The sequence below is a fragment of the Colias philodice genome, chromosome 25, assembly GCF_061535455.1.
Source record: "Colias philodice isolate Cphi_HAF_F1 chromosome 25, ilColPhil1 Martin Lab GWU primary, whole genome shotgun sequence".
Lineage (NCBI taxonomy): Eukaryota > Metazoa > Arthropoda > Insecta > Lepidoptera > Pieridae > Colias > Colias philodice.
Window position 1 is genome coordinate 1,205,043 of NC_143110.1, and position 539,738 is coordinate 1,744,780.

The 539,738-nt window shown below is 34.1% G+C and overlaps 19 protein-coding genes, 3 long non-coding RNA genes and 1 pseudogene across 42 annotated transcripts; 12 read left to right on the top strand and 11 right to left on the bottom strand.

The window, feature by feature from the left end:
• Positions 1-224: 224 nt before the first annotated feature.
• Positions 225-12,070, bottom strand: LOC149477175 (uncharacterized). 3 transcript variants are annotated; one of them, XM_089710564.1, is made up of 14 exons: positions 12,008-12,070; positions 11,605-11,821; positions 11,123-11,333; positions 10,586-10,752; positions 9,971-10,208; positions 7,528-7,663; positions 6,649-6,779; positions 6,159-6,254; positions 5,765-6,058; positions 4,622-4,781; positions 3,936-4,124; positions 1,974-2,124; positions 1,451-1,638; positions 225-938 (listed from the first exon to the last, which is right to left on the bottom strand). In XM_089710564.1, the coding sequence occupies exons 2-14, from the start codon at positions 11,632-11,634 to the stop codon at positions 791-793; spliced, it is 2,139 nt and encodes a 712-aa protein (XP_089566690.1). In that variant the 5' UTR covers positions 11,635-11,821; positions 12,008-12,070; the 3' UTR covers positions 225-790. The 3 variants fall into 3 exon arrangements, with proteins under 3 accessions (XP_089566690.1, XP_089566689.1, XP_089566691.1); XM_089710563.1 differs by having other exon boundaries at positions 11,605-12,064; XM_089710565.1 differs by having other exon boundaries at positions 784-938; positions 1,456-1,638; positions 11,605-12,064.
• On the bottom strand, positions 7,698-9,057 carry LOC149477176 (uncharacterized). Its single transcript, XM_089710682.1, has one exon. The coding sequence runs from the start codon at positions 8,994-8,996 to the stop codon at positions 7,851-7,853; it is 1,146 nt and encodes a 381-aa protein (XP_089566808.1). The 5' UTR covers positions 8,997-9,057; the 3' UTR covers positions 7,698-7,850.
• Positions 12,071-16,547: 4,477 nt separating the features above from the next.
• On the top strand, positions 16,548-316,807 carry shot (dystonin-like protein short stop). 13 transcript variants are annotated; one of them, XM_089710550.1, is made up of 108 exons: positions 99,209-99,363; positions 116,890-117,106; positions 127,087-127,148; positions 136,836-136,925; positions 140,762-140,932; positions 181,549-181,742; positions 182,328-182,413; positions 185,479-185,666; positions 186,012-186,143; positions 186,522-186,691; positions 187,220-187,441; positions 188,227-188,431; positions 188,912-189,016; positions 189,297-189,415; positions 189,779-189,923; positions 190,893-191,009; positions 191,325-191,449; positions 194,262-194,490; positions 195,227-195,406; positions 197,466-197,558; positions 197,912-198,086; positions 206,834-207,049; positions 207,483-207,700; positions 208,290-208,522; positions 208,971-209,121; positions 210,490-210,573; positions 212,513-212,782; positions 233,059-233,171; positions 233,264-243,977; positions 245,883-246,029; positions 246,185-246,289; positions 246,696-246,814; positions 246,983-247,181; positions 248,354-248,581; positions 248,956-249,093; positions 249,506-249,729; positions 250,228-250,431; positions 251,384-251,584; positions 252,087-252,189; positions 252,769-252,876; positions 253,493-253,636; positions 254,108-254,210; positions 255,042-255,167; positions 255,487-255,644; positions 256,005-256,136; positions 256,602-256,714; positions 257,278-257,419; positions 257,859-258,025; positions 258,461-258,620; positions 259,228-259,424; positions 259,906-260,096; positions 265,399-265,523; positions 265,897-266,057; positions 266,463-266,587; positions 266,936-267,135; positions 267,574-267,768; positions 268,154-268,378; positions 268,863-268,997; positions 269,447-269,581; positions 270,007-270,111; positions 270,612-270,782; positions 271,202-271,396; positions 271,874-272,005; positions 272,439-272,572; positions 273,246-273,438; positions 274,007-274,233; positions 274,885-275,029; positions 275,609-275,728; positions 276,435-276,632; positions 277,075-277,238; positions 277,680-277,779; positions 278,262-278,447; positions 279,107-279,225; positions 279,668-279,826; positions 280,520-280,751; positions 281,265-281,453; positions 281,953-282,107; positions 283,722-283,947; positions 284,323-284,449; positions 284,689-284,812; positions 285,477-285,597; positions 286,126-286,283; positions 286,819-286,970; positions 294,079-294,319; positions 295,012-295,107; positions 295,493-295,675; positions 296,040-296,199; positions 296,710-296,787; positions 297,130-297,249; positions 297,699-297,971; positions 299,321-299,444; positions 299,854-299,981; positions 300,439-300,515; positions 301,220-301,291; positions 301,704-301,736; positions 302,847-302,921; positions 303,883-304,054; positions 304,398-304,515; positions 304,905-305,014; positions 305,454-305,576; positions 305,940-306,057; positions 311,926-312,137; positions 312,468-312,625; positions 312,743-312,849; positions 312,954-313,116; positions 313,419-313,487; positions 315,089-315,181; positions 315,335-316,807. In XM_089710550.1, exons 2-108 carry the CDS (start codon positions 116,959-116,961, stop codon positions 315,510-315,512), a joined length of 26,778 nt encoding a protein of 8,925 aa, XP_089566676.1. In that variant the 5' UTR covers positions 99,209-99,363; positions 116,890-116,958; the 3' UTR covers positions 315,513-316,807. The 13 variants fall into 13 exon arrangements, with proteins under 13 accessions (XP_089566679.1, XP_089566676.1, XP_089566681.1 ...); XM_089710553.1 differs by lacking the exons at positions 99,209-99,363; positions 116,890-117,106 and adding an exon at positions 16,548-17,033; XM_089710555.1 differs by lacking the exons at positions 99,209-99,363; positions 116,890-117,106; positions 127,087-127,148; positions 136,836-136,925; positions 140,762-140,932 and adding exons at positions 156,838-156,939; positions 160,986-161,660; positions 314,062-314,412.
• LOC149477178 (uncharacterized) lies at positions 45,117-49,784 on the top strand. Its single transcript, XM_089710578.1, has one exon. The coding sequence runs from the start codon at positions 46,974-46,976 to the stop codon at positions 48,915-48,917; it is 1,944 nt and encodes a 647-aa protein (XP_089566704.1). The 5' UTR covers positions 45,117-46,973; the 3' UTR covers positions 48,918-49,784.
• On the top strand, positions 65,190-66,646 carry LOC149477179 (uncharacterized). Its single transcript, XM_089710940.1, has 3 exons — positions 65,190-65,762; positions 65,853-65,962; positions 66,260-66,646. The coding sequence occupies exons 1-3, from the start codon at positions 65,685-65,687 to the stop codon at positions 66,513-66,515; spliced, it is 444 nt and encodes a 147-aa protein (XP_089567066.1). The 5' UTR covers positions 65,190-65,684; the 3' UTR covers positions 66,516-66,646.
• Positions 72,622-81,329, bottom strand: LOC149477180 (proteasome subunit alpha type-7-1-like). Its single transcript, XM_089710664.1, has 4 exons — positions 81,070-81,329; positions 80,445-80,655; positions 79,324-79,470; positions 72,622-72,729 (listed from the first exon to the last, which is right to left on the bottom strand). Exons 1-4 carry the CDS (start codon positions 81,327-81,329, stop codon positions 72,622-72,624), a joined length of 726 nt encoding a protein of 241 aa, XP_089566790.1.
• LOC149477181 (uncharacterized) lies at positions 75,715-77,720 on the top strand. Its single transcript, XR_016317617.1, has 4 exons — positions 75,715-76,295; positions 76,422-76,483; positions 76,558-76,703; positions 76,820-77,720. It is a non-coding gene; the product is annotated as an uncharacterized LOC149477181 (long non-coding RNA).
• LOC149477182 (uncharacterized) lies at positions 223,239-229,936 on the top strand. Its single transcript, XR_016317611.1, has 2 exons — positions 223,239-223,517; positions 228,936-229,936. It is a non-coding gene; the product is annotated as an uncharacterized LOC149477182 (long non-coding RNA).
• wls (Wnt ligand secretion mediator) lies at positions 307,703-309,871 on the bottom strand. The gene has a single exon (XM_089710587.1). The coding sequence runs from the start codon at positions 309,733-309,735 to the stop codon at positions 308,104-308,106; it is 1,632 nt and encodes a 543-aa protein (XP_089566713.1). The 5' UTR covers positions 309,736-309,871; the 3' UTR covers positions 307,703-308,103.
• Positions 316,808-318,128: 1,321 nt separating the features above from the next.
• On the top strand, positions 318,129-319,831 carry LOC149477184 (26S proteasome non-ATPase regulatory subunit 9). Its single transcript, XM_089710525.1, has 3 exons — positions 318,129-318,391; positions 318,757-318,998; positions 319,311-319,831. Exons 1-3 carry the CDS (start codon positions 318,181-318,183, stop codon positions 319,521-319,523), a joined length of 666 nt encoding a protein of 221 aa, XP_089566651.1. The 5' UTR covers positions 318,129-318,180; the 3' UTR covers positions 319,524-319,831.
• A 1,359-nt stretch (positions 319,832-321,190) lies between these two features.
• Positions 321,191-322,083, top strand: LOC149477185 (uncharacterized; annotated as a pseudogene).
• Positions 322,084-325,431: 3,348 nt separating this feature from the next.
• On the bottom strand, positions 325,432-328,054 carry LOC149477186 (dual specificity protein phosphatase 23-like). 3 transcript variants are annotated; one of them, XM_089710679.1, is made up of 4 exons: positions 327,853-328,054; positions 326,531-327,044; positions 326,162-326,285; positions 325,432-325,710 (listed from the first exon to the last, which is right to left on the bottom strand). In XM_089710679.1, exons 2-4 carry the CDS (start codon positions 326,942-326,944, stop codon positions 325,436-325,438), a joined length of 813 nt encoding a protein of 270 aa, XP_089566805.1. In that variant the 5' UTR covers positions 326,945-327,044; positions 327,853-328,054; the 3' UTR covers positions 325,432-325,435. The 3 variants fall into 3 exon arrangements, with proteins under 3 accessions (XP_089566805.1, XP_089566803.1, XP_089566804.1); XM_089710677.1 differs by having other exon boundaries at positions 327,849-328,054; XM_089710678.1 differs by having other exon boundaries at positions 327,845-328,054.
• Positions 328,055-328,208: 154 nt separating this feature from the next.
• Positions 328,209-331,562, bottom strand: LOC149477187 (dual specificity protein phosphatase 23-like). Its single transcript, XM_089710760.1, has 3 exons — positions 331,028-331,562; positions 329,968-330,091; positions 328,209-329,131 (listed from the first exon to the last, which is right to left on the bottom strand). Exons 1-3 carry the CDS (start codon positions 331,445-331,447, stop codon positions 328,980-328,982), a joined length of 696 nt encoding a protein of 231 aa, XP_089566886.1. The 5' UTR covers positions 331,448-331,562; the 3' UTR covers positions 328,209-328,979.
• A 3,022-nt stretch (positions 331,563-334,584) lies between these two features.
• par-6 (partitioning defective protein 6) lies at positions 334,585-347,838 on the bottom strand. Its single transcript, XM_089710623.1, has 7 exons — positions 347,629-347,838; positions 347,039-347,264; positions 339,020-339,147; positions 337,579-337,676; positions 336,677-336,845; positions 336,203-336,327; positions 334,585-335,793 (listed from the first exon to the last, which is right to left on the bottom strand). Exons 1-7 carry the CDS (start codon positions 347,686-347,688, stop codon positions 335,676-335,678), a joined length of 924 nt encoding a protein of 307 aa, XP_089566749.1. The 5' UTR covers positions 347,689-347,838; the 3' UTR covers positions 334,585-335,675.
• Positions 347,839-348,857: 1,019 nt separating this feature from the next.
• On the top strand, positions 348,858-351,003 carry LOC149477189 (coiled-coil-helix-coiled-coil-helix domain-containing protein 7). The gene is made up of 3 exons (XM_089711005.1): positions 348,858-349,032; positions 349,104-349,202; positions 350,021-351,003. The coding sequence occupies exons 1-3, from the start codon at positions 348,982-348,984 to the stop codon at positions 350,129-350,131; spliced, it is 261 nt and encodes an 86-aa protein (XP_089567131.1). The 5' UTR covers positions 348,858-348,981; the 3' UTR covers positions 350,132-351,003.
• Positions 351,004-353,306: 2,303 nt separating this feature from the next.
• Positions 353,307-367,591, bottom strand: LOC149477190 (ethanolaminephosphotransferase 1-like). The gene is made up of 9 exons (XM_089711006.1): positions 367,370-367,591; positions 366,392-366,460; positions 359,472-359,691; positions 358,738-358,891; positions 358,110-358,218; positions 357,344-357,501; positions 356,746-356,920; positions 355,704-355,880; positions 353,307-355,071 (listed from the first exon to the last, which is right to left on the bottom strand). The coding sequence occupies exons 1-9, from the start codon at positions 367,424-367,426 to the stop codon at positions 355,009-355,011; spliced, it is 1,182 nt and encodes a 393-aa protein (XP_089567132.1). The 5' UTR covers positions 367,427-367,591; the 3' UTR covers positions 353,307-355,008.
• Positions 367,592-369,455: 1,864 nt separating this feature from the next.
• Positions 369,456-371,290, bottom strand: LOC149477191 (uncharacterized). Its single transcript, XR_016317622.1, has 2 exons — positions 370,314-371,290; positions 369,456-369,679 (listed from the first exon to the last, which is right to left on the bottom strand). It is a non-coding gene; the product is annotated as an uncharacterized LOC149477191 (long non-coding RNA).
• Positions 371,291-377,354: 6,064 nt separating this feature from the next.
• On the top strand, positions 377,355-384,269 carry LOC149477192 (caspase-3-like). The gene is made up of 5 exons (XM_089710681.1): positions 377,355-377,852; positions 378,843-379,021; positions 379,462-379,616; positions 380,288-380,659; positions 383,795-384,269. Exons 1-5 carry the CDS (start codon positions 377,450-377,452, stop codon positions 383,994-383,996), a joined length of 1,311 nt encoding a protein of 436 aa, XP_089566807.1. The 5' UTR covers positions 377,355-377,449; the 3' UTR covers positions 383,997-384,269.
• Positions 384,270-402,063: 17,794 nt separating this feature from the next.
• Positions 402,064-454,667, top strand: Swim (Secreted Wg-interacting molecule). Its single transcript, XM_089710617.1, has 9 exons — positions 402,064-402,336; positions 417,830-417,975; positions 418,577-418,757; positions 441,189-441,367; positions 446,777-446,957; positions 449,197-449,331; positions 450,063-450,256; positions 452,565-452,704; positions 453,086-454,667. The coding sequence occupies exons 1-9, from the start codon at positions 402,326-402,328 to the stop codon at positions 453,221-453,223; spliced, it is 1,305 nt and encodes a 434-aa protein (XP_089566743.1). The 5' UTR covers positions 402,064-402,325; the 3' UTR covers positions 453,224-454,667.
• On the bottom strand, positions 404,358-516,439 carry LOC149477194 (facilitated trehalose transporter Tret1-like). Of its 2 annotated transcripts, XR_016317607.1 has the most exons (9): positions 516,140-516,439; positions 508,036-508,265; positions 507,127-507,297; positions 503,070-503,222; positions 498,606-498,732; positions 495,261-495,496; positions 493,922-494,110; positions 492,616-493,384; positions 404,358-404,525 (listed from the first exon to the last, which is right to left on the bottom strand). XR_016317607.1 is itself a non-coding variant. In XM_089710594.1 (8 exons), the coding sequence occupies exons 1-8, from the start codon at positions 516,222-516,224 to the stop codon at positions 493,118-493,120; spliced, it is 1,458 nt and encodes a 485-aa protein (XP_089566720.1). In that variant the 5' UTR covers positions 516,225-516,439; the 3' UTR covers positions 492,091-493,117. The 2 variants fall into 2 exon arrangements, 1 of the variants encoding a protein (XP_089566720.1); XM_089710594.1 differs by lacking the exon at positions 404,358-404,525 and having other exon boundaries at positions 492,091-493,384.
• Positions 436,627-438,787, top strand: LOC149477195 (uncharacterized). Its single transcript, XM_089710630.1, has one exon. It carries the CDS (start codon positions 437,155-437,157, stop codon positions 437,893-437,895), a length of 741 nt encoding a protein of 246 aa, XP_089566756.1. The 5' UTR covers positions 436,627-437,154; the 3' UTR covers positions 437,896-438,787.
• Pldn (biogenesis of lysosomal organelles complex 1 subunit pallidin) lies at positions 457,374-462,566 on the bottom strand. 2 transcript variants are annotated; one of them, XM_089710633.1, is made up of 6 exons: positions 462,493-462,566; positions 461,144-461,193; positions 460,937-461,065; positions 460,082-460,169; positions 459,186-459,272; positions 457,374-457,492 (listed from the first exon to the last, which is right to left on the bottom strand). In XM_089710633.1, exons 2-6 carry the CDS (start codon positions 461,158-461,160, stop codon positions 457,418-457,420), a joined length of 396 nt encoding a protein of 131 aa, XP_089566759.1. In that variant the 5' UTR covers positions 461,161-461,193; positions 462,493-462,566; the 3' UTR covers positions 457,374-457,417. The 2 variants fall into 2 exon arrangements, with proteins under 2 accessions (XP_089566759.1, XP_089566757.1); XM_089710631.1 differs by having other exon boundaries at positions 461,144-461,484; positions 462,493-462,563.
• LOC149477197 (uncharacterized) lies at positions 461,570-488,552 on the top strand. Of its 3 annotated transcripts, none has more exons than XM_089710575.1 (17): positions 461,570-462,418; positions 462,686-462,763; positions 465,086-465,186; positions 469,234-469,378; positions 469,688-469,782; positions 471,505-471,636; positions 472,233-472,442; positions 473,583-473,676; positions 474,298-474,382; positions 474,694-474,927; positions 475,741-475,826; positions 476,700-476,787; positions 477,295-477,368; positions 477,816-477,899; positions 484,362-484,486; positions 485,300-485,388; positions 487,586-488,552. In XM_089710575.1, exons 1-17 carry the CDS (start codon positions 462,329-462,331, stop codon positions 487,768-487,770), a joined length of 1,995 nt encoding a protein of 664 aa, XP_089566701.1. In that variant the 5' UTR covers positions 461,570-462,328; the 3' UTR covers positions 487,771-488,552. The 3 variants fall into 3 exon arrangements, with proteins under 3 accessions (XP_089566701.1, XP_089566700.1, XP_089566702.1); XM_089710574.1 differs by having other exon boundaries at positions 461,578-462,418; positions 472,230-472,442; XM_089710576.1 differs by having other exon boundaries at positions 461,583-462,418; positions 472,230-472,442; positions 477,301-477,368.
• Positions 516,440-539,738: the final 23,299 nt, after the last annotated feature.

Genomic DNA, 539,738 nt, shown 5'->3' on the forward strand with positions numbered 1-539,738 from the left:
AATTATATATTACTAGCTTTCCGCCCGCGGCTTCGCCCGCATTTTCAAAGAAAAACCCGTTCCCGTAGGATTTCCGGGATAAAACATATCCTATGTCCTTTCTCGGGTATCAAAATATCTCTATACCAAATTTCATGCAAATTGGTTCAGTAGTTAAGGCGTGATTGAGTAACAGACAGACAGACAGAGTTACTTTCGCATTTATAATATTAGTATGGATATACAAATTGCAAACATTTCGTAATAATGAATAAAAATCAATTTATATGCTAATTTGACTAGACATGTGTACTTTTTTTAAACATATATTTTTCGACCTTTCATTTTTTTTATGTAACAGTTTTATATGAAGAGCATATCTTAATATATATCTTATATATAAAATTCTCGTGTCACAATGTTAGTCTGCATACTCCTCCGAAACGGGTGGACCGATTCTCATGAAATTTTCTGTGCATATCGGGTAAGTCTGAGAATCGGCCAAGAATGAGAATCGGCAACATCTATTTTTCATATGTACCACGGGCGAAGCCGGGGCGGACCGCTAGTAATTTTATTATATTTTCTAGATAAGGCAAGAAATGGACTATTATAAAATTAATAATTTAAGATCAATCAATTCGTTCCTATATATTGTTTCAACAAAGTTTCTAGCTTGTTGAAAATAAATGTTTTCTCTTAAAAGAAAAACTATATATGCGCTGACTAGTCCAATCTATTTCTATTTTTTAAGCATATAATATTATTATTAGATTATATTTTACTACATTTGAAATATCTAAGATTTATTTTATGATTTCTTCCTTCTATCTTCCTGAAAATATCCTCCAGGACCGGGAACCAATTTCGTGGCTTTTCCCGCCTTTTCTGGAGTCTTCGAAGATTCTGATGATGAAGACACTATTCCTTGAAGACGGTGGGCATTAGCTTGGCTCAAACTGTAAAAAAATATTTTGGATTAAATTAAATGTAAGGCATTGTCAGTAAAAAAATTATAGATCTATTTATTAACCTCTAGTGTTAGTGTTGGTGTCAAAGTTAGTGTTATTGTTAGTTTCAGTGTCAGTGTTAATGTTAGTGTTAGTGTTAGTGTCAATGTTAATGTTGTGTTATCCTATAATTGTTGTTTGTCACAATTGTCAATTTTTTTTTAATTGTAATATGTACCCTAGCTGTAAGTATTGTTGTGACAGATGTTGGATGACCTAAATAAATAAAATAAATGTTAATGTTAGTGTCAGTATCAATGTTAACGTTACTGTTAGTGTCATTGTCAATGTTAATGTTACTGTTAGTGTCAGTTTCTGTAAGTGTTAGTTTTAATGATGTTGTTAGTCTTAGTATAAGTGTATTTTTTATGTTTCTTTTTGTTTATATTAATGGTCGAGCTGTCCGTGTCCGGCCGTCTTTAGTGTTAGTGCTAGTGTTTGTGTATATCTGTCCAACCCACCGGACCTCCTCCACATCGGCGACCTTGTCAATGAGCGACCGTATAATGTCCTCCTTGTGTCGTATCGCGAGTGAAGCTCTTTCAAGTGAACGTCGGTATTCAGCATGCGCTTGCGCAGCTCTACGTTCCTGTTCTACTATACGACGTTCGAGTTCTTCTAGGGACGTGTAAGCGCGCGATTTTACCACCTTGGGGAGACAAAACGGTTTAAAATTATTATTTTTAACAAAAGACTAAATCGCCTACAAATTTTCAGAATATGACAAAAATTAACATGGTACAAAATTTACTCGGAAGACACCATCTTTCAAATAAAATAAAGAGCGTGTGTAACGAGCACACGTGTCAGAAGTGAAACTTCTTGGCAAGATTCAAAGATTATTGCCATACTCCATGATGTGGCAATACCATCATGTCATGACTATGACTACTCCATGGAGTAAGCCAAAAATTTTAATCCTTGAATCTTCACAAAGAAGTTTCACTTCTGACACGTGTTTTCAGCACACACGCTCTTATTTACCTTAATCTCCGATTTAATCTTCTCCAAAGCGGCGAGCGCCAGTTTCAGCGGTTCGTTGTTACTGTTTGTTCGCGTTCGCTTCGCTCGCGTTGCCCGCGCGATAGCGGAGCGTGTTCGGTTTCGGAACACTAGCGCCGCGCGACGGTATAACCTGGGACGGTGTAAAAATGGGATATTTATCAAGCTGAATACATTTCTTGTGCCTGTTGCTTATGTCATTTATTACTGGTTCGAATTTAAAATAATATTTTTAGATGCTACTAGCAAACCGGGCGAACTCCGTTTCGCCACCAGAGACACCTTTTCTGTGCTATAAACCTCACGGAGCCCGAGACCTTTCCAACGAATGCAAAACCGTGGAAATCGGTTCGTGAAAACCCGACTTATTTTTATATAGTAGATAAGGTTAGATATTTATCGGCAATGGCTTTTCATCGTCACGCTCCGAGCGAAAGAACAATGAAAAATACATCTTATAGTGAAGCCAATTTTATTGGAAACATTTGACGTCTTTCAATTTTATCTTCGTAGAGAGGTAACCTGCTTAAAAACATCGATTAAAGTGAATTACTATTAATTATATCCATACTAAAATTATTAAAATGAAATAGGATAGGTTTTATTCCGGAAATCCCACGGGAACTATGCGGGTTTTTCTTTGACTGCGCGGGCGAAGCTGCGGCCGGAAAGCTAGTATATAATATATATACGGACTTGAAACATACGTCAACCGGACTTGAAAGCCATGTCCTTGAAGTCGTGCGTAGTTGCTTCTATCGATTAAAAGTGATATACAAATTTCGGCCTTACATAAACACTAACCTCCGTATCCTTTTGGCTGAATCTCTGGTATTATCTAAGTTAAATTATTGTATCAATGTGTATGCCTTGCTTACTTCAACGCTCGCAACGTCTTATTCAGAGAGTGCAAAATGCCTGTGTTAGATACTGCTTCAATGTCCCTCCGAGATCACATATAACACCTTTCTTAAACTCCGCCAAAATGCTTAACATGAAAGGTAGACAAGATCTATTTTTGGCTTGTCTACTTTTTGATCTGTTCAAATCCAAGTGTCCTTCTTATCTGTACCAAAAATTAAGATGGAGGAAAGATCATGGTCGGAATCCAGTAAGGAGCGCAACTAATGCACTGTCCGTCCCTCGGCATCGATCGCGAGCTTTCCGTGGTAGCTTTAAGTACTGTGCGACGAAGTGCTGGAACAATATCCCACCGCCGATTAAACAAGTGTGCTCAAAGTACTCTTTCAAAAAATTGTACAAAGCCCATTTACTTGATACACAAAGTAAAAAATAGATTTATATTTAAGTATTTCGCTCCACACCGCACAGACTTAGGGCTGCCACGAGAAATCTTTTCTTTTTATTACTATGATATTCTCACGTTTTATTTCTACACACTATCGTTATTTTATGTATTATCTTATTTATATTTTTATTTTATTCATATCACTTTTATGTATTTGTTTTTTCTTTAATCATATTTTCTATATTTTATTTCTATTATATACACAAATATTATTATTTCATACTATCTACATATTATATTAATTTATGTTTGGTACGCTGAACTTCCTCGAACGGGTCTTGGCAGAATACCAGCGTCATGGTTCAAAGAACTATGGCATTGTGCTGAGCCAAGACCTTTTCAGGGAATATTGCTTTTTATTTTTTATTTTTTTTTATATGCCAATGTAATTTTAGTTTTTAAGTAAGTAAGTATTTTTAAATTGTTTAGTCTTAAGAATTAATAATTTCCTGAATAAATGATAAATAAATAAAAGTCTTCTTCTTGTTGAAATTATTTAGTATGTTTATTACTTATAAGTAAAATAAAATCTTAATATTACTCGTATCTGTCATTATTATGATAAATATGTAATTGTAAACCCATCAAGTTTTGTTTCGTTACAAAAAAAAACTCTTTTTTACTGAAGCACTCACTTAACATTCTTCAAAGCAGTTTTCAATTCTTCTTGCACTGTTTCATTTTGCCGACACACACATTCATACTTTTCTTGTAATTGCTGCAACTCTTCTTTACTCTTCTTTAACTCTTCTTGACTCTTCTTTATCTGCTCGCTCTTGCGCTCTGTGTCCATGCTGTACTGGTGTTTCAGCTCGTCTAACAGCCTGTAATGTAGCGTGTTTACTTATTTTTAAAAGGTTTTAAGAATCAAACATTTGCAAGTAAAGTATTCATTCTTTGTGTTTGTAATAAAAAAAAGAACAATAAATATCCTGAAATACGCTATTCCTAATTACTAATTAGCGACTTGAAAACCATTGCCGTTATAAACAAACTCGACTCACAATCACGCTCAAAAATTGTCTGAACCAAAACTCTGCCTACGCGTCTTTTAAGTAGAGTTTTTTTACAACGAAACTTTTTTACGGAAAACATTCTTGAATAATGCTGGCAAGAAATAAGGTGATAATTTCAATGAATGTTTAAAACATTAGAGTAGATAATTTTTGAAAAAAAAAATCAATAGTAACTACATATATGGTGAAAAAATGGAATTGTCCTATTATTATTTTTTTCCTTTTTTATAATTTATGGAGGCTTCTAGTAATCTTTTTATGTGTAAGTACTTCTTATAATATTTTTATTTATATGATAATATCACCTTTTACAATCCTGCAGCCTCCTTTCATGCAAGTCAGCCGGCACAGTGCTAGTTCGCAGAACGTCGTACTGCGCCATTTTGTTCGTAGAAGCTTCTAGAGCCGTTTTCACTGTGAAGTACTCGCGATGTACTGTTTCGTAGTCACGCATCATGGCCGCCACTGGAAAATATTATAAAAACATAAAAATTAGGAAATAATCTATACCAATAGTCCGTTTGTAATATAAAAATATCCGCTTTTTACTAATTATTGCATAGCATGTACACAGTAAATAGTAAACAGAAAATTATTCTGTCTGCTTGTTCCGATTATCTCTGGAACGGCTGGACCGATTTTGACGGGACTTTCACTGACAGATAGCCGATTAACTCATTTGCGCGCTCCAACAAGTCATAAATAAAGTTGGAAATAAGTAAATTGGAATGTTTTCTGACAAGGAAAAGTTCCTTTAGTTTCCCGTGTTCAAATTCCCTCGAGACAATACATAGCCTTTCCACTTTAAAAAATTACTATAGATACTTCATTTACTAGTGTAAAACAAACATTATTTGTGTACATAACAATTTTTTAATATAATGATGAAAAATTTTATTTATTATTAGCTTTCCACCCGCAGCTTCGCCCGCGCAGTCAAAGGAAAACCCGCATAGTTCCCGTTCCCGTGGGATTTCCGGGATAAGACCTATCCTATGTCCTTTCTCGGGTATCAAAATATCTCTATACCAAATTTCATGCAAATTGGTTCAGTAGTTAAGGGCGTGATTGAGTAACAGACAGACAGACAGAGTTACTTTCGCATTTATAATATTAACTAGATTTCCGCCCGCGGCTTCGCCCGCGTTTTCAAAGGAAAACCCGCATAGTTCCCGTTCCCGTGGGATTTCCGGGATAAAACCTATCCTATGTGTTAATCCAAGTTACCCTCTATATGTGTGCTAAATTTCATTGTAATCGGTTCAGTAGTTTTTACGTGAAAGAGTAACAAACATCCATACTTCCATACATCCATACATCCTTACAAACTTTCGCCCTTATAATAGTATTAAGATTAAGATAGTATGGACTATGGATAATTGAAGCAGATAATTAGATCTATAAATTCACGATACAACATAACCTAACATTTATAAATATTAACTTACTCTTATCCTCATACAATTCATAAACCTCCTTCAGCTTATTTTCCGATCTCTCAACTCTTTCCAAAAGCGAAGCTCTCTCAACATCTCCCGTCTCTTTCTCTACTTTGATTCTCTTATAACTCTGTCTCACTCCCACCAACTCTTGTTCTAGACTATTCACTCTCTCTTGTAACGATTTATTCTCTGTTACTATTTGTTTCGACTTTTTATTCATGTTTTCAAATTGTTTTTCGTAGTCTAGAATGAGGTTGTCCTTTTCTTGCAGGTTTTCTTGGTATGCGTCGAAGAGAGGGGCTGAAAATTATAATTGAATTATGTAATTATATCTACAATTTCTATCTACATTCTTTGGAGTACTTTCAGGTAATGAATAGTAATCTGGATAATATAATACCTAAAGCCTGTGCACTCAACAAGCCAGACAAATCGACCAATCGCTTTGAAGTATCATCACCCGTGCCTATTTTTGATTGGACGTCGGTTTCTTCATCTGAAATAATTAAAATAAATAAATAAATACTTGATTGACTTTTTTTTAATGTAACATAATTCATTAATCTTTTTATTTGCCATTCTATGAGATATATTATACTATAAAAATATTTTTCTATAAACAACATTAAATCTATGACTCTATCTAGTTTTATTGCTATTTTTTGTCTGTAAATAATATTGCTTATGCATAGCATTTTAATAAATTAGTTCTCAGGAACTACTGGTCCAATTTGAAAAATTCTTTCGGTGTTAGATAGCCCATTTATCGAGGAAGGCTATAGGCTATATATCATCACGCTAAGACGAACAGGAGCGAAGCCACGCGGGTGAAACCGCGGAGCGCAGCTAGTACTTAATAACAAGCAGATTAAATAGAAAACTATTCTTACCATGTTTTTGGCCTAAACTAGTCAGTATGGAATCAAAGTTGTCATATTTTTCCACTTTTAGCTCTTTGGCGTCCAACGTTTGCGCGTTACTGCGTAATTTCTCTTGATACCTCGATAGTTGCACATTTAGGCTGAAAAATAAATAATATTTATAGAGGGTAGTTAGTAAATTGAAGTAGTCTGAATGATTTAGGGTAGTCTGAATACATAATTTAATATTTATGTTAATGATAAACTACCCAACCCAGTAAATGTAAAAATTTACTTATTTTGACAATAATTGCTGTTTTTATCGCACTTTTTTGTCTTTTTACCCATACTCTTTCTATATAATTTTCCTCATTTGTATCAATCAATATTTTTTACAATTTTTTTTAACAAATTATTTATATGTGTTCCTGAAAAAACGTCCAAAGCGAAACTCTGCCTACGCGTGTATTAGGCAAAGTTTATTTTTACTACTATAAAACACATTTTTAACATAACTGCCATGAAATAAGATGTTAATTTAATAGGCGATTGTGAGTCCAGTTATTCATCACTACATAGTATAAAACAAAGTCGCATTCTCTGTCCCAATGTCCCAATGGCTTGACTGACTGGTTGGCTTAGTTGGTAGTGGCCCTGCCTTCCAAGCCAGAGGTCGTGGGTTCGATTCCCACCCGGGGCAAATATTTGTGTGAAGAACATAGATGTTTGCTCTGTGTCTGGGTGTTGATTATCTAAATTATATATATGTATGTTTATCAGCCATCTGGTTACCATAACACAAGCAAAAGCTTAGTATGGGATCAGATCGTGCCGTGTGTGAAAATTGTCCTGAAATATTTATTTAATGAATGCTTAAATCTTTTAAAAAAAAATAAGTGCATTCCATACCGATACAAAACATCCTTCATAGCCTGCAAGTCCCTTTGCAGTCTCGCGTTATGTTCCCTACACTGATTGAGAACTATCTGCCGACTGCTGCAACTCATGCATACTTCTACTAGGGGAATCGCTGTTTCTGGAGGTTCTAAAATATATAAAATACATAATTTTTTATTATTTTTATTATTTATTTATTTATTTCAGGTAACAGACAATAAATTGTACAGACCCATATTATAAATACCTTACAGACTAACATACATATAATAATTTAAAACTAAACTAAATTAATACAAAACTAAGAATATATTAAGCACTACACTATACACAATTCACGGCACTGGCGGTGTCATATTGCGCTGAACGGGCTTTGGCTGGGTGTTGCGAAGCCGCCCGCGAAACCGCCGGAACACAACACCACGGGGCCAGAACTCCTCGCTCATGAAGGTCGACAGCTGCTCGCTCGGTACACGCACAACAAATGAATTAAAATTCAAATTGTTGCGCGGCTCCAGGCGCTGGACCCTCACGATAAACTTGGTCTTCACCCGCACATACTCCACTACATCAGAAGCTTGGGTAGAGTGGTGCAGGCGGGACACGTACAGCTGCGTCGTCGGTATGGCGGGCCGCAGCAGGTGGTTGTTACCGGTCGGGGCGGTACCGCACTTGTTGGAGGAGGGCTTCTTTTTCTTCTTCCTTTTCTCTACCTTTGTAAAGCCTTCCTCATCGAGTGGATGACTATTCGCGCTCGACAAGGGTGCCGCACGGCGCGGGGAGTCCCTGTGCTTAACGGGATCTCCATCTCGGGTGATATCTTGCCGCTTTACGGGAGGCTTGGCGGCAGCGGCCGCGTAACCAGCCGGTGTCGGGTTGGCTACACGTGGCGGGCTCTCCGGGGGAGGCGCGGGTCGGGCGGGGCGCGGCGTGACGCGGTCGACGGCCGGCGGCGTCGTCAAATTCGCTGACTCAAAAGTCTCACGTTGCGCTCCACGACGTGTGTTCACATTTGAAACCTCCGTTGACCTACATAATGAAATTGAATCGCGCAGGGCGACGACCTCATTACGCAGCTCGTTGATGGTGGATTGGGAAGCTCCAAATTTGAACTCCATCTCCTTTAGGGCCGTCCTTAAAGAAGTGATATCCTTAAGAAGGCGGGTGACGTCGACGTGGTCGAATGTGACGGGAGGCAGCTTACGCAAATCCTTCGCCACGAAAGTCGGCACGTCGTCCGGATCGGTCTCCTTGAACACCTTGATGATGTCCCGTAGACTTCTCTCTCCCTTCTCGTCCCTCCTGCGAGACGGCATCCTATCGGCCATATTCAATGCCGAAAAGAGAAGTGATTTGGCGTCACGAATCTCTTCCTCCGTAAAATTGCTCGTGCAAAGTTGTTCTATGCTAACTTCATCCATGACATCCAGCTGATACTGCAGGAATGCCAGGACTTCATTAGGCACAAGCGTAGCGCTCATTGTTACGAGCGAAAACTTCGATAATAAAAAATATTAATTATTTATTATGAATATTCTGCACAGCGCAATACGTCCGCTTTGGAGCGCGCATTGCACTAGACTGATAATATACAGATGAATTTAAAAAGTATGAAATCACTACAAAATCACTACTAGTATAAAACAAAGTCGCTTTCTCTGTCCCTTTGTATGCTTAAATCTTAAAAACTACGCACCGTATTTTGATGCGGTTTTTTTTAATAGATAGAGTGATTCAAGAGGAAGGTTTTAGTATATAATTTATTAGGTTTTAGACAAAGCGGGCGAAGCCGCGGGCGGTAAGCTAGTAAATACTAAAATATACAGAATACATAATATATTTACTGGTGAATTCAAAATGTAATGAATAAACATACAGAATAAAAAGGCTTGAGTATAGTTGTAATGAATAAACCCAAAAATTACAAGCATTTATGCAAAGTACATAATTCTGAAACTCCAACTAAGAATTGGAACGTCAAATATTATCAAATCAAATTCAATCAAATCATTATGTGCCAATAATGTGTTGAATGTAAATTGAAAATTACGATTTACTTAGTTTTTACATTTCAATAACTATTTTTGTTCTAATTTAAACATCAGAATGAACACCTATGACGCCACAAAATTGCGCTGAATCATTCCTATTCCTAGTCGATCGCACATTAGACACATAGTACAATATTGGCTGATTCTTGATAGATTATATTTTTATTGAAGTGAAAACCTCTTTAGCGGCGTTGAGCACTTTTCCTGTAATGGGTATAAAATCTTAAACTCGCGTCAGGACACGTGGCCTGATCGAAAAAGCGTGATCTACGGATACCATTCCAAAATATCAAACATGCTCAACGTTAATAATCAAGTTTTCACTTCTGCCGGCACTCCCCCAGTGCAACCCGTCTTTTTTTTTTAAACTCGACCACGTTCAAGTTTTATTCAGAATTTCTTACCTTTATCGGGAACTTCATACTGCTTTACCTTCTCTTCCAATCTCTTATACTTCCTTTCCAAATCTCCACTCTTCTCTTTCTCTTCTTTAATCACTCTCTTACACTCTTCCACATATTTCACTATGGCTTCGTATTCAGACTTTATTCTGTCGTTTTCGTCTGAAAATAGTCTGTTGTATTCTAGAACTGCTTTTAATTTCTCCTTTAATTTCGATATTTGGAGGTCTTTTTCTGATATCTGTAAAATAAATGCGTTATTTATTTAACAAGAGTATTCATTTTCAGTAAAAATATGTTATAATAGTTATACAGCCTTTTTTACATTTATATTGATAAAGAATTATATAATTCATCATTATTTTGCTAAGATTAAAAATAAAATAGATCTCTTATTAAATTTTATCAATTTTAGCTCATCAAATAGTAGTAACATCAAAATCAGCAAAAGTTTAAAAGGGAATACAATACTAAATGAATTTGCTTTACGCCTGTTTTAATTTTAAAACCTTTTCCTCTGTTTAAGTTTTTGTACCTATGTATTTAATTTTAAAATGTTTCCTTTCCTTTGTTACAAAAATTTACAAAATAAGTACATATATGCTTTATTTCACTCACCACAGTTAAATTCTCTTCACACTTATCCATGAGAGCTGTGACAAGTGATTCATACTTCTTCGTCAGTTTTCTTTTCTGTTCCTTGATAGATTTCTCTTTGACCCGCGGTGATGTTACAGCTACCGCGTGTATGTGACGCTTTCTTGGCGGTTTTGATGGCTTTTTCTCTGAATAAATTACTTCAAAATATAAAAATAAGATCTATAATAAATGTAGATACATACATACAAATACATTTAATTTGAGAACTATAGATTCAAGATAATTAAAATGCATATAATTTTTTCTTAAAAAGGAAAAATAGTATTATAGTTACGTAGTATATTATTATTAGTCTGTGGTATTATAGTTATATGATGATATATTATATTGTACATATTATGTCACATCTATCTAGCTTAATCAGTCATTTTATTAGGAGTCCTGCTTTTTTCATAAAAGTGCCATTCAGCAGCTTGGGAACAAATATAGTTATTTATGATGATGATATTACATGTTTAAACTCAAAAACAACTGTACCAATATAAAAATTCATACCCATGACATCCTTAGGATCCTCATACATAGGATTCTGGTCACCCTTCGCCATTTGCTGCGTTCTCATCAGCACCGCATTCAATATTTCCTGCCGCATGCTTTCCTTATCTGTGGTGATGTCGAAGTGTCGCTGATTGTCAGTGAAGTTGCCGCTGAATGTAAGCTTTGTTCTGTCATACTTGCTGCCCTTTGAGGATCTTCTTTGTGATGTCTGTAATGTTGAATAAAAAAACATTGTTAATATAATGAGATGGAGAGTTATAGAGGCCCAGTTCAGTATTGTTTTCAGGTTGTTGAGTAGCAAATAACTATAAATTGATTTGTAAAATAATACGTAGTTTTAGGTAGATAAATAATAAAATTGAAGTATAAATTGTTAGGTATTCCATAATAAAGGAGGGTGAAACAGTTTAAAAATATAAATATCAAAATATTATATTATGATATTATGCACAGAATAATAACGATATGAAATGTATTACCAAAGGTGTTGAATGCCCAAAATCAGACATTATCTTCCACGCGTATATTGCACAGTATTTAGTAGTATTTTATCCATAGCTGCGAAAAATATTCACTTGATTTTGCACCGATTCGCGTTCAAAGACAAAAGACACGTATTTAGGTCACAGATATTTAGGTCAGAATTGTGATTTAGCAAATGTATCGACAAAACTTGCTTAAATTAGGCCACTGCAACTAAAACAAAAGTTCCAACTTTTTGTTGATTTCGTAAGTAGAGAAAATTGTTAAGTATCATCCTGCTTCTTAAAATTACACAGTTCTAGATTGATACAAGATTTATTTTTGAATTTCATTATTATTTCAAAACTAAAAGTAATTTTAGTTTTAGGTTTATTAATATTTATTTTCAATAAAACTCACGGCAATTTGTTATTTCAAATTTCAAACTTGAAATATTTTGACAGTGTTGTAACTATGGTAACCGACTAATAAGGGATACCAGTTACCGATGTTATTTTCACTTATAAATTGGGTAGCATTATACTTGATTACACTACTCAGTTGGGAAGTATTTATTTTGAATATTTTTTTATCATAATTAATGAATAAAATAATTATTAATAGACTATTATGTATGTACTCAAAAACACCTTCCAATAAAAATTAAATAATATAGCGCTTAATATTAGAAAAAAATTTAAGTTAAAATAATTCTTGCTATAGAATCTATCTATCTATAGTATAGATAGATCAATCGTATAAGCTTTATATTTCTATTATTTTAAAGGATTTAACACAATATTTACTTCTATTCAATAGTAACTTACTGCCACACTCAGAAAGATTCATTAAATTAGTCCTAATGAGTAATTAACTAATTATCATTAAATCTGCTAATTGACGCTACATCCCAGAGACAAAATTTAAGGGTTCATTATTTAATGACAACTTTAAGTATCCATTGACAACGGACCAGTGGGCGGGGCTTAAAAAACATGGCTACGTATTGTGTGCAACAAAAGAATTAACCATAAGTTTACATTGAATTAGTGTCATCAATTTTAATTATTTATGTTTTCTATAAATGAATTTTTTCAATTTGTTGGATCATGAATGGATTAATGAATCCTCATTAATATCATTATGTTTTTTCACAGCATCCTTCTTTAAACTCCGATTTACTAGACGTTGATGTCGTGCCTATATATTTTTTTTAGCTTTATTTGATAAAAAAGAGCAAAGTAGCGTAATGTCAGCAGCAACATTATTTCCGGAGCAAATGGTAATCCTCTTTTCGTTGGTTTCCTTAGGTCGGGTGCCAGCAAAGGCAATATAACATTTTTTACAGAATCTGGTGTGAATCTATATCGTGCATGGAATTCCTGAACAGAGTATTTTGTGAAGGGATCAGAATTATCTCGTAAATACCGCCTCGGCCCGACTTCTCTATTCCTTCTGGCATAGTCCACAAAGTCAATAAAGTCTATGAGATCAGACATCTTTACCAATCTTTAATATTGAAAAAAACTTTTAATTAATGCTAATGTGATTTTTTTACCTATTAAAAATAAAAATATAACCTCCGCAAATATATATAGTCCGCAAACGCAAATGTCAAAATCAACCATTAAAAAGTTAAGTAAAGGTTTTGCTGTACTTAACTTTAATTGTCATTAAGGGACGGTAATGAACCGTTAACTGTCTCTGAGAGCGAACTTTTTTAAATCTGTACTAAGGAACGACTTAAGTAACCATTAAACGTCTCTGAGTGTGGCAGTTAGAAGAGCAAGCGAAACAAACCCTCTTGCTACCCACAATCAATGCACATTAATTATTTTGGTAGGTACTGAGAATCTATCTTACTTTCAGTTCTGGTTATTTGTAAAATATTTTTTATTCATATCAAGGCATGACATGGCTATTTTTTATTTTTATTTGATAACTGATCTATTTGCATAAAACAAAATGAATAAAATTGATCTATCGTATCATGCATGAACTATTTACAAAGTCCAAATTAAATTTTCATTGGAATGAGATGTTACAAACAACTCATAAGAATAACGTTGCTATTTAAAGGCAAACATGAAAAACGTAAAATAAAGGCAAACCACAGGCAAATACCATACGTCATAATACTATAATTAGCATTTTCAAGTGCAATATTGTTTATGATTTTAGCAATTAATGTTTGAAATACTATTAATTATTATCTCTTTCATGGAATAATTAAGTATTAATCTCATTGTAAAATTGTAATTTTGCGTTAGATAGCTTGGAATAGTGTTTCACGAAAAGAATTGTAGTCTGCGTTTAATTCAGGACAGAATGAAAATTATGTTTTGATTGTAAGGTTCCATCACCAAAATTATCAACAACAAAGCATTAAATTTTTATGAGTAAGGAATAAATTGAAAAGAAACATTTTTTTCATTCACACCTATAAATAACATGGTAGATATTTACTGGGCCTGGCGGAAATTTTTCTTATAGTATAATATTATCAGCTGTGTATTGAGTGTTTTGAAATTGATTTCCAATATATACTATCACATTTTCTAGGTAATATATTTTTGAAACAAAAGCAGTGCTTTTCTGATGTTTGATTTTACGCGAGTATTATACATTTAGAAATTAAAGACTTTTTAACGGATTTTAAACGCGATTTATTCATTCTATTATTTTCCCGACGTTTCGAACACTTTACAGCGAGCGTGGTCACGGGGAGACTGAGATGTTATACGTCTTGACGGTCATTCAAAAATTGCTGTTTGTAAACTACCTCCACCTATTCCTCCGTAGTTGGTATGTGGAGTATTTTTCCGGATGTTGGCAGTATTGGCTGATCGTGTCTTCTAGTCTTTTGGTATGTTTGACATGGGGTTTTAAATTCTTAATAACAGGATCCCAGGTGTTAGAAAGTTTCAAACCATCTTCTCTATTGAAATTTGGGTGTTTTTTAATTTCAATAGCCTCGCGCACCAGTCTTGGAAAAAATTTATTTTCTCTGGCAAGGATTTGTGGTTGGTCGAATCTTATGAAGTGGTTGTTGTCCAGTGTGTGTTCACATGTCTGTGTTCAGAAGTCTGCGGTATGTGAACACACACTGGACAACAACCACTTCATAAGATTCGACCAACCACAAATCCTTGCCAGAGAAAATAAATTTTTTCCAAGACTGGTGCGCGAGGCTATTGAAATTAAAAAACACCCAAATTTCAATAGAGAAGATGGTTTGAAACTTTCTAACACCTGGGATCCTGTTATTAAGAATTTAAAACCCCATGTCAAACATACCAAAAGACTAGAAGACACGATCAGCCAATACTGCCAACATCCGGAAAAATACTCCACATACCAACTACGGAGGAATAGGTGGAGGTAGTTTACAAACAGCAATTTTTGAATGACCGTCAAGACGTATAACATCTCAGTCTCCCCGTGACCACGCTCGCTGTAAAGTGTTCGAAACGTCGGGAAAATAATAGAATGAATAAATCGCGTTTAAAATCCGTTAAAAAGTCTTTAATTTCTAAAAGCAGTGCTACCTTGTACTGTTACTAATATAATGAAGAATGTTACTAGGTATGCCAAATCCCTTGAAATTGTGTCTCAGTAAAGCCTGTATGTATACAAATACACTAGTTTTTGTCGTAGTCAAAAATACCAAGTAGTTTTGATTTTATACGCATTCAAAGTTTCGAAAAATATCGAGTCCCGCTAATAGTCACGTGACCGCTTGTGACGTCACGTCACAACGCGCCTCGCGGCCGCGCCCCCGCGCTTAGTATCAAGTCGGCAGCGCTGTAGTAGGTGTTATAGCTTGCGCAGTATTTTGATGGGTTTTCATCCGCGAAATTCGTTAATAGTCCAATAATAGTAATTACTAATTATTATTCGTTTAATAAAATAACAGTCATGCCAAAGTTTCATCTTTATTTAATAGTTTCTCAAAATATTCTATACGATTGCGTTTTTGCACTGCTGATCTCTGAGGTTTATCTTCATTTTCCTGTTGACATTTGAATTTGTGTGGAACTATACCCTGTTTTTGTTTAATTCTTCTCCCGACCAACTTATATTTTAGTATAGTTCTCCATATCATTCTCAACTTAAAACAAGAAAAAATCTTACTAGCCATCTACCTTTAGGTACTTAGCCCATACGAGCAGAGCAGAAGCACAATCTAGTATAGATTAAAACTTGTATAGAAAACAAAGGATAACGCAAAACAGCTGCAATGTTCTCAAAATATTATAATATGTAGTACTATGTAAGAAAACGGAAAATTCTGACACCAAAGGCACCTCTGACCATTTTTTGTTTACGTCCTTTGCAACTATAAAAAAACAACTTATCCGGCGAATTGGTAGTTGTATTTTTACATTTAGGAACAACACATGATTTTCTGGTATTTAGATTGGACATTTTTAAAAGTATTTAATTATAATTTCGACGGCACGGGCGCGCGATCGCTAGCGGACTGAGTGAGCCAGATTGAGCGTGTTGTGGTGTGACGTCACACCATCACCGAGCTTTTACAACTTATTTTACTTCTAAATCGGAAACTAATTGACGTATCGAAGTAATTTTTTCACTAGTATTATTTATTTTTGACAGAGAATATGGATTGCTAATAATCAAAATTAGTGAACATTCTCCATTATATAATTTATATCTTTAATGCAAAAGTCTTATATGCAAACAGGGAGACTGGAAAGTAAAGTCTGGTAACACTTAGTTGAAGAAACGTCATCTAGTCTGTAAAAAAATCAAAGATGGCAGTGACTACAAAAAGAAAGGATATAATCCAGTCAAAGAAAATGTAACAAGCGTCTATTCTAACGGTATCAACTTAGAATACACTTATATTCGGCCGCATAATAAAAAGTGTGAGCGTGCGCGTTAACAGCTGAGTAACAACGGCGACATGCGGCATTTTACCGAACTACACAGTCACATCATGTCTGCCCGCCGGTTCGGTGTATGACGCTCGGTACTTGCTGATAACCTAATTTGTTTTGTGTTCGCCCAGTCCCGTGGGATATGGATTAAGTTCAATTAATTACACGTATAAGTTAATTAATAGTGCTCAGTTACAGTGTATATAGTGAACTATCAGAGTTTACAAATTCAAGATACGCAGTGCCGTATCTTTCGTGAGTTTTGTATTCGGTATTGATTTTCATATTTTACAATGAGTGTAATGTTTTGTTTACCTCCTATTTGTGTGTGACATTATTGAAAAGGTGTTTTTTATGTGTCTAACGACGTTAGTGCATTGGGTTGATTCAAGTATGCACGAGAGTTCGCGCAAGGTTGCGTGTTTTGGATGACAAAAACATGGAATTTGAAAACGATTTTAGCTTGAAGGAATGGGCAAAGGACAAACCTTTGTCTATCCTTCAGCTGGATCCGGCAGACAGGGCGGTTTTGAGAATAGCAGGTCAGTACCGTACGCAAATATATTTTGTAATCATATGTCCTGGTATAGGTATAATCTAAGTCTTATCACTGATAGTGGCTTTTGTTTTCTAACTGTGTTATATTAAACAGTCAATTATTATAAAGTCATGACTAACATTTAGGTACCTACTTGTAGGTTTTTAGTGATTAATTACCAACGACCTCGTTTATATTACTTTCAGTCGCGATAATGAGTTGTCTATTAAAAAACAAAAAATTACCTACGCATTTTCACTACCTGTTAGAAGAACTGTTAAAGGAACGAAAAGGTTCGAAATTCGAATTTTAAATGTCCAAAACAGGAAGAAGATGGTATAGATAGGTTCGTATATTATTTTACTTTCATACCTACGATAGGTACAAATTTGATACAATCTCTTAAAATATTTAAGATTTAGGTAGGTACATAAATTTTAATCGAATAGGTATGGTTATTTTATAGAATCTGGAACGAAATCTCAAAGAAAGCGGTATAAAAAATACATTCTTTATGAATGTAGGTAAAATGACAATGTATTTTGTATGATCGTGCGAATACCGGCTTTCTAGGTAAGGTACCTTACAAAATTCGTACCTTCAAATTGGTAATAGATCGTGTGATTATATCATGTGATTCATTAATCATTGAGGAAATTCGTTATCAAGTTTCCGATTAAAGTCATCGAAATTTTGGTTTTCCTAATTTTTTTATCAAATTGTAGTACCTACATACCTATAATAAATAATTTGAGGAAGTCAATAAATATGTATTTTAAGCCATGGATAACACTTTTCCGCTATATTATCACGTTAGCATAACTATAAAATTTAATTGTTTTTTTACATTAAAATTATTAAATTACCTACCGACCAATAAAATTTTAAGTAAGTAGGTTTAAATAAGTATATTTCGTAATTAACCTTCATTATTAATAAATTATTGTTCTTTGTTTGAATGTTCTAATTATGAATGGTTAGCTATTAACTTCAAAAAATTTAATAATCGTATTGAGTTTGACAGACATCTTGATTGCAAACTAGACAGGCGAAAATTTACGTTAAAGACCTATCTAGTTAGGTGTATGTAATTAAAATTTAGTAATTTAGTAATATTATATATCTTCTTATATATAAAAATGAATCGCAAAATGTGTTGGTAAGCGCATAAGTCGAGAACGGCTAAACCGATTTCGATAATTCTTTTTTTATTATATTCCTTGAAGTACGAGGATGGTTCTTATGTAGAGAAAACGTAAATATTATGTAGGTACCACGGGCGAAGCCGGGGCGGACCGCTAGTAATTACATAGATTTCTATCCATTTACGTCACTACCCAAAACCTACTCCTTATAGTATCACGTTAATACTACTAATATTATAATTATTACTAGCTGTAGGTTACGTAACAGAATAGGAGAATAGAAACAGATAAAGCTGAAGAAACACTTGCATTTGCTGATTCTGCCGCGGATAAAACCGCGCGATTCACTTACTTTTTTCTTGACTAGCCTGGTTCGATCATTCCTTATTCTATAACATCATAGGTACATATTATAGTAAACTATAAGAAAAAAAAGTAAAAATAAAATTACATCCAAATGCATTCAACCCTAATTCGCCGTTTTTACACGATACAACCAAATATACGTAAACTATCGTCTCTGTAGCAGAAGGTAATATTTTTTTTTGTAATTTTAGTAACTCAGGCCCCGGAATCACAGACACAATAGAAAATCTATTGTGTCGTGGACCGATCGGGCCGTTTGGGGCTCAATGGGTTAAGTCTAAATGACATCTTGTCTTTATAAAATTCGTCACAGATTATACATAAATAGAAAATTAATTATCGGGTTAAATAAACAAAGTATTAATTTAATTAGGCAAGATATCATAACTAGGGTAGGTCGCAAGGACGTTCTTATTATCAGTCGGTCCATAATGATAAGAGAAGCTGGGTTTTTTAGTAGTTTAAATACTAAGTTAACTGCACACTTTTTAGTATTTTTTCTTGTGTTTTGTAGTGTACCTACATTTGAAAAAGCCTTTTACGCAATTTTTTATGTATCCTAGACGTAAGTTATAATATTATGTTTCGAATGTGTTTTCTCGTGTAGTAAATGAGTGATTTCTTTTTATCTAGTGTGTATAGATTTTTTTGAATAGTTATAAGGGGAAGCAGTAACCCTTGGGAAATAGGGTGTTGGGTGCACCGCAAATGTCAAAGTGTAGTCATTCGTCGTTAGAAGTATATTTCGTCAAACATTTACAGTTAGGTACCTAACTACGGTATTTAAAAAAAATTACAAAATGTTGTTTATATATTTTATTCGTGATAACATCTCACATAATATAAAGTATACTTTATTAATTATTTAATAAAAGTATTTTTCGTTTAACTGAAATTCTTAAAAAAAATGACACGAATATAGGTTATAATATTGTAAATCGCGTTAATTGACGATTGCACAGCCCTTAATTGACATCGAAACTCCATTTTAAAAATATATTTTCCTACTTAATAAAATAAAGGATAGACAATAGGCGCTTATTAATACCTATTTGTCTATATTGCACATGTCTGCGACTCGTAAGTGTAAGAGCAGGTGCTATGAACAGCTGTGTATGCCTACCAGGTGAAATAGGAATAGGGTTGCCAACTTTATCTTATCGTTAAAATTATTTTGTTATTGTATTTAAATAGATTCAGCTCTCATTGATATCGGTTTAATAAAAGTGTAAAATATTTTTGGGTGTTATAGGTGTACAAATATTAGTTAATAAGTTCAGTAGTTTAAGTGTTAAAAAGCAATAAACATCTTCAGTTCTATTGCATCCTCAACAAGATAATCCTCGGTATTCTATTTGTTTTGATTAAGAAAAGTAACCGTAAATAGTTATTATTAATTTTATTGAATACTCTAATAGTTAACAAAAATTATTTGGCCATACATGCATTCCCCTTTTTCATCAATTTTATGATTGCATGGCTATCATTTACGAAATAAGGGTGGACACTATCCATAAATTTAATACTGTATATTATTATCATGCGGTCGATGACCCTCAATAAATATCTCGTATAGTTATCTAGATAGTAAAAGGATGCTATTCAGATAATTAAAGTCATATGAGCAGCTGACTGCAACCGGATAGTAATTATAATGTCAATTTAATGTAGCAAGTTGCAACATATTTTGTAATCGTTCAATTAAATTCCGATTATCATGGTATAATCCAATTTTATTATATTACTAGCTTTCCACTCGCGGCTTCGCCCGCGTTTTCAAAGAAAAACCCGCATAGTTCCCGTTCCCGTGGGATTTCCGGGATAAAACCTATCCTATGTGTTAATCCGAGTTACCGTAACGAGTAAAGAGTAACAAACACACACACACATCCTCACAAACTTTCGCATTTATAATATTAGTAGGATTTTTTGTGTGCAGTTGTTTGTATTGTTTATCAATGGAATAGATTCAATTTCATACAAGCTGCTCGCCCCGAATTCGCTCGCAGAGTTTTTGATAATGTTTCACATCATTCATTCGTTTATTAGAGACTAAGACAAAAATACAGAATGAAAAAATCAAACACGTGTTATGTACTGTGTATACACGCCTTAACTATTAGAGGATGCATGGGGCCACCCAAGAAGGACTTGCACCTGTTAGCAATTGCGACATCGCGCACACCTGCGATTCCAGAGAGTGTTGCGGCAATCATCGCCACCGCGACGCTGTAGCTGCTCCGCCGTGTACGACGAGCACTCTTTGTTCCAACATCGAACGGGAGGGACGTAGTTTAAGTTAGGAATAATTTATAATGTAATTTTTTTACAATAAATTATTAATAAGTAAATTTCGGTTTTTTTTGCGCCTTCGCGGGTCGGTCAATATAATTGGCGCAGTCGGTAGGATAATCCTTGAGAGCCGTCTCTCGGAACGCGAAACTACAAGCATCGAGTATCGCTATTCCATCGGAGGGACGACGACGGGGATCCAGAACCTACACCGTTGGCCGCCGCAACGCGAAGGGTATCCAAACATTGATACTGCAGGAAAGGCCGAAATGAAAATCCTGTAAGTACACTAATTCTCTTAGTGTCTTGCCACTCCTAGATTGTAAGTTTTCCTAGATTACCCATTCACGGGAACCGAGGAACTGTAGTGCGTAGGCTTATAATATATTAATTCATCGAGAATTAATTGTAGAATTTTACAAAATCAATTTGTAAAATTCAAATATATAGATATTAGGTTGATAAAAGATTAATAAATTTAAATATCAATTAATTACGAATTGATTAATTTTCGAATTTTACTAATTAATTCATTTTATAATTCAAATATATTAGGTAAAGATTATTAATTTTTTATATTAGTTTAACGAAGTAAATAAATTTAATTAAATTTAATATATTTTATATAGGTAATACAGATATTTAAAATGTCAGATTTGGATAAAATTTTTAATGCGCTTAGACTTTTGCCAGAATTCGATGGTAATGTTAACGTTTTAACAAGATTTATACATTTAAGTGACCAATTAGCTGAGGAATTTATAGATAAAGATCCCGGAAATACTTTAAAAACTGCCGCGTTATGTAATGGTATTTTAAATAAAGTTACTGGGCCCGCAGCCCGAGTAATTAATGCAAATGGTATACCTACTACTTGGCACGGTATTAGAAGCGTATTAGTTAATAACTTTTCTGACCATAGAGATGAGACCGCCCTTTATAACGATTTAGCCTTATTAACGCAAGGTCGTAGCTCTCCTCAAGAGTTCTATGAAAGATGTCAGCATCTTTTTAGTACCATAATGACGTATATAGCATTACATGAAACAGTCGTTACTACTCGTGAGGCAAAAAGGGACCTGTATCAAAAATTAACACTACAGGCTTTCCTACGTGGTTTAAGAGATCCGTTAGGCTCACGCATACGTTGCATGCGCCCCGCAACCATTGAAAAGGCATTAGAATACGTTAATGAAGAACAAAGCACTTTATACCTTCAACAACGTAATGAAACTTTTGATAGGAAACCCCACGTACCTTTTAGAATGCCGTACTCGCATGAACCGTTTTATAGACATAATGATTTTAGTGAACCTATATCTTCTAAACTACAGCCTATACATTCGTTTAGACCGCAATTTAAGCCACCAAATTTTAATCGAAATTTTAAACAACTTAATTAAAAATCAGGAAAAAATTGAAATAGCTATAAATGATTTAAAGGAAAATAATTTAAACATTACTATATACATCGATTTAATTCAACGCGTAGCAATTTTATCAGATAACATTGATGATATATCTGAGGAATTACATAGATTAGAAAATTTATTAGGTTTTATTCGTGCGAAAAGTACGCATCATCTTATGTTCAATTCAAATTCACTAAAAGAAATGTTAAATAAGTTAAACAAATTTTATGGCAAAGATCAAATCCCTCAAGTTAATTATAGAGAATATTTTGATTTAGTTAAACTAGGCTATTATTATAGTAATAGAAATATAGTTATAGTTTTTATGTTCCCGGTTGTCCTTCCTGCTACCTTTGAATTATTTAAATTATCCATAGTTCCTAATAAAGATAGTAAAGTCCTAATTCCACCCTATCCTTTTGTGGCAATTCACGACGAGGATTTTATGTACATGGAGGCAGAATGCCCGAAGTCTGGCCTAGGGTATCTATGTGAGGACAAGCTGAACCATCATCGATCCAAAAATGACTGCGTGTATCACCTTATTACCACGCAACGAGTCGTCGCATCTTGTCTCTTCACGCCTGTGGAGCTCGGAGCACCCGCACTAGAAAAATTAGACGACGCCCACTACGTCATTAGTTTCCCCAAGCCATCAAAAATTCACCTATCATGCTCGCAAGATCAATATGACGTCATTAAAGGAAGCTACTTAGCCACAATACCCAAAAACTGCATTCTTCAAACGGAGGGTTTCAAGATAGTCAATCGAGAAGACCATATCAAAGGACAGATAATGAAAACTGCAAACCTGCCAGATTCCAGCCAATATAATACAGATGAAGAAGTTCCGAAGTTGAATTCGATAAATTTGGATAAATTACACGCTAGTAACAGAGCTATATCAATGGAAATGCCTATCAGTACCAACAACGGATACGAGATTCTCTATATGCAGCCTTCCATCATACCGATATATGTTATATTAATAACGAGTGCAGTTGCCCTACATGGTACATACATGGTACGTCGTACGGAGAGTGCGTACATCAAAGCCTATTACTACGAGTGTTCATGGTAATCAAAAAGAAGAAATAGAACATCAATCGGCGGAGTGTGAAATTTCAGCGATATTAACGAGCCTTGCCCGCCAATAATCGCTGAACTTCAGGAGGGAGGTGTTATGTACTGTGTATACACGCCTTAACTATTAGAGGATGCATGGGGCCACCCAAGAAGGACTTGCACCTGTTAGCAATTGCGACATCGCGCACACCTGCGATTCCAGAGAGTGTTGCGGCAATCATCGCCACCGCGACGCTGTAGCTGCTCCGCCGTGTACGACGAGCACTCTTTGTTCCAACATCGAACGGGAGGGACGTAGTTTAAGTTAGGAATAATTTATAATGTAATTTTTTTACAATAAATTATTAATAAGTAAATTTCGGTTTTTTTTGCGCCTTCGCGGGTCGGTCAATATAATTCACGTAGGTAAAATACAAATATTTTATAAGGCCAATTTTTTACAGTTACATGTTACCTATTTCTAAACAAATAAAGATTAAAACACAAAACATTAAAATCCGTTCAGCAGTTCTTGAGTGGTGTAACACGAGTTTCTCTTAAATATATTTAGAAAATAACATTTTAAAGTGAGAGTATTTTTGGTACATGTTTAAAATTTTAAACAATGTTTGTGTGACACATGAAAGGATCTGAAGATGAATGCACTTTCCTTTACAGTTTAATGTATTTTCGTTGCGGGACAATAAATCTATTTTTATTTTATTAGTCCCGTCGGTTTGGACATTTTACTTTTATAACATAATTTGACGATGTGTTTTGGCTTTTTTTGGATAAATAAAATGCAAACCAAATTGTTTTTTAAATTACTTGTATTCTACTTACAACTTAAGTTAATCTATACTAATATTATAAAGCTGAAGAGTTTGTTTGTTTGTTTGTTTGTTTGAACGCGCTAATCTCGGGAACTACTGGTCCGATTTAAAAAATTCTTTCGGTGTTAGATAGCTCATTTATCGAGGAAGGCTATAGGCTATATACGATCACGCTACGACCAACAGGAGAGGAGCCACGGGGGTGAAACCGCGCGGAGCGGCTAGTGTACTAATATAAATTATGTTCAAAATCGCAATAGAAGATATCTGTACTTATGTTGGTGCTTTAATTCCGTGTTAAGTTTCTCCCTAAAGTATTGATTCACGGGTTTTTCCTAGCTTGTAACATAACATAGGTTTACGTACGTTTAGACACTAGGTGCATTTCATTATCACGGAAGTATTTTTTCTATTCATGTTTATATTAGTGCTGCGTTTTTGTCTTTTTCAGTAATTTCACTGTAGAACATTTAGGGAAGACTCGATTTTTTACGTCTCGAATATCTACAGAGCTCGTTACTTATTTAGATTATTTTTTCCTTCATTCGTTTCCGAGACAAAATCTTATCAAGGAAATCCATTTTACTGACCGTTCTGATCACATTGTTATGCAATTAGACGAGAGCGAGATGATTTATCATTACAGTAAGAAATTAAAAATATATATTCACAAGCAATCAATTTATTATTAAAAAAAATTTTTTTTGAAGCTACAAAATACGTGTTACCATCACGACAGTACGACGTCAACTAACTTCTCCCCTCAAGAACATCGAACTACCCGCATTTATAAAAAGTAAAAACAAAATGAGATTGCCGTTCAATATCCGATACAGTCGAGTACATTATGAGATGGTTATGAGAACTTTCAAATGCGATACCTCCCACGTTATACGGGTTAGATATTCGATTCTAGATACAGATGTAGACTAGTCGACCTATAGCGAAATGGGTGCGTTCTTGAATGTGGGTGGATTAAAAACTTATTCAGACTTTTGTCTATTTCTGTACCAAATTTTATATACAGATCCCATTGCTATTTTTCTGTGCAAGAATAATAAACTTTCGCGTTTAAAAAGATTGGTGGGATAGTAGAATTATTGATGAATCCTCAAGTCATTTATGTTAAACAAAAAAATATTTTAAACTTACCTACATACATTGAGCTACTAGCGGTCCGCCCCGGCTTCGCCCGTGGTACATATTTACGTTTTCTCTACATAAGAACCATCCTCGTACTTCAAGGAATATAATAAAAAAAGAATTATCGAAATCGGTTCAGCCGTTCACACGTGATGCCGTGACAACGCGAAACGGGTTTCATTTATATATAATATATTGATTATTACTACCTACATAAGCAGGTATTTAAATGTATTTTAAATTTTAATCGTACAATCAACTACAACAAAGGGCTCGATATCCGCTATTCATTGTTTTCAGCTACTTCACAAAAAGTAAACGAGAGATATAAATGCCATCATTGATGTTGAACGTCTGCGCATTTTAAACACGCGGAAGCCACATAACTTATCTTTTAATGAAGTTAAACTCAAGGTTTCGAGTGAAAGTGCAGTTTACATATTATTGTGTTAATTTTATTCTGAAGTTAATGCATCAGTCGAAAAGATTACATTTTTGAAGAAGATCACGTTAAATTAGAGCGGAGCGCGTTAAAATATGGTGATTTTTGAAAATAGACTGGACATAGAAATATAGTTACATCTTAGACATAAACTGCACTAATACTAATCATTATTGACGTGACAACGTCTTATAATTCGATAGAGCCGGCTGCACGCACGAAAAAACATGACTCATGCGGCGTTACCTCGCTCTGAGGCGTTCCATGTAAGGCTTGAAGTGCAAGTTGTCACGTTCAACTATCGTCAGTAAACCGACTTTACAGACAACCAATTTTTTTGGCTGCTGTTGTGGCCTACAATAATAGAGTTTTAAATTCTCATATGTTTGTAATGAAACGTCTCCGAATGCTCGACATATTTGTATGTGTTGCACGCCTCATAAGCGAAGCGTTGAGGTGGGTACTACTGTCACTTCGCGCAAAACATCTGATTTTTCAAACTTAAAATGTCTTTATGTATCATACATTGCACTTGTAAGATAATACATACACACACATATTAAGAAAAAACACTATTTTTAACGTTCATGATATTTTTGATGTCATTTTTGTTATTTAAACTAGTTAAAAAACAGTTTAAAAAAGTTCGGTCTTGGACGTCCGTGTGTCTGTATGTGCGGATCCTTTTTCTTGTTAACACGATAGCGACCGAAATACTTTACTAATCGAGTCTTTTTTTTTCTCTTACGCTTGAGTATGCTCAGGAATAGAACCCTTTCATTTTTCAGGGTCTGATTCGATGTGGTTTAATTGTTATTAAATAAACAAAAATAATAATTAATAAATATTTATTAAAAAAAAATTATGAGGCGTGCACTTTTGGATTTTCCAAATTATTTTGCATATATTGGTGGTATAGTATATTTTATAATGCTAGGTGATTAAGATGCAATAATAATAATGATATCATGTTGCAATGACTTCACTTTAATAACTATTAACAATAGATTTAATAGTGCTAGATGTAAAATAGGTTTTCCTTGTGATTCTTCATTTCCTTATTGAAATTATTGCAATAGATTTATGTTGGAATTAAATTGTTATATTGCTTCATATACTTAATAAACTTATTAGTAGTGGTTTCTCCTGGGATTAATGCGTACGTACCGAAATGCGTAAATAATCCTAATACCTATGTATCATAATAAGAGAATGTGTTTGTTTGTCTCTTTATCTTATGTGTAACAAAACAAATTTAACCACACGGCTTAACTATCGTGTTTACTTAAAAATAAAATGTTCCCAGTATTCAGTAAGTACTAAGATATCGATCGAACCCGTATCACCTGGGGTGACAGGGTCATTAACCACCGCACCGATCGTGTTAAATTCACGGTATGGTTTGTTTGGGTATTAGCATTGACGTACAATGAGCAACAAGACTCATAATTTTCGTTAAAACATTGTCCGAAGCAAAACTCTGCCTACGCGTGTATTAGGCAGAGTTTTCTAAATTAGCAAAACAGACTTAGGGCCGATTTTTTCAATGCTTGGTTAAAACTTATTCGTCGAATAATGTATAAAACTACCATTTTAAAAACGTATTCTAATTGCCCGTATTTGACAGTTTACGTGACATTTTAATATTATCGTGTAATACTTTATTGGACGGATAAGTTTTATCCAAGCATTGAAAAATCGGCCCTTAGAATACCTATTATGACCACGAAATAAGATGTTATTTTTAAATGTGATCAAGTTTTGACAATTTGATGGCGGTTTAGTTTTTGTAAAGAATAATAATTATTGGACGAAAGATGTTAATTTCAATGAATATTTTATACAAACGCTTGGACATTTTTTATGATCTTTCAATAGCCGTTTGTGAGTGTAGTTGTTTATAGTACGTCGGTGGGAATTAGTAAGATGGAGGTCATGTCAGTGACCTGGATAGGTCTAGATGTCGCGATCGATACGGGTACACCTAGTTCTTACTGTTTTTAGTAGTATTAATATTTTATTCATGTTATAATTGGTTTAGCTAGGGGTAGTGTTCCCGTTTTTGGCATACTATGATATGTTAGTAGCTGGTTCGTCTGACTTATTGGGATTAAAAGATATATATGTTTGTTAATATATGTGCGTAATTCTGTTGTTTGGTAGAATATATGTACCTACTTATCACATGAGATAGTATTTTTTTAATTCGGTGTGGTAGTTACAGATATTACTTTAAAACTTTAATTTGACCTAGAAGAAGAGAATTTGAAAGACAATACCTTATATTTCACGTTCTATAGCATTTTTATAGACAAAGAAAGCTTCGTATTCACGTCCTCCTAAGATTTCATAATTATCTTATTGTGTTATCATCGACATCTACCTGCTTCACCTAATCCATCTATCCCCATCCTTTTTTTTTCACAGAAAGAATGTTAATTATATTACCAAGCGACGGCTGACCAACATACCGATTATGTATTAAGTTGTAATTTTTTAAATTTTTTTTTGCAATTTGTCCTTCCTTTTTGCAAATTGTTCGAACGATTAAACAATATCAATTTGAAATTGCAGTATAAACGTATTTATATATACGTACAGTTTAATAGAAGAAAATTACCACATGGTGCGAATTCACACCTGCGAATAATTATAGTAAACTAGCTTCCGCCCGCGGCTTCGCCCGCGTGGTGTTTTGATAGTTAAAAGGTAGCCTATGTTCTTTCTCAGGGTCTAAAGATTGTCTGTGCCAAATTTCATCAAAATCGGTTGAGAGGTTTAAGCGGGAAAGCTTATAAGACAGACAGACAGAGTAACTTTCGCATTTATAATATTATAGTAGGGATGGTTGCATACATACTCTGTAACGGGGCTTCGCTCGCAGTTGCATGGAGCTTATTGTCAAAACTGGGATTTTTTGTTTGGTAGTTGAATGAAAATAGTTGATTGCATTTCTAGGAATGGCGCTTTTTATCTAGGTTCTTAGAAATTGTTGGTAGGTAGTTCTATAGTGAAGAAAGTTGTGTTACTGAACAAACTGGGTGTGTTAGGTTTTTTCGTTACGGAATTTTTACATTCGGTCGCCGCGCTCAGCTTGAGATAAAAGCTATGCAATATAAAAAATATAAGCTGTTGTTTATTTATGTTTATATGTATATGCTTTATAGGTATGTACGAAATCTAAGGGCGTGGGTAGTTTTGTAATTTACATTGCTAACACGTGGGATCAAATTAAATAAATTTTATTAAATTAATGTTTTTAAAACCCGGTAAATTCCCTCTATTACGTTACGTAAAATCAGTAACAAGTAAATGCCAAATAGGTTCATTACACTTTTAAACCGGTCTTTAATGGATATAGAATTTTGCACATTTTATATAAAATATGCTATAAAATTAAATATTATATATGTATTATAGGAGATATCATCCATATTTGTAGGTAATTAGATTCGAATTTCCTAATGAAATGATATTAATTAAATATCTTATAGATAAAATTGAAAACCTGTTGGTACACTATTTACAAGGTACGATTTTATTGATTTGTCTTGGTAGAATAGTACGTCGTATTTTCTGTACCTACACACTACTTAAATATAATTTTCAAACATTTTTCTCATTTCTCTTTAATCAAATAAAAATAATCGCAAATCGTACTGTTCTCTTTCTATTTCAACTTTCAAGAAAATTCCAAATTAAACTACAAATTTGTCGTGTCGTATGGTGTGAAGGTAGTTTTTTTAAATATCGTGGGAAGTGTTTTGCAAACAATAAATATTCGTAATTTAAGATTTAAAATGGCGTCGAACCGTTACTGTGTGAATCTCTTGCTGTGAAACATTATTTATAAGTAGCTATAGGTATCTATTGAAAGTTTTCACATCCATAGATATAAGTGTAAGCATGTTGGTATTTGAACATGTTTGTTTTGGGTTTGTATAACATACCTACCAAGTGTGCTAGTAATATAATTTCTTAAAATCTTATATATAAAAATGAATCGCAAAATGTGTTGGTAAGCGCATAACTCGAGAACGGCTGAACCGATTTCGATAATTCTTTTTTTATTATATTCCTTGAAGTACGAGGATGGTTTTTATGTAGAGAAAAGATGTGTTTTTTGTACCACGGGCGAAGCCGGGGCGGACCGCTAGTCAGAACATATAATAACAGATATTTTATAAATATATTTAAATAGAGAGATGTAAGGATTAAAATAAAATCTACATCTTAGGAAATGAAAAATATTATATTTGTTTTGTGGTACACGATAGGCATGGTATGGCAGTCCGCCCTGGTTTCGCCCGTGATACATATGTTGGGCCTATAATCTATGTATAGTCTATTATTCAGGGAAAACGTAGCTAACTACATATCTAACGGTGAAAGAATTTTTTAAATAAATAGTACATTTACTTTTTTAAGCTATTGCATAGCTTCTATCGCGGGCCTTGAGCGCGGGGACCGAATCTAGAAATTCCGTAACGAAAAATCCTCACGCTCCCCACTCCGACGGGCACGGAGGTGTGGCTTGAAGGCATGCTATGCAATAGCTTTACCGCGGCAGTCCCCGAGTGCCACACGTCTTTTTTATTTATATTGTTAGTATAGATTCCTTAGCCAATTCGCTATGTGCTTACTATTAAATCCGCACACGGCGTATGGAAGATACACATTACACAATAACACAAAAGCAGAAGTTATGGTCGAGGTATCACCGGATGTAGGCCGTTACTCGTCAGTCAACTAGTGTTGAGGACCTGTTTCGTCCGGAAATTACTTGCTTGGGAAACTTCCTTGGACTTGTCGTTAAGTTTTTATCCAATTTGATGACGGTTGTTTGAATTATGTGGATTGTTTTAATTTTAGATTCTTGTTGATGAGATTGTATTGGTTTAACTTGAAGTTTTTTAATAAGTTTATAGACTGAATAGATCATTAGTCATTACTATGTTTCGTAGTGAATGAATGCTATACTCTATCATTTTGTATGGCGAGTAATTTATAAAATATACAGTAGTAATTAAGTTACATACATATTGGTACCTATATAAACTATGTAAGGATAAAAATCGATTTATTAAACAGATGTAAAATGCATCTGCCTCATAAACTGCATGGACATTTAATTTGTTTAAATGATTATCTACCTTATGCTACCATTTATTTTGAATCTTTTAATCAACTTTTACATTACTTGGTCTCTATTTTTTTACTTGATCAAAGCATGTTTTTGTCCAATAGCCACAGTGTTATTGATTTTCGTTTTAAATTCTAAATACGAGCATATGTTTCAAATAAATAGTCCTCCAAAATAGTCCTACAAAAATAAATTTATTAAGATTCTGCTTGGATCTGGTTCTTAAAATGCTTTTAAAAATGTATTGATAATTTATTTATCCCGACCAACCAATAAATTCATAAAAGTAAATGTTTTTCCCATGTTCTTTGCATTTAAATAATATTAGCATTAATAATTACAATAACACTATTTTCAATATAGAAGAGATGGGTAGAACCTTACATAATGTATTATTTATATGTTTAATGGTTCGAAGTAAGCGTAAAAAGAAAATTATATGCAATGCAATTTATAAGTACCGGAAAATTTATGTATCAATGTGTCTATTTAATGGTGGATGTATTTTACACGTGTTAGTTTTATTACTGTTTTAAAATAATTGGCTATAGGTATGCATTAAATGCGCGTTCCGGCTAGAAAAATATTGGAGATAGAAAATAACCTATTTTACTTGGTAAAGAATAAAAATGTAGATTTGGCACGGCAAAAAATTAAATCATAACAAGTAAAGAAATAATAAAAAAATGTGTGCGTGTACTAGTGTACACACGTAAGAAGTGAAACTTCTTTAAGACCTTATTTTTCAAAAAATAATTTACTAACTATATGCAACTTTTGCATTTACAGAAATACGTCGAATCACGCGTGGTAGGGATAAGACAAAGATGGCGCGTAACGGAAAAATGTTACACTAAATTTTTTTCCAACCCCGATAAAGAAGTTTCACTTCAATAACCAGTCTTTTTATACTTATTAATTTTATACTTTATTAATAATCTAATCGAATGGAATTATACCTAAATGAATAAAAGTAGTTACTCTACTAACATCAAATGGAAGAAAACTAAGAATTAATTCTCCGAACAAAAAACTCGAACATTCATTCAACTGTAGTTCTTTTGAAATCAGTGTCTTCCTTTTATAAATAACAATTAAGTGTCGGAAGATTGTACACAGGGATAAGTATAAAAATAAATATAAAAAGGTGAAGACTAAACAAAAGAGAAACATTTAAATTGCAACAATGCATTTGTTCGCACCGACCTTCGAACACAAAGGATGCATTTCTCTTTGAGACGATACGTCGTGACGATTTGTCGTACATTTAAAAAGATTATCGTGTTTGAAAATGTTTGGGCTGTTTTTGCTGACAGTTTATTTAATTTCTACTTATTTGTCATGGAATTATATTAATCTTATTATCTTCAAACAGTTAAAAAAATACATTTAATCATTTGAGTTAGTAATCAAGCTTCTTTGTAACAGCTCGATTTTTTTTTTGTTATTATAAGTACTTAGTGTGAGTTTGTGGTCGTTATTTTTTTGACAACTGTGTCCTGTTACAACCAATGATCAGCTTTTAAAATAAATCATCGTAGCAAAATCTATATATATATATAAAACTCAAAGGTGACTGATATAGTGATCTATCAACGCACAGCCCAAACCACTGTACGTATCGGGCTGAAATTTGGCATGCAGGTAGATGTCATAACGTAGGCGTCCCCTAAGAAAGGATTTTAGAAAATTCATCCCCCAAGGGGATCAAATAGGGGATGAAAGTTTGTACCATGAAAATTTATCTTTTCCACGCAGGCGAAGCTGCGGGCAACAGCTAACTAGTTACGAATAAAATCAGAAAGAAATAAATGTAATGCTATTTTTCCTTTTTTCCAATACATTAATACACGAGTAGGTATTGCTAAACTCAATTATACGGGTTCCTGATTACGATGTATTGTGTTACTGTTAAATCGGGTTCTTTTAAGGTTTAATGTTATACAAATGTAAAAAAACGTGTGGTGTAAAAGCATTTTGGAATAGTGATCGTTTTTGGATATTTAACTTTTAATTTTTTGGCAAATATAATTATAAAATAATTCCCTACAACCTTTTTTTCATAGATATTGATTGTTTTATTTAATATGCTAAGCCTAAAAAATTACTCTAAACCGATGAAATAAACGGGTAGAGTAACTGCAGTTGCTTAGCATTTAGATAATAATTTATTCATTCATTTAGTTAATTAATTATCAGTTGTTCTCTGTTCTTCTAAAAATAACTATATTTAGGGCTGATTTTTCAATCCTTGGTTATAAGTTAAAACTTATTCGCCGAATCTAATAATGTATAAAACTACCATTTTAAAAACGTATTCTAATTGCCCGTATTTGACAGTTTACGTGACATTTTAATATTATAGTGTAATACTTTATTGGACGGATAAGTTTTAACTTTTAACCAAGCATTGAAAAATCGGCCCTTAAAAGAAAATAAATAAAAATATCCAAGTCAAATCGTCTTGCTATAAATTTAAGTTATAAACAACAATGAAATCGAGTCGAGTTGTCGATTTTAAATTGTTTACCTAATGTATAGTAGGTATATAGTGCAGTTAGTGCATACGTTTGTCTAGACAGCAAGTCTAGTCAATATTTAATCGACGTTTATGGATTTTTACGGTTGCCATGGTTACGTGTTTACTCATTACTGAACTTGCAAGGTCGATGTTTGGAAATGTGAGAGTAAATAGTGGCCGCTCCTTGGTTTATTTGTTCTTAGTAGTAGTAGAGTATAGACAATGGACTATAGATGTATGTTCGGCTGTTCCCATGCTGCTCCTTGGTTTTTTTGTTCGGAAAAGTCTTGCACTTTTGTTTCTAATGTTTCGTGTTAATTATGTAAAGAGATATGAAAAAGATTTTTGATGAAATACAGCCCTTGGGCAAAGGAGATTTTCTGAGGTCTTGACATTTTTTGAAGTGAAACTTCTTTATCGGGGTTGGACAAAAATTTAGTGTAACATTTTTGCGTTACGCCGTACGCGTGACATTTTTGCGTTACGCCGTACGCGTGACATTTTTGCGTTACGTCATACTCGTGGCATTTTTAAGGTCATAAAGAAGTTTCACTTCTTACGTGTGTACTCTAGTACACGCATACCCTTTTTTTATTAAGTAGGTACTACCTAACTTAATTATTCAAGGTAATGTTGTGGTATTATTTTTTATGAAAATAAAGGCATATGTAATAAAAGCAACACTTTGCTACTTATAACGTATCTTTTTATGGTAAAAACGTGATTGTCTGTATCGAATATAACCCAAAACAGTCATAAACTCATTTTTGATGAATTTGCTAAAGTCGCAAACAGACACGCCAATTTTATTTTATTATTTTGTAGGTATTATAGATTACTAATGCGTAACACAAGATTACTTATGTCAACCTTGTAGTGATAAAGAGCTGATGATGCAAGGCCTTGTAACTTTTAAGTGCATTTGCATGTATTTAAATTATTCGATAAGTTATCTAGGTTAGGGGATAGGCCTAATCGCTCGTCCCGGAGCTTTGGTAAGAGATGATTACGCTCCTGTGACGAAAGATAATTGTTGCCTTGCGTGCCTTTAATGTTTCAAGGTACTAAAAAGCTTAGAAAATAATACTTTTTAAATTTTGCTTTCAATATTATAGAGTAGGTAAAGATTATGAATTTATGATATTATATTCGATTTTATATGGGAACGTTTTTATGTATTTCGACAACGGAAATGATTCACTAAATTAGGCTCGCGGCTGTTTCCTTTTGATGATTTATTAATCAAGTGCTATAGACATATCCGTGACTTTTTAACGAGTACAGCATACCATTTAGGATCTGACAGCGCTTAAAATTCCTTTACGTATCTGCAGGTTCCTTCAGAAAAACTGCCTTCTCAATCCAATCTTTTCATTCATAGTCATATCTAACCATTCCCAAGTAATTAGTTTCTTTAGGGCCGATTTTTCAATGCTTGGATAAAACTTATCCGTCCAATAAAGTATTACACGATAATAATAAAATGTCACGTAAACTGTCAAATACGGGCAATTAGAATACGTTTTTAAAATGGTAGTTTTATACATTATTCGACGAATAAGTTTTATCCAAGCATTGAAAAATCGGCCCTAACTTTGATAATAACTACAATTATGCTTATTTTCAAGTACAGCTACGCATACTCTATTTTTATTAAACTGCCTTTCTCTGGCACAAGATAGATTTAGTTATACATGCCATTGTAATAAACCAGTATACATGTAGCCGAGATCTATCAAGATTGTCGCAAAACGAGGGTATTTATAGAACTCGTTGGTCAAGTTTTTGTTAACATGTTTATGGAGCGTATTTCAAGCATTTCTTTGGAAGATATGTATTATGGAATAGCTTGGTATTCCTGGAAGTTTCTAGAACTAGTTTCTCAGATGCTTGTGTGTGTAGCCTATTGTAGTTTGGACTTTGGACCATTAACTGTATGTTTGATTGTTTTATTACATATTTCACTGGTAGAAGAATGTTGAAGTGGTTGTTTGAACATTTTGAATGAAAGAAGTCGCGGGCAGAAAGCTGGTCTATATTAAGTAGTGTGGTTCCAAATACGTTAAAATATTTTCTCAAAGGAAATTAGAATGCATAGTAAGTAGCTTCCTTTAGGCTATCTCACAATCGAGTGTCAAAGACACATCCTGACCTTTGTACGTGGGGTCACTGCGGTGTTGTGACGTCATCGGTGACGTCATGCCTCGTTCGTTGGTAAGGAATTGTGATATTGGAAGTTTTGGTGATATAGATTATTGCTAAATTGTATAAGGTGATGTGAATTACTTGATTGTATTCAATGTCTTGCGTGTTTATATTGGCCTATATATTAATTCAAGGTTGTTATATTATCTTCTAGTTTACATACGTAAAACCAAATCCGTTTAGTAATGTGTGTGAATCCATACTAATATTATAAATGCGAAAGTAACTCTGTCTGTCTGTCTGTTACTCAATCACGCCTTAACTACTGAACCAATTTGCATGAAATTTGGTATAGAGATATTTTGATACCCGAGAAAGGACATAGGCTACTTTTTATTGCGAAATATGTACCACGGGCGAAGCCGGGGCGGACCGCTAGTAAAGAATATATTCACTTATGTAGTAAGTAAGTAGGTATAGAACATAGGTACGAAATAAAGTGGTTCATATGAACCTCATCTTTGACTTATTGATTAGGTTGACCTCATAGGCTATTAGGTATCGTTAGAAATGTCTTGATATTCACACGTAGGTAATTCAATATGGCGTCTTTGAATATCTTAATTTCTTTAAAATTTATTGCATAGTTAACAACAGCAAACAAAAATAATTATTAATTAATCGTTATTTATTAATTATTTTGATCAAAATACTTGCTGCTATTATATTTGGTGGGAATAACAGTCGTTATCAAAATACATGTACATTTTACTAGCTTTCCGCCCGCGGCTTCGCCCGCGTTTTCAAAGAAAAACCCGTTCCCGTAGGATTTTCGGGATAAAACCTATCCTATGTCCTTTCTCGGGTATCAAAATATCTCTATACCAAAATTCATGCAAATTGTTTCAGTAGTTAAGGCGTGATTGAGTAACAGACAGACAGACAGAGTTACTTTCGCATTTATAATATTAGTATGGATGTCACGGAATAACCATTAAGCTGGGAAGGAATTTTTGAAATAGATTATGTAGAATTTATATTTTTGGTTTTATGGCATTCAAATGCTTTATAAATATAAATTTATAAAGAATAGAAAAAATTCGATCACGAGGCGGGACTCGAACCCGCATCCTTCGCGCCATTCCGGGGCGGATGCCTCACCAACTCAGCCACTCGTGACCCGCCCGAGTGATCGAATTTATTCTATTCTTTCAGTTTTATGTGTCTGAAGGGACACACCGCGCGCCATCTATTGAGATGATTAACAACCATTTCAACCAATATGAAGCACTTTTCAGTGAATACAATATTGTAACGATGGAACACGACCTTTTTTGTTGAATTTATATTTTTGGTTTTATGGCATTCAAATGCTTTATAAATATAAATTTATAAAGAATAGAAAAAATTCGATCACGAGGCGGGACTCGAACCCGCATCCTTCGCGCCATTCCGGGGCGGATGCCTCACCAACTCAGCCACTCGTGACCCGCCCGAGTGATCGAATTTATTCTATTCTTTCAGTTTTATGTGTCTGAAGGGACACACCGCGCGCCATCTATTGAGATGATTAACAACCATTTCAACCAATATGAAGCACTTTTCAGTGAATACAATATTGTAACGATGGAACACGACCTTTTTTGTTGAATTTATAGATTATGTAGCTTTTGGGTATATTCCTTTAAAGTTAGTACATATATTATATTCATAACTGCAGAGTGTAGATGATAATATTATAAAATAAGAATTCCAATTTCTAATCCAAGATTTCCATCGTGGGAAAGTCATGCCACTAGACGGATTATATAACGCTTTCCTTTTTTGCACACTGGAAAATACTTTAAAGTTTGTTACAGGATCTGATATTAGGTAGTTCTACGTTTTTTAATACACACTTTTAAGAATTAAAAATCCTAGTAGGTATGTTGTTCATTTTAATTCCTACGTATATAGTACTCGGAAATACAATTAAACAATTCCGGCTAACACTGGGTAATGGGCTACGTAAACACTAAACATGCCTATGTGTTGATTCGTGATTCACACCTGCATACAAAAGTTCAGGGTCAAGGCTATTACAGTACAGTGTATGAGTGATAGTGTAAGTTCTTGTTACAGGATCTTGTGGGATTCTTATGTAGTTATATCTTACTAGTTAATGTTATGAATGCGAATGTTTATAAAAATTAATTGATATTTATTTCGTTTTGTAGCGGGTTCGGGTTTTAGTAGATATTTATAAATGTAATTAATTATGAACGTTTGTGTAGATGATACCGATTCAGGTAGAATTTGATAGGTATTCAGATAAATTTGGAACTAAAATAACATGGGTTTGATTTTTAATTAGGTAAGTATCTATTGCACAAACGGGATGTCATAATATGTGAAAACAAGTAACTACCTACAGAATATACGTCATACATACAGGGTTTCTGTTTTTAATACATATTGTAACAGGCAATAGGATAAGATAAGATAGAAGACTAGACCAATAAATGTTCGCATGATATAAGATCATAAATTGACCATATCCACGCTTCATAGCCATTAGCAATTCTTACGGTCAAGCACAAGGTTGCATAAAAATAATTTGAAGATTGTTTATTTTCTTGTCCAACTTGTTTCTGTTGCTTTTTATTGGATTCGAAAATTGCTAATTGATTAAAAAAAAACAGTCTATTTATGTGCGATGAATTTATAGGCTCTTTCTGATCTTGAAATTATTATGGTTCTTCTAAATTATATGAATATGTATATATGTTTCTTTACATGGCCTATCATTACTGACACCTGTATAATTTCAAACTATACCTAGGTATCTACTGTTTATTACCAGATTCTAAATAAATTTAACCACAAAAATATGATAACAGCGGCGCCGTTTTCGGCCTTGGTTTATTTTTAATGCATAACTTGTGAAACTCATTTAAAATAAGACTTGGAAGGCGCTTAGTTATGTAATATGTAAGTATCTACTATAAGTATTTGGTAAATAAAAAAAAACTCACATTAGAGCTCATAAAACGTCAAAAGATTTGCTAAGGATACACGAAATGTATGAGATATTATCATAATTAATTCAAAACCGGATTTATTTCCGACGTAGCGCCAGTATTCATATGCTGAGCTTGATACAATCTTTAAACAAAAAGTAACCGACTTCCAAATGGTAAAAAATAACAAAAAACATGTTCATTTAAAGTCAATATTTAAATATAAGGAGGCTGGAGGAGACCAAGATCTATAAAAGTTTTTTTCGATTATTTCGATTAAATCTAGGTTTTATCTAATCAACAAACCCACAAACCATTTTACCAAAATCGGTTCAGTAGAATTTGAGTACAAAAGCGATAAACTGCTTCATATTAAATTAGTTAATTATTATTAGACACAAATACAAATATTCGCTATCGATAAATAATGTCAACGATCAATTTTCTCCAGCCACATTTCTCCACAAACCTATTTCTTTTTTAACCGTAATAACTGTCAGCATTTTTTGCGCGCGAAAATGCTAGGAATGTCAATTGACATGTGCTGCGCTGTCAGATTGACAGATAATGCGTTCATGTGCGCTGTCTACACGATTATCGATGATACGTATGTGTAGAAGTGACTTTTGTTACTTATAAATGAGATAGTAATAAATTATTATTTGTTAATACAATTTGCTTAGACTTCCTCGAAAATAATAGCACACAAGTCAATAACTGCGTTAAAAACAACCGACTTCAAACTTGCACTTGCAACATTTACAAATACAGACAAAAATGCTCATAAAATAAAAACTACTGGGCCTATCCGAATAAAATTTTTATGGGACCAATTCGACACCATCCCGCATCGAACAAAAAAAGAATCACGTAAATCGGTTCAGAAACCACGGAGTAATCGGTGTACATACATAAAAAAAAAAAAAAAAAAAAACATACCGGCCGAATTGATAACCTCCTCCTTTTTTTTTGAAGTCGGTTAAAAATTTGAAATAATATAATTAAGGTTTCGCAGACGAAAAGTGGAAGAACAAAATTTAATTGTTATAATTCTTACTCACTCACCTTGAGTGCTTGATTGGCGGTTTTTTTAATATAATATAAAAATTTAACAATTGCACTTAAAATCCAGTTTACTTGGTAATAAAATAACATTCTATCTGATAACATTATACTTAAAGTTAGCGATAAAATAAGCGCTATGGTCTGACGTATCTGACCCATATTATTGGTCGGCGTCTGCTAGACTGGCGCCAAGCACGCGAACACAGGATACTGCAGTTGTATTACGTAATAACATATATATGTACATAGTGGCAGGGTCAAGGGGATGACATTTGGTAGAAAGCTTTGGCTTATGCGGGAGTAAGGGGGTATGAATTTTTGTTTTAAGGTTAGAATTTTTGCAATTGGTCTATATGAATAATCATGCAATGTGTATAGAAATAATTGTCTAATTTTTATGAGATCTGCAGCCATATATAAAGGACAGGGGTTTTTTCAAGTGGTTATGAATACATATTTGAAGGTACATATTGAAATAAATTTGCGAAATTTTTATTAAGCAGTTTTCCGCCAACGTGTTCCAGTTTTCAGTTGCAATTTCCTCATTGGCAGCATTCCAGGTTGTAGTGTCGGGACAAAAAAGGGAATAGTAGTCCCCGTTGCTAGAAGTGTACATATATTTTTCAATTGTTAAAATTTATCTACATGCTTTCAGCAATCATAATACATATAAGTAGGTACCTATATACCTTACTAGATTTCCGCCCGCGGCTTCGCCCGCGTTTTCAAAGGAAAACCCGCATAGTTCCCGTTCCCGTGGGATTTCCGGGATAAAACCTACCCTATGTGTTAATCCAAGTTACCTTCTATATTTGTGCTAAATTTCATTGTAATAGGTTCAGTAGTTTTTACGTGAAAGAGTAACAAACATCCATACAAACTTTCGCCTTTATAATATTAATAGGATAAGTAGGTACCATATTCCCATGTATAAATATAAAGATACATAACAATCTTGAAATATTACCTAACAAAGCAGAAAATAGAATTTTCTAAAAATAGATGCCACGCCCAAAAAAATTCTATCTACCTTTTATAATTAAAATCTCTCTTCAAATCGTGAATCTGCAATCTTAAAATTTAAAATAGACCAAGTTTTTGCGTGATTGAGCAACAAACAAACAAACTTTCACATTTATAATATTGAATTAACGTTTGTTTCTCAATAGTGGAACGGTCGAGTGATCCTAAAAGTAATAATTTTATCAGCACGCGATATTATACTAGCACGATATTTTCTCGTGTATTCTGTGCTATAGCTTTCTATACATTGAACTTTGTCATAAGTAAACTGATTCTGAAATAGATTTAAGAAATATAGTAGTGAAGTCCCATGTCCCCTAGTGGGGTAAGGGGCAGATGCATTATACATCTGTTTCACTGATCGATTTTCTTTAAGGACAAGTAGGTGATCAGCCTTCTGTGTCCGCGCTATCAGAACGAGACATTTTTTTTTCTTCGTCTCCACCGGGAATCGAACCCAGGACCCCTCGGTGCTCCGCTCATGCGTTAACCACTGTACCAAGGAGGCGGTCAAGTTTAAGAAATATACCATTACCTAAATAATAAATATTCACGCACCGCACCGACCGTGTTAATATTACATTGAGAAAAGAATGTTAGTTATGCAGCAATTACTTTTATTACAGTTAAATATTGAACTCATACTTACTGCGAATCAAAAGCCATCATATGGCCATATAATCATCGTCTAATATGGTGGACTAGCTTTCCGCCTGCGGCTTCGCCCGCGTTTTCAAAAAAAAAACCCGCATAGTTCCCGTTCCCGTGGGATTTCCGGGATAAAACCTAGCCTATGTCACTCAGAAATGATGTAGCTTTCCAACAGTGAAAGAATTTTTCAAATCTGCCAAGTAGTTTCGGAGCCTATTCAATTCATACAAACAAACAAACAAACAAAAAATCAAACCTTTCCTCTTTATAATAATAATAATATTGTATGGATAAGAGCTTTCATATGAGATATGTGTTCTTGCAGTGGGAACATATTGGTTGATGATTCAATCGAATCGATGTAATTCAATTCAATCTTACTTATCAGTTATCATCTGCCAATATTTCTTGCGAATTAAGTATGTTTAAAGATCATATGAAGAAGTTCTGTTTAAATATTAAATAAAATTTATAGAGAAAAGTTAGTATGAAAAAGTATCTCCGTATATCATAAATGTGTGAATTTATAAACACGTTTATTTCATGCTTAGCCGGCTCACTGGATTTAGTTGTTATTTGGTAGACAAATAGAAAAACTATGCGTCACGATATTGCACGAAACAGTAATAAATAATTTGATCATCATCATTAAAGATAAAATGAAATATTTGTGCAACAGTTGATGAACTTGAAATAAGATTAAGATCGTAACTTTTATTACCTATTTTATATCAGTTCAAAACATTCATAAAATATACTCGATTTGATATGTATTACGTAAAGTGTCAAAGTTCATTGCTATCACAAAAAAAGTTATAAAATATTCTGGATTCGAAATCTTAAATCAAGCATAGACGCATAGACCCTGACCAGCCATTGGTCACAGCGGCGGCCATTGAACCACGGACAAAGTCTGATGGGCTACGCGCATGCGTGTACGAATGTGGCGCGAATTTTGTTTTTTTTTCTTAATTCTTTTTCGAAATTTGAATTTAAGGAACGTGACGCGCAATTTTATGAGCTTTGCTTTTTTCACAGATTATTGAGGAATGTAAAACGATTTTTTTATTCTATCATGATAAAACAAATCATAGGCTTATTTGTCGTATTTACATATCTGATAAGTTTCCAAAAATAATCTTATCTAAGGAATTCAGAGTTTAGTAAGAAATACGTGATAATAATTTGAGTTGTATTATTTTAATGTATTATGTCATTTTACATGTAAATAATTTACGGTTATAGTTATAGGTAAGATTAAATCATCGAGAATTGAATAAACTCAAACTCAAACATTTATTTATTCAGTTAGACTTCTTCTAGAAGCACTTTTGAAACGTCATTACATAATATTTGTACCATCGATTCGGAAAGCAGTATCTACGGAGAAGAACGGGCAAGAAACTCCATAGTGTAATAAAGTGGTGATTTTGTTTATACAATATATGAAAATGCAAATACATTTTTATTTAAAGTTAGGTAATAAATTAAGATAATAAACATGTCACATATTAATGATTGCTCCGATTTTTTCAAATGATACCATAAATTACGTTGATATATGCGATTATTTTTGTAAATTAAGATGAGATGAAGATAATCCTTTAAAAGGTTTTTAATTATTATTAATAAAAAATTAAAGGTCATCATACTTGTGATGGAGGCTAATATTATTCAATGAAATACGTTCAAACTTTAAATGATACTGAAATGAACAGGTATCCGTAAAATTATCATATTTGAAGAAAATTAGTTTTTCAAGCAATAGGTAATAATGTGTTATGATGCAGAATATTCTAGTGAACCATCACAAAAAGCAACCTCCACTTTTTATGCCTATTTGACGTATTACTGGCGGGTAAATGCAAATTAGGTATGTCATAGTTTATTTTACACGAATGTACAGCTTTTATTTAAATTGGTTAGGTAGTAAAATACTATTTGACGATTGTGACTTCGTCCGCATTTCAAGAAAATTAGCTAAATTTTTATACTGTTTGACGACTGTGACTTCGCTTGCGCTTCAAGATGATGAATTTTGTCATCATCTTTATTATGTGTTTTTGGTATGTAGCATTTAAGTTATTGTTTCAGTAAAAGTTGCCTCGGAATGTATATAGCCGTTTACCGCATACTTGTTTCGCATATTTGGCTTAAAAAAAATTGTTTGCTTAATAATATAGCATAGGTACATAGACATTGTGCCTAAACACTTAAACGATTTTAAAGTGTTATTATTTTAACATTACAAACTGACATTTCTAAGTATTATTTATTTATACAGATTGGTAACGCCAATATAATTAAAATAGTAAATGTAGAAATTAAACGTTTATTGTTTGTGGTGTGTTCCTTCATCCTTCCCTACATACGAGCACAACCAATCATCGCGTGGTCACTAACCACGTGACACGTCCAATAAGACGTGAACGCGACGTGCGCGTCGCTGCAGTCAGTCGAGTTCGCTCCGTTCCTTCGCGAGGTTCGGGACTCGGCCACCGCCGGAGAGCTTCCACGAGGCTCTCTAGATCATCAGGCATTGTGCCCTTGTAACACCACCGGGGTATCCCGTGCCCCGGCCCTTGGTCGCGCTCACCGCCGCGTGTGTGTTTGTGTGGAGTGTGGGACTGGACGCCGTTCTTGCCCGCCGCGAGCTGGAGGACCCTGACCGCGTGGCGGCGCGTGTGTTCTGGACGCTACTCCCTCCGACGAGGTACGTGCCGTATGATCCTGTCTATCCCTCTTTGCGAACACCACGTAGATCAAAATACAGTCCACTTTCATATCGAGAATATATTTACGTATATTTTAATATTGGCGCGACCATTGAGTGGTACCTTCGACCCGGATAGTAACCATGAGTGGTACCTTCGACCCGGATAGTAACCATTGAGTGGTCACTTCGAGCAGGATAATACCTGATGATTCCACCGCCCTTATTAGGATACTCATTGTGTAGGACCTAATAAGCGATTAGTAGTATCTTCAATGCGAAATACTATTTAATATACCGCATATAATAGAACGACAATGCGTCTTCTACTATTCATATAAAATATATTTTAAACCCGCCCTTATTAGGATACTCATTGTAGGCCCTAATAAGCGATTTAATAGTACATTCATTGTGAAATAACTATAATATACCGCATAGATCGACATTGCGTCATCTATTATTTTTGCTTAAAATATATTTTATTCCGCCCGTAACATTAAGTTACGCGTATATTATTATTAAAATAGTTAATTAAAACTATATTCATATCGTTTATCCGCAGTTATAACGCTAAAATCATTATAAATCGAACATATTTCATCATATTTATTTACCCGCTACCCGCGCTCGAAATTTATAACGTTATCTAGGTCATTCCGCGATCCGCTGTTATAATCCGACCATATTGAAAATTCATACTCGGTTCATATTACGCTTGCGTCGCTGACCTACTTTATTTAGTCGTATTACTTGTTATTGTAACTTGTATTGTAACATTCTCTGTTCGAATATATACTTTTGTTATTAAAAATGCCGCCTAAGAAAATGACTAAGTTACCTGATAGTGACGCTTCGGATGTTAATGATTCGGAAGATATAAATGATTCGCAGTTATCCATGTTATTAGCTAAACGCGAAATTATATTCGAAATGGTGCAACAAATGTATGATTTGTCTTTAAACGTTCATAACAACGCCTCGCTTATGGAAAGTTTCCTTGACGAGTCCGCGCAGATAGAATCATTACGTGAAAGATTTGAAAAGTGCTTAGACGAATACAATACTCGCTTATTATTATTAACACCTACCGCGAAACCTGATTATAAAAGCCTCGTGGCATTCGAGTCTTTATATAGCAGAGTTATAAGAATTAAATCGCAATATTCGCAACCAAGTCCGTCACACGGAGATATTAATAATTTGCATAAAAATAGGCCTAAATTACCGCCTATCGAATTAGTACCATTTTCGGGTGATATTCGCTCATTTCCGCTGTTTCTTTCGAATTTTGAATCAGTTGTTCATAACAATCCCGGCCTTACAGATGCCGAGCGTTTATATTATTTACTAGGTAAATTAACGGGGAAGGCCACAACTGTTATAGCTGGTATAACCCCCTCCGCTGAAAATTATAATTTAATTTTACAAACTTTAAAAGATAAATATGATGATAAACGTATGTTAGTTTCCGCGTATTTAAATCAAATGTTTGATTTTAAACCTTTGCATTCTCCGTCCGCAACAAACTTTGATTTATTTACAGATAACTTTATTAGCGCAGTGCGCGCCTTACAGAATATAAAGTTAGATAATATTACAGATTTAATGATTGTTCATATCGCGTTGAAGAAGTTAGATTCAGATACTGTTCGCGCTTTCGAGACTAAGTTTGGTAGTGAAATGCCTACTTTTGATAACTTAGTTCAATTTATTCAAACTCGTGCGAAGGTATTAGAACGCATTCATCCTTCCACAAATTCGGGAATAAATAAACCGCCTCGAAAGTATAATAATTATAACCGCAGTTCAAATAATATCTCGTCTGCTCCGCCTAAGTATCAGTCTTACGTAACAACCGCTGATTCCGCATATAGCTGTTGTCTTTGTACAAATATTACGCATCAAAATTTATATAAATGTTCGAGTTTTCATAAAATGAGTCCGCAGGAACGTTTGAAATACGTAAAGGATAGAAACGCGTGTATAAATTGTCTCAGTATAAAACATCGAGTTTCTAGTTGTTCGTCTAATTTTAATTGCCGCATTTGTAAATTAAAACATCATACGATGTTACATTTGAAACGCGAATCGTCCATTCCCGCGCCTGCGTCTCACCCCCCGCCGCGCAGCACACCGCCGTTGCCTGCGCCGTCCGCGTCGGGCGAGTGCGTCCGCTCCGACATTGCGCTATGTACCGCTAGCTATACAGCTAATACTGATAACGCATTTCAATGCAACGCGCCCGCGAATAAACAACGTACTATTTTATTATCAACCGCTGAAGTCGTAGCTTATAATTGTAAAGGCGAACGGCTTGTTATTCGCGCGCTTTTAGATTCCGCTTCGCAAAGTCACTTCATTACGAATGAATGTTGTGAACGTTTAGGTATTAAACCGCAGAAAACCGAACGTACTATTATTAAGGGGTTCGGTGGTTCAGAAAAAATTATAAATAGTAATTCTATAAATATAAAATTTTATTCACGTCTTGACAACAACATATCTTTTAATATTTCACCGCTAGTTGTTGATCATGTTACGGATTTACTACCTACCGCTGTTATAGACACTTCTGTCTTATCGCATATTTCGCATTTACCGCTCGCAGATGAGAGTTTTGGTACGCCAAATAAAATCGATTTATTAATCGGTGCTTCTCTGTTCCCTCATCTGCTTCTCCCCGACGTAGTTCATGCATCTCGTGACTCGTCGGCGCCCGCTGCATTGCGCACGGTGTTAGGCTATGTAATAATGGGTTCAGTACCCACCATACCTAACATACATAAACCGCCCTTGACGTGTTGTCACGTTCAAGAGACCGCCGCTATTGACTCATTAGTCAGGCGTTTCTGGGAGCTCGAGGAGCTTCCTACCGCACCGCCCGTTCAACATCCCGATGATGTTGAATGTGAAGAATATTATAAATTAACTACAACCCGCGACCCCGTGAGTGGTAGATATATTGTTTCGCTTCCATTTAAGGATGATTTCTACACTCTCGGTGACTCATTTAATATTGCCCGCAAAACGTTTCATGTGCCTCGAAAGAAAGCTTCAAGCTTCACCTAAATTAAGGTTGGCATATGATGACGTCATAAAAGATTATCTAACTAAAAATTATATTTCACCCGCGCCTCCGTATGATCCGCGTGACCCTACACCTATTTACATTATACCGCATCACGCTGTTCTGCGCGAGGATAAATCGTCGACTAAGCTGCGCATGGTTTTAGATGCTAGCATGCCAACTTCTGGAAGCCAGCGTTCATTGAATGACCTTCTGCATGTTGGGCCGAATTTACAAGGCAATTTGTTTACAATAATTTTAGGTTTTCGTCTCCACGCGATTGCCATGACCGCCGATTGCCGCCAACAATTTCTGCAGATTTTCGTGCGTGAGTTTGATCGTCGTTTTCAATGTTTTTTATATCGTTTCAGCCCGCAGGATCCGCTGTTTCTTTATCAATTTAATCGAGTTTGCTTCGGCATCAAGTCTAGTCCTTATCATGCACTGCGCACGGTAAGACAGCTCGTAGAAGATGACGGCGCGAAATATCCGCTCGCGAGTAGCATTGCATCTTCGTCGTTGTATATGGATGATATCGCCTTCTCTATTCCCACGGAATGTGAAGCAGTTTCCGCGTCGCAGCAGCTCATCGATTTGTTTAAGGGAGCTCAGTGGGATCTAGTTAAATGGAATAGTAATAGCAAAAATGTGTTAGATAATCTTCCCGCTTCGCACAAACTTTTACCCTCCGCGGTGGAGTTTGATAAGACCGTGCAACATAAATTACTTGGTCTGCATTGGTCTACCGTTGATGATTGTTTTCATTTTAAAATTACCGCTCCCGCCGATGTGATGTGCACTAAGCACTCCATCTTGTCAATTACCGCCCGTCTGTGGGACATGATGGGCTTCGTTGCTCCCACAGTCGTGTATAAAATCCCATCAGATAACTTCTACCATATTTCTGGTATTGAAATTCCCGCTGACATTCTTTCGCGTGGCATTTCGCCACAAAATCTCGTACCGCACCCTCTGTGGTTCCACGGACCCCAGTGGGCTCGTTCGGACCCATCTGATTGGCCTCTTAGGAGTCTCGATGGTGAGTCTATTGCAGACATTCCCGAACGAAAATTATTAGCGCACACTGTGTGCTCGCCTATAAAGCATTGCGCTTTATACGATACCGCCCTTCGCGTCTCGTCGCGTCGTGTATTTTATATTTATAGGTTCCTTATATTATTAACCCGCCGCGGTGTTATGATGACCGTAGAGGAACCTAATTTCGCTGAGAATAAAATTATTCCCGCCCTGCAAAATAAATATTTTGCAGAGGAGTATTATAATATACTCTTTTATAAATTTTATTCGCAGGCTCTCAACCGCTCGAAGCCTTTTATTCGCAACAGACTTATCCTCATCGGACGTCTAAGCGATTCCGCCCTGGAATATGCACATAAGCATCCAGTGATATCACCGCGCAATGATCACATAATTATCATGATCATTGATTATTATCATATTAAATATATGTATATTAAAACGCATTTGTTTCGTGTTATTTTAATTACCGCGCTTTTATTATCATTACCCGCGCCGCAAGTCAAATCTGATCACGTCAGTTTGCTTGATAGGCATTCGCTACTGGACAAGTTAGTTCAGTCGTTTTGGAAACATTGGAGAATGGAATACTTACACGGTTTGCAGGTTAGGCAGAAATGGAATACGCCTTCCACACCTATTACTCTTGGAACGGTAGTGGTTGTAATAAATGATAATGCACCGCCCCTAACCTGGCCTTTAGCCGTCGTAGAGAAAGTACATCCTTCAAAGGACGACGTCGCGCGCGTTTGTACAGTTAGAACCGCCAAGGGAACTTACCTTCGCCCGGTCGTTCGTTTATGTCCGCTTCCAAGACAATAGTTATATCGCATTAGTATATTACCGCAGTTAGTTAAGTTTAATTTTAAGTTTTGCACCGCTTTCGTTTATAATTTCTTAGTTATAATACCGCCGTGACTTTAGGAATTTTTTATACCCCGCTCGCTTTACGCGATCCTAGAGTCATAGAATTTGTTAGTTGTAATACCGCCGTGACTTTAGGAATTTATATACCCCGCTCGCATTACGCGATCCTAGAGTCATAGAATTTGTTAGTTACATTTCCGCCGTGACTTTTAGGATTTTTTATTATCCCGCTCGCATTTTGCGCTCCTAGAGCCATAGAACTTGTTATTTATATTACCGCCGTGGCTCTTAGGACTTTTATTAACCCGCGCGCATTATGCGATCCTAGAGTCATAGTTTCTCGCTGTATCTTATGATTGGTTTTAAATGGTGACCCATTTAGGGCGGGTGGATATGGTAACGCCAATATAATTAAAATAGTAAATGTAGAAATTAAACGTTTATTGTTTGTGGTGTGTTCCTTCATCCTTCCCTACATACGAGCACAACCAATCATCGCGTGGTCACTAACCACGTGACACGTCCAATAAGACGTGAACGCGACGTGCGCGTCGCTGCAGTCAGTCGAGTTCGCTCCGTTCCTTCGCGAGGTTCGGGACTCGGCCACCGCCGGAGAGCTTCCACGAGGCTCTCTAGATCATCAGGCATTGTGCCCTTGTAACACCACCGGGGTATCCCGTGCCCCGGCCCTTGGTCGCGCTCACCGCCGCGTGTGTGTTTGTGTGGAGTGTGGGACTGGACGCCGTTCTTGCCCGCCGCGAGCTGGAGGACCCTGACCGCGTGGCGGCGCGTGTGTTCTGGACGCTACTCCCTCCGACGAGGTACGTGCCGTATGATCCTGTCTATCCCTCTTTGCGAACACCACGTAGATCAAAATACAGTCCACTTTCATATCGAGAATATATTTACGTATATTTTAATATTGGCGCGACCACAGATATTAAAGTTAAAGGTTGTTATTTCGTAATTCTATTACATCACCTGACCTTGTGTTTGTGTTCACAATTAATTAGCGTTTGAATTTGTTTACTATTACGAAAAATTTCGTATTAGCATTATATTAGGCAGCTAATTATGGTGTTATAAAAGGGAATAAAAAATATTTGAGTTAATTAAATTGCTATGTTTGTTGGTATAGGTATGACGTAACTAAATTGTATATTTTGTTAGAAATATAATTTGTCAATGTATGAGAGAGTTTAGATAAATTATGTGTCTTCAATCTTCATATGCCTACAATGTATTCGCGTATACAGTATATTCCTTCAATTTATAAATTCAAATATCAATAGGGATGTAGGTATGCTAATTTCCTCGTATCGATTTTCTTCATGGACCTGTATCTTATTAATCAGTGTCACTTGCTTTTACCAAAAAACAGGGCCACGATATAGGATACAGGAAGACATATCACAAAATAATAATAGTTTAAAAAAACTAAAAAACACGCTTTTAGTTCGGTTTTCTATAAAACGTGTGTTTTTTATTCTTTTTTAACTATTATTTATTTTATCAAATTAGTGTATTGTCATCGGTCCTAAATAAATCTACAAAGTTTGAACGAAATCTGGCCGTTTAAAGTGGGTCAAAATCGCGCCCAAAGAAGTCGGTTACAAACTTACAAACATACAGGTGAAGCTAATATAAAGCGTGTAAAAAAGTCTATCGCCACGTCTGTCTACGTGTGTGTTCGTGATACACTGAAAAACACTATTCCATTTTCCAATGAAAAGTGTGGTTTTCCAGGGAGCTTTTATTATTATGTAGTTAAGTTTGGGACAACGTGGGGGAAAAGTTATCTTACCTAGGACAACGCGGGCGAATCTGCGGGCGGAAAGCTATCTTACCTATGTTAGCTTAGTTACCTATGTATATATACTAATTATTTACATATTCATCTATTACAATCTGTGAGAGGTATTGTGCAGTCCGTTAGGCTCGAATGGTCTGATTATATTCGTTGTTTCCTGACCTTGGTCAACTTGTTTTGTGTTGAATTCGATCTGTATGCATTCATAGTTGTGCTATTTGACCTCCTTCGTGGTGCAGTGGTTAATAAGTAGGAGAGATAGTGAGAGATCCGGGTTTGATGTGTGTTGAAGAAATAAAATTAATCGGATTATGATTGTACTGCTATTACCTAAACCCAACCCCCTTTTGTGGTCAAGCTCTTCCCTAAATTATACTTGCTGGTATTTAAATGGGTCAATTAAACAGGTGTGTAATGCATCTGCCCCATATCCCAGAAGGGGACATGGGACCTTTTATATGTTCAGTAAATTGACATAAATACCAGCTTAAAAAGTTAAATAATAAGTATTTAGGATTTGCCTTATTTTTTTAACAATTATTTCCAATATACGAAGTCCCATAGTATAGGTACGAATCGGTTAAAAGAATAAATCAATTTTAGTACGAATTAAATTTAAAACGTTCTTATCACCGTGACGTGAGCATGTTACATGCTCCGGCGTTACTTTCGTTTTCAAGTTCAAGTTTCAGCGAAATGATTGCATTGCGTGTGTGTATGTTGTGTTGATGTAAGTTAGTGCGATTATTGTATTAGTTATTTAAGAAAACTAGCTTTTCCGCGCGGTTTCACCCGCGAATAATCAATTTATAATATAGCTCATGTGTTATTCTGATGTATAGTTAACATATAAGTACCACTATTAAGTTTCATCTAAGTTAGGATGAAGGGATGGGTATGTGTGTTTGTTACTCTTTCACAAAAAGTACCTAACGGATTAAGATGCAAATTGGTATGTAAATAGCGTATCATATACTTATCTAGATTAAAGTTTGAAATATATCATCATCATCATCATCATCATCAGCCCATATATGTTCCCACTGCTGGGACACGGGCCTCCTATGAGGGTACAGGCCATAATCCACCACGCTGGCCAAGTGCGGGTTGGCGGATAGTGCGATGAAATACATACAAATATTTATTTGGGTACCTACATAGCGAATAATAATTCGAAGCCTAAAACCTTTACAATTAATTTCTAATTAAACCGTTTGTGAACGTATCTAAAATTTACATTATAGATACGTTCACAAACCAACAACCTTACCTAACGATTACGTCAAGTACACCGAACGACATGTGACATTGCCCAGTCGAGTGTGTCGAATGCATGCATGGCTGGGTATAGAGACAGGTGACGGCGCTCCATTCGCGACGCGTAATGAATATAGACATTATAATGTATGCTAATATATATAGAGAGACAGAGTTAGAGGGTAATTTATGCCTTTGTGACGTCATAGGGGGTAATATAAAGAATCACTTCAAAAATTATGTCATCATTCCTCCATCCATGGGATCACGGGTGGCTGAATTGGTCAGGCGTTCGTCCCGGATTAGCGTGAAGGACGCGGGTTCGAATCCCGGCTCTTCTGTCAGCGTTGGATTTTTACGTTATAGAATAAACTAGCTTACCGCCCGCGGCTTCGCCCGCTTTGCCTCAAACCTAATAAATAATACACTAAAACCTTCCTATTGAATCACTCTATGTTTAAAAAAAACCGCATCAAAATCCGTTCCGTAGTTTAAAGATTTAAGCATACAAAGGGAAATAGGGACAGAAAAAGCGACTTTGTTTTATACTACGTAGTGATGAGAATTACGGGTAAAGCTGGGTCTAACAGCTAGTACGTGAAGATGAAGAATTAATAGTAATGTAAAAAACAAAAACAACAAAATCGCGAAAAACAACCTCACTTAAACGATCGCGATTGAACTTATATAACAACTTCATTTCAACTGTCTATGTGTAAAATTATATTTTTTTACGTTACTAGTTACTAATTAAATGCGTTACTAACCCAAAAATCCAAACTACAAATCAAATTATTATCAATACTCGAATCAAATTAATGATTAACAGTAAATTATATCTATATCTCGATCATATCTCGTTATTAGTGACGCATGATTGGCTAGAAACGTAATAAAGTTAGATAACATGTGACGATCAATGAAGCATGCACGTTGAATGAATGTTAGTGAACTTAGCAGATCATTTTTAGTAGATCAAAAAAAAATGTGAGTTCTTATCGCGTGCAGTTGAGTTCTACAGTTCCTGATACTTTTTAGAAATAGTTCTGGCGTTTTTACCTTAAAAAACGACATTTGAAAAAATGATCTGCCAACTTCCCGTAGTAGATCATTTTTAGCAGATCAAAAAAAAAAATTGAGTTCTTATCGCATGCAGTTGAGTTCTACAGTTCCTGATACTTTTTAGAAATAGTTCTGGCGTTTTTACCTTAACAAACGACATTTGAAAAAACCCGACCTGGACCCGGCTTAACGTGATGCTAAGACGTAATGCTACGACGTGATGCTACGACGTGATGCTACGACATGATGCTACGACGTGATGCTACGGCGTGATGCTACGCTGTGATGCTACGGCGTGATGCTACGGCGTGATGCTACGGCGTAATGCTACGGCATGTGTTACGGCGTGATGCTACGCTGTGATGCTACGGCGTGATGCTACGGCGTGATGCTACGGCATGATGCTACGGCGTGATGCTACGGCGTGATGCTACGGCATGAAGCTACGGCATGATGCTACGGCATGAAGCTACGGCATGATGCTACGGCATGAAGCTACGGCATGATGCTACGGCATTATACTACGGCGTGATGCTACGGCGTGATGCTACGGCATGATGCTACGGCATGCTGCTACGGCATGGTGCTACGGCGTGATGAAATATGACATAAATAAATTTTCTAGTGTTTCATTTTACGCGAGTATTTCTAAAAAGTATCAGGAACTGTAGAACTCAACTGCACGCGATAAGAACTCACATTTTTTTTTGATCTGCTAAAAATGATCTGCTACGGGAAGTTGGCAGATCATTTTTTCAAATGCCGTTTTTTAAGGTAAAAACGCCAGAACTATTTCTAAAAAGTATCAGGAACTGTAGAACTCAACTGCACGCGATAAGAACTCACATTTTTTTTTGATCTGCTAAAAATGATCTGCTAAGTTCACTAACATGTTGAATGAACTGCTTTTTCAATTGTACGTATCTATGCTAATATTATAAAGCTGAAGAGTTTGTTTGTTTGTTTGAACGCGCTAATCTCAGGAACTACTGGTCCGATTTGAAAATTTCTTTCGGTGTCCCATTTATCGAGGAAGGCTATAAATCATCATGCTAAGACCAAGAGGAGCGTAGCATTGCGGGTAAAACCGCAGGGCACAGCTAGTTAAATATAATATACGTTTGTCTCTTATTTATAACCTAGATCTAAAAGTCACGTACCTGCCGCATGGGCAATATTGGAACAATCTCGGTTGGTCGGCGGTCGGAGCAATTTCAGTTGATCTCTAAACTGCCTCTGCTTGTCTATACACATCATAATTAAGGAAACAATTAAGGGTCCAATTTCAAAATTGCCCCAGCTGCAGGTACGTGAGTAGCCGGTTTTATTTAACATTACTATTTACTTAATATGTTTTTTATAATATATGTACCAACTTGCCGCCCGCGGCTTCTAAAAAATCTATACTAATATTATAAAGCTGAAGAGTTTGTTTGTTTGAACGCGCTAATCTCGGGAACTACTGGTCCGATTTGAAAAATTCTTTCGGTGTTAGATAGCCCATTTATCGAGGAAGGTTATAGGCTATATATCATCACGCTACGGCCAACAGGAGTGGAGCCACGGGGGTGAAACCGCGCGGAGCAGCTAGTCTAAAATAAATTTGTCCTTTCTCATAATATGTCAAAAACATTCCTCTTCAAGTCACAACTCAAACTCAAACACATAACAGTAATGAACAGTTGCAATTAGTATTCCGAGCGGCTCCGGGGCTTAGCTAACTGTCCCTTGTCGCGGACATATCACTCTGTTGGGGTTCCGTAGGACAATGGCCAGTGACATAATATGAACGTTATCCATAATATGTTACTAATATTATAAATGCGAAAGCGGGTACCTACTAACTTCATGTCATTATTATTTTATGATAGGACTTTTATATCTGCAAGTAATACACAGAATGCGGTGAATGCTTTGGCCAAAACTTTTTATCAATATATGATATGTATATAAACTTAAAGTTTGAAACACAGCGTACATAATACGAATTTAGGAATGGGAGCTTTTTAAACTGTTGTGAAGCGAAGGCGTATATAGACGATAGATTCAAAACATAAATGTTCAAAAATTATTATAACGCAATTATTTATAGGATGAAATTGACTGAATGTAATATCTACGTAAAACATTATTGTAGAATGTATTATTTTTCATTATCTGTGCAGATGCAGAATTTTACCGCATTTAAATTACAATTTTTTTTCTGTATTTTTGATCTGTCCAGATTCTTGCTTGACCGCATTTTTACTCTATTTTTTTGTTCACAGGTAAGATGGTGGTTCCGTGGACAGAATAACAAAAACATAACTGGCTCAGGTGTCGCTAAATGGAGGCGTGAGAAGAATTACGGTTTAGTAATGAATGAATTTAGTTAGCTAGTTAATATGCTAATATAGTTGGGTTTGTTGGTCTTTTGGTGGGTAAAACTGATATCTATACAAATATTATATAGCTGAAGAGTTTGTTTGTTTGGACGCGCTAATCTCAGGAACTATTGGTGCGATTTGCATAATTCTTTCGGCTACATATATCATCACGCAAAGACCAACAGAAGCGGAGCAACGCGGGTGAAACCGCGCAGCGTAGCTAGTTTAAAATAAAGTTGAATGCCATTGATCACCTTACGCAAACCTATACCTAACACCTGTCGGCTAAAAAAAAGGTTAAAAATGATAAAGCCTGAAATTAAATCAGTTGAAACATTTTTGAAAACAAATGACTGCAGTTTGACTTCGCTGCACTTATGCTATTTTTAATATTGAAAGAAAAAGACATGAAATATAGCGTACATCTCCAGGAATGATGAAATCGATTAATAAGTAGCTATGTAGCCTATTAAACAAAAAAAAAATATCTCATATATAAAAATGAATCGCAAAATGTGTTGGTAAGCGCGTAACTCGAGAACGGCTGAACCGATTTCGATAATTCTTTTTTTATTATATTCCTTGAAGTACGAGGATGGTTTTTATGTATAGAAAACGTAAATATGTACCACGGGCGAAGCCGGGGCGGACCGCTAGTATATATAAAAATGAATCGCAAAATGTGTTGGTAAGCGCATAACTCGAGAACGGCTGAACCGATTTCGATAATTCTTTTTTTATTATATTCCTTGAAGTACGAGGATGGTTTTTATGTATAGAAAACGTAAATATGTACCACGGGCGAAGCCGGGGCGGACCGCTAGTTTCTAATAAAAGTATTGATAAGTATGCATGTATTTGAAAATCAGTCTTTAAAAGTGTCATTCATAATTTAAATCATATGCACTCGATTAAATAACGTACCTAATTTAAAGACCATACTTCTTAATTCAAAGTAAATTCACGTAAAACGTAAAATGAATGAATTCCCAAAGGTTCGCAATCTATTTTAGCACAGGCATCTCGTTACAAGCCACCTTTGACCTTAGCGAGGTTCTCCAGTGAATACCTTTGTAAGTGAACTCAGTTGGAACGAAGATGACATGATGCACTTTTGGAAAAGGTGTCTTGTTTAGATAAACATATAGATATTTCTACAAGAATCTCACTTTTAACAACACATTTCATCAGGTTATTTATATTGTAAGATCTGCAAATTAAATTACTTATTTCGATTTATTTAAATAAATTTATTTATAAAACAACGTAAATATAAATACATGTATTGTTAACTTTATGTGAACCTTTTTTAAGCGTAATTTTATACAAAAAAAATATACTCTATTATCTCACCAAGACTTTGTATGTAGTTTCTACTTACATGGTCTGAGCAAAACAGCTCCTTTGAGAGGTTTCAAGCAAGTCAACGTAAGATCACGTGAATAATTTTACGTAATTTACATTTTGTATCGCCTTTCTCAAATGTTATGCTAGTTTTAGCATATCAATAGCCTTATTTATCGTGATACTAGCTGTGCCCCGTGGTTTTACCCGCAGTGCTTCACTCCTGTTGGTCTTAGCGCGATGATATATAGCCTATAGCCTTCCTCGATAAATGGGCTATCTAACACCGAAATAATTCTTCAAATAGCACCAGTAGTTCCTGAGATTAGCGCGTTCAAACAAACTCTTTCAGCTTTATAATATTAAGTATAGATTTACTGCAATGAAGACACTACATAAATCTAGGAAACCGGCCACTGCTTAATCAAATCACGAACAAAAACATATCTTTACTAATTAGGAACATACCTTTACCAATTAGGAATCAGCAATTTGTCACAACACCAAGAAATAGTGAAGAAAAAGTTATCCAGGTATAATTGATATTGATTCTGAGAAATGCAAGCAAGTGCATTCTTTGGTCCGTACTTGAAGTCTTTATAACTGCTAAGCATTTATTGGATGCTAGATTTCAGCCCGCGGCTTTGCTCGTGTTTTCAAAGAAAAACCCGCATAGTTGCCGTTCCCGTGGTATTTCCGGGATAAAATCTATCCTATATGTTAATCCAAGTTACCCTCTATATGTTTGCTAAATTTCAGTGTAATCGGTCCAGTAGTATTTGCGTGAAAATGTAACAAACATACATGCACATCCATCCTCACAAACTTTCGCATTTATAATATTAGTAAGAAGGATATTAAATTTTAATATAGGTAACTGTGGTGTATATTTTCATATGAATTTTATAAAAATACTAAGACCATAGCGTATGGTCTTAATTTTATAAAAATACTAAGACTACGCTATGGTCTTAGTATTTTTATAAAATTAATATGAAAATATACACCACAGTTACCTATATTAAAATTTAATACATACCCGTCCATAATAAAACCAAAATAAAATAATTGTAAGAACAAGAATGTAATGAAATCTCGTAAAAATATGTGTTTAATTATAATAATCGTAAAGGGCATATTTAAATGAATTGATTGCATAATTTTATTCATAAATAAAATTAAGTAAGTAATTATGTAGTTTGAAAATGTTGACCGTAAAATTTACAAATTAACATTTTATGTCTTTATTTTGAATTCGTTTTGATCATGCAAGTTGGGATGCTGAAGGTATCAATTCATGATTAAATTTAAAAAAAAATATTTATTTGTAATCGTAGGTAAGTACATACATACAGTAATTCAAACTCAAACTCAAACTCAAACTCAAACATTCATTTATTCAATTAGACTACTATTTAGTAGCACTTTCGAATCGTCATTACATAGTATTTTTAACATTTACCATTCGAATTAATTTTAGGTATATCTAACAATTTCGGGTCAACTACATTCTAAATATGTAATTCCTACACGATTATAACACTTGAATATTTGCATAGTAATCATATTTATTGAGATTAAAATTTTCTATTAATATTTTATCAGCTTGTATGTTTGAGTAATAAACCTCATACAAATCTTTTCAGCAGTTTTAATCTTTAGCGTTATACCTACCTATATATATATACACTCTCCTTTTAAAATATGAGTCCTATCGTAAACGGCTAACAATATCATAATTCATAAACCATAACCAGCTCTGACCCACCTCCATAAAACCGGTCGTAAATCAACGAATTATCCACACCATAACATTATCGATCGATCTTATCGGTCGTTGAACCCTGCGCACGCGCACAAAAACGCCCACAAGTGTCACTGACCTTTCCCAATGCGGGATGAGTTATGCCAGATGTTGATCTCAGATGTTCTCTCTTATGTCGTAGCGATAAATATATCGTTGGACGACTGTCGTTTCTAGCTGTTCCCATTCGATGATTTGTCGTTAAAAAAATATTGTCTAGCGAATAGCTAATATCGTATCTAGGTGTTCCCATTGGATCACGACGACATTTTATTGTTCCACGGCAGTCTTATTGTCGTTTGATGATTGAAACACGTGGATGCGATGAGACGATATTTTTATCGTGGCTACGATAGATTTGCCGACACGAAAGTCGTAATGATTGTTTATCGTTTAACGACTATCGTGCTAGCCGTTCTCACTGTCATGACAATCTGTCGTCAGTACAAAATGTCGTAGACGACAGTAAATCGTGTTGTACATGTGAACACATCCATTAAATATATGAGCCACAACACTTAAAATACACAACTATCGTCACGACAAAGTGGCAACACAAGCTTATGATTGTTAGAAGCTGCATTATGTCAGGTTATAAACACGTTTTGTAATCTGTTTGATTGTAAGAAGGCTGGTAATGAGTAGACCGATTTTGATTAAATGGTTAAAATTGATGTATAAGGTGTAAGATGTTTAATGTGTTTCGACGGATTTGAATGAACTTTTTTTCTTAAAAGCTTATCCAGAGCTTTAAATAGAGCTTTTTATCGATTCTTTCGAGCGCCGAAAGCTTCACTTATTCTTTCACCAGCAGAAAGCTACATTATTCGTGGTATATTTTATTTTTATCCCAAGCCGGGATGAGCATCTAGATTTTATACCTATCTATGTAGGTAAACTAGCGGTACGCCCCGCCATCGCCCGTGGGCCGTGGTACATGTTTACGGTTTCCTCACCATAAGAACCTTCTTCCTTCCTCGTACTTTAAGACATATTATAAAAAAAATAATTAACTAAATCGGTTCAGACGTTCTCGAGTTTGTGCTAAGCACATATGGCGATTAATTTTTATTGTATAGATTATCTTTGATTTAGATTTATCAACCCCAAAAGCAGCAAGTTAATTATCAAACGATTGTATCAACACAATTATATAACACGCCACGCCACGGTTTCGCCGGGAAAGTGTACGTCACGCTTCGCTAGCGTTCCGTTGAACTCGATCTCGCTGGCAAGTGGATGCAAATAAGAATCTTCATTGATATAAGTAACTAGCTTGTCACTGGACATTGGCAGAATCCGTCTCTATTGGGATCGGGAAAGCCATAGACAAAAGAAGAAAAAGTATTTCCGCCCGTGTCTTCGCAAAATAGGTCACTCTTAAAGTAGGCTGTGCTATTATAAAAAAAAAATAGGTATGTGATTGCGTTGAATTTCACAGTACCGCATTAATACGACAAATAGCATCACTTACTTCCTTACCATTCTATCCTTCTACACCATTGTTTATAAAATAGGTCGTAACATAACCAACTCATCAAAGAATATCATCATTAGGAAACATACAAATATTCCATCCTTCCTGTAGGGTCTTGAATTTTAAATAATAACATAATAAATTCTGTCTATCCAACTACTTACACGTGCAGTTACAAATAAACATATAAGTACATATAATTTAAAATATCAAAAGGTAGGATAGCTACAGCTTATAAATTAAACCAATATTAAGTTCTGCTAGTAATTTATTTTACGCTGTTTACTCTTGTATCGCTAACAAGCGTTGCATATTTTTTTATTACTAAACGATAAAACTATTAGTGAAAGTTAATTTTTAAGTTTATGGGTCTTGAGTAATAGTTTGTTTTTTATTATTACTACTATTTTATCCTACAAGTGAGCTTGGAGTGAACGGGATTAAAAATTAATATGCAACACTGCCAAGTTCATCAAAAGCAGCATAGTAGTTTTAGCGTGATTGAAAACAAATGTTTTGGAATTTTCTGTATTTTTTTTTTAATTACGTATCCCGGTATAAACAAAAACAAAAAATCTCTCTTTACTTGGCTTTCAAGAAAGAGTTTTCAGAATATAAACTGTTATTAAAATAATAATTTAATTTTCCTTTGTTGAAGTCGGTTAACAACGTAATATAAGACAATAGTGTCATCTCGGCTTTAGATAAGATTGTAGGGCACCTGATCAAACAGTTTGTTAGCAAATGGATTAGAACAAGTCGAGGCTTCAAGTATGATAATTTATGTATTTTATATTAAATATCTAACTAGCAGATATTATAGATATTTACTAAGAAACGAATATATGTGATGAGAATCCATAATTAAAAGAGAAATTATAAAGAAATGCTTGTGATATTATTTGAAATTTGATGTTTATGCTATATATATCAATATAAATTATATTAACAAATATTACGAGTATCTGATTGCTTCTTTCTATATAAATAACTAGCTTTCCGTCCGCGGCTTCGCCCGCTTTGTCCAAAACATAATAAATTACATATATACTAAAACCTTCCTCTTGAATCACTCTATCTATTAAAAAAACCGAATCAAAATAAGTTGCGTAGTTTTAAAGATTTAAGCATACATAGGGACATAGGGAGTAGGGACAGAGAAAGCGACTTTGTTTTATACTATGTAGTGATTATAAATAGGTATATACGGGGTGTAATCGTTAAGTGTGCACAGGCGATTATTCCGTAACTATTGCAGATATTAAAAAACTTTAAATTGACATCGAAAGCTCTTAACCTGATGAGTAAAATGGCAATAATAACCGATTACACTCTGTATGTCTGCCGTCCTTTAACTAGAAAGCCGTTAAGCCCACGAAGTGAGTTTCGAGTAAATGGCAAAAAACACGGAAATCGTTATTTCTTAAAAATTATGACACTTAGAATAATTATTGTGAGATACATCGATCGAAATTTAATTATATTATATATAAATAATAGTTTTTACCCAGAAACTGTTATAATTTATTTTTAAATTCAATTTTTCTCGTTTAGTTCAGCATATAATCTGAAAATTTTAACTATTTACTGGACAAGACGGCCGTTAACATACCATAGCGACTTTTTAGCTAAGTAATTTAGTATTTTTATTTTCATTTTGGGATTTTTTTTTTATTTAGTAATAAAATGCTTACCTAAAACGTCGTTAAGCTACTATAACTACTTTTAAGCTATGACTTTCGCTTTAATTTAAATTTCAAAAACTTTATAATCAACGGTTAAGGGCTTTTAGATGCTTTTGTACTATGATTCTATATAGTTGTACTAAATTTTAATCTTACTAATGTTAAAAATTTGCTGCTGTCTTAGGCTTTGCTCTCGGGAATTACATCCTCTAGGTCAACCAATGGAAAGGAAAAGGATCAAAAGCTTTTAGGTTTAAGTATTAAGGATTTAAACACTATCTAAATTAATGGTTCTTGCGTCTGTTTGTGAGTAACAAGTATTGTAACTCTTTTACTAAATGACTCTTTTAAGTTGTTGATAAAATTAACCTTTATTTCTCGTCATGTTCACGTTTATTTCATTACAGAGGCTCATTAAGGGTTAAGATTATAGATAAATCTTCTCGCTTTTCTTTTTGGAACCGTATTTTCATTTAGAATTGCAATTATAACGTTATTTTATAAATACTCTTCTGCGAAGCCATCATACGAGTCACGGATATGTGAGTACATATAGAACCACAAACAATGTAAACATAAATCGTTTCCTGAAAAAAAAATTAAGACTTGTGCACGAGGTTTTTGAAAAAAACACCCTGGTTTCAATAGGGCTTCAAGCTCGACTTACATGTGGGATGCTCTTAATAAATAATGTAGAACCGCTTATCAAATGATTAGAAGACTCTTTCATCCACATTTAGAAAATATAATATACCAGAATATGTGGAAAATAGCAGGAGGTAGAAAACTTTTTATTTGCTACCATGTAAAAAAATACAAATCTTAATAATCTAATATAAAGAAAAGAAAAAATAGCAATAGTGGCAAAATGGTCTCCCCGTCAGCGGGTCAAAGGTAGTGTACTCATAACAATTTTTGTATCACCATCTCTAGTACATTGCTTGACAGTCGATTACTAATTCCACCCAAGGGGTAAATTTATTACATTATTAATAAATAGTTTTAAAAATTAAATAGTATAGACTGCCTACTTATGTCCTCTTTCTCGGTTACAGAGACAAATCAGAGTCTAAACAGAGAAATACGATTGAAAGTTCGCAATGACGTAACCATTATCTACCAAATTTTCGTAACTTTGACTTGTTATATTTTCCGTAATTCAGCTGCTAGATTGTTTAAAACTTAGTAAATTTGATCAGAAATAATACGTCTTGTAAAAGAAAATCAAAAGCAATCGGTACTCTGCTTGGGGGCGACATTATTTCATCATCACTCTCATCCCCAAAACTGATGCATCACCAGAATCGGATAACTGCCTTTTAGCTAAAAAATGAGGGTTAGCTGCTTTGTAGCTAAGCAAAAAAGTGTTATTAGAATTTGTCCTAAATAAAATTACTTAACTAAAAAAGCGTTAAGGGCGAGTAACTGCAAATAAGGTAAGGATTTCCATTGGAATAGTTATATGAAAGCTTATCATAAAGCAGTTATAGTCCTTTTGCGTCTCTATAGTCAAGTATAATCTGATAACGTACTTTTAGTCAAGTAAAAAGCTAAAAAATAATTATTAAATCTGGCGGTTAAGGTACTTTGAAGGAAATTTAGCGAAGTAGTGTTGGTTAGACGCTTTCAAGTTATGGAATCGCTGAAAATTGTGTTATTTAACGGCTTACAATATTTTTATATCTCTATAACTATTAATGCTAGAGAAATGATTCTTAGACAGAAAGATAGAGAATTTTGAACTCTGTCACCCTACATTTAAAACTGAAAATTGACCATTTGTTGGTTAACGGCTTTTTAGTTAAAGGACGGCAGATGTGTATGCAGTATAGTACCATAAACGTTTTAAAACTTGATTTTGATATTGCAGTACCTATTTACAGTTTCTTTGCTATTTATTTCATATAAGCTTTTAGACGTTTCAAATATATTCATATCCATTTTTAGTTTTATGGAGCGGGACTTTTATTTAAATGTATTCTAAATAAATGGTAATATGAGATAATATAAAATTTATTCGAAAATGGTATCGTAAAAGTAGTCTAGACAATTACACAGGTCAATGTTAGGTTTATGAATGTCTTTTGATATATGTATTACATATTATGTTTTGTTTATGCAAATGTTCTATATATAATATAGTCTCAATCTTTGATAAAAATTTAATCTAAATCATATCAACCGTTTTTTTAAGAAGCTTTTTCATGTCTAAGAATTTTTAAATTATCAGTGTCTTAAATGGTTTAATGGTAAAGTGAATTTGAACAGGATATACAAAATTAAGTGCTGAATAATTTAAATCAATTAAAATTTAATTAATCAAACTGCTGACCTAATTGTCGGTAAAATAACGTGTCGATCAGTGAAACAGATAGATAATGCGGGAATTCACTTTAATATTAATTACCTACAAACTTTACTCCCCTTTTTCTAAATCGGTAAAACCACAACCATCTCGCATGTCAAGTTCAAGAGCCGGCGATTGTTTTAGACAACAATAACAAAACGAGTTTTGAATCGATACCACCCACTTTGTTACCGTTGCAAAAAGTGAAGTGCGAATTATGAGATGAAGCGATTTTATTGTTTCAGTTTATAGCTTGTCGCTTCGCTTATGAGTTATAGTTAGGATTATGTATTTATCAAATCATTTAATTTTTGCTATTGACGTATTTAATGAGAGGTATTTGTTTTATGAATTCGCTGGTTTTTAGATAAATTAATTATTTGCATATAGAGGCTACAGCGTTATTAATACGGGATTCGATAGATTTGATTAATGAAACTTGTTTTTTTTTATTAATTTCCGCTTCTCTTATAACTTGTACCACAATCAAATATGTCAATTGTACGGACTTCGGGTCAATTCAGCGTATTAGCATTTACAGAAGTCACTAACCGCCTTGTGAAATGGCAATACGGTGATTTGGCACACCTCTTATTGTAGCGCAGTCGGTTAGGTGTGGCTTTGATATAGGCGAGTGGCGACCTTTACCCTGTTGTAGGATAAATTTGTTTTATTGATCGATTTTTACTGGATAGTAGACGATTTGTCTTGTAATTATAACTTTGTGTTATGCTTTAAAGTATAATATGCAAGAATACTATATTATTCCATACTAGCTTCCGCCCGCGACTCCGTCCGCGCGGAAAAATTAAGATTTATTTATTTCTACGTATTTTTCCGGGATAAAAAGTATCCTATTTTATGCCCAGGATAATAAGGTATAATTATACCAAGTTTCATCCAAATCGAACCGTTAGTTTTTACGTGATGCCTTCACATACAGACAGACAAAAATTTTTTTAATCACATATTTGGGTTTGGTATCGATCCAGTAACGACCCCTGCTATTTATTTTTTCAATATTTTCAATGTACAGAATTGACCCTTCTACAGATTTATTATAATTTATCAGTCTTACTAATAAAAACATATTATACAGTTGTTAAACATCATAATACTTATGCAATGATTAAGGGTTGAATACGTGTTTATTCATAACTTGACTAATAACCAATGAGTAAACCTTGTATAATTATATAATTGTTATTACACTTACTACTGGCAACATGTTGTGAACGTTCTGAAACCTAAAAATATTTATCGAAACTTGAAAATAATTTCATATTTTTTCGCAGCAATTAATTATTATAAATATTAAAATAGATGATAATTAAATTAAAAAATAGTCTACGATGCAAAAAAGTAAAATTTGGCTTAAGAACAGTAAATAATAACAAAATATTTCATAATTCTTTGTTAACTTATGAACACATCTTGGAATGTCAAAGTCATGTGGTATTTTCAATTTTGACGCATAACCTCTGTCTGTCGCGTCGCGCTCAATTATTTTCAATTTTGTGTTACTATATTACCTACGATTAATTTTGTGTGTTATCCTTGTATCATCAAAATGGAAAAAGTAAATAATATCCACATTTCTGAACAAAAGAAGAGGAAACGTTCTGCAAATTGGGATTCGTTGGAAAAGGTACGCTTATTTTATTGTTCGTAATTCGTAAATAAAAATAGGTACTGGATCCCTACTACAATTTAATATTTTCTTGTGATTTTTTCCCAGAATTTACTACGGAGTTGTGTCGCCGAGTTTGTGGACGTTATAGAAAATAAAAATACCGACACAAATACGAATAAAGCCAAAAACGCTGCTTGGAAGAAAATAACAGAACGGTATGTATTACAACAACTATTTATATTCTGTTATCTAGGCAATGAATAGTGATTGCTATGTGTTATAAGCAGAAACGAGTCATCGATACAGCAGTCTGAGCGCTGAACTGGGTGTGCAAAATGAACAGAACATAATTGCAAACTGCAATGAATGAAAAGTTTATAACTGTGTTTATTCTTTATTGGCTGATATTCCAGCTTCCTTCATATGCATTGTGTAGATGCACCACAATAGGGAATGTATAAATAAGCCTATGTGTGTACAATGAAATATTTTAATCACCTGTTTTATTTCAGATTTAATGAACTTAACAACAAGCCTCGTACTATTATAGAAATAAAACAGCAGTGGCGGATAGCGAAATCAGATGCAAAGCAAAAGTTTTCAATTTATAAAAATGCACGTAGCGAAACTGGAGGTGGACCGAAACCGCCTAGCCCAGACCCTGTAACTATTGAAATGATTGACATGATACCTAAAGAGTTTGAAGTAGACTTTAATCACTTTGATAGTGATGCAATCATAGTGGAGTTACAAGTATGTAACAATTAACATTACAGTTGCTAATGTGATACTAACCATAATTTTATTTTAGTTGCACTTATTACTTGTGGATAACTTTTTTATATGTAATGATTTGTTTGTAAATTGAAACTTGACATATTTTTAATAAAAGGTTGCACAATCACATAGTACTGTGCGCTCTCCCCACCAATTTTTTTAATTTTTATATGTGTGCAATCTATTGCACCTACCACATTTCTGAAGCCACATATTCTTCGGAATCCTGCTATAACTTCTTCCTCTTCTTCCAAAGTTCGTGGCATGTAAATAAATAGCGCTGCTTTCCTAGCTAGAGCGGTGGCAACTCTACGGCATATATTCGTGATAGACTGCTGACTCATGCCGTGAATGTCTGCAGCATCATCTTGTACTTCTTGTCGCGCCCATGTCCTCAATGCTGTACAGACTTGAAGCTCTGCACAGAAGCCACCCTTGGTGGCATGTTCGATATCGTCTCGAATTAAATCAATGACTTCTTTCGCGTAAGCTTTACAAAAGCGATATTTATATTTAAATTCATCTTCATCCAAGGAAAAGGGATCATACCTAGGTTTATATGTTTTTTTTTTTCTTGGGGGCTCTTCTTCATCCAGTTGATCAAAAATATTGAAATAATTTAGATAATCCATAACTAAAACGCCACACTTTCATAGGTTACACAATGGTTAAACAAGGTCTCGCGATTGAATAAGAGCGGGGGCACACGATGCAATGCGGCGCCGCACCGCAAAGATTTCACCGTGTCAGTGGGCACACGAGCGGTGCGGCGCCGTAACGTTGTTATGTCGCAGCGGCGTCGTAGCAGGGTTGCACAGCGTGTCCTTCCTTGTGATGCAAAACAACTGAGCGGTGCCGCTCCGACGTCGCACCGCATTCACCCCTCCCCGCCTCGTCTTGGTGGTTACAAGTCCGGTGCGGCGCCGGAGCGCATCGTGTGACATGCCACAGATATTTCTATGTAAGACGACGCAGCGACACCGCTCCGGCGCCGCACCGCCGCCGCAACGCATCGTGTGCCCCCGCCCTAAGGGTTGCACAAGCTGGCATACGAATTACACAGCCTGTATAACAACTGTATAGCAGGGAAGTGTCAAAAAGCGTTTATTAGTAACGTTTCTGTTATAACCTTGTTATACACAGTGCATAAATGTTTATTAGTAAGGCAGTATATGTATAGATTCCTCATAATCATATCATCATATCGTATCATAGAACAGTAACAAATGATAGTAAAGAATATAATGTTTTAGATACCTTTCCCTACCGTGGGAATACCATGTTTTCCTAATTACAGAACTAAAGACTTAAGAATAAGGACGATAAGACACCATTGTTAATACAGTTATCTTCAAGTAGGTGGTACTGGGTATACAAGTGGCGTCGTAATTAGCTTTTAACACTTCATTTAGATTAACGATATCTTTAATGTTTTTACGACTTAAAAATAGAGAACTAAGTAAATCAATGCTACACAAATTAATTTAAACTTAGTATTTGAATGTTTTTAACGACATAGTTCACTCGATAAATGTTATTTCCAATACATCTATACTATCTATACTAATATTATAAAGAGGAAAAGTTTGTAATCATGTATGTATGTATGGTTTTTACGCATAAACAACTGGACCGATTACAATGAAATTTAGCACACATATAGAGGGTAACTTGGATTAACACATAGGATAGGTTTTATCCCGGAAATCCCACGGGAACGGGAACTATTCGGGTTTTTCTTTGTAAACGCGAGCGAAGCCCCGAGCGGAAAGCTAGTACTAGATATTGCACATTGTGTTATTTTTAGATATTTTGACTCAAATAGAAACAGTTATGATTAAGATATTCAGCTGTTAATTAAAACGGATCTTAGGGCTGATTTTTCAATCCTTGGTTAAAATTTATTCGTCGAATAATGTATAAAACTACCATTTTAAAAACGTAGGTAATTTCTAATTGCCCGTATGTAACAGTTAACGTGGCATTTTAATATTATCGTGTAATACTTTATTGGACGGATAAGTTTTAACCACAGGTTTTAACCAAGCATTGAAAAATCGACCCTTAGTCAATTTGGTTATACATTAATGTCAGTAGAACTTCTTATACAACTCAAATGTCGAGAGTTATTTTAATGAAACCATCTCCCACTACACATTACATAGCTCGATCACTTAACATCTCAACTTAAAAGCACCGACAATTTGTCTTAATTTCCTCAGAAGGAAACAAAGGAACAACTTCCATATATAACACAATTATCCAATAGACGATACCATTTTTAGGGTTCCGCACCGAAAGAGGAACACGTAACCATATTATGTAGGTAGATAGATTTCTCTGTCTGTCCGTCCGTCCATCACCAGGCAGTCACCACACATGAACAGTGATAGTTAGAAAGTTGAAATTTTCAGAGATACATTATTTTTGTTGTCGCTATACAAATACATATAAAAATCGAGTGTAAGCAACGTTTGGTACGGTCATAATCTCTCTCTCTATAAATAATAATAGTTTAAAAAAACTAAAAAACACGCTTTTTATAGAAAACCGACCTAAACTATTATTATTTATTTTATCAAATTAGTGTATTGTCATTGGTCCTCAATAAATATACAAAGTTTGAACGAAATCTGGCCGTTTAAAGTGGGTCAAAATCGCGCCCAAAGAAGTCGGTTACAAACATACAGGTGAAGCTAATATAAAGCGTGTAAAAAAAATGCAATTGCTGTATAGCCTATTGTACAGAACCAGTGTCGCGAATTCGACTCGCACGTGACCGATTTTTATCAAACACCAGGGGCCCGTGGGTCTATTTGAGCTCATTTGACGGGTCATAAATTATTTGTAAATGTCAAGACTGATTGTCGCTTAATTATGTCGGTTTTTTGTTTTTAAGTGGTTTGATAATATGATGTAATTGGCTTGGAATGATGATTTCGAAGGCTAGTTGATATTCTATAGGTTTTAATTATTACAGGTTAGGTGATAACAGCGTATTATCTAAGTACTTGTACATTTTTCATTCATTCATTCATTTGTACATAGGTACAGTTATATACCTTTGTATGGCGGTTTCATGTTACATATTTATTATTAGGTAATTTGTTACCCTAACAAGTTCAATCTAAGTATATTAATAGTTTGTCGTTTTCACGGATTTGAATCATTATCTTTATTTTTTGTACGGGCTTATGGTTCAACAAGAAATTTACCGGTACAATTAGAATACAATTATAATATAATTTTGGTAATTAATTTACAAATAACTTTCCTCTATACGTCTCTCATCAAATACACAGGTATTTAACTAGGAAGCGACCAATCGCCAATCCCGTCCTGCTATTGTGTCGGTTTTATTGCTCAGAGTTCATTAGTCGAAGTGTATTAAGGGTATGTCGAACGGGATGCGATCAGGATTTTTGTTCGTACGATTTTTTTAGTGAAATGGTGTGAAAAAGTGAGGTTGAATATGTGATTCATCACTGTTAAAGAGTAATAATAACTCAGGCCCCGGAATCACAGACACAATAGAAAATCTATTGTGTCGTGGACCGATCGGGCCGTTCGGGGCTCAATGGCTTAATAAAAGTTCTTATATTCTAGGAAAAAAAAACGTTAACTGTATTTATTATTATACATATTTAAACGTACCAAACTCGTGTTTAGACTCCAGTTATTCAAAAAAGGGAATCATAATGTTATACATAATACAACACTTATTATTTTTATTTAAATGCGTGAATATAATCATGACTCTCTCATAGAGTATATTCTGATTTGAAAGTCCTAAAATATAATAACATAAATACACTAATGTTACAAACAAAACACAAGCATCGTCAACTAAAAGCGGTGTGAAGCGACTCTAACGCATGACTCACTTCCGTAAACATTTTAGTGCAAGTGCGATATTTTTAAGTTCACACAGTAGGTGTGGAAATGTTCTGTATACATTCGTGTTATAAATAAATATTTAAATAGAGCTTTCTTAGATATAATATTGAGTTTATATCCTATCCTACTAATATTATAAATGCGAAAGTTTGTGAGGATGTGTATGTGTGTGTTTGTTACTCTTTCACGCTAAACCGATTACAATGAAATTTAGCACACATGTAGAAGGTAACGTGGATTAACACATAGGATAGTTTTTATCCCGGAAATCCCACAGGAACGGGAACTATGCGGGTTTTTCTTTGAAATGCAGCGGGCGAAGCCGCGGGTAGAAAGCTAGTTATTTATATGGGGTGTCGTTCGCACTTCATGTTCCTATTTGTGGCTTTCAAATTTTGTTGTTGGTCCAAAGGTAGCTAAGTTCTATTAGGAGGAATCTATAATAATTGATAATGTAGAATGTCGTAGAAATTACATAAATTTTTGAAGCAGTTTCGAAGTAATAATGAATTTGATTACTACAATAAATCTGTCTATTGCATATGACTGTTAAATTGTTTTAACATACTGAATAAATGCGATTTGATCGATAAATTTCACTTTTGCATATATTATGATATTAGTAGAAATAAATATCTATTGCCTCATTCTTTGAAATCGAATAATAAAAATATCAAATGTAACTTACAATACACGAACATGCAATACGAATTATAAAGATGTCATCATACAATTGAAGAGATGATAATAACTGTAATAACTGGCAGTGATTATGTTTAATGCCTCGATCTGTTTCCAATTATACTAATGATATGAATTCATTAATGAACAATTATTCATTCATAGTTTCGATGAATGGAAAATTCTGGGAGATTAAATTACCATTAGTTGTTTGAAATAAATTTAATTGGTTAACGAATTGATGAAATATTTTCATCAAACGTTTGAATTTTGAAACATTATGGCATAATTGATTTAAAATAATAGTTTTAAATAATAATTTTAGTTTTTTACAGAATTGACATAAATTGTAAATACATAATATCTTACCAATCTAATTATATATTTTTTGTTTCAGGTAACACCATGATCCAGCTGGTTTGACATTTGTGTCTTCTATTTCATTTTTAAAATTTCAATCGAATTTTCACATAATATAAGGCTTCTTCTTCTGTATCTTTTATTATACATAAGGAAGAATTAAACAATATAGTGATTAGATTATAAATTAATTAGTTTTTAAGTAAATACATAACATAAAACATGTACCTACCTATTTCTTTTCTTAAATTTTTAAAATACCATAGACACAGCTTTGCAGTGCGCGGGAAAAGAGATCCACAGACCATACAACCTGCGATACTTGGGTTTTTATCGTCTATTCATTTTCTGCCTTTGTGGGTCATAGCACTTGGCTTCAAACCAACGTTATTTGGAGCGTGGGAAATATTAAATCTTGGAGCATTATGATACATGAATATGAAAGAAAGAAAATTGTACTTACTTACATATGAATTATTTGGTTTAAGACAGGCTTAGTGTAGGTTATTTGTATTATTTACATACTTTCGAGTTATATGTATTTTAAATGGATTATTGTCTTTTCCCCGTTTGTTACAATTTCATACTAAGTTTGCAATGAATGAATAATCAATAAAGGTAAGAAAAAAGTTTACCTGGTCATTTACATAATATTTACTTGAACGAAGTCGGAATATCCTCCGAACAAAACTGCATTGCAAGTATTATTTTAACAATGGAATAAAAACGTCTCAGTGTATAAATGAATGACGAGCGGAAATTCAAGTTTCGAAATAGATTACAAAAGGAAATAGGTACAAATTTATTATTATGATAACTTGATAGTAATCCAAATAAAATAATCAAATAATAATAGTCTCATGAATTAATATATTTTGTATAGTATAATATTAGTACAAAAACTAAATTAAAATTTGTAAATAATAATAGCAGACAAATCTCAAAAGTATCTAAAAAACAAAACTGTCATCTAAATACAACTGACGCCATCTCTTGTAATAAGTTCTCACGACGTCCGCCGTCCAATAAACAGAGCAGATGTAGGACGTAGTTCTTAGCAACCAACATAGATGGCGCTGAAATCAATTTGTCACGAAGTACAAAATTAAATGCACGTATTTAAATTTGTATTTACAGAATCGTAAATATATTGATTTTTTCATGATTTCTTTGCATCTTCCTTTTCTTTTATCGCTTCTGAGATATAAGATTGTATAGCCTCTTTTGTTAGCATGACGAGTGGTGATGACTTTTTAAGTACTGCGACCTGTGAAAGACAAAAATATTATAATATATATAAATAATTAATAATAAAAAATAAAGTATGTATGATAAAGTATGATAAAATGATATGATAAATTTATTTACAATTTCGGTGTATTTTGTTTCAATAATTATAATTTTATTAGGGGATGTGAGAAATAACATGAAAGTCTAAAGCAGTCTTTCCCAACGTGGGCGATAACGCCCCCTTGTGGGCGCTGCAGGCCTAAAGGGGGGCGGTAAGAGACCCAGAAAAAAAAGGGGGCGTTGTGTAGGGCTTTGGGGTCGATTTATAATTTCATCTACCTAGCTAGGAAGACTCTTAGAAACCGACTGAGCTCTCGACTTCGAGAGTCGACATCTTGTGAACATCAACTAATATTAATTAAGATATATAGCTCAAAATCGGTTCGATATAATAGACCGCGGGCAATCATGTTTTAACAAGTTTTTGTTAAATAATCCGATTTGTACATTCCTGTATCAATCGGCTGGTTCTATAATACTTGTTCTTGCTTGTCGAGTACGATTGGGCGTCGAATGAGATAAACGAGTTTATGCACGTTTGATGTCTTATTCCTGTTGGTGCGTGCTGCTTATGCAATCCTATATAAACGACGTAAATTTATTTTATTTTCATTTGCGGTTTCGCGCATAATAGATAAGCAGTACTTGATTTCAACACTTACGTATTTCTCAAAACAAAACAATGTCGGAAGTAAAAAAGAAGAGACGGCAATACTCTGCGGAATATATTAAATTCGGATTTATTGAAAATCCCACAAACCCGTCGTCGCCTTTGTGTCTTCTATGTCTAAAAACATTTTCGAACGAAGCAATGAAGCCTTCAAGACTGCAAGATCATTTGAATAAAATGCATCCAGATAAGAAAGACAAGAATGTAGCATTTTTTCAAGACCTAGAGAAGAAGCATAATACTCAGCCAAGTGTATCAAAACTATTTTCGGCGGCTGCTAAGCAAGATGACGACGGACTTCGAGCTTCGTACAATATCTCTTTGTTAATTGCTCAAAAAGGCAAACCACACAACATCGGAGAAGAGTTAATTTTGCCAGCAATAAAGGAAGTAATAACTACTGTGCTTCATAAACCGGCCGCAGATATTATCCGAAAAATTCCTTTGAGTAATAATTCTGTGCAAAGACGAATTGATGAAATGGCTGAAAACATTGAAGAATCATTGTGCAATCATCTGAGGACTAGTCAATTCTCAATTCAGCTCGATGAGTCCACTTTACCAACTAATGAAGCGTTGTTGCTATCTTACGGGAGGTTTATTAAAGATGAGAAAATACGTGAAGAACTATTGTTTGCCAGAAATTTGGAGACAGATACAAAAGGCGAAACCATATTCAATACATTGGAAAAGTTTTGTGAAGAGAAAGAGATTCCTTAGAAAAATATTATATCAGTTGCTACGGATGGCGCTCCGGCTATGACAGGGCGCCATAAAGGCTTCATAGCGTACTTAAAGAATAAAATTCCAGATGTCCTTGCTATACATTGCGTTATTCATAGACAACATTTGGTTGCTAGAAACTTAAGTGAACGACTATTTCAATCACTGCAATATGTCATCAAAGCAGTCAATAAAATCCGTAGCAGCTCTTTGAATGATAGATTATTTCATCAGCTTTGTGCTACTAATGACGAAGATTTCAACCGTTTGTTGCTTCATACTGAAGTTCGTTGGCTGTCAAGAGGCAATTGTCTGATTCGATTTTACAACCTGTTTGACTCTGTGATCGCAACAATCTCATAACATCAAAGAATGATATAGCTTACATGACAGACCTGTATAAACTGTTCAACGACATGAACCTCCAACTGCAAGGCGATGAACTAAATTTAATTAAAACAAAAAATGTCGTTGCTGCTTTCGCAGCCAAACTGCTTCTGCACAAAAAGAATATGGGCAGACGTGAGTTTCACAATTTTCCGAATTTATCAGTATTTTGCAGTAACGACGACTTGTTTGCCTACTGCCAACATTTGGAAAACCTCCACATTGACTTCACCGAACGATACCAGGACATTTTAAACTTGGAAATACCAGACTGGGTGTTGGATCCGTTTTCAAATGTCAACACAGCAATGTCACCTCAGCTGGAAGAAGAACTTATAGAATTGACAACAAACGAAGAAACAAAAATCAAGTTTAAAAATGGATATCAATAATTTTGGCTACAAAAACCGATCCCACAATTGTACCCTGGATTGTGGTCAATTGTTCAACGATTCTTGATAGCATTCCCATCGTCATATTTGTGTGAACGTGGATTTAGTGCTGTGGCAACGCTGCTTACTAAAAAGAGAAATCGTTTGCGTGTTACCGAACGTGGCGACTTGCGGCTGTTTTTGAGTAAATTGGAACCTGATATCAACAAACTTATTGAACAGCATCAGATTCAACCTTCACATTAGTTTTTATATAATAATTGATTATGTTTGTTTTATTTTCAATAAAAGATACTCTACTATAAAGTTGCGTTTCAATAATCAGTTATAAGTACTTAGCGTTTTTTAAGTATGTTTAAAAAGGGGGGCGTTAAAAAATAATTTATTCTTAAAGTGGGCAGTAGACAAAAAAAGGTTGGGAACCCCTGGTCTAAAGCAGTAGGCAATAATTATATGATTCTTATAACACAAATTTTCTTGTTTCTATAAAAAAATATGGTAGTAGTTATAACGGCATAAGTTTTTAAAGATTTGATAAGGTCCTTGTGATAACAAATAAAACTGCACTATAAATTTATTATCCCCATCCTTGAACCGTTCAGTTCATGGCTAATAACATTAAAAGAAACCGTAAATAGCGTGACGACACGTGTTTATGGATATAGATTAAATGTAAAATAAATCACTTCCTGTATAGTAAGCGTGAAATGGAACACCCTGAATGGGGATTATCCGTTGCAGGTTTTAGTCGTTTCATTAGTAGCCTAGGCGTTTGAATAAACGGCGCCGTTTATTAAGGTGATGAATTAATTTTTCTAACATTTACGGCCCTTTTCAAACCTTCGTAATTTTTATATTATTAAAGTTGTCGTGATGAAAATTCTTGACAAGAAAGTTCAATAGTAACACAATACGTCTACCGTTTTAGAAACATGATTCCATGATATTTTCTCGATAGAAAAAAAATACAAAGTTATCATTGTTATTTTTTTTTAATCTCTGGCATCTTCAAAATAACAAACGTAAAGTTACGACTTTTTGGATATTAACTATAAAATATACAACCTATACGTCTACCGTGTTAGAATTTTGAAATATGCGATGGTTTTGAAATAAACAAGAAATACTTGAAATTAGCGCGCGACCAGCCAATATAGCGAGAGCCGCCCTGTACCTTCCTACCCCGATCGCTGCACGAGTCATTCCCGCTACGGCCGTCACACGGGGAACTTGTGTCGCTCGCGCAATCGTAAAAAAGGGTGACAACACGATAAGACAAAATGAGACAAATGGGGACAATAAAGAAAATAAGAAGAAGAAACATAAAGGTTGGAGGAAAAAGAATGCTTACAATTGGAACAAATTAATGAAGTAAGTTGGTTTTATTTTAAATTTGACGATAATTGTATTATAGACGATGTTTGATATGTACCCCTGTTTTAAGTACATAACGAATGTGTAAGATTTTTTCATTTATAGCATAAATAATCTGTTCAGAAATCCGGAATCCAGAAGGAAAATAAACCCACTGATTGTTCACAATGTGAATCCACTCCTTCGTAAGTACCTTTATTCAGTCAAAAATGTATGTTATCAAAGCTCTACTGGTTTTATCGCATGATTTCATTTTTAGCAAAAAGCAACAAAGTGCAAAGAAATAAAAAATCATGGTGAACTTAGTGGAAGTATGGTGGTCATAATATGGAACAGGAGCTCATTGGAGTAGTATTATATTTAAAAAAAATACGAAATAATTTCAAGAATTACATTTCTTAGAAGGTGGTAGATAAGTATGTTGTATAAAGAATTTGATGTTGATATTTATTTCATTTATACTTACTACACCTTATTTAAAAAAAATACGAAATAATTTCAAGAATTACATTTCTTAGAAGGTGGTAGATAAGTATGTTGTATAAAGAATTTGATGTTGATATTTATTTCATTTATACTTACTACACCTGTGCGGGAAATTGCTTAGTAATAAAACTGGTTTATATTCATATTTACATAGTAATGTGAGTTTTCATTTCGAAAAATTTTGTGTAAGTATATTAAATTGAGTTCCTGGGTGATCTGGAAACACAATTGGGCCCGGAAGATGGCGCTGCAGTCACTCCTCCTAATGACATGAACCGATTTGGATGAATATTTGTGTGCACATTTCATTTTTGTGGGATGATTGGTTGATTCGCTTTCACATTAGCTAATATTATGTATTTTTGTTGTTAGAAAGTAAACTTAATTTAATGTTTATAATACATTATTATTGATATAAATAAGCCAGTGTTCGTCTCACATTGCTGTACCTGCCTACCTACCCTACCAGGGCCTAACTTTGTTCTGGCTATTTTATTTTGATTATTTGTAATGAATAATTACAATTATAATAGAGTGCAAAAAATAAATACATGCGTCAATATATTTTGTGTTTTTTTTTAAACAATTTTTTTATTTAAAAAAATATCATTCCGACCGCGGCTTTGCCCGCGTGGAATTAGATTATATCGTGAATCCTGTCTTATCCCACAGAAGTGTTCACTTCGGATAAAAAGTATCCTATGTGTAAATCCAGGCAATTAGCTATATTTTATCAAAATTGGTAATGTAGTCTTGACGTGATTAAGTAACAACTAACAAAAAAATATACAAATTAACATCCAAAGTTTCGCATCAGTTTTACTGTATTAGTGATATCTTCCACTCTTGACTTTGACTGAGAAGAATTAGGGTTTATAACTTCTTTCAGAAATATTACCTTTCATTTCTGGGCATGACGTAATATCTACGTCAGCATCAAATTCTATCTAAATCCATGTTATTTTAAAGATTATTTATAACCTGTATTATTTTTTAATAAAGTAAACATTACGAAATAATAATAATTATTAATAATGTCTAAGTAGTTGTTAAAAAGAAGATTATTTGTTTATAAGCAAGAAAATAAAACCAATAAATCAACAATTAAATATATGTATAAGAATATTATAACTGTATGACGACTCCATACATGTTTGTCCCGAGTCGGCCAGCGGCAGCGCGGCGAGTTTGCAAGAATCACTTCGCGCACACCCGCGTTCGCGATAGCGAGCTATTAGACTCCGCCCGCCAAGCAGTAGATTTTTTTTTGTGTATCGTCTTAACACTTTGTAGACTATACGTCATTGTATTCTCTTGGACTTGAATTTACGCTCCTATTAGTCTAGCGTGATGATAGCCTTGCTTTGCCTTCCTAGCTTTGCCTTCTTCGATAAATAAAACATACAATAACACGACTCAACAAAAAAATTTTCGTTCTTTGTCCTAAAGTTTATACTATTATTTTCCAGTTAGTTATGCACAAAAACGAAAAGAAAATACCTTTTTTCGGTATAAAGTTTGCTTTTGTGATAGTTATAATAATAATACTAATTTTTCAATTTTTTCATAAATTTTAATTGATTTTAATATTTTTAAAAAGACCGCGCGGTGAGAGTGGGATATTAACGTTTACACTGTGCCGCTAGATGGCACCCGAGTGATAAACAACCATCAGGTATTATTTACAAGCCCAGAATAACTTAAAATGTCGTCACGAAAGTGCAAATACGATGCTGATGCATTTTGTTTTATATGTGGTCAATTTATTAAAGTTCGAGACGTGAAATATGAACTAAAGACATCTCACGTTCTCTGTGAAGCCTATGAAGCATATTTTGACTGTCCTGTACGGAATCAAGATAAGCCATGGGCTCCACATGTTGCTTGTAGATATTGTAAAAGGTGTTTGGAAGGAAAGGCAAATTCCAATTACAAATTTTAAGGCCATGGGCTGCAGGATGTCATTAAAAGTACATATGCTGCATGCTCATTTGGATAAATTTAAAAACAATATGGGAGCCTATTCCGAAGAGCAAAGAGAACGTTTCCATCAGGACATCATGAATTTTGTACAACGCTATCAAGGCCAATACAATGAAAACATGATGGGCGACTATATTTGGGGTTTATAGAGAGAAAGTAGCTATGAACATAAAAGAAAAAGTAAAAGTGTGCACTTTTAAGTTATTTTCCACTTCTCTGTAAGCTAATTTGATAGTAAAACTTAATAAAAATAATAAACATTTTTATTTCAATAGTTTTATTTTCAATAAAAAATTAAAATCCGAGATTTTTAAAAATTTCCTTCAATCAGTCTTCTAAGCACAAAAGCAAAGTTTTTCATGCCATATATTTTTTTTCCGTCTAATTACGACCTAAACTACGAAATTTAATGCTTTGCAATCAAAGTCAAATTTCATGGTGACCCGTTGTAATCGCAGTTTGATGCTAATTTTAGATACCTACATTTCTACTTTCATGTGTTAAAATAATAATGTACATATTTGGTTGGATAACATAATAATTCCTATGATCCTACCTCTAATTCCCTGCCTCCATACTGCACTTCCATCAGAGATCTGACTGCAAGTTGAATAGCACCATGTTCTGTGACCACTGCATTAGAAGAATAGTTCTTCTCTAAGTACTCACGTATCGCCTTTTCTCCTCTGCCTGTTGAACAGGCCTGAAAAGAAGGATTAACAATTCTTCACTACGTAATATAAAAAAGCCGCCTGCTTTGATTTTTATTTGATTGTTTGCTCGAAACAGATTTTCATGGGTTTTTTTAATGAATGATTCAAGAGGAAGGCTTTAGTACCTTTATAAACCTAAAGCGGGCGAAGCTGCGAACGGAAAGCTAAAATTATTTATTGTACCTACAAATCTAAAAAAAATAAAACCGGCCAAGTGCGAGTCGGACTCGCGCACCGAGGGTTCCGTACAAACCTCCGGTTTTCGGTTTACAAAGTACAATTTATGGTTTTCGTAATTTTTTCTTTATCTATGCTATAAGACGTTGCTTCGTACCAAATTTCAAGATTCTGAGTTCACGGGAAGCACCCTGTAGGTTTTGATTCCCTTGCAAGTGTCGAAAATTTGCGGCATAAACGGCTGTATCTTTTGATTGCGTTGGCTTAGAAGTTTGATTTTTTCACAGCTTTAAGGGACAGTAGACCCGAGTAATTGATATAAATTTCAGCTTCATACCTCCACGCGTTCCTGAGAAAAAGGGTCTTGACAGACGGACGGACGGACAGACGGACAACAAAGTGATCCTATAAGGGTTCCGTTTTTTCCTTTTGAGGTACGGAACCCTAAAAATGAACAATGAAACAGTGCTATAAAATTGACATAATTCGTATTAGGGTCTGAATAGTAATCTCTACCATTAAGAAAAGGAAATGTATGAAGATTACAAAAAAATCTTGTTTAAATCGCAAAGTGGGATTCCCCCGTGGGCGGTGTTTGGTGTTAACATGTAGAAATTATGTAGCCTTTTAGAGAAGCATGGCATTAATACCTAATAATAAATCGATATTGTATTATAACTAAACTATTCTTATTTCGACAAAAATGCTGCTTAATTTTATACATATAAACTGTCTGTCGGGTTCTTAGACAACTTTAATCGTATTTCCTTGTACTTAAATGGCTTACCTTCCACTCATAGAAAGTGCCAGAAGGTTCCGTCTGGAACAGATGAGGTCCGTCCCCATCGAAGCCGCCGACCAAACAGGATACTCCGAACGGACGCCTGCCATTGTTCTGTGTGTACTGCTGCATCAGACCAGCTAGGTAGCGTGATATGTACTCGATTGTGACGGCGTCTTCCACTGTTAGGCGGTAGGCTTGGCACTCTATTTGAGCTCTATAAAGAGTATAATTGACTTATATTTGTAAAAAGTAAAAAAATAAAATGATGGAACTTTAAAACGTTGTAGGAATATGTGATTATGTTTAATGAATGCTTTTTAAGCATAGATGATACAGCCTGCAGAATACCTATATAAAGTTCAAGTGTGTGTTATTATGTGGGCTTTTTACTACATATTTGGATTGCGATATCGCTGATGTTGTCAGTTATTTTTAGAATATTTGACACTACAATTAATAGACTGCTGGTTGGTAAAGATATTTTATAATCTTTCTACTAGCAAACAAATAGATTTTTATACACTACTAGTTAGTAGACTTATTTCTAAGACGTACTGCGCTTTTAATAGATGCCCGTCGAAGTGATTGCCCTGTCATAACTACTGCAACGTTCCTGTCAATTATTTACCTGGAAACCAACACTCTAGCGTCCGCCCTCACCCCCGCGAATCCCAGCACCACATGGTCATCTAGCATCACGATCTTTTTCTCCGTTCTATCACACTGCAGCTCCGGGACCACCTTCTTCTCAACAGCTATGACGATGGAGTTGGATCCTCTCACGCCGACCACGGCAGACCCTCGCCTGACTGCTTCTTGCGCGTATTGCACTTGTAATAGCTGACCGTCGGGAGAAAATACGGTGATTGCTCTATCGTGGCTGCCCATGTTTATAAATAGTTAGTGCATTCTTAATGTTATAAAAATAGTACTTTTCTTCTATATCTAGAGTTTCGTGTAGAGGTTTCTCTGTAGATGTATATTTTCATTCGTTGTATAACTTGACGATTCAAAAGTGCTTTTAAATGAATAAACGAAGTGAGGTGTTACTAATAACTTACTTAACTGTTAAATAAATATTTCATGTGTACTGTAAAATAAAAATTGTGTATAAAATAAACATAAAATATACTATGAAATCTTCTGTTATAAAATGACAGATTTTCTTCTATATTTTTTATGAACTTATCTATGATTTAGGAATAAGGTTCAAGTTTTTTGATTAAACATGAATTATGCATGAAGACTGTACAGTGTACAACGGACTGAAAAGAAAGTTATTCATCACGTAAGTAATGAATGTGTGAAGTTTCATTACTTCTAAATAAATTACGTGTTTTAGATAAATTCCAATAAACACGATGATCGCACATCTAAAACAATTTATTAAATATTGACCGAACAAATACAGATTATAAATACGTTTACCACATTTAATATTACCTCACCGAAACTATTCGTAATTCAAGTCATGTATAAAAATAACTTATGGATATATAGTGGTGTCATAGCAAATATTGGTCAAGTGGTTACTGTTTACTTGTAAATCCTACGTCCTAAGATCACTTCCTTGGTATATCTTTAATAGTATCTTAATCTTATGTGACCAACAATAAAAATGTAAAGAGGAAAGAATAAACGTAAATTAACTATGCTGTGTCGATTCAAAAAACTGACTATTTTTAAGCCTCATCTTTTCTCAGTAACAGATCATTTTTTCGGCTGAAAAATCAAATCATTGTTATTATTTTCATATTCCTCAATAGATATAACTATTAACTATTATTTTAACTTATTAACTATTTTGTTTATTCTTGTGAGTGTTATCTGAGATCGAGATTCCTGTTCTATTTGAAATTTTAGGTGATCTTAAAAAAACTAGCGTTGACCTAGAGGTAGGTACCTGCAGCTTAAAAACCTCACAATATGCCGTTTTTGCTACTCTTAACATACAATAAAAACAAATACATATAAGCAGAATAACAAGAGTGTGCAAATAGATAATTTTACACCCAATACATCAGTTGGCGAGACATATAATTTAATATGTTTGCATTTCGTCCACTGTAAGTTGTAACGATCGCTTGAAATGGGGCTATTAAACTCGCGTTAATAAGAGGTAGCGAGTTTAATTTATTTTTGAGATTATTCTTTAGAATAAAAATAAAAAAAAATAAGTATGTATGAAACAAAACTCATTATGCGAAGCATTATTCAATTGTTTTTCAAATTTTTATTAAACCTACAACAGGTCTGCCAATGAGAAACATACGAATGATTTCGACGAATAATCTCTTGTGCGTTAGTGCAGGACATTATTTTATTGTGCACTCAAAATAATTTTGTGATATGTATAAATGAAGTACATAGATTAAAATGTGTAATTTTTCATACTTTGTAGATTTCAAGTTTGAAGTCTGCATCTTTAAATCTATGCTCTATTGTATTTAAGTAAAGCAATAGCGGAAACTGACCGCTCATAAAAACCCGCTTATTTCCCAGCCACACCGTAAATCTGTCCACGACTCCAGTAAAGACATATTAGTATTAGCAAATGTTTTATACACACATTATTGAAATGTATGTTTGTTCAGCGTGCTACGGAAATAGCGTTAAGTTATGGGATCTGTGAAATGCTTGAAGATCCTGCAGAGTATGCGGATAAATTGAGATAATTAATGTGGAGCGATTAGTAACTGATTTTGTTTTGTGTTAGTGATTTGTCCAAAGATAGGAAAAGGCTAAATGCTTCCTTAATATAGTGGAGGATATTTTGTAGCCAATTATTTTGACGTAAGTGGTTGTGTTAATTTAATAGATAAAAATTCAAACATTTATATTTGTCTTATATGAAATACTAGAGGTCCGCTATATTCTTTGCCTTACACAGCTAGCTTTATCTATCAGACTAGATTTCCGCCCGCGACTTCGCCCGCGTTTGCAAAGGAAAACCCGCATAGTTCCCGTTCCCGTGGGATTTCCGGGATAAAAACTATCCTATGTGTTAATCCAAGTTACCCTCTATATGTGTGCTAAATTTCATTGTAATGGGTTCAGTAGTTTTTACGTGAAAGAGTAACAAACATCCATACATCCATACAAACTTTCGCCTTTATAAAATATATTAGATAGATATTAGTTAGATTATTTATTTTGACTGAGTTTCTTTCATTTAATACGACTTGATATTCTTCATATTTTTGAAACCTAGTTTTAACATAAAATCTATATCCTTACACAACTATTATCTATCGCCTTAATTATTCGCTGTCGCCACATTGACGTGTTCGATGACATCAGCCGGGAATCAAACCTACGTGTGTATTTGGTAATGGGCCGCCGCGCCGACGCGGTACCTACGCACTATGCTAATGCGATACTTAAGGGCGTTGGATACTAATTTATGTGGTTGTTTTTTTGGTGACATACTATGATATAGATGTTAGTGAACTTAGCAGATCATTTTTAGCAGATCAAAAAAAAATGTGAGTTCTTATCGCGTGCAGTTGAGTTCTACAGTTCCTGATACTTTTTAGAAATAGTTCTGGCGTTTTTACCTTAACAAACGACATTTGAAAAAATGATCTGCCAATTTCCCGTAGCAGATAATTTTTAGCAGATCAAAAAAAATGTGAGTTCTTATCGCATGCAGTTGAGTTCTACAGTTCCTGATACTTTTTAGAAATAGTTCTGGCGTTTTTACCTTAAAAAACGACATTTGAAAAAATAATCTGCCAACTTCCCGTAGCAGATCATTTTTAGCATTTTAGCAGATCAAAAAAAAATGTGAGTTTTTATCGCGTGCAGTTGTGTTCTACAGTTCCTGATACTTTTTAGAAATACTCGCGTAAAATGAAACACTAGAAAATTTATTTATGTCATATTTCATCACGCCGTAGCACCATGCCGTAGCATCACGCCGTAGCATCACGCCGTAGTATCATGCCGTAGCATCATGCCATAGTTTCATGCCGTAGCATCATGTCGTAGCATCATGCCGTAGCTTCATGCCGTAGCATCATGCCGTAGCATCATGCCGTAGCAACATACCGTAGCATCATGCCGTAGCATCATGCCGTAGCATCGCGCCGTAGCATCGCGCCGTAGCATTACGCCGTAGCATCATGCCGTAGCATCACGTCGTAGCATCATGCCGTAGCATCATGCCGTTGCATCACACCGTAGCATCACACCGTAGCATCACGCCGTAGCATCACGCCGTAACACATGCCGTAGCATTACGCCGTAGCATCACGCCGTAGCATCACAGCGTAGCATCACGCCGTAGCATCACGTCGTAGCATCACGCCGTAGCATCACGTCGTAGCATCACGTCGTAGCATCACGTCGTAGCATCACGTCGTAGCATCACGTCGTAGCATTACGTCTTAGCATCACGTTAAGCCGGGTCCAGGTCGGGTTTTTTCAAATGTCGTTTGTTAAGGTAAAAACGCCAGAACTATTTCAAAAAGTATCAGGAACTGTAGAACTCAACTGCACGCGATAAGAACTCACATTTTTTTTTGATCTGCTAAAAATGATCTGCTACGGGAAGTTGGCAGATCATTTTTTCAAATGTCGTTTTTTAAGGTAAAAACGCCAGAACTATTTCTAAAAAGTATCAGGAACTGTAGAACACAACTGCACGCGATAAGAACTCACATTTTTTTTTGATCTGCTAAAAATGATCTGCTAAGTTCACTAACATATGATATAGGCTATATCTAAATCTTAATTACACTATGTAATGATGTGATTAATATTACGGTTTTAATTGTCTTAATAATTACCTACAATTTAACTTTTGTAGATACACTTGAAAATTAGAACTTTAAATATGAGAACTGTGCCAATGATAGATGGGCGGGACAAAAAGCTACTGAACCGAATTTGAACTTATACCAGAAGTGAACTAATTTCATACATTTGACAACATTATTCTAGTAACATAAACTATTTTTTTTAGCTTTTATGCCTTGTCTTCATGAGCGGATCAGGAGATAGAATTTTTAACGTGACAACGTCTTATAATTCGATAGAGTCTGCACGCACGAAAAAACATGACTCATGCGGCGTTACCTCGCTCTGAGGCGTTCCATGTTAGGCTTGAAGTGCAAGCGAGAGCGCGGAACGAGCGACAAAGAAGCACAATTGGACGTTGTCACGTTCAATTATCGTCAGTAAACCGACTTTACAGACAAACATTTTTTTTTGGAAATTGAACTAAAAATAGACATTTTTACCGAATAAAACGTTGCTAGCATGCTTTAACTTTATACAACATAAAACCAAAATTAAAGTTACTCAAAGTCAAAGCCACTACTCCTCATATACATGTTATCTACCAAATACAAAACAATTCCTTTTGTCCGTCCGCTTGCAGCTACCGAACGCGCGTAACGTTTCGTTAGTTCAGTCACGTGGCTTGCAGCGGGTTCAAGACCGGTCAAGGTCCGAGTTAGTTGCATGCGAAGTTTGGCGTAATGTACAGGTTGCGTGTGCGCATGTACGTACTAGAATAGTTACGGAACTCGACGCTTGAACCTGTGCTAAAAATAAAGTAAATTTAGTTAAAAAAAGAGCATGTGTGCTGAGCACGCGTGTCAGATGTGAAACTTCTTTGGCAAGATTCAAAGATAGCAAAATCGTGAGAGTAAACAATGACGCGTACTTGTAATTTTACTCTCAACGCGCCTAAAAAGTTTCAATTAAAAAAAAATAACAGAGACGATATGTACCTAATCCTTTTTGTTTTTTGTTGAATCCGAATAATAAGATAAACTCATGAAATTATTGTATTACTAGCTTACCGCCCCGCGGCTTCGCCCGCTTTGTCTAAAACCTAATAAATTATATATGTACTAAAACCTTCCTCATCTATTAAAAAAAACCGCATCAAAATCCGTTGCGTAGTTTTAAAGATTTAAGCATACAAAGGGACATAGGGAAATAGGGACAGAGAAAGCGACTTTGTTTTATACTATGTAGTGATAGTGATGATGATCGATCCTTGATTAATGTACAACGTTCCAATTAAATCTGTCCGTTTAAAGAGGTTCAAAATCGAGTCTTATGGAGTCGGTTACACACAAACATACAAACCTACAGATGATAATGTAAGCGTGTTATAAATAAATAATACTAATTGACATGTTATTTCTACAGTTACATTGTATCTCCTTATAAATATAAAACATATATCACGAGTAGTATAAGTACTATAATTATAATACTGAATGGCTCTAACCTACGCATAATGTTCAAAGCGAACTTATATGGTAATCAGGAATGACATACAGAAGTACTTCCGATATATTTATTTATAAATGTAAGTACTGTATATACAAACGGGTTAATTATACCATTTTTGTGATAAAAATTACGTTATATTAAGTTTGTCTTTCATCTATATATATCATAAATCATAATATATATTATACTAGCTTTCCGCCTGCGGCTTCGCCCGCGTTTTCAAAGAAAAACCCGCATAGTTCCCGTTCCCGTGGGATTTCCGGGATAAAACCTAGCCTATGTTACTCGTGGATAATGTAGCTTTCGAATGGTGAAAGAATTTTTAAAATCGGTCCAGTAATTTATGAGCCTATTCATTACAATCAAACAAACAAACAAAGTTTTCCTCTTTATAATATTAGTGTAGATAAAAATGAAACCCGTATCGCGTTGTCACGGCATCGCGTGTGAACGGCTGAACCGATTTCGATAATTCTTTTTTTATTATATTCCTTGAAGTACGAGGATGGTTCTTATGTGGAGAAAACGTAAATACCACGGGCGAAGCCGGGGCAGACCGCTAGTAGGTTTATAAACCTCTAAATTTAAAGTTATGATTCAAGCTTTTATCTCTGTAAGCTCATCTATTACATATAGATATTATTCAAAACAATCAGTTTGATAAATTGAAGCTTCTTGATCGTCCGCTGATAAAAGGCTTTGTGACGTCACACTAAATCAAAATGGCGCAAAATTTAATACATTTAAATTAGATTTTTAGAATATTTAGATAAATGTTCTATTGAAAATTGTAATAAATTTTAATATAATGGCTCAGAGATAACCACAAAAATATTTTATCGTGAAATTAAATTTATTTTCGACTATATAACATTTATAACAGTCCAAATAAGAATGTCAACGCTATATGCTCTTCGCGTGGGTTCGTCCGTAGGTGTCGTGATGTAAGCCTCTGAGAAATGCGAATTGGCTAACGAACTATCGAATGCGTAAACCTTATTTGTGCTGTTCAGCCGTTTATGGGTATATAGTTTTGTATTATGTCATCGATGTTCTTGTTGCTAGCGAAAAATGTTCTCGAAAATCTGTTTAAAATAAAATAAACTGAACTGTGTGGTTTTAAAGGAATTTTATTATAACAATGTAATAAAATATGTCGGTTCAATATACCTATCGAATAAAACCAACAAAATATTTTGTATTTGAATTTTCAATTTTGTGTTTAAATTCTTTTTCAGACTACTTAACTACCTACCTTTGGTTAACCAACCTATACAATGCAGATCCTGGGTTCGTACTGTGTGGAAAACTAAAAATATAACGAACTTACAAAAAAACTTACTTTTTTGTCTCAAAAATAGGTTATTTATATACAGGGTTACAGGTTAAGTCGACCTATTCCTGTTAAGAGCGTTTAGTAGGGGTCAAAACAAACTGATTTGATCTTATAATACCATATCCAAAAGTTAGCCGTTGAAGAGTTATTGCAATTTTGTATGTATTTATATTTAACTATTTATGTACCACATATATGTTAATGTGTACCACAACATTAAAATTAAAATGAAAAAATACATAAAATCATTGTGCCTTAAACTACAAGGGTCAAATAATCTAGATTTTCATATTCTCATAATATTAGACCAAAATAAAAACCTTGATCTAGATTTTTTCCATTATCTAATTAATAGTAAATGCAGCTATAACCTTTAAAAGCGACTGCAGAAACCACACCTTTTACGACTACATCCTGCTACGGAAAAATAAACCTTAAGCTTAGTGATTAGAATTGATTTTACAAAAGCTGTTATGTTTATGTAAAAGGTGGGAAAGGTAATGGAAATTGATATTTATTGCGTTGAAAATAAGGTTTGGTTTGATTTATCAACGTGTTAAGATATGCAAAAATAGCTGATTTCCTGTTATTCTTCAACCGCATTTATAGCTTAAGCTACAAAGTTCTGAAATACATTTATAGCTTGCTAGCTTTCCGGCCTGGCTTTGTACGAGTACAAGTGGTCTAAAGTTAAATTTAGGTCGGCATTCTACTACTTATGGTAAAGTATTTTCCAATACAAGGAAGGAGGTTCTCAAGTAGAGTGTATTTTTTTTTGTTACTCGATAGATATGTTCTTTTTGTATTTTATAATCTTTTATTGCCATTTGATCCTTTTTTTAAAATGTGGAGTGCTAACTCCTTCTACTCCAGGATCGTCGGTGAACTTTTTTTGTAGAAAATATTCATTTTTTGCATACTTGCCGCCGATAATGGTAATCATTATCCAAAATAACAACCGGATGGAATTTTTTATAAACTGTCTGGAAAGAAAATTTACGTGATGATTAAAACTGTTTCAAAATACGTCTCATCTGTAAATAATGGCTCTGGTATTTGAAATATTATGTGATACTATTATCGTAACTGTTTTGAACAATTAAGCTCATATATTTTTCTAGTTCAGTTACAAATTAAAACGATTAGCCATCGTTATATTAACCATACAAGTAACAATCCATACTAATATTATAAATGCGAAAGTAACTCTGTCTGTCTGTCTGTTACTCAATCACGCCTTAACTACTGAACCAATTTGCATGAAATTTGGTATAGAGATATTTTGATACCCGAGAAAGGACATAGGACATTCATTACTTTTTAGTGTATTTTTCAACACGAATCAAACGAGCCCAAACTCGATAAAGTTGAGTCAATATATTACTGAGCTCCTATGGCCACCTTCCGATTCCATCATCAAATCAGCTACATGTCATGATAATGTTTCATCGCTATCAAATTTACATACGTATACAAAATTTCAGCTCAATCGGTTACCGGGAAGTGAATCAAAGTTACTTGCTACATATCAACTTAGTCATCGAGTACAGACAAAAATGCTCATAAAATAAAAACTACTGGGCCTATCCGAAAAAAAAAATTATGGGACCAATTCGACACCATCCCGCATCGAACAAAAAAAGAATCACGTAAATCGGTTCAGAAACCTCGGAGTAATCGGTGTACATACATAAAAAAAAAATATACCGGCCGAATTGATAACCGCATAAAATCGCATGGAGAGCTTAATTTTCATTAAAGGCTCTAATCACACGGAAAGCTAAATTTTCACAAAAAAGCTCTAATCGCACGGAGAGCTTAATTTTCACAAAAAACTCTCATCGCACCGAGAGCTTAATTTTCACAAAAAGCTTTCATCGCACGGAAAGCTTAATTTTCACAAAAAGCTCTAATCGCACGGAGAGCTTAATTTTCGCAAAAAGCTCTAATCGCACAGAAAGCTTAATTTTCATAAAAAAGCTCTAATCGCACGGAAAGCTTAATATTCACTAAAAACTAATCGCATGGAGAGCTTTTTAATTAAATGCTCTATTCGCACGGAAAGCTAAATTTTCACAAAAAAGCTCTAATCGCACGGAGAGCTTAATTTTCACAAAAAGCTCTAATCGCAAGGAGAGCTTAATTTTCACAAAAAGCTCTAATCGCATGGAGAGCTTAATTTTCACAAAAAGCTCTATTCGCACGGAAAGCTTAATTTTCACAAAAAAGCTCTAATCGCACGGAGAGCTTAATTTTCACAAAAAGCTCTAATCGCATGGAGAGCTTAATTTTCAAAAAAGCTATAATCGCACGGAGAGCTTAATTTTCATTAAAAGCTCTAATCGAACGGAAAGCTTAATTTTCACAAAAAGCTCTAATCGCACGGAGAGCTTAATTTTCACAAAAAGCTCTATTCGCACGGAAAGCTTAATTTTCACAAAAAAGCTCTAATCGCACGGAGAGCTTAATTTTCACAAAGCTCTTATCGCACGGAAAGCTTAATTTTCACAAAAAGCTCTAATCGCACGGAGAGCTTAATTTTCACTAAAAGCTCTAATCGCATGGAGAGCATAATTTTCACAAAAAACTAATCACACGGAAAGCTTAATTTTCACAAAAAGCTCTAATCGCAAGGAGAGCTTAATTTTCACAAAAAGCTCTAATCGCATGGAGAGCATAATTTTCACAAAAAACTAATCACACGGAAAGCTTAATTTTCACAAAAAGCTCTAATCGCAAGGAGAGCTTAATTTTCACAAAAAGCTCTAATCGCATGGAGAGCTTAATTTTTACAAAAAGCTCTATTCGCACGGAAAGCTAAATTTTCACAAAAAAGCTCTAATCGCACGGAGAGCTTAATTTTCACAAAAAGCTCTAATCGCAAGGAGAGCTTAATTTTCACAAAAAGCTCTAATCGCATGGAGAGCTTAATTTTCACAAAAAGCTCTATTCGCACGGAAAGCTTAATTTTCACAAAAAAGCTCTAATCGCACGGAGAGCTTAATTTTCACAAAAAGCTCTAATCGCATGGAGAGCTTAATTTTCAAAAAAGCTATAATCGCACGGAGAGCTTAATTTTCATTAAAAGCTCTAATCGAACGGAAAGCTTAATTTTCACAAAAAGCTCTAATCGCACGGAGAGCTTAATTTTCACAAGAAGCTCTAATCACACGGAGAGCTTAATTTTCATAAAAAGCTCTAATCGCACGGAAAGCTTAATATTCACTAATAAAAAATAACTATGTACATTAAAAACAACCGACTTCAAAAACGGAAAAGTAAGAAATAAAAAATATTTGACATTATTATTTACTACATATTATTTATATGTGCTATTTATTAAAAAGGTTTGATGTCGGTGCACGGGCTTAATACTAAGTGCTTAATGTTCGGCACCAACTTCAAACCTATTTAATAAATAGCACATCCATACTAATATTATAAATAAAAGTAACTCTGTCTGTCTGTTACTCAATCACGTCTTAACTACTGAACCAATTTGCATGAAATTTGGTATAGAGATATTTTGATACCCGAGAAAGGACATAGGCCACTTTTTATTGCGAAATATGTACCACGGGCGAAGCCGGGGCGGACCGCTAGTTCTTAATAAGTTACTTTTTGCCCTTTAAATTCTAGATCATTCGCAACGATTTAGATAATAAATAAATTGCGAAAGCTTGCGAAACGAAAGTGTAGCAGGTTCGATGCCCGGTATGCTAATTCTCAATTTATATTCGTACAGCGTCTGATTTGTTAACAAATGTGTAGGCTTTATTAGCGACTGGTTAGGGATTTCATAAGTACATACATGATAAATTTAGTTGGAATCATAGATATATGGAAATAAAGATAGGTATAATAATAATTGTGTGTGAGCTTTTAGGTGATTTTTAGGGACATATTTCAGGATAAATAATTTATGAACAAATAATAATATGTTATGTGGTATCTTGATCCAAAGATAAGATTTTTTTTAATTTGACATCATTGAAAAAATCGCTCAAAATGTGCGATGTAACCAGTGTTTTTCTTTTGATTGATTAATTATCAATAGATCAGTGTATTCTAATATTAATAAAATGTATACATTACTAATAATTCTACATAAAATTATATATATATATACTATGGATCAAAATAACATAAAAATTGTTATGTACACTACCTAATTTTAAACATACTAAAACCATACAACATATTTCATTTTTTTTTTCCTTTAAATGTAATAAGTCACCTATTCACAAATATAGTAAAGAGAACCTAGCCGCTTAATTATCTATCTAGGTTATAAAACTGAATCATAATTAGCTCAGCCTACACGGTTAGTCATTATGGTGATTGATTTGAAACGAGTTGTTTTGAAACAAATTAAATTGAATTGATAGTGTTTTATGACCTAATGTTTTTAGATGTATGTATGTTTTTTTTTCAAATAATCCTATTTCTGTTTTTTTACAATTTTTACGCAAGTAGTAGGTATAGGTAATAAACAAATTTGAGATTTTTTTAAAGAAAAGAAAAAATGCCTGACTTCTTAGCGAAAGACGCAGGTTCGAATGCCGCCTAGTGGTCACATTTTTTACCCGACTACGGCAAAGCAAAAGGAGAGTTATGATTTTGTTATGTTGTTGTATTATTTGTTATATTCTTTAACAATTAATGAATAGCTATAAATAATGCTCTACGTCTATAAAGCATTTGAATGCTAAAGCCTAAAACTAAATATTAAATTTAACGAATTTTTTCGAAAATATGGGTAAAGTAACGATTTTTAAAATATCCATTCTGTATGTTTATTTGCTTGCTTTTTGAAGTGAAACTTCTTTATAGGGGTTGGAAAAAAATTTAGTGTAACATTTTTTCGTTACGTGTGTCATTTTTCCGTTACACGCCACCTTTTTCTTATCCCTACCACGCGTGATTCGACATATTTAGTAAAGTTGCATAGGTACCTATAGTAAATTATTTTTTGAAAAAATAAGGTCATAAAGAAGTTTCACTTCTTACGTGTGTACACTAGTACACGCACACATTTTTTTGTATATTTTTTTTTGTGTGGTGTCTCTCAATGTTAGCCAGAAGGGCTTCTACATTTTAACGCGGACGCGGGGGTGAACTGAAGGTTCACCCTGGTAGTTTTTGTATATTGTAATTTTGCGTTCTTTTTTAAATGTTTCATCGTATCTATCGATTAATTATTAAACCACTAAATACAATCTAGTGATGAAGGTTCGACCCAGTTCGCCTTTCAATAATTATATAATTATTTACCTCCATATGGTAGATCCCTTGAATGAATATGGGTAAATTCTCGACCTAGCTTCCAATGCTGTGGCGTAAAAGGAAATAAAACTTTTTATTAATATGTTTTAATGTGGTTCTTGCTTGAGTAGTAGGTACGTGGTTTGACCAAGCTTTTTTATAGGTTTTTATACATTACTAGCTTTCCGCCCGCGGCTAAGCCCGCGTTTTCAGAGAAAAACCCGTTCCCGTAGGATTTCTGGGATAAAACCTATCCTATGTCCTTTCTCGGGTATCAAAATATCTCTATACCAAATTTCATGCAAATTGGTTCAGTAGTTCAGGCGTGATTGAGTAACAGACAGACAGACAGAGTTACTTTCGCATTTATTATATTAGTATGGATTGTATGCATGTTATAGTAAAAATGTTGAATGATAATTATTAACTGTCATAACTAGATGTTACAGATTAGACGTTTTTATTAGAAACTAGCGGTCCGCCCCGGCTTCGCCCGTGTTACATATTTACGTTTTCTCTACATAAGAACCATCCTCGTACTTCAAGGAATATAATAAAAAAAGAATTATCGAAATCGGTTCAGCCGATCTCGAGTTATGCGCTTACCAACACATTTTGCGATTCATTTTTATATTATAGAATAATCTTCCCATTATAACTTTTTAACCATGGTTTCTCAATGTATAGAGTAATGTCCTCATCCTTTCCGTAGGGTGCTCCATGGCAGATGAAACTAACTAATACTAACACTAACTGCGCTTCGCGGATTCACCCGCGTGGCTCCGCTCCTGTTGGTCTTAGCGTAATGATATACAGCCTTCCTCGATAAATGGGCTATCTAACACCGACAGAATTTTTCAAATTGGACCAGTTATTCCTGAGATTAGCGCGTTCAAAGTTTCAAACAAACAAACTCTTCAGCTTTATAATGTTAGTATAGATGTGTTTCCTCATCCCTTCCGTAGGGTATGGGGCAAATGAAACTACATACCTACATATTGCATTAGTTTAAAAGTATCTGCACATATATCTAGATCTAGATAATATTGTATCTAACAATAAACCTTTATTGTAGCTCATAATTATCTAAGACTAGATTTCCGCCCGCGGCTTCGCCCGCGTTTTCTAAGGAAAACCCGCATAGTTCCCGTTCCCGTGGGATTTCCGGGATAAAACCTATCCTATGTGTTAATCCAAATTACCCTCTATATGTGTGCTAAATTTCATTGTAATCGGTTCAGTAGTTTTTACGTGAAAGAGTAACAAACATCCATACAAACTTTCGCCTTTATAATAGTATTAGGATTTTTTTCAAAGACACCATGGAAGTTTTAGAGCTTAAAGGCTTCACTTATTTGTAAATTATTTTATGATACATTTAGATGTAAGTAAGTAATAAATGAAGATATAAGTTGAGACATATTTTCACGCTTATTCCAAATTTGCATGGAAAATTATTGAATGACATAACAATATTACCAAAACAATATAGACTCCGTATGACCTCAAAATAACATTTAAGTGTAAAATTAAACAATTATTAACAATTATACTGTGACTGAGTCAACTTGAGAAACATCTGGTTTCGACGAAATCGATGACGTCACACAAAATAGGACTATTATTAATCCTAGCCTAACCCGGACTAATTTTATAAATGAAAAAGTAATTCTATCTGTCTGTCTATTACGTCGAAACTGCTGAAGAGAATAAATAAATTCAAAAGAAAATGCGAATGAAAACTTGTAGGCACCTTTATCATAGTTTTCATAAACTTATATTGTATGTTAAACATTATATATGATGTGCTTATTTTATAATAGTTTTAATAAGTATTTAAAGAAACTGTTTCTTTAAATTTAAACACCGAAAAATTTTCTATCGTTTTTCGAAATTGTACCGATGTGTTATTTTATTTTTAATAATGTAAGCTAATCTAAGAATTGTTTGGAAGCTTTCAATAAAATATTATTTATTTTCAATAATATTTCATACACATCTGTCGCATTATTGCAGAATTAATCGAAATACTAATACTAAGTAATACTAAGTATTATACTATAGTATAATACGAAATACTAAGTATTAAATTCTTCGTATTTATCTGCTCTTTATATGTATTTAAATACTTTCTAAGTAACTAGCTTTCCGCCCGCGGCTTCGCCCGCGTTTTCAAACCCGTTCCCGTAGGATTTCCGGGATAAAACCTACCCTATGTTCTTTCACGGGTATCAAAATATCTCTATACCAAATTTCATGCAAATTGGTTCAGTAGTTTAGGCGTGATTGAGTAACAGACAGACAGACAGAGTTACTTTCGCATTTATAATATTAGTATGGATATAGCACAGGAAAATTATAAAATAACCTAATTTCTATAATTCTGAGTACATCACTTGAGGATAATAAACACGCTGACCTCATAACCCTGAAATGGAATATGATCGTAAATAAGTGTAATTACTGGACTAAAGGTTTCCTTTTTTTAATAATAATTACAAATGAATCGGGGCAAAGATTATGCAAAAAGAAGCAATTAGCTCTACTTCTCCGAGCTGTGCAATTTTTTGCTATAAAAGTATCATAATTTATATACAACCATTTGATTTCTATTTTTATTTATATTTTAATTAAAAAGTAAGATAACTCAAATAAGCACTTAATATGCAATTCAAATCAAAGACAAAAAGAACTGAAACAATTTTAATTGTTTCCTTTTTTTGTATATAAGTAATGTTTCAGGAATATTAATTGATACCGTAAACAAATAATAAAACTCAAATATAAGTAATGTTTTAGTAATATTTGAAAACGTAAACATGTTCTCGTTACAATCAATCGATTTATTGTTTAATTTTATCGCGAGTGACGGTTAAAATAAATCTTGTTCCGTCGAGCGCGTTTAATTCTTACATTGCACGACCATTTCAAGTTGATCCCACTCTGTTCTGAAACGTCAACTAAATAAGGTCAACTCAAACTGTTTTTTCACTTTGAAATACAGATTACAGATAACTAGAAATTGAAGCGGCAACCTTGACATTTTGGTACGGGAGCTATTAACGTTAAAAAAAAAGTCATTTTAGTATAGTTGGTTTTTTGATATACTGTTCCTCTTGCTATTTCGGTTAGAGTCCGGGCTGTCTGGCTGGTCGCAGTGGTTGCGTTTTTTAGTGCGCATCTTATCTGCACAGGATAATTTCCTTAATTTTAAGTCATTTTTTAACGCGTAATTTTTAATATTTTGCCTTTAGATAGATCCATCAGACATAATTTTTTTATTGCAAGACGTTTTTTTCGTTGTTAAATAGGTGCCAGACGCAATGTTTTATTTCGTTTTTATAAAAAATTCAAATTATTTTAGAATGTCTGTAAATTTCATATTATGTTCTTCAAACATAATATAATCTAAAATTAATTAGCCAGACGCTAATTCGATTGTTAAGTATTAAATATGTACAAATAAACACGTAGTGAAAGTAGGTAAGTATAACAATTTGATGATTGTGTATATGGAGAGATAGTTTAAAGTGCAAGAGAGATAGAAAGGGTCGGCCGCGAAAATTAAAAAACAATAAAAAATAACTTTTTTTTTTCGAAAATATACGATGCATAGAAATTCGTTCCTACTCTAGGATTCGATGTGTTGTGGGAACAAGTACCTTCCATTGGTACATTTTATTCCTTAGGCTAAAAAATAAACTATACATCAACAATCTTCTATACAAAACAATTTTTTTTATAACTAACTAGCGCCCCGCCTGGCCCTGGCTTCGCACGGGTGCAATGCTGATACTAAATACACTACAGAAAAACTGTGAACGTTGAATATAAATACATAGCGGCCCGCTCCGGCTTCGCACGGGTATAAAATATATAGCCAGGCGGCCGGCCGGTACCGCCGCAAACGCTACGTCCCGCAATTTTTAAATCTGTAATATCTTCGAAAATATTCACTTAAATCATACGGTGTAAAGGGCCATATAGATCTATATTAAATGAACAATGTATTCAAGGTCTTTAATTGGTTAAGGATTAATGCTGTACCTATTGGTTAAAATCGCTTCGAAAATTAGCCATTATTATTTGTCGTAAAAAGTAAATGACAAAAAAAAGTTATTGTGGGTTATCCATAAGAGATAGACATATAACCATCACGGACTTTTCTGTAGACCTTTTCGATGTGTACTATTATAGTAAGTATGTACATTATTTTGATAAAACTCGTAGGGTTCAGCCTGCGTTTGCACTGTATGTGGAAAAAATGTAATTATTTACGACATCACATTAGAAACCTCAAAAATAACAGTACTTTTCCACTATTTAATGGGTGTTATCTTATCTTAATCTTCTTAATACTATTATAAAGGCGAAAGTTTGTATGGATGTATGGATGTTTGGATGTATGGATGTATGGATGTATGGATGTTTGTTACTCTTTCACGTAAAAACTACTGAACAGATTACAATGAAATTTAGCACACATATAGAGGGTAACTTGGATTAACACATAGGATAGGTTTTATCCCGGAAATCCCACGGGAACGGGAACTATGCGGGTTTTCCTTTGAAAACGCGGGCGAAGCCGCGGGCGGAAATCTAGTTATACATATAAACCTTCCTCTTGAATCACTCTATCTATTAAAAAAACCGCATCAAAATCCGTTGCGTAGTTTCAAAGATTTAAAGGGACATAGGGACAGAGAAAGCGACTTTGTTTTATACCATGTAGTGATGATGATAACAATATTAATTCATTAATCTTAATATATATACATAAATCTCGTGTCATAATGTTTGTCCTCAATCCATTGAGGACACTCCTAAACCACTTAACCGATTATAATAAAATTCGCACACCATGTGCAGTTCGATCCAACTTGAGAGATAGGATAGTTTAAACATGTAGGTACCACGGGCGAAGCCGGGGCGGACCGCTAGTATACTAGCTATATAAATTCATGCTACTTAACTACTTTAGTTAAATTCAATACAAACTTAAACATGCGAGTGTATGTGTGTTCACGTGTGTGTGTCGTGTGTGGTGTGGTGTGTGATGATGATGATGATTATGAAGATGGCTTTTTAAATTTAACAATGTAATTGTTTAACCTTCATTGATATAGATTTTATTCTATTTTCAATGTATGGTAACTTTAATATTTTATTTTTCACTTTTATGGTTTTTTTTTTCAAATTAGCTTTTATTTATAAGAACAAGTGTAAATAATATTGTATTCTTGCAATTATTTCCTGTCGCATAATTAAAATACACTAGCTGATGAGCTGCATGCTTCATTACTTTTTTTTATTTATACACATTATTTAATACTTAACAATCGAATTAGCGTCTGGCTAATTAATTTTAGATTATATTATGTTTGAAGAACATAATATGAAATTTACAGACATTCTAAAATAATTTGAATTTTTTATAAAAACGAAATAAAACATTGCGTCTGGCACCTATTTAACAACGAAAAAAACGTCTTGCAATAAAAAAACTATGTCTGATGGATCTATCTAAAGGCAAAATATTAAAAATTACGCGTTAAAAAATGACTTAAAATTAAGGAAATTATCCTGTGCAGATAAGATGCGCACTACTAAACGCAACCACTGCGACCAGCCAGACAGCCCGGACTCTAACCGAAATAGCAAGAGGAACAGTATATCAAAGAACCAACTATACTAAAATTCTCACTTGTCAACGTCGGTAGCTCCTATACGATTTGATCGTTTAAATTTCGAACCATCGCTAGTATGACCAAATAAAAAAAAAATATTTTTTCCCACCTACTGACTTGAGTCATTCGCATACAGCCAGAACCTTATTCATTCACTACTACAAGTATAGTTTATCAACGAGTTCACGCACGCACACATGCACGCGGAGCCAGTTTGACGTTCGTTTTCGAATCAGTTGGCCGCAGAACGGCGTCGCGGGCGCTTGTCACGGTGCGTTATCGAAATAACTCCCGGATTAAAATATACAGTTAGTGTCAAGTGCTGTTTGTGTGTGCAAACGTTTTTGGAGGTGTAACGTACTGAGGTTTCGGGCCTTTTCAGGTTATGTATCGATGGTGTTTTAAACGCAAAATGATTATCCGTTTTTGCACGAATGTTGACTTTATGTAACAATATCTACGAATGTTCCGGTAGTGTATAGTTTCGGTCAATGTTCGTGGTAAGCGACGGAAGATGTTTTGAGATTCCGATCTTTTGATCGCGTTGTTTACACGTTGGGTACTAAAGTACTAACTTCACGAGGTTGTCATGTTTTGCGCTTACGTATATGGCGTCTAAATTCGAAAAGACTGGCAGGTAGAAATAACAATCTAATGAGTTATGCTAGATAAAGGGCTATGTTAGCGTCTCATGGAGTAGATAAAGTCCCATGTTGATATCTGAGCTTGAGAGTTGAGACATTCCAAGTTATAGGTACTATATGCTAACAGTTGATACATTGGTAGTTTTTGTTTATAAAATAATGTTCAAATTAGGGCCAGTAATTTCAAAGATTACAAACAAATGAATTTTATCATTGTGTAATATTATGCTGCAGTCTGCACATGTTTGGCAACGTTTTGTAAACAATGATTTTTTGTAAGACATTTTTTGTTCAATGATAGGGGGTTTCCCTTTAATTATACTACGTGTATCTTGTAGTTTTTGTTAAATATAATACTAATGTAACGCGCGGTTTTGTTCAAGCTTTAAAATGTTTTATGCTGTTGTCCCTTCTATGTTAATTTCCGTTTATCAAAGGCGCAGATTTAAAAGTTTTCGCGGTAGGTAGGTACTAAACACAAACTTGTTTCCTAAAAATATGTCAATTAAATCCTTGATTTATTTGTTTATCAGCGTGATTTTTTCGTATTGTGATGATGTTTTTTAGATTTTGATTCAAGATAAATTTAAATTAGCATATTCTTATCAATAATTATTTAATAATTGAACATTATCTTTTCTTTTAAAGTTACGTTGATGCAAAAGACAATGACTCATTGGAATTAACCTTCATTAACTAATAATTTTACCTTGAAATTAAACTGTATCAAATTACGTTTTTATTTCATTGAAATGAAGCACCCAAAAACTAAGGTTATTTATAAGGCTTTCATGGCTTATCTTTTGGTTAAATCTCATGAAAAACTGTTAAACCGTTTAGGCGTGATTGACCCACATATACTTGGCTCCTCATCTACAGCCTATAAAGATAATATCGATTAATGAATGAAAAGTATACTTACTGCATTCATTCTACATCATATCTCAGAATTTTAACGATCGAGGTTAATTTCTCGACTCAGATTAATTTTTATACATTCCCTGTACAAAAGAAAGTATGCCCTTACAAAAACTGGTTTTTGCAACACATTCTTTACCCCATGCCCTAGTTTTCATTATCAATGAATTGTTGCACAAACTATACCTAGTCAATTCAATGTGTCATTAATAATGATGTCATTATAATAATACTAGCTTTCCGCCCGCGGCTTCGCCCGCGTTTTCAGAGAAAACCCCGCATAGTTCCCTTTCCCGTGGGATTTCCGGGATAAAACCTATCCTATCTCTCAAGTTGGATCGAACTGCACATGGTGTGCGAATTTTATTATAATCGGTTAAGTGGTTTAGGAGTCCATTGAGGACAAACATTGTGAAACGAGATTTATATATATTAAGATATTAAATATATATTAATTATATTATATAGAATATTATATTTATATATAATATATTATTAACTATAATAATGAATACTACAAAGTAGATCCAAATATATCTGTATTTTTTCTATCTATCTTTAACCTCCACCAGATTTTCATGGCAATATGAAACAGAAATAGGTACCTAGTAATTACCAAATTGAAACTGAAATACCTAGCTTACCAAATCTATACTAATATTATAAAGCCGAATGAGGTCTTAGCGTGATGATCTCTCTAGCTAGTCTTAGCTTATAAGCCTTCCTCGATAAATGGGCTATCTAACAACGAAATAATTTTTCAAATCAGACCAGTAGTTTGCGAGATTAGCACGTTCAAACAAACAAACTCTTCAGCTTTATAATATTAGTATTGATTTGTATTGTACAATGTTTATTATACGTTTATTATATTGAATAAATTACATAAGACCAAATATTTCACACGTTTATTTTAAAATGTCACGTAGTTACGTTAAGAAATAGCGATTGGGTGAAAATACGATTTTATGGGCTATTTTTAGAAATGATTGAACGCCGGTAACAGCTGTATCGTTTATTATAACGTTTTAACATTGAAATCAATCGTATGACTTTTAACTATTTCGTTTAGAAATACAGAACAAGTAGGTATCGAATTTTATTCATTTTATTGTGTGTCCAAAATAATTTCTGAAACCAAAGCAATATACTACGTATTTTGTAACATATTATTTTAATTTTAAACGTCTCAATTTATCTTGTGTCTTTTATCACAAATCCGTATGTCTTCTTTTCCCTCCTCAGCCATAAAAACAAATGAACCGATTTGGTCGAAATTTAGTAGATAGTGATAAGCGGATTAACTTTGAACTGTTTATATCCGGCTAGCACGCGATCGAAATTCGAATCCACGGGCTGAAATAAGTTAAGACTAGATTTCCGCCCGCGGCTTCGTCTGCGTTTTCAATGAAAAACCCGCATAGTTCCCGTACCTGTGGTATTTCAGGGATAAAAAGTAGCCTATGTCTTATTCTGAGTCTTTAGCTACCTACATACCAAATTTCATTGTAATCGGTTCAGTAGTATTTGCGTGAAAGAGTAACAAACATACATCCTCACAAACTTTCGCATTTATAATAGTTATTAGTAGGATAGTAGAGTAGGATGTGTACCTAATAGGAATGTATGGAAATACTTCACTATATAAATAATATGTTGAAATTTTTAAATATTGACATAAGTAATCGTTATGTATGACAACATTGTATGACATCACCCATAATAATAATACAATTCGGTTTATCGTTGCAATTTGCAAGTGTCATTGTGGAAAATATGCATATTTAACGGGTTTAAAATGTGGTTTAATTCACTCTGTAGATTTGTCTGATAGCCTTCATGTAGTTTAAAATGTCACAATTCATACCAGAATTTTATACACAAAATCTTATCACCATACTAAGAATTATGGTGTCCCTAAACTGTCCAATTATCACGATTATAAGAAGTACAGTCAGCAAACAAACTTCAGTACTTCCATGCCCTAAATACCTAACCACTGGGTATTAGGTATTTATCCCTATCACTATCAGTATATGCACACAAAACAAGTGCATACGTGCACCTGTACCTCTTTTATCTGTTACGCAAATTGAGATAAAATGCCCTCCCAGACAAGACGGATCCAGGATATCTAGATAGCACAGCTTATCTGGATAACGTTCGATGATAATAACAAAATATACAACGAGTCATTATTTGAACAAGCTTCGAGGAAAAAGAATATGGCATTTGACTATGATATATAATAAAGCTAGATAGGTACGTTACCCGCTCTCTATTTTGGCAAGAAAAAACTCAGCTAAGTGCCCGAGTTTCACTTAGTCACGCACCATTCAGCGTCGTGGCTGGACGTTCTTTTTATATTTTAATCGGCAGTTGTTATTACGAAGTACATGAGTGAGACATGTATTATGTCACGTGCGTGAGAGTGAAAGAGAGAACAACTGTATTTGTGATAATGCGTTAGTAAGTAGGTATGTATTAATTACGCTGTTTTTTAGTGCAATGATGTTGGCGTACGCCGCGTCTACTAGTATAATAGGTCATTGGCATTTGAAGATAATTTTCTCCCTTAGAAAAATGAAATAAATGTGACAAAGTATACCCCAAGGCCTAAACCTCAGGAATATTTAACTCAAGTAAAGAAAGGAAATTTTCAAAGTGCATTGTTCAAACATGTTTATGTACAAAACAAACTTATCACCAATCGAGTGGCCGATTGCTTGACGTCATAGCTGATGACACTAATCCAAAATATCGCGATTATCGCGGATATATATAGCCATTACCTAATAATAAAGAAAATGCATAAAAGATAGCTCGCTATAGCAACTGGGTTTGTTTGTGTACATACAAGATAGTTAGCTAATGCAAATTATGGTCTAAGTAGGTATATCTGTGCAAAATATCATTCAAAGTGGACTATAGCTTTTCTCCGTGGGTTCGCTTGTGTTGTATGAATAGATGCAAATAAGCTAAGGGGTTAATATAGATTGTGTTCTATCAATGAAAAAAAAAATATTCCGACCCGATATGGTCCTTTAAGACCGAAATATATCCTCAAACTTTAGAGTTTTACATAATATTGTTGTTAGGACAGCAAACATGTATTACAGAATACAAAACAGAAATAAAAGAACTAATTATAAGTAGTAATAGTGAAATAACAGTATGTAGTAGGATTTCATTATTTTTTATAGTAATGCTGAACTAAGTAGCATTTGAATGCAAGGATTTAGAAGTATATTTGAAGACCGTTTCAGTTTTATAAGTCTCTCATAACAATAGATATAATTGAGCAATAAATGATAGAGTTGTGTGGTATGTTACGTTCAAGAGTTCGTCGGTACCGGCAGCATGACATTGGAATGTAAGATAATTCGATTCGGCCAATATTTACCATCATAACGAATGTACTAACATCCAACCTAGATACTTTCATTGCTCGAGGCCCGAGGTAGGGATAGCAAAAAAGTAATCTTTAAAAATAAATTTTTTGACTTGTCACGAATTTTAAGTGTATTTAAAAAGTAGATTAAAAAGCGTGCATATATCTAACCGCGAATGATTATAGGAGTGAAAATGTTTTGCTTTCTTTAAAGTTATTAAATCTTTATATTAATTTCAAAATAATCCGATAAGTGACTTAAACGTGAAAGTGTAAGTGACAAATAGATGGTGGTAGATATAAACACGGTAAAATAATGAAACACACAAATATTAGAATTATTTATTCCTTTTTGGTCTTTATTAATAATTAGAAAGAAAGCACATCTCTTGTACTCTGAAGAGTTTTGTGTTATTTTCAAACAATGCAATTATTATTAATTTTTTAACTAACTTGCTGACGCTACCATTGTGGAAGGTGAAAGGCGACGCACTCCAGTTCAGCATATTGTATCGTGTGATTTGTTGATCCCTAACTATCGTGATAAGATACATCTTTGTGCTGGTTTCTTATGTTGAGTAGAAATAATTTTAATACCTCGACATGAAAAACAAAGGCTAACGTAGGCAAATACATATATTCAAATTATCTTGTGTTGGGTAAAAATATTATAGTTTTAATTGGGAGATTGTAAATGACAAGATCTTGAATGGCAAAGATGAAACAATGTGGTGGATTGTTAAACTTATTTTATATTTTAAGTTTTTGGGGCTATGCTAGTGTGGATTGTTTCGTTACGATTCGTTATTTCTTGTGGGACAATCGTTATTGCACTTTTATTAAGTAGATTTTTGCAATAAGGAAATAATATCTAACTATACTAATATTATAAAGCTGAAGAGTTCGTTTGTTTGTTTGTTTGAACGCGCTAATCTCGGGAACTATTGGTCCGATTTGAAAAATTATTTCGGTGTTAAATAGTTCATTTATCGAGGAAGGCTATAGGCTATATATCTTCACGCTAAGACCAACAGGAGCGGAGCAATGCGGGTGAAACCGCGGGGAACAGCTAGTAGTTAAATAAAAATAAAGTTCACAAAAAAACATGTCACAAAGTTCGAAGCCAAACTCCTAATATAAGAATTGGCTTGTCAGATTATTATGATATTTTTTGCTATTATTTGTCAGTTTAGGAAGGTCTTAGAGTATTCTTTAATTCTTTATACTACTAGGTAATTAGGTTCTACCGGCAGAAATATTTTTGTGAAATGAGTTCCTTATAAAATATTTGCACCTCGTGGTTTTATCCGCGGTTACGGAAAAAAAATATCAAATAAAATTATACCCTATTACTGAAATACAGCTTTCTAAAGGAGAAAGAGTTATAAAAGCCGGTCCAGTAGTTTTTGAGTTTATTACTTACAAACATTTTCTCTTTAAAAGCAAAATAAGATAAATACAAACAAAAATAACTATCCTTTAAGAGCTTGATCTCAACAGCGTTAATAAATATTATATGAATTACTTATAATAAACTCAACTTACGAATTTTCTCAAGAATAATGAAATAATTTTATTCAATAAAAATTTACAATTCAAAACATTTTTACAGCAAATGAACTTTGTAAGAAAACTTATTTAAAACATGAACAGAAATTGTTATAACAATAGTCAAAGGTTCGCTGTAGGCGCGAGAGCGGTCACTGACCTCTTATCTACGTCAACATTGACTAAAGATGAGTCGAGACGTTTTTTGGATCCTTTTATGTATGTACTAGTTTGAGTACATGAGAATAATCGAATACAAATGTTTCAAGTTATTGTATTGATTATTTAACTAGTTAAAGCGCGTGTCAGTGTCTGCATAAACGATGATACATTTAATAGATAACTAGCAACCACCCCGGCTTCGCCCGTGGTAGATATATAGACTATAACACTCTAGGGATAACGTACATATCCAATGGTGAAAGAATTTTTGAAATCGGTGTAACTACTAGTTCCTGAGATGAGCGCGTTCAAACAAACATTATAGTATAGAAGTATAGATAACAACAAATCATTTTCTACAATGATAGTGATATAAATACTTAGAGGATTATTTTAGATACGTGAGCAATTATACATTTTTTGGTGCGTTAAATCGATTTTATTCAATGTGCAGTACACACGCAAAGAAACAGTTTTAGGGAGCGTTTGATATGCTTTGTTGAAATGTGATGGATTATACACAGGTTATACAAAACATGTTATAAAAATAGTACCTGAATACTTATTACTGAAATTACAAAGATAAATTTTAGTAAAAGCTAACATCCTAGTAATCGGTTTTTTATTGGAAAAATAACTAAAAAATGCTCTTCACAAATCTATAAATGGATAATATTCAGTTCACCCTATTGCATTGCATTACCATTTTTAAAAGTTTAAAAGATACCCACCAAAATCTTAAAATGAAGTCTTTCTTTCCTACACGTAATCGAGTTAATTTTAAATTGCTTTATCCGTAGTTCATTACCGTCAAAAGTTTAAAGATACTCAACAAATTTTTAGACCAGGTCTTTATCATAGGACTACGAATTTTTAACATTTTTCCTCGATGAAATCGGATTAACTTAAAAGTACTTTGTCTACTTACTCCTTTTTCGGCACTGTATAAGAGATACATAGGAAAAGCACTCCACAAGGACGTTATAAGCGAAGGAATGCATCTTGACAGAAACCGGTTGCTAACGGCAACGGGACTCGGTTATCTACAAGGAATGGCATTTAGATTTTGTACTACCGCCTGTGGGATTGATTTTTTTGAACAATTAGTAAGAACATTTGTGGGTAGTTTGGAAAAGTATGTAGTTTAGAAAATGAAACGCTGAAAATGTGATTTTATTGTATTTTTTGTATGTTAGGTACCTTTAAATTGAATAGGGGCTGCTTTTAAAAGCAGGACCTTATAATGACTAATTTATTTAATGAATATTTGATTAAAGTCATATAGGTATGTGTCGCTACTTGAAACTATGCCGTTGCTATGTTAGGGTTAAAAATAATACTAAAATTGGTTTTCGGCATATTTACTTGAAGATTGAATAGGCTTATTTCATTAAAAAATCATCCTTTGACGTAATTATAAAGATTTGTTTTATTAATTATAATATTTGAACCCAACGAGCAAAGCTACGTTGAAAGCTAGTATAAATAAATGAATAACAACGCTTGAGAACGATTGTCCAAAACAATTGGTGTGATCCAATTTATATGACCGCTGGCCAACCGTTATAGTAGAAATGAAATGGTTTAACCGACTTCGGTAAATGGGGTTATTGTTTGGAATTATTTGACGGATTTGAAGCAGATTTTTCAGTATTTAATTGGAGATTTTGACGGTAGAAATATTCTGTGTAGTAAAATTATTAGTATGTAAAAAGAAAGTCGTGTTAGTTAATGCCACTTAGTACGGCTCAACGTATTTTAATGATTCGTCAATTTGTCTTCGCTTCGCTTAGGGTTTCAAACTATCACCAACCCAGGCAGAGCCGGGGCGATATTCTAGTATCTTATAATTTATAAATCTCTGTTTCAAAGAAAGCTCCATATGTTTAAGAAGGAAGTTGAAAAAAAGACACTCGTACTCACTTCGCTTAATGTGATTGATTATTTGAAATTGCACATGTGTAGCCAAACAAAGACGGGTTGTTATTCTATATAACGACGGTAAAAGCTAATTCGCAGTACATTGCGCGTTATGTTCCGTAAATAGTATTGAACTCGTGATTACTCGAGATATAACAAGCAATGTATAATGAATTTTATTTCGAACGACAGTTGAATTAACTTTGCTATACATTGCGTTGTGTGTACTGTAAGTGGATGTTTGACTTTCTTTCACACGTGTATAAGAAGCAATGTATAAGCTTGTTAAGAAATATGAGTAATAATATACTAAGTTCAACGACTTGATTGAAGTTTCAAATTACATTGTTTTTTGGTCATTTTTTAGCACGTGGGAAGTGCGTGGTCCAAAAAATTAACTATTGCAGTAATTGTATCGCGTTGGGAAGTTAATTTAGATGTGTCGATGATGGTCTTTTGTAGTTAGTTTTTTTATCTGTCTGTGTGTATATTTGTAACGGATAGACTTATTTGTAACCGCACAACTCGTATGAATATTTTTTGATAATGTTCATTGTACCTACTCGTATCTATTAATTATCTGCTAATAGTTTGTAGGTGCTAATATTTTAAATGCGAAAGTCTCTCTGTTATGCTTTCACAGCTAAATCAAAACACCGATTTATATGAAAATTGTAAAAAAAAACCATGATTAAAGTTATTCTTTATAATTTTTTTAAAATCGCTGTTAAATTTTGGCCTGATTTTGTCTGCGAGTGCAACTGGTATAAATATAATAATCACATAAAAATATCATTTTCGTGAAGTCGGTTAAAGTAATATTCCTGCAGTAACAATTGTTTATCTATGATCAATACCGTCACACCTCTGTTTGTCTCGTTAGTATGCAAGACACAGTGATGTTACATATTCGTGGCTTCTATTTTCTTGTTTAACCGACTTCAATAAAATTTGAGTACTGGAGTCTGACAGAAAAGAGTTTGTATTAAAAATATAATAATAAATGTATAAAACGTGCCATAAAATATCTTAAAATGGACGGTATTTTCTGGTGGTTATTATATTAAAATTTAAAATATATTATAAGAAATCTTATTGGCATACAATATTTAAGATAGTATTTTATAGGTATTATTCGCTACTTTTAGGCAATAACCGATAGGATAGTCTGTGTTGATAGAGTTTTAAAATTTAGTATCGTTCATAAATTACAGAGCTAAAACTTGGCGGATATATAAATAAATCATTTATTTTCCTCAAAAAACTTATAACTACATTAACAAAAAGTACCTATGTACAAGTAAACATAATATCTCGAAGTTCAAACTTAAAACACCATAGAATATTTCGGTTTGAGTATTTTTTAATGTTTATGAGGAATATCATTCTAAACGTCAAGCTGTACATCTTCAAAATAAGTAATACGACACTACGTGTTTCGCATACACAATCCGTCTGTTTGTCGGCCAAAAGCGTCGGCTAATTGGAAAATTGTGTTCGATTCGGTAAACGCTTTTTAAATTTCGCCGACACACACACACACGCAGCTAATCAGCTAACGATGTGTGTACAGCTAATTGTATTGGAGTTGTTTTCTGTAGCCTGTAATGGTTGCCTAGCAACAGGCCTTCAACCGACTTCGATAAAATGGGTTCTCAATTTCTGTGTTTTGTTACTTTAGAACTTTTGACTGGGTGAACCGATTTTGATGTTTGTTTTTTCATTTGAAAACTAGCATTCCGAGTGGTCTTAGATTAGGAACGTACTGAAATTGGAGTCATTTGTAATGAAGTGACTCAATAAACCAAGAAAGTATTTGAATTTTCTACAATAACAAGAAAGATTGATCAGATAATGGTGAAATTTTGATAAACTGATACCACGCAGAGATAAACCAAAAAATTAAGTTACATACCGATAGAGAAACTATAACTTGAAATAAATATGAAGGTACTTTTTACCACGAATGCTAAAGTTAGTAAAAGTATAAATTTAGTAAGAACATAGCTTCTACCAAGTTTAGAGGTCTGAATGTTGATTGTCTTAATTTAGTAAAAGTAAATTTAGCAACAGAAAACTTGTAAGGTCTAAATGTTCTAGAATCTAGATTGTCTTAACCGATGACGTCACTGACTAAAATGCGACATAAGTGCAGTTGTTAAAGCCGAATTGGGGTCTGACCCATTGTTTTGTGGGTGACCTTTGTGTGGTGGGAGTTAGAGCGGGTGAAGCAGTAAAGCGATAGCGATTTTACTATACACGTAAAATTATAGTATAGTTAACTAGTGTATTGTTATGTTTTGTTTTTAACGTCGGTATAGACGACCCCACGTTTGCAACGAAGTAATTTTTCTATAAAATTATGATTTCGTACCTACTGCGATACGTGTACTGAGCAAAAATTAACTTCAATTAATCCAGGAAAAGATTTAGGTAATGTACAATTAATGAAATTTTCAATACAGATTATATAATTCTTGAGTTTATATTGCAAACAAACGAAAATCTTCCCTCTGTATTATGTAAGCGTACAAAAATAAACGGGAAGCTTGTTGCAAATTCTCAATAATGATGAATCTTACCCCTCCGGGTATAGCATTTATTGTATCTACCATTGCATTGCATTTATTGTAAAACGCTTTTATTAATATTTAATTGTCGCTCTCACTGTCACCACGGTGTTTCCCACGGAATGATTTCTCGTTTGACCAAACAACCTTGGACCATTGTTACTTTGGGGGTTAGAACTCGATTCTGTTGTTCATGTACCTTGGTAGTTAGTACCTACTACCTACTGTTTGGGATTTGTATGGGTTGGAGATGGTACTTCGCGGAATTATCTTTAGTATTTAAAAATATTAGTATTTAAGATGGTTTGTTCAGTTCTGTAATAATTATAAACAAACCACTTGAGTAAGTAATCAAATGCCGTAACTGAAAAGTTTTTGTCTATCGCACATGCCACATATTATAAAGTAAAATATTAGTTAAAAATTATAAACAAAAAAATGTGTGCGTGTACTAGTGTACACACGTAAGAAGTGAAACTTCTTTATGACCTTATTTTTCAATAAATAATTTATAGACTGGGGTAGAAGCCTTTAAAAATAATGAAAAGATAAAAAAAATCGCAGTCGGATGAAACCCATTAGAAAAGGAGGGGAATATGATGAAAATGTAAGGAAAAATAAATTACGGTCAATCCGAGTTCGGGAAGTGGGAGGGGGGAGCTTTTAAAAGAAAAAAATGGTCTCTCTCGATTTCCGACAAAACAACAAGTCCTACGGAAAAAAGTTCAATGGCAAAGTTGTAGGTAATAAAAGGATCTACAACTTTTGTATTCACAATTTTTTCACATAACCTCAAAATTAAGGTGAAAAATTCAATAAACCAAGTTTTTGGTTTTTTATTTTTATCTACTTCAAAATTTATTGTTTTTCTACGAAATTTGGTGAAAACTTACTTTATTATGTCCCAAATACACTGTAATTTATTTGATTGAAAATATTTATTTTTTCGCCTTATTTTGAATTAATACCAAAAAAACAACCTAATTTTCAATCGAAAAGTCACCCGTCAAAATATCAACTTTTTTCAAAAACTGGGGGTGCCTTTTATTCATTGAAATCTCTACTTTCATATGGTGTAAAAAAAATAAACACCACTATAGTAAATGTTTTCAGGAAATGCATACAAACAGTGTGATAATGAGCTTTTACTAAATCAGGCACACATTTCGAACTCTATATCTTCTCTTGTATCGGCTTTTCGGTAATATTTCAAAAGAAAAATAATTATCTTTTCTATGTTTAATATTTTACAGCATATTCAAAAGCAAAATGATGTCGATAAAAACATTTCAGGTAGTTCGAGAAGTGTGCCTGATTTAGTAAAAGCTAATTTTCACACTGTTTGTATGCATTTCCTGAGAACATTTACTATAGTGGTGTTTATTTTTTTTTACACAATATGAAAGTAGAGATTTCAATGAATAAAAGGCACCCCAAGTTTTTGAAAAAAGCTGATATTTTGACGGGTGACTTTTCGATTGAAAATTAGGTTGTTTTTTTGGTATTAATTCAAAATAAGGCGAAAAAATAAATATTTTCAATCAAATAAATTACAGTGTATTTGGGACATAATAAAGTAAGTTTTCACCAAATTTCGTAGAAAAACAATAAATTTTGAAGTAGATAAAAATAAAAAACCAAAAACTTGGTTTATTGAATTTTTCACCTAAATTTTGAGGTTATGTGAAAAAATTGTGAATACAAAAGTTGTAGATCCTTTTATTACCTACAACTTTGCCATTGAACTTTTTTCCGTAGGACTTGTAGTTTTGTCGGAAATCGAGAGAGACCATTTTTTTCTCTTAAAAGCTCCCCCCTCCCACTTCCCGAACTCGGATTGACCGTAATTTATTTTTCCTTACATTTTCATCATATTCCCCTCCTTTTCTAATGGGTTTCATCCGACTGCGATTTTTTTTTGTTTCAAAAATTATCTACTCTAGTCTATTAATTATATGCAACTTTACAGAAATACGTCGAATCACGTGTGGTAGGGATAAGAAAAAGATGGCGCGTAACGGAAAAATGTTACACAAAATTTTTTTCCAACCCCGATAAAGAAGTTTCACTTCAAAAACAGCAAAACAGCTAATAATAATCTGGAAAAACTAATAACAATTTCAATGTTAGATTGAAGATAAAATATCACAAATATTGTTCCGCATATATTAGGCTATCTATTGGCTTGATAATGTTTTATCGTAACTGATACACATTCCTATTTTATTTTCATTATAAATTACGTATGTTAGCACTACTTTACCTGATGTTTAAAATAATTAATAGGTAATTCAGTTCATTGTTATATTTTTATTTGAATCCATACTAATATTATAAATGCGAAAGTAACTCTGTCTGTCTGTCTGTCTGTTACTCAATCACGCCTGAACTACTGAACCAATTTGCATGAAATTTAGTATAGAGATATTTTGATACCCGAGAAAGGACATAGGATAGGTTTTATCCCGGAAATCCTACGGGAACGGGTTTTTCTCTGAAAACGCGGGCGAAGCCGCGGGCGGAAAGCTAGTAGACTATATATTACTAGCTTACCGCCCGCGGCTTCGCCAGCTTTGTCTAAAACCTAATAAATTATACACTAAAACCTTCCTCTTCACTCTTCCTCATCACTCTATCTATTAAAAAAAACCGCATCAAAATCCGTTGCGTAGTTTTAGAGATTTAAGCATACAAAGGGACATAGGGACAGAGAAATCGACTTTGTTTTATACTATGTAGTGATTTACTAATATATTTACGTGTTATATATAAGAAGGTACATGTATTAGCTGTTTGTACCGTCTTCACTACCTTACCTTAATATCCTAAGGCCCCTAGCCGGGGCATAAGGCGTCGACAGTGCTTCACCATGTGTCCCGATTTTGGCAGCATGTTTTATTTCGCTACCAGCTTCACTAGGATATAATAAAATAGCTTTTGTTACTAGTTCAAGAAGTAGTCATTGAAATAATTTTAATCTGTGATGGACATAGAAATAGGCGTGTCCAAAATATATATGGTATTAACACAAAACAATTTAAACACAGTCGAACTTTAAACCCTGGGCCCTAGTCTGTACAAATTAGTCGGTAATTACCGATAACTAATTTATAGTCCCGTCTTCAGCAATGAAAATGATGTCGCTTAATACCTCTCCCCAATTTGATGGAAGTATACAATGGATACATATTTGTTTATAATTTTTATTCTTCACAAAACTTTCCGTTATGCGTAAAAATATTTATATGATAATAGCCTTGTAGTAATGCATTTTTATCTAAATTAATAACATCATTATTTCAATTCCGTAGATATATGAAAAATAAATAAAATATAGATTTCATGGATTTGGAAAATCATTTCTTTGCAACACATTCGAATATTGTCAAAACAAATTATTCTTTGACATTGTCAATCGTTATGATACCGACGTTTGATCTCGACAAGATCTCGAAGGCCCTTCTCCCATTACGCTACCGGTATCCTCCACGTCCGCGACTAGTTTAATTGGTCGCTTTTGCGTCGCGTTTCGCGCGTATCTCTTCGGTAGAAAGATAAAAAATTCTTATCATCATGTTGTAGTTCTCGTGCGGCTATAAAACTACAATTTATGTTTCTTTCAATATATGGATGAATCCTGCAGTACCTACTTCCTACTTTTACGTCGTCACTGGAATTGCTCGACATAGCGTCCGTCTACAAAAACGAGGCACAATAATGATGAATTTAGTCATTTTTCAGTCGCATAATATGTGAGCATCGGGTAGCGAGCAAATATCTAACTAGTATTCTACTCGAGTATCGTATTCTAGAAGTATCGTAATGGGAGAAGGGCCTTACGGTTTGTGTGGATTTGTAGATACGGTTGATAATGTCGGAAAAATTATAGATTATTATAATTTTATAATAAAAAAGATATTTCAAACTTCCGATGTTACATGATTTAACGCAATATTGTTTTCTCTTATTTAATGTTATTGCAATTAAAATAAAATAAACAAATAATGTTTTATTTTTAAGATGGTTTCAAAATTTTATTGATAATGTTAAGAAGCCTCTTATATTATATTAAATAAATATTAAAATACATATGTAGTGTACTGCTGTCTGCATTTATTCAGCCTAAATTATTGCATTCATATTCGATTAATTTCTTTCTGAACTTCTAGGATAATACAATTATACAGATGAATACAAATAAAACGATCGAATTAAGAAAAAAATTTATTAGAAAAATTTAATTTAACAGTTTATAATAGCGTAGTTGAAAATTTGGCTCAAAACCATCATCTCTCATCAACATAATTCTAGTAACTTGTTCATCTGTAAATTATAAAATTTATAGATAAATATTTATATTTAACACTTAAATAATTACCCGTGAACCGCTAAATCAATTGCATATATTCATCCTTTGCTTATTGCACATAATATAATATATGTAATAATACAAGCTAAAAATACAAGTGATACAAATTATCCGTTCCGTCCTTAGTTTTAGTTCCGTCCGTTTCTATAATGTCTTAAAGATTTCTCGAAAGGCTTCGAATTGAGCAGAATTATCTTGTAGAGCTTTTAGAGTCTTTTGATTAGAATTTTATTGCACTTCACAAATAACAAAATATTAGTAATCTAAAACTAATAGCTTTAACTATATAAAAACATAACGCAGATTGATGTTTTCTTAGGATATTTGTTATCCCATAGATTTATAGGATTTTTAAGAACATAATTAAAAATTATCCTCTTGAAAACACAAAATTTATAGATATTAATTATTTTGATAGAAATATTATTTTGATTGATTGATGTCAAATGTCAAAAAAGTAAATAAGGAGATTGCCATACATGGAATTTTGGATTCCATGAATATGTGATAAAAAGAACATTAATCAAACGATTGATATAAAAAAATATCGAATTTGATTAAAATTAAATTAACTGCCATGTTTTTTTATGCATAACATGTGCTTTTTTCATATGCAATTATATTTGTAATAGCTAATGCAAAAAATTTATGTAACTAATTTTAATTTACTATATATTCCATAATATCAGGGTAAATTTCTTGAAAAAACAACACTAAATTTTTTAGGTCCATACTATAGTTACTGAACATCGTTAGTTACCGACCGTTTTCGGTCGAGATCGATGTCGATTAATGTGTCGAGACTACACCTAGGATCTGTCACTTTAACAGTTGTCTATGTGAAATACGACAAAACCAGATTAACCCATTGAGCCCCGAACGGCCCGATCGGTCCACGACACAATAGATTTTCTATTGTGTCTGTGATTCCGGAGCCTGAGTTATTAAAGAGAACCCGCGCTTAAAGTTAAACCCTGTCTAAAGTTTTTTTGTGGTAAGACTGACAATTTTGCAACTACGGACTTGAAGAGTATAGGTAATAATACATATTTAGTTACAGTAACATTTTCTATAACACAGGCTTTATTTATTTTCGGTTGTTCTTAATATTCAGATTCGTAATGTTTATTTCAGTTTCACTCATTTCATATGACCTTGTCGCGGGTAACTTAGCCAGGATGATGACCTCCCTCAGGTAGTTAGGAATTTTGTGTACGACTGGTTTTAGAAGAATTCGCGGTGTGTGAACGTTTTGGTTCTTGTGAAACGGATTTTTATTCGAATTTTACGTTTGTTAGTAAAATTGTTAGTGAAATATTATTTGGTGGGTGTAAAGATCTTGTCTCGATAAGGAGAGATTCCGTGACTTCTCTGTTATAGCTAACTATTCTACTAATGAGTTCCTAATTCCTATAAAATAAATGTTATCGATGTTTCTAAACGTTATTCGATAATCTATGTTTATTTTTAACATTCCCAAATCCAGTTTTTATATCATTTGCGTATAAAAACGTATATTAGAGATATACGTTAAACTGGTTTTCCAAAACTTGTTATTATAGAGGTAATACATTATACATTTTTGTGAACTAAAACTATTTCGTAATCAGCCTTAATTTATTTTTTATGTAACGTAGTAACCTTGATGTTAACCTACTTATGTATATCTTTTTCAATGCTAAATTTGAAGTAATTACTTTACCCTATGTATGTCTTATATGTTGCCTTCTACAGTAATATTACTTTTTAAATACTAATCATAATTTTACATAATTTGATTATCTTTAGAAGCGTATTGATCATCCACTGCTTATGCGTTACGTCACTTTTTAATTAAACTTAGCTTCGGATAAAGAACATAATTCCATACTTGTATGGTTGCATATTTTTTACATACATATTATCCTACTAATATTATAAAGGCGAAAGTTTGTATGGATGTTTGTTACTCTTTCACGTAAAAACTACTGAATGGATTTGAATGAAACTTTACCACAACATAGCTTATACATCAGAATAACACATAGGAAAAGGTTTTATCCCGGAAATCCCACGGGAACGGGAACTATGCGGGTTTTCCTTTGAAAACGCGGGCGAAGCCGCGGGCGGAAATCTAGTAGATTATAACTCTTTCTCTTCGTTGATAAACATTTATTTATTCGATTTGACTTCTTCTAGAAGCACTTGAATCGTCATGTCATAGATGTACCGTTTACAAACGGAAAATATACACCGAATAAATATCGTATACTCGATAAATCGTATACCTACTTACACCAAAGAACATTCGTAGATATTGTTATTTACAATAACACCCATTTTTTTTGCGTCCGGGGTCAAAATGGCCGGAAACCTCAGTACGTTTACAATTTAATAAATTCCACAGGCCGTCAAGTTTGCCATATTAATATAAGTGCCAAGGATTCAATACAAAAGTGTGTGTGCGTGTGATGCGATGTCAACGCAGGCGTATTACAAGGAGCGTCTCGGCTTCGACCCCCAGGAGGTTGAAATAAATGGGGGTTATGAAGGACCCCACAAGCGGCGCCGGGGCGAGGATAGCCACGACCAGGTGTACGAGGAAAACCTGACCAAGTTCAAAGGTACAACTTGCTGGGGTTTTTTTATACAGCAGGCAGGTTCGTGGTGGAGGTATAGAGAATGCGAGTGGGCTTGTGTTTTATGTGATTCAGTTTGGTACAGCCCTGTTCATGGTAAATATTTGTGAAGGAATATTGTTCATGTTGCGGAGTTGATGGTAACATGTTGCTGGCGATAATGTCAGTTGCAGGGTTGAACGCTTGTTAAAAAGTTCTTGCTCAAGCGACAATGTTTAAACAGTATCCAGCAACATGTTGATCAACTGTTGCTCAACAAATGTTTACCATGAATATTAAGGCGTTTCGTTTGTTGTAGCCCATTTGCTTTCGTACTAACACGTGTCGGTTTGTATTTGCGACAGATTGCAACAGTTCACAACTAATGTTAAAATATTTCATTAATTACTTACAATTTTACAGGTGTGAATGTAAAATGTTTGACACGGATTTACACGCAGTTAATGATGGTATTTAAATATTAATTTATAAAGGGTTAAAAATATAAGAACGACCCAAAAATAAAGACAACATAAAGCTCTGCACTTTACCTAATGAGTAAAATGAGAATACATAATAACTTTTTTTAAATATAATGAGATTTACTTATACAACAATTTAACATTAAACATTCCCACATACGATTAAGTTCACCAATGTTCGTTTATAATGAATAAATACTTTAGAATTGACAAGTTCCAAATAATCTGTAATTTATGAATAAATATAAAGGATTACATTATTTCGTTACGAATTCATTAGCGTATAATTCATAGCTATAAGCTAACATTTTTAACATTCATTAATCAATCGGTAAATGTTTCTAATAATATTAAATACGAAACGAGTTTTGGGCTTAATAGCATGGTTTGATATACAGCGTGTTATTTTATTGTTATTATAATTTTATTAGTGTTGTTTAATAATATGCATTATAATCGATATGATGACGTGCTATCAACTGCTTTATCAAATGATATAATATGATAAGATGTAAAATGTAAATTTGATTGAAGTTATCAACTCTGAATGTTTTTGTAGTTTATTATTTATGAATAAATATTGACCATGTGATGTTTTTAATCAATTAACAAATAAAATCAAATATAGTTAAGTATATACATAGACAATAGTTAAGTAAATAAATTTAACTTCAAGAGCATTTGATGACGAAAGCAGTTATGATTTTAATACCAATAGTTGTACAAAGGTTAGTGAAGTGGTAAGTGACCCATTTATGACCCCTGTACCTGGGTATAAACCGGTAAATGAAAAAAATATTGTATGAAAACTGTGGATTAAAGTGCCTTTGTGTTTATGTAACCGGTGTGTAATATGTACCTATAAACTACATAATATGCATGTATTAAAATAACGTTTATAAAATGGTAAAATTCCATAGACAGCTAGCTAGGTTACTGCGAGTGTATAGAAAAATTCATTTGGTTATCTCTATTGGATAATTTGTTATATCTTATCATAATCTAATTATGTATTTGCAATTTAACGGTAAAATGAACACCCTATATAAGCCGAAAATATTATTGCGTATTCGCGTGTTTGCGGTTTGAACTTTGAATACAAATGACAACATACTATCAGTTCACGTGGCTCTGTTTATAACTGAGATAACGTTTAGATAGTGATGATAAGGTTTTGGACTGAAAGAGACGCGACGTGAGAGACCGCATGTCGCAATGTTTTGGGAGAAATGCATGGGGAATACGTTTTTTTATGATTCATTATATTTTGAAGTGAAATTGAGAGTAAAATATCAAAGTCGCAACATGACAATACCGTAGGCGTAGATTATGGATTAAGGCGACGATTTTGGTATCTGTGAATCTTGCCTAAGCAGTTTCACTTCTGACACGTGTGCTCGACACACACGCTCTTTTTTTGGACGAAGTACCTTATCGCGCGTTGCGAAAGGGGCTAAGCCACAGAAACTAGTAGCTAGATTAACGGAAAAATTAAGACCAAAAGTTGTAACGACACGTTGTTAGTTATATTATACATAATATAATACTAGGTTTCAGCCCGCGGCTTCGCCCGCGCAGTCAAAGAAAAACCCGCATAGTTCCCGTTCCCGTGGGATTTCCGGGATTACGTCATTTTCCCGGGATAAAAAGTAGCCTATGTCCTTTCTCGGCTATCAAAATATCTCCATACCAAATTTCATGAAAATTGGTTCAGTAGTTTAGGCGTGATTGAGTAACAGACAGACAGACAGAGTTACTTTCGCATTTATAATATTAGTATGGATAGGTAGGTAATATAAATTTTTTTCTGATTATGCCGAGCTGCAAAACTATGTTTGCATGCCAGTGTAATTGGCGAATGTACTGCACTTTCCTTATAATGTAATAATAACTTGTAAACCACATTTAAGCAAATAAAGATATTTATTTATTTATATTTATTTAGCCTGTTTCTATGCCTGTCTCTCTCTCTCTCTATATAAAAACAATAAAATATAGCCTTTGTCTCTCCACAAAGTTTTTGATGTACAAATAAGAATGTTTTTTTTAAGCGTTTCCAGTTTCATTCGTACGAATTCACGCTTTGTTGTGTAGAAGACTTACAAATTCGCTCCTAATTGACTTCCATGTTTTGTTTTCGCAACAAAATGTAATTAATGTTGTTCTTCAATGTCGAGTTTATATTATGAGGGTTATTATTACATAATATACATTTATTTCAAACATTAAATCTTATATTGTCTTTAATCAGCATGGATTTTTAACCGACTTCAAAAAAAAGGAGGAGGTTATCAATTCGGCCGGTATGTTTTTTTTTTTTCTTTTTTTATGTATGTACGCCGATTACTCCGAGGTTTCTGAACCGATATACGTGATTCTTTTTTTGGTCGATGCGGGATGGTGTCGAATTGGTCCCATAAAAATTTTATTCGGATAGGCCCAGTAGTTTTTATTTTATGAGCATTTTTGTCTGTATTTGTAAATGTTGCAAGTGCAAGTTTGAAGTCGGTTGTTTTTAACGCAGTTATCACTTGTCAAGTTATTATCACTACATACTAAGTACAAATCAAAGTCGCTTTCTCTGTCACTATATTTTGCGGTTTTTTTTAAATAGAGTGATTCAAGAGAAAGGTTTTAGTATATAATTTATTAGGCTTTAGAGTAACAAAGCGGGCGAAGCCACGGGCGGAAAGCTAGTAGGTTCATCAATTACAATAATAACATTATTAGTATATTAACTATTTAGTAGAAATTTCGAAACGGTTTCCTAGGTTATATCTATATTTTTATCGATGCATCTGATGGATCTGTCCAGCCAGAATAAATAATAAATCTTCATACACATATCAAATGAGACAGGCGTAATAAATGAGTTCAAAGCGGTTATATTTTAATCAATGCAATTGCTACTGATTGGTCTAATGGATGCCTTCAATGTCGCGGTATTTAGTTACTTATGTGATAATGTTTGATATGTCGCAGTCAGAATGTGAAAATCGGCGTATTACATAATGGCTAGGCATTTAAAAACGTAGATATATATAAGTGGCAGTCAGAGCGTATATCGACGTATTACACGATAGATAGTTTAAAAACGACCGTTTTGTATTGACTGTGAACATGGAATTAGATATTTTTAATTTGGTTAGGGGATGGGAAAAGTTAGGTTTATTTTAAAAATTTAACACGTATAGAAGTCCTGCTTTGTTTGTCATTTTCTAGAGTTATTTTATCGTTATTTTTATTGTACATCTCTGACTAGGCTAGGGGAGTTTTTATAGAAAAGATGGCAAGAAAATTTGCTTTTTTCTAAATTGGTAAAATGCCTTATTAATTGACTATTCCTCCCATTCCCTAAGCTTGCCTACACATCATTATCATCACTGAACTAAAGATAAATAAATATTCTAACTCCTATAGTTAAATTTAGTATCAAGGTCTTTGGAATCCTTGAAACTGCAGAAATCATTAGTTTCCAAGTACTATAAGTTTCAAGGACTTGCAAAACTTTACCTAATACGGATTCCTTTCCCATTCCAAAGTTCCAAGTATCTATTTGCTGTGAGCGATCTTATCGAAAACGGACTATGCATGTTGCATGTGTGGTAACGTGTGACGTCAGTGCTATGGAATGCATTAAACCGAATTAAATCAAGATTAAATTGTTCATGTTCGATTTGATTTGGGGATTAATTTTACATAGTTGTATTATAAATGTAAAAGTTAACTTTGACGTTAAAAAAGGACGAGATTGATAACGAGACATCTAAAGTATTTTTTTTAATTGTATAAATATACAAATTTTCAACAAGCTTTAAAGAAATAAGAGTAACAATCTTCATCGCACTATACGTTTTCAATAAAACTTAAACCTTCAGCTTATGATTGCTCACCACTGCGCCAACGGGGTTATGTACCTACATAAAATTATAATACCTATTAATAAAACAGGATATCTAGACTCATATCTACGTCACAACGCTATCTAAAGGATATTATTTATATTTAAACTAGTTCTAATATAGTATTTAACTTACACAATCAACTTCAATACAATGCAGATAATAAAATTTAATGCAATAGACTGCAAACGATGTTATCGTGCGACCACAGATTCAATCTGTTATGGAATAGGGTTGTCGATTTGGGAAATTCTGCCGGTTTTTAGGGTAGGATATTTTTAATGCCTATGTATTTTATAAATGACAACTTATGGACCTGATTGAATGACCGTTTTTTAAGATGTAGATTTTTTATTTATGATTATGATTGCATTGATATATTTTTTTTAAATAAAGAAAAACGATCTACCTGTTGTGTTGTTTGTAAATCTGCTTTTAATTTTTAAAGATAATATTTAAGATAGAGCCGATATTTCCAACCATCGATGTATAATTACTTCGAACCACATGTCATTTAAAACCCCGGTGTTCAGCACCTAATAATTAAAATAAAAATATCAATTGGCAACCCTATCCAAGACAGACTTGTGTTTATGTGCTCGAGTGCTGGCCGGACCAGTTAAGTGCAGATTGCCTGAGAACGTACTTAGGGCTGCCAGATAAATAGATTGCGCTGAAAAAGTATTGTCCACTGAATCGTGTTGAGTTTGAAGGGCTATTGTGTGTGTGTGTGTGTGTGTGTGTGTGTATGTGTATGTGCACATACATGTCGTATGTAATATCTTTATGTGATTTGAATGAAACACATAATGATTCAAGTTACGTCACTTGGGTTTCCCGTGTCACTAGTACCCGTGTCCCTTAGTATATTTGAATTATATTTTGATATAGGTAATGATTTATTAAGCTTGCATGAGGGCTAAGGCTATATTTTGTCTTGGATATAATTAATTCAAAAGAATATAAAAATAAATATGGGATAAAAATTATTGTAATATGTACAGTGCAGTTCGTTCGAGTGAAGTGGGTGATTAAAAAGAGCCTGTGTGCCAAGCACACGTGTCAAAAGTGCAGTGCTTTGGCGAGATTCGAAGATACAAAAATCTTCGCCTTAATCAATGACGTGACGGCATTGCCATGAGACAAAATATATGAAGATTTGTGAATAGGTTTTGGTTTCTGGAATCATTAATGCGCTAGAAAAGACAAAATTTACAGCATAAGTCAAAAGTACGATCATATTATGGCAGGATTCGAACCCGCGTTTATCTTGAAATTTTTCTCTTTTTTTTTTAATTTCTCATTTATAAAGTTGAGACTCTCATCGGGGGTCGAACCTAGGATTATATATGTAATATTAACTATTAAGTAATGCAAAAAAGTCTCTGCCTCACTGTCAATGTTGTATTTTTTAGCGCATAAATTATTGATTTCAAGGTACGCTAAGGGCCGGCGCCCACTGCCGGCACGGCGTGGCATGGCAGGGCAGAGGATTTTATTACTAATGAAGTTATTTTGAATCTTATTTCAATCAGTTTAGAATTCAAGTTACTTTATTTCGATGCCACGATGCCGCGACGTATCGCAGGATGCTGCAGCATGACGCGGCACGCCGCAGGATGCGGCGGCATGACGTGTCTTGCTTTGGGGTCGAGGAATTATGATTGCTAGCTAGTTGAAATAAGGTTGAAACTTATGCAGCATTAGTGGGGCTTTTAGCAGGATGCCACGGCATGCCGCGGGATGCCATTGCACGCCGCGGGATGCTCTGCCGTGCCATGCCGTGCCGTGCCGGCACTGGGCGCCGGCCCTTATGCATGTAATGACAGCCACTCGATAATCTTTATATATAAAAATGAATCGCAAAATGTGTTGGTAAGCGCATAACTCGAGAACGGCTGAACCGATTTCGATAATTCTTTTTTTATTATATTCCTTGAAGTACTAGGATGGTTTTTATGTAGAGAAAACGTAAATATGTACCACGGGCGAAGCCGGGGCGGACCGCTAGTTCTTAATACTATTATAAAGACGGAAGTTTGTAAGTATGGATGTATGGATGTTTGTTACTCTTTCACGTAAAAACTACTGAATGGATTTGAATGAAACTTTGGCACAATATACATCAGAATAACACATAGGATAGGTTTTATCCCGGAAATCCCACGGGAACGGGAACTATGCGGGTTTTCCTTTGTTCATTTCATTTCATTTCATTTCATTTCAAAACGCGGGCGAAGCCGCGGGTGGAAATCTAGTTTTTTATATATGATTACGATAGTTATGTATTATTTTTTGTCTCCGTCTCGCGCGTTTGACCTAGGTTAGTTATAAATGATGATTGATTAGTGCATCTGTATGTTCATGTCTATTTTAGTATTTCCTAAGCGTTGGTGGTTACGGATTCATATTTCTTGGCAAGTATGCTTATTTCTGGAAAGATTTTTTTAATCGTGTACTCGTAGAGATAAGAAAAATCATAGGAAACTATTTTTACCATATTTATTTCTGATTTTATTTTTGAAGTAAAACTTCTTTAGGCGCGACTAGGGAGTAACTCAGATTTTTTTTCTGACGGAAGTAACGCTTACTATAGTCTGTGTAGTTTCCGCCATTTAAAAATAATAATTCTGATTGGTTGTAAGTATATGTCATATACAACACGCTTCTTGACTTATACGCCAGCTAGTGGCAAAGGGCGTATTCAGAAAGAAAGCTTGAAACTTATAAGCGCTTATCGGCGCTTGTCATGTTCATATATTTTCCTGTCAGTGCTGTCAACCCGCGCAGGAAAATATATGAACATGACAAGCGCCGATAAGCGCTTATAAGTTTCAAGCTTTCTCTCTGAATACTCCCAAATATCATAATCAATTAGGAAAGAATTAGGATTATTTATTTTCAAATTTTCAAACGGATCAATTGTGAATAGCAATGTGAATGAAAAATTCAACAGTTTTAAAAACATTATTTTAAATTGCAAAATTTTTTGAAAATCTCTAAATATACTTGTTTATTTATTACTTTTAAAATAAGTAAATTAAAAATAAAAATAAACATGTTGCGGATTATAATCAATCTATTTTAAATATTGCTGAAGACAAAGTAGTATCCATAGCAACAGATAAGGTTGTCATTCAGTTGAACAAGAAGCATATATACGCCAACAATTTCATAAAATGTCAGTTATTGATACAGGAGGATCGCCTTATGAAATCTTAACAAATTTTACATTATTGCAACCAATATTGATGTATCTGATGGCTTAGCCAACGGTTGTGTTGGAAAGTTAGTGTATATTGAACGTGATGACAGTGATAAATAACATCATACGCTTATGGCTTGAGTTTCCTGGTAAGATAGGAGAGAAAATTAGGAAAAAAGCTGCCCATCATATTCAAACTCTAAACATTAGTAGAACAGCAGTCCCAATTTTATGAAGATCGTCATCTGTACCAATGAATAGAAATAAGACAATATTTGCAAAGAGAAATCAGTTTCCATTAGTATCTGCTTGTGCGCTTACAATACATAAGTCTCAAGGTGGTACTTTTGATCAAATCGTTTATGAATACAATAAAAGTCACAGTCAGCAGCTGTTATATGTAGCATTATCACGAGTAACTGATATAAATGGATTGTTCATTGTCTCAAACACCGATGACAACAAATTTTATCATGGAAGAAAGCGTCCAGGGGGAATAGTTGATTTACAGTGTGAATTTGAAAGACTTTCAAATTCTCGCCTAATAACACAACAGGAAGAATTATATAACCTTGTAAATGAGAGTAACATTACACTATTTTCCTTCAACTGCCAAAGTTTACGTGCTCATGTTTCTGATCTGAATGATAAGGTATTAAAAATGTCCACATTGCTGTTATTTTCCGAAACTTGGATGAAAAATGACGAACAAATTCTTATTGAAAATTTTTATTGCGTTGGCCAATACAAACGACCCAACTCAACTGCTGGTGGAGTAGCTGTATATCATTCATCTACAGATACACTGAACAATGTAACACCAATTCAAAATATTTCACAAACGATATTATCACAAATTTCCGATGAGGTTTCACAAATTGGTGACATCGCCTTGGTTCGATGTGTTAATACGAATGACCAACCTGTGATTATCGTTGTTATTTATATTTCTACAAATACTAGCCTGACAAATATCATAAAATTTATTCATCAGCAATTACTTCACTTCACAATTGAAGGTTCTCGACTTTTAAATAGTAATTATCATGAATTACCGATGATTCTAACTGGAGATTTTAATGTTAATTTTCGCTCTCAGGAATCTCAGCCGTTAATTGATTTTTTAGAAGAAAAATTTGATTTATCTATGAATACTTCTCGACTTCATTCAACAACGCGTTTCGGTACAACGATAGATGCTGTATTTTCAAGAAAAGTAGCAAATTTAGAGAGTAAAATTTATGTTTCACATTATAGTTACCACAAACCTATAATTTCGTACGTAAGAAATTATTATGACATTCAATTACCTGTTTCGAATGAATAATATTAATATAACATTTAAATAATCTTTGTAAAGCACATGAATAATAAATATAATTAAATTATAATATAATATTTATTTATTTAAGTTAATATTTAATCATTTCAGTGATATATGTCGTCAACGCCAAAGAAGTTTTACTTCAATCGCGCGTAAAGGTTACACGCACACACTTTTTTTATGAATGACTGATTAATGTAGAATGACTTAATAATCGTTTTATCTTGAAATTTATTTTTCAAATATGCGGTCAAAAATTCTCGATTTTTCTGGATTATATTGATCTCTAGAATAAAACAATAGCTTAAAAAATTAATTAAACTTGTTTTTTTCTATCAATGCTGAGCTTTACAACAACTGTTTGACCTACATTACTTAATCGAACCTTCGAAATTCGAATATCTACCAAAACGAAACAGTACATCAATAATTATATAATATACCTACGTCCCATGCCCCATAAATAATGTCCTATTTAGCGACCAATTTTTCGTCCCGTGCTCTAAAATTTTTCCGCATTTTTCCATACTTTACATTTCTCACGCGAAATTACTTCCGTGCCGAAAATAGTTGGCACGGACAGACATACCTATTCTCTATATCTATTTGAGTCTAGATAAGCGGATCGATCTAGGTTCGTTCACCCGTAAACATTTGTATTAGTCATTGAAAAAGTTGCGCGTGCGCTGTTGTCAAGATTTTTTGAGACGGTTGTTTTAGTGTGTGTTGATTTTGATTATGATATGTATTATATATGTGTACGTGTACACACACAACACACATATATAAACATACAAAAGCGCAGATATTCAGTTACAATTTTAAGGCTGTAGTTTATAAATGAGATTTTTTTCTCATTTAAATGCTATAAAACATACAAAGGTCGTGGTTTAGTTACGAATGTAAGATTGTCTGGATTTTATGATTTCAATGTATGCGTTCAATAAAATATGTTTCATATAAAAAGGGCTTTTATATTGAAACGATGCCATTGTAAAATTCGATTGAAATTTTGATCATTGTGTCGAAAATAATTATTATAACTATATTTAATGTGTAATTATTTATTTCAGATGAACGGGATGCGATACAAAAGAAAACGTTCACGAAATGGGTCAACAAACACTTGAAAAAGGTGAGAATTTTGTATATTAATGAATTGTGTTGTTATTTATTTCATTGTTACAATAATTGAACCAATTAATGGAAACGAGAATTGTTATATATGGCTGCTGAAATTTAATTTTAACTATGTTACAAGGAATTGTAATGTTTTGATATAAAAAAATAATATAGGTATGGTATTCTGTACGTACATTAAAAAACTATTAATTAGTTGTAAAAGTTGATACCTACTTGTGTATTCGTGCTTTTGAAAGGTAGCTTAAAACATAAAGCTTATAATCCACTAGTTGCGCTCCGCGGTTTCACCCGCATTGCTCCGCATCTGTTGGTCTTAGCGTGATGATATTATAGCCTATAACCTTCCTCGATAAATGCAATCGGCTATCTAACACCGAAATAATTTTTCAAATCGGACCAGTAGTTCCTGAGATTAGCGCGTTCAAACAAACTCTACAGCTTTATAATATTAGTATAGATTATAAAACATAGATTAGATCCTAATAGATTCGTAGTTGAAAGTAATATAAAAATCGGTGCAGCAGTTTCAATTCAAACAGAGGATAAGTAAGGTCAGTCAGTCAGTGCAAAAAAGAAATACATTCACCTTATCAAGACGTGACCTGAATATATCGCCATATTTCAATGCACAGACATAAACAATTTATATTTAATTTTATATTGCATTGTTTACGGTGTTAATAAATAACAATCAAAGTAACACCGAACGGTGAATCAGCGGTTTTGTGTGTATATATGGACAGACATATAAATTCGTGTTTCCATAATTATTGGAGTACTGCGAGGTTTTTACTCGTATAATATGTTTAAAACCCTTGGGCAAGTTACAGCTTTTGAGATTTCAATGGAATTATTTTAAAAGCTTATCAATATGATCTCGATAATAATTTAAAAAGTATTGAGCATTCGTGGTAAATTTTAAAATGAAATGTTATACCGGAATTAATAAAAAATAAACCGATACATATTTAATCGGTTTAGTAGTTTAACGTAACAAATCTTCTTAGCGTTATAAATCCCATCATCTATCAGCCCCTAAAATTTCACCAAATTCGCTTCAGTAGTTTTTGCACAACAAACCTGCCAATTAAGATGCATTTCATCGATTGCATACGAGACATGACTATATTATAACAATGCAATGTTCAATGACCTGTCAACAGTGATTTGTGATTGATCGAGCTGCGCGTGAGTTGTGAAGGAGTGCATGATTATTAGGGTTTAGGTGCTGTCGTGGTCACGATGTTATAATATGCAATAGAACACATACACATTACAATGAAAAAGGTACAAGAAGTACCTGTACATATCTTGACTCTGGAAGGGCTGGATTTGTTAGGTGGCTTAGACTTTAGGGGGTGTGAAATTATAATTTTAAGCTATTGCATAACTTCTATCGCGGGCCTTGAGCGCGGCGACCGAATCGAGAAATTCCGTAGCGAAAAAACCTCACGCTCCAAACTCCGACGGGCTCGGAGGTGTGGCTTGAAGGCATGCTATGCAATAGCTTTACCGCGGCAGTCCCCGAGTGACACACGTCTTTTATTTATTTACACTTTATTGTGCTGGCATACAAATAAATCCTCAAAATTAAAACGTATAATTTTATACGATGGTGATGAAACGAGATAATTTAAGAAATTGGTTTATTTGGAATGTCGAATTAGCAGCTTTGTATAGGTAATTCGATACTTTTGGCAAAAGAGAATAAAAATAAATGTAGTTTATTTCTTGTCTGTCTCTATTATTAACCAATTTTGATGGTGTTTTTTCTATCAGTAGCTGCTGATATGAGGATAATTTAGCTAACTTCTTGTTTTACTATTAGAAGTAATGCATTAATATCACTAACTGCAGTCATAAGCTTATTATAAACAGTCGTCTCTATAACGAAACAAAATACGTTTATCTGTATATTTTGCATTCCAAGACGGTTAATTAATCGACGATGTCATTAAACAACGACTTCTTTATCGATGATTCAGAGAGCTCTTTAAGAAAGTGTAGGTACTTGGTGACCCGGTTACATGACTGTTTATTGTGTGTTTGAAGTTATCTGTGGTGCTTTGAGAATACAAAATATTGTGACCTAAATAATATAGGGCACTATGTAATGAACACATCAAAGTGCAAATAAGACTATAATAAAAATAAAACTCAAACATATTATATTTATTCAATTAGAATCATAATAGAATACATCCGCGGAGTGTTTGAACTTCGTCGTGAATCCTGATCCTTATAAAATTTCTTTCTTGCAATAAACCAAATAGTTACTGGCTGAAGAAATGGTACGATATGGGTACGATATAAATAAGAAATTTTTAGTTATTTATTAAACCTACTCTATACCAAATACTGCTTTACATTTGTGATCATTTTATCAAAAATGGAACATCAATTTAAATATTAAAAAGTAATTTTTACGCACGTTTTGTTTCCAAGTTCATTTTTTTATATTATATTTATGCTACCTTTATTCTTACACCCTGTATCATTATTCCCTTTAACAAATTCCCATGTCATTGAACCCTATCCAAACAGCGATATCAGATTGCAATATGTTTGAACCTCAACAAAGGATGTTATTGCATATTGCAGACCCTGAGTCACGCAGGCATGTTTAGGTTACGGTTTAGTCATCTCGCGATGTGGTAACTGAGTTTACCTTAACTCAATCATCTATTTATTCTATAGGACATCTTCTAGAAGCAGTTTTCAATCATCATAACATTGTTTTACAACTACCGATTCGGAAAGCAGTACCTATCCATGGAGATGAACCGGCAAGAATCTCCATAGGTGCTCTTTTAAAATCATGACAATATTACTTTTTATTTTTCATAATATGTAACTACATCTATACATATGGAAATGAAACCCGTTTCGCGTTGTCACGGCATCACGTGTGAACGGGTGGACCGATTTCGATAATTCCTAATTTTTTAATGAATTATAATTAATTAATTATATTCCTTGAAGTGCGAGGATGGTTCTTACGTAGAGAAAACGTAAATATGTACTACGGGCGAAGCCGGGGCAGACCGCTAGTATATCATAATAATGATACCAAAGAACTGTCCTTCTAGATGGAAGTCTGTGTTTCAATGATGTTTGTATGATTGGTTGGATTTTGGTTCAGGATGTGGAAGTTTAAAGATGTGTATGTGAACCTCAACAAATATGTTATTGCAGATTTCAGAACCTCTGAGTCACTGGACAGGCATGTTTAGGTTACCCGGCTTAGTCATCTTGCGATGTGGTAACCTTCCTTCTAGATGGTTCTCTGAATTCCAATGATGTTCGGATGATTAAGTGGATTTTGGTTCAGGATGTGAAAAGGTCCGTAGGTGATTCAAAGGAAAACGTATGACATATTAGGTGTTTGTGTAAAATTTCGTATTTGAATATATTATTTTGTTTTCAGTGGTCTATAAATATACTTCTATGATTACGAATTATTGGCCAAATATGAATATTTTTATCATTAACAGTAAATTAATCAAACCACACCTTTTCTTACAAACTTTAATTTCTATGTAGAAAGTTATCGAATCCATAAAACGCAAAGGTGTGAAAAAAGTAAATAATGAAGTATTTATACCTATAGTATATAGGTTATATATATATATATATAAGTAGGCTATATACACATACACACTATTCCTCTTTGATTGAAACCTAAAGTGAATAAAAAGACTCGATACTTGTTAAACAAGGGATTTAAAAAATTATAAAATCATCGCTTCATAAAATGCCCATAAAATAAACAGTATCTACTCAATACCATCATTTTCATATACCATGATACACATATGGCAGTGACCTTACTCCAAGGTCCCAATAAAATTAGACAAGTCATAAATCAATGGACCGCCAACGTCCAGCTCAAGTAAACTGCGCAAATGGCATGACATGCAAATAGTGATGTCAGGCAGTAGGTGTCATCATTGACTATGGTGGTGTGTGCCCACGTTAAAATCATATGGTAGATAGTCTACTAGTAAATACTAATATTATAAACTAGCGATCTGCCCCGGCTTCGCCAGTGGTACATATTTACATTTTCTACATAAGAACCATCCTCGTACTTCAAGGAATATAGTAAAAAAAGAATTATCGAAATTGGTCCACCCGTTCACACGTGATGCCGTGACAACGCGAAACGGGTTTAATTTTTATATATATAGACGAGAAAGTTTATAAGAATGTATGCATGTATGTTTGATTATATTTAATGCAAATACACGTGTGATCGGATCTATATGAAATTTGGTGCAGAAATTATAGTCTGGATGTGCACATAGGCTTTGCGCCCATAACATCTCGGTAGTAGCCTCGTTCATATTAAAAAAGGTTTATAGTTGGACGTTTTCACGAAAAAACTTGGATGGGTTTGGATGAAACTTTACAGTTATATGGGTTACTAGCTATCCGCCCGCGGCTTCGCCCGATTTGTCTAAAACATAATAAATTATATACTAAAACCTTCCTCTTGAATCACTCTATCTATTAAAAAAAACCGCATCAAAATCCGTTGCGTAGCTGTTTTAATCCGTCAGTCCTCGGATCACAGACACAATAGAAAATCTATTGTGTCTCGGTCCGATCGGGCCGCTCAGTGGTCAATGGGTTAAAGATTTAAGCATACATAGGGACAGAGAAAGCGACTTTGTTTTATACTATGTAGTGAATAGTGATACATCAGAATAATAAATGATCTAGTCTATCTAGTATAGAAATAATTGAAATTGCACATCTAGTTTTACAATAAATATATTCACATTTATCTGCTTTAATATTAATCACATTTCGATGGACCAATACTGTTTATTGTGCATTAATCAAGCAATGATTCACGCATAACTCAGATAATCCTATACCGTTATGTATAAGATTTTACCTCTAAAAGGACCGTGGTGTCCTGGGCTCGATTCCTGTTAAGAAAATAATAAAATAGATGACGTCCGCGGTTTTGTTCTCTTTGTTTTTAAATACTGAAATATTTCATTTTATGTACCAATTCATAATTATATTTAGATAACTAAGTTACAAGATAAATTCGAAAATCTGGCATAATTGAATAAATTTGAAACCTAAAACAGCGAAGCGTAACTTACCTAATCTTTCTTTTTTATGTTATTTTCTTTAAAAAGCGCAGCGCAGAATACCATACCTATTTTCTCATTACCATAAATAAATTTCAGTCATCTTTATAATTATACTAGCGGTCCGCCCCGGCTTCGCCCGTGGTACATGTTTACGTTTTCTCTACATAAGAACCATCCTCGTACTTCAAGGAATATAATAATAAAAGAATTATCGAAATCGGTTCAGCCGTTCTCGAGTTATGCGCTTACCAACACATTTTGCGATTCATTTTTATATATAAGATTTTTATATATAAGAAGAAGATTAATTTACCAATGAATACAAGATCTTGTGTACATGTATATGTGTTTAACTTTATATATAAATGTATGCTTAGAATGTAATGACTTTGAAAGTTTGAAGGTATTTAAAACGCGGTTTATAAAATTATAAATCACATCAAATGTAATACAGTAGTTTTATAATACTAAACAGAAGTGTAAAATAAATCGCGCTTTAAATCCTCTGAAAATGATTAATTCATACACATACTTACAAATTGTTATTTTGTTACTTTCATCGCATTCTGGAACAGCACTGGAGGTATTTAAAGGTTTGTATTTAAAAATATTAATTATTTTGTAAAATGACCTAAAATATTAAAATATTACAGACCAAGTTACGTACGTACAAATACTTTAGTTCTTAATTATTTATTTTAATGGATAATTTTAATTACCTGATAGTGATGTAACTATCTTTTACGTAAATTTTTCTACCTAAAATTCCTAAAGATATTAACTATCTAAGTCTTAAGTCTATGACTAAAGATATATTTTTGAAGAAAGATATTTTAGGTCATTGTGTTGTTATCACGCCTTCTTTTTGTCATTTATTTTTTGCCATTTCTAGTTAGCTGCATGCTGTGTTATTTTCAATATGTAATGTTTATTCATAAAATATTTTAAACTGATGAATGAAAATGTATTTACCAATTTATTGGATAATTATCAAGTTGATGAATGAATAATTATGTAAATTTATGTTAAGAATGCATTAATAATGTCAAAAATTTTAATTTACGTTGATTATAGATGTGATTAAGTTTGTTAGATGTTCAAAAATTACTGAGTTATGGATTCATCCTGGATTCAATATAGGATCTTTCTAACCACTATTGAAAAGGATTATCACCATAGAAATCTAAATAACAAGACACTAGAAGTCGTAAGCGTGCGTGACCTTGTCGCCACTCAGGTGATTTGCACATCACCAGTGCATTCGTCACTGTTCAGTTGCTCTGGAGACCTATGAGTGTATACATGGTGTGTTTCAGCAATTCCCATTGCGGAAATTCTTCCACAAGTTGTAATTATAATTATAAAGGAATAATATTTCATCGGAAAATATTTTTTTTTAGAAATAATGCCGTTTTTCCTTAAAATTATAGAATATTTACAAGTATTACGAGTGTCACCATAGTAATCGAAATAACAATGAATGACACAGTCGACCATTCTTATTATCACGTTTGTTCGTATTGGAGCAAAAAGTCTCATATACTTAGGGATGTTATTCTAAAATAAACCGTAAATTCGTGCGTTAGGATACATATTCAAAAGCTTAATTTAATAGATAAGTTAGTTTTCACTAAAATCAAGCTGTCCAATAAAAGGCATAGTTTACTTGTGTGTACTGTTTAGCTTTCGGTTTGAATGTGTTGATTTTGGCGACAGCGGTTTTCATACGGATTATGACATTAAAGCACTTCTATGTGTCTTGTTATTTAGATTTCTATGATTATCACTAATCCTATTTTTGATATAACGGCTCGATTATTAAAAAAAACGCAACGCTACAAAACAACGCACTAAGCTGTATCAGACAATTAGCACACCGCACCGCACAACGCAGCGTAGCGCGTGAATGCTTGATCTGCAGGTTTAGAATGTCACTTAAAACAAAAGACACGAGCGAAAGTTTGGCTTAAAAATCGCCAGCTAAAGGCTTTCAATTGCTAATGGATGGTTGGATGGCCAATCAAAAATAAGCGATCGGTCGTTCGTGCCTTTTGTCTTGGTGACATTCTATCCCTGCTGAAGTTGCTTGTAAATATCTCCGTTTGTATAGAAAGAGCACAGTCCCACTGAAAACGCATTCACGCGCGTTTATGCGGTTGATAATTGCACACATTATAATATTATGCATTCGCGGTACGCTGCGTGTTGCGGGATAGCGTCTATCACCTAGGTGTAGTATTGTGTATAAGTAGCGACGTAAACAAATTGTAAGCGTTACATTGCGCGGTCTGACCCAGGTGTTTGAATATTTCACGCTGCTCGGACAGACGTACACACGGCTGCACGTGTGCGAGGTCGTCAACAACCAGCCCTGCTGTCCGCCGCAACAGGTGAGTCGCATGTGTGTTCAGCTGGTCTTGAGAACTAACTCAAACTTAAGTAAGACCTCATATTACTGTAAGTAGGGTTTACAAAAGCGTTATTTTTAAACAAAAAATATTATTATCGATAAGAAAAAAGCCCACTGCCACTTCAGCTTGCTAATTCGTTGAGCTATGTCGGTGACTTTCGTTCTCTGGCGAATAACTTCGTCCCGGACTTGGTCCCTTAGAGAAATACCGAGCATAGCTCTCAGTAAAGAGCACTTCTAATTTCTAAACAGTCGAGTAAAATAATCGAGTATTTATTGCAAACGGAATACGTGCATTGCAAATATTCCACTTTTAGTATTCAAAGATCAGCTGAAATTTAGATGTAATTGCACCTAATTTTTATTGTAATTTGTAAATAGTATAGAAATTTGTAGTAGGTATGTATTTAGCTACCATTATTGTAATTACTTATGATTTACTACTATTTTATAGACGTCAGAATTATGAGTATTGCTTTTAAGTTTTATTGTAGTTTCACTAGCATTTATTTTTGGTTTTTAATGTATTTAGAAAATAATTTAGTAGTTATGTATAATGATTTGTGTTGCATTATTTGTTTGATTGTTTATTGTTGAAAATATAAGCGATATGAAGAGGAATCATGAATGTTTGTAGTTTTCATTTTGATTTTATATTGCAGTATAATCCTGAATACCACTTGTAAAGTTTATTCGATAAATTTTCAATAATGAAGTGAGTAGAAATAAAAAAAAAATATTGGAGAAATACAAACTATTTTTGTACCTATTGGAAATATACCGCCTTTTTTGTTTTTTATCAGAACATTATAATAAGATCAAAGATTCCTTATTATATCGCGTTTATATAATAAATAATGATTGAAATTAATCTACATTTTAAATTAACTGTAGAAGTTATAGTAATAAAATTATTGTACGTTATATTGAATTTGCAATTATACTTTTAGACTACAGGCCCATGTTGAATAAATTATGGGTCATTTGAACCACCAGGTGACCTATCTAGAACGATATAGGAGCCTAAAATAATAAGATTCACCACTATGCCGTCACTTGTAAGCTGTCCACCTGAGTGCAGATGAGAATTCGAAAGTACAGGTAAGAGTGAGTACATTTTGGTCACATATTTTTGTACGGCATTCTTTACCAATCTTTAATCCATTATTCCGCAACGCCGTACAAAAATCATGGAGACAAGGGGGAAAATCTCTACCTGCACTTTCGAATTCTCATCTGCACTCAGTTGGACAGCTTACAAGTGACGGCATAGTGCAGAATCTTTTTATTTTATGCTCTTATATCGTTCTAGATAGGTGGTGATCTAAAAATAGTGTTATAAGCGATATAAAAAGGAATCATTTGGCGGTTCAAATCACCCATAACTTTTTCAACATTGGCCTGTAGTCTATTCTAAATAGAGCATGCAGCTAGTTTTTAGTATAATTTTTTGTTGTTTTTTGATATTGTTGTTGTTGTAATGTGTGTATTAATTAGTGTGTATAATAGTTAATAGAATTCCTTTTCCTCTTATCCAACAACCATCTAGAATCCTTAATGCTGTAACTTTTATGTATGTGCAAACGTACATACATAATTTTTTAAACGTGTGTGTGTTTTTACTTTTTATTTGTATAATAATTAGTATCTGAGTGTTTAGTTTTTAGTTATTTTATCTAAGAAAAATACAAACATTTATTGTAATTGTTTTTGAATTCATTAGAGTCGTTGTTGATACATATTATATGTAATAAATTATTCATAAGTTACTGTAATCCATCTTCATTACGCATATTATGTTACAAACAACATAATATTTTTTGTATTTAAGTGATCTTTAAAATTCATAATTTTTGACCAATTTTAACACCCATCACAGGTCGTTTATAAAGATTAAAAAGAAACAATTTTTTTATAAAATGTTGATAAGAATTTTGTTTCGATAATTATGTAGTCTTTTAATTTAATATACAGTTTTACAACATTGGATGTTGTTGTTTGTAATTATAATCATATATTTTTTTTAATTTTCAGTCTATAACACTAAAATGCCTTTCAGTCTATAACATAAAAATTTTTGATTTTTGAAGTTTTTATTGTTATTGTATTGTCGATGGAGCTAGTTATATTGTTATTGATGATGATGATGATGTTGCAGGTGAACCGACATGTGAACGACCTGTTCGAAGACCTGCGGGATGGACTCAACCTCATATCCCTGCTGGAGGTGCTTTCTGGCGAACACCTTGTAAGTTTCTTTATTTATTTATATCGATGATGTTATAGATTATTATCTATACTAATATTATAAAGAGGAAAGGTTTGTAATTATGTATATGTATGTATGGTTTTCACGCATAAACTGCTGGACCGATTTTGATGAAATTTGGCACAGATAATCTTTAGACCCTGAGAAAGAACATTGGCTACCTTTGATTGCGATTTGCGAATATGTACCACGGGCGAAGCCGGGGCGGACCGCCTAGTACTTAATAATATGTATAAAGACTTATTATGGGTATTTGATTTGGGCAAAGAGGTCCTAAACCTCTTTTACCAGACTTGTTACATTGGTTTTTATTGTGGACTAGATTTCCGCCCGCGGCTTCGCCCGCGTTTTCAAAGGAAAACCCGCATAGTTCCCGTTCCCGTGGGATTTCCGGGATAAAACCTACCCTATGTGTTAATCCAAGTTACCCTCTATATGTGTGCTAAATTTCATTGTAATCGGTTCAGTAGTTTTTACGTGAAAGAGTAACAAACATCCATACATCCATACATCCATACATCCTTACAAACTTTCGCCTTTATAATATAATATATTAGATAGATATTGCCGTTTTTACTATGATGACCAGGTTGTTATAAAATAAAAAGTCAAAATTATAATATTACAAAAGAGACCTTCTTTTCTACAGAATATAATAAATTGATTATGGAACTAAATGGATTTTACAATGAAAGTTTGGTAATACAAAAACTACGACGATAAAAAGACAAAAAAATAAGAAATAAATAATTTCGCGTATAAATACAATGACACAATTGGTGTCGCGGTTCACCTCGACCGCAAGGGTAGCGGGTTCGAGCACCTGTCGGTACCCTACTTGATTTATATGGCAGCTGAATGTAGATAGATATTGGGGTTCCGTATGTATGTAGTATAGTAAGTATATATAAATAAAAATAAGTGCCTTTAACTAAGCCTATCATAAAACACAGAAAACAGAAAAAAACGTACCTAAATAAAATAAAAAAAGTCAAGTAAATTCGCGACGACTTTCTATCTAGGTATTTATATTTAGGTCTAGGTAATCATTTATTAAACTAGCCTTTTTGCGCGACTCTGTCCGAGATAAATAGGAGTAAAATATACCCTACTAGCTTACCGCCCGCGGCTTCGCCCACTTTGCGTAAAACCTAATAAATTATATACTGAAACCTTCCTCTTGAATCACTCTATCTATTAAAAAAAAACCGCATCAAAACCGTTGCATAGTTTTAAAGATTTAAGCATACAAAGGGACATGGGACAGAGAAAGCGACTTTGATTTATACTATGTAGTGATATAGTGATTCTATATTACCAACTGTGTAAAGTTGAATCTTTCAAATAGTAATTTAAATTATTGTCCTTAACGAGTCAATTCGTTTCCGACTAACCACCAATAAATCAAATCTATCCTCTTTATAATATTAGCCTACCGTGATAATATACTTAAAACATAATTTATTATGAAAGTAATTGAAACAAATGGCTTTTAACAAAATGCAATGTCATGACTTAGAGTCATCTACTACGAGGGTGTGGTTTGACATGATATGTTATAAATGGCCAAAAATATAGCCATGTTAAACATGAATTAATTAACAAATTAAAAACGTACATTTGTGTTTTGCTACGAAATCACTATAGACTGGGGTAGAAGCCTTTAAAAATAATGAAAAGATAAAAAAAATCGCAGTCGGATGAAACCCATTAGAAAAGGAGGGGAATATGATGAAAATAAAAGGAAAAATAAATTACGGTCAATCCGAGTTCGGGAAGTGGGAGGGGGGAGCTTTTAAGAGAAAAAAATGGTTTCTCTCGATTTCGGACAAAACTACAAGTCCTACAGAAAAAAGTTCAATGGCAAAGTTGTAGGTAATTAAAAGTTCTACAACTTTTGTATTCACAATTTTTTCACATAACCTCAAAATTTAGGTGAAAAATTCAAAAAACCAAGTTTTTGGTCTTTTATTTTTATCTACGTCAAAATTTATTGTTTTTCTACGAAAATTGGTGGAAACTTACTCTATTATATCCCAAATACAATGTAATTTATTTGATTGAAAATATTTATTTTTTCGCCTTATTTTGAATTAATACCAAAAAAACAACCTAATTTTCAATCGAAAGTCACCCGTCAAAATATCAGCTTTTTTCAAAAACTGGGGGTGCCTTTTATTCATTGAAATCTCTACTTTCATATGGTGTAAAAAAAATAAACACCACTATAGTAAATGTTCTCAGGAAATGCATACAAACAGTGTGATAATGAGCTTTTACTAAATCAGGCACACTTCTCGAACTCTATATCTTCTCTTGTATCGGCTTTTCGGTAATATTTCAAAAGAAAAATAATTACCTGTTCTAAGTTTAATATTTTACAGCATATTCAAAAGCAAAATGATGTCGATAAAAACATTTCAGGTAGTTCGAGAAGTGTGCCTGATTTAGTAAAAGCTAATTTTCACACTGTTTGTATGCATTTCCTGAGAACATTTACTATGGTGGTGTTTATTTTTTTTACGCCATATGAAAGTAGAGATTTCAATGAATAAAAGTCACCCCAAGTTTTTGAAAAAAGCTGATATTTTGACGGGTGACTTTTCGATTGAAAATTAGGTTGTTTTTTTGGTATTAATTCAAAATAAGGCGAAAAAATAAATATTTTCAATCAAATAAATTACAGTGTATTTGGGACATAATAAACTAAGTTTTCACCAAATTTCGTAGAAAAAAAAATAAATTTTGAAGTAGATAAAAATAAAAAACCAAAAACTTGGTTTTTTGAATTTTTCACCTAAATTTTGAGGTTATGTGAAAAAATTGTGAATACAAAAGTTGTAGATCCTTGTATTACCTACAACTTTGCCATTGAACTTTTTTCCGTAGGACTTGTAGTTTTGTCGGAAATCGAGAGAGACCATTTTTTTCTCTTAAACGCTCCCCCCTCCCGCTTCCCGAACTCGGATTGACCGTAATTTATTTTTCCTTATATTTTCATCATATTCCCCTCCTTTTCTAATGGGTTTCATCCGACTGCGATTTTTTTTTGTTTCAAAAATTATCTACTCTAGTCTACTAATACTACTATGTATTTTAATTGAAAATTGTACGGTTGATTACCTATGATTTTAGATATTATTTATTTTCTTCGAATACAATTATAATCTGCGATACAAAGTATCACAATTAAAACGAATATAATGACATCATATCATTCATATAATATACAATCTCTTTATATGTTATTTCTTACTATAGCTTCGCAATTTTACCCGCTTTTCCCCCGCTCCTATTGGTCTTAGCTTGATAAATGATAATCCATACTAATATTATAAATGCGAAAGTAACTCTGTCTGTCTGTCTGTTACTCAATCTCGCCTGAACTACTAAACCAATTTGCATGAAATTTGGTATAGAGATATTTTGATACCCGAGAAAGGACATAGGATAGGTTTTATCCCGGAAATCCTACGGGGACGGGTTTTTCTCTGAAAACGCGGGCGAAGCCGCAGGCGGAAAGCTAGTAATCTATAACATACTGGATTTCCTAGGACCTAGACTAGTATTTTCAAAGAAAAAACAACATAGTTCCCGTTACTGTGGGATTTCCAGGATATAAAGCAACATATTATGCCTTATTCTGTATCTTCAACTACCTATTATGTATACCAAATTTCATTGCAATCGGTTCAATCAAGAGTAACAAGCACAAAAAAACTAATATTTACTTTATTTATTACCATATACATATGAGGTATATATTTGTATAGATTAAAATAAATATTCTAACATTAACATAAATAATTTTGCAGCCGCGGGAGCGAGGTCGGATGCGATTCCACATGCTGCAAAACGTCCAGATGGCGCTGGACTTCCTCCGCTACAAGAAGATCAAGCTGGTCAACATCAGAGCTGAAGACATCGTGGATGGGAACCCGAAGCTCACCTTGGGATTGATATGGACGATCATCCTGCACTTCCAAGTAAGTTTTAGGTGATAGAATATTAAATATGCTTTAAAGGACAAATAATTCAAACATCTTCCACAAACATGGAGTCCAGTCATATCCTACCTGTTAAGGCATATGAAATTAGAGATAATTTTAAAAGATCTGCCAGCAATGATTGTGTGTGAATTAAGATGTATAGGATGGTTTATAGTTTGACGATGACAATATAAAATGTGGGGTAGTTACGAAAAATGTGATTGCTACATTCGACCACAGAATAGTTAATAGTACAGATTTGACATAACAAGAATAACTTTGTGAATAAAACACAAAATAAAATATGGCTACTTACATATTATTACCTATGTTATAAATTGACGATTTAATACGAAACCAACTTTTCATATATCATCGCGATACGTGGAATCAAAACAGAAATACGTCCGTAAGAACTTTTTTTTTTATTTTACAATAATCTATTACGATATATTACGCGATAGTTTTTTTTTATTACTCCATCAAAGTGAATACAACATGTTCAAATTGACAAACATTTTTCAATTCGATTTAAACCTTCAATGAACATCAGTGGCTAATTAGGTGAGCAAGTGACATTTGCTCCGCTAATCCATATGACCTCTAGATCTGGCCAATTATTTGACTATATATGAATTTGATAAGCATTACCTAGTGTAATATTGATTTTGTTACGTAATGTTTTATTTATTTCACTTTTAAAAAGTTTTCTAATGATTGATGACTAGATTGCATATTATATTTGTTTGTATGCAATATTAGATGTTCAGATTGCGTTTTTGTTTTTGTTTATGACATTTTACGTAGCAATAACATTACAGTATGATAACACTGATATATGGTCATCGCGATTCATGGAGAGAACTTTGCCGTATGTGCGTGTGCACTTTTTGAAGATCGATCGATGTTGTTTGGTAAACTATCTACGCCTTACTTATAATTTCATTGTATAAAACACGACCCACTGCATATTTAAATATATACCTATATCGATAGGTATTAGACGTCACTTTTTAATCAATAGTAAAAAAATAGCTTGATTGTGTTTTGTCACCGATCGAAAAGTGTACAAAGTATGAATTACGTCCACAGATTACGTCTATCCGTTTAAAGTGGGCCAAAATCGAGTATGTACCTATATAGGTGTCGGTTCCATACAAAAATACAGGTGAAGCTATAAGCGTGTAAAAACGACACTGCGTATAGATATGACGTCACTGTTTATAAAATGGCGCCCATTGGTGGAATAGTTAGGAAGAACCTTAACATCCAAGGGCACTATATTCACGTTATTTTGTGAATCTTATGTATTTGAATACGACCTACAATTACGTAATTTGCCGTTGTTTGAATGGAAATTAGTTTATAATTGCTTTGAAACCAAATATGTGAAAAATAGAAGGATAAAAGATAAAGATAAAAAAAAGATAAAGATAAAAGATAAAGATATACATTATAATTTGAAATTTAAAATAATTGATGTTATTAAGTTGAGAAGCAATTTGTTTCCAGTCTTTCATAAACAAAGTTTAATTTAAAACAAAATATATATATACCACGGGGAGTATTATAGCATGGTAATCAATAATTATAGAAATCTAATTTATCGCATTTTCAAAGAAAAACCCCCGTAGTTCCCGTTCCCTTGGTATTTCCGGGGTAAAACCTATCCTATGTGTTAATCCAAGTTACCCTCTATATGTGTGCTAAATTTCATTGTAATCGGTTTAGTAGTATTTGCGTGAAAGAGTAACAAACATACGTCAACATCTGCACATACGTCCATCCTCACAAACTTTCGCATTTGTAATATTAAAAGTAGGATTTTCAATAACTATATTTAACAGAAAATATATGAAAACATCTTGAAATTTGTCGGTTCACAGAAGAAAGTAGAAACCGAAAACGAATTGGTAATTCGCAAATGTAAAATTTTATGATTCATAATTTGAGTTTGAGTAAGAGTTCTAGTATAGTATTATATTATTTGCTGAGATTGAGTTTAGAATTTACCTTCGTTACAAAATTATTCAGATATAGGTTAGCTTTCCGCCCGCGACTTCGCCCGCTTTGTCTAAAACCTAATAAATTATATACTAAAACCTTCCTCTTGAATTACTCTATCTAATAAAAAAACTACATCAAAATCGGTTCTGTAGTTTTAAAGATTTAAGCATACATAGGGACAGAATAAGCGACTTTGTTTTATACTATGTAGTGATACCAGGCTCTATCCGCATGCTAATAAAAAATAAAAAATATTGTGTAACTGTCACATACGTTTAAGGTATTAAGGATAATTGAAATTCATAGATGGTGTTTATCCACATAGATAATAGTGTACGTGTGTGACCCTGACATACCTACATACAAACAGTATGTGTGCGTGCGAAACGTTTGCGAATTGTGGTAATTCCCTAGTAGGTACATAATATGAATGTGAAAGGGTGTTTGTTCTGTTGTTATGTGGAAATGGGTGAATCGATTTTGACGAGTTGCAGCAGTAGAAATGGTAAGAGCAATGATCAGAAATATAGTTTTATGTGAAGGATAACAATGACTACAGTATGCTTTTTATTAACCTGGAGGTTGCGGGTTCGATTCCCACTACTGAAAACGTTTTCAGTACCTAGTGTAAATGTTATATGTCTGTATTAATTTAAAGAAATATTGATGTATAATTATACAAATCGTCCACATACGACAAACTTTGCTCAACATCTGACTGAGATGCCTCTAAGTATATCTATACTAATATTATAAAGAGGAAGGGTTTGTTATTATGTATGTATGGTTTTCACGCATAAACTGGACCGATTTGAGATTTCAAAAATTCTTTCACCATTAGAAAGCTGCATCTTCACTGGGAAACACAGGCAGTATATTGCATTTTCAAAAAAAATAGAGAATAGAGACCCTTACCAAAAATGCAATAATGTAACACTAGGTGTAAAAAATTCCTTAATAAAAATTGTCATCGCGTGCGCTGCGGAATCTATTCCTTGAAGTACGAGGATGGTTCTTATGAAAAAAAAACGTAAACATATAGGTACCACGGGGCACGGGCGAAGCCGGGGCGGACCGCTAGTTAAACATAAAATAAAAATTCACTTCAAAATATACCCTAACATATATATTTAATGCAAAAACTGCAAAATATACAAAACGATACATTAAACCCATATTTTAAAATACTTAACCAGTCGTGCTGTGTCGAAAGCAGCACCCAATAAGGCATCTTCGTCGACGCCGAGAGTTTTTGCAAGCCAAAAATGTCACATTACATAATTGATCCGTATGTATGTATGTACTTTCGTTTTCGTTGCGCAAATCTTGATCACTGAGTTAGGATCTGCATCTTAATGTAACTAGTAGGTATTTTATAATAGTATTTTATAAAATAATTGTGTCTTGTGCTTTTTAATGGAGCTAATTTTTACACATAATTATTGTAATGGTGTTTGGTTACTTTCGATAAATTGACTATTCAACACTCAAATAATATTGCAATTCGATCCAGTAGTTTCTGGGATTAGTGCGTTCAATCAATCAAATCCCTTCAGCGTTATAAAAATAGAATAATATTAATATTAGCTGCATGCTGCTCTATAATAATAGTAGGTATGTAGGTTTATATTGAAGAATACAAAACCATCGACTTTGAAGAATTTCATTAAGTCTTAAAATTCTGTATTTTGATACCAAATTTGAGCACTTTGTAAGAAAAATAAATTGAATTTGGTGCCAGAAAACTAACGCTACTCGAGTTTAAATCAATCAAGTTTGACTGTAGGCTACAGAGCGTGCCAAAAGATTTCCGAACTAGTAGAAAATACTAAAATAAGAATTGCGGAAGTTAGATATTCTTATTGCAAAACTCAAACTCAAACTCAAACATTCATTTATTCGATTAGACTTCTATTAGAAGCACTTTCGAATCGTCATTACATATTTTTAACAATTACCACCGATTCGGAAAGCAGTATCTATGGAGAAGAACCGGCAAGAAACTCCATAGTTGCTCTTTTAAAACCATGTCAATATTACAATTTAATTTTACATAATGTGTAACTTATATCTAACTACATAATATAACATAACAAATATCAGTTGATTAGTTTTTGCAAAATTTAGCAACAAACATATTAATTATTAACACACGCGTTTATTTCATAGGTTTATATGATATGCATTGTTTATATTTTATTTGTATTATTTTATAAACCATTATGTTTATAGAAAACTAAAAAATTGGGGACCATAGCGCGAAATATGTTTATTAGTTTAGGCATTATTTAGCGACAAAGTGAAGAACACTCATTCTTCATTATTTTAGTTTAAAATTATTCATAAGTGTTGTTTTAAAACTGATGTTTACAAATAGATGATTGTGATTGATAAAGTGCACTGTGCAGTCATAGATGAAGATACATGGCTCGAACAATCTCGCGTGAATTAGATTCTTCCAGTGAATCCAATACTTCCTTCTTTGTGATGCAATCCTTATTCCTGGATATTACCTTTTTTAATGCAAAATGAATTTATATACACAGAGCGCTCGGGGGCCCTAGATAACAATAGAACCCTTTAATACTTAGTGTCATTGTGTAATTTTTAAGTGTCGTCGTTTGCGTTTCATTTTTAAACCGAAATTATTAACTCAGGCCCCGGAATCACAGACACAATAGAAAATCTATTGTGTCGTGGCCCGATCGGGCCGTTCGGGGCTCAATGGGTTATGAATGAAATAATTTATCATTTATTTAATAGTAGATAAATAAATAATGAAGCGATATGATATCCTCGCACATTTTTGGTGCAAACGCATTCTTTTACCCATGCTCATAGCACTGCACTAACAGAGAATCAATCTAATAATCTATACTATTATTATAAAACTGAAGAGTTTGTTTATTCTTTTGAACGCGCTTATCTCAGGAACAACTGGTCCGATTTGAAAAATTATTTCGGTGTTAGATAGCTCATTTATCTAGGAAGGCTTATTGGCTATATATCATCTCGCTGGGACCAACAGGAGCAGAGCACTGCGGGTAAAACCGCGGAGCACAGCTAGTGGTAATGCATGATCCCATACCCCACTTTTATATCCTTGTTTAATCATTCGAGAAAGCGCGAAATATTCAAGGTTTAAAACGGCCAGATGTATGTCGATTGCGTAGTCCCTAAAGGTAAACAACTACGATATTTTACGATAATAATACAAAAAATATACGAGTATTGTCTGATGAGTGGGCGGCGATCGCGTCGCCTTATATGGGCATACAGTGTGAACTTGAGTTATGTAATGGCGTGACGTCATTGTATGTGTGATGTAGGTAATAAGTAATACTTAGTTTGTCATCTGTGGTAATATGCCGATAGTGGGCAAGTTTTCATAATTTTTAGAAAAAAAATGTAAAAAAAAATGTTGTAGGATTTTCTTCGAGTACCTATGAGGCGGTTTTGATTTCATTTGCAATGAAAAAAATTACACCTAAAAACAGCGAAGTTTCATTTATGCTGATGTATTAAAGTTAATAGAGTTTTCATGTAGAGAACATGAATCATTTTGGCGGGAAAATTCCCTTGCATGTGCATCTAAATTCTAAAGCGAAAAAGTTAATTCATAATGATTAATGACTAACTTAACCGTTGCTTAACCGTAAAAAAAGTTATTTATAAATATTACATTTTATCTTATATGTGTTACAATAGATCGTGAGGTAATAATAAGTGCAATAGTTATCGCATTATTATTATAGATTAAATAATCAAATAGCCTTATCAAATAGGCTTTAGGTCAAGGGATCGTATTCTAGGCCGTCTAGACGCCAGGCCTTAACAGAGACAAAACATTTGCTTTTACAATTACTATTGTGCCAGTGTTTGTGGAATAATATTTAACTAGCCGTGCCCCGCGGTTTTACGCGCATTGCACCGCTCCTGTTAGTCTTAGCATGATGATATATGCGCTATAACCTTACTCGATAAATGGACTATCTAACAGTGAAATAATTTTTGAAATCGGATCCGTAGTTCCTGAGATAAGCGTGTTTAAACAAACAAACTGTTGAGCTTTATAATATTAGTAGAGATAGTGTTATGGTTAGTTTTACAGCTTCTGGATAATATGATCTGTTTAGCTGTCAGTTAAAAAGACAGTTTAATTGGCTATCAGGGACTTTAAATACATTGCGACTGGCGCTTAATATTATGATAATTGTAATATTTGTATCAATAATTATAATTGTACTGAATGTAGCTATATTAGTTCGTACTGGTTTTACTTGTATGCAGTGTTAAACTGGGATAAAAAGGACTATGATTTAACACAGAAGTCGGGATATATCTATATACTAATATTATAAAGAGGAAAGGTTTGTATGTATGGTTTTCACGCAAAAACTACTGGACCGATTTTGATGAAATTTGGCACAGACAATCTTTAGACCCTGAGAAAGAACATAGGCTACCCTTTATTGCGAAATATGTACCACGGGCGAAGCCGGGGTGGAACGCTAGTATATAAGTTATAAACTAATTACCCTAATCGTAAGAGTTTAATCGTTAAAATAAAACTTTTTGCAGGAGTAAGAGAAGATTTATTAATATTTTTAAATGTTTAAAATTTAACAAGGTACGTTCAAATATTAAAATTTATATTCGGTAGGTACATAGTAAAATAGTAACTGTCTAGAAATAATTGGTAATGGATGTGAGTCTGTCTGTCAAACAACGACACAACACTTGACCGATTTCGATGAAATTTAAACATAAATTATCTCAATTTGTTAAAGCAATCTTACGTACCTAAATTAAGTTTTTACAAAAATGTGAAATTCTATTCTAGTAATTCTAGACTAGTATTTATTGTAGTTTCTATAACAATAAGATATTCCTTTACCCCGCTCAACATATTCAAACTCGCCAAAGGGTTCATTTAAAAGTAAAATGGACTCCACTATCGTGATTACGCGGCATGTTTACAAAACAGATGAATTAATGTAATTGTCTTATTATTATTATGCATTTAAATATGGCCGTGTTAAGTTTAGAATTAATGAATATATTTTTAACGCTAACCGACAAAGCCAGGGGAATTTTTTGGATTTTTTTAACTAGCTGTGTGCTAGGTTTCGATCGAGTAATAACTAATAATAAAAGTAAGGAACTATTTTCCAGATTTATCTTTGCAAAGTTTCCTCTGAATTTGGTTGAATGGTTTTGAATGAATGAGAAACAAACACGCGTAATAAATTATTAAAGTATTTAGAACATTAATATTTAATACGGTTATAGTTTGAAAATAGTTCAAACGTTGAAAAATAGAAGCTTTTTGTAAGTTTGTTAAATATTTTAAAATTTAAACTTAATATATGAAAATATTTTATTATAATACTTATGTAGTTAATATTCTTTTTAATTTTCCTACTATGCAAAGATAAAGAGCACCTGTGTAAGTACATTTTTATATTTTGCGCAGTTGGCTTGTCTGTGAAATATGTGATAATAAATAAACTTTATAAAGAAAGAAATATTATTATTTATATATATTATATATTTATCCATCTTACAATGCGTACAAGTGCTGTTGTACATGTAGATATAGGTACAACAACTGTAAACAAAAATTGAAACCCCTCTTGTTGAGGCTATTGCCCGAAACGGATAAATCTAATATATTTTTATAAGGATCAAATAAGATTTATTTTATTCGTTAATTCATAGTATTAAATTGTGCCTTATTATTGCAAAAATTTCAGCGCGCATAAAGTCGCGGGCATCAACTAGTTTAATATAATATAATATAGGAATGTCATATTATTTAATTTAAATATTATGTTAAAAGGATATTTTTATGCAAGAGAGCAAAAACAATAATAATTATACTAAACATAAATATCCGTGTTTCGATTAAAGCACTCGTGGTTATATGATAAACATACATACATATTTATGAAAGCATATATTAACTTAGTGATACATAATTAAGTTGAAGTGATAATTGTACTTAAATATAGGCTATGTTAAGATTGACAGCCTCTGGTAAAGTTGTTAAGGACTTACTTACAGTTAGATTTGTAGCGACGACAAGCCAATTTACGAGTTACCGAAATATTTCAAGTGTAGTACCTACTAAGAAAGTTCCCACCATAGGTTCACACGGTAACCCGTATATAAACAGTTTGTGCGTTATGCACAGTTAGTTAAGGGCTTGTCGGGACGCGGGTGGGACGCATAGGTCGAATATTAATTACATACGAATATATATATGTAGTTAACGAAATATAACCTTTGCGTAGTTATTCATCTTTTATTACACCCGCACATAATAAGCCCCTACATTGGTGACCCCGACGTGATTGTTCGATGTTTTCGGGCCTAGGAAATTCATTAATAGCTTTTACTTTATCATCAAGCGGGCGAATACCATCTGACGTAACATGATAACCAACAAAGTCGATTTCCGTTTTCCCAAACGTACATTTCGCTAAATTAATGGTTATATTATATTTGCTAAATTGCTTAAACAATGATTCTAAATGTCTACGGTGTTCGCTTTCATTTGATGAAGCTATTATGACGTCATCAATATAACAAAAAATATTATCTTTACTGTCCGCGTCTAGGTCCTGAAAAACAGTGTGATGCATGAATCGCTGAAACGTTTGCGCAGCGTTACGCAAACCGAACGTCATGCGCGGAAATTCGAATAACCCAAACGGCGTTATTATTGCAGTTTTCTCTACATCTTCCGGGGCAACAGGAATACAATGATAAGCTCTATTTATATCGATTTTAGAAAATATTTTTTTACCAGCTAATAAATACGTAAAATCTGATAAGCGCGGTATAGGATATCGGTCCGGCTTGGTTATAGAATTAAGCTTTCTATAGTCCCCGCACGGACGTAACTCGCCATTCTTCTTAGGTACCACATGAAGTGGACTAGCCCAAGGACTCTTAGAGGGTCGGCATATACCTACTTCCTGCATGTAACGAAATTCTTCCCTAACTTTTTTATATCTAGCTGGAGGTAAAGGTCTAGCCCGGGCAAACACTGGAGGTCCAGTCGTTTCAATATGGTGAAAAACACCGTGGCTAGGTATTTCCCTGTACGATGAAGGCTTTGTTATATCTAGGTTATGATTGATTTATATTGTGAACATTTTTTATACTTTTTATTGTAAACATTTTGTAACCTTATATAGCGACACTTTATATATACCCCTTTGTTTATTGTTTAATTTCATTGTAAGATTTTTTTACTTGTATACCTTTTTTATTTTAAGGGGGGAATGATGTAGCGACGACAAGCCAATTTACGAGTTACCGAAATATTTCAAGTGTAGTACCTACTAAGAAAGTTCCCACCATAGGTTCACACGGTAACCCGTATATAAACAGTTTGTGCGTTATGCACAGTTAGTTAAGGGCTTGTCGGGACGCGGGTGGGACGCATAGGTCGAATATTAATTACATACGAATATATATATGTAGTTAACGAAATATAACCTTTGCGTAGTTATTCATCTTTTATTACACCCGCACATAATAAGCCCCTACAGATTCAAAAGTCCCGAGTTTGATTTTAATAGATTAAAATGCCGATATATTTTTATACGTTTTGTGATATTTATTTTATATTGCGTAAATCGTAAAACAGATCTGAAATATCCCTCACAGGACTATAGCTAAAGCTCAACCAATTCCCCGACGAGTACAATTTGAGGGTCTTCAAGCGTAGAGTGCACGGGTACCTTCTAGGGAAGGCGAGATTGTTGTCAAGTGCTTCCCTATCTATAGTAAAAATATATATTAAGTTTTTAACATTCAAATCCATACTAATATTATAAATGCGAAAGTAACTCTGTCTGTCTGTCTGTTACTCAATCACGCCTTAACTACTGAACCAATTTGCATGAAATTTGGTATAGAGAATTAGAGATATTTTGATACCCGAGAAAGGACATAGGATAGGTTTTATCCCGGAAATCCTACGGGAACGTGTTTTTCTTTGAAAACACGGGCGAAGCCGCGGGCGGAAAGCTAGTGCTTTATAAATGAGAAATTTCACGCTGGTGACCGAGAGGCTAGGCGTAGCCCCGGAAAGGCAGGATGACGCGGGTTCGAGTCCCGCCTCGAAATCGTTTTTTTTTCTACTTATTCATTAAAAAAATCTCTTTATACCTATAAACTTATTAAACGACATTTTTATCACAAGATGGTAGCAGTATTTTTTATCTCCAACACAAAAAACCTAGGGCATACCAAGACGAACTAATTAGTCTAGCTTTCGAGTGGTCTCGTCATCTATTCTAAGAATCGTTGATTGAGCGGATGCTGCGTTAGATGCTATGAGATGTACTTAGGTATCAAGTTGTTTTCTATAGTGATGACTCTTGAATTATGGAGAATAGGGTAAGTGCACCAATAAATGAACACACCCCAGTGAATGAACGGAACGTGGTTTTTTCTCCAGAATAAGAAAATAAACAACTTCTACCAACCTACTTTGTATTTTTTTCATTGGTAACATTATTTCGGAGATAGTAACACCAATTCTTGTTAAATAGATAGCTTAGTTGCAAAATGGCATCAATGGAAAGTTAACGCGTGTGAGGCAAATATATTTTGTATGGACAGGAATTTAGGATCCAGGTAAGACACTGTTATTCATATCGTAGCTTTGTAGTCATATTTCAAGGTTTTAGACTGGTTTTTGTTTACATAGAGGTTGTAGATAAATTATTGCTTATATTTTCAGTCAATTTTATTCATATTTGCTAGTAGAATTTGAATAAAACACGTGTTCATGCACTAGCTCTAAAAATTGCCAAAATCCTAGTGAATGAACGGCCGTTCATTCACTGGGAAATCAAAAATTTTAAAGATTTATTAATAAGTTAACTTCGGCTGATGGTAATAAGTTTATTTTTACAAATCACGTTCCGAAAATGATTTCAAATCTTTTGGCTAGTATTGGAACACAGGTGTTCATTCATTGGTTTTTAAAATCCATCGAATGGACTATGAAAAACTGACGTGTTCAATTACCGGTAATTTAACTTTTATTGATCCAATGAATGAACGAAAATCAAATTTTACTTTGTGATTGCTAATTATTATGTAGGTAGGTCGTATTCGGCTGATAGCTGGCCATGGCAAGACACTATAAATGTTACTATATATTTCAAAATTATTGTTTTATTGTTTAAGGCAAATACAATGGATCCCATCAAAAAGTCATAATACTAGATTTCGGTACAGCCAAGAGACATTGGAGAAAGCACTGAATGCTATAATCAGAGGTGAAACTAGTATAAATAAGGCGAGCAAAACATATAACATACCAAAGTCAACTCTACACAACAAAATCAACAATAAAGTTCCGTGGCAACGAAAAATGGGTCCAGTGTCGCAGCTAACGTTGGAAGAAGAGCGAAAACTTGCTCGCTGGATTTTAAATAAAGCCAAGATTGGTTTTCCTATGCATCCAGAAGAGGTTTATGATACAGTTAAAAATTTCTTGGACACAAATCAAAGAAATACCAAATTCACTAATAATAGACCTGGTAAAAGTGTAGGCTTATGACAAATCAATCAAAGTCGAAATTGTACAAAAGGCCTTCAAGACTTGTGGGCTATTTCCTATTGACCCAAATGCAGTTGACTATTCTAAGTGCATCAATACAAGAAGATAACAAATAGCTAAAGATATGGACGCGAGCATTACTGATGATCAAAAGGACGATTTAAGAAGTACAATGAAGGTGATCGAATACGAAGTTGGACACACTATCAAAAACGAATTTATGCAGTCTTATATTACTAATCGAGCTCATGTGGTGTACAATGTACATGCTTTATGGAGTAAATGTAAGGCAAAACTTGAGAACCAACGTCAACCTATGAAACCCCCACCAGCCACACATACTCCAATTGATTTATCTAATGCGTCTGCTGAAAATCAAGAGACTAATTCTTTCGTTGACCAAGAGCCTCATCTTTCCTCACCTAATCCAAGCAGTCCTGTCGTGTTAACTATTACTGAATCAGCCCAAATTCATGTATGGACTGAGGAAAATGAAGTCAATCCATCCGTTCGGAATGAGACTTGCAGCATTCTTCTTGACGACAACATTCTATTCGACACTAGTAATAAGTCACGGCTTGAGACCACAGACGACATAGTAAACTTTATTATCCAAAATGAAACAAACAATTACAATTATGAAAAACTTAGAAGTCCTATACCATTGCCGTGGTATGATACTTTACCACACCACCAATTACAATTACCAATTACAACCAATGACACCAATAGTTCAATTACTGTCCAAAGTCACCATGACCGCGAATATTTTTTTTCCAAAAATTCACATATAATCGTTAATTTTGAGACTGAATTGTCAGATTAAGCATATCTTTATTGAATTTAATAATTACGTTGAAGAACACTTTTTAAGTTTAATTTTTAAAGACTGAGAGGTAGATTTTAGTTGGTTTTATAGTCTTAAGACAGTGGTTGAAATAAGACTTTAAAAATTGTTATAAATAATACCTAGGTACTTATTGTTGATTGCCTGTTGTTGTTTTTTCATACTTTAATAAATACAATATTTGTGTTCATTTACTGGTTTTTATTGGGTTCATTTACTAGAAAATGGCGTTCATTCACTGGTGTTTTAGGGCATTTTCGGTTAAATTATCAAATATTTTGATAACGGTTCTAATTGTAGCTCGAAACATGCGTTTTAATAAATCTTGAATAGTTTGCAGTCACGATGGTAGAGGTCATGATGCTATATTACTGAAATTGTTTTTAATTACCCGCATCAAAGTTGAGAATTGCCTTAAGGTTTCATTCACTGGTGCACTTACCCTATATCTACCTATATTTAGTTACACAGAATACTGGTTGAATGTCGATATATTTTGTAAAAAGTTGATTATTGTATCTATGTTATGTCGTGACTCGTGAGTTTTGCTGACTTAATTTGAAAAATTTAAAATTATATGTCGTGCGTTAGTTTAGTTTACTTTAATAAATATAATTATTTTAGATTGCTAGCTATTATTGCACCTATAATTATGAAACCTTCATTAAATATAATTAACTTGTTAATTTCATTCAATAATTTCGCACTTTGTTTAGTAGATAAAATAACCATTACAGTTATGTGATATTTTATAGCCAAAAGTCTTCCTTGATAAATTTACAAACGAATATTTAAAAAATATATATATAAAAAATGAAAATCGATCATGATACAGGAATCTGCGTCCTTTACCATTAAAAAATATCTCCACTTTATGATATAAAAAAGATAAATAAACAGATAATACATATGTCACTTGCACCTTCACTTGTAAAAAGTTGTCCCACTGGCCCAGTGGTGGGCGACAAGGTCGCTCAACAGATGTTACGCCCACGAACGCCTACAACCCTCTTGATCATTGATTGCAACATATTATTTATACGAAATATGATCTATTTTTAAAAAAAAGTGTGAAATAATGTGTAACTGAAAAAAGAACTTAAGTACTTATTTGTCTAAATTCTTAGCAAAAATACATAATATAAAGGTTTATATGATTGATTTTTCGAAAAGCTTCTGAAAGCACAGAATATAGTATGTACGAGTAATTAGTATAGGACATAGGTACACATGCAGAAAATTGATTTAATATATCAAAATATAATATTCAAGTTTTGTAGTATTTTATATCTGTGTATTTATTGATTTAGTGTATTATTTAAATATCTATAATGTGTAATGTTATATTTGATCGAAGTTTAAAATTTATATTAATAACAACGCCATCTATGGGTGTATACAACAACCCCAAACATAAATTTAACAAGGTGTAATGTTGTTTTTTATCAACGATACAATGAAAATTTTATTTATGTATTTATTTGTACACGCAAACTGGCAGACAATGATGGTAAGTTGTCAGAAATGAAGATATTGCTTGCTTGCTTACCGTTGTATATGAGAGACGGTAGATGGCGCTATAACTAAAAAGTAATGGTTCATATCTGAGCTTCGCAAGCTTAAAGCGATGCTCGATAGATGGCGCTAGCAGTATGCTAAAAACGTTACAGAATATTCGAAGTACATATTTGATAATTATTATGATGAAAATAAATTCAACTAGCATAATAGCTAGTTGAAGTAATTATGGTATTTATTTTATTAATTGTTATAATATATGCTTGTTTAATATATATAAGTATGAATTATAAGCATTTCTTTTGTATTCGATAAATGAAATTATGCCGGGTATCATAAGGTCATCATTTTATAGACGTGTCTCTTTTCGTAGGGAAAATTAATTATTTTATAACAATATTTTAACGTTCGAAGCACATCGCTAATAAATCTGCTTATATAAAAATCATAGTCGTTGTCTTTTACATAATTAAGTCTTAAGGTATGTACTTATAAATTATAATGAGATTATTTAGGTGATATGTATTTTACAGACTTTTAATAAAAACCTTATGGGTAGGTAAATATTATATTGTCAGATAGGTAAAGAGTTGTAACTTGTACGTAGAAGGATAGTCCTCGCTTGGTAGAGGCTAGAGCGGAGAGATAGAGAATAGGGCCTTGGAAAGTTTAAAAATTATTCGTAGTTCCTTCCGTGGCGATGACCAATAATATATTTTCACAGGACATGTAAAATTGATTGTCTTCGTCAAGTCAACCAAGTGTTCGCTAAAATTTATTTAAGCGAACACTTGGTTCTACTACTACTATTTACTTTATATTTCTACTAGCTGCGCTCCGCGGTTTCACCCGCGTGGCTCCGATCCTGTTGGTCTAAGCGTGATGATATATAGCCTATAGCGGTCCTCGATGATTGGGCTATCTAACACCGAAATAATTTTTTAAATCGGACCAGTATTTCCTGAGATTAGCGCGTTCAAACGAACAAACAAACTCTTCAGCTTTATAATATTACGATTTATAAGATTTACCTTATTTTTAAAGTGGACATTACAGCCGTTTAAGAACGATTTCATCCAGACAACCATTAAAGGGATAATAATATATCTGTATAAAATTGTACGTGTTCCTCAGTGAATAAAATATGTATATATATTATTATTTTCATACTAAGGATATAAGATCAAAGAGGCGGTTTGATAAATAGACATTGAAAAAATAAGAATGCGGTCGTGCTATAAACTCAGCCCACGTGACATTAATAATTAATTATAAATTATACATAATTCATAGTTTGTTTTGTTTATTGGTTCATTGTGAAACTTGTTGTTTAGAGCAATCTTAATTGTGATATAAAGGTTTTTATATTCGATGAATTTGAAGATATTTTCCTGTAGGTATATGGTACCTACATGCCAGGAAATTACCAATTGCATAGGATTTTTTTATTTGAATTTAGTATGATTTTAATTGAAATATATTTTACTGTAGGAGCAGCCAGACACTCGTAAAATATTTGTATGTTGCATAATATTTTCCTATAGGATGTTAGCTGCTATGCGCAAAACGACTGCACCGAATTGAATGCGGTTTTCACAGCTGTGTTGTTTGAGATTAGACATTATCAAGTTAAGCAGAATTGAACGGATTCAGTATGTAGTGTTAAATTTTATTTGTATTCTGTTAAAAGTAATTTTCAATAGTTCAACTTCTAATCTAAATCACTTCAGCTGTTCTTTATATGACTCCATGTAGGTTTTCTTTTCAGCCTGTTACCTCTTAAAAGGTGACAAGTCCGAGTTGCAATCAATTACATATTTCAACAATTCCTATAGAATCCCACGTCGCGAATCACCGTACTTATTTTGTACCGTTTTTACAAAAATACAGTCCACCATGCCCCGATAGTTCACGGTCCACAGACTCACAACGCACAGAGCCAACCGGCGACCAGTCACCTGCCAGAAGCCGAACGAAGCGCGCGCGCAACGAATACGAAAAATAAATTAAAAATAAAACTACGACTCCCGTTGGTTATCTGTGGTGTGTAGTGATGTGATTCGATGCGCGTTCTAGACTTCTAGAACGGTTTAAATTTTCCCGCGGTTTTCGTAAATTTTTCTTTCGTTAAAAAGTTTTGTTTTAAACAAAGGAGGTTGTGTAGGTTGTAGGTTGTGTGAATTAAATTATGGTGCTTGATAGCATGTGTGGATATGTGATGTAAAATTTAAACTGAAAATGAAAAATACATAAAGGTTCTATTTTAGAAAATTGAAATGTTATTGATGAAATTATAATTTATTTAAAAGCATTGAGTGTTTATGCTGTTAATTTTATTCATCTGAGAATTAATTGACGCACAGATAGTAAAAACTGTGAGACAATCCGAGATTTTCATGTTTTATGGTCATAAAAACTGTTGTTTACATACTAACCGGTTCTTAAATAGAATGAAAATCTTAATGTCGAAGTTAAGTGATTACTAAAATTAAATAAAGCAATTTGTACGGTGTTGGTTCAAATTATGTACTATCAAAATTGGTTCAGTATTTTGGGAGCACATCTCCCTCATCGAAGTCATCGAACATAATATGAATTATGAAGTATAAACACCTAGCGTCCGCAAATAAACAATGCATAATAAAAACAATTAATTTGGGTGTGATGTAAACGTTATTGTTTTAATGAATATAGTTGAATTACTAAATTTTATGACTAATTCATAATTACCAAATTAAATTGAAAAATTATTTCTTATACAAATCTTATGTACAACTAAAGGAAAATACACCATCTAAATTACTGATCAAATTTGGATACAATGCTTATCGATAGAATAAACCGATTTGTAGAAATGATACATGAAAAGACAAATTGCGTCTAACTATATTCTCTAGATTTGTAATTGTATAAAAATTTAAAAATATTCTTATAATTAGTCCGATTTAATTAAGAATACTTATCACGTTTTTATTTCAACAAAACTTGTCATTTCATTTCAATAACAAGTTTGTCTCTCCTTTCTTCTTAAACCTAATAAAATTCTTGTGAAGTCAAGTTATTTAATAATCTTCCTTCCTTCCTATAAGAAATTTGATACGAAAATATCATTCGACACTTTCAAGTTATCATGTCTTAGGTTTTTGCGTAACTTAAAACGTAACTTGTAATGTAATACCATTTAAAATGCTAAGTATTGATGAACTCAACTTCAAGGTCAAGTTGAAGTTAATTACTTTGAATAATAACTTGTTAAAACATAAAATGTAGACGTTTATTACATTTTAAGAAACGTGATGTATGAATTGGTCTATTTATATGATGACAATTTGTTAGTACCTATGCGTTTTAATAAATAAAAACACGATTGAACAAATTGTTTAAAAATAACCACTAAACAGAAAAAGTATACGTTTAAAAACAATATATTACCTACTAGACTATTGCTACAACATTTAAAAAAGTAGCGTTGCATACGTTGGCGGCAAAACCAACACAGTTTTTTAAATATCATATGTGCACAGACTCAAAAATTCGTAGTGACAAGGTCGAGAGAAATTAAAACGAATTCCACCATGGAGTATTTAATATACCAACCTATATGGTCATCCAAGGTTCGTCAGTAGGCGTCATTGCTATGTCCCCCGCAAAAAATATTACATTATGCAGCCCACGAGTTAATATTCAATTTAATTGTAGATATGATGTATTGGTTTAATTTTATTGATCATAAATATTTTATCGCCCACATATTTTGAGTGTGAAAAAACTCTTATTTGTTTCAAGTTCAGTATTTTGATACACTTATTTATTGAGCATTCAATGACTTGAGTAGAAACAATTGTGTTACATCCTAAACCTAATTTGGAAGTAACCACTGGAACTAAAAATATTCAATTGGAAAATATTTTGAAAACTGTCTTCTAGTTATATTATATTCTTTATCCATTTTTCTATCAGTTCCAACCCGAATCATCTAAATTCTAAGGGTATCGGCTAGTCAAAGTTATTTCTATCAAGAAACACACACTACTACTGAACAATGTATACTAAAATAAGGTCAAGCAAAGCTTACACCATCAATTAGCATGACAGTCGCAAAGCCAGGCCACAGATAGTATAATATAGCCAGGCTATGTATGTTGTATGGTTACATATCCATATATGGTATGAATTTGACTTCACAGCGGCTTATAGGTAGCTGATATTTGCAATAAGTTGCAAGATGTGCACCATAATGCGCGAATGCCTTTAATTCTGTGTAGGAGATGTTTTAGAATAGTTTTTTTTTTTGTCATTAATCTGCCATTAATAAAAAAATAATTGGCAGGTTTTACTTTATATGTATAGATTAAACACACATTATGTAATCAATTTATGGTTAGTGATTTTCGTAGACGTTAATTTTTATGCAGTTTTCAGTTTTCACATGTCCTGATTAGACTTCACTACCTTCTTTAACTAAAACATTATTTTATTTATTTCTTGTAGTGTCAAGATTTAAACACACCTATTTAGTTATCAACTGCCAAAGCTGCTTAAGATTAGCTCAACCTTTGTCAAGCGTCTTCGATCGATACAGCAGTTCATGGGCTTCGCACTGCCAAACATAATTAATTTATAGTTTATCCTTCCTCACCGATTACCATCATCCAATCCTTCGGTAATATGGCTTCCAGGATTGGAGCCGTACAGCCAGGTTTCATTGGATTTAATCAATTTACTATACGTATATAGTAGTTATGTAGTTATGTGAAATCACCTATTTGTATTTGTAGAAAGAAGTCCTAATGATATGAGTCTTGTAGCACAAAAAATCTTTAAAATTTGGTAGTCTTTCTTCGTCAGCAATTGTTTTTTCGATTAGGGTGGTAAAGTCAGATGTTTTAATAAAATTCGTAAAAATAGGACCGTTAGAATACGATTCGTAGATGTAAAATACTGAGAATGTTAAAATTAATTTCATACTAAATATCAATATCACAAGTCAATTTAATTCAGCACTTAACTATAATTATACTGATAAAAGAAAACAGTTCGTAAATAACTCAGAAATCGATCCAATAATGCCAAATCAAATCAAACATCTTGTTAACTTAACACTTGTGACGTCACCCACGATTTTATTCAACGCCCATACTTAATTTTACATAACACCTCTACGCAAGACTGTGGGTCAAGGTCTACAGAACCGTCAATGGAACAGACGGTTAATTATCATCGCATGGGTTAAAGTATTTTTATGGGGAATTATTTATCGGATGCTGAAATAAATTTTAAGTGGTATATAACTTAAGTACAGGTGTTATAGAGATATCTGTAATAAGAAATAAATTTCGACTTTAAAAGTTTTTGGACTATAGAACTTGGAACCTTACAAGGCGTAAATTTTGAATAATTTAAATACTCCCACATACACGTTGTTATTACCTTCAATTTGTTAAAAGCTGTTGTTAATTAGATACACAAAGAGCAGTCACATATCTATCAATATATATTTCATTACTAGATTGTCCTGTAATATCGTATGTAATATTTGATCTCAATGGTAAAACCATTTAAATCTAGTCAACAAAGCAAGCGCCAATTACGTATCACAGTGCCTCGTTAACGTCTATACGTTTCCTTGACGCAGTCGCTCCGGAAGGGCCTGGCCATATTCGTCGATCAGACCTAATATGGTCTCTTGCCTAATCCGATCGTGGCTTGAATACTTTAACTGTAGCTTACGTTCACTTTCTTTCGCTCAACCTGTTGTGTTCTAGGTGTAGCTTTTCCTCCCTGTGTGCATTTTTTGCTAGGTTGTGATAATTATTAAGAGGTATGTCGACTTTCTAAAGCTATAGGCCTTATCTTTAACTGTAAAATTATCTGAATGGTATTGATATATAACGCTTTTACATAAATAACACCTCCATTTGTTTAAAACAATAGCTATCAATAGACCGCGTTAAATGAAATCAATTTCTTGACAATTTCCCACTTATCATTGTAATGGTCTTTTAAGTCTATTACTAGTTCCGTCACATAACGATGGGTAGTCGCGGAACGCGTGTCGAATCCTTAATAAGGTGATAATGCCATTGCAGTGCGTCAAAGCAACAGTATTATGCTGTGGCCTGTGAAGGCTTGACAGGAACGAATCAAGAATGTCGATGTACAGATTCGTCAAAGAGGGCAGCAGTAAGCGCCTCTTTGTGCAAGGAACGCTCGAAGGCGATGAGAAACCATTGAAATCGAGCTTGAAGAAACCGCCGCAGTCGCCGGTCGGTTCACCGATAACGACTAGTTTGAACCTACCTTCTGTACCGAGAAGCTTACGTGAGAGTTTGACTAGAAACGAAACAGTGTATGATGGAAATTACCCTGGAATGGAACGAACAAGCTACCGTTCTGGATACAAGGAGAGTTACAACGGTAGAATCGTCCACGATGGTAACCAGACTCATTTCGAGTATGACGGGGAGAGCGCGCTAGCCTTGCCCACCTCTGCTGGTGGCGCAGGCATTTCGGAGTTGCAGGCGATTCACACGAACAAACGCATGTCGACCGAGGTCCTAGGCTCCTCGCTTGAGTCTACAAAGATCTCGAAGAAAGATGAGACTGGTCAGAGAAGGATAACGACGCGAATCGTGAGGAAAGTGACGACGCTGTCGAGAGGGGAAGAGAAGTCGTCCATGGAAGATATCAGGGGTCGTGAGGTGCGCAGATCGTCGGAGCAGTACAGATACATGGCTTTGGAGTCACCTAGTAGAAAAGTAAAGGTATTTTGTTATTTTACTAACAACCTAACAACGTTTCTACATGATTGAATATTCATAGATAGTATTGCGAACAAAACACGCAAACTTTGTTTTACCTGCAATTATTGAGTACTATTTGCGACAATATGACATAAGTCTTTAGTTGTAACCTCAATAATTTATCGGTTTTTATTATCTGACTTAACTTGATGATCTAAACTAATTTTACGTTTTAAACAAAAACCGTAAAATGCATGCAAAGGAAATTAAAATCGTATGAACATATCCTGTGTAAAGAATACGTTTGGCAGTAAGGAAACTGACGCTCTTCCTTGTTTTTTCTTAATTAAAACATGTTTTGATTTATGATGATGGCCTTTAATTTAGCTGATGGTCATAGAGCGAATTATTTTTTGGATGATTTATACATACGCATTCATAATTATATATCACGTGCTATTGACAATTCTGTTAACCTAATATGGTTGGAATACGAATTGCAATTAAAACGTATAAATGGATAGGATAATTAATGTTATTATGCGAATGACAGCACGCAGTACATTGGTCACATAATGTATCAATTATAATCGAAATATATCAACAAATGTAGAAGATATATTTAGTAAAGAAACAAGAGGTTAAGTAGGACTTAAACCAGACGTTAATTGCCAAATTAATCATACGAATGTTACTTAAAATAATCCAAACAAGCTGAATCTTACAAACATCTTATGATCCTTTGAAATAACAGATGGTACTTGATGCAATTTATTACACCGCGGTGGTATGAAAGCGATTGAGCCTGGTATGGTCGGATATTTCGAGAAAGTTGAAGTGGCTGGAGGCATGATGCATTATTTGCTTTATTGTTAAATCATGTAGATATAAATGGTAATGGTACTTTTTAGAGTGAGCAGGTTGGGTTGATATGAACTTTATTCATTATTCACGCACTTTTTTACCGATTAAGGTACAGATAAGCATTTCAGATAGTTACTGATGATGACTGAGTTACCATATTATGGAATATTAAATTTCCCCTTTTTGTTCATGCTCAGTTGAATATGTGGCTTGCAAATTAATCTTCAAACCTTTTACTTCTTTATAAATTGATTATGCCCGTAAGTGAAAAACATCGATATAAGTTAGATACACAAAAAAAATATAAACCAAACACGATAATCAGTAAATCCTTAGCAAATTCGTGCCAAAGACGTAGCAACATAAGGCAAAAAACACTTGAAACAATCGCACACATACAAACTAACAAGTAAATACACATTCAGGTTAATACGATGAACACATAGTCAAGACATACTCCAAGACAAGGCACCTGTCACCTGACATAAAGATCGTACAGATAGCCACGCTTCAAGAATTAATGAACCCATTTGATCTTTGCATCTATTGTGGTTCCAATTGATTGAACGGTAATGGTGATTTATTGATGCTATTAAAGTGTCGGTAATGCGATAGGTGAAGTTTGAGACGTGTTTATGGATGGAATGGTTTGACAAATTTTGATGGTGTTTTTTGATTGAGGTGATGAGTAAAAATGTAATAGGGTGAATGTTTCCCAGAATTAATAAGAGATGAGTAAACATATAAGAACAAAAAAAGTAGCACCACAAATGTGAGTGAGCGTTTTTGCGTTACCTTTCAGTGAGTTATTTTTGTCTCTAAATGAATTAATGAATAAAGACGCTTCATTCTACATACTATAAATTACAAACTAACTTAAAACTATGCGATTTTCATTAAAATTATTGGTACGGGAGCTATTAACGTTAAAAAAAAAGTCATTTTAGTATAGTTGGTTTTTTGATATACTGTTCCTCTTGCTATTTCGGTTAGAGTCCGGGCTGTCTGGCTGGTCGCAGTGGTTGCGTTTTTTAGTGCGCATCTCATCTGCACAGGATAATTTCCTTAATTTAAAGTCATTTTTTAACGCGTAATTTTTAATATTTTGCCTTTAGATAGATCCATCAGACATAATTTTTTTATTGCAAGACGTTTTTTTCGTTGTTAAATAGGTGCCAGACGCAATTTTTTATTTCGTTTTTATAAAAAATTCAAATTATTTTAGAATGTCTGTAAATTTCATATTATGTTCTTCAAACATAATATAATCTAAAATTAATTAGCCAGACGCTAATTCGATTGTTAAGTATTAAATACGTACAAATAAAAACGTAGTGAAAGTAGGTAAGTATAACAATTTGATGATTGTGTATATGGAGAGATAGTTTAAAGTGCAAGAGAGATAGAAAGGGTCGGTCGCGAAAATCAAATAACAATAAAAAATAACTTTTTTTTTTCGAAAATATAAAGATACATAGAAATTGAATTGTTCCTACTCTAGGATTCCCTGTGTTGTGGGAACAAGTACCTTCCATTGGTACATTTTATTCCTTAGGCTAAAAAATAAACTATTAGGGTACATGAACAATCTTCTATACAAAACAATTTTTTTATTACTTAACTATTAAGTTATGGGTTTAAATGAAAACAGCGATTACATAAACTTATTTATATTGTTTCCAATAGCACATTGCCTAATACCACACATTACACACCGCGTACAAGAAGAAAAAGAACCACAGACAAAATACAGTGTTGCCAATACAAGTTAAATTTTCTAATATATATCTAATATTAACTAGCGACCCGTCCGGCCCTGGCTTCGCACAGGTGCAATGCTGATACTAAATACACTACAGAAAAACTGTGAACGTTGAATATAAAAACATAGCGGCCCGCTCCGGCTTCGCACGGGTATAAAATATATAGCCGGGCGGCCGGCTGGTACCGCCGCAAACGCTACGTCCCGCAATTTTTAAATCTGTAATATCTTCGAAAATATTCACTTAAATCATACGGTGTAAAGGGCCATATAGATCTATATTAAATGAACAATGTATTCAAGGTCTTTAATTGGTTAAGGATTAATGCTGTATTCGCTTCGAAAATTAGCCATTATTTGTCGTAAAAAGTAAATGACAAAAAAAGTTATTGTGGGTTATCCATAAGAGATAGACATATACCATCACGGACTTTTCTGTAGACCTTTTCAATGTGTACTATAGTTATTACATTATTTTGATAAAACTCGTAGGGTGCCTGCGTTTGCACTGTAAGTGGAAAAAATGTAATTATTTACGAAATCACATTAGAAACCTCAAAAATAACAGTACTTCTCCACTATTTAATGGATGTTATTATACATATAAACCCCCCACTTGAATCACTCTATCTATTTAAAAAAACCACATCAAAATCCGTTGCGTAGTTTCAAAGATTTAAAGAGACATAGGGACAGAGAAAGCGACTTTGTTTTATACTATGTAGTGATGATGATAACAATATTAATTCATTAATCTTAATTCTTAATATATATACATAAATCTCGTGTCATAATGTTTGTCCTCAATGGACTCCTAAACCACTTAACCGATTATAATAAAATTCGCACACCATGTGCAGTTCGATCCAACTTGAGAGATAGGATAGTTTATACATGTAGGTACCATACGGGCGAAGCCGGGGCGGACCGCTAATATACCTATATAAATTCATGCTAACTACTTTAGTTAAATTCAATACAAACTTAAACATGCGAGTGTGTGTGTGTTCACGTGTGTGTGTCGTGTGTGTTGTGTGTGTGTATGTGTGTACATCAATATTGAAACAAACTTTCTAGTTGTTTACAGATGATGGAATATTGGAAAGTTGTTTACAGATGATGGAATATTGGAAAATAATAACAATTCCTTAGACGATAACATAAATAATTCTGACAGTGTGAGGAAAGATGATGATGATGATGATTATGAAGATGGCTTTTTAAATTTAACAATGTAATTGTTTAACCTTCATTGATAAAGTTTTTATTCCATTCTTTTCAATGTATGGTAACTTTAATTTATTTTTCACTTTTATGTTTATTTTTTTTCATTTTAGCTTATATTTATAAGAACAAGTGTAAATAATATTGTATTCTTGCAATTATTTCCTGTCGCATAGTTAAAATACACTAGCTGATGAGCTGCATGCTTCATTACTTTCTTTTATTTATACACATTATTTAATACTTAACAATCGAATTAGCGTCTGGCTAATTAATTTTAGATTATATTATGTTTGAAGAACATAATATGAAATTTACAGACATTCTAAAATAATTTGAATTTTTTATAAAAACGAAATAAAAAATTGCGTCTGGCACCTATTTAACAACGAAAAAAACGTCTTGCAATAAAAAAATTATGTCTAATGGATCTATCTAAAGGTAAAATATTAAAAATTACGCGTTAAAAAATGACTTTAAATTATGGAAATTATCCTGTGCAGATGAGATGCGCATTAAAAAACGCAACCACTGCGACCAGCCAGACAGCCCGGACTCTAACCGAAATAGCAAGAGGAACAGTATATCAAAGAACCAACTATACTAAAATGCTCACTTGTCAACGTTGGTAGCTCCTATACGATATTGTAAAATTCCTGTAACGGATCATCAACAAGTTGTCAATTTAGTTTTCTACAAAAAAAAATATATCTCTAGAATTCAAACTCAGACTATAAATTATTTAAAGAAGTAGGCATAGAAGTGCTCTGAAATTCCCAAATTATACAACAATTACTTTCAACTGTTTTAACAGTTTCTAAATACGAATGCAAAAATAAAGAACCAATCAATTAATACTGCGTTGCTAATCTTACATCTTGGCCGTTAACTTTCTCATTTACAATCTAGTTGTTAATTTTTAGTGTAAACATTGATGAGTAAGAATTGAATTAGTATAGTCCAAGTAATAATTCATTGCAAATTGTGCAGCCACGTCTCAGATCTTCAGGATGACGTAAGCTTTATATTATGCCTCATGACATTACTTTTAATTGTATTTAATGTTACATGTGTACAATTAATTGAGGCAATAGTGTTATCTTTAAATACAGGGTTGCTATTAGAGGATTTAGATTCAATTTATCATGATTATCCATCATGCTTAGGACGTTTTTAGTACATGAAAAATTGCTAACATCGGGCATTGCGTCTGCTCGTTTGCCCTTCAATAATATAAAAAAAAGACGGGTTGCACTCCGGGAGTGCCGGCAGAAGTGAAAACTTGATTATTAACGTTCAGCATGTTTGATATTTTGGAATGGTATATTGGTATCCGTCTTACGCATGGAATATAAGGGCTAAAAAAAAAACATCCGTCTTACGCTTTTTCGATCAGGCCACGTGTCCTGACGCGAGTTTAAGATTTTATACCCAACGCCGCTAAAGAAGTTTTCACTTCAAAAAGATTAATGTGAAATATCTTATTGCGTAGCGGTATTTTAAAGACCATAAAATGCGTAAAATTTTGTTCCGGTAACTTGTGACCATCATGATTTGATTAAAGCTACAAATAGATTTGCTAGAGTTCCATAGGAAACTATGAGGTATATGAACAAATTTTTGTTGCGCTAAAATAGCAATGACTGTGGCAGTCAGACATCCACGACAGTTATAGATGATACCGCATTCTAGAGGAGTTAAAAGTTCACGTTGGAATTGCATATGAATAAAGTTGTAAATGGAAAGGTTCTTGGTTTGACCCCTGTTTGATCTGTCTGTCGATAGCTATGGATTCGTAAGGCTTTTCCAATATAATTCGATACATTTGATAAATAGTTAAAAATATTTTAAATGCCACTAATATTTTGAACAAAGAAGAAAGATTTGTTTTTTTGGTCTTTTAACTCAGAAATAACTTCACCAATTTTGGAAATTCATTCACTAGTACAAGCTAAATTATTCCTTAATTACAATTTTTTGGTAGTTTTGACGATTCAACTCGGGCAGATCCAAGGAAGGTTATAAAAATGTATAAAATAGTTTCCCCTTATTAAGATCAAACACATGTCGATAGTTCGATACACATGCATATCAAGCGTTCATAATGACGTTCAAGCCATTAGAATCGTGCATAAATAACACATGATCACACCAGCCGCATAGCTCATGGCCAATTGCACTTAATAAATGCTATCGAGTAGCGAGAGAAAATATGATTAACGATTATGGTCAAGTTTGCATTTTTCTTAAAGAACTTTCTGGAATTTTGACTGAAGTTACTGATTTGGTAGTTAGAGATGGTAACAAGTAATTTGTAACTTCGCATAGTGAACCTGGGATACCTCATACATACTTTTTCGCATTTTGATTCATCTTATGTACATATATCCAAGTAAGTAACTCTATACAGGTAAATTAGCTTGGAGAAATTTTTGCATATGTAGTGGTGTGTATATTACTCAGATCTTAGAGCGCGTTTCCACTATATCGTTCTGGCCTATACAAAAATGTTTCGATATCCTAACATTACTATTTAATTTTATACTTATTCCTAGCAACACTTTTGTTTTCAATAAAAACAAGTTTTTATTTGAAAGAAAATGGTTTTGACTTTATAAAAAAAAAATATATCATTCAATTTTACGTCCTTGAGCAAACGACAAGGCGACTACCGTGAAACAATAAAATATCGTGTCCATAATAATTTGTTTCATAATTAATATTTGACCATAATAATTACGAAACAAAACAAATAAATAAATCGTCACTTGATAGTGGAAAGTGGAAACACGCACAAAACCAGAATAAACCAGTTTACGCTGTCCGCAGGTGCCACGTGCAGTCGTTTGGTACCGTTAGAAGTTAGAACATAAAGCACACATTTCATTCAAAAATTATATAATTATTATGTACGTAGTTTAATTGATAAATTTTGTATTTGTTGATTGTTGTTATTATTGCACGCCTCATAAGCGAAGCGTTGAGGTGGGTACTACTGTCACTTCGCGCAAAACATCTGATTTTTCAAACTTAAAATGTCTTTATGTATCATACATTGCACTTGTAAGATAATACATACACACACATATTAAGAAAAAACACTATTTTTAACGTTCATGATATTTTTGATGTCATTTTTGTTATTTAAACTAGTTAAAAAACAGTTTAAAAAAGTTCTGTCTTGGACGTCCGTGTGTCTGTATGTGCGGATCCTTTTTCTTGTTAACACGATAGCGACCGAAATACTTTACTAATCGAGTCTTTTTTTTTCTCTTACGCTTGAGTATGCTCAGGAATAGAACCCTTTCATTTTTCAGGGTCTGATTCGATGTGGTTTAATTGTTATTAAATAAACAAAAATAATAATTAATAAATATTTATTTAAAAAAAATTATGAGGCGTGCACTTTTGGATTTTCCAAATTATTTGTTATTATTGTTATAATATTTGTTGAAGTGAATTACATGTCCCGCAGCCGGAGGCCCCAAATGAAAACTCAGATGTACTTAAAAACTACATTTAATAGCTAAAATGAGACTTTTACACCCATGTCTGCACGATGCAGACCGGAGTTAAAGAATGAATTTATACAGTTTAATAATTATAAAGACGTAAGCTTGGATGCTAACTAAGGGAAATCGCATCCACATTCTATTCCCGTGCGAACGGCGTATTCAGCAGTTTTGTATGAAGGCAGGGCCATAACTAGTGTTTAATTTGTGTGTAAGTGTTGTAACTTTATATTGTTAATTCAAAATGGCTCCAGTGTTAAAACATGGTCGAGGCAAGCCTTTGACTTCTCAAACTAAGAATTAAACTTTAAATGTCGTTTCTTTTTCAGGTTAGTAAATTTTTCATTTTAGTAACATTGTTAATGTAAAAGTTATATGTATGTTAAATGTGCAAATATTAAAATAAAGTCTCATCTTTTTCAGAGGAGAAACACATATAGTTTAATTTAAAATCCCTTATATATATAAAATAAAAACTAAAAATAAAATGTTGTTTTATTTTATTTGCTGACCATACACTACTACAAACGCAAAAATTTCTCCAAGCTAATTTACCTGTAGTTATTTCTAACAAGCTGAGCTCCAAGGTGCTATCCGCAGTGCTCCGCTCCTGTTGGTCTTAGCGTGATGATATATAGCCCTCCTCGATGAATGGGCTATCTAAGGCCGAAAGAATTTTTGAAATCGGACCAGTATTTCCAGAGATTAGCGCGTTCAAACAAACAAACAAACTCTTCAGCTTTATAATATTAGTATATATAAACACATTGAATTCATACTGAGCATAGACAAATAAATATGTCATTAGACAGAAATATAGGCTAGTAATGTAGTCGAGGTATTGTTTATACTTGTCCAAGTAAAACCATCACTTCATTTATCTGCATTATTAATGATAATTTGTTCAAAGCACAATAAAACGCTTCACATACGAGATGATTTATGTCTTATTCACAATTGAATTCATATTCAATAGATATTCAAATTGCAACACTTTCCGCGTTCCTTATTTACGGTCTGATGCATTCGGTGATAATTGCTCGTGGAAAAATGCATGACTGCTGGGAATGAATCTATATTTAGCTTTCGCACATGATGCATAAGTTACATGAAGTTGTTGTAGTTATTTTTATAGTTTTTATTTTTGTTAAGCTTTTATTGGTGATAGCTACTTATCTTATACCCTTACAGGATTGTTAGGAAGGAAAGAAGAGTAGATTAACTGTGAAGATCTGAATGGCTTTTAAAATTGATGTAGCTTGCTATTATTGATTTCACAAAAATGGCTACTATGTCCTCTAGCTACGATATCCGCAAGGAGATGCTAAAATATATGCTCCATAAGACGATATAAACATTATAACTATCGCGATATGTAGAAGAAAATATCTAAAATACCTATGTGAAGACCCACTGCGCATTAATATAGATAATTATGCACCTAATTAGTCCTTATCTAACGTGTATTAAACTAAATGCTCACCGGATTTCGCACAAAAGTTCTCAGACGCGGCTGGAACAAATGGCTTGCGGTTAAACAATAATATACCATTAATTTTTTACGTTCTGTGTGAACAAGTCGGTCCGGTACACAAAGTAATCGGTTTTTAGATGTTTTAACACAATATTTATACGGAATGAGATAATGTTTAAATAAATAGGTTTAAAGTTTTTGGAGGGCATGTTTAAACGTTGCAAATTTAAGACTGGCTTGACGACTAATTTCTAAATATAAAAATACGTGGGCAAAATGAACTCTGAAGTAAAGGTGTTTTATTTATATGCTAAAACCTCTTTGGTAATAAATATTTATTCACCACTCAAGAGATAAAATATGTAGTCTCACAGGGAATGCTATTAGGGCCCACACTCTTTTGTATCTATGGAAGTAATACATATTGCGAGCGCACGCAATACCAGTTTTTGAATAAGTCAAAGTAAGGAGATACTATATCGAAGTTCGAATAAAACAACAGCACATACATTTTTTAATATTCTGTAAAATATTCATAATAATATAGGGGAATTAAGTATTTGTTTTCTTTATCTGCATATTCATTTAAATAAATGTCCACAAGTTTTATTACAGTAACAAATCCTGTTCATAATTCTTAATGCATTGTGACGTCATAGGTATCATTTGCTTCTAAAATCTAGAATGAGGTCTTCAATTGTTCAAAAAATTATTTACCTTTTCACTATCAGTTAATAAATCACAAAGAACGGATCTCCGCGCTGTTAGCGATCAATTTGTATTTCTTCCATTCTGTATTGTTTGTACCGTTGTTTTTTGAATTCGCCATATTTTATCGGTTTCACTGTGGGTTTCACCGTTAACTTGCGTTAAATTAAGGTATTGCTTCGATGGTGTTAACTGTGTTCTTTTGATTTTGCATAACCAGTTTTAAGGATTCGATAAAATATCGTAGGCTGATTGCTAAAATGTAGGTTATAAATCTTGTTTGTGTTTGTTACCTTTTTTGTCTTGATTTGATTTTGCCTTGTTATGGTTCTAGTTCTGTATGTGTTTTGTAGGATTAAGATGATTAACGTGACAATAATATCCTAAGTTATCCATCGCGACTGAGTGACTCAAAAAAATATTGTAAAGGATCTACACTTAGTTCCTTCTTTTCTTGTGATATGAATTTTAATGTTCAGAAGTTTGTTGTTGTCGTTTCGTACAAATTTTTGTAGGTGTAAAGATAAATAATGTGTAATGAATAATACCTATCCTATTCAAGTTTTCCATCCAGATTGTTATTTAGGTAAAATAAAAATATATCGACTAACAGACGCCATCTATACTTCAATACATTATAAAGTTTTATAATAATATAATATTATTAAAATAGACCTGTCTCCAAACACTCATAATTGTCATACAAATCAAACTTCGGAAGTGCTACATATGGGCACTGGGCAGTGTCTATGCACGGCGCAGGAAGCGCAGGTGCGCCGGCGCATCCAGTCATGCGTACGGCACAATATGGGTAGCAAGATGATTTTCATGCACCGTTATTTTGATATCGTTTTAGAGAAATGTTTACTTATAAAAACTGGACAAAATATGACCATTGGAAATGAAAATAATTAAAAATTAAACTTGGCTTATTATATAACCTTCCTCGATAAATATCCGGCTATCTAACACCGAAATAATTTTTCAAATCGGACCAGTAGTTCCTGAGATTAGCCCGTTCAAACAAACGAACTCTTCAGCTTTATAATATTAGTATGTATAGCTAATAATATGGTGTGTGTTATTCCTAGGTTCTTGTTAATTATTATTTATCTTAAGGTCGAAATTAACACTTATTTCGAGTAATATTTAGAAGTTTTTCAGGGTAACTGTTATGAATAAAATTAGTTTTGTTTTTACGATCCTATTTCTATCACATATAAGGTATGTTTTTTTTATAAATTTAAAACTGTAAACGACTATAAAAAGTTTGTTATTTATTTTTGCATGTTAAATTGATTTTCTAAGAACACACTGCGAGTCATTTGACACTCGCTACCTGATAAGCAAAGTTATTTGTAATGTGGCCCGTCTGCAAATATCTTTACATTTAAATGTGGATATAGTAAATATAGTATTGGGATTAGCGAATACTTGCGTTTATATTTCGTGGTTTTGCGTATTTCTTTACTATAATATTATAAAGAGTATGTATGTATGTATGGTTTTCACGCATAAACTACTAAACCGATTACAATGAAATTTAGCACACATATAGAGGGTAACTTGGATTAACACATAGGATAGGTTTTATCCCGGAAATCCCACGGGAATGGGAACTATGCGTGTTTTCCTTTGAAAACGCGGGCGAAGCCGCAGGCGGAAATCTAGTAATAAATATGTTAATAAGATTACTTCATCAGCGGTGTTTGTTTTGAACGTTTGATGTATTGGTTTTTTACCTTCGAGGCAAAAAGACGAAAGGTTAAGTTATATTTATGTACGGAATGGATTTGATATAATTACACAATTGCGCCAGAAAAATTGACGAATATTTTACATGCTCTGTAACTGTTTAAGTTTGAAGTTTTTGTGTATTTGTTTTGTTAGCTTAATGTTTAAGGAGTGTATGAGATTGGTCTCATTTTGAGTAAGATACTGAATACAGAATATATCCATAATTATCTGCTTCGTCATATCTTATTCATTTTAAGACCTCGACCTAAGACCTCGACATAATAAAAAGGGTTATTAAATCGCGTTTAAAATCCGTTGAAATCTTTAATTAAAAGTACTTTAACCGTCCACTGATTGAGATGTAAGATGACGTAAAGTATCTGAGATCACCTGTCAGGTGTTAGGTGTTGCTTTCTATGACTATAGCTATCCCCCGGCTTTCCTCGTTACTCGCGCGTGACGTGCGGAAGTGCGGCTGTCGATTATGGCTCCTGTTACATGTGTTATGTATGTCTGTTTGACTGTCCCTTTCGCGGGACATGTTGAGTATTAGATCGAAAGTCGAAAGCAAAAGTTACGTACGCTTTTTTTAATACAAACTTACCTATATCTATCTATCTTATATGAAAGCCGAAAATAAATAATCAAAAGATTGAAAACAGAGCAATTGTAATACACACTCATTAGGGTTAGGTACACTAAGAATTAAAAACAGACAATATTTTTATTAACATAATAATTGATGTATGGATTTTCTTTAATTTCAGTTCCTTCACTTAAATATTGTTAATATTATGTTCTAAATCGAGCGCTTTTCGGTATAAACTATAAAGCTACCACATTCGTGTTAGTCACCGTTACATGAAACTCCATTTATGGCATGACGGCATGTTTCTCAGAAGTCAACTGCACTTGCAATCTGTCCTTTTTATAGCAAATCTTAACTTGTGAGAATTTAGAAGTGTAGCTTTTGGTAAGGTGATAATGTTCCCAGTTCCTACATAATAATATATAAATATTATGTAGGTACAATTGATACAAATACATAATATCTATGTAGGTAACATTTGAAGAATTAGGAAGTACCTATATGTGAGGAAAAAAAATATTTGGTCGTAATGTTGATACAAACAACAAAAAAAAAAACATTCCACTAATTTTGTTTGGAATGTTTTTGCAGATATATTTGTTGCTGACACTCAAAATTATTCAAAATGTTCGTAGTATAATAAATTTTGGATTATGTAATGTTTGAATAAGAACTTTATCTTCAAAGTTCCTTTACTGAAACATTTTTTATGCACATAAAAAGTAAAAATAAAATACTGAGACAGTTCACAAAAAGCATGACCGTCTACGAAACAACTACAACAATTTAATACGAAACTTTTTATATCATTAATCGTTTAAAAGTGGTCAAATATTTAAGATGATCGAATTGTGATATAATTTATGATCTCATCCGATTCGGATGTTGGGTGTTGACTGTTGACCCTCGGATTTGAGGGCTATACTTGTTGATTGATTTTGTGGATTTTTAATGTGTTTGGAATCGTTAATTTTTTATGTAGGTTATATTTTTGACGAGGTTTCGTTTTAAAGCTTTTTAAATATTTTTAAAGCTTGCATAAGTAGCGGGGTTGTTTTTAAAACTTACGTTCACTTGAATGAGAATATTCTGATGATTTTTGTGTGCAATTTTGTTATGTCGTGATGCAATATTTATAGATATAGAAATTATGAGAAAGAAAGAGAGAGAGAGTAGAAATTATTGAAGTATAGCGCCGAATATTCTACATAACTAGTTGTGCCCCGGGGTTTTATCCTTATTGCTCCGCTCTTGTTGGAAATCGGGCCAGTAGTTCCTGAGATTAGCACGTTCGAACAAACAAACTCTTGAGCTTTATAATATTAAGTAAAGATATACTTATTTTAGAATCGTATCTAAATCTTATTACAAAACTTTGGATGCAGTTCTCTCTATTCGTGATGAAAGTATTGTACAGTTTTGACGTTAGCAATATTCTCAGACTGCACCAAGTCCACGAAATGTTGAGTCGTGAGATGGAAACACGATCTAATGAACCGCTCCCTTCTGAGTTTATTGTTCTGTGATTCAGCTTGATTTAAATAGAAACGAGATGAAATAAATAGACCACTGTGTGAAGGAACTTTTGAAGTACATGTAGATACTGGATGAAATGAGGATGGAAGTATGTATCATATAGTTTAGTACCGTTCCTCCCGCGGCTTCGCCAGCTTTGTCTAAAACTTTAGTTAGGAAAAACATAACAGGTTGTATAAAATCTCAGCGAATTCGTACATAGTTTTCAGAACTAAGCATACAGTTACTAGAAAAGGGATGAGCGTATAATACATAATTAGTAGCATTAGATTTTAAGTTTTATAATGGAAATTTAAAAAAAAATAGAAAAATTCGATGTCGAATCGCCTCGTGTTCGATTTTTTTCTAGTTTATAAAAAATTATTTATTATAAGCATATTAATTATACCTTAATGCGGTGGATAATCCTTTAATTACTTCCCTCGATGACATGTAAGCTATATGGTTAGGGAGCCAGGTGCAAATTTGGTTAACTATTTCCTCTCAAGAGATAATTCGTCAGACGCATGAGAGTATAGTATTATAAAGCCTCGTGAACGTCAGCTGGCGCTCGGTTGGGGGGGTGAGCGGTTGTAGCCTCCCACGCACATAGGAAAAAAAATACATTCATTCATTCATTTACTCTCAGCTAAAAATTTGTCAAATTGTAGCTAACCCAATATCTCAACGAAAAAAAATAGTCAGCTGGTTACAACATGGTGTATTATACGTCAGCTGGTGTCTCGAACATGAAAGTTAAATTTAAAGAAAAATTTATTTTCCGTTATATCCTCTCAAACAAAAATTTACCTGATGATAGCTTATATGTAACTGTGGATAAATATATATGTCAGCTGGCTGTATCTTGGTGGAAAAACCGTCAGCTGATACGGGAGGCTACAACCGCTCTTCCCCCCAACCGAGCTCCAGCTGATGTTCACGAGGCTTCATAATACTATACTTTGATGCATTTTACTAATTACCGCTTGAGAGGAACTTGGTCATAAAATCTGCTGCTGGCTCCCGGACCAATACAAAACAACTTTACTGAACTAACGAGAGCGGCAGGTACAGCCTCTAATTAGAGTGACGTGAGACGATGGCTAGTATTATCTAGCTAGTAAGAGATGAAGGGTTATTTATACAGGGTGGCTTTTTATTGGTTGGTTAAAATTATTATATTCATTGTATTGGACAGTTTTCAAATCAAATCTTGTATCCTGAATAACCAAATAATCAAGTTTGAAAACATTGCAAGCCATAGCCAAGCAAGCCACATTCTTTAAATATTATTGTTGTTTATATGCTAGGTACCTAATTTGTAAATTTTGTATGAAATTGCAATATTTACTACCATTTGAAATTTTTGCTCGTAATACATAGATACTTATGTAAAGTATTTAAATATTTACTATGTCGTTTTTTATATATCATGTATGCGTATATTCGACGTAAAAATTAATGTAATTGTATAGAAAAGTTAAGTTATCTACTGACACAGGGCCTTATACAAGTTAGCAATTTTTAATTTCTTTAAAATCCGCCTTTTTAGCGTACTAATTCTAAGGGCCGATTTTTCAATGCTTGGATAAAACTTATCCGTCCAATAAAGTATTAGAGCGTATACGCACTATGCGGGTAGCCGCATTGCGGGTAGCCGTCCGGCTGACAGCAAGCACAATTGTGTACGTAATATTCATTTCTATGCGCACTGCGATGCGGCTACCGCAGACCGCACAGTGCGCATAGAAATGAATATTACGTACATAATTGTGCTTGCGGTCAGCCGGACGGCTACCCGCATAGTGCGTATACGCTCTTACACACAGGTATTACACGATAATATTAAAATGTCACGTAAACTGTCAAATACGGACAATTAGAATACGTTTTTAAAATGGTAGATTTATACATTATTCGACGAATAAGTTTTATCCAAGCATTGAAAAATCGGCCCTTAACGATATTTTTAAGTAAACACAAACAAGTTTCGAAATATTCAAAACAATAAGATATTGAACGGCCGTGGGTGGTGTGACTCAGCAGTCAGCAGTGATGTCATCACGTTCAGCCTAACTTAAGGCTGGTTCACACTTTGATTAGTGTGAGTGCAGGTGACTAGTGCGAGTGCAGGTGTGTAGTGCGAGTAGTGTCCAATTGACTGCGAGTGCAGGTGATTAGTGCGAGTGCAGGTGTGTAGTGCGAGTAGTGTCCAATTGACTGCGAGTGCAGGTGATTAGTGCGAGTGCAGGTGTGTAGTGCGAGTAGTGTCCAATTGACTGCGAGTGCAGGTGATTAGTGCGACTGCAGGCACGCTGCGAGTGAGGGGGAAGGGAGGGCGCGCGGGACGTGGCTACTCGCAGTCCACTCGCAAAAAAATAGAACACGCTTCTATTCACTTTACTACACAGCCTACTAAACACTCGCACTAAACAGTCGCTGTCCACACGTAGTACTACTCATCACCTGCACTCGCACTAATCAAAGTGTGAACCAGCCATTAGATACGACATAGCATTGTATTGATGTAACTTAGTATCTTAAGTGGAAACTAAGTTAGGTTATAGTTGTGTGAAATTATTACCATTATCTATACTGATATTATAAAGCTGAAGAGTTTGTTTGTTTAGTTGAAGGCGACAAACCTAGGAACTACGGGTCCGATTTGAAAAAATATTTGAGTGTTTAATAGTCCATTTATCGAGGAAGGCTACAGGCTGTATATCATTACGCTAAGATAAATAGGAGCGGAGCAATACGGGTAAAACCGTGGGGAATGGCTAGTATACCTATACTAGGCGAATAAGTTATTAATAAGTTCATGTTTGTCTGTTTGTCATAAGGGATATACCTGTTTTAAAATAAATGGGTAGTTATATTTAGTAAACTTCATTATAGAATTAAAATACCAAGTAAGGATCGGAACTTAAATATGTACTGTTACAGAGTTCTAATAGCTTAAATGTCAAAGCAAGTATGTAGCAATAGGTTGTGTGGTAAAAGAAACAAGTTCTAAATACAGTTCTTACTTCTAAATATCTATACGTTAGGCGCCGGGTCTATTTATAATATGTAAGATTTATCGATGGTTAATTAATTTAGAACATAGCTTCCTATGCAAGCGTAGTAACATGTTAGGGCCGATTTTTCAATGCTTGGATAAAACTTATTCGTCGAATAATGTATAAAACTACCATTTTAAAAACGTATTCTAATTGTCCGTATTTGACACTTTACGTGACATTTTAATATTATCGTGTAATACTTTATTGGACGGATAAGTTTTATCCAAGCATTGAAAAATCGGCCCTTAGTCTATTTATAAGTTAATGATAATAATCGATAGAAAGTATAGTAAAATGTTGGTATAATGTAAAAAAAATTTTGAAGTGAAACTTCTTTATCGGGGTTGGACAAAAATTTAGTGTAACATTTTTGCGTTACGCCGTACGCGTGACATTTTTGCGTTATGTGCCAACTTTTTCTTATCCCTACCACGCGTGATTCGACGTATTTCTGTAAAGGTGCATATAGTAAATTATTTTTTGAAAAATAAGGTCATAAAGAAGTTTCACTTCTTACGTGTGTACAACTAGTACACGCACACATTTTTTTTTCATTAAGGGCCGATTTTTCAATCCTTGGTTAAAATTTTTCCATCCAATAAAGTATTACACGAACATTTTAAAATGTCACCTGTTAACTGTCATATACGGACAATAAGAATACAAATTTGAAATGGTAGTTTAATACGTTATTCGATGAATAAGTTTAAACCAAGGATTGAAAAATCAGCCCTAAATCAATCAAAAGCCCTGTTCTTTTTTATTTCAAACAGGGGCCGAATATTTCCAGACAGATTACGCCGTGTATTGAAATATGAATTTGCCAGTCAGTTCAATTTACGGCGTAAACTGGCTGGGAATAAGTGGTCATAATATGGCCACACATAATAGATACATAGCTCTATGATAAGCTTCCTGAATTATATTTCTTTAATAACTTGACAAACAAAATTACTAACTTTTTACACATTAAGTACAAAAAAAGTGGGAATAATTTGTAACTGAATATGCTTAATAACGTCTATCAATAATTTTGACTATTCATATATATAACTAGCGGTCCGCCCCGGCTTCGCCCGTGGTACATGTTTACGTTTTCTCTACATAAGAACCATCCTCGTACTTCAAGGAATATAATAAAAAAATAATTATCGATATCGGTTCAGCCGTTCTCGAGTTATGCGCTTACCAACACATTTTGCGATTCATTTTTATATATAAGAGAAGAAGAAGATAGGTATCTATTACGTTCTTATATTTGAGGCCTCCTTTAAATTGCAATGAAATTACAAGTCTTGTCATAGATTGAAAGATATGGTCATGCTTTGTGCTTCTAACTTATATCCAACTGTAGTAAAATACCATCTTATTCTATATATAAATAAGGGTTATATTAGCTTGGCGATAACATTTTGTGATGTAAAAAGTGGACAATGAATCGATCGTGGAATATGGAACGGACATGAGAAATACTTTTCATGAATGCTTTTTTGTGTATTCTTCGAAATGTATGGATTTATGTTTAGGTATTGTTATGGAATAAAATTTCAGAGGTAAATTATTATGACAGAAATTGCGAGATAATGGCACAATACTTTTGTCTAAAAAGTAACACAATTTTAATAAATTTGACATAAAAGTTTTTACTATAGACCTACTGCATAGGTCGTTTACCATCAGACGAATATGCAGTTATTTTGCTAGCTCTGACATAAAAAAATGTTACAATAAAACAATCATAACAAATTCTAACTGTGTTCAATAAATTTTAATTTGAAATCAGTACATCCATATCCATACATTAAGTTTATAAATTTATTAGTGGAGAGTATAAACAAAGGATTCCAACTGATTCCGATGACTTATCTACTTTATACATTGTTAAAAGATTGTTAATAATAATTGTAAATGAAATACGAGTTCAGATGTTAAAGATTATACTAACGGTGGAGTTGTGATTGATGTCTCTATAATAGTCTAAATTACTGTCATTATGTTTATTAATTGTTCCTTTATTATTGTAGTCTATTCCGCGTAGCTGAGACTTAGGAAACGTTTATTTTTAATAACACGTCGAACTATATTAAAACGAGAACTTATACAGTTTAAAAGAAACAAACATGACATAGAAATTGGTAATTTTACGAAATATCCCTTTCAAAAACATAGTTCTAATATTGGAAAGTATCAGTAATTTAATGGACTTCTGGATATAAATGTAACAACAGTGATCATTAGATATTAAAAAAAAATGAAAGACAATATATTAACTACTAGCTTTCCGCCCGCGGCTTCGCCCGCGTTTTCAAAGAAAAACCCGTTCCCGCAGGATTTCCTGGATAAAACCTATCCTATGTCCTTTCTCGGGTATCAAAATATCTCTATACCAAATTTCATGCAAATTGGTTCAGTAGTTAAGGCGTGATTGAGTAACAGACAGACAGACAGAGTTACTTTCGCATTTATAATATTAGTATGGATACATAAAAAGACTTAATAAGCGATTACAACTCGAATCTATTGGCCTACGATTTCATACACATCGCGTTGTCGTTATTCATTAACAGATAACCAGACTAGCAAACAAGTCTGGAACATGACGATAATCAGGTTGCATAGTATTCGAGCTAATGAAAGAGACTTCCTCATACTTGAAGCTATTCCTGCGTCTGGCTGCTCGCCAGGCGCACAGGACGTACTAGCTGGTTAATTTATATTTCATAGAATGTCTGGATGTAGATTAAGCTTGGTTTATAAAAAAATAAGTTCCTTTTTTCAGTTTTGCTTTATTTAATTGTCAAGTTTTGATGCATTAGATAGGTAGGTATATTTAATGAAATATGTGTTCAGTTTAAATCAATAATATACGCAACGTATTGAGAACCTCTGATGTTTTACTTTAGTCGGATTGGTCATTAGTCATTACCTTAGTCATTACTGATTCTATGATCGCAAGCGACTGCTTATATCCTGCAGCAGGATTCCTTATAGTTTTAATTTACTTTGAAATATGAGTGATTTCTTATTGTTACCTTACTTTTCTTTAAATGTGAACAGCTGAGTTTAAAGACCTATTTATTTGCTTTCATGATAAGTAGAATAGAAATTCCCTACAAGACACTACGAAATAATAATAGTTTAAAAAAAACTAAAAAACACGCTTTTAGTTCGGTTTTCTATAAAAAGCGTGTTTTTTATTTTTTTTAAACTATTATTTATTTTATCAAATTAGTGTATTGTCATCGGTCCTCAATAAATCTACAAAGTTTGAACGAAATCTGGCCGTTTAAAGTGGGTCAAAATCGCGCCCAAAGAAGTCGGTTACAAACATACAGGTGAAGCTAATATAAAGCGTGTAAAATTGGGTATATCTTCTACCAAAGACCTTAATTCAACAGCACATTCTGATCGCTCTCATCGAATACTTTGCCTTTAATTAAATATCTGTCTTCTTTCCAGATATCCGACATAGTGGTTGGGCAAGAGCCAAACGTGACGGCCCGCGAGGCGCTGCTGAGCTGGGCTCGGCGCTCCACAGCCAAGTACCCGGGCGTGCGGGTGTCCGACTTCACCTCGTCATGGCGAGATGGACTGGCCTTCAACGCTTTAATACACAGGAACCGCCCTGATCTGATAGACTGGCGTAATATCAGGTGAGGATTAAGTACCAGGTAGACTTTGACCCTAGTACGATGGAACGATGATAGGATGAATAGCTAGATTGCAGTATACGTAGACCATGCAATGTTTACTGTTTAGGAAAATTTTAACAAATTAACTAATTGCAGTTTTAGGTAGGATAATGTTTACCAGACCTAAAAATATTCTGCCCATTTTTTAATAGATGATTGGTTACATGCTCTCTTTTTTGGTCAATTACATTTTAAGACAGTTTCAAAAGACTCTTCATTTAGAAATTAAAGATTTTTAACGGATTTTAAACGCGATCTATTCATAATATTATTTAGTAGCAGACACAGTCTGCCCGTGACCACGCTCGCTGTAAAGTGTTCGAAACGTCGGGAAATTTATAAATTTATAGTGTTACATAAATATGTAACACTATAAATAGATAAAGTAAAATAGATAAAGTACCACCGATTCAGAATGTCTTTTCTATTAAGACAAATCCGTATTTTATAATAATTGCATGTGGTTGATAATTCTAATCATTTTATCTATGACTACAATTCTTACAAACCTTTATATTGTGATTAAAATATCTTTTTATTTTACAGATCAAGGCAGGTTCGAGAGCGCTTGGAGACAGCCTTCCACGTCGTCGAGAAGGAGTATGGAGTCACCAGGCTTTTGGACCCCGAAGGTATGTATTTAACATTAAAACTGTATCATATAAATGGTCTATATTTTGTATAGATTATGCATTTCAACGATTTGTTATTTTGCTTTTTCTTCGATATTTAGGTATATCTTCAAGAACCTTTAAATGATCTTCATTATTGTCCATCTAAATAACCAGTATTGAATCCTACGTCCTATTATACTATCCAGAACTTTTCCATCATTTCAAATCACATACCAAATGTTGTTAGATTGACTTAGTTTTAATTTTACAATGTTCACCTATAACAGTCTGTTTTTCTCTATTAATTTATCTAGAAATGAACCCATCCAAAATAAATTTGATTTGTCCGTCCGTACTATATGATCAATGAATGTACAGGTCAATGTTTTGTCGGTTCGATCGTTTGTAAACACGCATTTTCACAGTCCACTGCGAATGGACGCAATTAAGGCGTAACTAGATCAAATATTTCAAATAGCATTTCAGTATAAAATTTCATTGTACTAATAATAATAAAAAATAAGTAGAAAAATCGACAGTTTTAGTAAAAATTTCCATTTCCCATTTCAATAATTCTTCTAAATTTGGATATGACCATAGAATATATGACAAACGTAATGCACCAAACGTAAACAAAATCAGCATTTGAGACAAAAGTACAAGAGTTGACTTTCAGGTGTCATTTGATATGAAATTTTTATGAGGATAAGTTTTTTTTAGATATTCTACCGTTCTATTATTGCTAATTACTTTAAAGATAGTTACGATAGTCATAACAATAAATTAACATAAGTGTTATATTGATTTAGTTGGTACTATTTAAGTAAGTTTAAGATATATAAAAATTAATTTGTCCTTACCTATAATTGGTGGATACATCTTTAACATTTATATATTTCTAGATTTAAGCTCGCAAGATTTGTATGTATCTACTGTTGGTTTGGCTTAATAAATAAATAAACAAATAAATAAATAATATAAAACTTCTTCAATAGATCGTGGCCAGGTAAAAAACTTGACAACCCAAAATTACGTTCTACGTCCTCATAATCTCTTCCTTATCATGTACCTGTCCAAAGAAAATTGAGCATTGCATTAACTTAGCCTTATCATCTACTACTACTATATAATATACTAGAGGTCCGCCCCGGCTTCGCCCGTGGTACATATTTCGCAATAAAAGGTAGCCTATGTCCTTTCTCGGGTATCAAAATATCTCCATACCAAATTTCATGCAAATTGGTTCAGTAGTTAAGGCGTGATTGAGTATCAGACAGACAGACAGAGTTACTTTCGCATTTATAATATTAGTATGGATACAGACGTATTATAGTAGAGCCATTTTAATAGGCAACATTTGACAGTTCAACAAAATTCAAGAACGTTGTTGTTAGAACTGCACATTTGCTGAACTTTTTTCAATTACGACTACATATTTATAATAATAATGACCGATACAAGTAATTTTAAGATTTCATTTTACTGATAAACCATTCTAAACATAATAAACAATTTCTGAATTGAAGAACTGACGTCACTACAATTTTGTGTCAATAAACCTTTTTTCTTTTTAAATACCAGAGACGTTACTCTAAAAATCGAAATCTGACATCTTGAATCGAATGCATTGATTACTTGTGAATAAAAATCATCATAAATTAATAAATTCGATTGACAAATGTTTCAAATCCATATCGATTAATTCACTTTAATCGATGTTTTTAAGCAGGTTACCTCTCTTCGAAGATAAAATTGATAGACGTCAAATGTTGCCTATTAAATTGGCTCGACAATAGGAACATAGGTCGATAATTGAAACATAATATTCTCAACAAACATATCCAAAGTAATGGATTGAGTCACAAAGGAGAACCATCAGATTCCAGACAGGTCTTTACGAGCCATTGTTTACGCTCCGGTGACGTGTAACTAAATACCGTGACGTTGTCTGCACGTTGGTACTATATGAGTGTGTTTTATAGAATTCTTTATTTATTACGTCGTAGTGGTGAAATTGTAAAGGTACCCTTGTTACCTTAATTTTTATGCCATCTTTGCTAGCATACCTTTGAGAACCCAATAAAATATACAAAAAGTTTTACGCAATTAAAAGCAATCTGCAATGTTTTATAAATAATAGCATTAACTTCTAAATGTTTATCAATAATAAGTAGAGTAGGTCGAATTTTTCTGCAACCATAAATTTTTAAATATTATTATTTTTGGCTTTATTACACACACATCATTTTGTAGATTGTTAATAACAGTTCAATCTTCGTATACGGCCTTTTATGCTCGTTGATATAGAATCAATTCACATACGTTTTCCGTACTTTTATTCCACGTTTCAAGGGCGTCATTTCCTCCAAAGCAAGCAAGCGTAAATAATAGTTCTCTACTCAAGACAGTACTGTAATTTTACTCTTCACCTGTGTCGTTTGAACTCGTGTATCCTTTGGCATTTAACGTTGTCTATTGTTAGAATGTCTAGTGATGAAATAGGGCTGGATCACTATTGTCTATGTCTTTTTGTATTGTATGTTTAGTTGTTTGTGTATAGAATTGACAATGTTACTGATTGATATAGAATTTGCTGTAGTATAGGTACCTTAATAGAGTTTTCAACGGACTTAAAAAAGGAAGAGGTTCTAAAAGCTGGTGTCTGCAAGTCGTGGTCTAATTTAAATTGGGTTTACTTCTATTTGAAAGTGATGTAACTTTTTTGTTAAATATTATATTTCAAAGAACGATTATGTTTAGAAGTTATCAGGATGGTCCAATTTATTTCTGCTACATTCGTAACAATAGTTTCTTTTTTATCCCAATACACCTCTGTAATTTTTATTTTATACTGTAGTCTTTATTCTTTAATTCTGATTACTTTTTGATATAAATTCGTGTTTATATTGTTCATAGAAATATATCTTTCGCATTTACCAACCAACTTACCCAAATATTATACGTTGCCTCAAAGCCTATTTTTTCGATTCTATCCAATTTAAATTAATTAATCGCAAATTTTGATAACTATTATTACTACTGTATTTTGATTGGTGCTAAACAAAGTGCTCCATTCATTCCAGACGTCGACACACACGAACCGGACGAAAAGTCCCTCATCACATACATCTCATCCCTATACGAGACATTCCCCGAGCCGCCCGCTGTCCACCCGCTGTTCGACGCTGAGTCTCAGCGCCGCGCCGCTTCGTACACTGAGAACGCGGCGCAGCATCGCGCGTGGTTACACGAGAAATGCTCTCTTATGCAGGTAAGCTGGATATAAAAGTAAAATAAAAGGATATAATAGAGTGATTTGCTTTGGCCATTTCCATGATAATTTATAACGATAGGTGATGAAAATAGCTGTTCTTAAGATGTCCTAAAATATCAGGAATATGCTTGCACTTGACTTTTTCTGCAAGTATTTTTTACAAGATCAAGAAAATTGATAAAAGAGTTTATTTCATAAACAATATTGTGACCAGAATCTCAATGACAGACCATATTTTAAAGCATTTCTTGCTCAATTAATCCAATACAATCTTGTATTGGATTAATTGGATTAATTATTGGATTAATTAATATACTAAAATTTATACATTACATTTTCCAGGACCGTGCTTTCCCGTCAACTTTGATCGAAATGAAAAAGCTACTCAGCGAAAGCACGCGTTTCCGCAACGAGGAGGTGCCGCTCAGGCAGAGGGACAAACAGAAACTCTTCCATCAATACCGGGAGTTAGAGGTGAGCTTATTCAATCTGTAACATTTCAATCTCAAGTAATAAATCAGTTATTCAACTAGACTTCGTTTAGAAGCACTTTTGAATCGTTAAAATACAGAAAAATAATAATTTACCACTATAATTTTTTTTATGTATTATCTGTGGTGTTCATTATCTTTGGATTTCAATTAAAATAATGTTTAGAAGATACAGCTCTAAGGGTCTTTTTTATGGTATCGAGAAGGCATTTGATGTCAATTTTTCTTTTCCGTCTATTTGTACTTGTATTGTAACTTGCATTGTACAGTCTTGTTATTGCCAACTTTTTGTTCAATAATCATTAAAATGTCAATACCTAAAAACGTTTTATATTTTATTTTCGTACTCATTCGTTTACAGAAATACTTCGAAACGGTGGGCGAGATAGAGATAGAACCGACTTTAAGACCAGAAGCGCTAGAACAAGCGTGGTCGCGTCTGCTGATGGCGCAGCAGGAGCGCGAGAGAGACCTCTCTGATGAGATCCGCCGCCTCGAGCGGCTGCAGCGCTTGGCGGAGAAGCTGCACAGGTAAGAATAAAGTAGCAAGCGGCTGGAACCGCTGGAAGGGAAGAAATATTGACAGACGTAGTAGGGAGTGGGGAAGACAGCGGCTGTAACCGCTTAAAGGGGAGGAATATAGACACAGGGGTGGTTGCAGCGCTTGGCGGAGAAGCTGCACAGGTAAGCGGGGTATAGCAAGCGGCTGGAACCGCTGGAAGGGAAGAAATAGAGGTGGAAGTGGTAGCTGTATAGTTAATTAGGTTGGAAAAGCAGCTGAAACCGCTGGAAGGGAAAAATACTGCCAGACGTATCAGTGCAGATACAAAAACAGCGCTTGACGAAGAAGCTTCACAGTGGGTATAATACAAAGAAACAGAAAGTCAAGCAACAAATGTTATGTTTTTTTTAATTCTGGGGGCTAAAAGAACATCAGATCTATCCAACAATCTGCAGAGTTATTGTGTATTTAATCTGTACCATAATATTTCATGTCAATTTATCAAACATAATAAATCGACTGTAAAAACTGTATTTTGAACGTCTATTCATTTCCAGGGACATAAAACAAACAGAATCTACGCTAGACAGCGTCGAACGGCACATCGAAAGCGAGATCCGTCGCATGGAGCGCGGAGTGCATCCCGCTGAAGCGAAACTCGCGGCGGAACAGATCGAACATGAACTGCGTGCTACGGAACACACTATTAGGGAAATGTTCGCGGATGCGCAAGCGTTGAGAGACGGGAGATACCCGCAAGCTACGGAACTGCAGAGGAGGTTAGTAAATAAATAAATAAATAAATAAATAAATAAATATTATAGGACATTAATACACAAATCGACCTAGTCCCACAGTAAGCTCAATTAAGGCTTGTGTTGTGGGTACTAGGCGACGATAAATATAATATTTAATAAATACATATATAGATAACACCCAGACTCAAGAACAAATAATTGAGTTCATCACATAAATATTTGCCCTGACCGGGGATCGAACCCGGGACCGTCGGCTCAGTAGGCAGTTACTTTACCACTGCGCCAACCGCGTCGTCAGTAGTAGTAGTAGGAATAGTAAAATCTGTAGTATAGTTTGGTGTAAGGTTAGATTCGATATGATGATTATTATTAACATTGTGAATCTATCAGCAAGGTAGCTGTTAAGAGCTATGGCATTTTTTCAAACGAAATTATATAATAAAAATTTCATAGAAATTGAGAAACAAAATATTTCACACCAATCTTTTAATTTATTCAAGTTCAATGTGAAAATTATTTAAATCACAACATGCAGTTTTATTGAAATTTGTTACAAAAATCAATGATAAAGATTATAAACAAGGGACCCAGATTTGAACCTTGTGAAACACTTTATGTAATAGATATAGTATGGTAATAATTTCCATTTTTTTTACTATGTGAGATCTATTTAAAAAAATAAAGAATGCCAGTACAATAGATTACTGCGGATTTCTTCAAAGATTAATTTTCAAGTATACACGTGTGATTAACCTTATAGAAGGCTTTTTTAAAGTATAATTTGTTTAAATATTCTACCATTCCAGAGTACAACAAGTCCACGACCGGTGGCTGAACGCTCGTCAAGCGTTCACCGGGCGTCTGGTACCGAGACTGTCTTCTGTCCGTCTCCCCGTGCAGCAGACCACGGTCCGGCGGGAGACGCGCACGGTGCTAGAGACGAGGGTCCACGAGACAGACCCCAGCTTCCAGCAGCTGCATGACGCGACGCGCTGGTGCAAGGAGCGGCTGGTGAGTAGACCAGTAGACCGATAGACCAGTAGACCGATAAACCAGTAGACCAATAGACCAGTAGACTAATAAATCAATAGACCGGCAGGTAATGATAGTTGCAGTAGACCACAGTAGATAGATGTGGAAACAGCAAGTTTTTGAAAGAAAGTTGTAGCAAGCGCTTTGGCATTAGCAATTTTTAGTTAAAACAAATAAAAAATTAAAATTAGAAGGAATAGACAAGTTTTAAAGAGTACAGTATGGATATGGGACAGATTTTACTTCTGTTTCAGGGTTAAATTTTTCTTTACGAACAAAAATGAATACAATATTTCAGCAAAAAAAAATTCCTATAAATAATATTTTATCGAAATAACTTATGTTTCAGGGTTAAATTTTTCTTTACGAACAAAAATGAATACAATATTTCAGCAAAAAAAAATTCCTATAAATAATATTTTATCGAAATAACTTATTAATATATGAACTTTATTACAGAAAAAACTACACGAATCGGAGTACGGATCGGACTTACCGTCCGTACAGCACGAGTTGGACAAACATCAACGCGAACACAAACAGATCGATCAGTTCCATTCTAAGGTAAGATATTTGTTTAACTAGCTTCACGCACATGGTTTTACGTGTGCGCCTTTCATTGTAAAAAAATCCTATTTGTACTATTATTAATTACTCTGTAATATCATTTGTTTTTATTATAATTTATGCACGGGAAAACGTCAATTTTAAAGTATGTACAGTGCTGTATGTATAAAAAATACATCATTTTAATGCATTTTTTATGCATACAGCACTGTAATCATCACTTACTCTATAATAATACTTTCTCCATACATTTAACTAATAAATATTTTGTTTTCAGGTGGAACAATGCGTACACAACAGGTCGAATTTCAACGGCGAAGAATTGAATCTATACAACCAGCATTTGAGTCAGCTGCAGAAATCATACGCTGATTTACTTTCTACAAGCACTAAGCGGTAAGTAATTATATGTTAACTACTTTCAGGCGATATATTTGTTTTAGATTCTTCGAAACGCCCTTAAAAAAATTGCGTAGGTAATCTGTAATTTAATGCCGAACGCTTCAATTTTTTTTTCATTTATCATTTTATGATGATCACTGCATATTTTTTTTTTGTAATAGTCGATTTTTAGAAAAAAAATGTTGTAAAATACTTAAAAACAGGTCCTATCTATCTAGTCTAAAAGCAAGTCGTGTTTATATCGCTAATATTTAAAGTTAAAAACTTAATTAACCATCGAATCCACAGTATTCACTCTCAATATCGAGCCAATGTTTTAAAACCTTAATAATAAAAAAAAATAACTTTTTTTTTCAGTATCTCAGATCTAGACGCGCTCCAAGATTTCCTCCAATCAGCGACGGCGGAATTAAACTGGCTCAATGAAAAGGAACAAGTCGAATTGTCCCGCGATTGGGCAGACCCGCATATTAACTTACCTGCTGTACAACATTATTATGAGGTTTGTTGCTTTTTATATAATAAAAAAAAAAAAGATTTTTTTTTCTATTTTTTATGGTTTTGTAAATAAGCTATTGGAATAAATTTGTTACAACTGTTAAGCACCAATAAAAAAATTAAAATATTTAAACTTCTTTATGTACTTACATATAAAGATAATAATAATATGCTAATGTAGAAGACAAAATATGATTTACAAATGTTATGTTATACTTTGGTTGGTTATAATTTTATTTTCTTACCAACTAATTTAATTTTAAATATTCGTATAAATAACATTTTTTCTAGTCGAGAGTGATGAAAATGTAACATAAATTAGCGTGTTCGTGTAGTTGCAAAAAAAATTACATCAAAATAACAAAAAATATACCTAGATAAATTACGATTTTTTTTCATATTGTAAATAAAATAAGTAAGGATATAATAATTATAGTTTTCATACCTCATGTAAATGATCATTCACCACATTATCAAATAGCTATTGTTAAAAAATAAGTTGTTTTGTTAATATTTTATTTTCTTTCCGCGCAAGCATTCATTTGGAGACGATAGCGAGGTTTGTTTCACACGATTTATTTTTTATTTGTTTTAAGTATTTGTGTTTGTTATCTTTTTTGATCTATTTTAACGTGGTATCGAATTAGTATTACAAAAATGAAAAGTAATGTTAAATATTGTAAAAAAAAATCTACACATACTTTTTTATTAATTACTTATATTATTCTGAAATCGTCAAAATTTTTGACTTCTACAACAGAAGCGAAATAATTCTACACAAACATTTTAATGTCCCTGTTTCTATTATTATTTTTGTCTATGATAACTTTTAAGACACAAAACAATTTTATATTAACTGTCTGTTCCTAGATAAAATCTCATTTGAAATTACAAAAATAGCTGTCCCGCCATCCCACCACAGATAACATAAAATACACAAAAAAAACCTCTACTTTATTTTTTTTCCTACCAGCAATTGATGTCATCCCTCGAGAAGCGGGAACTACAGTTCAGCAATGTGATAGATAGAGGAGAAGCATTGATCGCACAACATCATCCGGCTATGAAAACCATAGAGTCGCATTTACAGGTATTTTTTTAGATTTGGATGTTTTTTCAGTAGTTTGGGAGTCGAATTTGCAGGTATTTTTTTTAGGATGATTTTCAAGTACTGAAAATAAGTGATTTTGAAAAATCATAGATTCGCGAATATATACAGATATACATATAAGAAAATCACTGTTTTGAAATAGTGTAGTACGTACCTACTTCAAATAGATCACCCCGTACTTAAAAATTATGAAAAATGTAATAAATGTTTTAAGACATGTTTTTCACAATTATGTATCTTCAAATTATGCAATTAAATAAATATTTTTCTATCTTAAATATATTTTATTCCAAGGTGATGCAATCTCAATGGGCGTGGGTGTTACAACTGACCCTCTGCCTTGAGACACATCTCAAGCACACGACACAATACCACAACTTCTTCGAGCAAGTCACCGATGCCGAGAAATGGATACAGAAGTAAGTTTTTTGTATTTTAAATTATCTATACTAATATTATAAAGCTGAAGAGTTTGTTTGTTTGAACGCGCTATTCTCGGGAACTACTGGTCCGATTTGAAAAATTCTTTCGGTGTTAGATAGCCCATTTATCGAGGAAGGTTATAAGCTATATATCATCACGCTAAGACCAACAGGAGTGGAGCCACGGGGGTGAAACCGCGCGGAGCAGCTAGTAGACAATAAATTTTAAATGTACATTCTAATAGGTTCAGTATAGATGTTTGTAAATCTTGCAAATTGTTTAGGTTCTTCTCCTAAACAGAAAGCAAAAAAATAAATAATGGTGGTGGTTTTTTTAGACACTTGAATAAGAACATATATTTTGTTGCAATGGTCGTTACTTACGCTTGCATTTGTATAGATCGTACTGTATCAATGTTAATCTTTATTCGATTCTTAGTTTAAAGTTTTAGGCCAGTAGAAATCGACACTAAAAACCCAAAATTCGCAAAACATGATGTAGTGCTGCATTTTTGGTATGTTGTTTGGACCATTTAGTGATGTAAATCCCAATTTGCAACTTAAAAAAAGTTGTGCTCGCTGCGCACCAGGTGATAAACTGCGAAAATTTTGGACTGTTTTCACTTTTTGCTCTAAAAGTCACAAACTATGCGTTTCCGACAAGTAAAATTCTAAGCTGTTGCGTTTTTCCCAAAAGTTTGAAATTTTTAGTTTTGTTCCCGATTGAAGCAAAATATTGGCAAAACTGCTCGTTCTATGAATTATTAATTTATTATAAACTAGCTTTCCACCCGCGGCATCGCCCGCGCAGTCAAAGAAAAACCCGCATAGTTCCCCTTCCCGTGGGATTTCCGGGATAAAACCTATCCTATGTCCTTTCTCGGGTATCAAAATATCTCCATACCAAATTTCATGCAAATTAGTTCAGTAGTTAAGGCGTGATTGAGTAACAGACAGACAGACAGAGTTACTTCCGCATTTATAATATTAGTATGGATTATAAATTTATTATTTACTAGCGGTCCGCCCCAGCTTCGCCCGTGGTACATATTTCGCAATAATATAGGTAGCCTATGTTCTTTCTCAGGGTCTGTATCTCCCATCCTCACCACTTCCATCTTCCCCAATCCTCCCAACCGTCATCCTCCCCACTCCCATCCTCCCCACTCCCCACTCCTATCCTCCCCACTCCCATATCCCATCCTCCCACATTCCATCCTCCCCACTCCCCACTCCCACATTTCATCCTCCCCCCTCCCATCCTCCCACATCCCACCCTCCCACATCCCGACCTCCCACATCCCATGCTCCCATATCCCATCCTCCCACATTCCACCCTCCCACATCCCACCCTCCCAATTCCCATCCTCCCACATTCCACCCTTCCACATCCCACCCTCCCAATTCCCATCCTCCCACATTCCATCCTCCATCCTCCCCACTTCCATCCTCCCCACGTCCATCCTCCCCACTTCCATCCTCCCCACTTCCATCCTCCCCACGTCCATCCTCCCCACTCCCATCCTCCCACACCCATCCTTCCGACTCCCATCCTCCCATACTCCCACATCCCATCCTCCCCACTCCCATCCTCCCATACTCCCACATCCCATCCTCTCCACTCCCATCCTCCCACATTCCACCCTCCCACATCCCACCCTCCCAATTCCCATCCTCACACATCCCATCCTCCCTACTCCCATCCTCCCCACTTCCATCCTCCCCACTCCCATCCTCCCACATTCCACCCTCCCACATTCCACCCTCCCACATTCCACCCTCCCACATTCCACCCTCCCAATTCCCATCCTCCCCACTTCCATCCTTTCCGCTCCCATCCTCCCACATACCATCCTCCCCATTTCCATCCTCCCCACTTCCATCCTCCCCACTTCCATCCTCCCCACTCCCATCCTCCCTACTCCCATCCTCCCTACTCCCATCCTCCCTACTCCCATCCTCCACCATCCTCCCCAATCCCATCCTCCCACAGTCCATCTTACCCACTACCATCCTCCCACATTCCACCCTCCCACATCCCACCCTCCCAATTCCCATCCTCCCACATTCCATCCTCCCTACTCCCATCCTCCCCACTTCCATCCTCCCCACTCCCATCCTCCCACAGTCCATCTTACCCACTACCATTCTCCCCACTCCCATCCTCCCACATCTCATCCTCCCACATCCCATGCTCCCATATCCCATCCTCCCACATCCCATGCTCCCATATTCCATCCTCCCACATCCCATCCTACCCACTCCCATCCTCCCACATTCCATCCTCCCACTTTCCATCCTCTCACATTCCATCCTCCCCACTCCCATCCTCCTCACACCCATCCTCCCTACTCCCCCCTCCCACATCCCGTCCTCCCCGCTCCCATCCTCCCAACTCCCATCCTAACCGAATGATTTATTAGTGAAGGTAGAATTGTATGAAATGTTATGACCATTAAGGGCCGATTTTTCAATGCTTGGATAAAACTTATCCGTCCAATAAAGTATTACACGATAATATTAAAATATCACGTAAACTGTCAAATACGGGCAATTAGAATACGTTTTTAAAATGGTAGTTTTATACATTATTCGGTCTTATTTATTTTGCTTTCATTTTCTATCTCATATTCGTACACTTAGACATAGACATAGACACACATTTATTTACAATCAATAACACACACAACAACTGACAAATAATAACAAAACACAGAACATTACAAAATAAAGAAATAAAAGCAATAAATAGTTGTTATTATGTGCTATGGCTGTAAAATGGCACTTAAATATTCTGTATCATCCACAGGCGAGAAGAAGCCCTCAACACGACATTCTCCCAATCTGAATTCACTCTAGATGGAGGGGAGAGGTTACTAAAGGGAATGCAAGAACTACGCGAAGAACTTAACGAGCAAGGGGCGTTAGTAGCTCGCCTGGTGGAAGACGCCCAGACGGTTAGGCCTGTCAAGTTGCGGCGGGCTCCACTCACAAGGCCGATTAGGGCGGAAACCGTGTGCGCTTATAAGCATGCTAATGTAAGTAGATATGAGGTTTTTTTTTTGCAGTGAAAACTTCTTTAGCGGCGTTGAGCACTTTTTCTGTAATGGGTATAAAATCTTAAACTCGCGTCAGGACACGTGACCTGATCGAAAAAGCGTAAGACGTAATATCATACATGCTCAACGTTAATAATCACTTCTGCCGGCACTCCCGGAGTGCAACCCGTCTTTTTTTTTATAAAATTAATTGTTGGGCACATTTTTTTAATTCACGTTCACACACGTTCACGTTCATAAAGTCGGTGTTAACATTTTTGAAGATTTTTGGAATGTCAGCGTTAAGCATTTTGAACGTGTTTTGATACTAGATAATATAGTCAGCATTAAAATTTTGAACATTTTTTGATAATGGATAATATTGTCAGTGTTAACATTTTGACTTTTTATTAAAGTCACCGTCATTAGCTCGTTCATCAATATACTTATTGTCACTCTCTTTTTTTGGTTTTGATGCTGATTTATGTTTTTTTTTGAAGTGAAAACTTCTTTAGCGGCGTTGGGTATAAAATCTTAAACTCGCGTCAGGACACGTGACCTGATCGAAAAAGCGTAAGACGGATACCATTCCAAAATATCAAACATGCTCAACGTTAATAATCAAGTTTTCACTTCTGCCGGCACTCCCCCAGTGCAACCCGTCTTTTTTTTTGGTTTTGATGCTGATTTAAATATGTTTTTTTCTTATGTCAAGGACAATAAATTCCTCCCACAGATCGCGATCGAGAAAGGCACAGCAGTAACAGTAACAGACAATTCCGGGCGTGTACGCTGGCGTGTACGGCTCGGTGGAGCGGGCACGGAGGCGCAGCTGCCGGGAGCAGTGCTCGCGCTGCCGCCGCCCTGCCAGCGGGCGCAGGATGCGGCTGAGCGCCTGCGGGCACAGTATGACCGGGTGAGTGGCTTAGTGACATTGCCTGGCAGAGATGGCTTTGAGCCATAAGGCCGCCATTTGTACATTTTAAATGGTTTTGTTTTATGTATTTTTATTTTAGTATATGTACAATAAAGAGTAAATAAATAACATTGGAATACCCCTTATAGTAAAAAAAACATTATATTTGTTAACAAATTTTACATATTCGGTTCACAATTTCGCTATGTCTTCTGAACCTGTGTCTCAGAAGTACACAGTATGACTTGTATAATACGCCAAAATGTGTATTATATCAGCCAAGCTGCGTACTATTTAGGTTTGATTGCGTATATTAATCAGCATAGCTGTTCGATGCAGCAAAGTCAGTACAATACGCAATACAACCGGTAAAGTATACAGTATAGTCGGTAGAGTACGCAGCACGACAAAATATGGTACTCAACAAAATATAGTACACAGCACGGCTGTAATAGTACGCAGCTCGGCTGTTATTTTACGCAGCACAGCTGTTATGCTACGCAGCACGGCTGTTATAGTACGCAGCACGGCTGTTATAGTACGCAGCACGGCTGTTATAGTACGCAGCACGGCTGTTATAGTACGCAGCACGGCTGTTATAGTACGCAGCACGGCTGTTATAGTACGCAGCACGGCTGATATAGTACGCAGCATGGCTGTTATAGTACGCATCACGGCTGTTATGCTACGCAGCACGGCTGTTATAGTACGCAGCACGGCTGTTATAGTACGCAGCACGGCTGTTATAGTACGCAGCACGGCTGTTATAGTACGCAGCACGGCTGTTATAGTACGCAGCACGGCTGTTATAGTACGCAGCACGGCTGTTATAGTACGCAGCACGGCTGTTATAGTACGCAGCACGGCTGTTATAGTACGCAGCACGGCTGTTATAGTACGCAGCACGGCTGTTATAGTACGCAGCACGGCTGTTATAGTACGCAGCACGGCTGTTATAGTACGCAGCACGGCTGTTATGCTACGCAGCACGGCTGTTATAGTACGCAGCACGGCTGTTATAGTACGCAGCACGGCTGTTATAGTACGCAGCACGGCTGTTATAGTACGCAGCACGGCTGTTATAGTACGCAGCACGGCTGTTATAGTACGCAGCACGGCTGTTATAGTACGCAGCACGGCTGTTATAGTACGCAGCACGGCTGTTATAGTACGCAGCACGGCTGTTATAGTACGCAGCACGGCTGTTATAGTACGCAGCACGGCTGATATAGTACGCAGCATGGCTGTTATAGTACGCATCACGGCTGTTATACTACGCAGCACGGCTGTTATAGTACACAGCACGGCTGTTACAATACGCATTTTTTTATGAATTATCACACACCTGTTATCCAAAAATCGCTAGAAATGAAAACAAATCAAATGTTTTAAATTCACAGCTATTGAAGCATAGTAGTTCACACAACGTTATTCGACTCAGTAAAATTGTGTACAACCCGGTTACAATATCTGTGGACCTGGCTTCGATGACGTCACGTCGCGAACGCAACGAAATTGAACCGTAATGACGCGCCCGCGGGCGAGCGCGGGGAGGTAAAGGGGAACGGGAAGGGGCTCCGCATTCCAGCGAGGTCCACAGATATTGTAACCGAGTTGTACTATAATTCTATAATCGATAATGTTTTACGTGCATAATAAACTTTGATCTTAATGACTCACATAAATATAAATAAAGCACTTAATTAAGCAAAACAAAATATTGATAACTAATTCCATCCATATTTTGTCAGTTAATTGTTTGTGTGTGCATCAAGCTGTGTGTTCCGTGCTGATATTCGATTTATACATATACTAAAACCTTTCCCTTGAACCATTTCTACCTTTTAAAAAGCATCAAAATTTGTTGCGTAATTTTAAAGATCTAAGCATACAGACACACAGACGGCGAAAAGTGACTTTGTTTTATACTATGTAGTAATAAAAAAGTGCTAAATTAGATAAAATATAGATAATATACTTCAAAATATTGACAGAAATGTGTCTGTGTGTGTGTCGAGTTATGTGTTTTGTGTTAATAGTGTTGTTCTTCTGTGTAAAGGTGATACAGCTATGGCAGAGGAAGCAACTGCGCATGCGTCAGAATATGATCTTCGCTACAATTAAGGTGGTGAAGGGATGGGATTTCCCGCAGGTGGGATTTTTTTTTTACGTACAGTAGGAAATAAAAGTAAAATATTCGGTTGTTGATTTCTGTAAGTTGTAATTTATGAAGTTAGTTAAATATTATAATTTTTTTTTCTCATTTGGATGTATCCTTAACTACTTTATCAAAGCTTTAATTTCGTAATCGATTTATTTTTATTCTTTAAAAATTTATATAGATGAAATAAAAAATGTCACATCATCGCATTTTTTTTGTATGTTGAACAGGCCTAATTTCTTTACAACATTTTTGAAATAGATTTTTTTATTATTTATGAATAGGCAACATATTTGGGATATTATTAATTTCCGTAATTATATGTTTTATGTTTGTTTAACCAGTTCGTAGCGATGGGCGCGGAACAGAGACAAGCGATACGCCGTGCGCTCAACGAAGACGCTGAGAAGTTACTAGCTGAGGGTGATCCGGCTGATCCACAATTGAGGCGGTTGAGACGAGAGATAGATGAGGTCAACCGGCTGTTCGATGAGTTCGAGAGGAGAGCGCGGGCTGAAGGTAAGTGGAAATAGAAAATTACAAAAAATTACGAAAAATGTGAAAAAATAGGGTAGTTGTAAAAGTTGTAAAATAAAGACGCGAGCGTCTAGTTTTAAGTGAAATTTAGCTGAAAAAAGTAACAAAAAATGTTAGGATAGATAAGTAGTAAGCTGAGGGCTGAAGGTAAAAGAAGGCAATTAGAAATAGAAACAATAGATTAAAAATAACACAAAAATTAGAAATAATAGTGCTCTTGTTTGTAAAAAACGTTCACGAACCGAGTTCTTGGACTGAATGATAAATACTTCAACAAAAATAAACTTACCGCATACAAAATTTCATTTTTTTTTATTCGTAAATTAAGTAGATAGTTATTAAGTTTAATAAAAAAAAATTACTTGTAACATATTTTAAATTATCATCAAATCTATAACATTTCAACTGAAACGGAGTCAGGGCGAACAACTAGTTTTAATCAAGCTCTTCATATAAAAATACGATTGTCAAAATTCTAGGAATTCGATAATTGGCCTTGGTACTGATGTTAAAACAATTGAATAATTGTCGTCTTTTTTCTGAGTGGGTTACGAGAATTCTTTGGCCAAATTAAAAGTGTAATTAAAGTAATTGCCGCTTAAAGGTTACAACATTTATCTTTTGGGTTATGTGAAAGAAATGTCCTTTTTCAGTTCAAAGTGTTTTTAAACTGAAAGGAAATTGAAAAGCTACAAAAATACAATACAGTGACTTTTTTTATGAAAAAAGAGCGTGTGCTTGAAGTGAAACCGCTTTGACAAGATTCAAATTCGTCGCCTTACTCCATGACGTGACGGTTTGCCATGACGCGACCTTGAATTTTTGCTCTCAACGCGCCTTAAAAAAAATTGTTTGCACCTCAAAAATATCACACACAATATTATAACAGAGATCTTTTTCAAAAAGTTTCCAAAGTAACATTGAGAATTTAATATCTTTAAATGAACTTGCATAATATCGAGGACTAAAATAGCACAATTACCATAAATATGAATTTATCTGTTATATTGGTTCAATGATAATAAAGCGCATTCGATTAATTAACAGCAATCATTTGCCTTGTTTACAAGTGCAAGTGACAGTTTGATAAATCATTTGTTTATTTATTTAACTAGATAGAAATAAATAAAGTTGTTATTTTAAGCATTCAGGGTTTAAATTTGAACATTTTCAAATTTGGCTAGATTAAATAACAAGTCTATAAAAATATATTTCAGTAAAACAACTTGCTAGAACATGAAATCTATCATAACCCAAAAGATATGCATATTTTGGGCTCTCTCTCTCTCTTCAGCCTTTTTCCGTCCACTGTTGGACATAGGCCTCTCCTAAGGCACGCCATAGAGCTCGGTCTTCAGCTTTTAGCCGCCATTGAGTACCAGCAACCCTGCGTATATCGTCGCTCCATCTTGCTACAGGGCGCCCTACACATTTTGGGCTACGACAGATCTTCTTATATATAAAAATGAATCGCAAAATGTGTTGGTAAGCGCATAACTCGAGAACGGCTGAACCGATTTTGATAATTCTTTTTTTATTATATTCCTTGAAGTACGAGGATGGTTCTTATGTAGAGAAAACGTAAACATGTACCACGGGCGAAGCCGGGGCGGACCGCTAGTTAATAATAAAATAATCCATCCAACATTATATATTTTTCTATTTCGCCACAGTACAAAATACCAACCAAAGTAAGGCGATGATTATGGCATGTCACTTGGGAATAACGTAGCTTTCTCTTTAAACTATTTCCATATTAATAAAATCTTTCCCCTGTAAAAATTTATTCCAATACATACTTTAAAAATGTCAAGACCAATCCATTGCCTGCCATATCCGTACAATATTTATATACTTCCGCGCACGTGAAGTTGAATTAAAAATAAAGTTATTAGTGTCGTCTCACAAGCGATCGGGTCGACAGCGCGCGCGCATCCTACGGGATAGCACAGTATTACCATTATTTCCTACAGTAAGGAATCGCCTTTGATGTCGCGCGATGCCGCCGCCAGCGTAGGTACTTACGCTGCCACACGAAAATACGCTAGGGTTGCAACAAATGGGAAATAAAACAATTGTGATTTTTAATATTATGATGAAATCTTTATTCATATGTACATTCAAAATAATTGCGATTATTAAATCTGATGTAATTATTTGTTCATAAATATATAATTACAGATATTGCACTGCTAAATATTATTTACGTGGACACTTTATTTTTGGATGTTCTTAATTGTATATTATAACATTTAACTAAGTAATGCATTCGCATTGGGATGTACAATCTGATTAGAAAATAATGAGTACAACATATATACATAGCTTTGATTTTAATTCAACAGATACGATTAATACAATCTTTCTGAAATATTGTTTCCTTCTGGGATTTCAATGTAGATTTACATCCGTAAACCGAACAGTTTGTGCGCGCCATAATAGAATATGTAAGTACCTATGTATAATAAAATTATTACACAAAAAATACGACTGCGTCATCCTTTCGCGCTAGGTAAAGCAAACTAAGCGTGTTTGCTTTACGCGGCCCGCGTCGCCCGACCCCCGCCAGTTCCCCTCCGTTTCTCTGCACAAGTACATTCGTCGCACTACTGTAGGAAATAATGGTAATACTGTGGGGATAGTTTGCAATTAGTGTCGTGCGTAGTGCGTAGTTGGTAGTATAGTTTGGACTGGGTGCATTGTTTTCTTACTATTGTTGTGGTAGGAAATGAAAAATTGAAATTAAAAAAATATACCGGCCGAATTGATCCTCCTTTTTTGAAGTCGGTTAAAAAAATGTTTTTGTGAAATTTTTGTAGATTTTAAACAAAATAACTTTTTATTATGAATTAAATTTTATTAGAATTTCTGTGACCTGTTTTTTAAATCGGTATATTTTTTTGTGGTGAAAAGTAAAAAAAAATACACTTTTGAGTCGATTTTTTTTAAATGACCCACAATATAAATAATTCTTACTTCAATTATGTTGAAAAATATGAATCTGATTTCCTAAATAAATTGTTTAAAAATGACTAATTTTTATATACGCACAATTATTAAGGTTTAAATGTTTTTGCTAGAACTAAAATAAACTATTAGGGCACGTGCAAATTTTTCTATTTCCTCGGAGAATCGTAATCAATAGTAATGCATTGATAATCTAATAATAAATCGAAGCAATCGCCAAAGAAAATATCGAAAGTGCGAATAAATTAGAACTGAAAGTAAACAATAGTGAATATTGTAATTTGAGCCTTATTTCAATGGAATAGAGTTGAAATGAAGAGGATAAAGCGAATATTTTCTTTTGGAAAGGGAGGTGAGTTTTCATTTAATAAACAATTTTACTTTGTATGTCTTGTTTATTATATTTAATACTAGCTGCTCGCCCGGCTACGTTCAGGTAGATATTTAAAAAAAAATTGCAGTTATTATCCTTTGCCTAATTGAGACAAATCCAACAAAAGCAAAAAGCATTAAATTCCGTTTAGCCGTTCTTGAGTTGAATAATATGTTTGACTGCTGCTAAATAACCAATAACAAGTGATTCTTAAACACAGAAATTGATGGAATCAGTAATATGCACAAACATTTTTTTGTAACTAGACATCGTAAACAACTCTTCTAAAATAAGACACTCAAACTATATTTCACGACAGTTTTCTATTATCATGAACTATTTTCTCTCTTTACAAAAAATAATTCCTACATTATTAGCAACTAGAGGTCCGCCCCGGCCTCGCCCGTGGTACATATTTCACAATAAAAGGTAGCCTATGTCCTTTCTCGGGTATCAAAATATCTCCATACCAAATTTCATGCAAATTGGTTCAGTAGTTAAGGCGTGATTGAGTAACAGACAGACAGACAGAGTTACTTTCGCATTTATAATATTAGTAAGGATTTGTCATATAAAAACGGATTTAAAATAATGCCCTGATGTCAAGGCGACTCTACGTTTTGGAAATAATATCTAACGAGATATACTTACCTGTTAGATAATATCTTGGCTCGTATGGGCAAGGAAAGCCACAGGCATTTAGCTTGTAAATAAATATGTATTAACAAATAAAACTAGCGGTCTGCCCCGGCCTCGATCGTAGTACATAAATAGACCACTCAGGGATCCGGTACATATTAAACAGTCAATGAATTTTTGAATTCGTTCTTGTAGTTTAACAAACAATTCTTCTTGTATTATTTTTTTACTTATATTATAAACGTAAAAATTTGTGAGAAAGGATGTATGTATGTTCATCTTTCATTCGAAAACCGCTGAAAAGATTTTTTTTATACTTGGCAGTGATGTAGCATACAGAACAACACATAGCTATAGAAATGCTTGCTTTTGCCCTTCAGCACAGATTAGATTTGGGTTCGTTTTCGGCTGAAACCGCGCGGCAAAGCTAGTAGATACATAAATCATCTTTTTACAAATCTCGTAAGACGTTCCATCTCTATAATAGAGCTGACGTCATACGGTCATAGCTCTATTTAGATAGTAATCTGAAGTAATCAAGCTAATGGCTATGTAGTATAGATGTTCGCTAAATGGCCACATTCATAGTATGAATTTCATATCAATGTCAAAGGGAATAGCGATAAAATTGCGTCTTTTGAACTGTAAATCCGTTAATCTATAAACTTTAATATTATAAAGCTGAATAGTTTGTTTAAACGCGCTCATCTCAGGAACTACTGGTCCGATTTGAAAAATTATTTCGGTGTTAGATAGCCCATTTATCGAGGAAGGTTATAGGTTAGAAGGTTATAGTTATATGACTAAAAGGTGTGGAGCAACGGGGGTGAAACCGCGGGGAGCAGCTAGTATACATATATATCTAATTACTATAATAACTTCTTAGGCAGACGGTAGAGATGATTAAGAGTTGAGCACTACCCTAAACTAATATAAGAAATATGATTTACACAGTTCCTCGATTACATGTTTCCATAAAGACTTAAAGGGTCCAAAGTACTCCAATTATTGGTCAAAAGGTCACATGACATCACCGAAACACAAGGAGTGGGCGAAACGCTCTAGGTGTCAAAGTTAATACAATGTAGTATTAGAATTTATGTCATGTCTCCTTCGTAATTGATAGGTATTTTACTCGTGAGATAATAATTAATTAAATGTATATTGTTCCTTTCGCAATTTCATGTAAAAAGAGCGTGTGTACCGAGGACACTATTACCACACCCCGGACACTCCATATAAAATGATCGTTTTGACAGTCACACTATAGAGACTGCAAATGTGTGCGTTAACGCTTTATGGTTGGCACATTTGTGACTAGCGTAAAAAAAAATTCGCGTTTTTCTGATGAAATACATCCATAAACAGCACAATATCTAACCATTTTCTACGAAAAACGATAATCACAAATCCAAAATAATAAAATTACTTTAAGTCAATTTGATTAATGTTGTCAATCTTCGTTGCGTATCGTCCTTGCAGAAAAATATGGCCCATTTTATGTCTGATCGCGCGGGGGTGAGGTAAGTTTAATTTTGGCGGGGGGCGGAGAGTGTCCGTTCTGTAGCGTTTAGCTACTATTAAGTATTCTGTGCTATTACCATAATAATTTTCAAATCCGAAAGTTTAAATATGTTTGAATTGCGAAGATGTTCGTTACTTTGTCATAACTACTGAAACGATTTGGATAAAACTTCCTCTTGGGTACCTTAGATACCATAGTGCTGATTTTAAAGCAATGCGATATTTGAAAAATTTTATACATAAGTAAGTAAGTAATTAAAATTTTAAGCCCCATAGTCCAATTAATGGTTATAGTATGCATTTTTTATTATATGCCTATTTTTAACGAATTTTCATCCCACGTCCAGGTAACCAATAATTCAATTTTATCCCGTGATGTCATCAGCAGTTATTGGCCTTGTAGTTGATACCGCAATTTCTATACCGTAGGCGCGTGTGGGCCTGTGACCACAGTGCAATGGAATACAGTAGCCAAGTGATAGGATATATTTTATACTAGCTGTGCCTCGCGGTTTCACCCGCATTGCAACTGTATGCAATGGCAATGAAATGATTCAACGCGGTAAAGTAACCTATATCATTTATATCGTACATGCACAAACATAGCATAAAACCGCTCTGTTGCGATGTGAAAGAAATACACACAAACAAACGCTCGTTACAATGTATAATATTGATAAGAGATCTGTCTTTTTTTAATGAATCGAAAAAAATAGACTAAAAGAAAAGCTTAGAAATAATATAGCTTTCTACCAATGAAGATACGAGATGCTAGATTTTACAATACGAGATTACGTCGTTTTTGAGTTAATCCAGAAACAGACTTACAAAAATAAAATTAGTAGTTGATAGCAGGAGTGGATAAACAATTACACGCAATTTAACTATTGAAAACCAGATTGCGAAATTCAATTTCAGTTCGGACGTTTTTTGTCTAAAAAATAACGTTAACGAAAAAACTAAGCAATCTTGTATCAATATATCAAACATTCGATTCTAAAAACAATGCCATATTATATTTATTTAATCGGTTACACATGAAAAAAAAACCTTCAATAAAGTAACAGATAATATATTTTCAGACGCAGTCTCACGCCTTTCTTCGAACTGTTGAGTCAATGTTCTTTTTTACTCTGTGCACATCTCGCCCGCTCAGTTTTAGTTGTTTTGTCATACCGTCCACGATACCGATCTGATATTGTTTTACATAAAATGTTTTAAAATGATACGTAAAATATGTTTAGTGTATAGAAAGAGATCTGTGGAGAGGCGTTGGTGGGAATATCGATTGTCAGGTGCCTATCCGTGTCTAGACTCCGTGACCTTGTGTTTTTTTTATCTGTGCTCTGAATGGACAGTGTTATTCATAGATTTTAAGATTGTTTATGTTGAAATATTGAATGACTTGAACTTGGGAAGGGAATGCTTTAACGCCTGCGTTGTCATTTGATTTTGTATTATTGATGATAATTGATTCGGTTTGTGTACGAATATGAATTATGATTTATTTATTTTGATGTGTAGATTAGAGGGATTTGTGGAATGTGACAGACAGATATACTGTACTTGGATTAAGTTTGTTAGGTTACGATTAAATTTCTAAAATAGGGCTTAAATTATAAAGGGAGAAATTGTATTAAATTAATTATGGTCTTATTAAAAAACACACGCAATTAACAAAATAAGACTTCAATCTTGAATGAAGTAAATATCAATTCGGGAATTTAAGATTTTAAATCAAGCATACTCGATGTGAATTAGGTCATATATTTTGAAGTCTGGATTCAGTGGATTGTGTGTGATTCATGCTTGTTTCTTCAATTCAGATCAATATTTAAACTTACGTAAGTCCTAAAGAGGTCACAAGTTTGGTAAATTGCCATAATAAGAGTAATATAGCGAACGATTAAAAATTTATCTGTATGTTCACTATATATAGCAATAACCTCCCCTGTATTTTACTTAAAAAGTACCAAAATTAAATATTCTAATTATTTCTTAAAATCCCTAAATCCTTTTAGTATACTAGTGGTCCGCCCCGGCTTCGCCCGTGGTACCTACATGTTTAAAGTTTAAACTATCCTATCTCTCAAGTTGGATCGAACTGCACATGGTGTGCGAATTTTATTATAATCGGTTAAGTGGTTTAGGAGTCCATTGAGGACAAACATTGTGACACGAGATTTATATATATTAAGAATTATTAAAAACTACTTAATATATCGTAATAAAGCGTTATCCTGTCTTTAAATAAAAAATAGTGGTTACTTTTTGCATTCGTATATATAAAGGTTTTCTAGATACAACATAAACAATGTGATATAAAATAATTATTATTATATTAGTGAGAAATACGGACATTTTTCAGTATTTTAACCTTACTCCAATAAATCACTGAATTGAACTTGTCGTAAGGTTAATTGTGCCAATGCACGAGGAATATTACCTTGTTATACTTTTATGTGATCTTATTTTTAAAACTTGATTAAGTTAAATCTCCTTAATTGATAAAATCATGAAATATTGTGTACTACCTTAAGAAATTGGTCGCTAATAGAAAGCTAAAAGAAATTGAGCCTTATGGTTATACGGATAGGATCCATTTTACTATCTCCAATACTATGAAAACAAAAGTATCTAGGTAACATCGCAATACGTGGAGGAAAACTTTCAGATACGATAGAGATGACGATAAACAGTACAGTAATATATAGATTTAGAAAACGGTACATTTTTAATTGACATGCATTTAAATCATATCAAAATTGGCACAGGCAATCCATTTTGATTTTAAGAACTATATTTTAAATGTACTCTTAAATATAGGTTTTATATAAATTTTAATTAAACGATTGAAAATATATGAAGCTGTAGAAATGATGCAGCATATTCGATTAAACGTTTTAAGATATGGTCGATAAAAATCCCTGGCCTAAAATGATAAATCAATGTTCTACTCGTGGATTTTGCTTTGAAAAAGTTAGTTTTCATATATTAATTAGCTCGCAAAAGCTAGTAATTCAATATGTGTTATTCTGATACATAAGCTACATCACTGCTAAGTAGGTATTATCAAAATCCGTTCAGTGGTTTTCGCGTGCAAGCGTAACAAACTCTCACAAACTTTCGCATTAATAATAATAGTAGGATTATTAATTTTACATTTTACTGGTTCATAACTGGTTCATAAAGTACATATTGCTAATATTTGTTATTCCCCTTGCAGAGGACTCGAAGAATGCAGCGCGAATCTTCACGGAACAATCGTCGAACCTTCTCGAAAGGCTCGAGATGTACGAACGGCAGTTGCACGAGCGGATCGCATCTCATATACCGCGAGATCTCGACTCGTTGGAACACCTGGTACTGCAGCATAAGGATTGGGAGACCAGCCTGCTGGCGTTGGCCAATGATGTACAAGAGGTGCAAGATACTTTTAGAGGTTAGTTTGGCCGTTTTTTCGGAAGGATTGGAGAATAAGTTTAGGATTAGAAGAACCAGTGTCGATTTAAGGGCTATAAAAGTAAATAAAAAATAGTAATAAGTTAAGCATACTGTCTTGTTTCTAAAGAAATAGCAAGAAAAAACTATAGGTGATGTAACTTCATACATTTAGCCCAATTTGGAGTAGACTGTGCTTATGACTTTTCTTAATTCACGTAAGACGATGCCTTTTCTTATTTTTAGATGGTCGAAATATCAAGTTAAGCAATACCACATTTGGATTAATTTTTCCATGTAGCTTTTACATATACACATATAAAACACACACACTTGTAAAATTGAGTTCCTGTAAAAACCATTTCTGGTCATTAAAAATGTTTTAAATCTTACCTGTGTAAACAAAAAATCTAATATTAATCATACTTTTCCAGGTATCGCCCTCAAAACACCAGCGATGAAGAAAAGCCTGGACAAAGTGATGGGCAAATGGAACGACATGCAATCCAAGAGTCAGCTCTTTGTGGAAAGGCTTAAGTTTGTGGAAATCGTCGTGAACAGCATGGAGGAGAACAACCAGACGATATCCGAGTTTGAGATTAAGCTGGCACAGTTTAACGAACTGCCCAATGATGTGGAACTGCTTAAGGATGTAAGTGATGCTTTTTATTGGTAGAATAATGTGGCATTAGTTATAGTCTATACATATTAATAATAAAAATAATATATACTTACTAGTGGTCCGCCCCGGCTTCGCCCGTGGTACCTAGATACATGTTTAAACTACATATCCTATCTCTCAAGTTGGATAGAACTGCACATGGTGTGCGAATTTTATTATAATCGGTTAAGTGGTTTAGGAGTCCATTGAGGACAAACATTGTGACACGAGATTTATATATATTAAGATTATATGGAAAAGCTTGGTAGATGAATATTCTATAATATTACACTGTTTTAGAACATAGTAAAGTAAAGTAATTTTTCTGTACCTATTTAGTGAATTATCCAGATTTTCAATATTGTGCGCAAAAAACTGGCGATATTTAATTATTTTAATATGGCTTATCGGGTTCAATTAACCATATTTATTAGTGCAATATGTTTCAAAATTGTTTATCAAAACTTGGACATAAATAATAGTATATCTTCAAGTATATTTAAGTTCCTAGTTCCTTTTTATATCCATAAATTTCAAATTTTCACTCATAACCAAAAATTAATCACAAATTATTCATCAGATGCACGAAGACCTCCTCCGCATGCAAGTGGCTGTCAGCAAGCAGCAGATCCAAGTGGACCAGATGAACGATGACGCTGAGAACTGCCGTCGTCTGGTCGAAGGTTCTAGAGCTGGTCTTCCACATTCCACCTTACCGAGGAGTGGAAAGCATGTAGACCTGGAGCGACTGGATAAAGAGGTGGAACTGCTGAATGGCAGATGGAGCCATGTTTGCACGCAATTGGCTGAAAGGTAAGGATGGTAATTTTGGGTAGATTTATGTTCAAATAGAATAGATGATTGATGAAGTCTAATTGAATAAATTTTATTGTCATTGAATGGTAGGAATTATAGTATGTTATTTGAGTTTTTCGATAAGGATAACTTAAGGAAAGAATTTCGCTATGTTAACAAAAATAGCAGGATTTTGATTTCGAAAAAAAAATCACCTGCAGTAAGCTTATTTATTATCTGCCCTCATACCATGCTGTCTTCAAGCAGTATTAAGTCAAGTGTGGAAAAATGACAGGGTTATAAGATTCCCATACTGAAAATAATACTGCTGCCGTAAGACATCAATGTTTTTGACAAGTTACATTTTTGAAATCTCCAATTAACCCATGTGCAACCAAGGCAGACTAAACTTCCAAATAAAGTTATTGTTTTATAATTGTTTTTTTCATATATCTTTTTTTTACAGATTACGTAGCTGTGAAGCCGCATACCAATTGCTACGTAACTTTAACGCCGGTTTTGAAAAAGAAGCAGAATGGATAGACGATTCGTTCAGCAAGCTCCAAGCGCAGCCGCCTATCGAAGTGAGGCCCAAAGAGCAGTTGGAGCCCACTAGGGTATGATATTCATTCATTTGTTCATTAATTTATTCATTCATTCGATGAATAATTGTAAAATTACGACATTATTAGCGACATCTATAATTATGATTAGATATTGAATTGAAATATTTAGTCTTCTTTCATTATTTTATTAACTTTAAGTAGTAAACCTATAGGATGAGTAAAGTAGTTGTTCATATTTTTTCTAAAATAATATGTATGTTACGGCTAAAGGTAGGTGAGAACATAAACTTAAGATTAGCCGGCTAAACTTAGGTTTATTTTCGACGAGGTGTTAATGTTAGTTTGTTCTATCTTTAGCCGGCTAAACTTAAGTGTAACCGCAGGCCCGTGGCTAAAAATGTCGGGGTGGGTAGATTTGGTTACTATAATACATGTAAGGAACAGGGCGAGTGTTTTCTGGCACTTCGCCGGCTGCTGCCGCAGCACGCTCGCTGCGCTCGCTCGGCTCGTGCGGGTCTTAAGAGTTCTAACCTAACCTAACCTAGCCACCAGCTTTCTGCCCTGAGTCGGGGTGGGTAGATTTGGTTACTATAATACATGTAAGGAACAGGGCGAGTGTTTTCTGGCACTGTGCGGGCCCCTCAAGCCCTCCACCGGCCCGGCGCTAACCAAATCTACCCACCCCGACATTTTTAGCCACGGGCCTGCGGTTACACTTAAGTTTAGCCGGCTAAAGATAGAACAAACTAACATTAACACCTCGTCGAAAATAAACCTAAGTTTAGCCGGCTAATCTTAAGTTTATGTTCTCACCTACCTTTAGCCGTGACATGTACATTGTACAATAATGGCGTTGGCTATAGTGACATCTATTGGTGGACATTGTAACCAGCTTACAAGTTTAGAACAATTCGCTATAATATTTTACTAATTGATAATAGTATATATCTTAAATATTTTGAGATACTGAATATATGTTTTTTTTTTGAGTATATTTTAAAAAAAGCTACTACCGTCTTGAAGTTTGTTTGGTATTCGTCACATTTATCTTTAGTTAAAGTTTTCAGTTATAAGATCTAAAATATGTTTATACAATAATTGTAAAAATTTTAGTATTTATTCTCTATAGTGTTATTAACATGAACTATTAATTATTGTCAGTCACTGTTGTATTTTAAATTTTGTTTAATGTGATTTTAAAACATTAGAATAATATTATTCTAATCCATTCAAATAACTTGCAACGTATTTAACTTATTTTAGAAATAACTACTGATAATTTTTTATAACGTTTAATCGTTCAAATATTTGTATTTAACCTATTCTAGTATAGATATACTAATAGTTTTTAACGCACTTTGCACGTACGGTACGCACAATAACTAAACTACAATGTGGGTTGTTGTGGTTGTTTTACAGAGTTTACTCACGAGCGTTGTGGAAAGGACGCCAAAGATTGAAAAAGTTAACGTAGACGGAGGAAGGTTCATACGTGAGGCGAAGGTAAATATCAGATGGGTAATAAAAGTGTAGGGAAGTATTTTATACTGTGGCGTCATGGATTCTTAAAGAAGAAGGAATTGATGAATTCTAGAAGGGGTTCGAATTTGAAATTGTGTATGGAGAAGTATTGACTGTTTTAGTCTGTGGCTTCGAGATTGATTCAAATGGAATTCTAGAAGGAATTGTTCCATTTTTGAATCGATGAATTCTAGAAGGAAAATTTCGAATTTTAAATTGTGCTATCTATGGTGTAATGTTCGAATTTTGAAATTTTCTACAGTTGAAGAGCGTTGTATATTCTTTTGGCAAATAGGGTGTTTTTTCTGAGAGATTGTGAAAGGTTGTAGACTTTCAAGTCCAGCATTTCCTCTTGGTCGCTGTCGCATTTCGTTCTTGTAGTATGTCGTGCACTTTCTGCTTTGGTTTATGGCACAGACTATATTTAACTAAATAGAGCTGAATTCATATAGAGATAGTTTTTTTATTAGCATTTTGATGACGTAAGAGCTATTAGTAGAAATAACAAAATTAAGTGCTTTGCGCTTATTATGCGTGCAAAAAGCGACACGCTAATTTAATTCGCTCTATCTATGTTAATATGTGGGCTTTAACAGCAAGCTTTACAAATAAAATAACGCTACGCCTTGCTTCTTACTAAAATTAACAATTCTTTGAATGCGGGATGTTGTGATTGTGTTTCTTTTTCCAAACTTCCCTTTCCAATGTTGTCAGGTTTTTGTATGCACGAGCTTTGGGGCTACCCTGTATATAGACAGTGTTGCCAGTACAAAAAAAAAGATGAAAGTATTGTTAAAAATACCTATCTATAAGATTGTAAATAAATACCACCGTTAACACCCACTATAAGTCAAAAGAGGCATTATATTACTGCCTACACTAACTAAATTGAGTCAAACTGTCGCACTACTTCAAAACGTTCGAATGCAAATTATAAATTCAAATCAGGTTCTAGAATCAATCGAATACGAGATTGTTCTGTTTATGAATTAAATTTAAATAAAAGGTCAATGAACGCAGAAATGGGAGTATTGCCATAATTCAAATGCTTTTTTGTTTTAGAAAATTTAAATTTACAGAAATGGCCATTAGTAGCTTTTGTTTAAATACCCGAAGATTTGCAATTAAAATTTTATCGCAAAGATGGTTTTGATAACTTTGTTTTATAAAAGTTAAATGGACCTTATATTTACTCTAAAAGACGTATAGTTATAATTTATTCTAATAATATAATAACGCTGAAGAGTTTGTATATTAGTTTGATGATTATGTACATGGTTCAGTCAAAAAAACCGCGCAAATCTCGGGAACTTTGATTTGAAAAATTATTTCAGTGTTAGATAGCAAATTTATCTACGAAGGCCATAGTCTATATATCATCACGCTATGACCAATAGGAGCGGAGCAATACGGGGCACAGCTAGTGCAATATAAAGGGGTATTTTAGACGTTTGCTTACCAAATGCACGTTTATGGGTGTACAAGTGTCCGCACGGTGTTGCACGCATAGAATATATCTTTCGCATGACTTCTATCCTGGGATACTTAGCTGGACTCGTATCAAATTGGCCATTGTTATCCTAAAACGGAATGTATGTGCTATGAATCCAAAGAAGACGCCTGTCTCATGTTTTGAAAGAAGGAATCCAAATTTTAATGTATAAAAGGTAGTATGAAAGGTAGACTGGCTGGAAATGATTTAACATTAAAAACGAACGCAGATTGCTTTTTACAAACGTAAATTCAAATTTCGAATTTATTGAATTCCATATTCAAATTTCGCTTTTAATTCAAACAATGGCAGTCTTAGCCAGAGAACGTAACGTTCCATTTTCAAAATTAATTTTTCGCGAATTGTTAACTGGCAGTTTAGAAAAAAAGCAGTCTGCGCCAACTAACAAGCTAACCAACCTAACTCTAGATACACACATCGCGTTGCCAACGTTACGTCGAGTGGCTCTGTGAAGAGATACATCCATCGCTTGACGTGAAGCAGTTAAAGAGACAAGCAGATATAGACATGGCGGAGAGGCTCCGAGTCCGGGGGCTCGAGGGGGAATTGGTGTCCGGATCTGATGCTGTAGCACGGGAGCTGGATGAGCTAAATGCGAAACATCAGAGATTGCTCGATTTGTTGTATGAGAGACTGAGGAGGATTGCCGCGGCCAACCCGGGAGATATTGTTACGTTGGTGAGTAGATTTTGTTTTTTATAGTAACGTTTTATTGTTTTATTTTGTTTTAAACGTGCGTTATATATGGAAGATTGAAATCTAAAATTTATATTTTAATGATTTTAGAGTCAAATCAGAAAAAGTTTTACGTTCAAATACTTTATAAAACCTTCACCTAGACTTCGACACAAAAATAACTTTAACAATAAGTAACCCTGTCTACTTGATATCTATCGTGTTTTCGTCTAAACTGAAGATATTATTTTGTTAAAGGGAATGCAATTTTCGTATATAAAATGAAGTTTATTGTAATAAGTAGTTACGTAGTAAAAACTAAAAAGTTAAGTGACGTTCACACTAGCGATAAAGCTATACATAAGCAAAACCTTCATTATATATTTAGAAATAATGTAACCAATTTGGTGATGTCATAGGACCTCGAGGCAAGAGGTCTTAAACTATTCTATTACAAGTGATTTGAATATACATTAACGGGTGACATTCTACACTGTAACCAAGGTTTTATGTCTTTCTTTCGACTGTTTAATATTGAAGAACTAGCTTACCGCCCGCGGCTTCGCCCGCTTTGTCTAAAACCTAATAAATTATATACTAAAACCTTCCTCTTGAATCACTCTATCTATTTAAAAAAACCGCATCAAAATCCGTTGCGTAATTTTAAAGATTTAAGCATACAAAGGGACATAGGGACAGAGAATGCGACTTTGTTTTATACCATGTTGTGATGATGATAAATGAAACAATTATTAGTATACTAGCTTATCGCCCGCGTAGTCGAAGAAAAACCCGCATAGTTCCCGTTCCCGTGGGATTTCCGGGATTAAACCTATCCTTAGTCCTTCCTCAAGTCTCAAGCTATCTCTGTACTAAATTTGAAGTAAATCCATGCAGTACGATTTACTTAGAAACGATAGGAATTTCTAATGTTTCTTATTCTAACCCATTATCTCAAATTAATTCAATGTAGCCATCTTGCTATTCATAGCTTAGAAAACTCAAACGAATGATTGTTCATGAAAATCGGTCTAGCCGTTCTTGACTTGGAAACTATGCCAACGTACTTTGTACTTATATGTACTTCTTGTTATTAAAATTAAATACATCGATGATGTAGACGCGAAGTATTTAACACAATTGTAGTTATTACTTACGTGTTTACGATTCAAGTTAATAATCTGAGAAATTATAGTCATTACAATGATTGCGTTCTGTTAACGGCTTTGAATATAGTCATAAATGATAAATGGTGTAAGACATAGTTTTGAAATAAGCTTAGTAATACGTAATCCATACTAATATTATAAATGCGAAAGTAACTCTGTCTGTCTGTCTGTTACTCAATCACGCCTAAACTGCTGAACCAATTTGCATGAAATTTGGTATGAAGATATTTTGATACCCGAGAAAGGACATAGGCTACCTTTTATTGCGAAATATGTACCACGGGCGAAGCCGGGGCGGACCTCTAGTAGGTAATAATTTGTTACATGAAGGAATATTACATTTGTTTTACATAGGACTAGTTTAATTCTATATAAGGGAGATTTTTTAACAATACAATATGCAGTTTTTAATTCCTATTTGAAATCACTAAATAAAATTTCTCCAACTCTATCTTTTAATATTACTATTCCTTCAATTAATTAATATACTCTTATATTACTATAGATTGCATATAAACATTTTTTATGTGAGACAATAAACAGTAAATTATGGGTAAACATCGTAATCTTAGTACAAATAACTACGGAACCAATTCTTCTACACAAAATGATGAAAATAATAAAACAGTCGTTATGTACTAAAAATAATACATTAAAACCACAATTACGTAAGAAATCTCATGGGAAACAAGACTTCAAAGCAAAGAGTATGATCGAACAGGCTCCTTGTAAGGTGATCGCCCACGGGTGTGTAGGCGCATGCCTAGTAATTGCCTGTCTAGATGATAAACATTTATACATATACATATATATCTTCTTAATACTATTATAAAGGCGAAAGTTTGTATGGATGTATGGATGGTTGTTACTCTTTCACGTAAAAACTACTGAACCGATTACAATGAAATTTAGCACACATATAAGAGGGTAACTTGGATTATCATATAGGATAGGTTTTATCCCGGAAATCCCACGGGAACGGGAACTATGCGGTTTTCCTTTGAAAACGCGGGCGAAGCCGTGGGCGGAAATCTAGTTTGTACATATAAGTGTACAAATATAGAGTTGGATACAGTTAAACTTTATTTTAAAGGCTTGTTAGTGCAATGCAAATAAAATATGTGCCTACACAAAATTATATAGGTACCTACTTGAATTTATGGGAAAAGAGAAATTGTTGTTAGTTTTCCCAACTTTTATAGTGTTATTAATAATATTATGAATGATTTACGACCGATTTTTTTGTGCCCATTTCACATTATTTTGGTAAATGTAGATCATTCTAATATTATTTAATCTAAGGGTGCGGTTCAGAAATACGTGAGAAATACCCTGTTGCAGTCTATACAAATATTAAAAGATAGAAATTGGGTAAAATTGAGTAATTTCAAGCAGGAGAAAACTGCATAAATTATATTGTTAAAGAATCTCGCTTCTATAGAATTAAAGTAATCCTATGTAAAACATGTAATATACAGCTTCGTGTAGATAAATACTAAAATATATTTCTTTTGCGTAACTAACCTAACTTCAATAAAATTGCCTATCGTGGTCACGGTACATGCTTTGATTCATTATAATCGTTTTATAACAAAGAACGCGTGAAATATTTTTATACTTTCTGAAGAAATTTCAATTCGTTTAATTACTGATAGCCTTGGTCTGTGCGTTAATTTAAGTATACAATGTAATAATCTAAACTGAATCAAAATAATAGTAGGGGAGGCCAAGAGGGGGATTTTGGGATTTACTCGAGCGCGTCAGATTACTATAAGGGACGGTACCTTAGCTATTCATTAGTACCTCTAGTCAATATGAGCAGTTATGGTTGGTGGGTGCGCTCAGGGGCCCCGCTGGAAAATTTGAATAATCCATAATTCCCTAAGGTTGAGCTCGAATCGTCAGATTAGCGAAATGGGGACTTCTTATATTGTAATTAACCCCCCCATATATTAATCTGACGCGCTCGAATAATATTACTTTAATTTTTTACCCTTTCTTCATAGCGATTAAATCGCCACTTAAATCGTCAGATTAACGTATACTTTTTTTCAGTGACGTCCTGGAGCATGCAAAATATCAATATCTAACGCGCTTGAGTATTTCCAAGCCAATTTTTTTCTTTTTTAAATTAAAAAAAATCAAAAAACCCTTCCCCACCGCTAAAAGTGAAAACATTATAGGACCTTTTTTTCTCGCTATGGTCTAATCTACCAATTCTAATAGGTTCCCGTGACGCTCGAGTAAATCCACATTTAGCATCCTGGGCTCCCCTACTATAAGGAAAGCCATTTTTACGTGATAGAGTCACAGAATTTACAAAAAAAGTATCACAGGTGATAGACGCGCACCAAATAAACCAAAAACTTTAAGAAAAATATTACCGCAGTGAAATATTTTAAATTTATTTTTATATACCTACAGGGTTTCCCACTATTGGTATACTAAGCGCGAAGGGACTTGTAGTTTTGCATACACTGATCACGTAAAAAATACATAAACAACAATATTACGTCAAAATTTTTTTGCTAATTTTTACGAACTCAGCGTATGCAAAACTATAACCTCCTTTGAGCTTAGTATACCAACAGTGGGACACCCTGTATACCTACATCATGTTTATTGTACCTACTCGGAGGACTATTAAGTCGTCGGAGGTAGGTACTAAGTTCATTTGTTTTTAACGCCAAATAATCTTGAATAGTTGCTTATTACGATAGGTGGATAAGCCATAGAAATATTAAGTAGCTACCCATACTACTGTATTTTTATATTCAGCTCTTTCATTTCATCAGGAGAAGTCATAACTTGGTTGACCTGGATCATGATAGTTCATCGTACTACTTATATATTGTAAGCGATAGCTAGTGCACATGTTTTTATGTATGTCCAACGAGTTTCCTATTTAACTCTAACCCACTTGTTCAGAACTGGTCGAGTTTTCTGTGCCCTGCGTTTCACCATTTTCATTGCGTTTATAGTAATTTCTAAATGTCACTGAGGTTTATGTTTATTTCATAGTGATTTTCTCTGTGGGTTTTATTTTGTTGTACTTGGAGAATAGTATTTTATCATTTAGGGTTATGGTTTTTCTGCAGGCCTAGTTTATGTCTAATATATTTACTATCTTCAATCTTCAATTGGTAGTCCTAGATTTAATTTGATGTAAAAATACACGGCTTTGTGCGCTCCAACAAACTAGATACTGCCTAAAATATCATCCAAATTATAATAGTATTTATACGCAGACACGGGACATGTGACAACTGCGATGTATGTAAATAAATACTTAACGATTAGTATTAGTACCTATATAATATCAATAGTGTATAAACGCTATTGTTTACCCTGTAATCCAATGCAGCGAAGACTTTGAAACTTGAAGGGTATTAGCAATCGATGAATCCTATAAAACGATTTGCCGCGGCGCCAATTGCCACTGGACGTAGGCCAATATTATTGTATTACGTCACTATACGTGGTATATCAACAAATGGGCGCGAATCGAGTTCGCGGTTTTTTAGTACCGCGACAGCGACTACAGTTACATGACGTTTGTCGCGCCAATCCGCAATTCGAATTTCGAATCGAACGAAACGAGCAAATAAATGTTTGAGTGCCAGTGTTAAAAAGGTTTTGTGAAAGAGTTTTTAGTGTTTTTTTTTTGTGATTTGTTCATGGCAGCTTTTTGGATTATTTTCTTTTTTATTGTGTGTGCGGTTGTAAATATGTAGAAATAAAATGCGAGATTAGGTATCGATGCATTTCAGTGGGTGATAAGAATGTTATTTCGAACGAATAAGAAAACGCGTAAAATGTTGTAATTCTGAGCTGGTTTAGTCACGAAAGATTAAATCATAGCCGTAAATAAGAATGATTTGAATTGCGGTTAAATATTTATTTTCCTTTTCTCGATTAAAACGTGTTTTACCTAATCGCTAATGGAAATAACTCATCTTTTTGTACGTATGTTTTTTCAGTATAAATTTAGAATCGTTACACCGTAGGTACATTATGAATTAAAATATATTTACATAGTAATGCTTACGCCGCGAATATAAGTTTTGTAGAGACCATATACCTAAATATTTAATGTCTTCCTTTTATTTTACTCGTGTTGATAACAAATCCCTAGTTGTTAAAAATACGTTTATAGGGAAGAACAAGAGCCATTTTCTCATCATCTAACCAAAATTCACTTCAGAACAGTTTTTTATCCGCTTTTTTTAAATAATGTCTCCTCTTTTATATTTTCACAATAGAATGTGACACATATCATGTACCTACAAACAGTTTATCATTACAGTATAAACTTATCAATAATATCAAAATAGGTAGCCATAAAATAACAATTGATTACTATCGTTGCAATTCGATGCATGTAATATCTTATCTGATAAAATATAATTCGTTATTTGTACTGCTAATCCTGATATACTTTGATAAACTGTTGAACTTTTATTTGTATAAATGTTTTTGAAGAAAATAATAGAGGGATATTAAAGAAGCGTCGAAGATGACTCTCAACCGTGTCTCTCTTGATTTAATACTTAAAAAAAAAATTATTGGAATAATAGAATAAACTTATACAAAAAAAACAATATGAATAAAATCGCATTTGCAAAATATAATCATAAACATGCATTAATGCATGTAAAAAATTTGGTGAATACAGTTTTTGAGTTTGAGTTTATACTCATAAAAAGCTGGAGAGTTTGTTACTGTGTATGTTTGAACGCGGTAATCTCAGGAACTAAGTACTAGTTCGATTTGAAAAATTATTTCAGTGTTATAGATAGCCTATATAGCATTACGCTAAGACCAACAGGAGCGGAGCCATGAGGCGCAGCTAGTATATTATAAACCTTTTAAATTAATAAAAAGACGTACGTAGGTATGTATTGTGTAATATTTACAGGAAGTATTACTCACACAGTGCATGTGTAGGACGTGAGTGATCTCTAGGTTTTTAGTTCTCAACCATCCGGATTATGACATTTTAAATCTAAACTCAAACATTTATTTATTCAATTAGACTTCTTCTAGAAGCACTTTTGAACCGTCTTATCATAGTTTTACCATCCGGACTTATAGTAAAACTATGCTGTTAAAAACATTTTACACGAGTCCCAAAGTGAATATTTTTTCTATTAGAATGGAACCCATGACCTCTGACGCAATACCCGGCTATTATCTAGAAGCGCCACCATCTGAATCATATATTTTTTATTGGAAACAATATTTTTAACCGACTTAAAAATAACCTCAACTTTTTACAACTCCTTGGCGGTTTCTGTTACTAAACTAGAAATTATGACGAATCCTTCCTAGTCCTTGATATTATAAATGCGAAGGTTTGTGAGGATGGATGCATGAGTATGTGTATGTATGTTTGTTACTCTTTCTCGCAAATACTACTGAACCGATTACAATGAAGTTTAGCACACATGTAGAGCCCAACTTGGATTAACACAGATGATAGGTTTTTTTCCCGAAAATCCCACGGGAACGGGAACTATGCGGGTTTTTCTTTGAAAACACGGGCGAAGCCGCGCGCGTTGTAAATTGTCTTCGTCTGCTCTACATAAGTTGTTTTGTTTTTTTTGTCATACATTATTTTTAATCTTTATAAAAAAGCACATACATCGTGACACATTTGTTTCAATCCGCATCAATGGATTTGTCGTCCGTAACTGTAGCTAACTGTATGAACAGGTTTCTGTTACCGCTTTTTAAAAATAATTAAAACCGGAAACGAGGATCGACTTTTTGCTAACCAAATTGATTTAGTGCAAGCTGTAAGTTTTTTTATACTGGTAAATCTTTGATAACTCGTAAAATAGCAGCGTAAAACAATATTCTAACTAATATGTAACGTATAGGTACTTATTTCAGAAAATGACTCTACTCTTTTATATTAGGTAAAATGGAAATAACTCTGATTTATAATGGAATTTGACCTCGGCTCTAACATATGAATTTACTAAAATATAGTTGATTTGAAATAATACAATAACAGTAACCGAATGTGGTTTTTAAGTGAGATTGAGTTTCAGTATTATTCGATACTGTATTTAACAATGACTGGCTTTTAAACACTATGCTTATGAAATAATTATACTTTGTGTATTACCAAACTAAACTAGAGAATATCCCCTATCCTATATAGTATTATTGAATAACTATTATTTATAACCAATGCTTCGTCGTTCGTCACTATATTAAAAGATATCTTAAATTGTCAATGTAGAAATTATTTCTTATCATCTATTCTTTTCTTTCTAAAATACTTTCTCTTAAAAAGAACGGATTCCCCTCTCAATTAAACTGAAACAATGCTTTCAAAATTGTTACTACCGATCGTTAAACGTATTTTATTTATATACGGAACCACTCAAACCCAGCGCTCACTCCAACTTATTTATATCCGCATAAGCCAATAAATTACCCGACCTCGCGTTTGTTACCAAAACAGTTCAAATGACATCACTTTAAGTTTTACGATTTGTAAAAACATTGCCTCTACAACCTTGGGCTTAGCTGACATCACTATTATCTAGAACTTAATGACGATAAACAACATTATTTTATATTTTATCTTTCAATCTAGTACAGTAGCAGGTAAATGGCCAAGCGTTTGTAAAATTGCTCTCTACAAATGTTGATGAATTTTAAACGCACGATTTATTTTTGTCCTCAAAAATATCAACAACTACTTTTTTGAGTGTCTTCGTTATTTTATCCTTAAATCTTTCTTTGACATTATCATCAGTAAACATGAGGTTATCCTTAAAATGGGTACTATACAATTTTTAGAACATACTAGTACCATTAAGCTCTTTTTCTGTTCCAATTTGCGTCGATGCGTTGTGTTAAAGTGTGTCAATATTGCACCCGATCGATGTTACATCCTCAAATATTATTATTTCTATTTATATATATTAACAGCATACAGATTTTGTCCCCTATCCTGTATTGTGGTCAGATCTATCAGCTGACCTTGGCCAATTCAACGAGTTGACTCTGACCGCGCGTGCTATAATTTACTTACTCACTTAAATTACAAGAGAATATTGGATTGCCACCAATTTGATACAGTAAACTTATATTTTATATTGTGAGGGGATTCTTTATTGAATTTTGATAGATTTTTTTGTTCTATTAGCGGTTATTTTAGTTATAATTAGCAGGAAACTGCGAATTACGTACGCGATTTAAGTAAACATAACCTGTTATTCGTGAACTGATTAAAATTCAATAAACAGTTAATTTAATTGAAGATTGTCACAATATCGCAACGAAAATCGCAACCAAATTCGATAAGTCACAATAACTCAACAAAAATTGAATCCTAATTCGTAAAGTTGTCGAGATTAGCGCGAAGAAACTGGCAGTTAAGAAGATTTTTTTTTCAATAGGAATAATTTTTCATTTTATACGAAAATTGTCCTGTTGCGTTTTTATAAGGGTTTAACCTAATGTAACTTTGATTAATGCCCAATGAAAATGGGTCGTTATTTCACAAGCATCATCACTACATAGTATAAAACAAAGTCGCTTTCTCTGTCCCTATGTCCCTTTGTATGCTTAAATCTTTAAAACTACGCAACGGATTTTGATGCGGTTTTTTTTAATAGATAGAGTGATTCAAGAGGAAGGTTTTAGCATATAATTTATTAGGTTTTAGACAAAGCGGGTGAAGCCGCGGGCGGTAAGCTAGTTGCTTATAAAGATCGTGTTATATTGAAAGTGGCAGTTGTATGGGCAAATTGGCAGCTGATCTGTGTACCATGCCAGACTATTTATAATTGCACGCGACATTTAGTCTGTCTGTATGTATTGTTATCAAACATGTGTGTTTTGTTGATAATAACTTGGATAGGATTGAAGATGGTGATAGTTGTTTTAATTTGTGAGGCTGGTGTCTGAAATAGGTGAATGTCACGTGAATGTAGAGCTTGTACTTTAAAGACAGCAGACTCCTTAAGAAATTTGACCATAGTTTCGAAAATTATATGAAATTTAAGCAGAGAAGAAAAAAGTTTCAATGATTATTTCCAAAAACGTACAATGACTTTTCTACGATTTTATTATATGTATAGATTTTTCAATATACCACCAACAGTTCTTATATAAATAGATTTTCGTTAACTAACGTATATTACCAAGGCCACACTCCTATGACTTCATGTGGTCATCGGGTTTCGTGAGTCAAGGCCAATGATATAAGCGGAATAGTAATTAGTTGGAACGTTTCGAACGAAAATTACGGGTGGTGCATTGTAATAACTTTTTAATATATTTTTGACTAGATTTCCGCCCGCGGCTTCGCCCGCGTTTTCAAAGGAAAACCCGCATAGTTCCCGTTCCCGTGGGATTTCCGGGATAAAACCTATCCTATGTGTTAATCCAAGTTACCCTCTATATGTGTGCTAAATTTCATTGTAATCGGTTCAGTAGTTTTTACGTGAAAGAGTAACAAACATCCATACATCCATACATCCATACAAACTTTCGCCTTTATAATAGTATTAAGATATAAGAGAGGAGACAGGAAGTATGGATGTGTTTACAAAAGTAAATAGAGCGTAAAATATTGATTATATACGTATTCTTTTAGAATTAGGCTTTTTCTGTTTATTTGAAGTTCAAAATTTCTACCAAATCGGTTCAGTAATTTTCATGGAGAAAAGCAACAAACGTACGCATTTATACAAACTTCTGAAACTTTGTAATATAAATATCATTGGCAGGATAGGCAAATAACATTAATCCATACTATAATATTATAAATGCGAAAGTAACTCTGTCTGTCTGTCTGTTACTCAATCACGCCTTAACTACTGATCCAATTTGCATGAAATTTGGTATAGAGATATTTTGATACCCGAGAAAGGACATAGGATAGGTTTTATCCCGGAAATCCTACGGTTACGGGTTTTTCTTTGAAAACGCGGGCGAAGCCGTGGGCAGAAAGCTAGTATTCGAATAAAATACTTTATGTACTATACTGTTATTATTACTATAATTATAAATATATGTAATAGGCTTTATAAACACTCAAGTACTGGTAAAAATAAACTATTTCTATAACAATTAGGTAAAACATGAATTTACCTATGACTTTACGTAGATGTCAAGGATTTATCGATCCGAAACTTTGGTGTGTTACTCCATACCCATTACCCGCACAGTGAATTACACTTTACATTGTTTAGTTTCATGATAAGAAGGTTTAACTTTAAAACATGAGAAAGAAATATTAAAATTTAGTTACCTATATGTAGTTAATATTTATATGAATTTATATCTTCTATAGAATTGATAGTAAAATAAAAATGGAAATTCTCAAGTTGACTATAGATATAAATTCCACGATTTTTTTTACGTTATTTTATAATCTGTAACACCATTTATTTATTTGAATAAATCGATAGATCGCGCATACATCATTGCTTAGTAATAAATACAAAAGTAGAAATGTTCTAATGCTTGACCCTATTATAGACGTACACTGCAAGAAAAACACTTTGAATAAATCAATTTATATCTATACATATAATAAAATCGTAGGAAAGTCAAAACTGTACATTGAATATTTTTTTAAAAGAATACATATTCCATGATCTATAATCGATATAGAAGCCAAAAATATAGTTTTTAGAATTTTTGTCTGTTTGTCTGTTTGTCTGTTTGTCTGTTTGTCTGTATGTTTGTCCGAGCTAATCTCGAAAAGTACTGCATAGATTGACTTCAAATTTTGCATGAATATTACTAACAGGTCGAGTGAGGTTTTTTTAAACATATTATCATGCTATCACCTCCGGGGGAGGAGCTGTGAACCTTTACTTTTCTTACGTATTCCGTGTACTACGACAGCGTACAATCTAAAGACTCATGTTTAAATGTTGTTTTTGAGTAAGCCATGCTATTATCTAGCTTTACACTATAAAAACTACGTCATTTACGTAATTTGGGCAGAGAAACTGTTTAATGAATCTTAGACAAATTTGATTCAGCGCCATCTATGAGATTTCGTAAAAATCAAATCAATTTACATGTTAACACTACTGAACACAATGTTAAAAATTAATAATTTAAATATAATTATGTTATTTATTTATTTAACTCTTTAACCCATAATAAATCTTCCCTTCCCTATAAGGTGCGCTTATATAATTCGTGTGAATATACTACATTTTTAAAAGTGAGGGTAGATGTATATTATTTTAAGTCAAACTAGACACCATTACAGTTAATCTAATATTGATTGTGTTCATTGGTTACATTTTTAAAAATCTTCGTGTTTTAATAATTCGATCACGAGGCGGGACTCTAATACAAAAAGGTTAGTTCGTTGATAATTATTATTCCTTCATCATTTACATGTTGTTAGTAAAAATATACTTTGACTGTTAATACTTTTGTTCAGTATTTATCTGTATGATTATTGCTTGGTAATTAATATATTTTCATGTCGTATACCTAATTATAAACATAAGTGTGATGTGAAACTAGCTGGATTTATTTTTACACACTCACAGTCTTTTATTTTGTGTTAATGTTAAAATAGTATTAATAATAGTGTAAATCATAATATTTTTTCAAAGTTAAAAATATTTCCTTTTTTCTGATGGTGTTGCCATCGAATTAAACCGCGCTGTCGTTTCGTTCACAAAAAGTCATGTTATTAGGACCGAATATGTAGCCGCCTCAACTTACGGAAACGAGAGTAACCTGCGTTGTCTGTTAGTTATTGTATAGTCGAATTTAACGTTACATGGAAATTGGAATCTAAATATATGTATACCTACTTATATTAAATCTGTAGAGGTCAATTCTGCACATGAAATATATTTCCTAAATAACTATTATTTTTCATATTCGTGAGCAGAGCAGCAACTCCATTTTTAAGCTTTCGTCGCGTGTGCGTTCTTAATGCGTGTATCTTAATGGTTAAAGCTACACAGAAATCAAGTATGAAAGAAATGTTCTCCATATTATATAAAAAATATCTCCCGACATCATAAATGTCTATCTTTTATGGTTGAGCTTAGGAGTTCAAAGCTTTCTGATTATATTTGTCTACTAGCTGTCCCCGCGACTTCTTTCGCGTGGAATAGTGACTATGGGACCTATGACCATGGGCTCAGGGTGGGGCAACAATAAAAAATCATTTTTATTTTCATGCTCCCACTCCCGCGCCCACTCGCACTCCCACGCCATATGCCACGTTCAGTCCCAATCCCACGCCCACGCCCACTCCCCTTCACAATTAGTACCTACCAGATCAAAGCCAGGGTAAGCGCCCCACCCAGCCCCACCGTGGCTACGCCCATGCTGAATTACTACTTAAGATACAATTATTGAGTAAATACGTACTAAAGTCCGGTCGCGAAGCAGAAAGAATTTCGTACAATGACCTCTTTACCTACTGACAGTGGTCACAAACATTTTTGAATGAAGTGCAGTTTACATGAAATATTTGGAGGAGAAAATGTTTTTTACTAATTTATTAAATAAATGTCCTCTATTCATTTACAATACTTATTAGTTAGTTACATTTTAACTTTTTCAATAACAACGATATATTATATAAAAAAAGTGTGCGTGTACACACATAAGAAGTGAAACTTCTTTATGACCTTATTTTTCAAAAAATAATTTACTATGTAGGTACAATATTACAGAAATACGTTATTCTAACACGCGATTTCGACTTAGGCGGATTTTGATTGGACATAAAGAGTTTGAGGTTTATTCTTATAAATTTTGAATTCACAAAATCATAATTGAACACCTGACACCAATCAAGCAAACACAAACCTTACGCTCTCAGGTTAAAGGTTTACAATCCCTAAGGACGGCGGTCATTGCACCTGTGCGAGCAAGACACATTATTTTTACAAGGGAGTGACAGTGACAGGTAATAACAGGTTAATGTACGAAATTCTTCCTGCTCCGCGACCGGACTTTACCATAAATAATTAAAAGAATTGTTATTAAAATTTCTTACTAAACTGAGCTAAAAAACTTACGTACCAAATTATTAAAGAAAATCAAGAAATGAAATGCCTAACCTATACCAAATAGTTACTACATAATGTAATTAAAAATTATGATTAGTATATAATATCGAAAATCAAAAAAGAAATGCCTAACTAATTCTACGTAAAATTTCTTTTAAATTATGTCATATTATTTTTTAGGAACCAGGGGGGGGAGAGGAGCAAATTCTATTTCCTTCCTTTCTTAAACGGATGTTTTTAATAATCTATGGTGTAGCCACTGATCAGCTTAATCGATACTCAGTTTTTATCAAATCCAGCAACAAATCCAAATTAGATCTTTCCTGTCTCACGCACGTAACTAAAGGCTGAAGAGAGAGAGAGCACGTAACTAAACCGTTTAGACGAAGAAAAGTGTATAGAAAAAGGAATAAATAATTTCATAAACTTCCCGACGATCTTTAAAAATAAATTATGACTTTCATTTTTTTCATTCCCACTTTTACCCATAAGTAGGTATAATAAGTGGATGAACCAATTTTGATACACTTTATCTAAGAACCAGCGTCGGAAAATATTCTGCCTAACAAAAAAAACCGCATCTAATTCGGTTTACCTGTTAGCCAGCTACGGTGCCATAGACAGACACACACACACACACAGAAATACATAGCGGTCAAACACATAACACCAGTCTTTTTGCGTCGGGGGTTAAAAATATAATACGACATAATTTAAAGGACATTTTATGTGGAAAATTTACCTATACACCAGGGTAGATAATTTTTGAAACAAAAAAAAATCGCAGTAGGATGAAACCCATTAGAAAAGGATATGATAAAAATGTAAGGAAAAATAAATTACGGTCAATCGGAGTTCGGGAAGTGGGAGGGGGGGGAGCTTTTAAGAGAAAGAAATGGTTTCTCTCGATTTCTCGATAATAATAACACCTGCTAATTTTTTTCTACATATTTTAATTGTACAGACATCACTTTTCCACAATTTTATTATATATATTGCTTCACAAGCATTGGCAGACGACAAGCGCTTGTCGCCATCCGTCGCGATTTGAACTGAGCGTTCCCACGGCATGTGTGCGTATGGCAAGCACTGGCGAGCGACAAGCGCGCCGATTCCGGCGTGTGGTGTGGCGCGGTCGGATTTGTGAAGCAAACATGTCGTGGAAATCAGGCTTTAACTTAATTTTTATTCACCCGCATCAGTGCCACCTAAAAAATCTTTATATCGAAATTCGAGCAAAGTTAAGAAAATGAGAAATAAGAGTTCTCAAGGATCGTTAGAGATAAGAGGCTTACTATTGACCGAAAACAACATGTGTTATGCCGAACCTGAAACCGCTTCACAACGAGAATTGCGGCTCACAGCTGACCGCGAACGGCATGTACTATCCTGTGAGACCGAAACCTTCACTGAGAGGGTATAACGTCTCACAGCTGATCGCAAATGGCATATTGTACTATCCCGTGAGACCGAAACCCTCACTGAGAGGGAATTACGTCTCACAGCTGATCACGATCGTCATATTTTATCTCGAGAATCTGAAACTTTTACTCAATATGAAGACCGTTTGACAAATAATAGGGTGCACCATAATATTATTCGATCTCTCGAAGATGAACATGAGCATAAGCAATGACTAGAGTAGGGACGCGAATATTACCATTATTTGAGACAAGAACGATTAATAAGTTTGTTTAATGAAAGATTAAGAATTGAAACTATTGGTCTCTTGAAACAGACGAATAGCGAGAGGCCCGTCTTACTGCAGACAGATTTCGACATAGTCTTAATGACTTAGAGGTAAACATAGAAGATCAATCTACAAATTCGGTGGTGTGGTCCGACAAATATAAAAGTGGGTTTGCTTATAACCTCACAATTGATTACCTACAGATCATCTTCTGTATAGGCGATATTAACGTAGTATGTTCTTTTTGTAATGCTTTAAAGTGGAGTAAGGAGTCGGCTTTCATTTGAAGATACGCCGGAACCTTTGAAATCACTACTTTTAAGTTTTAGAGGAACATGTGCAATCTAAACAGTTCTTAGACAATATTAGCTCTTATAGTATAGCGTTTTAAATGATCCTTTGGTGCTCAACAATTATCAGATGCTCCTTTCATTCTTACTTTTAAGATACAAGGTCAAGTTTATCATTTGATAGGATCCCTTTTGCCTGAAGGCCAACCTAAGTTTCTTTAAATATATTTTGTATTCGACTACGACGAATAATCGAATACAACAAAATAAATATTTCTCGAATTTAAAACTGAACTCATTTCACAATTTTAGAACATGTTAATTCATCAGGTTAATCCGTATATATGCGTTTTAAATCGACATTAGAAGCTTTTCCTCAAGATGGTGATATTAATATAAAATTGGTATAAATGCCGATAGACGGAAGTCTATCAGCACTCAGGAATTCCCTGAGCGTGTTATAACGCCCAGGCCACAGTATTACAATTTTTCCTACAGTAGGGCGACGAATGTATTTTCGCATAGCAACGGAGGGGAACTCGAGGCTAAAGTGACGCGGGCCACGTACCACAAACATGCTTAGTTTGTGGTACCGAGCGCGAAAGAAAGTCATCGTGTTTTTAGTAAAGTTACTATGTAAACTAACGTAATTTATTACTTAGGTACATATTCTATAATGGTGCGCTCAAACTGTTAATCTACATTTAATTTAGATTATTATTTTAATTACTAAGAAATGTAGAATTTAAATCACATTCATTCATGTTTTCCTCAGATATTCGATGTCTATGATTTTCGATGATTTTAAGATTTTCTTATCAGAGTATTCAATTTTAATGTAGTTAAATTTTATAAGAGACAATTAAGAACATTCAAAAATAAAGTGTCACGTATTTTTTTTAAACGACGAATGACGAAAAACGACCGAATCGCGGACGAAGTCGCGGGCAACAGCTAGTCTATACTAATATAATAAAGCCAGTTTGTTTGTTTGTTTGAACGCGCCAATCTCAGGAACTACGAAAAATTATTTCGGTGTTAGATAGTCCGTTTATCGAGGAAGGCTATATATTATTACGCTAAGACCAACAGGAGCGGAGCAATGCGGGTCCAACCGCGGAGCACAGCTAGTGTCAATATAAAAATACAATATTTATTATTGAAACTTCATACAAGTAAGCTAAGTAGATTGTACGACCACTAAGCGTTTTACATTTCCCAAATCCGATTACTATGCGAGTACCCGACTTTTCCTTTTTAATAGAGCGTTGCAAATAATTCTGTATATATTTAACAATAAGTGCTACTTGTCGGTAATTGGCGTTAATTATTAACATATTGTCTTACTTCCCGATTCAGAGGAGATTCTTGATTAGAATCTTCTTTGAAAATCTGTGGGATCCACAGTTTTTCGTATGTATTAATAATATCATGATCATTTGTAAACAATTGTGCGATTTTTATTTAGCCTATTACATAAATTTTAACTACGTCACATAGAGGTTAAAAGTTAACCCCAGTAATTCTAAAGATTCTCAAGTTTGTTGACTTTGAGCCGATTTTTCAATGCTTGGATAAAACTTATTCGTCGAATAATGTATAAAACTACCATTTTAAATACGTATTCTAATTGCCCGTATTTGACAGTTTACGTGACATTTTAATATTATCGTGTAATACTTTATTGTACGGATAAGTTTTATCCAAGCATTTCGGCCCTTTGTTTACAATATTTTATGTCCTGTCTTTTATCCTCAAACAATATCGATATTCTATCTTTGGAAATACTTGTAGTAAATCAATCTTACGATAACTGTTATAATTATGTGAAACACGTGCTCTTAATTATTGCTTTTAACTTAATACTTTTCACGTGGCTATGGTTTAATAATAATCTTTTTATCTAGTTCCATCGCATCGTCTTTTGTTTATAGTGTTTTTCTATACATACTGTTTATGTTTATCTGTGTTAATTCCGATTTTTTTTTGTGTGGTGTCTCTCAATGTTAGCCAGAAGGGCTTCTACATTTTAACGCGGACGCGGGGGTGAACTGAAGGTTCACCCTGGTAGCGACATGCACAAGGGCGTCCCCCCGCCACGGGGACCACGAACCTCGGCTTGAGCTGTCGCTTGAGTGGAGGAGGTCAGAAGGGCCCTAATCGGACAGGGTTAATTCCGAAAAACAGTGCTTTAATATCTAAATGATAAAATCCAAAATAAAAGAAGATTAATATTTCTATTTACCTGGCGTCATTTCTTTGTTTCTCTTGCAAAGAAAACGTATTTGACCCTTCTATAAATAGTTTTATGTCTACGTTGATAGCTTGAATAATATTGTACTTACATCACACCTCATAAAATCGTACGACGTTATAAAATGTTATTTTTATTTAAAAACACCTGAAGTATACGATCGATGCAAGAGACCGGTCATTGAACTCCGAAAATTCAGTACATTGGTTGTTTTTGCGACGAATTCACCAGTGCATGCTTCGCTGAATAGAAAAGTAAAAAATACATTATGATATAATCGATTGCAAAACCTAGATCGTTTTGCTGATTGAAGTATCAAATAGCGTGAATATTAATTATAAAATGGTTATTGTATCTAAATTACTTGGCTAATTGGTCCAAACAAATTGAATGCCGGCTTTCTATCCAAAAAATAACAAGTGTCACACTTGATTTTTTAGATACAAGAATAAATTGTACTCATATCGTTAAGAATATAACAATGAACAAAATAATTCAAAATGACTTTGTATTATCTAAAAATATAAACAGTGAAGAGCACGCGATAACATTTGATAAAGTGGCCGATCGTGTTTTATCCGTAACGTTACATACATCATGTGTAATTTTCATGTTTATATTTACTTGCTAGTGTGAAAATTATATATACATGTATAATGTATTGACATTTAATTACAACAGCTATGTATTGTACAATGTTGTGATATATACGCTTTTGGTGTACCTCAAGGTCATGTTCTGAGGCCATATTATAATTGCCTATTTAGAGCTTATAAAATAGTTTTAATTGAAAAAGGACAGGACGGATACGGATAGTGTACACTATTTTTATATCATTGCAATCGAACGAAGTGGTAAAATCTATGAATATAGGAGTAATAAATTACCTATTACTAATCTTCGTCATATGTATAATCAGAGTATCAATGGTTGTAATGGAGTGAATGTAATGCATTTTTCGTTTGTTTAAACTCAGACTAAAATAGTTCATGAAGATGAAAGATAAAATAGATGAACATCAATTTATAAACAGCTCATAATTATAATGAGGAAAGGAAATAGATCGGATTAGCTTGTAGCGTTCTAAAATTGTTTATTTTCGGCGAGTTACTTATGGGTTTAGATAGTTGGATGCGTCTTGTTTTTGTTGAATTATGAACATTAAAAAAATATCCAGTTTTGTGTTGTATTCTTTTCTTTATCGATATAAGCTACTAGCTTTCCGCCCTCGGCTTCGCCCGCGTTTTCAGAGAAAAACCCGTTCCCGTAGGATTTCCGGGATAAAACCTATCCTATGTCCTTTTTCGGGTATCAAAATATATCTATACCAAATTTCATGCAAATTGGTTCAGTAGTTCAGGCGTGATTGAGTAACAGACAGACAGACAGAGTTACTTTCGCATTTATAATATTAAGTATGGATCATCACATAAGTACATCACATTACGATTACCAATCCTAGCATCGATTCGTATTATTAAAAATAGATTTTCAAATAACTAATACGTCTGCTATAAATGGTAATAAAATTAATTATCGTGATAAATATTATCTTTGTTTATACTATAAGCACGTACAATATTATTATTTTCTAACGTATCCTCACTTCAGCCTAATAATCATTGAAAATTGTTGATCTAGGTTAATTTATTAGGAGATTAGAGCATTTGAGTTGCAAACAAGTAGGGCTTACAAACGCTACTATACTATTCAGCCTGCCGTACTCACATCAAAGCTATTGAAATGCAAGTGTCAAGAGCAGGGTCCCCCTTAGCTAATGGTTTAAATAAATGTGTCACATTCTCCCATTCAATATTCACACTTATCACCTCGTCCCATGACCCATTTTCACGTGGACAAAAACAATTGCTCCATTTCAGCACCGCATTAGATTGCGCGCGCATCCTTCGGATATCGAATGGCCAAGTCATTTTCCTAACCTCAAATAACCTTAAACAGCTGTTGTATTTTATAAATATGCGTAATAATACGTTTCGGAGCTAACGTTGACCGCGTGAGGACGCGTCGGGAACGATTACGAAATGATTTAATTTTGGAACCGGCGTTATTACAACTTACGTTTTTTTCGTCTAGTTTCATTCAGTTTTCAGACAGACTTTTCGGCGTTCAGTTGCGTTCGGAAAATAATAATAATTTCTAATTAAGTGTAGTAATTTATTGTCATTGATTTTTTCTTTTCTATTGTATATAGGTTACATTTTGAATCGTTTTATAAAAGTATTTTGTGTGTTGTGATTTGTGTGAAACATGAGTGTTTGTTTAAGACGGTAGTGTGAACATTAATTAAAATGGAAGACTTCGATTATGACTTCGCGTATGAGTGTCGGGTTGGTATTATTTGAAATTAATTATTAGTTTTTAATTCCTGCTGAATTAAAAATATAGTTTGAGTTCGTACTAATTTCCAAATTTGTTATACGTCGTCAGAGAAAAAGGGATTATACCGGCTTGTTATATTATACATACTTATTATACAAGCGACATGTATTTTTACCTGTACGAAAAAAAAACAAATGTTTAATTAACGGAACAAAATTCATTCTTGTTGCCTTAAAAATTAGTTCCTTTTATTAGAATTAGAATTAAATTTAAACCGGGCTAAAACCATAAAATTAGAATTATTTATTAATAATTATTTCTAGGTAAAAATATACTATCTGATTGTTATACTTATTGAATTTTCACATTTCAATCTTCCATATTAAACTAAATTAAATTGTTTAGTCTTAGTTTTGTTCTTTGTGAAATTTATTTTTTACTAAACAAAGTAATGATTTGTACTTAATAAAAAAATATATGATTAAAAATATAATCTAATATTTTCAGCGCCTCGTGGAGGCAATGGCGCCGCGCTCAGCACGCTCGTTCCGTCAGGAATTCAATATGCAAGACGTTGCAACCACGGAACACACGTATACAACGCATTACACAACAGAGAAGTAAGTCCACGTCCAATATAAACTCCTAAAAACAACAATCTGTAGTAATCGTATCATTTACCATGAAATGCAACATTTTTTTCCTCTCACAGATTTGTCAGGACATCGCACACGACAGAGCTAGACGGTCACACGTCCGTTAAAACAATGACCAATGGCAAATTAAATTCCCCCAATTACACAACAAAAACAGTTATAGGTGATGACGATAGACCCGATGTTAGAAATCTTAAACGAGTACACAAAATGTACGAAGGGCCAAACATTATAGAATCGAGGGGTATCGTCCATCCTGAAACTAGGGAAATCTTGACCGTTGGTCAGGCTATTAGTATGAGAATATTAGATGTGCGAACAGGAAGGTTGCTATCTTCCCCTGACACAAGACAGACAATAACAATAGAACAAGCGGCCAAAGAAGGCCTCATCGATCCTAAATTAGCTGCAAGACTAACAGGACCTTGCGGCATGACGGAAGATGGAAATGAAGTCACGCTGCTAGAAGCAATTCAAAGAGAGCTGTACGATGCAGAACAAGGTCTATCAGACCCAGCGGAGAAACGAATTAAGGTGACTGTTGAATCTGAACCCGGACAAGGAATGAGTATATCGGATGCGGTGAACCGCGGTCAGGTCGATTTACAAAGGGGTCTATACAGATTGCCCAACGGAACTTACATTACTATTGCTGAAGCCTATCAGCGGGGCTACCTCATATACAATGAGATTATCAAAATAAAATCGAGCGCTTTATCTCTATCTGACGCGATTAGCCACGATCTTGTAGACAATAATGGTTGGATTTTGGATAGGAACTCGGGTGATAGATTCCAATTAGATGTAGCTATTAAAAATGAACTGATCAATCCAAATATTAGGGAAGTAGTCGACCCTAAAAATGACACAAAAATAACGCTTGCTGAAGCGATAGAAAAAAATATAATAAATACAAAACATTCGAAGTACATTCATAACATGACTAAGGAAAAAATGTCTTTCAAAGAGGCTGCTAATAAACGATTTATTTGCAAGCCGATGACTTTGAAAGATGTTTGTGATAAAAATTTAATGACAAATGATGGTAGGATAATATCTTCTTCAAATAGGTCACACCTCACAATTTTGGAAGCTATTTCTACCGGCGTCCTTGATAGTGATACTATTAAATGTGTTACTGACACGCAATCAGCCCAACTTCTTACACTGTCAGAAGCACTAGCGGCTAAAATAATTTTACCTGATAATAAATTCCGTGATAATTTAACCGGTGAAATTTGTACCATACCTGAAGCAGTAGATCGCGGTCTTATAACATCAGTATCGCAAAAATCTATATTCGATATAGATGGTTTTAGAGATCCTAAAACTGGAGAGTTTGTTTCGTTTAATGTAGCGCATAGTAAAGGTAATCTTAAATACGCTAATGGAGAAACGTTTTTAAAATCGGAAAGCGGTGATTTTGTATTCTTAGAAGATTGTACAAAAGTATCCACTATAAGACCAGAAGTATTAGAAATGTTTAGTAGAAAGATAGGTGTATTCGAAAATGAAAAGGAGCTATCTGTACTTGATGCCGTTTTTAAAGGCATTCTCGATCCGAAATCGGGTTACTTACTCGATGTGAACACTAAAAAACCTATTCCGTTTAATAAAGCAGTAGAAATTAATATGATTACACCAGAGGGTGCAGCTTTGTTAAATTCACTTTTAAACATAACTCTTACAATTCAAACTGTCACAAAGACTGTTAAAAGGTATGTCACTGTAACGAATACTAGTGAAAAACATAGTTCCGAAACAGTTATTACATTCTCTGAAGCAATAAGACGGGGTCTTATAGATGAAAACACGCAAACGTTTACTGATCCCACTACTGGCACTGTTTTCCCAATTCAACAAGCTTTAGATGAAGGTTTGTTAGGTGTTGATCAAAATGATCCCCGTGTCGCTCGAATTTCTGATCGCGTAACGAGAAAAGATTTAATTCCTGGCCAAGTAGTTGAATTAAAAATAACTAAAAAATCATTCATAAAAGAATTACCACCTAGTCCTGAAAGTAAACTACAGGAAGACCATCGACCAGAAACCATTAAAAGTCCCGATTATGTTAGGGAAACTAAGCAGCCGCGTGAAGCTGTCTCACGAGAAATAAGAACTGTTACTTCAACGTCAGTCGTTAGTGAACCTTCCGTTACGTCATTGACTATAAAGAAAAATACAATAGAACTACCGCGCGGAGGTTGGTCTCTTAAAGACGCCATTCAACAAAATTTGTTCGATCCAGTTAATGGCATATTTATTATTCCCGGTACTGACAGAGTTCTTGATTTACAAGAAGCTTTAAAATTAAATTTAATAAACTCTGATTCGGCTTATGTTATTGATCCTAAAACTAAGAAAGAGCTTCCTCTGCATGCAGCTTTAGAACTTCACATTTTAGATAGTAGGGGTCAATATAAACATCCTAGCGGCCCGTTGACGATGAAAGATGCTATTGATAGACAATACATAATTTTCGTTCAACTTACCACAATATCTAAATCTACACAAAAAGTTATAACAATAACGTCTATGGCAGGTATGCCTGATAAAATGGAAATATCGGAAGTTCATGATAACACCGGAGGTGTTTTAATTTCTGAAGACCAAACAGCTTTAGAACCAGTTCAAGTAGAACCTGGTGTAATATATGATCCTTCCACAGCATTAGTTATATCTACGACTTCAGGTACTTCTGGAAATATAATTGAAGCTGTAAATCAGGGTATTGTACCGAGCAAGTCAGTTAAAGTAACAGATCCACAAACAAAGAAGCTCATTTCATTAAACGAAGCAGTAAATAAAGGCATTATTGATAAAAATACTGGTGAATACAGAAATAAATCAGGACAAAAAATTAGTTTAGCAGATGCCACAAAGATAGGTTTGATAGCTGTCTTGGGCGCACCCCTTGTTGCAGCGTCTAAGGTTATTCAAGTTGTGAAGAATACTATGGTAGTAGACCCGAATACGGGTGAGGAATTACCGTTGGAAGTTGCTTATGAGCGTGGTTTAGTTGATCCGGCAACTTACAAAAAATATGAAGAATCTTTACGAGCGAGAACTCCGAACGATGATGATAACATGACAATGGACCACTCTACAACTGAATCCAATATCACGATCAGAAGAGTAATAACATCAACTGTAATTGATCCTAACACGGGAGAATCTATTTCAATTGATGAAGCTCATGAAAAAGGTATTATTGACTCAACCACATATAAAAAATATAAGGCTGCACTTAAGGATACATCGCCATCAGACGTAACCAATGTTGATATAACAACTAAAGGAATATCAAAGCCCTTGTCAGTGGGAGCAGCAGTATCTGAAGGATTTATAACTGTAGAGTCTATACAAAATAGTTTAACGATGGATAGAAATAACGTTGCAAAAACATTAGGTCAAGATAGACTTATTAAACAAGAAGTTGTAGAGATATCTAAAGTACAGCAAAATGATAAAGCAAAATACATTAATAATGTTTCATCATCTTCAACTGGAAAAATGACCGGTGAATTAAAACCTAAAGTATTACAAAAACTAAGAAGACACGTAATTTTGCCCTCGGAGGCAAAAGATAAAAAAATAATTGATGAAAAAACTGAAAAATTGTTGGACGGAATTAAAATGCTCAAAGAGCAAAATGGAGATCCTATTACACTTGGAAAAGCAATCGAAGTAGGTTTGATTGATGCGAAACAGGGAAAAATAAGAGATCCTGTACGTGGAGATGTGATTAATATCAAGGAAGCTATTAAAAGAGGTCTGCTGGATGAAGAGGGTCAAAATGAAATATTACTACCCTTGGCTAGAAGCTTAACAATCCCAGGAGTATTAGAACAAGGTTTGCTTGACCCAAGCACCGGCAAAATTATTCATCCTGAAACTGGAGCGCATTTGAGCTTAAGAGAAGCTATTATTTGTGATATTATTGATCCCTTGTCGTGTATCTCAATTGGTCCAAATAATTCGATAACAATCGCTGAAGCTATTGACAGAAATATTATTGATCATGAAAGAAACGTTGTCAAAACAAGCGACGGCCCTATAGATTTATTATCTGCAGTAAATATGCAAATTTTCCCCGAATCAAAGATTATTTCGGACATTCCTCCAGCTGCTATGACCCTTCCAGTTGCAATAAAACAAAATGTTTTAGATCCAAAAACAGGAATATTCAAGCATCCACTTAAAAATGAAAATATACCGGTAAGCAAAGCGGTCGATAGAAATTTAATTATGGCTATTCCATATCCTCATGATTCATCGGCAACTAAAATTGACGATGCAATAAAAGATGGCTTAATTGATTTTAATACAAGCACATTTACTGATCCAAAAACAAACGAGCGAATGCCGATTGATAAAGCTTTGGAACAAGGATTACTGGTCGTGAAACCAAACACAGACGTTAGTGATGTAATAACGACAATCACAGAAACTTTTTCATCGGAACACACCGTAACAACAAAAATGGTAGAACTTTTAGCAGATTATGTTTTAGTTAGTGCAAATGAAGTGCAAAATATCAAAACGGGTGAAATTATCACTATGGTTGAAGCTCGTCGTAGAGGAATTGTTCGCGATGAACAAACTAATAAAGAACATTTTATTACCAGTGACACGACTTTTAACTTTGGTGAAGCTGTTGATCTAGGCTACATCAATATTGAAAAAGGTACCTTTACACATCCTAATACTGGTGAAATTTATTCCATAACAGAAGCAGTGAATAGTGGTTTATTAAATACTGATGTTCCACAAGAAGCAGATAAGAAAACACCAAAAAAAGAGATGGAAATGTTAGATTTGAATGAAGCATTTGATCTACTTTTTGACGAAAAGTCACAGAAATTCAGAGATCCAACATCGCCAAATAACGTGTTAACATTAAAAGAGGCATTAGAAAAGAAAATCGTTAATCCTGATTCTGTAATTTACGATATTAACGCTGGTAGACCAGTTACCGTACAAGAAGCTGTATATACAGGATTAATTGATTGTAAAACTGGTAAATTTAGGGAACCTGAAACAGGTAAATCCGTTGATATTAAAAAGGCAGCTAAAATGGGCTTAATTGCTATTGTAGGTGCACCAGTATTAGCAGGCATGGCAGTCGTAGAAGGTGCAAAAGCTATATCTAATAAGATAATGAAACCTAAGCAAAATGAAATCACTGTTCCAGATGTCTCAACAACCAAGAAAGAACACGACATTAAATCTAAACCTTCTATTTCTAATCTTAAGGAGATAGAAACTATTAAGAAATCAAATGACGATGAAACCACCACAGTTAAGAAAAGAGGTGATAAAGAATTAACACCGCAAATTGAAGCTAAATCTGACTCGAAAAATAAGCGTTTACCCGCACATGAACCGTTGGATGAAACAGATAGGATGACTCCTTCATCCGAAAATAAAAATATATTGCATAAAGATAATAAACCAGAACCTAAACAAATTAAGCAATTAGAAAACGAAACTTCGAAATTCATTATGAAAGAACAAGAAAGTGCTTTAGGTCAGTCATCCAGTCCCGTTCCGAAAACAGACGAAAAACATCATTTAAATGACGACAAAAAGCAAAATAAAATTGCCACAGTACCAACAAATCAATCAGAAAAAACTCCGGTATTGGAAACGGAGGAAACTTCGAATCAAAAAGTAACAACACCAATAAATAAGCGTGTAACATCAGAAGACGTCATTGAACATACTATTACCACAACTGCATCCGGTGGGATCATAGGGACTGAAACAGAAACAATACCATCCGATAAAGATAAACAGCTTGGTGCTCAGCCTAGTGAAAAGCAAAACATTAAAAATAAATTAGTTGAATCTGATTCATTCCAAAAAGCGACATCAGGAGAGACGGCTAAATCTTCTCCAGGAGAGAAACCCATCGATTCACAAAGCGATGGCACTAAAAAGGAAACCATTGCAAAAGAAACAGGACCTCATGGGGAGACTATTATTGAGAAAACAGTAAATAGCAAAGAATTAATAAATCAAAATAAACTTCCAATTACAACGCAAGATAGTGTTAAAGAAGTGGAAGTAGCGCCTGGTGTTATTTTTGATGCAACGGAAAATAAAATTGTTACCGTTGAGTCCGGTAAAGTGATCGATGTACTATCAGCAATTAATGAGGGCATAATTTCATCGGAGAAAATTACAATTATAGATCCTACAAGTCAAAAACAAATAAGTTTAGACGACGCAGTAAGAATAGGTGTACTGAATAAAGATACTGGAGAAATAAAAGACAAAAGTGGAAACAGCATGACATTTGCTGATGCTGCTAAACTTGGTTTGGTTGCTATAGTTGGTGCTCCTATTCTAGCAGCATCGAAAGCGATAAGTATTGTTAAAGATGCAATCAACGATGACAAGAAACAAACACAAAGCTCGTCGGTCGTTAAACAGCCTCAAAATAAATTAGATTCTGTACCAACTATTGACATTTCAAAATCACCAATATCTGAAACTAATGAAAGTGATTTACTTAAAGTTCAAAAACCAAAGATGGAGTTAAATGGCCAGCAAGCAAGCGATGCCAAAGCTGTATCAGCTATGCTTATAGAGGCGGAAAAACAACCATTACGAGTAATAGAAGAAATAACAGAAAACAATGTTACGAAAGAAAAGCAGGAACCGGTTCAAATTCTTTTCGAGAATATACCATTAATTGACGCTATTGCACAAGGTAAAATAGAACCGAAAATTTGTAGAATTATATTAAATGGTACTGAGTTACCGCTGACTGTTCAAGATTCTTTAGACCAAGAGCAAATTAGTAGATTCACTCCCGTTGATGTTGTTTCTAAAAATTGCGTTATCGTTCGTATGTCTAAACCAAAAACACGACTATCTATTTCAACAAAGCTTACTCCCGAAGAACTTTCAGAAATGGGTATATATGATATCGAAAAGCAAATATTTTTGAATCCCGAGACAGGAGCCAAAATTACATTTGAAGAACTAGTATATGGCTTGAAAGTGTTTGATCCCAAAGCAATTTTAGTAAAGGACCTGAGTTCTAAATCAGACGCATTCATTCCGTTTGATGAAGCTATTTCGAGGCCCATTATTGATAAATCAACTGGCCATATGGTTAATCCAAAAACAGGAAAACGTGTCTCATTTTTGGAATGTGTACAAATAGGTTGGATAGTGGAAAAACCCGAAGATGTTACTATTACAGAACAATTCACAATTGAATCTGCTTTAGAACAAGGCCTCTATAATGCCAAAACTGGGGAAATTCAAGATGCAAATAGTGGTGAATTGATTCCTATTTCAGAAGCTATTCAGAAAAGTATTATTGATCAAGACACATTGCATATACTAGTTCCAGGTTCTAATGAAACTCTAACTTTATCAGATGCTTTAGAACGTGGAATAATAGAAATAAACAATGGAGTCATTATCATAATTGAAACGCAAGAAATTATTGAAATCACAGTTGCCATTCAACGAGGTATACTTACCTTTACGCGAAGACCTATTTCTATAAAAGCAGCCATTGAAAAAGATATGTATGAACCATCAACAGGAAAAATTAAAGATACAACTACCCAACAATTAGTGACAGTTGGTGATGCAGTCAATAAGAATATTATTCATCCTACTATTTCTGAAATCAAGGATACGTCGCTAGAAAAATATATTCCACTATCAGAAGCGCTTGAAACTAAATTATTGAACCCAGAAACAGGTAAAATTACAGACAAAAAGACTGGTAAAGACATTCCATTAGACGAAGCACTGAAAAAGGGTCTCGTAGCAACAAAGTCTATAACATATTCTTTGTTTGATATAATTGAATTAGGTTACTATTCTCCGGACACGTGTAAAGTTCTTGACCCTAGAACCGGTGAAATTATAACATTAAATAAAGCAATCGAAAATAAGCTTGTAGATCCGTCTAACGTTAGAATAAAAGACGACAATATTGATGCAGTTATTAGTTTTGATGAAGCAGTCAAGTCAGGTCTCGTAGATTTAGAACAAGGCGTTATCACGTCGCCTCACTTAAATTTCAAAGATGCTTCTGAAAAAGGGTACTTGTTTAAAGACCAAAAGCCCTGGACATTACAGGAAGGGTTAGTACAAGGTTTTTATGACCCAGAAACAGGTCTCCTAACAATTAATAATGCAACAATGACTCTTGAAGATGCAATTAAAATTGGTAATATAAATCCTGAGGCGCTTACTGTTAGGAACTCTGTAACTGGGGAAATAATAACTCTCAGTGATGCAATCAAGGTAGGAATAATAGATTCTAAAGAAGGTAAAGTAATGGATCCGGTTCAAGGGGATAAGATATCTTTAACAGACGCATCGGAGCGTGGTCTGATCGTTCCAGCAAAACGCAAACTTAGTTTACCTGAAGCCGTATTTAAAGGTTTCTATGATCCTAAAACTGGCAAGTTTTCTCACCCTCAAAGCAAAGATAAGATTCAAACTGATAGAGCTATAAGAAAGAGAATGATAGATCCTCAATCAACTTTAGTACATGTGGGTGGGAAAGTTATACCGTTTGAATTTGCCGTTGATAAAGGAATTGTAGATGGTAGAACAGGGACTATTCTGTTAGGTGAAGAAAGAGTAGATTTTAGAGAAGCATTTGAGAGAGGTATTTTAGTAGAGGTGCGACGACCATTATCACTTATTGAGGCGCTTGAGAAAGGTGTTTACAATGAAATCACAGGTCTCTTTATGGACCCACAAACTGGTAAGAAATACACCCTTTCGGAAGCTATTAAAATGAATCTCATTGACCCGCAATCTGTTCATATACAAGATAATAGACTTGGTAAGTGGGATAAAATCAGTATTGCTGAATCTATTGAAACTGGGGTTATAGATGATAATACAGGTAAAATTAAAAATATTAATAACGATAACGAGGAAATTAGCTTGCGTAAAGCTTTCGAAATAGGTTTATTAGTCGATGGAAAAGCTCCTATAAGTTTACAAAGAGCACTACACCAGGGTATTTATGATGATAACACGGGTAAAATTATTGATCCCATTACAAATCGCAAAATTACACTGCACGAATCTATCAGGCGATCTATAATAAGTCCTAAATATCTTTGCTACTTCGATAAAAAGTCTGAGAAACCTTTAACTTTAGCAGAGTGCTGCCGTAGTGACATAATTGATCGTAGAAGCGGTAAGTTTAAAGAACCAAGTTCTGACATTCAAATACCTTTGTCTGAAGCAATGAGCTTAGGTCTTATTGTTGACATAGAAAGCGGAGGATTCTCTCTTTATAATGCGTTAGCTATGAATATGTATGATATAACGGAAATGGTATTTATACATCCCGTATCTGAGAGAAAAATACCGCTTGTAGGTGCAATTAATGAAGAGTTAATTAACCCTGAAACATCACTTATTAAACATATTCCCACTAGCAAATATATTAAATTACCCGAAGCAATACAAACGGGTATCATCGATGAAAATCACAGTGTTTATATTTTGCCTAATGGTAGCCAAATAAATCTGTTAGATGCTAAACATCGTGGCTTAATCGTCACTTCAAAGAGAGATCTTAGTTTAGAGGAAATAATTAAGAACGGTCTCTTTAGGGCTGACAATGGAAAAATAGTAGATCCTAGCAATAATGAATTTATTGATATCAAAAAAGCCATTGAAATCAGGCTTCTAAATCCTGAATTAACTGTTGTAAAAGACAGTTCTACCGGCAAATTCAAACCATTACCAGTAGCTATTCAGCATGGCGACGTTGATATTAATAAAGCAAGAGTACTTGATACTAAAGCAAAGAAAACTTACAGTCTCGATATTGCATTTGATAAAGGTCTCCTTGTTACTGTTGTACAACCGCTCACGGGTCAAACTGTTTCAAAACGATACGTTCCAGACTCTTCTTCTTCTAAGGAGCCATTACTACGTGAATTTACTTTAGACGAAGCAATAAAATATGAATTTATAGACCCAGAAACTGCATTAATCAAAGACCCACACAAAAATAAATACATTCCGCTTAAATTAGGTATCGCTGAAGGTATTATCGATAAAAATGTTAAAGGTATGTTTGATACCCAAAGGTCAAAAACACTTTGTTTCACTTTTGAAAATAGTTTGATAGTTTACGTCAGACAACCACTAACGTTTGAGCAAGCGATAGAAGAGGGTCATCTTAATATCAGTAACGCCCGGTTCACTGACCCAGAATCCAACGAAGTACTAACGATTAAAGATGCCGCGATTATGGGATATATTGATCCAGATACTGCGCTCATAAAAGATAATCTCAAAAAGAGGTTAGTTAAGCTTCCCGAAGCGTTCCGTAAAGGGCTTATGGATGCTGAGAAAGGCAATATCCTAGACACAGAAACATCAAAACTAAACACGTTAGGCGCGGCTATCGAATCAGGTCTCCTTATGACGCCTAAGAAGAGCTTCAGTCTCATTGAAACAATCAATTTTGGAATTTATAATCCAACAACTGGAGCTCTTAATGATCCGTTTATCACAACAAGCGTTATTGATCGAAAGAGATTGACACTAGGCGAAGCAATTCAACAGGGAATTGTTGATCCATCTAGTACAGTTGTGAAAGAACCAGACACAGGGAAAATATTGCCATTGGTACAAGCGATCGAACAACAGCTTATCAATCCAGTCGAAGGAAAACTAACCATAGATCCGAAGAAAGGAATCAGTCTCGATTTAGTCAAAGCGTTTAAGAAGGGTTACTTACTGCCAGCAGAAACGAGGGTAAGTTTATTTCTTTATTTAAAATTGTTGTGCTTTTATAAAGCAATGGTGTTGCTTTGATTTTCCTTTTCCACTTTTAAATGGTGAACTATCTTGTTTAAGCGTGTGGCTTAAGTATAGCATGGCACGACACCCACAAAACATTTTATATTGATGGACACATTATATGTTTATGACAAAATATCAACCATTACCATTAAAACATAAGTCATCCAAACGTCTTTTAGAGTTTTTATAATTCGTAATTAAGCACGTACACATTGTTATTATAGTATAGAGAATGTTTATTTTCACTGATCAATTTGACTTGTGATGTGTAATTATTTTTTTGCAATATTTGATTATTATTTCACAATGTTTGCTTTCTCTTAGTGATTGTGAAACTTTTTTATTATCTTTAACCTGACTTGTGTTCGTCTTTAGATGCTTAAGTTTAGGTTAGTATGCTTTACAATTGACAGTTTTCCACATAGTTTATTTTTTGTCTGGGACCTTGATATACCCAAATATAGTATTAAAATATTATTATTGAAATTCATGTGTTAAACTTTTGATGGTATATGAAGGTTTTCATAATGCAGGGCCATAGTTGTATTGAAAACGTTCAATTGCAAAGGAAAATGTGCTTTCACATTTTGTAATAAGGCTCGATGTATGTTGTTTTTTATTTCCAGCCGTTGCCTGCGATGCTAAAGAGCCCTTTTGAGCTAAATCGTGAATGCTTGCCTTTGAGGGATCATATTAACGACGATTTAAAGAACCATCACCGTTTCGCAAAATACCTAACATCCATAATCACTTTGTGCTAAGAATGTTTAAGAGAGATCGAAAAGGACCCAATGTCCTGACCTGTGTCATCGATCTTTCGCTTTCCTATGTTCGCTTTCTCATTTGGAAACCAGCGATGTATGACAGCTGGGTTGTTATTATATAAATCGATTAGCGTTATGACTTTACGTTCCGATGTACTCATTCCGTGAAACGTATGTTTGTTCACAATAAATTTCGGAATGCATGAACGCTAAATTATATTGATGTCGGTTATAAGGCGGAATCTCGCGGTGCAAACATTCACAATATCAAATGGTAAAACATTTTCTCCGAACACAAATACAAAGGTAGTATTTATAAATTCATTATCGTCTTTTGAATAAGCGTCTCGATGAGAACTTATTTCATTTGTTGTCGCATTTTCTGTTGTGTTTATTTTTTATGTTCGATATTATGATAAAACAAATGAAATAAGACCTCTATTTGAATTAAGTACAATGTAATCGTTAAAAATCTCATCTAAATGTACATTTACTATCTTACGTTACTTTACATAGAACTTGAGTTTCAGATATATCCTGAGGTATTTCTTTTCTTTTTTATGCTCTTAACATTTAACTCTAATACAAAGTTATTAATAAAACTGAAGATGTTGATACCATTACTATGCTCTTACTGATTGCAAATGTCGAAATGTTTTTGCTAACCTTAAATTTTGGCATTTGCAATTGTGTTCACAGCTTGCATGCCACGCTTTCTTGCACATTTGTTTTTTACTGATGCACAAATACATTTTGTGATTTTCTACCATCACGCTCTTTGTATATTGGCTGTCGTGTCGCATTTGTTCTAGGCATCGTTTCTACTATGTAGTGTGCTTGTAGTTAAGGCTTCTTGGGTAACTAGACTATTACGTCTTCGACTCGAACATTCAAAAGCGCTCATCGTATATACCACTGTTTGTATTTCGCACCTTTTAGATTTACAGTGACTGACTGCACTGCAAACTAGTTAGATGCATTATGTACAAAACGCATCGTAGATAGTGTAATTATGACGCTATGGGCATGTTAATAAAGCCCATTTTACAATGACTTGTTTAGATTGTTATTAACATGTTTGTATCAAATTTAGCAAGCAGTCGAAGAGAAGTACAGACTTTGCGATGAGACTCTATCAAAATTGTTGGAATGGATCGCGGTTGTGGAAGAGAGGCTGGCTAACCAAGAAGCTGTTAAAGAAGATATGGATGAACTACGAAACCAGATCAATATACTGAAGGTATGGTGCTTTATATCTTATTTAATTTTCTTTTGCTCCATTCACGGTACTTAACCGCCATTCCCGTAAAGTAAAGATCTATTGCCAATAAAATTGAATCCTGCTACCTTTTTTCTCTTCTATATGTTGTTTCTTATCTTATATCTTTATTGCAGTTAATAAAGGATGACCTAGAGAGCCACCAGCGCCAAGTGTCCGCGTGCGCCGACCAGGCCAAGCAGCTGCTCGTCTCCGGCAGTGATGTGTTGGCGCCTCATGAGGTAAGTGTCCATTTTAGTGACATAGCTATTGACTAGATTTACTAGATGTATATAATATATTGTGATTTGTAATAGATTAGGCTCGGTGTAAGTTAGTTTTAGAGACAGTGTCGTATTTAAATTGATGAAGTATTGCCGTTGAAACTACGTTGAATCAATTATTTTATAACGCTGTTACTTCTTAATTTAAAAAATGGATATCTACAGGATTACAAAGTTTTTGTGTGTTTATTTTTCACTATATAAAAAAATATTGTGAGTTCGTGTAATCATAAGATTTCTTCTTCTTTATTATTTGTATTAAGACATAATTAAACTTATTTATTAAATTATTGTCTAAGTTTGTTTTTCCTGGTATGTATGTACAATAAAGTATAAATAAATAAACTATTTTTTTGCCTCATAGGTGGCAGCACTGGAACGCGGCGTGAGACAACTCAAGCAGCGGTGTGACAGGTGCACCGAAAAGTGCGATAAGATGCTCAGACGACTTGTCGTCGCTAGAGACGAACTTGGCAAATTCACGTAAGTTAATTTGTAACTTTTCTTGACTTTGGTATAAATCATACAGGAAGTATTCCATTAGCAGAATTCCTTCTTTAACTCTACTTCTATCATTACCGATACAACCAAAAATTTCCACTAAATGATTTGCACTCTTCACTTTAATGTTAATAAATAAATAACTTCCAGGAACGAATTAAACGCCTTCAACACCTGGATGGACGGTGCGTTCCGTACCCTTGAAGACAAAGAAGTAGCTTTATCTAAAGTGGACAATCTTTCTGGAGAAAGTGACGATGTTCGGGAATTCGTGTCTGATGTTATCGCGCACCAAGCTGACCTAAGGTTCATAACTATGGCTGCGCAGAAGTTCGTCGATGAGAGCAAGGTATGTAGGATAAAACAAGATTATTTTAAGGCTAGGTTTACAAGAAGTAGATATGCCAGAGTATATGAAAGGCCAGATTAACCAAATTCTGAGGATCTTCGATAGGATTATTTGTCATTTATATCTGGCAGATAACTTATTCTGATGTTGTGAAATTGATGTTATATAAATTGTTTTTACATATCGAAGAAGGAAGTTCACTTTATTAATGGAATAGAAACTTTCCAGATATACAGATTGAGCTATAACCACTCAAGTGCTGAACGACCGGGAGCCGGTCGATCCACATTCAGGGGCTTGTGCGTTGCGACCGGCTCCCGGTCGATCAACAGTCGTGGGTTTTGCGTTCGCTTTATAAAACGGTCTAATAACCTTCCTCTTTCTAACTTATATGACATGTTGAGGAAAGAACAGGCTAGCTATAAATCAAGATAACAACATAACCACATGATTTAAGTGGCCCACTTTTCATGACACATTGAGCAGGTAGTTTTTTGTACAAAAAAATAAACAAGGAATGTGTAAAAAAAATGTATGGGAGGGTATGATGTTTTTATTTTCTCGTAAGAAGAGTGTAACAAAGGATCAATAAATATTAAAATCTCACTGAACAGCTGTTTAATTTTTTATTAGCAGACAAAATGTAACAAAAATTACAAGGGTACATTTGCTTTGACTTACAAGTTGTTTTTATTTATTTAAATGTTACCATGTTTTGACAAGGCATAGACTATTTTATTATCTATGAATATACATACTTGCAAATGTGCTATTGATAAAGGAATCTGAGATAATCGACTTTAAAAAAATATTGGACCGCCAAAAACCCCAACTGCGGCGGCACCGGGAGCCGGTTTCGCACAAGACCCGATTTTTGCAAAATGGCTCCCGCACTTGAGTGGATAAATTATAAAATTTTATTAAATAAATAGCACTACCCATTATTAGGTTGGGTGATGTTTTAACTTACATTTTAGGGATGTTTTACAAATTACGAAAAAATATAATCTTGACGTTGATTTGTAAACATGTCCATTATCCATATTATTGATTATGTGAATTATATGATATTTTATAGGAATGAATTATTATATGTTAAGCTTTTTTTTCTGTTTTGTTACCATGATACTATTTATTTATTAAAATGACTGGATTGTCCGTGTTCTACACAGGAGTTCCTATCGATCCTGAACGAATACCGAACATCCCTCCCCACTCGTCTTGCGCACGTAAGCGCGGGCGGTGAAGGCGCAGTTCGGGAACGGGCTGGACTTGCTAGACGACGGCACGCGGAGTTGGCTGCACGTGCACAACGATTGTTGGATAGACTGAGGGCTGCAAGTGAGGGGGCTGCTAGGTACTCGGATGCGTTGCAGAGGGCGCAAAGATGGATGCACTCGGTGAGTGTCGGTAAAGGGTAGGAAAAATTATGAATGAACGCGTTTTTGAGTGTATAAAAGAGTGGGACTAGCTCGATTAAACGCTAAGTTGGTATAGCGTGCGACCGTGACGTAAAAGTGAACAGGGAGGGAAATAGAAACTATGTTATGATGTACAAAACAGATTTTTGAGCTGATATTTAAAAAAAAGAATGTAAGAGATAACTATTTTTATAATTTATTTATTTATTTCTATTTCTGATTCAGCTTTGACACTTAATCCAAACGAAGTAACAATTCACATATTATACCTCCAATTAAGTACATTTAACAATCTATAACTGTGTTTAAATATCTGTAAATGTTTAACTAATAATGTGTTCACATCTTAACAGTTGGAGCCGCAAATCCGCACAGTACTATCTGAAGCGGTGGCTGGAGATCCGCGCTCTGTTGAAACACAACTGTCCAGAGCGAAGACTTTGCACAGCGAGATACTGTCGCAGGGCAGACTTGTTGATAACGCTAAAGATGTAAGTTGGAATTGTAATAACATTACACACACATAATTCTGTTGAAATTATAATAATGGAAAAATTATTGGTACACACACATACAAATATACACATATAAAAAAACACTTATTTTTGATGTAATGATCATCCACTTTTTATACTGAGAACTGTATAAAATGCTCATTTATATATTTAAGAAAAATGTTTTTTTGGGCTCAAATAACTCACTGCGTTTATAAAGATTCGGAAGTACTTTTCAGATTTCTACTATGATAAATATTTAAAATGATTCCTATAGCATTATGCCCTATAATAACATGTGATATGAATAAAAAAATTAATAAAAATTCCTGCCTATACTAAATTAACTCTGTCCACTTACAAAACGTTCTAAAACACCCTTTTCAAAATGCCCTAATCTTATTTCCAGGCGTGCGACCAGCTAGTAAAATCACTAGAAGGCAATCTAACACCATCGGAAATACGTCAATTAGAAGTACCAATCATCGAGTTACAAGAACGCTACGGGGAGATCAGTGAAGCGGTAGCGGGCAAGTGTGGGGAGTTGGAAGCTGCGTTGTTGCATTGCCAGGGGCTACAAGATGCGGCTGAAACTCAGGCCAATTGGTTGGCGCAAGCGGAGAATAATTATAAGTGAGTAGACATAGTAGTAGAATCAGTGGTAAATGTTAAAAAAGACGGGTTGCTCCGGGAGTGCCGGCAGAAGTGAAAACTTGATTATTAACGTTCAGCATGTTTGATATTTTGGAATGGTATCCGTCTTACGCTTTTTCGATCAGGTCACGTGTCCAGACGCGAGTTTAAGATTTTATACCCATTACAGAAAAAGTGCTCAACGCCGCTAAAGAAGTTTTCACTTCAAAAATGTTATGACGATTCAAAAAGGCTTTAATAAGAAGCTAATTAAATAAATAAATGTTTGAGTTTGAATATGGTAGAAATTACCCCCGAATTTATAACATTTTAATCGTTTACCCGAAGAATTTGTCAAATTTTCAAAAAAAATTTAAAATGTCTAATATTTCTGAAACTTATGTTTCGGTAGGTAATGTTTTTTTTACACCAAATGAGCTATACTTTCACCCCTTTTAAAACTATTACATGTTCTACAATAAATGTACCATTTTCCAGGAGTCAACAGTCAAAACCCGCGTCCTTAATCCGCGAGCGTTTAGACGAGCAAATCCGGGAACATCGCATGGTGCAAGGGGAAGTAGAAGCTAGACGAGCTGCTTTAGCGCAATTACCGGCTGCAGCTAGAGAGGCAGCTAGAACTCCTTCTAACGCGAGGATAGCTAATAAGCTTGAACAACGCGCTCAAGACTTGTACACTAGGTAAGAACACCAGGTTTAAAACATAGCAGAAAATTAAAATTTAAAAACAGGTTAAAAGATAGTAGAAAATTGAAAAGGTATACTAGGTGAGAACACCAGGTTTAAATGATAGTAGAAAAAAAAGTGTGTCATACGTGTCAGAAGTCAAACTTCTTTGGCAAGATTCAAAGATAGCAAAATCGTCGACGTCACGTGACGGTATTGTCATGGGACCTTGATATTTTACTCTCAACGCGTATAAAGACGTTTCACTTCAAAAAATATGCAAATGCAATAGGTTGAATAAAAATACTAAGTGGAGCACATTACATATTAATAACGTGCAGATTTAGTGGAATAAATTTCGTGTCGCTAATTATTTTGCACGCCTCATAAGCGAAGCGTTGAGGTGGGTACTACTGTCACTTCGCGCAAAACATCTGATTGTTCAAACTTAAAATGTCTTTATGTATCATACATTGCACTTGTAAGATAATACATACACACACATATTAAGAAAAAACACTATTTTTAACATTCATGATATTTTTGATGTCATTTTTGTTATTTAAACTAGTTAAAAAACAGTTTAAAAAAGTTCTGTCTTGGACGTCCGTGTGTCTGTATGTGCGGAGGATTTTCTTGTTAACACGATAGCGACCGAAATACTTTACTAATCGAGTCTTTTTTTTTCTCTTACGCTTGAGTATGCTCAGGAATAGAACCCTTTCATTTTTCAGGGTCTGATTCGATGTGGTTTAATTGTTATTAAATAAACAAAAATAATAATTAATAAATAATTATTAAAAAAATTATGAGGCGTGCACTTTTGGATTTTCCAAACTATTTTTATTCTATAACCGTTTTTTAATATTAATTTTTATTTATATTGGCTAGAAAATGACACAGATAGTAAATATGCTCGGGTTTAATTAAATTGCGGTAAATTATTATTATTTTTGTTATCTCACAGATACGAGAAGCTCGTCGAACGCGTGACCCACCGCGGTCAGTTCTTAGACGAGGTGATGTCAGAATTGACTCAATGGACCAACCAAGCGGCTAAACTTGATACTGCCCATGCGCAGTTGGTTGAAATGTCAGATGGAAGGGAATTAGCACGTCTGTCGCAAGCAGAGCTCGCTGCACGACTGAGCGATTTGGCGCACGCTAGGTGATTATATTGTTTTTAAATTTGATGCTACCCGCATTTTTGTGTGTTTTAAAAAATATATGTAAACAGGTTTAATTAGTTTAGCAATGGATAGTAAATGGAAGCTTAGCTGATTTAACTTACTGTTTTTTTTCGGTATCCGTAAATGTATAATTTTTACGTAGAAATAGACTCAAACAACGTATTTTTGTTAAAATATAACGTCAATTCATGTCACTATGATTTCCAACCCAAACATGTTTTCTTTATTTTTCATCTTCATCAAGCTTCATAAGGAATATAGCATATTATACATATATCTACTATATAAAAATAAGTCGGGTTTTCCTTCTTGACGCTATAACTCCAGAACGCACCAACCGATTTTCACGGTTTTGCATTCGTTGGAAAGGTCTCGGGCTCCGTGAGGTTTATAGCAAAGAAAAGGTGTCTCTGGTGGCGAAATGGAGTTCGCCCGGTTTGCTAGAATATATTTTCTAATAAATAATATATTATTTAACAGAGACAAGAACATGCCACTAGTAGAGGAATGCCTTCGCGCGGGTCGACAGTTGGTCGCCAAGAAGGATGTCACAGACACGCACGTTGTTAGGGACAAGTTGAAGGTAAGTTTGGAAAATGTATAGGAAATTAGGTGTTTTTGTATAGGTTTGTTGTTTATTTATTCCTAGAATCATGAGTGCTTAGAATGAATAATTTGAATATAATTAATTAAAAAGAAATATTTGTGAGATGGATATAACGTGTTAAAAATTTACGTGCATATAAATATGGACACAACCCTTCATCCATACTAATATTATAAATGCGAAAGTAACTGTCTGTCTGTTACTCAATCACGCCTTAACTACTGAACCAATTTGCATGAAATTTGGTATAGAGATATTTTGATACCCGAGAAAGGACATAGGATAGGTTTTATCCCGGAAATCCCACGGGAACGGGAACTATATGCGGGTTTTTCTTTGACTGCGCGGGCGATGCCGCGGGTGGGAGGCTAGTAGTATATATGATTATTTCGCCTTTTTTTGGTGTTAAAGTGTTATTTTAACGACCATCAAAACTTTTTACATCTCTATAGTTTTTTTTAATAAAATCTCAAGTTAAAAATATACCTTTTTGTGTCTTAATTCATTTAATAGTAAATTATAATTTAGTATCATTAATATAATGTATTTCTACAGGCCATAGAGAACCAATGGCGCGACTTCAACACAAGTCTGGAAGAGAAACAAAAACTGTCCAAGCAAAAGAGCGATCAATTGAACCAATACGAAACTCTGCGCTCACAGGTATGTTATTTGTTATTTTTAAAATCTTAAATTTATGAATAAGTATTTGTATACAGAACTGCTGAACTGAGATGGCGACACGGGTTCAATCCCGCTCAAAATTTCTGTTCTAACAAAACCTTATAATTTTATGTAAATTTACTGATCATTTCACCCCTAGGTATTGGTATTTTAAACTTTTCTTGTTAACATAAGCTTGTTACACTTTCACACTAAAATATAAACTATCTATAAAGTTTAAATTATGGATGATTGTCTGATTATATATTTTGGACAAAGTTTCATTTTATATCACTTTTACTGACAGTTTTAAAGTCCATCGGCCTTACTAAAAAAAAGTTAAACAATGGATAAATTTCTACCATTTTCTACCTATAGCTGTGTCCTGCTCTTGCTCACATGAAACGTCAATCATAAAAACGAGACAGGCTATTGCAATAACTAATCCATTGCATAGCGAATGGGTAACATTTTATTAGTAAGACCGTATAAGATCAGTTCTATAATATTCAGTATATTGATATACCATACCTATATTTTATGTTTGTTTTATTTATAATTAAATCTTAATTTTTTGTTCCAAAACATATTCTAAATTACAATAAACCGTTTTCAGGTCCTAGAATGGCTCCAAAGCATGGAGACCCGTGTGGCCCACCTACGACCGGTCGCGGTCGACTTGGACGTGATCAAACAGCAAATGGACGAAATACGACCAATAGCTAAGGAGTATAGGGACTTCTCCATTACTGTTGATAAGGTAATTAATAAGATATGGGATATTTGTATGGAAAGGTGGATATTTTAAATGAGGGTAGTTGATGATTTGGTTATATTATTTGCAATGTAAGTGTTGTGAAAATGAGTACAAGACTGTATTTTTTATAATTAATTTTTGATTTTTTAATTGTGTTGGGGTCAATGGATTTTTTTACAATTTCAACCAATTACAATGGTATACCTTACTAATGTTAATTTTCAGCTTGTTGCAAATAATGCCTCTATTATTCAATTTAATTTTACCAGACTATAAAATAAATAAGATTTTCCTTTTTCTTTTCTTAAACATGGCAATCTATTACTCAAACCATTGACCAGTATGTAATTGACAAATTTTTACAACTGAATGTCCATTTTAAACTCGATCTTACCAGGATTTGGTTGAAAAATTCTCCTTTATATGAAACTTAGAGTAAGTAAATGTCTGATAATAATACATTTTATTTCTCAGTTGAACGAAGCAGGGGCAGTATATGAAGCATTGTCTCGCGGTGAAAGAGCAGAATCTCCGCGTCGCAGACACGTCTACAGCCCTACTAAGCGGCATACACCTAGTGAGTATTAGAATTAATGTATTTTTATTATTATTCTTATTTTATTTAGTAGTAAAACGTACGTTGTGGAAGAGATAACAAACAATAAATTAAAAGTATTCGTTTATCTTCTTCATCATGTGATATTTAAAAAGTGATATAGACTACTAGTATCTTGGTACATAACAATGTACCTAGAGGTTAAAATAAATAATAAATAAATAAATAATAAATATTGTCACTTATGATGTTAGCTATCTTGTCCTGCGAGGTTGCTGGTGTTTTACAAGTAACCCTGTATACGTATACTCGCACGCATATACGCACATGTGTGCGTATACCTGTACGTAAACACTCGTATACACATTAAACGCATTTTATTTGCAATTTGAATAAATTTAATATGAACTAAATACGTATTATATTGACTATACACTAGAAAAAAAAAAACAGAAATACCTCGACTCCATAGAACACCATAAAAATGTCTCTATTCAATGTGACGTTTAAAATGTTAAAAATGTAGTATGTACATTATCAGTATTCATGTCCATAATGAAGTAATTTTTTTGCTATAATTTAAACTGTGTGTGCTTATGGTGAAATAAATTCTTTTTCTTTCTTTTCTTTTCTTTCTAATTAAACTTTAAACTTATAATCACTACATAGTATAAAACAAAGTCGCTTTCTCTGTCCCTATGTCCCTATGTATGCTTAAATCATTATACTACACAACTGATTTTGATGCGGTTTTTTTAATAGATAGAGTGATTCAAGAGGAAGGTTTTAGTAAGTAAGCTAGTATAATAATATAACATAATATAATTAAAACTAATTTTTTTCCCTCCCCAGGCCGCACCCTGGACACCCGCTCCCCGTCCCCGGGCAAGGGTGGAGTGGTGAGTCCCGCGTCAGCACATTCCGCGTCTAGTGGGTTCTCATCCAGAAGGTCTAGCCAGGATGGGTTCCATCTTGAAGGTATGTTTTGTCTATTTTTAGTGGTAATGATCGATATTGTGTGGAGATTTCTTAATAATTTTGTTATATTGCTTCTTTAAAACTTCGCATTCGAATGTTTAGTACTTATATAAACAATGATTATGTGATTACTTTACCTACTTCGCTCGCAACTAGCGGGAAAATTAATTATACAATATTAAATTTATATGTCTACCAAATTTCTTCACAATCCGTTCTTATAACTTTATGGTTAACTATTAACATCTTCACGTCCATTCTTCTTTCACATTTTTAATATTAACAAGTTTTTATACTACAATAATTCATTTTCTCATAGATTTGTCGCCTGTACAGCAACAAATATCAGAAATAAACAACCGCTACGAGCTGATCGGAGCCAAACTGTCAGACAGACAGAATGAACTCGACGCTATGAGAGAGGAAGTTAAGAAGCATCTAGATAGCTTCAGGACGTTAAATAACTTCTTAGATAAGGTATTGTATATTTATTTAGGATAAAAAAGCAATTATGCATTAAAAACAGACATACATTAAGTTATAATAAGCGAATTGTAAAAATTCTATATTAATTTCTGTTTTAAACTATGTGGGGTGACACAAGGTACCGCTTTTGGTCCGTTGCTTTTTGTTAGCTATGTTACTGACTATGTTGTAAAATTTGTTGGACGAGTAGATTGTAGTTGTAACAAATGTTGTCTTAATTAATAATGTGATCTAATATGTAATAATAAATATTATTATTTCATTAACTGTATATAATATTCAATTATCTTACAGAATAAATAAAATGTTTATTAAAAATATCAATATTAAATTGTATTTTTTAATTATCAGGTGCAAAGGCAATTGCCTAAAGAATCTGTGCCCAGTACAAAGGAGGAAGCTGATAAAATTATCAAACAATCACGCGCCGTTCTCGAAGAGATGTATGAGAAACAGAGCATTCTTGACTCTACTAAGACCCAGGTAATAAATTATTAACTACTTCTAAGAATCGATTTACTTTATTGTGATAATATGACGGTTTTTATATAATTATAAAATGTATTGTAAGAAAATTACAGCTTTAAACTTTAAACGAAAAATAAAACATTAAGAATTGTTTCATTAGACCAAATATAAGTATTTATTCAATTTGTAAGTGAGGAAGATTAGGTTTTCATAAAAAAATAACATTTTCCATGTGTTTCTTTATAAAACACAATATTGTAGATAACTATAAATGAAAAAATAATTTGCATAACGACAAGCCTGCATGAAGCCTGGTAGAGATCGCTACCTAGCGATGAGGCCGCCCTTTGCTGTTTCTGTAAAGTCCTGTCTATGTTTTATGAATTATTTTTTAAGCATTTTCATTCATTCATTCATTCACTATATTGTAACCAACTTATATATTTACTCATATACCATCTTTTTTTTTAATTAAATCAGGTGCGTGAACTGTTAAAACGCAAGCAAAGTGTGCAAGGTGCTGACCGGCTTCAGGACGAAGTTACTGATGTCGCTTCTCGATGGAAGGCGCTGCATGATGCTTTTAAGGAGAAGTAAGTGTATAACTAACATGGAAATACGTATTTTTGTAGTTAAAGTGCTTTTATGTTGTTTTTAAGCTATTGCATTGAAATTCTGTAACGAAAAAACCTCACGCTCCCCACGGGGACGGGCGCGGAGGTGTGGCTTGAAGGCATAGCATGCAATAGCTTTACCGCGGCAGTCCCCGAGTGACACACGTCTTTTTATTTATACTATAGCAAAATAAATAAGACGGTAATGACTGGGAGAGAAAAAATGAGTATCATACCAAAAACTGATCACGAAATATGACATTATTGTAACTGAAATGTATGTTCAAGATTCTTTTTTCATATTATACGTATAGACTACCTATATACCTATTGAGCTGACTTGATCAAACTAAATTGACCTAATCCTTTACAGCAATTGACCACGATTTTTAAAATCAGTAGATGAAATATACTTACTGTGCTTCTTATTTTTGATGTTATTGTATATTTTCGTTAATATACCATCATAATAAGTTACGTATCACCTTCCCGAATAAAAAATAAACGTCAAGAACAAACAATTAACACATCATAAATTCCAGGATCCAACTAATGGAAGAAATGAAGGAACTACTGGACACACACAGCAGTTTATCCCTATGGCTCAGTGCTAAAGAGCGCATGATGGGTGCACTCGGACCGATTTCGTCAGATTCGAGGATGGTGCAAACACAAGTGCAACAGGTGAGATTTAATAATTTGGTTGAATATTCTATTAAAATTGTTGTATTGGTAATTGGAAACAAATGTTGTTCGTGGTGAAATTATGTTAATCTAGTTTGACAATGTTAGAAATTTTACAAATGTTTGACAATGTTAGATTCATATAATATACATTATTATGTTGCTTTTGTCATATTATAATATATCTACATTTACGAACAATAATTCAAATGCCTTAATAATTGCTTAAAAAATAATCATAAAAAGGCCAGCATTAGCTGATCCTGCTGCATATTGTCACTGATTTTCGTGTGACAAATTTTTCTTTATTCTTCTATTAATAAGTTTTTTATACAAATTCGACATTTTGTTATCTTGCCAAAAGCACAGATGCAAGCACTACTTTTTTAATTAGTTTTTCATGGCAAAAAATTGACAAGTTATCTTTTCCCCTGTCCAGGTGCAAGTACTCCGCGAAGAGTTCCGCGGTCAACAACCACAGCTCTCTCATTTACAAGATGTCGCCAGTTCTGCGTTACAGAAGTTGCCCCACGATGACCCTGATGTCAGGAAACTGGCCCAGAAGGTCCAGGACCTGCAGGATAGGTGGAATGACCTATTGAATAAGTGAGTTGACTGTTTACAAGTATAGGGGATTAAAAATTGGTTTGATTGGGTGTAGAGTTATAGAGCTATGAAGCCTTTTAGATAGAGGCATATGTATTTAGTACCATAGAAGTTTATTAAAATAATTTATTTAGTACCAAATAAGTAAACTAAAAAGTTCTAATAGTGTAAGAGGAAAAAATAAAATGATGCAAATTAAGTATTCCATCTGCTTCTCATTATATCATCTGGTAGTTTTACCAGGAAAGATTCCCGGTAATTTGGAAATGTTTAAGGCTCCCTTTTCGAATTTTCACTTTCATTTCCTATCCTTTGAATCCTTGTAAGGAAGAAATAACATTAGCATGTTCATAAGATTTTCCCCTACCAAAAAATGTATAAGCAGTTATTAAAACCCAAAAATTAACCATTACTAAAATCTGAATATTTTCCTAGATTGGAACAACGTGCAGAAAGTCTAGGAGCAGCCGCAGACACATCTCGCGAATTCGACGCTGGTCTAGAACGATTGCGTAACGCGTTACACACAATCGCTGACAAGTTGGACGATGTGTCAGCGAGACAGGAGCCCGCTGACCAGCTGAGGGAGGTTGAGGTTTGTATGAGGAAATTTTTATTAAAATGAGTTGTTTTTGTTTAGATAGGCCTTAATTGAGGATGGTATATCTGGTATTTAAGTCAGAATATTGCTTGCTATGTTTCTAAATGTATTTTATTCATGTGACACTAATTTAGCGACATTTGCTATAGAATCATTATTTAATCGTTGTTATGCTTAAAAACTGCTTAACTGTAAATTAAGAATGATATGAATGATCATGCTCTTGAATGCAGCCATTTAATTAAGTATATTACTTAATTAAGAAGTATTATACTTAATTAAATGGCTGCATTCAAGAGCATGATCATTCATATCATTCTTAATTTACAGTAGCAGTTTTTTATAATTGGATTTAGATCCAGAACATTTTGCCAAAACAAAAAGACCATTTAGCTAAATCCTGTCCAAATAAATTAGTTATCTACTTAAAATAGTATTAAAACATATCCTGAAATTTGATATTATCTAGTTGCGTAATATGTAAATGTTTTAAGAATAAGAATAAATACGATTACTCGCCCTGACAATGCAAAAGTTACGGGTTCAAATCCCGCCTAATTATCTTTTTTTTTAATGTCCATATATTTTGAAATACGTCCAGAACCTAGAACGCCAGCTGGAAGGCCAGCGTCCTCTGCTAGCTGATCTGGAAGCAGCTGGGGCTACTCTAGCGGAAGTTCTGGGCGAGGCCAGCTCGAGGCAGGACATACAGAGCAAGCTGGCCGCGGCCGCGAGGCAATATGATCAGCTGCAGAGGAAGCTTGATAATAAGAAGGCGGAGATTGAAGCGGCGCTCAAGTTAGTATTTTTCTGTTTAATTTTTTTATGTAAAATGTTTGTATTTCAGCTGAAAACGTAATTTTTGTGGTGTCAAATATTTTTTCTTTTTACGTTTTATAATCCTTATTAGACTTTTTTAATGTGATCTTTAACAATCTGTATTTTTATGCTTATTTGGCTTTATTTTGGCGTTGTCATACGATGTTATATGAGTGGCTTCAATTTAAAAAAATGTTTGCATTTCCCATGTTATTATTATTATTTGTTGTGTTAAATTTTTGTTTTTATAGTTTTTCTTATTATAAATTACTAGCGGTCCGCCTCGGCTTCGCCCGTGGTACCTAGACCTACATGTTTAAACTATCCTATCTCTCAAGTTGGATCGAACTGCACATGGTGTGCGAATTTTATTATAATCGGTTAAGTGGTTTAGGAGTCCATTGAGGTCAAACATTGTGACACGAGATTTATATATATTAAGATAATGGTTCGTGTGTAGGGACGGTCGCAGCATCGAGGAGGGCGTGGCCCGCACGCTGGGCTGGCTGGGCGCGGAGCTGGGCGCGCTGCCGGCCCGCCTGCTCGTGTCGGCGGACCGCGCGCGACTGCACGCGGCGCGCGACGCGCACGAGCCGCTCTACCGCGGCCTCACGCAGCGCGAGCACGAGCTCGTCATGCTGCTGGACAAGGGTGAGCGCGCACATACAGACACTACGCACGAGCCGCTCTACCGCGGCCTCACGCAGCGCGAGCACGAGCTCGTCATGCTGCTGGACAAGGGTGAGCGCGCACATACAGACACTACGCACGAGCCGCTCTACCGCGGCCTCACGCAGCGCGAGCACGAGCTCGTCATGCTGCTGGACAAGGGTGAGCGCGCACATACAGACACTACGCACGAGCCGCTCTACCGCGGCCTCACGCAGCGCGAGCACGAGCTCGTCATGCTGCTGGACAAGGGTGAGCGCGCACATACAGACACTACGCACGAGCCGCTCTACCGCGGCCTCACGCAGCGCGAGCACGAGCTCGTCATGCTGCTGGACAAGGGTGAGCGCGCACATACAGACACTACGCACGAGCCGCTCTACCGCGGCCTCACGCAGCGCGAGCACGAGCTCGTCATGCTGCTGGACAAGGGTGAGCGCGCACATACAGACACTACGCACGAGCCGCTCTACCGCGGCCTCACGCAGCGCGAGCACGAGCTCGTCATGCTGCTGGACAAGGGTGAGCGCGCACATACAGACACTACGCACGAGCCGCTCTACCGCGGCCTCACGCAGCGCGAGCACGAGCTCGTCATGCTGCTGGACAAGGGTGAGCGCGCACATACAGACACTACGCACGAGCCGCTCTACCGCGGCCTCACGCAGCGCGAGCACGAGCTCGTCATGCTGCTGGACAAGGGTGAGCGCGCACATACAGACACTACGCACGAGCCGCTCTACCGCGGCCTCACGCAGCGCGAGCACGAGCTCGTCATGCTGCTGGACAAGGGTGAGCGCGCACATACAGACACTACGCACGAGCCGCTCTACCGCGGCCTCACGCAGCGCGAGCACGAGCTCGTCATGCTGCTGGACAAGGGTGAGCGCGCACATACAGACACTACGCACGAGCCGCTCTACCGCGGCCTCACGCAGCGCGAGCACGAGCTCGTCATGCTGCTGGACAAGGGTGAGCGCGCACATACAGACACTACGCACGAGCCGCTCTACCGCGGCCTCACGCAGCGCGAGCACGAGCTCGTCATGCTGCTGGACAAGGGTGAGCGCGCACATACAGACACTACGCACGAGCCGCTCTACCGCGGCCTCACGCAGCGCGAGCACGAGCTCGTCATGCTGCTGGACAAGGGTGAGCGCGCACATACAGACACTACGCACGAGCCGCTCTACCGCGGCCTCACGCAGCGCGAGCACGAGCTCGTCATGCTGCTGGACAAGGGTGAGCGCGCACATACAGACACTACGCACGAGCCGCTCTACCGCGGCCTCACGCAGCGCGAGCACGAGCTCGTCATGCTGCTGGACAAGGGTGAGCGCGCACATACAGACACTACGCACGAGCCGCTCTACCGCGGCCTCACGCAGCGCGAGCACGAGCTCGTCATGCTGCTGGACAAGGGTGAGCGCGCACATACAGACACTACGCACGAGCCGCTCTACCGCGGCCTCACGCAGCGCGAGCACGAGCTCGTCATGCTGCTGGACAAGGGTGAGCGCGCACATACAGACACTACGCACGAGCCGCTCTACCGCGGCCTCACGCAGCGCGAGCACGAGCTCGTCATGCTGCTGGACAAGGGTGAGCGCGCACATACAGACACTACGCACGAGCCGCTCTACCGCGGCCTCACGCAGCGCGAGCACGAGCTCGTCATGCTGCTGGACAAGGGTGAGCGCGCACATACAGACACTACGCACGAGCCGCTCTACCGCGGCCTCACGCAGCGCGAGCACGAGCTCGTCATGCTGCTGGACAAGGGTGAGCGCGCACATACAGACACTACGCACGAGCCGCTCTACCGCGGCCTCACGCAGCGCGAGCACGAGCTCGTCATGCTGCTGGACAAGGGTGAGCGCGCACATACAGACACTACGCACGAGCCGCTCTACCGCGGCCTCACGCAGCGCGAGCACGAGCTCGTCATGCTGCTGGACAAGGGTGAGCGCGCACATACAGACACTACGCACGAGCCGCTCTACCGCGGCCTCACGCAGCGCGAGCACGAGCTCGTCATGCTGCTGGACAAGGGTGAGCGCGCACATACAGACACTACGCACGAGCCGCTCTACCGCGGCCTCACGCAGCGCGAGCACGAGCTCGTCATGCTGCTGGACAAGGGTGAGCGCGCACATACAGACACTACGCACGAGCCGCTCTACCGCGGCCTCACGCAGCGCGAGCACGAGCTCGTCATGCTGCTGGACAAGGGTGAGCGCGCACATACAGACACTACGCACGAGCCGCTCTACCGCGGCCTCACGCAGCGCGAGCACGAGCTCGTCATGCTGCTGGACAAGGGTGAGCGCGCACATACAGACACTACGCACGAGCCGCTCTACCGCGGCCTCACGCAGCGCGAGCACGAGCTCGTCATGCTGCTGGACAAGGGTGAGCGCGCACATACAGACACTACGCACGAGCCGCTCTACCGCGGCCTCACGCAGCGCGAGCACGAGCTCGTCATGCTGCTGGACAAGGGTGAGCGCGCACATACAGACACTACGCACGAGCCGCTCTACCGCGGCCTCACGCAGCGCGAGCACGAGCTCGTCATGCTGCTGGACAAGGGTGAGCGCGCACATACAGACACTACGCACGAGCCGCTCTACCGCGGCCTCACGCAGCGCGAGCACGAGCTCGTCATGCTGCTGGACAAGGGTGAGCGCGCACATACAGACACTACGCACGAGCCGCTCTACCGCGGCCTCACGCAGCGCGAGCACGAGCTCGTCATGCTGCTGGACAAGGGTGAGCGCGCACATACAGACACTACGCACGAGCCGCTCTACCGCGGCCTCACGCAGCGCGAGCACGAGCTCGTCATGCTGCTGGACAAGGGTGAGCGCGCACATACAGACACTACGCACGAGCCGCTCTACCGCGGCCTCACGCAGCGCGAGCACGAGCTCGTCATGCTGCTGGACAAGGGTGAGCGCGCACATACAGACACTACGCACGAGCCGCTCTACCGCGGCCTCACGCAGCGCGAGCACGAGCTCGTCATGCTGCTGGACAAGGGTGAGCGCGCACATACAGACACTACGCACGAGCCGCTCTACCGCGGCCTCACGCAGCGCGAGCACGAGCTCGTCATGCTGCTGGACAAGGGTGAGCGCGCACATACAGACACTACGCACGAGCCGCTCTACCGCGGCCTCACGCAGCGCGAGCACGAGCTCGTCATGCTGCTGGACAAGGGTGAGCGCGCACATACAGACACTACGCACGAGCCGCTCTACCGCGGCCTCACGCAGCGCGAGCACGAGCTCGTCATGCTGCTGGACAAGGGTGAGCGCGCACATACAGACACTACGCACGAGCCGCTCTACCGCGGCCTCACGCAGCGCGAGCACGAGCTCGTCATGCTGCTGGACAAGGGTGAGCGCGCACATACAGACACTACGCACGAGCCGCTCTACCGCGGCCTCACGCAGCGCGAGCACGAGCTCGTCATGCTGCTGGACAAGGGTGAGCGCGCACATACAGACACTACGCACGAGCCGCTCTACCGCGGCCTCACGCAGCGCGAGCACGAGCTCGTCATGCTGCTGGACAAGGGTGAGCGCGCACATACAGACACTACGCACGAGCCGCTCTACCGCGGCCTCACGCAGCGCGAGCACGAGCTCGTCATGCTGCTGGACAAGGGTGAGCGCGCACATACAGACACTACGCACGAGCCGCTCTACCGCGGCCTCACGCAGCGCGAGCACGAGCTCGTCATGCTGCTGGACAAGGGTGAGCGCGCACATACAGACACTACGCACGAGCCGCTCTACCGCGGCCTCACGCAGCGCGAGCACGAGCTCGTCATGCTGCTGGACAAGGGTGAGCGCGCACATACAGACACTACGCACGAGCCGCTCTACCGCGGCCTCACGCAGCGCGAGCACGAGCTCGTCATGCTGCTGGACAAGGGTGAGCGCGCACATACAGACACTACGCACGAGCCGCTCTACCGCGGCCTCACGCAGCGCGAGCACGAGCTCGTCATGCTGCTGGACAAGGGTGAGCGCGCACATACAGACACTACGCACGAGCCGCTCTACCGCGGCCTCACGCAGCGCGAGCACGAGCTCGTCATGCTGCTGGACAAGGGTGAGCGCGCACATACAGACACTACGCACGAGCCGCTCTACCGCGGCCTCACGCAGCGCGAGCACGAGCTCGTCATGCTGCTGGACAAGGGTGAGCGCGCACATACAGACACTACGCACGAGCCGCTCTACCGCGGCCTCACGCAGCGCGAGCACGAGCTCGTCATGCTGCTGGACAAGGGTGAGCGCGCACATACAGACACTACGCACGAGCCGCTCTACCGCGGCCTCACGCAGCGCGAGCACGAGCTCGTCATGCTGCTGGACAAGGGTGAGCGCGCACATACAGACACTACGCACGAGCCGCTCTACCGCGGCCTCACGCAGCGCGAGCACGAGCTCGTCATGCTGCTGGACAAGGGTGAGCGCGCACATACAGACACTACACACACACGCATACGTATACGCCAGGTGGAGCTCACGCACGTATACACGCAAGCACGCACACATTGACATAGATAGAAGAGGTGAAAGTGCATATGCACCCAAGCACACGACACACACACTTAGACGTAAATAGAAGGGATCAAAGTGCGTATGCACGCAAGTACACACACACAGGCATACGGACACGACAGAAATACGTAAGTTTGCACGCAAGAACGCACACACATGTACGCAGGCACGCGTATACACCAGAAAGATAACACGTACGTTTGCACGCACGCAAGCACACCCACACACTTGTACGTCAGAGGGAGCACACGTACGTATGCACATACGTAAGGGTATACGTAAGTATGGACGCAAACACATACACACACACATACGTACTCCACACGTACGTATTCTCATGCTATGCTCTGTTATAAGGAGATCATCATGCTGATCAACACCGTACAACTTGACAAAAGTGCTCACGCACACTCAAACGCAGAACAATAACCTTTCTTTGTTTTTAGATGTTATTTACAAATTAAAAGCTCAAGCTTTAAAATCGGTCAGTCTTTATTTCCAAAATATTCAAAACAAACAATAAATGACTATTGATATATTTCTCATATACTGTTCAATTATTTAACTAACCTTTAATTAATGACTTATAATAATTATAATTAAGCTAACCCTTTATTAATGAATTATAAGAAATTAATTAAGAAACTAATTTTACTTGTCCTGTCTTTATCTAAAAAGTTTATCATTAATTAACATCTATTCTATAGGTCGTGAAATGGAGAAGAAACCAGCTTTTGCCGGACTTCGCAAAGACCTGGACAGGATTCAGAGCCAGTGGGACAAACTGAAGAGAGAGACAGTCGATAGATACAACAGACTGCAGACAGCTACGGTAAGACTATATTAATTACAATTTTTAATCATTTAGGTTAACTTTAAGTAGAATTTATTGGAAGATTAGTAGTAGAAGTTTCACTTCTGACACGTGTGCTCGGATTAGTTTAGATTAACATATAATATGCTTAAAGTTACTTTTGGTTAGATGTTCAATTAATTTTTACTAAAGTATAGATTGGTCGCTAAACAAAAGACTGTTAGATGTTTCACATCCATCTTATTGGATATATAAAAAATATTGTACGACTCTTTTAAATTCATTCTTTTATCTTCTTTTTATAATCCGCAACCAATTTATTTATTTATTTATTTCGACAAGGAATAACCTATTTTCCAACAGACTTAACTAAACAAATTTAAATTTCCAGGAACATTGCCGTAAATACAGCAAAGCGCAAGAATCTTTCTTACCCTGGCTCAGTGAGGTGGAAACTCGTCTTCGGGAACTGCCACCGGTCGCTTTCATTCGCAAAGAGTTGGAGCGGCAGTTGAGAGACTTGCAGCATATCAGGAACGATGTTTGGAAGAGGTTGGTTTAATAATATTCAAAATAATGGAAGTTTCAGAATTATTTCTGGTCAAATTATGAAAGCTTTAAGATGAAAATTTTAAATGGTCTCAAAAGATAAAGATATATTGAGATTACCTTTCGAAATATAGTTGGGAGTAATATGTAGTTAAATTTATCTTTGTCGAGAACAAAGATAAATTTAATCGCTTAATCTTAAGAAATTAACATATATCTGGATGAACTAAATGTTATTATATTAATTGTTACTGAAACTTTTAATTTTTAAATCTCATATTGTTCTGAAAATATTTCTTCGTTTTTACAACAATAACTACCTAGAGAAAATTAATAGCGATATTTGGTAAAATCAATGACTTCAATTTTTAGTTATTCATCAGTTTTAATGAATATATTTGGATACAGGTCCGGTGAATACGAAAACAACAGGACGCTTGGAGAAACCTTTATATCAGCTTGTGATGTTGACCAAGAGATTGTTAGAAAACAACTCGATACCATGAAGGAGAAATGGGATAGGATTAATAATGGTAAGTTGTATTCTGGAAAAAAAATATCTGCAACTATCTAACTTAAGTTAAGAAAGAGCAGAAGTTCTTAAAAAAAAATATTATGTTTTATATTTGTTCCAAATCTTTAAATGAAATATATTACTATTGTTTCTTGTTAGATATAGTGTTATCTATCCTAAATTCACTTGGTCGATTTATATTGCCAATTTATACATACATACATATCTAAATACTTATTTATTAAACTTCACACTTACTCCATCTATAAATATCTTGAATATGTTATTTTTGGTTTTATGGCTTTCCTTATCCATATTAGGTACCGCCATTTTTTTCTATAAATTGATGTACCCATTTTTTTCACAGAGGTGCTCCAACAAATCGAATACCTAGAGTCCACGAGTCGCAAATTAGGAGAATTCCTCGAAAAAGTTAGAGCTGTGGAAGCCCCTCTCGCGAGATGCGAAGAGCGTCTAGAAGCTGCGTTACAATCTCCGCCCAGTGTTGCTAAGGATGCTGTGGCTAGGTTGACTGAACATGTGCATGCTTTACGAGCACCTTTACAGGTAATTTATCATTTTTTAAGCTATTGCATAGCTTCTATCGCGGGCCTTGAGCGCGGGGACCGAATCCAGAAATTCCGTAACGAAAAACCTCACGCTCCCTACTCCGACGGGCGCGGAGGTGTGGCTTGAAGGCATAGCATGCAATGGCTTTACCGCGGCAGTCCTCGAGTGACACACGTCCTTTTTTTTATATTTTTATATGCAAGCCAACTATCAGTACTGTAAAACGCATTTTGTTCTGTAATAGTTTAGAACTTCATTATTTTAATTGTATAATCATTTTCTAATATTCATCTACTTATATTCGATTTTCAGATATTTTTAGGAAAGTGTTGCTATTTTAAAATTTCGACACGCATAAATATATGTAATATTTTTTTTAATTGTTTTATTTACACTTCTAAAACCATGATTAATTTATTTTTTATTAATTCATAGAGCGTGAACATAGCAGCAGATGACATTGTTTCGCTAGCTCAAGAATTCAGCGGTCCCGAAGCGGCTGCAAGAGCGCGAGCTACTTTAGATGAAACCGCATTAGGTTTGGCTGAGCGGTTGGAGAGATTGGACAGTGGAACACAACGGGCAGCTGATGAGTTGGCTGGAGTTGCGAAGGCTGTGGCTTTCTTCCAGGTTAGTAGTTAGATATTAATAACTCAGGCCCCGGAATCACAGACACAATAGAAAATCTATTGTGTCGTGGACCGATCGGGTCGTTCGGGGCTCAATGGGTTAATAGTTGAGGTTAGTTAGAAATGTCGGCCCGAAAGAACACAGAAAAGATCGCAAATATTGATAGCAAAAGCGTTGTCGTAGTTGTTATTATCAACGCAAAAAATTGGTCTTAAAAATGCCCAGAAAAACATATGTAGAATCTATAAATTAGATAATCTAACAAAGTTAAACAGGAAATAAATAATTTTCTTATTAAATAAAACTACACATAAATACTTAAGTATATATATTTTATTATTTCGTGTATTCTTTGTATATGTAATAATTGTATTATTATCAACAGGACAAAGTAAAAGGCGTGTCCGGAAACATGTCCGAATTGGAAAAAGAACTAGACGCCATGAAACCACCGGGCCGCGATATAAAGGCAGTTAGAGCGCAAATAGACGAAGTGAACAAGTTCTTCAGTAAATTGGAGCGAGCGGAAGATTGGATCGCTGACGTGGAACGTACTGGGGAGAATCTGATTGATGGTGGATATGGGGATACCTCGAAGGCCAGGGAGCATGTGAGTTTGGAACATTTTGACATTTATTTGTATAGTAATGTGTTAATATTTAGAAAAATTACAGCATGCCGATCGTTATAATGTTCAAAACATTATTACAAACTACATAAATTAACAGTATTAAAAACTACATAAATTATAAATTAAAACATAGACATTAGAGATCTTTGATACCATTCTTTACTCGAAATGATGTGTTTGTAAAAATATCCTGAAAATGTTTGATTCATTACAGAACATGTAAAAAATAATACTGCCTACATTCCGTATGATGGCTATCATTTTCAGCATATTTTTTACTAGATATAGAAATCATTTTACGTATTAAATTTTTGAAAAAAATAGCCAAGAAACAACTTATTAAAAATGGTGTTTCTTCTCCATTTTCGCTTCCATTGTTTAAATTATTTTTATTTTAATAGTCGAATTTTCTCAGTTCTCAGTATTTTAAAAGTATTAATAAGTGAATTTTCCATTAAAACAGGTGGAAAGTCTCCGCAAACACCTAAGAAAGATGGAGGAACGAACCCGCGCGAGGGAACAGGACTTGGACGATACTCTCAGTAAATTGGAGGCGTTCTACAAGGCTTATGATTCCGTTATGGATGATATTGACGAGGTATTTAAGTGTTATTTTGTTTATATGTATGTTTGTGTGGTTTTAATTTATTAGATTATGAGGTGCATAACTTGAATAAAGCTAAAAGACTGAAGAAGTACTTCTGATGAATAATTTTGGTGGTAAAATTTAATTATGAAATTATTTTCAAAGTATATGATAACATATTAGCTCTTGAAGAAATATTGACCAGATAAAATATAAGAATAATTCTTATCTGGCAATGTTGTATCGAATTTGATTCTTTTTATGTGTTTATGACGCTAAATATTACTATGGAAATGAATCTTGCCTAATTTAACTTAATGTTTATAAATTAACGAACCTGTAAAATTAATTTGAATTTAAACCACACTGTCAAAATTACAAAACCGTAACGATAGAAATTATCCTTTATCATGAATGAATTAATTATTATTTTTAACAATTATTTATTTATCCTTCACCAGGCTGCAGAACAAGTGCAAAGCCTCAAGCCGGTGTCCTCCGACGTGGACCAAATTAGGTCCCAACAGAAGGACTTCTCGGACCTCAAGCAGCGGACCCTAGAGCCGTTGGGCCAGAATGTGTCTCACTGTAACAAGGTTTGTTAATTTGTCACTTTTTTCTCGTAATTTTAAGCGCGTTTAGGGTAAAATTTCAAGGTTGCCATGCGAAAACATCATGGAATGGCGACGATTTTGGTATCTTTAAATCTTGCCAAAGAAGTTTCACTTCTGACACGTGTGTTCGGCACACACGCTTCTGTTTTTTGCCAATTAAATATTGCAATTTCGATTAATTTAGGGAGGTAGTCAATTGTAAAATGTAAGTCGATGTTTTTGCGTATTTACACACTTGGGTATATTTAGTAAGAAAGAACATTTATTTGACAAGACAGCGTGACACATAACAAAGTAGATAATCAAGAAAAAATACATGTATGTATACAAATAACCCAAAAAAAAGGTACAAAAATAATAAAAAAATATTTCTAAGTGTTGTTATAACTCCATTATATTTTTCACAGATTGGCCAAGGCCTGGTGAGGTCTGCTCTGCAGGGAGTACCTACACAACAACTAGAGAGGGACTTGGAGAAAATGAATGATAAATGGAATGGATTGAAGGAAAAGGTATGTATTCCTCTATGGACAGAAGGTTGTGTGGAAGATATCGCTGTGAAGCAATAAGACCGACAGTTTTAAGTAAATTATATGCTCTGTTTGCTTTCCTAATCTCTTTTGAGTGCATAAAAGCGAACTCTTCTGGACAACCTTAAATAGATTTCATATTTTATGTCCTATATTTGTGCCTTTCATGAAAGTTTGATTCATGCAAACAAAATAATTTAGTCCAATGCAGTAGTAATACATTTTGCAATATGCTTCTGAATTATTTTTCGCATTGTTTGCATGTGTATTGCAATGTCCTTTTTATATTTAATACTTCTTTCTTTTATGTTGTTTTCAATGATGACATGTAATAACTCAGGCCCCGGAATCGCAGACACAATAGAAAATCTATTGTGTCGTGGACCGATCGGACCGTTCGGGGCTCAATGGGTTAAAAAAACATACCCAAAAAAAAACTTTGACTAAATAAACAATTAACTAAATAAACATATTTTCCACAGATGAACGAGCGTGGTCGTCGTCTAGACGTAGGGTTATTACAGTCTGGCAAGTTGGCAGAAGCCCTCGGTGGTCTGGCTCGGTGGTTGGCAGACACGGAAGAATTAGTGAGAAACCAGAAGCCACCGTCTGCTGATTATAAGGTCGTGAAAGCGCAGTTACAGGAGCAGAAGGTATGTTTTTGGCATATTTTTGAGCAAATTTTGGAAAGTTATGAGCAATGTTGCAAATACTTGTAGTAGTAGTTACATGGTGATGTTTAGAATTTATGATTATTTTTCTAATTAGGTGATGTTTGGTACGTTGGAGAGAATACTTTTCTGTGTTAAATTAAGATACAGAAACGAAACAAAATTAACGATTTTTGCAATTTAACTGTGGCTGAATATAACATCAGTTAAGTTAACTGATGTTATATCCATCCTATAATTTTAAATAACATAAAAGATAACCAAAATAAATTAATTAGATAATATTATATTACACATTTAGTAATACAAAATCTTAACCGTCAAAATTAAAACAAGCCTTACCTTATATTTTTTTTACTTATAAAATAACATATAGAAACTTTTTTACCTTTTCTACACAGTTCCTCAAGAAAATGCTGACAGACAGACAAAACTCAATGTCCTCTCTATTCGCGATGGGCAACGAAGTGGCCGCGGGCTGCGATCCAAACGAGAAGAAAGCTATCGAGAAACAACTGAAGGGATTGTTGCAGAGGTTCGATGCGCTTACCGCTAGTGCACAGCAGAGGATGCTTGATTTGGAACAGGCTATGAAGGTAGGAATAAATAAGTTGAAATTAAAAGAAGTTCATATTTTGATGAGGTTTTCGTTTATGTGGAAGAAATAGGTTTGAAATTTAAGGAATTTCAAATTTTGGTATGTTTTCTTATGACGTGTATGGATGGATCTTATTCTGGTCGCGATTTCTTAGACTGATCTCAAGTGTTAAACATTAAAAAAAAAACAATATTATAATCATAACATCGCATTTTGAGGTTAGTCAAGTCTATCTATAAATATATATGCTATATCGAGATATCGATTATCGAACTTTTCTTTTTTATTAAATACGTTTCAAATATACTATGTACTAATAAAAATTGTTGTTCTTCTTCTTGTTAAATGTGTTGTTATGGAAATAGAAGGCTTTTTCTTTTAAATCTTAATATCATAAATTATAGAAACATAACAACTTTAATTATATGATAATCAATAACCCCAAATACTCAAAAATTACTTCAATACAATCCAGGTGGCGAAAACATTCGAAGAACAATTACAGCCACTCGTCGAATGGCTCGGAGTGACTGAAAGGAAAGTGAAGGCATTGGAATTGGTGCCCACTGATGAAGAAAAGATACAGCAGAAGATTAGAGAGCATAAGGTAAGTTTCAAAAATATTCGGAAAGAAAAAAATAATAATTTGTAGAAAAATTTTAGAAATTTGGGTATGTTCCATCTATAATAGACAATTTTCATAGACAAATTAAATAAGTATAAAAAGATGATAGAAAGCTTATTCTACCGATGGAATTTGAATATTTATGGTCTTGTTTATTTATTCATTAAAAGGAGTAAGAAGCAAATATTAATAAATGCAATTGTTGCTATTTTAAAATTTTATTATCATAAATATTTGATTCTAAATATTATTAAATTTGTGATTTTGTACTAGTTACAAATTCTCTTAACTTGTATTCAGTTGTTTGTGCCATTTTCTTTAAATGCATAATAAATTTATGATTTTTAACTTCCTATCCAGGTTATGAAATTTAACTTAATTACAAATATACCATTATTTAATATTTTTTCACCAGAACATCCACGATGACATACTCTCGAAGCAGCCGCCTTTCAAGCAGTTAACAGAAACAGCATCCGAGCTGATGACCCTCGTGGGAGATGATGAAGCAGCAGCATTGGCTGATAGACTGCATGCGGCTACTGATAGGTAAGTTCTAGAAATTTCTGCCTTAAGTATGTACTTGGTTATTTAGGCAATAGATCTAGAAATTTCTGCCTTAAGTTCTTGGTTATTTAGGCAATAGATGTAGAAATTTATGCCTTAAGTACTTGGTTATTTAGGCAATAGATCTAGAAATTTATGCCTTAAGAACTAAGTACTAGAGTTGGAAATGGTTTGGCATCGGAGATTTGAAGGAGACGTTGAATTCGTCTCTGTCATTTATTTCTGGCAGATTTCCATAAGCACAAACATAATATCAAGTTGTGAATTTTTCATTAATGTAGTAGGTTATGTTTAGTTATTGGTGAAATAGCTAAACGGTCTAATAGACTTACGACCAATTATCGACTCGAAGGACCAACGTAATTTTTCAAATATATCACTCACTGGCAGCAATCTTTAATGAAATAGTCTTTTTTTAAACAACAACACAGTCGTTTTCAGTTTTATTACATTTGCAATCTTTTAATGTATCATCAAATATTTTTATGCGTATTATTGTCTTCTTATTCTCTTAATTAATTGCTCCTATTGGGAAATAATAAAATAATAGTAATGTTGTCGTTTTTCATAATATAGTTGTTTTTAATTCTGTATTCGTTATAATTTTGACATGTTTTATGTCATACATTACCAAAATTAATATATATTTTTCCAGATACCAAGCGCTAGTAGACCACAGTCTAAACATAGGCGATCTCCTGGACAACTCACGTAAAGGCCTTCGCCATCTTGTCCTAACATACCAAGATCTATCCGCTTGGATGGACTCCATGGAACAGTATCTAGCCAAAAGGAAGGTACTGCCAGTGCATATGGAAAAACTTTTGAGGCAGATGGACGAATTGGCGGTGAGTTTTGATAAAAAAGTTAGGTTTTATAGCTTTAAGGGCTGATTTTTCAATCGTTGGTTATAACTTATTCATCGAATAACGTATTAAACTACCATTTCAAAAATGTATTCTAATTGTCCGTATTTGACAGATGACATTGACAGGTGACATTTTAAAATGTTCGTGTAATACTTTATTGGACGGATAAATTTTACCAAGGATTGAAAAATCGGCCCTAAAATACATAAATTTTAAAAAAATAGGTACAAATCGATCATGATGTGGAATAACGGTGGAAGAATGGTTTCTTTCTTGTTTAAAATGACGGGGCACTAAATATTGTTGCTTATTTCTTGTCAGTTCACCAGCATTTATTTCCAGAAATCCTTTTTTGAATTCATTTGCTGAGTATTTATATTTTTTTATTAAGTAACTTGGAAATAATATAATTTTACATTCTCAAATCAATAGAACACATGATGGCTCAATACTTAAAATATTTTTTCTACAAACTTGAATCAAATGCTCAAAATATACGATCGTTCAATATATATAATTTACTAATATTCCTAAACCTAATCAACAGGAGAAAACCGAAGAAATATCAGCGAAGCAAGAAGCAGTAGACAGTACAGTGGAATCTGGTCTAGAACTAATGAAACATATCTCCGGAGACGAAGCCCTGCAGCTCAAGGATAAACTGGACGCTCTACAGCGGAGATATAACGATCTTACTAGCAAAGGAGCTGACCTGCTTAAGCTGGCCTCTGATACGCTGCCGTTGGTGCAACAGCTATATAATTCGCATGCTAAGTGAGTGTTTATTACTTAAATATAACATAGAGAAATACTTTTTCATAATGACACAGAGACACAAACAGATAAACAAATGACATTGTAGTGATTGATAATTTTTGTATAAATGGATGGTTCTATCGCTAAGAATATAGTACAAGCAAAAACAAATGATATGAACCTTAACATACGTTTTAAGTAATAAGAAAATCCGCCTTTAGTAGAATATGTATATAGTTGCGTTTGTACGCATGTCATTTCCATATAAAACAGGAAAATTTACATATTTTTTGTAATAAATAGTTAGTGTGATCAGATCAGATTTTAACTCTGAAATACATAAAAAGGCGACCTATATCAATATTCGCTACAATGTTTATAACTGGACCAAAACTAATTTTTACTTTTCTGGAACGTTTCGTCACATTTTCCTTTACATAATCTTTCTCTTCTATCGAATTTCTTGATTTATTTTTAACTCAATAATATACAAAATAATAACTCGTATACATATCTTAATATATATAAATCTCGTGTCACAATGTTTGTCCTCAATGGACTCATAAACCACTTAACCGATTATAATAAAATTCGCACACCATGTGCAGTTCGATCCAACTTGAGAGATAGGATAGTTTTAAGTAAATGAACACAAACATAAACTTTCAGACTATCAGAATGGATGTCAAGCGCGGAAACTTGCCTGCAATCGGTCGAACCGCGCGAAGAAGACATCTTACGTTTGGAGGCTGAATTACAAGAGTTTAGACCTCTATTGGACAATATCAACTTGGTCGGACCTCAGTTGTGCCAAGTATGTATTGTATTTATTATACAGGATTATTTGTAGTCATGTGTACTCGCAGTTTAACAAAATAATATGTTTATAGAGTCAAAGAGTTAGTTAAATTAGTTGTCTATGTAATGTGTGAAATCTTATATATAAAAATGAATCGCAAAATGTGTTGGTAAGCGCATAACTCGAGAACGGCTGAACCGATTTCGATAATTCTTTTTTTATTATATTCCTTGAAGTACGAGGATGGTTTTTATGTAGAGAAAACGTAAATATGTACCACGGGCGAAGCCGGGGCGGACCGCTAGTTTTCTATAAAAATTGCGTGTGTATACGCATGCAACGTGCAGTACGCACTTATATAATTACGATAATTTAAAATGTATATCATTTTCTTGAATTGCGTGCTGTTCACTTTAATTCTTGTTACAATTAAAATGGTCCTGTTTAGAACAAAAGTGTTGGTATCTACTTTTATTTGGTAAATCTGCAGGGGTGAATAAATAATTTTGTTTTCTATCAACTCTACGGCATTTGGCTGTTTTCTATCAATATGCAGATGTGAATAATTATTTTTTTTTTTTTCGTTTTTGCCAGATATCTCCCGGCGAAGGTGCTACCCACGTGGAGGGTATGGTGACACGGGATAACCGTCGTTTCGATGTGATCGCAGAACAGGTGCAGCGCAAGGCTGAGAGATTGTTGTTGAGCAAGAAGGTATGTAATTATGGGTGTTTTTATATATAAAACTGAATAGAATGGGTAAAATTTTAAAAGTGCATGTTTTTTAAGGAATTTGTATGTTTTATTCCGTGCCCCTGAATATTTTAAACATTAATTTTAATTTTATTTGAAAAATATGTTAGTGCACCTATTTATCTGATGTCTACACTCTTTCGATAATAATAAATCAAAATTCTCATATTCACAACTATTACCCCGTAGCGTTTCCCTAGAAGTAGTGAATAATATATCAAAATTCTTCTATTCACACAATATATATGTATTATTTAAGGTAGATATATATTATTATTTTTTGTTTTCTTGCTATTAATTATTCTTTTTCTGTTCTCGTCCCGCCAATTAGTGATTATTTTGCTCGTTTACCTTTTACCGTGGTTGCCTGGAAGAGATCACTATTAAGTGATAAGGCCGCCAAAATAGTTGTACTCTGTTCTATGTGTATTGTGTAAGTAGTTCTAAGGCTTCTGTACAACTATTAAAGAGTTAAATAAATAAATAAAAAAAATGTTGTGTGGTTTTATGATACCACGGTAAAAGTGAAACTGTTCGAACGGTTCCGAACACTGCTTTGTGTAGCGCATGTCGCGTGACGGTCGATACACGCGACATGCGCTACACAGACTAAAAAGTTTGAGACGATGTAATAAAAGTTTCACTTTAATAAATATATTCCCCACAGCGCTCGCTAGAAGTAGTGGGCGACATGGAGGAGCTAGTAGAGTGGCTGCGCGCAGCGGACGCGCAGCTGCGGGCCAGCGCCCCGCCCGGCGCACGCGCAGACGTGCTGCGCGCGCAGCTGGCCGACCTGCGCCCGCTGTGCGACGATGTGGCTGCACAGCGCGTGAGGACCAGGGATCTGCTCGCGCAGGCTAAGAAGGTGAGTGAATCAATGATTAGGTTCCAGTTCACGGATGCACGCAGGCGTGCTGTGAACTGTTTATTACTTTGATTTTTTGTATATTATGCTTATGTATCCAAACAGCTGCAAAAAAACGTGATAAAGATTGCTTGCTCTCTTAGAGAAAAAGCCCCGTTTTTATTCCATATTTAGACGCGAAAAGATTGCTAACTATGACAAAAAACTCCTTTTTTATTCTTTATTTATTGTGTCAAGTGTTTTTGCCCAATCGTATTGTTTCCTTTTATTTTTTTATTCTGAAAACTGTCAATCTTAATTTCTCATGATTTTATGTATCACTAGCTGTTACCAGCTTCCTGTTATATTTTGTCACAAATAAAGTACTTTCACTAATTCATACCACCCCTAGTTGTCTTTTAGTGAAAAAAAACCACAAATTCACGATAATATCATCTTTCAGGTGCTCCGCGAATGCCAATCTACAGAAGAAGCGGGAGTGATAAGGGAGAGGAGCGAGGAGCTAAAGGAAATGATGGAGGAGGTCGGGCAGTTGAGCGCCGCAAGGTTGGCAGCACTGGAGCAGGCGCTACCACTCGCAGAGCACTTCGCTGATACCCACCATGGGTGAGTGGGGGTAGTTTTGGTTTTGGGAATAAGTGCAATAGATTCAAAATTCATGTTTAAATAGTTGATTATTAATGCTGGATACGAGACATAATATTATTTGATTTATCAATACCTTTGATTAACATTTTTTATACTGTACTTATAGGAATGGATAATGAACACTAATCGTCGTAATTCGGCCTTCTTTTTTCACGAACTTTTTGTTGTTGTAATAATAATACATTTTGGTGTTATAATATAACTATTATGTTCTGTGATATTCAAATATCACAGGAGGACAAAGGATCAAATTTGAATTTTAACCTAAAAAAAATTATGGATTATAATATCTTCCTACTCTTCTCCTTAATATATTCTTTATAATAATAAAAAAATAGAGCAATAATGTCTCTTTTTGGAAAACATTCGAATGTTTTCTAAATCAATGTATTATTTTAGATTATCCTCATGGTTGGACGACATGGAGAAGCAAGTACAAATGCTGGCGATGCCGGCGCTCAGACCCGAACAAATCGTTCAGCAACAAGATAAGAACGAGGTATGTATATTATATTTTTTTAAATATTAAAGTAACTCCAATAATTTAATTTCCTAAAAAGGGTTTGAAAGCATTGTTGTGTCTTTTTAACGCTAAGTGATAGTTATATTCGATTCGTTATTCAATTCAAATTTTTATAATGCCCAATAAAAATTGTAAAACATTTGCATGGTTCTTACTCGATATTTAAGCTTCTTTGTCGATTATTTCTCTTCTTTTATTTATAAGAAATCCATATTTAATTTAAACGTGGTTATTACATGATGACACAACAATTTTGTGTACAGTGTAATAATATGTCCAATATCCAATGTCCAGCCAATAATAATGCTCAATACACAGTACACAGTACACTGTACACACTAGACTAGAATTAAATTATGGTAAATAATGGCAATAGTTATTAAAAAGCACTCTTTTCTTCTAATTCTTTCTTCTTCTTTAAACCTGCTAAATATTAATTTATTATTTTTGCCCCACAGATGCTACAACAATCGATCGGCGGGCACAAGCCTCTAGTGGACAAACTGGTCAAGACAGGTGAAGCGCTGTGCAATCTAATCAGCGAAAGCGATGCAGCCGCTGTAAGGGATACCGTGGACGCTGACTGTGAGCGCTACAACGCTTTACGGGCTGAATTGAGGCAGAGACAGCAGGAATTGGAACAGGTATAAACAATTTATTTTTTTATTAAGCTATTGCATAGCTTTTATCTCAGACTTAAGTAAAAATTCCGTAACGAAAAAAACCTAACACCCCCCACTCCAACCGGCACAGCGATGCGATGCTATGCAATAGCTTTATCAATCCTCGAGTGCCACACGTATTTTTTTTTTTCATTCATCAGCATGGCGGTTCGGTTAAGATTTGGAACTTCCCTGCTAAGTTAAATATTAAGTTAGGTTATAAGTGGGGGGAGATGTTTGACATTTTAGAGAAGTTTAGGTCGATGGGCTTGAAACTGTCTGACCGTCAATTTAAACCAAATTGAAGTGAGCATAAAAGATGTATGTTATTCAATAATCATTCTCAAAAATTCATTATTGTAAAATACATCTCAAATATTTGTTATATGTACCTTGTTATGTTACCTCCTATGGAAACTGTATGCAAGAATTTTAGATTGTCAAAATAAAACTTACTCTATTTCTAGTTTCACTTAAAGTTATTGAATTTTTAAATAAATCAGAAAACTAAATTTAAGTCTCATTAAATTTTGTGTCATGTTAGTAGCGGGTCGTAATACCTTCTATATTTTGATTTCCAAATTGATAACCGTCCTATATAACAATAAATTCTATAAAATATCCTTTATAATATTTTTCAGGCGCTACAAGAATCTTCAGTATTCGCGGAACGTCTAGAAGGAATGGTCCGTGCACTCTCAGGTGCGGCCGATCAGCTACAACACGCTGAGCCCGTGTCTGCACACCCGCATAAAATACAGTATGTTTTTTGTGTTTAAATATCACATCAAGTGATTCTTTTTTCTCAAAAGAAATTCATATAAACAAAAAAATGTTGCGTATTTTATTAGAATTGTTGTGGTTTGCCCTGTTTATAGGAATGAAAGTATATTTTGAATAAATCCGGCTTGAAGGACCAAAATAGTTTCATTACACGATTCCTTATAAACTACTATTAAAATATTATTTATTTCGGTCAATTCGTCATACAAGATTTTATTATTTGGAGAACTTTTTTACACTCATCTTCAATTCAAACAAATAAGAAAATCATATTAGTTTAAATTCTCTTTTTAATGTTCAATAATTATCACTTATACAAACTATTTTACGGATTTTCTACTTTAAAGAGGTTCTTCGATTTAGGGCATTTTTTCAACTACCAATTTTTTTCCATGTACTAAAATATAAATCTTCTACAGAGACCAAATAGAAGAGAACAACGCGCTAATAGAAGATCTAGAGAAGAGAGAAGAAGCGTACCGTGCGGTGCAGCGCGCGGCCGCCGATGTGATGGGCAAGGCTAGAGCCGCTGACCCGGCTGTTAGGGATATTAGAGCGAAACTGGATAAGCTTAATAAGTGAGTTTTTTTCTTTAGGGCTGATTTTTCAATCCTTGGTTAAAACTTATTCGTTGAATAATGTATAAAACTACAATTTTAAAAACGTATTCTAATTGCCCGTATTTGACAGTTTACGTGACATTTTAATATTATCGTGTAATACTTTACTAGACGGATAAGTTTTATCCAAGCATTGAAAAATCGGCCCTTAATGTTCTTAAATCTTCTTAAATTATATGTTACATTGTAGGTTCTGTTTTCGTATATAGCACTAACAAGTATGTACCAGTCTCCTCGTGACCACGTTTAATGTAGTGTGCGAAACGTTGGGGTAAAAGTATTAATAAATAAATCGCGTTTAAAATCCGTTAAAATCTTAAATTTCTAGGGTATGGGTAGTTTTAGTAATCTAAAAATATTTTTTGGTAAATTTTGACTTAAAATTGTTTGTAGAATAAAACAAATACAACAATTAATGTGTTGTGCGATATAAATTTTTTCATTTGTTCCGATTTACTAACGTTAAAAAACTTCTTTTTACAATAGCAATAAAAGATCGAGCGATGTTCATGCGCCTTTGCTTTTCACTTTACTTTTTCCACGTGTCAAGGCTATGGGACTGAATCTGACCTTTTAAAACTGTTTCTATAAATTTGTAGGTTCTTTTTTCAGCTTAATTTTATTTTTTTAAATACGTATTCTCATTTCCAGGCTATGGGACGAAGTGCAACGCTCGAGCACGAACCGTGGCCAATCCCTGGACAGTGCTCTAGAGCTGGCCAAGCGCTTCTGGGAGCAGCTTGAAGCAGTGATGCAGCAGCTCGGCGAGCTGGAGGACACGCTGGCTGCTGTCCCACCTCCGGCTGCTCAGCCGCACCGCATACAGCATCAGCAGCTGCAGCTGCAGGAGATACGGCATGAGATCGATCATACCAAGCCGCAGGTAAAGATGGCTAGAGGAAGCGGAAATCGCCAAAAAAAGACGGGTTGCACTGGGGGAGTGCCGGCAGAAGTGAAAACTTGATTGTTAGCGTTGAGCATGTTTGATATCCATCCGTCTTTTATACCCATTACAGAAAAAGTGCTCAACGCCGCTAAAGAAGTTTTCACTTCAAATATACTTTTTTATGCAGCAGAAATTGACCACACTGGGCCGTAAATACAACCGAGGCGGGTTAAATGGGAGATTAATGCAAATCTCCCGAAAAAATATAGAAAAATTGACTTCTTTTTTAGCTCTGCAATATATGAGTATTTAAAATGTAAGGAGCAAAAAGAAACAGTATACACTATACAGGTCTGTTTGATCCATACAACAAATGAATTGTTGTATTAAAGAGGTGTCTAGATTGCATTACTTTACTAATACCTATTCAAATTTACTCCAAATTAAAAATACACAAAAAGACATTATTTTTCCACAAATTCTTTCAATAACACCATTACTATAATCTAGGTGGAAAAAGTGCGCAAAACAGGATCCACACTCATGTCAATTTGCGGTGAACCAGACAAGCCAGAAGTCAAGAAACACATCGAAGATCTGGACACCGCTTGGGATAATATTACAGCGTTGTATGCTAGAAGAGAAGAGAACCTTATTGATGCTATGGAAAAGGCTATGGAGTTCCATGACACTTTGCAAGTAAGTTTTGGTTTGGGCAGGATTTATAGGTATTTTGGGGAAATTTTAGGTATTAGGATTTCTTTGATTGAAGAAGTATTTGGGCAGCCTGGAAGAGATCGTTGATAAGCGATAAGGTTGCCTTATGTGCTGTGAATATTTCCTTTTCTTTAAATATTATGTGATTGTAAAATTTGTAATGGTACATAAAACTGTTAAATAAATTAATAAATATTATTTATTGATTCGGATGTAAAAATGTTAAATTTTTAGACATTACTAGTAGAACTGAACGTTGAATACTATTTAATTAAAAACAATTACTTTATAATAAATTTGATAAAAACAGTAAATTGCATTATAATCATTCAATATAATCCATGACAAAAACATGAATGCAACACTTATATATTATGTAGATGCAAATCAAGATTAATTTCCGTAATTTGGACATTAATCTACCATATACAATATTTAAAATAAACTACATACAAAAACATTATATTTGCTATCGCTATAGAATCTACAAGAGTTCCTCGACTCAGCTGAAGAAAAATTCGCCAAAATGGGACCGCTAGGATCCGACATTGATGCAGTTAAGCGACAAATCGCTCAACTTGCATCCTTCAAGACGGAAGTCGATCCACATATGGTGAAAGTTGAAGCTTTGAATAGGTAAGATGTTTTAAAGTATAGATTTTCGCGTAGTTTCTGAAAATGACCAAAAATTTTTTGTTAATAATGCTCCTAAAATAGATTCGAAAACTTAGTTAAAACTTGTCATCTAACTGTCAGAAACTTAAAAAATGATTTAAAAAACAACCTTATTGGTCAATAATATGGTATCAATTCCAAGAACAATGAGTAAAGCAAATTATTCAGTAAATAATGCATTGTCTTAAAGTTAACGTAACGAGTTTAAAACACGAATTAACTTCACGTTTATTATCCATGGTAACCTATTATGAATTATAATGATATTATTTTATACAAATTTTACAATGAATTAAATCGTGATTTAAACCCGTTATTTTATACCTCCTTGTATCCTTAAGGTTATGGGTTAACCCAAACTAATAGCACCTACGAATCCCAAAATTACAGTTTATTAAATGTTTTAATAAGCGACTAATATAAAGTTTTTTTCCCGTTCCACGAATCTGGCAATCACCAACAGGAGTTTGATGAGGCAAGATAATATCAAAATTATATTAAAACTGTGTGTTTCGCTTGTGTATCGTATGAGCCAGTTTGTAGTTTTGTTACCTTGCGTATACGTTTGTGTTCCCTGTTTTTGTGGTGGTGATTCTGAAAAAAAAATTACTCCGTTTAGTCAGCTGATAGAATATTTCTTTGTCTATTATGTGGATATTTCTATGACCACTCTCTATATATATTACTTGTCTTTATCGCTGAGATTTTTTCAGTCATCAACACCTTACTTTGTACAAGTTGTAGTATTTTAAATTAAGTGTTTAATTATATTCTGTTTCTTCTTTTTAATGAAATGCAATAGTATTGCAACAAAAAAGAAACACTATTTATATTCGAATTATATCAGAATCACCGCTGTTAGGACGCGTTTCCATCTACAAGAAAACTTCCGCGTAAAATGTCCGACAGTCTGTCTGACAGCAACTTGCAAGTCTACTTGCAAATGTACTAGTGGTAACGCGGAATTAGACTTGCAAGCTACTGTCAGACAGACTGTCGGACATTACTTGCGGAAGTTTTCTTGCAGATGGACAGGCGGCCTTACCTACGTGCATGTAATTAACTAAACTTATTTATGTTCATGTATTCGTATCGTTGTTCTTTCGTAGTGTTCGCGTTATGAATCAAACTTAGAAAATAATGTTTATGAATGTTTTTATATTTTAATTCTGCTTCAAAAAGTGTGGAACTATAACCGTTTGTTAAGCTCAAATATAAACCAGCTTTTGTCTTGTGTAGTGTCCTGTCTAAACATATTCATAAGTTTTTAAGCTACAACAACATGTAACACTTTCTATATAAGTTTTGATATATTTATTAAAATATAAAAGGTAAATTTTGACTCTTAACACTGACTAAAAGTAGAACAATGCTGTAGAATTAAAATTCCTTTAAAACGACACTAATAACATATTCCAGAATTTAAACACCTCTTTTTTTCAGTTATATCTAACTTCTCTTTTCAAAAAAATCTTTTAAAATCACTAATTCAATACAATACATTCAACTAATCACCACAACGAACACGAAAACTCTCTTAAAACACACAAAATCTAATCAAAAACAAACCAACAGGCAAGCAGCGGAATTAACAGAGAGGACATCGTCAGAACAAGCGGCGGCGATCAAACAACCGCTTACAGAAGTGAACGCAAGATGGTCAGCGTTACTCCGAGGAATGGTTGAAAGGCAGCAACAGCTTGAAAGAGCTTTGTTACGGCTTGGACAGCTTCAGCATGCGTTGAGGGACACGCTGGCGTGGATACAGCACACAAGTGACACGCTGGACACTTTGACACCGGTGAGCGTGACACTATACACTAAGTGTTGTGAAAAACTTGACTGTATGGTCAGGAATAACATATAGCTTACTTTGAAGAGGTTTTTATTATTGAATGTAGTGTCATATGATGATGATTCTTATTTGATTAATTTGTACTTGCTATTTATTGTTCAAATAATTAAATTTAAAAAAAAATGTTGACTCGAAGCACCATTTGAAATGTTCAATTAGAATTATCATACCAAAACACCAATAATCTAATATAGCCTAAGTAATATTCTACAATTCATATGTGAAATGACACTAACAATTTGTAAGGTGACAGTAAAGTTTATTTTCCCTTATCACTTAACACTTTGTGAAATGGCATTAAAGTTTATTTTCCCTCACCAGGTGGCTGGAGACCCTCAAATCCTTGAAGTAGAACTGGCCAAATTAAAGGTAGTTGTGAACGACATCGCAGCGCACCAGGCTAGTGTTGATACTTTGAATGAAGCTGGCGCACATATTGTACATCATGGTAAGTTATAAATAATACAAATAACTAAATTAAAATTGAATATAATAATTGAATTAAGAAATATTTTGATGGTTATGCTATTTCAGCATATATTTCAGACTAATCATTTGATATTGCCATACACAATATGGTCGATCAATTTAACCGATTTTATATTATTGTTTTTAAGTTAAAAGTATATTTAAACTGTGTTGAGTGCCTTTTTGGTTAATGTCTAATGTCATTATTTTTTGACACAGGCACAGACGAAGCCGGTGAAACAGCTGAAAAACTGGCAACACTGAACAGAAAATGGCGCGAATTACAACAGAAGGCGAGAGACCGTCAATCGGAACTCGAAGACGCGCTTAGAGAAGCACAGAGGTTAATATTTTGATTTATTAATACCATAAAATATTTTAAAACTGCATTTAGTGATTTATGAATTAAAAAAAAAATCTTCACTGACAAGTGTTTTCATATTTATGTGAAGTATGCGTTTGCAGATTATTATATGCCGTTTGAAACTGTACAAATACACTTGTATTTTCTATTGTCTAAAATAGTCAACGTTGCCCAGCTACGTTTAAAAGTAATTCATTTGCAACAGAAAATACCTCTGTAATTTTAAACTTTAGGCGCGTTGACATTAGCCCGGTTTACACGCACACTCTTTACCGCGTGATTGAGTGCGCGGGATTGAACGCGGGAAAGCACGCGCGCTGAGGAAAGAGGAAAGATTGTGCGTGTAAACGATAATCGCGCGCGATTGAACGAAGGAAAGCGTGGCGCGTTGGAGTGTGTGCGGAGTGGACGCGCAATCTCGTTCTCTCTGTCATCGTTTAAATGCTCGCTCTTTCCCGCGTGAAAGCCGAATCGCGTGCGAAAGAGCGTGCGTGTAAACCGGGCTATTATCATTGCACGCGTCGCGTCATGGAGTAAGGCGACGGTTTTGGTATCTTTGAATCTTGTCAAAGAAGTTTCACTTCTGACACGTATGCTCGGCACACACGCTCTTTTTCTAATGAATATATTTCTTTTTTAACAGCTTCAACGCAGAAATCGGTGATCTTCTATCATGGCTGTCGGAAGTGGACAGCGTGGTGGTCGCGTCCAAACCGGTCGGCGGTCTGCCGGAGACTGCCACTGAACAACTTGAACGGTTTATGGTATGTTGCTTTTGAGGGTAGATGAACAAAATATATTTTTTTTAGTGGAGTTGCCTTTTTTTTGAATGGTTAACTTTTAAAGAATGTAAACAGTTTTTTAGATGGTTTTAAAAGTATCACTGAGTTTTAAAAATATTGTCTTATACCAATCTACCATCTTATCTTACAAATATGGCTTAAAATAAATATTACATAAATATTAAATTAACATTATTTTGTCATGGGCGGCGGCTATCATCTACCATCAAGTGGGTCGCCTGCTCCATTGCCGGGGTTGCAGTAAAAAAAATTACAAAATATAGTTGTTTTACTCTTTTGTCTATACATGTATAACTCCACAAGTCATTTTAATGCATAATATTTTTTTTTAACTTGAACATTAATCACAAAATTAGTGTTTTCGAGGAAGTACAGTTGATCATTGATATTTTAAAGAAAATGTTTTTCAACCTTATTTATTTATTTATAATCTTTGTTGCATACAAAACATATAATACAAATTTTACCTTAACATTATTTATTTAACAGGAGGTATACAACGAAATAGAAGCGAACAGACCAAAGGTGGAAGCTGTCCTGCAGCAGGGTCAGGAGTACATCAAGAGACAGGAGAAACCGAACCCAACCTCGCAGTTACATCTCAACTTGAAGAACTTGAAGAGCAGATGGGATAATGTCACGTCTAGGTATGTTATTGGACAAAAAAATATACCGGCCGAATTGATAACCTCCTCCTTTTTTTGAAGTCGGTTAAAAAGAGTCGTAAAACATTTTGTTAAGATTGACTTGGTTATGCTCAGTAATTATAAAAACTTACAAAAATATATAACTTTAATTTTATTTCATTATCTATTGGTGTTAACTTTTTACGGTCTTGATCATTTATTATTCGTTCGTCGTCATTTATTATTTGAGATTCTTACAAAAAATATTTAATTGTTTATAATTTTAATATTAAATATTTAAATAGTAAAATAATATTAAATTATTGAAATAATGTACAGCAAAGACGATTCGTCTCATTAGATCACAATATGAGCCAATATTAGAACTTAGCTTATCTATGAACAGGACATATTCTTCCCTTATAGGTCAAGAAAAAAAATATTTTCAATACATTATTTAATATTATATCATTTATGAACATTAGACAGGAAGATATTTTCAGATCCATAAAAAAATGTATTTACAATACGTAATCTATTTTTATATCTTCAACAGAGCGTCAGACAAGAAGATAAAACTAGAAATCGCGCTCAAAGAAGCTACAGAATTCCACGAAGCGCTTCAAGCGTTTGTCGATTGGCTGACTTCCGCTGAAAAAACGTTGACTTCCGCCAAACCGGTGTCGAGGGTTATGGAGACTTTGTTGAGTAAGTTAATTTAATTAATAGCTTTCCGCCCGCGGCTTCGCCCGCGTTTTCAAAGAAAAACCCGTATAGTTCCCGTTCCCATGGGATTTCCGGGATAAAACCCATTCTATGTGTTAATCCAAGTTACCTTCTATATGTGTGCCAAATTTCATTGTTATCGGTTCAGTAGTATTTGCGTGAAAGAGTAACAAACACACACACACACACATCCTCACAAACTTTCGCATTTATAATATTAGTAGGATTATAGGTTTATAGGGCAATAAATGTTTTTTGCTAGCAATAATAAAAATTGAGTAGTTTTCTTTTCAATCATTTTGTTCGAGAAGGCACCCCTGTGGGACACCTTCACTACACTCCCGATTCGCGGTATTAAAATGGTACTATAGGGGTTCGTCTAAATGAAACCAGCCTTGTACTCAGATTGATCTTTATTACCACTAAAAAATGTTGAACTGAAATTAATATTATGTTCTTACAAAAAAATAACTATAGCGAGATTTAAAAACGCTTAAAATAAATTACCGCCACCTATGATTAACTTAACGAACTAATGTAACTTTATACAATCTAATGATCTGTCATGAACATACCGCCCACCAAGGACATTTATTGAGGAAATGTCCTTACAAACAAAATCCGCCCACCTTGAGGGAACATCTTTAAATATAATTATACAAACTGAAACTTACATTGTATATGAACTTAAATTTATCTTCTTACATTTTACTCGCAAACATTTTATCTACGCAACAATATCACTTTCTATAACATAACTTAACTTATACAAATACACTTTAAACATCTTCAAAAAATACAATATAATATAACAATTATTCTTTCCTTAATAAAATACACAATTTGTTAACAGGTCTTTTAATAATACTTTTTTTAACTAAGATACTGACAACTCTAGTAACTTTATCGTGACCTGGATGTTTGTCTATGATTTTACCCATGATCCACCGCATCGGCGGAAGATCATCTTCCTTTATGAGGACAATATCTCCTATATTAGGCTCGCTGGTTTTGGACTTCCATTTATACCTTATCATTACATTCGACAGATATTCCTTTGACCAGCGATCCCAAAACGACTGAAACATTCTTTGAATAAGTTGCCATCTACTCAACGAACTCACGTTAGAATCTAAGTAATTATATACATCGGGTATACCTAACAAAGGTCCACCGATTAAAAAATGACCCGGCGTTAGAGGTGCAGGCTCATTAGGGTCTGATGTATCGACTGTGATTGGCCTAGAATTTAAGCAAGCTTCTACCTGAGCAAGAAGAGTACTCATCTCCTCGTAAGTGAGGGTGGTTTCTCCTATGACTCGCTTGAGGTGAAACTTCGTGGATTTCACTCCCGCTTCCCAAAGTCCGCCAAAGTTAGGGCTGTGCGGAGGAATGAAATGCCACTCGGTACCATTCGCTTCCAACTGTTCACCCACCGATGAAAGTGCTAACTGGAGCTCACGGGATGCTCCCACAAAGGTAGTACCGTTGTCGCTCCAAATCTTGGCACAGTGACCTCGTCTGGAAACGAAACGTCGAAAAGCAGCCAGAAATGCTGGTGTGCTCATGTCACTTACGACCTCTAAGTGAATGGCACGAGTTGCCATACACACGAATAAACATATGTAGCCCTTGTATGAGTGGTGTCCTCGGCCTTTGGTTGTCCTTATGTTTATTGGACCAGCATAATCCACACCGCTATGCAAAAATGGTCTAGCAGGTGTACAACGAACTGTTGGAAGTGAACCCATTAATGGAGACTGAGTGCTAGCTCTTAATCGAATACACTTAACGCAACTCCTAACGTGTTGTTTAACTAAAGTTCTAACCCCTATAATCCAATAAGCTGTTCTCAAATAATTAATCATCAATTGAGGCCCTCCGTGCAACGTCTTTATGTGAGCGTTTGCTATAATTAGGTGAGTTAAATGACTACTTTTAGGCAAAATAATTGGATGTTTGGTTTCATTACTTAGTTGTGACATTTCAATTCTGCCACGTATTCTGATTATACCCTTATCGTCAAGGTAAGGACATAGTGCTTTTAATGTATTCTTATTTAGTATATCACCCTTGTTCCTTAACTGTAAATATTCTTCTTTAAATATATCCCTTTGAGTAATCTTTATGCAACATTCTAATGCCTCCTCCAATTCAAAACTTTGTAAATATTTCTCTTTATTTGTTCTTCTGCGATATCCCCTTAAAAATCTTCGACAATAGGCAATAACCCGTATTAATCTTTGTAAAGATGAAAATCGTTCTAACATTGTAATCTCTCTTTCTTCTTTTACAGCAACAGTAAATGTCTTGACACTTTGTTCTAAATCTGTGCTCATTTCCTTTGGCCTATTGTACTCAATACATTTCTGCTTGAGAAACGACGGTCCTGAAAACCATATCTGATTATCTATAAGCAAATTTGGTAATACGCCTCTTGAGGCACAATCTGCTGGATTGTCCTTAGATAAAACATGATACCATTGAGTGGGTTTCATGATGGTTAAAATCTCTGATGTCCTATTTGCTATGAACGGTTTCCATCTGCTTGGATGGCTATTCAACCATGCCAATACAACTGTGGAATCAGTCCAAGCCGTTATATTGTTCTTAGAAATGTTAAGTACATCTGCTGCTTCTGCAAGCAACCTAGATACCAGAAGCGCACCGCACAATTCCAAACGAGGAATGCTTATCTGTTTGACGGGTGCTACTCGCGTTCTGGCAACCAGCAACGAAACCGTTACTCCACCTTCGGCATCGATTATGCGAAGGTAGATTACCGCCGCATAAGCACTTTTAGATGCATCGCTGAAACCATGAAGCTCCAGTTGATCGTTCAACCTTGTTCCCAGCCATCGAGGAATCCGAATTCTGGTAAGTTGGGACAACTGACTACGGTAAGCATTCCATTCCTCCATCATTTCTGCATTCACCTTATCGTCCCATCCTACTCCTGCTACCCACAACTTTTGTATAAAAACCTTGGCAATGACCACACTAGGAGCTAACCAGCCTAGTGGATCGAACAAACGAGCTATTTCCGAAATAATTGACCTTTTAGTTTCAGGTGCAGTCGTCGACATCGAGATATTCACCGAGTACTGGAAGTTATCTTCGCTGCGGTTCCAGGTAAGTCCTAAGATTTTTATTGTACTATCAAGCTTAATATTAAAATTTTCCTTTTCTTCATTATTTATGATTCCCGTATGTAGTGTTTGTCCTATATTTTCATTCCCTTCAATTGACCTGATCCTTTTCAATATTTCCTTATTATTACTATTCCATTTTTGTAACACGAATCCACCCTTTCCTAATAATTCTTTCATTTCCTTGTAAATTCTAATTCCTTCTTCAACACTTTCTGACCCTGTCATTAAATCATCCATATAAAAACAATTTAGAATTTTATCTGAGGCGACGGGGTAGTTTGCTCCCTCGTCATAAGCAACTTGATGTAGCGTTCTAACTGCTTGATATGGTGCAGATGCTGTTCCAAAGGTAACCGTTATAAGTTCATAATCTTCAATATTCTTATCAGGACTCTCGCGCCAAAGGATCCGCTGAAACATCGCATCATCTTCTGATATAAGGACTTGACGGTACATCTTAATAATGTCCGCGACTAATCCAATAGGATGTAATCTCCATCTTAAAATTGTGTGTCTGAGGTCTGCTTGTAACGTGGGTCCGATCATTAACGTATCATTCAAAGATATTCCATTGCTATTTTTTTCAGATGCGTTGAAAACCACACGTACCTTGGTTGTACTTTTGTCGTTTCTTACGACCGCGTGGTGAGGTAAGTATACTGCTTCATTCTTTTTATTATCGTCGTCCTTAACCTGCCTCATGTGTCCTAACCGTAAGTATTCATTAATAACTTCTGTGTATTTTTCTTTCAAATCCTTGTCCTTTTCTAATCTTCTTTCTAATGCTTTAAATCTTTTTTCAGCTATTGCACGTGAGTTACCAGCTGTACAAGGAGGATCCTCGTCACGAAACGGTAACTTAACTATATATCTACCACTAGCATCTCTTGTAGTGGTTTTTGTATAGAACTCTTCACACTTTGTTTCTTCCGGTGAGTATAACTTTTTTGTACTATATTTTTCTTCTATTTCCCAAAACTTTTTCAAAATTTCATCATCTTCATTTTGAATATGTAAATGCATTGCTCTAATATTATTTGATCTATTATTTTCAGATTCGATAGCTCCCGATAGTACCCAGCCGAAGGTAGTGTTCTGGGCCACTAGAGCCCCCGAAGAATTTTTCAGTATACCTTCCAGGATGATACTACCGTATACGTCAGCACCCAATAGAACATCTATTTTATTGGGAGTGTTGAACTCAGGATCTGCCAGTTTACTATCGCTTAAACTTAACCAGTCGAAGGAACTTGTACTAAGATCCTTCTCTGGTAAGTAGGCAGTAATATTTTTTAATACATATGCATTCAACCTTAGGCTAAATTCAGAATTTAACCGGGATTGAATCGTTAAATGTACCATGTATTTTATCATGGTTGAACTATGACCTAGACCTGAAACAGAGCCCTTAATTGGGATCTTCTTCAGTCTCAAAAGTTGAACTGTGGCCTCTGTAATGAAACAAGCCTGTGACCCTTGGTCAAGTAACGCACGTACCGTTAGGTAGTGACCCATTTTGGACTCGGCTTTTATTAGCGCTGTGGCTAATAAAACCTGTCTTGGTTTAGAAACCTCGCCTGAAGAAAAACATGAAACTATTGGATCAGTACTAATAGGCGCATTAGTACTTCCATGATCATGCTTCTTCAAGGTGGGTTGACCTTTATGCTCAGCCTCTCCTGAAGGATGAAGCAAAGAATGATGCCGCTTTTGACAGAGTCTACATGAAGTAGGCTTCTTACATTCATAGACTATGTGATTACTACCCAGACAATTAAAACAGATTTTATTTTTAGCTACAAAATCGCGTCTGTTTTCCAAAGTTTGTTTAGCAAACTTTTTACAAAAACAGAGCTTATGCGATTCTGTGCAAAACTCACAACTTAAATTTGGAGTCGACGCGATCAACGCTCGTGGTTTATGCGCCGCTGTACTATTCGACTGATACCCAGGTGACCTTTTTGGTTCTACACACTCTAACGCACGAAAACGGTTCTCAATAAACGACTTAAATTGTTCAAAAGATGGCAATTCATTTTTAGAATTATTACTAGATATATTTAATTCCCATTGCTTTCGCGTTTCTGTATCTAATTTAAATGTAACAATATGTATAATAATAACATCCCAGGTGCTTACATCTATGTCTAAATTTTTGAGAGCATTTAAACAATCACAAGTAGTGTCTAGTAATTCTTTTAATAATGCAGCCGATTCCACATTCATACGTTTTTGACTAAACAGTCTCTGCAGGATGCAATTGCACAGATACTTCCTGTTACTATATCTTTGCAGCAACAGCTGCCAACATGGCTCATAATTTGCATCGGTGATGGGCGTTTGCCTAATCAATTGCTCCGCTTCACCAGTCAAGTGACCCTTTAAGTAGTGGAGTTTTTGGACATTGTCCAATGATTTATTTTTGTGAACTAACGATTGGAATAAGTCTGAAAAGGTTGTCCACTCCGAATACTTACCCGAGAAGACTGGTATACTAATTTTGGGCAACTTGACTGGTGGATCGGAGGAGTTCGGTCTATGATTATCCTGATAGTTTTCCCTAAAGCCACCCAATGCTGCCCTCAATAAAGTTTTATATGTAATATAAACGTCTTCGGTGTTATCGTAAATATCTCTTATTTTTTGTTCGATGGTGTCAAAATCAAAATTTTCGAATAATTTCGTGTTAATGTCGGAAAACTTCCCCCAATCCTTTTCCAAGAGCTCCAATCTCGCTTCGACGTATTCTCGAGTTACTCTCTCCTTGGGACTTTTTTTAAAATTGACTAAGCTTTTCCCTATTACATTTTGCAAACTTTTTAAGGTATTTATGGAACCTTCCATGGCTGCTTTACGCCACCTTATGCTTACCACTGATGCTTCAATTTGTCCTTGCTGCTCCACGCCGCCTGGCTGCTTCAAGTTGTCCTTGCTGCTCCACGCCGCCCTGGCTGCTCCAAGTTATTCTTGCTGCTTCACGCCGCCTGGCTGCTCCACGCCGCCCTGGCTGCTCCAAGTTGTTCTTGCTGCTTCACGCCGCCTGGCTGCTCCACGCCGCCCTGGCTGCTCCAAGTTGTTCTTGCTGCTTCACGCCGCCTGGCTGCTCCACGCCGCCCTGGCTGCTCCACGCTGCCCCGGCTGCCCTTGACTGGTCTTCTCCGCCTGGTGTTCTTGCTGTCTTCTTTTGCACTCGCGCGTACTTTCGACAGCGATCCACTGCCCCTTTCTAGTACGATTGACCGTATGATCCGGCTCGAAGGACCAATGTTCGAGAAGGCACCCCTGTGGGACACCTTCACTACACTCCCGATTCGCGGTATTAAAATGGTACTATAGGGGTTCGTCTAAATGAAACCAGCCTTGTACTCAGATTGATCTTTATTACCACTAAAAAATGTTGAACTGAAATTAATATTATGTTCTTACAAAAAAATAACTATAGCGAGATTTAAAAACGCTTAAAATAAATTACCGCCACCTATGATTAACTTAACGAACTAATGTAACTTTATACAATCTAATGATCTGTCATGAACACATTTATTTATGGGCTTTTGAACGAATGTTCATGGCAGTCCTATTGCAACAATTAACTTACTAACTAAACACAATTAATTAATTAACATATGCAAAAGAAATCGATGCGAAGCCCTAGGAGCCAGCGCTATAAGTTGCAGGAAAAGATTGAGTATTTATGGACTTCAATTATGTGTTTAGAAATGGTGGATTAGGTGTTAAAGTTATATTTTATTCAGATAATCTATTAAGCATTGGTTAGACTTGCATTTTTCAATAATTAAGCAATAAGTAAGTGTGCATACAATAGTTTTCTTTTAACCTTTGCAAACATTCGTTATTTACGCTTAAATCTAACTAATTTTTGGTAATTTTAATTATTTCTAACACTAAAACCATCTAATCTAACCTTAATCTTCCAGCCCAAGTCGAAGAGCACAAAGCCTTCCAAAAGGAAGTATCTACCCATCGCGAAACAATGCTCCAATTGGACAAAAAGGGAACACACCTCAAGTACTTCAGCCAGAAGCAAGATGTCATCTTAATTAAGAACTTGCTGGTATCTGTACAGCATAGATGGGAAAGGGTGGTCGCCAGGGCTGCTGAGAGGACCAGGGCTCTGGACCATGGACTGAAGGAGGCTAAGGAGTTTGCTGATATGTGGTAAGTTTGGGAGGATATATGTATTTACTAGGTTTCCGCCCGCGGCTTCGCCCGCGCAGTCAAAGAAAAACCCGCATAGTTCCCGTTCCCGTGGGATTTCCGGGATTGCGTCATTTTCCCGGGATAAAAAGTAGCCAATGTCCTTTCTCGGGTATCAAAATATCTCCATACCAAATTTCATAAAAATTGGTTCAGTAGTTTAGGCGTGATTGAGTAACAGACAGACAGACAGAGTTACTTTCGCATTTATAATATTAAGTATGGATAAATACCCTTTATTTAGCACACATATAAGTACAAAAAGATGGACATAAGTGTACAGAAAAGAAGGAATAGAGGAACATTTGTCATGCTTAAAACAATATAATGTTCCGGGAGAGAAAAGAGTCGAATAAATTTGAATTTTTGTATTGGGCAACAATGGAACTTGAACATTTATCAATAGTTGAGAATCTGGCTGTACGTACAGATGCCATGTATTGAATGCATAAAATATTATGCAGAATATAAAAAATGTCACACTTTCACAGTTACTTAATAAATTTTATGTAGGGACAAAATAAGCACAATTCAAAAAACAGTCTAATCTCAAAAAAAGAAGAATGCGTTTTAAGTAATAGCAATCATTCATTTATTTAGAAAATTTTAGACACATTTTAGACAACATTAATTTATTAATTCATTTATTCCAGGAACAACTTAATGAACTGGCTGAACGATACGGAACAACAACTCGACCAATTGAACTCTGAAGCGAACGTCAACGACCCAGAGAAGATCAAACAGAGGTTTGTGTATAAATTATTGTTTTTGATTAACTTATAAATTAGTTAAATTGACTTCTGGGTAATTTTTGACATCAAACAGAATTGTAGATAAACAGTAATTCAAGAAGAGATAGAGAGAAGATTGTCTTATTTATACCAATTCTAAATATACTTGCTGGAACAAAATATAGAGTTAAAAACCAGCAAAAGATTTTATTCCAGTCTCTATTTGATTACTTTTTCAACAGTGAAATGTGATTTTTATTTCAAATTTAATAATGCATACAGAAGCGTTTTATTTTGATTTAGAATAACTTCGACCGCCTTCAAAAAGAGTTCTATAATATATACCATATCCATATATTTTTCCCCACTTCAGTGCTAAATATTATATATTTTTCCACAGACTAACAAAACACCGCGAGTACCAAAAGGCCCTCGCGTCCAAGCAGCCCGCGTACGACCAGACCAGCAAGACTGGCAAAGCGCTCAAGGACCGCGCGCCCAAGAGCGACGAGCCGGTGTTACGGGAAATGTTGGCGGACCTCAAGTCCAAATGGACCACCGTTTGCTCGAAGGCTGTTGACAGGTGAGTTACTGGTTGTTGTGTTATACTGTGGCTATTTGTTTTGCTGTATTTAAGAATACAAGTTCTATAAAAATGTGACTTTACTTGCTAAATTCGAAAGTATGGTATAGAAAAGCATAATAGAGCAGTAAATATCAGAAACTGGTATAATTATTGTAAAATACAGCACTTTGAATGAGGCTCTGCATAAGCCTTGCACGATTTATATCAAATTAAATTCTTGTTTCATAAAAAATGGCAGCGTCCTCTACAAATAATCTTGATATCAATACTCATTTTTTCTATTAATTGCTATATTTTGCATCTACATCTAGTATTTGTGTTTTAAATGTATTTCCATATTAATTTTTCCACTTTTTACCAGACAACGTCGTCTCGAAGAAGCGCTCCTATACTCCGGGCAGTTCAAAGATGCAATGTCAGCATTATTGGAATGGCTCAGCAAACAGCAAGCAAGATTGGCTGCTGATTCGCCTGTACATGGCGATTTGGATACTGTGATGGCACTGATCGAACAGCATAAGGTATGGGGCAAGGGGCAATTCTATTTCATAAGGAATAGGGGCATTTTTAATACTATACCAGTATGCAGCATGCAAGATTGGCCGCTGATTCTCCGGTACATGGCGATTTGGATACTGTGATGGCGCTGATCGAACAGCATAAGGTATGGGGCAGGGGGCAGTTCTATTTAATAAGGAATGGGGGCATTTTTAGTGAGTTGACTGGTTTTGGCTACTATGAATGGTCCTAATAAGAGAGCATAAGGTATAAGGCAGGGCATATTTAGGAGCTGTTAGGCATATGGGCATTTTGTTGTGTATTCGGATAAGATACTGAACTGGTACCGATTGAACAGCATAAGGTACGGCGCAGTATGGGGCATTTTAGTTCTTGTATTACAATATTACTAACATCAAAATACATGCCCTCAAACTTATAACGTATAATATAAACAAAAATAAGACAGCATAAAAGTATAAGAATTAATAATAATCATCAGAATTTGTTTAAATTGTGTAAATCATTTGCAGCAATTCGAGGAAGATCTCCACTCGCGCGAACAACAAATGCAATCTGTTATGAAGACTGGAAAAGATCTAGAAGCTACGGTAAGGTTTCCATATATCTATATTTATTTATATTTGAATGAAGAAAGTTGAATTGAATCTCAAGAATCTCTCTCTCTCTTTAGTAAAATGAATATTTGGTTAGAATAACTTTATAATAAATTAATTTTACCATAAAAAAGAGAGTTAATCAACAGCCTATTTTATTAGTTAATTTAGCTTACAAGTGGTATATTCTTTACTATGTTATTATTTCATCATTATTACAGTGCTAAATGACTCTTATTTATATTTTAATTATAGAATATAATTCAATTTATAAATACTTTAAAGAAGACTTTAGACATGAAAATTAATTGAAAACTAATTTATTAAACAAAACAGGTACCAGCAGAAGACTCACTAAGCATAAAACAGCAGTGCAGCGAATTAAAACAAGCTTGGGACACAGTACTCACTCTCAGTGAGAGGAAAGCGCAGAAGTTGGAAACTGCTTTGAAGGAGGTAACTACTACTGTCTCTTGTTATCTCTTCTTAACTCTATTTTGGTAGTTTTTTAAACATAAGTTTTGAAATGTTCTATTGTTTGATAATAAAATAAACAGCTCTTCTATTAATAACTCAGGCCCCGGAACCACAGACACAATAGAAAATCTATTGTGTCTGAGACCGATCGGGCCGCTTGGGGCTCTATGGGTTAAAACATCTTTTTTAAGATGGCTATTAAAAAAAATTATGCTGCAGACGTTAAAATTGTTAAATAATATTCTAATCAATACAAAACCCTTTTTTTATTTAGTTTACGAATATTACAATAGCTTAAACCTTTGTCAAGTACAATCTATTTGCTTCCACAAATTTAGAATATTTAGTTTACCTTTTCGCATTATAATCTAATAATCTTCAAACAGTTAGTTTTATGTGCGAAAAACTAAAAATTTCCTTTCTCCCAGGCGGAACGTCTCCACAAATCAGTCAACATGCTACTCGAATGGCTCTCAGACGCGGAAACCAAACTCCGATTCTCCGGGCAATTGCCCGAGGGCGAACAAGAGACACAACAGCAGTTGAGAGACCACGAGAAGTTCGTGAAAGAGTTAGATGAGAAGAAGAGGGACAAGGACGACACTATATCGCTAGCTCACTCTATCCTGGGCAAAGCGCATCCGGACGCTGTGACTGTTATAAAGCACTGGATCACTATCATTCAGAGTCGGTGGGATGAGGTAAGGCATTCTTAAATCCTATCCTACTAATTTCAGGACAATTTTCACACACGGCACGATCTGATCCCATACTTAGCTTTCGCTTGTGTTATGGTAACCAGATGGCTGATAAACATACATATATAATTTTAAATAAATACTTATGTAGATAATTAACACCTAGACACAGAGCAAACATCTATGTTCATCACACGAATATTTGCCCTGGGTGGGAATCAAACCCATGAACTCTGGCTTGGAAGGCAGGGCCACTACCAACTAAGCCAACCAGTCAGACTAATAAATGCGAAAGTTTGTTAGATGTATGTGTATGTATGTATGTTTGTTACTCTTTCACACAAATACTGCTAAGCCGATTACAATTAAATTTAGCACACATATAGAGGGTAACTTGGATTGACACATATGATAGATTTTATCCCGGAAATCCCACGGAAAAGGGAACTATGCGGGTTTTTCTTTGAAAATGCGGTCGAAGGTGCGGACGGAAAACAGCCACACACTAACTATTAATGACCTTATTTTTTATCAATGGATGATGCATATTTAAAATTTATGTTGTCACGAATGTTATTATTTTATTTCATTTATCGATGTAAATTTAATAAACGAGAAGATATTATTGCCAGTCATCTAACCTTGGATAGATAGAACATAAAGCAGATTAAATGATTTCCAATCGTTTACAGATTATATTTATCAAAACATATCTAATCTGTTGTAATTTCTTTTCCTACTTACGTCAAGTCAGTTGATATGTGACAGTTGCAAAAATATTATACATTTATTTATTTATTTTGTTATATAAATATGGATGTAAATAAACCGCGAAAACTTATGGTGTCAGTGTTGCCAGTTATAAGGATTTTTAGCAAAGTTTCGGCTGGTCAGGTCAGTGTTTTATCTTTAAAAGAGTAAAACTTTAACTTTTGGTACTGCTATTTGTTGTTAATAAAACGATGTTTGCAGTGGTCAAATTTTATTTTTTTTATTTATTTATTTCAGGCAACAAATGTAGTTACAGTTAAAGATCTGGTCAAATAACACCGATTATAATATAACAGTAAAACTAAATTTTTGCTTAATGTGCTTTCAATTTTTATTTGGTATAACTAGGATCATATCGTAGTACATTGTGGCACAAAATACAAATATGTAATTTTATCAAAAACTGTTTTACAAGGGATTGCTACGTTAAAACGAAAGGCAATGTTATCGTACTCTTTTAACCATTTCAAACACAACTCTATGTTTTTTTGTAACTTCTGTTACAAAGCGATCCTTTTAAGGATATAATCCAGAATGCAAATCGTTTTAAATGTTGGATTTTAATCGAAAAATTCGTCCAGGTATGGCAATGGGCTATGCAACGTGGTGGCAAGCTAGAGACGCACATGCAGAGCCTCAAGGACCTGGACCTGGTGCTGGAGGAACTGCTGCAGTGGCTCAGCGGCTTGGAGACCACGCTGATAAGTATGTGGATATAAAAAAATGGCATTTTTTGTAATTTTTTTGTGACTTTTTTCTAGGTAGGGCTTTTGGGTAGGCTGGATTGTTAATGGTAGTACAAATTTAAGAATTTAAGGATAAAAATATGGAGGAATAGGGAAAATTAAATGGCGTTAAATGTATTGTTAGTTTTTACTCAATTTTTGAGTTAGAAAAATATTAGAAGCGTAAAGGAAATAAGGTTTCTTTTTTTACTTTACTACTAATCTATTCAAACATAACTATAGAAATATACCTATGTCAAATATTCTCTTTACGTTTTTTTCAAATCCAGCCTAATAAATTTTTTATGCTACTAACAGATAGTATTATTTAACAGTTCAGCTATAACTTTACATTATTTTTTTATAAATCTACCCCCATTTTCGCACAGCACTCGAAGCGGAACCATTGCCAGAATCTATAGAAGTGCTGGAAGGTCTGATAGAAGACCACAAGGATCTGATGGAGCACACGCAGAAGAGACAGAACGAGGTCGACCGCGTCTGTAAGGCGTACCAGGTGAGGGGACTAGTTTAGATTGATTTTGTTAATGAAAAAGGAAAAAATGTAGTATTACAAAAATATATCAAGTTATCAACCAATTGATAACCTTTTGTGAAGTCGGTTAAAAAGAGGAAGACAAATACTACCTACCACCATGTATCGTAAATATAGACTACAACAACAATCTTTTGAATAAGACAACAACAATTGGAAAAAATAAAATGATCGATTTAAATAACATAATACTATATATCTTTGTGATAAACAAAAATGAAAGATTAACATTTCTTGTTGTTGCAAATGTTACTCCAGTTAAAAGATCTGTCTTGATGGACTCCGTATTAAACACATAAAAATATAAGCCAACTGGCTGACAATCATAGCAACAGCTCGATTTTACGAAATTAAATAAAAACAAGTCGTTTAAAACACATAAATTATTACTATTTTAATACAAATTATTTTTTCCCAGGTCAAGAGCCAAAGCGTAGGCCGCGAGTCGACACCGCGCAAGGTGTCCGCTAAGAGCGCTACAAAAGCAACGCCAGGGTATGTCACTAGTGTTTTATGTGTTAAGCTTCATAGATATGTTGCTTAGATCGAGTGTATGGGGGAAATATGCTATTAAGTGACTTTTTGTAGATGTTTTTTTTTAAGCTATTGCATAGCTTCTATCGCGGGCCTTGAGCGCGGGGACCGAATCCAGAAATTTAGTAACGAAAAACCTCACGCTCCCCACTCCGACGGGCACGGAGGTGTGGCTTGAAGGCACAGCATGCAATAGCTTTACCGCGGCAGTCCCCGAGTGCCACACGTCTTTTTATTTTTTTTTAATAAAATTTTACGTAGCGAATTTTCTTCTTTTAAATCTCTTGTAAAGAAGTAGGTATGTAGTTGTTTTAGTATATAATAATTTGTCACTTTACGAATTACTATTTTATTTCATTACAAGTAGTTAGTTACGTATACACATTTCAAAATAATAAAAAATGGTCCAAAGTTGAGCTTACAATTTTTTTTTACAACATTACTAGCATATTTCCTTAATACATTATCTAAAAGCAATATTCACATATTTTCACTCTCAATGTGTGTCTTATTTTTTATTAATTCATTCATTAATTTTGTGTGTGTCACTTTGCTTTACAATATTACATCATGCCATCTCGTTCTCGTGTCCGTGTTCTCACATCGTTTTGTCTCTTTCACCCGCCCGCCGCCATCTTGTGACGTCATTGCATGTCGACCAATAGGCGCGGCTCGCAGCACGACTTGAATAGAGATAGGTCAATGTCACCGGACTATTATGGCACTAGGCGCTATAGGTGTGTATTTTTTGTTGTTTTTTTTTTTGGTTATATCATTTTTTCATATTATTTAATAAATTTGGTTATTTCGGCCTGTTAATTTTTTGTTATATGGAAATGGCCCGAAGTATTCAATTGGTTTCTTTAATTAATTTTACATCTTTTACACTTTTTGATTAATAACGTGCTTTTAAAATTTATGTTTAAACAAGTTGGGTAGAGAATGATTGAGAAAATACAACAGAAGTATTATCTTACATTTTTTGTACAAAAAAAATGTTGTTTCTCTTACCAATCGAATGATAATTTCGAATTAGCCAATCACAACCATTCTCTACCCACCACACAATCACTGAACTAGCTTCATCTCGCTCTAACATATTGTAAATGTCGCTTTCTGTCTCATCTATGTCACGCTTGGCCGGCGCAGGTCGAGGATTCACATGCGAAATAGGAGAGGAAGGTTTGATGTGGTTTTTATTTTAGGATTGATTTTAGATTTTGAGTTTTTTGTAGCGGAAATTACTTCAATGCATTTTTTGGGATTTTTTCAAAATTTTTTGTAATAAAAAAAATTGTTGTTGATTTTAATGCATATAATTTTCATGTGGGCGCTATTTTCAATCATTAAGAGATGTTATTTTATAAATTTAAAGTGAGATATTTACATAAGGTAGTGAAATAGAATCATATGTTTGTTTTAATTTATTATCAATAAAAATAAGAACATGATCTTATAATAAATTACTTATCTAAAATAATATTATTAATGAATTACTCAGGAGTCCATTTTTATTGATTTTTTTTTGCAAAATACATTTGAAGTGGTTTTCTAGCAAGAGTTTTTGTGTGTCGCAGCTTAATTAGATAATAGAAGAGTTTTATGCTTTCAAAAGCTTTTGATTTGGTAGTTAAAGTAGCTAGACTAGTTTACGTAGATAGAAGAGAGTGTGCTATTTTTTTTAGTTTGAAAAATCGATCAAATTATTCCTCTATGATCGTTTTAATATCATATCATCGCATGAGGTTGAAATTTAATTGTAAGGACTTTTTTGTGGGTGTTGATGTTCATAAAAAATATTGGTTTTCGGTTAGCTTGCATGAGTATAACAAAATAAATAACGTTTCATAATTATTACTTCAAAAATAAGGTGAAACTAAGGTAAAAACATAATCTTGCATGAAGGTCGCGCAGAGAAAGAAAGGGATATTTTTTCTTTTAATTTTTCTACTTATATTTTTTTTCTCAACTCACAACACTCGCTTAAGGAATAACTCTGTAGCAGCTGTCGACTAACAAATGGGTTTGTACTTTTTTAATTACACTGTCTGTCTGTAAAGTGCACAGGAAGTTGGCTTAACGTTATCGCGGTATTATCTCATAACTTTCCTGTTATACAGGTGACGTGCATTGTTCCCTATGTGCTTTCCTATGTGTACGTTTTCTAAAAATGAATTATAAGCCAACTTCAACTAACCACCTAACACCGACGAGCTAAGCACAACTAACTACGCGACTGGCTATGGGTTTGTATAATCTGTGCGTGTATTTTGATAATCTGTGTTGCTTTAGTCGCGCGAGCCCCGGCAGAGATTCGCCGGATCGCATCCTGCCGCACTACGGCCCGCGGTTCCCGGCCAAGGGAAGGTAAGGACAACCATAGATAGGTAGAGTTAGGTGTCAAAAAATATCATAGACAATTCAATTTTGGGAATTAGGTGTCAAAAAAACATAGACAATCCAAGATTGGAACGTATTAGTCAATAAACTAATTGGTCCTTTTAGTTCTTAATCAATTTTGTTAAAAATGAAGGTTTTATAAGTTGCATAGATTAAAAATCGTCAACCTAGCTAACGAATTCGATAATAATATTCCATTTTTAATAGCTGGGCTTTATCCATCTACATTGTGTTTACATGTTCATTTTATCTATGGGTACACAATCTTTCTATTCATTATAATACTCGACGGCATTCATTGACATTCCGAGAGGGGTAAAGTGGTCGTACAAAAGACGAAGGGTGCTTCATTTTAATGCAATCTTGTGTGAAGTAGAGTTAATTTAATTATGTCCCTGCTTCTAAGAGTTTTTGAATGGGATGAATGCATGTTTTTGTTTGCTTTTGATAAATTATGTTTGTTTTTTTTTATGCTGTAAAATTGTGTGTAAGGGTGAATTAAGCTTTCACCTTTCAAGACCTTGTAGTTTGTTGCTTCTTTTGATAGATTTATGTTTGATTATGTAACATATTTAATAGATAGTTGTTATTTTTTCTACCAAAAAACTGTAAATATAAACCTACTGTTGATTTCAATTATGGTCCAAAATCTATTTTAATACTATCCATTCTAACTTATTATGACAAGCCTATTTTACTGTCCAAATTACCTTATTCAATTATTTTGGCAATAACACTGCCTTGACTTACTTTTGCCGATAACAAGATTATTCAAAAATATGTGTAATTTAACAAAAAAATATTGATATATACTTAATAGTCTTAAAAAAAGTATTTTCCAATAAAATATACCCTGGTGCAGTTCTTATCAAAAATTATTTGACTTTCGATTCCTTCTATAACAAACTAATATCCCAAAACATAACAGTGCGGGTGCCGAACCGGAATTCAGATCAACCCGCGTGAAACAGCTATGGGACAGATGGAGACACGTCTGGTTACTCGCGTGGGAGCGCCAGCGCCGCTTGCACGAGCGGCTGGCGCACTTGCGCGAGTTGAGACGTGTGTCCAACTTCAGCTGGGACGACTGGCGCAAGCGGGTAAGGAAAGCAAATTAAGCTAGGACACGTTCAAAAGCTTTGCATTCGTATTAAACTCTGCCTAATACAGTGAGCAGAGTTTTATTTCGGACATTTTTTGAGCGTGACTCTAAGTCCAGTTGTTAATTGTACCTCAATGTCGGCAAGTTAATTTCAGTGGGAAACTCTAACTTAATAAGGGGATACCTATGGGAATGATTGCAGGATAAATATAAAAGATAAGCCTGCAAATTAACAGTGAAAAGAACCTACGTTTACTTTCAAAATCTCATGTCTTTACCGAAAATTCATCAGTTACTACGTTAGGTAATACATTTTTTGACACTGCCATTTTCCCACACAGTTCCTCAAGTTCATGAACCACAAGAAGTCCCGTCTCACGGATCTGTTCCGCAAGATGGACAAGGACAACAACGGCTTCATTGCGAGGAACGAGTTCATCGATGGCATTATCAATACGAGTGAGTTTGTGTTACATTGACCGTTTTGTATGGAAGTTTGTGGGGTTTGGAATGAGTAGTGTGGTGTTGAAAAGCAATGTATGGATTTGTGGTGGTTTACCACTAATAACGAGAAGAATAGAGAAACTAACTTTTTATTAAATTGTATAAAATTTGTCAAATTTGAAAAGACAGTACATTTTCTTGTCAGCTTTTCTTAAAAACTGCTTTCCCAACAGATTTTGACTAATTTCTGTTCTGTGATCAACACGGTTCAAAAGTGCTTCTAAAAGACGTCTAGAAGAATAAGTAAATGTTTTGAATTCGTGTAAAATAATTAGATTGATTAACAAGTTAAAAGTAATTTTTTTATACGATATAAGGACTAAATAAACCTTATTTTGTGTCAGAATTCGACACGTCGCGTCTAGAGATGGGCGCCGTGGCGGATCTGTTCGACAGAAACGGCTCTGGACTCATCGACTGGGAGGAATTCATTGCAGCGTTGCGACCTGATTGGGTGAGATATTTTTTATTAAAAAAAGGATTTTTTTTTTTGGAAATGATAATTTTTTATTTAGAAAAGAGAAGTACAAAAAATTGCAATAAAAAACACGAATATTTTTAATATCGATAGTAATTGTATATGTTCGAGGAAGTATTAAAAGTATTAAAAAGTTTAATAAACAAATTGGTAGAATGAAATCTGTTAGATTTATGGCAATCATTAACCAATTATATTGTTAAAAGTAACAACGATCCAATTAAATGTAATTTTCGTATTATTCAATTTAAATGAAGTTGTGTCCCAATATAAAAATAGTATGTATGCTCTTAGAAATTAAATAATCTGATTAATTTAACATGTATAATAAACTTTTTGAATAGCTCATTATTATAGATCAAAGACAAAAAAAATCTTCAAATTTTGTTACTTAATTTGTTTATTTTCCCCACAGGTTGAACGACGCGGACCCCCCACGGACGCTGACAAGATACATGATGAAGTCAAGCGACTTGTAATGCTCTGTACCTGCCGACAGAAGTTCAGGGTCTTCCAGGTTGGGGAAGGGAAGTATAGGGTGAGTGTTGACATATATTTATTGGTAATATCCGTAGTACATTATTATTAGTCTGTGGTAATATGTAATGAAAAATAATAGAAGTTCATTTTATAGCTATTCTTTGGGTCATAGACAAAAAATGTAGATAAACGCCGGTAGGTTTTGTTAATAACACTATTTCTTAGGATCTTACCCTGTTAGGGGATCTTAGGGTTACCCCGCATAGAAAATGTTTAAAAGATACAAAACAAAGTATTTGTTTAGTTCATTTCATCATGAGTTATATTTCAAACAACTTACCGAAAAATGCAAAAAAAAAGCAATATCCACAAAAATGAACCGCTTCTTCCTAAATTAACGTCCAAAAACTACCCGCAACAGTTCGGCGACTCGCAAAAGCTCCGTCTCGTGCGCATCCTCCGCTCCACGGTGATGGTGCGCGTCGGCGGCGGCTGGGTCGCGTTAGATGAGTTCCTCGTCAAGAACGACCCGTGCAGAGGTATGTAATAAAAAAAACATGTACACTCTGTGCGCTGTCTACTCTGTGGCCGAGCCTGTGTCATGTGTCAGGGGTAAAAAAAAAGAAAAAAAGTGACGAATAAAAGATTGACATTGTATATGTCAAATTTGAATGAAATGTCAAATGTCGATTGTTTTTTGTTGTTGTTTACCTTTTTTTTCGTAGAGATCGATTTATGAAGTAATGTGCGTAGAATCTTTGATAAATCACTAAAGTTAATTAATTATGCAAGGATAATTCATCGATAATAATATTATTGAAAATTCTCAAATTTTATTATTAAATTCATTCATCTGCCCTCTACATTTCATTGATTTGGATTTTGGATAGTAAAATATACACTCTATGGCACTCTATGGTTAAAATAATCCATTCTAAATTACGCAGTAGGTAAATTTACTCAGACATTATGACACAGCCTCGGAAATTATTAATTGAATATTTGCTTACTAGATACAAGTAGATGACGCTCGACTATTTTTAAATATGGTCTATATTCAATTCCTATTATTATTATTTAAATACATATTTTACTTTTAAGAAACTCATGGAAAAAATGAGACCTAAACATTTTTTTCACATCTAGTAAGCAAATATCACCTAATTTAAAAATGTCCGATGTTAGATTCAGACAAAGTAAAATTCACGAAATACCTAGTTACCTTAATATTATTATTACAAACTAAAAAAAACTGTCTGAATCTAACGTAATTTACTTGCGTTCACAAAAAGAATATGTTTAAAAGCTTTTTAAAAGCTTCTAATGAAGAGAATTCATGCATACTTTAGTCTTAACATTACGGTATATTTATTCCGAGTTAGGTACATAGTGTAGGTGGACTGGATATTCTAGTGAACGCAGGTAAATGACGTAATCGTGGATAATTCGAGATGGTTCTGCATTCACAGCCACGGAAATAACTTACCTAACGAGAGTATAGTGTAAAACAAACTTCAAAGAAAGGAAATTCTGTATTGAATTATTAATTTAAGTTTTTATTTTTTTTTTAAAGATGTCGAATGCAAAATCATGGAGTCATGTTTTTAATCAAGTCTCTTTTTCATATTTTTTTACTAATACTCATCTGGAATTTACATTAAAATGGGATAAAGTTAATCATTAATCAATTTTTAACATTTTAAAAACATGGCACCTATTATCCTAGTATAATTTAGCATAAGAAACTTGAAAACAAGTTGAATTTATATGTTAAATGTTTTCTAAATGTTATTGAATTATATACCAAAGAAATATATATAGAAAGAAATTAAAAAATACAATTATTTGGTAGTATTTAAATTCGATTTGTTTTCTGATTTATCTCGAAATAATATGTTATATATTATTGACTTTCTAATGTATGCATAATTTAGTTATTAGCAGCATTGAAAGTCAATTGGTGAGTTTAATATGGTATAAGAATTCAAAGTGTCAATCCTAACGCGAAAATGTTTGTGTTAACCCCCATAACAATATTGAAACGTCCATTAACAGGTTTGACGGGCAATTAAGCTCTATAAGTACAATTAATTGATTAAAAATTATCCAAAACTAACCTACGCTAAATAATTAATTAATTTTAAATAAAGCAACATTACGAAAATTCCAAAAGAAAAGTCTCAATACATTTTCAAAATATTTATTCAATCACATACAAAAAAATACACTACAGTCAAATATCATTAACGATACTGGCAATACGAATTAAATACATAATGTAAATGCGTTATAAAAAAATCATGGAAAATATCACAGAAAAATTAATGGCAAACAAATTTAGGAATTCATACAAGCTTTAGAAAGATCAAGGCCATATACCTGATTCAAGAATGTCGAGTGACTCAGATTTACCTGAGCTAATAAAGTAAAAGATAGCTTACAACTATATCTATATCTAACAAGGTTATGTTCACTTAGATAGTACTCCTATATAAGGAGTTGTAACGTTAAATATTTGAGTTGCTCGCGTAATACTGATTTTTAACTACAAAGCTATAGGTACAATGAGATTCTTAAGTACAAGTTTAGTCTACGGTAGGCTTGGCGATAAACGACGTTAGCGAGGAAATCTCACTGCGCTCGCTCGGAATGCGGTTAAATTCTATTTCCTCGCTCAAGTTCTGTGTGTCTGATGTAGTGTCGCTCTCGGGCCAATGTTTGTGGCTAGGCGCGTACAGTACCAACAGGGCGAATATATAAATATTCCACATTCCATACACTCCAGTAAAAAATGCAGATGTATACTCTAATTCAATGTTCTCGTCCCACTTCCATTGCCCCTCGGCAACTTGTCCGAGAATAAATCCAATTACCGTCATAGCGGCGCATATCATCGTCGCCAACATTAAGAATTTAAAGCGATATATTATCCCTTCATAGTGCAAGCGACGCACGGAACACATGGCCGGTAGAGATTCTCGCTTATGAGATATATTTATAAACACTTGCCATATCATAAAGCTCAAAAACATGAAATATATTCCAGTTGAGATGCCTGCTAGAATTATAAATGAAAGAGCAAGATTTGTTCCCAGTTCTGTGACCCAGATTGAGTAAAATGGGTTCCGTAGCTGTATACCCCGCTCGCACATATCAAATACAAATAGTGACACACATCCCAAGAGAACGGCGCTCAAATGACGCCAATATTTTCTTAAAGTGTTCTTAGTTTTCGCTTCTTGAATCATCATGTGTTCCCCGGCAAAAACAAGCCAGAAAGAAAATAAACTAGCGTAGAAGAAGCCCTGTCTGACATCACTCAATAGTAACATAAATGGTAGATCAAAATGAAGTGTTAAGTACTCAATTGGCATGTCTAGTATACACATAGCTATTCCCAGAGCGAATAACATTTCTTCCAACAATACAGGCTTCCGTTGCAACAAATGGATCCTTCTCCAGAACCAAGCCAATATACCTATGATGCACGGAAAGAATACTGTTTTCAAAGACAACCAAACTTTGGTGAATCCTCCATTTTGATTTATCACAGTGACCCACATGTCTTGTATGTGTCCAATGTGTGCATTCATGTCCTTTGTATCAACTGGAAGTCTAATATTTAATAAATAATAGTCGTGATATAGTGAACCGAGTTCAAACAAAGGCATTGCTGTGCAATTATACAAATATTCCTCACTCTTCATTTCAATATCGCAGTCTAGATTCCTTTTTTCGACGGAGTGCGTGTATAATTTCCATGCATCGTCTGGATCGCCTTTATTTCGATACGCGAGACGGGCATCGATCGTCACTGTACTATGCGGTTTAATTTCCATCTGTGAATGGTATTTTATATCCATTTGAAGCACTCCAATCAAGTTTTGCTGCCATCTCGAGTAGTCAAAATTCTTTCCTTCACGAGGAACCGGCATTTGAAAAGCGAAAACAATGTCCGATTCGGACAGGTCGTGGTGTAAATCGGCGAGGTTAACGGACTCGCATAAACCCTTGCCGCGGTTGTAAAACCACTTTGTCGTGTCATTTTTCTCCTTTGTCGTGTCTCTACAAACAGTTCCTAGGATTGTTTGCGCGTTTGCCGGCATGGGCGCGACCAAACCACCTATCAAAAAACATACCACTTGACAAAGCAATAAAAACGATATGAGCACTGCCAATTTGCGACCGCTTAGATTTTCAAGCACTGTTCCAGTCATTTTTGCTTTCACATTTATAAGACTGCACGTAGATCTTGATAACTTTGAGACATTAATTAAAATGTTTTTATAAAATATTTTCGAGCCCGACGGCCGACGCAAACTGAACAACGCGACCGCCGAAGCGATGCTTTTCAAGTGACATGCGCAATTGCATTGTTGCCAGTATCAAACCGAACCGAAAACGTTAATAACGATACCGATAACGATTCATGTTGAATATCGTTATAATAAATTAATATTATTAAATGTTTTAAAAATAATCTATTATCACACACATTATTATTCATATTTTTTTGCAAACACTGCATTACATTACTCACACATATGAAACATTCCTAAAACCAAGCTAGATTTAGAAAATATTCGGCTAAGTTATCGTAATTTTTTCGTATTTGATGTTGCTACTAATTTACTAATTTGTATTTGCTTTGCCCATTCCACTCCCGAAATTCCTGTTATTTTTTATATTATTTTATTGCGTTATTCCTCCTAAAACCAAACCGTGAATAGTATCATTAGTGCTACCGCTGCCTGATCCGAGTAAGCCGGAACAGCATGAAGCTTGCTGCCCGCTCGGTAAGAAATAAGGCTTGCTTCGAGAGCCTTGTTGTAGTAATATTACAAATTTTATTAATTGTTTTGAATTTAATAAGATATTTCTTTAATTCACTTTTATATGAAACAAGGTTCTTAGGCGAGTCGTATTCGTTGGTGTTGCTTTAAATATTATGTTTGCAATGGACGTGTATTATATTTTTGCTAGCAAATATTTTTCATTATTTAAATTTTTAATGGTATTGCTAGAATTCAATTTATTATAAATAGATTATTTCTTATTATGTATAAATACAGATGGTATTTCATTTGGATTTTAAAATCAAACAATTATTAATTTAAAAGTTTTGCTTCGTATATTCTGTAATTATGCATGTTTTGAATATAATTTGCCATTAAAATTGGTAGATACTAATATATTAAATGTAAATCAACTGCAGGATTAGCATGTTGCAACATTACATAGAAAAACTAATGATTAATTTTTTTTTAATTCTTATGGAAACTATAAAAATGTAATTCCTAATTTTTTGCCGGTTTATTCTATAGTACGGTGAAAGTTAACTCGAACATCTTGCTGTTGATTTACAATGAATGGATATGATTTGGTGTGAGAATACTAATTGTACTTTACTGTTCCTATTCCTAATTGCACTTTTTTACAAACATGATTATGAATTGATTTTATGTTTATTATTTTTTTTTTTTATTATTGCGTTTGTCTTTGTTTGACATGTTCTGATTTTGTTTGTTGTTTTTCCCCCTCACTTCCAATGCACGTCTCCTTTTTTGACACATTTTGGTGTTTTTTTGTTTAACCTACCCTTTTACCGAACGGTTTTATTTTCACCCTGTCCACTCCTACCCTTTTAACATCCTGCACTGGACGCCGCCCGCATGCAGCCAAGGGACGCACAAACATCGAACTACGGGAGCAATTCATTCTGGCTGACGGAGTGTCTCAAAGCATGGCTGCGTTCAGACCGCGTACGCCTCGCTCAAACACAAATACGCCTCCGTCCACTGGACCAATAACAAAGGTAAGTAATTTAGAGTTCAATCGATTTTTATTATAATACTATAAATATGATATTTTCTTTCTACAGGTTATGTTTAGTTATAGTTTCGCACTTGTACTACATATTACACACAGTAGATATAGAGGGAGCAATCGGTTTGGGATTTTCTTTTTATTTTTGCTTTTCCGTTGAATCTTGTACATGGATAGACGTATCCATTTGCAAGAGTCAATTGCGTCGTGAGAACAGCATGTGATGAGCTCGTAGCGTTGTCGTATTGCATTAGTGTGCTCTGCTAAGCATTGAATCACCAGCTCGTGTAGTTTTTGGTGTTGTTAGTTTCTTTCATTGAAACCACTTGGATTGGAGAGGTGGCACGTCAACGCATTTGGATGTTATGGTAATGTATTCTGTTTGTCCTTCCCTCTAGATCCTTTCACACCCGTATTACACAAATAAACGCGTGTCCGTCGACTAGTGTGTGGACTAATCGTAACTCCGTCTGTACATTCGCGATTCGGCAAAAGATTGGCACTATGAAAGAATGTATTTGTTCTCAAATGTTTTCGTTCATCTTAATGAAAGACTTCCGATTTTCAATTGATGCGTTTAGCTGAAGAGTTTATGGAGCAGTTGAGGCCAATATTTGAGGCTTTAAGACAGAGGGAAGAGCTCCCATGTTCGTATCCGCTGCATGTGGGCTCTACGCACGGCACTAAGCAAGCTTTCATATACGGCCACTCAAGATCTCAAGGTTCGACGACACCGGGCGCCCACCACTATACCCACCATCATGGATATCAACCGTCTCCAGGATATCACTGGGTAATGATAAGGCTGTGTGATAGTTTGGCGGTTTTTGCACTTTATCAACCTTAACTTAACTGCAGCAGTGATTTGTTTGTATTTATTAGTTACTTGTAATTTTCTGTGTATTAGCCTCTGGAGACTTAATTGTAATCGATCTTCAATTCATCTTAGCTCGGCATGCACAAGTCACGTATTTGCCTTGATGTGTTTACAAGATCATGGAGTTTTATCATACACTAATACATTATTATTACTTTCATCATTCATACAGCTACATTGTACTTTATATCATCACATTTTTGGTTTTTATGTACAGATTTTCATTGTTATAATTAAATTGCATAGGTAAGAGAGCGAACTGCTCGCTCAGTGCCTATGTCAGCTGGTGGCGTCGCCGGAAGAGCTTCCAGGTCCTCGTTGAGTGCGGGAACACCTGACTCTCTCAGTGACAACGAAGCCGCTAGTGGATTGGGACAGAGATATAGAAAACCCAGCGTACCAAGGTAAAAAATGGAAACACTATTGATACAAATAAAAACTCAACATTACGTTTTTAGAAGGATTATAATAATATAATCGTAAAAATATAAATAATTGTTTCATTAAATTTATTTTCTTAGGTCAACATTGACTCCAGGAGGTTCAAGACCAGGTTCTAGGCCAGGTTCCAGAACCGGATCGAAACCACCATCAAGACATGGATCTAATTTGTCGTTGGATAGTACAGGTACATCAACTGACACATTATTATCCCCATTTCAAACAGAAACTGATCAGTATGTTCACTCTGATATTACTATTTTTATATTTATACGGATTGTCTTTCTGTAGATGATGTATTAACGCCATCTCGCATACCAATGCGCAAGGTGACCAACACTCGGGCATCACTCGCCCGCGCCGCCGCTACGGCCAGCAAGTTGGGAGTCACGACACCTAACGGTGGATCTCGACCACGAACTCCGACAGGATTCTTAACACCAGCTAGCGGAAGGTGCGTTAAATTTACAAAATTCTAATGATATTAATGATATATTTGATGACCTCTGCGTGTTGGACGAATTTTTGAACAAGTCCCGACGGGCTCTAGGTTTTAATACAGAACCATAGAGACACTCTTGTACTCTATACATTTATATCTTAACATTGTGTATAATATGGTCAGGATAATAACTAAACCGAAAATAACAAGTCAATAGAGTTTCTATGGTTTTTGTGTCTAATTTTCTACTTTGTAAAAATATTTTTATTCCTCTAAATGTGGTAATTACAATTGGTTTGAACGGGTATGGGCAGGTATCATAGCGGAGCGATGTACCGCACTTCCAGTATACCGACACTGTCACCGGTGCCCGCGTTAGTGAGGTACACTGAATGATTGACAATGCTAGAACTGTTTTTGATTGATTGAGGTGGCGCGTTGTTTTCAATATGATCGCAATCTGAATCTGAATATTATATTAGCAGAGAAACTAACGTTAAAGAAAAAATTGTAACCTAAAAACTCTATAAACATATTTTGTTTCTGGTCTGAAGACATTTTATGAAACGTATTTATATTTCTTATTGCGATTATACCAGTAATTTGTTTGGATATGCACACGAGGAGCACGAGAATTGGTTGCTGGGGTGATTTTTTTACGTAGCAGCAAGGAAAATGCACATCTTGGAAATTATTTCGCCAAAGTTTTTCTTGTCTTTGTATTGTTATTGAATTTCATACATATGGTGGTGGTATTGCTTAAAAAATGGGGCAAAAAGTGGACTGAACGTGTGTCAGGTGCATGTCAGCTAGATCAAGTCTATTAACATTAAAAGCTAGTGTGGTATAAATATATTAACCTATTTATTCATAAGTAAATATTAAAAGAAAAATAGTAATATGTATTTTTTATCTTTTCCTTTCCACATGCATCGATACTTAACACGGATAAAACAGCTCGACACATTCCCAGCCATCTTCAATGGCGTCTGAACATCCTAAATCCTTATCTCATAATCACCCTGCATTCCAAACCCAAGGTTCGACTAAAATCCCGATTTACGTCGGCAATCGATCTCAAAGGTCGCCGTCCGTTGAAAGAAGACTGAAATCTATCAAGTCACACTCCAGAGAAACATCACAAGATCCCAGTCCCACTTCCCAAGATCCTAAGTCTGACCAAAGAAGTCCAGAAGACGATTCCTCCCTGTTCAGTATATCGGGAATGACGAGCGACAATGAGTACGAAAGTAACATAAGTGAATCAAGCGGGGACGCATCAAAACCAACCCAACGCGACGTTAAAGGGTACAGGCTTCTAGTGTTAGCTTTGTTTTTGGCCCGAATGTGTTGATGATCATTTTTTATTTCACATGATATCATCGCCCATCAGTTATCAGTATCACTCGTTAGATATTTGAATCTACATTACATATAGATAATAAAAATTGTTTCATTTATTCAAAATATCACATAAGTATCACAACCCTTCACAACATATTCCCATATATTCATTATAGCTTGTATTTGTCGATACGATATTTTGCTTGGTGCATAATTTAACACTAATATTAAGCTTGAAGAACTAACCTAGCACTGTTTTTGGCTTTCATAAAAATGAATTAATACAAAGCATTTTGATTTTGACAACAATGATGAAAATGTGTATCATCTTAATATCAGCACTCTGTTGTATCTAGCTTTCATAAATCACAGCCTTATTGTATATTTTTTCTGGTTTTATTATTGCACATGCACCTTTTTTGTACGCTATAAATACAACACCTTCTGTTATCACTGTTTAAAAATTATTATGATCTCAAAGTTTTCACAGATTAATATTTATAATAATTACCTATTCAAATTAAAAATTTAACTTCCACATAGATAGAAATGAAATCATGTGCACTAATAAAACAATATTCTTCTTGTTATCTGTTTTCTAATCTGTCTGTCTCTGTGCTCGCTAACATCATCTACATAGGAGTGGGTCGTTTGCATCGACCGATGGACATACGCCTAGCAGAAGTCGAATACCGGTACCTAAGGAGCACAACACTAACACTAGCCACTTTAGGTAATCTCGCTGTGTACTTCGTAGTTTTGATGTTTGGTTTGATTTAGAATAGCTATAAATTTCTTCGTAGCCGTATGGGGTTGTGTCTTGAATGCTTTTTTGCATGGTTTGTCTTGAATTGAGGGAGATGCGTTAACTTATTTTGTGTCATAGACAAAGAACGCCGTCGGGCAGCACGACGCCGGTGCGTCCGGGCCAGCAGACCGCCACAACGCGTCTGCTTCGCAAACCGTCTGACGCGTCTGACAGCGGCGCGCCCACTACACCCGTCACCCGACGCACCTCCGCGACGTCAAAAACCACAGAAAAACGAGAACCATTCCGATTATAAACGAAAAATTAACAAAAACGACGTTCTTTATTCAAATATCGCGCCGTACGCATCGCTTTGACGGCAATCTAATACGCGCGCAATTTATTATTTGCATACGTGTAACGTTTATTATAGCTGAAATTTATCTAACAAATTATGTAACGAGCCTAATAATGTTAGTCGAAGCGATCCCCAGTGCCGATATTATATTTATTACTAACGATAAATTAACCTATTCGCGAATCGAGCCAAGCTTGTGAAAAATGAATTTTGCGAATGTGGCTTGTAGTTGATAACTATAGATGTAGTGATAAACACAAAGTCTGCACTTGTTGCCTTGTATTCTTTCTACCGAGCAAATTCTATTCGACTAAGTTCTATAGTCTTTCTCTATTCGATCATTTCCAACTTTTTTTTCTTTTATTATTGTGAATATTCCTTTGTCTTATTTATTGTCAATGTTGCCATAATTGTTAGTGTATATTTAATACGTAATTCGTCTCGAAGTTGAGACATCGAGTGTGATTAAATTTTTATGTTTTCTTTAGGGACCATTTTGTTTTTCGTTCGTGGGATTGTCGATAACGACTTTCTACCGTTGATACGCTAGCGCAGTTTCGCCAGACTGTGTCGGTTGTTACGAGGTGTGAAAGCAGTTGTTGATAATCGAAAGGTGATAATAGAGATAATTTCTTTGTAATGCACAATCATGTTTCTTATTTCGTGGATACAGCGTATTTGTTTGTGAATTTACGTGGATTTTTATTACATTATGTATGTAATTTATTTATATTTGCACAATATTTATTGTGATTACTGTAAGATTTTCTGTTTATAAATACAGTTGAAATACTTAATAACTATCGCCAGAGTTGTTACGTATTTCAACAATTTAGCAAAAACATGCTCATTGTAACGAAATTCCACAGCGGACTTTTATTTTTAAGTAATACTAAAGTACATTTGTCGACACAAAAGACATTTACTTAATAAATCTAAGAATACTTTTATATATTATGAAAAGAACGCTTTAAAAAATGTAACCTTCCTTAAATGTTAACCAACACTCACATTTACTTGTTATTTTTTTATTATATAATTCTGACTTTACAATTAAGCATCTATTATTATTAGAAATATAAGTATTGTAAAACTATTAATCTGGTCATTTTATTTAAATCATTGTTATATTTGTTATTTATGTAAAATCGAAGCAAATATACTACTAAAGCTTGCAATATTTTTTGTAAATGATTCTGAAGAGCTACAGTTTAAAATCTCATAATTGATTTCAAAATAAAATGTAACAATTATTTTTGGTGTTTTATTATACAACCCGACCCCCCTAACAGTTATTTAAGAATCACACAAAAACTACTGGACGAATTAACTTTTAACTATTATAATCAAAGTTAGTGTTGTGAGGGTACTTTTCTTTCAAATCAAATTGTCTTTATTTGCTGAATGTAGTTGGTACAAATAATATAGGTTCTTAAACATTCTGCTCGTAGTTGAGCTTGCAAATATATTTTTAATGATGTACCTATTCCAATGTTAAATCAAAAAATGCAATTCAACAAAATACTATCATGCGTTCATAATATTTGCGACTTGTAGACGCAAAAAAACCAACTGATGAAATGGAGCTTGCAAATCGCAAATCTTTATACCTACATCTTTAATGAACAGCGCTATCCTATTCTCTATAAATTCTGGTGAGTAGACATAGATTTATGTTTGTTCACGCAAAATTCACTGAACAGATTTTGATAATAATTTGTAATTACGTAGTTAAATGTAGATTAAACCAGATTAACATATGAACTATAGAAAAGCGTTAGAGGAATATCCAAGACAATAAAAATCTCATACTGATTTTGCAAACGAATGAAGTCGCATCACCTAATTTCGAAAAAAGAACTTGTTATCTATTAATTAATTCTTATTGCGTTGAACTGTGGGTTATGCCGGGTCCAGACTGGTGAAACGTAACATGCAATGAAAGAATTCACCGTCCACATTGCTGCAATGTATCATGAAAGGTAACACACTTTGTAACAATTTCTCATAGTTTGGACGTCTTGCGCGCGCGAATTGTGCATTACACGCGCATGCTACGAGCATTACAAGCCGCGCGCGGAGCGATCCGAAATTTGTCGGTTTTTCGACGAACACAAAGGGGCAAGGAACACGACTACGGGAGGTTCGTAGTGAATGCGCGTTATGAGCGCGCTATGCGTCCACACCAGCAGCGAACATGCAATGAAAGGCAGAATGTTACATTGCATGTTACGTTTCACCAGTCTGGACCCGGCATAAATGTGATCTCAGGAGCTAGTCTTTCAAATTGGAATATTACAAGGTCTTTAAGTTAAATTATTAGCTAGTATGATTTTTATCTCACGGTAAACGGGGGTGAGTTGCTAGATAGTAACTTGCATACTAATTTTAAGCGTTGTCATTTATTCGGTATTCGTTATTGATATACCGGTATTCGTTCGTTATAACATAAATGTTATTTACTCTGGCAATAATAATACGTCAGATGATTCATGAAATTTGTTTTGTCATTTCAATTTTCATGTGACATTTGAACTCTGCATTTGAAAAAAAATTGTTTTGATTTTTTTTAGAAACTTACAGAAAATATTTGATTTATTGTGATTTATTGAGAAGATAACTCAAAATGGTGGGATATAATATGGACGGGCCAGCGAGAGATAGAGTAATGAAGTTGATGCAAGAAAAATACCGCATAGAAAGTGAAATTCGAGATCAAACTGCTATTTTGGAAACTAATAACGTGGGAATGCATGATGCCTTGGTAGACTGTGATGGTTTTCCGCGTAACGATATCGATGTATATAAAGTTAGACATGCAAGGCACAGAATTATCTGTAAGTAATCCAAATTGATATTATAGTACCTAGTAGTAGGCAAGCAGGAAGTTTCTATTCTTATTATTTGCATATTATTGCTCGGAGAAATTGTATACAAATATTTTATAGTTTAGTAGAAGTTTAGCCTCGTGAATACCTTTTGTGAATCTCTAAATAACCTATTTTACAAAAAAAATAACCAGCGGCAAGTCCACCTTTTTTTAAAATATATGTATTCATATAAATTTATAAAGAATAGAAAAAATTCGATCACGAGGCGGGACTCGAACCCGCATCCTTTCGCGCCATTCCGGGGCGGATGCCTGACCAATTCAGCCACTCGTGACCTGCTCATGTATGTATTCATTTTTAAATTATTGCAGGCTTGCAGAACGACCATAAAGAAATAATGAAACAAATAGAAAGAGGTGTTACAGAGGTTCACTCAAGTTTTGTAGGCTCAAGTGGGCAAGGAACATCAAGAAGAACAGATCCTGTTCAGAATTATACAAATGGTCATGCGTCTATGAATGGTCACAGTGCCATGAATGGGAATGGTGAAGTAGCAGGACAATGCTTTGCTATTGTAGGGCCCGTACAAGAAGGTTCTCCAGCTGATCTTGCTGTGAGTATATTTACTAGCCTAATTTACAGTAAGGGGCCTTAAGGCAGTACAGAAAATAAGATACTTTATACAGACAATTATTTGTTTACTTATTAAAATTTATGTAGGTACACATTTGTAATTATTTATGTGTCTTGTCTTCTGAAACAATATGTTTATTTGGCTTTCCTATGGAAAAAAAAATGTTTTATATCAGGTAGTCATTTTTGTGTAAAATCACAGGGAAAAGTGTAATCTTTATTATTCAATTGTAATTTCGATTAACTACATACTTATAGTCAAAACAAACTATAACATTTTTAATAATTCCAGGGGCTATGCGAAAATGACGAAATTCTTCAGTTTGGTTCAATAAACCACAACAATTTCACAGAAATCACACAAGTGCATCAAATAGTGTCACATTCTGTGGGACAAAGAATCCAAGTGCGAGTGAAAAGGAATGACCTAGTGCAGTCTATTACGGTTGTCCCGAGGCCCTGGGAACAACCTGGCTTGCTGGGTTGCCAGATACGAAGATTGTAGATTAGTTTTTACTTTTTTTGTATGGCAACTTTCATTAAATGAATTTTGTTGAATCTATTAAGTACTTATTGGAAGTTTGAACTGAAGTAGTCTGGAAAACGATTCTGTAGTTCTTTCCTATGGTTAGAGCTTAATTATAAAAACACCCTGGCTTTTTAAAATTGTATTGTCAGCATTTCGTTAATTCATATTGAATAAAATGTATTTGCAAAAGTTTATTTTCTGTATAAAACTTTTTCATTTCATAAGTACAAAGTATTGTATTTACATATTGTATGGAATTGTGTAAATAAATTGATAAAAACGTTCATGGTGTTTTATTTAATCACAATATCATCTACAAAGAGTACAAACACATAATAAACAATTTCTATTTTACAATTCTTTACAATATTCATAGATGCCACATCCACAAACCGTAGATTTTTTAATAGTTCAAAAATAAAATACTATTATAAAGGCGAAAGTTTGTAAGTATGGATGTATGGATGTTTGTTACTCTTTCACGTAAAAACTTCTGAATCGATTACAATGAAATTTAGCACACATATAGAGGGTAACTTGGATTAACACATAGGATAGGTTTTATCCCGGATATCCCACGGGAACGGGAACTATGCGGGTTTTCCTTTGAAAACGCGGGAGAAGCCGCGGGCGGGAACGGGAACTATGCGGGTTTTCCTTTGAAAACGCGGGAGAAGCCGCGGGCGGAAATCTAGTTGTTAATAAGCTTGAACTAATTTAAGCGCGTCTGGTAAATCGAAAGTTCATCAGTTGGATTGCCGCCAAAACGACACTGATCAAAATGCATACAGCCAATTTAAATAGGGCAATCAAATAGTTACATCTATATTTAGAATATTATAATGTTGAAGTATTGAAAAAGCATGAGGTACATATAGCAATATTAACATTACTTTTCTTAAAACGACAATAAATCAAACGTTATTTTATTTTATTTATAATATATTTTTTATTTAAATCTACCTAGAGTAGGTAGATTTTAATAAAACTAGTGAAATAAATCAAACAATATATTATTTTAAAAACAATACATCAGGTACACAGCTTTAACACATATTTAACTAAATCACACATTGCATCACAGTCATCGCACAAACTTATAAATTACTAGCGGTCCGCCCCGGCTTCGCCCGTGGTACATGTTTACGTTTTCTCTACATAAGAACCATCCTCGTACTTCAAGGAATATAATAAAAAAAGAATTATCGAAATCGGTTCAGCCGTTTTCGAGTTATGCGCTTACCAACACATTTTGCGATTCATTTTTATATATAAGAAAGAAGATATATGTTTTATTCATATAAATTGTGTTCAGTGTTACGACAAAAATGTTCTATGGTGAAAATATTTACGTGAGATATTATTATTTTAATTTTTAAAAACACGTAAATTAAAAGTAATATTATTATTTATATAGGACTTTTCTCGGGTCCATTTAGGTACCTTAAATAAATTTAATTTATTAATCTACACCGAGTATCAATTTTGATCAAAATAATCAAAAATTTATTTTACTTAACTAGATGAAAGTAAAAATGTTTAACTGATAATCATTTTTTTTTATAATGAAAGCATATTATCTAATAATTAGATACGGTCTATTGCTTCCTTGTTACCTTGCCAATATAAACACGCCCCGTACATCTATAAGTACTGAGTGCCGTCTCTTACCTATATTACTTGCACTGCGGTCGTGTCGTCAGTCAATTGTAGAATATCGTTGATGATAGTCATTCGTAATAGCGAACTGAAATTCAATTAAATAACGGTGAATTAAATTTTGGCGGCAAAATGGCGGACGAATATTTTTTCCACATGGTGAGAATGGAAGATATTACTGAGCAGGATGACCGACATTTGGCGGGCGTGAGAAAGGAAATTCGAAATGGGAATACGGACTTAACCGTAATTATACCTGAAAATCCGTTTACCAAAATAGAAGTGGACGATTACCCACCGTTAAAGTTTTCCTGGTAATCCCCAAGAAATTGGCGGCAATGGCGTTCCCTAGACATAAGGAGAATTTGAAGTTGTGTTGAAGAAGTGAAGCCGCCAGTTGATGACATGCCGAGGTTGAAGTGGACAGAAATACCCGTGGAAGAGTTCGATGTACCCACAGTAGAGCAGATAGAGAAATTCATAGACATTTGAATCCCTAAATACTAACAGCCGTACAAATAAAAACTTGCTTATTCAAACCTTATGCAATGAATAGCTGATATGATAAGAATAAATAAAGAATGAGGATGTCATAATTTCTTACAAATAAATTTGGAATAACGTCGATGTAACTATGCTCACGCTATGCAATAGGCGCGGAGCGGCAACGTAGCAATTCATTCACAAAATTATGAAAAACATTGAAATTGTCTACGGTTAAACCTTGGTGCTTGGTACTCAAAACATACAACTCCAGACTTAGAAGATTTATATTTTCAACGAAAGTTTATATTATTGTGATAAGTTTATAAATAAGTGTTATGTATGTATGGTTTGGCGCATGTCGTAAATAAATAAATCATTATAAATATCAAAAGGGTTTTTCATAATTTCGTGTATTTTGACATTTCATACAAAATTTTCCATTTCAATAGGTACTTACGTAGTTAATGAAATTATTAATTTGCTCAACTTTTTCTACTTCTCGTATTACTCTCATTGCTATTATGTCAAATTTTGATTGAAAATTGGTTCTAATAATTGGTTCTTATAATTATACGATATGAAAGGATAACTTGATATTGATTTAAAACGTTATTTAATACGCGATTCGGGAAGTGAAATGTAAGCGTTAAATTTTGTTATCATATAAAACTATCGTAAGTTGTCTGTACATTTTCAAATACACGAATATTAAATAACAAAATATCTGTATATTGTTGATTTTAAGTTTTATTTAGGGAAAGAAAAGACAGATATTTTAGAATATATTTTACTTGGTTTTTTTGTATAATATTTTTCTTTTTCATCATATTATGTATACCCAAATCATCAATAATTTTTAAAAAAATTCTCATTTTTAACCGACTTCAAAAGAAAAGAGGAGGTTATCAATTCGGCCGGTATATTTTTGTTTTGTTCTTTATAAAGTTAAGCAAAGTTATATCACATAAGTTACGTGCTTCAATTGAAACTGATAAATAATGTATGACAATCGTAACTTTTCATTTAATATGGATATGCATGTTATCCCCAAGTTTCTACTGTACAAATAAATTTAATTTAGGGTTGTCACCCTACCCGTTTTATGCTTATTAGTTACTATACTGCTAAAGGGTAAAATATTCATGGACAGTTGTAGTTATGGCTAATGTGCTCGTTTCTTTTGAATTTCCATTAACCAACTAGGTAACTAACACAAAAAATTACATCACATAAAATATGACCTTTAGAATATCATTAAGATGATAAAAATGTTGTATAAACTATTTTTAAAAATTCAAGTTAATATCTTATTTAAAACCTTTTTGTTCAGTCAGTCAAAACGCCAATTGTTTAAAAAGTCACTTTAAATTAAATCATTTCATTCTTATACCTTTTTTTACTGCTACTATAAAAAATGCTCAAAAAATTATAACAATACTTTGTTGACAGCCCTACTGCTATAAGAAGTACAAAAGATATTAATGTGCCTAGTGGAGTGTGACAATGGTACGCAAACTTTCTACATTACAATATTGTATTACGTTTGCACACATGAATGGACAGATCGGTCAGCGAATTTGATATACATATATTAAGGGTTTTGTGATTTCGAAAATCCTACTAAATATGATGAAACGATGTATGTTTGTTATTCTTTCATAAAAAACCTACCCGACGGATTTGTATGAAACTTCACAGTAATACAGATATCAAAACAACACATGACCTATAGAAATACTTTATTTAGCCCACGGGTTCGTTTGCAGGTGATTAACCACGCGGCACAGCTACGCTATAAAATTTTTCTTATAAGTAATATCAACTTCCAAAACGGAAACCACAAATTGCCATAACTATAATAATGCACTGAACTCACTACATCTGCTGAATAGGCATAAAATAAAAAAGTATGTAACTAAAAAGTTATTTCGTTTCTACTGATGAAAGATTTTTCATAATTATTCAAGTGGTTTTTAAGTTTTACATAAAGGAAAGTAATAATGTCATAGTAAAGTGGCTAAGTTATATACCTACCTATATAACTAATATTATGCTGATAATTCCTGGATTATAAATAACGTAAATAAATATTTAATATATAGTAACTAGTGATCCGCCCCGGCTTCGCCCGTGGAACATATTTCGCAATAAAAGGTAGCCTATGTCCTTTCTCAGGTATCAAAATATCTACATACCAAATTTCATGCAAATTGGTTCAGTAGTTAAGGCGTGATTGAGTAACAGACAGACAGACAGAGTTACTTTCACATTTATACTATTAGTATGGATTATTCTAGAGAATTAAAATGTCGTTTTCTTAAAAATGAAAGTAAACAATTTACATAATTCTTTTGAAGAATAATTATTTAGCTACTAGCTTTCCGCCCGCGGCTTCGCCCGCGTTTTCAAAGAAAAACCCGTTCCCGTAGGATTTCCGGGATAAAACCTATCCTATGTCCTTTCTCGGGTATCAAAATATCTCTATACCAAATTTCATGCAAATTGGTTCAGTAGTTAAGGCGTGATTGAGTAACAGACAGAAAGACAGAGTTACTTTCGCATTTATAATTGTACATATTAGCACAGATATTAGTATGGATATTGTATCACTTGACAACGCCGAATTACACTGTTTTGTGCATCGAGATATGTTTTGTGTCAGAACGGCTCATGTCCGGGCAATAGTAATGAACCAACAAATGCTACTGTTAAATTTCAAAAGGGCACTTGTCCAAGGACGTGTGCCTTTTTAACAAGAAGCTTCCAAGTTAGGTGTGAAAGGGATAAAAAAGCATACAGGCGTCATTCAACGTCATATTTTCTTGTTACAAGTTAATGTTCATAGTGCAATCTCCAGTGTATTAGCATGTCTGGTTCATTACATACAAAAGACGATTAATGCCATCCGACTACCAATAGATGCCGCTAAGTGTATCATTTTAACCAGCAAAAAATAAAATTAGATTTAATTGCAATTTCATTGCTTTTTATAATTTTTTACATACTTTTGTAAATGGAACCTACCTATTTAATTTAATTTTCACTCGATTTTAACTAATTTTACAGAAAAGTTTATATTCAAAACAACGCCATCTCATGAAACTACTATAAACAAGTTATTCTCCTCCGATTTGGCGATGCTAAACGAATAATAGATGGCAGTACAGACGTTTTTACGTTACTTTTCACGTTTTTAACACAGACTAATAATAATATCACAGACCACAGACTAATAAAATAATATACCTACTACGTTTTTAATACATAGTCTCATTGCCTTTGCAGTACCTATAAAAAATATTGTAAATGGGTTAAAGCCGTTATTAATTATTACTAACTGCGTTCCTGTAGCGGCTTATATTAATGGAAGTTTGAAGTCTGGAAAACGATTCTGTAGTTCTTTCATATGGTTAGAGCTTAATATTATAAAAACACCCTGGCTTTTTAAAATTTTATTATCAGCTTTTCGTTAATTCATATTGAATAAAATGTATTTGCAAAAAAATTGTTCTCTTTTCTTCTGTATATAATGAAAAAGTTCATTTCATAAGAACAAAGTATTTGTATTTACGTCATGATGATGGGTGAAGGAATTGTGTAATTAAATCGTTAAAAATGTTCATGGTGTTTTATTTTATCACAATATCATCTACAAAGAGTACAAACACATAATAAACAATTTCTATTTTACAATTCTTTACAATATTCATATATGCCACATGCACCGTAGATTTTTTAATAATTCAAAAATAAATGTTATGATTAATGACCATTGCGTTAGTTTTCGGTTTTGCTTTTAAAATGGCCTCGTCCACTCTTTCTTTTAACGTCTTTTTTTCATCTATTTCTTCTTCGATATCGTCAGTTTCTTCGTCCGAATGGTCATAAGTATACTTCATAGTATAATCGAAGTATAATTTATCATCTACCAAACGATAATCTGGCTTAGTTATTGTACCGCGAAGGCAATCGTGATAATGGCAGACTATTTTCTCTTGTTCGTATGTTTCGCATGAACCTGAAATTATTTATCAGCAATTTTAAGATATATTTTAAATTGTAAAGTGCTTCTCTTTCAAAACTATTGAACGGTTTATAGTGAATTTTCGTTTCGATAGATTACATAAATACATACTTAAGTATTAGCACTGAATACCTAAGTATGTAACGTGACAACGCATTTTAATTAATAATATGCTGCATGAAATAAATAATGAATGAATACTAGAAAATATCCAAAAATACTGCATTGTCCATAACATACGAATAAATTCTATACATTCAGTTTTCTTCGGACATACCGCTGTATCAGTATTCCTTTAGGTAGGTATTTCATTGAGTGTCATCACGCGTAATCGTAAAGTTTTCGAAAATCGCAATTGCAAATCTATGTATAATCAAAATTCGCAATTGCAAATCTATAATATATCACAATAATCTTCAGTAATATAAGCATGAACACATATTACCTGGTCTTCTCAACCTAGTCGTAAGCACAGCTCGTTCAGGCGCCATGTTCTGAAAGAAGACCAAGTAGCACGCTAGCATGGTGCCGGTGCGGCCACGACCGTGTCGACAGTGTACCGCTATAACCTACAAAATACAAAATATGACAAAATGCAAATAATTAAATAATATATAATATAAGTAGGGCATACCTAACGCCATCTAGTATCATATTGCAACAAAATTATATAGGTATAAAAACAGCAATAATTTGACAATTCTGTGGTAACTATATAATCTACAGTCTACGCAAATGCCACAGAGCAAGTAATATGCTAAATGCTATTTATCATAATATATTATAGTAAATTCATAATTAGGAGAAGACAAACCTCCCCCATCATTTCAGCCCTCTTGCATATTTCAATGAACTTAATAATTTGTTTCAAAGTCGGCGCTGCGAACTCCTTGATTCTTATTTCCGTCCATTTCATTTTCTTTTCACATTGTAGTAAAGGCGGTATTCTTTCCGGGGACAGAGTTATAATATGGTTAATTCCCACGTCAGCTAAGTAATTGAGATTTTCCGCTGTCTGTGGACAACCCATACCAGCAATCTTGCCTTCAACAAACCACGAGAAATTGTATGGAGGATAGGATTGGACTGGTTCAGACTCGATTTCAGTTTCTTCATCTTTAACTACTTCTTTCTGAACTACTGGTTCCTCTGTTTTCTTCGGACGGTCTTCATATTTGTAGAAAATTTTTGCTAACTTTATATTGGGACCAGCTCGTAATGTGGACATTTTTAAGCCGACTATAAAATATGAGAGTTCACTATTTGGCTCCAAGAAAAATTATAGACACCGATAACTCGGTATGATTTGTAGATGCTCTGTTTGGTACCTAATGATAAAATAATACAATAAGAAATAGTGTTTTCAAATTGAATATTGCGCTACATATAGCTAGTAAAAATAATACCGAATATGTACCTAGTCTCAGTGCCGTCTTTAAGGCAGGGCCCGCAGGGCCCTGGCCCGAGGCCCCGAGGTAGGCAGGGGCCCCACAATTCTGAAAATTTTCGATATACAACAACAAATTTTATAACATAATAAGAAAAATATCAAATCACACACTTGGTAAAATAGAAACAAGATTCAAAAAATTTATTTTTTGAACTCTCATATGTGGGGTGTTAAGAGACGGGGTTACGATTTAGCCTATTGCGTTATTGTAAACTGAAAAATGATAAAGTTAAAATTTAAGGATTTTCCATCCCTTACATAGGCCCCAGCCAGTACCTTGGCCCATAGCCTCGTTGATCCTAAAGACGGCACTGCCTAGTCTGCATCCCTATAATCTGTTAAAAATATTTACGGTGGTAAGGCTATTTAAAAACATGTTGTTAAGTGGTTTTATAATGAATTGAATCTTCTGCATCGTCAAATTGTCGACGAACAATTTTGGGAGTTACTTCGTTACAAATCGACTAATAGAAAAAATCTGAATGAGATAATAAGCTTACAAAATATTATATTTGTTTTCTTAAATTTATGTTATAATTTATGGCCTTTGAATGACATTGGCAACATTTCCCTAGCACGCATTAACCAAATATTCATTTGAAACACTCAAAATTGAACAACTACAGCTACGGTATCAAAAACTGATCTTTTTATCACAGGAACTGTAACACACATTACCTACCTACACTTTATTTGTTACAACACATAATTTATATCACTTTCGAGTTTACATACTGTTGACAGATTTAAAATACACCTATATTCGTATTGTTAATAAGCTTTAACTATTATTTTAAGCGCGTCTGGTGAATCGAAAGTTTGACATCAGTTGGATTGCCGCCAAAAATTTTCTTTTTGGCATCGATATTGGCGGGAACTAGACCACGACACTGATCAAAATGCATACAGCCAATTTAAATAGGGCAATCAAATAGTTACATCTATATTTATAATTTTATTATAATGTTTAAGAAAGTATGTACCTATAGCGATATTGCCATTACTTTTCTTAACTAATGTAGATTTAAATAAAACAAGTGAAATAAATCAAACATATTATTTTAAAAACAATATATCAGGTACACAGCTTTAACACATATTTAACTAAATCACACATTGCATCACAGTCATCGCACAAACTTAATGAGCTTTATAAATTATATGTTTTATTCATATAAATTGTGTTCAGTGTTACGACAAAAATGTTCTATGGTGAAAATATTTAGTTACGTGAGATATTTTAATTAAAAAAAAACGTCAATTTAAAATAAAATTATAATTTATATAGGACTTTTTCGGGTAATTTACCTTATACAAATTTAATTTATTAATTCGGCACCAAGTATTAATCAAAATATTCAAAAAATCTATTTTACTTAACGACTTAGAAGAAAATTAAAATGATATTCATTTCTCTATAATGAAAGCCTATTAATTAGATATTATGCTTCCGTGTAACCTTGCCAATATAAACATGCCCCGTACAGAATTAACGTTTCCGTCATTTATTTTACGACTGCTTTGATGAAAACTAGTGCAAAATAATCTAAAACCTAGCTGTATCACTAAAAATAGATCAAATAAACAAAACATAACAAGTTCGTTTCTTGAATCAAGGTTGCCTCTAAAAAAAATTCGTGTGTGCCGAGCACACGTGTCAGAAGTGAAACTTCTTTGGCAAAATTCGAGACGGTAGGTACTGCCATAACGCGACCTTGAAATTTTACTCTCAATCCTCTTATAGAAGTTTCACTTTACATAATTAAAGTATGGCAAATCTGAGTTTGCCCTAGCCTAAAATTCGGAAATAAAATTATAATAGTGCTTTTTTCGTATATTCCTTAGCTGCTTCTATAAATTCTTCCATTACTTCTCCGCTTACTCCGAAGCGGAGGGGATTATTTTCTGTCAAATGTTCGTAATACCGTCCCACGGCTTCCTCTTGCTCGCAGAAATCGCATGATCCTGAAATAGGTAATGTAGTAATGAATAGACAATTACGTGTCCGGCGGAATTAGAAATGGAGATTAAAACTGGATAAAGCTTATGGAAACTTTTCTGTCCGGTGGCTTTTTAATATATATATTATAATATTACTAGCGGTCCGCCCCGGCTTCGCCCGTGGTACATATTTACGTTTTCTCTACATAAAAACCATTCTCGTACTTCAAGGAATATAATAAAAAAAGAATTATCGAAATCGGTTCAGCTGTTCTCGAGTTATGCGCTTACCAACACATTTTGCGATTCATTTTTATATATAAGATTATAAGGTATTAGAGTCACCCTAAATACAAATTTCTAGCGAAATCCTTTACTTATAATGTTCTCGTTTCACATACTCATAGGATTTTTCTATATACGTAAGTCTAAGAGCTCCCAGCTCAATTACCGGTTGTTACCCTCTTACTCAGAAACTGTTTACTTTTCTGCAACCACTAAAATAGACATATACAAAGGTCGTATACCCATCACAATTTTAAACGTTCTTACAATTTTACGATGAAAAATAATATTAAAATGACAATCTGTATTCTCTCAAAAAGATCTGGAAGAACACCGACTGTTATAGTCGGTATCTTCAGAAATCTTCGGTATTTTGGAAGTTATGGTCAAACAAAGCAACCAAGTAGGTATTCTCACAAAAATTCGATCATGAAGCGGGATGCCGCGATACCCTAATGTAGCGACGTCTTAGGCTAGTGGGCCACCCAGATCCCAGCAAACGAATTTCTTCTACTCACTCCACGTCGTCTATTCTGAAATATTTATTTGTCTAGTGTAACAACTTGTTAACTTACCATTTCGTATCATTCGAATAACATTGAGCGCCTGTTCCGGGTCGAATCGATGAAAATGCACGAGGTAGCAGGCTAGCATCACACCGGAACGACCTCTGCCTTGTCTGCAGTGTATGCCGAGTACCTGTTTATTAATTTAATATTACCTATTGAAGTAGAATACTTAAATATATAATACTAGGGGCCCGCCCCGGCTTCGCCCGTGGTATATATTTCGCAATAAAAGGTAGCCTATGTCCTTTCTCGGGTATCAAAATATCTCCATACCAAATTTCATGCAAATTGGTTCAGTAGTTTAGGCGTGATTGAGTAACACGCCTGTTAACTCAATCACGCCTAAACTGTAACTGACGGTTGCCTGGAAGAAATGGCTTATAGCCATAAGGCCGCCCACTGTATGCCGATTGTATCTTTTATTTTGTGTCGTCTTAATCTTGTATTTCCTATACAGTGAAGAATAAATAAATAAATAAATAACAGACAGACATACAGAGTTACTTTCGCATTTATAATATTAGTATGGATTAGCGTCGGCTGTACCACTAAGTTACAGCCTATAACACTCAAGGATCACGTACCTACATATCCAACGGTGAAAGAATTTTTGTAATAATTGGTCAAGTTGTTCCTGATTAGACTATTCAATTAGATATTGCAAGATGAATCATACTTCATAAGTACTTAATTAGTATTAAGGCAAAGCTCAAAAAGTGCTTTCAGGAGAACCTATTCGTTCTATTTTTTTCTAGTTTGCTAGACATCGAAATGTCTTAACATCCTTCCAACTTCACTCGCAGGATTCTGTAAGTATATAGTTTTCAGTGTTTCTTTCATTGGTTTGAATTAAAAGTGAAGCGTACAATAAGTGAGAGTATTTTCGATTCGTTTCATCTTTAACTTATTTGATCAAATAAACAACAATTACAAAAAAGTTGTAGTTAGGTTTTCACAATAATTTCGTTATTTTTAAATAAAAATTATCTACAATGCAATGAAGCTTTCTTCTAAGGACAAAATATATATCTATAACCCGTATAGGTCATAAGCCAACAGCACTTACCTCTCCATTTTTATCAGCCTTCTTGCAAATGTCTATGAATTTCTCTATCTGCTCTACCGTGGGTACATCGAACTCTTCCACGGGTATTTCTGTCCACTTCAACCTCGGCATGTCATCAACTGGCGGCTTTTTTCCCGCCGTCAGAGTGACCAGGTGCGTTATACCTTGATTGACTAAAAACTTCAAATTCTCCTTATGTCTAGGGAATGCCATTGCCGCCAATTTTTTGGGGATAACCCACGAAAACTTTAACGGCGGGTAAGCGTCCACTTCTATTTCGGGAAACGGATTTTCAGGTATAATAACTGTTAAGTCCGTGTTTCCATTTCGAATTTCCTTTCTAGCGCCCGCCAAATGTCGGTCATCTTGTTCAGTAATATCTTCCATTCTCGTCACCACGTGGTAATATTCGTCCGCCATTTTGCCGCCAAAATTTAATTCACAGTTATTTAATTGAATTTTAGTCGCCGCTATTACGATTGACTATCATCAACGATATTCTACAATTGACTGACGACACGACGTAAAAGTTGGCATGCTTCCCTTTTCTCTGGAGGATGTAATATTTATTTCTGGAGACCCAGACCTTGGCCAGCATTTATTTACGGGTGGAAACATTAAAGTACAATATAATGGCTCTTATTCCACCAATATAGAGATACGAATGGTAAGATTAGAGACGTTTTTATTTTGCGCAGTTGTTATTAAACAGACGTAAAGCGAATCTAATAAATTTTACTTTCACACGTTTCGTTTATTTTTGTTCGTTTTGAGCCATGACGCTCATTGATTATGATGAATTTAACGAAAGAAACTGTTGGCAAATGTTCATGAATGAATTTCTTCACTTGTTGTCTTGACAATGAGTTTCAATTTAATGATACACTTGTACAGTTTGTTGCTTTCGTATGGGAGACATATTGACATTTCAATTTTTAAAGCATAAGTATCAAGTATGCTTTAAAAGGTAATAATTTATACTAAATCTTACATTTTGCAGAGGTCTGTCTACTAACTAATGTAGACTGTGGATTGTGGTGTAAGAATCCATCTAGAATTTTGCTATAAAGAGCTTAGTATGAAATATTTCGTCCCATTTTTATATTGTCAGTCCATTAATGTTAATTAATTGACACTAGAAGCCAGAATCTTAGAATTTTTTAATGTCATTTATTCAATGAGCAGTATTCATGCGCTCACAAGATAAAAACAAAAAACAACTAACGATAATATTAAAACTAAAGGACAAATAAAAAATAAAAAAACAATATCAATAAAGTATAATATTTAATTCCATACAACACAAGTGTATACTAACTAAGGTGTAAATATCTATCTTCTAAACCATACCGATTAATACATTTGACCAAAATTTTGAGCCAATTAGAATGTGTCACTTTTAAATTTAAATATGTATTAAGTACATTGAAAATTGAAATAAGAAAAAAATGCGTGACATATAGGGTGCTTGTCGACCAATAATGTGCGAGGAATGTGTTTATAAAGAACCAATCAAGCGTCCGCCCCGGATTGGCGTGAAAGGACGCGGGTTCGAGTCCCACCTCGTGATCGAATTTTTTCTATTCTTTTTAAATTTATATTCAACCTCAAAGTAACCTTCAAAGCAGTCTCTCCTTACGCATATACATACGGTAGCCTGGAAGAGATCGCTACCTAGCGATAAGGCCGCCGTTTGTACATATCTTTCTCTATTTTATGTTCTTTCTGTATTTGTACTTTCTTATGTGTGTGCAAGAAAGTATAAAATAATAAATAAATAATAAATAATTCATAAAGCATTTGAATGCCATAAAACCAAAAATATCAAATTCAAGAACCAATCATGTCGCTTCATTTAGTTTGAAGTTCAACGTTTCGCGTTTGAAGCGATACTATTGGTTATTTACGAACACATTCCTCGCTACACATCCTCGCACATTATTGGTGGAAATGCACCCTTACGGTAGATAATTTTTTAAATAAATGAAAGAAGAACAAAATACGAGATGACATAAGACACTTTTTAAATAAGTAATGTTTTAAAAGGTAGTTTAACAACTTCTGGATCTTTATGAAAACATATGATACCGCCAAAACGGCTATCAGACACTTTATCAAGAAGTTGTGAAACTGACCGAATATTTGTTAGAGATGAATAAAAAATAAATGTCACATGCCACTTTCAAAATAAAGACAATATTTATAACAGTGTAGATGTTTGAATGGAATGCTTTAGGATAATCAAATATCAAGCGATTTAAAACTATCTTTTAAAATATAAAATTACAAAAAATTAAATACTTCAGTATATAAATGGAATGTAAAATCGATAATTGACGTAAGTACTTGCAAACGGAATAAATACGATACCTATCGTGTGATCATTGACGACAATATAAAGGCTTATTTGATATGTGACAGTATACTATAGAACCTTAGGAGTATAGCAAATAATAAACTAAAATAAGCTCTAATATCTAAAATACTTTGATCTAGATATTATACTAAAACTAAAATATTTGATATACAAGATTAATTAAAAATTAATATAAGTTTTCTTAAAAGACTTACGAACAGGCAATGATCGCTTCGCTTCCAATCAAAAAGTTCGTTTCCTCGACAGTACCTTACATAACATGATTATAAAATGTCGCGTTTCGATAAAAATCGTAATTAAAACAATATACAAGGAACAAACATTCATTGTTTCGCAGGAAAATATTTTTATACAAACTATTGCTATACGGAGTTCCACAAGGCACTGCATTAGGCCACAAACTATATAATGTATTTAACTATGTCGAAACAACATTTCGAGCGAATAATAACAACATTACCGATTTGCAACAGTATAAAGAGATTCAAGGCACGATTTAACGATAACTGGAATGTAAATTTGATTCATTTAACAGCAATACTTTCAAATATAAAAGTACATATAATCCACCGAATTTGATAATGAACAGTGAAAAATAATTATAATAACTTCTAACATGATTATAATAAATTAACGAATACTATAATGGATAAATTCATAATTTGTTATAATTTCAAACTCGAAAACATGAACGTTAGCACCTTCCATAGGAAGTGGAGACTTAATCTAAAGCATCATAGAGAACAAACAGTTTTATTGTATTAATACAATATTAAGGAAAACCTCACGTTAAGTACACACTACTATAAATTTTTACAGCGCGATAACACAGATTCTAATTAGGAAATATATTCATCTAATAGTTCTTGCGTTTAATTTTACGAGAGTATAATTTATTTAGAAATTAACGACGTTGATGTATTATAAACGCGATTGAAAAAAATCCTTTTAAATTTATTGAAGTGAAACTTCTTTAGGCGCGTTGAGAGTAAAATTTCAAGGTCGCGTCTTGGCAATACCGTCAGGTCATGGAGTAAGGCGACGATTTTGGTATCTTTGAATCTTGCAAGGAAGTTTCTCTTCTGAAACGCGTGCTCGACACATACGCTCTTTTTTCATTTCAAAATTTAACTAGTGCTTTTATTCGCCTTTTTTTTTAATTAAAAAAAAAAATATTAACTGATTTTTTTATTGTTTAAAATAGTAATAACGATAGTAGTATTACATCGATGAACACTCTTCTTTTGGACGAATACGTTCCTATTTTATACGGCGTCCTTTTTAATATGAATATTTTAATAAAAACCGATTTTTATAAAGTTTGGAATCTTATCTTGTATCCCTTAGTTTCTTTATTGTTTGGTGTGAAAATCCATTTTATATAAACAGACATTTTAAATTTATTTTTATAATGTGGAATGTTAGCCATGGAATGTTTAAAATATGAATAATACTCGAATATTTTAATCACATTAATTTTTTAAATGCAATAATTTAATGCAAGATCGAGAGAGTAACTATAATAGCTGTTTCTCTCCTTTTGAATGAAATTATGATGCCTTATAATTTATGAATTCGTGTAAAAACTATGCATTTAGACATGCCATAAATAACAAATGCAAGGCATGATGGTCTTATTTTTCTTTATTTATATATTTTTATTGGATTTTTATTTTATTTTTGATTTCACTTATTTAGCTTTGTTTTTTAGTGATGTATTATTATTTTAATGTTTGTATAATTTGTTTCGTTTGTTGTGCTGTTGCTGACAAATAAATGTTTCATTCTTTATTTTTAATCCTCCAAATTCCAATAAGCCGCCATTTATATTAGTTTTTGGCGGTAACGCAACGTGTTCCTATTAGATTAAATAGCTTATATTTAAAATTAACATCCCCGAGTAGTAGTAGCTACAGCCATTTATGATATTTATTGTCTGTAATACTAATTTCATTATATTCATTGTGATAAACGGCCCGTTAAATGAAAATTTTTCACCATAATATATAATATATCCATATTATGTTATTATCAAGATAAATGCACACCTTTTTATTGATTATAACTTATAATGTCGTGTACACTTTATTAAAAACGCCCAGACAAATCCAGGGTTAAAGGTTAGCTGTAAAAAAATTTCTTCAATTTTGGTGTACTGACACTAAAACTTTGACACTTTGACACTATAACTCGCACCAAAACACTATTGTCCTACACTTTCCCATACTTTGTTTGTATAGACTTGCACATCCTATACCGGTATATTATGTACTAGAGGTGTAGTATTTGCCCGTCGTCTTTGCTCGCCATTTGTTGGTATGGAGCCTCTTGGTCGTGTAAGGTGACAGCCGTTAGATCGACTATTTCGTCTTGATCCTCTTGGTCGAATCTGCAACAAAGATCTTGCTTTAGTATATTGTCTATCTATACTAATATTATAAAGAGGAAAGGTTTGTAATTATGTATGTATGTATGTATGGTTTTCACGCATAAACTACTGGACCGATTTTGTTAGGTTTAGGAGTCCATTGAGGACAAACATTGTGACACGAGATTTATATTATATATTAAGATTAAGACTAGCTTTCCGCCCGCGGCTTCGCCCGCGTTTTCAAAGAAAAACCCGTTCCCGTGGGATTTCCGGGATAAAACCTATCCTATGTGTTAATCCAAGTTACCCTCTATATGTGTGCTTAATTTCATTGTAATCGGTTCAGTAGTATTTGCGTGATAGAGTAACAAACATCCATACATGCAAACTTTCGCCTTTATAATAGTAATATTAGGATTAGGATTACCTGTCCTCGTCGGGCTCGCTGGCGGGCCGGTCGGTGCGGGCGGGCTCCGGCGGGCCGGCGCGCTGGTTGGCGGGCCGCACAGTGATTATAAGGTTCGAAGAGTTCGCCACCATCATGTCCGTCACCTGTTATTGAAGAAAAGAAAGAATTACACTGAGGATTTACTTTTTCCTAACGTCCACAAAAAGACGAGCGGACGGAGCCGGGGCTCATGTTTCTGTGTAGTTAAAAAACCCAAACTAGTGTCTTATTTTATTATTCACGATTTTTCACCCAAATACTTCATTCTACAAGCACCTCTAAAAATATGGTAACAATTCCCTACCATACCTATATATGTACCCATATATACTTACCATACCCATATAATATACTTTTTAAAATCTACCATTTATAAATTTACAAATTCCCTACCATTTTCTCCCGTACCACTTCTCAAAAACTACTTTCCTGAACTATCCAACAAAAACCAACCTGATCCAAGGTCTTATTGGACACATCGATCCCGTTAACTTCGAGCACTTCATCGTTAACACCAAGCAGGCCGGTGGACTCAGCCAGACCACCGGGCACGAGCCGCGATATGAATATACCGGGCGATCGCTCTACCCCACTCGCTGTTACACGTACTGATGTGCCGTCTCTGGAAAGAGATAAATATATTAGTACTAGATATCAATGTGGAAAGAAAAAACAAATATAGAATAAATATAAATAAATAAATATTTCAGGACAATTTTCACACACGGCACGATCTGATCCCATACTAAGCTTTCGCTTGTGTTATGGAAGATGGCTGATAAACATACATATATAATTTTAAATAAATACTTATATAGATAATTAACACCCAGACACAGAGCAAACATCTATGTTCATCACACAAATATTTGCCCCGGGTGGGGATCGAACCCACGACCTCTGGCTTGGAAGGCAAGGCCACTACCAAACAAGCCAACCGGTCAGTCAGAAGATGGATAACTACAGATTTCAAGCAAAACACATCTGTCTGTATGTGATAAACCCAAAAAACTACTATCTTCATTGTTTTCTCTATGAGATAGTGTGATTCAAAGGGAAGGTTTTAAAACACAATTTGTTAAGTTTTAGACTACGAGGGCGAAGCAGAAAGCTAGGTTTATAAAAAATAAGTAAACAAAATATGCCTGTAAGAGGCCAACAGGCTCAGCAAAAGCTGATTAGCAAAGCGCGGTCAGCGCTGATTTTCAGTCTATTTTCCCAGTATGCTTTTTTATGTTCTATTTTTACTGTGAGAAAAGAACACAAGATACTCTACAGCAGGAAACAAAATATTCAGAAAATCGAATTATCAATATTGTTAAGTAAACTTAAGGACAATAAAAATGTAAAATTACCTTATGAAAAATCCTAGCGGTCGATCGGAGCCGTGCTTTAATAATTTCACCCTCCTACACGTTTCCGGTACTATATCTACATCTATGATTGCTGATACCTGGAAAAGGAAACATAATATTTATATAAAAATAATACATAATAAAAGAGAAAATAATTAACCTTTAAATGTAAGGAGATGAAGTTTTTGCGCAAGTAAAAGAACATACAAAAATAGTTTTAATAAACTATATTATATTAAATTTCACTAAACTTGTGATTAAAAGTAGTAAAAAAAAAGAACTAAAATATGTTTATAATGTAAGCATTAGAAAACACAACTAATTACATAACATAATTAATCACAAGAGTCAGAAATTTTTAAAATAACAGAAAACTAAGAAATTTTGCAAGAATCGAAAAAAAAACTAATTTAAAAAACATTTTAATGCTATAAAAACTAATTATAAAATAACAGAATACTTATAAAACAAATCTAACTAACTTCTTCGTCGTTTAATCCAAAAATAAACAACCTTAACCCATTTTTCTCTAAGAGGCTAACATCAAATGCTCTTGAGAGAAACCTAATCAATTGTATGAATGCTCTGAGCTGATGCTTAAGTATTAATCTTAAGTATATACTTATGTTAAGTCTTTCTCAAGTATTCATTTATTCGTTTAGAAATTAACTGCGGAATTATACACGTTTTAATAATGATACTGTAACAACTTTTGGATATATTCTGTTTAGTTTAAGTATCTGTCAGATAAAATGACATATATGTACATAATTTAAATAGGAAAATTTAAAGTATAATATAAACAATTGCTGAAACCGAACCTTAATCCATTAACATTGATTATACCCGCGGACAAAACCAAACATTTTTATATATTTAGTTATTCTGGTAAGCTACAGCATTGCGGAGTATCATCAAAACCAGTTTATCAGTTTAATCGTGAAAGAGTAACAAGTAACATTAAACATCCGTCCATCCGTCCTCACAATTTTAACGTTTATAATATTACTAGCTTTCCGCCCGCGGCTTCGCCCGCGTTTTCAGAGAAAAACCCGTTCCCGTAGGATTTCCGGGATAAAACCTATCCTATGTCCTTTCTTGGGTATCAAAATATATCTATACCAAATTTCATGCAAATTGGTTCAGTAGTTCAGGCGTGATTGAGTAACAGACAGACAGACAGAGTTACTTTCGCATTTATAATATTAGTATGGATTCTATAACTGCCATATCTCAAACAGCATTCATTTTTTTTTCAACTGATCATAACCTAGATTAAAGATTCTATCTTTAAACAAGAGTTCATTTTTCTGCTTTCCGAATCGGTGGTAAATGTTAAAAATATGTAATGATTTGAAAGTGCTTCTAAAAGAAGTCTAATTGAATAAATACATGTTTGAGTTTGAGTTTTAATACCCTTATATTAGTAGGACCTGCTTACCATCCTAAAGTCATGTGGGTTGGATATAGCCAGTCCCTTGTTCTTCGCCGGTGTGCCACTAAGTATTGAAGATATGATGTTGCGTGGTCGCATCGTGCCATAGCCATTTAGTTCTTCAAGACTGTCCCCTGGAAAAAAGCGTTTCAAAGTTTAGTAGAGACTTATCTAAATAATAAAAATAAATCGCGAAACTGTAGCGTGAGTTGAGAACAGCTGGACCAATTTGGCTAATTTTTGTTTAAGCACAAGGAAGGTTCTTACGGAAAAGGAGCAATAGAGCAGAACTTCTACTGTTAGGATATCTAGAATATTATAAAGCTGAAAATGTTTGTTTGAACGCGCTAACATCAGGAACCACTGGACCGATGAAAAAATTCTTCATCTCTAATCTTCTTACAAATCTACGATAGTTTATCAAGTAGCTATTAAGCTAAAAACTTCTATAAATATATCGACGAACTTCATATAACGGAATCCACTAGCATCATTCATCTCGCCAACAACCACATATTTCAATGCTGATCACAATGGAATCCCACGGTTGTGAACTCAAAGGCGAATCCCATACAGGAGCCACCAAATATGGTATCTGACTCACTCATACTAGGTGTTATTGTAAATTACTTTAACCGTAGTGTTGGTAGCAAATGGCAATGTTCTGAATAGCGGTCAAGTGCGAGTGCAAAGTTAAGTCATATTTTGATGTAGAGACATTAGTTTTTAATCGCGCAAGTGAAATATTGTCGCTTCTAACTTGCATACTAACTACTAAGCTATGTATAGAATTTCCCGGCAACATCTATAAAAGGAGGCCTGTTCCTTGGACGGAATTCATTCCATAGACATTTGAGGAAACAATTCAGTATGGAAAATGTTGACAAATACTTTTGTATCGGAAAATTGTCGAAGTAAAAATTTAACAGTCAGTAGGTACTTATGTTATCCATCAACGTACATCAGATATGAGCTATCTTTTGTTATCTTCCTGTTTATAAGTTAATAAGGACCCTAATTCCTATGAAGATAATTCGTCTCATAGAAATATCGGTTATTATTGCATGTATTAAATACTAGCTTTCCGCCTGCGGCTTCGCCCGCGTTTTCAAAGAAAAACCCGCATAGTTCCCGTTCCCGTGGGATTTCCGGGATAAAACCTAGCCTATGTTACTCGTGGATAATGTAGCTTTCGAATGGTGAAAGAATTTTTAAAATCGGTCCAGTAGTTTATGAGCCTATTCATTACAATCAAACAAACAAACAAAGTTTTCCTCTTTATAATATTAGTGTAGATTGTATAAAAATTATATAAAAATGCGAAACGTTCCAACTTCCAACCGTATCATAAATTTCTAACATCGTAATTTTATAACGTCTTACAATCTTAATTAGGTACTTAATGTTTATATAATTAAATTAATTCTTAATTACATACATTTAATTAATAGTAAAGACAACGCATATCGCATTATTAAGTGGTGACGTCATAACCCTTGAAGCATTGGCATTAGAATGACGCGCGTTCATTCTTTATTGTCATCTTTTACGTCATTTCTTACGTTTCAAGAGAATTACTGTGCGATATCTCATTCATAAACATTTCGATTTGCTTACGGACAATTTGATTTATACGTTTATTCCAAAGAAATTATATAAAAGATAAACTTTCAATTGTTTTCTATCGAAAAATACTCAATCCCTTCTTATGGGGGGCTTTAGGGCAAAAAAAATAGTTTTATTTAAGTAATAATTCTTAACGGACATGAGATTTCATATATGATTATATTTCTATGTAATCGCCTGTCTGATGTAAGAATACTCATTGGTCTCCCAGGAATCGAACCTCTCGGTTTTATGCTCGCGCGTTAACCGCTGAAACAAGAATCCCTTGCTCAAAATTTAATTATATTAAATGCTTGTCTTATGTCTAGATATTAACCTATTTGTACCAACTATCATCTAGTTTCGATCACCCAATTTTACATGTATCAAAACTTTCTCGTTTTATTAGAACATTTTTCCAGTCCCAAACCAAAAACAGAACCTCCGAATTCTTCAACTACATTACAAATTATCATAACGTTATCTCTAGAGATAACTCGACTACATGGGCGTAGCCACGGTGGGGCAGGGTGGGGCGCTTGCCCCACCCTGGCTCTGACCTGGAAGGTACCTAACCAAATTTAAAAAGCTAAATTATCTAGGTACTAACTATATACTTAATATTTGTAAGAAATTCACACTCAAAAGTCATCAGTAGACTAAAAAATGCGATCAAAACAAAAAGCTGGTATGATTAATTATCATATGCGTACACAAACGCAATCTTTTTCTCCGATTTCTCGGAAACTATCTACTTTAGGGAAAAAAATTATTATGACTTTTTTGTAGAGAATTAAATTTCGCATCTTTTTAATCTTGTAAACTTTTTTGAAAAACTTACCGTTTACGATTTGTGGCCTATTTAATGAACCGGTTTATCGTTTTTGGCTAATAACTCACAAAATATTTGATTAATCAATAAAATGCATCTATTCATTTTTATTTGTTTGATTTTTTTTCTAATGCCCGTACTTTTTGAGTTATATAGAACGTTTTATGTTGGACTACTGGGCGTTTAATCGAAAATTTCAAGGTATGCACAGCATAGTGCATGCATAATGGTACAAATTCAACAAACTAAAAAAAAATGCTGTAGTGCTTAAAAATTTATAGGTAAGTAGTTTATTTCGGCCGCCCGCGGCATTTCTACATTAAACGTTCTATACTAAAAAAATATGGGCAATGGAAAACATTCAGATTTACGAAAAAGTTTACAAGGTAGAAAAGATGCGAAATTTTATTCTCTACAAAAAAGGGCACATTAATTACTTTTGCCCCAAAGTGGATAGTTTTTGAGATATTGGCCAAAAACTTTTTAAACTATTTCATGGTAAAAAATAAATTAATAAATCAAATTATTGTATTTATAGAAAGCTGAACTGTATAATAAAGTAGCCCCAAACATATGTTTCGGGTTCTGAATCACCAAAAGGAAAAAAGCGGAACCCTTATAGGATCACTTTATTGTCCGTCTGCCTATCAACACCTTTTTTATCAGGAACGCGTGGATGTATTGTTTAAAACATTATCGAATACTCAAATCTAAGGTCCTTTGAAGCAAAAAAAAAATAAATGAAAAATCCAACTAAGTACTAGGCAAAGCAATCAAAAAGATACAGCCGCTTTTGCAAAAAAATTTCAATAATCGAATGATCCCAAGAAACAAAACCTGCAGGGTACTTCCCGTGAAACCAGAATCTGTGTTAAGAAATTTCTTATAGCGCAGATAAAGAAAAAATTGCGAAAAGCATAAATTTAAAGTAACAACAAAAAAAACATGTTTGTATAGAACCCTCGGCCTTGGTGCGTGAGTTCGATTCGCACTTGGCCGGTTTTTTGGTTGTGTCTACTATTAACTACATCCATGTAGTATCTAGAAGACACAACTGTTAACTTATTTCTTGATACAAGGCCGGGTGTTGTCCCTACAACACCCAGCCAGACCCTTCTGACCATTTTTTATGAAATAAAAACCGCGAGATGAACTTGCGGACCGATGGTTGCGTATGAGCCTGTTTATATGTTGTTACAGAAAATTTATACTTTCCACAATTTATTTAATACTAGCGGTCCGCCCCGGCTTCGCCCGTGGTACATGTTTACGTTTTCTCTACATAAGAACCATCCTCGTACTTCAAGGAATATAATAAAAAAAGAATTAACGAAATCGGTTCAGCCGTTCTCGAGTTATGCGCTTACCAACACATTTTGCGATTCATTTTTATATATAAGACTAGCGGTCCGCCCCGGCTTCGCCCGTGGTACATATTTACGTTTTCTCTACATAAAAACCATCCTCGTACTTCAAGGAATATAATAAAAAAAGAATTATCGAAATCGGTTCAGCCGTTGTCGAGTTATGCGCTTTCCAACACATTTTGCGATTCATTTTTATATATAAGATTATATTACAGTATCTTAAGATAAAATATTATAGTATCTTCACCGTGTGTGACGCGCTTTATTCTTCTATCTGTCATAATATAAGATGTTGCTTCTTACCAAATTTCAAGATTCTGTGTTCACAGAAAGTACCCTGTAGGTAGGTTATGATTCCCTTGCGAAAGTCGCAATTTGCGAAATTTTACAGCTTATCTTTTGATTGCGTTGGTTTATAAGTTTGATTTTTTCACAGCTTCAAGGGACGGTAGACATTAGTGTTTAATATTAATTTCAGCTTCATATCTCTACGCGTTTCTGAGAAAAAAGTTTAAAGATAAACAGGCAGACAGACAGACAACAAAGTGATCCTATAAGGGTTCCGTTATTGCCTTTTGAGGTTTGGAACCCTAAAATTTAACCGGGATAAGACCTCGTTACATAGTTACATATTATTTTATATGATTGCCCCACCCTGAGCCCATGGCTAGCTACGCCCATGCTCGACTACAGTTATATAATGAGATGCGAATATTAAACTCGCATATATTAGCTGCGTCGCGTACTCATGATTTTGTTGATTAGCAACTGTTACGCCCTCCTGTCTGTGGCGTAAAAACTGTGTGGGTATAAATCAGTACTATTTATCTGTTGGTTTCAGCCTTCAGGTGATACGTTTGGCTGGATTTTTAATAATTAAGTACCTTATATTCATATCAAAATATAGTATCTTCCGAAACTAAAGAGCTTACCAATATTGCTGAATTTTAACTAAAAGATAACGTGGCTTTATTTATTTATTTATAACAGCTTTCCGCCCGCGGCTTCGCCCGCGTTTTCAGATAAAAACCCGTTCCCGTAGGATTTCCGGGATTAAACCTATCCTATGTCCTTTCTCGGGTATCAAAATATATCTATACCAAATTTCATGCAAATTGGTTCAGTAGTTCAGGCGTGATTGAGTAACAGACAGACAGACAGAGTTACTTTCGCATTTATAATATTAGTATGGATTATATTTTATATTTAAGTCAGCCACCGTTCCGCCCTTGTTGACTCAAAATAAAAAAATAACCTATTACTTATCACTCAGAAAGTACTAAATATGTAGCTTTCTCTGTTCTCCCCTGTCAAAGAATTTTCTGTAACCACTACATAGTTTATCGATTTACCCATAGATAACTAACCAATGAATCAATATTTACAATGCATATATACGTAAGCAGGTATATAAACTTGGCCCATCGACATAATATACGTATACCTATTGGAACTTACACACCATAATTGAATGGAAGTAGTCAGCAATTAAACAATGCTCGATCACATTCAATTGAACCGAATGCTATCGTCATAGCGATTAACATTGAATGCTCTGTTTGGTCATGTGTATGGTACAGACATAATATTCATGGTGTAATATTGAAAGTTATGTCTAAATTAAAACAAAACTTCGTAACTAGTTTTCGTAAAATTATTGATGCACTAGAAATTTTCTATCGATTGTAGAGAAAAATTGTAGAGCGAGATTTAAATTCGTGTTTTTTTTTATTCTAAGTTAATCCCACTAATAATATAAAGGCGAATGTTTGTTAGGATGGATGGATGTTTGTTACTCTTTCACGCAAATACTACTGAACCGATAACTATGACATTTGGTATGTAGGTTATAGCTAAAACCCCAGAATAAAACATAAGCTACGTTTTATCCCAGAAATCGCACAGGAACGGGAACCATGCGGGTTGTTCTTTGAAAAGTCGGGCGAAGCCATTAGCGGAAATCTAGTAAAACTAATTTAAAACTAAATATTCAGAAAAAATAATTAAAAAATAATATCCGATAGTATGCTTTTACTCTATAATTTAATTTTAATTCAATTTTCAACATCGCTAACGAAAACAATGATTTCATTATTAACATTTTTAATTCGTACTTTCGTCTAATTATTCTAGATAATTCCATGGCCTATTCTAAATAATAAAGTTCAGTCATAATGAAACGTACGCTACGCTCCGGCGACTCCATTCTGAGTGCACATCATTTGAGCGCGTATACCATGACCACGTATCTATAATAATATTATAAAGCTGAAGTTTTTTTGTTTATATATGCTTAACTCCAGAAGCTTATATGGCATAGGCTACCTATATAAAATCGCGGAATGAACAATAGGACGGGGTTACCGTAGTTTTAGACGACTGCTGCTTACGTACTGCTTTAGCAGTACTAATTCCAATGTGGGAAAGTGATGGCGTTAGACAACCTATCTATATCCGTCTTTTTCCCACAGAAAAAGGTTGCAAAAATTGGAAAAATCAAATCGGAGATCAGACGAAATTGCATATATCACCTTTTATAGTGGCAAAAAATTAGTTTGGACACAAAAATGTCAGACAATGCAGGTTAAAATAAATAAAAATATCATTACTTGGATAACCTCTTTATTGATGAAGCTATAGCCTATAACATCATGCTACTACCAAAGGGAGTGGAGCATGAATGAAAAACTGTGGGATCAACTACGTCTTTCTATCACGCGAATAAAGTCACATAAAGTGAAGTCCCATGTCCCCAAGTGGGGTAAGGGCCAGATACATTATACATCTGTTTCACTGATCGATTTTCTTTGGGACAAGTAGGTGATCAACCTTCTGTCTCCTACCAGACCAAGACATTTTTTTTCTTTGTCTCACGCGTAAACCACTGTACCAAGGAGGCGGTCAAATAATAAAGTCACATGCAAAGCATATCTTATATATAAAATTCTCGTGTCACAATGTTAGTCTCCATACTCCTCGAAACGGGTGGACCGATTCTCATGAAATTTTCTGTGCATATTGGGTAAGTCTGAGAATCGGCCAACATCTATTTTTCATATGTGCCACGGGCGAAGCCGGGGCGGGCCGCTAGTATATATATATACCTTTATATTTACAGGCTTAAATAAAACTGAGCCCAAAGGCTACTTCATGACCTTTAAGTTATATCTAGATTTACTGATAGAATTCAGCTTTCAAGTTCATCATTGAGATTATAAGAGTTACTAAAGCTGAAAATTGTATCCATTCTTTAAGACAACCTTGACACCCAATTGATTCAATTGTTCATGTGGTTAAGGCGTTCAATGGAAATAAATTAATTGTTCTTTATCATGATATCTTACAGTGTGTGTCTATTTGTATGAATAATTTGTAATACACGGATTTGTAGACTAACTATGCTTTTGCGGACAGTTTTACTCTTTATAATTTGAGTAGGACTGTGTATTATGTAATTGCCCTACCTCTTTCTTCATAATCCCTACGATAATATTATAAATGCGAAAGTAACTCTGTCTGTCTGTCTGCCTGCCTGTTTGTCTGTCTGTTACGCTTTCCCGCTTAAACCTCTCAACTGATTTTAATGAAATTTGGCACAGACAATCTTTAGACCCTGAGAAAGAACATAGGCTACCTCTTATCAAAACACCACACGGGCGAAGCCGCGGGTGGAAGCTAGCTAGCTCATAAAAATAATCAGAACAAAAAAAGAGTTAGCAAATCCTTTGTATTCATATATATACAGTTTTAATCTATGCACTACTTAACTTTCTTTTGGGAGTGCTTAATTTGGTAATGCAATTAAAATGTATTAGTGAAATTGTTAATGGCAGCCTACTTTATTTTCTTTAATAGCTTTGGATTACAAATTTAAATGGTGAATATGTTAAACAGACAGAAAAGAGGCATTTGAGCAACAAGTTTTCAAATTAACATTGCAATAATGGACTTTTACTAATTTTATTTATAGATTACACCAGGCTATAGGTCTTAGGGTACCTGGTAAGGTGTTTTAGAACCTTATGAAGTTAAATAAATAGCATTTTTACTGAGTAAGATGCATAGCAGATAAATATAACACTATATTTATAGATATTCCATCTCCCGCTGAAAACATTTTCTTTACCAACACTGATCAATTCATTCCAGTTTTAATTATTAAGTTTTCATGTACAAACACTTATTTGTATAAATATTACAGGAATACAGGAAGTTACTCACCTTTCCTTTGAATTATAACCCTTAACAGCGGCCTGGCTGTCAGTAAAGCTCTAGCTAAGTTATCATCATTGTTAATTGGCAGCAAATCACCATCTCGAGGGTCTGTGTAGCTGATAAGAAAGGCCACATCGTGTAACCTGTGTAGTTTCTCAATTAGGGCCTTGAAATCATCATATTTTAACTTCTCTGACTTATTTAGTGAAAATCTTCGGAACTCCGCATCGAACTAGAAAGAATTCCTTGGTTAGAGACTGTAGAGACAGTAAAGATAGTATTTTTCAGAAAATTTGTATCAAGTTTTTGTCGAAGTTTTCAAAACTGTTGTTTTAAATACAATGATGAGGATTATTGCATGTATTATACGTAGTTAGTGATTACAGAATCATTAAAGGCAAGCTATCATTGTATTATATTTCATTATTGTGAATTACAATCAAGAATCTTTGTTACAGTAAAAGAACATAAGTACTTTCAAAAAAAGAACGCAAAGATCTTAGCTTGAACAAAGTAAGCGATATATTATCTAAAGTAAACAGATTTACTCTCACAAGATTGTCGTTTAAGGAAAGAAATTAGAAATTACAACTTACTTTAGTTTTGACTTCAACACTCTGGCTGTCGATCCTAGCGGCGATTTTGTTTTTAGACATCTCGAAAGCATTTAACACTTACACTAACACAATAAACGTTTCAAAATATTTAGGCACTTGTTACGTGAAAAAACATTGTAAAATATCAAAAAATTTAAAACAAACGAGAATGTTGAATCGACACTCGCGTCGTAAATTGTAATTTGTGAAGTTGATTTTCTATTATAAAATATTTATGGCATTAGTAATAATGAACCAATGACAAGATAGTTTACAAAGCACATATTGCATTCTATTGGCTAAAATTATTAATAAATGACAGCTAACTGAAATTTACAATGAAAACAAATACATGTTTCTTTTTACGCTTTCATTAACTGACGTTTACAGATCTTAATCATAAAATTTTAATAATTAACGCATCTGTATATAATTATTCTAAAACATCAAGAAAACATCTATACATGCTATGAGAATTTATATATGAAATTATGCAATGATATATATATTGATATTTCTCAACTATGCTTTATATTGTAATAATCATTATAGATAATATCTAGTCAGCTGACTGTCGCATCATGGTCTTGGATGATCCACAGAGATCCACTGTCCACAATGGTGTAATAATTCCCAGGATGTTTTATAGCAGTTTCGAATAATTACTATATTCCTATATTATTATATGTATTCTTTCATAATACTTCAACGAAACCAAACGTTTACAAACAACAAGTGAAAAACAACTTATATAAACTTATCTTGTAGATTTATAAAAGCAAAATAACCCTAATATTTTTTAAGATTATTGAAAAATTACACTTTTTGTCAAAAATAATATAAGTTCAAAGTTGTTACAGAAGTTGGAATTATGTCCAACGGTGGTCAACGGTAATATACGCACGTGTGATATATACTTAGATAAATACACAGACATCAATAATGTATATATCGTCGCGGTCGTCGTCGTTTCAGCCGTGGGACGTCTACTGCTGGACAAAGGCTCAAGGATTTCCAGTACGACCGGTAACCGGCGGCCTGCATCCAGCGGCTCCCTGCCTCTCGGACCAGACCAGGGTCGTCTGTCCATCTTGTGGTTGTGGGAGGACGTCCCACTCCCATGCTTCGCTTCGTCGCGGTTCGCCCAATGTTTATATATCTGTGGATAAATACCTAAGTAAAGGCAACACTGATCAAACGTTTTTTATGAAATGGCAATTCAAATACAAATTTCAAGTTGACTTTGACAGTTCACACCAAAATAACATGAAAATAGAAAAAAAAATTGTACACACAATAATTTAATATTTTTAATCAATTTTCCTATAACACAGATCATAACATCTTATCACTATGAATCGTCTTAAAAATCCGAATGCGGAACGAAATAATCCTTGCTTGAAGGTATATCAGAAATAAGGGTAAATTAAAAAAAAAATACACAAAAAAGAAATTGCATAACATTTTATTTTCAGGAACAAGAACAGTCGTATAGTTGTTTGAATAAAAATGGATTTAATCAAGAAAAGTGCGAATTACACTTCGACAATTATAATACGTGTAAAAAGTTCTGGGTGAGAGAAATAATTTAAATTCAGTAATTTTAAACCTTAACATCAACAGTTTCCTGAATGTTATTTGTTTATTCGACAATCTAGGATATGAATCGATCTATCATATGGTAAAACTAGCTTCCGCCCGCGGCTTCGCCCGCGTGGTATTTTGATAAAAGGTAAAGGCCTATGTTCTTTCTCAGGGTCTAAAGATTGTCTGTGCCAATTTTTATCAAAATCGGTTCAAAGGTTTAAGCGGGAAAGCGGAAAGGGATAATGAGCTATTGAATTGTTATTAAAGATAATAAACTGCACTTCATAAACAATATGCTAAAGTATGTTATGATGGTCCAGTGAAATTTTAAAGAATATATAAAACACACTTTTATTAGCTTCATTCATCTGTATGTTTGTATGTAACCAACTTCTTTACACTCAATGTTGATCCACTTTAAACAGACAGATTCAATTCAAACTTTGTGCACTTATCAAGGACTAGTTTCGCTCCACGGTTCCGCCTGCGTGGCTCCTTTTCTGTTGGTCTTAGCATGATGATAGCCTAGCCTTCCTCGATAAATGTGCTATTCAATACTGAAATAATTTTTAAAATCGGGCCAGTAGTTCTTGAGATTAGCGTGTTCAAACAAAATCTTCAGCTTTATAATATTAGTATAGAAAAATAATTTCTTAAGTTAAAAAGCATGTTTATTTAACTGTATTTATTATAGTTTTATTAAGAAGAGTGATTATCAAGAATTTATCTTCAAACCTGTACAAATTTGTTTTAGAACTATATTTATTCGACTGAATTATTCCAATAAAGTATTCAATTGTTTCAGGGAAAAGTGTATAAAGACAGGAAGGCTAAAGGTCTAACTCCTTACTTGCCAGAAGTATCTGAGAGAGAAAGTGTCAAAAAGGAATATTTGAAAAATGTCTACTTTACCTAATTTACACTTTAGTATAATGGCTGTATATATCTGAAAGAAATATAAGAAATTAAGCAAGAATATTGCAGTTTTGTTAATTATATGGACAATAGTAATAAAAGGCGTGTTTCACTCGGGGACTGCCGCGGTAAAGCTGTTGCATGCTATGCCTTCAAGCCACACCTCCGCGCCCGACAGAGTGGGGATCGTGAGGTTTTTCGTTACGAAATTTCTGGATTCGGTCCCCGCGCTCAAGGCCCGCGATAGAAGCTATGCAATAGCTTAAAAACTTGGTGGGTTTGGTAAGTATGGTATGTCTATGTAATATTGATCAGATTTTCAATACAGTTTTTCATACAATTGCAATGATGAATGAGTATATCGAAACAGTTTTAAATAACCATAGTACCTCTTATTCTTAATTTATGTAAACAATTTGCACACTAAGGTTTTGTAATGTTAGATAATCAATACATATAATAAAATTCTAGAAAAGTGGTGGCTGTACATATATAAATATGTTTAGCACAACAATTATTTATTAATTTAAATTACCATATTTATAACAAACTTGAAATATTTTTGCTAAATTGTATTTTATATTATAGATATTGTTAATATATTTTTATCCATTGCATTTTCTTGTTCGTGAATAGAAATTAAGAAATTATTTAAGAGGACCAACCACAAAAAGTGCTTTTATGTATTACATATTTTAGTCAAACAAAACAGACATTATTTAAAATCGTGTTATAAAATATAATATACTTAAATATAGACTGTCCACTAGTGGTAAAAATATAGATTGTTTATTAAGATTCTCTTAAATAATTTTTTATACTAGTTAAAATATAATTTAATATGACTTGGGTAATAAAACAACATAATATTGACTGAATTGTTTTATTTTCTCACAAAAATACAATGTGTTGCTAAGCTGTGTCCAATGATTGGCCCAAAAGAGTGAGATTTTGGAAGCAAGTAGCAACAGACTATGTTTCATAACTTAGATACCCTAGCTAGGTAACTTGGAACATTTGAGTTGTATATCAAAGCACCATAAGTTTTTTGTTATGATTATAATTTTTATTATACTTTAATTATTAATTTAATTGATGCCATGATTTACAACCTTTATGTCTATTTTATATTTTTATTACAGTTTTAAGCAAGTATAATACAGACCAGTGGAATTATGTTGTGTAGATTGAAAACACGATTTATTCATATAAGAAAAGCATTTGCTTTCCAATTTATTGTGATAAAGACACTTTATAGCTATACAAGGTGTCCCACTGTTGGTATACTAAGCTCAAAAGAGGTTATAGTTTTGCAGACGCTGAGTACGTAAAAAATACTTATAAAATTCCAGACGCAGTTTTTTTTCAAATGTTTGAATTCTTAAAACAAGTGTATACCCCTAACAAGCAACCCGCCCAGCTTTGCTACCAGCACGTGACTTATTAGACAAAATGCTCACATTAGCGAAGCGGTTTATGCCGTTTGAGCGAAGCTAGAAAAGAAAACATGGATTTCAGGAAAAATTTAGCAAAAGTTTTTTGATGAAATTTTGTTGTTTAAGTATTTTTTACGTGATCAGTGTATGCAAAACTACAAGCCCCTTTGCGCTTAGTATTCCAATAGTGGGACACCCTGTAGATCAATATCTTAGATCTATCTTATCTGTTTTAAAATACATATTTTTTATTCTGTATAGAAAAAATATCTTCACCTGTATCCTTTAGACTCGGTTTTGACCCACTTTAAATGGGCAGATTTAATTAAAAAAATGGTACACTTATCAAGGATTGGTGACTACAATAATTTCATGAGTTTATCTCATGTAAGTGTGTTTTTAGTTGGTTTTAAACTATATTTTTGAAATGAAACTTCTTTACGCGCGTTGAGAGTAAAATTTCAAGTTCGCGTCACGGAGTAAAGTGACGATGTATTTTTAAATCTTGCCAAAGAAGTTCCACTTCTGTCATGTGTGCTCAGCACACACGGTGTTTTAATAAATTGATCTTTTAAAACTGTATCATACTTGCTTACCTTTTTTGTAGTTCAGAAACAAAAATAATCTTTACATACTTATAAAGTTATTGGTGATCAATCTTCTACCTATTAGACTATGAAGGCATGTTAGGAAGAACTGTTTACAAAATATTCTTACATACATGGAATATTCAATAATTTTATTATCCAAAATAATATGATACATACAATATAAGAACCCTTGCTCCCACACTAGGATTACCTGTGTCGTGGGAATATGCTGATGTGTATGTGATTGTGCTGTCCATTTTGCATGACATGCAGTTTGATCAAATCTAGTATTTCCAGTTTTGATACAAGCCTATATCTATTATTATTGTAGTAAGTTATTTTTTATTATTTATATATTAATTTATTGAGTTAACAGAATTGATATTATAAGTAAAAAGGTTGAAAAACGGCATTCTAACTCACACACAATTAGATATCAATTGCATTATTCAACTATTGTGAGCGAAAAACAGACAACTGAAGTAAATGTGGCTAATTAGCCACATTTCGTGCTATGCATTTACATACCACTGCAAGAGCGCTAAACCTTTCTTCACTTTTTTACTTATATCATTTTTATCGGTCGATGGTATGACTAGTAGATTGTAGGTTAGAGTAGCTATTTTTTATTTAGAACTGCACTCTATTATTTAGAACTCTTTAGAACTGCAGTCTAAGAGCTAGCGCGCACGAGCAACTTTGTCTCCGCAACTATTTTGTCTCTCCCATCAATTTGTATGGGGAGTTGCGTCGCTACGTGCGCGCACTTTCATACTAGCCCATGGGTGCAGAGACAAAATAGTTGCGGAGACAAAGTTGCTCGTGCGCGCACTGTCTTGCTCAATATAATATGTATTTGAGATTCTGAATATTTGAAATGTATCAAGTTTACATGTCATGCAAATTGGATGCTATACTATAGTATCTATGGTTATTGGTTAACGCATTACCTGCTGAATTAATTGCGAATTAAACAGAGTTATTTTATTGTACTTAAAATAAATAAATTGTTTTATAAACTGTACGAAAATAATGATTTAATATGAATAATACTTACGCGTGCAAAAGCACTGAGGCTAAATTCTTAGAACAGGCTATCTACGAAATGGCTAGTCTAGATGTTAAATGCTAAAATTAGAACGGCTATCTAAAGTGAAACTCCTTGAGCCGCGTTGAGAGTATCTAAAATTTCAATTGCGTCATGGCAATACCGTCACGTCATGGAGTAAGGCGCTTATCTTGCCAAAGAAGTTTCACTTCTGACACGTGTGCTCGGCACACGCTTGCTTATTAATATATTTAGAATTTTTCTCTCATAATTTATTGTTTTTCTTTTGTAGTAGTCAATTCTTTTCGGGGAAATTTATAATATACATAGTTGAATTATGCTTCCTTTATATACAAGAGCATTTATGGCATAATATGTATTATAATCACACACATTGCTTAAATATTTTTAGTGCACATTGAAGGTTAAAATATAATAATAAATATAAAAAATAATGTGAGTATTTTTCAATAATGCTTGATTTCAAGATGCTTTCAAATTGTAAGATTAAACATAATTTATTGTAAGTAATTTTTTTAAATTATGTAGTACCCCAATATTTATCAATTGATATTTTTGTGTTTAAAAGGTGTTTCTTAAAATTACGTTAAATCTGAAAATTTGAAGGTAAAATGTAAAACTTAAAATAGGTTTATTCGTTATGAGGTATTTAGTAAACAATCTATAAATTAAAAGTATGAAAAATGATTTATCAAAGAATGTTCACAAAATACAACAAAAAAATAATAATTTAATAATTTCACTTAAAACAGAATAATAATAATTATTGAAGTGCTAAGTTATATTCATATGTAACTTATAGTACATAGTTAAGTTTACTAAATAAAAGTAACTTAGTAGTTTAAAAAAGTTAACTTAGTGAAAATAAGTGTTCCAATTTGGTCAAAGTGTAAAATAAATATAAAATATACACGTAAAATAATTAGCTTAAAATTAAAATGTACTAAATAAAGACAATGCGTGCTATGAGCCCTTGAAATAAAGACGTGTACAGATGCATAAATTTACAAAATAATACCGAAAATAATGTACACTATCTTTATAAACATAACATTAAAAAAATTGGATTATTGAGATTTTAGTGGTCTTCTGTAATTAGTATGATATTTTTGATTAAACATTAAAAATCATCATATGGGATTACTTTGTGAGTGATTAAATATGTGTTAAAGGAAATCAATTTTAATTGCTCTATTGATTTTAAGCAAAAGTCAGTCAAATTAAAGCCTTTTTCCTAAAAAAATGATGATGACGAAGGCTAATTTAATTATTTTATAAGCAGTAATTGTCATGTTATTTACCACTTAAACATCATAATTCGACATAATCCATGTTAGACAGAGAGAGATAGTGCATATCTGTTTCTCTTTCCAAAAACCACCACTTACTGATATAGTAACTGATAGTATATTTAACACTTTTCTATACTTTCATACAATATTTGTAACTTAACTGACAGATAAGCTAAACAAAACATATCCAGAAGTTGTAACTGACTTATATCCTACTACTATTATAAAGGCGAAAGTTTGTATGTATGGATGTTTGTTACTCTTTCACGTAAAAACTACTGAACCGATTACAATGAAATTTAGCACAAATATAGAGGGTAACTTGGATTAACACATAGGATAGGTTTTATCCCGAAAGTCCCACGGGAACGGGAACTACGCGGGCGAAGCCGCGGGCGGAAAGCTAGTATTCCCATATTAAGATTTTCAATGTATTGGAATGATTATTTATTGTTAATGTTATGTTTCTAGCACACATTGTCATCTAAGAGTCAATCTGCGCGCTGTTTTATGTGGAAACAGCTTATTCTGAAGTGGTCGCACATTTGTCGTACCTGGAAATTAAATACATATTAATATTGACGATTTAATTAAGATTAATTAGGTGTTGTTATTATGTATGACTTATGTTACGTAGGTTGAAAATATACACTTTTATATATATTTGCACGAATTTATAAAAATCGGTTCCATGAATTATCTTATAATATGGTAGCTGAAATTATAGGTTAATTTAATATATTGTCTTGAGATTGAATCAAAAGCAAATAGGGGCCACCATGCTGTTTGTTTGTTGATTCAAGGATGAAAATTGATTATTTTATATGGAGTAATCAAAAGACTTAAAAGTCATGTTCTAATCGAAACAACACATTCGTTTTAAACTTTATGGAAACAGTAATCTCAAGCCAATGTTTAAATACACACTTTCCTGGCCTTGATTCTCTTTTTAATAGTATTTATTAGTTTTATTACTAGACGTCCCGGTAAACGTTGTTCTGCCTAACTCTTATCACTTAGGGGTATGAAAAAATAGTTCTTGGATTATCGAATCTACCCAATAGGCACAAAATTTCATGAGAAACGGTCCAGACGTTTTGGAGAAGTATGGTAACTAATACCTTGACACGAGAATTTTATATATAATTTTATATGATTTATTACAACATTATTCATAGAATCTCACCACACAAGCGCCATAATGCACATGGGCGGCCACCACAAACGAAGTCACAGTATAAAAGACAGTGGGTTCATATCTCGGGAATGTAAGCGAGGTCATAGCGCTGATAAACAGCGGGTATATCAGCCAGTTTGTGGAGTCGCAGCGCTGGTTGCTCATTTGGCTGACTATCAGTCGACACTGGAATAAATATAAATTATTATTTATTTATTTATGATAAGGTACCTTACAGCTAGTGATACAATTTTTGAGATGAATAAATACTAAGCTACGCCAATTAAAAGGTACACCAATAGGTAGTAAAAATAATATATGTATGTGAACAAATACTAGTATAAGAATTTTACAAATGATAAGAGAAAAGATTTTAATTTTTTGTAGGTATAAGTAAGCATTGATCAAGCCCAATAAGTATTTATAAAGAAAGGAAATGTTTTAAATATCTTCGAATTCAAATAAATTAAAACCAATTAATCCATCAGGCCCCGGAATCACAGACACAATAGAAAATCTATTGTGTATAAATACCTATACATATAATACGAGCAAAGGAAAGTCAAAACTGTACTGTATTGACTTTGAATATATTGTTTGAAAAAAAAAAACTTAAGGCATGATCTACAATTAATATCGAACCCAAGAATATAGTTTTTAGGATTTTTGTCTGTACGTATGATCGGCCTACTTCAAAAGCACTGCATGAATTTAATTAAAAACTAGCTTACAGCCCGCGTTTTCAGAGAAAACCTCGCATATTTCCCTTTCCCGTGGAATTTCCGGGATAAAACCTATCCTATCTCCCAAGTTGGATCGAACTGCACATGGTGTGCGAATTTTATTATAATCGGTTAAGTGGTTTAGGAGTCAATTGAGGACAAACATTGTGACACGAGATTTATATATATTAAGATTTGCATGAATATAAGTAACCCAATTATCAGCTTAGATACCCTATTTAAGTTTTCTACATAAAAAAATAATTCATTTTAAACTGTTAAATAAAATAAGTTTCCTCAATTATAATTATTAATAAAAAAATACTTACAGCAACATTACTAAACAAGGTTCCAATTAACAGAAACACCATTCTAGGGTCATTATCGACCAATGAAGTCTTATGTACCCAAAAGCTAGATACAATAAAAATGCCCAAAATCGACCATAGTGGTCGTATAGCTTCTAGCGGGGATCGCATCTTGCCTGTTCGGAGCTTGTATGATCTGAAAAATTTGTTTAAATAGGTTATTTATCTTTTAATGTCTATAGTTCAGTCTGTCTAAAGTTGATTGGAGTTCGAAAAAATGTAATTTTGGTAAAAACATGACCCAATTAATAACACTCTATTAAAATGAAAACAACACGACACCACAGTTTTTAAAAGTATCTGTGTGTTGAGGATACTCTCAAAAACGATTGAACCGATTTTATTGAGAGTTTCACTATTTACAGTATAGTTTACTTTTATATTTATAGATATTTATATAGGCTACCTTTTGCATGGAAAGGCCAAAATATTATTTGAGAACACACCTATAAAACTTAAATTTTTCACTTTTACATATTATAGTCTACTTTTTTGATATTTACATGAAAAAGCCACAAAAGAATTGTAAAAATTATTATCACTTAAAATAATTACTTACTGTTGAATATTATATAAAGCAACAGGCAAATTGGTAAGAACCCCTGTACCATATATGACCCATTCGAAAGCATTGGCAAGCGTGTAACTGCCAAATATGTACTTCTTGTAATATGCTGTTCCTTTTACACCCGTCCACATGAAAAAGAAGGTGGATGCCTGAAATATATAACTCAATAAATATAACTAATTTTTTAATTTTTTATAGTAATAATCCATACTAATACATATTATAAATGAGAAAGTAACTCTGTCTGTCTGTCTGTTACTCAATCACGCCTTAACTACTGAACCAATTTGCATGAAATTTGGTATAGAGATATTTTGATACAAGAGAAAGGACATAGGATAGGTTTTATCCCGGAAATCCTACGGGAACGGGTTTTTCTTTGAAAGCGCGGGCGAAGCCGCGGGCGGAAAGCTAGTAAGAAATAAATACAATTGTAATGGTTTAATATTATTTTCAATTAATAGTTTTGTAAAAGAGGAAATATTATTAGAATGTATTATAAGTGTAACATACCTATCTAGGTATTATCTCAAAAACTTCAACGACTTTAAAATATTCATGAGAGAGCTAAGTTTTTCACGCATTTCTGAGTGTCATAATATTTTTTATACAACACTTGAGCAGGTAGTATAAAAATTCACACTTTTACAGTGGTACAATGTTATATGGTCATTTTTTCACTTCTACAATATAATGTTTTAATTGGAACTACCAAAAAATACTTAAAAATAAATGAATTTTATGCTATTATACTCACCCACATACTGAAATCGTACCCCCACGGTAGAAACAGTACACCTGTATTATATTTCTCCCAATGACTTAAATAGAAGTTGAGGAGTAAATTCCACATTATGTAATACATTCTGAAAAATTAAATATAAAATTTTATATTGTACAAACAAATGAACCGTGTACTATTTCAATTAACTAATATAGTAATCGAAATTCAAATTATTTTATTTCTGAAAGATTCAAAGTAAGAATAGGATCGCCATAATTATGACGTCATAACCATCCTCTATCGAAAGGTCTTAACAAAATGTCCAAGCAGCGTTGTATAAAATATTCATTGAAATTAACACCTTATTTCGTCGCAGTAATCTTCAAACTGTTTTGTATCACTCATAAAAAAACTCTGCCTAATGCACACATAGGCAGACTTTTGGTTCGGACATTTTGACTGTGATTGTGATTTTAATTTTTAGCTCAAAACATTCATTGAAATTACTAAGTACTTTATTTCGTGGCAGTTCGTGGCAGTGATGTTCAAACTCTATTGTGTGAAAATTATGAAGAATGTGCCTTATAGTTTTGGTTAGGACATTTTTTAACGGGACTGTGAGTGTAATTGTTTATTTTGCTTGTAATAATTATAAACATACCTTATAGGCGGAATAGAGAAATCCAACCGGCCAAAAATGGAATAAAGGCAAGCCGGTATGAAGAATACTGAATACGAATCTAGACCATGGTCGAATAGTTCACCTAAAGGACCTGAGGTCTGTGTACGGCGGGCTTGCTTGCCGTCTATACCATCTGGAAATGTATTTAATTAATTATTTATTTGTTTTTTTTTGGTTAATTTATGTGAATTTGATAATAGTGATAAGATGTAGTAGATTTTTCTAGAACGCCAAATACTCTGGAATCTATCCAGAGTATTTGATATGGCGTATTAAATTGAGAGATTTCGTCATACTAATGAATTAATTTGTAAGAGTGACTCTGGATATTCTAAAGTAAATATAAAAATACAAATTTTGGTGCCGAATTATGCATTCAAAGTCTATCAAATGGGGTATACACAATTTGGGATAAATAGGTGTATACAACAGCTATACAATGAACAATTTTTAAGTGAAACATCTTTCACATTGGATTTATTACATTTTCAATAACTACACAACTTTTTAAGCTATTGCATAGCTTCTATCGCGGGCCTTGAGCACGGGGACCGAATCCAGAAATTCCGTAACGAAAAAATATCACGCTCCCCACTCCGACGGGCGGAGGTGTGGCTTGAAGGCATGCTATGCAATAGCTTTACCGCGGCAGTCCTCGAGTGCCAAACGTCTTTCTTTATCCTTACACACGTATATTTAAAAGTACAACTTACCCAAAGTATAAGCTAAAAACAGGAACACAGCCAGCAGATACCATAGCGACTGTGGAATCACCTCTGTATGACCATTTAACGGTTCAGTCGAGGTACCATTGACTCTGGCACTCGCCGCTGTGTAGTCATAGTCGTAGTAGGAGAGAAGGATAAAGTCGAGGACTGTTAGGAGAAACCCCGCGAAGGTTAGGACGTTTGGAGCTACCCATCTTGGTACTAGCTGAAATGGAATGATTTAGAACCATTTAATATATTAGAATTATTATGTATGTATGTCTATACTAATATTATAAAGAGGAAATGTTTGTAATTATGTATGTATGTATGGTTTTCACGCATAAACTACTGGACCGATTTTGATGAAATTTGGCACAGACAATCTTTGGACCCTAAGAAAGAACATAGGCTATCTTTGATTGCGAAATATGTACCACGGGCGAAGCCGGGGCGGACCGCAAGTATTTAACATAATATTAGAACTAGTTAGTCGTGTTATGGGGTGAAATAAGTATTTTTAAAGTGAAACTTCTTTAGGCGCGTTGAGGGGAAATATCAAGGTCGCGTCATGGCAATACCGTCACGTCATGGAGTATGGCGACGATTTTGGTATCTTTGATTCTTGCCAAAGAAGTTTCACTTCTGACACGTGTGTTCAGCGCACACGCTCTGTTCATAGCTTGTGCTATTTTAATACATAGACTATACAGGGTGTCCCACTTTTGGTATACTAAGCTCAAAGGAAGTTATAGTTTTGCATAGGCTGAGTACGTAAAAAATACTTGTAAAATTCTAAACGCATTTTTTTTCAAATAGATAAATTCTTAAAACTCTATGTGAACACCCATAACAAGCAACCCGTCAAACTTCGCCACCAGCACGTGGGCTATCGTTTATGTTTGTTTCTGGACCCCATTTCCCCCCCCCATTACCCCATTCTGGACCCCAAAATACAGGCTGTCCTAGTTTGGGGTCCAAATGTTACATGTTTGTACCTAACCCACAAATTGATCAATAAATGATTTTTATTTATTACTAGCGGTCCGCCCCGGCTTCGCCCGTGGTACATATTTACATTTTCTCTACATAAAAACCATCCTCGTACTTCCAGGAATATAATAAAAAAAGAATTATCGAAATCGGTTCAGTCGTTCTCGAGTTATGCGCTTACCAACACATTTTGCGATTCATTTTTATATATAAGATTTATTTATGTTTTCATAGACAAAATGTTCACATTAGAGAAGCGGTATATGCCGGCTGCGCGAAGCTAGAGAAGAAAACATGGATTTTCAGGAAAAATTAGCAAAAAAATTTTGACGTAATTTTGTTGTATAAGTATTTTTTACGTGATCAGTGTATGCAAAACTACAAGTTCCTTTGCGCTTAGTATACCAATAGTGGGACACCCTGTATAAGTTGCTAGTATCAACAATATCCCTTCAGCCGCATTTGAAAGATCAACAAACATACATACATCATCAAAAACTATCAGGTTTATAATATTAGGTAGTAAGATATAAATTACTTTTCGTTTACCGAGATGGAATATTATAGTACATATTGTTTGGTAAAGATCTATTTCGAGTGGTAAATTGTATTCAAATCTGTTTAAGTAGGTAGTAGTTTTTCGTTTGTTTACTATGAAATAAAAGACGAGTGTTTAAGAATAGTTTATTTCTTACGAAGGCTACACATACGCAAGTGTGTATTCATTTGTAATTTAAATGCAATGCCATCTATTATTAAAACTATGTCAGGACTCAGATACAAATTACAAATTAAGTACTATTGAAGAAATTGACGAAAGTTTGAAATAACGTTTCACGAAACACCAGAATATAATTTTTATGGGAAAGTAGTTACTTTACTTGTACTACTTTACTTGTAGGTAGTTACCTACTCGCAAGTAAATTATGAACCATAATATTTTTTATGCATTATATTTGTTCCCAGTTAGATGGCCGTTTGAACAAAATTATATTAATTTACTTATACTGGTTGTCTGTTGACCTTAGTCGATAACTTATTTATTATTTATACTTAGACGTGTTTATACTTTTTCCAGCTAAGTAATACGAGTATATATGGATTCCTTAACAAGATCAAAATATCGTTTGTATATTGTTCTATTGTTCATTTTATATAAGCACTGTTATTTGATATATTTTCAGAATTTATTGCGTAATGATACGTTTTAAAGATAACAGTATTATCATGATCAGGCCATATTTGTTTTGACTGCGCACAGGTCACAGGCCTCCTATGAAGGTTTAGGCCTCACACTGGCCAAGTGCGGGTTGGCGAGTCTGCGGCGTACAATTTTCCTCACGATGTTTTCGATTAGAATAGATTACAGAGGTGATAAATACTGTGTAGGCAAAATGAAAAATCAATTAATTCTTGCACAGATGGGTCGCCTACGAAATCTTGGGAATGGGAATTGGGAAATGGGACTCATAAACCGCAACTAATCTCTATCCCCTATTAAGGATCACGTAATCAAGGGAAGTTCTTAATAACATCTTTTGGGCCAATTCGAATAGGCAGATCGGAGTTTCTAGCCTTTGAAGACGTTATTCTATGCTACAGATAATAAAAGCACGCAATCTGTAGTCATATAACAATGACCAAGATGAATTGGCTTACAATGTAGCATGTGCATTCACACACAGTCCACAATGATGCAAGCTAGATAGTAAAAGGTCTCGAAGGACCAATTATAAAGTGAAGTCTTAAGTCTCAATTTAACATCATTTTCAATGATTTCCTTACAAGTCAGTAGTTGATTAGTTTTGTATGCTCTAGCCAGAGGTCTTTTCTAATTTATGATAGGAACTCACGTGTGTGACAAGTTTCATTGATATTATATGAAAGGTTAAATAGTAATACCTAACATTTACTGTATTCATTAAATTAGATTTTTCCGGTTAGAGTAGCAGTAGTTACGTAATGATCTAGGGTTGACGACTTTGTTCTAAACGTAGGAATTCGTTATGTAGTTGATTGTAAAATACTTTTTAACAATGAGAATAAAATAAGTTATGTTTTGATAAGGCACAACAACAGTTAAGACAATAATTTATTTGCCTGTACATGAAATATTATTTAAAGTAAAAATTTCACACCTTGAATGTAGTCTTATTTTTAAATGCTTTTAACTATGCTTAACCATACGTAAAGCTCCAGTATTGTACAAGTATCTTTTCTACTACTACTATAAGCAGTGTGGGCAGCCCTATATCTTATATATAAAAATGAATCGCAAAATGTGTTGGTAAGCGCATAACTCGAGAACGGCTGAACCGATTTCGATAATTCTTTTTTTATTATATTCCTTGAAGTACGAGGATGGTTCTTACGTAAACATGTACCACGGGCGAAGCCGGGGCGGACCGCTAGTTGATAATATACATGGGTGTTTGTACCTCCTATTTTGCATCAGATTTTGGATATTGTTTCACATGACCTAAGTGTTAATTTACTCTACAAACGAGTATCAAACGATAAACGTATCAATGACAGATAAAACGAAAAAAAATACGTTTTTTTAACATTTGTACCTAATTATTGTAATCGTAATTTTATCGCAAATAGTGCACACTCATTAAATATTAAATGACATAGCATTATAATTATTGATTGTTATGTTCATTTCAAATTCACAGACTACGCTATATGACCATAATAAAACCAAGATAAGCTATGGGAACCAGACAGCAGACTATAAAAACTGCAGTGCACCATTCTTAGTTAAATATAACAGGATATTGAAAGATATTTTTCGAGAAAATTCGTTAATGAATTTATTCATGTTATCTGTGTACTGAATCTACAAAGTATTTAAGCTAAGTCTGTTTATGTTAGAGCAAGCAAAGGGGCAGGTGGGCCACCTTTTTTTTATAGTGGGGAAATCTTCCAAAGATACCCACGGCCCCCGGGGAAGGAGCCGTGGGTTATGTCGGATTCTTACCGACTAAAACCCCACTGTGTTCCGTCGAGCCGCTTTAATGATGGGGCCGCGGATGTTAAGTGGTCACCACCGCCCATAAACACTAGTAACAATTTAACAAACACTTTATAATAATAAGAGTATGATCAAGATTATTATAGTAATACTAGCGGTCCGCCCCGGCTTCGCCCGTGGTACCTAGTTACATGTTAAAACTATCCCGTCTCTCAAGTTGGATCGAACTGCACATGGTGTGCGAATTTTATTATAATCGGTTGAGTGGTTCAGGAGTCCATTGAGGACAAACATTGTGACACGAGATTTATTTATATTAAGATTAATCAAGTTAATAATACATTTTGATGGTTTATAATAAATAATAATCTATCTTTATATTTCTAACTCGAACAAGTGCGAATATCTGGATAAACTTTGACCTCGAGATATAATAAATATATTGAATTGTTTGCAATTTTTTATCCATATCGTATGTTCTGAAATACTTGCACATTAATAGAAGTTTTATATGGGCATTAGTTTCGAACGAAGCCGTGTGCTTCAGCTAGTTAAACATACGATACATGATTTCATGCCCCAAGATAGTGATTAAATATAATGCAATAGATGTCGTTTTAACACGCGATCGTTATAAATATTCTTATAAACTGTTATTACTATTTCCTTTATTATAAAACTAGCTTTCCGCCCGCGGCTTCGCCCGCGGCTTCGCCCGCGTTTTCAAAGAAAAACCCGTTCCCGTAGGATTTCCGGGATAAAACCTATCAAATATCTAAATCACAAGGTATCAAAATATCTCTATACCAAATTTCATGCAAATTGGTTCAGTAGTTAAGCCGTGATTGAGTAACAGACAGACAGACAGAGTTACTTTCGCATTTATAATATTAGTATGGATTGCTTGTAATTGTTCTTTTTATGCTACTTATTGTAATTATTTCGCAAATTGCTCAGTCTATTGTACTTACACTTTCTCTACGGGGGAAATGTTGTAATTAAAATTTTCGAATTTTCCAAAGTGACGTAGTGTACCTAGTTAAGATCGCGGGATCTCTCTTTTTCTCTCATGGGTTTTCTTAAAATCGTTAAAATCATTTAATATCCTAGAAAACTGTTTCTAGATAGAAGAACGGGTAAGAAACCACCCTTTTATTTAAGTGGGAAAATCTTCCAAATACCCATGGCCCCCGGGGAAGGAGCCGTGGGTTATGTCGGATTCTTACCGACTAAAACCCCACTGTGTTCCGTCGAGCCGCTTTAATGATTGGCCCTAAAATGCTACTTAATAAATTAATCGTCCTCGCAGCATCGACCACGCTATCCATTGGTGAAAACAGAATGAAAATCGTCACAGAAATTTTTCAGTTTATCGCGAATAGGCGGACACACGAGGCTCGGTTTTATATTATTTGAATATCGGCAAAGTCAAATTGTACTCATATGTAATTTTAGTTGATCGAACTATTCACGACAGAAGGCCGACAACTAAACACTACAAAAAACGGGTTATGTAAATATGTAATTTAACGTATCCGATTCACTTGTTTGTGACAGGTTAAAGTTATTTAAGTTTAATTATCTTATCATTTACGAGTAATATATACATACATATACATTTAAATGTGATAAACGTTGGCAAAATATTGACTTGGGAATATAGGTCAACCAATTTCGTGGTTGACCTATAAATTGACCCGGTTAAATTTATTTTTCAGGAAATGTTTTTTTTATCTGTCTTGTCTTCACTGTTATCTGAGAGATAGGATATAAGTAGTATTACGTTTTTAAAACGATTGTCTCCATTGTTTAATTATTTCCTCGAAAAGCGGTGAAATTGGAAGGTTTGGATTCAGTCTTTCATTTCACACATCCCTATTTAAAAAAAAAAAAAACACACACAAACTTTTACTAGAATAATAAATATGGGTAGTAAACAACAATTTGATATTTTTTTTCTATTCTTTAAAAATTTTTATAAAGCATTTGAATGCCATGAAACAAAAAATTTTAATTTCAATAATTTTGACTGTAACTTATATTCTGTATTCAATGCTACATAAAAAATACTAATTAAAGTTAAAAAGTTGAAGCTTGATTGAAAACAAGGGCTTTTTAAGACCACCTAGTTAGAATATATACCATTGCTTTAGCAGGGGCACAGAAGGCAGGCAGGGGTGAGTGTCTTGTTAAGGAATATTATTTGACTAGAGTAGTCTGCCCCGGCTTTGCCCATGGTATTTATATAGTCGATAACACAGGGATCACATACTAATCCAACAGTGAAAGAAGTTTTATATTATTATAGATATAGATTACATAATAATTGCTTCCACTAACATTTTTTCCACTGGCAGAAATAAAATCGATATTTCTTATAATATTCAAGGCCAATGATTACTGCGTAAAGTGTAAACAGTGTCTAAAAATCACACATAATTATGGTAATTATGTCTTTTGACTTATCTAAGAATCTATTATAACATTGATATTAGGATACTTCTAATTAATTCAGTACTAAAGATAAATTAAATGTATCTTTAGGATTATGATGGCTTTGGTTAGAATGTGATTTAATAATCTGTATCACAATTATTTGTTGGATATATTTGTAGTGATTCATTGGAATATATAAGATAAGGAAATTATCAATAAGGTGTACATCGCAAACAATTTTTTTGGGGTAACATACATTTACACTTATATTATATTATCAAAAGATTTATACATTTGAAAGTCTGCGCTATTATTATTATCAAGAAATTTGTTTTTCTGTATGTAATTAATTCAAAAACAATTATTTAAATTTAAAAAATTAATCTAAAAAAGAAGAAAGAAGAAAGCTACATCTTTACAAGTAACATAAAAACGCTACTTTTTCAGGTCAATGTGGGCAAAGCCACAGCAAGTTTTTTTATATAAATGGGGTATATCAAAGAATATAATGTTTTCTTACCTCAACAACTTTATTCCAAAACGGGTGCATCACATATACACTCAGAGGGCTTGTGTCTTTCGACATATACTGAAAACAAATATTATAAGTGTTATATATAACATTTACATTATAATTTTTGAAGTGAAACTTCTTTAGGCACGTTATGATTAATTTCATGGCAATACCATCACGTCATGGAGTAAGGCGACGATTTTAGTATCTTGCCAAAGAAGTTTCACTTCTGACTTGCTTGGTACACATGCTCTTTTTTATTACATGATCTATCCACAGAGCAAATTTCAGTGAAATTGGTGCAGTATTTCCTGTTTAAAAGAGCAATAGTTCTAATTGATAACTAGCTTTACCCGCGGCTTTACTCCACATCAAAAGGAATTGTAATGGGAATGAGATGTTACACTGCGGTAAAAAAAGCCTTTTTGTCTCCTATCTCCAGATACAAAAATTATACCATAGAATTTCAATTCATATCATGGAAAGTTGGGTTTTATACAATAACATAGGTAGATAATAAAATATAGCTAAACTGCAAAAATTATTTGAATATTCCAATTCTTCTATTATCGAAACAATTGAATTGAAAATGAAATTATTTTATTATATTGAAAAAAATTTAATTCCACAAGTATGTAACTACAAGTGATATTACATCCAAAAAAACTTCAAAATGTTTTGTTTATGTTAAATTTTTCGAATAATTAATGAAATTAATTTAATATAGAGCGAAAAATGTCGAAAAATATATTGAATAATTGATTTTGAAAACAGAAAGCAAAAATGTTCTCTAATCTGTGGAATTTTTTTTAAAAAAAGTAAGAGAGAAAAAGAAAAGTTTTATTTAAATTAAGAACGCATTCTACGATCAATTTTCTATGCAATGTTGCGCAAATCGATCGCGTCAAATAGGTTATTGTTATTGTTTAGTTTTCATAGTGTAATAAATAACAAAATTTAAATAGTTCAAATAAATGTTCGTACCTTGTAATTGTCGAAACCCTCGAGATGATCCCGAGTTAAATATTTGTAATTAAACATTTTCACTTTTTTATCACAACCATAAATAAACTAAATTACACTCTTTTTAGTAGTTTGTTCAAACACATGATATCTAACTATTTTCAGAAAAATATTCGGGAAAAACTAAAATTTTTACCGGTGTAAAACAGTAAATAAAACTAAAAATCACGCCATCCCATCTACGATAAAAAATTTAAAATAGACACAGACTCACAGAGTACTTATCGAATAGAGGTATGGCTCCACTCGATTGTAGTTCTCGTCAAAAAATTTCTGTGTAATAATCGATGTTTTAAAATTTAAATCTTAATAAGTCATGAAAGCCCTTTTTGAAGTGAAACTTCTCTAAGCGCGTTGAGAGTAAAATTTCAAGGTCGCGTCATGGCTATAACGTCACGTCATGGAGTAAGGCAACGATTTTGGTATCTTTGAATCTTGCTAAAAATGTTTCTCTTCTGACACGTGTGCTCTTTTTTATATTATAATTTAGATATTAGGTTTATTATTTTATGAGACATTTGATAAATTAGGTATTTAAATAGCTTCTCAGTGGAATATTTATTTCATCTATCTATTTTGATTTTTGTATCGATATAACAAAAATCGATTTCTATGAATCGACGTGGCTGGGTCTATATGTATTCACTACTCTGTGATAATAATGACGTATTACGAGTAGTGTTACCATTTTTATTAAAATGTAAAACAAAATGTTGCAATATAAAATATATACTTTTATATAAAACAACAACTGAATGAGCGGATATTATTAAAACAATGGACTTTCGTGGCATTATAACAGGACGCGAAAAATGTATTTTATGTATATATTTGATAGATTCAATAAATTTTACGAAAAGTTTTTTCACGAGTAGTCTTTTTGAATACTATTCATGTAATGAATATATCCATTCTCCATTTTCCATCATCCTCAGTCCAGCACATAACAACTCTTGTCTCTTTATTTATTCATTATTTTCATTTATTTCATAGATATACACATAAGTTCTCACTTCTCCAACCTTATTAAAATATGAAGTTAGATTTTAGTAGGAGAAAATTTTTGTCTGTAGAAACACGTATAAAATTATTGATATTAAAAAACCTATTCAAATTCAAAGTTCGAACCTTACTTTTGATTTTTTTTCTGTAGAATTTTTATTGTATAAAATTATTCAATAAGCACTACCATAGTTATGTTTAAAGTATATTTTGTTTCTTAATTTATCCAATGTGTAATTGCTAGTCATTATTTCAAGGCGTAAGTATAAATTTTATTTTTTAAGTAGTAAATTATGAGTGTAATAATATGGCTCTTTTGAATAGGTAAAGGAATATGTTTCACAGATCGGTTTGAAGGTTTGGATTTGTTTGTCTTTGTAATAATATTAATATGTAAACTACTGTTGCCGCAACAAAATCGTGCAGAACGGAGCGTTGCGACTGCGTCATCGCGGCGTCACGTCGCGGCGCCGTGCGATTGGCCGCGGATTGACCCCACTGTCCTCTACGACTTGGACTCGCCACGCAACCGCTGAGCAGGACACTCCCTCAACATAATTAATTCTACCAAACGCACTTTGTAATTTTAAATATTAAACTATATACGCACAAGTTTATTGTCTTCTTCTTTCGTCGTCAACATTTTCTGGTCCTTCGAGCCGGATCAAATCCTGGATTTTGGAGACGCAATCGGCGAGGAAGTCGCAAAATTACAGTGCAGTTTGGTAAGACGGCCAGCTAATTTATCCAACCCTGTAAAGCTTCATCTGAGTGATACTGTGCTTTGTATATTCCAGAGCTTTCGGTGTTGCTTGCCTCCTCACGTGCTTTTACGCAACCGAAGAATCTGCTTCACGTGGCACGTAAGTACTTGTAGCTTTTTACTTCAGTCATTATGTCTCTTTCTGAGCAAAAGGAGCTTAAGGATTTGAGGAAAAAAAGGGGATTAATCAAATGTAGGCTAACGAATTTTAAGAAATATGTTTCGTCTTTTGAAAACGTGGATCTTGATACACATCAAAGGGCAGAACTAAAATTACGTATACCAGGTGCACAAAGTTTAATGAACGATTTCAACCAAGTACAAAGTAAAATCGAAGATCTTGTCCCGGAGTCAGAAACGGATAAACTCATAGAATCACGCGTAGAGTTTGAGAGGGAATATTATGTTGTCCTGGCGATGCTGGACTGCATGGTAAACCCAGATAATTCCGAGGATAGATCTGTTAATAAATCCATTGACTGTTCCTTAGCGCACGACCATACGACCTGTAACAATTTTAATAACGATTCAGTAAAATTACCGACTATTTCTGTACCTAGCTTTGACGGTTCACATGAACACTGGGTAGAATTTCGCGACACGTTTTCATCCTTAATTCACAATTCGAAAACAATACCACCGGTTCAAAAATTCCATTATTTAAAGGCGAGTTTAAAAGGCGATGCCAAAATCGTTATAGAAAACGTAGAATTTTCATCCGAAAATTATATGGTTGCATGGGAGCTTTTATTACACCGTTTTAATAACACGCGTTTGATAGTGCAAAGTCACATTAAGGCAATATTTTCACTTCAAAACGTCTCAAGAGAATCGGCTATTCAATTACACAATTTAATTGATACAGTTTTAAAAAATTTACGTATTCTTAAAATCTTAGGAGAACCCACGGAATACTGGGACACTTTGATTATTTATATCGTAGTTTCAAAGTTAGATCCTACCACTGAACGCGAGTGGGAACAATATAAAAACACATTTTATAAATTACATAAGGACAAAATTATTAAACTAAACGATTTATTAGAATTCATTAAAGAAAAAGCCGATTTATTAACTACACTATCCGTAAATCACAATAAACCTAGTATTTCAAATAACTCAAATAAATTTTCTACTTACCAAAATAAAAATTCATCATCCAAAATTCATTGCAACATAGTTTCGGATAACAAACACTCTAAATTGCAATCCAATAAGTCGCGCAGCCATTACAAGTCATGTTTGCTATGTAACGAAAAGCATCAGCTGTATTCATGCCAGAAGTTTCTCGACTTATCCCCGCAACATAGGGTTAATTTCATAAATGATAAAAACTTATGCATTAATTGTATGCGTCCAGGTCATTCGGTTGGTACTTGTCTTTTTGGTCCGTGTAGAAAGTGTGAACAAAAGCACAATAGTTTACTTTGTGATGCAATTAAATTATCACCAATTAAACAAAATACAGTGACGTTAACTACGTACGAGCACCCCTCGCTTACTAATACGCATCCCGTTTCAGTGGTTTCAGTAGATAACGCACACATGCAACTTCAATGTATTAATCACGCACAAACCGTTATGCATACAAAGGATGACAATTCTTCGCAACAGATTGTCATATTGTCTACGGCGATAGTTGAAGTATATAATGAATCGGGTGAGTATTATTGCGCACGCGCAGTTCTAGATAGCGGAAGCGAGCGATCCTTTATAACGCAATCGTTTGCAAATAAATTAAATATACGAATATTACAGTCCACTCAACATATTCACGGTGTAGGTAATTCTATTACGCAATGTTCGCAATCTTGTAACATTGAAATTAAATCGCGCGACGGGAGCTTCACTGCCCGTTTTCAATGTTTGATTTTGCCCCAAATTACATCAAAATTGCCTACAACCACGGTTAATTTAAATCAATTTAATATTCCTCACAATTTATTGTTAGCTGATCCCAATTTTTACGAAAGTCAACCTATTGATTTACTGATCGGTGCTGATTTATTTTGGGAATTAATAACCGAAGGAAAAATGCGCCTGAAAAGTGGTCCTTTCCTTCAAAACACCAAATTAGGTTGGATAGTGTCAGGTGCAATTAAATCTTTTCCGTATACTAGTAATAAAAAATTATCACATATTAATTGTAATTATTCGACGTTATCCACGGAAGATGATTCACTCGATAAGTTAGTTAGGAATTTCTGGGAATTAGAAGAATTATCCGCGCCTAGCAATAAATTACAGCAATTATCGAGCGAAGATAATATTGCTTGTGAGGAACATTTTATTCGCACAACACGTCGACTTTCCGATGGTCGTTTCTGTGTTTCAATTCCGTTGAAACAATCACCTGAGTTATTAGGTACTACACGCGCACAAGCTGAACGTCGTTTTTACGCGTTAGAGAAACGTCTTCAGCAAAATACTAATTATAAAAAGATGTATTCTGATTTTATACAGGAGTATATTAATTTAGGTCATATGAGTCTCGTCAATACGTATGGGAATCCGCACTATTTCCTACCGCATCATGGTGTGTTTAGGGAGCACGCCACCACAACTAAATTACGCGTAGTTTTTGATGCGAGTATGAAGTCTAGTTCCGGCGTATCATTAAACGACATACAAATGATTGGACCTGCTATTCAAGGTGACTTGATTTCTATTTTATTACGTTTTCGCGAGAATAGGTATGTTGCATGCGCTGACATTGAAAAATTTTACAGGCAATTGAATATTGCTGAAGATCAGCGTGACCTGCAGCTGATCTTGTGGCGGGATGATCCCTCAGAGCCGCTGAGGGTGTACCGACTCAACACCGTGACGTACGGAACGGCATCCGCACCGTATCTAAGTTGTAGATGTTTAAAGGAATTAGCCAAACACTCGAATATTCCGTATGTAGCCGATACTATTAATAATTGTTTTTACGTTGACGATCTCATAGTTTCATCGAATTCTATATCCGAATTAGAAAATATTTGTAAAGAAACTAGTAGTCTTTTAGATTCAGCATGTATTAAATTACGAAAGTGGATTTTTAGTCATAATTTAAATTTAATTACGCCTAGCGTTAATGAATGGCAAACACACGATCTATGTTTACTGAATAAAACTTGTAACAATAAAACTTTAGGTATCGGATGGAATAGTCTCGATGATTATATTTATTATTTCACGCAAATTATACAAAAGAGTGAAGTAGTGACAAAACGTATTATTTTATCGTGTGCTTCACAAATATACGATCCGCTAGGATTATTGAGTCCGTTTATTACTATCGCAAAGCATTTATTACAAAGATGTTGGTTGTTAAAATTGACGTGGGATGAATCGGTTCCTAACGAAATTTCGCAAATATGGGATAAATTTATAAATGGATTATCTTTTCTTAGCAGTTTACGAATACCGCGTCACGTTATGTGCATTGATCCAGTGCGAACCGAACTACATATATTTACCGATGCTTCACAGGTCGCGTACGGAGCTTGCGCATACGCTCGTACGATCAATGCAACAGCTGATGTCACAGTGCGCTTGATATGTTCGAAGGGTAAGATCGCGCCGACTAAACCTACAACTATACCTAGATTAGAGTTGTGTGGTGCGTTGTTAGGTGCACGATTATATTATAAGCTTATTGGATCACTGCGTTCAAATTTTGATAAAATTGTATTTTGGACAGATTCAACTATCGTTTTAGGATGGTTAGGTATGCCTATTAATTTATTAAAACCTTATGTTCAAAATAGGACGGCAGAGATTCACGAGCTGACCAAGGAACATCCATGGCGTCACGTCGCAGGCAAGGATAATCCAGCCGATTTAGTCTCACGCGGGCAAAGTCTAGAAGCGCTTAGCTCCTCATCTTTATGGTGGGAGGGTCCGTTATTTTTACATAATGTACATTTTGAATTGCCCGAATTAAAACATTCCAAATTAATTAATTCAGATTTACCGGAAATTAAATCTACGAATATTTGTTGTCACATAAGTAATAATTTAAACGATAATTTAATTATTTTTTCTCGATTTTCACAATATAATAGACTTAAACGCGCAGCTGCTTATGTATTACGTTTTATTAATAACGCGCGAAATAAAACTAATAAGTGGACAGGTTTATTATCAGTCGAGGAATTAAATCGTGCTGAATTAACGTTAGCAAAGTTGAGTCAACAGGAATCGTTTCCCGATATTTACTATGCGCTTAAAAATAATAAAAATATAACGAATATATCAGGCTACAATCAAATTTCTAAATTAAATGTATTCTTTGACGCAAATAATAATTTAATTCGTGTAGGTGGGCGTATTCAAAATTCGCCAAATTTTAGTTTTAATAAAAAATTTCCTATTTTAATCGCAGCTAATCATCATTTTTCACTTTTGCTTTTTCGGTTCGAGCATGAACGTTTACTCCACGCCGGGCCACAGCTTCTACTGTTTACGCTCAGAGAGATGTGGTGGCCGGTCGGCGGCAGAAACCTCGGTAGGAAGGTGGTACATTCGTGCATGCGCTGCGCACGACTACAACCGACTACGGTCGCGCCTATTATGGGAAATCTACCGCAGGAGCGTCTGGACCCAGGTTATCCGTTTATACGTTGTGGTGTCGACTACGCTGGCCCAGTGTTCACGTTGAATCGTAAAGGCAGAGGTGCTAAGTTACAAAAATCGTACATATGCTTATTTATATGTTTTGTTACACGCGCGGTTCACTTGGAACTTGTTAGCGATCTATCGTCGGAATCATATCTATTAGCTTTGAAACGTTTTATATCGCGGCGAGGTAAACCCGTGACTATCTTTTCTGACAATGGGAAGAATTTTGTCGGTCTCATGAATGAGTTCAAAAAATTTTTAGCTACCTGTTCTGATGAAATTAAAGCATATGCAACTTCGCAAAATATTAATTTTAAAATGATACCTTTTTACGCTAGTCATTTCGGGGGATTGTGGGAAGCTGGGGTAAAAAGCTGCAAGCACCATCTCAAACGTGTAGTAGGTAACGCACATCTAACGTTCGAGGAGTTTAGCACAGTATTGACCCAGGTTGAAGCTGTCCTGAACTCCCGTCCTTTGACCCATCTTTCCACAGATCCCAATGATTTCCTTCCACTTAGCCCTGCACATTTCCTGGTTGGTCGTCCGCTGACTGCACCTGTAACGGCTGAGCTGCTATACGACGTGCCTGAGCTTCGTCTCCCGAGGTTCCAGAGGGTGGAACAAATACGCCAGCACTTTTGGAATCGTTGGTCCAAAGAGTATGTCTCCGAGATGCAAACGCGAACCAGATGGCACCAGCACAAGGGGGAGCTCAAGGAGAACACGCTCGTTCTCATTAAGGACGACCGATTGCCGCCGTTGAAGTGGAGCTTGGGGCGCATCCACGCGACATATCCGGGGAAGGATGGAGTAGCACGAGTGGCCGACATTCGTACTGCAGACGGCATCGTGCGTCGGGCGTTCACTAAAATTTGTCCGCTTCCTTCACCAGATAGCTGATTCTTCGCTTCGTGGTCGACAGTTCGTTGGAACCAGCACGTTCCAAGGCCGGGAGCATGTTGCCGCAACAAAATCGTGCAGAACGGAGCGTTGCGACTGCGTCATCGCGGCGTCACGTCGCGGCGCCGTGCGATTGGCCGCGGATTGACCCCACTGTCCTCTACGACTTGGACTCGCCACGCAACCGCTGAGCAGGACACTCCCTCAACATAATTAATTCTACCAAACGCACTTTGTAATTTTAAATATTAAACTATATACGCACAAGTTTATTGTCTTCTTCTTTCGTCGTCAACAACTACCGAGAAGTAACGTGTCTTTACAAAATCACAAACATTCTTGCCAGCAAGAAAACCGTTTCAAAGTTTTTGCTGTAATTTCAAAGATAAGCGGTAAGTATATATTTTTTTTATGTTTTGATACAATAGATAAGAATACTGTATCATCGAAGATTGCACGTCCTACGTAACATCTGTCACACAATAAATAGTCCATTGAATAAAAAGTTCTAGAGTGCGTGAGTTAGTAACGTAAGATGTTTCTTCGGAAACATGTTAAGAGTCCCTAGGTAATAAACATACTAAAACCCCGGGCCACTAGGAGGAGCCCCGGAGTGGGGGGAGGGGGGAAATGGGTCCATTTTTTCATTTTTCGCTTAAATCTCAAAAACGGTACATGTTAGAGAAAAACTTTCAAGGAAAAGTTGAAAGGCCATAAAATTATCTATAAGTTGTACCTACATCATTTTTTCCTATATCCTACCGTTTCTGAGTTATACGCAGTAAAACATGATTTTGGCTCAAACAATTTCCACATCAATCGATCAAAAAATATTTCTTTCTTCCAAAAAACTCAAATGTGCAACTTGTGACCGGTACTGATAGATTGCTCTTAATTAGTTCTATAATTGGTAAAATAAACACATTCCTCCATGGAAGCCTTTAGGAGGAATCGATTGTCAAAATATTATATTATGGTAGTTTGAGTTACTGAACTTGATCTTTTTATTTTTTTCTTCCAAAAAACTCAAAAGTGCAACTTGTGACCGGTACAGATAGATTGCTCATAATTGGGTCTATCATTGATAAAAATACCAGATTCCACCACGGAGGCGTTTACGGGGAATTGAATTTTATTAGGGTAGTTACGATACTTGAACTTTTTATTTTTTTTCTCCAAAAAAACTCAAAAGTGCAACTTGTGACCGATACTGATAGATTGCTCTTAATTAGGTCTATAATTGGTAAAATAAACACATTCCTCCATGGAAGCCTTTAGGAGGAATCGATTGTCAAAATACTATATTAGGGTAGTTTGAGTTACTGAACTTTATCTTTTTATTTTTTTCTTCCAAAAAACTCAAAAGTGCAACTTGTGACCGGTACTGATAGATTGCTCTTAATTAGGTCTATAATTGGTAAAATAAACACATTCCTCCATGGAAGCCTTTAGGAGGAATCGATTGTCAAAATATTATATTAGGGTAGTATAAGTTACTGAACTTGATCTTTTTATTTTTTTCTTCCAAAAAACTCAAAAGTGCAACTTGTGACCGGTACAGATAGATTGCTCATAATTGGGTCTATCATTGATAAAAATACCAGATTCCACCACGGAGGCGTTTACGGGGAATTGAATTTTATTAGGGTAGATACGATACTTGAACTTTTTATTTTTTTTCTTCCAAAAAAACTCAAAAGTGCAACTTGTGACTGGTACCAATAGATTGCTCATAATTAGGTCTATCATTGATAAAAAAACCAGATTCCACCATGGAGGCGTTTAGGAGGTATTGAATTTTATTAGGGTAGTTACGATACATGAACTTTTTAACTAACTACCCTAATAAAATTCAATTCCCCGTAAACGCCTCCATGGTGGAATCTGGTATTTTTATCAATGATAGACCTAATTATGAGCAATCTATTTGTACCGGTCACAAGTTGCACTTTTGAGCTTTTTGGAAGAAAAAAAATAAAAAGTTCATGTATCGTAACTACCCTTATAAAATTCAATTCCCCGTAAACGCCTCCGTGGTGGAATCTGGTATTTTTAGCAATGATAGACCTAATTATGAGCAATCTATCTGTACCGGTCACAAGTTGCACTTTTGAGTTTTTTGGAAGAAAAAAATAAAAAGATCAAGTTCAGTAACTCAAACTGCCCTAATATAATATTTTGACAATCGATTCCTCCTAAAGGATTCCATGGAGGAATGTGTTTATTTTACCAATTATAGAACTAATTAAGAGCAATCTATCAGTACTGGTCACAAGTTACACATTTGAGTTTTTTGGAAGAAAGAAATATTTTTTGATCGATTGATGTGGAAATTGTTTGAGCCAAAATCATGTTTTACTGCGTATAACTCAGAAACGGTAGGATATAGGAAAAAATGATGTAGGTACAACTTGTAGATAATTTTATGGCCTTTCAACTTTTCCTTGAAAGTTTTTCTCTAACATGTACCGTTTTTGAGATTTAAGGGAAAAATGAAAAAATGGACCCATTTCCCCCCTCCCCCCACTCCGGGGCTCCTCCTAGTGGCCCGGGGTTTTAGTATGTTTATTACCTAGGGACTCTTGACATGTTTCCGAAGAAACATCTTACGTTACTAACTCACGCACTCTAGACCCCCCTTGGAGGGACTCATTCAATGGACTAAAAGTTATAATCAATAATCTTTATGCGGTATCGACCAGATAAGATTACTATAATACCAATAAACAAGTACACTGTTAATTTCTAAGAATAAACCCGTGGAAATGAACGACTCCGAATTTTTAGCTCCTATATACAGACCACTAAAAGTGTACCGGAGTGACAGTGAAGAAGACAATATAACTATTGATGCTGATTTGAAAAAACCACCGGAATATGAAGAAAAAGAGATTGAGAAAGAAGAAGAAGAATTGGAAGTAGAATGTCTTGATAATAATATTTTCAATCAGCGAGCGTTAAGCAAATACGCAACTACATATGAACTAGAGAAATTCGAGAAGAATCTTCTAATAATATTCAATCAAGAGAATATTTATGGTTATAAGCCGAGATTGGGCACTGAACAAGATGTGAGGGAATTGGAAAATACTTTTGCTAGGTTCGGATTTGTAGTGGAGGAACATAAAGACTATACGAAGGAGGAAATCTTTCAAGTGTTGGATACCTGTACGTATTTTGTTAAATGTGTTTGTGAACGTTTTTTTAATTTTATGTAACGTAAAGTTGATGTAAATAGATGAAATATATATTTGTGTGCGTGTACCTACAATCGGTATATAAATGTGGTCTGTATCGTTACGAAGGGAAATATAAAGGGTGATATTTTTAATTATTAATAATGTAGCTAATTTTATAACTAAAATCAATTATAACTAAAATAATTAATGTTGTGCGGTGTATAGGATAGGGTAGATGCAGATATTTCAATTGTTTCACTGATCGATTTTTTTCGCAGGTAAGTAGATGTTCGTGTTTCCATTCTATTACCCTAATAGTCCGTTTTTTACCGACCTATTTTTATCTAGGTTCTAGTCTCCTGGACCTTTCTGTTTATTTTTTTTAACTATATTAAGATTGTGTTTTGATTGTTCCTTGTATTGCGATTTATCGTTATTTTTGTATATCTATTATAACGTAGTTTTATAGAATGTATCCTGATACGTTCAGATAGAGGAACGCGGGGAAAATCGTTCGAGTTCTAACCGTAGCTTCTACACAAATCCTAGTTTATATTATAACTAGCTGTGCCCCGCGATTTTACCCGCATTGCTTCACACCTATTGGTCTTAGCGTGATGATATATAGCCAATAGCCTTCATAGATAAATGCACATATAGTGAAACACAAATCGGATCGGATCCGTGGTTCTTGAGATTAACACGTTCAAGCAAACAAACAGATTCTTCAGCTTCATAATATGAGTAAACCACGATCCGAGAGAGGCAACGGCACGTTGATAATGTAGAGGGCTTGTGCTAGATCTGTGGTAGAGGGCCTATATGTCTATGATAGGCTGTCATTGTTAGTGTTTATTTATAATCGCCGTAATGGCGGCAAATATTAACGATCATATTTTGTTGGGCCAACGCTGACCACTGTGTAGAGGGCCCATTGCCTTCACCGATTGGAGCACATATTATGTTATTTTATTTTCAGTTAAAAGGCGAGATTTCACGGACTACGGTTGCGTGGCGATCGCAGTTTTAACACACGGGACAAGGGACGGAATCCTCCGGGCGAGGGACCAGCAGTTTACCGAATTTGACATTATTGATGCATTGAAAACGCATAATAAGCCGACATTGATCACGAAGCCTAAGTTGCTGATTATTCAGGTATAGCAACACAATTGTGTTTATGTGTGTGAGTGTGTATGAGTGGAGTGCACCGCAAGAATTTCCGATCTGCTTCGCATCGCACATTCCTCATCTTCATCATCATCCTCATCCTTGGTGACCAAATTTTTCTTTGTTTATAAAAAAGTGCGGAATATATAATATAGATTTTTTAATATCTTTTAAAAACACGTTCAGTACTGCTGACTACACTTGAAGGAATGGTCGCCCAAACGGTTTGCCGCACTAAATCATATCGTAGAAATTCGCACCGCATCGCATCGCAGTTTTGTGTGGGAGCCCTTATTATGCAAAATTTTTATTTTGAAGTAAATAGCCATAGCTCTACAGTCCCATATGATTTTTTATTTATTCTTAATGATGACATCATGACATCATAACTACAAAAATAAATATTATATAGATTTTTTATCTTCCAGGCTTGTAGAGGATCAAAGGATATTCAAGGAGTTATCGTTGGAAGGAGTGCTAAAATACGAAAAGATATTGATGACGATTTCAATCCATACACATTGCCTGTGGAGGCAGATATGTTTGTACTACATAGTTCTTATATGGGGAACCCTTCACATAGGTAACTATAAAAAATATTATATTTATGAAGCGTACGAAAAAATACAGTAAATCTTTGAAATGTATTAAAGCGTAAAATTGACAATTATTTGAGTTTTAAACACCTTAATTTTTTATGTTTGTCTATCTATCGTTTGGCTATCCTTTCGTTGCGAAGTTAAAATATCGTCTGATTTTCTTGATTACCGTGTATATCGCGCAAATAACATTTTAAAACATGCATAAAATCTGTAGTTTTTGACATCAACGAAAAATTAGTTATGTAGGCGTAACGTCAAGGAACGTGCGATTTATATATTATAACGTTTATATATATAACGTATCTTAGATTTAAACTACCTTAATTATCTACCTATATTTTAATTTATGAAGTGAAACTTCTTTATCGAGGTTGGAAAAAATTTAGTGTAACATTTTTTCTTTACGCGTGACATTTTACCGTTACGCGCCATCTTTTTCTTATCCCTACCACGCGTAATTCGACATATTTCTGTAAAGTTGCATATAGTAAATTATTTTTTGAAAAATAAGGGCATAAAGAAGTTTACTAACTCAGGCCCCGGAACCACAGACACAATGGAAAATCTATTGTGTCCGGGACCGATCGGCCCGCTTGGGGCTCAATGGGTTTCGTGTGTACACTAATTCACACACACATTTTTTTTATTACAGGGACGAAATAAACGGCTCCTGGCTAATACAAACACTATGCCACAAAATAAAGCTTCTCTCCTCAACCCACGACTTAGAACACATCATAATAGACGTCAAACGTGAAGTAGCGATCGACAAATACCACGAAGAATACAACAGACGAACTTTGGAAATAGACACAAATAAACAAATCCCAGTAGTCACATCAACGTTAATAAGAAAGTTATATTTTAGAAGATTTGGGGAGGAAAATAACGCGGTTTCCCATACAGATAGTAATTTAGTGCAGTCTAAGAATGAGGTGTTGGACGCGTCAAGTCCTGTGTCGTTGGAGTTTGGCCCGTGTTTGTGTTTTTTGGACTATTACGCGTATATTAAGAATTGTTTGAGGTGAGTATATGTATATATTATGGTAAATGTACCTACCTAATATTGTGTAAAGTTATAATGCAATATTGATGATTTTAAAAGAGCAACTACGGAGTTGATTGCCGGTTTTTCTCCGTGGAAACTGCTTTCCGAATAGGTGGTAATTGGTAAAATTGTTGTGACGATTCAATAGTGCTTCTAGGTCTGATTGAATAAATAAATAGAAAAATAGTATTTTTTTTGTAGATTTTTAGCATTTTCGTGACTTTAATTGTAAAATTCGCTTTAATTGCGCCTTTAAGTGATTTCCATCGAATGATATGGAAGTTTTATAAATTGTGGAAAAATTAGATTTTTTATATCAATGCATATAATGTAAAATGTACAGATATTGCATTTTTGCATCATCTTATTTTAAAGGAGATAGTATTATCTTGTCAATGCTTATTATCTTTGCAAAAAAAGGAAAGTTTTAGACTTTTCAATTTCATTTGTATAATGTAGAATGGTAGAGAAAATATTCGTGCAAGAAGTTGCAAGCCTACGTTATGTTTACAAGCTGGGTTGGTGGAATAGTCTTTGATCTCACAGTAATTTGACCTACATTCAAATTTAAAATGAGGATAATTTTATAAAAAAAAACTACCTTTTTTCAGACAAAAAAGTTAGAAACCTGAAAAATATTTAGTTATTTTTTTTAGTTAATATTTGACATTCCATTTGATTAAAATTCAATGAATGAATAATACACTTTAAAAAAAACAATTGAAATCGGAAATCGGGGATTTTCAATGGCATGTATGAGTAACCGTTGATGTCACTCAAGATAATAATTGCAATGACAATCTTGATTATATATTCACGACAATAATACAATAATATTATATGATTAACTATGTTATTTAGAAAAATGTAGCTTTCTGCTGGTGAAAGAATTTATGAAATCTGCCCAGCAGTTTGTCAAAATATTGCAAAAATACATAGATACCTACTTAATAAAAATAATAATCTATACTAATACGTCATATTATAAAGAGGAAAGGTTTGTAATTAGATTTAGAGACATTTATGTATGTATGTATGGTTTTCACGCATAAACTGCTGGACCGATTTTGATGAAATTTGGCACAAACAATCTTTAGACCCTGAGGAAGAACATAGGCTACCTTTTATTGCGAAATATGTACCACGGGCGAAGCCGGGACGGACCGCTAGTAAAGTATAAATCAAAGTAGATGTTGCTGTCTGCCTGTCCCTAAAAATTTCTTCAAAAACGTAAGCGCGGAAATTATCGAAAAAGTATTTGTAAATTCTCAGTCAAAGTAATCGTATCGCCATCGTCATGACGTCATTATTCGGTACAAATAAAAATTAGTTCCTTTTACACATGGCAGGGGCGCTTTTCAATAACCCATACAAATGCTCTCAAATCGAATACTTTGCTGATAGTTTTCGTGCTTGCACTTGAAAAGCTATTCGTCATACAACTTGAAGGATTACATGTTTTGATTGATGTATTTGAGGTTGAATTACTCATATACATGATATATATTAGACCGGGAGATACTGACACAAAATTTCGAGTCATTTGTAACAGGATGGCGGTTCTACAGGGGTCTTAGTACGCAATGATAAAAAGAAAAATGATGGTGTGATCGCTGGTATCGGTGGTTTAGTCGCGTGGGCGTTAGCCGAACTCGTCGGAAAAATAGCGAAAGTCAAACGATTTGTAACACAAAAATTTTAGTATTTACCGATAGCCCATAAAAAAGAAGTAGGCGGTAGTGTCATGCCATACTTTTCCGGTGTGACTTACAGCCCGCCATACCGACGCGAATATGTTGATTTAAATAAAACAATTATTCAACCATTTGTACCAGGCTAACTTTTGCACAGGTAACCATCGTCGTGCAGCCATTTACGAAAATCGCCATGCCATACTTTTCGGACGATTCCAAATGGTCGCCATACCGCCGAAAATCTGCAAAAAAAATTTATTTCGCCAAACTTTTGGTACCAGTATTGCATTTGGATTTTTGGAGAGTATTTGATAAAATGTGACCATTATTATATTTGCCATACTTCTAGTAGGGGGAAAAAGTGCTGTCATACTTGAAAAATTAATTTAGTATTAATTTATATAAGTGAAGATTTCCAACACCTAGATCTTTGAAATTTTGTATTTATATTCTTTGATCCTCAAACTTCCAGGAAAAATAAGTGCCATACTGTTACAAATCGTTTGACTTTCGCTATTTTCCGACGAGTTCGACTAACGTCCACGCGACTAAGCCGCCGGTACCAGCGTTCACACCATCATTTTTCTTTTTGTCATTGCGTACTAAGAACCCTGTAGAACCGCCATCCTGTTACAAATGACTCGAAATTTTGTGTCAGTATCTCCCGGTCTAATATAATTATGACGAATACGTTCCTGCTGTGTTATTGATGCATCCTTTTTGTTTTGTGTAGAATAATGCGTCACTTTATGGCAAGCGATATCGATTATTTTAATATGTAAGATGCGTTTCTGTTATATGGTAAACTAGCTTTTCGCCCGAAGCTTCGCCTGCGTAGTCAAAGGAAAGCATAGGCAAAAAAAACGTACAAACTTACGGATTTATATTATCAGTAGGATTATCATTATATTTTGTAGGTTTTATTTCTATGCATTTTTTCGAAAAGGTTGTATCGAAAATATCACTATTTTAAATAAGTGTTGCACTATTGGCTATTGCGTTTATTTCGTATGTTGTTGCGTGGGACTGGGTAGATACCTAAATCGATTTTTCAAGGAACTGTAAAATTAACTTAATCAGTTGTATAGATTTCATGGTATTATTTCTTTTTCATGGGCCTTCTCACAATGGGCAACGTTGGGCGAGTAGAGATGTTAGTGGCCTAATTGTCTATGATCGGCTGTCACTATAGTCTGTAGGTGTTTAATCATAATCGACGTAATGGCAGCAAAAATCGACAATGATTTTTTGGGCCAACGCTGCCCAAAGTGTAGAGGGCCCATGCTAAAAAAATAACAGCTCTTCTTTTATTTATTTTTCAACTTTTAACCCCATGCATATGCAACCTTATGCATTTTTTTTCATTTTTTATTGTAAATGAAACCTTTTTTATGAATATATAACATTTTTTTTACAGGTTATTCCTCGACAAGAACCCCGAAGACGCAACAGCGCAGTCGTTTTTCGATATTTCCGAATCGTTCGACGACAATTTTGAGTTCAACTCAGCTAAAGAGAAAATGACGAAAGCTATTTGCAATCATTTATCTATTTATGCAAAGGACTTTGAATTTTACAAGTACCTTTATATAAAAACAACAGTGGATAGATTGAAATAGATATAAAAAAGAGCGTGTGTGCCGAGCACACGTGTCAAAAGTGAAACTTCTTTGGAAAGATTCAAGATACATCTAATCATGTCATGTTGAGCAAAGTGTTGTACCCACGAAGGTTTCTGAGTTGACCAATCTTTGACAATGTACCACAGGTGAAGCCGGGGTGCACAGCTAGTATTATAATATTTTTAATAAAGTCTAGGTTTTGTTGAATGTATAGAGACCGTTTTAGGCCTCTTGATGATGTGATTTTGTAAAACGTTGGCTAATTATTAATGTAAATAAATAAAATTGAATATTTAAGTATGTTGTTTAAGTATTTTTTTGCATTTTTTGAACATCGAGTGACCTGTGGGCTGTGATGAGTAAGATATAATTATTTATATATTATTCATAATTGATCGACATGGTAAACAATAATAAAACCACTGTTTTATTGTTATTAGGGCCGATTTTTCAATGCTTGGATAAAACTTATTCGTCGAATAATGTATAAAACTACCATTTTAAAAACGTATTATAATTGCCCGTATTTGAGTGACAGTTTACATGACATTTTAATATTATTGTGTAATACTTTATTGGACGGATAAGTTAATATATCCAAGCATTGAAAAATCGGCCCTTAGATAAATAATATTTATTTCTTACATATAAAACTTACTGGAGGAAAAAGATAGAAGATAGAAGAATAGGATGAGGTATAATAATTTCGTTAACATTTTCCTAATAATTATATAACCACAAAATAATGATAATAGGTACGTAATTGAATTAAATTAACACAAAATAATTGATCAGCGAATTATGTGACGCATAAGTTGTCAAAATTAAATACTTTTACAGGAATTTTAGTCACAAAATAATCTATACTAATATTATAAAGCTTAAGAGTCTGTTTGTTTGTTTGAACGCGCTAATCTCAGGAACTAACTACTGGTCCGATTGGAAAAATTATTTCGGTGATAGATAGCCCATTTATCGAGGAAGGCTATATAATATACCTATCATCACGCTAAGACCAACAGGAGGGGAGCCACGCGGGTGAAACCGCGTGGCTCGGCTAGTATGGCCTAAATTCACCCGGTTCCTCGTCAAACAAAACAGGTAAAGTATTTATTTAGGCTTAAACATAATTAAAAACGGTTTATTGTATTTTATTATTTATTATCGACAAAATAATATTCACATAAAGCTATACCTATGCAATTTATATCTATATGCTTAATGTTACAAAATACCTATTGAATGGTCTAATTTTCTCATTGATTTTAGACTTTTTCAGATAAAGATAAATCCTACTAAGTAATATTATAAATGCAAAAGTTTGTGAGAATGTGTGTGTATATGTTTGTTACTCTTTCACGCAAATACTACTGAACCGATTACAATGAAATTTAGCACACAGATAAAGGGTAACTTGTATTAACACATAGGATAGGTTTTATCCCGGAAATCCGACGGGAACGGGAACTATGCGAGTTTTTCTTTGAAAACGCGGGCGAAGCCGCGGGCGGAAATCTAGTAGGTAATAAACAATAGCGCACACATTAATTTACTGATATTTTAATATCTGATTTATGTATGTATTTTTAAAACACTAATAGCTTATCTAAATGTGGAATCTCGGTTAAAAATTACTTTGTCAGTTAAAAATTAACCGCGTCTTGAGCCAAATGGTTCAAAGTGAATGCCAAATGCATGTTTTAGTAACTCTATATCTAACTGAAGGATGCATTTACCCAATCAGTTAAAAATACAAGTTTGTTTATTGCTTTTAAACGAATAACGGTTTATGTATTTCAAACATTTTAGATTACAAATAAAATATTTGTAGAGCTTGACATTCACAATTTCCTAATTTACATCATTATGATTATAAGATATTATACTAATAATCTACATATATAATTTTCACGGCTAAACGGGTGATTTCACAAATTTACAGATAAATAATTAAACAAGAAAGCACTAAGACTAAAAAAAATATTTCAACGTTCAGAAATTAAAGATTTTAACTTGTTTTAATTTTGCGTATTTTGATAAAATAAAAATACATATTAATTATTATTTATCTGCTCTATTTTGACGATTCAAAAGCTTTGATAAAAGTGTATTAATGCAAAAATAAATGTTTGAGTTTGAGTTTGATAATATCGTCTCGCGTCATCTGTTTGTGTCCTGATTGCTGAAAATATCCTAATTATTCACCGTTACTCCCGAATAGGCGTGACGAAAGATTTTGAAATTCTCTTCCATAATGTGTGTATACGTTTACTATACAAGAAAAACCCTATATTTCGGTAATATACTTAAATTTAACGAAGATTAAAGCCATTTTTCAAAAAATATTTAATATCTGTGCCAAAACAGCTCGCAGGTGTCATGGCGTAGGCGTGACGTCAAACTTTGGTAAATAGGTAATTATTTGTACGCATTGCGAAGAAAATTAAAAAAGTCTTTATTTAATATGTGTTATAGAAACGAATTACAAAGTTTATAAGTGGTGTGCAGTATTGCAGTGTGAATCCACATAAAAATAATGCTCAAAAATGTGTTAGTAATTATTTCAAGCGAAAAAATAATAAGAAATTATTGTATAAAGTTGGCGCGGAGAATCCCGAACCATGTATTCGTGAATTCGCAATTATATTTCTGTTCTGAGTCGATAAAGCATACGTGAAACAATAGAAAATAAATAAAAATGCGTATTCTCAACATATTCATAACAACAAAATACATCTGACGTGAGTTGTTTACTTATGCGTGACGTCACGCGTGTTTTAGTCAAAATGGCGAACTTCAGAATTTCAATGTTTTATTTTATTGATAATCTCATTAATCTTAATGTTTTTAAGATTTCTAAGTCGCTATATTTAATTTATTTATTATACATTTTCCCTTAAAAACACTAATACGATCATTTATGGATACTGTCGTCATGCCTATTATCCTGAATTACTCTGATAAATATTGTGATTCATTAGATTTTCATGGAAATCTTGGGATTTCAAGTAATTAATTATTGGATACAGGCAACAACCTGAAATTTATTCATGTATTTAATACTAGCTTTCCGCCCGCGGCTTCGCCCGCGTTTGAAGAAAAACCCGCATAGTTCCCTTTCCCGTGGGATATCCGGGATAAAACCTATTCTATGTGTTAATCTAAGTTACCTTCTATATGTGTGCTAAATTTCATTGTAATCGGTTTAGTAGTTTTTACGTGAAAGAGTGACAAACATCCATACATCCATACAAACTTTCGCCTTTATAATAGTAGTAGGATGTACCTACTTAAAAGCTCCAGGATTAAAAATAACCGAACAATACAGTATCTAGCGTTCTGCAGCAATTTAAAAAAAAAGACGTGTGGCACTCGGGGACTGCCGCGGTAAAGCTATTGCATGCTATGCCTTCAAGCCACACCTCCGCGCCCGTCGGAGTGGGGAGCGTGAGGTTTTTCGTTACTAAATTTCTGGATTCGGTCCCCGCGCTCAAGGCCCGCGATAGAAGCTATGCAAAAGCTTAATAATACGATTATAAAATAAACAAAGAAACAAAAATTGGCAGATTTATATATCGTATCTACAGATATAAGTACATAGATTTTAGAAAACATTTGAGGATGAACTTTGTTACACTTACGTAGAAATAAGTACGGCTAATCATATTTGAATGAAAAATTTCATAGAGATAGATTGCAACGAAACCAAACAGATGTTACTGCCAAAAGCCAGTAAGTGTTAAACAAAATACGCATTAGAAAATCTACTACCACTCAAAGACTAATTTTTCGTGAATGGTGGCCCGTGGCATTAATTACAATCTATAACATATTATGAATTCAAAAGTAACGAGATACCAATTTAAATTAAACTTCAACGGTGATATTTTGCGTAATAATCTCCAATTTAAACAGTGACAGTTCAATTTACGATATAAGCTAAAGAAAGTGTTGCGCTCAATGATCTTATCGCAATGAAATTGAAACGACGGATTTATTTAAATAATCTGTTGCACTTTCTTATCTACTGTTTTTTAAAGAGTTGCAACTTTGTTGTACAGTGAGAGGACCTGTCACCTTAACGTGCTGGCCACGGACAATTCGCTATAGCGAAAATTCGCGCGGCGCGACTGGCGGCGCGTCTTGCGAATGAATCAAATGTATGGAAATGTACTGGGCATGCCACGCGCAGCGGCGACCAGCGAGACGACCGGCGAATTTCCCCGAGCGAATCGCGCGGCACGACTAGCGATCGAAACAAATGTATGAGTTATTACGGCGCAGGCCACGGAGTCGAGCGGCAGACGCGGCGACTACTCCCGGAGCGAACTTAATTTAAAATAGTTTGTTTTTTTTTCGCGAAAATGGAGACGGAAGCTTTTATTGCAGAAATTCTAGCTAGACCAGCTATTTGGAAGTCTAGCCACCCCGCAACATAATTTTTCATCATGCCTATATTTTTCATATTTTTGGTGGAATTCTCCGTCTGTAACACGATTTCTATTTAATTCGTGTACTCCACTATATCTTCCAAACATTAAATCTTGAGCAAAAAAGCTGCTACTCTCCAAACAACGTCGAGCTAACTTTGATAAAGCCATCTCGTCTCCTCGTCTACACTGGTCGCGGCGGCGAACGCAACTGCCCGTGGCATGCTTACCGCGCCGCGCGAATTGCCGCGCCGCCTGTCGCGCCGTCGGTCGCGCCGCCGGTGTCCGTGGCCAAGGTGTTAGTCCATCGCTGTTTGACAGGCCGGAGATAATTAAAAAAAAAATTAACATAGTTCGCGCCGTAACTTTTTATCACGTAATTGTTTCGATTAAAATTATGAACTAACTAATGCCTTAACATTTTTGTTTAATAGGTATACTTTTAATATACCTACGGTAAATGCAGGAATGAATAGGAAGGCAATTTTCTAGCTAGGATTAGATTTGGTACATTCTTAATGAGGTGTCGTTACGTGGTACTCTTCACATATAAATATTTGAGTGCATCAATATAAAAATAGGTAATTGAGTATTTGAATAAAAAAAAATTATTGATTTTTTTTATGTATTTTGAAACTTTATTATCAATAATATTGATATTTAATGAAATTAACTTCAAAAATAATTTTTTTCCGTTAATTATAAGCAATTAAAAATTGATGAAATTTAAATTAGAATCACGTGACTACAAACGCGCCATGACTGCAGCCCGTGCAGGTCACCATAGTTGTGACGTCATAATGTTATAGCTATTAAGTACATAGCGTTTACGGCTATTACACGTGACTAGACAATAATATTGAAAATTTATTGCTAAGATGCGATTTGTTTGTTGGTTCCGAATTAGTTAGTTACGAAAATAATATTCTTGATGTTGATTTATTTATGATCACCGATTTTTGTCAGGAGTTGCCTTTGTAGTATTCGTACAAAATGGTACAAAACGATAACTTTTGAGGTTCGCCATTTTCAATATAAATTTAAATAATATAATTAACAATTAATATAATTAATAATTATGTAATTTAATAATGACAACAAAATTAAATAGATCAAAACACTGTATTTATTATTAACACGCTTTTATTAGCTTCACCGGTATGTTTGTATATAACCGACTCCTTTCGAAGTTTCGACCCGATTTTGACCCACAAATTTTGAACACTTATCAAGGTCCGATGACAATACAATAATATCATAAATTTTATCCTTTTATACTGATAAGGATCGCCAGGATCAGCTTAAAACCATGGCTTAAAACATATGTTTGTAAGTAACCAATTCTCCTTTCGATTAGATTTAGACCCACTATAAACCGACGGATTTAATTTAAATTTTGTATACTTATAAAAACCCGGTAACAATACAATAATTTCATGCATTTATCTTATTATCCTGTTTAGTTTTTCAAACTATATTTATTTTTCTATCAACTGCAATGAGTGAAAACTAACATTATGACGTCACACGCGCTCGGGTGACGCTTCGCGAGTTGTCGGCGTGTCTTCGGTACTGGATTCAAAGACTCATTTTTATTTTGAAATAACTTTTGAATTATTGCAAAAAAATAAAAATAAAAACAGTTTTGTTATAAAACTAATATATAATCTTTCCATTTATCACAAAAAAAATTTTCATTCAAATACTCAATTTAAATACCATAGATAATAAATCACCTTCATAGGTGAAGTAAAGTTCACATTCCAAATATATCTTTAAAATTTATGTTATCAATAAACAAAATCGACCTCTTGATATTTGTGCAAGTTCCCAAATTGTTTGTGTTGAGTATTATGACCTCACCGTTCCAATTTGAATCGAAATAATCCTATCAATAGCTTTGTATCAATGAATCGGTTTTATTTTAGGGCTCTACGTCGGCGGTTAACGATTCGATCATGTTTCAGTGCCTATTCGAAATTCAAACTACGCCTTGTGATGTATTGTTTGACGTATTCCGATTATTTATGGATAGAACGATTGATATATAATCTGTGGTTACCATATTTTACCGCCAATTCAATAACCTTTAAAAAAAATAAACGTCAACATATTTATGTATGGAAAGTTTTTGTTTGTTGTTTGAAAGTTAAACTCGATGTAATTTACAGTGTTGCCCGTAGCAATAAACGAAATGAAAAGAAATCAACACGTGCGTTCCTTGCGCAATGTTTAAACAATGTGGCATTTAAATTTTATAATGAAGAGGCTGTCACCGATCCGTGTTTATTAAACATCCCTTCTAACGAACCATAAATCAATTAAGAAGCACTCAATAAATATTTATATTACGGACGTTGCCCACCCACTTGACGGTTATAAGAATAACAAATGCATCGATGACCGAAGCATGACGTATGAATTCAATTCGATTTATAACAACGGGGATTTACTATCGACATTTGGAATAAAAAGGAGATTTGTAAATTATTTATTTTATAAAGACAATAATCTGAAACAATTGAAAATATGAGAAATATTTAAAGAAAAAATTCAATCACGAGGCGGGATTCTAAACCGTGTCTTTCGCCAATCTATTCTTCAAAATTTCTCATCTAAAACATTTGAATGCTTCAAAACCAAATATCGAATTCAACTGTAAATATTTTGATCAGAGCCAAAGCACGAACTGAAACTTCTCACAACAAATATCAAAATTTATCTTTTGCGATGGATATTTGTATTTGTAAGAGCGTATACGCACTATGCGGGTAACCGCATTGCGGGTAGCCGTCCGGCTGACCGCAAGCACAATTATGTACGTAATATTCATTTCTATGCGCACTGCGATGCGGCTACCGCAGACCGCACAGTGCGCATAGAAATGAATATTCCGTACATAATTGTGCTTGCGGTCAGCCGGACGGCTACCCGCAATGCGGCTACCCGCATAGTGCGTATACGCTCTAAGAGCCTATACGCACTATGCGGGTAGCCGCATTGCGGGTAGCCGTCCGGCTGACCGCAAGCACAATTATGTACGTAATATTCATTTCTATACGCACTGCGATGCGGCTACCCGCAGACCGCTCCGGTTGCTCGGAGAGCTACGTCACGAGTGACGGCCAGCCGGACGGTTGCTATACGCACTGTGCGGTTCAGTCTGCGGCTGCCCGCAATTGAGTGAGTGTGTGCACGTGGTTGCAAAATGCTTGCTCTTATCTCGTGTTTGCAAATAAGGATGCACCCAGTACTTCTTTCTTTGCTTTTCTTCTTTACGTAACGTGTGTAAATGTAGTAAATAGCTGCAACTTCTTCCATTTTCATCTTTGAAATGGATTAACATGACCGCAAATCGCAACGGTTCTTCAACCGCACTATGCGGGTAGCCGCATTGCGGGTAGCCGTCCGGCTGGCCGCATTCGCAACCGCATCCTGCGGTCAGCCGGACGGCTACCCGCAATGCGGCTACCCGCATAGTGCGTATGAACCCTTAGTCTTTGGCACGCTTTGGCATCAAAGCTTTCTGATCTGAAAATGGTCTGTGGATCTTATAGTTGCATTCTTTGTTATACCTTGGAGATATACTGCATATTAAATAATAGTAGAGCTATTAATGTCTGAATATAGACTGAAGGACTATGCTGAAGAAACCTGAGTAGCTTTACCAACATAGGTACCTTATATTTAACTAGCCGCTCCGCGCGGTTTCACCCCCGTGGCTCCTCTCCTGTTGGTCGTAGCGTGATGGTATATAGCCTATAGCCTTCCTCGATAAATGAGCTATCTAACACCGAAAGAATTTTTCAAATCGGACCAGTAGTTCCCGAGATTAGCGCGTTCAAACAAACAAACAAACAAACTCTTCAGCTTTATAATATTAGTATAGATTATTTACTATATATAGATTGAAATACATATGGCAGAATCCGTCCTGACTGGGATCGAGAATTGCCATATATGGCAGAGAAGAAGAAATAATTATGAACGTGCCTACATAAAAAATAGTTACATAATGCGCGTGTACCTGTTATATTTAAACATTCAATAAATCAAAGCACAAATTCCTAACGTCGATCAGAGATAATAATATCCTTATCAAACGCATTGAACTGAAAACACTTCAAAAATTTTGGCGCCGCAGTTCTTAAATATGCAACTATTCAGACGTGATTAAAGTCGAGTGCAGTAACCATTACATCTCATCTAAAAGCTATTTATTAATAAAAATGGTGTTATGTAATGCTAGGTGTCTGATTGCGGTTGTATAATGTGCTCCTTGGCGGTATTTTGAAACATTGTTGTATGGCGTTAGTTACTAGCTGTGCCCCGCGGTTTCACCCGCGTGGCTCCGCTCCTGCTGGTCCTAGCGTGATGATATTATATAGCCTTCCTCGATAAATGGGCTATCTAACACCAAAAGAATCTTTCAAATCGGACCAGAGGTACCTGAGACTAGCGCGTTCAAACAAACAAACTCTTCAGCTTTATAATTATAGATTAAGTTATCTGTGGTATGGCTTTTCGTGATAATATAATATAAATTTCCTACCTGTTTTTTACCGACTTAAAGTACACTGCATCCTTAGTAGAGTGCATAACGGCTTAGAACCGCCCTCGATTATTGTATTTAAAATATAAGTCAAAAGAAATAAGAATGTAGCAGGAATCGATCAGTGAAATAGATCTGCCCCATGGCCATACCCCAATAAGAACGTTATTTTGACTTTTCTACCGAAAAAATTTTTGAAAACATCTTATTTTATTCTTTTTTAATGAAAATATACAAAATTTTCTAATTCTCTTCTCTAATTGTGGTTGATTTTAAGGAAAAATATGAACGTAAGTTCAAATTATTATATCTACACATTTTACGACCACCATGAGCTTTTGAGGTTAAGGTTAAGAGACAGCAAGCATTAAATTGATTTTAACTGTATTATCAATAGACCCTAATAAGAGAAGATGTTTCACATAAGTTTTATCTATACATAATATTATACAGCTGAAGAGTTTGTTTGTTTGTTTGAACGCGCTAAACTCAGGAACTACTGGTCCGATTTGAAAAATTCTTTCGGTGTTAGATAGCCCACTTATAGAGGCAGGCAAAAGGCTATATATCATCATGCTAAGACCAACAGGAGCAGATCACTACGGGTAAAACCGCGGGTAGAGTTAGTGGTATGATATAACTGTGTTATAATATTTTTGATCGACAATTGGCAATAAATAATCTAGGCCATTCGTCTAACAATCATTTGTCACACTCAATGTAGATAATAAATAATGTAGTATTGCTCAATTTGTCAAATTATAGGATCTGTAGGTATTTAAATCTATAAAATATTAGGTATACCATATAAAACATGCGTGAATGCCGAGCACACATGTCAGAAGTGAAACTTCTTTGGCAAGATTCAAAGAAACCAACATTGTCACCTTACTTCATGACGTGACGGTATTGCCATGACGCGACCTTGAAATTTTACTCTCATCACGCTTATAGAAGTTTTACTTCAAAATATGATATTGAATTTTGTTTATCTAGCTTTCAAATGCTTTACAGATTAGATTTCTTTAAAACGTGATTCGCAAGGTGAAAGACGCGGATCGAATCCCGCATAAATAAAATACATTATTAGAATAGAAATTAGATTAATAAGTTTCTATACTTAATATTAAATTAACAAATTTCAAGAGAATCATCTAAATACATCGTAAATAATCATTTACAGGTGTTTGTTATTCTGAACTTAGGAATTCGGCATTGTAGAAACGAAGGTAAGCTGTTATAAACTTCGAGGCAGAACTCGTTGAAAATTGAAATAAACAAGAATATTGACTGGCAGCGATTTCAGTGTAGCAATAAGGCCGCCTTTAACAAAATATTTGTATTTAATTAATTTGTATAAATAATACTAGTATTTTTTGTCCAATAAAGTATGTTTTATATTATTTTCTTAGAATAAAGATTTTTAAAAATTGTTTTGTCCTGGTGGTGACAAATAAAAAATGCCTAGGTCTTGTAGAGGACAGTTGTATCATTAAGAACTTAGGTTACACTAAATTACGGTCAGGTTTCTTTTGTTAAACAATTAATAGCTTACAATGTATTATTATTCAGTGCAGACCTGTATGCTGTAGACATCTTTGGTACCATTATTTTTTACTAGCTGTGCCCCGCGGTTTCAGCCACATTGCTCCGCTCCTGTTGGTCTTAGGGTGATGATATAGTCTATAACCTTCCTCGATAAATGTGCTATTAACGACGAAAAAAAATTTCAAATCGGACCAGTAGTTCCTGAGATTAGCGCGTTCAAACAAACACACTCTTCAGCTTTGTAATAGTATAGATTTAAAATATATATCTATCACTTATAACAAAAATCTTGATCTTGCTATGTTTACCTAAAAAGTACGAAAGAAGAATTCCTAAACAAAACCCATTCAGGATTTCCCAGTAAATTCAAATACTTAAAGCCATAACGTTTACAAAAGCGACTGTAAATCTTAATGTTTGCGGGCGCTGATCTAAAAATGATTTAGTGCTTTCAAGCTGTCGGTTCACCTGAACTCGGTTTATGACTGTTTTTCTGTTGCCAGCCGCACTGCTATTTATACTCTTTGATGGAATGCATAGCACACTGACATTCCAAATTCAAATGTGACGCGATCATAGACCACAATTACATTTTATGGCGAAGGCTCAACATCAAACAGCCTAGACGAACTTACCACAAGCGTATTTGTTTTCATGGCAACATTAAATTGCCGTAAAATCGAATATGTGCGTACGAGTATGTACTCTACAATCTACAATTGTAGTATTGTTTACGTGATAGCTACAGAAAAAGAGCGCGTGTGCCGAGCACACGTGTCAGAAGTGTAACTTCTTTGGAAAGATTGAAAGATACCAAAATCGTCGCATTACTCTCTGACGTGACGGTATTGCTATGACGCGACCTTGAAATTTTACTCTAAACGCGCCTAAAGCCTTCACTTCAAAAATGTCTAGTTATTTCCAGAGAAAAATATATAAAAAAAATGTTATTTAGTTTCTGCCTGAATTATCTTGACCTATATTTACCACAAATTAGGATATACAATATACATATAAATATTTGTGATAGAAAGTTTGTCTAAGAGGATCAAAAGCACGTCTAATCTTCAGGGTATCTTTGAACAATTTAAAACAATTCTTTGTGATTTATAACATGATTCTCTTCTTAAAATATATCCAAAACACATAAACAATTGCATTGTTCTGTTTATACAGAAAACACTTTATAGATTTAGACGAGGTCTTCATTTTTATAGAGTTGAAGTCACTTATAAAGAAGAAGTATCTTTCTAATCAGGAAAGCATGCAATTCATGATTCTATGAAGATTTATCAGTTAAAATAACAAAAAAATGTGTAAAAATATACGTCAAAAACTATTAAATAGGTTATCTGTGACTTTATCAGCAAATGAAGTCGGCCCTTAGTTTTCTTCTGCGAAATTATTCCATGACCTTGGTAGTTAAGTAGAAAATGTCTTCTTTTCTCCGAAATGCTTTCAAGAAGTAACAATAATAAACATTTCAAAACACCCCTGTCCCAAATACCTGTATCGTCGAGGTCCTTTATAAAAATAAATGCCGAATCGAGGCCATAACAATATTATGACGCAAACAAAATCTGTTTCGTGTAACATGTTTCCTCTTATTGTTAGGATTTTCCGTGTTATCTTGTCAATTCTATTTACATTAGTTTTGATACTACGAAGTGCGGTTTCGCCAAGATAAACAAGCGTAAAACGGCATGGAACCAGGCTTAGGCAGTGACAATTCTCTAAGGCCTAAGCTATGCTTTTCTTTTTAGATTCTGCAGTAAGCGTTTCTCTTGGCTTGTAAACTTGATTATTCATAATTGATAACATGACTGTTTATTTTCCTGACTGAACTAAGTAAATGGCTGAATTAGACACATAAGTCTTCTACACAAAAGCTTACCAATCGTTATTTTAGAGTCAACAGTAATAATAGTTAAAATATTCAATATTTTGAAACGTTATATACATACATACAGCACACTATGTATGTGAAATAGAAAAAAAAATGAAATAGGAGTATATAGAGCAAAACATTTTGTCTTTCCTGTACTATAAAGACGATGGTAGGATGGTATTCTCTGCAGAAAAACAGAAATTCATCCATGCGTTTTACAGGCACGTAAAGGCCCATACTGCTCAAACCTGACAGGATTGCAAGTAAGAAAGCTTGGATAAGGGTTAGAATGAACACATAACATCGCGGGAAACCAATCTAAATATATCCAAGAATGCTATGATTTACGAGTTCCAAACAATCTTGAATGAACTATTTGTTTTCAAATACATGATGAATTCATATTTTTAGTTCGTTACTAATAGACACTGAAACGCATTTGAGTAATTGCTCTTGTGTCGTTTTTAATGTCACCTCAAGGTTTATACATTGGTTTTAGTTTTATTCCAAAGTCAAGTACAAACTCATGACTTATTATGATCTGTGATGTTTTGAGGTTAACCTTCCAATTTACTACATAAACAAAGGTGAACTAATTACCTAGTTATTATACAGGGTGTCCAGTGGCAGATTTCAATGTTTGAGGGCTTGTAAAAAAAGAAGTATTTTTTCTAAACAAAATATTTTTATTAAAGTCAAAAGAAGATGAGTGCGGATTTTATCTGCTGAAAATTACATTTTCCAAATGCCGCCCTTCTACTCTCACACACTCCTCAATCTATTCCGCATGTTGAGAAAAACTTGTTTGCAAAGTGAACTGGGAATTCTGTTTATTGCAGCCCGGATATTTTCCTTCAGTTGTCTTATGGTTGTTGGATTTGATTGGTAAACCACAGTTTTTAGATAGCCCTACAAGAAAAAGTCACATGGACTTAGGTCTGGTGACCTGGGTGGCCACGGGATGGTGCCGTTTCGGGATATGTGTTTTTCAGGAAATAACTGCCGCACTGAATTCATTGACACATTAGCAGTATGAGCCGTAGCAAATCTTGAATAATCTGAATTTAGTATGGATGGAGCTTAACCTTTTTTCACATAATGACCTGAAAAACGATTTAGGAATTCCCAATATCGACGAACGTGTGCGAAGTGATAAACGAGGATTTTCAATTACAGAATTCATAACAAGTTTAATGTTTTCTATCGTGGATACTGATGGTGCTGGTCCCGACCTTGGGTTATTAATGACTGAACCTGTAGCCCTAAACCTTGCTAGCCACGACTGTATCAAATTTATCGAAGGTCCATCTCTTAAACGATGAATTTGATAATGGTTATTAAACCGACGGCGTGTTTTCGCCAGCGAAATCACCCGAAAAGTATGCCTCAATAGCATAAGCGCGATGCTCTCTACTCCACTGCTCCATGGCGACTAAAAAATCCGCAGAACTCACGCGCAGAATGACACCCCCCGCGTCCCCCTCGCACGTCGCGTTTTAAAACTAGAAGCGTTCAAACATTGAAATCTGCTGCTGGACACCCTGTATATAGTCCAGAGATAATGGGCGTAGGTTGTATAGGTAATGTTTACTCGAAATTAGCAAGGTCGAGAAGATCGCGAAAATTAACTCTATCATTATTGGCTATAGATTAAATTAGTTTTTTTCTTAGGTAGTTCAGCCTTTTGTAGTAAGTATTATGTTTCTTATATATGTCCATGTGCAATGAAATTAGAAGCAACACAGAAGATATTCAACAATCACTCGACAATTGATGCTACTATTACATGCTACACTACAGCTATCTATGGTTTCTATTTTATTACTTAAAGCCATATTTGAGTAGAATTTTCTATACTTTACTTTTCATATTTTTTATCACTAGGTAGGTACATAGTATCTATTAATTATTGATTAAATCTTTAAAACTACGCAACGATTTTGATGCTGTTTTTTTAATTATAGACATACCTACTTAGTGATTTAACAGCAAGGTTTTAATTTTTAGGTATATAATTTATTAGGTTTTAGACAAAGCGGGTGAAGCCGCGGGCGCTAAGCTAGTATATTTATAAATGTCTTAGTCGCAGTAATAATGATGAAACGGTATTTTATCAGTGAAAACAGCCTACGTAGTACGTATTTTCCAATTCTTATTTTATGTTTTGTTGCTTGATCCAAAATAATAAACTTCCAGCTGAATAAAGACAGAATAAGACCAAAATGTATTCATGCTAAAATTTATTGTCTTCATTGAAAAACATATGCCTTAATTGTCCGCCAACCCCAATTGCAAGCTTCTACGCGGTTATTGACCCAGTTTTATAGGGTTCTGCATTGTTTAATTTTGATAAAAATCTGGTAAAGTTGGGGTTTTAAAATTGTGTTATTTGAATTTTAGATGTATAAAATTAAGTTGACCCGTGATCCTCAGAGCAATCGAAAGGCAAAAGACGCGGGTTCGAATCCCGCCTCGTGATCGATTTTTTTCTATTCTTTAAAAATCTACGTAAATAAAAATATTGTTATAATATACTCTCTCTCTCTCTTCAGTCTTTTTCCGTCCACTGTTGGACATAGGCCTCTCCTAAGGCACGCCATAGAGCTCGGTCTTCAACTTTTCGCCGCCATTGATTACCAGCAACCCTGCGTATATCGTCGCTTAACTCTTTTGTGATAAATATTATACCTATATGATAATGCTGGTATTCGAATACAGTCGTTATTGCAGATACAATGAAGTAATTTTCTTTTTAGGGGAAATTACCGGTATTTTTATTTACCTACTAGCGGTCCGCCCCGGCTTCGCCCGTGGTACATATTTATGTTTTCTCTACATAAGAACTATCCTGGTACTTCAAGGAATATAATAAAAAAAGAATTATCGAAATCGGTCCACCCGTTCTCGAGTTATGCGCTTACCAACACATTTTGCGATTCATTTTTATATTATAAGATTATAGATAATTGACCGGGGATTTCCATATTTTTTTGTTAGTCTATAATAATATATAGTTAGTAGAGCTGAAATTTTTCAACCGTTGGCGTAATTTATATATTTTTTTAATGTTTCATTTTAATTAATTTATCTATTGATTTCCGTTACTATCTAGATCCGTGATCCGTGACTCCTGAAAGTGAAAATTCAAGGAACATCCTTAAAAGTTTGCATGGGCATTCCAATGCAAACTTTTTAAGAATTGTTAAAAGATAAAATGATTTTTCAAGTTTTATTTTCCACATTTAGAGTTGTATTCCAGAATTTGGGTGTAGTATTCGCACTCAAAATTCATAAACCTACCTGTATATAAAATTTGCGATAGTATAGTAATTTATTAACTTGATATACAATTGTAAAAAACGTAAAAAATAAAAATAAAATCTATATATACGGAACCTTACTATATTTTATCGTGTCACACTTCTTTCATACGTATTAAATAACATATTGGAGTATTCAACAAGATGCAAAATAACACGTGCTTCAAATATTTATCGATTTAAATTTTTATCATCGAATCGATTAAAGAATCCTCGAGAGAATATTTTTTTATTATATGTTTTACAAATAAATGTGAAAGTTCGTAAAAATATTTGTATCTTTACTATGTATTCTCGAATTATGATATTTATCGAATGGTAGAGATGTAGTTCAGCACTTTACAGTATACACTAGGAGAACACAAGAACACACGAAAGTGTAGTACCGCTTCCATAATCGCTTCAAACGCTAAACGCATCAAACTTCAAACTAAATGAAGCGATATGATTGGTTCTTTACGAACACATTCTTCGCTACACATCCTCGCACATTATTTATGGAAATTAAAGAAGGAAATAAAATCTTTGAGATTTGAGGTCAAAATTAAAACTAGAGACAATTTAAAAAATCTTGTCCATAGAAATACGTTTTAGTACCTACTACATACTACCTAGTAAAGGTTTTATTTATTGCCAGCTCTACACGCCTGAATACTTAAACCTTACCTGACTGTAGGGCTGATTTTTCGATCCTTGGTTAAAACTTATTCGTCGAATAATGTATAAAACTACCATTTTAAAAATCCCGTTTCCGTGAACCGCAAAACGTATTCTAATTGCCCGTATTTGACAGTTTACGTGACATATTAATATTATCGTTATTGGACGGATAAGTTTTATCCAAGCATTGAAAAATCGGCCCTTAAATGAATTAAAATCGAAATGAACCGGATACTAATTATAAACTAAATTATTCACGGACTACTCACTACTTAAACATTAATATTGTATTATTCACAGTATAATATTAAGGAAATGAAACATTTTTAATTACCTTGATATTGACCACAACGGTTTGTGGATTGCGGTGTGAAATTTCATACGACTTATAATTATTTTAAACAAGTATTATTATTTCATAGAAATTACACCGACTATTTAATTCGTCAATAGGCACTTAAATATTAAGTATATTTTACTAACACTTCTTTTTCATGTAAGAGCTTTTTTATGAATATAATATTTGTTGTTGCAAGTTTGTTAAAATTCGAATGAATAATTTTACAAATGCGATAATCAAATTCAAACCCATGTCGAGTTTATATTCAAACTGAGAGCCTATAGTAGGTACATAGAGTTGTAGAGTAGAGTGTTGATATAAAAACAATATCATAAACACAAATATTATTATAATACTACTCTAGCTCGGCAAACTTTATTCTGCTTTTCTCTTATCACTTAGGCATATAAAAATGTTTGCCGATTCTCTGACCTACCTGATATGCACACAAAATTTCATGAAAATCGGTAAAGCTTAACTTCAAACACCGCACGAGAATTTTATATACTTACTAGCGGTCTAATCCGGCTTCGCCCGTGGTACATGTATAACGTTTTCTCTCAATAAGAACCATCCTCGTACGTCAAGTAATATTATAAAAAAATAATTAACGAAATCGGTTCAGCTGTTCTTGAGTTATGCGTTTACCAACGCATTTTGCGATTACCTAATTTTTATATTATACAATAAGGTAGATTAGTATGGAAGCTGTAGAGAAGTTATCTTTTTGCCCCTGGCCCTAAAGAAACTCAATCAGAGAAACAGATGGGAAATGTACCTGCCACTGTAGAATGCATTTAATATCAACAATGTAAGATAAAATGAATGCAGATCCGAACAGATGCAGTTTGCACAAATTGCTGCCAAATTAAAATAAAACAACAGTAATAATTTATATTTATAATCTCATTTATTTTTAAATAGTTAAAAAGTAAGTTTAAAAATAAATAATCAATTAATATTGCTGATACGTCATTTGGCTGTGTAAAAAACTGAAAACAACTTGTAAATTCTGCATAACCGATGAGCTTAATCAATTAGCACTAATTGCTTTATTTATAACTGAAAAGCGTCTATTCACGAGATTGCATTACGTCAATTACGTCTATTAATTCATGCTTCATTAATTCTAGTTGGTGGTTTGATAACTACACATTGACAATAAAATTCCCATGAATTGTGTACTAGTTCTGAATAAATATGATTGCGGCGGCTGCGTAAGCACTGAATCACGCTTTAAAAATTGAGACATTACATATATACATATTACAAAGTTTGATATTAAACATATGTATATTTACCGCGTTATTAAATCAGGTGTGAGAAGGCGCCAAGCGCAGTTTCATTTGGACTAGCGCGCTACCCTGACGTTCAAACGTCAAGCGATTTTGCCGCGCAAAGTGACAGTTCGACTTTTTTTTTCGAAAGACTTTAAAATTTTCAGCCAGTGCTTTTTAAAATGGGAAGATAGAAAAAAAAAATTGCGTGAATTTTTTTTTAAATTTTCTAAGACTGTAAATTCAGAATTTGCATTTTCGAACAATTTTGCTTTCTTTGGCTGTGTTTTGTTAGTGTTAGAAAGGCTGTCATGGCAAATACGTGAGTAAAATATTATTTTACGTATTAATATTTAAATTAGTTGTTATTCGCCTTTACTAGAATTTACATAAAATGAAAACACCAGGAACTTGCGGGCTTCAAACAAGAACCTTAAACCTTGGCAGAAACGGTCATATAAAATAGACTATTTTTATAATGATACATTTAAAAAAAAAACAAGAATACATATTATTTCTTATAATTTAAATTATGAAACAATTTTAAATATTTATAAAGTATTTAAAAATACTATAAAATAAGAGTAATTTTAATTCGTTTAAAAATACTTAAATCGCAAAGAGCTCTACATTAAAAAAATATCTTATTATGGTAAAAATAATTTTTGTAACTCTACTAAATTATAATTGTGTCGGTTTATTTATGAAATCCTAACACAAATAATAGTAAATCATAAACATTTGAAACTGACACCAGAACTCCTAAACAGACGAACTCTATTGCGTGCGTTTTTTTCAAACAGAAAGTCTTGTTATGTTGTATCCAAACGGCTCATATTCATGCCTGAAATAAATTGCTCGATATCCTGAAAAAAAAGAACGAATTTTAAAAATTGCCATAAAAATAAAATAAATAATAAGTTGGTAGCAACAAAATACACTTTTTTTAGTGTTTTCTTTTACTCTACAAGGGACTTTTTATACGTAGACAAACATAAATAAACACACGCGATTTATTTATCCGACATTGCTCTTATCGTTCGATAAGGTGAGCTCAATCAGTTAGCTATGTTTCAAAACAATAAAACATTAATAATTATTAGCTGCCACGTGCGATAAATAACTTGTTCTGTAGAGTATAGTTTTTGCCAGATTTTATTTCATACTACATAGTATAAAGCAAAGTCGCTTTCTCTGTCCCTATGTATTATTAAATCTTTAAAGCTACGCAACGGATTTTGATGCGGTATTTTTTAATAAATAGAGTGATTCAAGAGGAAGGTTTTAGCACAGACTAATAATAATATACTACGTATGTTTTAGTGTATAATTTATTAGGTTTAAGACAAAGCGGGCGAAGCCGCGGGCGGAAAGCAAGTGTAAAATAATAGGCTATGTTACTGGGAAAACTAACTTGCGTATGGTAAAATTATTAGAAAAACGGTCTTTATATTATTCTTTTTTAGGTAATTTAAATCGTGAAAAACAATCAAATTTTCTTTAATAATGTAGGAATTGAAGAAGATCAAAATCGCCTGCGGTTTTTGCGTTTCGCGTTTATAATACTATGATCACGCCAAAACTACTGAAAGGATTTTGATGATACTTGGCATTGTTGTAGCTTATGTAAGTACCAGAATAACACATATGTAAGTTGTAGAAATACTTGCTCTTGCACTTGTTCTGTTGGTAATTTTGCGTGAAACCACGGGACAGCTAGTAATATTTATATTTATTTTAATGTTAGAATAATATTCTAGTTCGTGAGCTCTAACACCATTGCAGCGTAAAGTAGTTGTAGATAAATACTTTACAATATTAAAGTATGTTTGTATAGCACTCTAAAACTGATGGATTGACTTTAGTATAACTTAAAAAGATTAGTAGATATTATGTATAAGTGTTCTTATACTTTATATGGTTAGGAGAGTCAAGGTAAATGAATATTTTATGAATTGCTATAATTTTTGACTACTTAGTTCTGACTTCTGAGTTAAGTTATGATAAGTTACGAACGAGAGGTTTTGATCACAAGTTAGGCTTATTTTTTAAACGCTTTTATTAGCTACACCTCAATAATATTTTATATGTTACCGACTCCTCTAGACTCGATTTTGATCTACTTTAAAAGGACAGATTTCATACAAAATAATACATAGGTATTTTGTACACTTACAATATTAAAAATTTAAAAATTCGGTAATTAATTTTTTTATAGACACTAATTTATTGAATCGTCAAAGCCCTGTCGTTTGTATCTATGTGTTGATAACAATTAATTAAAATTCCTTGCGAATAGAACCTCGTGTAAAACCATGTCCCATATTTTATTTAGTACTAGCGGTCCGCCCCGGCTTCGCCCGTGCTACATATTTACGTTTTCTCTACATAAAAACCATCCTCGTACTTCAAGGAATATAATAAAAAAAGAATTATCGAAATCGGTTCAGCCGTTCTCGAGTTATGCGCTTACCAACACATTTTGCGATTCATTTTTATATATAAGACTAGCTGGTGCGTTGTGCGCGGGCTGCAAGCAGCCCGCGAGCCCCTTTTGCCCCTGGGTTGAAGCAATAGGGCAGTCATTTGAAAATGCATCAAAATCCCCCGTCAATTTGTTATTATTTGCCAACAGCGATTCCACAGTCAATCGGAAGTGCTTATAAATTCCCAATTCAAATATTTTCTATTTTGAAATGCTGTGGACCTTCGAGGGTGCGTGGTGCGCGGGCTGCAAGCAGCCCGCGAGCCTCTTTTGCCTCTGGGTTGAAGCAATAGGGCAGTCATTTGAAAATGCATTCGAATTTCCTGTCCATTTGTTACATCTGCTAACAGCGATTCTACAGTCAGTCGGTAATGCTTATAAATTCCCCATTCAAGTATTTTCCACTTCGGGAGGCTGCCCACCTTCGAGGGTACGTGGTGCGCGGGCTGCAAGCAGCCCGCGAAGCATCCCAGGGCAGAAATCTTCAGTCAGTTGAATATGCATAAAAATTCCCCGTCAATTTGTTAATATCTGCTAACAGCGATTCCACAGTCAATCGGAAGTGCTTATAAATTTCCCATTCAAATATTTTCTATTCCGGGGGGCTGTCTACCTTCGAGGGTGCGTAGTGCGCGAGCTGCAAGCAGCTCGCGGCTCATCCCAGGGCAGAAATCTTCAGTCATTTGAAAATGCATTTGAATTTCCTGTCCATTTGTTACATCTGCTAACAGCGATTCTACAGTCAGTCGAAACTGTTTATAAATTACTTATTCAAATATTGGTTAAATTCTTGAAACGTGATCCCCGAATTTCAACATTTTGAGGTGTCTAATCGATAGCGGGCAGTGACTTTTCATAATAAACTGTTAAAGAGTGTACTTAACACGCTCGTCGCTTCGCTCCTCGCTACCTATTTGAATATTTACGCCGGCCGCTGACGTGACTTGCTCGCTTCACTCGCTTGGCTAGTGCGTTAGTTCAAAAGTAACCTAACTCGCTCGTCACTTCGCTCCTCGCTACTTCTTTGAGTATTTACGCCGGCCGCTGACGTGACTTGCTCGCTTCGCTCGCTTGGCTAGTGCTGTAGTTCAAAAGTTAACCTAACTGGCTCGTCGCTTCGCTCCTCGCTACTTCTTTGAATATTTACGCCGGCCGCTGACGTGACTTGCTCGCTTCGCTCGCTTGGCTAGTGCGGTAGTTCAAAAGTTAACCTAACTGGCTCGTCGCTTCGCTCCTCGCTACTTCTTTGAATATTTACGCCGGCCGCTGATGTGACTTGCTCGCTTCGCTCGCTTGGCTAGTGCAGTAGTTCAAAAGTTTACCTAACTCGCTCGTCGCTTCGCTCATCGCTACTTCTTTGAATATTTACGCCAGCCGCTGCCGTGATTCGCTCGCTTCGCTCGCTTGGCTCGTGCGGTAGTTCAAAAGTTAATAAATATTTTCTACTCCGGGAGGCTGTCGACCTTCGAGGTTGCGCGGTGCGCGGGCAGCAAGCAGCCCGCGGCGCCGTCTTTTGCCGTTGCTATTCAATTACCCTTCCTACTATGGAAATTTCCATACAAAATTTTCGAAAAAAAAAAATTTCGCTTTTTACCAAAAATTTTTATATGCCTGGAAGCGGACCAGGTTTTGAAACATTTTTTACTTCGGCGACCCCGACCTACCTGCCACTGGTTCAGAGAGCCGTTGAATTTCGTGATGTATGGAAAATGGAAACCGAGGGTCGGAGAGAAATTCTGAGTATACAGTATTGTAAATCTGGCCGATTAGAGCACAGAAGTCAATTTTCAGACCGATCGTAAAGTAACCGGCGCCACCATCTTGCTTTGAAAAATTGGCCATTTTTGAAAAAAAAAATTGCGTCCAATTTGAAATTTCTCGATTGCCCTGGTAGCGCCCCATCTTCCTGATCATTTTTTAGTTCTACACCCCCCACCTATCTGGCGCCGTTTCGGAGAGCCGTCGAATTTCGCGTTGTATGAAACTCGGAAACCAGCGATGGAAACTCGATGATGAGTATCCCACCTTAATGTGCGGCTCGATTAAAGCCCCTGTGCCAAGTTTCAGCGCGATCGGCCCAGCGGTGGCCGTTTTAGAAATTGTATGGCGGCGGCCATTTTTTCCGCCATTTTGAATTTTTTTCACTATCTGTGGTAATTGCTCGAGGTCTACTCCAAGTTTAGTTCGAGCACCCCAGATGTAGCTGCTACCGTTTGCGCGGGCCGTTGACCGTCTTCGAGAGATGAGGGAAAGTTTAAGATTTCGTATTTTTCTGGATATCCTGGGAGCTGGGCGAGTACGAATGCATCATTGGTGTATTTCTCCGTTGCGCCACTTCGTCTAAATTTACGTTTTTATGTTTGCGCCAAAAATGGGAAAATTCCAAAATCGAGCGTCCCACTATGGCTCCCTGGTAGCGTCCCAGGGTGGTGATCATTTTTAGTTCCGGGACCCCCCACCCTAATCGCACCGTTTCCGCAGGCCGTTGGATTTTACGTTGTATGGAAGTTGGAAACTGGGGCCCGGAGCCACTCGAACGGGGCACCGATCGATTCGCCGGCTCGAACAGAGCACGTGTGCCAAATTTGAGACGTAAGGATTCATAAACGGCGATTTTGGCAAAGTACGGCGGCCATCTTGTTTTCGTGAAAATCGCCATTTTTCCACCACCCCTGGTAATCGCCACCAGTTCCGAGCATTTTTTGTTCAGACACCCCCCCTCCAGGTGGCACCGTTTCTGCGCACCACCAGGGGTCCACTCGGTATTCGAAGATGATCGAGATCGCTATATTTTTCCGGTGGTCACTGGGAGCACCTCTACACGATCACGTCAAAATCCCCCCAACTTTCCGCGTAGTTTCCGAGAAACCCGATGTCAGTCAGTCAGTGAGTGGTAGTGTAGCTTTATATATATATGATTAATATATCTTGTAAGTAACATATTCTATCGCAAGTGACGTAATTGCGAAATACGAGCCCCAATGTTAATTATTATCAATTAACATCAAAACCACTGTTTGCTTTGTAGCTTGAAATTTTTCGAATCGACAATAATAAAAAGAAACACGGAAAATCTGTATTTCGTGCAAATATTTGTGTTTCAAAAATGTTCTATAAAAAAATGTTTTCGTAAACTTTACCTGCCAGTCGCAGTGTTGAGTCTCTGTCTGTGGTCTCTGTGTAATGATTTTTTTTTTCGAAAAAAGCAGTTGTTGCCAGTGTTACAATGTTATATAGAGCTAAAATAAAAACGAATTAATTAATTGAAACTAAAAGTGTATTCACGGATTATTTTATTTTATGCCCTGAAATGTACACTACATAATATTTTTTATTTCGCTAAAAACATATTATTTCACCTTAGAATTATATTCAACCCAAATAAAACAAAAGGATGAAACGCGTCTCTACATAAAACGCAATCATAATAAATAACCCGAAACATTGTAACGCCATGTTGCTAATTAATTTTATTCAATATAAATTTATCTCACACGCAAAATCGGTCATTTATCATACGATTCTAATTTATCGTCCATTTTTATTTTTTATCTGACCAGTATCCAGAATCAATCGAATTGCCTTGGCTTCAATTCGTATTATGAGCTATTTTATAATCTGTATTAGCTTTTATCTCTCGTGAAATTTATTGTTACGGTTTAGGAATAGTTTTAAAAATAGATTTTTCATAAACCCTTGACCGATTTTAATTCTAAGTGTGTTTTTATGTTCTCAACGCGCTGTGTTTATATCTTATTTTATTGTTTATGAATTACAAACATCTTACAGATACTTTAAGTCGATGGGCTGTTGAATGATTCTCTCAATCAGATCGGGAATTTTAGGGCACATCTATAAATAATTTTGCATGCTCCGTCTTTAGGGAAGTCAATAAAAACTGTAATCATTGAAACAAATAAATACATCGTCGTAAAAACTAGGTTATGTTCTCAAATAAAGAGGTGTAAAAACATCGTAAAATTTAGTTCACGCGTATTTAACTGTCATTAAAACATTAGTCTATTCCTTGGTCTATTCATAAATATTTCGCGCCAAACATTTGACATTACTTTTTTTTAAAGATGACATTAGCCGGCGCATAAATCACACTAGAATCCGAATAGCGTGCATAAAGTTTTTATATTTTACTACACGGTCGTTGAACTTGATTTTTATTCTGTGCTAAGCTTTTTGCACGTTTTTTTTTGTTTTCGTAACTGGACCAAAGTCGTGTTAATGCGTCTGGTGACGGGCGCCGGCTTAGCGGTAATAGTGGATGGGATTAGAAATTAACATTACTTTTTTAATAGCCAGCTGTCTCATTAGTATATTATTGATATTTTTTTAATATTCTATTGTGGTTATAAATTTAGTATGACCCGGTTATGTTTAGGAATCTAGAGGGGTGTCGTTCACTGTAAATTATTTCTTATGTCATTAAGGTATGTAATTTAGAGTGTGACGCAATTATTTGCAGGTGATACTTACATGACGCTAAATTTATAAAAATAAGTAAAACATCTGCCAAATTAAAAAAGTCGACGTGAGTCAGACTTAGTCAGAAATATTTTGTGCACTTTTCAATATTATATCATTTACTAGCCTCCTATTTTAAATTAAAATCATAATATCTACCATTAGTTATAATAGCTCCGAAACTGTAAACAAATCTTCGTAATCAAACACATTTTCGCATTAATAATTTTAGTAGGGATTAAAAAAATATCTATGCCTTCGAAGGCGCGTACATACGAATAAAAACATTTTTTTTTCTTATGTGGCAATGAGTGAACACTGTTTGCCAGTGTCAAGTTAAAAATAACACATCTTTGAATAAAAAATATGTATAATCTGCCTTCATAAACATTATGAATTAGAAAAAAAATCAAAAGACAAATTATTTCTTATCTCATATTACAAAAGTTCAAAATCGTTTGTTTTCGTGCGGCCAGATCAGCTGCGTTTAGTATTTACATATTAAATTCGTGCTGACATAGCATTGATAATAAAAACCTTGAAGCAGTTGGATTATATAACAAGCAAATATACGTATTAGGCATCACGGAGGAATGTGATATGCCTAGTTTATTGTTTACATAGTTTTTAGTGCTTGGATATATTTTGACGTTTTTATTGTTATTAATATTACAAAATTACTTATAATCTATAGTGGTCTAAGATCCGAATATAGGTCGACCTTCACCGGCGTGATAATAGAATGAGACCAATTTTATAATAAATGTAGTCTATTAAAAAATCTATTAAAGATGGGTTGACTGAAAAAATCCTGGACAGGATATTTTTAGTTAATTATTTAAAAAATGTTTTTATTTTTTTAAATATGCAGTGTTGAGACAATAAACAATTTTGTTATAAAACAGCGCTCATGCTGATATATATTTTTTTTCTATCCCATCAAGTGAAAGTAACTGGTACGGACATGCCTGTTTATACCTGCCAACCTAACAGTTTGTCCCGGTAAATATTAGAAAACCCTATGACTGCACATTCTATAGGTTTCATACTTCAAGTCTATTATAATTTTTTTTATTATCTTGATAAGTACTGCAATTAATTAAAAAAATATATTTTTTAAAAATTAATTAAAATGTCCTGTCCAGGATTTTTTCAGTCAACCCATCTTTAATAGATTTTTTAATAGACTACATTTATTATAAAATTGGTCTCATTCTATTATCACGCCGGTGAAGGTCGACCTATATTCGGATCTTAGACCATAGGTAGGTACTTAATATTATAAGGCTGAAGAGTTTGTTTGTTTGTTTGAACGCGCTAGTCTCAAGAACTACTGGTCCGATTTGAAAAATACTTTCGGTGTCAGATAGCCCATTCATCGAGGTAGGCTATATAATATCATCACGCTAAGACCAACAGGAGCGGAGCAACGCGGTTGAAACCTTGGAGCACAGCTAGTATGTTATAAATTGAGCACCTGAATTAATCCCTGAATAGTGGGTTGATGGATAAATGTTAATAATACGAGGTTCTGAAAGTACCTACCGCAGTAATTGTTGTCAAACTTTGAGTTTTTTTTGGATTTGTTAGGTACCAAAGAACTTTCGACTGGATGAACAGATTTTGATTGTTGATTTTTAATGAGCTTTTGCCGATTGTTTCCATTTAAATTATGTCCAACATTCATAGTATTACAAAAAAACAGTGTAGAAAGAGAAATTTTATTTTTCGTTATTCACTTTTATGAAACAAATAAACTATGAAAACAATTTTTACGCATATTATCAATTTTACGGATTACGATATTGTATTATTTAAAGGATTGGAATTTTCTCATTCCAACACTTGTACAAATATTAAATTAAAAATATTTGGAATTGTGAGGTCCATTCATTCTTGTTCATTATATTGAAAGCAAATTATTCGTCATGTAATTTACTTATTTAATGGATGTTTCATTGTATGTATGTGTATGTGTTATTTTCTTCATATACCATTATTATATTCGTACTAGCAAACCGGGCGAACTCCGATTCGCCACCAGAGACACCTTTTCTTTGCTATAAACCTCACGGAGCCCGAGACCTTTCCAACGAATGCAAAACCGTGGAAATCGGTTCGTGCGTTCTGGAGTGATAGCGTCAGGAAGGAAAACCCGACTTATTTTTATACAGTAGATAAACACAATTTATTCACCTAGACTTCTTAAAAGCACTCTTGAATCTTCAACATACTGAAAGATAATAATCTACCAACGGTTCGGAAAGTATTTTCTGCAGAGAAAAACTAGCAAGAAACTCTATTACTTACCATCTATAATAAAGAATATTTAGCGTCTGTTTTGAATTACGAATTACGTATGCGAATTGCATATAACGTTGACCATGTTAATCTCACGTCCGAAGCATCATCCTTCAAAGAGTTCAAACTTTTTGCAGTTAGTTAGTTATCTATTTAAAAAGGTTAGAAAGGTCAAAGAGGTGACATAAAATGGCGAATTCTTTAGAGATTATACTCATTATAATATTAATCTTATCATTGTGATGCTTATCACGATAATCCATTTATCAGCTGGAGGTTATGTTTACAAACTGTACTGTCGTTTAGATGACGGATATGAAAATAAATTAAAAATATTAAAAAGTAGCAACTGTTTTGCGTGAAGTAACAAAAATACATACAGAAGACAATTAATAAAGAAAATTAAGAATTATAAGAGAAAAAAAAAACAATGTTTACAAACTATCGCGTTTATATTTGCCGCGATAATCTTGGAAGCAATTTGGATTTTTTTAATCTATACTAATATTATAAAGCTGAAGAGTTTGTTTATTGTTTGAACGCGCTAATCTCAGGAACTAGTGGTCCGATTTGAAAAATTCTTTCGGTGTTAGATAGCCCATTTGGCTATAATTATATCATCACGTTAAGATCAACAGGAGCGGAGCAATGCGGGTAAAACCGCAGGGCACAGCTAGTACTTATAAAAGAAAAGAGAGAAAACAATCATAGAATTTCCTATTATTTTCGAGAGTAAAATGGAATGACTAGAGCTAGAGTGATAGAGTGCATTCGTAATTCATGCTAGAACGTCTTTTATCTTTAAAAATATCATCAAATCAATACATATAATAAAATTCTAGAAAAGTGGTGTCTGTACAATGAAAATATGTAAAAAAAAATTAGCAGGGGTTATTACTAAATCGATCCCATACCCAAAACTGTCGTTAAAAAATTTTTTGTCTGTTTGTCTGTTTGTCTGTATGTTTGAACACGCTAATCTCAGAAACGGCTTATCCGATTTAAATGCGGTTTTCACTAATATATTGTGGTAAGCTTCATTTAACATTTAGTGTTTATTTCATGTCAATCGGTTCATAAATAAAAAAGTTATGACCATTTAAGTAATCACAGCGAACATTTGCTAAGGCATTCTATACATGAATTACTTTATTACGTAAATTATACGCTAAAGTTATTCCTTGACATGTCCAGATGATCATATCGAAAGTTCCCAAGCGTGGGGGGGGTGGTTATGCTGAGGGGGTAGTAGGGGGGGGTCAAAGGAACTTTATTTAGATTTTTGCTCATAAGTCTAAAACCTGCACAAATAGCATTATGGTTACTTCTAGGTAAATTTTCTATATAAAAGGTCTTTGAAATTATGTCGTAGGTATTATATTTTTAACCCCCGACGCAAAAAGAGGGGTGTTATGTCCGCTATGTGTGTATTGCGTGTCTGTCTGTGCCACCGTAGCTCGCTAACGGGTAATACGAATTAGATGCGTTTTTTTGTTATATTAGTTGTTTATTATATTATATAGGGGTAAGTGGGAATGAAAAAAACGAATGTTAGTTGTTAATGTAGGTTGTAGGTTATACCCAAGTGATATATCAAATGAAAATAGACGACATGTCAGAAACAATTATTCAAATTTTATCAAAATCGGTTCATCCATTTATTTGATATAGGGGTAAAAGTGGGAATAAATAAATGAATTTTATCAAATATACTCAAGTGACGTATCTAATGAAAGACATGACGTGTAAAGTACAATAAGACATATTTTATCAAAATTGGTTCATCCATTTATTGGATAAAAGTGGCAATAAAAGTTGTCAAATATACCTAAGTGGCATATCAAATGAAAGGGCATGACCTGACGTGAGAAGTATAATGAGGCATAGGTATTTAATCAAAATCGGTTCATCCATTTATTATATAGTAGAGGGGTAAAAGTGGGAATGAAAAAAACGAATGTTGTCTGTTATACCCAAGTGATATATCAAATGAAAAAAGACGACCTGTCAGTAACAACAAGTCAAATTATATCAAAATCGGTTCATCAATTTATTTGATATAGGGGTTAAAGTGGGAATAAATAAATAAATTTTATCAAATATACTCAAGTGACGTATCTAATGAAAGACATGACGTGTAAAGTACAATAAGACATAATATTTTATCAAAATTGGTTCATCCATTTATTGGATATAATATGTAGGTATAAAAGTGGGAATAAAAGTTGTCGAATATACCCAAGTGGCATATCAAATGAAAGGGCATGACCTGACGTGAGAAGTATAATGAGGCATATTTAATCAAAATCGGTTCATCCAATAATTATATGTAGGGCAAAAGTGGGAATGAGAAAAACGAATGCTGTCTGTTATACCCAAGTGATATATCAAATGAAAAAAGACGACCTGTCAGAAACAATTAAGTAGTCCAATGTTATCAAAATCGGTTCATCCATTTATTTGATATAGGGGTAAAAGTGGGAATAAATAAATAAATTTTATCAAATATACTCAAGTGACTTATCTAATGAAAGACATGACGTGTAAAGTACAATAAGACATATTATTTTATCAAAATTGGTTCATCCATTTATTGGATATAGGTATAAAAGTGGGAATAAAAGTTGTCAAATAACATACCCAAGTGGCATATCAAATGAAAGGGCATGACCTGACGTGAGAAGTATGATGAGGCATATTTAATCAAAATCGGTTCATCCATTTATTGATTTATAGCGGTAAAAGTGGGAATGAATAATCGAATGTGGTCAAATAATATAATCAAGCGGCATATCAAATGACGTGTGAATTACTATTAGTCATGTTTTATCAAAATTGGTTAATCTGTTTATTATATATAGGGCACCTTGGGGTGATAGTGGGGATACATAATCCAAATGGAGTACCAAACGAAAGGATATGACATGTACATAATATATAGGTATGATTAGACATGGTTTAGAATTTAGATCAAAATCGGTTCTGCCATTTACTAGGGGTGAAAGGGAAAAGTTGAAAGTCTGTGAAAGTAGAAGGAATATGGGAGCGGGAGAATAACCACATCCTGGAAATTTTGAACTCTTCTGTACCTAAGTTTTATAGCTCAGTTTAATAATAAATTTTACTAACAGTACTTTTGTGTTATTATTTATTTTATTTCTTAACTTTATAATAATGTGTAAGTACTTATAATTTAGTTGTATATATGATAGTACGTGTTTCAAGACGTGTTTACTCAATAATTGTGTGTTAAGTAGTAACTACTATGCAGTCACTATTCCACGCGGACGAAGTCGCGGGCACAGCTAGTACCAAATATTTTTCTAATGTAACCGCTTAGAAATATTTTTCGCATGAACACTGAGGTTATCGAACTAAAGGAAGTAATTTATTACGCATTTCGATGCAGCTGAGTGTTTTTAAATTTACATTATACAATTTATTGTAAATTTTATGATGTTTTCATTCTTACGTGTGATGACTATTATATTATTCGGAATTTTTATGTGTCTGTAATATGTGAAAGTATTTAAAATAATGTTTAAGCACAGACTAATAATAATATACTACGTATGTTTAAGTATGTTTTTATAGTTTTTTCCGTAACATAGTTTATTTTGAGACAAGATTTAGTAAGGTATTTCGCGTGGGAGCCCATAGAGTGTTCTGTTTGTTCTTCTTAGTTTTTAGTTTCCTATCAATCAAAGGGCTATAAGTACAATCACGTATAACCCAATTTATAATACATATAATTCTTACAATTATTATAACTTGTATTCTTAGCCTATGATACAAATATATCAACATAGGCGAACAGAAAAATGTCTGAAAATCTTTTATGCAATGTGCAACAATCACTATCACTACATAGTATAAAACAAAGTCGCTTTCCCTGTCCCTATGTCCCTATGTCCCTTTGTACGCTTAAATCTTTGAAACTACGCAACGGATTTTGATGCGGTTTTTTTTAATAGATAGAGTGATTCAAGAGGAAGGTTTATATGTATAATAACATCCATTAAATAGTGAAGAAGTACTGTTATTTTTGAGGTTTCTAATGTGATGTCGTAAAAAATTACATTGTTTCCGCTTATATTGCAAACGCAGGCTGAACCCTACGAGTTTTATCAAAATAATGTACTAAGTATTATACACATTGAAAAGGTCTACAGAAAAGTCCGCGATGGTATATGTCTATCTCTTATGGATAACCCACAATAACATTTTTTTGTCATTTACTTTTTACGACAAATAATAGCTAATTTTCGAAGCGATTTTCACCAATACAGCATTAATCCTTAACCAATTAAATACCTTGAATACATTGTTCATTTAATATAGATCTATATGGCACTTTACACCGTATGATTTAAGTGAATATTTTCGAAGATATTACAGATTTAAAAATTGCGGGACGTAGCGTTTGCGGCGGTACCGGCCGGCGGGGCCGCTATGTTTTTATATACAACGTTCACAGTTTTTCTGTAGTGTATTTAGTATCAGCATTGCACCCGTGCGAAGCCGGGGCGGGTCGCTAGTAATATAATATAACAGATTATGTTTTAAGTAGTCCTGACTCTTGACTCATCTCTACTTAGTTGAGCTTTCTAGGTCATAAAATAGGTCTAAAATATATCTAACAATTATATTCATATGTGTAACAGATGTCGGCACAATAAAAGCTGTTCTAATTCGCACGATATAATATGTCAAGTCCAGTCCGCCATTTTATTTTATGGAACATTTTTAAAAATATTGGCCAAGGTCTTTTATATTTGTTGTTTATGGACATATGTTTATTTTTAATTGTGTACAGAGAAAAGCATAGTTTATTAGATACTAGCTTACCGCCCGCGGCATCGCCCGCTTTGTCTAAAACCTAATAAATAAAATTAGCGTAATGATTTTAGTATACATAATATACTAAAACCTTCCTCTTGAATCCTCTATATCCTTTAAAATAACCGCATAAAATCAATTGCGTAGTTTTAATGATTTAAGAATTTCAACCACAATCTTGAATTTTTACTTTGGATCCAATATTATTTAAACTTTCATTAAAATATATAGCTTTTAAAAAATTTTAAAATAGATTTACCCTGCTACTTGAATCAAGAAGCGAATCAATGATAGCGCTGGATTTCAAAGAAACAATTGTATCGATAATTGATAATCTGCGGTACATTGACCCATTTCTATGTAAACTATCGATAAACGTGTAAATCAATATTGTTCGTTATTTCATAATCCTTTCAAGACTTAGATTCAATAAATTTTTGCCCGCGACTTCGCTCGTATGCACGTATAGCGCCCGGCAAACTTCTTGGCCAAAAAGTAGCGTGGTGGGCATAGAAATCTAAATAACAAGACACATAGAAGTGCTCTAATGTCATAATTCGTATGAAAACCGCTGTCGCCAAAATCAACACATTCAAACCGAAAGCTAAACAGTACACACAAGTAAATTATGCCTTTTATTGGACAGCTTGATTTTAGTGAAAACTAACTTAACTATTAAATTAAGCTTTTGAATATGTATCCTAACGCACGAATTTACGGTTTATTTTAGAATAACATCCCTAAGTATATGAGACTTTTTGCTCCAATACGAACAAACGTGATAATAAGAATGGTCGACTGTGTCATTCATTGTTATTTCGATTACTATGGTGACACTCGTAATACTTGTAAATATTCTATATTTTTAAGGAAAAACGGCATTATTTCTAAAAAAAAATATTTTCCGATGAAATATTATTCCTTTATAAGTATAATTACAACTTGTGGAAGAATTTCCGCAATGGGAATTGCTGAAACACACCATGTATACACTCATACGTCTCCAGAGCAACTGAACAGTGACGAATGCACTGGTGATGTGAAGATCACCTGAGTGGCGACAAGGTCACGCACGCTTACGACTTCTAGTGTCAATTGTTATTTAGATTTCTATGGTGGTGGGGGAACAAGTTTTAGTACATTTTCATATTATGCGCAAACTTCCTCTACAGCACGCTACTTTTTGGCCAAGAAGTTTGCCGGGCGCCATACCACTGAAGAAATTTCATCAAACACATCACACCTAATTTACCCTCTTTACTTGTTATTTTCACATAAAAGTATACCTAGAAAATAATATAGGTTTAAGCATTTAAACAAAAGGTTTGGTTCCTTTATACTTATTACTAACTACATAAAGAAAGGTAAAAAAAAACTTATGTCAGGGAAAATTATTATAAAAAAAGACGTGTGGCACTCGGAGACTGCCGCGGTAAAGCTATTGCATAGCATGCCTTCAAGCCACACCTCCGAGCCCGTCGGAGTGGGGAGCGTGAGGTTTTTTCGTTACGGAATTTCTCGATTCGGTCCCCGCGCTCAAGGCCCGCGATAGAAGCTATGCAATAGCTTAATAAACAATTAGTTACACTACTTTGGTTTGATTTGGTTTCCATAACACAAGCGAAAAGCTTAGTATGGGATCAGACTATAATATGTATGATAAATGTCCTGAAATATTGATTATTATTTATTTACAACCACCTCTCCCTTACAGAATGCACCTACTATACCTGTTCGCGGTACTGACGGCAGCAGCTGCATACCACCGACCCGATTTACCCCCTGGACCATACTGTGGTCTGCCATCTAACAACCAATGCTGTACGAATCGAAAGGACGATTGTTCACATAGAATACTTGGTGAGTAAAGTTGGTGGAATGGGTGTTAAAATATTCGTTACCAAGGTTAAAAAAATGTAGAGAAAATAGAGATTTCTAAAAGTTTATATCTCGGGTTAATAGAAATATTAAGAATAACTTCTTATTAAACATGCAATTATTGGGTTATGAGAATCACAAACCCAAGGAAAGATGTGTGTCATTTTCTTGCAGCTTCTGAATTTATTGAAGTTAGTTTAGTTCGTTCCTTTTCGTAGACATAATCTGCTGAATTATTATCAATATTAATAATTCATAGAAACTTGGTTCAGTTATCATTACTTTGTAACATCGTTCTTGGAAATAAAATGATATAGGTATGTATTCCGTCACAATGGTGTTTTTAACAGCATTTTTTACTATTTAGCTGCTGTTCCCCGCGGTTTCACCCGCATTTCTCCGCTCCTGTTGGTCTTAGCGTAATGGTACCCTATAGGCTATATAGCCTTCCTCGCTCAATGAGCTATCTAACACCGAAAGAATTTTTCAAATCGGACCCGTAGTTCCCGAGATAAGCGCGTTCAAACAAACAAACAAACTCGTCAGCTTTATAATATTATCTTTAAATAATGCTCTCTTCCAGACACACTATGTTATTGCGATGAATTCTGCAACCGCACCCGCGCCCACGACGACTGTTGTCCAGACTACGAGTCTGTCTGTCTGGGCATACAGCCGGAACCAGAGTACCTGATACAGCCGTGCGTGTATAGAAACCGGCAGTACTATCCGGGAGATAAACGGACGGAGAACTGTAATACTTGGTGAGTTTATCTAGCAGATAAGAGTTAAGCAACTTATAATTAAACTTTAACTTATAATTAAAGGGTTACTCCATTTCTAACTGGAGAAAGAAGACTTTTTCTTCTTTCTTCAGAGTAGAAGCCATACGAATTTTCGTGGTTTTTGGTTTGGTGGATTTATTTCAGAATGAATTAGAATAATAATCAGGTCACGTCATATCTATAATATGTAAAAGTCTATCTGCAAATGCTAAAACAATTATAATTAAAGTTGACACAAAGAAGGACGGCAACTCATAAATTTCATTAGAAATTTAATCCCAATCTCTTGAATAATAAGCTCTTACATTACTGATCTAAAATGCACTATGTTACATGAAACGTAAGAATAACTATTAAACGAAAACCTTTTTACATTGATATTTAAAACAATTATTAACAACTCAATCATCAAAGCAATATACGCACTCACAACATACATACAAACAAATACAAACGCCCGCATAGGTACTATAATACATATAAAACAATAGGCCACCAATCTACAAAACTATTTAAATTTTAATTGCCAGTTAAAACAAACCAATTTTACGACTTCTTAAAACAAAACACCTTGTTATTTTATGAACTTTAAACGTACCTGTCATATTAAAATTCTTTTATATAAATAATAGCAACACTGACCCTATTTCTCATTATTTATACCACAGACATGTATATTTAAGTAGACAACGCAAGTACCGCGATCTGTATGAAAACCAAGCGTGTCATATTTTTTGTACTGACCTTGACGCGTTATGACGTCACGAGCGCTTTTTAGTGATGTTAATTTCATTTTACGCTAAATCGATTAGGCCGCCACTCGCGCGGCGATTCTAGTATCGTCCTATCCCATCGAAGTAAATCGAAAGAAATCAGATCAAACTAGATCTATGTCTAAGAGGTAGTCAAATAAATGAATCGTAATCGATTACTAAATCGATTCAAGACAGAAAAATGATAATTACCATAGACAGAGGGATGATAAAATAAAGTTATAAACCTTTTAATATTCTAACAAGTAAACTAATGTGTTTTAGCTTTTTCTTACATATGCCCATTGAGTTACCATGTACTACGTACTAGAGAGGCCATCGAAAGAAAGTTATGAAACTGTCAATCAATCAATCTTTACGTCCCGTTGCATCGATCCATTTTCCTTTTATGTTCGGGTTACTTGGAAAACTGAAAAAACAAACATAGTCTAAGCAATAAGGAGTTTTCTTAAAAAACTCCCAAGATGACACTTTAACTAATGGCGTCCATGTCATAATATTTATTTTTAGTACCTTTGTAAATAGGTACGCATTTCAAATGCCTAAGATTATGTTTTTAACAAAGAGCACACTAACCTCTTCATCAACTATCGTTTTCAGTAGGTATATCAATTGTCGGATAGGCTGTTTTTGTCAATAGTCGAAGCTTTTTTCCTTCAACAAAGCTGGCTTTATTAAAATGTTTAGAGCAAATTGTGTTATATTTTGTTGGAAACCAATCTTTATGTCCCGTTGCATCGATCCATTTTTCTTTTATGTTCGGGTTACTTGGAAAACTGAAAAAAAAACAAACATAGTCTAAGCAATAAGGAGTTTTCTTAAAAAACTCCCAAGATGACACTTTAACTAATGGCGTCCATGTCATAATATTTATTTTTAGTACCTTTGTATTAAAATACTTAAAAGTTCTAGGTCAAGTCGTATTAAATGACAAAAAAAATCTATGCCTTTTTTTCTGAAAAATTGCTCCTTCAAATTATCATTTTTCTGTCCGATTATAAAATCGATTAGAATCGAGAACTGTTGCATCAAATGAACATCACTAACCACAAAATTGGACAGAAAACTGAGAACAGAAAAATGAGAAGACGCTATTCATTGCTTGTTATCATACGACGCGATCTTTACCGTGCCAAGTAAAAGCCGCAATGTATTCCGAATCATTTCGTATGATTTGGTATCCGTGTTTGTCACGATCGTTTTCCACAGATATTCTTTATTTGATTTTAAAATAAATAGTGCATATTCTGATTAGAAAATTACTTACCGGTGGAAGGAAACATCTCTGCTAACACGGCCACTCACAGCTGTGGAGTTTCTACAGTTTATAACGGCGCAATTCGGCATTTTACTTTATTCAGCTTCACGTCTTTCCTTGGCGAACTGTAAGCGCGGACTGAGTGTAGGCCAGCGTCAAGTAAGTTTCATAAACGTAGTTTGGACACGGGAAGTACGTACACTCGCTTAGTCTATTAATATACATGTCTGTGATTTATACACTTGTGATCTTGAATCTTGACAAAAATATATTTAACAAGTGACTTCGTGGTCTAGTTTCTTGTTTTAGAGCGTGTAACACACTGAAACTAATGTTTGTTATTGCTCGACTTCAAAAAAGGAGGTTATCAACTCGAACACTGCAGTACCTAAATATTCATGGAAGTGCAAATTATTCATCTTTTAATGAATCTACTAGTCTTTAGGGAATGGTTGAAATTTCTATGTAATAATAATATTTAATACTAGCCGCTCCGCGCGGTTTCACCCCCGTGGCTCGTCTCCTGTTGGTCGTAGCGTGATGGTATATAGCCTATAGCCTTCCTCGATAAATGAGCTATCTAACACCAAAAGAATTTTTCAAATCGGACCAGTAGTTCCCGAGATTAGCGCGTTCAAACAAACAAACAAACAAACTCTTCAGCTTTATAATATTAGTATAGATTAGTATAGATGTAGAGCTTAGAAAGATGATCTTAAAATAAGGAAAATATAATAAAATTTACGTACCTACCCTATATTATCTGCTTGTGGTACTGACGCGACGGCAGCAGCTGCGTACCACCGACCCGACCTTCCCCCTGGACCATACTGTGACCAATTACAGCGGTGTCAAAAAAAACTCAGATCGTAATAATCTATACTTAATATTATAAAGCTGAAGAGTTTGTTTGTTTGTTTGTTTGTTTGAACGCGCTAATCTCGGGAACTAATGGTCCGATTTGAAAAATTCTTTCGGTGTTAGATAGCTCATTTATCGAGGAAGGCTATAGGCTATATATCATCACGCTACGACCAACAGGAGTGGAGCTACGGGGGTGAAACCGCGCGGAGCAGCTAGTCATAAATATACATATATGAACAACTTTTTATCCAACTCTTTTTTCCTCAAAACTTCAAATTTACTTTTTTGTTTATTAATTGGTCGTTAATTTAAATGGAATGTCTAAAATGCGTTAATAAATGCATCTAGATGCACGATGAATTAGACCAATCTAAAAATGTTCTAAAAATTATAACCTCAAAGTGCTTATAAAAAAGAGCTAATTGGCGCTAAATATGGACGCGCCAGCTTAATTCGTCAAGACCTTCATAACATTAGATTTATTAATCAATCTGATGACGTCACACGATAACGTCATATAATATTTGCCCCGTTATAATATTACCGTAATTTTTAACTGATTGCTGGCTGAAAATAGAAGACTTTTTTGTTTTACTAGAGATAACGAATAGATCTAGACAGCACCTTTTTTTATTCTGTTCCTATTAAAATATTAGGCCAAAGACATGATTTCGAACAAGGCCACACCCCGGACAATCGTTTTGACAGTCACACTGTTGAGACTGCAAATGTGTGTGTTAATGCTTTATGGTTGACACATTTTTGACTAGCGTAAAAAAAATTCGCGTTTTTCTGATGAAATAAATCCGTAAACAGCACAATATCTAACCATTTTCTACGAAAAACGATAATCACAAATCCAAAATAATAAAATTACTTTAAGTCAATTTGTTTAATGTTGTCAATCTTCGTTGCGTATCGTCCCTGTAGAAAAATGTGGACCATTTTTAGACTGATCGTGCGGGGTGAGGTAAGTGTTTAATTTTGGCGGGAGGCGGAGAGTGTCCGTTCTGTAGCGTCTAGCTACTATTATGTATTCTGTGACAAGGATATGTTTTTGTAGCAACATTTTAGCAATTAAACAAAACATTCACGTATAAACTCTCTACTCGAGAATTAAGTACCTAATTAAAACTAAACAAAAAACACACGTACCTAGATAATGTATTTTCGTTATGTATCTATAAATTCAAATAATGTTGTAAGACTATCAATTATTATAAATTATATTGACAAAATTTAATTGGTTCTGGATACCATATCTTTTACAAATTCCACATTTGGTAAGCTTTAGTTCAAACAGGTTACATTTTGCAAGCTGGCTATCTGGATAGCCCACGCTTCATATCCTGTTGGTAAGGTTGGCTTGTTTAAATATGTGGAGGCGGGAAAGTTTTAGAATTTCCATAAAAAAAATTCGGCCTAGTTTCGGCTCTATGAATCGGGCCTATGGTTTGCCTATGTTTTGGTTCTGGATAACAATAAAAAAAGGACTTTAATATGGCCTACAAGACTATAATAAGGCCTATAAAAGAAGAATCGATTCGACTTCAAAATATATTTTTCAAATTAACTTTTCACCAAAGAATATCTTAATAAATGCAGATAAGAAAGTATATTTTATAGAATCAAAATAATAGAATCGTAAATAGGTACATAGTTACCAATTTTCAAATGTACAGAAAAAAATGTAAAATCCGCAATAGGTACGTTACGTAGGTACGATTTTAAAATATATAGAAAAGACTTGCACAAAAAAATTATCAATGGAATAGACATTATTAAATTCAAAATGACTATCATTATAACTGTTAATATTATTTTTTTATTTTATTATTAAGTATAATATAAGCAGTCTGCAGTCCTAACGGTTTGCAATGTGGTTTGCAAATATTAACCGTATAAATATGTTAATTTCATTTAAATTATTATGTTTTGCATACAAATGTTGGAAGCCGAAAATTATGTCAATTAGAGCTGATAAGCTAAAAGCTTTATCAGAAAGGTTCTCATAATTTAGATTAAGTTATTTAACTCTTATCAATACATTGGCAAATAAAATATGAGATAGTTATTTTCTAAATGTATACTTTTTAAATAATAATATTTTGTTTAATTTCATCAACTCATAAAAATAGATAATATGAATATATTGAAACGAATTCACCAGATTGTTTCTAGAAAAAGTTTTATTATTTATTTTTAGAAAGTTTTTTTATATAACAACTAGCAGTCTGCCCCGGCTTCGCCCGTGGTACATATTTACGTTTTCTCTACGTAAGAACCATCCTCGTACTTCAAGGAATATAATAAAAAAAGAATTAACGAAATCGGTTCAGCCGTTCTCAAGTTATGCGCTTACCAACACATTTTGGGATTCATTTTTATATTATAGACAAACTAAAATTTTATTTATGTGTAGCTGTACTCGTAAGTTCTCGATAATACATAATTTATAATATATATAAAATTCTCGTGTCACAATGTTAGTCTGCATACTCCTCCGAAACGGGTGGACCGATTCTCATGAAATTTTCTGTGCATATCGGGTAAGTCTGAGAATCGGCCAACATCTATTTTTCATATGTACCACGGGCGAAGCCGGGGTGGACCGCTAGTAATTTATAATTCGTAGTCGTTTATATTTTATCGTAACACGTGCCATGGCACATAGAGTCGTTAGAAAAAGGTCGAATTACAACCGGAAAATTCTCGCATTAAATATTTATTAGGATCATCCACACTACTTATGGGTGTGCCAAATGCCTCCGTCTCTTATGCTTTCGCAGTTTAACCACCGCACCAATTTGGATAAAATTTGCAATGAATATAGTTCTCCTTCTCGTGCAAACATAGCTCCTTTTTCAAGGAAAATCACAAATCGAAAATCTTGGCATGTACTTATTATATATTATACTTGTCTGCATGCGAAACCGCGGGGCAGAACTAGTTCAATGATAACATTACGAATGTACGCATCTGTTTTATAAACAAAACATCAATCTTCCTGTACTTCAAAACACATTAAAACAGTAAATGTCACAATTTGGTCAACCCATGAATTATTTAAAGTTAAACCTTGTTTTTTAAAGGTTACTTTGATGAATACGTTTATTCTTATGGTTTTCAAATTTAAGCTTATACGAAGGTCACCTGACCTCCCAGATGAATGTAATACATAAATCAAGAGATATCTGTAAATATACAACAAATTGATTAATTATATCAATTCTCAAATCGACAGATTATCGAATCTCGAATCTCGAATTGTAAAATTAAAGCAAATTTTGAGCATCTTCTCCCAAAAGTACTATTTTTTAACATGTCTGCAACATCTCTTATGCAGATATATCTCAATAGCTTGAAACCAAGCATTGAAACCTTCATCGATCGACTATCCTACATAAACTTTAATTTCGAATACTTATAAATTTTTCAATAGAAAAAATCGATCACGAGGCGGGTTTCGACCCTTACCATGCCTTACGATGGTCTTCCAAAGATACCCACTGCCCCCGGGGAAGGAGCCGTGGATTATGTCGGATTCTTACCGACTAAAACCCCACTGTGTTCAGTCGAGCCGCTTTAATGATGGGGCCGCGGGTATTGGTTGGAATTCTTCCGCGACCACCTCCCTAAAGAAAATCGATCAGTGAAACAGATGTACGAATAATGCATCTACCCCTTACCCCACTAGGGGATATAGATGAAATTCTTCGCGGGAGGAACTTAAGTTAAATGTTTTCTTTTTCTTTTTGTACCGGTTTAACCCGGATGAGCCAGTGCCTAGTTATGTTAGTTATCCATAGAAATTCATGTTTTATCATCGATATAGAATTTAAATTAAGAAGCAATTGTAATTAATCATCTACAAAGACTTCTTTCAATTTCTTTGAAGACTGAATTACGGACAATTGGTCAAACGACGAAGGTCGTTGTAATTTAGAAACCGCAAGCGAATTTGTTGGCAGATTGAATTGTATGACATAAGTTAACTAATATATTATCTGTACGAATATTAGAGGGAAATATTTTTGTTTGTTTCAAATAATGATCGAAATAAATGGATCTAGATCTACAAGTAGAACCTAGACCTAATATATGAAATCTATATTATCTTTATGTAATAATAGATACATTTTTGAGTTACATAGCTCTACATAATTTACGATTTTATCTCGGTTTTTCGAAGGAAAATCTAACTGAAAGTGACGTTTTTATAAAGTACGATAACTATTCTATACAATTTTTCATAGTAAAAGATTAAGATTACTTATTTCTTTTATTGCGAATGAAATTATGTCATAAAACGAATAATACATAAGAACCAGAAAAAGTAAGTTTTATCATAAACAGCAAGCAAAGGATAACGTTATGGCTGGCGGAATGCAAAATGTCAAGTGGCTTTTCAATATAAATGCTAGAAACGTGATAACGTGAATTAAAATACCGATTGTAATATTTAAGTTACTTTATGGTAAAGCTCAAGAGTTTGTTTGTTTGTTTGAATGGGCTAATCTCAGGATCCGATACTGGTCCGATTTCAAAAATTCTTTCGGTGTTTGATAGCCCATTTATCGAGGAATGTATCATCACGCTAAGACAAACAGAAGCTGAGCACTGCGGGTAAAACCGCGGGGCACAGCAGCTAGTATACCTACTATAATCGAAAGTAATGCAATCAGAAAACGAATAAAATTAGCTAGAAGTTTTAACATGTTTTCATCATATTTAGTTAAAAGTGTAACCTCATAACAAAGTCATTTATTATTATTTTTTTATATTATACTTAATGCAGGTAGAGCTCCTATATGTTTTTGGGCATAATCTAGCTCTTTAGAGCTTTTAGCTCTTATAAAAATCTAACAAAATATTTTAATTTTTGAGCTTTACTTTTGAGTGTGTTATATTTTTACTAATTTCATACATATACATAAGTAGGAACTTGTCACTTTCCACACCTTGTATAAATAATTTACTTATATACAATACTAAAAAATATATGTATAATCACATTCGCACTTGAGAATTGTGAAAGTTTCAAGGTGCATTGCTGTTCATGACACAATAGTTAAATATAGTTCTTCCCAGGTGGTCAATGGATAGTCAATAGTACTGGCGAATCGCCATCTTTAAATGTTATAGAGATGTGCGTTTTATCGATAATTATTAGGCGTGAAAAAAATAGGTGTCGTATTTTTGAAGTGAAAACTTCTTTAGCGGCGTTGGGTATAAAATCTTAAACTCGCGTCAGGACACGTGGCCTGATCGAAAAAGCGTAAGACGGATTTTTTTTAGCCCTTATATTCCATGCGTAAGACGGATACCATTCCAAAATATCAAACATGCTGCATAATCAAGTTTTCACTTCTGCCGGCACTCCCGGAGTGCAACCCGTCTTTTTTTTCAGTTTGTGTATAAAAGTACATTTGGATTGAAAAGTGCAATTGAGAAATTCATGGTAAAACACACAATAACTAAATGACTGAAACCATTAAAATGAATTCATGTCGAAATTGCGGGAAGATATAGATTATAGAGTTATAAAAATCATCAAAAACTGAAACATTTGTAAGACACTAGTGCTAATAACGCAGTCTAATAACACGTAAAAAAATGAAAAAATATACTATGTACGTTTGTGAATAATTAAAGAATGCGTGCATAAGATTTGACAAGAAGAATTGACGCAGTAGTCATGGTAGAGATAATGTACATGAGTAAATAAATAGTAGCTAAAGTACAAGACTTGTGGATTCAAAAAGAAAAAAAAATATCTCCTTAATCTTTGATTGATTCAAAAACATGCAAAACTTTCACATTTTGTAATGCCATACGTTACTTTATACGTAAATTTAAAATGTAACCCCATTGGAAAGTAATAATAAATTTAAAACAAAGCCTACGTTTCGTGACTCGACAAAATATTTTATCGATAACGGCGATTTCGAAACTGCATTCACTTTTTCCTTGTGAGAGAGACGTAGTGATGTCACTTATCGATATATGCGGCGCGTTAAAACTATCGTTAAGATTTCAGTGAGCCGCCGCGGTATGAATAACAATTTGTTGACTTTGAAAATTCGTAACAATAATATTTGAAACACGTATTATCATAAACATGAGTTCTAACCTTGTTTTTTCTGTTACAATGACACCATACATTAATGGCTATAGTCCTTTTGGTAGGCAAATGAAATTATTCTTCACTTGAGTTGGGGACACGCGTCACGATATAGTTCTTATCTTCTTATCTAAAATCAATACAAAGTCAATCTTGATAATATTATGGATGTAATTAATATGCATGTCTCCCAGAAGTAGGTAGGTGTATTCCCTAAATGTGACTCTACAAGACAGAACGCTTATTGGGTTTTATTAAAAAAAGTGAGCAAATAAGAGTTTTCATGCAATTAAAACAAAAAATAATTGTTCTCGTCCTTTAAAAACAAACAATATGTATTGCCAGTTTTAATATTTATACTAATTAGCCTGTATTTGTTCGGTAAAGACATTTTATTTACTTTGAATTCAACCGCTCTCTATAATGATATGCGTATTATTATAGTATTATTCAATAAAACAAGAGGAATAGCCTCGGCTTATAAATAAAAACGAATTTTATTAGCTACTAGCGGTCCGCCCCGGCTTCGCCCGTGGTACATAATATTTACGTTTTCTCTACATAAGAACCATCCTCGTACTTCAAGGAATATAATAAAAAAAGAATTATCGAAATCGGTTCAGCCGTTCTCGAGCTATGCGCTTACCAACACATTTTGCGATTCATTTTTATATATAAGACTAGCGGTCCGCCCCGGCTTCGCCCGTGGTACATATTTACGTTTTCTCTACGTAAAAACCATCCTCGTACTTCAAGGAATATAATAAAAAAAGAATTATCGAAATCGGTTCAGCCGTTCTCGAGTTATGCGCTTACCAACACATTTTGCGATTCATTTTTATATATAAGATTACGTAATCCACGTGTGTAAACCTAATGATATATTTATATTTTTTCATAAAAATGTTAAATATGTTTACAATTTGAAATATTTTTATAACACTGATAAACGACATAATAATTTTACCAATACTAATTATTTATATTCTATAATGATACAATGTTTGAATGAATTAAATAAATAGATAATAATATATTTAATACTTTATTACAATAAATAAATAGATTGGATATTTTTCATTGATGCTCCGCTCGGCGCATTGCCTTCTGATAAGCCTTCCTCGACGGGCTATCTAACATAAGGATAGGTAGGTTTCCAATTCCATGATGTCTTTTATTAATATTCTAGTGTGAAAAATTAAGAGTTATAAGGTCGTGTAGCGCCGTCACTTTCTAACCATGGAAATAATACTGCTATAGATATCATGGTATGAGATTAGCGTGTTATTAACACATATTATTATGTTTATATTTGGCTATTTGTGCCCTGTGGTTTTTCCCGCAGGGCTCCGCTCCTGTTGGTCTGAGCGTGATGATAGCCTATATAGGCTTCCTCGATAAATGAGCTATCAAACACCGACAGAATTTTTCAAATCGGACCCTAGTAGTTCCTCAGATTAGCGCGTTCAAACAAACAAACTCTTCAGCTTTATATAAGTACATCTGTACATATATGGATAAGTCTCTGTTTCAATTCCGTCAAAATCGGTCAAAATGGCGTTATATATTTATAATCAGTTTATTACTTGTTAGTCGGTTTATGTGAAAACTATGCAGAATTTATAATATTATTTTATGCATAGTAGGTTAAGTGTCTTGAAGATGAAATGTTAATTAATACTGCGTGTCCATTTCGATTTAATTATTTATGTTCATTGTAAGTTACATCTAAGTTTGTAATATATAATAATATCACATGCATATTGCATCAAGATTCAATTTAAACCTTAATTTTCAATTTATAAATATAGGTAATATTAATAGCATTCTGCCCGCATTTTCAAAGAAAAACCCACATAGTTCCCGTTCCCGTGGGATTTCCGGGATAAAGCCTATCCTATGTGTTAATCCAAGTTACCCTATACATGTGTGCTAAATTTCATTGTAATCGGTTCAGTAGTGTTTGCGTGAAAAAGTAACAAACATACATACTCAATACTCATACTCATACATCCATCCTCACAAACTTTCGCAGGATAGGATGGGATATTATGCAAACAAATTTAATTTATTTCATACATATTTTTACAATGACGATAAACTACTACTAAATAACTTTTTGTACATATATGTAATATAACTGTATCTATAAATACCTAAAAATACCACAAATAATTTGTTTTTTTATTACCATTGTCATCGAGCGGGTGACGTCATTCATTCTGACATAATACTATTGTCAAGCCAAAGTTCTTATTTCTTATGTTGTAGTTCTTATGATAACAAAAAAAGTACAGTTTTCAATTTAAATAAATACCTTAAATGTAACGTCACGCTTCTTATGTGGTAATACCAAGGTTAGTTAAAAATTTACATTTCAGGAAAAGCAAAGAAAAACTTAAATATATATTATTATTGGACAATGTAAACCGACTCCAAAAAAAGAGGAAGTTCTCTGTTTGTTTTTACTTTTTAAACACGTATTCTTAGTTGTTTTTTTTTAATATCTGTTTTATTTATTTTAAGACTGATAAATTACTTACAACTAAATTATATGCTTTACAAATAGGTAGAATGACAAGAAAATATTTCATAATTTAACCTTTAGCGCATATCAAATATCTAATGAATACCACAGAATAAACAATAATAGGTAAAATTATTTTAATACAGGTATTATATTAATTATAATAAACTTGTCAAGTAGTTAAAAGGATAAGTGATATCAGATAATATGCAATAAAGGAATTTGCATTCATACCAAACACACCTATATCAGATATTCTACATCATAGAGTCATAGACTATATTATAGAGTTCTATACCTATATTTTATCCGTAGTAATTTGTCACGTATTCCAAATTTAAATGTTCGAAATGTCAATTGTGGCGCCATTAACAATAATTGTAGATGACGTAATCAGCAAATTGGTAGATATGCTTTTTTTTCTTAGTTCGAATCAGTTTAGGAATTTTTCTAATGGTCGTTTAAAAAGATAGAGGTTAAACAGAAATTAACGGACTGTTAAATGTAGGAAATATGAAGATATTATAATATTACTCACTGCTTTGTTATTTAAAGGTCGTTTTCTTTGTATATTAAATCGATATTAACTACTGCAAAGAAAATTGATTAATAATAACATAACTTCTTTAAAGGTGTATTTTTTTTAATAATTTAACGATTCTTCATAATCGATGTTAACGTTCTTATAAACGTTTTTAAATTTATGCCAAATCAAAAGGTAGCAGGGTAACGTAATGGGTCTCTTCTAAAGTAAATATTTAATGTTATTTATTTCGTAATTAATTAAAGTTTATGATTTTTTTATTTCGCCAGTTTTATGGAAGAGCGGTTACTCTCTTATAAATTCGATACATATTCTGTAAGAAACGTAATAAATGATTTCGTCAAAATGAAAACAATATAAGTACAGAATAACCAAGGGATTGGAATTTAGAAAAATTGGATATAAATATTTTATTTAGTAAGTAACTCTATCAGCTTTCCAATGTATTGCATAAAATTCAAGTTTATGCGAACTTTCAAAATATCGATATATGAACAACACTTTTAATTAATATCGATAAAGACAGTCGATAATCACCATAAAATATATGGCGCCAAGTTTTATGTTCAGAAGAAAGTACCAAGTCAGTCGGTCGTATGTTTTAGGGTGTGTATACACTAGCGTTGGAATGTATCCGGAATTAATGTTTCATTTTTTTGTCACTAGGCTACAGACTATAATTGCTATTTTTCAGTTAGTATAGATTAAAATCGAATATGATTTTCCCGCGTTTTCTGCAACTTCAGTTACATAAAACGTATTGAAAAGAAATTAATATATATATATATGCTTGATGATATTGATGAACATAATATATATGCTTTCGGATAAATTAGAGAACCACATAAATTACTTCATTTTGCAAAATAATTAGAAAGAAGTTTAACAGCTTCAAAAAAAAGAGGATGATAAAAAAAATTTAGAATGGCAACTGTCACGGAGTCTTTATTTGAATTACGCTGACCCAAAAATCCTAATGTATGATCGTTGTTCCACAGATAAGATAAAAATTAACGATAAATATTGAAATGATTAATTCACGCGTGTTTATCTACTTCATTTAAATAATGTTATCATGTATGGAGAGTAAAGTTATGATTACTTGCGAACTAGTTCTAAAGAATGAGACTATAAATATAAAATATACCCGTATGGAGTAGGTAGGTATGTGGCATTTTGTTTTACTGTTCTTTTTAATGCTTGGGTTAAAAATTGCTTTAAGTTTCGAGAGGCAACCCTTATTCATAATTTAAACAAACATAGGCTATTTGCCCTTGACTGCATAATCTGAATTATTTCCAGACCATTTAGAACAAACGGAAAGACAAAAAGATCAAAAGAAATATTGTTGTTTTACCGCGTGAAAGAGCATGCTTTCATGGTACTGTATGAATAAATTATGAAATTTATTTATTCATACAACAAACAGTTACTTTAATATTATGTATAATGTTATTTATTTACCTTTTTTATTAGGTGACAACCCTAGGCATCAATCATAATATAAGAATTTTATTTCGTACTAGCGGTCCGCCCCGGCTTCGCCCGTGGTACATGTTTACGTTTTCTCAACATAAGAACCATCCTCGTACTTCAAGGAATATAATAAAAAAAGAATTATCGAAATCGGTTCAGCCGTTCTCGAGTTATGCGCTTACCAACACATTTTGCGATTCATTTTTATATATAATTTTTATATATAAGAAGAGAAGAAGAAGAAGATGTACTTCAAAATCTGCATACTAAATGGTCTATGACGAACACAAATATGCATTATTCAAAATATGACATCATAGAACTTATCATTCTAGGTTATATTTATTTAAATCTAGGTATTATTAAAGGTCATGTAGATGGCAATGAAAAAGTTGTTTGTATACTAAAAATAATAATATATTTATTTAGCCTATAAATTTAAACTCCAATAGATTGAAACTGAGGCCTTCTGGAAAAGTAGAGCTTTTGTCACAGAATATTTATATGAAGAAAACATGAAGAAAATGAATTCTTTTAAATGTATTGAATTACAGTACCTACAGGACAAATTATTTGGGACAAAATTAATGAATTTCGAGAAAACCTTTGAATGACTTTTATTAATGCTAATTAAGACGTAAGTTACATTTCCAAGCTTGTAATGGATTTTTTATTTCCAAGCTTGTAATGGATTTTTATAAATTCGTCACAAAGATAGACATAGTTTTTAATAAACACTTTAAAATATGTGAAATAAAGGAAGAAATTTTGTATAGAAAATGGTGAATGCCTTACCGGGTACTATAATAGTAGGTATTATATTTTTTGTGATTAAAACGTAACGTAACCTATATGCGAGTGCAGCCGTGGGCAGGAAGCTAGTTTACTCATAAACATTAACAATGATGTCGATTGACCATGATGCGTTGATGACATCGTGTCGCATACGGTAAGGTCATTGCGAATGATCTATGAGATTTATGTCATAATTTGCGATCGTTATTAGTATAATCGAATTCCTATTTCCTATTTATAAAATAAATATGTGCGTTAATATTCAAGATTTTTAGTTGCTTCTTAATGCATACTTAAATTAGAAGATCGATTTTGCGCAAATTTTGTACAAAGTGTCCAATCTAGAATAATATACAGTGGAATTTTTAAGTCTGTATCCGATATCACGTGAGTAAATTTGCGGGATGAAGCCATTTCTAATATATTTTTACTCTTGTTTTCCAACACTACTATATTAAAAGTTCTAAGCACAAATTATAGTAAATATTAATATTCAAGTAAATACAATGTCACATGTACATGAAAAAATATGCAGATGTTGTATTTAGAAATATACATATAATAGAGGCTAGAGCTCTACCACGTTTAAGTATTTATCATCTTTTGGAAGCTCTAAAGCACTGAAGTAATCATAAAAATAACTCAAAAACAATTAAACACAATAGATAAATATGTAACATTCAACATTCAAATAATCATATGATAAAGAATTGGGCTACATTACGAAACGACGACTTGTTAATTTTCAACGCACATTTGATGTTTATCACAGAATGATAGATTTACACGCTGACGTCATTTTGATGATGATGAGTGACGAAATACCGTGAGTCAATACGTTTTTATGTAATCTTTAGCTTTTTATGCCCATTTATAGTCACAATGAGTTCAATGCCCACCTTTATTGATATTCACTTACACACTTCATGATCTGTTTTTTAAGGTAATAACTAATAAGTTTGAACAAAATTCACTAAATATTTATTGTAGCATTGTTCGTTTTTAAATCGTCCAATCGACGGACAATTTTAATAGCAATTTATACTTTATTAATACAAAAAAGAAACATAGTTAAATAACTGATAGATTTAAACAGGAATTAGAAACTTAGTTGCGTTCCAATAATTTGGCCACCCACAATACCTACCTATACCACCCATACATACATTTTTCGAATATTCCTAACGTAAAATTACAAGGAAAGGCGGCAAATATCAAAGCATTCCATTTAAATAGAGCGGGCGGTTTGATCAAACATGCATTAGTAGTGACATTTCACACATAGTGTATAGTATTGATGCTCCAATGTTGATCATTATTAGGCTGTGTACGAACAAGCGTTTTAAATGTTCTTTAGAATATAATTAAGAAGAAAATTCAAGATGAAAAGTAGTCAGGAACACATTCATACTAAACTGTTGATTTTACTAAAATACATGGAATTTTCAATTTATATTATGAAGTGTATTTGTGTGTGTGTATTTTTCTAATTAAAAAATACATTATTTCATATGACTGAAACTTTCACGTCCCTTATAAAGCTGTTATTTATGCACTACGAACAGACTCTACAATTTCATTGATTCTTCTATCAGTTTTAGCAATTAAAGTATTCAATAGAATTTTTAAATATTAACAAAAAAATAAGTTATAATTAAACGCCTCGTGTATACTCACCCTAAACCTAAAAACCGCGCGTGCGCCGCTCGTTTATTCTTAAACAACTATTAATAATGCTAATTGTTGTATATATCTCATTCAACTAACAAGGCCAATATATTCGGCCAATGCAATATCAAAAGTGTCATATAAATCTTATGATTCAATGGTTACGGCATTCCTTATATGATAGAAATATAAGCTATATCTATACTAATATTATAAAGAGGAAAGGTTTGTATGTATGTATGTATGGTTTTCACGCATAAACTACTGAACCGATTAGAATAAAATTTAGCCCACATATAGAGGGTAACTTGTATTAACACATAGGATAGGTTTTATCCCGGAAATCCAACGGCAACGGGAACTATGCGGGTATTCCTTTGAAAACCCGTCGAAAAGCTAGTAAATAATATTTATATTCTTAAGTACAAAAACACACTTAAATTCTAGGAAAAAATGTATTGTCACCGATCCTTGCAACAAAGTTTGAATTAAATCTGTCTGTATGAAATGAGTAAAATCGAGTCTAAAGCAGTCGGTTACGAACTTACAAACATAAGTATAGGTCGCGTCATGTAAAAAGAACGCTGACGGTTAAGCTGCGCATTGGCGATTTATTGGTCTATTTGGTGTTATGAGGTTGTATAAGAATAACAAATATGTAGTTGCGAAGCCACGACTCGAGAGCCTACTTCAAAAATAAAATAAGCAGCAAATAACTTTCGTGCTAAACTCGATACATGCCAAAACACACCCCATCACTTTCATCCAGCGTTCTTTTTACATGATTCGCGTTATACACTAGCTTACCGCCCGCGGCTTCACCCGCATTGTCTAAAACCTATTAAATTATATACTAAAACCTTCCTCTTGAATCACTCTATCTATTAATTTAAGCATACAAAGGGACATAGAGACAGAGAAAGCGACTTTGTTTTATACTAGGTATGTAGTGATGTAAAGCTTATAAAAGCGTGTTAAAAATTAATGTTTGTTTGTACCTATGTCTTTTATAGTATCGTTAACTATGCATTTAACCATGATTATCAGCAAAGTGTATGTATTGAGCTCACGAAGGTTTCTGAGTTGGTAAGACCAATATTCAACAGTGAACAGGCGAAGCGGCGGTGCTCAGCTAGTATTATATGAAACGTATACCTAGCAGATGTTTTATTTGTTGTTTTTTAATCAATGCGTTTTAAGAACAACTTAATTATATAAAAATAACAACTTAAGTAATTATTAAATGCATATGCATTTTATAGCAAAACAGGAATTGGTCCATCATTAGATCATCTCAAAAAAGGTTGAAACACGGAAGAAATCACAAGTAATACGTGATACAGTAATAAAAATTCGACCGTCTCAAATGTTAATTGATATTTCTATATTGTCAATTGTGTATAATTAAGTTGGTATTTGATTCCTTCTTTATAGAAATAAATAAATTCGCTAACGCTGTTCCGCAGTCAATGTCAATGATCAATCAAATGGTATGCGGACAACATTACGAAACTTATTTTATATATTTATTGTTATATCTAGGTTTTATTGAATGGAACTTGATTCTTTCCTATTATCACAGATAATATAATACTATACTTTTAATAATATTTATAACATTATATGTCATACCGTTTTATATCAATTAAATAATAGGCATCTATCCACAGCATCTATCCATATTATCATTTTTAAATAACTATCTGCTCGCTTCGATACAAATAGTATCTAGACGTTTTTGTAGTTTTTCAAATTAGTTATAATTCTTATTCCAAACGAAGACAAATCCAACAAAACAAAAATCTATCGTAAAAATATAAATGCGTTATATTTGCTGTACTGTGTTTTTTTTTTTTTTTTTTTTTTTTTTTTTTTTTTTTTTTTTTTTTTTTTTTTTTTTTTTTTTTTTTTTTTTTTTTTTTTTTTTTTTTTTTTTTTTTTTTTTTTTTTTTTTTTTCGGTTCCGGTACTTCGTATTGTAAACATCAAAGTGTCAGTGCTCCGTATAAAATATTCCACATAATAGTTTAAAGTCACAGTCTCAACTATATTACTATATTCAAAGAAAATTCTTAGTGTGATTGAGAGATCCTAATAATATTCAACGCGCTATTTACTGGATTTACAAGGAAGATTGAACAACAAATATTGGCAAAATATTGAGGTTAGAACAGCATTTGGTATCAATCTTGCAATTAACTCATAAGTCATAACTGTCATAATAAAAGACAGCTGACACATAGATGTCAAAATTACATTCTTTAACCTGATTGCAGTGTTGCCACTGACAAAAAATAAAACAAAAAAAGGGAGAATATTTTATATTATTATACAATTACACATAAATTATGGACGAACAATTTCAACTATTATTCGACAAGATGAAGATTGAAATGCAAAATCAAACGTCAGAACTTACCAACACATTGCTCGTAAAAATGGAAGAAAAATTAAAACCCGTTGTAGAAGAAAATCATATACTTAAACTTAAAGTAGAAAAGCTGGAAAAGAAGGTGGAGTCTCTAGAGCGAGAAAAGAAGAGTAATAATATAATTATTCACGGTTTAGCGGAAAAGGAGCAGTCGACACTGGATGCAATGAAATACATTAAAAAGTGTTTCATAGAGGAATTAGGCATAACGATAGAAAATTATGAAATAAATAAAATTTTTCGGATCGGATCAAAAAATAAAAATGGTAAACCAAGGCCTATGCTTCTCTCATTGATAAGTGGATGGAAAAAAAACGAAATTATGAGAAATAAAAAGAAATTAAAAGAATTATATATAACAGAAGACTACTCTAAAGAAACATTAGAAATTAGGAAGTCACTTCAACCCCAACTAATGCAAGAAAGACAAAAAGGAAACTTGGCGTACATAAAGTACGATAAACTCATAGTAAAAGAAAATTCAAAAGTCATAGATAAAAGGAAGAGAGAAAAATCAACATCACCACAAGTAGAAGCACAGCCAAAGAAGCAACAAATACCAAGCACGTCAAAAAATAGTAGAATAAACGCTTTTGATATGATGAGAGGCCGATCAAACTCACTTTCAACACTCTCAACATTAACACCAAAACAATAGCAATCAGTTACCGGCGATCGAAAACAAAAACAATATAAAATGGATAAAGAAATTAGAATAAAAAATCAACCTTCCCCAAGCCGGCTGGTCCCCGTGGGGGAACAAGACCACAACCCTCCAACTAATACCAAAGTAATACCTAGAAAGGAAAAATTGCCACAAACGACTCTAAGGATTGGAACGTTCAACGTAAGATCACTATCAACTTACCAAAAATTTATAGAACTAACATACATGCTACAAAAAATAAAAATTGACATACTTGGACTGGCGGAAGTGAGAAGAATGGGTTATGCAATCGAAGAACATGATAATTATATTTTCTGTTACAAAGGCGAAACACTTGGCCTATATGGAGTCGGCTTTTTAATTAAAAAAGAATATAAAGACAACATTGTAAGCTTCACAGCGCTCTCAGACCGTGTTGCACTATTAAATATTAAATACAACAATCAAATGCTTACAATAATACAAGTATATGCACCTACTGAAAAGGCCACAGATGAAGAAATCAACTTATTCTATGAAACTTTGCAAGTAGCCCAAAGCCAGGCAGCTGACCAAGTACTCGTTATCGGTGATTTTAATGCCAAAATCGGCAAACCCACCACGGAAGACAGCGACAACATTGTTCTTGGTAAATTCGGATATGGAATCAGAAATGAAAGAGGAGAGAAACTGATACAATACGCACTTGAGCATAAACTTACAATTATGAACTCCTTCTTTAAAAGTCGAAATAACCGCAAATGGACTTGGCTATCACCATGTGGTAACATTAAAAATGAAATTGATTTTATATTGTCGAATCAACCCACAAAGATTAGGAACGTAGAAGTTTTACATGGCTTTGGATTCCGGTCTGATCATCGCTTAGTTAGAGCTACGTATATTCTAGACCTAAGGAAAAAAAGCAGAACAGATTTCAAAGCGCAACCTAAGCCACTCAAAACTAATGAAGACATATCATTATACTTGGAAAACTTAGAGACTAACATACTTAAAATAGAAACACAAAAAGAAGAACATATTCCAACCTTTTACGATAAATTAGTTAACGCCATCACTGTCAGCCTTGCATGCAGATCTGAAAATAAAAAATTAAAAACTACCAACGAAATACTTAGCGAATCTACAAAAGCGCTTCTTACAAGACGAACCGAACTTTTAAAAATAAAGCAAAAGTCTAAAGAAATGAAGAAAGAACTAAGCACATTATTTAAAACTACAAGTAAAGCGATTAACAAAGATTACAAAGACCATAGGTACCGAATAATTGAGAATAACCTAAACACACACAGAAGCACAAAAAAAGCCTACAAGAAACTAACAACCCACAAAACCTGGATCCCAAACATAAAATCGACATCTGAAGTAACTAAAACTAGAAAAGACATCTTGAGCTGTGCTACAGATTTTTACAAAAAATTATATACAAAATCCAACCCTACTACCAATACAATTGATGTAGCAACAGCGACTTCCCAAAGTATCAACGACGTGCCATTAGTGAATGAAGAGGAAGTCATCAAGCACATTAAAAAACTCAAACCAGACAAAAGTCCAGGTCCAGACGGTTTACAAAATGAGGCACTTAAAGCTGGCGCTATCCTACTAGCTCGCCCACTTACCTACTTGTTTAACATGGTTCTGAAAACTGGTCAGGTGCCAGTGCAGTGGAAAAGATCTGATATAATTCTCCTATATAAGAAAGGTGACCCTCAAGATATTTCTAACTATCGTCCGATTAGTCTGCTCTCAAGTATATACAAATTGTTCGCGTCAATTCTGCAAAGCCGTCTAGCTCCGAAAATCGATATCTACCAGCCTGTAGAACAAGCAGGTTTTCGTTCAGGTTTTTCTACTACAGACCATATGCACGTATTACAACAAGTGATGGAGAAATATCAGGAGTTCAACCGCCCACTATACATAGCATTCATCGATTATGCCAAAGCGTTTGACACGATCTCACATGATTCTATTTGGGAATCACTAAGCAAGTGCAACATAAACGAAAACTACGTAAAGGTCCTGAAAAATATTTATCAGGGTTGTGTGAGTCAGGTGAAACTAGAGTCTCGAGGTCCGGATATATCGATTTGCAGAGGAGTAAGGCAAGGCGACCCGCTCTCACCGAAGTTATTCATAATGGTACTACAACACATTTTTAACAATCTTAACTGGCAGTTCGATGGCATAAGAGTAAACAGAGCTCAACTTACACACCTCAGATTCGCAGACGATATTGTTCTTTTCGCTGAAACAAGTAAAGGACTAGATAAAATGATAAACAACCTTAATGAAGAAAGTGAAAGAGTAGGTCTTAAAATGAACGAGGACAAAACAAAAATACTGACGAACAGCCACAGACATGCTATATTCCTAAATGGAAAGCCACTTGAATATGTCAGCAATTACATCTACCTAGGCAAACAACTATCCTTCGAAGACAAAAGCGAAGAACTAGAGGTCGTGCGGCGAACTAATATAAGTTGGAAAAAGTTCTGGTCCTTAAAGGAAATTTTAAAAGGCGAATTTCCCCTTCATCTAAAAAAAATTGTATTGGACACATGTGTCTTACCTACCCTTACATATGGTTGCCAAACGTGGACATACAGCTCCAAAATAAAAAGTAAAATAGTAGCATGCCAGAAAGCAATGGAAAGGAGTATACTTAAAATAAGAAAAATACAAAAAGTAAAAAGTGAAAAAATAAGACGAAAGACAAAAATCATCGACGCTTTACAATTTGCACTAAAACAGAAATGGCAATGGGCGGGACATATAGCAAGATGCACGGACAAAAGATGGACACTGGAGACAACTATATGGAAAGGGCCGAAGGGAAAAAGAAATGTAGGACGCCCTAAAAAAAGGTGGATAGAAGATATACAAAATATAGCAGGAAACGAATGGAGAAAAAAGGCAAAGGACAGAGATACCTGGAAAAAGTTGGAGGAGGCCTATACCCGAGAAGGGGTTCCAATCAATGGTACTGATACTGGATAACGTCAAAAATTAAAAATAATTAGAAAAAAAAATAAATTAGTATTAGTGATTAAAATTTAAGTTAAAAAAAATAGTGTAAAAAATAGTGTAATTTTAATATGTAAAATAGCTTTTAGTATGTAAACTACCTGTAACAAAATTTCTTGTGGATTGGAAATAAACGGGCTTTTTATTTATTTATTTATTTATTATATTTGCTGTAACTTATACGACTACTTTAGAATTTTTCAGAATGAATGAGTAAGAAAGTAGAAACACATTCTATTTTTTTATTGTTACAGTGAATGCATCGTAACAGACGAAGTAAAACTGACAACAGAATGGAGATGCGATCAGGACGAATGCCTCATGAGCCAGGACGTGGTGTATGGCGTCAACCAGCCTGGCATGAGCTGGAGAGCCTTTAACTACAGCCAGTTCTATGGCAAGAAGCTGAAAGATGGCCTGAAGTATAAGCTTGGTAAGTCGTTTTTGATTATGCTGTCCTTGTTATGCCATATGCGAAATTCCGAGGAAGAGAATTAGATATTTTACTGCGGTAAAAGCAGCATACGTATGTAATCACTCCGTAGGGACAAGAAGGACAAACAAAGATCAAGACATAATATAAACAAAAATACATGTCTTCACATACAATAGGTACAAACACAGATCACAGAAACTATTCTAACCCCACTATGTCAATTTTTTTAGTGTAAACAGGCGTAGAGCATTCTTCGTTGTTCTTAGTGCGTTCGAAAAGATTCTATGCAGTTTTCTAATACTGAACAACACTGAATACGAGTTTTCATTTTCACTAAAGGATCACGAAATAATGCTCTTGCTCTACTTCTATGTTCGTTTGGTCTAAATGCACCGTCATATTAGTAAGGAGGAGGAAAGTCAACTAAAGCCATAACATGGATTTTATAGATTTATAAATATAAAAAGAAAAACACATAGACACACAGACATAATATTGTTGTTGCATTTCCTCAAGCACCGTCAGGTACAATAAGAACTTGCAACAAACAACAGTAATTTAGCTGTCTATAACCTTCCTGATATGCCTGATTTAAACATCTATGGGCGGAATAACCTTTGTAACTCGGATCGTGCACAATAGCATTTAGCCGATGAAAGTCTGTGCCTAGATCACTAGACTTTCACTGTATTTCTAGACAATGCTCTACTTTCCCTCTTCATATTCACCTTTTAATTTTAACGGGTTAAATACCGTTAAATGTCTGAAGATGCGGCTACTGGCTAGCGAAACAGTTTCTCTATGTACAAATAATTAACTATCTAGAGAGATATAACAGTCAATGAACTTCTTAGTGAAGGGGTTAAAGTTTAGTGTATAAGTAAGATCCTAGGTTGATAAATTACACCCCAGTAATGGCGAAATATAAAAGAAGCGATTTTATAAATATAGCTCGATTTTTTCAAAATTATCACCTATCAAACGAATAGCAAAAATCATCGCTCTAAACATAAAATTGCTGACAATAAAGTTTTGCACACATTTTTTTCATCAAAATAACTTTTAATTATAAACTAATAGCCTTATTCGTTATCAGAAAATCTTTAATTAAATAACAAAAAGAAACCAAGAGAGTGGGTCAATCCTTTGGAATCATAAAACACGATTTTATCTATCTGCAGATGTCGGGAATTCGCGTTCTTTTGTTTTATCGAGATTTTTCTACAATATTCTATTGATTACGTCATTATTGTGACAGATAACATTTAAAGAGCAGGAGTACCTAAAGTTTTCATTTAGCTAGTTTTTCGGTTGCGGCTTCTTTCGCGTTTAATTTCGTCCTTATTTTTTACGTCAGATTTTTCCCCATGTGCAATCTTATTTCATTCTTTTGCCTATTTTTTCGCGATACTATCACTAAGCCAGATAATATTTGAATAATAAAACCATTGGATCTTTTAAAATAGACTTATCATTCGTCCATGAAGAAAACAGATGACATAGTTGTAAAACAAATTTTCAATGCATCACTTTTCACTAGACAGCCATGAAATGTCGCAATTTTTCATCTATTTTCAGAAATTACCTCATTGTAGTGATCGATCGTTATATAAAGGTCGTATAACAAATGTGGCTGAACCCCATTGTGCAGAATACAGAATTCTAGACCGATTTAGTTCTGACCTTACCTTTCACGATATCTGATTGTATGATAAAGGTGGTGTTACACTTGACAATTGTACTTACGTAGTAACTATTTAGTAATCTGTGATTGTAGGTACTGGAGAAAATATTTGTTTATGCAGAGTAGGTAGTGTATAAGAGGATTTCTTTATGTAGAGTAATGTATTATAGTCCGTTTTCTTATGGGAAAAGGTATACATTTTTGAGTAAAGCAATGCCATTTGGTACGAATGTTGTACTCGTCCACCTAAGCCCAAATCGCCTGGTAGCCAATGTCTACTCCTTTAGGGTTCCCTAGCAAAATATGTCACAATCTTTAAAATAATAAACTTTTGGCAGTGGCAAAATCCAAACAAACCAGTATATTTTTATATTTTTGTATGAAACTTGGTTTATAAAAAAATACTGTCTGAAAGGCCATTTCATGCAGATTATAAAAACATTAACATGTAACATATATCTTACCATTTTAAATGTGAAATAAATTATAGAAAGTACAGGAACGTTCGTCAGCGCAGCATAGGGGACGGCTAATAGACCCGAAAAATAAGCAACATAACATAAAACAAAAACCAGTCAAGTGCGAGTCTGATTCGCCCACCGAGTGTTTCGTACTTATTTGTCCTATACCATGTTATCTTGTCTGGTAGGACCTGGTTAACTGATACACACACACTTTCGTCTTTATAATATTAGTGTGTATATATTATAATATTTTAATCATCTTTAAATTATAAATGAAGTCAGGTAACATCGTTAAAAATAAAGATATATAATAATAAAACGTTTTTGTATTAATAATAATGACAACCACCTCCACAATTACATAATTCGGTATATTTGAGCTGGTGTATAAAACACTTCAATCTGGAATTGCAAGATTTCACGCACCGACATCTTATCAATTCAAAGCTTCTCTTAACTTTTTATTTCAGATGGGCAAGGAATATTTTGATTTTTTTAGGTCCCTAAATATTATATACAGCCTGTAAAACTGCCTTTAAGGTGTGTTGTTTAAGGGCAGCTTCTGTGGGAGGCAAATTTTCGATTTGCCTGTCCGTTTTTGTTAAAAATTTGTTTGCGACCCTCATTTACTGTCACAGCGGGGTACAATGTGAAAAACAAACATGTTGTTACTTAAAATAATTATAAAAAAATATAAGTTCTGGATAAGAGTATCCTTAAAATATCGTGACCCTCCATACCTATTCATGCATTGTAATCACAAACTTTTCAATTTCACTGTCTGCATATTTTCCACTATAAAGTGCTTCAAATCCTCGTGTGCCATTCGGATATGCCTTCCATACCTCAAATGCATGTATACCTATAGTTTTTTTAGACCTTCTAGCTTTGGAACACACGATATAGTAGTAGTAGCCAAAATAATGTTAAGAACAGTCGACAGATATGGCTAGTACAGAATATCATGTATTCCAAGCTAGAAGGTCTAAAAGAACTATAGGTACACATGCATTTGAGGTATGGAAGGCATATCCGAATGTCACACGAGGATTTGAAGCACTTTACAGTGGCAAATATGCAGACAGTGAAATTGAAAAGTTTGTGATTACAATGCATGATAGGTAAGGACGGTCACGATGTTTTAAGGATACTCTTATCCAGAACTTATATTTTTTTATAATTATTTTAAGTAACTACATGTTTGTTTTTCACATTGTACCCTGCTGTGACAGTAAATGAGGGTCGCAAACAAATTTTTAACAAAAACGGACAGGCAAATCGAAAATTTGCCTCCCACAGAAGCTGCCCTTAAACAACACACCTTAAAGGCAGTTTTACAGGCTGTATATATTTAGGGACCTAAAAAAATCAAAATATTCCTTGCCCATCTGAAATAAAAAGATAAGAGAAGCTTTGAATTGATAAGATGTCGGTGCGTGAAATCTTGCAATTCCAGATTGAAGTGTTTTATACACCAGCTCAAATGTACCGAATTATGTAATTGTGGAGGTGGTTGTCATTATTATTAATACAAAAACGTTTTATTATTATATATCTTTATTTTTAACAATGTTACCTGACTTCATTTATAATTTAAAGATGATTAAAATATTATAATATATACACACTAATATTATAAAGACGAAAGTGTGTGTGTATCAGTTAACCAGGTCCTACCAGACAAGATAACATGGTATAGGACAAATAAGTACGAAACACTCGGTGGGCGAATCAGACTCGCACTTGACTGGTTTTTGTTTTATGTTATGTTGCTTATTTTTCGGGTCTATTAGCCGTCCCCTATGCTGCGCTGACGAACGTTCCTGTACTTTCTATAATTTATTTCACATTTAAAATCGTAAGATATATGTTACATGTTAATGTTTTTATAATCTGCATGAAATGGCCTTTAAGACAGTATTTTTCTATAAACCAAGTTTCATACAAAAATATAAAAATATACTGGTTTGTTTGGATTTTGCCACTGCCAAAAGTTTATTATTTTAAAGATTGTGACATATTTTGCTAGGGAACCCTAAAAAACTGGTATGGGGAATGAATCGGGTATCATCTAGTTACCTGATAACGACACCAAACTTGACTCAAAAGGCGAAATGAATCCGCCAGAATTTTTTTTCCGAGCGCCGGGCGCTCTGTTCTATAACCCCCCCTCCCTCCCTTCTGCAAGGGAGTAGACACTGGCTACCAGGCGATTTGGGCTTAGGTGGACGAGTACAACATTCGTACCAAATTTCATTGCTTTACTCAAAAATGTATACCTTTCCATACAAGCATGCCCATAAGAAAACGGACTATTAGACATAGAGTACTTATTGTATCCTTTGCTTTGAAAGCGACGAGATATTTAGAAATTTTACTTACATTTGCTGATCTATAATTTACCAAAAGATTAGTGATAGATACGTAGGTAATGATAACAGTCTTGTGCTTTCCTTTGGCCTATGTTTTTAGTTCAGTTGAAAACTATAAGTTATCTGCAAATAATATGATATTGGACCAGGAAGTCAGAGGTGGCATATCTTAAAAGAATTTTGATCAAGAATAATATTACACTCTCGGTTAGTAACTACTGCATACGTATAAAACAAAAATACTTAATTACATCTTAATAATAAAATTTTTATTGTATTTTATAAAACGTTCTGTCAATCAAACAAAATATTCGATACGTGCCACCAAGAATAGCGTTATCAGATCAACTCATTTGCTCTCCACATAAATACAATGCCTTGAATTCCAAGTATTGTTAACATATTTCTTTTGTGCGGTTTTGAATATATTTTGCATATTATTCTTTGTTCGATGTTCGCAAAATGGGATATTTTATGTTACGAAAATAAATTTCAATCCTGACTTTGATAATGAAAGTAAATTAATTTGTTTGTCTTTCTGTCACTTGACAAAGGAGCGCTCTTTAGGTATGATTTGTGTCTGCAGATAGTTTAGAGGTTAGAGAGTCATACAGGCTGCCTACTTACAGCGTTAAAACATTTTTTAACATAATTGTTTTCATGTGAATTCATTACCAACATGGGCGAAGCTGCGGGAGCAAAGCTAGTATATATTTTCATAAACAAAAGTACCATAAAGAATATAGACCATCATTCCAACCTTAACAATATCTTTTCCATTTTTCCCATTGTCTACCCACTCCAAAATCTTAAGACTTTCTAAATCTTAGTAGTTACCACATTTCTTGCAAATTGAAGTTAATTTGAATCTACATATTGTTCACAGGTACATTCCCACTTAGTCCAGAAACAAAACGTATGGGTGCGATCCGATACGACAAGAACATACCCTACCCTGAAAACTTCGATGCTCGTCGACGTTGGCCCAACTTCATCTCGCCCATTGTAGACCAAGGCTGGTGTGGTTCGGATTGGGCTGTTTCTATTGCTGGAGTTGCTTCTGACAGGTACAATATTTAGTAATAATGTAAAGTTAAAGAGTTTGTTTGTTTGAACGCGCTAATGTCAAGAACTATACTGGTCCAATTTGAAAAAATTCTTTCAGTGTTAGAATATTCATCGAGGATGGTTATGCTAAGACCAACAGGAGCGGAGCCACGCTGGTGAAACCGCAGAGCGCAGCTAGTTTTTAATATTTAAAGTGCCGGTTTCACCATTTGCGGATCAGCAAATGAACATGATCAGATGTAAAAACGGCTGTACATTTTATAATGATTCTTATTTCGATACCATAATCTATGAACAAACAGCTTTGTCGCAGAATGAACTATGTATTAGATTCTTACAATCAATGTTAAAACCAAGTGGGTAAGGTACGATGAAAGAAAATAACCAGAAACAGTAGACATATAATGTAATTTGTAATTACAATTTATAACTAGGTATATATATATGTATTTATAAGTACGTATACCTAGATATAATAACAGTATACATTTAAAATTGCTCTACACTCTCCTGACTATAGTAGGATTCTATTTAAACTGTACATTGTAATGTTAAATGGTGTGGTACAATAAATGGTTAAATAAATAAAATAAAATAAATTCTCTGCAATATTTCTGCCTGTCCATCTTCTGTCAATCTTTGTTTAAAAGGCTTATCTTCATGCAATTCAAAAGTCTCAGATTTATGAATAGAACCAAAGAATTCAATAAAGCATTGGTCAGTATTACAAGTGCACGTTATTAATAAACTAAACTGTAACGAATTCGAATCCGGTATGTCTTGGAACAATGAAGGCGTTCGGTCTGACTGTAGGGTTGCTAACGATTAGTTATTATCTGGATTTCTTTTAGATTAATGCATTTAAGGCAGAAGGGGCCTTTCAAAATATTTAGGTATATACTCGGCTATTTAACATAAGTTAATTAAGTATTTAACAAATCTTACTTCAAATTCGCTGCAGTTAACCGAAAATAGAGGAATACAATGACGAATTTTAACAGTAATAAAAATTGTGACTTGTATTATCATACATCTAAGACATTTTTTTAATTTTATTAAAATTTCTAGAGAAAAGGTTCAGTTTCAAATAAATGTGCGGGGTTTTTGAACTATTTGTTCATCATTATAATTAAGTTGTGGCAGCCCTAGCCCAGTAACACGAGATTGAGTGAGAGCACTCTAGTTAAAAATACCTCAGAGCCCTTAGGAAGCCTACTTTGCGAATTTGCAAAAATAAACCTCAATACAAGACCATATGGTTTATTTTTGCCTGCTTGAAAGTGGAATTTTTCTTTGTGGCGAACTTGTTTAAAATTGTAAATAATTGCACTAATTTTTGCTTACACGTTATTCATTGTTTCTCGTATTGTTATGACAGTCTTGTTTCTTGTGTCTTTGACTTTCAAGTTGGCCTGTTTATACTTTTTAATTTATTTGAAAGCATTTCTGACGTTCTTAGTACCTAAATGATCTGCGTAAAACGTTAACTTTTTGATGGACAGTGGCCAAAGTTAATACTAATTTGTCTTAGACAAGTTATAATATCTCCTGTAATAATATCACATACCTACATAATATATAGCTTTTTTAATAAAGAAAAGAAGGAGTATATGGAGAATAAATTTAATACAATAATAACAATTGTGTTTATTATCTTCCGGTTTTATAACGCTCAAAATACTTCTTAAATTACAAACGGTTAGTTAATACTGTTCGGCGTTCATAAAGATAATAAAAAAAAGTATAATCCACGGTATTAGATATGTTTCAATTACAACAGCGTTTAGTAACCAAATACCAGAGTAGATATATCATATTATTATGGTGTTCAGTTTACTGTATGATAAGCCTGCTATTGAAATAAGAAACTTGTCTTTAAAAGATAATAAAAACATCTTGAACCTTCGAACAAACGACTGTAGACCAGAATATTTGTACAAATAAAAACAATTCTGCATAACTAGCTGGGCTGCGCGGTTTCAGGCGCATATCAACAAGAAAAACTTAATACAAGTACATACCTAGTTAAAAAAAAACTAAAACGCTCACTTAAATAAGAGAAACTTTAAAAATTATTGTATTGTCGCCTTAGATCATTTAATGATCTAAGATTGTCGGCGATCCTTGAGTGTACAATTTTGAATTTCTTCCAAGGGGATGAAATTAAAGAGAAATCTTCCACCTATTTTTACGCCATATCATTGCATTTTCTTATAATAATATATGAATAATCCACAGATTCGCGATCCAATCGAACGGAGCTGAGAACATGGTGCTCAGTCCTCAAACATTGCTGTCCTGTAACATTCGTCAGCAACAGGGCTGCGCTGGCGGCCATATTGATGTTGCGTGGAACTTCGCGAGGGGACACGGGTATGTTAATATGTAGTTATTAAAGTGAAACTTTTATTACATCGTCTCAAACTTTTTGGTCTGTGTAGCGCATGTCGCGTGTATCGCGGCTGCCGAGTAGGTATACCTACTCGGCAGCCGCGATACACGCGACATGCGCTACACAAAGCAGTGTTCGGAACCGTTCGAACAGTTTCACTTTTACCGTGGTTTCATAAAACCACACAACATTTTTAGGATTAATTGTCTTGTTTTGTCAATATGAAACATTAACTGTTCGAATTTAGGTACAGCTGTTTAAAATGAAATTATTCCTGGATATTCTTTAGGTACTTTATTTTTTTGGATCATATTGTATCGTTAAAGTGAAATGATTTAATACGATACAATTCAGGGAAAACGAAAAGAAAATTCATAATTCCATTCCTTATTTCCGTATTCAGACTAGACAGAAATTTCGAAAAGCCAAGGCAATATTGTTCGTGACTTATAACACCTCCTTTTTTTTGCTCTGCCATATAAACATTTTTGAAGTGAAAACTTCTTTAGCGGCGTTGAGCACTTTTTCTGAATGGGTATAAAATCTTAAACTCGCGCCAGGACACGTGACCTGATCGAAAAAGCGTAAGACGGATACCATTCCAAAATATTATCAAACATGCTCAACATTAATAATCAAGTTTTCACTTCTGCCGGCACTCCCGGAGTGCAACCCGTCTTTTTTTTACCTACTTACTACTTAACCCCCACAGGCTAGTAGACGAAAACTGCTTCCCCTACAAAGCGGCAGTCACCCGCTGCCCCTTCAAGCCCAAGGGCAACTTGATAACCGACGGGTGCCGACCGCGCGCGCTTCGCACGTCGCGCTATAAGGTCGGCCCGCCCGGCCGTCTTAACACTGAAGCTGATATTATGTACGATATTATGGAGTCTGGACCTGTACAAGGTTAGTTATAGTGATGTAGTTAGTTCTTTTAGCAGGTGAGTTTCTCGCGGAAGAATTCTAACCAATACCCGCGGCCCCATCATTAAAGCGGCTCGACGGAACACAGTGGGGTTTTAGTCGGTAAGAATCCGACATAACCCACGGCTCCTTTCCCGGGGCCGTGGGTATCTTTGGAAGATTTCCCCACTATAAAAAAAGGTGAGTTTCTTTGACATGATTTGTAGCAACAACGGCACCTAATGTGACATACTTAATTTGTAGCAACAAGTAACAACTGAATGATAGTTTTTAATGGGGCACTAGTTATTAGAATGATATTTTCTTTAACTTTCTATTATACAGACATGATTAAAAATAAATGGTAGCAATACTATGTGCACTATATGCGCTGAACTTACCATGGAAAATTTTGGCCAAAATGTTGCCAAACTACGTAATACCTATAAAATAACAACTTCCAATTCATGATGTTTTCTTTTTTTGGATCGTCCGCGGTAAACAACAGAAATGGGAAAGTCATGAAGCAACTATTTTATCGCGACCTTGTCCAATATTTTTATCAAAAAGGTCCCGTTAATAGCAAATACTTGTTGCTTTAATCATGGTGTTCTTGAGAGATAAGAGATGAATAGATCTTGTTTGCTTAAATATCCAAATGGCTTTGACTTTCAGGCGTATGCAGATAATTTTAATTATGCCTGTTTACGAAAATATCTGCTGCATATATTTGACTTGTGTATTGATTTATTTACATGTTTTTATAGCAAATTAACTACGCCTTAATCTATTTTTTGTACGTATGTTTCGCAAAATTTAAAAAATGCCTGGATTGTTTTTGTTTTTGTAATAATATCGGTCAAAAACTTAGAGCATTAAACCAACAATGCTCTAAGGTCAAAAATTATGTTACACACAAAGACTACGAACAGAAAAAGCTGTTACGAGGAACAAAATCAATTTTAAGTTAAAATTTGATAAAAAATCAATTTTACTTAAAGGTCTTACTTACGTAGTAACTATTTTTAGTATAAATTAGCAAAGTACCAAAAACACCTACACGGTTTGTTTATTCAAATTCTTTGGATATAAATGTAAAATGACGCATAAATTAATAATACAATCAAATATTTTATAGATATTTATGTAAGTATTGTGTAGTATTGACATAAACATACTTTTAGCTCCCACACATGACACAAACCCTTTTGAGAAGAACATGTGTTTATTTCGTATTATGTACTTTAGTTTTTATGTCCAGTTATAAATTAAATGACGAATAATAAATTAATGGTAAAAGTGTAGGCAGATTAAGATGTTTAATGACGTAATTATGTAAAAGCCTATTTTGGATATGAATTTTCTAGCCACATTCCTGTCAAGTTTTACTTTCGTGATAAAAATATTATGCATGTTTTACCTATGCTTTCAAATTTCCTTCGAAGTAGTCTTCAAATCGTTATCCGCAGTTAACATTTTCATATGACTTCATCATGTTTTAAATTTTCATATGTCTTCGACAGTAAAAACCAAACCTACTTACTGTTTGTACATGAAAAAATTTTTACACATTAGTTAAGTAGGTACAAACATTCAAACAAAAATATTCAAATACTTCACAAGCTTCACAACTATTAATTATTATTTATCAATCAGCTAACTATATATAAATTTTTTTTTCAATCGTCAAAATTGAAGTACTTATAGGTACTCAAGTTTAGCCGTTAGATTAGATTGGAGACGATAACAATTAAAATAGTAATTAACGAACGTTCGGTGACTTCAATAAACGAGGAAATAATAATTCCAACTATTCAAAGAATCTGTTATGACTCCTGTATCCTTCAAAAGATAAGATGATTAATTGATATTAAACGATTTTGTTTTTATCGCATCAAATAGTTTTGTATTTGCTCTAATTATTGTTTTTGTGCGATCTTTTAATTTTTTATTGAGTGGGTACTGATTTAAAGATAAAAAATACGTTATTGTAATAACATGCTGCAGCATTTTATACATTTAAAGCTTGTTTCTTGTTGACTTTTCAACTGTCAAGGTGACATTTCACGCATATAATATCTTCGGCCAAGTTATTAAGATTAAGTATTTATCCTAAAAGATATCTTTAATTACTAAAAGGAGGAAAATTTAAATAAAGCATGACGACTTTTAAAGATGAGATTCAGACCTTATCTTGTTCCATACATAAAAATTATTTACTACTTTAACTAGAGCGGCGTAGTAGACCATTCTACCATACCATACATTGAATTAATTTCATATTTATAAATAATTCATTCTTTATCCACAGCGGTGATGACAGTATACCAAGATTTCTTCCATTACCGCGACGGTATCTACCGTCGCAGCCGGCACGGTGACAACATGTTGCAGGGACGCCATAGTGTGAGGATCGTGGGGTGGGGGGAGGAACGTGGCGATAAGTACTGGGTAAGTTTCTAGAATTTTTTTAAATATTATTCATATCGTTTAAATACGGAATGTAGAGTAGAGGTAAAGCATTAAAGGAGGGCCAATCACTTCTGAACGATCTCTTCATGGGTGAGGTATAAATCTGAGGTAAATGATGAATGATTAAAATAAAAATACTCAACTTTGGTAAACATAATATTGAGATTGGTGTAAACTTGTTAAAACGAATTTAGTATAATTAAATAAACGATGATGTTACTTTGAAGCTGGTTTCCCTATCGTGTAAAAATTGTGAAAAAAAAATTCAATAAAAAGCTAAATATTTTTGCCCATATCTATAAAACATTTAGTTGTTTGTCTTTTTGTGAATTTAATGAATAATTTATTTTATTTTTGCAGACCGTAGCAAACAGCTGGGGCACAGAGTGGGGTGAAAATGGTTACTTCCGTATTGCCCGTGGCAACAACGAGTCCGGCATCGAGTCCTTCGTTGTTACCGTCCTCAGTGACGTCACCGAGGCGAACCAGAGGAAATAACAGAGGACCCACCTCATCAGTCCCCTGTGCGTCATTACCAAGGCCGTGAAAACAGCCAGGGGACTGATACTGTTGAACAGTACGAGAAACTTCGGGTGAGATCTGGTTCGCGTTGTGATATTTTAGGTTAGGTTGGACGGTAGATTCTGGTTATGTGTAGCTTTTGTATTCAATGGCAATGTTGAAATTTTAAATGATTTGGGTTTTGAAATAAATGCGAACGATAGAAATAAGGACGATCAATGTATTTATCGAATAAATACTTGCATTTTACATGGTTCAATGGTAAAATGCAAACCAAAACTATAATTTGTAACCATATAAGCTAGTGCCTTTAAACTATATAAATATTGTATTGTTATTCTACACCAGTGTCTAGAAATAGTACCTAGTAGTCACACTGCCTTGTCTTCTTACTGCCTACTATAGTATATTAAATATTTAGATTAGTTATATGGCTTTAAATATAAAAAATCTAAGTGCATATTTTGTATGAATGTGTATGTGGCGTCCACACGGTATTAATTATTATAATTAAAATAAAAAATATTTCAAGTTGGTAATTAATCAAGTGAGAAAAAAGACAATCGAACAATTATTTAAATAAATATCATTTATAGTAATAGTGTTAGATGCCAGATTTTTAGAAGGGGATAAATTTTTGACAGTTTGCACCGTGTGGTCGAAACATTATTTAATTTTTTAAATAGTCAACGCAAAGAAAAATGCACTTTCACAAACCATATTTTTAATGTTAAGCGGAGATATTAAAAGCGAATGTATGTTAAGCTAGTTTATGTCCGACAAATTTGTCTAAATTAAAAAATGTATACGTTTAGATCAAGTTACTTACGTAGTTTATAATACGAGTAAAATATTTTTAAATTTTCCAGTTATCTCATAAATATTTGTTACATTAAATCACTTGCATGGAATGTTATCTATGTGTAAACAGATTATTTCACGTGAAGAATTTACAATGTTTTGGAATTTAAATAACATCATTATTGCGGTATCATTTCTGCGCATTTTCATTTTTTCTCAAGCTATATAACTGTAGTTTTTAATAAGCTACTCATGGTACGACACCAGTCATTTTTGCAATATATTATTAATAATACCGTTATAAATTATATTCTGTCAATAGAATATCCAATGCAAGTCCTTTATTAATAATAATGACTATTCTATATGAAAATACTAAAAATATTTTAACAACTGGCAACGACATACTTAAATGGTTGAGAAATGGAAGCAATATGTCACTTTTAATTTGACATATTGAAACAAGATGGGTAAATAAAAAACACATATAATCAAACAGTTTATTAATTATTATCAACAACATCAACTGCCATCTTATTATAACAATTGAGGTTAAGGTTTTTCAAACAAAGTTTTATTGCATTTAGGGCTGCCCTTCAAAATTATTATAAACTCAAATCTAGTGTGTAGCAGCCCTTACTTTGGTTTGAATCGCCTTAATTCTTAATAATAACTAGTCTTAGTGACAATGTACCGTAATAAATAGATTTAAGTAACATTTTATCTCATTTACTTAATAATTTAGACAATAAATATTTTGTTACATTCTAAATGTAATGGAATGCACATTATTATCTTATTATCACTTATTGTTGTTAGATTTAAGAAAATTGGTAATGTATTTATTTTATTACTTAGCAAATAAAAATATTGAAAATATTGTTTATGTTTTTATTTTCACATACCTATGTCCTATTTCCCTTTAAAGTTTAACATATTTAATTTAAAGTGATGAACCATTTTGGTGATGCAAGAAAATAATGTATGTAACTTCGTGTAAAGTAATAATTATTTTAAAACATCACTTAATTTCATTTCAGAGTATATTTGAACACATTTTTTAAATTTGAACTGTCAAAATGACATTTCACGCATATTGGACTTCTATAGTGTTTGAATAAAGATAAATGGGATATTATTAAATTTTTAATAATTTGAATAAACACAAAAATATAAACTTGTGATTTTTAACGCCTTTTTTTATTATTGAAAGCATAGTTCAAATCAGCCTCGTGGAAAATTATTATTTCATATTATTTATATAGAGGAAAAGGCTACAATTTAAGTTTTATTTTCGAGTAACTTCTTTCAATATTGAGTAAGAATACCTATTCTTTGGACACGACACGTAAATCTTATCGTGCTATTTTATATCCATCAGTTTGCAATGGTAGTATAGTACGACATAAAAGAGATGAAATTAATTATTTTGGAACTAATTCGTTTTTCATTACCTGGCAACCCTGAATTGGCAATGTAGCTGTCAAGTTGAATAAAAATTTGTTGTTTTTTTCGTGAAGTGGAGAATTATTGAGATAAAATTGTTATTTAGAACAAGAAATTTAAATAAAAAAGGAGACATCATGAAAAAGGTTAAACGTAGCGGTGTCCGTGATGTGGTGTATAAAGTTTTTATTCGGTGTTTGTCCGAATTTCAAGCTGGAAATTTATTGACTGATTTGGAAAACGTTTACAAACGTACAGCAGAATATACCGGTGAGATTCCATTTATTTTTGCTCAATACTACGTAAAATAGAATATTCCATTAGTGACGAGTGTTTAATGTATGTATGTATGGCGATTATTACGTTTTCGCAATTTAATTTGAGGTTATTTGTATGTAAACAAAAACTAGTTTTTATAGTGCGACCAGCACAATTTGAGTCAAGAAGTTATATCCAATCCAACCAGCCTCAAATAAAGTACCTAGTTTAGATTTTACTACAAAGTATAGTGATAACTGTTTTCATACAGCTATCTATCTATTAATCAATCAAAACATAAGAAAAAAATCATATTTACTGTATCATATTTACAGATACTGAAGATGCCCAGTACCCTCTTGCCAGTACTTCGAAACAGAGTGATGATCAGTCCTTTGAAGGAGTAGAATATTTAGATTTTGATGAATTATATTAATGTACAAAATTTATCTACAAAAAAAAATAAAAATATGTGGTTTTCAAATCGCCTTGTTTTTTTCTACCCGACGGACCCAGAAAGAGGGTAATGTGTTTGAGCTGCATGTATGCTTGTTTGTTTGTATGTTTGATTCTATGTGCGCCTCTGCAGTCTAAACACTTGACCGATTTTTATAAAATAACTAATTCCAAATACATTAATAAGTAAAATTTGACCTAGGTAGGTCAATTAAAATACTAATGTATTTTTGTCTTAAATTTACACTATTGCTACAATGAAACAATTATAACGGTTTAAATCGCGGTATTTATTTTAGATTATATTATATAGATTTTTGGATTTTTATTCTATAGTATCAAGATCGCTTGCGTCGCAGTATCAGTGTTGCTATATGAGCGACGGTGGCGCCCTCATTTATTTTCATCTCTTTTGTGTCGCACTGTATATCAATTCATATTTATTATAGACCTATATTAAAAATAATTAAACAATTTATAAAAAATGACAATAAGATACTTTGATTATTGGTTTAGTCCTGGTTTTAGGGTTTTTATAGAATTTTGCTCATGTTATATTATGTACATGTACCAAAAATAATAATATGCTATAGATTAAACTAAATTTCAACCAAAAAATGTGTTATATGCGAGTTCTGCGAATCTATTTTCAATCTCACAAAAACTTTAATTAATTATTTCATTAAGGTTTACTAGCTACTACTTTCAATTGAAATATACAAAGAAGTCTCAAAAATTTGTGTCCGAATTTTGAATGACCAAAACATTTTATTTATATGTACTTTTAGATCCAATGTCTATGTCGCTGTCATCTTGTTGAATCTGCTTTTTCATTGAATGATTAGCGCCTTCATTGAATGACGACATTTAATTGAATGACTAACGGACAACTCGCCAAGTTGTTGAATGTAGCGTTTAACGTCTTGAAACAACGTCATTTAGTAATAATTAGTATAGTCATTGGTTTTGATAAGAGGTTGGGTTTGGTTAGGTTCGTGTTTTTTTTTTATTACATACAGAAATAGGAGCGGGGCTCCGTCAGAACGCCTACATTGAATGACGACATTCAATAAAGGCGCTAGTCATTCAATCAAATGACGGCAACATCTATATTACTAGCTTACCATATAACATATTTTTTATACCTTTTTTATTTATTATTACCATTTATTATGCATGGAAATTAACAAATTATACCGAAACATGTTGTTAACTGCCGCTTTTCGGTTGACTGTTATTTGCAGCTCTACTTTTCGCAATTTTTTCAACATTTGCCGCTCTTGTCTGAAACAATTAAAATAAATACTATTTCAAACACTTATGAGCATAAAATCAACCATTTAGACCTCATTCGCACGAGAGTTAAAAAAGCGTTGCGTTAAAACCCGGCGTTGGCGCTTTTTAAACGTTCTCTCTGTGGTTGTTCATACTAACGCTTTAAAATCACTCATGTCTCGTCTCTGGCTTCAGTAAGACGTGGAAATGGTTTCTGCTAAAATAATTACGTAATGTCAGTTGCGTAATATCTTTATGATATTTATATTATTATATTTGCTTAGAATTCCTCGGAAAGTTTGTTCTTAATAAACCACTTGTAGGTACCTACTTAGGTATTTGTTCAAACTCGTCATCGATAAACATGTTACTTAAAGGAAAATGATAAAAATACCTACTGTTTTAATTTTTATATGTTAGGTATATTTGAAAGAAAGAAAGAAGGAAAGATTGGCACTAGCGATTTGTGTTATTAAAAGACGAAAAAGAAAACAAAAGGCATTCTGGGTACATCCTCTGAATGAACAGAGATACTTAAAAGGGCAGTTTGTGACACTGTACGAAGAGTTAAGGCAATACCCCGGAATTTTTTTAATTATTTTCAAATGTCTATAACGATTTTGAATACAGGAACGGACGAGACTCCACATCTATAATTAATAGTTCGGGATCAACAATCCACGACATCGTATCGATTTTCTGATGATCATAAGAAACACGTGCTACCGCTGAGCGAGCGTGCGGCATACTGAACGCAGCGCCGGCCGCCGGCGCTTTTTTAGCGCTCGTCTGAATAATAGTAAGAAGTTTCCTATGGTCTATTTTATTTAACGCCCAACGCCGAGCGTTGAAAATAGAACACTGCGCGATAAAAAAGCGTCGCGCTTTAAAAGCGCTGACGTGTGAACATATACTTGGGAATGCATTTGTTCTATTTGGACGCTTTTTTAACGGACGTTAAAAAAGCTCTCGTGTGAATGAGGTCTTATTTATTCAACTAGCCTTTAGAAATGCTTTTAATGATCATCAATAATATTTTCCACTGGTTTGAAAAGCAGTTCATAGTTTTTTTTTTGTGCTTGGTATAAACAATAATAAAATAATAATGGTATAAATCGGTTTAATAATTAATTATCTGTGAAAACATTTTTAAAAATTGTACGCCACATGGCAGATCACAGCGGTTCACCTCATACAATGTAATAACCCATAATACCTGTGACTCACAATAAATAATTTGAATTTGAATTTGAATTTAGTTTATACAGAGATGAACCAGCAAGAAGAACCCCTTTTCAAATTACATCAACTAACTCATTATAAATCTATACTAATATTATAAAGCTGAAGAGTTTGTTTGTTTGTTTGTTTGTTTGAACGCGCTAATCTCGGGAACTACTGGTCCGATTTAAAAAATTCTTTCGGTTTTAGAAAGCTCATTTATCGAGGAAGGTTATAGGCTATATATCATCACGCTACGACCAACAGGAGCGAAGCCACGGGGGTGAAACCGCGGGGAGCAGCTAGTTTAGTTATAAGAAGGATAATAAAATACCTTTTACCCAATCTATTACAGTCATGAAAATTACTAATTATAAGTCGCTACTACAATAATATACTTCTGAGCTTAGAACTGAGCTGCTCTGCTGAAGGCAAAAGGCGTATAATCCTGATTTTTCAATATGTATAAGTAACGGCATACCTGTAACGCTTGGACCCTCTTGTGCAAACTAATCATTGAATTCGATATTGAATTCAGTTTCTCCTTACTTGTCGCTACATCAGCCAGCTGAAATAAGATAAAAATCGATTAAATATAGATAATTGACGAATGAATTTTATTACATAGATGTCACCATAAGATTAAGAAGACAGGTAGGTTTTTCATATATTGTGAGATTACGAACTTTTTAAAAATTGTAAACTGAAAAACCAATTAAAAATTCAACACACTATTTTCATTAGTGTAAATCTTTGCATTTACAATTAACACATTGTATATTGTAGAATGTAGATACATTGTAAACTAACAGTGTTTATAATCTTATAATGACATAGATATATCACTCATTATAAGTAGTGAAAAACTTATTATTTTTTCTTAATAAATCTAATCTTTTCTATCAACAGAAGTAGCTAATGTTATACTAGATAAATATAAAAATGTATTCTTATTTTTCTTGTTCACAGGCCACAGCATCACGCATGTTCGTCAGGACCAATTTAGATAATTCTTATTTTGGTGTGTTCATTCTTGTCAGGAGAAGGCTCTTATTAAAGAAAAACTCGCCAAAAATTACGCAAATGCAAGAACATAAGGGCCATATAAATCTCACAGGTTTGACAATTTGCGCATAGACAGCATAAGGTCTGTCTGGTTAGCTAGTCACTATCACTACATAGTATAAAACAAAGTAACTTTCTCCGTCCCTATTTCCATTTGTATGCTTAAATCTTTTAAACTACACAACGGATTTTGATGCGTTTTTTTTAAATAGATAGAGTGATTCAAGAGGAAGGTATATAAGGTATATTAGGTTTAAGGCAAAACGGGCGAAGCCGCGGGCGTTAAGCTAGACTAGATAAAATATAACTTACCAATGCATCAAGTGTTGCATCATTCTGTAAGTCTTCCAGCCGCCGTCTCTCTGATAGTAACATATTGTGTACGGCATCTTGCTTTTCTCTGAAAATCAAGTATTCAATATAATAATTTAAAGCCGGCAAAGCACATTGTTACAAGTGTTTATGGGTAGTGGTGACTACTTAACATCCGGTAAGCCCACTTGCCCTTTTGCTTGCTCTGTCATAAAAAAAAAGAATTGAAAAAGAGCATCACTTTGAAAAAAATATTCGGATGTGGGATTATGACCCTTATTTTCATTTAAACTTATGTTTTAGCAACTGCTTGGACTACAAACAAAAATCAGTATGTGGCATTTCATTTTTCTAGAGCCAGTTACAGTTTGAAAACAAAAATTTTCTCTGGTATTTCAAAATAATGTATTTGATTAATTTTCGTCTACTTTATTTGAACGCAACATCTTTATTACTTTGTGTACTTGCATAGATTTATCTAATATAACTGTAGCCCAAAATCCAATTGGAATCTAATATCTAATATATATTATAAAGGCGAAAGTTTGTAAGGATGTATGGATGTATGGATGTTTGTTACTCTTTCACGTAAAAACTACTGAACCGATTACAATGAAATTTAGCACACATATAGAGGGTAACTTGGATTAACACATAGAATAGTTTTTATCCCGGAAATCCCACGGGAACGGGAACTATGCGGGTTTTCCTTTGCAAACGCGGGCGAAGCCGCGGGCGGAAATCTAGTATTTCATATAGAAATTATAAGATAAGAAATGTAATAAATGTTCATATAATGGCAATACTTTGGAGTTTCTTAACTAATTATGGATTTATTTTCAATAATATACTTACGTTAGTTCTTTCAAATGGGTTTTGATAGTAACAAAAGGTGGTTCGTATAGTTCAAGCATTCCTTTAGCTAGCAACTGAACAGTTTTAATATCTTCAACATTTTCAAGACTAACAGTAGTTTCAACAGCGCTAGAATAAGAAAAATTTTAATTAACGTTCAATTGAACTGAATTTTCAATACTAAACGGAGAAATAAAAAATAGTTACCTGTCGGTAGAGGACATAATTGAAAGTTTTTAAATATCAATACAAGTAATCTACGTAGAGATAATAATAAAGGTATTTATTTATTTTGTGTATTTTTACAATAATTTCAATTTTCAACATTTCATTAGATTTAACAGTTAACACATAATATGACATTTGACATTTATGATTTTATTGACATTTGACAGAACACAACGACAGATGACAGTAGAATTGACGTAGAGTAAAGTGTTGCTCACTAATATTTTAAAAATTACCAATGGAAAAGTACTCTCTTATATCAACGTTGTTAACTTTTATAAAATTAAAGCAGATATTGTTTGTTTATTGTTATTTGCTAACTGGAAATAATATAAAAATTACTTCTTATGTACTGCGTCTTATGTACGCGTGCAAATATTATAAACATTAGTGATTAGGCAATATGTATTAGAAATACATAAAATTCGTACACATTATGCGAGTTTTATACACTTAAAAAAAGAAAACAATAGATTGAACATTATTTTGTACGTAACACCTGTCAAGATATTAATATTATTTTTAATTCTCATATGTTAATTGATGATGGAAAGACGATTCACTCTCACGCGATAGATAATTATTTATATCTTTTACAGTATTTAAAAGGATTTTCTTATTATTTTAATTATGGGCTCCAGAAAATAAGGACCATAACATCTTAAAACTGTTTAATAAGACGATAGTCGGGCAACATTCAAAAAATGGTGACATGTCAAAAATGTCATTTCGGTTTTTTAATTTTTTAATGCATTGATTTTTACAACTCGGACACAATATTTTATGGTTCTATTTTATTTTTCTTCATTTTAATGAAATAATTTCAATTAATATCAACTCCAATATCATTTGTCTTCAATTTGTTTTAAATCCCAGCAAATTATTTTTTTGCTGAAATTCCTTCATGAAATGTCAATGATGCGTTAACCACCAAACTATTGAATCATTTATAATAATATTCCGTGAAATGGAACTGAACATTTATGGCCGCTAGATTTCTTGTTTATTTCATTATTTGACGTTCTTTCATTTTCCGTTGACCCAGGTGGGGATCTTGGAAGAAGAGGAATAAATCTTATTAATCGACGATAAACGTTTGCTTAATTAACTGTGAAATAAAACATCAATCTGGAAGTCCTACAAGTTCAACCGGAGGGCGCCGAAATGACGTCCGTGGCAAGAAGGCAAGAACAGGACGATTCTTGCGATTACTCGGATGCATCGCAAGATATCGAACAAAACAATTCAGGAAACGTGAGTTGGAAACACGTCTTGCAATTTATGCATTGAACTTTCGTTTTGGCGCTAAAAGTATTGCGGCCGCGTACTTTCTCCCGCGCATTCGCGTGTCGGTATGCCCATTACTTTTCGCTATATTGAGGTCAGAAACCTCTCACCGCACATTCGCTACTGTGTTTAGAATTTTTAGATAGCTAATACCACCTAATTAAGTTCATCGACGTAGGTGTTAAAGCCAGTGGTGTGAAAATGCAGTTGTTAAAAGTAGCCAACCATTTTCAGGAAGGTGTACCTCAGGAGTCTGATTATGACTCCCAGGGTAGTGACTCAGAGCACTCAGACCAGGATCCAGACAAACAGGTTAGTTTATCTTTGCTTGACCCCATGTAAATACTCAATATTTTAGCACCTTACCTCATAATGTGTGAAATTTTCATTTGCCTAATTTTCGGTAATCAGATAAAAATGATTATTTGTTTTTATGCTAATTTTATAAATAAATATGATAAGTGCACAGATTTGTTTTGAAAGTGATGATAAAATTATGATTTGAGCTGTATTCTTCTTGTACTAATTTCATATTTGATTTCTTATAAGAAAGAGGTTTCTTATAAGAATAACAATTTTTGGTGTTTATGTTTTTGCTGAATATAGATGTTTTGATCTACTTTTACTGCCATACTTTTGCAGCATACATATTAATCTATACTAATATTATAAAGCTGAAGAGTTTGTTTGTTTGAACGCGCTAATCTCGGGAACTATACTGGTCCGATTTGAAAAATTTTTTTGATGTTAGATAGCCCAATTATCGTGGAAGGTTATAGGCTATATATTATCATCACGCTACGACCAACAGGAGAGGAGCCATGGGGGTAAAATGGCGCGGAGCAGCTAGTTTTTAATAAAAATTACATTAAAAAATAATCAAATAAGTCTAATTATAATATTCCTTACAACAATGGATTCTAAGTGTGCAATCAATGAATATGTATTTATTTATTTTGACGATATTATAAATATAAAAATGAATCCCTATTTACCTTGGTCACGATTTTGATAATTATTTTTTTATGATATTCCTTGAAGTACGAGGATTGTTCTTATGGTGAGAAACCGTAAATATGTACCACGGGCGAAGCCGGGCCGGACCGCTAGTATTATAGATATACTATCTTAGCACACCTCATTATAAATAATATTTTATAATATACTCTATTTTATAAAGCATTATATGTGCCTCATAATCACTTTTATAATAAGATTAAAGTTGATGTAGGCCATGACAAATTAGTGTCGTACATTTGTTCAATATAGGCAAAAGATTACTAAAACAGCAGAAAATATGGCCTCATTTTATTTAAGATTTATGAGCTTCACTAAGTAGGCAAAATATAAAACAAAAGTTACCTTTATGCATTGATAAAAACAATCTTATAAAGAACCACCACTAAAATAATGATTTGATACATATTTACAACTACTTAAGAAATAAAATAAAAAAAAACCTTAAGAATAAAAGCTTGCCAGGCAGATGGTGTTATTTTCACGTTCATGCATATGTATTCCATCCATAAAGTAAAAATAATGGAATAAAAAGATTTTGCTTTCACTAGTCCTTAACTAATTTAATCTATAAACACAGTAAGATCAGAGTTATTATTTTGACTGTGCCTTGTGCAGTGAGGAGATTTTGTCCACTATGATAAACATCTGTCAAATAAAATGCTATGATTTATTACATAGATTTTATCAGGACATTTATTCCTATACTTCGCCAAGATTTTGATTAAAATTCATATTAATCAAATATTAATAGTCATGTCTTACGCACCCTTATTTAGATGTAATGGGTTATTATAAGCAGGAGACAATGACAATGATGTAATATTATATTATGTAGCTAATTAATTCAATTGTATGTTTATTTGGCCAATTGAGGCATTGACTTATCACATTTCTTACGGGCTGTATTTTAATCTGTGCTAAAAAGTCGGTTTTACAGTAATTTGTATGGTAGAGATCACTGAAAAGTGATAAAGGTGTCCATTATAGTATAGAATAACAATTTTTGGTGTTTATGGTAAAGGTTCCTCTTTTGGGCTTGGGCTGGCTCTAAATCGTGACCAAGGTAAATAGGGATTCATTTTTATAAGTGTATTTTTTCTTTGTATTTTGTCTCTGAAAAGAAAATATACTTACACTTAAATATGTACCTATTGCATTTACTTAATTATACTGCAGATTTCTACATATATTTTTGTTACATGTTTAAATTATTTTAATCAACTGAATAAAAATATACACAAAGAAATGATTTATGACTTTAATTTGCAAATTCATGAAACATTAACCAACTCTCACGGTAAATCATAATTATTTTACAATAGCCATACAATTAAATCATACATTTGAACTTACAGGAATTTAAGACCTTTTTAGGATTTTTATTAATATGTTTTATGAGGGTATGTAAAAAAAGGCACTGGTCTTATTATACTGTATGAACTAAATTATATGTGATATTGAATGGTTATGCCTCAAATTTCTGAATACTGTACATAATAAACTAATTGTGCTCTAGCTACTAACCTATGAGTAACTTTGACTTATTTATATCGTATAATAGACTTGTGAGTTTTCATTATAGTTTTATTATAATATGATTTTATTATTTTTCAGGAGACTGAAAAACGTGTAGATGACGACGAGGACAGGAGTAACCCTCAGTACATACCTAAAAGAGGAACCTTTTACGAGCATGACGATCGTACAGCAGCTAGGTAATTATTTTATTGTATTTATTTACAGAAACATTATTTTTTTTGTTAGTGCTACACTTAAAATAAGTAAGGAGGATGCTAAGTAAATATATTTTTGGTTTTAGACCGATAATTCAGAGACATATGAGTTAAAATAATATAATTAATAAATCGCTTTTTTTAAGTCTTTTATTTATTGCACGCCTCATAAGCGAAGCGTTGAGGTGGGTACTACTGTCACTTCGCGCGAAACATCTGATTTTTCAAACTTAAAATGTCTTTATGTATCATACATTGCACTTGTAAGATAATACTGTATACACACACATATTAAGAAAAAACACTATTTTTAACATTCATGATATTTTTGATGTCATTTTTGTTATTTAAACTAGTTAAAAGCAGTTTAAAAAAGTTCTGTCTTGGACGTCCGTGTGTCTGTATGTGCGGGGGATTTTCTTGTTAACACGATAGCGACCGAAATACTTTACTAATCGAGTCTTTTTTTTCTCTTACGCTTGAGTATGCTCAGGAATAGAACCCTTTCATTTTTCAGGGTCTGATTCGATGTGGTTTAATTGTTATTAAATAAACAAAAATAATAATTAATAAATAATTATTTAAAAAAAATTATGAGGCGTGCACTTTTGGATTTTCCAAATTATTTATTACTATTGTGGTTGGTTCTTTTACTTATACATAACTCACATTTCTAGAGTGCTAGAATATGATAAAAGAAATAGTGAAAAGTCAAACACAAAACACAAGACAAAATCTTTAATGGTATAGTTACTTTCACTTATGGATATGCCAAATAATAGTTGACTAATTATTCTTCAAAAGAATTATGTAAATCGTTTACTTTCATCTTGTTATGCGTATATTAGCACTACTCAGACATATATAAATAATATATATTATGGTGAATTATTCAACACATGCATCCTACCTGTGCTGACGTATGGAAGTGAAACGTGGGCCCTACCAAAAAACATAACAAATAAACTCCGCATCTGTCAAAATTCCATGGAAAGAAGCATGACTGGCATCAAAAGAAAAGACAAAATAAAGCAAAGCAGCATCAGATACAAGACTAAGGTCCAGGACATAACACTGAAGATAAGAAGGCAAAAGTGGAAATGGGCGGGGCACATGATCAGGGGTAAAGAAAAATGGAGCAAAATTACTACACAGTGGTACCCAAGAGAAGGAAAGAGAAAGAGAGGGAGACCCCAAAAAAGATGGGATGACGACATTAGACAGGTAGCGGGTACAACCTGGGGTAGAGTGGCCTTAGTGAGACCCGAATGGAAGAGATTGGAGGAGGCCTTTGCCAACTGGCAAACGGACATGCAAAAATGGGTCAAACCGAGCATATATAACTACATACATATGTAAAGTCCGAACAAAGGCTAATAATAATAATAATAAAAAAATGGTGACTTGATATAGGTGTAATAGTTTTGAAGCGGTGAAACTGAAAGTATAGCTTATTTAGGGTAAAAAAAGTAAACATTACCTAGCCGAAACTCATTAGTTTCAGAAATATTTGACAATTACAATTTTTTTGAAAATTTACCAAATGCTTAGGGAAAACGATAAGAGTAATAAAAACGTTTTATTACGTATTAATTTTCAATCGATTTCAAAAGAAGGAGAACTCGACTGAAAGTATTTTTTTGGGCTTGTACCAACGAGCTTATGACTGGATGAACCGATTTTGATGGCTCTTTATTTTGACTCCTTTTGTATGACTCCATTTACATTTAGTCTTTACAACAATGTGAAAGCTGTTTAGTTTTTTTTGTTAAATAATAATATATTAAATTCTGCGATAGCAAAAAGCACCTTATACTTTCGTCGCAGTCCCTAAATCCTTAAACATATATAAAATTCGCTGACCGATCTGTCCATTCATGTGTGCAAACGTAATACAATATTGTAATGTAGAAAGTTTGCGTACCATTGTCACACTCCACTAGGCACATTAATATCTTTTGTACTTCTTATAGTAGTAGGGCTGTCAACAAAGTATTGGTACATTTTTTGGCATTTTTTGTTCTTATAGTAAAAAAGGTATAAGAATGAAATGATTTAATTTAAACGTTATGACTGACTGAACAAAATAGGTTTTCAATTTGTAGAGCTTTTTTTTAAATAATATTTTAACTTTTATAATGAATACTAATTTTATTTTAATCAATTTGATCAAATTATAAATCTTATTACGTTAGTTGGTTATTGCTAATTCAAAAGTAACCAGCACATTAGCCTACCACTGCCCATGAATATATGCCCCTTCTGTAAAATAACTATTAAGCATAAAACGGGTAGGGTGGCAACCCTAAATTAAATTTATTTGTACAGTAGAGACTTGGGGATAACATGCATATCCATATTAAATGAAAAGATACGATTGTCATACATTATTTATTAATTTCAATTGAAGCACATAACTTCTGTGATATAACTTTGCTTAATTTTATAAAGAACAAAACAAAAATATACCAGCCGAATTGATAACCTCCTCTTTTCTTTTGCAGTCGGTTAAAAATGAGAATTTTTTTAGAAATTTTTGATGATATGAAACTTAAAATCAACAATATACAGATATTTTGTTATTTAATATTCGTGTATTTGAAAATGTACATTGAACTTACGATAGTTTTATATAATAACAAAATTTAACGCTTACATTTCACTTCCCTAATCGCGTAATAAATTGCGTTTTAAATCAATATCAAATTATCCTTTCAAATCGTATAATTATAACAATAATTTTATTTGTGAATAACCTAACGCGTTTCTTATTTAGCTTAGCATGTAATACCTAGCTTCTTAATTGGAACGTATAATATTTTATTCTTTTGGGTTTCTTTTAAAAGCGCTTTTTAAGTGTTACACAAATAAATCAATTTTGTCCCTTTTATGAAACAACATAGGCTATATTGCACGCCTCATAAGCGAAGCGTTGAGGTGGGTACTACTGTCACTTCGCGCAAAACATCTGATTTTTCAAACTTAAAATGTCTTTATGTATCATACATTGCACTTGTAAGATAATACATACACACACATATTATGAAAAAACACTATTTTTAACATTCATGATATTTTTGATGTCATTTTTGTTATTTAAACTAGTTAAAAAACAGTTTAAAAAAGTTCTGTCTTGGACGTCCGTGTGTCTGTATGTGCGGAGGATTTTCTTGTTAACACGATAGCGACCGAAATACTTTACTAATCGAGTCTTTTTTTTCTCTTACGCTTGAGTATGCTCAGGAATAGAACCCTTTCATTTTTCAGGGTCTGATTCGATGTGGTTTAATTGTTATTAAATAAACAAAAATATGTAATAATTACTAAATAATTATTAAAAAAAATTATGAGGCGTGCACTTTTGGATTTTCCAAACTATTTTTTTGTTTGTAGGCACAACACTTAACCCGGCCAATCATAAGTTTCATAAGTTTCTATTGTAGGTACAGACCGTCACCTTGGTACAGTGGTTGACGCGTGAGCGTAGAACCGAGGGGCCCTGGGTTCGATTCCCGGTGGAGACGAAGAAAAAAAAAGTCTCGGTCTGGCAGGACACAGAAGGCTGATCACCTACTTGCCCCTAAAGAAAATCGATCAGTGAAACAGATGTATGAATAATGCATCTGCCCCTTACCCCACTAGGGGACACGGGACTTCACTTTATTGTAGGTACAAATAGTGCTTAAAATCCGGCAAACACTCAAATCCTTACAACAACTTTTACCCGTAATATCCAGGTCGTGAGGCTAGTAAATGATGTTCTAAATAAACTAGATTTCCGCCCGCGGATTCGCCCGCGCATTGTTCCCGTTCCTGTTTGATTTCCGGGATAAAAAGTAGCCTATTTCTTAATCTGGATCTTCAGCTACCTTCATACCTAATTTCATTGTAATCGGTTCAGTAGTATGCGTGAAAGAATAACAAACATCCATCCATCCATCCTCACAAACTTTCGCGTTTATAATATTAGTAGGATACTTAGTAGAATTGTCCAAAAAAATGTTATATTTTGCATAAAAATTATTTCAGTGGTGAAGAATCGAGCAACACAACATCAGAGACAACCTCCGAGAAAAAGGAAGGGGGCGAAGCACCCGCCGAGCGCCGCAGGGCTCCGCGCAAGTCCGACACGGTGAATAAGTGGTCGCACGACAAATATAATGAAAATGAACAGGTAACATATTAAATTGTAGCACATGAAATTGTTTACTTAACACGTAAGATTGGTTATTTTGATCAGATCGTACCGTGTGTGAAAATTGTCCTGTAATATTTATTTATTTATTGTTTATACTCTTTTCTTTACTATTTAATTTTGTAAATGCTATTATTTCAATTTTGTAAAGATTATAATATGAGTAATGTAGATATTTTTTGTCAAAAATAAAAAAAAAATATTGGATCAAGCCTAAATAAAATAAATAATTATAAATGTGTTTACAGGCGCCAAAATAAAACAAATAATTATTTTATATGTTTACAGGCGCCAAAATCCCGTGACGAGTTGGTTGCCATATACGGGTATGACATACGAAATGAAGACGCGCCGCCGCACGCGAGGCGAAACAGGCGTTACGGGTATGTAGACAAACAGATTAACACATTTAATTTAATTTTTTTATGTAATATTATTGAATTAAATGAGAATTAGAAAAGAAAACATAAGCTGGTTATTATTTTTTTATTGAAATTTGTGGATAAATAAAACAATTTGTAAATAATAATTTTACGTATAAATTAAAGAATTATCGTTCTATCTAATATCGTTCATAATTTGATAAAAAAATAATACTTAAGTATTAAAAAAATCTAAGTTATTCTTACTACTTCTATCATTGATCATTTCATTTTCAACAAAGCAGTATTATGGATGTTTATTTTTTTTTATTTAATAAAAAATTAATACTTTTACACGCATTACCTACATAAAGGTCGAGAAAATGGCGGTCAGTTAAATGGTTATCTGTTTGCATGTTTACATAATATTTTTAATATTTAAAAATTATTTTTTGTTTTAAAATGCATGTTTCGTTAATAAATTTTATTTGGGCACGAATTTGTACACGGATTAGAAACTTATTGCAATATTGGTTTTATTTTGCCTTTCGTTTTAAAAATCGCATTTTTTCCTTGGCTTTATCTAGAGGTATATAAGTGAAATTGCATTAATTTCATACTTAAATGCTTAAATTATTTGTTTTTGCATAATAAAGGCCTGTTCAGATTAGAGCGGTATCCGCTACCGCCGTAGGTAGCGGTATTAGAGCTACGCGATTAGAGTCTCTATGATATACTACGTAAGAGATTTAATCGCGTAATCACCTGGATACCGCTACCCACGGCGGTAGCGGATACCGCTCTAATCTGAACAGGCCTTAATACTAGCTTGTATGTTAGAGATAATAGTTTTTTTTATTGTAACTTGCAAATTTCTATATATTGCGTTAGTGGCATGACTATAATAGGACGCACATAAAAATATATTTCTTAAATCGTTTATTTTCTTAGGTTTTATAGAGGCAGGTTTCTTTTAGATTATTTTTTTTGGGATTTTTGAATGTAGCAGTTGGTAGTCAGGATGAAGTGAGCTTATATTCATACTGATTTTTCATTTTCATGTTATATTATGTGTGAATGTTTTTACGCAAATGTATGTATCGTAAATTGATGATCGTGTTCTTTTCAACTTTGCGAAAAATACAATACATATCATCGTGCATTTCCAGTCGCTGTTCTGTCAAATGCAGTGACGGGCACAATTTAGAGTATTTTCTCTAAATTGTGCCCGTGCCGTGTGCTGTGTAATAAAGAGTAATAATAATATTCTTAGTTATAATAAGTTAATATTATAAAGCTGGAGAGTTTGTTTGTTTGAAGTTTTGAACGCGCTAATCTCAGGAACTACTGGTCCGATTTGAAAAATAGTTTCGGTGTTAGATAGCACGTTTATCGAGGAAGGCTATAGGCTATATATCATCACGCTAAGACTGAGGTAAAGAGCCGAGCGATGCGGGTAAAATCGCGGAGCACTGTTGCTGTTTTTTAAATTTTTTCTATATTTTTTGACGTGATAAAGTTTTTAAAATCGTTTTAGTCGGGTGACATGTTCAGAAACTTGTGTCACACCAAAACCTCACGAGCGCAATCGCAGGTATAACGCGAGAGAGACGGACCGATCTCCCGTCTCATCTCGAGCGCTGCCACCAATAAGACGTTATCACGTAAACATCTCGATCGTAAACCTACTTTACAAACAACCAATTTTTTTTCTTATTTTGTATTTATTATTTGCATTCGCAGCCGCGGGCCGAACAAGTACACTCGCACGTGGGAGGACGAGGAGGCGTACCGGCGGCAGGCGCTGCAGGCGGCGCACAAGAAGCCGCCCAGCCCCTCCGACTTCCCCGACCTCACTGCGGCCAACCGGCCCGGGTGAGTCGCTTATATACCGCGCAAGTGCGGGTACTTGGACATATTGTAAATGAGACGCGGGTAGTTGGAGATATTGTAAATGAGACGCGGGTAGTTGGAGATATTGTAAATGAGACGAGGGTAGTTGGAGATATTGTAAATGAGACGCGGGTAGTTGGAGATATTGTAAATGAGACGCGGGTAGTTGGAGATATTGTAAATGAGACGCGGGTAGTTGGAGATATTGTAAACGAGACGCGGGTAGTTGGAGATATTGTAAATGAGACGCGGGTAGTTGGAGAAATTGTTAATGAAGTGCTGAGTAGGTGCGGGTAGTTGTTGAAATTATTTAAACGAGGTGCTGAGTGCGGGTAGTTGGAGAAATATATTGCGAAAATTTTCTGCAACTTGATAATATTTTCTTTTATAACATTGAAATGTTTTATTAATGAGATTGTTTTAAAGAATAGATACCATTATAAGCATTTGAATGTTATAAAACTAAATATAAAATTCAACACACACCACTTTCTATCGTTGCACTATTGTAATCAATGAAATAATGTTTCATATTCGTTGAGATGTATTCCTAATACTATATTTTAAAATTTCAGTAGAAAACCACGAGCCCCACGACCCCGTTCCAAATCTCAGCCAGCGTCCAACGAATCATCAGAAAATGGTTCACAATTACGAAGGAACGCGTCCATTAAAGCGAAGACTAAACCAAAACAAGCAATGGTTAAAAGCAAGCCCGTTAAGGATAAAATGGATAAGATGCCGCCGCTCGAGAATCTCACTATTACAACTACGGTTGTTAATAATAAGTAAGTGATATATGTTATAGTTTTTAAGCTATTCTATAGCTTCTATCGCGGGCCTTGAGCGCGGGAAGAATCCAGAAATTCCGTAACGAAAAACCTCACGCTCCCCACGGGGACGGGCGCGGAGGTGTGGCTTGAAGGCATAGCATGGAATAGCTTTACCGCGGCAGTCCCCGAGTGACACACGTCTTTTTTTTTATAAATATGATTACCTGTAATCTGTAGATTCCCGCGCGTAGGTAAAATTTTCATGGTACAAACATTCTGCCCTATTTAATCTCCTTGGGAGTAGAAATTATCAAAATTATTTCTTAGCGAATATCTGTATGACAAATTTTAGTTCAATTGGTGTAAGGCCCTTCGCTCATGGAGCTACTCAAAAATGACTGAACTAATCAGTAATTACGATTACAAACCAGTTACAAATTGTATCTCGCATACAACGCTACTCAAGTTATAAGGTTTTAGTCACTTGTCAATGTTTGCTCGTTCATTTTTATCATAAAAAACAAAGAAACTCGGGAAACCAGTAGCTTGGAGACCGGCACGACGCGTCGCACGTGATTGGTTGCTAACGCGTTACTCAGCAGTTAGTAACTAGTCGCGTCGTGTGCGAATCTCCATAGAACATGTATGGGCTGTGACGCTCAGGCAATTCGTTAGTAATTTGAGTTTGTGACTAGTTCTTTTTGAGTAGCTCCATGAGCGAAGGGCCTAATAGTTTCGGCTGTGCGTTGATCAGTCAGTCAGTCTATTTTGCGATTTACATATTACTAGCTGAGCCCCGCGGTTTCACCCGCGTGGCTCCGCTTCTGTTGGTCTTAGCATAATGATATATAGCCCAAAGCCTTTCTCGATAAATGGACTATGTAACACCGAAGGAATTTTTCAAATCGGACCAGTAGTTCCTGAGATTAGCGCGTTCCAACAAACAAACAAACTCTTCAGCTTCATAATAATATTATATTACAGATGATAAATCGGCGTATTATTCAATGGTGACACCAAGTTTTGTTTTTTATTTTCTGTCTGTATGTTTATGAATTATTATTGCAGTATTCTGCATAATGTTTTTTTGAACATGTCAACTGCCCAAATATAATTAAATTTATGTATTTATATTGAATTTTATGTTATTTACAGTCAAGGAGCACCGCAGCCTCAAAGAAAAGTGAATGCAGTGGCTCAACAAAGGCCTGTGCCAACTGAGTTGGGTAAAAAGAAACCTGCCGCACAGGTTTGTATTATAATTTGATTAATTTTTACTTATAAATTTATAAAGCATTTGAATGCCATAAAACCAAAATATCAATTTCAATAATTTTTACTTATTTAGTATTGATATACTTTGTATGTAGTATTAATAGAGTTGTTATTACACAAGTGATCTTGTCTTGAAGTCTCAAGATTATTTATTTTTCAGTTAAATTTATATGTTACCATCTTTAAATTATTGGTAAAAAAATCATTGAATATCTATTTTGAAAAAGCTTGAAGTTTTTACGTAAATATATTTACTTCATTTGTCAATTAAATTGTATGTATGGTGGTGGGTGGGTTATTTAAGGTTCAAAGTTATATGAATATGCTTATTATTTAGTCTTATCTTTATTCCTAAACATATTTTTCTATTAATATATGTATTATGACTTAGTCTACCTCATTTATAAATGGAAACTGTTACCCATATTTATGAAATACTATTCAACTTGCAATACTTTTTAAAACTACCCCCTCTTCATAATATTTCTTCTTCCGTTTAATATTAATTAAATAATTAGCTGTCAAATAACTACAACATAGCAATAGCAAAAGTTTCCAACATAATCGTATGTATAGTCCGTTCTATCTCACGCAGAGTCCGCCGAGTAGTGTACAGAAACAACAAGCGACACAACAGATACAACAGAAACAACAGAGCCAACAACAACAACCTGCTAGTGGTGAGATTTTTAATTTGTGAGATGTATAATTTTATAGTAGTTGATTAGATCATGTTCGAGTAACACAGCGTAGCAATACCCAGTTATTGTCAAAACAACAAGCTTTAAAACAATAACATCAACGGAACAAACAGCCGGTTAAAAGTGTTTTTTTTTTCATATCTATTTTAAAAGGCTAGATAAATAATTTTATGTTCAAGCAATTTTAAATAAATATTAGTAATTAAAATCAAAGCATATTTTAAACAAATATTACCTACCTATTGTTAAAATTAAAATGTATAATACAATAAAATAATGTTCATATATAGGTCCAGAAGCCCGCGGCGGTAGCAAGCGTTACAGCAGTTTACGACAGCGTCCGCTAACCGAGTCATATTCGCCGCAACAACCGCAACAACAACAGCCTCAGCCACAGCAACAACCTCAGCCACAGCAACAACAGCCACAGCAACAACAACAGCCACAGCAACAACAACCGCCACAGCCACAGCAACAGACTCAACAGCCGCCGCAACAGAACCAACAGTACAGACATCATGGTGGTGAGTTGATTAGTTTTATTTTAACATCGACACTAATAGCAGCAATGGATAAATTGAAAAAGTATTTAATCGATAATGAAAATTTTGGATATGTAGCAAGTTGTATTATTCAGGATATCTATAACTAACTGCGCCTCGCGGTTTCACCCACGTGGCTCCGCTCCTGTCCATGACATAATATGTAATCATTTTATGGGCATATGGGCTATCTTACATCGTCTTCAAACAAAAATACTCTCCATCTTTATAATATTAGTGTAGATATAATTAGAGATTGTCTAATCTAAAAATGAATGCCCCTCCACTAAACTTAATTGTTTCAATGTGTGAGGACAAATAATTATTGAACCACTTTATATGTGTGCGCGCGTCGATTCTACTGCAAACTTTGACTGTCTCGCGCACTGATTTGTCAACTAATCGGGCGATCAGTTCAGGTGCCTAGCATTGTATGGCGGGGAGAGCGCGCTATGTACGGAATGACACGTCCGTTCTGTCGTGCATCGCGTCATTTATGCACTAGTTGGCCAACTGGTCCTGTCGTTCGGGCATGGACTGGACTGGAGGACTGAACGACCAATGAGGCAGACCAATTTGTGTGTATTGCGTCTATACACGTACTTTGAATGTGAGCGTAAACACAGTGGAGGGGCGTTCATTTTTAGATTAGACAATCTCTACAAACATAGTGATTAGAAGTAATACCAGATAGTAAAGCAATACGAATAACATTAGCAACAAATTATTGGTAAAGAGAGACAGAAAAGAAGAAAGAAGGGAAACATTTGTAAATTGATATTTTTTTATTCGCAGAGTTTGTAGCAGGCGGGAATCAAACCAACAACCAGCACCAGGGAAGCCCCGTTCCACAAATACATCCGCAGCAAATGATGCATCAGGTATTCAATTAATTAATTATTACATACTAGCTTTCCGCCCGCGGCTTCGCCAGCTCAGTCAAAGAAAATCCCGCATAGTTCCCGTTCCTGTGGGATTTCCGGGATTGCGTCATTTTCGCGGGATAAAAAAAAGCCTATGTCCTTTCTCGGGTATCAAATCATCTCCATACCAAATTTCATGAAAATCGGTTAAGTAATTTAGGCGTGATTGAGTAACAGACAGACAGACAGAGTTACTTTCGCATTTATAATACATATTAGTATGGATGTCATAATATTTATATGTCTTAGATTTTGTTTAAAATGTCTATAAAATCGTATGACGTACATTAAACATCTAGTCAAAAATTGTCGGAAACAAAACTCTGCCTACTCGTGTATACGGCAGTGTTTTCATAGAATTTGAACGTACTGCCACGAAATAAGGTTGTAATTCCAATAGATGTTCTGTACAACGTCGTTCAGACATTTTTTTACTTTTTATCAGGATATTGTGAATCTAATTGTTTATAGTATGAACGAAAAAATATGTTTAACATGATGAATTGACGCATCGGTGTTAGATAGCCCATTTATCGAGGAAGGCTATATATCATCACGCTAACACCAACAGTAGTGGAGCACTGCGGGTAAAACCGCAGGGCACAGCTAGTTAAAAAAAATGTATGCGTGTACTAGAGTACACACGTAAGAAGTGAAACTTCTTTATGACCTTAAAAATTTCACGAGTATGGCGTAACGCAAAAATGTCACGCGTACGGCGTAACGCAAAAATGTCACGCGTACGGCGTAACGCAAAAATGTTACACTAAATTTTTGTCCAACCCCGATAAAGAAGTTTCACTTCAAAAATAAAATGTGTATAATTTTCAGCAAGTACGTCTCGGCATGATGGAGCAGCAACAAATAGTGTCGCACGCGCATCACAACATGCACAATATGCCGCAACCGCATAATATAGGTAACATTATATATTATGCTGTTTAAAATATAATAAAAATAAAGAAAATAATGTTAATATCAAAGTTCAAGCATGAGATTAGATTAACGTTATAAATTCGCTAACTGCTATTACTGCTTAAAAATAAATATTATATTTCATTATTCTAGCAAATTTTATTTTACCCAGATTTGGTTAATTTTGTTCCACTTTTTTACTGTCCCTCTATTCACACTACGCAAATATTACTAAATAATAAATATAGTTTCGTTGCTTTGTCATACATGTAGTTTAAACTCTATATCCATTAAAATTTGGTTATTTTCTGGTTAATTATTTATTTATTTGTTATACTTCGAATTAAAACTCTACACGCATACATAAAGTTCAGTTTTTAGATTGATATCCTATTCCTCTTACTATGTTACTAATACAAACTTTATGCTCATACGAATAAGCTTAAATTTTTTCGTATTTTTCCTATTTTCTCAAGCATGCAAAAATAAACTCTATGCGAATACAAATAAGGTGCAGTTCCAGGTCAGATGCAAGCCGCGCAGGGATACGCACCGCCCGCCATGATGCCCGCACAGTATATGCAAGTGAGTATTGTATATTTATATTTGTTTTATTATAATATGTAGGTAGATGAATTTTTGAAAAACAATATTTTTTATTGGTAGATAATAGTAAATTAAATAATTTTTTCTTTGTAACATGCTATTTATTCTGTGAAAATTGAAAGGTTGGGTATTTGGGAATTTTCACTAGAAGACGGGAAATACGTTTTTAGCTCAGTAAATCAGTTCATATTTGATTGATGTACTTGAGATTAGCGCGTTTAACCAAACCAACTATAATATATTAAATGTAGTGACATATTACAATACAAAATCCTCTATTGCGTCTGTTTGCGATAAACTCAAAAACGACTGCACCGATTTTCATTATATTTTCACCGTTGCAAAGCGTAATTCTCGAGGAAGGTTTCTAGGCTCTAATTAATTAGGATTTAAGCAACAATTTTGAAAATAAAATGCTTTTTCTAGCAAAGCGGCAACCCGCCAGTATTCGGTGGTGCGATGTTCCAGCCTCCGCAGTATCCGCACCAAATGTATCCACACCATAATTATGTGAGTATTTTTGTTTATTTATTACTAGCTGTTGCCCGCAGCTTCGCCTGCGTGGAAAATATAAATTTTCATGGTACAAACTTTCATCCCCTATTTGATCCCCTTGGGGGATGAATTTTCTAAAATCCTTTCTTAGGGGACGTCTACGTTATGACATCTACCTGCATGTCAAATTTCAGCCCGATACGTCCAGTGGTTTGGGCTGTGCGTTGATAGATCACTATATCAGTCACTTTTGAGTTTTATATACAGGGTTACAGGTTAAGTCGACCTATTCCTGTTAAGAGCGTTTAGTAGGGGTCAAAACAAACTGATTTGATCTTATAATATCATATCCAAAAGTTAGCCGTTGAAGAGTTATTGCAATTTTAATTTTTTTCTTGAAAATGCCACTTTTTTTCACGTTTTATATAGACTAGCTTTCCACTTGTCCACCAGCTTGTCAAAGAAAAACCCGCATAGTTCCCATTCCCGTGGGATTTATGGGATAAAACCTATCCTATGTCCCGGGGTAAAAAGTAAATGTCCTTTCTCGGGTATCAAAATATCTCTATAACAAATTTCATGCAAATTGGTTCAGTAGTTAAGGCGTGATTGAGTAACAGACAGACAGACAGAGTTACTTTCGCATTTATAATGTTAAGTATGGATGGTTCGACTTAAAAAAATAAAAATAACTACGTTAAAAACAACCGATTTCAAAAACGGAAAAGTAAAAACTAAAAAATATTTAATACTAGCGGTCCGCCCCGGCTTCGCCCGTGGTACATGTTTACGTTTTCTCTACATAAGAACCATCCTCGTACTTCAAGGAATATAATAAAAAAAGAATTATCGAAATCGGTTCAGCCGTTCTCGAGTTATGCGCTTACCAACACATTTTGCGATTCATTTTTATATACAGGGTGTCCCAAAAAGTAGTGATGAACGGAAGCTGGGAGGTAGAGGACCTAGAGGGCTATCCGAATCACCCCCATGTGTGTTATGCGATTTTTCGTATTTTCGGAGTTATGACATTTTTTTCAATTTTTCATCTATCGCCGAGTACGATGAGATTTTTACTCATGGTGACTTCAATTATTGCGGAAGATGCTTGATTTTTTTTTGTGTGCTACGCTGAAAGATAGGCCAATTCAGTATGTTAATATTTACTATCGATAGATCTTTGAATGGAATAAAAAAAGGATGAAATGCCAAGAAAGGTAAAATTTCCCAGTATGTTCACCACTTCAAGGGCCTGTAAAAAAATAAAATCACATAAAAAATGTTTTTCGTTTGGCTTTTAAAAACTTGCTCTATCTATCAGGTAGCTACCCTGAAAATTTTATTTTATTATTCAGAAGGCTTCAATCGAAAAATTGAAATCTAAATGTGGTAAGTGCAAAAATTGAATTAACGTGATGATTAATAAAAACAAATTAAAACCAATAACAAGGTGTTAAATTACCAGAAATTTTTAAAATGACCCCGCTGTTTGTCAGTGCAAGTGCGACATCACCGTAAAAAGTTGTCTTTTAAATGTCTGAATGCCCTTTTATCATTTTTAATGGTTTCTTCTGCTACTATGAATTTCCGGGTTATTTCGTCCAAATTGTAGCAGTCTCTCGTCTTTGTAGTATCCCCACGGACAAAAAATCAATATGGTCTATGTCCGGGGACCGTTCAGGCCAGGCTAAAGGGTAAAGATACCCTGAAAGATGGATTGGTCGTTGCAGCCTGCGCATGCGCCGGTGACGCCTGCCTTAAAGCCTGGCCTCCACGGTCCCTCGACCTAAACCCCATTGATTTGTTTCAATGGGGATACTAAAAAGACCTCGGTTACTTGAGAGAATGCCACAATTTGGACGAAATAACCCGGAAATTCATAGTAGCAGAAGAAACCATTTAAAATTATAAAATGGCATAAAGACATTGAAAAGACAACTTTTTACGGTGATGTCGCACTTGCATTGACCAACAGTGGGGTTATTTAAAAAAAATCTGGTAACTAAACACCTATTTATTGGTTTTAATGATCATCATATTAATAAAATTTTTGCACTTACCACATTTAGATTTCAATTTTTCGATTGAAGCCTTCTGAATAATAAAATGAAATTTTTAGGGTAGCTACCCAATAGATAGAGCAAGTTTTTAAAAGCCAAACGGAAAACTTTTTTTATGTGATTTTATTTTTTTATGGGCCCTTGAAGTTGTGAACATACTGGGTAATTTTATCTTTCTTGGCATTTAATTCCTTTTTTTATTCCATTCGAAGATCTAACGATAGTAAGTGTTAGCATACTGAATTGGCCTATCTTTCAGCTTAGCACACAAAAAAAAATCAAGCATCTTGCGCAATAATTGACGTCACCATGAGTGAAAATATCATCGTACTCGGCGATAGGTGAAAAATTGAAAAAAGAGTCATAACTCCGAAACTACGAAAAATCGCATAACACACATGGGGGTGATTCGGATAGCCCTCTAGGTCGTCTACCTCCTGGCTTCAGTTCATCCATACTTCTTGGGACACCCTGTATATAAGAAGATTATTAATTACTACATATTATTTAGATGATTTATTAAATAGGTTTGATGTCGGTGCACGGGCTTAATACTAAGTGCTTAGTGATTTTTTTGAAGTCGTTTAAAAAGGATTCTCGATTGGGACTGTCTTGTCATTAAAATGTTTTACAGTTATTATCAGTATAGAGTGAAATAATTTGGAGGAAAAATTGAGACTATTCATATTTTTTTTCATTGAATTACTGTCCATAAGTGAAACCAAATCACTGGTTTTAAGGATAACGGTGATCTGATTGAATGAGAACTGAATTCATCAAGTGGGAATGGGTATCAAGGTGCATGTGCAACACTGCATAACATTGCATTATTAGTAGACGATTTGAAATGAAATGAAATGAATTTATTCGCAAGAAAAGTGGTAATACAATGGTGTTATGAGAGAACTTGTTCTACACAATTCGCCAGTCACAGCTGGCATGCGAATAGTTACATTAACTAAATTTTAGAGTGCTTGTTAAATTTTAAATTAATATAAATTATAAACATGACGACGCGGTTGGCGCAGTGGTAAAGTAACTGCCTACTGAGCCGACGGTCCCGGGTTCGATCCCCGGTCAGGGCAAATATTTGTGTGATGAACTCAATTATTTGTTCTTGGGTCTGGGTGTTATTATCTATATATGTATTTATAATATTATATTTATCGTCGCCTAGTACCCACAACACAAGCCTTAATTGAGCTTACTGTGGGACTAGGTCGATTTGTGTAATAATGTCCTATAATATTTATTTATTTATTTATTTATTAAACATTCATTAACAATGATGACAGAGATTCAAATAAAATTAAAATAAAATTATTACATATTTGCATCAAAAAAATGGTGCCAATGAACTGCGAAGACATATTCAAAATGATGATGTTGTACCAATTAGTGAAAACTAACAGCAATGGCTTTATTCTCTTAGTAATCTTTGGTTGATAGGTTTTTATCTTAATACTAGCTGTGCCCTGCGGTTTTACCCGCAGTACTAAACTCCTGGTGGTCTTAGCGTTATTATACATAGCCATTATACATAGCCTTCCTCGATAAATGCTATAAATGGCTATCTAACACCTAAAGAATTTTTCAAATCGGACCAGTAGTTCCTGAGATTAGCGCGTTCAAACAAACAAACAAAGTCTTTAGCTTTATAATATTAGTATAGATTATTTTTTAATAAATAAAAATCCATAAAATAAACAATAATACTTTTATTTTAATTCTTGTACCGACTAATCAAATCAATCAGTTACAACTTGTTTTGCAACTGATTTCTTCACTTCCTCTAATTCTTTTTTCGCTTTTTCTAATAAACATTTGTTTCTCTCTTCCTGCATCAACGCTATCCTTTTTTTTATTTGTTCAGCTTTCAACTGCAAATAAATGGTAAATAAGTTAATCCATACTAATACATATTATGCGAAAGTAACTCTGTCTGTCTGTCTGTTACTCAATCACGCCTAAACTACTGAACCAATTTTCATGAAAGGAGAATGACCACGGGTGGTATCGGTAAAATTTTAGTAGTGCCACGTATTCGTGATATTGTTAATTCTTATATGTATTTATAATGAACACAATATGTATCACTATTAAGTCGTAATTATACCGAATAAATAGAAATAAAAGTAAAAGTTTTTGTTTTGACACATATATCTCTCTCTCTTGCAAGCGTCCTGCGTCATCTGTCATTGTGTTCGACGCATTGTTCGACGTTATTTATTTTGAAATAATGTTTATTACGATTTACTTTTCACATTTGTCTTGTAAATTAAAATATTACCTATGTAATAAATGTAAAACTTAACGTTCATCGTTAGTTTAAACTCGATAAAGTATTTTTTTAAAGTTTTGAATAACACTATTGTTTTATTTTATTGTCGCAAACTGCGGCTTATTTACATAAAAACTTTAATCGTTTCTAAAAGTACTTACATCAAGCTTTAAATTGAGCTATATTTCATCTTGACACAATAAGTGTGATTGCGATACCAAGTGCCATAGTAACTTGGGCAATCTCCTTTGGTATGGAGATATTTTGATACCCGGGAAAGGACATAGGCTACTTTTTATCCCGGGTAAATGACGCAATCCCGGAAATCCCACGGGAACGCGAACTATGCGGGTTTTTCTTTGACTGTGCGGGCGAAGCCGCGGGCGGAAACCTAGTCTGGCTATAAATAAAAAAAAAAATAAAGTTATAAACCATTACATTGATTGTTGGTATCCATAGTTAAGTACCTGTGTTTTTAATATTTGTATTTTCATCCTTTTCTTATTTTCAAAATTTCGTGGTCTCATTACGGCCTCTCTCCGAGTATACTCTATAGGCCTACGCACTTGTTTTCTTGTGGTTTTGATTACTGCATCATTTTTCTTATTTTCTGGTCTTTTTTTAATCAATTGTGCAGATACATTTTTTTCATCGGCGGTAAAATTGGCTACTATACTGCGTGGTGTTTTTGTTTGAGACTCCTAAAAAGAAACAGGTATATTAACCGAAGTTTGTGTCGTTTAACTGCTGATATGATAGATTCACTGAATTTACTTATAACAATATTTACAATATTAAGGAATATATGGACGATAAAAACCCACGGAGGGTTGTCGCGTAAAAACCACAGGACAGTTCTTTGGCATGTTACGATAATATATGATGTTACATAATATGTATTTTGTAAAATTAAATTATAAAACTGACATGATTAAAAAGAGCAACCATGGAGTTTCTTGCCGGTTCTTCTCCGTACATACTGCTTTCCGAATCGGTGGTAAATGTTAAAAATATGTAATGACGTTTCAAAAGTGCTTCTAGAAGAAGTCTAATTGAATAAATAAATGTTTGAGTTTGAGTTTTGAGTTTACTTACCATGATATATTATGATAAAGCTTTAATTAAACTTTATTACGCGAAAAACTTCTTGTCAAGTGAAACACAACAACACAATCCAAGCAAAGTTTACACATAACCAATAAACTTGACAACATTGACAGTTGGCAATAAGTGATACCAGAAAAAAAAAGTCCGGTTGCTTTATATTATTTATATGAAAATAGATTTGCTTTTTGCGGTAAAAGAAATTATTTTAATGTATGTCATTTATATGTGTGCTTTCAATGTGTTTAAAAAGTTTTTTGCTATTTACTAATAACAGTTTTTCAAGTGTGGCTTCACTCACCGTTTATCGATGTGCATTCGATACAATGATTTGACGTTACTCCGCCCTACGGATACTTAAAGTTGTCATTAAGTTATGAACCCTTAAATTATGTCTCTGGGGTGTAGCGTTAATTAGCAGATTTAATGATAATTAGGTAATTACTCATTAGGATTAATTTAATTAACCTAAGTCTCTTATTATATTACTTATACTCTGTCCATTATATTATTTGCTTTTTGACAGCTTCATGCCTATGAAGTTTTGTATTGTTTAGGTTAAAATGTCATACAAATAATATCGTACTTTATGGACAGGCCCCGCCCACTTAGTTATGTCTACACAGAATTATTCAATAATGTGAAATACACGTGTATCTCTCGAAATATTGCAAAACGAATGACGATGAGTGTGTCGAGTGAGCACAGTCTAGCGCGGGTGGTGTGTCATGTTTCGTGGCAATGCGCTGCGCTTCGTTATATCTGCGCCGGCCCTTATTAATGTAACGTGTATTTTGAAGTGAAAACTTCTTTAGCGGCGTTGGGTATAAAATCTTAAACTCGCGTCAGGACACGTGACCTGATCGAAAAAGCGTAAGACGGATGGATATCAAACATGCTCAACGTTTATAATCAAGTTTTCACTTCTGCCGGCACTCCCGGAGTGCAACCCGTCTTTTTTTTATATTCACTTTTGTGTCTGAAACGATTTCTTTTACATCTTTGTGGCTAAAATATAATGTACCCCCACAGGGCGCCCCGCCCGGGGCTGTGACGTACTACACGTGCGCGGAGCAGGAGGCGCCCCCGCGCCCCCCGCGCCGCCCCACCGCCGCCATACCCATCGTGCGGCCCGACCGGCCCGTGCGGCCCGACAGGTGGGTACACACCCTTAACGTCTTATGCGGCCCGACAGGTGGGTACACACCCTTAACGTGTTATGCGGCCCGACAGGTGGGTACACACCCTTAACGTGTTATGCGGCCCGACAGGTGGGTACACACCCTTAACGTGTTATGCGGCCCGACAGGTGGGTACACACCCTTAACGTGTTATGCGGCCCGACAGGTGGGTACACACCCTTAACGTGTTATGCGGCCCGACAGGTGGGTACACACCCTTAACGTGTTATGCGGCCCGACAGGTGGGTACACACCCTTAACGTGTTATGCGGCCCGACAGGTGGGTACACACCCTTAACGTCATGCGGCCCGATAGGTGGGTACACACCCTTAACGTCTTATAATTCGATAGAGCCGGCTGCACGCACTGTTGAATTCTTTAATGTTCAAATAGGGTTGTAGGAACGTAACGCCATCCTCGTCGCCAAATATGTTATATTTATACGATTAGAAATAAGAAATTATACTAAATACGGGAATGAACATACACCTAGATATAATCAAGACCGATTTTATTTCATTACCCACATAGTAAATATGATCTACAGATAACATAATACACAATAGTTTCCTAAAGTGTGAAAAAACTGGTGTGTTTTTTGTAATTTGTGGTGAGTTCTACGCAAAACGAGGTCTCAAAAACTGAAATAGATTATAGAATTTTCAAAATAGGTTATTTTTTGTAAAAAATGACATCACATCATAGTACAATGTTTTGCAGGCCACATGAGTAAGCTAATTTTTCATAAAAAGAGAAAGAGATAATAATTTTTCCATTTAAAATTTCAGAGCGGTGAATTCAACTGAAAAGGATAACATCGACAGGATCGTCGAAAACATGTTCGTGAGGAAACCCTGGCCGGCTACACATGGCGCGGGTAAGAAAAAGATAGATAAATATCTATGATATCTTTTTTCTTTGAAAATTTTTGTTCAGCTTATCCCCGCATGCTTATTTGCACACTGCTTTATAATATATTATTATTGTTTTGATTGATTTTCTTATATTATTATTTTGATTGATTTTCTTAATTTCTTTAGGGATTTTTATACTTAAAGACTCCTTGGTACAGTGGTTGACGCGTGAGCGTAGCACCGAGGAGTCCTGGGTTCGATTCCCGGTAGAGACGAAAAAAAATGTCTCGGTCTGGTAGGACACAGAAGGCTGATCACGTACTTGTCCCTAAAGAAAATCGATCAGTGAAACATATGTATAATGCATCTGCCCCTCACCCCACTAGGGGACATGGGGACATGGCTCCTTAATTTTTATCTAAATTTTTATTACCTTGCAAAATTTATAAAATAAAATAAAAACTTCTAGTTAGAAGCTCTAAGATCTTGAAAGGTTTATCCTATTTTTGTAAAATGTTTCCTCCTGCTCCGCTCCTATTGGACATAGCATAATATAGACTATTTTTGTCTTTCTCGATAAATTGACTATTTAGTACAAAAAAACAATGCTATAATTAGAACGTGGAGTTCTTGATAATCTTGCAAACAATAAAACAAATATGAAATTGAGTGTAAAGCTCAAAATTCATGTTACAAGTTTTAATAATTAGATTTTTTCTAAATAAATTTTTTTTTCACTAATACTGTGATAAAACTTAACAGAATATTCTCTCTTTATACTATCTTTGTTCAATATTATAATCTATACTTTATATTATAAAGATGAAGAGTTTGTTTGTTTACACGCGCTTAACTCAGGAACTACTGGTCTGATTTGAAAAATTCTTTCACTGTTAGATAGCCCATTTATCGAGGAAGGCTATAGGCTATATATCATCACGCTAAGACCAACAGGAGCGCAGCAATGCGGGTGAAACCGCGGGGCACAAGTAATTTAATAAATTTTCTAGATCTATTAAAGATAGACCGGATCAAATCATACCTGAGGTGGTTAAATTCGCGCCAATAATGCTTTGTCCACACGAAATGGTAGTATGGTGCAAACAGACTTGACAAGGTTTTCAATACTTTTTTGGGTTTTTTGTAGATTGGGTAAAGGTAATTTTTAAATAGTTCGTGGGAAGTTATGTTTCGATAAATGTTATGTATTAGTATGTAATTAGATTAATTTGTATTAGTAATGCGTAATATTTGAATTAGTGTGGTAGGTATAACATTTTTTTGAATATTTAATTTATAGAGTAGAAATCAGTTAAAATCAGTTAAACCATGTCTTTTAGGTCGAACTAGAACGTAGTATTTAATACTTCCTCTAAAATGTGGAAAATTGATAGTCATATAGAAGAAATTAGAGAATCACCACGTTAAGTTCTCATTTCTATAATTATGATATATGACGCAATTGGTATTACCACAAAAAAATTTTGATCACGGTCTAACTTTAAACCTGTCACTTTAATAGTTATCTATGTGAAATACGACAAAACCAGATTAAAGAGAACCCGCGCTTAAAGATAAACCCTGTCTAAATTTTTTTGTGGTAAGACAGTATTTCTTATATGTTTTTGATCTCCTGTCATTCTTAAAAACTTTCAGATCTTAATCGAATTGTAGAAAGATGAAATTCCCGTTATACAAACTCTTATAAGCTTAAGATATTTTTGTCTAACAGTTTCTTGGCGATAAATATTAAAATTTATTCATGTAGCTTTTAAATAAATATCGAGAAATATAAACAATTACTGTCTTACCACAAAAAACTTAAGACAGGGTTTAACTTTAAGCGTGGGTTCCCTTTAATCTGGTATTGTCGTATTTCACATAGACAACTATAAAAGTGACAGATCCCTGGTTTAAAGTTAGACTGCGTATAAATTGTTTTGTGGTAAGATCATTACAAACCGATATCAATTAACGATAAAATATTTCTTTTTACACGCTTTATATTAGCTTCACCTGTATGTTTGTTTGTTTGTAACCGACTTCTTTGGGCGCGATTTTGACCCACTTTAAACGGCCAGATTTCGTTCAAACTTTGTAGATTTATTGAGGACCGATGACAATACACTAATTTGATAAAATTATTCCATTTTTTAGTTCGATTTCTATAAAAAGCGTGTTTTTTAGTTTTTATTTAACTATTATTTAACCCGTTTTCAGATTCAAAGGAAAAAGACAGGAGTTCGCAAGATCCGCCCAGTAGAGAAGTGTCCCAACCGAACAGTCTAACATCTAGTTCTATATCCACCGACTCTAAAGAAGAAAAAAAGAAAGAAGACAAGGAGAGTCAGGAGGAGAGTCAGAAAGAGAGCCAGGAAGAGAGGAAAGTGAGTGAGGAGGCCTGACCCTTGTTCTACGAGTGTTACGAGTTTTATAGGCGGTAGTGGTGTAGGGTTGGCACATCGTGGTTTTAAAATTGAATTAATTTTTTGGGGGTTTTCCCTTACTAAGAAATGCAAAATGAAACCTTCTTAATAACAAAGAAAATTTACTGAAGAAAAATAAAATGTATATTGAGACTATTGAATACAACTGAATTTTTTGATAAATTTGTAATAGTGGGGGTAGTTATTTTTTTGAAATTATTCGTGGTAAATACCTTTTTGGTACTTTTTTGTTGGCGGATAAAATATATTTGGAAGGGTAGTCGTCTCATTCGAAACATTTGTGAATTTTTCAGTTATTTAAAATTGATCGATTTTTATAGATTAGAGAATATTTTTTTTACTTTAGAGGGTAGTCAAAATTAAAGCAATATTTTTTTAGAATGTCGAAATTATGGTATTTATAAAGATAATATAAATTTTTAGTTAACCGCGATGTGCCAATACTTCCTTCGTGTATTTGAACAGTAATAAAATATAAAAATACTATAAATTATATTATAGATAATGGATTATGAAATCTGTGCTATTTAAAAAAAATGTTTTATCACATTTTTTGTCTAATGTCGGATGATGTAGAGAGCTAAACTTAATTTTAAATTCGATAAACAATAATTTTCTGTTTTAATCAATTATTATGATAAATAAATAATTGACAATGTGAATAATAAACTATTGATTTAATTTAAAGATTGGTTCATTTTTAGATGATGTTGGATGTCATGAGTCAATCATCCATTCTTTAAGAAAGCAGATTTTAAATAACTTCATACTTCGATTTATTCTAAATCAAGGCAAAATCAAATAATTGGCACAATAAACTAACGAATTTAAAAATTCATCAAAATCGGTTTACGCATTTATGAGTTATGGTGGAAGAAATAAACTCTCTTTTATAAGTACATGATCCTTTGTATAAGTTAATTATCTAAATTCACATTTGACGTAGGTAATTAAAAAGAGATAAATAGAATTTAGAAAATGTAAAATTTACCTTTAAAAATTCGGAGTAATAATAACTATAACTGATGAATTATTAAAATTTTAAAACGTTTTTCAACTATTTTATGTAGTAAATAATAACGTCGTAAATAAAAAAATATAACATTTAACTCCACAGTTAGTCTTAAAAACTTCACTTAAAATATCTTACGATAAGAGATTTTAAAAATATAAATACGTAATTTAATAAAGTAATTGATATTTGAATAAAAACAGTAAATAGTTTAAACTTTAAAGATATTGAAATTCCATAATACTCTACACATCCAAGAAATTACGAAAAATGTAACAAGTATAAAATAAAATTTATTTAACAACCACAATGGTAAGAAACATCAAGTAAAATTTTGGGTTAAAATTATTAATAACTATGAATTTGACGGTTTTAAAGCGGTTTAATTTTGAGTTTATATTTCTCTATAGTTTCATGTACAGATAATGAATACACTTATGAAATATAGATTAAGAATCATTAAAATAGATAGACTGAAAAAAATCAATTTTAAATCTTAATTTATTGTATTTAGAAATAGCTCGAGTAAATAATTGTGGTCAACCTCTTAATATTTGGCTGTGTTCCTTAGGAATTGTCATTTGTTATACATAAGGGGATGACTTCGGAATAAATAGATAATAAATAATCATAAATATTTAATGGACGTTTGTTTTTATTTTATGAATGGCAACACTATTTTGGTTTGTAAAGTTTCCGCGAAAATTATTTTTGACATACAAATTAAAAAAATAATCTTAAGAGACTTCAAAGTAATTCTGTATTTATTTTGTGTGGCAACACTTAAAGTATATCTGTGGTTTTGTTTGACAGTTGTTGGTATGTTGTTTTTTTCATTGAATACACGAATAAATAGCAAAAAATAAAACCTCGTGTTTGTTTTGTATTATGAATAATTACGTATTATTTTTATACGAGCAGTTTATGCTAATAAATAAACTTTTAATAATTATTTCTAATACAGTAGCACCTCTATAAGTCGAATATCAAGGGAGACGCCAAAAAATTCGAGTTATAGAGTTTTCAACTTATGGAGGATTTCGACTTAGGCGGATTTTGATTCGACATAAAGAGTTTGAGGTTTATTCTTATCAATTTTGAGTTACAGAGGTAAAATAAATTAAAATTCAACTTGCAGAGGTCACAAACATGTTTTTATTTATATCAATATTATTTCAAATCATTTTAAAATAAAAAATATGGCATTAAAATAGTCAGTATTTTTTTGCTTTAGATATTTTGGTTGTTCTCTAGCATTTTATAATCATAAAAATATAGCGGCCCGCTCCGGCCTCCGGCATCGCACGGGTATAAAATACATAGCCGGGCGGCCGCAAACGCTACGTCCTGCAATTTTTAAATCTGTAATATCTTCGAAAATATTCACTTAAATCATACGGTGTAAAAGGCCATATAGATCTATATTAAATGAACAATGTATCCATGGTATTTAATTGGTTAAGGATTAATGCTGTATTGGTTAAAATCGCTTCGAAAATTAGCCATTATTTGTCGTAAAAAGTAAATGACAAAAAAAAGTTATTGTGGGTTATCCATAAGAGATAGACATATACCATCGCGGACTTTTCTGTAGACCTTTTCAATGTGTATAATACTTAGTACATTATTTTGATAAAACTCGTAGGGTTTAGCCTGCGTTTGCAATGTAAGCGGAATAAATGTAATTTTTTACGACATCACATTAGAAACCTCAAAAATAACAGTACTTCTCCACTACTTAATGGATCTTATTATACATATAAACCTTCCTCTTGAATCACTCTATCTATTAAAAAAAACCGCATCAAAATCCGTTGCGTAGTTTCAAAGATTTAAGCGTACAAAGGGACATAGGGACATAGGGACATAGGGACATAGGGACAGGGAAAGCGACTTTGTTTTATACTATGTAGTGATGATAAAGAGCAGAAAATTCTTCTTTATCAAAGATACTGGTTTGCTTTATAAAATTTCGTAAGGTATTCAATACGGTTCTTGCCTCTTTGATGGAAACCCATGGAGCGCATGTACTATTCACGTCTTCTATGTCATCTTAATCATTAGTATCGGTTTTCTGAGCTACTGAATCGATAATTTCGTCATCAGATACTTAACGCAAACACGTGTTTCGTGAGTCATAAATTAATCATCGTATACTCCTAAAATGTTTTCTAAGAAACAATAGTGTACTGGTTGTAAAATAAAACGTTGCTATGTTCGAGATACAGAGGTCAAATTTGATTTTTCGAGTTATAGAGTGAAAATATGTACTGAAATGGCTTGGAGGGACTCGGTGATTATTTCGACTAACAGAGGGACAAAATTTCAAGTAATAGAGGTTTTCGGGTTTGAAGGGAAGGGAACAAGACATTTTTTCGAGATTTGGAGGTTTTTGACTTATCGAGGTTCGACTTAACGAGGTGCTACTGTATAATAAAAATATCGAGATTTTTCGACTGTATACATCTGTTGATTTGTTAGCGCAAAATTTTGTAGTTTTCACTAAGTAATATACGATTATTGAGCAATATGTTTGAATAGTATACAATTCAAATTACGATAAAATATAAAGAACACAATTATGTTATATTGTACGAGAAATAAACACAATGTATAAGAATACTAAATACATAACTTGTCTATGACGATTATATGGTTAATATTATATGGAAAATATATGCATCTATATAAATAGCGATCGAATTGTCTCAAGGAAAAGTCTATCAATCGACAATAAGATTTATCGCGATGAATATTTTCTATAAATTATGGCTTTTGTATTTGCGAAATGAATTAAATTTTACAAATATATTATAATTATAGTAAGGGAGATTCCAATTTTTGCATCATACTACCATTTCTGTTATCTATGTATAAATATATCTATCTTATTATAGTGTAGATTAAAAATATCCGATTTATTCTTGTGTCAAGTATTGCCAGTATCTTATTAAGGGCTGATTTTTTTGGTTAAAACTTAATCATCGAATAACGTATTAAATTACCATTTCAAAAATGTATTGTAATTGTCCGTATTTGACAGTTTACAGGTGACATTTTAAAACGTTCGTGTAATACTTTACTGGACGGATAAATTTTAACCAATGTTTGAAAAATCGGCTCTAAATCTTATTTTTTAAATTACTTATGTTGTTTTGACTAGTCCTTATTTAAGTGTCGAAATGTTTTGTTTTATAAACTGATTTTGACTGCTGGCAACAGTGTTGACTCATTCATGTTTTGTATAAAAGGGAAAATTAAAAAAAAATGCTTTTGTATACTAGTATGGTTATTTATTCATAAGAAAAACTTCTTTAACTGAGCGTGGCGTTTTATTATCACAACTAATCCTATATTTACATTTAATTCTAAACATACACTTGTAAGTTCTAATATCTATGGAAATTTTAATACGTGGGCCCTGATTTAGTTTAATTAAACTAATAATAAGAAAACAACACATTTTTCAGAGGAATATTTCAGGACAATTTTCAAACACGGCACGATCTGATCCCATACTAAGCTTTCGCTTGTGTTATGGAAACCAGATGGCTGATAAACATACATATATAATTTTAAACAAATACTTATATAGATAATAAACACCCAGACACAGAGCAAACATCTATGTTCATCACATAAATATTTGCCCCGGGTGGGAATCGAACCCACCACCTCTAGCTTAGAAGGCAGGGCCACTACCAACCAAGCCAAACGGTCAGTCAATATATTATATACCTACAATAAAGTGATACATTAAAATACATAATTAATAATTTTATTATAAATACGTATTGCAGCAGACAATATTTGAGAAATTTTATCTTTTTTCAAGTTCACTCATATACTGCAAAATTACATACATGTTCATGATAACTAAGTACATCACAACGTGATCACAACTCAATCAGGGCCATTTGGTTTTATTTGTTCTCTTATAGACTTAACTACTATACTATACAAGTACAATAACATGGTATAATTTTGGATTGGCTGTAAAGCCTCGTAAGTATACAATTAAATAAATTTTATAATAAAAAATGGCACCTTTCAATCACAACTATGGAATAAATCCAAACAAAGCACTATTGCAATAATTTGCTTATAAAACGAGATTCTAAATTTAACATTTGATTTAGAAATACAAATACATATTGTATACTTAATATACTTTAATAATAGTTTGGTACTCTTTCCAATATTTAAGTACCATAGAATTTGTAAATAAACTAACACACCATCAAAACCTATGAAAATCATTTTAAAATAATGTCCACAGATAAACATTAAAATCTACACATGATTGGTTTCAACGACATCGTCTTGTTTTTTCTTCCGTTTCTTTCCTTCTAAGTCTGCGTAAATGTCCTCCAAATCTCGCATTTTTGTTTCTGGCACGCAGAATATAAGATAAAACACGTTTGATAAGCAGACAACACTGAAAATCCAGAAGGTGGAATGGTATCCTATCCAGGTGTTCAAAGGCGCAAATAGTTTTAGTAGAGCGAAGTCGGTACCGAGTGATATTGCCATGATGAGCGTGGCTACTGTACCACGCAGCTGAAATATGAAAAAAAGTTTATCGAACAGTATTTTTGAATGGGAAATCCCTGTTTTATGGTTATTTTGATGGTTTTATAATTCAAAACGAAGCTGTCTTATTATCTTTTATGGAAATACTTTTTCATCGTATAAGACAACAACTTTAAGTATTAAAAACACGATGTTTTAAGCCTACTTCTTGAAAATTAAACATTCTAATCAATTATTACGATACAAGAACTAAGTAAAAAACATACACAATGACAATACTATTAATAGATTACCGCTCGCGGCTTCGTCCGCGTTTTCAAAGAAAAGCTCGCATAATTCCCGTTCTACTTCTTATGACTTATCCCGGGATTTCCGGGATAAAAAGTAGCCTATGTCTCATTCTGGGTCCCTACATACTAGTAGTATTTGCATGAAACAGTAACAAACACCCATCCATCCTCACAAACTTTCGCATTTATAATATTAGTAGGATAGGATAATAGGAATTAGGATAGGATAGGATTAGTAGGATAGGATAGGATTAGTACTACATAAACAACTCACCTGAAAGCTAAACATCTCGGTCATAATAACATACGGCAGGGGTTGTAAACCCGACGCGTCCGCGAATATACACGCACAGAGCGCGGCGACGGGCAGCCAGCCGGGCAGCCCCGCGCCGAGCAGGTAGAACCACGCGCCCAGCAGGCACATGCTGAACCCCGCCACTACACTCGTTATTACAAGCAGTGGCTGTAAACAGTTTTATGTATAGTGTTATATACAGAGTATTAAGCAGTGTTATATACAGAGTAATATACAGTGTTATATACAGTGTTATATTAGACAAGCATATGAAGCCGGCTAGCGTAATAGCCGGGTTCAGTGAATATGCACGCACAGAGCGCGGCGATGGGCAGGTAGCAGGCACATGCTGAACCCGGCCACTACACTCGTTATTACGAGCAGTGGCTGTAAACAGGGTTATAACTTATATATAGTGTTATATACAGTGTTATATGGGATAGGCACACGATCCCGGCTAGCGTAGTAGCCGGGTTCAGTGAATATGCACGCACAGAGCGCGGCGATCGGCAGCCAGCTCTGCAGGTAGCAGGCACACGCTGAACCCGGCTACTACGCTCGTTATTACGAGCAGTAAAGAGTTGTATAGTGTTATAAGTAGTATATAGTGTTATAAATTACTGAAGGTAGTGTTTACACCACAAATAATACAAGCATACCAATATTATGCATACGCATACATTTTATACTAGCTGCGCTTCGCGGTTTCACCCGCGTGGCTCCGCTCATGTTGGTCTTAGGGTAATCTTATCTTAATATATATAAATCTCGTGTCACAATGTTTGTCCTCAATGGACTCCTAAACCACTTAACCGATTATAATAAAATTCGCACACCATGTGCAGTTCGAACCAACTTGAGAGATAGGATAGTTTAAACATGTAGGTACCACGGGCGAAGCCGGGGCGGACCGCTAGTAACTTAAATATAGTGTTATATACAGTGTTATATGGGATAGGCACACGAAGCCGGCTGGCTTAGTAGCCGGGTTCAGTGAATATGCACGCACAGAGCTACGAGCAATATTTGCAAGCAACAGTGTTTAATGCTTTAATTGTGTCGTAATAGGCACATTCTGGAACTCGTCAACTACGCTTGATATTACTACTTCTTAACCCGGGTGAAGCCAGGATAAACAGCTAGTTAGTTGTTAAAAATAAAATAATCGAAAGACCATGATAGTTTTGATCAAACTACTTGTCCATTTCTAAACTGTTTGCCCATATATAACTACAGCCAACGGAAAATAATTATTGAAACATTAATTCATAAAATTATTAAATTATTAATGGCCATAGACAAAAAGAAAAACACTAACCTTTCGCCCAACTCTATCCACAAGTTGACAAGCCAAAAACGACCCTAATATCTGAACAGCAGCTAACAAAATTGATTGCTTGTTTGGAGACAAAGATATGCTCGAATTAGGGTCTTTACTAGCTTCAGAAAATATATGGCTGGCATAGACAAGGACAGCGATGCATCCGCAGAATTCCCGCGTTAGGTTCACGATGAGGGCAACCCAGAACGCTTTGACGGTTGTTTTGTCTCCAACTGTAAAGAAATAATAAAGATGAGTATGATTCTGGATGAGTATTACAAATTTGGTTAACTTGAGTGAGTATAATATGGTAAGATATAATCTTGTCTATATGTATAGCCTATAGGTAATCTTCTTAATATATATATATATCTCGTGTCTCAATGTTTGTCCTTAATGGACTCCTAAACCACTTAACCGATTATAATAAAATTCGCATACCATGTGCAGTTCGATTCAACTTGAGAGATAGGATAGGTTTTATCCCGGAAATCCCATGGGAAAGGGAACTATGCGGGGTTTTCTCTGTAATCACGGGCGAAGCCACGGGTGGAAAGCTAGTAATAATATAAGACGCTAGATTTCGATTCGATTCGAAAAACTATGAAGTAGGAATTACAAAATATTTTTGCAGTCTGCGAGCGAAGACGCTGGTGGCAAGCTAGTCTAAAGTTCCAATAATAAATAATTAATAACATTGAGTGATGTTTGTTATATTAAAATAAACGCTTTTCACTAAATGCATAAGAATGTATTCATGATACATAACAAAGTAGTAATTAATACAATTTTCGTGTGTCTGTTTATTACGGCAAATATCTGGAATGGCTCTACCGATTTTGATGAGACTTTGATGGATAGATACCGATGTATAATGAAGAGTAACGTACTTAGTCTACTTTTTATTCTGTTATTTCATAAGGATTGGGAACACTAGGAGAGGATAAATCACGAAACGACTGCGGATGAAACAGCGGGATGCAGCTAGTCTATTAAAATATAATCTTTGCTGTACTTATGCTCTTTTGGTATTACAATACTTGGCAATTGCCCACAAATTCAACCGAAAAAAAAATACCTCAAAATTTGTTGCCAGTGTAAAATTTCAATTGAACTTAATTATAATTAAAGTTATAAACATGTTTTTGTCAACTATATTTTACCAGAGGACGCTTACTAATTGCGCCTAACCCTTTCATTTGACCTTTGATTGAATTTGACCGACCACCATTTGCGTGAGAATTAACAGACAATTATTTTTAACGGGTCATGGCGTTGAACTCAAACATATTTATGTCTTCCGTCTGTGTATGTTTCCGGGGTAAAAATGATTGATCAGTGAAATATTAGTGTTTAAAAATCTAGTGCTTTTGTTATTATGCATTTATTTTTCATACGGGGCACGAGCAAAAAGCGATTTTAGGTAGGTACCTAGTTATTTATCATTCTCCATCATTATTAAAAAAAATTATAATAAAAATTGTATTTTTTTAAATAACAGATTTTATCTAGACATAGAATTTATTAATTTACTCACCTCTAATTATTACCTACTATGTCAAAGTTAATCCCTAAATCGGCCCAAAAATTTTAGTAAATTAACAAGTCTACACGGCGGCATTATACCTAGCAACAATTTTAGAAGAACACAAAAATAAACCATTAAGCAGAAAAATAAATCAACGACAACATTCTATAATATTTTAATTACTCTGTATTGAAAAGACGCGCCCTTTTCAAATAACGAACGTAGAGCCGAAGCACAGCACAGGCCGAAGTCACAGACAGACAAAATAAATCTTCTTAGTTGCTCAAAACACAAAAGGTCATTTACCTAAATATAAAGTATAATAATACGTACTATTCTTATAAGAAAAATATATTATATTAATGTTTCAGGACAATTTTCACACACGGCACTATCTGATTCCATACTAAGCTTTCGCTTGTGTTATGGAAACCAGATGGCTGATAAACATATTATATAATTTTAAATACATACATAAATAGATAATTAACACTCAGACAAAGCAAACATTTACGTTCATCACACAAATATTTGCTCCGGGTGGGAATCGAACCTACGACCTCTGGCTTGGAAGGCAGGGCCACTATCAACCAAGCCAACCGGCCAGTCATAGAATCATGCGTCATAAAAATATACATAGAAATCAATTCTAAATTGTTTATTTTTGCATACAATGTCCAATACTATTCAATTGACTCGTAGATAGGACATTTGACACACAACAAATTGTGGCCAACTGAATTAATATGCTAGCAAATTGAAAATGATGACGGTTTCATATGAAGGACAATCGGCTGATGTCGGAGGTCAATCACTGGCACAATAAAAATACAGTTGAAAAAAGCTTGTTTACAATGCTTTGTTGTGGAAGCTATCGAATGTTTTGGGTGTAGACGTAATAAGGAATATTTTTCTGAGGAGTGTCCATATAAATAATCTGTATTGTGATATAATTATGCACTGTATATGTAGTTAATTTCAATTATTTTCTTCAATAACTGCAGTTATATTATGTTATCGTTACAAATAAATGTATTTCTTTCTTTCTATCTGATATGACGTTATTTAAGTAATATTTTGTGAATTTTGAAATTAAGAATCATTAAAAGGAAGGCAAGTTATAAACTTTGTCATCTCTCTTCTTACACGTGTTAAGAATAAACTTTTATTCAATGTATAGGTAGGTAGTAAGTAAAAATTAAATCATTAACGCTTTTTCCGAATACAAATCCAGCAAATTCTTGGAGCGAATCTAGTATTTCATATAATGAAAAGGATTATAAATCCTCATAATGTTTCTGTATGCATATAGTAACTAAGTATTTATCACCTAGGTCCTAGACAGGTAATTTTCAGGGATTATTACCAGGAGCCTTTAAAATCCTAAAAAAATTAGCTCAAACGTAATTTATTACGGTGTCCCTGGTATACATCAACAGCCTTGTGACCTAATTTTCTGGAGATTATATTTTTGAGGACAACGCGTGATGATACAGCCAATATTTTGTAACGAAATATTTTGTGGAATTAAATCTTGGTAGATTTATTCATAACAGTAAACAATACGCAAAAATATTTTTTTTCTATTCTTTAAGAAAATCCTCGTTAAAAAAAACATTACTAAATATCAAAATGTACATTGTTTTATAAGCATCAAAGGCGAAGGTACCTACTGTGTTTTTAATTGATTCTCAAAGTATCGATATTTTTTACGCACATAATATGCCGGGTATTGTAGAACAAAAGCTAAGTTCGTTTGATGTAAATGCACCCTTAGAATACTTTTATCTAAATATCAAAGAATGAATACTTACACAGCAGTTTGGGAGAGAACTTTAGTTCAGAAGTGGTTTGTTCTATTATAAGTCTGTCTACTTCTTCGCTGATGGAGTTGTCCGTGTGGGGAATGGAACGTAACCAGCCGAGGACTTTTGCTGTTTCCTGAAATACATCAAGATGTTATAGTTATTTATTTATAAAGTTTGTAGATAATATAATTAATATATTTTTACGTTAGGCTCTTATGTTGGTAAGTTTTTAAGGCAGGTTTGCAAGTAGGGTTTTTAACCGACGTTATTTAAACGTTCGCAATTCGCAGTGTATTTTTTTCAAATGTCTGTTTTTAGATTTACGTAGGTAATTTTTAACGCACGTTTTGTAGTGTAAACTGTTTTATGGACTTCAGTTTGAGAGGTATCTATACCTATTTTTTAATTTGTTTTAATTTTCATCGTTTATGAAAAATTATGGCGAACTTTTGCCACCACATCTACGCAGTGGCATGTATGACTGAAGCAAATTTCAAATCGTAATTTAAATTATAACATAACCTATACGCAAATTATTATCAACAAAATGGTTACGAAATCATTTACCTTGATATATCTAGTTAATTCAATACAGTGCATTTATCATGTTAATTACTGCAGTCTGCAATGATTATTTACGAGAGCCATTTTAGATAATGTTTCTCGTTAGTTCGTTACAAATAAGATGGAAACTAGTCGATAATCACGATTTTCTATTCAATGTGTTTTGTGACATAATGTTGTATGAAAACAAAATGCTTATATTGTAATAAATATAATTTGTATTATATTTTCACCTATGTCAGAGACACTAAAAATTAAACTTTTGGTTCAGATTGAAAAATAATCACGAAAACGAAGTACATATGTATAAAGTATTTAATTGTAAATAATAAACCAATTCTTGAATTAGAAAATATCAGCATTAGGCCAGTGGAAATTAACATTAAATTCGCAAAGCACGATGTAGATTTGAATTTTTGGTATGTTGTTTGGATCAGTTAGGGTGATGTAAATCCCAATTTGCAACTTCGAAAAAGTTGTGCTCGCTGCGCACCACGTGATAAACTGCGAAAATTTTGGACTTTTTTCACTTTTTGCTCTAAAAGTCATAAACTATGCGTTTCCGACAAGTATGATTCAGTACATAAATTAAGGTTATTAAATTTGCAACAATTTAAGCCTAACCGCAGCTCTCTAAACCTTATAACGACTAAACTGTGGCCATTCGAAGATGGTTCATTTTTCCCGAAATATTGAAATTTTTAGTTTTGCTCCCGTTTGAAGCAAAATATTGGCAAAAACCGCTCGTTCTATGAGAAGTTCGTATAATAAAGTTGTAGTGCATTTAATTTTCTTTCATAAGAGCATAGAACAAAGTCTGTGAGACAAATATTTCACACACAATATCTGAAAAACAAAAAGAAGGTAGAAATAGATTTTTAAAGAATTGAAACTGAGAGCATATAAAATCATAAAAAGAATAATACTTTTTCATTTGCAGGATAGGTAATTAACAAAATTACAAAATTTGGGAAAGTAGGAAAAAAGATTATACGCAAATAATAAACTGCGAAAATTTTGGACTTTTTTCACTTTTTGCTCTAAAAGTCATAAACTATGCGTTTCGGACAAGTATCATTCAGTACATAAATTAAGGTTATTAAATTTGCAACAATTTAAGCCCCATTAAAGCTCTCTAAATCTTATAGCGACTAAACTGTGGCCATTCGAAGATGGTTCATTTTTCCCGAAATATTGAAATTTTTAGTTTTGCTCCCGTTTGAAGCAAAATATTGGCAAAAACCGCTCGTTCTATGAAAAGGTCGTATAATAAAGTTGTAGTGCATTTGATTTTCTTTCATTAGAGCATAGAACAAAGTCTGTGAGACAAATAGTTCACTCACAATATCTGAAAAACAAAAAGAAGGTAGAAATAGATTTTTAAAGAATTGAAACTGAGGGCATATAAAATCATAAAAAGGATAATACTTTTTCATTTGCAGTATAGGTAATTAACAAAATTACAAAGCTAATTAAATTTGCAACAATTTAGCCAAACCGCAGCTCTCTAAACCTTATAACAACTAAGCTGTGGCCTTTCAAAGATAGTCAGTTTTTCCCGAAAATTTCAAATTTTTAGTTTTGCTCCCGTTTGAACCAAAATATTGGCAAAAACCGCTCGTTCTATGAGAAAGTCGTATAATAAAGTTGTAGTGCATTTAATTTTCTTTCATTAGAGCATAGAACAAAGTCTGTGAGACAAATAGTTCACTCACAATATCTGAAAAACAAAAAGAAGGTAGAAATAGATTTTTAAAGAATTGAAACTGAGGGCATATAAAATCATAAAAAGGATAATACTTTTTCATTTGCAGGAGAGGTAATTAACAAAATTAAATTTTCTACAACTTTATTTTATGACCTTCTCATAGAACGAGCGGTTTTGCCAATATTTTGGTTCAAACGGGAGCAAAACTAAGAATTTGAAAATTTCGGGAAAAACTGACTATCTTTGAAAGGCCACAGCTTAGTTGTTATAAGGTTTAGAGAGCTGCGGTTAGGCTTAAATTGTTGCAAATTTAATTATCTTTGTAATTTTGATAAAAATGAAAAAGTATTATCCTTTTTATGATTTTATATGCCCTCAGTTTCAATTCTTTAAAAATCTATTTCTACCTTCTTTTTGTTTTTCAGATATTGTGAGTGAACTATTTGTCTCACAGACTTTGTTCTATGCTCTTATGAAAGAAAATTAAATGCACTACAACTTTATTATACGAACTTCTCATAGAACGAGCGGTTTTTGCCAATATTTTGCTTCAAACGGGAGCAAAACTAAAAATTTCAATATTTCGGGAAAAATGAACCATCTTCGAATGGCCACAGTTTAGTCGTTATAAGGTTTAGAGAGCTGCGGTTAGGCTTAAATTGTTGCAAATTTAATAACCTTAATTTATGTACTGAATCATACTTGTCGGAAACGCATAGTTTATGACTTTTAGAGCAAAAAGTGAAAAAAGTCCAAAATTTTCGCAGTTTATCACGTGGTGCGCAGCGAGCACAACTTTTTCGAAGTTGCAAATTGGGATTTACATCACCCTAACTGATCCAAACAACATACCAAAACTTCAAATCTACATCGTGCTTTGCTAATTTAGGGTTTTTTAGTGTCGATTTCTACTGGCCTACATTTTGTTATATAATCTTTAATTTCTAGTAGTTACAATAATATTTTACAATTTAGATCACTAATCCATACTAATATTATAAATGCGAAAGTAACTCTGTCTGTCTATCTGTTACTCAATCACGCCTAAACTACTGAACCAATTTTCAAGAAATTTGGTATGGAGATATTTTGCTACCCGAGAAAGGACATAGGCTACTTTTTATCCCGGGAAAATGACGCAATCCCGGAAATCCCATGGAACGGGAACTATGCGGGTTTTTCTTTGACTGCGCGGGCGAAGCCGCGGGCGGAAACCTGGTATGTATATACCTAATATAAAATTTATATTCGCAACATGTTTATGAAACGTCTCATTGCAGCTTTTAACCGATTTGAAATAATAAGAGATAAGTAGGTAAGTATTCAGTGTGATTCGTTCCTTTGGTTTTGATATTATTATAACTTTTTTCATTGTTTTTTAATTCATGTTTGTAAGTATGATAAAGTGTAATAAAATAAAAACTTTTCTTTTTATAAAACTATCCCAACTAGTTACATATTGTGTTACTTATCCAAAAATGTAGTATTTATCTAATATTTTGTTATTAATTTTGAATGAATTCTAACATTATTTAAATTATCTTCAAAAAGCGGGGCGTCTTTACGTCACCAATAAAACTAGGTTAGGTAAATAAAAGAGAGAAATTTGTATGTAAAATAGATTTAGTTATAATTTTATTCTATTACCCTATTGAACTGTTTATATCAATGCTTTTCAATTGAAAGTTTAGCCTATATTTTGATAAATCAGTGGGTGCTCTTAATAAGACTTATATGTAAAACATTATAATGAAAATACCTATCTATGTTTATTATTTATCTCGTATCGATTCGTGGAAATGGAATTTATCAAAAATGTTAATTTACGTACTTTGTCATTGTTCTGGAAGCTTCTTCAAATATCTTGTTCTGCGTAAATTGATATTGGGGTAAATGTATTTTTCAGTCGAAAGTAGTAATTTGTAAAACACTGTTTACTTTTACGCGACATTAAATAAAATAACACCTCTAGGCCACTCTATATTAATTATTAATGAGCTAAATTTTACCCTCCTCCGTCTATGAAATTTTTTAAAATTTTAAAGTTCATGTAGTTAAGTAACTATCTATATATCTAGTTATATAATTTAGACAGTGTTTTGTAGCAGCTCTATCTCAAAAAGTGGTTGCTTTACGTAGTATAATAATTACCTACTATGTTAAAAATATCAAATATGGTAAATTTATAGATTACATACCTCATTCTTACCACATTTAACCAAGTAAGACGGTGTGTCTGGCAATCGTAGTAAGATGCAGAAATGGACCAATGGTATCGCCAGTAATATCCACAGAACTGTGTTGAACGGGAGTAGATCCCCTAGCACGAATACTAGGAGGTTTCCAACTGTCTGGATAAAGAAATAATAATGTTATTTTATCATGTTTAACATACTCTAAAGCCGGCTACTCATGTATCTGCCGCAGGGGCAATATTGGAACAATCTCCGTTGCACGGCGGTCGGAGCATTTCAGCGGTTCTCTAAATTGCCCCTGCTTGCCTATACACATAACAATTAAGGAGCCAATTAAGGGTGCAATTCCAATATTGCCCCTGCTGGTATGTGCGTAGCCGGCTTTATCGGAGTGTATTTAAATTTTTAAGTTATTTGTTATACGAGGAAAATTTTTTGAATGTATCAAAGTAATACATGAATTTGAAAGTTTGTGAGATGTTTAGTAACCTAATAAATAGCTGATCGGATTTGGATGAAATTTCGAAATAACAAGCCAAAAGTAATAAAGTGCTAACAATATTTAGTAAATAATATTTTTTTAGTAAATAATAAAAGCATTAATTAGTAAATAAGCTGTTTCAATTACGAGGATAATACAAAGCTAAAACAAAAATGATAAACGTGATCTTAATATATTATGAAGCATATTGTGTGTGGGTTCTTTCCCCACATGTTATCGTTTCTTAGTATTGCTAATCCATACTAATATTATAAATTTTGAAAGTAACTCTGTCTGTCTGTCTGTTACTCAATCACGCCTTAACTACTGAACCAATTTGCATGAAATTTGGTATAGAGATATTTTGATACCCGAGAAAGGACATGAGTAGCCGGGTTTTATCCCGGAAATCCTACGGGAACGGGTTTTTCTTCGAAAACGCGGGCGAAGCTGCGGGCGGAAAGCTAGTATAATATAGTTTTAAGAATAATGCATTATCATAATATCTTTATGCAGTTTTAATAGCTAATAATTATTATGTAATACTTTGTTCATGTTTTATTAGTTTGTAGTTGTTATAAGCTAACTTGTATATGTTGTTACAACAGTTTGAAATGAAAAAAAGTATGAATCCTTTAGTCGTTTTGTCTTAATCTTAAGGGCTTGGTCTAGTAGTGCAAACAAATGCATCCTGTCATCCTATATGTAAATAATACAAATATACTAAGGGAAAGTTGCTCCACTTAATTTTTAAAAATTAAATCATTCGTATAATTTAATATTCGTAATAAGTACCAAAAAGGACAATTTGAAACAATTTTCGTGAAAATTACACCGGGTGATTTTTTTTATCAGTACACAAGATTTGCGAATACTTTCTATTGATATCTTCAACTTCATGTTTATATAACTGATCAACTTTTACAAAGAGATTTGGACGAAATATAAAAAAAAATAAGCTTTCCATACAAAATGCATAACTCATACATTTTTTTCGACCTAAGTTTCTTAGTGAAACTAATAAAACGGATAAACAAATTTTGTATATAATAAAAAAAATGTAATGTTTGTGTTAAAAAATTATAAAATAGAAAAATACGCAAATGAAAACAAAAGATATTTATTTCTGACTAGCTTCCGCCCGCGACTACGTCCGCGCGGATGTCAGTCTTCGCGTCTTCTACAGATTTATTATATTATGTATAATATATAGATTTATATTTATAAACCTAATAAATCTTTTGCTAGCATTATGATGCTTTATCGGTTGCACTGGATTTATCTCTTTTTTTTCAATCGCTTGAATGATATAGGATGGGTCCTTGATGGCATCGAATGCTGAAGTCTCGAATCAATCAATTCTGACAGTAGGCAATTTATGTAAAATCTTGATAATGGTCCATCATTTTATTTTGCCTAAACGTTACATACTTTTTTATATATTCTATTTTTAACGAATGATTCACTCCAGTCCAAACAGCAAATAAGCAGACTTCTGCTTCTGCAACGTTTAGTTGTCCCTGAATTTGGAAAAAATAGTCATGATTCTTATCTATGACAAAAGTGTTATTTTTTTGCATTGTATTTCAAATATTAAATTTTTTATTTTTAACCGCATCTTCCGCATTCATCTCTTTTGCCGGAATTAGACATTTAACTTCTACTAGTCCAATTTTCCCTTCTTGAGGGAGTGTATTAAGTAAATTTTTTAGATATTTCTCGTTATACTTTTAAAAAGTTATTATTGTCATTTTGCTCATTAGGTAAAGTAATTTCGATATCAGTTTTAAGTTTTTTGATACCTGCAATAATAACGTCATAATCGCCTGCACATACTTATCGATTACACCCTGTATACAATCCACCATCCACATTCATAATGTTTTCCTGTCCTCCTCTCCTTTACGCTGTTCACCGATATATTTTAAATGAGTAAATCTGCTACCACTGAAGGATGTTTCATTGTGATCAGCAAATTTTCACCACTGTTGTCTGTTGTTTTTCAATTTTAATCAGCAATTGGGAATCATCAGTTTTGTTTTTTGCAGATTGGTGATGTACCCTAACAATACGTCGAAAAGGGAAAGCATCAACGAATTATCGTTTTCGTCCTCTTTTTTTATTCTTCGCGTCTCTGTTACTTCTGTTTGTTTAGTTCTCAAAAACCACTGAATTTTCTATGTTATTGTGATCTTCCATTACATCTGAGTTTTGATGATGTGATGATAATCCATTCGTTTTAATATTGGTACTTAGAGTTGGTAGACTAAACTAGAAATGGCGGACTAAATTTGTCAGCGCGTCTGTAAGATCAGAATATAAAACCAACATCCTGTATTTAAGTTACAAAATTAATAATCAAACAACATGCCGCTACGTTGAAAATGACTAGAAGGAAAAATTCAAACACCTCGGATCAATTTTGGAGTAAACAAATCATTTTCCCCGTATGGGGATTTCCCCGGATGAACTTGGGAAGTTCAAGTTCTCAATACAAGTTTATATTATATTTCGTATTTCTCAAACGAAAAATAAACATTTTTTGAACTTCAAAAAAATTATATTATAAGAAAATTTATGAGCTTACTTTAGTTTTAAAGAAATATACATCCCTTTACTGACACCCCGTAAAATAAAGAAATTGTTGCCAATCACCTTTGCAATCTATTTGGTTTCATTAACTTTATGTTCGAAGATAATTTTTTTTCTAGTAGTTACACGCGTATTTTTTTCGTTTATTTTCCATATCGAAATCAAATGTTTAAAAATACGAATATTTGCACAAAACTAAGATAAAAATAATCAATTAACAAAAATATTAAATTTAATGAAGTAGAGCAACTTTCACTTCGGTATGAAGGAAAATCGAGCGTAGAGCACACGTCAGAACGCTCCGGCCCAAGGAGCGCGACTGAAGAAATTCGCTAAGATTTTTCCTAGCTATTTAAAATATGTTTTTAAAATTTAAAGAATTATCAAAATTCAAAAAAAAAATTTTTTTAAAGGATTAATACTCATTGGTCTTCAACCAACTCGAATAAATTAATGGAAAAAATAACTTTTAGCAGTATTTATCAATAGATTTTGTAAGGCAAAAAATGGGAAATTTAATGAATTTATAACGTTCTAATTAAGAAAATCGTAAGTTTTTCGGCAATTGTATTCAGCAGTTTTTAATAACGACTATATAAGGATAATAATGTGCTGATCAGATTGTGTAAATTGTAATCGGTTGCAACGTAGTGAGTGCACAAACTTAGCTCGAAATGTCTTTGGGGGAAAGAGACTTATCTTGAAGGCCTGATTAAGGTAACATAAAGTAACTTTATAAATGTGAAAAAATTCACGCGCATTGCGTATATAACACTAATTGATAAACAAGAAAAAAAAATTCAGTTTATCATTTCATTAGCCGGGAAAAAATTGTCAAATAACTTGTTGAAAACGCAATTTTGCTAGACTGCAGCCTTAATTCGCACACCATGTGCAGTTCGATCCAACTTGAGAGATAGGATAGTTTAAACATGTAGGTACCACGGGCGAAGCCGGGGCGGACCACTAGTACCATATAAAAATTACCTGAGAGAATATAACAAAAGTCCCCGTCATGCCCCGTATGCTATCTTCACTGATCTCCTTCACATACAGGGGGCAGACCACGAAGCCACCGCCCGAACCAAAGCCTATCAGGGCCCTGGCTCCTATAAGGGCGATAGGGTGGGTACATATCAGCTTGACTGCCCAGCCGACCTGTAGATAGTATTATTTCCTTCAGATAATCTAGTAGTAATTAAAACTTAGCTAAGAACTTAATGAAAAAAGGGGACACAACCAATGGAGAGTTAAATTTCGCTTGCTGTGTATCAATCAGCCCCTAATAAAATATATGAATGACATCGTGAGCACCGTATTAAGGCACGAAGATTACATCATTTTATTTTTTTACAAACTTATCTTTTTGCTTTGAAATCTGCAGGTAAAATATAAAAGGTTAATATGGTTTACAAAATAACTGTAAGCGAATAAATTTGAACTTCTGAAAAATTTTAGAAATTCTCTACATATTATTCTTCTATTAACAATTTTGTAAATTCTAAAACTGAACTGGAATTTCTAGAAAATAAACTACATCCTTAACGAAATAGGAATATAACCTTTTTATATTCATTAGACGGGTCCCCACTCCCCACAGACCGCGCAGCCTCGCCAAGCAATGAATGGTAGCCATTGGCGGCTCACATTTTATCATCTATATCTATAATCTATAATATAAAAATGAATCGCAAAATGTGTTGGTAAGCGCATAACTCGAGAACGGCTGAACCGATTTCGATAATTCTTTTTTTATTATATTCCTTGAAGTACGAGGATGGTTTTTATGTAGAGAAAACGTAAATATGTACCACGGGCGAAGCCGGGGCGGACCGCTAGTATATAATATAAATTAAAGACTCTATCACATTTACACTAAATTCTTGCAATACTTACCGAAATAGGAATAGAAGCGCACAGCAAAGCATTCTTCCGTCCAAACTTATCAGCTGCGACGCCATATATGAAAACTGCTATAGGCGCGAAAATAAACATAATGGATGCCATCCATGATACCTCTTCTTCTGTCAAAGGTTTGGTGGCAGGTGATGTTTCTCCCATTAAAAGGGATTTGTTTGGAGATATCCAGCCCATGGCAGTCCCATAGGCGAGGATTGGCATGCACACTGAAACAATAAAATATTTTAAAGTGTTATTGTGTTTGATTTTTTGCGTTTGAAAAGCTTTTAAACAGATTATACACGTGTTTCATTTCTAGATGTTAAGATTTTCTAGTTGTTGAAGAATGTTATTATCTATCAAATGCGACAAGGTAAATACTTATAGTAGAAAAATATTTTTAATTTCAGTAAACAGAACTTCATACTTTCAGGAAGAAGGTAAGAAAGAGGTAAACTATTATTTATTATCAATTATTTCATGGTAGTTTATTTTCGTAGGAAGATTTAACGTTATAAATTATAACGCAATGATAATAATAATATTTACTGCGTGAACAAAGATTTTAAACCGTCTTCCAATAAAAAGTGGTTCTATAGTAGTCAGTATACTTATCACTACATAGTATAAAAAGTTGATTTCTCTATAACTCTATGTATGCTTAAATCTTCATATCTATGCAACGGATTTCGATGCGTTTTTTTTAAATAGAGTGATTCCAGCTAGTTTTTTATATACATATTATTATAATACAATTTTATATAAGTTTTTTGCTTTTTATGTACTGGAATGTAGAGCTATAATGTGGCTATAATTTAGAATCATCTTTGGTAATAATTTACGCAAATCAACACACGTTATTTTGCATTATTATTCACGAAAAAAATTACATAATGTTTCGTCTAGGTATAATAGAAATATCTAAATTAGAAACAGGTTAGGTTCTAATTTTAAGCTATAATCCATTTAATAACGAAAATACTCAGATAATATATTATGTATAGTAAAATAAGTCCTTTTTAACAAGGTACATGTTCTCAAAGTTATTTAAACTGATCTCACCAAAGAATACTTATACTCTAAAAAAGAGGATCTCATATCCAAATTATTTATTATTTAATCGATATTGCTAAAAATATTGTTACAATAATATGTTATGTAACTTTAAGTGAAACTTTTATTACCTACATCGTCTCAAACTTTTTGGTCTGTGTAGCGCATGTCGCGTGTATCGCGGCTGCCGAGTAGGTATACCTACTCGGCAGCCGACCGTCACGCGACATGCGCTACACAAAGCAGTGTTCGGAACCGTTCGAACAGTTTCACTTTTACCGTGGTTTCATAAAACCACACAACATTTTTTGTAAAAAATCTTTTAATTGCATAATATTGTAGATTTTTTTACACCGCACTTGGCCAGCGTTGTGTATTGTGGCCTGTACCCTCATAGGAGGCTCGTGTCCCAGCCAAGAAGAGATTCCGATCCCGTGGAGATTTCATATGAACATTAACTTAACTATTGGGTGTGAAAGGGATAAAAAACATACAGGCGTCATTCAACGTCATATTTTCTTGTTACAAGTTAATGTTCATACTGAAATCTCCAGTGTATCTATCTATACTAATATTATAAAGAGGAAAAGTTTGTAATTATGTATGTATGTATGTATGTATTGTTTTCACGCATAAACCTCTCAACCGATTTTGATGAAATTTGGCACAGACAATCTTTAGACCCTGAGAAAGAACATTTTATTGCGAAACATGTACCACGGGCGAAGCCGGGGCGGACCGCTAGTTAGATATAAGCTTCTTGGTCCCAGCAGTGGGAACGTATATGGGCTGATGATGAAGATGACGTTTAGGGTCCTTTCCACCAATAATATGAATGATGTGTAGCGAAGAATGTGTTTGAAAGAACCAATCATATCGCTTCATTTAGTTTGAAATTTGAAGTGTTTAGCGTTTGAAGTGATTCTATTGGTTATTTACAAACACATCCTCGCACATTATTGGTGGAAAACACCCTCAATCCCTCTTATAATAGGTAGTTTAGAAGACTTTATTTTCATAATTTTCCAACTTACTTTAGATGTATGTCGTTACAAGGCGTTTTCACTAATTTGAGAAGGGCTGAGGGAAGTACAATTAATTGCTATCAAACCCAAATCAAAGTAACTATGACGTACTCGTAGTTATAAATCTTCTTTACCAAATACAAATAAATTATTTGCGATGTAAATTTGATACTGTTATTGAACGTTTTATACTGATGAAATATTTTAAGTTAGTTCTGTTTATTTTGTCTGTCCGATTTGATTCATTTTCTGTTATAAAACTTTAAACATATGAAATAACATTCTATGATATACAAATGAATCGCATTATGTGTTGGTAAGCGCATAACTCGAGAACGGCTAAACCGATTTCGTTAATTCTTTTTTTATAATATTCCTTGAAGTACGAGAATAGTTCTTATGGAGATAAAACGTAAACATGTACCACGGGCGCAGTCGGGGCGGACCGCTATAGTTATAAATTAATGTTTCAGATGATTTATTATTAATCCATACTAATATTATAAATGCGAAAGTAACTCTGTCTGTCTGTCTGTTACTCAATCACGCCTTAACTACTGAACCAATTTGCATGAAATTTGGTATAGAGATATTTTGATATCCGCGAAAGGACATAGGATAGGTTTTACCCCGGAAATCCCACGGGAACGGGAACTATGCGGGTTTTTCTTTGACTGCGCGGGCGAAGCCGCGGGCGGTAAGCTAGTATATTATAATACAATTCCAATCGATATTGTACCATAAAAATACGAGTAAATTACGTTGACATTTTGAATTATTTAATTACACTGAACTTTGACATTTACCTACCTGAGATCACGTGAAATAGCAAAGTATATAAATAACATAATATTATATATTACAAACTATTTATATGTAATAAGGAAAGGTGATTAGAATTAATTATAGCACGTGCATTGTTTTGGCAATATTTCAACTAGAATCGCTATTTACATAGCGATTAATAATCCATACTAATATTATAAATGCGAAAGTAACTCTGTCTGTCTGTCTGTTAATCAATCACGCCTTAACTACTGAACCAATTTGCATGAAATTTGGTAAAGGACATAGGATAGGTTTTATCCCGGAAATCCCACGGGAATGGGAACTATGCGGGTTTTTCTTTGACTGCGCGGGCGAAGCTGCGGGTGGAAAGCTAGTATAGTATGAAGCCGGCTACTCACGTAGGTACCTGCCGCAGGGGCAATATTGGAACAATCTCGCTTGCACGGGGTTGGAGCAATTTCAGCTGTTTTTTAAATTGCCCCTGCTTGCCTCGTCGTCATAAAATCACAATTAAGGAATTAAGGGTGTAATTAAAATATTGCCCCTGCTGCGGTACGTGAGTAGCCGGCTTTATATATTATTGACGCGTCTGATTGCAATCAAATGTCAAATAAAAAATTATAAAGTATTAAAATATTTAAAAATAACAATTCATCAAATGTGTCATAAGTAACAACGGTCAATAAGTTTTGTTTTTATTGCACCTTAAGCGTTTTTTGTTGGTAGCACAATTAAGTGTTAAAAATAATTAAGCGCGGGTATTATTTACAAAAAGCATGGATGTTTATGAAGTAAATCTTATATGTAAAATTCTCGTGTCACAATGTTAGTCTGCATACTCCTCCGATACGGGTGGACCGATTCTCATGAAATTTTCTGTGCATATCGGGTAAGTCTGAGAATCGGCCAACATCTATTTTTCATATTATGTACCACGGGCGAAGCCGGGGCGGACCGCTAGTAATAATGTAAAAAAATAAAATAATGGCTTTAAATACCTAGTATTGATTAGAGGCAGTCCTAGAATTTCAAATCCGTAGCAGTTCGAAATGTCGGGAAAATAATATAATGAATAAATCGCGTTTTAAATCCGTTAAAAAGTCTTTAATCATCACTACATAGTATAAATCAAAGTCGCTTTTTCTGTCCCTATGTCCCTATGTAGGTATGCTTAAATCTTTAAAACTACGCAACGGATTCTGATGCGGTTTTTTTTAATACATAGTTACCTAGAGTGATTCAAGAGGAAGGTACAAAATTTATTATGTTTTAGACAAAGCGGGCGAAAGCTAGTTTCTATACATGGTGTCCCACTGTTGGTATACTAAGCTCAAAGGAGGTTATAGTTTTGCATACGCTGAATACGTAAAAAATACTTAAAAAAATCCAGACGCATTTTTTTTCAAATAGATGAATTCTTAAAACTCTATGTGTACACCCATAACAAGCAACCCGCCCATTTTTGCCACTAGCACGTGAGCTATCCTTTAAGATTATGTTTTCATAGACAAAATGCTCACATTAGAGAAGCGGTATATGACGGCTGCGCGAAGCTAGAGAAGAAATCATGGATTTTCAGGAAAAAAATATCAAAAAAATTTTAACGTAATTTTGTTGTTTATGTATTTTTTACGTGATCAGTGTATGCAAAACTACAAGTTCCTTCGCGCTTAGTATACCAATAGCGGGACACCCTGTATATGTATAATACTCGCGTAAAATCAAACACTAGAAAATACTCTGTAGCAATGTTACGTATACATTTGATTCAGACGATTTATCGAATTATTCCTTTAGGTATCAGAAAGCCCTTTTCAACATTTTTAACTCAATTATTTCTTTTGCGTTTTCGAATCGTTAGACTTTGTATCAATTAAGTAAAGATTGGATATTAGTTTCAGTAAAATATATTTTCTTGTGGATTTATTTATTGAAGTAATTTATAATTAAATTCTATGATAAATATTGAGATATACTTATATATGTATTATAAATCTGTAGAGTTTGTTTGTTTGTTTGAACGCGTTAATCTCAGGAACTACTACTGGTCCGATTAGAAAAATTATTTCGGTGTTAGATAGCCCATTTTTTGAGGAAGGCTTATATCATCACGCTAAGAGCTACAGGAGCTACGCCGGTAAACCGCGGGGCACAGCTAGTAAATTCATATATATATATATATATATATATAATATATATATATATATAGTATTATTTTACTTATATATATATATATATATAAGTAAAATAATATAAATATAAAAAAATATAACTTCTTATTGCACATATATAAAAATATCGATTCCGGTAAATAATATATTGGTATAGCAGTATTATGACCGCTGATGACCGCCTCCTTGGTACAGTGGTTGACGCGTGAGCGTAGAACCGAGGGTCCTGGGTTTGATTCCCGGAGGAGACGAAGAAAAAAAAATGTCTCGGTCTGGCAGGACGCAGAAGGCTGATCACCTACTTGTCCCTAAAGAAAATCGATCAGTGAAACAGATGTATGCATAATGCATCTGCCCCTTACCCCACTACGGGGATACGGGACTTCACACTTTTTATAACAGTATTATAGAGATTCTAGGAATGGATAAGAATAATGTTAATCTTCTTCTTAATTCCATACCTTTTCCATCCTAATAAATTCTGAGAAAGTACAATATCTTTATAATATTATACTTTAAATCACATAAATTCGAAATAGGCTCTGAGTTCTGACTATAAGTAAGCCAATGACTCAATTTTTTTGGAAACGTGGAATGTTGAAGAGGAATATATATTATTTATTTATATTCTTATTTATTATACTTTATAGTAATGAAAATATTATTATTTTAATCGAAGAAACTCGAACCGCTTGCCTAAAAGAACCTAGCTAATATCTAAAATATTTAAAATAACGCAAGCAAACTTTTGAAATTAACCGCATTTTCAATGAATCGATTCTAATAATTCATTTATATTTGAAAGTTTCCGGTTGGTCTCTTTAAATTTCATCTAATTATAATACACTAGCTGCGCTCCGCGGTTTCACAAGCATTGCTCCGCTCCTGTTGATCTTAGCATGATGATAATATAATATAGCATATAGCCTTCCTCGATAATCTAACGCCGAAAGAATTTTTCAAATCGGACTAGTAGTTCCCGAGATTAGCGCGTTCAAACAAACAAATAACAAACTCTTCAGCTTTATTTTTATATATGTAATATTTTATAGAATAGATTATTTATTATAATTTTAAGGAAGTTTAGTTTTTTATTATGTGTCTTGTGACACAAACAGAAATACTATCACTTTCGTTTCACCGGTATTTGGCACGCATTTGACATGCCATTTTGCTGTTATAATATATTGTTGATAAATATTATTTAAATCATAATAATAGTAACAGGAAAATTAGCTCTTCCGAGAAGATTTCCCTTTGGGTTTACCTAGTTATTGATTGTTATAATTTTTCACACTGTAAGTATATGAGGTAGGGATTTTTTAAAAAATATTTGTTTTTTTGAAGCAGATTACAAAAAAAAAATCCTTTTCAGTTTAAAGTACTACATTTATGTATATTATATCTAGTCCATAAGTAAAATTATTATTGTAAAAAAATATGTTAGTTTAAAGTTAATCTTCTTATACAGGGTGTCCCACTATTGGTATACTAAGCGCGAAGGAACTTGTAGTTTTGCATACACTGATCACGTAAAAAATACTTTAAAAAAAAATTACGTCCAAAATTTTTTGCTAAATTTTTCCTGAAAATCCATGTTTTCTTCTCTAGCTTCGCGTAGCCGGCATATACCGCTTCTCTAATATGAGCATTTTATCTATGAAGACATAATCTTAAACGATAGCTCACGTGCTGGTGGCAAAGTTGGGCGGCTCGCTTGTTATGAGTGTACACATAGAGTTTTAAGAATTCATCTATTTGAAAAAAAAATGCGTCTGGAATTTTTTGATTATTTTTTACGTACTCAGCGTATGCAAAACTATAACCTCCTTTGAGCTTAGTATACCAACAGTGGGACACCCTGTATATAAAAATGAATCGCAAAATGTGTTGGTAAGCGCATAACTCGAGAACGGCTGAACCGATTTCGATAATTCTTTTTTTATTATATTCCTTGAAGTACGAGGATGGTTCTTATGTAGAGAAAACGTAAATATTATGTACCACGGGCGAAGCCGGGGCGGACCGCTAGTATGTAATATAATGATGTGCAAAGAAGTAAAATTATTCATCGGGTATTGGTTTTCCTTTTTTGTTTGATTTATGTTGCACTAGCTTACCGCCCGCGGCTTCGGCCGCTATGTCTAAAACCTAATAAATTATATACAAAAACCTTCATCTTGAATCACTATCTATTAAAAAAATCGCATCAATATGTGCTGCTTAATTTTAAAGATTTAAGCATACAAAGGAATATAGGGACAGAAAAATCGACTTTGTTTTATATTACGTAGTGATAAATAAAAAACAGTTCCAAGTCTTAATAATAATAATTTATGTGTACTAAAGTAACTAATATATCAGTGAGACAGTTTCTCAATACAAATCGTACAAACTATATTGTACACTGACAGTAGTGTTTCTTGTATTGCATAGTTATTACATATTTACTAACATAGTGGACTTCAGATTACGTATTTACAATAAACAAAGTATACGGGTACTTCCCTTTTAATGTTTATTTTTTAATTACCTCATTGAATATTATCGTTAAATAATATGTTTTTATTGGATATATTATTATGTATTTTAAGATATGTAAAAGTGGACTTATATGTTTTTCACAGACTGTTGCGTTGTGCATAGAGTAAATTTTTAATAATAAAATTTTATTAAGTGACTCGTTTTCGTGACTGGATAAGTTATAAAAATATAATCTGAGAATATATCCTTTAAAATATGTTTATAGGTATTTATTGTGCGAAATTTTTCTTTTAATTTTTTTTAACTATAGGTAACTAACTAAATATCATAAGATGTTCAGTTGTAGCATATCGAGAGCTTTTCTACTCTACCTTTCTCTATTTGGTATTACTTTTTAGTATTATTGATTATATTATAAAAAAACCTATTTTAAATATATATTTATTATTGAAATATGTAAGTATATCATTATAATCATATTCCAATATATATCTGTTTAATATAACTAATTTTTGCTCTAATATACTTAAAATACTTAATTGAAAAAAAAACTGTCTTCATTTAGAAATATTTACTCACCAACAATCGACATTAATACTTGGTTATGCTTGCTTCCATGCTTCTCTTGCTTTTCCGAACTAACTTTATACACCTTGCTCACCATTTTGAACACACACTAAAAAGTATTTACTATGATCACTAGAGTTCAAACTTTTTTTTATAAAAAAAATATTTTCAGCCAGTGCTTATCATGAAAAAAAAAATACGAGATTACAAAGGAGGTTTTATTTTTAATTTTTATGGCTGGCTTGATTTTTTTTAAATTATTGCGTTTATTATAAAGTGACGCCCGCGTGCCCGCGCTAGCCACGGCAACGGTTGCGCACTGACAGAATATGCTCATAATTTTCCCGCGCTTTTATATGTCAATAGACGTGGAATTGATTGTTCATTAGTTTCAGTTGTAAGAATTTTCTTTTCCAGAAAATGCTAGTCTGTTCTGGTTATTCGAGCTATAAATAAGAGAAGAGAGAGAGCTATAAATAGTCAAAATATGAATAGATAAGAAAAAAAGCTCGTATTTTTTAACTATTTAAAACTTGATCACAAAAATTTTGAACGTACCAAATTTATTTGAACTTATGACCTTTGTAGAATAAAAAGTTATATTATAAGCTTTCTAAAAGTCCCAAAGTCTAGCTTGCAGCTCTTGTCAGTATTAGAACATTGCAAATGTTATATTAATAATAATACATTTCGACAGATAAAACATAAATCCTACTAATATTATAAATGCGAAAGTTTGTGAGCATGTATGGATTTTGTTTCTCTTTCAAGCAATTACTACTGAACCGATTACAATGAAATTTGTTATGTAGGTAGCTGAAGGGCCAGAATAAGGCGTAAGATTTTTAATTGTAGCCCATAGGAACGGGAACTATGCGGGTTTTTATTTGAAAACGCGGGCGAAACTGGCGCAAATCTAGTATCTAAAGTTAAAAAATAAACATAGATAGGTATTCATAATTTTTACTGATAAATTTAGCGACATAAGAATATTAATTTATCCCCGTGTATTGTTACCTCTTGATGAGCATTTTATAGATTTTTAAAGAAACATACCAATAACTAATTCCACTTTTATTAACATAGTAGCTTCCCGACAGCTTCGCCCGTGTAGACTAAGAAAAAACCGCATAGTTCATGTTCTCGTGGATTTTCTGGAATAAAAAGTAGCTACTAGTATTATTCTGGATCTTCAGCTACTTACATACCAAATTTCATTGTAATCGGATCTGTAGTATTTGCGTGAAAGAGTCAAACATCAATACTCACAAACTTTCGCATTTATAATACTTTAGAATATTTTGATTTTTGTTATAAAAACTACTACCGGTTTCGTTGCATACTTGACGATGATGTAACAAAACTGGTCGTGGTTTTTATAAAAATATCTATCTTATATATAAAATTCTCGTGTCACAATGTTAGTCTGCATACTCCTCCGAAACGGGTGGACCGATTCTCATGAAATTTTCTGTGCATATCGGGTAAGTCTGAGAATCGGCCAACATCTATTTTTCATATGTACCACGGGCGAAGCCGGGGCGGGCCGCTAGTATATATATAAAATTCAAAGGTGACTGATATAGTGATCTATCAACGCACAGCCCAAACCACTGGACGTATCGGGCTGAAATTTGGCATGCAGGTAGATGTTAGGACGTAGGCATCCGCTAAGAAAGGATTTCCCAAAACGGGAAACGGGCGGGAACGGGAAAAAACGAGGATGCACGTACAAAGTCGTGGGCGGAAGCTAGTTAGTTAATAAAAGTGGAACTAGTGAAATGAGTTTCTTTAAAAATCGGAACTCAAAACAATTATGACAATAGTAAAATTCATAACGTTGTATGAGTGACATATTTCATATATTTTTAGTGACGCATACGCATATACTACGAGTATTATCATATACGTAATACATAGTTCATTGCTTGAAATATGCCATTGATAAACGTAAAATAATTATTTACGTATTGCATTCTATGTATGATTTTTTTAAAGAGTAAAAGCATAATTGGCTTTGGTTATTGTTCGAAGTCAAACTATACAGGGTGTCCCACTATCGGTATACTAAGCGCGAAGGCACTTGTAGTTTTGCATGTAACACTGATCACGTAAAAAATACTTAAACAACAAAATTACGTCAAAAATGTTTTGCTAAATTTTTCCTGAAAATCCATGTTTTCTTCTCTAGCTTCGCGCAGCCGGCATATACGGTATACCGCTTCTCTAATGAGAGCATTTTGTCTATGAAAACATAATCTCAAACGATAGCTCACGTGCTGGTGGCAAAGTTGGGCGGGTTGCTTGTTTTGGGTGTACACATAGAGTTTTATGAATTCGGGGCAATTTGAAAAAAAATGGGTCTGGAATTTTATACCTAAGTATTTTTTACGTACTCAGCGTATGAAAAACTATAACTTCCTTTGAGCTTAGTAGGTATACCAACAGTGGGACACCCTGTATAGGGAAATTAAAATATATATAAAAACAAATTAATCGTAGATTTATCAATGAAATATATGATTTCTTTAGAAAGGAGGTTCTAGAGCTTAATATAATTATTAATAATAAACCTAAGCTCTTCCTAAGCTACATGAGTTGTTGTAGAGCATGCTCTACAACAATGCAACTATATTTTCACAAAATTCCGGGCAGAACTGGGGTAGAAGACTTGTATCTCATAAAATAAACACAAACAAGCATTAGTAACATGACCCAATAAGTTTTTCCTCTATCGCAAATTCAAAGCGCAAAAGTTTTCACGACACAGATATAATAACTTTAGTTTTTTATTTGAACCCATTTCAAGTACTGGGCTTTCCGCAAAGTACGGGTACCCTTTTCAGTTTAGTATTAAAACTGGTTTTGTATAGGAAAATGTTTAGGTTCAGATTTATTTAGGATTATGTTTTTGTGTTTCGAGTTAAATCCTTTTATTTGCAAAGATACTGGTGTAAAGGAGATTGCCCAAGTTACTATGGCACTTGGTATCGCAATCAAACTTATTGTGTCAAGATGAATAATATAGCTCAATTTAAAGCTTGATGTTAGTACTTTTAGAAACGATTAAAGTTTTTATGTAAATAAGCCGCAGTTCGCGACAATAAAAATAAAACAATAGTGTTATTCAACACTTTAAAAAATACTTTATGGAGTTTAAACTAACGATGAACGTTAAGTTTTACATTTATTACATAGGGCGTATTCAGAAAGAAAGCTTGAAACTTATAAGCGCTTATAAGCGCTTATCGGCGCTTGTCAGCGCTGGTAGCCCGCGCAGGAAAATATATGAACATGACAAGCGCCGATAAGCACTTATAAGTTTCAAGCTTTCTTTCTGAATACGCCCATAGGTAATATTTTAATTTACAAGACAAATGTGAAAAGTTAATCGTAATAACCATTATTTCAAAATAAATAACGTCGAACACAATGACAGATGACGCAGGACGCTTGCAAGAGAGATATATGTGTCAAAACAAAAACTTTTACTTTTATTTCTATTTATTCGGTATAATTACGACTGAATAGTGATAAATATGATCATTATAAATACAAATAGGAATTAACAATATCACGATTCCACGGGTGGTATCGGTAAAATTTTAGTTGTGCCACGTATTCGTGATTCACGAATACCACCCGTGGTCATTCTCCTTTACGTAAAAACTTTTTTCTAGTCTGTGGTAATATTAATTTTAACAAATATTTGTAGGTATTATTTATGTGTAAACTAGCAACAAAATATTAGCAAGAAGCATAAAAGAAGTCCCTTGTCCCCTTGTGGGGTATAGGGCAGATACCTACATCTGTTTCATTTATCGATTTTTTATGAGTAAGTAGTCAATGTACTCTGTAAAACTATGCTTAGGACACAATATTATATTATACATAATATTATTATCCAAAGATATTTGATATATACGAAACTAGCTTTCCGCCCGCGGCTTCGTCCACGTTTTCAAAGAAAAACCCGTTCCCGTAGGATTTCCGGGATAAAACCTATCCTATGTCCTTTCTCGGGTATCAAAATATCTCTATACCAAATTTCATGCAAATTGGCTCAGTATATATATATATATATATATATATATATATATATAATATATATATATATATAATATTATAAATGCGAAAGTAACTCTGTCTGTGTGTCTGTTACTCAATCACGCCTTAACTAATAATATTATATATATATATAGTATGGATATGAGGTATTGAGAAAAAATAGATACCTCATGATACACTTTATTACCAAGAAAGCTCTTACATAAATATGTTTTTTTTTACCGTACAATAAATATTAAAGAATATTTTAATCTAGCTTTTTGTCGTCAGTATTTTTTAATGGTAAACGTTATTACCCGACATGTTTTATGTTCATTTGATTTATAAACATTTAACAACTTATTTTGCTCTTTTATCTCAATCTTCGATATAAAGATATTATTAATGTTTTTACCAAATAAAAAAGTTCTTTAAAGTTATTTTCACTCATGAGTTCGGGAGCCAAAATTGCATTTACATAATATTTGGAATTGCAAATTAGTTCTTATAATTTTATTCATCTTTACACCAATACTGTACAGTGGAAAGATTTTTAATTTGATCTATAAATAAATAAAAAACAACCTCGGACCTCGGACTTCAAATCGGTCGGGGGTTCGACCAGGCGTGCGAGCAGGAAAAAAATTGATTTTTCAATTTATCTGCCCATGTTTATAAAAAATTGATTTTTCAATTTATCTGCCCATGTTTATACCACCATCTCTGCTTGATACTGGCATTTACCGCAGTGGAACAGCGCATTTCCCTGTAAATTTTCTTTGACGATGCGGGCGAAGTCGCGGGTAATAATTGGTGATACATAAAACTAAGGTAATTTCCCGTTATATAAGGCATAGGTAGACGTCTGATAACCATTGACCCTATAGATATGGCTATTCTTGTAAAGTTATTTTAAGTCGGGAATTCCCTTTTTCACATAAGATGGTAATGTTTTCTTAATAGATATTTGTTTTATACTTATTGTAAATGGAACTGTGTGAATAGATGTTATCTGTTAAAAGATTGAGGAAACAATTTCTTTTGTCTTTATTAAATACGAGAATACATCAAATTTTGTTTAAGTGAAGTTCCATGTCCTCTAGTGGGGAAAGGGGCAGATTATACATCTGTTTCACTGATCGATTTTCTTAAGGGACAAATAGGTGATCAGCCTTCTGTGTCCTGCCAGACCGAGACATTTTTTTTCTTCGTCTCCACCGGGAATCGAACCCAGGACCACTCGGTGTAACGCTCACGCGTCAACCACTGTACCGAGGTGGCGGTCAAATTTTGTTTACATCACTCTAAATAAAAGCAATTTCAAAAACAATAGGTATATTCTACTTCTTCTGTGTAGGTGAATACTTTATAACTTATAAGTTTAATATTATAATTTTATTTTTTTTGTTTTTGAAGTCGGTCGAAGCCATGTCGAAGCTAAAATTTTTCCAAAGTTTTTCCACGATTGACATTTTGACGGTTTATATGTAGAAATTGGAAAAAACCCAAAAATATTCCCTTGTTTTCAGTATAATATTATTTATTATTAGATAATAGCTTATAATCTATCACTGCATCATAAATCATGAACTGTTCAGCTGTTTTGACGAGAAATATATTATATACAACCACGAGATACGTTAATAAAAAGTAAGTTTTTGTTTCGATATTATTATAACGCGTTAAATCATAACCTCTCTTTTTCAAGCCAGTAAATTTTTCTTTTAACCGTATTTCTACGAGCTATTTATTATTACCGAATCGACTTTTGCAAGAACATATAAGTATATGTTTTCCTCAAGGAAAAGTTAGGGACTTAACCAGAACTTGATCAATGGATATTGATGTATTGATATAAGTTATAGGTTATTCCAAGTTATAGCTAGTGTCCGACCGAACTTTCGGTTTCGGTTTCGGTTTCGGCCGAGTTTCGGCCAAAAATCAAGTTTCGGCCGCAGTTTCGGTTTCGGCCAAAATCGGCCGAAACTTTTGCCGAAACCGAAACTTATTTCGCAAGTTCAGTGAACTAAGTTCACACACCTCACACACGTTCACGCTCGCCTAACTTCGTTTTCCTCGGCAACGCTTTGACGGACGCTGGTTGGTTGACACTTGACCCACGCTGGTAGAAACAATTTTTGATTATAGTAGGGGAGGCCAAGAGGGGATTTTGGGATTTACTCGAGCGCGTCAGATTACTATAAGGGACGGTACCTTAGCTATTCATTAGTACCTCTAGTCAATATGAGCAGTTATGGTTGGTGGGTGCGCTCAGGGGCCCCGCTGGAAAATTTGAATAATCCATAATTCCCTAAGGTTGAGCTCGAATCGTCAGATTAGCGAAATGGGGACTTCTTATATTGTAATTAACCCCCCCATATATTAATCTGACGCGCTCGAATAATATTACTTTAATTTTTTACCCTTTCTTCATAGCGATTAAATCGCCACTTAAATCGTCAGATTAACGTATACTTTTTTTCAGTGACGTCCTGGAGCATGCAAAATATCAATATCTAACGCGCTTGAGTATTTCCAAGACAATTTTTTTCTTTTTTAAATTAAAAAAAAATCAAAAAACCCTTCCCCACCGCTAAAAGTGAAAACATTATAGGACCTTTTTTTCTCGCTATGGTCTAATCTACCAATTCTAATAGGTTCCCGTGACGCTCGAGTAAATCCACATTTAGCATCCTGGGCTCCCCTACTATTATCTATGTTGAGATTGGAACTGGGTGTAATAGTAATTAATAATTATTATTTTTATATAAGAGGTACCTAAAAGAGACTGATTATTCTTCTAAGTACAAGTACCAATCCAAAGTATTAAAGTATTTAAAGTTAACAGTAACAATTACTGATTTGATTTAGATGACTGATTTTACTGAGAACTTAATTTGAAAAAATAATAAAAAATTAAAATTGTTATTATTAATAGTTAATAATAATTAATATTGTAAAAATATTATTTTTTATTTTATATTAAACTAGCTTTCCACCCGCGGCTTCGCCCGCGTTTTTCAAAGAAAAACCCGTTCCCGTAGGATTTCCGGGATAAAACCTATCCTATGTCCTTTCTCGGGTATCAAAATATCTCTATACCAAATTTCATGCAAATTGGTTCAGTAGTTAAGGCGTGATTGAGTAACAGACAGTCAGACAGAGTTACTTTCGCATTTATAATATTAGTATGGATAAATGATTAAGCGCGTCACACACGGTGAAGATACTATGATATTTTATGTTAAGATTCCCGAAATTTTGTATCAGTGTTTCGAGTCATTTGTAACAGGATGGCGGTTCTACAGGGGTCTTAGTACGCATTGACAAAAAGAAAAATGATGGTCAGAACGCTGATACCGGATACCTTAAGATACTACCGTGTGTGACGCGCTTTACTGTGTTTTCATTTCATGCCCTAATAAAGGCAAAATAATAGGTAACATGCACCAAAGTTCAGTATTTTTAGAAATTTCATACTTGACCACGTGAGTTTCGGTTTCGGTTTCGGTTTCGGCCGAAACTGAAGCCACGGCCGAACATTCGGTTTCGGTTTCGGTTTCGGCCTGGAAACCAGTTTCGGTCGGACACTAGTTATAGCATACTAGCTGTGCCCCGCGCTTACACCCGCATTGCTCCGCTCCTGTTGGTCGTGATGATAAATGGGCTATCTAACACCGAAATATTTTTCAAATAGGACCAGTAGTTCCTGAGATTAGCGCGTTCAAACAAACTCTTCAGCTTTATAATCTCTCTCCATAATACACGGGTACCACCAGAAGGAAGATACCCGGTCCTTTGGGAGGCTTACGTGGGGACACAGGTCCAACACGCAGAGGCCCTTTAGAGAATTTAATGTGTTATGGGACACCAGCCGCAGCCTGCCCATGACTGCACTATAGAGATACAGCCCTAGGCAGTCCGCGGCCAATGTAGGACTATTGCAGAAAAATGGAAATGAATACAACTGGGTTATGGAATGGGGTGTTAGATGGACTGGTATATTGGTTCTATGGGGACTATGGACGTCTGCCTTTTCAATATTAAAAATTGAAAATAATGGCAGACGGTGACTCGCCAGTTCGGTCGATGGGCTCCCAAAAAGGTTACCGAGAATGGCAACAAGGTCAGCTTTATAATATTATTATAGTATAGATTTGTTTATTACGGCGTATTTACATCAAACGAGCCAATTCCCCACTATGTTATATTCTTTTAGTGTAAACAGGCGCAGAGCATTTTTGCGTTATTGCATTCGAAAAGATTCAATGCAATGTTCTTATACTGAACAACACTGAATACGAGTTTTCGTTTACACTACAAGATCACGATAGAATGCTCTTGCTCTAGCTCTATGTTCGTTTGATGTAAATGCACAGTTATCGCCACTGGTAGAGTAAACGGAAGAGTAGAGCGGTAGAGTACTAACTATCCTACTCTACTAATGTAGACATCATTGGTAGAGTACTAAAATTTCTACAGAGAACTGGTAGAGTATGCTAACGGTAGAGTCTACCTGTACCCTTTACTCTAGGTAGCAGTGTACAGCTCCCATTAGGGAAGGAATAAATAACAAAGTGTCACGTTCAAAACGGATAGGTATAAAATTTCATCACAGCATATAGTTATTATGTAATGTGTTATCGAATTAACTATTTTGTTATTTTTTTTTATTATACATACAGTGTATTTTGTGGTATTTCTACACTATTATTATAAAGAGGTCATACACCTTTTTGAGTCATAAGTTTGTATGGTTTTTACTAGGGATGTAACGATACATGATTTTGCCGATACGATACCGATACCGATATTTGTAGTAATGTATCGGCGATACCGATACCGATACCGATATCGATGGCTTGGTAGAAAAATAAATAGTGAATTATGCATAAAAAGTTACCAACATTTAACAGTTGTCTACTGTTAATCGTATTCTTTTAAATAAAAATGCCAAATCAAAAAACAACAAAACCATTTATTTTAGTATTATTATTTTACGAAGTCAGTTAAACTTTAAGTAATACACATACAATCAGTACCTAATAAAAGTTTACTAATAATTGGTAGAGTTTTTTCAGAAAACAAAGTGCGCACGCGCGGGCGGCCTCCCGCATCGTTCATTGGGCGCGGATTTTTGAATTATTTGATATAGAAAAAATTGGTTGTTTGTAAAGTAGGTTTACGATCGAGATGTTTACGTGATAACATAATGCAGTGGCAGCGCTCGAGATGAAACGGGAGATCGGTCCGTCTCTCTCTCGTTATACCTGCGATCGCGCTCGTGAGGTTTTGGTGTGACACAAGTTTATGAACATGTCACCCGACTAAAACGATTTTAAAAACGTTATCACGTTAAAAATTAAAAAAATTCAAAATTATTTATTTCTTTCCTTTACATAAACAAATTTGTGATTGGAACACTCCTAATAAGCAAATAAAATGCTTGTGCAGGAGGTTCCGCTCTTCCTTAAGACTATTACAGATTCAGAAATAAAACAATATGAATGAATACAATGCAAAAACATAAAAGAAAAGAAAGAATTTAATAAAAAAATATCGGTATCGGTTGATTTATTATCGGCGATACCGATATATCGGCTTGCCGATATATCGGCCGATATATCGGTATCGGTATCGGTATCGTTACATCCCTAGTTTTTACCTCTGAATATTGTTTTCAGCATTTGTAATCTATTTTTTCAATAATCGTAGCATAAGAGCAAACGTCTATTTTAAAAATAAAACTATTTTTTTATATTAAATTGTTATTATTTCTTGAATTTAGGATCAATATCCTCTTATAGTATACTCTTCACATATAGTACGTCGATGACTCACGAAATGTTATCAAGCGATTTTGACCCTTAAGCACGCGTGTATATATTGATTTCTTATCAGTTATTCCATGCGTGTCTAATGATCTGGTCTTATGCAAGGAGATAACGTAAACAAACAGGATCTTATTAAACTTGTAATTACAAATCAAACTAATCACTGTTTTGTCCCTTTATTACATATGTCAAATACGTTGAAAATGAAAGAGATAGAGCATTTATAAAATACTAGTTTACTGACCAGTGACCCCTAATGCAATATTTTAGGTTAGTAGGTATTGTATTCAGAAATAATATAGCTCTTCATCTATTTTTATTCAAAATTACATACATTCATTTCACTTGATATTTTATGGAAAAATAGTGATTAATAAGTTCAATTACCTATAATTATCAACTATCATCCTACTTCTTATCTTATTCTATCCTACTAATCCCTACTAATATTATAAATGCGAAAGTAACTCTGTCTGTCTGCCTGATTGTCTGTCTGTTACGCTTTCCCACTTAAACCTCTCAACCGATTTTGATGAAATTTGGCACAGACAATCTTTAGACCCTGAGAAAGAACATAGGCTTTATTTACCTTTTATTGCGAAAAAATTGGTTGTCTGTAAAGTCGGTTTACTGACGATAGTTGAACGTGACAACGTCCGATTGTGCTTCTTTGTCGCTCGTTCCGCGCTCTCGCTCGTACTTCAAGCCTTACATGGAACGCCTCAGAGCGAGGTACCGCCGCATGAGTCATGTTTTTTCGTGCGTGCAGGCGGCTCTATCGAATTATAAGACGTTGTCACGTCAAAAACACCACGCGGGAAGCCGCGGGCGGAAGCTAGCAGATATTATAAATGCGAAAGTTTGTGAGGATGGATCACAGATAACAGAAACTAGTATATTATGTGTAGGTATATATGTTTGTTACTCTTTCACGCAAATACTACTGAACCGATTACGATACCTACTATACATTGCAGGTATTTAGGAAAATTTACTTAGGTATTATATTATTGGGATTGTATCGTGTTGAGAAACACATAAAATGTGTTTTAAATACATTCTTTGAATTTTTACTATTCCACATAACATATTATTTAAGTACTATTCCGTTAAATGTACTTAAAAAGTATTAGGTAGTTATCTTGTTAAAGTGAAACTTTTATTACATCGTCTCAAACTTTTTGGTCTGTGTAGCGCATGTCGCGTGTATCGCGGCTGCCGAGTAGGTATACCTACTCGGCAGCCGACCGTCACGCGACATGCGCTACACAAAGCAGTGTTCGGAACCGTTCGAACAGTTTCACTTTTACCGTGGTTTTTTTAACTTAATATTAACTTCGAAACGAAAGTATATTTATTAAAGTTTTTAAATCTATTCATATTCTAGGTACTAATATAAATGCGTAAGTTTGTATGACTGTATTTCATGCGAGTACTACTTAACCGATTACAATGAAATTGGTATGAAGGTAGCTGAAGACCCACAATAAGACATAGGCTTTTTATCCCGGAAATCCCATTGAAACGGGAACTACGCGGGGTCTTAACTTACAGAAATACTCACTTTTTCCCGCGGAAGAAAACGCGCAGTTAGTGATAATATGAAACTGTTTTTTTTAAGGTACCAATTAAAAAAATAAACGATACATTATTTAAGTACAAAAACAACAAAATTATTGTATTTTCTAAGTACCATCAACGTTTTTTGAGATATCAAGTGCCGAAATCCAGACGTCTAATATCAAGAGCCTTGTTAGTTCTTAAGTGTTTACTATCCATTTTAAGATTAGGTTTCCTAGGAATTATGTAATAATCAATATTATGTTCTTAATTATGTTAGGAGATAGTCTAGTACCTACAGACTTGAATTAGGACATATAGAAATTTAATCGAGAGTTGGAAAGGACTACACTATTTTTTGGTATAAGCATTCAATATACATTTTATAATATTCTCTCTGTAGGTCTGGTTGTCTGGAAGAAATCGCGCTTAGAGATAAGACCGCCAATTTTTCAAATGTTTTCTTAGGTTAAGTTTTATTGTAATCATTCACGGAGCAATAAATAATCAGAAAATTCTTTAGCTTTATAAGGTATAGATAAAACGAAGTATACCTACGCGAGCGAAGCAACGGTACAAGCTTATTTATTATAATTAATTAAATTTTCAATATGTACACACTAATATGGCAGTCAAAAGGTATTAAATTAGATATTATTGATAATTTGGTTCCTCAAAGGCGTGTTTAATATATTCGTAATAATAATATTATATAGGTACATATACCTATAGCGAGTTAATAATTACAATTTAGCAATTAAGCGGACTGCTTGCGGAGTTCCACAGTGCGATTCACGCGAAACTTTCTGCCACGATCTGTAAAGCTTTGGAATAACCTACCACCCGCGGTATTCCCTACTTAACTCTTATAACATGGAATCCTTTGAAAAGAGTACCTTTAAGTATCTAAAAAAATGGTTGTCTGTAAAGTCGGTTTACTGACGATAGTTGAAAGTGACAACGTCCGATAGTGCTTCTTTGTCGCTCGTTCCGCGCTCTCGCTTGCACTTCAAGCCTTACATGGAACGCCTCAGAGCGAGCTAACGCCGCATGAGTCATGTTTTGTCGTGCGTGCAGCCGGCTCTATCGAATTATAAGACGTTGTCACGTCAAAAACCTGCCGGTTTTTCAAGCCAATACTTCAAGTAATTTTATTTCAAAATAAATGAGCAAAACATTATGAAGATGTCTTGTAGGATTATAACATGGAAAAATCTACAGGCGTTATAATTTTGTAAAGAAAATTGCTGTCAAGTGTTGCGTAGTAACATTTAAACCAAATCTTAATTTGTGTCTCTGATTTTATATTTTTATACCAACTTCATCAGTCGTTTTAGCCTGAAGGAGGAATAAATTGAACAAAGTTGCTTTTATGAATAGAGGTCCTTTTACGATTGCAAAGTTACAACAGTAACAGGCTATTTTTTTATTCGATTTAACACGAACAAAGGTCAAAGCTGGGGCCTGGGCCATGCCACTATAATAATTTTGTTGTCACCACCATCTTTACTAATATTTATAAAGCTGATGAGTTTATTTGTTTGTTTGAACGCGCTAATCTCAGGAACTACTGGTCCAATTTGAAAAATTCGTTCGGTGTTTTAGTGCCCATTTATCGAGGAAGGCTATATTTTAATATCATCACGCTAAGACCAATAGGAGCGGAGCAATGCGGGTAAAACCTCGGGGCACAGCTAGTAAAATAATATAAACCAGCATATAAAATTTCAGTAGGCACTCCAAAATTCAAGTAAAAGGGCTTTGGATATTACATCATTAAAACAAGAACTCTCGAACAAATACAATTAATATAATTAGTAATCAATTAATTGCTCTAAAGTTGCTTCTAATCCTGCAGATGATTTCAATACAAATTCGCAAATTACACCTTTTGTTTAAAGAGATCGGGGTCGACGAACTCTGAATGAAATATGGCCGTGTCTGTTATATCTTATCTCTATTTCTAGTTGAACAATGATTCAGTAGGTTTTCAGCTTAAATGATGTGCAGAAATGAAATGAAATAAATAAATGAAATAATTCTTTATTACTACTATTTTTCGCTTTACCTGTGTATTTCGATTTTAATGCCAATTAAACTTATATGCCCGATTTCAAACCTTCGGGGGTTTATATTTTTTAAAAGAAAAGTTGCCATATCCGCCTCTTTTTCAACTACTTACATAATATTTCCAAATTTAATACAAATTTAAACCAACGCTGTAGTTTAACTTAATACTTAATATTATACAGAGCAAAGGTCTGTATGTATGAATGGTTTTCACGCATAAACTACACCGATTTTGATGAAAATTGGCACAGATAATCTTTCTTTTTTCTTTCTTTTTCAGCCCAAAGTAACCCAAAGTTGGGTATAGGCCTCTTCATGTGCACGCCATTCCTTTCGGTTCGTCGCCACTCGCATCCACTTCCTTCCCAAGATCTTCACTATGTCGTCAACCCATCTAGTAGGCTGACGGCCAACTTTTCTTTGTCCGGTCCAAGGACGCCATTCTAGGATTTTGTTGGTCCACCTGTTGTCACTTAATCTGCAGATATTATGTCCCGCCCACCTCCATTTCTGCCGAGACACTTTGAGTGCTATGTCTATAACTCCTATAATCGATAATCTTTAGACCCTGAGAAAGAACATAGGCTATCTTTTATTGCGAAATATGTACCACCGGCGAAGCCGGGGCGGACCGCTAGTCAAACATACTTTCGCATCTCTTATTATGGATTATCTACTCTCATGAAAATGTCGTATGTCTAAGTAGTTCAACAACCTTTAACATATCAACTCGCACTTGGCCAACGAGTATGAATCCTCGTATGACGTTAATATCTTTGTAGGGACAACAGCTGTAGGCTGTAGATGATGATGATATTAACATAGATTATTAAATCGTTCACTAGTTAGTCATAACTGTATCTTAACATTTTTGACGTGACAACATCTTAAAATTCGATAGAGCCAACTGCACGCTCGAAAAAACATGACTCATGCGGCGTTACCTCGCTCTGAGGCGTTCCATAGGCTTGAAGTGCAAGCGAGAGCACGGAACGAGCGACAAAGAAGCACAATCGGACGTTGTCACGTTCGACTATCGTCAGTAAACCAAATTTACAGACAACCAATTTTTTTTATGGTAGAGCAAGCAAAGGGGCAGGTGGGCCACCTGATGTTAAGTGGTCATAAACGGTTTATGGGCGATTTTTATCTAATGGGAACATTAGATAAAAAATATTTGAAAGGGTTCTACATTGTATCAAAATTTTAATTACCTATGCAGACATTTTGAGCTACGTATAACCAGATGAACAATACATAAATATTATATACCTATACAGGGTGTAATCGTTAAGTGTGCACAGGCGATTATTCCGTAACTATTACAGATATCAAAAAACTTTAAACTGATATCGAAAGTACTTAACCTAATGAGTAAAATGGCCATAATAAATTTTTAAAAATAATACGAGAAATATCTAAAAAATTAACTTTAAGCCCTCCCATACATTTAGTATGAGATATGAATATCCCATGTACATGGGTTGATCCAAAAGTAATGATAATCAATATTAAACAAGGTCATTACAGTTAAAATAATTATGTATTTCTCTAGATAGTCTTCTAACTAGATAATACTTCGATATTTTTTTTCCTTAACTTAGAAAAAAAAAAACTTTGACTTCATCTACAAAAACCCCTCAAAATCGGCCATCACTTCGCTGTCGTCTTAAAATTTCTTGTATCGACGGTGTTTCTTGTGCCGAGGTAAGAGATAGAATTAACTAGGAGCTAGATCTTACAAACAGGGTGGGTGTTCAAGCATTTTCAATGCCGATTTTTGATTGGCAGCCATCGCAACTGACGCTTTGTGATCTGGTGCGTTGTCTTGGTGAACCAACATTCAAGACCGAAGTTTGCCATGTCTCTTTTTCTTACTAACCTACCCGCAATCTTTTAATTTGGTCTGTGTAGTAAGAGCCCTGTGTAGTAGTGGCTACCTTCTTAAAATATTCCACATTTCTTCAGCGTCCCAAAAAACTACGGCTTTAATCTTTTTTTTTTTTTGTTTTTTTGTAATCTATCCCACTAATTTTCACTTTGAAAATCTTCACCGTCACTTTGGAAGCTCGCATCCAGGCCATTGATTGTTTCTTGGTTTCAGCATAAACATGGTGAACCCAGGTAACGCCCATGGTCACAAATCGTGACAAAAAATTATCCTGATCTCATTAAAAAATTAGAAATTCACCCTCTAAATGTCGAATCGTTGTTTCTTCTTTTCGTCGGGAAACATTCTGGCTCGCACTGTTCACATTAAAATTAATGTTAATACTTGGAAACGTGGCCTGTAGATATAATTTTTTTGTGATAACTTAGTGATTACATGAGCAAGCATAAAACATTTTTTTTATATTTTTATGTGCACAGGAAATACCCAATTATCATTTTTGGATCAACCTATACATTTAATATGAAAGATTTTAGCTTTTTTTTTGTTTTTTTGGTTTTCTGCTTTAATTACTTCGCAAATTTGGAGGGAAGTTCATTTAGAAACTGCAAATAGACCTCCTCATTGTATTGCACAATAAGGACGTCACTTCGAAAATCTACTATGAATACAAAATGTATGGGAAATAAATTGTATGGGAGCGTTTAATGTAACATTTTTGGTTATTTCTCGTTTTATTTTTAAAAATTTATTATGGCCATTTTACTCATTAGGTTAAGTACTTTCGATATCAGTTTAAAGTTTTTTGATATCTGCAATAGTTACGGAATAATCGCTTGTGCACACTTAACGATTACACCCTGTATACTCTCAATACAATAAAATTGTAACAGGTCGTGCTATTTGGACATTATAAATATCGAAAAACTAATAATTAATAATTATAGTACTATTTTTTCATAGCAAAACAAGTTTATTTTTCAGGCAGACAGACATAACCTGAAGGAGGATTATGTTTTTTGACAGTAATTATATTATCTAATAAAAGGTATACTTAATAATATTCCTTAGCCAAGTTCTGTAGCAACATTAGATTGATATGTTTTAACTGATATCTTCACATCTAATATATCTAATATCTAATATATATTATAAAGGCGAAAGTTTGTAAGGATGTATGGATGTATGGATGTTTGTTACTCTTTCACGTAAAAACTACTGAACCGATTACAATGAAATTTAGCACACATATAGAGGGTAACTTGGATTAACACATAGGATAGTTTTTATTCCGGAAATCCCACGGGAACGGGAACTATGCGGGTTTTCCTTTGCAAACGCGGGCGAAGCCGCGGGCGGAAATCTAGTTATTTTCTAAAACCGATTACGTGTGTATTTTTTGTATTTATTTATTCCCTGAACTTATCTATAAGTAGGTACTATATAACTATAGTCATGGACCTATAAAAAAGACGGACGGAATATCGCCTAAACATTGATGTGTGTGTGCCAGATTGATTGCCAGATGCAGAGAAATTACCCCACACTTTAGTATTTTTATTTTTAAACTAGGTTTTCGCCAGCGGCTTCGCCCGCGCAATCAAAGAAAAACCCGCATAGTTCCCGTACCCGTGGGATTTCCGGGATTGCGTCATTTTCCCGGGATAAAAAGTAGCCTATGTCCTTTCTGGGGTATCAAAATATCTCCATACCAAATTTCATGAAAATTGGTTCAGTAGTTTAGGCGTGATTGAGTAACAGACAGACAGACAGAGTTACTTTCGCATTTATAATATTAGTATGGATTTGTATATTTTATGTGTACTCTAACTATTAACGGCGTCCGTCTTTTTTATCGGTCCATGACTATAGTAAAGTTGAACTTGAAAAACTTGTTTGATCTAATCAGACACTCTTGCTTCGATTTGTAAAATCTTTCTCAGCTGGATAGTCCATTTATCGAAAAATATTTATAACGGCTATCAAAAAAAGTAAATAGTAAGTAGGTACTTTATTAAAAAATATACTCGATGCGGTGCAAAAATGGTAAAAAATATACCTTTCGTGTGTTGACAAAATATGAAGCTATGATACGAGAAGAGAAACTCAAACTCAAAAAAAAAAACTCAAACATTTATTTATTCAATTAGACTTCTTCTAGAAGCACTTTTGAAACGTCATTAAGTACATATTTTTAACATTTACCACCGATTCGGAAAGCAGTATCTACGGAGAAGAATCGGCAAGAAACTCCATAGTTGCTCTTTTTAATCATGTCAGATTTACAATTTTACAAATTACCTAAGTAATATCATAATATATTATCATAATATGCCAAAGAACTGTCCTGTGGTTTTCACGCGACAACCCTCCATGGGTTTTTATCTTCCATATATTCCTTAATACTGTAATAGGCTCTCTTGACAAGTACATTTTTTATATAAGATTTAAATTTAGAACTACTAAACTCTTTAATATTATGAGGAATTCTGTTGTAAAAGCAGATATATATTTATATAGATATTTATATAGAGAGATATATTTCCAATATTTTCTAGATGGATACATTATTTTTTGAGACAAAGGTTATTAGCCAGGCCTATTTGGCAGGTCATGACCCTATAAGCCTGATGACTTGACACTTAGGAAGAAAAGGGGATTTAAATGATCGTAATTTACTTAAATGATATTATTTTTTTGGTTAATGGACTTGGGCGTGAAGTTTGTCGTTCTGAAAAAACAGAAAGAACATTTATTACTGAGATAAGTAATTTTTCGTTTGTTTATTTGAATATCTTTATAATATACATAAAAAAATGTGTTTTATTTCTGGAATTTAAAAAAGTTTTGCTCGATTTCTATTCTATAAATTATGTGGAATATTGTCATTCTAATTTTATTGATTGCAGCGACCCTAATTCTTAGCAATATTATAAAGTCAAAATGTCTCTGTATGTATTATTGTCTGTAGTCATTACAAAATAGCTGAATCAATTTTTATAAATTTTCGAAACAATGAATCTATCTATATAGATAAAACTCAAAGGTGACTGATATAGTGATCTATCAACGCACAGCCCAAACCACTGGACGTATCGGGCTGAAATTTGGCATGCAGGTAGATGTTAGGACGTAGGCATCCGCTAAGAAAGGATTTCCCGAAAATCTTGCGGGAACGGGGAAAAACGGGGATGCGCGGACAAAGTCGTGGGCGGAAGCTAGTAGTTTATATGAGTAAGTGCGATGATCGCCTATAATATAATTAAATATTCTGAACCTAGACTCTTGAAATTCCCTTAAAGGACATGATATCTATTATCTGGCTAAATACTGAGGTTAAAGGATCAAGTAAATACTCATGTGATAAGTCTTTTTCTTATTCATAGTTCCTAATGGCCATTGATTGGTATCGAGTTTCTTTACATATTCCTGTTGTTAAGATATTAAAGGTTCTGACTGTTGCCATGGTAACTTCTTATTTTTGTTCTGCCTCATTTATCTGGTATCTGGTATTTGGTGTGATCTTTATAGACATGGTGGACAGGACATGATATTATCTAGATATACAAAAGGTAAGAGATAATCTATAATATGAAAATGAATCGCAAAATGTGTTGGTAAGCGCAAACTCGAGAACGGTTGAACCGATTTCTTTTTTTTAAATATACCTTGAAGTACGAAGATGGCCCTTATGGAGAGAAAACGTAAAGATTTACCACGGGAGATACCGGGTCGAACCGCTAGTTATGTATAAAAACCTAAGCAAACTCCTCAGAAATAGCTTGACCCATTTTTATGTATTTTATGCTACGAAAGCTACGCAAGCTACGAAAAAGTTACAGAAACATGTGTATCTATACTTAATATTATAAAGAGGAAAGGTTTGTAATTATGTATGTGTGTATGTATGGTTTTCACGCATAAACTACTGGACCGATTTCAAAAATTCTTTCACCATCATAGGCTATATTGCATTTTCAAAAAATTTGAGATCCTTACCAAAAATGCAATAATGTAACCCAAGGTTCCTTAATGAAAATTCTGTCATCACGTGCGCTGCGGAATCTATTCCTTGAAGTACGAGGATGGGTCTTATGAAAAAAAAAACGTAAAACGTAAAATATACCACGGGTGAAGCCGGGGCGGACCGCTAGTCTATACATAAAAATGAAACCCGTTTTCCTTGGTCACGGCATCACGCGTGAAAGGGTGGTCAGATGTCGATTATTTTTTTTATTATATCCTTGAAGTATGAGAATGGTTCTTATCTAGTGAAAACGTAAATATGTACCACGGGCGAAGCCGGGCGGACCGCTAGTTTGTTTATAATTTTAAAGACACAATTCATTACCTTATTTCTTTGAAAGAGTTCCTGATTACAAAAAAAAGAAAAAATGAAAACTTTCAGAATAAGTGTAGCTAGTTTTATTTGCTTAAACACTAACTCTACAGAATAATATTATTCTAATTAATATTGGGTACAGCAGTAGTATTGATTACTATCCATACTAATATTATAAATGCGAAAGTAACTCTGTCTGTCTGTCTGTTACTCAATCACGCCTAAACTACTGAACCAATTTGCATGAAATTTGGTATGGAGATATTTTGATACCCAAGAAAGGACATAGGCTACCTTTTATTGCAAAATATGTACCACGGGCGAAGCCGGGGCGGACCGCTAGTATTACTATATCTATCATACACTGAATATAAGAAATATACTAAACTAGCTTCCGACGGCTTCGCCCGCGTGGTTTTGATAAAAGGTAGCCTATGTTCTTACTCAGGGTCTAAAGATTGTCTGTGCCAAATTTCATCAAAATCGGTCGAGAGGTTTAAGCGGAAAAGCGTATCAGACAGACAGACAGAGTTACTTTCGCATTTATAATATTAGTAGGGATGACTGTTCGAAATTATTTCCGATAATCCACCCTCAAATCCTCCTCGTATAAACCAATTATATGATTGGGGTGTACGATATCTTAAATGACACGGATAAACACGAAATAAAGAAAAATGTGTTTTTTTTTAAGTGTGCACACTATCTTAAATCTATACTAATCTCTACTAATAATAATAAATTGCGAAAGTAACTTTGTCTGTCTATCTCTTCTTAATGGCTAAACTACTGATCCGATTTGTATGAAATTGGTAGAATTGTAAATTGAAAAATAGATAGATAGTTTGAAAAGATAGAGGTAAATTCAAAGATAGGTTTTATCGCGGAAATCCCATGGGACAGGAAATATGCAGGTTCATTAAACAACGCGGGTGAAATCGCGGGCGTAAAGCTAGTTTTTAAATAATTAATGAAAAAGGGAAAGAGGATTTCTATTCGGGTACCACACCATTAATGAGTTGAAGCTACTAATAAGAAGATTCAAGAGCTATTAGAAGAATTTTCCATGATAATTTAACATTATAGAATTTTGAAGTAGTAAAACCGGAGGCTGTAAAATAAAAACATCTCAATCCACTTTAAATCTAGTGAATTTATCGAGGAAGGCTATAGGCTATAATATATTATCACGCTACGACTATCAGGAGTGGAGCCAAGGGGGTGAAACCGCGCGGAGCAGTTAGTGTTTCACCGACACCGATTTTCCTTTTTAGCTAGGTATACTAGCGTTATCTATTCTGTGGCAATACTAATAATTTTTAATGAGAACATGATGTGTCTTTATTTACCGACTTCAAAAAGGTTCTCTTAATATTGACCGTATTTTTTTGAAATTGATATTTTTGGTTTTAAATGACATTCAAATGCTTATAAATATAAATTTATAAATAATAGAAAAAATTCGATCACGAGGATATTACTCGAACCCGTATCCTTTCGCGCAATTCCGGGGCGGATGCCTGACCCACTCGGCCACTCGTGACCCGCCAGAGCAATCGAATTTATTCTATTCTAAGGGACACACCTGTGTATTTTTTGTTTGGTTGTTACTACAGAACTTTTCGCTGGGTGAATCGATTTGACGATTATTTTTGCAAGCATGTGGTACCATTAAAATTTGGTTTAGTTCTGACGATTTGAATGAAGGTAGTTTAGTTTTTTATTTATAACTCTTTATTGTTCAATTATTGGTCTTATAACAAAATATATATTCATAAGAATTATAAAAGTTACACGAAAAATCGGTCAAAGTTGCACAAATGCCGAAGTTTTTTGGCAGAGGTCAGCAAATTATCTAGCAATATTTGCAACTTGCAATCCATTGTTAACAAAATCACCAAGATACTATTATATACTTCTTGATTAAGATTTATTACTTGCTGACCCGAAAGTTGTTGAACCGAGGCAAACTTTATCACTTTCGTGTAAACAATTTACGACCTACGAAATAAACATAATAGATACATAAAAATCGGTCAAGCAATCGACGGAGTATGCACAAACCACGCACAAACATTGTGACATGGGAATTAATACATAATATTACTTACCTAGATTGTAAAAAAATAATTTATGATTTCAATGAATACATTTATAAGATTGTAATTGTTATCGCAATATTTGTTTACAACTTGTAAATATTATTTCGTATAATTATAGAATTGTATTATGAATGTCAATTCTATATAATTAGAAATTTTGCTACAAAATTTAAAATATTTTTAACTTAATTGGAATTTTAGAAACAATGAAACTGTATTTGAACGTTATTAAATTTCCGTGTATTATTCGATTAAATATTTTTTTTTCAATCAATCAATTCTACGTGTAAGAAAAATGGGTCGTTTAACGTCAGAAAAGCAATTTTTTCCTCTGTAATATTTAATTACTTTTACATTATTTATTAACCTTATTTTTGTTTAACATTATGTTTTATTTCCCACTTCGTTTATATTTTGTTTCAAAATTTTGTACGTTTTAAATCCTATCTTATCCTACTAATATTCTAAATGCGAAAGTTTGTGAGGATGGTTGTTCCCCGACGAGCACAATATGGGGGTCTTCAAGCGTAGAGTGAACAGGTACCTTCTAGGGAAACGCGTTCCATCTTAGACCACATCTCAGCTTAACATCAGGCGAGATTGTGGTCAAGCGCTTCCCTATCAACAATAAAAAAAAAATGGATGTATGAGTATGTATACAGTATGTTTGTTAGTCTTTCACTCAAATACTACTGAAGCGATTACAATGACATATAGCACACAATATGTATATAGAGGGTTACTTAAATCGACACATAAGATTTTATCCCGAAGGTTTTATCCCGGAAATCCCATAGGAACGGGAACTATGCGGGTTTTTCTTTAATGACGCGGGCGAAGCCGCAGGCGGAAAGCTTGTTTTACATATTTATTAATATGAATTAATTAATTCTTTTTAATGATTAGGCACTGCTTTGCTTTTCGTTTCTTTCTATTAATTTTGCTTTCATACCACATCTAGGTATACGAATATTATAAAGCTGAAGAGTTTGTTTGAACGCGCTAATCTCAGGAACTGGTCCGATTTGAAAAATTAATTCAGTGTTAAATAGCCCATTTATCGAGGAAGGCTATAGGCTATATATCATTACGCTAAGACCACCAGGAGCGAAGCCACGCAGGTGAAACCGGGAAGTGTAGCTAGTATTTTACCTGTTCCTTATTGTCAGGAATGTTTACATAAAAGGAATTTCGAACAGGAAATTTCCTCGTGGGCAAATTCGGACAATTTTTCTTTTAAATAAAGGATTCTCTTTAACGGTTTACTCATGCGTTTTAATGTTAAGTCCAGGTAAAATATAAATACTTTGTTCTATATAATATTATGTGTTTATAAGAATGTTTTGATGGATGATTCATGCTTATGTAGAGTTATAAGTATTCAAACATGAAAATTGAAACATCATGTAAAAATACTGAACTCATCCAATTCTATCCTACTATAATATTATAAATTTGTGAGGATGTGTGTGTGTGTGTGTTTGTTACTCTTTCACGCAAATACTACTGAACCGATTACAATGAAATTTTCATGTTCATGTTCATGTTCATGTTCATATTCATGTTCATGTTCATGTTCATGTTAGTATTTCAATAAAGAAAAAACATATTGTTCTACTTTTAAAATGTACATTTATTGTTCCAAGATACGTGCATTGGAACGCAAATGAGAGTCATACAATGATCCAAATTTCAACCCTAGTACATTAATCATTCGAAGCCGAAAATTTACCCCTTTCATGTATTGAATACTAGCCGAATTCTA

Excerpts from the sequence above, each read along its gene's own strand:
- LOC149477194 (XM_089710594.1), bottom strand. The coding sequence starts at position 516,224 with ATGGTGAGCAAGGTGTATAAAGTTAGTTCGGAAAAGCAAGAGAAGCAT. Across the intron at positions 508,266-516,139 it reads AGTATTAATGTCGATTGTTG|TGTGCATGCCAATCCTCGCC; the intron begins GTGAGTAAATAT and ends TTATTGTTTCAG. Across the intron at positions 493,385-493,921 it reads CCGAGATGTTTAGCTTTCAG|CTGCGTGGTACAGTAGCCAC; the intron begins GTGAGTTGTTTA and ends TTCATATTTCAG.
- LOC149477197 (XM_089710574.1), top strand. The coding sequence starts at position 462,329 with ATGACGTCCGTGGCAAGAAGGCAAGAACAGGACGATTCTTGCGATTAC. Across the intron at positions 469,379-469,687 it reads AATATAATGAAAATGAACAG|GCGCCAAAATCCCGTGACGA; the intron begins GTAACATATTAA and ends ATATGTTTACAG. Across the intron at positions 485,389-487,585 it reads GCCGGCTACACATGGCGCGG|ATTCAAAGGAAAAAGACAGG; the intron begins GTAAGAAAAAGA and ends ACCCGTTTTCAG.
- Swim (XM_089710617.1), top strand. Across the intron at positions 417,976-418,576 it reads TTGTTCACATAGAATACTTG|ACACACTATGTTATTGCGAT; the intron begins GTGAGTAAAGTT and ends GCTCTCTTCCAG. Across the intron at positions 452,705-453,085 it reads AACGTGGCGATAAGTACTGG|ACCGTAGCAAACAGCTGGGG; the intron begins GTAAGTTTCTAG and ends TTATTTTTGCAG.
- LOC149477186 (XM_089710679.1), bottom strand. The coding sequence starts at position 326,944 with ATGTCCACATTACGAGCTGGTCCCAATATAAAGTTAGCAAAAATTTTC. Across the intron at positions 326,286-326,530 it reads GGGCTGAAATGATGGGGGAG|GTTATAGCGGTACACTGTCG; the intron begins GTTTGTCTTCTC and ends TGTATTTTGTAG. Across the intron at positions 325,711-326,161 it reads GACTAGGTTGAGAAGACCAG|GTTCATGCGAAACATACGAA; the intron begins GTAATATGTGTT and ends AAATAATTTCAG.
- LOC149477190 (XM_089711006.1), bottom strand. The coding sequence starts at position 367,426 with ATGTTTAATTACAAATATTTAACTCGGGATCATCTCGAGGGTTTCGAC. Across the intron at positions 366,461-367,369 it reads AGGGTTTCGACAATTACAAG|TATATGTCGAAAGACACAAG; the intron begins GTACGAACATTT and ends ATTTGTTTTCAG. Across the intron at positions 356,921-357,343 it reads GCTTTATATAATATTCAACA|ATCATACAAGCTCCGAACAG; the intron begins GTAAGTAATTAT and ends CAAATTTTTCAG.
- wls (XM_089710587.1), bottom strand. The coding sequence starts at position 309,735 with ATGACTGGAACAGTGCTTGAAAATCTAAGCGGTCGCAAATTGGCAGTG.
- LOC149477180 (XM_089710664.1), bottom strand. The coding sequence starts at position 81,329 with ATGGGCAGCCACGATAGAGCAATCACCGTATTTTCTCCCGACGGTCAG. Across the intron at positions 80,656-81,069 it reads GCTAGAGTGTTGGTTTCCAG|AGCTCAAATAGAGTGCCAAG; the intron begins GTAAATAATTGA and ends TACTCTTTATAG. Across the intron at positions 79,471-80,444 it reads GCACTTTCTATGAGTGGAAG|GCCTGTTCAACAGGCAGAGG; the intron begins GTAAGCCATTTA and ends CCTTCTTTTCAG.
- LOC149477187 (XM_089710760.1), bottom strand. The coding sequence starts at position 331,447 with ATGGCGGACGAATATTACCACGTGGTGACGAGAATGGAAGATATTACT. Across the intron at positions 330,092-331,027 it reads AGGCTGATAAAAATGGAGAG|GTACTCGGCATACACTGCAG; the intron begins GTAAGTGCTGTT and ends ATTAATAAACAG. Across the intron at positions 329,132-329,967 it reads TATTCGAATGATACGAAATG|GATCATGCGATTTCTGCGAG; the intron begins GTAAGTTAACAA and ends TACCTATTTCAG.
- LOC149477195 (XM_089710630.1), top strand. The coding sequence starts at position 437,155 with ATGGACGAACAATTTCAACTATTATTCGACAAGATGAAGATTGAAATG.
- par-6 (XM_089710623.1), bottom strand. The coding sequence starts at position 347,688 with ATGTCTAAAAACAAAATCGCCGCTAGGATCGACAGCCAGAGTGTTGAA. Across the intron at positions 336,846-337,578 it reads CCGCTAGGATTTTTCATAAG|AGACGGCACATCAGTACGTG; the intron begins GTAATTTTACAT and ends ATCTCTTTCCAG. Across the intron at positions 335,794-336,202 it reads AGCGAGCCCGACGAGGACAG|ATTCGACCAAGAGGATCAAG; the intron begins GTAATCCTAATC and ends TCTTTGTTGCAG.
- LOC149477176 (XM_089710682.1), bottom strand. The coding sequence starts at position 8,996 with ATGAGCGCTACGCTTGTGCCTAATGAAGTCCTGGCATTCCTGCAGTAT.
- LOC149477189 (XM_089711005.1), top strand. The coding sequence starts at position 348,982 with ATGAATCGTCTTAAAAATCCGAATGCGGAACGAAATAATCCTTGCTTG. Across the intron at positions 349,033-349,103 it reads GAAATAATCCTTGCTTGAAG|GAACAAGAACAGTCGTATAG; the intron begins GTATATCAGAAA and ends TTTTATTTTCAG. Across the intron at positions 349,203-350,020 it reads ATACGTGTAAAAAGTTCTGG|GGAAAAGTGTATAAAGACAG; the intron begins GTGAGAGAAATA and ends CAATTGTTTCAG.
- LOC149477192 (XM_089710681.1), top strand. The coding sequence starts at position 377,450 with ATGAACGACTCCGAATTTTTAGCTCCTATATACAGACCACTAAAAGTG. Across the intron at positions 377,853-378,842 it reads CTTTCAAGTGTTGGATACCT|TTAAAAGGCGAGATTTCACG; the intron begins GTACGTATTTTG and ends TTTTATTTTCAG. Across the intron at positions 380,660-383,794 it reads TATATTAAGAATTGTTTGAG|GTTATTCCTCGACAAGAACC; the intron begins GTGAGTATATGT and ends TTTTTTTTACAG.
- shot (XM_089710555.1), top strand. The coding sequence starts at position 161,046 with ATGTCGATGTACAGATTCGTCAAAGAGGGCAGCAGTAAGCGCCTCTTT. Across the intron at positions 256,137-256,601 it reads TTGACTCTACTAAGACCCAG|GTGCGTGAACTGTTAAAACG; the intron begins GTAATAAATTAT and ends TAATTAAATCAG. Across the intron at positions 267,769-268,153 it reads AGGCTGTGGCTTTCTTCCAG|GACAAAGTAAAAGGCGTGTC; the intron begins GTTAGTAGTTAG and ends TATTATCAACAG.
- LOC149477184 (XM_089710525.1), top strand. The coding sequence starts at position 318,181 with ATGGTGGGATATAATATGGACGGGCCAGCGAGAGATAGAGTAATGAAG. Across the intron at positions 318,392-318,756 it reads TGCAAGGCACAGAATTATCT|GCTTGCAGAACGACCATAAA; the intron begins GTAAGTAATCCA and ends AAATTATTGCAG. Across the intron at positions 318,999-319,310 it reads GTTCTCCAGCTGATCTTGCT|GGGCTATGCGAAAATGACGA; the intron begins GTGAGTATATTT and ends TAATAATTCCAG.
- LOC149477178 (XM_089710578.1), top strand. The coding sequence starts at position 46,974 with ATGATTTCTACACTCTCGGTGACTCATTTAATATTGCCCGCAAAACGT.
- LOC149477175 (XM_089710564.1), bottom strand. The coding sequence starts at position 11,634 with ATGTCTGATTTTGGGCATTCAACACCTTTG. Across the intron at positions 4,782-5,764 it reads TGAATTGTATGAGGATAAGA|TGGCGGCCATGATGCGTGAC; the intron begins GTAAGTTAATAT and ends AATATTTTCCAG. Across the intron at positions 1,639-1,973 it reads AGATTAAATCGGAGATTAAG|GTGGTAAAATCGCGCGCTTA; the intron begins GTAAATAAGAGC and ends TGTCTCCCCAAG.
- Pldn (XM_089710633.1), bottom strand. Across the intron at positions 460,170-460,936 it reads ACCCATTTGAAAGAACTAAC|AGAAAAGCAAGATGCCGTAC; the intron begins GTAAGTATATTA and ends CTTGATTTTCAG. Across the intron at positions 457,493-459,185 it reads AGAGGGTCCAAGCGTTACAG|ACAAGAGCGGCAAATGTTGA; the intron begins GTATGCCGTTAC and ends TAATTGTTTCAG.
- LOC149477179 (XM_089710940.1), top strand. The coding sequence starts at position 65,685 with ATGGAAAAAGTAAATAATATCCACATTTCTGAACAAAAGAAGAGGAAA. Across the intron at positions 65,763-65,852 it reads ATTGGGATTCGTTGGAAAAG|AATTTACTACGGAGTTGTGT; the intron begins GTACGCTTATTT and ends ATTTTTTCCCAG. Across the intron at positions 65,963-66,259 it reads TGGAAGAAAATAACAGAACG|ATTTAATGAACTTAACAACA; the intron begins GTATGTATTACA and ends GTTTTATTTCAG.